General features: G+C 38.0%; 5 protein-coding genes and 1 long non-coding RNA gene across 6 annotated transcripts; 3 read left to right on the forward strand and 3 right to left on the reverse strand.

The window, feature by feature from the left end:
• The first annotated feature begins 13,696 nt into the window (after positions 1-13,696).
• Positions 13,697-15,623, forward strand: LOC124280774. The gene is made up of 2 exons (XR_006899766.1): positions 13,697-13,907; positions 14,868-15,623. It is a non-coding gene; the product is annotated as an uncharacterized LOC124280774 (long non-coding RNA).
• A 62,884-nt stretch (positions 15,624-78,507) lies between these two features.
• Positions 78,508-112,801, reverse strand: LOC124280768 (blood vessel epicardial substance-like). The gene is made up of 7 exons (XM_046716744.1): positions 112,648-112,801; positions 94,738-94,963; positions 93,769-93,958; positions 92,821-92,943; positions 86,602-86,860; positions 85,861-86,013; positions 78,508-79,618 (listed from the first exon to the last, which is right to left on the reverse strand). The coding sequence occupies exons 1-7, from the start codon at positions 112,684-112,686 to the stop codon at positions 79,559-79,561; spliced, it is 1,050 nt and encodes a 349-aa protein (XP_046572700.1). The 5' UTR covers positions 112,687-112,801; the 3' UTR covers positions 78,508-79,558.
• Positions 112,802-135,267: 22,466 nt separating this feature from the next.
• On the reverse strand, positions 135,268-169,160 carry LOC124280749 (malonyl-CoA decarboxylase, mitochondrial-like). The gene is given in 14 exon segments (XM_046716730.1): positions 135,268-138,100; positions 139,842-139,864; positions 139,866-139,920; positions 139,923-140,069; positions 141,392-141,444; positions 143,593-143,681; positions 143,683-143,768; positions 146,061-146,214; positions 147,394-147,558; positions 151,707-151,859; positions 153,898-154,038; positions 156,369-156,512; positions 165,384-165,521; positions 168,943-169,160. Coding segments are annotated over 14 exon segments (1,602 nt in total). The 5' UTR covers positions 168,979-169,160; the 3' UTR covers positions 135,268-137,882.
• Positions 169,161-169,498: 338 nt separating this feature from the next.
• On the forward strand, positions 169,499-179,277 carry LOC124280769 (all trans-polyprenyl-diphosphate synthase PDSS2-like). Its single transcript, XM_046716745.1, has 6 exons — positions 169,499-169,948; positions 170,746-170,883; positions 176,458-176,659; positions 177,236-177,484; positions 178,569-178,721; positions 178,877-179,277. Exons 1-6 carry the CDS (start codon positions 169,578-169,580, stop codon positions 179,027-179,029), a joined length of 1,266 nt encoding a protein of 421 aa, XP_046572701.1. The 5' UTR covers positions 169,499-169,577; the 3' UTR covers positions 179,030-179,277.
• A 6,924-nt stretch (positions 179,278-186,201) lies between these two features.
• On the forward strand, positions 186,202-188,057 carry LOC124280750 (ATP-dependent DNA helicase RecQ-like). The gene is made up of 3 exons (XM_046716731.1): positions 186,202-186,600; positions 187,463-187,515; positions 187,689-188,057. Exons 1-3 carry the CDS (start codon positions 186,228-186,230, stop codon positions 188,055-188,057), a joined length of 795 nt encoding a protein of 264 aa, XP_046572687.1. The 5' UTR covers positions 186,202-186,227.
• An 8,653-nt stretch (positions 188,058-196,710) lies between these two features.
• Positions 196,711-402,362, reverse strand: LOC124280770 (suppressor of lurcher protein 1-like). Its single transcript, XM_046716746.1, has 16 exons — positions 402,238-402,362; positions 384,303-384,375; positions 353,739-353,786; positions 352,996-353,176; positions 310,441-310,652; positions 307,774-307,836; positions 303,312-303,522; positions 301,192-301,209; positions 300,289-300,530; positions 297,756-297,791; positions 212,855-213,050; positions 209,069-209,262; positions 205,395-205,433; positions 203,411-203,582; positions 202,385-202,638; positions 196,711-200,308 (listed from the first exon to the last, which is right to left on the reverse strand). Exons 1-16 carry the CDS (start codon positions 402,265-402,267, stop codon positions 200,193-200,195), a joined length of 2,085 nt encoding a protein of 694 aa, XP_046572702.1. The 5' UTR covers positions 402,268-402,362; the 3' UTR covers positions 196,711-200,192.
• Between the last annotated feature and the right edge of the window lie 174,354 nt (positions 402,363-576,716).

Here is a 576,716-nt window from a genome sequence, read left to right on the forward strand (position 1 = left end):
AAATCTAGGCAATTAAAACCGCACTTTTACATGTAATTATACTCCGAGTTTCCAGCAAGTTTCTGAGCCTTGTATCAACTGCTTGTTCTGATTGGACATTTTTCTCAATTTTTTCCACATTATTGGATTTTGAGGACTGTTGATTGCTTTTGTATTGAACTTTCTAAATGTTCCGTATTCTTGAAACAGTATTACGAGCTGATCCATAGCCATTGCAAGAGGCTCTGTGATATATTGGCAAACTTCTTGTTATCTTGTTCAGCTTACTTCATTGATGTTGAATGTAAAACTCCAGTGCAAAAGAATTCACAATCTTAACTATCCTCAGAAACCGATTCCAATTAGTGTAACAGGCAAACTTGCTGTGAAAATCGTTTGAATGGACCACTGAAAATAAGTAATAACACCAGGTGTTCATGAAAAGTGAGTTTCGTATTACACCTAATTTGGCAAAGAAGTCAAATATAAAAGCAATGTGTTTGGGTTTAAGGCCCCTTTCAAAAACATTTCAGTAAGACAGAAGCAAGGTGAAAGGTCCTCCAAGGAGACACAGAAATAATACTCTCCTTAACTGAATGTCTACAATTGATACCAAACTATTAACTTTTGTACTGACACAATTAAAGCTCAATTACAAACACTTACAAACTAATCTACAAACAAGATAAACTGAAAACACCTTGAAAACAGATATTCTTCACATTATGCTTGTGGCAATCCATCTCAATCCTTTGGCATTCAATTTACACGGAACAAAAAACATCATTACCCGTTCAATACCATGCTTCCCGACAACAGAGATGCCTATCTAAATGCTCTCTAGAAAACTGTCTGTTTGATCTATACAATACAAGCTCTCTCAGCAAGGACAATCTGCAACAGCTGAACCTTCATCCACTCGTCCAGATCAATCCAAACACTGTAAGACTGTGCAGTGCAGACATTTTCTCAGTGCAGCCTTGCAGACAACTATTGTTGTAAGGACATAAATTTTGACAGCTTAACCCGAAATCCATTGCCTGTCAATATACATCCTGGGGGTCTTCATTGAAGATTGTTTGTAATTCATGACAATCTTTCAGGGATAAGTTTATAATATAGTTAAATTGGGTCTAATGCATTAGGATTCTGTTCCAGATCTATATTGCAATACAGATAGTGAGTAATTCCTTTCTATTAGGTAGAGAAATGGAGCGATTTTTTGTTTCTTCTCTGCGTTGTGAAGTTAATGTGGTCAATTTGATTCAGCAAATGTGTTTGTACTGGAGTGTTGTCAAGGACAGTTCATGGTACTGTTGTCCCTCATCTCTCTGTGCCTCTATACATGTCATGCAGATAAATCAGGCTGTATGTGTTGTCTTGGAGGAAGGATGTGTCCACAGTGACTGATGAACTGTAAATGTTTACAACTTAGGGTGATAATGTTTCAGACAAGAAGTGATTATGATCTTTTCAGATAGATTTCTTTCTACATCATTTGCACAGTAATATTGGTGTCACGTCTTTTAACATTACCTGTGCCATTCATCCTTTAGTGAATTTCCACTGCAACTTTGAATATATAATGATATACACTCACGTAACCTTGATTCGTGGATATAAGGGAAGTGTGGCGAAAATCATATTTGAAATGCACAATTTCATTTTGTACAATCACTCATTATTTTATTCATTGCTTCAACAAAGTGAAAATGCCCAATATTCCACTTGTGAATGACACGTTTGTTTACTGAAGCCATTTGCATTTATCACCCATGTGTGTACACACAAAATGTGACGTCACCTTGTTTCATGGATTATATAGTCGGTTACAATATATCAGTATGTACGACTGCTGATTACTGTAAGTACTGACACTAGGAATGCAGATGAGATGTGAAAAGGTTGTTGATAACGGTATCTTTTTTACTTTACATTTTGTAAAAATATAACTTGGTATTGGTGGCATTAGTGAGCTTGTGCTATTTATCTCAGTGCTGGACAATTAGATTGTAGTGTACTTACGTGTAATGCAGAGATTCAGAACATGTTTGTCTTCAAGGTGTGGTATTGTGTGTACATCAAAAGTACCACTTTGTGACGTCATACAAGACTTAATTTACGAGATGGCATGATAATTACCGCGATCCACAAATCAAGGTTATCCACGAATGTAGGCTACAGTTCTGTACATGTATAGATAGAAAATCACACCAATATCAAATACATACACATGATTTAATAAAACTTTAAAAGCGTTTGGAGTTTCAAATTGTATTTTACATGTTGACATGTTGTATATCGAAAGATACAAGAATGAGGTTCTGTTTATCCTTAGAAATCTTGAGAATCAGTGCCTTAAGTGTAAAAAGTACATTGGCAGTTCAGAGGTAAAACGATCACAGATATCATTTGATTGTGATGTCATGGTAACCAATGACCTTTGTCTACAAAGTATTTTGATGGAACTTCAAACAGGTACAGGATATTAGGTACAAACCTTTCCAACAAACACTCTTTGCTTGCCTTCCCATAAGGCTCATAAAACAAAGGGTATGTGTATTGTGTTAAGACAAAAACTTGCACAACAACAATGAACCAGAGTTCCTTTCTGGAAATATTTCAGTGCTCATGTGTGTTAATATACATCTGCTAAAATTCTGACATTGCATTACACTTGCATCGAGCTGATGGCCATGAGTGAGTGAGTGAGTGAGTGAGTGAGTGAGTGAGTGAGTGAGTGAGTGAGTGAGTGAGTGAGTGAGTGAGTGAGTGAGTGAGTGAGTGAGTGAGTGAGTGAGTGAGTGAGTGAGTGAGTGAGTGAGTGAGTGAGTGAGTGAGTGAGTGAGTGAGTGAGTGAGTGAGTGAGTGAGTGAGTGAGTGAGTGAGTGAGGAGGAGTGAGTGAGTGAGTGAGTGGAGGTGAGTGAGTGAGTGAGTGAGTGAGTGAGTGAGTGAGTGAGTGAGTGAGTGAGTGAGTGAGTGAGTGAGTGAGTGAGTGAGTGAGTGAGTTTAGTTTAGTATAGTTTTACGCTTTTTAGCAATTTTCCAGCAATATCACGGTGGGGAACACCAGAAATGGGCTTCACACATTAAACCCATGTGTGGAATTGAACCCGGGTCTTGGCGGCGTGACGAGCAAACGCTTTAACCACTAGGCTACCCCACCGCCCCTGATGGCCATGAATACAACAGCCCTGGTTAGCTATTCTGGTTGATTTTCAGCCAGGACATCCCTGGAAGTAGGGCTGGAGCAGCTATTGGGCATAATGCAACATTATAGAGAACCTATAAATCAGCAAGAGCATACGTTAAGTCAAGAAAACATATGGGCTTCTCAGGGTGATTCTCATGATTTCTCAATTATGTAATCTCCTGACTCCAAGAAGTGACAGGTCAGCTCTCACAAACGAGAATTTGTTCTGAGGCTTTGCAAGTGAATTAAGGCATTTATTAATAAGGGAAGGAACATATTTTCATGTTACTATACTGAGTCAAAAAAGAAACTTCACATTCTTTCTTCAGGGCACTATAAAAGAACAAGAGATGGTAAGATAGTTAAATTGTTATTATTTCATTGCTGAGATCTGTGTGATGTACTCGATACACTGACAGTGCCATAATCAGTTCCATTAGGCTACACCGCCGTTCCAAAACATGGGTATACAGAATGTCAAGTCACAAGAATAAAAATGCGAAATTTCGCAGTTCAATATCGTGTATGGCCGCCCCGCGCATTCACCACTGCCAAACACCGTCTCCTCATCGACTGCCTGATGCTTGTGAACACGTGGTTGGGGATTCTGCGCCATTGCTCTTGCAAGGCAGCGCCAAGTTCCTGCAAATTCTGAGGTTGGTTCCTAAGACCACAAAGCCTTCTCCCAAGTGCATCCCAAACGTGCTCTATTGGATTAAGGTCAGAGGACCTCGATGGCCAGTCCATGACGTTGATTCCAGCGTTTTGAAGGTAATTTCGTGTCAACATCGCGGTATGCGGCCGAGCATTATCATGCTGGAACTGTAGACTTGGGCCATGAGCCGCCATGAAAGGAACAAGTTCAGGGGTGAGCACCTGGTCGCGGTAAGCAGCAGCTGTGAGGTTTCCACAGATGACCATAAGTCAGGAACGGTTGTTCCCACAGAAAGCACCCCATACCATGCAACTTTCGGCCCCGAATCTGTCGACTTCCTGTACACAACATTGGGCATACCGTTCACGACGTCGTCTCCAGACTCAATGCCTGCCATCCGCGAATCTGAGGGTAAACATGGATTCATCGCTAAAGACGACTCGATTCCAGTCTCTCTGGGTCCATCGGAGGTGACGTTGGGCCAACAGCAGACGTTGACATTGATGAAAAGGCGTCAATATTGGCCCACGATATGGACGTCAAGAATGGAGATTGGCAGCCTGCAACCGATTTCGAATTGTCTGTGAGGAAAGTCGACCTCTAAACATCTCAGCCCTGGTTCGTGTAGCCGGCAGACATCTGTCACGTAGGTGACGTAGGACGATTTGACGGTCTTCTGCTCGTCATACACAGTACGACGGCTGCATCCCATTGCTCTTGCGACGTCAACAACTGATCTTTCCGCTTGCAACATGCCAACGGCACGTTCACGTTGCAAATTTGACAATCGTGGCATTTCAAGTACCGTTAGAACTGTGGTTTAAAAGTGTTTTTTTCAATTCTTGAGGCCAATGCAAACACGTGCATATGAAGAAAACTTCGATGCGAAGATCACGTGTTCGACTGCACGTGTGCAAAACCTGATTTGGCACTAACGTCATTTGCACGACGAATGGATGGGTTTGAGTGGGTTTTGCTAACGTTTTTCTAGAGTCGAAAGATAGGGATCCCATTTCGGATACATAGATGTATCATCAGAGAAAAATTATTCATTATTTTTCAAATTACATTTTGTGAAGTTTCTTTTTTTGACTCAGTATATTTGTGAGTAGTGTTTTGTTGGGATATCAACATCTGTTCTGAAAAAAGTTGGAAAAATTGGTCTTTGAGGGAGGGAGGGAGTGGGTCTATGGTAACAGAGATTAGTTTAAACCACTCTTAGCATGTTCTAACAGTATCACATATGGTGGGCCCCCAAATGAGTTTGCTTGTACCAGTGTCAGAAATCAAACCCAGTCCTTCATCAGGAAAAGCAAATGCTTCATCCACCAGGCTACCCCACTGCCCTAATTCCCATACTTAGCCATGAGCTAGTTACACTTACAACGAAACGATCAACTTTAGCCGTCATTCAAGTCAATACTAATGATTCAATTACCATCGAGCCAAAGGTAAAGGCAGTTCTTAAAGTGCTTCGCCCACACCTAATTTGGTTGGTCGAGTAAATTTGTTAATCTCCTGCTTTGCACTTTGGTTGCAAAACCATCATCCTGATGAGCGAACTCGGTGCGTCAATGTAGCCAAGTAGCAGCATAAACCAACCAGCAACAATTGTGTCTCATTTGTCTGTTGGCATTATAATTATTTCCCACATAAAGAAACCAAACAGACATAATCTGCAGACTCTTCATAATCATTCACATTTATGAGACAGATTCAGGCTCAAGGCCCCTGGTACAAATGCAGAAAACAATTTAACATTTTATCATTAGCCACGTGACGTACATATTGAAATTGGATGACAGTTTACACATTTCTTATTGCAAACACATTTGTTACAAATACAGCAACAGCATGGATCCGATCTGGATGATCAGAGTTTAACAGATTTATCATCAGCTGGCGGTGTTTAAGTCTATCCTGCACTATAGGGAGAAATCTATACCTTGAATTAGAATATTTTTCACATGATAATGAGACATGATATTTCTCAGTACAATTCTTTAAAGGTCACATAAACCCTAGGGGGTACAAATACATAAATCACTAACTGGCATCGTTATAAATGAAACACCGTCATTAAAACTTCTCATTTCGACCTTTAATTGACTTAAATCGACCTTTTTGACAACAGTGCACAATTCTCACCCGCGAACGAAATTTCAACCAATCAGAGCGGCGCGTCTCTGTGACGTCATATGAGGAATAGCTTTGAGGGCCGATGCAGAATTCATCTACATTTTAGGGGGTAAATTATCTTGTTTACAGGCTTGTATAAACCTGAAATCGTGACAATTGTTGTGAAAAATGAAAGCTATATGTTCTCACAATCTACTGTCATTTAATTTTGTCTCCTGCTTTGCCTAGTTTCCGAGTTACAACTTGTTTTCATAGACGATTCTGTCAAAATCGATTGGTGTCGTTAGGCCCTATTTGTATAATTACTGATCCAAATTGATCCCATTTCTGTGTTTTTTTACCTCGATATTTAATCATGTCATGTAAAAATCTGTTTGTATTCTCAAAACAGTGCCGGCCCATAAGTTTTCACATGCAATAGAGCAATTAATACTCCCCTGTTGTAACCGTGTTAGGTGGTATAAACCTACACATGTTGTTTGTCATCATTCACTTGATGGTCAGTTAATGAATTTATAACAGGTATAATTAGTGGTAAGATACTTAGATTACCCGACAAAGGTTCCCATTTGGCATTTCTTGTGTTTGGAGTAAATATTCAACATTATAAACATCGATCAAAGGATTAACCGATAACACGCTGATTGATTAATTACTTTTATCTTATACAGCGGGATTGTCAAAAGTGTTTATATATGTAGATTTACTAATCTATACTGAATACACTCTGTCGTGTCGGTGTCTGCGTAAAAACAACGTCCTTCTTTCAAAGGATTAACCGGCAATACATTGATTGATTGCCCATTATTGGCTAACTAATTTACTGTTTTTAAAGAAAGGCGGACATTATGCAATTACTTGCCAGGTGTGCTATCTTGGGTGACCAATGAGACTATACATCAATACCTGAAAAGATTTATCAAGTTTTCGTATATCAAACTGTTGAAAGACACATCATTTGGAACAGTTTTGTGGATATTGATGGATACATTCCTCGAACAAGGTAATGGCCTGATATTGTTCTTATAACTTTAATCTGTTTTAATTTTAATATTTGCATGTTGTTTTTATTCATTTGTCGTAGCATTCAACAGAATCATTGTTTTTGCCGTGAAGTGTAATGAGACAGACAACATACACTAGGGTGTGTGTGCGAATTATGATTCACATTGGCAAACTATAAAATGTCTAGATATTACAGTTCTGTTATAAATTCACTATAAGTATCAGCAGATCGTCTGCTTTTTATTAGTTTCAAAATGCATACAAGTATGATAATAAACTAATTAGGATTATAAGACCAAATATAAAGACGCACATTGACTAGTATCTACATACTGGTGAGTGGACATTAACCATGTGAATGTAGCAAGAAATTTATCGCGCAGTATTGTGACTTCGCCCCCTTCCGTGAAAGAAATCGTTCTGTTATAAGTTGTGTCATGCAAAATCCGTTAGGTTATGATTCCAATACATATTTAACTACGAGTAGAAAGTAGTTTTGATTTTCTAACTTGATGAAAACAAACTGTAATCTCATTAATTCTAACGGACTTTACGATTTTCAAAAATGGTGGCGCCAGTCTGAGGATAAATGTTATTTAGGTTTGTTTTCACCGAGTTACAAAATCAAAACTACTTTCTACTGGTAGTAAAATATGTATTTTATTGATGGCCAATGGGATTTTGCATGACATAGCGTATAACATAACAATTTCTCTCATGGCAGCGAGGTGGGTGTCAATATTATACCACTTACAATATTATTGTTACTTCGACCACAAGCTCACTTCCGAGGAAGAAATCGTTATGTTACAAGTTGTGTCATGGAAAATCTTTATGGTCATCAATCATATACATATTTTACTACAACTAGTAAGTTGTTTTGATTCTTTAACTTCCGTGAAGCGATCTGAACACAAGTAAGATATCGTTTCAGGCTTCCACAACGTTCGCTTCACACTCACAAACATAGCCCATTTAGCACGAACTGCGGGGTCCTGTGGAAATCTGTGCATGGTGACACCATCGCCCGACCCCTAGAAGCAATTGACGACAAAGCAACGATTCGGCATGTCGTCGTTGATGTCGAGAAATCATCAAAATGATGAGCGTGCTACACATTTTCTATACAACTAACTGAAAATCGTTCCTCATATGACGTCACTGCAGTGCTCTGGCGACAGAGTTACGTAACCTGTCTGTGGTTTCGTTGGCGGGCGAGAGGGAAGCAGGCGACTTTTTGGCCACTTTTAATCGCTCGGTATTAATTAACCACAAGTTTTTAAAGAATAAATTTGGTGTTCTGCATAAGACTAACCACAAATCTTTCATATGTAATGGTTAAAAGAGTAACAAAAAACAAAGTTTAGTGGTTCTTTAAGGACATTTTGTGCAAATGGCATCTGTGATATCACTATTTCTGGACATGCGACACACATTTACATTAAAATTATGCAGAGAAATTCTGAATTTACAATAAGCTTGGACTAAACTCTTATCAATTAAACACGTTAAATATGCTTCTGTTTGCAACAATGGTTTAACTTTGCTATAATTACTGAGATAGAGTGATGAAGAAATATCACAGTACCATTGTGGACAAAGTATATCCTTCAACCTCTGTTTCAATGAAAATACAAACAATTAGGAGTCCCCAGCATCTTGAGATATCCATTATATGAAAGAAAAATTGGTCACAGATAATAAATTCCTAACACCAAAAACCCAATTATTCTTGCCTTTATCATCAAGTATCTTTAAAATTTTAGTAGATATCTATTGAGCGACATTCCTGGTAACTCAATCCAATATTTAATTACCCTTAATTGACTGTCTACGAAAATGCTACTGCGACCAGTTTCACCAAGGATTGCATTATTAGAGGCAAACTTACCAACACCTAGAAAACCTATTTATGAGTGTCAATAAGTGAGCACCTTCTGGAATGACCTACCTGTACTGCACCAGTCAGTGTCACACCTGGCTGCTAATATTGTCTTGCTACATTTCTTATCATTTGATAGAGCTAACTCGAGGCTATTTCAGAAGTGCATTGTCGCTACATTCAATCTTCATATTTCGTACAAATCAATTACACTTGTCTATACCTAGGATACTAACTGTCTTGGTTGTGATTGAAAATGAACTGAATCTTCTGGTTCACTGATCACTTGATTGTCTGGTTTATTTGTAGGTCACTGTTGCATACCGAGTACTGGTAAATGGCATCAGGCTGTAAATACTTACATTCTTCCACAGCTATTTTGCCCTTTAAACCAAATGGAATCTATTTCTGTATATTGTCAGAACTTGGTATTCTATTGCACTGATGGTTTTACATATAATTTACATATTTGGAAAGAATATTGGTCTCCAACAACCTATGAGTCTACAAAATGATTTGGTTGAGCAGGTTCAGGGAAGTGTCCGATTGCATGTCATTGTATCCCGGGCGGTGGGGTAGCCTAGTGGTTAAAGCGTTGGCTCGTCACGCCGAAGACCTGGGTTCGAATCCCCACATGGGTACAATGAGTGAAGCCCATTTCTGGTGTCCCCCGCCATGATATTGCTGGAATATTGCTAAAAGCGGCGTAAAACTAAACTCAGTCAGTCAGTCAGTCATTGTATCCCACTTATAGGATCACTGCTCATGATGTCTATCACGGGATTGTCACAGGAATAATGCTGTGCATGCAGGTGTTAATCTACAAGGAATCAAGGAATCAGTTTGATATGTCTGAAATATATACTGAGTCAAAAAAGAAACTTCACATTCTTTCTTCAGGGCACTAAAAAAGAACAAGAGATGGTAAGATGGTTAAATTGTTATTATTTCATTGCTGAGATCTGTGTGATGTACTCGATACACTGACAGTGCCATAATCAGTTCCATTAGGCTACACCGCCGTTCCAAAACATGGGTATACAGAATGTCAAGTCACAAGAATAAAAATGCGAAATTTCGCAGTTCAATATCGTGTATGGCCGCCCCGCGCATTCACCACTGCCAAACACCGTCTCCTCATCGACTGCCTGATGCTTGTGAACACGTGGTTGGGGATTCTGCGCCATTGCTCTTGCAAGGCAGCGCCAAGTTCCTGCAAATTCTGAGGTTGGTTCCTAAGACCACAAAGCCTTCTCCCAAGTGCATCCCAAACGTGCTCTATTGGATTAAGGTCAGGGGACCTCGATGGCCAGTTCATGACGTTGATTCCAGCGTTTTGAAGGAAATTTCGTGTCAACATCGCGGTATGCGGCCGAGCATTATCATGCTGGAACTGTAGACCTGGACCATGAGGAACGAGTTCAGGGGTGAGCACCTGGTCGCGGTAAGCAGCAGCTGTGAGGTTTCCACGGATGACCAGAAGTCGGGAACGGTTGTTCCCACAGAAAGCACCCCACACCATGCAACTTCTGCCCCCGAATCTGTCGACTTCCTGTACACAACATTGGGCATACCGTTCACGACGTCTCCAGACTCTATGCCTGCCATCCGCGAATCTGAGGGTAAACATGGATTCATCGCTAAAGACGACTCGATTCCAGTCTCTCTGGGTCCATCAGAGGTGACGTTAGGCCCACAGCAGACGTTGACATTGATGAAACGGCGTCAATATTGGCCCACGATATGGACGTCGAGAATGGAGATTGGCAGCCCGCAACCGATTTCGAATGGTCTGTGAGGACAGTCGACCTCTAAACATCTCAGCCCTGGTTCGTGTAGCCGGCAGAAATCTGTCACGTAGGTGACGAGGACGATTTGACGGTCTTCTGCTCGTGGACGCCGTCACACGTGGGGACCCGACCTTGGGCGATCAGAAGTGGTGCCAGTTTGTTGTAGACGACCTCTCAAGTCATACACAGTACGACGGCTGCATCCCATTGCTCTTGCGACGTCAATTACTGATCTTCCCGCTTGCAACATGCCAACGGCACGTTCACGTTGCAAATTTGACAATCGTGGCATTTCAAGTACCGTTAGAACTGTGGTTTAAAAGTGTTTTTTCAATTCTTGAGGCCAATGCAAACACGTGCATATGAAGAAAACTTCGATGCGGAGATCACGTGATCGACTGCACGTGCAAAACCTGATTTGGCACTAATGTCATTTGCACGACGAATGGATGGGTTTGAGTGGGTTTTGCTAACGTTTTTCTAGAGTCGAAAGATAGGGATCCCATTTCGGATACATAGATGTATCATCAGAGAAAAATTATTCATTATTTTTCAAATTACATTTTGTGAAGTTTCTTTTTTGACTCAGTATATTATATTTAACACTGAAAGGACATGATACCAGGCAGTTCATGTAGCTACCAACCTACAACAGAACTCCCAGTTTCGCTCCTTCAGAGGACCTTCAGAGTTGGATCTGAATCCTGTTTGTTAAGTCTGGCTTTTAATGCAGGGCACAAATTCTATTGTCTAGTCTCCAGACATTAACAGCCTGCCTTGTCACAAGTAGTTCATAAGATTCTTTTATGACAAAAGTAAGACTACATCGCCATGACAGCTTGTCTGGACCAGCTAATGATGGGGTTTGTTTGTTTTGTTTATCGATAAATGCTGCACTCAGCAATTTTCCAGCTATATGACCGTAGTCTGTAAATATTTGAGTCTGGACCAGACAATCCAGTGATTTACATCATGAGCATTGATCTACGCATTTGGGATATGATGACACGTGTCAACCAATTCAGCAAGTCTGACCACCCGATCCCGTTAGTCGCCTTGTACGGGAAGCATGTGTTGCTGAAGACCAGTTCTAACCCAGACCTTCACTGGTACAGAACTAGCAAACAGATAGTACCCAGCTGAAAAGGCACCATGGTTGACCATGGTCAACCATGGTTTACCACGGAAAACCATGGTATTACCATGGTTTACCATGCTAAACCGTGGTCACTAACATTTCTCACCATGGTAGACCATGGTCACCATGGTATACCACAGCAGACCATGGTCATTATAGACCATGGTCACCAGAAACCATGGTAGACCATGGTCAACAACATTTCTCCCCATGGTATACCATGGTAGACCATGGTATACCACAGCAGACCATGGTCATTCTAGACAATGGTCACCAGAAACCAGGGTAGACCATGGTCATCTTAAACAAAACTATGGTAGACCATGGTGTTGTTCTCATACAAAGTAATGGTTGACCATGGTCATCACAGACAAATCTATGGTAGACCATGGTCATGACAGACCAATTTTACATTTCAAACTGTGATAAATAAAAAAATTAAAATTGAATTCCTGACTGTTTCATGACATTGTGTTTCATTTATGAATAACAAAATAGCGGGAGCATTCAATGAAGTGTTACACAGGCATTATACTAATAGCATTACAAAGGACGTGTGTAAAACATCCCAGATGAAAAATGATTTTCCTGAGTTAGTTTGCCTTTAATGAATATTCATGACAGATACCTTACAGATCCTTGTTTTTACGTCTGTGTGCATTAAACAACTAAAATTGAACACTTCACTCGGTGAGAGACAAGTTAAAATGAAGTGTGTTTTAATGAAAAATACACGAACACAATGTCATAAAAAACAATTATCAACGGGAACAGTTCACGTAATTTAACTTTCTCATTGTTGCTACAGAAACACACAAACAAATAAGGAACAAAGGACGTCTTATACACTTGAAAATCAAAACAAAATTAACCCTCCGTACATTTGAAAATAAAATAATTTTGCCCGTCCCCTTTGCTAAAGTTGTCCATTAAACTGTGTAAACCCCGTCTCTCATGGTCTTACTAGCTTTTGTGCCTGGTTGCCTTTAGTTTTTGATTTTTCAAAAAATACAGCAACAACAAAAACAATGCACGACAGAAGGCGAAACAATATTCTGTGCCTAACACGATCCGTTTTAGAAACATAGACAGTTCTGCGTAAAACTTACCTTCTGTCAATAACAGCGTAACCAATTAGTGCTGGAAGATTTTTAATTCTCTTTCTTTTTCATATTTACTCCATAAAATAAAATTTGAAATTACAATGTCAAAATCGTCTCATTTCATTGAATTTCTCCCGTGAGTGATCACGATCGGCAACGTGCTCTCAAACTTGTTATAAGTATGCGCCTCTTCGCAATGTTAATGGTGAAGCTCCGATTTTAGAACACATTTCACTGTCACTTCCTGTTCAGCACGTGCAATATGACCCGGAAGAGATTACATCAAAGTAGATTAATGAAATATAAATTATTGCCGGGGATATGTGCAAAACTATTCTTCCACGTTATGATCGACGAAGGAACGTGTACACTGAATATCTTTTTAGCGATTCCGCCGTTGACAATATTATTGTTTATGAATTCTAATTTTGATGTTGATGCCTTGATATTGTAATTCTTGCCTTTATTTGTTAATAAGATGAGAAATTATCCACTGTTGACTACGTAGTTTTGTTATGAAGTACCTCGATCGCGTGATTGCAAACACGCCACGCCCTTCGTGCTTACGTAATCTTATTGCGACTTCAAGAACGGATAGCACTAATCATACAGCCTTTACATACATAGTTACGATACATCCCTGGTCGTACTAATTAATTTTTCTTTCTAAAAATATGTTTCAACTTCCAACTTCGCGCCATTCCGGGACAAGCCGAATGGAGATAGTACGACACGGAGACACGCGACCGCTTCCCGCGCACGACCGATGCCATAGCTGCTACTTGTCACGTAGACATTTGTGAGCCGCGCAAAACCAGTGATAGGCGCGAAACACAACTTTGTCAACACTGGCAATAGACTACAACGATCCAAGCGAAGAATATCCCTAATATATTAGCAATGACGGATTTCGAGGATAATCCAGCGATGGATATGTCAAGAACTCATGATAAAGGAATAGACTAGATTTAGTGCCGATGGATACATCTCAAGTTGAATTCCAGTGGACATAAGCATGAGCGGTAAGTAAATAACAGCAATATTGAAATTGTTTTGAGTGCAGATATATTGAAATTGTTTTGATGTTCGGGAATACGCACATACGAACGTATGTGACGTGGTAAGCAACAGTTTTTGAGGAGAATGACGGAAAGACGATATAAGATATAGCAGTGTTCATTTTATATACAATGTACATCCCTCAAACGGAAAGTCAGTGTTAATTTGGGTTTTGTGCAATATGTTCTACATATCTATGTTAACACACGACCAATATCTAACGGTACTTTTGAAAAAAACCAAACCGTTATGACTTTTTGTAGTTAAGTTATCAGTGATCGAATGGTGTCAAAGTTCACGGGGCTTGTAGAGGTCAGCCTGAAAGATTCAGTTTGTTTGCTTAGATTACACAGACAGCAAAATAAATTCAAAGGGTCGTAAAAAGGGAGATAATTGCTACAGGCACGTTTATGGATATTTCATTTTCTTTTCTATCGTATTTGTATTCAGTTTTGGAATAACTACTGACTGTAAACCAAAAAATGACTGTGCCAAAACGTTTAGCTATTCACTTAACGTGGAAATAGGTTCACTTACAGTAAGATACGTTTTTCTATGTTATGATATGTTGATTATTATAAATAATGGGAAATGTAAACATTTCAGAATATTATATTTGGTCATGAATGTAGACTAGTGATTTAGAAGCCAATTTTGTGTTTTAATTTCTAATACATGTTGTGTTACTTGGCATAGACTCTTCATATTACAAAAATAATTTAAAGTCATCTGCCATCAGTGTAAAGAAATTATTTTGAATAATATAATTAGAGTCTGGTGAAAAATATTTGCAATATGTTAAAAATGCATAACATTTTGAGCAACTGTAAGTATATATTTAAAAAACAACAACACTTTTTTGATATTTGCTTAAGACTGTTTGAAATAGAATGATTGTGATTAAATGTTGGTGTGTTTTTCAGATTTCCACTGGACGATTCTGAAGAAATGGTCCTAATGTTGAAACACTGAAGATAAAGTTCTACAAGATGAGTTTATTGCTGAGCCGGAGCGTTTGCTCTTCACACTGAAGACTTGGGTTCGATTCCTCACATGGGTACAATGTGTGTAGCCCCTTTCTGGTGTCCCTCGCCGTGATATTGCTGGAACATTGCTAAAAGTGGTGTAAAACTAAACTCACTCACTCAATATCCCTGAACCAACGTGGACATTTTCAGGGATGTCACCACTGCTCTTTCCAAGGTTCTTCAGACTTGTGTATATCCTGTTTCTTCTGAGAGAAATTGTGATGCCCCTTGTACAACTTCCAGGTAGATGATTTTGGGCCCTGTTGTAATTTCTCTGTTGGTTGTGACTCTCATTTATTATGTCTACTTCTAAACCATATGGACTAAAGTGATTACTCTTTCTGAAATTGTATATTACTGCATGAATTGGTGTTCTGAATTGGTTAATTTTCCTGGATATAGACTGACATCCAAGCTGCCCTAAAGATGTTTTTAGAATAAAATTATAGATAAGAATATCCTCTGAAAAATGATGAACATGTCCACATGCCATTTGTCCCTAGCAGCATTACTGGATATGTAATTCTAGTTTGATTTAGACTTGTACTTGTTGCACAGCATATCCCTCAATCCCTGTGAGTTTCCCAACAACTGTCCTCAAGTTGTCTTTCATTTAAATCTGTCAGTGTCAGCAATAAAATGTGTCTTCATAATTTGAACAGTTTGTTTTCAGTGCATGAGTTTGTTTAATGTTAATTCTTCAATACCCAATATTCTAATTGATCTCTATGCCATGGTGTATGTGACTACAATGTATATATTGTGGTATGGCGCGGTTGGTTTCTTACCATAGTCTAAATAATGGTATTCTAATGGTAAACTGTTGTGCCATCTACCGAACAGGGTATACTGACCATGGTCTCAGTTTTTTTCAGTAGTAATCCATGGTACACCATGGTCTCTTTTTACCATGGTAATCCATGGTAGACCATGGTATACCATGGTCTCTTTTTACCATGGTTGACCATGGTACACCATGGTCTCTTTTTACCATGGTAGACCATGGTCTTATCTTACCATGGTAAACTGTGGTGCCATTTACCGCACGTGGTTAAACCATGATAGACCATGGTCTTTTTTTACCATGGTAGACCATGGTATACCATGGTAGACCATGGTATACCATGAGTTCTCTTTGACCATGGTACACCATGGTCTTTTTTCACCATGGTAGACCATGGTCTCTTTTGACCATGGTAAACTGTGGTGCCATTTACCGGATGTGGTAAGCCATGATACACCATGGTCAACCATGGTCTGTGAACCATGGTCTACCATGGTCTACCATGGTATACCATGGTATACCATGGTCTTTTCCTGCTCATTTCAGCTGGGTACAGTCAACGGAGTATTTTGTTTTCTTCTAATGTGTCTGTCTTCTATATGTCATTCTACTTCAGGGTAGATTGTGTTCATGCGTAATTGTATAAAAAATTCAAGCAATCATATCTTTCATATTTTGACTGTAATTGTCTGCGACATTTAATTTTTGATGCATGTGTTTTACATCCATATATTCCCATTATTCTGTCCACTTATATCTTTAACAAAACCATGAATTCATAAAACATGTGAGAAAATTTGTCCCAATAATGAGAGGTAGACACTGTAACTGTGCGTACCTGCGGAATGCTGGCTGGGCTGAACATGGCCCTAACCATATCATTGTCTGGTCTGTTTGTAATTGTGTTCTATGAAAGTGCATTTCTGTTTTTTAATTGTGGCCTTAGCAGCAAAGTTATTTCAACATATACACTGTTCATTTAATTGAAGTCATGAGACTTTGGACTGGCACTCAGCAAACATGTTGTTTGTTCTGTAAGGTCTTTGAGAGTACATGTCTGTTTCATTAAAAGTTGTTGACATGTTAACTTAAAATTCTCCATAATATGTCAGGTGTGCAGTTTTTATACATTTTAACAGGGAAATGTGTGCGTTTTGTTAGAAAGTTTACCACAATCACAGAAGGTGCCTTCATGCCAGTTTGTAACAAGAATTAGCGCAGCAACGATGTGGCCTGAATTTACTCTGGGGATACCGAGTTTATCAGGTTCCTGAAACACGACCAATGGTGTCTGGTCTGATGAACATCACAAGTGGTTATGTGTCAAATGAGTTTCAGGTTATTGCAATTCCTCTTACAGTATCTGATCTGATTTACAACATTTAGTATTAACGGCACATATTAACAGGATTCATAATCCAGAATACCAAAATGGGGTTGATAAATGTTATATATGACAACAGCTTGAAAGAGATAAAGTCTTTACAAGTTATACCAATGACTGACAGCAGCTGTAGCAACAGCAGCAACAGCATCGGCAGCAGCCGCAGCAGCAGTACACTCCATGCAGGAACACTGTCACCAACACTGGTGTAATCAGTCCATCAAGTAATCAGTCCATAACTGAATTGTATAGATAGACTGTTTGTTCCTCTACCATTAGCCTAATCAACTTGATTTCATTACATCCTTTCATTATATTATCTTTTCACTTTATTATTTGATCCTTGCTTTCATTAACACATCAACAAACACCAACATGTGATCCTTCTGCCATCTCACCATATTGGTTCTGTCTGAGCTTCATATCAACCAAATGATGTTAAATATCAGCAGATGTCAGACAAAATTCTTTCACTAGGTTTAATCAAGGTATAAACATAAATACACAATGCTTTTTAGAAAGTGGTCAAATGTAACATATCAAATATCTGTTATTTCGCTTTCTCAACAAAGTACACATTCTAGTATATTTTGTTAGGTTGAGTCCCAAACAGGATTATGGAAGTTAACCCCCACGAAGTTACAGATTCTACTTTACTGAGAAATCAGGGGTGGAAATAACTTTAAAATCGCTATTATACTCCGGTACAGTGGCACATGTAAAATCACTTGCCCTGATAATTTTTCCACTATACCGGCCATTTTCTTGTTGATTTTTTAAATAAACAACATAATTAACATTGGAATATCAACTGGACACTGGTACAGTGTGATGTACAAATTTGCTTGCCCAACAGAAAAAAACACTGGACTCTGGCATCAGGCAATGGGTTATATTTTTACCCCTGAGAAAGGGCATTGTCAAAACAAAACATAACAAAATACAAACATGGCTACATAAAGAATCATATCCAAATGTTTATCAACATGATTCCATAAAAGTTTAAAACTTTGAGATTTTCCATGGAGATTTAAACACTAATGTGTGAGTACATATATTTAATATGAGGGAGAGTTTCTTAACAATTTGTCATCTAATTCAAAATGACAAATCCTTTTCTATAAAACGTCATTGCCAAACACAGAGTTGGTTTTATGATTCTGACTATATCATACACATATCTATTACCCACAATCAAATATTGATCACACTTTGTGTCATCACAATGAAAGTGACAAAACCCTTTACACAAGAATCACTCCCACAGCAGAGTTGACCATATGATTCTGACCATGTCTTAAACGTGTGTATTCATTACTATCAGAGACATACAATCATACACGTATATGGTCTCTGTTATTATCAAATAGAAATGACAAATGCCAGCGTTTAGATATTTGAAAAAAGAAATTCTAGTATAAATGTGTCACATTATACCGGTAAGCAATTCTTTAAATTATAGAAACCATGTACTTTCTGTTCAGTTACCCACAAGTCTCATACATATTTCAGATAAGTATTACAATAGAAATTGTGATGGGGCTGTTATGGAATGACAATCAATCAAGTAGCATGACATATCAAGGAGGTATCGCTTGATTTCATGAAAGTAAAATCTCTGTGAAAACATTATGCATGAGTTACTTTTAAATTCTAGATTAACATTATATTTGCAAAACATTTTATGCCAAAGAAAAAAAAATATTAACTTGACATTTAAAGAAAAAAGAAGACTTGTCCGCTTCAACTGTCACATGAAAATGTTATTAACAAAATGTTAAAAAGGGTTTGCTCAGCATAATGTTTTTCTTTGACAGCATTTGGCAAAATGTTTGCACAATTGCTCTATTGTAATACTTATCTGAAATATGTTAGCATTCTGAATAGAAAGTACATGGTTTCTATAATTTAAAGAATTGCTTACCGGTATAACGTGACACATTTTCCTAGAACTTCTTTTTCAAATATTAACGCTGGCATTTGTTATAGAAATTTCCTGAGTGTGCTTTCGTTTAAAGAGATTTTACGTTCATGAAATCAAACGATACCTCCTTGAAGAATGAAACTGTTTTAGAATGCTTCAAGACCATTGTGATGTCATCTACTTGATGTTACCATGATGTCACAATCAAGTGGATTAGTTTGCACAAACATCATTGTTGCTGGTTACCAGTACTTTCTACTCACAGATGCTGCTGCCTGCATTCCTGCTACATCAAATGAATGCAATTGTAATTTGAAGAAGAGTTACATGCATAATGACAGGGACCTGTGAAGTTCTGGTCTAGAACTGATCTTCAGTAACACATGCTTATCGTAAGTGGCAACTTACAGGATCGGGTGGTCAGGCTCACTGACTTGGTTGACACGTGTCATCGTATCCCAATTGAGTTTGAGTCAGTGTACAGAGTGAATATATATAGATAAAACATGTCTACACAACGCAAGGTGGGAGAATGTACAAAGACTGCAATATAATGACATGCCAAGAGGAAGGGGTAAATGGTTTATGGCTTATCCATAAAACCTGTCACATATTGATGTTAGTCCTACTTTCAGAAGTTAACCTTGATGCCAGTTTTTGTCATTATAAACCCCCTTGCCTCTAACATTACGGTTATCAAGCAGAGACCATATAATACTATAATCTTATTATATAGTCACTGTTTTCAATACATGTTTCATAATTCGTAAATCAAAAGGTCTAACCCACCCTCCTAGAAGTAGTGTGTTACAAGAGAGGGAGTCTTCTCTGAAATGACGTATTCACCTTTGTCTGAACAGCTGGAGTAATAGCACACATGTCAAATTGGCCAAAATGGCTGCCCACTGCTTGAAGACACCTTGGGCTTGCTTCTTGTTCCCCTACTTTCTCCTGAACCAAATGGTTAATCTTTGCCTGGACCAACCCACTGACTCAGTCTTGTAAGGTCATTTGAACCATTCTTTTTCATAATCAAATTTAGTTACCATAGCAACCATATGTGAAAACTTACTTTTGCCAATGCTCCCCAATGTAGGAAGATAATTTAATGAAATGGCTGCCTTGTGTGCATCAGGGTCAGTGATGTGTTTTTCAAAGTTTGCATATTCACTTTTGGTGAAGCCGACTATTATGCTGTAAAGGTTGTCATGGTAACATTCATTATATTTAAGAAAATGGAACAAATATGTCATGCCCCAGTACTTACTACACCTACGCTAAATTTTTCAAAAGAACAGCCAAGTAAGAGATATAACTGTTTTTCTTACAAACATCAGATAAAACAGCATCAGATCACTATACTGAGAGCAAGAGTTAAGGATAACATATCTGAAACCATATCTGTAATGTTTCAATTTCATGGGCCTTGTATTTCTGAGTAGACTGACCATGACCACATTCCGACCACAACCACAATTTCACCATGATCACAATCTCACCATAACCACAATATCACCATGACCACAATTTCACCATGATCACAATCTCACCATGATCACAATCTCACCATGACCACAATCTCATCATGATCACAATCTGGCCATGACCACAATCTCACCATGATCACAATCTTACCATGATAACGATCTCATTATGACCACAATCTCATCATGATCACAATCTGTCCATGACCACAATCTCATCATGATCACAATCTGTCCATGACCACAATCTCATCATGATCACAATCTTTCCATGACCACAATCTCACCATGATCACAATCTCATCATGACCACAATCTCATCATGACGACAATTTGACCATAACCACAATCTGACCACAACCACAATCTCACCATGATCACAATCTTACCATGATAACGATCTCATTATGATCACAATCTCACCATGATCACAATCTGATCCCAACAACAATCTCACCATGACCACAATCTGACCACGACCATAATCTCACCATGACAATTTCACCATGACCACAATCTGACCATGACCACAACCTGACCATGACCACAATCTGACCATGAAAACAATCTGACCATGACCACAATTTGACCATGACCTTAATCTCACCATGACCACAATCTGACCATGACCACAATCTCACCACGACCACAATCTCACACCATGACCACACTCTGACCATGACCACAATCTGATCATGACCACAATCTAACCATGACCACAATCTCACCATGACCACAATCTTACCATGACCACAATCTGACCATGACCACAATCTAACCACGACCACAATCTGATCATGACCACAATCTTACCATGACCACACTCTGATCATGACCACAATTTGACCATGGCCACAATATGACCATGGCCACAATCTAAACACAACTACAACCTGACCACTAACACAATCCATCTATCTTCAACCTCATCCATACCACACTCGTACAGTCTGATCATATCTAATGATTCTTGCTCTGACCAAATCACTGTAACTGACATTCTGCAAGAACACAATTTCCTTTAGAGAGTTTACTGAAAATATTTCTGTGACCATTTCTTCTTGTCTGGTCCAATGTCTTCTTCTGTGTTACATGGTATCACTTTAAGTGCAGGTTGTATGATATTTTATAATTCGATCCATCTCTGAGGGCTTGAGCTGACAAATGCCTACTGAAGAAACTGTTAGGCTTTCTTTGTCACTGCACAATACATTGAGAAGAGAAGGCTACCAATAATTGACCTGGTTTGATGCATTGTTACATGTCATACCTTGTGAGAAATGAGTACAGAATATTTTATGGTCAAACATCAGTACATAGCATGGAGTAGAATACATATACTGCTCCATTTTTATAGGGATACTCTTTTCATTCTACCATGATACAGAAAGATATGTTTTAGGTCAGAAAGTGAACATACACCAAGTTGAAGAATGATGATAATTTTATGGATATACAACTTCTTTATTCAGTGAAAGGCGACTTTTCAATATAGATTCTAATGTCGTTGTCAAACAAGTACCCATTTAATATGCTCATCAAAGAAGAAGAAAATATACAGAGTTAACAAATTTCATTATCCTTAACAAAGTTTGATAAGTATATATAAATCTGAACACATTTGACCCGTGAAGATCCGGGGTAGAATAGGACTTCAGCAACCCATGCTTGCCACAAAAGGTGACTATGCTTGTCGTTAGAGGCGACTAACGGGATCGGGTGGTCAGACTCGCTGACTTGGTTGACACGTGTCATCGGTTCCCAATTGTGCAGATCGATGCTCATGCTGTTGATCACTGGATTGTCTGGTCCAGACTCGAATATTTACAGACCGCCGCCATATAGCTGGAATATTGCTGAGTGCGGCGTAAAACTAAACTCACTCACTCGCTCACTCACTCACTCTGGAAACATTTTATTGAATGGGTTATGGAAATATTTGATGGTGTGAAAGATATCCAAACATATTTTGACTTCAAAGACTCATGTTTACTGTTTATTTATTATGGTTTGGTCCTCACTAAATAACTGAAGATAGACGGAATACCACCTCTTAACATGGCACATCCCTTATTTTAAAACACCAGCATCACATTGTGAATCATTACCTCATTACTGAGAAAAACAATGTATCATGACACAGTGTATTGTAAAAGCACTAGTGACTGTGTATCATAACCTCACTATTGAGATAAATAATGTATCGTGACAAAGTGTATTGTAAAAGCACTAGTGACTGTGTATCATAACCTCACTATTGAGATAAATAATGTATCGTGACAAAGTGTATTGTAAAAGCACTAGTGACTGTGTATCATAACCTCACTATTGAGATCATGACAAAGTGTATTGTAAAAGCACTGGTGACTGTGTATCATAACCTCACTATTGAGATAAATAATGTATCGTGACAAAGTGTATTGTAAAAGCACTAGTGACTGTGTATCATAACCTCACTATTGAGATAAATAATGTATCGTGACAAAGTGTATTGTAAAAGCACTAGTGACTGTGTATCATAACCTCACTATTGAGATAAATAATGTATCGTGGACAAAGTGACAAAGTGTATTGTAAAAGCACAATAGTGAGATCATAACCTCACTATTGAGATAAATAATGTATCGTGACAAAGTGTATTGTAAAAGCACTAGTGACTGTGTATCATAACCTCACTATTGAGATAAATAATGTATCGTGACAAAGTGTATTGTAAAAGCACTGGTGACTGTGTATCATAACCTCACTATTGAGATAAATAATAATGTATCGTGACAAAGTGTATTGTAAAAGCACTAGTGACTGTGTATCATAACCTCACTATTGAGATAACTATTGAGATAAATAATGTATCATAACCTCACTATTGAGATAAATAATGTATCGTGACAAAGTGTATTGTAAAAGCACTAGTGACTGTGTATCATAACCTCACTATTGAGATAAATAATGTATCGTGACAAAGTGTATTGTAAAAGCACTAGTGACTGTGTATCATAACCTCACTATTGAGATAAATAATGTATCGTGACAAAGTGTATTGTAAAAGCACTGGTGACTGTGTATCATAACCTCACTATTGAGATAAATAATGTATCTGTGACAAAGTGTATTGTAGTGTAAAAGCACTGGTGACTGTGTATCATAACCTCACTATTGAGATAAATAATGTATCGTGACAAAGTGTATTGTAAAAGCACTAGTGACTGTGTATCATAACCCTACTATTGAGATAAATAATGTATCGTGACAAAGTGTATTGTAAAAGCACTGGTGACTGTGTATCATAACCTCACTATTGAGATAAATAATGTATCGTGACAAAGTGTATTGTAAAAGCACTGGTGACTAATATCATTTGTTGACTGCACTTCAACACTGTTGTGATACAGTGGTAAAAATATATATTTAGTACACACCTGTAAATTTTGATATTCTTGGGCAAGGCAATCATCTGGAAAGCACACACCCTTCTCCCGAACTACTCTCAGGCAGAATGATCAGGTTGGTTATGGGTGGGGTTCTTAACTGAGTATAGGTAGATGATTAATGAGAGTTGGAGGATGAGTGAAGGATGAACAGATGATGGATGTTGGATGACATGGATAACATTTGATGGATAAACAGCTGATAAATGACAGATGATGGATGAGTGAGTGAGTGAATATGGTTTTACGCTGCTTTTAGCAATATTCCTGCAATATCACGGCAGGGGACACCAGAAATGGGCTTCACACTTTGTACCCATGTGGGGAATCGAACCCGGGTCTTCGACGTGACGAGCAAACGCTTTAACCACTAGGCTACCCCACCGCCCAGATGATGGATGAACAGCTGGTTGATGATGAATGACAGATATCGAATGATGGATGACAGATGAATCATTAATGGTCAATAGAGGGGGAAATATTGAATGATGGAACATGGCCATTAAACAGATGAATCTAAAGATGCTGAATAAATGGTAATGGATTATGAATGAGATGAAATATCTTGGATAATTGATAGATGGAAAGATGATGAATGATGGACAAATGAGTGATGGATGGACAGATATAATGCATTATCGACAAAACATGAGGCGAGGTGAGGTGAAATTGGGTTTAACGTCGTGCTTGAGAATATTTCGCTCATATGACGATGTGCATGTGTGTGTATGTGTATGTGCGGCTGCTTGTACTAGCACAGACTTAAGCTGGTTTTATAGTGCTAGCTCACTGAGATACCATGCCACAGTGAAGCATGAATACCACACTCAGGCACATTATACTGACTCCCGAGCCGACCAGTCCTTGTTGTACCCATTAATGCCGAGCGCCAGACAGGGACCAACAAGTATGATATTTTCACGTCTTTTGATATGACGCGGTCGGGGATCAAACCCGCGACCTTCCGCTCTCCAGACGGACGCTCAAACCAGACAAAACATGAACGATGAATGATGGATGGAGAGGTAAGGAATGTTGAATGGACAGATGTATCATTGAGGTTGCTTAAGAGATGAACAATGAAATAACAGATTATGAATGATTGAAGACCAGATGATGGATGATTAAAAAGACAGGTGATTATCCACAGGCCGAAGGGCTATGACTGACACAAATGCACACAAAAAATTAAATTCAAGACTGAAAATTCATTCCTGCACATATTTGTGCTTGAGAAACCCCAGCAATATGCATATGATAAAAACTTTATTCCCCCTGACTGCACCAGTACTGCATCTGATGCAGGGATGCAGTACACTAGTTCTGACCAATTAGCATCAGGATATTCCTGCTGTGAGCTGTCCATCACATGACAATAAATATGGAAGACATGTCAGTGACATATGAAAAACTGCATAAATTTTCTTGAACAAATACTGTTAAAGTACACCAGCTCGAAGCCCACAGGACATGCACTCTCCCAGCTGTAGCCTGTTACCTTGTACAAAACCAACACATCCTATCATCTCCACCAGTGATGCATTGACAGCACCATGATTACATAAGCTGTTGCCTGTTACATCAGCTCTGAAAATCAATACACATAAACACAAATCTGATATAAATGACAAAATCATATGTAATTACCTTAGATTTCTTGCTTGATGTAGCGCTGCCTACCACACCTGTTGTTTCACCGGCAGTGACCATGTCACGATCAATTCACATTCCAAGTCTCATGTCACAGTGTTCATTTAAGTGTCATTAAAAGGTTTTCCTTCAGGAATGTCCTCTGCATTTAAAGACTCGTAATACCCACTTTGGTACTTTCTTCAAAGCTTGCAGAGGCTGGTGAGACGTTGCTACCTTTTCCCTATTTGTGTCTGCAAGGAAAACAGCCATCTATAGTCAGTTCCTATATATGGAGTTCTGCCGGTGCTGGGTTAATGTTTGCTGGTGAGAGCACCGGTATGTGTCATTATCACTGGAGACATAAAAGGAAAGATTTAATCTTTCAGAATTGCTTACTCTGCAGTATTTGTTGTAAATGATTACCAAATTGATTTAGTTTCCTATTTTGATGACTGCAGTCAATGTTGCTTGAACAATGCAGAGATGTTTTAGATGAGTCCTGAGAAAGTGTTTTTATTTGGTAGATATCACATATAGGGGATAAGTTCATAAAGGCAAGAATTTATGGATGTCATCTTCTATACTTGAGGAACACGACGTTTTGGAGTTATTTTTACTCCTCATCAGGTGAATGCATAAAATAGGTGATGTGGAGATTTAACTTGGTCTTTCCGACATAATGCATATTTCGCACACAGTCCCACCAGGCCATTTAGTGTTTGATCGAAAGAGTGGTGATTTGACTGAAAGATATAGCAACCTGAAGGGGGTGTTAGTGTTATATAAAGAAATTTATATGAATTTTGAATTTGGAAATTTGCCAGAAGTGGTAGGGGGCCTGAACTATGGACCTGAACGGTTATTCATCTAATTATGATTTGCAGCCTAACTGCCCTATTTTGAGAATGTAATGCAGTATGTTTTTTTGAGAAAGTAGGTATCACGTCGACATATAGCAAGTAGTTCCTATAACGTGATTTCATTTCCATAATTATCTCACTGTGATATCAGACCTCTGAAACTGTATATTGCTTTGATAACACCAACAATCAATAATGATATAATTGGTTCAAAAAGCAGGGGAGATATGTGTGAGGTATTTTCAAAGAAAGCAGCCTGAGACATCATAGATCCTACTCTTGGTCCAATGTTTTAGACCTACTTCAGGAACATTTATTGCAATTTCATGTTAAAAGTACCAAGGAAAAAAATATGTCTGCAAGAAAGAATAAATACATCATACTTATGTAATAATGATTTAAAACTGCATATCCACTGAGAAAGAAACATGATTTTTGCAATTTTGCATCCTGTTGCTGTTCTGTTCAGTAGAAATATTGGCAGGATGACCATGTCAGACAACATTGGGTCCAGCTCATCACTGATTGTGTAATACAGAATTGCAGTCAGACATTGGACTGGTCTCTTAAGTCCTCGGACATAATAAGGTCATTTCATCACTTTCATGACTGTATCCGTGTTATTTTCTTGACATTATAACAAAGTAACACAGCCCTCTCCAAACTCACAAGAATTCTATACTGAAAGATTGATTTGTTTGTTTCTTTGTTTGTCGTTTAATGCTCAGCAATATTCCACCTATATGGCAGCAGTCTGTAAATGATCAAGTCTGGACCAAACAATCCAGTGATCAGCATCATGAGCATCAATCTTGGCAATCGGGATATGATGATGTGTGTCAATCCCAATCCCGTTAGTCATCTCTTATGACAAGCATGGGTTTCTGAAGACCGATTCTCACCCGGATCTTCACGGGTACTATGCCGAAAAAAGAGTCTGTGATACAATTCTGACCATACAAGTGATAACAAGCGTGGTGCAAAGGTGACAGTATCCTGCTAAATCTGTGGCACAAAACACATGCAAAGACAACACAAGGATTCACCTGATTGAACAAAGGACTGACTGACTGAGTTTGGTTTTACGCCGCTTTTAGCAATATTCCAGCAACATCACGGCGGGGGACACCAGAAATGGGCTTCACACATTGTACCCTTGTGGGGATTTGAAACTTGGTCTTCGGCGTGATGAGCCAACGCTTTAACCATTAGGCTACACTACCGCCCCCAATGAACAAAGGAACATGTGGTACAAGTAAAACTAGGAAATTACATCAGACATATTTGTCACTGGTGCTTGAGATTTGGAAATATTCTAAACATGTATCCCTTAAAACATATGAAAGCTTTGAACGTTACAATTCGATTCAAATCGTGTTTAAGCATAATATCTGAATATTAGTAAAAGATTGCATTATTTTTTCTGTTTCAGATATTATACCGACAGATATTATTTGTCTAGCAACAAGGATTTAAGTTGGATGCAAATCCTTGCAACAGCTTGATATTGGAGGAAGGATCAAAGGATAGCTGAGGCCTAGATGAGCTTCGATCTACGCAATTGGGATATGATGACGTGTCAGTGAGCCTGACCACCCGGTCCCGTTAGTCAACTCTTATGAAAAGCATAGGTTGCGGAAGACCAATTGTAAGTCCTTACTCAGTAGTGAGCGACCTTGACCTGCCCCCAGGATGCAGAACTCCTGCAGCCATCATTACTCCCATCACTTCAACACAGACTTAAGACTGTCTCTGTAGCAACCTGTTTCTATACTGCTGGAACAGGGCATGGAGTCATCCAATAGCTTGCTGGTTAACCCCTGTGGTATGTGGACCATGTTCTAACCTCGTCTCAGAAGGTCCGTGGTTTGAATCCCATCACTCGAATTGGTAATTCTATGGCGCGCTCCATCAGGGCATATCTTTCTGAAATATATCACCAGTTTAATCCTGATTACATAAACTATTTCCAAAATACCAGCATTATATCAACTGAAGACATTTTTTCCAAGCACATTTGTTTATATCATGTTTGTTTATGTATTTGTGTAACACTCATTGTTCCAACTGGTAACCTGTAGATGATGAAGTCAGGACATAACACTGCTGAGACTGAAAATTTAAAAAACGATCCACACCATCGGGGTATATTATTAGTCTGCCTCCCAGACCTTGGAGAATAAATTACATAGGAGTCCTACTAAGTCTCAATTGATTTGCCAAGTCTTGATTGCCTCAGCTCCAGAAATACAGGATGGTTCTCAGCAACACTTCATTTGTTTTTGTGGTTTGATATAGTTTTTATATTTTTAAATAACATAACTTTTTTCTGGCTCTAAATCTCAGTCTGACATAATACCAACAGCGTCAGAGAACCAGCACAAGTTCCGAGAGATTTACAATGTTTCCAAACCAAAGTCCCCACAGGGAATATTTAACTATGGCCAATGAGATTGCAAACCAAATCAACTAAGCTCCATTAGGCAATGTCACAAATTCTCATCTTTTAAATGAAAAGAACAACACACTTTCCACATCCATAAGAAATCAGAAACCAGATTATCAAGGACATGTATTTTATTGATACCTTCAAAATAGTGATGATGTGTAGTGTTTGTGAAAAGGTGAGCGTATCCTGCCTCCCCTAGTGGCAACCATCATGAACAGGTCACAAGAAATTCTATCAAATTTCTGTCAAATATATGTTATCAGTCTTTGAAAGAAATTCTGAAAGTATTTATCTGTGTTTACTACTAGGCTACCAACTACTACTTTCCACCAAACTACTTTCCACAATCTAGTTTATTCCTTGATGCACCTGTGACAAATAATGTCCGATGCAATTCCCTTCTTTGTATTTTACCAAATTTCTTGTATATTTTCAGGTGAATAATTTACTAGCCTTTTCATTTGTTAATAATGGTGCAGGATATGCTCACCTTTTTTTGCAAACACCTGGTATCATAACCATTTGATTGTGATTCATAAACAAGTGCTCATAATACAGTTGGAACTGTACAATCAACTCGGAGATTTCTCGGATGTTGAGAATTTTGCAGCTTTTGTGTAGGGTATGCTCAGTGAATGAGTGAGTTTAGTTTTACGCTGCTTTAAGCAATATTCTAGCAATATCACGACAGGCAGCACCAGAATGGGCTTCTCACATTGTACCCATGTAACCTGGGCCTTCAGCATGACGAGTGAACACTTTAACCACTTGTCAAGAATCCAGGTCCGACCTGGTCCCCAGCCACCTATGCTGGTCTTATAGATGAGGTCATCAGGCTTGGTGACCGTGTGTTGGACATGGATCACAATACCAATCACTTGGCATCTGGTTCAAGTAAGCCCTTCATACAAGCACCCATGAAGAACCGGGTTAGAATTGGACTTCAGTAACCCATGCTTGTTGTAATTAAAGAGGCGACTAACGTGATCGGGTAGTCAGGCTCGCTGACTTGGCTGACACATGTCATCATATCTCGATTGTGTAGATCAATGCTCATGCTGTTGACCACTGGATTGTCTGGACTTGATTATTTACAGGCTAAACAATATTACACATAGCTGTAATACTGCTTAGTGTGATGAAAAACTAAACTCAATCGATTCATACAAGCTGAAAATTGCTGGAACTTTGTAGGTTTAATAATAAGCAGAGAAATGATAGAAAAGAGATATGGACGTACTTGTCAAATGTTGGCTAAATAATTTTGAATTCATACTTATCTCAAAAATCAAATTTACAACAATATTACTATTTCTTCAATAAATTATTTTGCAATGATTGATAGTGGGTGAACTGAATCACTGAAACTTCATACAAAATTTACAAAAATGCAATTTCATTAATTAAAAAAAAATTGTTTTTGAAAGTTTATGATGAACATTTGATGATTCCTTGAATATCAACGGTATAATAAATAATCTGTATCGCTTAGATGAAATATTATTGATTATGTGAGAAGAAACTGATGGAAATCTGCAACTCTAATTACATTCCACAAACAGATGCTGTGAAATAATCACAACTCATAAATATAAATGAGTTCTCTAACTGAGAAGGAAGAGAAATTAAAACATTGGAAAAAGGTGAAAAATAACATGACAATGTTTAATGGAAATGACAAAATCCTTTCCATATTCACAAGAAATCTCCGCTAAAAACTGATTATGTCACAAGCATGTGTTTATGATTCACTATGAAATAGTGATAAGGAGGGCTGAGCACTGGCAATAAATTGTATTGCAACATATTGCGACTCTGGTTTCCATATTGCAATATATTGAGAGGTCAGTGTTTGACAGTGATTCACACTGACTGGATATACAGATACCATTTTCTACAACTAAAAATTATGATGTAATGGTTATGATAACAGCAATGTCAAAATAAGGTTGCATATGAAAAGATTTTTCCTACGGTATTTGTTCCATATGGAACAAATCCTGTGGCTATCAAGAAGCAATTATCATGTGTGAAAGTTCCTTAAAAGGACTCACTACAGTATTGTCGTCAGTGGCATCATTTGTCTTTATTGTGGGCTTTGGTTTCATCTTTTGTTATGGCTATACAAAATAGCACTAAATAATGTCTATTTAAAAAAATCCAAGTAAACACCATCACAATATTTGATAATATGCATTCACTTACCAGGTTGGCCGCGACTCATCCCGGCGGGTCGGCTTATGTACGAAAGACATACCATTTTGACACTCATTTCAAGGGTCAAGCTAGGGGGTCGGCTTATCTATGGGGTTGACTTATCCACGGTAATATACGGTAGTGGCATTTAGGCCCAACCTAATCACAAGCTAAACCTTAAATTTGTTTAACATCATATAAATCGGTGGTTGTGTACTAGGGCAACCTAAACTGCCATTAGATATGGTTCACCTTTCTTTACAAATCTGTGCATCTATTTCAAATTATTATTTCAAGGATGATGTATGTATGTATACTATCTACATGTCGGGTGATAAGGGTCCTGATCGAAATCCGGACAATACTGAAGAATTGTTCAAATATTGTTGTATTTTAATTTGATCCACAGTTTTGGTAAACTTACAGTGATCAATATGGCATATTCTGATGGTTGCTAATTTCTGGTCACTAGTTATCACAAGCTTCAATGAAGCAGACTTATCCTTGATCTCGTCCGATACATAGTACAATGAAGCTTCGCGAAACATGAAATGCATAGCGCTCTTCCATATTATTCTTTTTTCGGTAAGATTTCCACCTGTATCCCCCCTAAATTTTAACGATGAGAAAAAATTTCTTTCAGAAGCATTATTAGAAGCTGGATGTGTCCTTCAGTATGTTCAGACACAATAAAGAAACATGTTAAAACTCATCCTTATTAGATGAGCAATATATATTCAGGTGATATGATTTGACTAGAATGAAATTTAAGGGGTGATACGGGCGGAAGTCTTTCCCTTTTTTTTTCGTTTTCTGTGACATTTTTCTTGTATTTGTTTTCACAAATATACTCTACTGGAGCAGTGTATTTCTCTGCCTCCAAAATCCGTCTGTTGCACCTTCCTGCCATGTGTGGCAAATGGACACTTGTTAATTTGATTTTCACCTAGATCTAACATGATTCACGTGTATTTCGGGCTAGAGAAATCATGGATGTTGACAAGTTGGACGCGTCCATTTTGCATTCAATAATGACTGGAATAGGTTAGGCCTACGGTATTTGTTCCTGTACTATGGAATATTTGCCGTATGTGCGGAATTTTTATTCGTGTCATCCATTTTCTATTTCACGGCATTTATTCCGAAAGAGAACATTTACTACTTGGAACTAAATCATGTTTACAGTCAGGGATTCTATTTAGTGTTCTTCACTGAATCACACAGACATAGCAATTGTATGTTATGCCCAAGAAATATCAGAGATTGTCTGGTCTACACACTGCCTGGCAACACAATGCTGTTCTTGTTTATAACACTTTTAACTCACAAAGAAATCAGGAAAGTTTTAATTACAGGTTCCACTTAATCAGAATCACGTGCTCCCTAAGCGAGTAACGTATGTAAACATCTGAAGAGATAGAGACATTGGACAGCTGTGATTGGATGAAATAGTGTAAGATTGTTTTTAAAAGCATATCCATCCAGTAATTAAAACTGACCACAATTCTAAGTATCACCATGACTTAAGCTTAGTGCATGTACAGATATTTTCAAGTTGGTGACATTTGGTGCAGAACTGAGGTTGATGTGTTCAGCTCCCTGTGCTCGGAAAATTGGCAGACTAAATTAGCCGGAATTTGTGTTTTATTGTAGTTTAAAGGCCAGACTGTACCCATGTGTACTTGGAGTGAGTGGCTATTGACAGCCTGGATGATTCTTAACAAAATATAACATTACTATAGAAGTCTATGGGAAAACATTTGGTGTCATGTAACCTGATATAAGACAGATATTATTTTGGCACCTCAGATTGATCTTTAGGGATTCTTTTTAGTTTCCTTTACTGAATCATTCAGATATTGCAATCGTATCCCGTGTCCAATAGATAGAAGCGACATACCCCTTTCAACATCAATAAGAAATCTGTGCAAACAGCAGAGGCGGCTGTAAAAGAAATCCACAAAGCAGATTCAAACCATCAGAGATTCTGGACAGTTTTGTAAAACACAGGCACCTCAGGGTCCTGTACCCATGCATATCCCAGACCACAGACTGTCTACACAATGCTGTTCATGTTTCTAGCACATCTAACTCACAAAGAAATCAGGGCACTGTTGATACAAGGGAGCCGTTATTTTGGTACCTCAGTCTGATCTTTGGCATCTTGATCAGTGTTGCCTAAAAACACCAATTAACCTCCATAAGATGGTTCACATCCAGAACATTATGGCTGACATTACTGGGGATATACACATGGGGGCTTACTCCAAAATAGAGTACACTGGATTGTGCTGAAGAATGTTTCCGACTTATATAGTGATTGAAGAGCTTGTCATGTTGTGTGAAAATGAGAAACCACAGGTTTGAGTGCTGAGTGAGTGGATTTGTTTGACGCCCCTTTGGGCAATATCTCAGCACACACCACTGGTATGTGGTCTCAGTTCTGAGTTGAATCAGGATGCATTAGCTTGGAGAGGGAGGAAAACCTGACGCGATGCAGAGATGGAAATCTTAGACCTTTACCGCCTTGGTGCAACACACACACACATGGTGTGGTACTGACAAATCTTGAAATATAAACAAGGTAAATCTGGGATCGAACACAGATAGGTGGGTGGGTGCACGGGTGAGCAAGCGAGCATCATCTCGGGGACAAGAGATATGGGCTTCACACATTGTACCCATGTTGGGAATCTAACAACGAGCAAACCCTTTAACCACTGGGCGGCAACACTGCCCTGCTCTCTCTCCAAAATCAATTTTAACTTAAATGATGATTTCAGCTATTGAAATCCATATAAATTGCCATGAGGCTTCTACAAAAATGGGATAAAATCGCTTAAACATTGTGTATAGACATGGAATAGGTTTTTGTTGAACAGAAATCATTCAAACGGCTTCAGGTCAAATCATTCTAGATATGGCTCAGAATATATCATTCACCCCCAAAGACTGAATCATGGAATATTTTTAAAAACTCCTTTCCAAAAGGATGATGGAACAATTATTACAGAATCTGGGTTGGAAAGTGGTATTTCAAAAGAGACAATGTGTTGTGAAAGCTGTATTGATCTTTGTATTAAAGTTCAGATAGATATTTATTTATTCATATACTTGTTTCCTCCAAAATAGATCTTAAAAGTCATTGAACTTTTGAAAAAACATAGCATTTTATTTTGCTGATGATTTAAACTTCATGATATTACTGAACTCATAAGATAAGATTTCCTTTCATAACATATCAACTTACATGATTATTTCAAAATATGTCTGCCTCAGGTGATATATTTTTTCTTATTTTCGCCTTTTTGTTTTTTTATTCCAGCACAATCAAATTACAACTTAACATGCTTTATAGTTGCGAGGAGAACAGCTACTGTTAGACAGCGACCAAGTGAGGGTTGGAGAATTGATGTGAGCTTCTTAGTGTATTTAGTTTTACACCATTTTTAGCAATATTCCAGCAATATCACAGCAGGGGACACCTGAAATGGGCTTCACACATTGTACCCATGCAGGGAATCAAACCTGGGTCTTCGGCGTGATGAATGAATGCCTGAACTACAAGGCTACCCCACTGCCCCAATGTGGGCTTCTTAAGTTTGTTTGGTGTTTAACACCCCCTTAATTCAAGTAGCATGAATATTTTTCATAAGTTACTCTGCATAAAGGCCTCAGGTGACATCTTCCTACACACTGTCATGTTTATTTTTGTGACTGCCCCGGCGTAATTTGTTCATGAAGTATTTGGTGTTCATGAACACTTCGTGAACTAACCGTCATTAAGTGCCATGAAGCCTTCACCAAAAGTTCATGAAGTGATGAAGAAGAAAGTTCATGAACTAAGTTCACAAACTCTTCTTGAAAAAACAGACAAACTACTGTTCGTGAACTCCAATATCAATGAAGAGTTAATGAACTAATCTTCATAAATTCATGAATAAGTATAAGTTTAGTTCATGAAGAATTCATCATAATTTCAACAGGGTAGATCAAGAAACCTTTCAGCTTTCCATGATATGAATCTCTAACTGGGTGAGTGAGTTAGTTGTGATCAATGATGCATATCACAGTGTTTGCTCTATGTGAGAAGAAATGCATGAACAAAATGTTGGGTTTTCTTACTTGAGCAGGGTACAGTGCTGAAAATAATAGAAACATAATTTGGTCAAAACAGGATTCAAACTCATGATCACAGGTTTAAGGGCAGAGAGCACTCAACAACCTATGCCTCCCTTGTTACACTGTCTCAACACAGTGCTTAACCCTTCTGAGTGAATGAGTCAGTGAGTGAGTTTAGTTTTTCGCAACTTTGAGCAATATCCCAGAATATCACAGAAGGGCACACCACAAATGGGCTTCACATGATATACCCATGTGGGGAATTGAACGAATTAAGGCCACATCTAACATCAATTAAGTTACATCAGTCCATTCTCCTGGTCTGCAGATCAGCGAGTGTCTTGCATCATCCAATTATCCCCACAGTACAAGCTGCACTCGCATTTCACTGGGCGAAGCCAGCTTGTTAGGCTTCCTTCTTCCATTCCACTCATTTGTTCCAGCACTTCCTTCAGTGCACTTGTCCTTAAGTAATGTCACAGTGATCCATTGTCTTGAATTTGTTTCCGTCTTTTACATGTTTGTAAAGTGTTCCAAGGAATTTCTATTGACATTAACCTTGGTTTAACATTCTGCTTCATGCCTTGGCTTACAATCACTAACTTTTCTTACTGTATGTTTGTCTTTTAGATTTTGTTGAAGTTGTTGGAATTCTTTTCACCTTTCAACCATCATAAACTTCCTGCTCCCATTTGACCAACTTATACAAGCTATAAAATGGTGTATGCTCTTCTCATTGAAAGTGCTAAGAACATTATCACATATTTCATATGGACCCTACTAAACACATGAGGCATCAATGATTGTGTTCTTGTCTGGATCTTACTTACTTAGCTCCATTTTTCATCATCGCACCATCAATACATCCGATTGTGTGACCTTACTCAAACAGCAGGGTGAGGTGAGGTGAAATTGGGTTTAACATCGTGCTTGAGAATATGTCACTCATATGACGACGTGCATGCATGTATGTGTATGTGCGGCTGCTTGTACTAGCCCAGACTTAAGCTGGTTATATAGTGCTAGCCCAATGGGATACCATACCGCAGTGAAGCATGAATACCCCACTCAGACACAGTATACTGACTCCGAGACGACCAGTCCTTGTTGTACCCATTAATGCCGAAAGCCAGGCAGGGACCAACAAGTACCATATTTTAACGCTTTTGGTATGACGAGTCGGGATTGAACGTGACCTTCCGGCTCTCCAGGCGGACGCTCTAACCACTACACCACGGAGGCGATCCGGCTCTCCTGGCGGACCCTCTAACCACTACACCACGGAGGCGATCCGCTCTCCCTCCTGGCGGACCCTCTAACCACTACACCACGGAGGCGATCCGCTCTCCAGGCGGACCCTCTAACCACTACACCACGGAGGCGATCCGCTTCTCCTGGCGGACCCTCTAACCACTACACCACGGAGGCGATCCCGCCTCCAGGCGGACCCTCTAACCACTACACCACGGAGGCGATCTGCTCTCCAGGCGGACCTCTAACCACTACACCACGGAGGCGATCCGCTCTCCAGGCGGACCCTCTAACCACTACACCACGGAGGCGATCCGGCCTCCCTGGCGGACCCTCTAACCACTACACCACGGAGGCGATCCGCCTCCAGGCGGACCCTCTAACCACTACACCACGGAGGCGATCTGCTCTCCAGGCGGACCCTCTAACCACTACACACCACGGAGGCGATCCGCCTCCAGGCGGACCTCTAACCACTACACCACGGAGGCGATCTGCTCTCCTGGCGGACCCTCTAACCACTACACCACGGAGGCGATCCGGCCTCCAGGCGGACCTCTAACCACTACACCACGGAGGCGATCCGCCTCCAGGCGGACCCTCTAACCACTACACCACGGAGGCGATCTGCTCTCCAGGCGGACCCTCTAACCACTACACCACGGAGGCGATCCGCCTCCAGGCGGACCTCTAACCACTACACCACGGGGAGGCGATCCGCTCTCCTTCCAGGCGGACCTCTAACCACTACACCACGGAGGCGATCTGCTCTCCAGGCGGACCCTCTAACCACTACACCACGGGAGGCGATCCGCCTCCAGGCGGACCCTCTAACCACTACACCACGGAGGCGATCTGCTCTCCTGGCGGACCCTCTAACCACTACACCACGGAGGCGATCCGGCCTCCAGGCGGACCCTCTAACCACTACACCACGGGAGGCGATCCGCCTCCAGGCGGACCTCTAACCACTACACCACGGAGGCGATCTGCTCTCCAGGCGGACCCTCTAACCACTACACCACGGAGGCGATCCGCCTCCAGGCGGACCTCTAACCACTACACCACGGAGGCGATCTGCTCTCCTGGCGGACCCTCTAACCACTACACCACGGAGGCGATCCGCCTCCAGGCGGACCCTCTAACCACTACACCACGGAGGCGATCCCGCCTCCAGGCGGACCTCTAACCACTACACCACGGAGGCGATCTGCTCTCCTGGCGGACCCTCTAACCACTACACCACGGAGGCGATCCGCCTCCAGGCGGACCCTCTAACCACTACACCACGGAGGCGATCCGGCCTCCAGGACGGACCTCTAACCACTACACCACGGAGGCGATCTGCTCTCCAGGCGGACCCTCTAACCACTACACCACGGAGGCGACTGCTCTCCAGGCGGACCCTCTAACCACTACACCACGGAGGCGATCCGCTCTCCTGGCGGACCAAACAGCAGGGACAGCACTTGTTGGTTGTCTGAGTCAACAATTACTGTGCATGCTGTTTGGGTGAGATCATATGGTCAGCCAATCAACAATCGAAATCGAAATGAGTTGTGTTGTAGCTGTAAGTGAAATATGACAGACATCAGTGTAAAACAGCATCCACAAACTCACTATCAATCTGTGTCTTGATTACTCTAAATGTCTTTGGCAGTCAGTGGCGGTGGGGTAGCCTAGTGGTTAAAGCATTCACTCATCACTCCAAACACCCAGGTGTGATTCCTCACACGGGTACATTGTGTGAAGCCCATTTCTGGTGTCCCCTTCTCTGGTGATACTGCTGGAATATTGTTAAAAGTGGCGTAAAACCATATTCACTCACTCACTCACTCACATACGGCAGTCAACTATATTGCCACAAATAATGGCTGAAGTATTGCTAACTAAAGAAAAAAATAGTCCAATTATCTTGGCTCATCTTGATGAATTGTGACAAGATTTCTCTGACATTCTGTATATTAAATTCATAAGTAATCCCAGTAACTATATATGCAATGTCTACATTGTGCTAATGTAACTGCCTTTACTTAATATGGAATTGCAACACACCTGGACATTTGACCTTTTGTATTCATATTGCATCTATCTGACCATGATTCATAGTGTGTAATATTATTACTAATTCAACAAAATTCATTCAATGCTGGTAATAAAAGGGGTTATTGCCTGGAAGACATCAAACAGTATCCCAACTATGATATTGCATCACAATGCTAGGTAGATCATAGTGGCATTACCAGTTATCATGGTGTTGCAATAAGATGGCACCACTAATATCTGCCAATGAAATTGTAGTTGTACTACTGAACTAAAAAAATATGTTATTACTGTTAACAAAATAGTAGAAGAATATTTTTGTATTAATGTCCTCGCACCCTCATTTCTTCTGAGCTCAAATATATCAAAACTTGTCAATAAAAGTAAAACTATCTTTGGCAAGCTTTGTATATTTGCAACTTTATCAACTCATCTTGTTATATTTGATCTTGGAAGACACATAGTTGCTTGTGACAATTGTTGGCGAGATTGAGGTTGAGGAGGTGTGGGTCCGTGACAGGGCTGAATGTTTGCAACCAATGGTGCGGGTTGTTGCTCATGATTTCAATCACTTTCTGTCTGGAAGCAGTGTCATACTAATTATTTGTTCAGTGTTGAGCGTTCGTTCGTTCATTCATTTGTTCGTGAGTGAGTGAGGGTTTTACGCCACCTTTAGCAATATTCCAGGAATATCATTACTGGGGACACCAGAAATGTATCCATGAAAGGAAACAAACCCAGGTCTTTGGCGTGACGAGCCAACACTTAAACCACTAGGCTACCCCAAGCCCTGTTGGTCTAGAGTAATACATAGTCTCTATATCATTTTTACAGAAAGAAATTATTCCATTTAAATTGAAAAATAGGCCCAGTGAGTTGGGAGATTCCGAGATTCCGATTCCTGAACCTGAGGATATCTAGACTTGCTTCATTCATGGCTTTAGCATTACTGAAAGGGAAAGTGATGCAGTTCAAGGCCAGTGAGACAACGCGTTGATTATGTAATCCTTTAACTTCAACTTCTAATGTGGGAATATTTTCCCCCTAGGTACACAATCATAACAATGTCAAACATCAAAGTTACAAACATGGATGCTGCTATTTTAGTTTAAAGAAGACAATTCTAAACTATAATGTACAAGAGGCTAGAAGATACTGGATACAGCTGTACTTGTAGGAGTCAGCAAAGGTTCCTTCTTAGTGCAGGGATTCACAGGACGCGAATTCCTGCGTCCTATACACATTAAAATGGACAATGGCCGCAACAAAATTTATTAGCGCGTCCACAGGGACTCAGAAAAAGTCAAAATACTTTTTGTAAAAATTCCAATCAAGTGACAATAAGTTATCACTGAGTTTGCTACAAGATGAGTCATGGTATCATTTGCAATTTAATTACTGTAACAATGTGATGATCATGATACACAATACAATAACAGTATTAATAATAATAATATTTAAGTGTCTGGGACCCCCCATTTTGTTGTCCAGGACCCCTGAAAATTAAGAGTTTGAGTCCCACACACCCTCAATTATAGGAATCCATGTAAATCCCAGTTAGTAACATACTATTAGCATGGCACTGAAGTTTATTATTTGTCTGTGAAGGAAACTATCTTAGTCTGAATTTATTTCCTGGAAATTTTAAATAATTATGAGTTATAATGAGCCCCTGTCAATCTAGTAATTTTTATCACTGGTACTGAATCACTGTCAAAATTATCTTAAAATACACGACCACATCTTTCAATCAAGACTTAAAATTGGATTATTTAAATCTGACATTAGTTTAAATGTGAACTCTTTCCAAATGTCACCATAAATGTGTCGCCAAATTCCTACATTCAACCACCATTAAATGTTACAGATGGTGGGAATTGACTCTGAATTGCCAGGAATGAGTCCAAGAAATTGAACTACTTCTTGCATCTTCCACCACAATAGCCTGGTGTTTTGGTCCAAATGTGCTTCTGGCATCAACACCAGTACAATGCATTAACGATTTCTCACCTCGACCCCGGAGACAATTTGTCTTCACCTGTTGTCTGGCACTTGCCTAAACACAGGAAAGATAGCTCTAGTTTAAGGTCAGCGGTGCTAAATGCTGAATGACTGTAGACGTCTTCTCTCATGTGTAATAGCCAGACTTAGCAGAGAGAGATTCATTCAAAGGAAATATTGTATGATCATTTCATATTATTCATGGAAATAATAAACCTATATCACTGTGACAGATTTTTTTTAAATGAACAACATATCATTCACACGATTGGAAAAGACTAAGTAATTAATGAAAATGAATTAATAACATATCATTTTCAAATGTGTCACTCAACCCGACTCAAATAATACATCTATTTATCACCATTATAAACCCTGATATTAATAGTTGCCTTCTTACATTGTAAACACACAAAACATGATTCTGTTAAAATGTATAAATGAAGTTCAACCTTGATTCTGATTGAGACGATTCACTTGGAAAACCTGTGGCTATTTCACTCCTCTTTGGCTTGCAGCTATCAGAAACATTAAAGGTTCCACCTGCTTAATATTCAGGGGCTGTAGTCTGTGAATCTTAGGTGAATCATATAATTTTTCTATCACTGTTTTTACAGGCTGTTTCGAAATGTAATTATTTTCTGTGGAAGAAAGAACTTGGAAAGAAAAATATTTTTTTGACATATTCCTTACACAAATAGTTTTTACATTCACAGCCCTCCTCTACAAACGGTGAGTTCCTTAACAGCTGAAGACCATACCACCAATTCTTACGGCCATCGTAATATCCATCCTGATCAATTACAGAAGGGGACGGCAATATACCTCCGGTATTGCCAATAGTGTCAAGGCCTACTGCTGGAGATGTCACATCAATCTACAAATATGAATAGTTCTATTACAGGGTCAACATCAACATAATCAACCACACAATGCCTCATCTGAACTGTGTAGAAGCTCCATCAAGACTTCCCCATCTAGATTATCCATGCCCTTGATCAAATAGCAGTCACAGCATCAACTTGGTCACTGGCAGTCAAGCCACGCACCTTGGGTGTTGGCTTATCAATTTGGTTTTCCGGCTGAACGGAAGTGCTATTATCCTGACACCATTCCAAAATGGAATCTCAGGGAGCTAGGATATATTCCCAGATTGTGTCATCCTGACAACGCCTTGTCAAGACTTTGTATTGAATTGCAATAATTTGGAAACAGTTCACGAACCTTTCCCTCCGAGGGTATAATGTTTCATTACTGACAACTCCTCCAGATATATCCTGTTTCTCTGGGGCCATGGGTGATTGTATGAGACAGAGAAAGGATCTTCACAAACTGGAGATGACATCATCCAGAGTGAAGGGACTACATTGTGATTGACATAGTTGAGACAGTATCCTGCAGCAATATATGTTCTGGCTTATACAATAGTGAGTGAGTGAGTTTAGTTTTATGCCACTTTTAGCAACATTCCAGGTCTGTGAATATCTTTATGTTTATGAATTTTCCTTATTCAAAAAGTCAGAAACAAAATGTCCTTGGTCCACATGATTGACACGCACCCAAATTGAGTGAAACAAGCAGGATAAAAGGATAAAACAATGACAATACATACAACGCATGACATTGACATAAACTTACTACACTTTTTCCATTACAGTGAGTGAGTGAGAGAGTGAGTTTAGTTTTATGCCGCTTTTAGCAATATTCCAGCAATATCACATCGGGGACACCACAAATGGGCATCACACACTGTACCCATGTTGGGAATCAAACCCAGCCATCTGCGTGATGAGAAAATACTTTACAGAGTAGCTGCCTTGTGTTATCATATTTTCAAACATCAGGAAATTACCATGTATTTTTGATAATGGCACACTACATTCCGTCTACATCAGACATCTACATCTAATACACAGAGCACCTGCCCGAGGAACAGAAGGCCAGTGCTTCAATCCCTGGATGTGCTGGATCAAAATATATTAACACATGGTAATATTGTGACCATGCCTGCTTCACCTTGATTAATATATCAAGGCCTGGTTTGTTGCACGATATGCTTCCCTGTCTGACATTGAGAGAGTGATGGTACTAATTTCAGTCATTACTGGACTTAGGTTTTTGTAAAGGGTTTGGGAAGAACAAGATTGCTGTATGGTAAAGACACAACCAACTTTAAATGCTAACTTTAAGCTGATGGACCAAGATTTTTTGGAGAGAGTGCAAGTTGTTTATATGCCAGCATGTCAATGGCAGCATTTTGTCAGGTGCATAATTGCAGCTTGTAAATAGACAAGTAAACTTATGGCTGATATCATGTGTAGTGAGCCATGCCATTGTACTGTCTGTGCTGAAACAACAAAATGAACAAAATGAAACAATAACTGTAGAAAACATGGCATTCTATAAACTCATTCAGCCCTTGATCGCTTGCCCCATTTCTGGTGTCCAAAAGCGGTGTAAAACTAAACTCACTCACTCACTTGATCCCTGACAGATTGTTCGAAATGTAGTATGTTCAGAGAATTCCTGTTCAAATGTGAAAACTTGTCTCACTAAAGTTGCACCATTTTCTTCACGCAAAATACAGCTTTGAGAGTGCATACATCAAACTAGATGTTACAGGGTTCCATTTTGAAGCTGGTGGAATTACGTGCCACTGTATTCTGTGTTTGCTTGTGCTTAAATTGAAAAGGAGCCCCAGGGAGATGGGAGATTCTGAGGAAATCTAGACTTGCTTCATTCATGGCTTTAGCATTGCAGAAGTGGTTGGTCAGAGAGGAAAGTAATGTGGTTCAGGGACTGAAGGAAGTCTAGGACTGACTGACTGAGTTTGGTTTTACGCCGCTTTTAGCAATATTCCAGCAACATCAAGGCGGCGGACACCAGAAATGGGCTTCACACATTGTGCCCATGTGGGGATTCGAACCCGGTTCTTCGGCGTGACAAGCCAACGCTTTAACCATTAGGCTACCCTACTGCCCGGAAGTCTAGGAGGAAGTCTAGGAGGAAGCAAGTCTCCTTGGGACGTGGTTACATGATGTTCCACAGCATGTCTAGTGTCCAGATGAACCCCAGTAACCTTCACAGAACTTGAGAATGTTATATCAGAGTCAGCAAGTAAATGGTTTAACTCCAACAAGTAAAACATCTGTTTTGTTGACATTATCATTATAAACTGTTTCAGAAATATGTAGATCCAAAAAAATGAAAATACAGAAAAAAGACAAACACCTACCTTATATTTTGGCCAGCAATGTATTAAAATCGTAAAGTGAAAAATATCATCAATATTCTCAAAAACAACACTGTGTACTTTATTTGCTCCTGGAAGAGAAATAATGATACACTCTTTTTTGGTTCTACATTACACAATCTGAGCAAATTCCTGCACTAGTCCTCTGTTCTGCCTTTTGACACTTCACTGTCAATGCCAGTATGCATAGCAGGGACAAGATGATCATCTCAACCTCTGTATACCAATGCCAGCATGCACAGCAGGGACAAGATGTCATCTCAACCTCTGTATACCAAAGCCAGCATGCATAGCAGAGACAAGATGTCATCTCAACCTCTGTATACCAATGCCTGCATGCATAGCAAGGACAAGATGTCATCTCACCTCTGTATACCAATGCCAGCATGCAGCAGGGACAAGATGTCATCTCAACCTCTGTATACCAATGCCAGCATGCACAGCAGGGACAAGATGTCATCTCAACCTCTGTATACCAATGCCAGCATGCACAGCAGGGACAAGATGTCATCTCAACCTCTGTATACCAATGCCTGCATGCATAGCTAGGACAAGATGTCATCTCAACCTCTGTATACCAATGCCAACCTCTGCATGCCTGCATGCATAGCAGGGACAAGATGTCATCTCAACCTCTGTATACCAATGCCAGCATGCATAGCAGGGACAAGATGTCATCTCAACCTCTGTATACCAATGCCTGCATGCATAGCTAGGACAAGATGCCATCTCAACCTCTGTATACCAATGCCAGTATGCATAGCAGGGACAAGATGTCATCTCAACCTCTGTATACCAAAGCCAGTATGCATAGCAGGGACAAGATGTCATCTCAACCTCTGTATACCAATGCCAGCATGCACAGCAGGGACAAGATGTCATCTCAACCTCTGTATACCAATGCCAGTATGCATAGCAGGGGCAAGATGTCATCTCAACCTCTGTATACCAATGCCAGTATGCATAGCAGAGACAAGATGTCATCTCAACCTCTGTATACCAAAGCCAGCATGCACAGCAGGGACAAGATGTCATCTCAACCTCTGTATACCAATGCCTGCATGCATAGCAGAGACAAGATGATCATCTCAACCTCTGTATACCAATGCCAGCGTGCACAGCAGGGACAAGATGTCATCTCAACCTCTGTATACCAATGCCAGCATGCATAGCAGGGACAAGATGGTCATCTCAACCTCTGTATACCAATGCCTGCATGCATAGCAGGGACAAGATGATCATCTCAACCTCTGTATACCAATGCCAGCATGCACAGCAGGGACAAGATGTCATCTCAACCTCTGTATACCAATGTCAGCATGCATAGCAGGGACAAGATGGTCATCTCAACCTCTGTATACCAATGTCAGCATGCATAGCAGGGACAAGATGATCATCTCAACCTCTGTATACCAATGCCAGCATGCCCAGCAGGGACAAGATGATCATCTCAACCTCTGTATACCAATCCCAAGAATAACAAGGAACACAACTGAAATGGTAAAGCATCATGTCTTTTTTTAATCTTTTTTTGTTGAGATTTCTTAATTTCATTGTTTGGAAAGTCTCACATGTAATCATCTCGATTTACAGCAATGTATAAACTGGTGTATTTAAAATATACAGGAATAGATTGCATTTCAACCTGATATAAAAAATATCAGAGAAAGTGCAATACATTATCGACTGATATATTCTATAATCACCTGAACTTAATCATAACAGTGATATATGTATATTTTGTTTATAAATAAATAAATAAATAAATAATAAGTAGATAAACAAAGTTAATAAATAAATAAATAAAATATAAAATTAATTAATTTTAAAAAACCCCGTAGTAAATAAAGAAAAAAAAAAGAAAAAAAAAGAAAAAAAAAAAGAAAGAAATAAATAAATAAATAAATAAATAAACAAGAAGACAAAGTCATCAATATCCCCCGCAATGGCAAAATACTCTTCATGATTATGTCTACGAGTTATGATTATGTCAAATATTTATGTGTGTATATAGAAAAGTGGAAGGAGAGTATTGAAAGGTTTTGAAAGTTCTGCTCCAGAAAGGAGCACTGTCACCAATTTCATTCTATGTCAAACTTGTTGGCATGGAAATGCCAAAAATATTTTATTCAGAATTCCAAAACTACCAAAAGGCACCAGTACACCACCAGATCTATCTATGTGCCAAGTTTGGTGAAGAAATAGTGAACAGTTTTAGAGTTCTGCTACGGAAAAGAGCACAACCACCAATTTCAGTCTTAGTCAAACTTGTTGCCATGGAAACGCCAAAAATATTTTATTCAGAATTCCAAAACTACCAAAAGGCACAAGAACACCACCAGATCTATCTATGTGCCAAGTTTGGTGAAGAAATAGTGAACACTTTTAGAGTTCAGCTCCGGAAAAGAGCACTACCACAATTTCAGGCTAAGTGAAAATTGTTGCCATGGAAACGCCAAAAATATTTTATTCAGAATTCCAAAACTACCAAAAGGCACAAGTACACCACCAGATCCATGTATGTGCCAAGTTTGGTGAAGAAATATTGAACGGTTTTAGAGTTCTGCTTCGGAAAAGACAAATTTGCACGTACCACCAATTCCAGGCTAAGTGAAACTTGTTGCCATGGAAATGCCAAAATTATTTTATTCAGAATTCCAAAACTACCAAAAGGCACCACTACACCACCAGATCTATCTATGTGCCAAGTTTGGTGAAGAAATATTGAACAGTTTTAGAGTTCTGCTCCCGAAAAGAGCACTACCACCAATTTCAGTCTAAGTTGAACTTGTTGCCATGGAAACGCCAAAAATATTTTATTCAGAATTCCAAAACTATCAAAAGGCACAAGTACACCACCAGATCTATCTATGTGCCAAGTTTGGTGATGAAATAGTGAACGGTTTTAGAGTTCTGCTCCGGAAAAGAGCACTACCACCAATTTCAGTCAAAGTCGACCTTTTTGCCATGGAAACGCCAAAAATATTTAATTCAGAATTCCAAAACTACCAAAAGGCACCAGTACACCACCAGATCCATGTATGTGCCAAGTTTGGTGAAGAAATATTGAACGGTTTTAGAGTTCTGCTCCGGAAAAGACAAATGTGCACGGACGGACGGAGTCCATTTTAATACCCCCCGCAAAACGCGTTGGCGGGGATAATAAATAAGAGAGTAACTAACTTAATAATAATACCGGTACTTCATTCATTCACACATTCACACCAAAGCATACATACCCAATTAGTGAATAAATCATGTTTCTTCATTAGTTAAGTTTCCGATACATGGCCCATTTCGTTTCAAAGTCATCTCAACCTCTGTATACCAATGCCAAGAATAACAAGGAAAATAACTGAAATGGTAAAGCATCATGTCCAATGTTTCATCACAAATTTAGGAATAAACCTGGCGCCTGATAATGTATGGGGTCTCCTTGGACCCAGAAGCCAACGTTATAATGAGGAATGACAATATCATAAGAAAGAGGCATCCTCCCCAAAAATGGAGTGTATCATAATCAAGTTAGGGGACTGAACTGAATGTGTTGTAACTGTTTCCAATACAATTGACAAACTTCAAGTAGCAGATGTCAGAGTAGATGTCAAAAACAGACAATCATAACACTGACAATGCGCCAGAACAATGTGGTTTTTGTTCAGTCAGTTCAGCAAAAACCTGGAATCTGCCAAATACAAAAGCCTTTACCACTCTCATTGCTAAACATTATGTCTGACCACTGTTATCTCTTAACTGAGTTTACTTACCCAAAATCTTAATAAAAAAAAAAGATATCAGCTCACACTGTCCAATCAGGTGAAGGTGTTAAGATTGTTAAAATGCCGATAATTACACCCAAGAGCTATACGATCAGCCATCTAGCAAAGTAAATTCAAAATCAAGAGACAAAAATGCTCATTCTGAACAAAGAGTAGAGGTAACTACTATGACAGTCCGCAAAGGTAATTTTATACTGAATGTATGTTTAATTATGTATGATAGGAAGATACAAAATCTGATCCCCTGAGATCATAAATCTTGATTGGCGTTTCACATTCTGATCACAGCACAAACTGGGTTAATACAATGGTATTAATACCACACTGCAGTATTTAGCCATCCAATAACGCAATCCACCAATTGTATCACAAGACCAATGTGTTTGTCAGCTTTAATGGAATACCCCAAAATAGATAGACATAGATACATACACACACATATTCTTGTGTGACAAGATCGGAGCAGTATCAGGAAAATTAGATAACTGTCACCATGGAAACTAGTTTGACGACATTTACGGATGAAAAGTGTCAAGTGAATGAATTTGTCATGACTGTCGCTGACATGATCACTTCCAAGTAGCAGCTAGGGATATTAAACAGACGAAGACGGGTCAGACTCCAAACAGCTTCTCACTAATACACACACAAGCTGAAATTAACTTCCTTATTTGTTTTTAAATATAAGGTCTTCGACAAGGATCCTGTGCATAACCTCATCAACAGTATACACTGATGCCCAAAAGTAACGCAACATTATTGTACCTTTTCATTGTCGTTCATCAAATGTCATCTTTCACAGAATAAAGAAGTTGTATATCCATAAAATTACCATCATTCTTCATACATCTAAAATGGCCATCAAAGAAGAAATAATATGGCTGTCATTTTCATTTTGTGACAAAATAAACTTACATCACAACTGTGCTAGAAACTGCCATTACTTTGAGAAAAGTATATGCACAGGCACTTAAACATCAGTCAGTGGGTGAGTGAGTTTAGTTTTACGCCGCACTCAGCAATATTCCAGCTATATGGCGGTGGTCTTTAAATAATCGAGTCTGGACCAGACAATCCAGACATCAACAGCATGAGCATCGATCTGCGCAATTGGGAACCGATGACATGTGTCAACCAAGTCAGCAAGCCTGACCACCCAATCCCGTTAGTCGCCTCTTACGACAAGCATAGTTGCCTTTTGTGGCAAGCATGGTTGCTGAAGACCTATTCTACCCCAGATCTTCACGGGTCCACTTAAACATCACATGGAAAAGATTGACAAATCAGTGTAACATAGATTTTATATTGAAAATGGAATACAGATAAAATTTCAAATAATCTGACATAAATGGAAAACGCCTACAGCCTGGATCGTGCCTGGCTTTTGCCATACAATATAAAGATGTCATGCTACAGCTGGAATGTTGTTTCCAAACTGGTACAGTGACTCACTCTTCTGTCATCAAAAAATAGAAGGTATGTAAATATGAAAGATAAAACATTTCTAAAGCTGTTAAACATGTGTGTTTCTCATATATGTCCATGTTAGAACTGGTTTTAGCAACCCATGCTTGTCATAAGAGCATACTAATGGGTTCGGATAGTCAAGCTCACTGACTTGATTGATGCATGTTATTGCATGCTAATGGGTTCGGATAGTCAAGCTCACTGACTTGATTGATGCATGTTATAGCATACTAATGGGTTCGGATAGTCAAGCTCACTGACTTGATTGATGCATGTTATAGCATACTAATGGGTTCAGATAGTCAAGCTCACTGACTTGATTGATGCATGTTATAGCATACTAATGGGTTCAGATAGTCAAGCTCACTGACTTGATTGATGCATGTTATAGCATACTAATGGGTTCGGATAGTCAAGCTCACTGACTTGATTGATGCATGTTATAGCATACTAATGGGTTCAGATAGTCAAGCTCACTGACTTGATTGATGCATGTTATTGCATACTAATGGGTTCAGATAGTCAAGCTCACTGACTTGATTGATGCATATTATTGCATACTAATGGGTTCGGATAGTCAAGCTCACTGACTTGATTGAAGCATGTTATAGCATACTAATGGGTTCGGATAGTCAAGCTCACTGACTTGATTGATGCATGTTATAGCATACTAATGGGTTCGGATAGTCAAGCTCACTGACTTGATTGATGCATGTTATTGCATACTAATGGGTTCACTGGATAGTCAAGCATCATGGGTTTGGATGTCAAGCTCACTGACTTGATTGAAGCATGTTATAGCATACTAATGGGTTCGGATAGTCAAGCTCACTGACTTGATTGATGCATGTTATTGCATACTAATGGATTCGGATAGTCAAGCTCACTGACTTGATTGATGCATATTATTGCATACTAATGGGTTCAGATAGTCAAGCTCACTGACTTGATTGATGCATATTATTGCATACTAATGGGTTCGGATAGTCAAGCTCACTGACTTGATTGATGCATATTATTGCATACTAATGGGTTCGGATAGTCAAGCTCACTGACTTGATTGATGCATATTATTGCATACTAATGGGTTCGGATAGTCAAGCTCACTGACTTGATTGATGCATGTTATGAGTTCGGATAGTCAAGCTCACTGACTTGATTGATGCATGTTATTGTATCCCAATTATGTTGATCAATGCTCATTATGTCAATCACTAGTCTAATTAAGCCTTGATTATTTACAGACTGCCATACAGCTGTGATGGTGAAGTTAGACACGATGATGTGGACCATGCATGTCATTGTATCCCAGTTGCGTACACCGACGTAGTCTTAAAAATCTTCCACAAAATTTCACGCTATTCTGGATTGGTTTATATTTTTCTAGAAGTTTAAAGATTATACTTGACTCCAATTTAAATATGCTAAATTCAAATGCCCTCTACTGAATTTTAACAGGTACAATGGCCAATAATGCATACAGTATAACTGACAGACTGAGTTTGGTTTTACGCCGCTTTTAGCAATATTCCAGCAACATAACGGCGGAGGACACCAGAAATGGGCTTTACACATTGTGGGTAATCAAACCCAGGTCTTCAGCGTGGCGAGCAAACGCTTTAACCACTACGCTACCCCACCACCCCTACACTGTTGACCTGAATGATTGTATAGAAGAACCTTTACAAAAAGACTCATGCGATGTTAGTTATATTAATATTGAAAATTTGGAATATTCAACTGAAGTAGAGCTTGATGAAATAATTACATCGTATTTTCCATTTCATAAGAAAAATTCTTGCCCTTGAGCCTGTTTCAGTTTCCTTGTCACAGTAGGGTGTTATATTTACAAGTTCACAGCGAAAGACAGCCACAATGTTGCTTTGTCAAAAACATTTTCCTCTGATATAAGGGGAAAATAAAAGTAGTAGATTTCTACAGATCATTTGACTTTTTCCCAGAACATTTAAACTTTTCATAAATAACCTGGCCAAAGTCCAGTAATACATTTCATTTATCTCAGAAGCCGAGTTATTGAGTTTTATTTCAAAACCTGTTTCTCAACACCTTCCTATTTCACCTGACCAATAACATAGTTGGACAAGAGAACTTGAATTCAAATTTGTCTTTTCACTCTGATTCCATGGATCTTAGATAAAATGTTTGAGAAAACCAGATAAATACATGTGTACCAAGGTGTACAAAAGTGCTTTTAGTGTAATTATTTTCCGAATGTTCATACTATCAACTAGGGCTGCACAATATAACCAGTTTACCGGTATTTACCGGTTCAGACATGAAAACGATACGTATTGCGATACGCTGATCGAAAACCGGTATTTTGACTTGCAATCGGAAAACTTCGTAACACTCGGAAATCTTCGGATATATCCTTGTTTCATTTGTGCCAAATATTATTTACATTTATATTTTATCATGATTAAAAGTTGTTATTAAAGCTTACTCAAGCATAGTGATTTTGTTGTGTTTTTGCTCGATAAATCAAGCATTAACTCAACTATAAGTAGTTTTTTTGTTTAAAAATACTTCATGCAATATATTGCAATACATATTGCTATAATGCTTTTGCATCACAATATATCGCAATATGAAAATTCTCTGCAATACCCACCCCTACTATCAACCACTGGTTTGTCCATCTGTTCATATACTTATAGCTTGAAGTCTGCCAACTCCTGAGTAGATGATCCCTTCCTTATTAACACTTCCTGTAATTAACTGACACCTTGCACACACCTGACAAGGCTCTTCATTTTCAGAAACCTTGGAAATCAATGAAGTGTTGTAGACAAAGATTAATTAGTCTAACATCCAGGGAGAAAGAAAGGACTTCATTCATTTAGCTGGTCCTTGTATCGCTCTGCTGGGAACTAGCCATTCTACTATGGATAATGGGTTTCTGATGGTGATGCACGACTCCTGTAATTGGTGTCCTGTTTTTTTAAACATCAACCCATGTTGAGCTGGATCTCTGTATCGATGTGGACAAGTTGCCCAATTCTGATGACGTATTTTTTTGTTAAATGATGGCAGACTTCTCTGTCTCATCTCAGTACGTAGTCATGTGTCATACTCAGCACTGTACCACAAGAGGCTCTTCTTTGAGTGGCATTTAGAAGCTAGTAGGATGAACAGGAATGACTCTTTTATGGATAGAAGACTTCTTTGTTGCAGTGGATGCGACATTTCATTTTCAGTACAGATCCAGTTGGTTGATAAAGAAACAGTGTATTGGGATGTGTCCTAGTCGAAAGGGTGGCCTGACAAAAACAGAACAGAAAAGTCAAAAGAGCCACAAGAACATCAAAAGGGCTGCAAACCCCTTGTCAAAAGGGCCATCTTATTGCCATACATCTACAATTCCTGCCACAATCTCAGCTTGAAATTCAACTTCTCTCACCCTTCCCACAATGTCTATCTCCTCCTGAATAGTTAAGACAGTCTTTTAGATTTCACCTATCAATCTCCTGCATCTCAAAAGCAAATGTCCTGTAGATCTGTTTTTCCCTAATGTGCCACCCAATCAGGGCCTCTTGAGAATCCAGGCTGCTCAATTAACTCTTGCACTTATGATTCACCTTCTCTGACCCACCTCACAATTCATCTTGTCTTGTGAAGAAGCCTGTCAAACAGGTTGTACTGGAGCGGTCATCATGATTGAAAAGGTGAAGACTAATGTACTTGCACTTGTATGTGCCCCTTCATGATGATGCTAGTCAATCAGAAAGGGTCGGTGCAGGTGCTTTTGTCTAACTCAGGTATTCAAATAATTCACTTACTTCAGTTACACTTTGACATTATAAATCTATCATCTGTGAACATGTTTTCGTTCAATACATACAAATGAATGCAAGTCAGATTTTATGCAACATATAGAAATTTTCAAGGTATATCATCATTGGGGAGACATGAAATGAGCTTCACACACTGAACCCAAATGGGGAATCAAACCTGGGGATATAGCGTGACAACCAAACACTTGAACCAAACACTTGACAGTAAAATGAAGAAACCCTTATTTAAAAATTCAGGCTTGAAAACCATCATTCGTCTTTAACAATTTGAACATAATAAAACTTCAGCATGAACAAATATGAAAAAACTTGGTGTCATTAAACTTATAATTGCTTCTGTATTGTCATATCTTGAAAGGTTAAGTCAGAAACCTGAATCTGAATGATTTAGTATGACCAGACAACTACGGAATATTATGAAATACAATGTCTTATGATTTGGTTGTTTTTATTTCAATACTGATATATTTTCCTTTCTCAAATAATGTTTTTTCTTTGCTTTATAGTCACAAAGTTTAATTTTATTGTTTGGACACAAAACCAAACGTTCACATAGGTATACTAAACCTAATAACTTAATCTGAAATAACAGCTTTACCTTGTTTCCTTGGAAACGAGACAATGTTGCTCAAAGGGTCTGATATCTGATTCTATAAAGGCTGATTGATAAGTTCTGAGCCTCACATACAATTGAAAAGAACAAGGCTCTTTGACCTTTGAAAATGGGCAAACTTGAGGCGTCATCTGCAGTCTGAAATTATTGCAAGAACCTTTCTGGATCAGCTTCAGACAGACCCAGAGTATCATGAAACTTGTGCTTTGTGCATCCTTTATCAGATGTCAGAAGCTTTGTAACCCAGAAGCTGATGCTTTCTCTGTATAAAGTTTCTGTGAGAATGTAAATTTGCATGAAAAATCCAAACTGAACTAGCAACATGACTCTTAAGACATCACCATGTTGTGGATTCTCTGGATCATTCCTGGTGTCAAATCCAAGATTGGCTCATCTGCTGCCATCTGGTGTCATAAGAAAGATCATCATAACCATATACTCATATCTTCACAGATGTTTCAGGGACTTTTGTCTGTAGTGAGTGAGTGAGTTAGTTTTACGCCGCACTCAGCAATATTCCGGCTATATGGTGGCGGTCTGTAAATCCAGTGATCAACAGCATGAGCATCGATCTGCGCAATTGGGAACCGATGACATGTGCCAACCAAGTCAGCGAGCCTGACCACCCCGATCCCGTTAGTCGCCTCTTATGACAAGTATGGGTTACTGAAGGCCAATATTCTAACCCGGACCTTCACAGGTCACTTTGTCTGTATGTATTTTTTTTTGTGTATATAGCTGTATGACAGTCTCTTGTCCACAACAAAAGATTCCACTGTTACATAATTCCTTCTGTTTGAGTCTCAGTCAGTCCCCACACCATTAGAAAATAAACTTCCATTACAGATGAAATTACAGCTGCCAGTACAGAGGTGAGTTTGTGTTTCCAAATTTGATACTTTACCAAAATCAATTAAGGAGAACCATTTCAGACTTCTAAAGTGCTATGCCATCTCATTCTAGAAATCAAATCAGTTTATACTGTGAGGTTAGCTTGAAGTGAGAACCCTTTGAAGTAAAAACTCTAACCCTATGATACAACACATTCACCTCCTATGAAATGTAATACAATGTTGGAGTGAGTGAATTTAAGGTTATAGGAGACCATCAATACCAAAATATAATTACAGGGCTGGATTTAGTGCTTTGTTACTTGCACTGTTTCAACGCAATATTACAAAGTGCAACCTAGTTATGAGTCAATTTTTGAGAAATAAATCAACAATAAATCTAACATTATAAGCATATATATGTCAGCTCATTTTTCTTCTAAACTTTGAATAGCTATGGCACTGAAATATTGCTATTCATATACTACCCATCAAAAGTTCAGACTCACTAGTGTGGGTGAGTGAGTGGTTTTACGCCGCACTCAGCAATATTCAAGCAATATCACAGTGGGGACACCAGAAATCAGCTCTAAACATTGTACCCATGTGGGGAATCAAACCCAGGTCTTTGGCATGATGAGCGAACGCTTAGACCACTAGGCTACACCAACGCCCCTACAATGTTGGAGATTGTTTAAACCATGCTCTAAAGTATCCTGCACTACAACCACAGTTTATGCATGTTGTCATTACAAATACAGCTGTATATATTTTCATGTTTTTTTTTGCACAAATTCAAATTGAAATGTAATAACATATTCAAATGATTAATATTACATTTGTTGTATTGTCTGTTATTCATAAAGAAAGTTTGAAAGTCTGGCATATCAAACTTATTTCATGGTTGTTAAAAAATCTTAAAAGGATAGGTCTGGAAAACAAGTACAGCAATCAACTCACAAAAAGAAAATCACAGGGAAAATAAAATCAACCTGCACTGATCAATACTTTTCCCATCTCAGCTTGTAACTCGTAAGTGAAGAGGTGGATTTTCATCTTCGCACAGACTGGGTGTCTGTAGAGTCACATCAACAGAATAATGGCTGTCGGTATTGAATCATGGAAAAAACATTCAGTGAACCTTCATTGTTTTAGTATCATTACAGAGTGTGTAAAACAAACACAGACAGATGTTTCACTCAAGCCTCATCCTGTACAATAAAAGCATCAATTGATCGATAAAAGTATTTACAAGCCACCAATATAAGGTTATGGGAGACCATCGATACATAAACATAATTATCAATTCAACCCTAGTTGGGTGGTTGGGTGGGTGAGTGGGTGCGTGGGTGCGTGGGTGGGTGCGTGCGAGCGAGTCAGTGAGTGAGTGAGTGGAACCTGGGTCCGAACCAAAATGCTTTCACAGATTCCACCTCACTTTGTTAAAAGAAAATTACAGTAAAACAAAGCCGTACAATAATATTATTTTACTGTAATATGGTTATATATTCTCACCACCTCCAGGGCAATCAAACAGACTCATTCACTTAATAGTAAATTACTTCAAGACATACGCAAGCTGACTGTACTTTACCATTTTAATTGTAGACTGACTCCAAAGGACAAGCATCTGATATTGCAGACAAGACATTGAGAGTGAGTGAATAAGGTTTACGTTGTTTTTCGCAATGATAAAATTTGATGGGTGCTTTCAGAAAGTTGTTGTAGGGTGTCAATGCCTTCAAAGACTTCACAATTTGTTACGTCTGTTGCTATGCGAGTGAATTTTAGTTTTACTCTACTGTTCAGATGGATGTCTAGACGGGACCCAACAGGGGTGCTCACCTGCAGCAGCACCAGCAACAACCTCACCATCACCAACTGCTTCAACTGCAGAGGGAGTATTGGGATGGAAGAATGAGTGAGTGAGCTTAGTTTGACATTGCTTTCAGCAATATCACGGTGGAGGACACAAAAAATGGGCTTCACACATTGTACTCATGTGGGAATCGAACCCTGGTCTTTGATGTGATGAGCTAATATTTTGACCACCAGATATTGAGATGTGGGACAAAGAAGGTGATGTTATGACACAGTTAATGAAAGGTATTCAAACACAGACCTGTTCAAGGATGCCTAAGTGAAGGATCAAAACTGACTCCGGAATTTTGTTTGAAACAGTAAGCCTGTGGCGAGGGAAATTGGTGAGGGCCAACAGGGCTTACTTTTTCAAACAAAACCTCAGAGTCGGTTTTGATCCAACTTATTAACTAACTGAAGAAATACTTTAGATATAATTTTAATATTTGGTATTTACTGTTGAAATCAACTAGGATGCAACTGGCAGATGATACCTTGTATTGCTGTGCATGCACTACCCGTCTTCTGAGGAACACACGGTTCATACTGACACACAATCACATTCTTCACAGCGATCCTTCGCAGCCTAGTGGATAAAACCGCCAAGCTAGTAAGCGAAGGGTTGTAGGTTCGAAACCAGGCATCGGCACAATATATTGATATTTTATTATTATTATATGATATTTATATAGCGCACATATGCAGGCAACTAGTGCTTGCTCAAGGCGCTGGTATTTTTTCCCTTGATCATTGGATGTCAGTCTCAACGGCACATCGTGTTAACAATCTCAACTCCCTGGGGAGCATACAACTCTTGCAGCCACTAGACGCACCGAGTTATTATGGCCTTCCCATTCACAGCTGGGTGGACTGGGTTTTAGGATCGTATTCAAAACTTGTACATGTACAAGTGAAATAATTCACAATAAAAGAAAATCCACGGGCAATTCTGTAGAAAATCCCTTGTAGAACTGCCTGTAGAAAATAGAGTAGAGTCACTGGAGGTTTATAATGTGGGAAAAAGAAACCTTGCATTTAAAATTCAGACATGGGTGGACCACAGTCTAACAATGAGTCAGTTCCCTCATATTGGGTGTAGTTTTGTTTTTGAGGTTCATATTAACCAGACATGAGGGCATACCACTGTCTGGCTAGACTGTACAATGCAAACACTAAAACTATTCTGAGACAGCCACAGACTCAATGACACCTTCAAGATCCTTCAAAGGTCGTAATATGGAAATTCCAGAAACTTCATGGCATCCATTCATTCGCTGTAACACAGCAACAGAAGAATATGCCGATAGTGTTTATCTCAATCTGTGACCTTTCTGAGAGATGTTATTGAACAAGGAACAAGGAAGAACAGGGCCTAGATTTTCGAAGCTCTCGTAGCGCTAAGACAGTCGTAAGTTAATGTTAATGCATGGCACTTACGACTATCTTAGCGTTAAGAGAGCTTCGAAAATCTAGTCCCAGATCTGCAACTATGGTGCAACAGGTGTTCACTACAATGCCAGGCAAGATGATTTCTGACAAAGCCGACAACCAAGTCCATCAAGTTCAAGTCCATCAGGCAACATATTACAAACTTTGAAGTGACTGACTCCTTAATATTTATTATCTGCTCATTATTGTACACCTGAAAATCTTAGATGACAGATTTCTCATGACTGAGCTTGACATAAGTTTGCATCTGCTATCTCTGAACTTAATAATCTTATTCACAACTTGCAAAGGCTGACTGAGTTTGGTTCTACACCGCTTTTAGCAATATTCCAGCAACATCACGGCGGGGAACACCAGAAATGGGCTTCACACGTTGTACCCATATGGGGATTCAAACCCGGGTCTTCGGCGTGACGAGCCAACGCTTTAACCACTAGGTTACCCCACCGCCCCCAACTTGCAAAGAAAGTTTCATCAATTTTTGTACATGACTGATGAACCCAGCATCTGTAATCCAGAGGTGTCCGTTAATATTCCTTAAATTGCAAGAAAAAGGCAATGTTCCATGGAATAACTAAAATCCCAGCAGTTTATTTGATTCACGAAGGTAGTTTTACTTTTAAAAAAACCCTCTGTAATCCACTAATGGCCATCAACATTACACACCTTGCAAGACAAAGACATTCTTCTATGCAAGCACCAGTCTTACCAGTCTTGTAATGGATTCTTAATAGCACTTTTACTTCAGACAAAAAAGTATCCCAATTGCGTAGATCGATGCTCATGATGTTGATCACTGGATTGTCAGGTCGAGACTTGATTATTTACAGAGCACCGCCATATAGCTGGAACATTGCTGAGTAGGGCGTAAAACTAAACTCAGTCACTCACTTCGACAAAAAATATCTCAAAACATAAAACAGCAAGATTTTGTGAGAAATATTTTACAGTACAAACAATGTTTGCATAGTCCACAGCCTGCTTCACTTTATACATTATCGTCCTCCACACAGCCTACAGAAGAGTTCATGCTAGTTGTGTGCTCGACTAGAACTGATGAACTGAACTGATGAAGAGGTCATTCAGACGGTACATTTCTGGTACATTACTGCACTTGTCGACCATTGTAATCAACAGACAGCGTGATTGACAGACACCGTGCCAAGATGTAATTATTCTATTAAAAAGGTCAGACTGTGACTACACATAATCATATCTGTGTTTACGATTGTGATTAAATTGAAGCCATACAATGGAAAAAATTAAGTAGATACTGCCATCAGAAGGATTTTACAAAACCTGCAAAATGGAAGCATATAGCACATAAACTTGGCACCAAATTAAAGTGTGCGAAGTTTAATTTTCACCATCAAGATTGTGTTAACCCACCAGAAAGATAAATCAGACTGTTGCTGAAATGCAACCAATTTTATTCCAATGGAGTGATGCGTAGGAGAAACTGTGGCACCATCGTCCAGTCACACGGGCTTAACTGACATAATCACAAACATCAATAATGGGTCCATTTATCAACACAGTGCACCTTCATCTCTTGAAGGCAGTGAAGCATACATGGAAGGTCAATGGAAGTGCTTCTTCCTCTTCAGAGACTCTGTTGGGGACACCTCAGGCGTCGTTCCATTTCATAACACAAGATAACGCTCCACCGTGTACAGCATTGTCGACATACTTCCTGTGGCTGCAAATTTATCAGCTATTTCTCCATTTCATCAACATTGTAAACGCAAGATTGCATGTTTCATTATTCAATAAAATGTGCTAACATTGTTTAAAGTTTAAACTTAAGTTTACTAAAATTTCATATTCAAATATCTCAACTGTTTGGTCTAATGGTTAAGGCCGTGGATCAAACCCCACTTACACCAACTAAACTTTTGTAACTAAGTTAACTAATGTACATAACATGTTTAAATTAGCCTCATTTCTAGCACTTGATTATCACATGACCTCTCTAAGAAAGCACATGGTTTGGAAAAGCATGCACATCAGTCTGTAAGTGACCACCATGCTGGAAAGTTGCTTCACCTCACTGTCTGCGAATCAATGCATGTCAAGGAACAAATGTAAGTTACTTTCAACTCATATCATTTCTAACTTTATTGCATTATCATCATTTGTATTCATAATGAATTAATGGTAAACAATATTGATAACAGTTCATCGAAGTGTTGTTCAAATGTTCAGTCAGCCAAATGTCCTTGTACAATTTCAATACGCATTGTAGAGTTTATTAATGCCAAAAGTAAATTAGTTTAAAGTGCATTAATGAGCAAAGATTAAGAAATTGTTTTTGCTTGTATTGTAGTTTTTTTTTAACCTCATCAGATCATCGATGCTCATCAGTTGTGAAACTGTTCTCAGCCTGATTCGTTGTACAACCGTTCACCAGTCTGTCAACATTTAAAAGATATCATGTTCATGTTTCAAGGATAAATTGTAACTAGACACAGTTATAATAAACTCTGATGCGAGTATCAGATCTTTTTGTTCTTGCATCTTCAAACATATTTCTCCGGATGAATTAGCCAGCCTATGACGAATGTTACAATGGTGTTGGTGGTGGAAGAGTATTATCTTGTTGAAGGACAGCACCTTGACCATGATGTTGAATGACTGGGGCCATGATGGTGTTATCAGTTGCCAAACTCTCTTGAAAGCCAATGAGAGGGTTTGACTGCAAACTGATCATTACAGAGCCTCACATGAAATACTAGTAGATTCTTTCACAAAAACATGTCTGAGAGTAATGCTCACCTTTACAGTGATACATTGTACTGAATAGGGGTGGTGGGGTAGCCAAGCGGTTAAAGCCAAAGACCTGGGTTCGATTCCCCACATGGGCACAATGTGTGAAGCACATTTCAGGTGTTTCCTGCCGTGGTACTGCTGGAATATTTATAAAAGCGGCATAATACTACACCCACTCACTCACTCACCCACCAAGCTGGATATAATTAGAGGATGAAATATTTATATGAAAAGAGCACTACCACCAATTTCAGGAAAAATAAAACTTGTTGCCATGGTAACACAAACAATTATTTTATTCAGAAATCCAAAACAACCAAAAGGCATCAGTTCCCCACCAGACCTATGTATGTGCCACATTTGTAGAAGAAGCGTTGAATGGTTTTAAAGTTCTGCACCGGAAAAGAGCACTCTCACCAAATCCAGTCGAAGTCAAACTTCTTGCCATTGAAATGCAAAAAATATTTTATTCAGAAATCCAACATTACCAAAAGGCACCAGTTCATCACCAGACCTATGTATGTGCCAAGTTTGGGAAGAAATATTTAACATTTTTTTATGTTCTGCTCCGGAAAATACAAATTTGCACGGAGGGATATGAGGACTGACGGAGTCCAAAATAATACCCCCACAAAACATGCTGCAGGGGACTAAAGAATAAGACTTTATAAGAATGCAGATTAAACAAAGAAAATAGGACATGGTCAAAGAAAGGTTGAAACTTAAACATCACTACCATTCAAATATTTTTATGCTATTGTGCTAATATTTGTTTAGCACCAATGTCCATCTCAAAGGTGCTTATTCCCTTGATCATTGGATGTCAATTTCAAACGGCACATCATATTATCAATCTCAACTCCCGGGGGAGCATACAACTCTTGCAGCCACTAGGTGCATCGAATTAATGTGGCTTTCCCATCCTTTATTATGCTATTATGCCAACATTCACAGCTCTGTGCACTGGGACACATAGTCACAGTACTTTGTCCAAGTTTTACTGCACGTTGCTGTACCCGCAACTAGGTATTTGCACGTATTCATGTGGCCACCATCTGGTCATATACCAACGGATTCGTGGGTTCTTTTAAGTGCACAGGGTTATGTACTGTACAGAAGGGGTTGTGACATATATTATTATTTCATGTAATTCTAGACATTTCATCTGCTGATATTGAGATGACTGGTCTAATTTCTCATAAACAATACTGTGTAATAGCGACCAGATCAGGACAGACTTTCACCCAGATCAGATAGAGTAAAGAAATATCTAAAAATGTAACTTGAATGATCTAGAGTGAGTGAGTTAGTTTAGTTTTATGTCACTCAGAAATATTCCAGCTATATGGTGGCGGTCTGTAAATAATCGAGTCTGGACCAGACAATCCAGTGATCAACAGCATGAGCATCGATCTGCGCAACTGGGAACCGATGACATGTGTCAACCAAGTCAGCGAGCCTGACAATCCGATCCCGTTAGTCGCCTCTTACGACAAACATAGTCGCCTTTTGTGGCAAGCATGGGTTGCTGAAGACCTACCGGTATTTTACCCCGGATGAATGATCTAGAGTGAGTGAGTGAGTGAGTGAGTTTATATTTAACGTCACATCGGCAATATTTCAGCCATATCGTGACGAGAACATTCGATATTGAAGAATGATCTAGAGAAACCATATCTGAAACTATCATGATACTATTGACAGACAACACAATTCTGGTGGTTAAAATTCTTCTGTTTAATCTTCCAATCTCGCACTTGGTTTCCCACACTTCCACGGCGCACTGACCCCCGAAACAAACATGGCTTCCTCTCGCTCACTTCTCGTGAAAGTCGAGATAGTCTCGAAACGATTTACAACTATGATTAACATACTCCAATTTCCTGTTATAATAGCTGCAGCTTTTCTTACACATATCCATAACATTTGAAACAACCACTAATGTATCGCTTTGTTACATTACCAGATCATGTTTACATCTGGGACAGTTAGGCGAGTCACCATGGAAGCTATTTCTATAACAAAACAATGTATCTTAACAAAGAATAGATCGAACAACGAAAAATAACACCTTCTAATAAATCAAGATAAGGCTTACATGACATTTAAATTTATTCACTGTCAACTAAGGTTTGTTTCAAGTCATCAAAAGCAATAGGCTAATGCTGGTTATTGTCAATACTTTTTATCATCGAGTTGGTGTGATCAGCTAGACAGTTCATACATGATTCCGCCATAAATATGGTAAACAATTGAATGAAAATTAATAAATTAAAATTACAAACATAAGTCCAGATATCATTGTTATACACTGATTACTTTTATAACCAGATATTGTCATTAGACGATTAAATTGCATAATTTAATATGTATTTGAAGACATGGCATTTCCAGGTTTGTATTTTGCCCTACACAGCTGTTTTGTCTCGATAGAAAAAAGTGCCAACTATACATGTATACAGGAAAATTTCCTATTTTCAAGTCTCTATTGGTACCCCAGGCAAGTGGACCTTACCATTCTAATGATTTTACAACCTGACACGCTGAGACAATAGAACAAGCCATTCTTCCCATGTTAGAAGAACCATCATAGAAGCCATTCTTTCCACGTTAGAATTAGAACCATCACAGCTGATATTGTGTGGAATTCCAGAGAGCCATTTTGGTTATCGTCAGTGAGGCGACAATCCCTGTTCCTGTTCTGGTTTGGTACCAAATGAAGGATGAAAACTAAATGTAGATTTATACTTATATTCACCATCAACTTCAGGTTTTGAAAACAAAAAGTAAAACAATTAATAACAAGCATTGTCACTAAGGTGGCATAATCCCCAACCGCAAATTATCAAATCAAACTTAAAAAGTAATGAAAGTGAAGGTCGTAATTTAAGATGAAGTTAAATGTCAACAAAAACATGTCCAGTCAACCTCTCTTGATATCTTGCTCTGTAGTTGTTCAAACGCACAAATATTTTCAAGACTCACTTTGACCTTGACATGAATGTCTTAGTGTATGAAATATGCCAAAATAGTAATAAAGAAATTGCTTATTGAAAAACATTCAAGGGAAGTCTAGAAAGTCTATGAAGAAAATCCAGAGAACAGTTCTTGAGATATCTCGCTGACAATCTTAACAAGCAGTTTAACATGATGAAATCTTCAAACTGTCGCTGTGACCTTGATAATTATATGAAGGTCACCATAATCAACTGGAACTTGCACCTTCCCTAGATGAGGGTTAGTGTTAAATATGAAGAAAGTCCAGTGAATGGTTCTTGAGATATCTCGCTGACAATCTTTACATGCTGGTTAACATGCTGAAGTCTTCAAAGTGTCGCCGTGACCTCGAAAATTAAGTGAAGGTCACCAAAATCAACTGGGCCCTGCGCCTTCCCTAGATAAAGCTTGGTGTTGAATATGAAGAAAATCCAGTGAACGGTTCTTGAGATATCTTGCTGACAAGGGTAAAACGTTAAAGTCCCCTTGTTAACTTGAAATGAAGGTCAAGGTCACCAAACCTGACTGGGACCTTTTTTTACTCTGATGAACCTAGGTACCAAATATGAATAAAATCTAGTCAACAGTTCTTAAGATATTCCAATTTGTATGTACGGAGCCTAATACTATATCCCCGCTTTGCGCTAAACTCGCAGGCGGGGGATAAAAAACAAATACTAATTTGAAACCTATTTTGGGCAAAAAACATTTGGTATTAAACATGAATCTAAATTCATAACTGTTTCCATTTCTATACATAATATTCATCATGTTTTTAAGTTCTTCAGGAAAAGGTTTTCACTCATTTTTACTGATACATATATTTCTGTGTAGCTGGCGACATTGCTTTAATCAGAAAATAATTGCAAGAACTGTTCTACTCCAACATGGCAAAAAGCAAATTTTAATGTGAACAGCAATAAGCTTAAAGCCAGTCAATGGGGAGGTCAAAAACAGCCCCAAAGTGCTGATATACAAATTGCAAAATATACATGGAAATTGTATGAATGGATCATTGGAAATTAGTAATGACACTTGGAATCTGTAATGACACCAGGTGTTTCAAAAGAGTAAGCATTTCTTTTAACCGCAAGCACTCCGTTGGCATAAAGAAGTTTGTTTGTTTGTTTGCTTTAGCACTCAGAGATATTACAGCTCTATGGCAGCAGTCTGTAAATAATCACGTCTGGACCAGACAATCCAGTGATCATAAGCATTGATCTACATTGCTACGATGACATGTGTCAACCAAGTCAGCGGGCCTGACCACCCTTTCACTATTAGACGCTTCTTACGACATACATGGGTTGCCCTCAATTGCGCAGATCGATGCTCATGCTGTTGATCACTGGATTGTCTGGGCCAGACTCGATTATTTACAGACCGCCACCATATAGCTGGAATATTGCTGAGTGCGGCGTAAAACTGAACTCACTCACTCACTCACTACATGGGTTGCCGAAGATCGGATCTTCACAGGTAGCATAAAGTAGTATGTTTGTAGCCTAACACTGCACAGCAGGACTGAGGCCTGTCATACAATGGCCGCTAACTAATGGGGACCAGAAACCCTTTCACACACTCACACATTTACCAATTTTATGAGTGAGTGTGTTTAGCAATAACTCCATCATTATTACGGTGGGGGACACCAGAAATGGGCTTCACACATTGTACCCACCAATTTTATGAAAACTAAAACCAAAATGTTAATGACTGACTGACTGAGTTTGGTTTTACTCCGCTTTTAGCAATATTCCAGCAACATCACAGCGGGGGACACCAGAAATGGGCTTCACACATTGTACCCATGTGGGGATTCGAACCCGGGTCTTCGGCGTGACGAGCCAACGCTTTAACGATGAGGCTACCCCACCGCCCCCAAAATGTTAATGTTTAGTTATGACTGATGTGTAAAATGCAGAGATTTTGCTGGTTATAAGTGAAGAAAAATGACAACCTAAGGGACCGTTCATAATTTATGGCCAGGGGGGATGATGATGATGATTTTTTGGAGAAGCATGTACAATGTGAATGACCGCCCCTAAAATTTATGTACAAAGTAAGTGCCCCCCCTACATGTCATGTACAAAATCAATGACCCCCATCCCCCTTCCAATATTTTTTAAGCATAATTTTAAAATATTTTTTGTACAAAACTGATGACCCCCCTAGAAACGTGTACAAAATTGATGACGCCCCCCTACGTCCCCAGAACAAAAGGGTGACCCCCCCTTCAAATCATCACACACACACACACACACACACACACCCTTACCCATAAATTATGAACAGTCCCTAATGCCAAAGATTAACCTTAAAGGTCACATGCAACCAAACATCAAACATAATTAAAACACAATTATCACTTATTCATGACATATAATATACATTACTGATTATGAAAAATCATATAAACAAAATTATAAGCGTACAATCACAAATCAAAAGTGCAATATTTGGTACTTGGGTTTACTTCCCTAGCAGCTGGGATACCGAACTCAGTCGGAGCGGGTGGGTGTGCACTCAAGTGTAATGGCTGGTTCATTTGCAGATGCCCTCACGGTTCATTGTGTGTGTATATATAGAGATGTTGGGTTTTGTAAATACATGCTCATTTCTTGTGTATAACATTTTGCAATCAACAGACATCATAACATGTCATGTGTACAAGTATCACACCTGCCTGTCTGTGTAATTACATAATGTGACAGAGACCGAACTCGGGCCATAAATCAATGCGTTTTGTTTATGGTGTATAGTCTGATAGGTGTTAAGTTCAAATTGCATGTGGTCAGTGATCGAAGTTGTGTATTGAATATTGTCATTAGCAGACAGGCAGCCAGACACATAGGTGTCAATGAAACAGACATTGAGTTTTGTCTGTGACAATGACATATCTATATCACAGTTAGAAATTCTGTCAAATCTAAATAATGACATTGCTTTTTAGTATCGAACTGAGAAAGTGACTCGGTAAGAAGAAAGTGACACGCGGTGAAATAGACAAATGATATTATATCAACAGTTAAATCGGTAATCTACTGTTATAACATATAAAAAGCTCGTGCCTTTGAAATATCATCAAAACATTAGAAAAATAGCTCACACCAAAGCCTCCACTGAGTATTCACCGCCAGCGAAGGTTTTCCGTCTTGAAATGTCAAACGCCTCACTGGTTGGCATATAGCTGAGTAGATCTAGATCCGAACAAGGGTATTTTATGTGAGGTAAGGTGAGGTGAAATTGGGTTTAACATCGTGCTTGAGAATATTTTGCTCATATGACGACGTGCATACGTGTGTATGTGTATGTGCGGCTGCTTGTACCAGCCCAGACTTAAGCTGGTTTTATAGTGATAGCCCATTGAGATACCATGCCGCAGTGAAGCATGAATACCCCACTCAGACACATTATACTGACTCCGAGCCGACCAGTCCTTGTTGTACCCATTAATGCCGAGCGCCAGGCAGGGACCAACAAGTACCATATTTTAATGTTTTTTGGTTGGGGATCAAACCCGCGACCTTCCGCTCTCCGGGCGGATGCTCCAACCACTACACCACGGAGGCGGTCGTTATTTTATGTAATGAGTAGATTATTATTTACTATTTGTTTTGATTAGACTACTCCTGCTCACGACCTTATAATCCGGACAACCTGCTTCCAAGCTGCGCGAACCTATTTCACTGCGCATGTGCTATGAACGCAGCCCAGCTGTTGAAACCACTTTTTCCCACAAGCGCTTGGGGAAAATTAGTGAATCGTTTGAACTCTGATTTCGTGCGTTTTTTCCATCGCGTTATTTTTCAACTTTATAAGTTGAATTTGCATTTTTGATGATTTGTTTCATTAGGTCCATACCAAAAGGTATCAGAATCTGCAAGGTTGTGTTTTACATTGCATGTGACCTTTAACATTCATTTCAGTATTATTTAACAATATATATTATGCTATATAATTATGGGTGAACAAACTATATCTTAAATATTATTGTCAAAAATTCAAAATATAAAGGGAGAAATAGAAGTGAATGAGTGGATGGTACATTTTGATACAGGGGGATTGTGTCATGAATGCTTGTTTAGTTATAGCAGACATTTTCACATACTAAAGAATTCTGTGCTGCTTTCTAATGTGTTTCAGCTGTCTACAACCAAATTCTTATATTCTTCCTGACATTCATTTAACAAATACAAAGTGCTTCAGAGATTCACCTTTTGATATTTACACTAAAACAAACTTTACCATATAATTGTCTTCAATATTAACTAGCCCCACTAAAACTCATTGAATTGACAAAGAAATTAAGCTTTATTACTTAACCTTTAGGCTGTCTTGATCTTGGAGACTTGTATCAACGTTTAGCTGATATGTTCTTATAGACAAAGTGCGTCCTTTCGATATTTACACTAAAACAAACTTTTACCATATAATTGTCTTCAATATTAACATTCATTGAATTGACGATACAGACATATAACAAATACATCACAAGGCCACACCAATTTATTTCTTGCTTTACAGATCTGCCGTTCATATTTTTCAAGAATAAGAAATTTTTTTACAAAATTAATTTAACCCGCTCAAAAAATAAAATCCTCATGTTATTATTGGCTAAAAATGTAAACATACCCCCAAAAATTTTGATTGTTTTTTTGGCCCCATATACACTTCATAAATTGCCTGAAATAAATACTTTAGTATTTAAAAGGAATATTACTTTGGTATTTTTCAGGGGTGGAAATAACCCATTGCCTGACGCCCGAGTCCAGTGTTTTTTTCTGTTGGGCAAGCAAATTTGTATATCACACTATACCAGTGTCCAGTTGACTTTCCAATATTAATTATGTTGTTTATTTAAAAATCAACAAGAAAACGGACGGTATAGTGGAAAAATTATCAGGGCAAGTGATTTTACATGTGCCACTGTACCGGAGTACACTAGCAATTTTAAACTTATTTCCACCCCTGATTTTTTCCCCTCCTACCTTTAGGTTTTCTGAGGACAAAAATCTGTAAAACAAGAAATAGAATTGTTCTGGCCCAATGGGAAATTTGCAATGATGGGTAGAGCCGTCAACATTTCCTGACAATCCCACTGCCTAACAACTGTTCATTGCTGTCTGAGCTGCCATACTTGAACAGGCTCTATTACATGGGAGAAATCCTATGGTTTGCTGGATCTCATTTCAGCGTCAATCAAACCCATGGGCTCGTCAATCAGACCACCACTGTGCTGGAATAGCCGTGATAATGACGTCCTGACCATGCTGGTAATTGCACATCAATGACAAGGGTCCTGTGATATATTACTTTATTATCTTATGAACCTAAGTATGATTGGTAGAATTATCTTTGTCTGCTCCTAATGGTGGAATAATTTTTGGAATTCTTTCATAGAAAAATTTCTATGATATCTCACCGTAAAAATAATTATGTATTTGATTGCATAGAGTGGCCATTACTGATCATAATTGTATGATTGACAAGGGCATGACAAGGGCTCACAGGAAGGGCAGGATTTGGTTATTTAAAACTAAATGCAAGGCACTGTAGTTCACCTTGGAGTATATACAGTCAACATTTTAAAACTTGGTTTTGATTCTTTGAAGCTTAATTACAGCCATTTTCAGCAATATCCAAGATGATGGTCCCAAAATTTAAGTTACCTCTTAAGACATTTGTTTGGTTGTTTAACGCCACACTCATCAAAATTCTAACGATATGGCAGTAGTCTGTAAAGAATTGAATCTGGACCAAACAAACCAGTGATCAACAGGCACTGATCTATGTTACTGGGATACGATGACATGTGTTAACCAAGTCAGGGAGTCTCACCACCTGATCCCGTTAGTCGCCTCTTAAACCAAACAGGATGTTCGGGGATGTAGGTTAATCCCAACAAGGTCTCAGGAAAGATAGATATTTTTCCAAAGCTGCACTATATACATCAAACGTTTCAAAATTCTTGACTTTCTATTTTCAAGCCTTTCACAAAACATGTAATAATTATGATGACAATCATAAGGATAGATAATCAGGAAAATATGGAAACAATATTTGTTTGATGATTTTGTGCTCAAAATATTCAAGTGTAAGCATCATGAACATAAATGAATAATATGTCACATTAACTTCTACCATATCTACTCAGTTTCTGTGGTAATTCCTAAATATCAACTTGTCAATAAACTGCAAAAACAAAATTGAATTGGGAAGTATACGTAGCATAATATATCGTTGTGTTTTGGCATAAGATTCTTCTAAAACTATAGACCTGATTTATTTTTAAATAAATAAATTTTAACCTCAAATCAACCAGAACAATTATATCAACCTCCATTCACTCAGCATATTGAACCATACAATGTGATTGGTAATTTAATTGGTCCATCCTTACAAATGATTTACAGGTGTGTGTTTCATTAATTACAGGTATTTCGAGACTTTGTACAAATTAACTCCATTCATAAAATCCATTTGAACTTCAACATAATCAAACACCAGATGGCAACATACACCTTCTGTTTATCTTCCCAAAGTCCACAGGTTAATTAAGTCTTGTTTTAGCAACCTGACAGTGTTGAACCATCAATAAAACACCACAGTAGCCGCTCAGTTTCCCACGATCACAGTTCGCAATTAACTTTCCTCGGTCATCAAGATATTGCAGATGACGATGCAGAACATTCAATATTGGCCGAAAGATCCTGGATAATGAGGAGTCTTTGAACAAGTCAGTTTTACACGGGAATGACCTTGGAGTCACATGACACCATCATTGTCACTATTAGCCAATCAGACTATTGGCAGGACTTGCTGTTGTTGAATGTTGACAGTAGAAATCGGCCTCCTATATTAAACATGTTAGCTAAATATTAGCATAGCTGTGTGTCCTATATTTGCCTAATCTCGCCCTGTGGATTTTATCATTGTTATGTTATTTGACTGCACGCCCTATTTCAGGGGCCAGAAACGGTGGGTGCTGTTGTTTAAACGTCGCGTTGGACGTTGAATATACACAACCCATTGACATGTTGCACATCGACGTGAAGCTGGTTCCCAGGGCCAACTGGTGGTATCATCAGAAATGACCTGTCTTTAACAGGTTCGACGCCGGGGCACTTTTAAGCCCGATTTGACCCGATTTACGGCAGTATTTCACGCTGCAGGTACCTGTCATGTTTCGTACATCGACCACAGGCTTTTGTTGTTACTATGGATCGAAAGCCCCGTGTCTTAGCTTTCACGTCATGTGCGACACGTGCTGATGTCAAGTTGTGATTTATCAGGGTAATAGCATAAAACAATGTTACAGCTACTCAATAGAAGTTAAGGAATGCTTGATTCTTTCATCTGTCCTGCCCTGTCAGTGGGTATTCATTTAAAAGTATTTTTGTTTGTTTGTTGTTTGACACCGCACTCAGCAATATTCCAGCTATATGGCTGCCTGTACCAGACAATCCAGTGATCAACATCATGAGCATCGATCTGCACAACTGGGAAATGATGACATGTGTCAACCAAGTCAGCGTGCCTGACCACCCCATCCCTTTAGTCGCTTCTTACGACAAGCATGCATTGCTGAAGACCAGTTCTAACCTGGATCTTCACAGGTGACTTCAGTGTGGATCTCAAATGGCACTGAAGTATATCACAAATAATAAAGAAATGAAAACATAGATGATAAGTTTTTATTTTCAGATTTGCCATTAACAATCACACATAAAAATGATTATAGGAGTGAGGGAAAATAGTTTTACCGCATGTTTAGCACAATTCCAGCAATATCACAGAAGGGGACACCACACATGGGCTTCACGTTACACCCATTTCAGGTATAAACCTAGCGAACTTTTCAACCACAAGTCTACCTTACAGCACAGATTCTACAGCAGGAAGCATGGCATCACTAATGTCACAGTGCCAGTGTATAACATTAACCCAGACAATTCCCTTCCCATTAAAAACGTTGCAAGATAAACTGTGTGATATTTATATCATTTGTTGTTAGTTATGTATCAATAGGAAAACTCTTCCAGAAGTGATCATCTGGATAACATTAGCATCCAGAGTACATAGGGTCCCAGCTAACAAGGGTCATTATATGCAGTCGGTTGGATTGTTAGTCTTGGCACCACTTTTAATGGTAAGATTCACAACACAACAATGATACTAATATTAATTCCTTTTAAAGCAACCGCCTCCGTGGTGTAGTGGTTAGAGCGTCAGCCCGGAGAGCGGAAGGTCGCGGGTTCCATCCCCGACCATCGTCATACCAAAAGGCATTAAAATATGGTAATTGTTTGTCTCGGAGTCAGTATAATGTGTCTGAGAGGGGTATTCATGCTTCACCGCGGCTAGCACTATAAAACCAGCTTCAGTCTGGGCTAGTACAAGCAGCCGCACATACACATAAACACGCATACACGTCGTCATATGAGCGAAATATTCTCAAGCACGACGATAAACCCAATTTCACCTCACCTCACCTTTTAAAAGCACCTAATATCCAAACTGTATGTAGGTTTGTTGTTTAACGCCTCACTCAGCAATATTCCAGCTATATGATGTCAGTGTGTTAATAATCGAGTCTTGACCAAACGACCCAGTGGTCAACATCATGAGCGTCAATCTAAGCAATAGGGATATGATGACATGTCTCAACCAAGTCAGCGAGCCTGACCACCCAAACCCATTGGTTACGACAAGCATCGGTTGCTGAAGACCAAGTCTTACCCTCATTCAGTTCCAAAAATGTGCTCTCCAGTGGTCAGTTTTACATAAATATGATGAAAAAGTCATAGAACAAGATATACAAATATAACAGAAAAGTCCCAAGGAAGTGTGTTAGGTTGTCCATACACAGCATCAGGCAACTAGGATCAATTTTGACATACTGCTTGTCAATCTGTATGCCTGATTTTCAGAGGCGGGCACAAGGATTAAGAATCATCAAGGGGAGAGTCTGACTGACTGACTGAGTTTGGTTTTACGCCGCTTTTAGCAATATTCCAGCAACATCGCGGCGGGGGACACCAGAAATGGGCTTCACACATTGTACCCATGTGGGGATTCGAACCCGGGTCTTCGGCATGGCGAGGCAACGCTTTAACCACTAGGCTACCCCACCGCCTTGGGAGAGTCTGAACTAGGTTCAGTGGGGAGAATCTGAAGCAGCATAGAATGTCCCCATCTCTAATGACAGTCTTGGTGACTGGTATGGATAACAGGAACTTTTCTGATCAAGGTTTTGTTGCATGTCAGGTCAATAAGGAAGGAAAGCATGTTTATCATCAAGAGAATGGGCAATTTATTGATAAGCCATGAATCATCAGCAGGAGAAATACTGGTCTTGAACTATAGTCTGTTTGCAGTGAAAACGTACCGATGAATGTCACTTTAAACCAAAAAGTAAAACAAATAAAGTGAATTTAAGACTGCGAATCCTCATGATTTTACCTTGCCAATTGAACATTTATATCTCTTAGGACTTAGGATAAAAGTTGTTTAACAAACGATCATAGTTTCACATGGCTTGGGTTGTATTACAAGAGGGTATGCACATCAAATGAAACACCGAAAACGACAAGGTTTGTTACAAGTTAACGCTCTTCACGTACCGCACGTGCATTTGTTTCACTCTTTCAACTACTGCACTTACCCCTTGTAATACAAACCAGTAATAGCAATTTGAATCTATGATCGTTTGTTAAACAAATTTTATCCTAATGTGAATAACATTTTGAGATTTAAATGTTCAATTGGCAAGGTAAAATTATGAGGATTCGCAATCTTAATTTCACTTTATTTGATTTACTTTTATGTTTAAAGTGAAATTCATCGGTACGTTTTCACTGCAAACAGACTATAATGATAACAGGGTCCTGCATGCCTAAGGGACTCAACTCTGTACATCAAACTATGGCGCATTAAATATATCACACTAGGATGTACAATGGCTGTTATCCAATACCAGTTTCCTTAGGAAGCCTCAAGATGGATAGATGAGTTTGTCAAGTTTGTTTCCTCTGGTTTAAACAAGATCTATTTCAGAAAGAAATGTAATGATCAATCCTGTATATAGACCTCTCCCTTACAAAATATAAAACAATATCATTCATAATAAGATGCTTGATCATGATAAGATGTAACTTAACAGTGACAGTATTTCTATTTTTGAACAAACACTTAGTCCTTGTGGGAGGAGGACCGCCTCCGTGGTGTAGTGGTTAGAGCGTCCGCCCGGAGTGCGGAAGGTTGCGGGTTCGATCCCCGACCGCGTCATACCAAAAGACGTTAAAATATGGTACTTGTTGGTCCCTGCCTGGCGCTCGCGCATTAATGGGTACAACAAGGAATGGTCGGCTCGGAGTCAGGCATATTAATGAGGAAGATGTAAGAAGAACTCAATTTCTAAAAAGAACAAAATGGTATGAAGAAGGAGAAAAACCCACCAGCTATTTTTGTCATCTGGAAAACAGAAATTTTACCAGTAAGCTTATAGGAAGTGTTATGAAAGATAATGGCGATCTGATAACTGATGGTAGCGGTATTTTAGACGAACTGAAACAATTTTACAGTAATTTGTATAGAGATATTCACCAACATGAGGATCAAAATGATATTGATTTAAGTTCTATTAACACTCCAAAGATAACTAAAAAATAATTTGAGGATTTGGAAAAAGAAATTAGCTTAGAAGAAATAAATAAGGCTGTTTTATCCATGAAGAATGATAAAAGCCCAGGAATTGATGGCTACCCCATTGAATTCTTTAAGTTCTTTTGGAAAGATTTAAGCCCTTGGGTTTATAGATTTATAAAGAAACCTTTACAAATAATGAATTAACTATTACAATGAACAGGGAATTATTACTTGTTTACCTAAACCAAATAGAGACACAGAAACTTCCTAAAGAACTGGCAACCTATTTCATTACTAAATTCCCTTTACAAAATAATAAGCACATGTATTGCAAACAGGTTTAAATCAATATTAGATGCAATTGTACATGAAAATCAAACAGGTTTTATACCAGGGAGATGTATGAGTGAAAATATAAGACTTCTATATGATATTGTCTTTGAAACAAGAAGGTTAAATAAACCCGGCCTATTATTACCAATAGATTTTGAAAAAGCCTTTGACACTATCTCCAAAACATTTATAATACAGGTAATGAAAGCGTTTGGTTTTGGGCCCAATATTATCAAATGGATTCAAATTCTAACCGGTAATAATACAGCAGCTGTGATACAAAGCGGGCACATCTCTTCCTTTTTCCACCAGGAAGCGAGGGTGTAGACAGGGAGATCCAGTCTCACCGTATTTATTTATCCTTGCCGTTGAAATATTAGGTATTATGATAAGGTCGAATCCTAATATAAGGGTATAACACTTAATGATACAGAACAGAAACTTCGGACAATATGCGGACGATACACAGCTATTTCTAGATGGATCTGAAACAAGTCTCAGTGTTGCAATTGAAACACTGAATAAATTCTATCAAATGTCTGGACTCAAAATGAACATAAACAAGACAAAAGCTATCTGGATAGGCTCGATGACAGGTAGTAATATAACTTTAGCCAATGACTCCTATCTTGACTGGCACAGTGGAGACTTTGAAATCTTAGGAATAACACTTAATGCTTCTCTTAAAGACCTTTGGGTAATTAACACCAGAAAACACCTAGAACATATTAATAGATTACTTGCTAGTTGGCAAAGAAGAAACCTGACTCTAATCGGGAAAATCACTGTTATCAAAACTCTAGCAATTTCTACTCTAGTACATATTTTCTCAGCACTTCCTAATCCGCCAAAAACATTCATCGATGAACTCAATAAAATAATCTATAGATTCATATGGAATAATAAAATGATAAGATTAAAAGGTCTAATATCAGTAGAACTTACGTAAGATGGAGGCCTCAGAATGATTGACATTGAATGTTTCATTAAGCGGCTTCGAAATTCATCATCACTGAAATGTCACTTAAAGAAAACTTCAAATTTTAATAGCATTTTTCCCTTAAGTCAACTGTACTTTCTAGGTTCTAATGCTGTTGATTGCTTATCTGGCAAAGATAATCCCTATTGGAGAAATGTTTTATCTGCATGGAGAATATTTTATAAAAAACACACCTTTGACAGCGATGACTTAGACCAAATCTTAGCTCAGCCCCTCTGGTTAAACCATTTCCTTAAATCTTCATACATGATAAGAAATTGGTTTAAGTGCGATGTGTACATTATATGTCAGCGATATTTGTAATGAAAATGGATTTCTCAGTTTTGAAGATGTAAAACAGAGGTACAAAATAAGCGGGACCTTCCTAGACTATCATCATTTGTTAAATAACATTCCAATGAACTGGAGACAACTTGTAGGAAACAGAACTCTCTGCTTAAATCAATTAAACATTAATAGAGTTTACCTAGATATGATCTCAAATATTAAAGGTTCAAGGATATTCTATGATAAATTGATTAAGAACAACAATACCCCTAAAGTATTAGAGTATTGGAAAACTGTCTTTCAGCTGGATATAATGTGGAGTAATGTATTCAGATATTACAGGAAATGCACAAATCATTGTAAGCTATTAGATTTTCAGTACAGATTTATTTACAGAATAATTTATACAAAGAAAGAACTATTGAAGATGAAGCTAGTTGATAATGATACTTGTACTTTTGTAAAAATACCTCAGAAGACATATTGCATGTATTTTTTACTGTGATTTAGTTAAAAACTTTTGCTTAAAAGTAGAACAATTTCTAAATGCCCACCTCCAGTGTGATGTCACATTTACAAAATTCACTATCATGTTTGGAATGTTCTCAAACAATAAAATACTAAACCATATTATACTTCTTGCCAAAAGATTCATTTATGTTTCAAGTATAAAACAACAAACACTTTCCCTTGAGGGATTTCTTAAGTTATTAAAAGATATATATACAACAGAAAAAATATATAGCTAGGAAAAACAATAGCTTAGATCCCTTATAAGGAAATGGAAACATTTAGATACCTTACTATGTGCTAAACATTAAATTCTACTTATAATATCAGCTGAGACCTCCAGACCCTACTCACCACAACCATACTATTCAACCTTACCCATCCAATTTCATATTCCCTCCACAGAAACTTTAATGACATCTTATGTATCTATATAATTGTTGTAATCTCATGATGTTATATTTATATATATGTATACATGCATGTATGTATGTGCATATGTATGTATATGTATATATGTATGTGTGCGCATGTGTGTATATGTTTGCAATACTGTCTTTTATGTCATATAGAACCTTGCAAAACATCACTGAATCTATATACATATATATTTGGTTGTTGTCCTCTTTGCCATATGTATTTTATGTGAGACTTGAAATGGAATAAAAATATTAAAAAAAACAAATTAAAAAAAAAAAGTTTGTTTCCTCTGGTTTAAACAAGATCTATTTCAGAAAGAAATGTAATGATCAATCCTGTATATAGACCTCTCCCTTACAAAATATAAAACAATATCATTCATAATAAGATGCTTGATCATGATAAGATGTAACTTAACAGTAACAGTATTTCTATTTTTGAACAAACACTTATTCCTTGTGGGAGGAGGACCGCCTCCGTGGTGTAGTGGTTAGAGCGTCCGCCCGGAATGCGGAAGGTTGCGGGTTCGATCCCCGACCGCATCATACCAAAAGACGTTAAAATATGGTACTTGTTGGTCCCTGCCTGGCGTTCGTGCATTAATGGGTACAACAAGGACTGGTCGGCTCGGAGTCAGTATAATGTGTCTGAGTGGGGTATTCATGCTTCACTGCGGAATGGTATCTCAGTGGACTAGCACTATAAAACCAGCTTCAGTCTGGGCTAGTACAAGCAGCCGCACATACACATACACACGCATGCACATCGTCATATGAGCGAAATATTCTCAAGCACGACGTTAAACCCAATTTCACCTCAGTTCACCTCACCTCCTTGTGGGCGGAGAACACCACAAAGCATATTGATCATCTTTTAGACCACTGAAAACATGGAATGAAGATGGTACCCGGTAAAGTATCAATATTTAACTTCAGCACCTGCATCTGTACAGCTATAACTTCACAATGTATACACGTAAGGATTGTCAATCACATGTAAGACATTTGGTTTCACATTTTATGCTATAGAATATCACAACCTTTCACATGTCACATTTGTTATAGCAGCAATAACATATCAACATTGGATTTATGCAAATTTCTTTTCTATTTCCTATTTCCATTTGACTTCTACTATTTGTTTGTTGTTTAACGCTGCCCTCAGCAATATTCCAGCTTTATGGTGGTGGTCTGTAAATAATTAAGTCTGGACCAGACAATCCAGTGATCAACATCATGACCATCAACTGGGATATGATGACATGCGTCAACCAAGTCAGTGAGCCTGACCACACGATCAATTTAGTCATCTTTTTAACATGCATGGGTTGCTGAAGTTTCACATGAAGATGTACTTCTACATATTTCCTTAAGCTTCTACAGTAAGTTTGTGATACATCTACATATTTCCTTAAGCTTCTATGGTAAGCTTCTTAAGTTTGTGATACATCTACATATTTCCTTCCTTAAGCATCTCATATTTCCTTATAGCTTCTACGGTAAGTTTGTGATACATCTACATCACCTTGTTCCAGAAATGGTACATTCATGATGGCTGTATCAATCTTTCCACCTGTAATTACAGACCACTGTTCAATACACTTTTACATGTGAATTCTGCAAGTTTCACATGTGAGTCAGGGCCTTACACATGTCAGTCAGCTCAAGTTTGAAATGACAGCAGGTTTCTTGTCTCAATCCATCAGTCTGTATATGCCAGGAGGCAATTTGTTCTTGGCAATTTTCTGAAAGATTTACTTTTCAGTTTGATAATTTCACATCAGGTAATATTCACCCACAAGTTTCACATGTCAATCCATATGCCTGTGTTAACAGGCCAGTGATAATGCTGAAGAGCCACTGTGACAGGCTTAACATACTGCTAGTTTCACACGTCAATCTGTATGCTCAAGTTCACAGAGGTAGGCAACTGGGATCAACTGTAAGTGCAAGAATCTTCACATACTGCTAGTTTCACACGTCAATCTGTATTCTCAAGTTCACAGAGGTAGGCAACTGGGATCAACTGTAAGTGCAAGAATCTTCACATACTGCTAGTTTCACATGTCAATCAATATGCCAGAGTGAACAAAGTCCTGTGGTGAGGATCAAGAGCCACTGTGAAGGGCTTCACATACTGCTAGTTTCACATGTCAATCTGTACTCCTGAGTTAACAGAAACAGTCCAGGAGGCTGAATAGACATTACAAGGGGCTTCACATACTGCTAGTTTCACTTGTCAAGCCGTATGTATGTGTTACCAGAGGCAGGCACAAGGATAAAACAACAGTAAGTATCTTCACATATTTCCAGTTTCACAGTTCAATATGTATGCCTGTGTTCAGGCTGCAAAGAGGATCAAGATCCACTATCAAGGGCTTTACATACTGAAAGTTTCACGTGTCGATCTGTACACCCGAGTCCACAGAAGTAGACAACTGGGATCAACTGTAAGTGTAAGAATCTTCACATGCTGCAAGTTTCACATGTCAATATGTATGCCAAAGTCCAAAGATACCACTGACGACAATGAAGAGCCGCTGTGACAGGCTTCACATGCTGCTAGTTTCACATGTCAATATATATGCCAAAGTCCACAGATGCCACTGACGACAATGAAGAGACGCTGTGACAGGCTTCACATGCTGCTAGTTTCACATGTCAATATGTATGCCAAAGTCCACAGATGCCACTGACAATGAAGAGCCGCTGTGACAGGCTTCACATGCTGCAATTTTCACATGTCAATATATATGCCAAAGTCCACAGATGCCAAAGTCCTGTGATGAGGATGAAGAGCCAATCAGAGGGGCCTCACATACTACAAGTTTCACATGTCAATCAGTATGCCCAAGTTCACAGAAGCAAATAACTGGAATCAGTTGTCAGTACAAGAACCTTCACATAGAGCTAGTTTCACATGTCAATCTGTATGCCCGAGTGAACAGAATCCTGTAATGAGGATGAAGAGTCGCTGTGGGTTGACACAGCCGGAAATATCTTCACTGCATGACCATTTAGTAGCTCCATCTTTTCACACTGATCATCATCATCATCGTCGTCATCATCATAAGCATCTGAAATGGCCACTCAAGAAAATTAACAGGAACAAAGCAAAGCTACTTATATAACTTACTTCTGAGAGCAAAAGTAGCATTATTCATTAATATGCCTGTTTTCTAATTCATTGTGTTCTTTATGTTCTAAACCTGAAAAAATATTTGGAACAGTCGGAATAAGAAATGAATCATCTTAAATTTGTACATATATTTCCATTTGTTTTCTTCTCAACTTTTACCTGAAAGGAAAAATCACGTCTAACATGAGGCAATGAGGTGATTAAAGGATTAACTTGTCATGCTGAAGTAAAAAGTAATGCAATTTATGTAAAAGTTTCATGATATCAGGACAGGACATGAGCAGGTTGTTTGCAGAAGCTGATTTTCACCGGAGATTTATCCATGGACATAAAAGCTTTCTACAAGTTTTGAAAAAATAATTCTGCTTTTTTTCCCAGCACAAATTTAAATCAGTACTTGTATGTGAACAAGTTTGACATGAAGCTATATGAACAGAAGCAATAACTGTTATAATTTTAGAAAGCTTTGGAAATCTCAAATTTGGAATTAGATCTGATAATGGGGTGTACAACATTAATATTATTCTTCCAATATCAGACATGAAGTATTCATGCGATAGCATTGTCCTTATGACATCTTACACTAAGTACTGTCCTTATGACACCTTACACTAAGTACTGTCCTTATGACACCTTACACTAAGTACTGTCCTTATGACACCTTACACTAAGTACTGTCCTTATGACACCTTACACTAAGTACTGTCCTTATGACACCTTACACTAACTACTGTCCTTATGACACCTTACACTAACTACTGTCCTTATGACACCTTACACTAAGTACTGTCCTTATGACACCTTACACTAAGTACTGTCCTTATGACACCTTACACTAAGTACTGTCCTTATGACACCTTACATTAAGTACTGTCCTTATGACACTTACATTAAGTACTGTCCTTATGACAGCTTACATTAAGTACTGTCCTTATGACACCTTACACTAAGTACTGTCCTTATGATTATTCGTCAACAGGCTTTTAATTTCTAACTTTGTTCATCTTTAATATAATTACTAATTGTTCCTGTCACGATATGGCTGAAATATTGCCGATGTGACGATAAATATTAACTCACTCACTGTCACTCACTCACTGTCCTTATGACAGCTTACATTAAGTACTGTCCTTATGACACCTTACATTAAGTACTGTCCTTATGACACCTTTCACTAAGTATTGTCCTTATGACAAGTACTGTCCTCATGACAGCTTACAAAAGTATTGTCCTCATGAAATATTACATTAAGTACTGTACTTATGACAGCTTACACTAAGTACTGTCCTTATGACAGCTTACACTAAGTGTTGTCCTCATGACAGCTTACACTAAGTATTGTTCTCATGAAATATTACATTAAGTACTGTACTTATGACAGCTTACACCAAGTGTTGTCCTCATGAAACATTGCATAAGTGTTGTCCTTATGTCAGCTTACATTACTGTCCTTAAGTGTGTCCTTATGACAGCTTACATTAAGTATTGTCCTTATGACAGCTTACATTAAGTATTGTCCTTATGACAGCTTACACTAAGTGTTGTCCTCATGTCAGCTTACATTAAGTGTTGTTCTGACAGCTTACATTAAGTATTGTCCTTATGACAGCTTACATTAAGTATTGTCCTTATGACAGCTTACATTAAGTGTTGTCCTTATGTCAGCTTACACCAAGTGTTGTCCTTATGTCAGCTTACACCAAGTGTTGTCCTTATGTCAGCTTACACTAAGTGTTGTCCTTATGTCAGCTTACACCAAGTGTTATACTTATGGCAGCTTACACCAAGTGTTGTCCTCATGACAGCTTACAATAAGTATTGCCCTAATGACAGCTTACACTAAGTATTGCCCTAATGACAGCTTACACTAAGTATTGCCCTAATGACAGCTTACATTAAGTGTTGTCCTTATGTCAGCTTACACCAAGTGTTGTCCTCATGACAGCTTACACTAAGTATTGCCCTAATGACAGCTTACACTAAGTATTGCCCTAATGACAGCTTACATTAAGTGTTGTCCTTATGTCAGCTTACATTAAGTGTTGTCCTCATAAAATATTACATGTGTATTGTCCTTATGACAGCTTACATTAAGTGTTGCCCTTATGTCAGCTTACACTAAGTATTGTACTTATGTCAGCTTACACCAAGTGTTGTCCTCATGACAGCTTACACTAAGTATTGCCCTAATGACAGCTTACACTAAGTATTGCCCTAATGACAGCTTACATTAAGTGTTATCCTTATGTCAGCTTACATTAAGTGTTGTCCTCATAAAATATTACATGTGTATTGTCCTTATGACAGCTTACATTAAGTGTTGCCCTTATGTCAGCTTACACTAAGTATTGTACTTATGTCAGCTTACACCAAGTGTTGTCCTCATGACAGCTTAAACTAAGCACTAAGTATTGCCCTAATGACAGTGTATTGCCCTAATGACAGCTTACATTAAGTGTTAGCTTATGTCAGCTTACATTAAGTGTTGTCCTCATAAAATATTATATGTGTATTGTGCTTATGACAACTTACATTAAGTGTTGCCCTTATGTCAGCTTACACTAAGTATTATACTTATGTCAGCTTACACCAAGTGTTGTCCTCATGACAGCTTAAACTAAGTATTGTCCTCATGACAGCTTACACTAAGTATTGTCCTTATGTCAGCTTAAACTAAACTTGTCCTTATGACAGCTTAAACTAAGTATTTGTCCTTATGACAGCTTAAACTAAGTATTTTACTTATGAAACCTTACAATATTATTATACACATGCCCTCTTTAGAGAAGCATGCATTTATAGTCCTTATGATAGTTTACATAAATATTGACCTCTACTTGACAATACTATTGTAATAGATTGCAACCAGATTATACTTACAACTGCATACAATAACATTGCCCTTATGGTTGAATGAGTTCATATTATCCTCATGATAGCTTACAATAAGTGTGACAACTGACAATATTATTATCCTTTTGGTGGCTTACATCAGTACATTCCTTGTAATAGCTTACATAACAATCATCCCTATGATACCTTGACGATCCTGTAAACAAAGAACTCAGCAATCTACAATAAATCCTTGAAACATACACTGAACTAAGCACTATGAAACTGACATTAACGGACCACTGAAATGAAGCACGTAATGAACCAATTTAAACACTATATGTTCCCTGTACACACTGGTGCATAGACCACTACACCCTCGTTGACACATGCAATGTACACTCAGCACAGCTAATGGTGCATCACAAACACAGCACAAGCCATGAAATCCATACCACAAGGAGGCAATACAGGAGGATATTGACGAGGGTGTCATTCACAACCATCGCACAGCACATAACGACAGATTACATAGGCAGATCGCATGCATTAATAACACTTTTAGAACAACAAGATGTAGAACAATATTTTCTTTTCATATCAAGCAGTATGTCCGGTAAAACACGATTACGTTTTTCATATGATAAATGTAAAATTTTCATGTCTCCGTTTGGAGCCTCAGTAAGAGAATCGGATTGTGGTGAAGTAATATTTCAGCGGGGATATTTCTGGTTAGTCGTAGTGTTTATGAGGACATGTTTATGGAGTGTCTGTGCGGTTGTACAACTACACAGGAGAGGTCTCAGAGGATGAGAGATTGTTGGCACCACACACAATCCACGCAGGACAATATAACCTGCTCTACAGCAGGCTGAAATTTATCATCACAAACTACTTTCCATTGACAGATTATATTTGGATATGTGCGTACTTTCAATTCATCTGAATAAGGAGGGTGAATAAGTTCAGATAGATCTTTGACCTCAGTTCTTGAATGGTTTGAAGCAAACAAGAACGTTTCTCTCAAAAAAACATTTCTCATCATCATGTTGGTGGTAAATGTTGTTTAATGCTGCAGTCAGCAATTTTCAAGCTGTATCCCAGTGACCTCAAAATATTCGATTCTGGATCAGGTAAATACGCGATGAAGAGTTTCGGCAAATGTCCAGCCATCAATGAAAGAGGACACATACTGAAACCAGCCACAAAGCCAGACCACTTGATCACATTATGAGTGGTGCCTTGTGACATACAAGCAATACTGGAACTATTCAGACCAAAACCTCTAAGTTGATAAAATCATCTCCTATACAATATGGTATCAACATTATTTTTTCTCCTTCTGATTCAGGCACTACATAATCAATTATATCTTTTTTTAATTTTTTTATGTCTATCAATCCTAAATTTCCATTATAGGCAGACTGAGAAAACCACAAGAAATGACTTTTCAGTTGTTTCCTATCAGTGACAATTCACAGATTTGTCAAAGTATTCAGCACCTGCTCAATTCAAAAGAGTTTGTTTTCAACAATGTTACGAAAACCGGAAATCTGAAACAGATGACACTGCACTTCTATCTGTGTTCAAGGCTTGAGGCTATGTTTGGGCATCGGATTTTGTGGGAGATAGATTATTTATTTAGACAAAGCCTCGATGACATTTCAGTTGTGCTAAACAATAGTTATTTTCAAAACATTAGCAAGTCCAGTTAACGATTTGTATTTGAGCACAGCTTAAGGACAAATCTCTGTTCAAACAGTTTCAGGAAATTGGTCAAACGGTTGGCCAAACAACTTAATGAAGTATCAACTTTACAATCACAATATGGCCAACTTCCAATAATCTGATCCTAATCTGAACGTCTTGTCCCCATGACCAAAGAGGTCAGCCCTGTCAGCAAGCTAACAATGTAAGGGTGTCCTCTGCAGGATATCATCATACTCCCCTGTCAACAGAAGGCATGTCCTGCTTCACATATTGTACAGTACTGAGATGATAGCTCAGCCCAACTTTGGGCATGGATGTGACGATCTGTTATGATCAAAGAGGTTGCCAGCTGACAATTTAGTACGTCATCTGAAGGATGACTTCAGTCTCTGGTACATGTGCACCAATAACTAACATACTGCAGCTTCTCGTGTAATCTATAGAATGAAACACATCACTTTGTCATTCCCAATGCATTGCATAAACACTAGTCTTCAAGTGATACCCTACAGGTGGCAAAGTGAAATTAGTAACAGCTAAGGCTTTGTTTTTAATGTACCCTGAATACAAAATATATTAAAAATTGTAAGCCTTAAATTATGTTCATGTATAATCATTCCAATAGAATAGACAGATCAGGGATTTGTCTGTACCTGCTCAGAAGCTGATATTTGGCTCCTGGTGTGCAGCAAGTATCAATGAATAGGATGTCACGATACATAAGTTTCATGAATCTATACGTATCACGATACCCATGTCACGATTCGATACGTATCACGATACCTATTATTGAGGCATTATTGCGTAAATTTAGTTACATTTTGAACATTAATATTTCATATTTTATAATTGTCCATGAAAAGATCAACATTTTTTATTCTCAGAGATGAAAAAGTTCTAATTTCCCGTCTTTGTGCATGAAAAATAATCATTTATAACTCTCATAACATCAAAATACATGATACAATTGCAAAATGTATATGATACATAAACATATTTAAACCGATACTTTCAAACTAAACATCGATACAGTTTTGAATGCATCAATAATTGTATTGTCTTAGAAAAAGTATCAATGCATCAATGTATCAATGTATCGTGGCATCCCTATCAATAAATAATCCCAAATGGAAATATACAAATTCAAGTCGTGTTAATAGTAATACAAGCGACTAACTGTAACCAGATTAACAAACATTATGGCCCTTGTCACTTCTGTTGTAAGGTAATTTGTGCATCAGTAACACCAGGCCCAATAAGAACCAGTCTTGAGGTTAAGTTATTCAATTTTTCACAAATATGCGTCTATAATGGTACAGAGTGTTGTATCCAAGATAAAACCATTAAAAGCTCCGGCACAATTACGATTTTTAAGTCCAGACTTAAAACCCACCTTTTCTCAGCATATTACTTACAATTTCAACTGTAAATACTCCAGAGTATATTCTGTAGTGCTTAGGATGTGGAATAGGCACATTATAAAAATGCACTTATTATTATTATCAACCATGCAGATAGCACATGCAAAATAATACCCAAACCTAAAATATGTACAACATTGACAATATAAAACTTCCATGTAAAGCTGAAGCAACATGCAAACAAACTGAAGAAATAATTCTAAACCAGCAGACTCACCATCATAGTCATCTTCGGTTCCCCCTCCCCACCGTGGGCCTCTGGTTCCGATGCCACCCCTGCCACAGCCTTGCGGATATCTTGTCTGGCCTTGATGCTGGACGACACACTAGGCAGACGGATGTCTAGACGGGACCCAGCAGGTGTGCTCACCTGCAGCAACAGTAACAACAACCTCACCATCACCAACTGCTTCAACTTCAGGGGGAGTGAGTGAGTGGGTTGTTTTTGAGTGTGTGAGTGAGTGAGATAGAGAGAACTGGTTCTAACAGGTTCTTAAAGGTCAACCCTTTGTGGATACAGTGAGTGAGTTTAGTTTTACGCAGCTTTTAGCAATATTCAAGCAATATCATGGCAGGGACACAAGAAATTTGCTTCACACATTGTATCCATGTGTGAAATAGAACAAAGGTCTTCATTGTGATTAGCAAACGCTTAAACTACCAGGCTAACCCCACCGCCCCTGGGAGTACGAGATTTGTTATCGATGTGGAAGGGTTTTGTCACTTTTTTACGACACTTTAGCCACATTGAAGCATTATTGTACCAATATCGCAGTTCGGGACACTCGAGACATGTTCCACAAACTGTTTCCCATTACTCACAGTGTTCACTTACCTTCACACCACTGCCACAAAATAACATTCAGTCCACATGACTGGTGTTTCTCATGTTTGGAAACAAGCACGTTTCTACTCATTCATAACAGTCCAGCCTACATGTATTCGTATCTACACCTACCTTTTGATTGAGAGCATACAGTTTGTTGGTGATGTCCCTGCCAAGCATGGTGTTCATGATGTTGGCGAGGTAGGGTTCCTTGACCAAGAGGTACTCCAGACTACGGCGTGGCCAGAAGATGTAGCGACACATGCTGGCTGCTATCACAGACACCTGGAACTTCTCATCTCCACTGACACTGGACTCAAACTCAGGAGAGTCGATGAACTGCTTGGAGCGGATTGTGTGGAGCAGGTTCCGGTTGCTGTATACATTCATCCTGCAAACACAAAGTCTTTATGTGCAAGAACAAGAGAATGATGTCCAAGAACAAAGGAGATATATACAAGAACAAGAGAATGATGTCCAAGAACAAAGGAGATATATACAAGAACAAGAGAATGATGTCCAAGAACAAAGGAGATATATACCATGATGAACAAAAGGAGATATATACAAGAACAAGAGAATGATGTCCAAGAACAAAGGAGATATATACAAGAACAAGAGAATGATGTCCAAGAACAAAGGAGATATATACAAGAACAAGAGAATGATGTCCAAGAACAAAGGAGATATATACAAGAACAAGAGAATGATGTCCAAGAACAAAGGAGATATATACAAGAACAAGAGAATGATGTCCAAGAACAAAGGAGATATATACAAGAACAAGAGAATGATGTCCAAGAACAAAGGAGATATATACAAGAACAAGAGAATGATGTCCAAGAACAAAGGAGATATATACAAGAACAAGAGAATTATGCCGAGGAACAAAGGAGATATATACAAGAACAAGAGAATGATGTCCAGGAACAGGAGAACAAGAGAGGAGAATGATGTCCAGAGATACAAAAGAACAGGAGAATATGTATAGGAACAAAGGAGATATATACAAGAACAAGAGAATGATGTCCAGGAACAAAGGAGATATATGAGGAACAAGAACAAAGAAGAGAATGATGTCCAAGAACAAAGGATATATATACAAGAACAGGAGAATGATGTCCAAGAACAAAGGATATATATACAAGAACAAGAGAATGATGTCCAGGAACAAAGGAGATATATACAAGAACAAAGAGAATGAATGTCCAGGAACAAAGGAGATATATACAAGAACAGAGAAAAGAGAATGATGTCCAGGAACAAAGGAGATATATACAAGAACAAGAGAATGATGTCCAGGAACAAAAGGAGATATATACAAGAACAAGAGAATGATGTCCAGGAACAAAGGAGATATATACAAGAACAAGAGAATGATGTCCAAGAACAAAGGAGATATATACAAGAACAAGAGAATGATGTCCAAGAACAAAGGAGATATATACAAGAACAAGAGAATGATGTCCCAGAACAAAGGAGATATATACAAGAACAAGAGAATGATGTCCAAGAACAAAGGAGATATATACAAGAACAAGAGAATGATGTCCAAGAACAAAGGAGATATATACAAAGAACACAGAGAATGATGTCCAGGAACAAAGGAGATATATACAAGAACAAGAGAATGATGTCCAGGAACAAAGGAGATATATACAAAGAACAAGAGAAGAGAATGATGTCCAAGGAACAAAGGAGATATATACAAAGGAGATATACAAGAACAGGAGAATGATGTCCAAGAACATATATACAAGAACAGGAGAATGATGTCCAGAAGGAGATGTCAAGAACAAGAGAAACAAAAGGAGATATATACAAGAACAAGAGAATGATGTCCAAGAACAAAGGAGATATATACAAGAACAAAGAGAATGATGTCCAGGAACAAAGGGAGATATATACAAAAAGAACAAGAGAATGATGTCCAGGAACAAAGGAGATATATACAAGAACAAAGAGAATGATGAGAATGATGTCAAGAGAAGGAACAAAAGGAGATATATACAAGAACAAGAGAGAATGATGTCCAAGAACAAAAAGGAGATATATACAAGAACAAGAGAATGATGTCCAGGAACAAAGGAGATATCCAGGAACAAAGGAGATATATACAAGAACAGAATGATGAGAATGATGTCCAAGAACAAAGGAGATATATACAAGAGAGAATGATGTCCAAGAACAAAGGAGATATATAAAAGAACAGAGATATATACAAGAGAATGATGTCCAGGAACAAAGGAGATATATAAAGGAAGATGTCCAAGAACAAAGGAACACAAAGAGAATGATGTCCAAGAACAAAAGGAGATATATACAAGAACAAGAGAATGATGTCCAGGAACAAAGGAGATATATACAAGAACAAGAGAATGATGTCCAGGAACAAAGGAGATATATACAAGAACAAGAGAATGATGTCCCAAGAACAAAGGAGATATATACAAGAACAAGAGAATGATGTCCAAGAACAAAGGAGATATATATACAAGAACAAGGAGAATGATGTCCAAAAGAACAAAGACAAAGGAGATATATACAAGAACAAGAGAATGATGTCCAAGAACAAAGGAGATATATACAAGAACAAGAGAAAGAACAAAGGAGAATATATGCAAGAACAGGAGAATGATGAACAAGGAGATATATACAAGAACAGGAGAATGATGTCCAGGAACAAAGGAGATATATACAAGAACAAAGAGAATGATGTCCAAGAACAAAGGAGATATATACAAGAACAAAGAGAATATATGCCCAAGACTAAGGAGATATATCCAAGAACAAAGGACAAGAAAGAGAATGATGTCCAAGAACAAAGGAGATATATACAAGAACAAGAGAATTATGCCCAAGACTAAGGAGATATATACAAGGACAAGAGAATGATGTCCAAGAACAAAGGAGATATATACAAGAACAAAGGAGATATATATGCCCAAGACAAGAACAAGAGAATGATGTCCAAGAACAAAAGAACAAAAGAACTACATACAAGTACAAGGAAATATGATGTACAATAGCAAGGGCATTAAACCCCAAAAAATACCAAGTACAAGGGAATTATGAGATAATCATGTACCCAAATCCCCAAAAACCACTAAAGAATCATCATAGAATAAAGAAGGACATCATACAGAAGAAGGTATCAGGTCAAAGTGACAGAGCCTGTGACCACCACTTTTTACATTTAACTGTACAGAGATTCTGATGATGCTTTGATTTGCTTTCAAGAGGCAAATTGATAGAAACAGTTTCAAGATGTCAAGAAGCAGAAATATATAGAGAGAATGCTCAGGATGTTTCAACAAAACTGAGTATCAGAAATGAAATGACAGTTACAAGCATCTCAAATCAGTCTGTGACTTAAGATACCAGCCTAAAACCAAAGTCCCTTAAATCTCTTTTTGTCTTGTAAGATCCATGAATGCCAAAAGCCAATCCATCACCAAGATCTACAGAAAATGATGTCAACTGAGAGGTTCTCTCTCATCAAATCAAAGGCTTTTGCCACAAACTGTCAAAGAAATAATCATTAATTCATTCTGCTTTGACTCTCTGTCACAGATTCTTATTACATTTTACTGATTCTAACCATGGGCACGATAGGTGGAAATACCATAGCAGATTGCCTTTTGAACATGATACAGTTATAATCACTAACAGGTACTGAAGACATCAGAGTTATGATTGAGTTTAGTTTTACGCCACACTCAGTAATATTCCAGCTATATGGCAGTCAGAGTTATGAAATCTTCTGCTATATTTGGACAATCCTCTTGTGGACATGCAGTTCATGGAACTTCAATTAGCAATTACTAATAGCTTCAGGGAAACATACAACGGTTTTTGTCTGTAACAATATTCTGTAACATCACTTAGGACATCATTGTTAATGGATGGTTTCATGTCAATCGTTAAGTAGTCTTTAGTGACTGACACATTTCCTCTGTGACAAGACTGATGAAAGTCTGTCAAAATATGCACTGAAGCTAGCCCCAGACATTGAAGCATATTTGGTGAATAATTCATATCTCACGCAACCTACTCAAATTTCCATAATAAACTGACTGCTAAAACAACAATCAGAGTGGGACAATGGCTCTTGTTTGTGTTCATGGTGTAGGGACTAAATATTTCACGGTGTTCTTCTCATGGGGACACAGAGCATCCTCCAACACAGAACCAGTATCAGCATCACTTCAGGGGCCAATTCAAAAGTTCTATATAAGGTAAAAAACTTATTTTCAATATTTTCTATCCCTAAAAAATAATTTTATAAATCCTGACTGCTTTGAAATACTCATTTACATACTGTCATAACGAATTAGTGCTATTCATTATGTCTTAATATAACATGAAAGTATTCTGAAATATCTAGAAAAGGAATGACAGTTTTTTCACTTTATTGTTTGACGCCATACTCAGCAATATTCCAGGTATATGACAACAGTCTGTAAATAATTAAGTGTGGACCGGACATTCCAGTGACTGACATCATGAACATCGCTCTACACTAGTGGTGTTCCGATTAATTGAAATAATCGAAGATTGGTCGCAGTGGCCAAACGACCAAGCAATCGATCACACTTTCTCATAATTGAACACAAACAATTTTGGAACCGCTGTAATAGAGTTTGAAATACTTGATGATGGAACATATCTAGGACTTTGTCAAGGCCGGAAAACGTGTTTAATTCTTAGAAAACTCACTTCACTTTCTGAAAAGTCATGACTGAATATTTCTTGAAGAATCTGGGAAGTTTATGTTACACTGGAACTGAATCATTTTCCACTGGATGTGAAATTTGCAAATGTAATTTGTGCAGTTTCTAAATAAAACAAAAACAACAATAGAGAACCAAATGTTTTTTCTTTATACTTATCTGCAACTACAACCTGAATAGGAAAATCTAAAAAAATGACGCTAACCAATCTTTTTCGATGATTGGTCGTTGGTATCGAACCAATCATCAATTGTGAGATTTCAACCAGTTCCCAACACTACTCTACACAATTGGGATATCATGGCAAATGAGTATTGCAAAGTTCAGTTTGGACAACGATCTCGTGGAAAAAACAGGACTGGTAGAATAAAATGAGATTTTGGGGTTATTATTCCAATATAAAACATAGAGAAGTAAGGCAAGTTAGAATGTTTGACGGAAACTTTGTAGGGCCCTTCCCTAATGAATCAAGACTTTTATTCAACATCAAACTTTTGAACTGGTCCCTGGCACAACATCCGGCTGGGAGTATTTGCCTCCAAGTAGCTTTGAAAGACATTAACAACAAAGTGTTATGTATAATATGGAACTATCTGGGTGTTACTGCTTTTGAATATTCATGAAGTGACATCATCATATTGTTCTGAAGTTTTCTTCAAAAAGAGAAAACCTACAAACTCAACTGTGAGTATCCATGCCAGTATTGTTACATAACAAAAGAGTGTTACATCACCAACAATTAATAAACATTGTCCAGATGAGCATAAACTATGAGCTTTCCATGGAATGGCTACACACATTTCTAGCAAATGTTCCATTTCATTGAAAATATCTTAGACTGACTGACTGAGTTTGATTTTACGCCGCTTTTAGCAATATTCCAGCACCATCATGGCGGGGGACACCAGAAATGGGCTTCACACATTGTGCCCATGTGGGGATTCGAACCCGGGTCTTCGGCGGGACGAGCCAACGCTTTAACCATTAGGCTACCCCACCGCCCCGAAAATATCTTAGAAGGACATGCAGTAATATACCTGAAATACTTTCAAAGCAGGTGCGGTAGGGTTACCTAGTCTTTTCAAACTTTGCATGTGATTACGAAGACACAGGTTCGATTCCCCACATGGGTACAATGTGAGAAATGAAATTCTGGTGTCTTCCGTCTAGGGCTGGGATGATACACTATGTCACGATACGATACGATACATATCGCCATAGTTTAATTGTGAAACGATAAATGTACCTTGAAAGAATGACACAGTATTAAGATTTGAAATGATTTATTTCAAGATATTTGTGTATAACAATAACACTATTGTAATAAACAAACAAGTAACTCCATCATACTTGCGTATATTTCACTAAAATAAGTACTTTAACATGTTTAAGATAATACTGTTTTCAAAATAAGTCGTGTATCGTTTTGCATCGATACACCAGTCGACGATACGATTGCTGTATCAAACTTAAATGTATCGTGATGTATCGGTGCATCGGTGAATCGTCCCAGCCCTACTCCCGCCATGCTATTGCTGGAATATTGCCAAAATCGGCGTAAAACTCACTCATTCAACTTGCTCACTTGTAATATGAACTTCACACATGATGTACTCACTGTCCCGAGATGAGGATGCCAAGCTTGTCTGTCTTAGTGATAGACTGTGTAGCGTAAGCCTCTCCTTCATGAAGATTCATCAGGGTACAATATTCTGGACTCACAAGCTTCTTGAACACAGACCTGTGGAACAAAAGACGTGTATGTTTGACTTGGAATTTGACGGTCCTGAGGTGAGGTGAGGTGAGGTGAGGTGAAAGTGGGTTTAGCGTCTTGCTTGAGAATAATTCGCTCATATGACGACGTGCATGCTTGTGTATGTGTATGTGTATGTGCGGCTGCTTGTACTAGCCAGGACTGAAGCTGGTTTTATAGTGCTAGCCCACTGAGATACCATGCCGCAGTGAAGCAGGAATACCCCAGCCGACCAGTCCTTGTTTTACCCTTTAATGCCGAGCGCCAGGCAGGGACCAACAAGTACCATATTTTAACGTCTTTTGGTATAACGCGGTCGGGGATCGAATCCGCGACCTTCCGCTCTCCGGGCGGACGCTCTAACCTCTACACCACGGAGGCGGTTTTGACGGACCTGAAGGGATGACTATTTGGAAGTCTGCATTGATTAACAACATACTTTTTTCTAAAAAATTAAAAAAACTGAAAGAAAGATCCTGTGCAAAGTTGACAGTTTCAAATGACGTTAATCAAATCTGGCTCGGAGAATAGTGATTGACGACATGAGCATTGATCAATCCCACTGGAGAACGACATGTATGAACCAAGTGACAAGCATGGATTGCTGAAGACAATTCATAGATCTTCCTTTTCCAATCGACACTTGTTCGAACATTGTCAGTCACTATTTTTTGCCCTTCAAGAAGCTACTAGCATGTGTATCATTAAGAAACCACTGCAACCATTTATCAATAAATTGAGAAGTACAGGGAGAATCCAATGGTGGGAGAAAGTATTAATGACATACAATAAGCTGTGAGTCAGTGTTTGTACCTGGGAACTCGGAGAGGTTCAAATGTGGAGCTGTATACATCCTCCAGCTCCTCACAGAACTTGACTGGTCGGATGCGGTACATGAGGAACAGTGTCTGCACACCATTGATCAGCATAAAGGCAAAGTTCCAGGAGAAGAAGTCCGGGGCACACAAGATCACCCAAGACCAGATGGACAGCAGCAGAAACCCTGTGGGAAAAGATTTAGTGTCAGGATCAGATGAACAGTGGCAGAAATCCTGTGGGAAAAGATGTAGTGTCAGGATCAGATATACAGCAGCAGAAATCCTGTGGGAAAATATTCAGAATCAGGATCAGACAAACAGTGGGAGAAATCCTGTGGGAAAAGATTTAGAATCAGGACCAGATGACCAGCAGCAGAAATCCTGTGGGAAAAGATTTAGTATCAGGATCAGATGAACAGTGCAGAAATCCTGGGAAAAGATTTAGTGTCAGGATCAGATGAACAGTGGCAGAAATCCTGGGGAAAAGAATTAGTGTCAGGATCAGATGAACAGTGGCAGAAATCCTGGGGGGAAATATTTAGTATCAGGATCAGATGGACAGCAGCAGAAATCCCAAGAATTTACCACGACACCACCCTACAGTCCAACTTGAATAGGTGAGAAACAAAAGTAAAGTGTTTAATAGTTATTCATACTAATTTCAAGGAATACTGAAACTGAAAGTGTCCTTAAACATTAGTGATGTAATGTTATCTTCAGATCTTTAACATGTGTCACCTCTAAAGACATTAAAAGAAGGTACTTGTTGTTACTGGCACTCCACATTTTGGCTGCTGCACACACAAACAGCTGGAAGGTCAAGTCACACTGGCTTTCGTCAGGGGTTGTAAGAACTTACATGGACGTATTGATGCATCACACATTTATTGGGATGGTAGGTCCATCTGTGAACCAAGCTCCCTCATGTCATGAATGGAAATCATTCTGTAGGTTTTTCACTTACCAAAGACAAAGAAAATATGTAGAAACAAGGCTCCATACGTTGTGTCTGGGGCACACAGCCCAACTAACACTGCTACATTGGCCAGCTGAAACAGCATATGATTGGTTGGCTCCCAGCTGTTACATCCAATCAGCTTGTCCATCCACATCTCTTCATTGACCACGTTCGTGTAGTTAAGGTCAAGGACAAACTTGAAGGATGAATTTTTAACCCCGGTGAAATCTGACTGCAAAAAGATTTAAAGGTCAAAGTTAAAAGAATGAAAGTACAGTTTTTCAGATTCTCTTTCTTTCCTAGAAATTTACAGTGATGCAAAAGAGTTTTAGGTGACAGTGAAAAGTAACAATTTCCATGAACTGTCCACCATGTTTATATATTTAGCTTTTCGTGGAGCCAGACTATTTGGTTGTGGTCTAAGACTTGCCCTTTGTTTTCATAAATTGACCTTTATATCCCAATAACATATCTATCTGCCTTTGTAATCTTTTTGTATTCATATATTTCTTCGTTGAGTTGAACTTTGGATAACTATTCATGTAGGCATCATTAACTTCGACACAACAGTGTTTGAGTGTTAGTTTGTTGTTCAACACTCTATTCATCAACATGCCAGCAGTTTGTACACAATCAAGTCAAGACCACACAATCCAATGATTGACATCACAATAATCTTCTCATTGGCACATTGTGATATGCCTAGACCAAATCTGCAAACTTTACAACCAATACCTGTCAGTCAACTCTTACAACAAGCTTGTAGAACAACCATCCCAATTCAGGTTTTCATGGTGCTGAGATTACGTATCTGACTTGTCTAGGAAATTTATAGAACTGATCCAACAGTCATTTCAAAACTATTAAAATTTTAAACAGCAAATGGTACCAGATCAGCACATGTAACAGACAGAGCTTCCGAGTCCAATGATATGATTCAAGCCACAGAACTTCTAATCTGTGGCTTCAAACACCACCAACCAAATTGGGAAGATGACAAGAAGAGGACATTGTGCGTGATGACTCCACACCCTGCTATGCATACACAAGAGTTCCACCAGAAATGTTTAACTGGGTAAGAGGTAAGTTCCTTCTCTTATCCAACTAAATGGCATCAAATTGAAGAAACCGAAAAATTTGAATAACCTAAGGAACCAGTCCATCGATTGTTTGATGTAGTTATAGATAAGTTCTCAAACTAAACTGTTCACATGACAACAAATTTACATTGCCTAGACTTCTGCCAAAATGCAGTTACTCATAGGGCTGGGACGATTCACCGATGCATCGATGCATCGTGATACATTTTAAGTTTGATACAGCTATCGTATCGTGGACTGGTGTATCGATACACAACTTTTTTTCAAAACAGTATTATCTTAAACATGTTACAGTGCTTATTTAGAGAAAAATACGCAAGTATGATGGAGTTACTTGTTTGTTTATTACAATAGTGTTATTGCTAAACACAAATACCTTGAAATAAATCATTTTAAATCTTGATACCATGTCATTCTTTCAAGGTGTATGTATCATGATACGTATCGTATCGCAGGTAAAATATCGCGATATGTATCGTATCATCCCAGCCCTAGTTACTCCAATGATAACTATAACAATAAGGGTGTATACAAACAAACCACAACTTTATTGCATTTTGATGCTACATTTCGGCCTAGATTCTCACTCTTGCTTGACAGAGATATAAGAATCTGTATCGACAACGTCACATCAAAATGCAATAAAGAAGTTTTCATCCACAAAGTACCTTACCTTCATTATTACTAATCAGCTTCTAAAATGCCAATAATAGAGATCGTGACCATAATCACCACTAAGATTCACTTACAGTCCAATGCCAACCTGTCTCTGCTTGACAAAGTCCACTTCACATTTAAAGAAAAATATGTAATATTAACTTATTTGTAATACAAGAAAAAAAAAGTATAAATAAATAAAGTATTTTTATGAAACATATTTGAAACGATGCAGTGAATTATATTAGTAATGGAATAATTCACTTCCATAATGAGCAGCCTGAGATTCAAGACATATCTACCATTAGTCACAAAGTTAGGAATCTATTTAAAAGTAAATTAAATGCACCAAGTGTGACATTTCAAATGCCAAGCAAGTGCTCTAGATGAAACAGCGCCAATCTTGCAGCATTACGGTACATATACCTCAAGTTTCTAATGTGTTGCTACAGCAACACTGGATTTTGCCATAGTTGTACATTTGGGAATGCAATTAGCCAAAGTGCAGAGATTTATAGAACGTAATCGCTTCATGATAATGCAATCAACGGTTCCCTTTTGAAACAGTGAAGTGCATGAAAGTAAATTTGGCTTTAGTTTTGAATTTACCTGTAATCCTACACCTCTTAATTATTTGAGACGATAATGGAAGCTTACCAACATCACATAAAAAGACATAAATCACTTATCTTAATGATGTTGTCAAAGTAATAGGAAAATTTAAAGAGCATATTTACTAAAATTAAAATAGATGACTCTCATTTAGCGCTTAGTCAAAATATGGGAATGGGATTTAGCTCACCTGAATCCCAGATAGATGCCATTTTATTCAGATTCTCGCTGTGAAAGATACAGTGATTATTACATGAGCGAAAGTAGAGATTATAACATGAGCAAGAGTGAAATTTTTTTATCATACAATCAGCTTTTATTGAATATGACACAATCAAATTTACTGACCCAATAACAACAGAAATAGGCTGATCGAAAGGCACATGTGGACAGAAGAAAATCAAATTAGTGACATGTTCACTTGATGAAGTCATTGCAACATTGGCACAAACAGACCTTGGTCAACATCAGGACATGTTTCACTTGATGAAGTCACTGCAACATTGGCACAAACAGACCTTGGTCAACATCAGGACATGTTCACTTGATGAAGTCACTGCAACATTGGCACAAACAGACCTTGGTCAACATCAGGACATGTTCACTTGATGAAGTCACTGCAACATTGGCACAAACAGACCTTGGTCAACATCAGGACATGTTGCAACTTGATGGTCAACATCAGGACATGTTCACTTGATGAAGTCATTGCAACATTGGCACAAACAGACCTTGGTCAACATCAGGACATGTTCACTTGATGAAGTCACTGCAACATTGGCACAAACAGACCTTGGTCAACATCAGGACATGTTTACTTGATGAAGTCATTGCAACATTGGCACAAACAGACCTTGGTCATCATCAGGACATGTTTACTTGATGATGCAACATTGGCACAAACAGACCTTGCAACATTGCAACATTGGCACAAACAGACCTTGGTCACATCAGGACATGTTCACTTGATGAAGTCACTGCAACATTGGCACAAACAGACCTTGGTCATCATCAGGACATGTTCACTTGATGAAGTCACTGTAACATTGGCACAAACAGACCTTGGTCAACATCAGGACATGTTCACTTGATGACATTGCAATACAGGAACAACCTCGCTTGGGTCAACTGGGGACTTACCATGAAATCCTGTTGGTACAAAACTCAAGAGACAGCGCTCATGGACATCCTGGCTAAAGAAGAAGATTCTTCCATTGTACCTCAGTGAAGGTGGAAATTTAAGTAATTCATACAGACCGAACGAAGACATGAAAATCAAAAGGCTGATACGATGCAATGGTATGAAGGTGGGATCACTGAATGAAGACAGAACAGTGATTCAGTATCGTCGAAGATGGAAGCAAGGTTTGAGGAGGCCTGGAGGACTCAGCCGAAGAATCCAGAGTAGACAGGATTGTCAAACAACAATCTAGGATCAACTGCTGTAGAATCGTAGATGAAGCAAGAGGGTTTGTCGACTAAAGTCACGTTTGAATGCAGACAAAAGGCTAGAGGTGATTGGATCAGATGAGGATGCAAGTAGGAAGGAACAACAAATTGCACAATGGAACAACTGGAGGGATAGTTGAACATGGAAGATGAACAGATCACCAACCCTAGGGGTTTCAATGAATAAAGGGAAGGAATTGGCAAACCTGGTGAGGTTGCCGATTCTTTCATAACTACCAAGCTTTACAGGACTGACAGGACAGTTATCAGGGGATCAGACAAAGGATTCCTTTTCTATAGTTCAGATGTCTGGAACAGGCGCCTGAGGGTCTCGCTACGATAAGAGCCTGAGGGATCATCCAAGAACAGCATTAGCGAAAGTAAGCATCATTAAATCATCTATGTCAAGGTCACAATTCCTTCTCTACACGCTGAAATCTAATAGTCCCTGTCCTTCGTTCTCTGAGAGCTTGCTTTCCAATAACCAAAAACTGACCATCATCAAGACAATTACAGATGTTGCAACGTTTATACCAACAACAGATTCTGGTACAATGAATGAAATTCATGCAATGAAAAAGTCTGTTACATTAAACAATGGTTGTTACAAGGGACTGAAACTTCATTCCAGGTCATTTCCACTCCATGGTCGAAAAGCAAGAAAAAGTGCATAAATTGAGATAGGATAAGTTTAAAAATTGTATTTATGCACAGTATCTCCTAAGCCTATTAAGGCAGAAGGTGAAGCCACTTAGTACATAAACATCTTAATATTGTTGCATATTACACGTATGTGACACAAATCCTGTCTGTCTGTCTGTATACAGATCAATTGAGGATTTCATAACAGTTAGCAGTATCTGTTCACTCTCTATATTCTACTTTATGTTACCTGCTTTCGGGGGCGGTGGGGTAGCCTAGTGGTTAAAGCACTCACTCACCACGACAAAGACCCGGGTGTGATTCTCTACATGGGTACAACGTGTGAAGCCCATTTCTGGTATCCCCTGTCGTCATATTGCTGGAATATTGATAAAAGTGGAGGGAAACTAAACTCACTCACTCGAATGATTAAGAATAACTGCGTACATGGTTAGCTTGTTACTTGGCAGTGATTATACATCTCCACTGAATATGTTAGAGCTCAGCTAATAGTTGTCAGTGTTAGTGAAATGAAGGTAATACCCGTGTCATGTAAAATAGGCAGATCGAAGATAACCAACCATGTATAACATATCATCCAACGGGACTGTGTGATACATAATCATTTGGGTCATTGTCCTTGTCATATTCATGATTTATTGTCACCGTCATTGTATTATTGCACTGTTGTTTACTTTTCATGATAAGTAAATAACTTTAAGTAATGTCAACTTTTGAATCATGCTCATCATCACCATCACTAGCACCATCATCACCATCAACATCATCATCATCATCATCATCATCATCATCATCATCATCATCATCATCACCATCACCATCATCAACATCATCATCACCTACTTTATCACCTACTTCATCACCATCACTAAAGTACTGTTGGAAATAGAAAAAAACTTTTTTTTCGCATTAATATCCACAATTTATGTAGTTAATATGTGTAAGTGTGAAATATCTGTTAAAAAGTTCGGCCTAACTATAGTCTCAGTGGTAGGGAGATAGGAAACGTAGAAAAAGCGACTTATTTGGAACACATGGCTTTATGCAAATTAGTGTGAGATGATATTATATTACAAAGGTCAATTTTAGAATGTCCATTTTGAAATTAAACTTACCTTCATTATAAACATGCTTTTCTGGATATACTATTACGCATCCCACTGAATGCCCAGTTAGGCAGATGTGGGTTATTTTGATATATATTTGTAAATTTGTAAATTTTAAGGATACAGAGTAACAGCCTAAAAAGTTTTTTTCTATTTCCGACAGTACTTTTGCACCACCACTACCACCATCATCATCATCATCATCATCATCATTACATCACAAGAACCACCACTACCTACTTCATCACCATCACCATCATCATCATCATCATGACCACAATTATTATATTTGTTTTAACTACAAGCATAACACTAATTCTCATAACAATCATGTACATAAACCTCATCACAAAGCCAATCAAATCTGATAATGAAATCACAGCATGTCATGAACGATACAAGTCTATAAATAGAAAATCACAATCCATACGATCATTACACTGAAATCACTCTTCAGTAAAATCTATTACTCCATGAACCTATAACACAAAAATAATATCGCAGTGTCTATCTCAATTGATGAAAAAAAATAAAAAATTCAAAGGACATACATACATAATCCAGATTTCAGCTTCATGACCGGCTTTTCAAAATCCTTCGAATTATTAAAAATAATACCAAACTTACCCCTGATCTGCCGCCTAAGCCAGCCTGTTTAGTTACATGATATATGCCATGTGGCAGTGGGAGAAACAAGGGCTGGAAGCGTTCCACAAAATGTCACCTGAGTTCCCGACAGAATACTTTTGCTATTTGAAGCACATCCCTGTGACATTAACAGCTGATAGCTTGCTTCATAGATGACTCATGGTAAACATCAAGAGGTATTTTTAAATGTCTTGGTTGTCATGGCAATGTTACTTTTAAAATCAAAAAGGCCATTTGATTGGGGATTAGTTTGGCTTTTTTAATTATCTGTGACAATTTTGGATAAAGCTATGGAGACAGGCTATCGAAATGCGTGAAATGTCATGGTTCCATCTGGTTTTACTGACTGCTACGACGTTAGATCAGAGGTTGCCGCCATGTTAATTTATACCTTTGTCATATAACAATGATTCACCTGACACAGATATCTTGCATATTTGGCACAATCTGTGTTGAAAATACAGATTGGTCAAACAGACTCAACAGCAAAATTAACCAAAGTCAAGTCAACAACTTTTTATGATAATTAAAATAAACAAATTACAGAGGCCCAGATAAGCTGCATATCCGGGTAAAATATGCATAGAAAATTTCCATTTACGCATTGAAAAACAATTGTTGCATACCAATTACGCATTTAAAATGTTAGATACGCAAAAAGTTTAAAACAAATGCGTACGGAATATATTTATAAAAATCGCTTGCGTAATGAAAAAGACATCGATTGCTATCAAGTTGTACTGTTAGTATAGGACTAGTGTTGTACTGTCAGTATAGGATGAGTGATTTTTTATGAAATCATTTCCATTATATTTAAGTTGGTTTTGATTAGGTATGACATAAGGCAGAACATACCTGCTTAGTAAACTTACTCAATGGCATAATACTTAGTAGGTGTGGGTGATAATACCGGTTAACCGGTATATAGTAATTCGAACTTCACAACACGATATATTGCGGTACATATTTCGCGAACCAGGTTCACCCAATAAGATCGGCAATTTCCGTGACCTTGATTGGTAATTCTCATGAACTAATCAAAAATACTAATAACATTTATATCTCCTTTATATTATTATACCTGAATGTTTTTGAGAATGTTTATTGGTCATATAATTGCATTTGCGTGGTTTTTAAACCAAATAAATAATTAAACATAGATTGGTACCAGCACTCGCTGTGGGGATAAACCAACCAATATGGCAGACGCCGCTGCAGACTTTAGAGCGAAGTCATCAATTTTGACCTCTTGTTCAACAATCACATATGAGTCCTGACAGTGGTCAGTGGCAGTGTTTCAAAAGAAAGTAACGGAAATTTCATTACCTTAGCCCATGTATTATACTTCACAATATATTGCAATACATATTGCATATTGCAATACGCCAACACATATCACAATATATCGCAATACGAAATACCTAATACTTAGGTGAGTAAAATTACTGAAATACGCACATATTTGAAAGCAGTGGGTAACGGAAAATGAAATACCCACTCAACATACATAATACCCACTCCCAAAAAATACAGTGGGTACAGTACCCACATGAGCTAAATCTTATCTGGAGCTCTGAACAAATACTGACAATTGGAAACCGATAGAAATAGTTCAGAATAAAATTAAACAAAGGTAACACTTGAATGTATTATAGCAAACAGATGATATAATTTTCAGTTTGAAGATCATTATAGAATATCACATATCAGTAAATTAATTTTCTAACAAATTCTTTTTAAAAAATTACCCCTTATTATCTGCATAGGATTTCCATAAAGACAGATGAGTCGGGATGACTTTTATACGTGGGAGCCAAGGGCAATCCCAATATAATGGATGGTATTATCAAGTCGATAAACCAATTTACTAAACTTGGCTCACGATCCGATATATATGCCAATGAGGTTACCTATTAGATACTACTCCCAAGTGCTAAAAATTGATCAGGGGTGGTGGGGTAGCCCAGTGGTTAAAGTGTTTATTCGTCACGCTTAAGACCTGGGTTTGATTTCCCACATACGTACAATGTGTGAAGCCCATTTCTGGTGTCCCTATGTCATTGCTGGAATATTGCTAAAAGCGGCGTAAAAAAACCACTCACTCACAATACATTGATACAATGCCTTCATTCTAGATTCACTAACATTCTAAACATGCTTCTTCAGGAACTTTTTTAGAGATTTCTGTCACTGCTTGGAAATTGGGAAAATAGTGTGATATTCAAGATATTTTTATGGATTAAACTTCTTTTTAATTTCTCTCACGACGTTTCCAGACCATTCCAGGTCCCTTCATCAGGTGAACTGGCAGTTAGGACTATGACATCGTCACTAATGGTGTCATAACTGAGTTATGATGTCACAATGCAAGTGACATCACAGTACACTAGGGAGAGTACTGTATAAGTGAGTTTGAAGAGTTAAGTACATAATGATGAAAATTCATGCTAAATAATAGAGTTGAAAGTTGAATTGTCAATACACAACAACTGCTAATTACACAAAAGTTACTTGATAGCAGGCTTTCCAAAAAGAATAGTAGATTCGTTTTTTCTTTTATCTAAAGTTCATCAAAAGTTAATCAAGAGGTCCCACGCACTTGGCAGGTATACACCTTGATCACGATTCATTGCTGGTTTATGTCTCCTTATCTCGATATTGTGATATTGTCAAAACTTGTCTTTTTAATGTTTTTAGTTTTGTAAATTCTGAGAAACCTTGACATTATTTACGCAAATTGGGAACTGTTATCAAGTTATCTGCCTCTGGACTAGTCAAGATAAAACGCTGGGTTTCTGTAGGCAAACATGGCAGCAAGTCCTTGGCAATAAACTGTGCATTAGGCCAAACATGGTCTTCATACATGGTCTCTGAACATACATAAAAAACACAACTTGCTTCTTTGGGCAGCGGGAATAGTGCTAAAAGTCACGTAAAACTAAATTCACTCAGTCACTTACTCCAATAACTTTGTACCGTGTCACGGCCTGATGCAAGGATGTAGAACTCAGAATGTCAGGACGTAATTTTTTGGACACTTTGTTGCAGCATTCATTATTTGTCAGGCATTTCATGAATTACCGTTTGGCCAATCACCATGCAGTCACCATTCAGACACCATGCAGTCACCATTCAGACACCATTCAGACACCATGCAGACACCAGTCACCACTCAGACACCATGCAGTCACCATTCAGACACCATGCAGACACCAGTCACCATTCAGACACCATGCAGTCACCATTCAGACACCATGCAGACAGTCAATTTCCATGTGTCAAACTGTCCAAGGTTGGAATTCTGAAATGTCAGTATTAGAAATGGAAATTGTCAGGATTTCCAATATTGAAAATATTCCAAATAGTGATTTTCATGACTGGTGAAAGGGTTGGGATTGTGTAGGGTAGGAGTACTCTTGTGTTTCAGTGATTCAGATACATTTTTATTTAATCATGTCATATTTTATTTTGTTATCACTTTGACAACAGGGATACAATGTTTTATTTGCTTGCTTGTTGTTTAACGTAGCATTCATCATCAGTATTCCTGCTTCATTACGGCAATCTGTAAATACTGTAACCTGAAACAGACAATCCTGTGATTGATGTTCTGAGCATCAATGTATGCAGCCACAAAGTCTGGCCACCAGGACCTGCATCGGCATTGGAATGTTGAAATATAACTCAAATCCTTGAATAGAACCTTTTTAATGGCACATTTTATGGAAATCAACAGCTATTTTCATCATGCCTCTAGAGTAGACGAGCAACTGATCTGTTGGTTTATCCATTTTGTGGTGATTTTATTCTCTTTACAAGTGAAGTTATTTTGCCATTTAGTGCTTCAGCTGATGTATTTCCATTGGTATATATAGATATATATATATAAACATTATGATCCAAGAGTGTCTCTGAATCGTAAATGTCATACATTTGTAATATGGTACAAGTGGTGCTGTGAGAGCCTTTGGTGAATATAAAACATGTTTTTATTTCTGATATATATTTACAATATGAAAGCACATGAAGGTAATGATCTATTTTTCATGTGAGTGAGTGAGTTTGTTTTTACGGCACTTTTAGCAATATTCAAACAATATCAGAGCAGGGGACACCAGAAATGGGCTTCACACATTGTACCCATGTGGGCAATGCTTCTTCAGAGCGACAAGCAAACACTTTAACCACTAGGCTACCCCACCACCCCACAAAGGTATTGAAGCAACATATGACAAGATTGGTTACACAATCTGACCACTCTTTTTCACTGTTCATTCTCTCAATCCCAAATTTGCAAAAACCAAGCCATTCTCCCTCGCGAATAGATACATCACTGACTGAATATGAATTTATCATATTACTAGTATTCATGTGAACTATGATTTTTTTATGTTATTACATTTCATATAGAGGTTACGTACACAGAGGTCCACAGAAAATGCTGATAACTTTTGAAGAGGAACAATTTCTATAGGCAGAGACAAGTTCTTAATTGCAATAGATGCATCATTTCGGTGTAGATGCTAACACTGTTATCAAGCAAAAACATTGCATCTCTTCCTATAAAGTAGTTGTCTATCCATAAACATTGTCCCTCTTCATCATTCCAGCTTCTAAAGAGGTTATCTCCCATTTGACAGACATCCAATTGACAGACACTGAACTAGAAGGTTAATTACGGTAACACCTACGGGTGAGCCTGAAACAGGTTCGTTACTGACAAGTTTGATTGTGGGTAAATAGAACTTTGTTGCGATTAAATGATTTCTCTTCTCAAAATTGATTTTACTATCAATTACTATCGAATATAAAAACAGGTTTGTCACTGAGAGGTTTGATTGTGTTTACTGATAGAAAAGTCCCCTCCCAATAATAGCATATGTACAACAGAAGTTAACTTAGAAAACGTTTTGTTGGAGAGATATAGATATATACATATTTGAAAACATTCTTATTTGCAGTAAATGAGACACCTGCATTGTCATGTAAGATACAATTAATACCAATCAGTGTTCTAATTTCAACAATACTTTCTAAAGATTGTAAAACTTTATGTCTTTGAGTAGTATACAATGGACATTCAAGGAAGTAATGAAAAACATTCTCACATCCATGGCCACATTGACATGATGCGTCATATTTTAAATATTTATTCTAAATAAATCGTAACTAAGTGCAGTCGTCATATATCTTAATATTGTGTGCAAAACATATAACTTCTTTATTCCAAATGAATAATATTTAGGTTCACATTTATCTATATTTGATTTATACGATACAACAGTGTCGCAATTTCAAATAGCTAAGCTAATGTTTTCAATATGATGATGCCGACTCCCGTTAAACTAGAAGGTTAAACCGACATGTTTATGAAAATAAATAACCTGTTAATAAATAAACTGTTTTATATTGCACCAATAAAAATTCAAATTACTGTCTTTTCGTCCATCTTTCAACATAAATAATATAGCTTCAGTTTGTTCCTGTTTTATTTGGACTATTCCATTATAATGTGTAGCTAACAGGTAGTAGATAATCTGTTCACTGGTCCGTAAATGTTGTTGTTTTAAGGTGTCTGCGAACTGGCTGTCTGCGTAATGGGAGGACACCTCTAAGGACCGCCTCCGTGGTGTAGTGGTTAGAGCGTCCACCCGAAGAGCTGAAGGTCGCGGTTCGATACCAAAAGACGTTAAAATATGGTACTTGTTGGTCCCTGCCTGGCGCTCGGCATTAATGGGTACAACAAGGACTGGTCGGCTCGGAGTCAGTATAATGTGTCTGAGTGGGGTATTCATGCTTCACTGTGGCATGGTATCTCAGTGGGCTAGCACTATAAAACCAGCTTAAATCTGGGCTAGTACAAGCAGCCGCACTTACACATACACACGCATGCACGTCGTCATATGAGCGAAATATTCTCAAGCACGACGTTAAACCCAATTTCACCTCACCTCCAGCTTCTAAATGCCACATACTGAAGCTGATAGCTTTTGTATGTTAGATGTTCAGTATACTTTTCTCTGATTTTGTGTATGGATTGTCTGACCGTCTATCACCAGGCCATGAATATTATTTACAGACCACTATCATTTCGTGGAAACATTGCTGAGAGTGGATCTAAACAAGGTTTCCTCAGGGCAAGATAAAAAACCCATACCATTCAGAACTCTAATTAGAGCACCAAGTCAAAATACACAGAGAATGTCCAGTTGTTAATGATTGCCATAGTTAAATAGTTCACAGGGGCGTGTCACGCTTAGAAACAGCGTTAGAAAGACATATAGGTATATAGACCCAACTCACTTGTTGGCCATAGACGGCCTTGACATTCAAGTGATCTGAGCATATACGCAGAAACTGAATTGGGCCATCCGATTGGTGGAAAATATAATATACTATAAGGGCCTGTTCGATTATTGCGAAACTGGTTTTGGTTTCTGAAACTGGTTTCTCCTGTTACCAACGAGTGTCTAGTTTCGGATACATGGTTCCAAAGTGAAACTAGTTTCTAGTTTTATAAACGAGTGGATGGTTTCACCATCTGGTTTCAAAATGGATACAAAAAAATGTCTCAGCTACTATATATGTGGAAGGAATTGGACGACAGCTTTGCTGAAGGTAATATTTTTTGTCATTTTATCAGGGATTGAACAAATAATAAAGAGATGAGATGCTTTTGGAAGTAAATATTTGCGTATATGTAATTATACTGTAACAAGCAATTATATGTATACCAGTTAGATAAAATAGTCATGTTCAATAGACTGGGGTTTTAAATAATATTTTCCTAGTTCTCAGTCGATTTTTATCATTGTTTTGGTTACAGAAACTACTGCTCTATTTTGCCACCAAGATCAGCTGAACTTCGTTTCCGCCATGTTTGTTGTGAGGGAACGCGAAACCAAAACTGCGAAACCTGCCTCGGAGATGGTTTCGAAGTTTCAGAACCCAGTTTTAGGTTTCGACATAATCGAGTGCATGGTTTTCCAGAAACCAAAACCGGTTTAGCATAATCGAATAAGTCCTAAGATTTTGCCTTTTTGCTAATGGGCGCGAAATATGAACTTTGCAATATTCCTTCTAATTTGGATGATGTACGGAACAGTTAAGAATAATTTTAGCGGTTGTAAAAATGCATTCGATATTGATTCATTTTTGGGAAATTACATTTATAAATATTTAACCTCTAAAATTATTCTTACCAATTTACTGCTCAGGTCACTTAAATGTCAAGGCCATCTATGGCCGACAAGTGAGTATGATTGCCGATGGTTTTGGAGAAAATGCCTGCTTACTGTCGAGGAAATGATTTATAGATGTTGCAATAAGTTTTTAGACCCGTGGAATCTAGCACTACATAGGTGCTGTCAACGTGGCTGGAATTAATAAACGAATTTAAAAGGTGAGTTTTCGCTGTCTTGGGTGATCCATGATTTTGGGGTGGGGTGAGGTGAGGTTACATCAAGTTTAACATCACCAAAGACATGGTCACGAATAATCAGGAGCTTTATGAGCCTTCTCTTTTTCTTATTGCCCCAGACATGTAACATTATCTATGTCTCCAGGGCTTTCTAAGCCACACCAGCCCCTGGATCCATCCTTGTGGTTCTTGCAATCTCAAATTACCTGCCCTTGATTTGTCTGTACATGTTACAGACCAATAAAAACTTTATCAGGAGGAAAGTAAAATGGTAAGGGGGGTAACTCATATTGCCTAGACACGAAAGTTTTAAGAGTAATAAAGTCGTCCTTTCCTTCAAAAAGATATTTTTTCTTTTGTATGACAGTCAGTTTTTTAAAACGTTTTCTTGCAAATCATAGTAAATAATGGGACTGACAACCATGGTGACATTTCCACCCCAAGAATGAGGCTTGTTTGTAACTTGCATTAATTGGTCACCAAGAGTGAGCAGGGATTTACCTTGAGGCCTGAATTTGAGGGTCCCTGGGACTCATGCTTATAATTTTCAGGGGTCCTGGACAACAAAATGGGGGTCCCAGACACTTAAATATTATAATAATACTGTTATTGTATTGTGTATCATGGTCAACACATTAATGGTGACAGTAATTAAATTGCAAATGATACCATAACCCAGCTATAGTAATGTCGGAAATGCTAGAAAAATGCTTTTTGACTTATATTTAAAATTCAGAGGTATTACAGTTACTTAAATAACAAATATCACTTCAAGAAACATCTACCTAATGTACACCGAGGGAATAAATTTTGAGACATGCTCTAAAATGTGTTTTTACTGATGAAAATACAAAAAACTTAGAAAAATAAGGGGTAATTGGACGTTATTTGAAACAAACATTAACTGCCTGTGTTACGTCATCAGCATGCACGGTATCGACAGGTGAAATTGACGGTCTACTCCCATTTGTGAGAACTCCCAGTTGTGAGACTCCCAGTTGTGAGACAGTGGAGTAGATTATTACCAAAGAAAACACACCTTACTCCCCTATCTGATAGAATGGATTAACCCCAGCTAATTATGGATTAGCCATTTAACTGAAACTCTAAAAGATAAAGTAATTAACCTACTCAGATAAATGGCTTTAAAAAATTACACTTTGTGTAGGTAACTTCGTGATCATTTGGAAGAGAAATTAATTTACCTACTCAGATTTACGTGTTTGAAAAATCTAGCAATAACTGTTGTAACTATAATTAATCCAAATGTATTTATTAACCTTTGACTGCTCTTTCCGATCACCATTATGGCAGGCCTTCAACAAGTAGAATATATCACCAGTTCACGATAATCTTTTCCAGTATTTCAGTATCTATTGAAAACAATAAATGCTTATCAACGAACAATGTCTTCTGTGATAATTAACTCATTAATGAACTATGCCTCCTGCGGGTACTCTTCAGCAACAGGGCTGTTCCCACTTTCATCGCAGGGATGGGGAAGCACCACCTGTGTGCACTGAACCATTAATTAATGTGTCTCACAAATGGGAGTTCTCACAAATGGGAGGACACTGAAATTGACACCTGAGCACACGCTCGGGGCGAAGGGTCATCTCAATAGATGTTTTCTGCAAAATGTTGAATATGTGTACGTATAGTATACGTATCGGTTATGTAAGGGATCATTTGTGTATTTGTGTTTGTTTTGAAATAAACATACGAATTACTGTACATTGGAAAGAATCCTATCACTTGTGTTATCTTATCGACTGCTTGTAGAAATGTGCAACGTTTTAATAAATGTTTTGCATGGCAACAGTATATTTCATTGAAAAATATGGATGTAATTAGGTCAGTTTAATCTAGTTGTGAACATTGGCCAAAGATTTAGCGAAGTCACTGGTGTAGCTTCTTTAGAATATATATATTTTTCTTCTCATAAATTTTGTAGACCGCCCGTCTAAGTACTCCCTTGTCAAAGTTGTCAAGGATGGTTTCGTCCGGTTTTGCATTTGAGACAGTCCCTGTCTTGTCTGATTTGTTTACAATATTGTAAACTTGTTGGTAAGACATGCCAACAGCTCTACAAGTTCTGTAATAAACCCTTTCTAAACTAATGGAAGGTTTACCTCTGTCTTTTTAAGCAGAAAAACCTATAAACCTTTGCAACAATCGACTGCAAATCGTTGGCCATAATAGTGGGCTGTGATAAAGATGTGCATGCATGGAAAACTTATTTATCAAGACTTAACATTTATATTAATATTTCTTCAATAAAAGAAAGCGATACTTTAGTAAAGTAACACAAACATTCAACATTTATTTGTTTAGGATAAGCGTTAATTCATATTTTTACACCACCTGTATTATTAGCATAAATGTAAAGACTATTTCAGATTTCTGTTGTTGAACTCTGAAAAAATCTTAAGTTGCTGTTTTGGTACCAAATTCTCTCCTGTAAACTGCCCTTTAAATGCATGGGAATGTTAAATCGATTGAAATAAAAATTAGGTAGACAATAGGCGAGTTGATATATTGACAACATAGTACATTTATCACCTTTATAAAGATATTAAGGCTAAAAAGCATTTTTCTAGCATTTCCGACAGTACTTTAGTAGCACACTCAGTGATAACTTATTGTTACTTGATTGGAACTTTTACCAAAGTATTTGGACTTTTTTGCGTCCCTGTGGATGGGCTAATATATTTCATTGTGTCAATCAGAGCTACAGATAACTTTTTGGGTCATTGAGTTATGTACTCCCTTTTCTTCATCTCAATTGGGTATCCAAATTTTCCTTTGAGTAACCAAATAAATTGTACTCACCTCGATTGGGTATTTTGCCATTTTCCATTAATTTTTAAAAACATAATAAAGTTTAAATGTTAGTGTTTGTTATTTAAATTTGATCTGTGATATGAGAAACGATAAGAAAGACTGCAAGTTGCTAAAAGTTCATGTCCTGAAATTGAATCTCTCAATATACCTTAGTTTTCTATCTAATCCACCAAAGATTTGACATTTTGTGCATGTAAGATCACATTTATTGAGTATTTACAAATATTCAAGCGTACTTGTACACAATAGACTTAATAGGAATTGAGTTTTCACCTGTAATTTAAATCTGTACCTCTGGTCCATTGAGAATTTGTGTCCTGTAAATCTCTGACTGAGTTGCATGGTAAACAATATCGACAAGTGAAAATCAAGCATAGGCAATGTATCCAGGGGCCGATGTAGTTTCGCACATATTTCATAGTTCACTAAGGTTATACAGTAAAATATTTTAAGTAAATGTTGTCTGTTATTGCATTAGATCTACTAGGCATTACCACAGCATGAAGTGATTTAGTTCAAACTCAATGTCCCATCAGCATGACTTTAACCATTTCAGGAAGAGAGCAGGTTTGCATACTAGGGCTGGGACGGGTCCAAATTTTCTACCCAGGTACCCAACCCCTATTACCCGTTATGTTAATTCTTGACATCAAATTTGTTAGAAATGGCAATATATTCATCAACTCGGAGGCTAAAATTTAGAGTTTTTCAATATCTTAACCATGTATTATATTCAAAAGAAGTGACTGTAATTATGTATAAATCTTCAAAGACAATACAACCTCTTAATCATGAAAGAATAGCATATTACATTGTTTAATCTATTAGTCACATGATCATATGGGGTGCCATATTGAGACGGATAACCAGGTCCAACTCATTACCCACCCATCCTGGGTATCCGGTTACCCTTCCCAGCTCTATTGCATACACAAGATGAAACATATTTATAACATGTGATATGGTTGATACAAATTATTTAAAATAACACATATTGTGTGAAATTAACAAATCTTAAGTGTGTGTCCAAAATAGTTTTCTTCGTTGTAACACTGCTCAAGCACCATGAAATACCCACTTACATATTCGAGATATTGAAGGGAAGAAAAGGCAAAATTCTCAAAACACAGCTCGTTTCCATCCGAGAAGTATAAATCGTGTCTCCGTAACCAAACTACGATAGTTGTCCTGACAACCATATCATTTGTAAATATGCAATACAGTCAGTCTACCACCATTTGAGATTGTATGCTTTCATGAATAGCATGAATCGTAATCCGTCTGCTTTTTTCTTCAAGATGGTGATGGTTTACCGTTAGATATTTAAATGGAGATGATTACATCGACTCTTACGTTGTGAACGGTCGCCACCGTTGGTGCCAGTTACGGTTCCACGGCGATATCAGTGAAAGCTTACCTTGCCGTTGTAGACAGCCATGTTGGGTGTGAGTATCATACGGAACTTGTCGCGTGTGTTTCGTCTGTCCCCGCCGAGACTCGCTGATTTTCACTTTTAGCACGTGTTGCACGTGATGCAGGTACATGAAATCAACAAGTTCTCGGTGGTACTGCACATGCGCAGTGAATGCAGAGACTCAACTGGTGGTTGTTTCCAAAGATGTTATTCACAGCAAGTTATTGATCGCGACTTAGCTAAAGAAAGATGCGCACGTAAAATATTGAGACAAACTGCCCCAAATCCGACTTTGGAAACAAAACTATAAAATCCAGAAGAACCTTACAGTATCTTACATGAGCGTAGGCTCATCTACGACATCGTAAACGTGAAAGAGACTAGAGTGTTTTCCGAAATTCATTAGATTGTTACCCGTGAAGATCCGGGTTAGAATTGATCTTCAGTAACCCATCCTTGTCGTAAGAGGCGACTAACGGGATAGGGTGGTCAGGCTCGCTGACTTGGTTGACACATGTCATTGTATCCGTATACCGCAGATCGATGCTCATGCTGTTGATCACTGGATTGTCTGGTCCAGACTCGATTATTTACAGACCGCCGCCATGTAGCTGGAATATTGTCGAGTGCGGCGTAAAACTAAACTCACTCTTGTTGCATGTGCGACATCATAAACGTGTTCACTCATTCTCAATAAAAGGGCGCATTTGTGTCGCCGCGCTCTGGGTTTTCCTGGCTTTCCTTTTTAGTTGATTCTTTTGCATTTTGCAACATGTCACCACCCCTACTAAAGATTTAAACATCACGTGTCTGCCACATGTCGGGAATAAATTAAATATATCCAATTAATTGTCAATTTTGAAACGTACGTGACTGTCGCCGCAAGTGGTATACACACCTTAAACGACAGTCAGTATGTAATTTTCATTACTGATAACCCGGTAAACAGACTGTAGTATTTTGCAATGATAGACGTTTCATTTACCCGTCAAAGAAACTAAACATGACGTTAAATAACTTTACTGTCAAGTCTAAAGTGTCTGTCGCCAGTTTGTACTTTACGAAAATTTGTGTCAGCTTTCTTCAGTTTATTAAAGGATTTGGGGCACTGTTTAAGATATATGCGAGTATGATACATCTGTTTTGAGATAGTCATAAGAAAGAGCTGTGAAAAGAAGTCTGACGGATCCCATAAGTTTGCATGTTTCTACTGTGTCCCTGTTTGAACAAGGCCTGTCAAATGCGTAGGCCCTATGGTTAAGGATGTAATGTACGTGACTATCATAATATCAAAGTAAACAAAATATATCCAAATATATATTGCATGATAATTATAAACATTAATGGTCTTATCACGATATCAACATTTTTGGTTTAATTCTTAACAAGTTTGAACAGATATTGGGAAATTGTTGATAGAAAGAAATGGTACGTTACTGAAATGGACGATACCAGTACATTCGGATTTTCTCATTCAGACGTTGCCCAGCTCGATACGACTTTTGCACACGTCACTATTTCAACAGACTATGAGGGTTTTCCGAAATTCTTTAGTTTAAACTTGTTTGGTAGTTTTCACTTCTTCACTCGCTGACGGCGGTCTGTAAATAACTGAATCCCGAACAGACATAACTGCGAGATTTCCCAGCAAAAAAATGAAATTACCTTATTTCTCAGTGTTTTCATGAACCTTTGCCGTCCAAACTGAAGTTTTTAATACGCATTTTCTTCCTTGTCTAAATGTCACAGCGGTGTTCTGGTCCTTTTAAAGACAAGGGTAGGGTTATTCGAATGGACGCGGAATACTACAAGGTAATCCAGATCATAGGATTTAAAGTACTGTCGGAATTAGAAAAACAAATGTTTTTAGACTGTTACTCTGTATCCCTAAAATTTACACAACTGCAAATAGCATATGTCGAAATAACCCACATCGGCCAAACTGGGCGTTCAGTGGGATGCGTAATAGGATATCCAGAAAAGCATGTTTACTCGTAAATTCGAGCAATACTTAGAAAAAATACAAATAGCTGCTGAAAACAATAGATCAGACTATAGATGGCTATTAGGTCGCTCAGCCAGGTATGACGATGGACCGTTGAGTCACCTCGCATGAAATGCATGTGCTGCCCACAAGCACAAGGGGTCATCTTTTATGCTTTTTCATGTGTATTGAATATGTCCATATAGGTTATCTCATCGTAGCTGATATCTCTATCATCCAGCCCAACCTCAACCATCGTCTGCTATCGTTCATAATGAAGCTAAGTCTAATTTCAAAATGGGCTTTTAAAAACCGCATTGCTCATTTCTGCACTAATCTCTCCTCAGTAAAATCCTTTTTTACGTTTCCTATCTCCCTGCCACTGAGACTGTAGTCAGGCCGAACTTTGTTTAACAGATATTTTTCACTTTCTCATATTAACCACCTGAGCTGTAGATATAAATGTGAAAAAACAGTTTGTTTTCTATTTCCGACAGTTCTTTAGTACTCTGTAGTACCTTCCAGAACGCTGTCTAAATATAGCACAAGTCTGAATATAGCACACACTATCCAGTGCTGAATGTCAACAGGTACAAAGTATCACACATGGAATCAGAGTCCCACAAAGAATATCACTCCCACATAACAACATATATTTTTGAGTGAGTTTTACGCCGCTTTTAACAATATTCCAGCAATATCACGGTGGGGGACACCAGAAATGGGCTTCACACATTGTACCCATGTGAGCAACCGAACCCAGATCTTCCACGTTATCCACGAGGCTATCCCTACCGCCCCACATATATTTGTGTTCCGGGTGGCATATGGTATTAGTTGGCGAAGAAGCCACAGTCTTAGATCACCCAATCAAACGACCTTTACCCAGGATTATCTATTTAAAAATAATAGTTTCAAATTCTTGTGTCAATGGATTATATCGTGAAAAGCGTTTCAGAGTGGCTTTATGTCACATCTTGCGATATTCAAGTGTTTAACATTTTGAGTGTTTAACATTGGCACTGCCACTTTCCTTCTTACTGCTGCGGGGATCGTAACTCCCATACTTTGACATGGGCTCACGACAATCATCCTTAATGGAACGATACACAGGTCATGCGAAAAGATTAGCAGCAGGCTAGCTACACTGACGGACAAAAGAAACTTCCCACTCATTTTGAATGCCAGCAAAAGAGAAAGACATATAGGTATCAAAACAAAAGTATTGGATTATATGATGTCTCATATGATAACATCACGATATATAAACCTAACAACAATGGACCTCTATGAAATAAGGTTTGAAAACAGGTGGGGTCCAAAAGACAAAGACATACTAGGTGTATTGTAGTGAGTGAGTGAGTGAGTTGAGTTTTACGCCGCACCCAGCAATATTCCAGCTATATGGCGGCGGTCTGTAAATAATCGAGTCTGGACCAGACAATCCAGTGATCAACAGCATGAGCATCGATCTGCGCAATGGGGAACCGATGACATGTGTCAACCAAGTCAGCGAGCCTGACCACCCGATCCCGTTAGTCGCCTCCTACGACAAGCATGGGTTACTGAAGATCAATATTCTAACCCGGATCTTCACGGGTAGGTGTATTGTAGAGCTCAAATGTTATTCTTTGGGGTTTAGAGCTTATTTCATGCGTGTCCTCCTTGAGCGTCCAGTGATGCTAAGGTATATGATCGTACTGATGTCGTCAGTCTCCTAATGAATTCATATGGGATTCTGCGCCATTCCTGTGAAATATACTGTTTCAGCTGATTTCAGCACAATCCGTACAGAATGTAACCTGTCTTACCGCAGAATGGTTCCCTGCTCTTAGAAAAGAAATACCGCCGTTTGAAGAACCATACCTTTGTACATTTAGTTTACCATTTATGATCATAAGACGCGTTTTCTATCACAGCAGACTCCTCCCCGTACCACAACACCATCCCGTCTATGTTGGTAATACTCTTGGACGTACCCAGGTGCTAGTCGCCCACCTCTTCTGTAAACACAGATTCTTCCATTAGCACATCCTCGATAATTTCTAGGGTATACGTTACGATCACTCTCCACTATACCCTGGATGCATCCACGGCTTGGCCCGATGATTTTATTACCTCCCTTGGCTGGCTTTTTTTTATCCAATCAGGTGTCTACGCTGGGAAGTTAATATAAGCAAACCAATCACAACTCACTTTCGCTTCATGAATTATTTAACCGTTTAAACTTGGCAACACAACTGATGCAGAGGTACTCTGAAATATGTAGAAGGAGTTCTTTTATATATTTTTTGAAAGTTTCAGATCTGTCAATTTGTCTGTATTTTTTCACCAAAAATGTGAGTGGCACTGCGAACAAACTTTCGTGGCTGCGACCGCTATCTTTGTTGACACTGGCAAGCTCGGATGTAACGGCGGCCTAGCTGATTGGCTACTGCGAGAATGCGGAGCCAGCCAAGGGAGGTAATAAATTCATCGGGCAAAGCCGCGGGTGCATCCAGGGTATAGTGGAGAGTGATCGTAACGTATACCCTGGAGGTTATCGAGGATGCCATTAGCATGGTGGAATAAGAATCGACTTCCGTCAGCGAACAGGAACAGTACACGCTGCCATTGACATTACAGGCAACGTCGAACAGTCCTTACCCAACGCAACCGGGCTTGTCGATGTCTGTGAGTTTAGGTGATTGCACACAGTGAACGATAAGCCCTGGTAACCATAGCACGTAGACGTCGTGTAACTGTGGATGACAGACACTGGCGTTGCTGCTGTCGCCGTCAGCGACTCAAGAACCTAATGCGGAGGTGTATGCTACTGATGTGGAAGTCCTCCTGTTGGGTTGTAACCCGTGGGCTTTCTGTTCTGAGCCCTTCAATCGGTTCCTGCAATATGGGTCTTTGACGCTCCCATTCTCGCCCCATCCCCTTATCAATATTCGCCACTTACGACAGGTATGGGTTGCGTAAATCGAATTCACATGTTTTGCGGATCCAGCGTTTTTAATTGTGAAAATGTCGTCAGTTGCCGTTTAACCTGTCCGCTCTTCAAAATAGCCCAGCGGATAAGTGATCAAATTGTGCACTTTGTGTTACAAGCATGAAACTTGGCATGATTGTAGCTTATACCATTCTAGCTGAATAAAGATCGAGAGGCCTCGCAGATTTTTTATATTTTCCATAATTTTGGGGAAAAAAGTGAAAAAATATAATTTTTTATACTATTTTCGTCATAACCTTTTACAAAATTCTCCAATTCTCATAAGTCATATATCAAATTGTAGGAAATCCATAGCTGGTCATTTTCCATCTATACATGTCTTTTATCTTTAACGGTTAGGTCTACGGAAGTCAATTTATATCATGACTACCCGAAAATGCACACCATTTTGCAAAATGGCCGCCATATAGAGTACATCAGTAAAATAAGTATGAGATCACCCCATGATCTAAAATATTTTTATCATTTCTTTGCAAATTCAATACCAGAAGCCTCACAGATTGTTGTATTTTTTTATATTTTTGGGGAAAAGTGGGGAAATTTTTTCCAAAATGTTCCTTTAAGTCAATTTTAAATCCTCATAAATTATGTATCTAGAATATTGTGAGAACAGACGAAAGTTTATTTTAAGGAATATATCATTAGATTTACTTACATGTATAATGTATGAGCTTGGCTATAGATCACCTATAAAAACATATCAAAATCAACACAACATCAATGTCAAAGTAGCTATCTCATCAAGCTATGGAATGTTACTCAATCATGTGTAATTGTATCTAGCTTGACTGAATGAGAAAAGTGCCTAGAACTTGAGAGATGTTTTAACGCACTTGGACCGGTTTAAACATTTTATACACATGCATTTCAGCAATTCCCGGCTGCTCTTTCATGCCTTCGTGAGAGTTGTCCATAGTTACTAGTATGTTGGATCAAAGTTGATTCTGTTGGGGGAATGATTCTGTTGGGGGTATATTGTTCAGTGTTCTCCCCTTTGTGGCAAACAAATGTTTTCTTGCTCATTCACTTTCATGAGGTTGCTTGCACTGTCATACAGCAGTACAACAACTCTCTCATGCTGATTAATTTTGTGCATTAGGATTTCAAGTGGTGGACAAGCGAGGGAAATAAAGGTGCCTGTAAGTTCAGGAAAAGTATTCCATGTATTCCGCGAGGCCTTCTTTTCAATTCCACCAAAGGATGACATACTGTCATGGCCTGTGAAGCTGTGAAACACTGAGAACGCTTGATGCAGCAATGGCCAACACAACCACATCTGTGTCAACAATACGGATGTAGAACTTCTTCCATGAAGACAAGATATACACAGACGAGTCAAGGGATGGAAACCTGGATGAGTTTGTCAGACATGAAAATCAGTCTTGCTATCCAACTATATCTCATCAAGGTTCTCTACGTCCATGCGCAAAATCAGTTCTTCTCAATTGCTTTGAAGAAAATTTCACCACCAACTGACTCAACACCAAATGTTGACGTATCAATCCTTGATGGATCTGCAGTAATAAACATGCTAAAACCAGAAGCTCCAATAGCATTTGATGAATATGCTGATAATTTGTTCTTGAAGTACTTGCATTCTCTTCTGGACACTAATCAGAGAGTGGATATTGTCTGGGACGAATACAAAACGGACAGCGTAAAAATCCAGTGTAAGAACAAAAAGACGACGAGTGGAAGCCAGTTCTGAGGCACTGGCAAGAATTCCTGAGGTGTGATACCAGCAAGAAATATCTTTTTTGCTTTCCTTGTACAGAAAATAGCCTTGATAGAATCAAACAAGTCATCAGCCCTATTGGCGAATATGTGGTGTCCAATCAACCAAAAGACCTTTTTGGAATTGGCACCCTGTAACTATGAAGAGATAAAAAGATAAAAGAAAGTTGCTTCACTGATGCTTCACATAAAGGATGGAAGAAGTTTTACAGCCGTACTGTTGACACTGATGTGGTTGTGTTGGCCATAGCTGCAACAAGCAGTCTCGATCTTGAAGAAGTATGGGTGGGGTTTGGTACCGGAAAACCCTTCCTCTATATTGTAATTCATGAACTTGCATCAGGTCTGGGTCCTGAGAAAAGTAGATCCCTTCCAATGTTTCACAGCTTCACATTCTGTGACATTGTGTCATCCTTTCATATGAAAAGACCTCGTGGAATGCATGGATTGCTTTTCCTGAACTTACAGGCACCTCTATTTCCCTCACCTGTCCACCACTTGAAATCACTAATCACTAATGCTGATTCATCATTGCTGTATGACAGAGCAAGCAACCTCGTGAAAGTGAATGAAGCAAGAAAGCATTTGTTCACCACGATTGGGAGAACTTTGGACAATATTCCCCCAACAGTATGAGCTTTGATCCAACATATAAAGAGAGCTGTAAATCAGGGGAGTTATGTTTCAGAGCAATCCCTGATGAAATCACAGGAGTTACCAAGCCCCCTGCATAGGGTTGGCAATAACTCTAGGGGGGAACTTGTACCTGTATGGACAACTCTTCTGTTGGCATGAAAGGGCTGCCAGGAATTGCTGAAATGCATGTGTATAAAATGTTCAAACTGGTCCAAGTGTATAAAAGCAGCTCTTAAGTGCACTGCACTTTTCTGATCCAGTCAAGCTAGATACAATTACACATGATTGAGTAACCTTCCATAGATTAATGAGATAGCTACTTTGACATTGATGTTGAAATGAAATATATTTGCGTTGATTTTGATAAGTTTTCATAGGTGATCTATAGCCAATAAAGCTCATACATTATAAATGTAAGTGAATCTAATGATATATTCCTTAAAATAAACTTTCGTCTGTTCTCACAATATTCTAGTTAGATAATTTATGAGGATTTGAAATTGAGTTAAAGGAACATTTTTGGAAAATTCAATTTTTCCCCACTTTTCCCCCAAATATAAAAAAATTACAACAATCTGTGAGGCTTCTGGTATTGAATTTGGAAAGAAATGATAAAATATTTTAGATCATGGGATGATCTCATACTTATTTTACTGATGTACTCTATATGGTGGCCATTTTGCATAATGGTGTGCGAAAATTGGCGGCCATTTTTCAAAATGGCCGCCACTTTTCGCACTTTCGGGTAGTCATGATATAAATTGACTTCCGTACACCTAACCGTTAAAGATAAAAAGACATGTACAGATGGAAAATGACCAGCTATGGATTTCCTACAATTTGATATATGACTTATGAGAATTGGATAATTTTGAAAATGGTTATGACGAAAATAGTATAAAAAATTATATTTTTTCACTTTTTTCCCCAAAATTATGGAAAATATAAAAAATCTGCGAGGCCTCTCGATCTTTATTCAGTTAGAATGGTATAAGCTACAGTCATGCCAAGTTTCATGCTTGTAACACAAAGTGCACAATTCAGTGAAAAAAGTGCACTTATCCGCTGGGCTAAAAGAATAAACAATGATTATGGTTCTGAAAAAGTTGGATATCAGCAAATGCGAGTGGTACAGATAAGGTCAAACAAGGTCACCCCTTTAAACACTGTTAGTATCATTTTATGTAGTCCATTCGCCCTGACGTAGGCATTGAGACGATGGGGCAACGACTCACAGAGGCGAGCAATGAAGGCCATGGGAATGTTCCTCCATTCTTGCTGCAACACCAGTGTGAGATTTGCGACGTTGGCTGGCGGTGGCCGACGTCGATAAACACGTCTCCCCAGTTCATCCCACATATACTCAATAGGGTTGAGATCTGGTGAATACGCTGGCCAGTCCATCACATTAATTCCAGCTTGCTGAATGAATGCTTGTGTCACCCTGGCGGCATGAGGACGGGCGTTGTCATGTTGGAATGTTAGTGGACGTCGAGGACGTTGGTGACGGCGCAGCAAAGGAACCACTACGGGCCTCAGGACTTCATCCACATAACGCTGCACAGTCAGATTACCTTGGATGACAAGCAGATCACCCCTGAAACATGCGTTGATGGACTCCCGAACCATTACACTATCACCACCACATCGATTTCTCTGTCTGACATCTGGGCCTGCATAACGTTCCCCACGACGTATGTAAACACGCTGTCTTCCATCCACAAATGACACACAATACCGTGACTCGTCTGAAAAGACAAACCTACGGAAGAAAAGTGGTTGTTGTTGCGCATACTGCTGTGCGAAATTGCGAATTGACGTCAGGCTTGGCGGTGACGGGGCTGAAGCACAGGGCCACGGTATGGACGTCGACAGTTCAGTCCGGCCTGTCTCAGGCGTCGAATGACTGTGGATGGGTGGATCCTTCTTCCATGGCTACCAGTCGTTGCTGCTGTTGTTGTTGTTGCTGTTGCCGTTCTGAAGCGATCTCGAAGGTGCGCCAGTCGCATCTGTCGATCTTGTCTTGCCGTCGTAACCGGAAGTCGTTCAGGGCCCCGTTCCTCAAAGCGATCGTAGAGCTAAAATGATCGTAACTCCCATACTTTAACATTGACTTACGACTGTCGTAGCGCTACGATCGCTTTGAGGAACGGGGCCCTGGTCGAGGGCGGTCGGCAACGCTCCCTGCCTTCTGGGGACGACTGACAAGACGGCTAATAGTGGACTGGTTGACATTAAGGCGCCTAGCAACAACGTTTTGTGAAATACCGGCTTCAATGAGTCCCAGAGCTGTCTTACTGTTGTATGAATGATTTGTACTTTTATAAATTGCGATATGAAGTGAGGTTATCTGACCCTCAATCCCAAGTCAGGCTCATAATAAAGTGAGAATTGTACAATCGACTCGGCATTTAGTACAGCTTTCTTCTGGATGTTGTGTTTGTTTGTTGTTTAACGCCGCAATATTCCAGCCATACTGTGGCGGTCAGACAATCCTGTGATCAACAGAATGAGCATGACTCTATGCAAACGGGATTCGATGACATGAGTCAACCAAGTCAGCGAGACCGACCAACAGATCCCGAGGTTCACTCAGAAACAAACAGCAACATGCAGTGTATTCAGGGTGTCACTACTGAATACACAAACAGGACAATCTATACATTAAAACAATACGGTATACTCTGGTATGATGAATGCCCTTGACGTATTCGCCATCACAACTTCGTTCTGAACCGTATTCAAATTTAACCATGGTAAAAAGTGTCCACCAATCAAATAACTCTATTGAACGAAAACATGGTAAATAAGTCATTTATCTTATAAACTACCTCCATACATGCTACCAGAACATGTTAATGTGGTTTGTTTTATTTACACCGTATATCTTTGGTGGAAATAGGCCAGTGGGTGGCCTAGTTGTCAAAGCGTTCGCTCGTCACGCTGAAGACCCGGGTTTGATTCCCCACATGGGTACAATGTGTGAAGCCCATTTCTGGTGTCCCCCGTGATACTGGTGGAATAGTGCTAAAATCGGCCAAAAACTAAACTCACTCACTCTTTCAAAGAAAGTATTAGCGGGGGTATGGCGCAGTAAAGCCCAGATTACCAAGTGCGAATTCTGGGCTTTGACTCAGTGAGAAACGCCCCAGGTTAAACACATCCATTCTCTATAATCTCCAGGGTATTTATCGGAACGTATACCCTGGAGATTATCGAGGATGAACACATCAGATGGTCTTAGAATTTGGACAAACTGGGAACAGTCAGGTTGAACAGTTTGGAATTGGAATCGCCGGTACAGAATTCGGGCTCGTCCGAGGTTGCATTTCTGCAAATTATATGACTGGACAACCTGTGCGCATAAGGTCTCATGAAAGGTACAAATTGTATAAAAACGAGTTCAATTATGTATGATCATTCTTATAGACATATCTTTGTGTATTAGCAAAATATAAACACGGGGCATGAGCAAAGTAACAGTCTTCCCATTGGGCCAAACGTTTTCGCTCATGGGTAATATATATATATTATAATGACATAAACTGGCTGAATTAAATCAGCAACAACGGGGGATATAGAAACGAGTTCCCTCCGTCCGTGCGTCCGCCCGTCCGTGCGTCCGTCACACTTTGTCCGAAGCATATCTCCTAAACTATTGTTGATAGCTTAACCACACTTGGTACACATGTCAACCATGATCCCTAGATGTACCTTTTGGGGTTAGACCCAGATGCGAATTTTATTTTTTGCGGTTTCCATGGAAACATGACTTTAGCTGTGGCTATGACGATGTCATCTTGTCCTGAGCAGATCTCCTAAACTATACATGTTAGCTTCATCAAACTTGGTACACATATCAAGCATGATCCCTAGATGTGCCTTTTGGGGGTTAGACCCAGATATGAATTTTATTTTTTGGTGGTTTCCATAGAAACATGACTTAGGCTGTGACTTTGAGGATGTCATCTTGTTGCATTTCCATGGCAACAAGTTAGGCTTCAACTGAATTTGGTGGTAGTGCTCCTTTCTGGAGCAGATCTTAAAAACCTTTCAATACTCTCCTTCCACTTTGCTGTATACACTCCAAAACATTTGACATAATCATAACTAGTAGAGATATTCATAAAGAGTATTTTGCCGTTGCGGGGGACATTGATGACTTTATCTTCTTGTTGTTTTTTTCAACACGAGAATTGAGCAAGGAAACTGTTCTCGCTCATGGGCGACACCGCTTAAATGTTGAGTTTTCCAACAAATATACTCTTTAAATAAGTAGGGGAGCTTGATTTTTAATTTCCGATTGAAATAAGTGGGAGATATATCGGAGTCAGTCAATGTTGATATGATAATAATAAATGTTTTGAGAGTGCATCACTATTTGCACTTCCTTATGACCATAGCTGTTTGTACAGTAATCACTCTTGAAATATAATTGGTGTATGACGTGAAATTTGCATATTTGTACGATTTTCATTTTCAAACAAAAACGGCTAGAAACAATCTCTAAAAACTGTGTGATGCAAGATGATTGTCAAAATTAATGGTCTACAGTGACTTATCGACCTTCTTGTAAACCGTCAAAATCAAGAATGACACCCCATGCACGTGTATGGGGCTACTGCGTTGTGCACGTGCATCCCATTCGTTGTGCTTGGGGGTGGTGATAAAGAGAAATGGTGGTGCGTTCATGAGATGTCTGTCTTTGAAAAGTTAGTTAAAGGAGAATCCGAACGAAAACAAAACTTTTTGATATATTGTAAAGGATATTCTAAAAGTCACCTTCCGTGATTAAAATTGAACAAAAAGTTTGTAAAATAGCAGTAAAAACACAAAACACGTACTCGTATTTCCGCTTATACTTCCTATCAAAATTGAAAGTTCATGTTCCCCTACTTTTCTAAGACTATAATTCACGTTATTCCTTAGTATATATGAAAATAGCATGTTGGATTTTATACACATCTTTGTCCAAAACTGAATAAAAGACCCTCCTAACTTCATCGGCCTATCAAAATTAGCAACTAAGATAGTTAGTATCCTCGAAGGGGGTTAAAGTACTGCAAAATGATTGTCCTCCTGAGAGGGTACGTAAGTTCCAAAACTTTCCTAGTAGATTTAGCTCTGCACACCTTTATTATCGTAGAATATTTGTTGTTTTATTACGGCTCAATATCAGTACAATCGCCAATGGCTGAAGGGATGGTACATAAATCCAGGGTCCATGCAGGTAGCCAAAGTACTGTAAGTCCCCATGGTCCCTTGTGTGGTGATCTGCCTTCAGTTGTTGGCGATCCTAAGCCGTTTTTTTTATGTTGTATTGTCCTAATTTGAAATCTTATTTTAGAGATATACGCTAGTTTTATTTCTTATTACTGTGATATACTAGTTGGTTTTACTGTGCTTCGTCTACAGGTTTTTAAAGTTTGCATATTTATCATGAATTTATAACTATCTTAAGTCACGATATGGCTGAAATACTGCCGCTGTGACTACAAACTTTAACTCACTCACTCACTCATCAACCTATCAGCCCTATTGAACATTGATATACACTCCATATATACAAGGAGTGAGTGAGTTTAGTTTTACGCAGTTGTTAGCAATATTCCAGCAATATCACGACGGGGTACATCGGAAATGGGCTTCACATTTGTACTTATGTAGGGAATCCAACCCGAACCACGCTTTAACCACTAGGCTACCCCACCGCTCCTTGAGGTGAGGTGAGGTGAAATTGGGTTTAACGTCGTACTTGAGAATATTTCGCTCATATGACGACGTGCATGCGTGTGTATGTGTATGTGCGGCTGCTTGTACTAGCCCAGACTTAAGCTGGTTTTATAGTGCTAGCCAACTGAGATACCATGCCGAAGTGAAGCATGAATACTCCACTCAGACACATTATACTGACTCCGAGCCAACCAGTCCTTGTTGTACCCATTAATGCCGAGCGCCAGGCAGGGACCAACAAGTACCATATTTTAACGTCTTTTGGTATGACGCGGTCGGGGATTGAACCCGCGACCTTCCGCTTTCCGGGCGGACGCTCTAACCACTACACCACGGAGGCGGTCCCGCCCCTTGAAAGACATTAAGTATACATATCAGTGGGATTCAGAACAAACGAAGCTAGGTAGCCGTTCATTGAACGCCTCGCCACTGTATCAGTGAAGTCTTTGTGTATGTCCATTTTTCCTGGAGTCCTACGTCAAGGCGGTGATCCAAGCTAGGGCCAAACTGGCAATACAGGCCTCTGACTTCTCTGTTTCTTTACGAAAAAAGGAGAGAAGGAGAGATAGAGAATAAATGGCGGTATACGATAGTGGAAATTGGTCATTGGTCTGTGATATTTCCAACAACATAAAATGTCATAAAATATTCGTAAAACTTTATCCAATTTCCCCATGTTAATATTATCCCCTTGTTCTTTTGAAATTTCGTCCCGACATTTGTATAAACAAAATATCATCACACACATTTACATTACGAGACATGGGTAAACTGAAATTGCTGGCAGTGTCGCCGCATGTATTACAGAAACAACTGGCATCAGGAACCCATGATAGCTGACGTGAACATCTGTACGGATTGCGTTTCATCCGTGAAAGGTGTATACAAGATTCAAGATGCAAGTTAAGGAACTGAAGTCTGTTTGGGTAAAAATGATAGCGATGAATCACCACAATCTAACTCAATCTGATAAAACATTCATTTCAACGCAGAATGTAATGAAAACGTCAGACCAACTCTGGAAAAAAGTTTCATAACGTCTGCCTCCGAAAAAATAAGTCACTTAACAAACTATCATAACTTTGTTATGATTTTCTGTGTGAAATTTTACGAGGGTAAAGTAACAGTAAACTGTTGCAGGAACAGCTTCAAGGGTGGGAAGCACGTGCAACTTAGAATGTCAACATTTAGGGGTTGTATCAAAACTCTTCCGGTCTGGAATCTGAGGAATTTCCTGATTCACTTTCACTACTCTCAGATTGTGTACTTATGGTGACTGGTTGAATGGTGGCATTATCTAAACCACTTTTTATCCAGTACAGATTCTCCATTTCATTTCAACTTTCTGTAGAGTTTTGTTAGATTGCTGGTGTTATTTTACTTATGGCTTTGTGCACATTGTTGTGAACGTCCGAAGTTTGAACGTGGTATAAATGCTGGTAAGAAGTCGTCAAGGGGTAGCGATAAAGCAAGCTACGGTTGTAAAAAGGTGATGACAAAACAAAGTACCAGAAAACGTGCATCATTGTATGTGTTCACCAAATAGAAGAGCATATAGGATTGGAGTGATATTGTTGCAGAAAGCACTTGCGCATGAACTATGTGTGCTAACGCTTTAACCACGGGGCTACCCACCGCCCCTGGAACCCAGTTGTACGATTGTGGATCTTGAAATGTTTATTCAATACACAAAGTGTTATGGATTCGTGCAAACACGCCTATTTGAGGAAAACGTTTGTCTTGATGCGCACGTGAACATGGCCGGGGTATAATTCGAAACGTGTCAGTTTGTTGGTGAAAATTCCAGCGAATACAAACACACTGAAAGTTGTTCTGATATTGTGTAAAACTCAAGTAGACACTTATTGACATGCGGTGTCGGTCACGTCGGGAACGGTTACGTGCAATTAGCATGTTGGAAGTTTGAACAAGCTAATAACGTTTCACAGCAATTAGCAGATTACAATCCCACGTGTATTCCCACGTGTGTCGGACAGTCACATTAAGATTACTGCAAGACGTCGCTGGTGTCACCAATTGACGTTGGTCAAAATTTATGTTTCAGGATGAATCACGTTGTCCTTTGGACCCCCTAGACAGGCGCAGCAAAATGAGCGTTTGGAACCATGCCTTCAGCGTTAGACAGAACGGGGGTGGCTTAGTAGCGTGATATCCCTGTGAACACCATTACATGTTATTGACAGAATACTACCGTGAGTGAGTGAGTTTAGTTTTACGCCGCATTCAGCAATATCCCAGCTACATGGCGGCGGTCTGTAAATAATCGAGTCTTGACCAGGCAATCCAGTGATCAACAGCATGAGCATCAATCTGCGCAATAGGGAACCGATGACATGTGTCAACCAAGTCAGCGAAACTGGCCACCCGATCCCGTTAGTCGCCTCTTACGACAAGCATAGTCGCCTTTTATGGCAAGCATGGGTTGCTGAAGACCTATTCTACCCGGATCGAATACTACTGTGACAACCTCCTGAATTCACACACTGCCATCTATGAGCCAACATGGATGTGGTTTTGTGTTTCCGGATGACAGCGAACAGTACACAAATTAATTTTTATGTTTTCATTATTCTTGAACAAATATGACTGGTGGATCCGTAAAGCAAGAAACAAAATTGGTCTGGCCCAATCTGTGTGTTTGTCACTAAAATTTCACGAAACCTTCTAACTTTCATGGAAACTTTTGCATACATTTGGGTTTCGTTACAAAAGGGTAAGTGGTGGGAAACAGGCTGATGCTATGTGTAAATGGTGACATCGTGCGATTACGCAACACATACTTACACACTATCAAACAAAAAACGTCAAGAAGGATTCGAAACAGTGTTTTTGGATGAAACATGGGTGATAGAAAGCCACACTGCAAGCACACAATGGTAGATAGCTCCTCTATGGAACCATGTAACAAGAAACTGATAGATTCCGCTCCGGAAGACGTTTGATACAACCCCAAAATGTTGACATCCTAAGCTGCAAGTGCTTCCCACCATTGAGGCTGTTCCTGCAAAATTTATCCTCGAAACAATTCACACGGAAAACAAAAAGAAAACAAGAGTCATCAGAAGATGACAAATCCCCCCGGCCCCCATAAATTTGAAAGAACAAATCAACTGAAAGTTACTTAAAGTCCAACTTGATATTTTTGGACTCAGTCCAAATCGTTTCCATGGGAATCAAGAAAAATACAAATGCCAAATATCTGCAAATAGCAAAAGGCACCACTTCAACATCTGTCTCATATATCTGCCAAGTTCTGTTGAAAGATATTGAATGGTTTTCGAGTTGTGCTCCGGAAACGAAGCCCACCCCTCCCTTTTGAAATTAAGTCTGAATCGTTTCCATGGAAACCGGGAAAAATATAATTCCCAAAATCTGCAAATAGTAAAAGGCACAACTTTAAGTTATGTTTGATATGTGTACCAAGTCTTGAATAAAGATACTGAACGTTTTTTGAGTTGTGCTCCGGAAACGAAGCTCACCCCTCCCTTTTGAGACTAAGTCCAAATCGTTTCCATGGAAACCAAAAAAAATATAAATGTCAAAAATCTGCAAATAGCAAAAGGCACCAATTCAGGTTCTGTTTGAAATATCTACCAAGTTTTGTTGAAAAATATTGAACGGTTCTTGAGTTATGCTCCAGAAACGACGCCCACCCTTCCCTTTTGGGACTAAGTCTGAATCGTTCCCATGGAAACTGGGAAAAATAAAAACGCCAAAACACTGCAAATAGCAAGAGGCACCACTTAAGGATCTGTTTGATATATCAACCAAGTTTTGTTGAAAAATATTAAACGGTTTTTGAGTTATGCTCTGGAAACGAAGCCCCCCAACCCCCACCCCCCTTGGGACTAAGTCCAAACGTTTCCATGGAAACCGAGAAAATAACAAGAGTCATCAGAAGATGACATATCCCCCCGGCCCCCACATCTTTGAAAGAACAAATCATCTGACAGTTACTTAAAGTCCAGCTTGATTTTAGACTAAGTGCAAATCGTTTCCATGGAAATCATGAAAAAAATAAATGACAGAAATCTGCAAATAGCAAAAGGCACCACTTTGGGATCTGCCTCACATATCTGCCAAGTTTTGCTGAAAGATATTAAGAAGTTTTCGCGTTGTGCTCCGGAAACAAAACCCATCCTTTCCTTTTTGAGACTAAGTTCGAATCATTTCCATGGAAACCGAGAAAATAATAAATCACAAATATCTGCAAATAGCAAAAGGCACCACTTCAAGATCTGCCTCACATATCTGCCAAGTTTTGCTGAAAGATATACAGAGGTTTTTGAGTTGTGCTCCGGAAACGAAGCCCACCCCTCACTTTTGGGATTAAGTCCGAATCGTTTCCATGGAAACCGGGAAAAATAAAAATGCCAAAAATCTGCAAATAGCAAAAGGCACAACTTTAGGATCTGTTTGATATATCTACCAAGTTTTGTTGAAAAATATTATACGGCTTTTGAGTTGTGCTCCGGAAACGAAAGCAATCCTTACTTTTTGAGACTAAGTCCAAAATGTTTCCATGGAAACCAAGAAAAATAAAAATGCCAAAAATCTGCAAATAGCAAAAGGCACCACTTAAGGTTCTGTTTCATTCATCTACCAAGTTTTGTTGAAAAATATTGAACGGTTCTTGAGTTATGCTCCGGAAACGAAGCCCACCCCTCACTTTTGGGACATAGTCCGAATCGTTTCCATGGAAACCGGGAAAAATAAAAATGCCAAAAATCTGCAAATAGCAAAAGGCACCACTTAAGGTTCTGTTTGATATATCTACCAAGTCTTGTTGAAAAATACTGAACGGTTCTTGAGTTATGCTCCGGAAACGACGCCCACCCCACACTTTTGGGACTAAGTCCGAATCGTTTCCATGGAAACCAAAAAAAATATAAATGTCAAAAATCTGCAAATAGCAAAAGGCACCAATTCAAGTTCTGTTTGAAATATCTACCAAGTTTTGTTGAAAAATATTGAACGGTTCTTGAGTTATGCTCCGGAAACGACGCCCACCCTTCCCTTTTGGGACTAAGTCTGAATCGTTCCCATGGAAACTGGGAAAAATAAAAACGCCAAAACACTGCAAATAGCAAGAGGCACCACTTAAGGATCTGTTTGATATATCAACCAAGTTTTGTTGAAAAATATTAAACGGTTTTTGAGTTATGCTCTGGAAACGAAGCCCCCCAACCCCCACCCCCCTTGGGACTAAGTCCAAAACGTTTCCATGGAAACCGAGAAAAATAACAAGAGTCATCAGAAGATGACATATCCCCCCGGCCCCCACATCTTTGAAAGAACAAATCATCTGACAGTTACTTAAAGTCCAGCTTGATTTTAGACTAAGTGCAAATCGTTTCCATGGAAATCATGAAAAAAATAAATGACAGAAATCTGCAAATAGCAAAAGGCACCACTTTGGGATCTGCCTCACATATCTGCCAAGTTTTGCTGAAAGATATTAAGAAGTTTTCGCGTTGTGCTCCGGAAACAAAACCCATCCTTTCCTTTTTGAGACTAAGTTCGAATCATTTCCATGGAAACCGAGAAAATAATAAATCACAAATATCTGCAAATAGCAAAAGGCACCACTTCAAGATCTGCCTCACATATCTGCCAAGTTTTATTGAAAGATATACAGAGGTTTTGAGTTGTGCTCCGGAAACGAAGCCCACCCCTCACTTTTGGGATTAAGTCCGAATCGTTTCCATGGAAAACGGGAAAAATAAAAATGCCAAAAATCTGCAAATAGCAAAAGGCACAACTTTAGGATCTGTTTGATATATCTACCAAGTTTTGTTGAAAAATATTATACGGTTTTTGAGTTGTGCTCCGGAAACGAAAGCAATCCTTACTTTTTGAGACTAAGTCCAAAATGTTTCCATGGAAACCAAGAAAAATTAAAATGCCAAAAATCTGCAAATAGCAAAAGGCACCACTTAAGGTTCTGTTTCATTCATCTACCAAGTTTTGTTGAAAAATATTGAACGGTTCTTGAGTTATGCTCCGGAAACGAAGCCCACCCCTCACTTTTGGGACTAAGTCCGAATCGTTTCCATGGAAACCGGGAAAAATAAAAATGCCAAAAATCTGCAAATAGCAAAAGGCACCACTTAAGGTTCTGTTTGATATATCTACCAAGTCTTGTTGAAAAATACTGAACGGTTCTTGAGTTATGCTCCGGAAACGAAGCCCACCCCACACTTTTGGGACTAAGTCCGAATCGTTTCCATGGAAACCGGGAAAAATAAAAATGCCAAAAATCTGCAAATAGCAAAAGGCACAACTTTAGGATCTGTTTGATATATCTACCAAGTTTTGTTGAAAAATATTGAATGGTTCTTGAGTTATGCTCCGGAAACGAAAGCAATCCTTACTTTTTGAGACTAAGTTCAAAATGTTTTTATGGAAACTGGGAAAAATTAAAATGCCAAAAATCGGCAAATAGCAAAAGGCACCACTTAAGGTTCTGTTTCATAGATCTACCAAGTTTTGTTGAAAAATATTGAACGGTTCTTGAGTTATGCTCCGGAAACGAAGCCCATCTCTCACTTTTGGGACTAAGTCCGAATCGTTTCCATGGAAACCGGGAAAAATAAAAATGCCAAAAATCTGTGAATAGCAAAAGGCACCACTCTAGGATCTGTTTGATATATCTACCAAGTTTTGTTGAAAAATACTGAACGGTTCTTGAGTTATGCTCCGGAAACGAAGCCCACCCTTCTTTAAGACTAAGTCCAAAACGTTTCCATGGAAACCGAGAAAAATAAAAATGACAATAATCTGTAAATAGCAAAAGGCACCACCTTAGGTTATGTTTGACATATCTACCAATTTTGGTTGAAAAATATCGAACGGTCTTTGAGTTATGCTCCGGAAACAAAATGATTACGGACGGACGGACAGACGGACGAGGCGACGACTATATCCCACCGCATTATATGCCGATGGGATAAAAATGACAAAAATATGTAAATAGCAAAAGGCACCACCTAAGGTTCTGTTTGATATATCTACCAATTTTTTTGGAAAAATATTGAACAGTTTTTGAGTTATGCTCTGGAAACAAAATGATTACGGACGGACGGACGGACAGACGGACAGACGGACGAGGCGACGACTATATCCCCCCGCATTACATGCTGGGGGGATAATGATGATAATTTGTTACGTAACGTTTTTTTCATTTTGGAGACAAAAGTTATGAAACTTTTTTTTCCAGAATTGGTCTGATGTTTTCATTACATTCTGCCTTGAAATGAATGTTTGATCATGAACCGACTGTGATTAGTATCATTTTGACCCAAACTGACTGTAGTTTATAACAACAAATCTGCCAGGATATTGGAGGTGTATGGACGTTGGTGGGTTTGTATTTTAACAATTTTGAATTTTATATTTTAACATTTTTCAAAACCAGGCATAATTGTAAAAATAACTAAACGATTTGGAAACCTTGGGCATCAGTTCATCAACATCAATACCAACACCATACCGGATTTTTCGTGTCGTGCCTGAAATAAAATCGGCATTTTCGTGCTGTGTGAGGAAATATAAAATAATTGGTTAGGGGACGCAAGTGTGAGGAACGATGTACAGCAAACTGCCAGTAAAAATAACACGCTTATAACGAACTGGTGGATAGAACTAACTGGTGGATAGAATGAACTGGTGGATAGAACGAACTGGTGGATAGAACGAACTGGTCCAGGACACTTGCTGTATATTTCGATCAAAATGTGTGAAACGAACTACTGTTACAACGAACTAAAATTAGTGGTCCATTTGAATTTGTTACGTAATTACTAACTATAGTTTACCATTTTTAATTACTCTTGTGAAAATTGTCACATGCAACACTGATGATGTCTCTCTTTGATAATGACTTTCACAGAGAGTCTTTGGCATGCTCAGAAGGAACAATGCTGATGGAACTGAACAGTACACTCAGTCACCTAGGAGTTATGTCCCTTAGTTCCAACACTTCTTGCAGCAACAGTAGTCAAGCTTCTAGACTAAGGCTTAGTCTCTGAATATATATAATTTTGATAGTAACAAACAAGCCCATTTATATTGAAAAGGAGCCCTAGGGAGGCCAGAGATTCCTGAACCTGAGGAAATCTAGACTTGCTTCATTTAGGGTTTTAGCACTGCAGAGAGAGCTTGGCAGTAGGGAAAATAATGTGGTTCAGGGACTGTGAGACAGACTATCAAGCTTCCAAAACAGGCTGTGCTGGATATCCAAGGTGTGACAACCACGAGTCTTCATGTGATGTTAGATCAGCGAGGCACGAGTTTGTCCACTTGTATAGTCTAAATATCTTCTAGAAGGTTCAATATTATGATGGATTTGTCCTTCACTGTCTATGAATTTTCTTCATTACAATGAGCTAAGATACATAGTGTTCACTGACATGAAGTTCATGTCAGTGAACGCTATGTATCTTAGCTACATTACACTTAACTCCATAAGCATCAAAATATGGTAACTTACATCCCTGACTCACATCAGTAGTGACAGATTCCCAACAACTAACTATCGTTAAACACACAGTCATGTACTTCCACTGAATCATACCAGAAGTAATGAAGTACAACAACACTGTTTAACACCAAATTCATGTCCAAATAACACTCAACCGTCGAAGAATGAAAGTGGGAACATAGTTATAACTTTCTTTGCAAACTAAAGTTAAAAGCTGTGTACAGTACATAATAGTGAACATGATGTATGATGTATTGGGGGCACGGTGGACGAGCTGTCTAAGGCGCCAGGCTCCCAGGGAGTTGAGATTGATAATGCGATGTGCAGTTGAGATTGACATCCAATGATCGAGGGAAAAAAATACTAGTGCCTTGAGCATGCACTAGTTGCGTGGATATGTGCGCTATATAAATATCCTATAACAATAAAATAATAATAATAAATAAAGTATGATAAGTGTGTGAACTGTTTACAAAACATCCATATACATTCAAAATAATGCACCAGCTTAGTTACAAGACATCCCAGGCTCATTCAGTGAGTAATATTTACAAAGGTTACATACATGATGAAAATGGCTGATAGCATTCTTTGTTTTTTTTTTGTAATTCTGAACCTGAATTTTTTGAGATGATGTTGGAATATTCTGGTCAGACATGGACTTCCAAACCAATACCTTCCTGTGAATATCACTTTGACACACACTGCAGTGGTATTTAGTTATGATCACAATCATTGTAGGAGCAGTCATACAATCATCGCAGTACTGCTAATATTTAAGGCAAATACTATTTCCTTAGAATCCTTTCTCACGATCTTGACGGAAATAACTAATGATGAAGAACATATTGCCAAAAAGAACAATTAACACTGCAAAGTTAAGGCTAAAATTGTATACACTCAACAACTTGTAATGTGTTACACAATTGTCACTATATTTCTAATTTCTCTCGAAATTTTATTGCACCAAAATGCTGCTGTCATGCCCATTGAACTAAATATTTTGTTTCATAAAAACAACAAAAATACAACTTCAGAGATCATGCAAGTTTTATTCAGTTCCAATTTATAGTAAACCTGAGGAATTCAGAACAGTTTCAGAATCATAGCCCTCAAATGTTGTACAGGGATTGCTTCAAAGCCTCTAAATTTGTATGTCTTGTCCTAAAAGCCCCCAAAATACGCTTTAAGCCTTGAAAGCCATTGATTTGCCCTGAAAAGGCCCTAAATTTAGCCAAACTCGGAAGTAATGATTTAACAGGAGACTTATACAGTGGAAGCCCTGAAAACCGCATCCCTCCAATCCGCATGCTCTCAATATCGGCACTAGAATTTAAGGCCAGTCTATTCCGATTTTCGCACGCGATAAAGACCGCCTAATTGACTGTTTGTACAGTAATTAACGCTTGACAAAAACCGCATCCTCTATCTTGGCTCTCCTGTTGATTGGCTGAAGGTGTATTAACAACACAGTGGATTACAGTTAAGTATGGTGGTTAAGCATAAGTCGGTGATGTACATTGGTGAGTGGCACGCGTCACTTGTATCAATTAAATAATTGGCGTCTCACAATTTGTCAGTCGCTCGCCGTGTCAAGATGGAATTTGAAGATTAGCGGAACGTATATCAACAACACAGTGGATTACGGTTAAGTACGGTGGAGTATGGTTAAGGATGGTGCACGGAATATCAATCTCAGGTTAAAAAGGGAAAGTTCTCTAAACCGGCACGCCCGCTATACCGGCATTTATTGCCGGTCCCAGCCCATGCCATTGTAGAGGGTTTCCACTGTACATAACAAATACCCTTTAATGACAATATATGCTAATTAGTCTCCATTGCAAAGCAAAACTTTCCGAGCACAGCAATGTAGCTGAGATGGTCGGTCCCACATTTGACATACCTCATGTTTATGCAACTACTCATGTCTTATATGTGTTTCTATAGAGCCTTCAAATTGCTGTTAGGCCTTGAGAAAGGCCCTGAAAGGCCTTAAATTTCATGGCTGATAATTTGTAGGACCCTGTTGTATTTCAATGAGGACTACTATCATTGGATTTCTACTTGTCCTTGCCATAATTTTGTACTGCTGAGATAGCTTTTGAGAGCTATGTACACAAAGAAAATAGTTCATAGTTATGTATCACTATTTTACTGGACATATCCTAAACTTCCATGTATCTTTTGGAAACTTGGACCTTTGATATATGACAGCCTATCTTAACAAGAGTCATCCTCTGACTCCTAGGAAGATGAAAAATCCCCCCGGCCCCCCAAAACTTGAAGGAACAAATCATCTGACAGTTACTTAAAGTCCAACTTGATTTTTGGGGACTAAGTCCAAATCGTTTCCATGGCACTCATGAAAAATATAAATGTAGAAAGATATTGAACAGTTTTCGAGTCGTGCTCCGGAAACTAAGCCCACCCCTCCCTTTTGAGACTAGTCCAACTGTTTCCATGGAAATCAAGAAAAATAAATAGTACAGAAATCTGTAAATGACAAATGTACCAATGCTTGTTAAAAAATAGTTTTTGAGTTATGCTCCAGAAACAGAATGATTACGGACAGACAATTTTGGATTACAAATGTCTAAGATGCCACAGACATGCCGTTTGGCTATCGGGATCAGGTGGTCTGACTCGCTGACTTGGTTGATACATGTCATCATATCCCAATTGCATAGATCATTTGTCATTTACAGACTGCCATGATATAGCTGGAACATTGCTGAGACAACAAAAAAACAAAACAAATACTATTGCCAAGGAACAGCCACAAAACACATCATAAGATAATCCATTTCAGTTATATTTCTCTCCCTCTTTATTGGCACTGGAAGGTCACTGGGTAAATTGAAGAAATGTTGGACATTAACACAGAACATTATTATATATTCATTTGAATTCCCCTATACGTATGAACATAGAAGGGGACAGAATATTTATTTAAAAATCATTTTTAAACATAGAACTGTATAATTGGATATGCTTTACTCACTGAATAACGGACAAACTGAATTGAAACAAGAAAAATTCTGATCTGATCATTTTTAATTGTTTTTAACTAAACATTATAACTTTTTGGCCAAGATTTACAATAACATTAGATTCTATGTCAAGACTTGAAACAGGTCATCTGTAATTTCAAAAAAAATAATTCAAGCACAACATGCAAGAGAAAAAGTGATGAGAAATAGCTGTAAACATGATTTCTAGTATACTCTAGAATAATGAAAAGAAGTATGTCCTCTTACTCCAAATTCCCTTTCTCAAACACCTTGTATGTTAATTGAGTCCTCAGCCATGTTCCTTCATGGTATTTTCCTAAAATCCATGATCCTACTTCTTCAGCTGACTATCCAAACAATTGTTCCATCCCGAATCCATGGTAACAGTCTTCATATTTTCTTGGAACTGCAGAGACATCCAAATCTCTGATGTCTGACGACAATGAGACGTGATCCACCCTACATTTCCTGGCAGTGATGAATATCCTAATACGGTCAAACGCTGATGTCACCAGTAGCACTTAAACCTCCTGTTCTTTGATTTTACACTCAGAACTGTGTGAATCAGTTCCCTGGCAGACATCTATGTTCTTGCACGTGACACCAACGCACTATTACACTGCCCACAAAAGTGAAACTTTATTGTTGTGGAGTGACACCTGATGCTAAGTCTATGATCTGCTTCGAGGCAGCTATTGTGTGGTTGTCCAGATATTGCTGACTGTTTTCATCTGTGGTGTCAAGGAAGTATCGGTAATTGACCATCATACCACACGACTGAGTGAGTCCACGCATGGAGGCATCGGCCAACCAGTTCAGTCTCCACATCACGGCGCCATTCTTCAGATGAAACGTGGCTGAGGATTATAGAGAAGAAAGTCCAATAGCTTATTGTCAATACCAACACACACCTTACTAAAAACACTTTTCCTTTAAAAAAAGTCACAAAAAGGACAAAATTGTTAGTAAGGCCAGACCAATTGTATTTCTTGTTTTACAGATTTGTGTCATCAGAAAACCTAAAGGCAGGAGGGAAAAAAAAATCAACAGTCAAAGCAAAAACCCACATGTTTCCATGTTAACTCTTTTGGTTTGTTTATATCAACTAAAATTAAGTTGAGTGAGTTTAGGTTTCACACTGATTTCCAAGGTATTTCACTTATATCACATCAACATTTGGATTTTATTTTTGGTGCGGGAAAAATTCATTTTTATTTTTTCATTATATTTGAACAAATATGACTGGTGGATCCGTAAAACAAGAAATAAAATTGGTCTGGCCCAATCTGTGTTTTTGTCACTAAAATTTCACGAAACCTTCTAACTTTCAATAGCTTTTTCTGAAGTTCGTTTAAACAGACCCATTACCAATTGACTGTCATGTACATCCTGGGCTTGGTCACATGTAGTCCCTGCAATTGTAGAGGCAGGTCACATGACTGCCACCTACTTAAACTGCACATGCCAATTGCCTAGCACACACCGTGTCGGACATTTGTTGTCACGTGGCATTTTATTACAATCACAGGTTTTCAAGAAATTGAAATAAACACATCTACCAGAGCACAATATTTGATCCTGCACCAAGTTTTTGTAAACTAATATAGATTAGACCGATGAGTCTGGAGTCATAAATACACTTGAATGATTTATATCAGATCACATTGAAATCAGTTCTAAGTTCTCGCTATTAATACAAAAACAATTGTGGACATCCCATGTCAGAACAACTTTATATCTGACCAATCAGAGCATCGTCTACCAGATCATGAATGTCTTTCCTTATCATCCAACCCTGATAGGTTTTACAAAGGGTATTCCCTACGACAGTTACTGTTACATGTATATGAGTCAGTTCTGTGCTGTATTACTTTACTCTTGCTTGACAACGGTATAAGAAGCTATACCTAAACGTCACATCATAATATAATAAAGACTGACTGACTGAGTTTGGTTTTACGCCGCTTTTAGCAATATTCCAGCAACATCACGGCGGGGGAACACCAGAAATGGGCTTCACACATTGTACCCATGTGGGGAATCGAACCCGGGTCTTCGGCGTGACAAGCAATCGCTTTAACCACTAGGCTACCCCACCGTCGCATCATAACATAATAAAGCAGTGTCATCCATAAAGTATTATACTTAAGGACTTTGTAAAGTCCTTCAAAAATCTTTGGATATCTCTCTTGCTTTAATGGGATAAACATTTGAAACACAATAATTAGATCCGGTAGTATTTGGGAAGTATCGCCAAAAAATCTAGGCCATATATTAAGACATTCCAGGATGTTCTTTTGTTCATTTTTGAACATTTGAGATTAGTGCCGTTACAGCTCAGGAAACTGCTTTCTGACTGGCTAATGTCAACCTCTTTGTTAAGCATTTCATCGGTCTGTCAAAGTTTGGGAAGAATTTGTTCTGACATGACCTGAGATGGCATGTACTCAGATCTTTGTTTTGCAGAAGAACTTCGATCTGATATTCTGAGATTTTTTTATCTTTCAACCAACAGAATTAAGAATGTTTAAAAGAGAGAGTAGCTATTCTCACCAACAGAATTTAGAATGTTTAAAGTGAGAGAGCAGCTATTCTCACCAACAGGATTGAGTGCATATCCTCCTCTTTTCAACATACAGGTACTGGGCACACAACCTCATCAGCGGTCTCTTAACGAGCATATCGCTGAGGTCGGGTTGTTCAGCCACTGGTGACTCTGTATACAATGCTTAAATGTCTCCAGAGGATTTGGACTCTTCCCCGGAGGTTGTAGCTGTTCCAGCTCAGAGCTAGTGAGGAGGTTGTCTTCTATCACCTCTCCGATATCTGAAATGTGAAGAGTTGGATGGATACACACTGCTTTGAAAGCTATTCTAATTTTATATATCAAGATTTTTCTTTGCATGATGTGAGAGGAAAGACTGAACTGATGCAGGTCTGATGCTTACTACTTTGGTGAAACCCACAAGCATGCTGACAGACCTAGAATCATGATCAAGGTGAACAGGGGTTCTGGAAAACATGTCAGAACAGGCAGGTAAAACCCATGGGCGCCATGACAGTTGTGGCAGTAGACGCCAGGAAACTAAGACAATATGGGCGGTTGAATTTCTGGACACCATGACTGTGCAGGCATTTAAACTATTACATACCATAACATTTGGAGCGATCAATTAATATTATTGTAGGGGCAATCAAACTACAGCAAATTTTAATTGTAGGGGTGACCAAACTCCAGGTAATTATTATTGTAGGGGGATCAAACTCCAGGAAACTATTATTGTGGGGGTGATCAAACTCCAGGAAACTATTATTGTGGGGGCATCAAACTCCAGGAAACTATTACTGAGGAGGTGATCAAACTCCAGGAAACTATTATTGTGGGGGCATAAAACTCCAGGAAACTATTATTGTAGGGGTGATCAAACTCCAGGAAACTATTATTGTAGGGGTGATCAAACTCCAGGAAATTATTATTGTAGAGGCAATCAAACTCCGGGAAATTATTGTAGGGGTGATCAAACTGCAGGAAGCTATTATTGCAGGTGATCAGACTCCAGGAAACTATTATTGTAGGGGGATCAAACTCCAGGAAACTATTATTGTAGGGGTGATTAAACTCCAGGAAACTACTATTGTGGGGGCGATCAAACTCCAGGAAACTATTATAGTAGGGGATCAAACTCCAGGAAACTATTATTTTAGGGGGGATCAAACTCCAGGAAACTATTATTGTGGGGGTGATCAAACTCCAGGAAACTATTATTGTAGGGGCAATCAAACTCCAGGAAATTATTATTGTAGGGGCAATCAAACTAAAGGAAATAATTGTAGGGGTGATCAAACTGCAGGAAGTTATCATTGTAGGGGTGATCAAACTCCAGGAAATTATTATTATAGGGGCAATCAACCTCCAGGAAATTATGACAGCAGGGGCAATTAAGGGCAGTATCAGGATCACAGAAACTCCACTTACTTTGTCACACCACAACACTTTCATAGTTGGGTGACCTGTACACAGAAGCAGAGTACAAGGGCACAGTTTCTACTACACAGTCTCTACACCAGGAGACCCACCACTGATGTGTAGTGCCTTGTTTATCTCCCCTATCGTTTCTACTACACTGTCTCTACACCAGGAGACCTACCACTGATGTGTAGTGCCTTGTTTATCTCCCCTATCATTTCTACTACACTGTCTCTACACCAGGAGACCTACCACTGATGTGTAGTGCCTTGTTTATCTCCCCTATCGTTTCTACTACACAGTCTCTACACCAGGAGACCTACCACTGATGTGTAGTGCCTTGTTTATCTCCCCTATCGTTTCTACTACACTGTCTCTACACCAGGAGACCTACCCACCGATGTAGTGCCTTGTTTATCTCCCCTATCGTTTCTACTACACTGTCTCTACACCAGGAGACCTACCACTGATGTGTAGTGCCTTGTTTATCTCCCCTATCATTTCTACTACACTGTCTCTACACCAGGAGACCTACCACTGATGTGTAGTGCCTTGTTTATCTCCCCTATCGTTTCTACTACACAGTCTCTACACCAGGAGACCTACCACTGATGTGTAGTGCCTTGTTTATCTCCCTATCGTTTCTACTACACTGTCTCTACACCATGAGACCTACCACTGATGTGTAGTGCCTTGTTTATCTCCCCTATCGTTTCTACTACACTGTCTCTACACCAGGAGACCTACCACTGATGTGTAGTGCCTTGTTTATCTCCCTATCGTTTCTACTACACTGTCTCTACACCAGGAGACTACCACTGATGTGTAGTGCCTTGTTTATCTCCCCTATCGTTTCTACTACACTGTCTCTACACCAGGAGACCTCTACCACTGATGTGTAGTGCCTTGTTTATCTCCCCCATCATTTTCTACTACACCGTCTCTACACCAGGAGACCTACCACTGATGTGTAGTGCCTTGTTTATCTCCCTATCGTTTCTACTACACTGTCTCTACACCAGGAGACCTACCACTGATGTGTAGTGCCTTGTTTATCTCCCTATCAAGGTTTCTACTACACTGTCTCTACACCAGGAGACCTACCACTGATGTGTAGTGCCTTGTTTATCTCCCTATCGTTTCTACTACACAGCCTCTACACCAGGAGACCCACCACTGATGTGTAGTGCCTTGTTTATCTCCCCTATCGTTTCTACTACACTGTCTCTACACCAGGAGACCTACCACTGATGTGTAGTGCCTTGTTTTATCTCCCCTATCATTTCTACTACAACGGCTCTCTACACCAGGAGACCTACCACTGATGTGTAGTGCCTTGTTTATCTCCCCTATCGTTTCTACTACACTGTCTCTACACCAGGAGACCTACCACTGATGTAGTGCCTTGTTTATCTCCCCTATCGTTTCTACTACACTGTCTCTACAGCTAGGAGACATACCACTGATCAATGTGTAGTGCCTTGTTTATCTCCCTATCGTTTCTACTACACTGTCTCTATACACCATGAGACCTACCACTGATGTGTAGTGCCTTGTTTTATCTCCTATCATTTCTACTACACTGTCTCTACACCAGGAGACCTACCACTGATATTAGTAGTGCCTTGTTTATCTCCCTATCATTTCTACCTACACTGTCTCTACACCAGGAGACCTACCACTGATGTGTAGTGCCTTGTTTATCTCCCCTATCGTTTCTACCACACTGTCTCTACACCAGGAGACCTACCACTGATGTGTAGGGTGCCTTGTTTATCTCCCCTATCGGTTTCCTACTACACTGTCTCTACACCAGGAGACCTACCACTGATGTGTAGTGCCTTGTTTATCTCCCCCTCTATCGTTTCTACTACACTGTCTCTACACCAGGAGACCTACCACTGATGTGTAGTGCCTTGTTTATCTCCCCTATCGTTTCTACTACACTGTCTCTACACCAGGAGACCTACCACTGATGTGTAGTGCCTTGTTTATCTCCCTATCGTTTCTACTACACTGTCTCTACACCAGGAGACCTACCACTGATGTGTAGTGCCTTGTTTATCTCCCCTATCATTTTCTACTACACTGTCTCTACACCAGGAGACCTACCACTGATGTGTAGTGCCTTGTTTATCTCCCCTATCGTTTCTACTACACAGTCTCTCACCAGGAGACCTACCACTGATGTGTAGTGCCTTGTTTATCTCCCCTATCATTTCTACTACACTGTCTCTACACCAGGAGACCTACCACTGATGTGTGTAGTGCCTTGTTTATCTCCCCTATCAAGTTTCTACTACTCTGTCTCTACACCAGGAGACCTACCACTGAGGTGTAGTGCCTTGTTTATCTCCCCTATCGTTTCTACACTGTCTCTACACCAGGAGACCTACCACTGATGTGTGTAGTGCCTTGTTTATCTCCCCTATCAGCCACACTCTGAAGCCTGGAACAGGAGACATACTGGAAGAATTTGTTTATTTGTGGGTATTAGACCTGGAGCTCTTTCAGTAGCTCTTTTATCAAGTAGTTTCCGAGATCAACACTCTGGAGACCTGAAAAACACAAATACAAAGGTAAAACTATTGAGCATTGGAGCATGATGAATATTGGCTTGAATTATGTATTGCATTTTACTGCAATGACTATTCTTGTATTTTGATACAGACTATAATATAGTGTACATTCTTTCATATGGAATAGGTTATGAATGTGAATTTAAAAATAAAATACATTAGACTTCCCCTCCATATTTATCTAGCATTCCTATTATGAAATACACAATGCCATTTAGAAAGTGGTCAAATGTAACCTATGTTATATTTGGGATTACACTTTCTTTGTAAAGTACAGATTCTAGTACTTTTGTTGGGTTGAGTCCCATCCAGGATTCGAACCCACACCCTCAGTGTCAGGCACCTAATTGCCAGCACACAAAGTCAGATGCCTAGACCGCTCAGCCACCGTGGCTTTCACGAAAATGATCACTTTCTAAATGGCATTGTGTATTTCATAGCTTTCGGCCGTGGAAGCCATGCCAATTAACACTTATCAGAGGGGTACACAAAGCCCGCAGTCTAGACTACCAGTTGTCTGACTTCCATTTTTGTGGAAGCCGCGGTGGCTGAGCGGTCTTGGCATCTGACTTTGTGTGCTGGCAATTAGGTGCCTGACTCTGAGGGTGTGGGTTCGAATCCCGGATGGGACTCAACCCAACAAAAGTACTAGAATCTGTACTTTACAAAGAAAGTGTAATCCCAAATATAACATGTTACATTCCTATTATGGCTACATACTACATACAGGGAGCTGGTCGAAGCACAAATGAAGATCTGGGTCTTCCACATCCAATGTTTGTTATAAAAGGCAACTAACGGGTGGTCAGGCTTGCTGACTTGGTTGACACATGTCGTCATATCCCGATTGTGTAGATCGATAGTTATGATATTTATCATATTTTCTGTCTGGTCCACACCTGATTATATTTACAGACTGCCGTCACGTAGTTGGAATATTATCAAGTGTTTCATTAATATATAGGCAAACAAAATGCTGCTCAAGAAACAATCTTCTTTTTTAAGTCACAGGAATCAGTTCCTAATTTGAGAATTTCATGATTTCAGTTTAGCTGGTTGTATATTTCTTGTTTGCCATCAAGATGAACTTATGCATGAATGCAACCAGTAATTTTTAAATGTATTGTGATACATATTCGAATTTAGGTGGATCTTTACACTGGCCATACTGCACACCTCTACTGCTGATAACACGGAACTATGAAACTCTGGACAGAGGGGTCGGTGTGATTCAACACAGGGGCACAAGGTATAAATCCTGTCATGTTTGTATTATGGCCTAATGATGCTAAAAGTAGCATTGAACACAACTCACTCACTCACTCACTCATATGATAGTTTTTTCTGAAAAAGAATCTGTTGTGAAAGTATCAGTTATTCATCACTCAGACTGACTGACTGAGTTTGGTTTTACACCGCTTTTAGCAATATTCCAGCAACATCACGGCGGGTACACCAGAAATGGGCTTCACACATTGTGCCCATGTGGGGATTCGAACCCGGGTCTTTGGAGTGATAAGCCAACGCTTTAACCATTAGGCTACCCCACCGCCCCTCATCACTCAGAGACAACAGAGTAACAACTATATAATCAAATGTAGATGTGACTCAGTGACACACCATCAAGCAAGACACCTAGCCTGACCACCAGATCACCTCTTGCAACAAACATGGGTTGCCGGGGGTCCTGTTTTCTTACCCACAATGCTCATGGGCACAGGTCAGAGACGTTTACCACTATGATGGAACACGACAAGAAAACCAAGAATTGTAATCAAACAAATCTGAACTTACTGATCAGCAGATTCTGGATAAAGAAGCCAACCCCAAAGGGTTGCAAATAGTAGTGTCAAGGATCAAAATTAGTAGTTTGACCATAAAATTAGTAGTCAACTAAATACTTAAAATCATTATAGATTCTGAGAAAGATAATATGACACTAATGAAGAGTGAGATTCAATTTCACATACCTTCAACACCAGATTTCCAAATTACACGTATCAGCATTAGATTTCTTCTTGTCTCTTTTTGGCGAAAATGTATTTAATCAACAAAAAAGTTTTTGTCTATATATCTGAATTTCAATGAATTTTCTTCAAATTTTGTAGAATTTCTAGTGTAATCGTATTGACGTAGTTTGAGGCTAAAATTCGTAGCGACTATGATTAAATCTTAGAGGTTGGCATCTCTGCCTGGAGAAACAAGGGGACAAAACTCAGAATAGCAACTCCTGACACATGATTTACCACCCAGCTTGAATGATGCTCCTACCTTTCTGTGTGGACGTGATGGAGTAGAAGACGGCGGTGGTTATTTTGGCAGGGTCCTCGGCTTCATGTTCTGTGGGAGACTCTAGGACCTCGGGATGAGGCACCTCAGGGGAAGAGCTGGTGCTGCCTCGGAACCCCGGAGACTGGATGATGGACTGAGGAACAAATTTGTTACTTTTAGTTCAAACATTCTGAGATTCAGAAGTATTCAAATCATTTACTGTAAACGTACTTATTTTCGCGTGGTGCAATTTTCGCGGAATTGACAGTTTAGACTACTTCGCGCGGTCAATTATTCGCGCAATCAGTAATTGCCGGAACTGCCAGCTGTCTCTTTGGCCGCCACTAATAGCAGTGAAAACAAACAGAGTGGCTTAACCTGTCAGGCGGCGATTATTGCTTACTCACAGGAAATCTCTATCTGTGCGATATACTAGTACACAGTAATCCGTTTACTCCCCGAAGAGATGAAAAACACATCAGTCTTATGTTCCGAATTCTGACGATTTGGCCTAATCACTTATACTGTATATGAAGCTCTTTGTGATTTCAAACAAGCGGGTTATTTGTGAATGAGATGATTGAGTGTTAGTGACTATTCGGCTTCATGATGTACTGGTGAATAAAATCTAAATGAATAAATAAAATACTGCTGTATTATTTCTTTCCGAGTCGTTTCACGGTAATCTGTTTTGTATCAAACCATCTGTCATGTGACCAATTTCCATGGCGGCCACAACACACATTGCTGTTTTCGCTAATTCGGCAATGGGATTTGGCTCATTATTTAATTATGTTTTGGGAAATCCATTACATCGACAGTTAATCTCATTTTGCTAAGATGTGCTAGAAAAAACACAGTTGTAATTCAGAAATGTGTCCATTCACCCTCTTTTATAACGTGTTAACACCTTTCCATTTTCTGAATAACACTGTGCTCCACACCGCATGGACATGCTCTAAGTACATACAACATGATGGACATTACTACCCCAGATAACCCAGGCTGCCTTTTGGCACTAAAACGTCATAGTCATAAGACTTATCCCACCAGGTACCCATTTTCTGCTGGTTGAACAGGGGAAAGTTTTTAACAAACTCACTTGCCTGATTTTTTCAATCCGTTTACAAGCTATGGATGAAAGTGTATATATATATATATTGTTTTTTTGTTAAATGCGCATCAAGATCAACAAAAAGTTTGATTCCATTATTCTGCACAATGTTGCTGGATTGTATAAATCATGCTCCAGTCGCGGAATGTGACAAACGAGCAGACAGTTTCTGTATCTATTTTTCGTCAAAACACCAACTTCCAGATCAACCCTCCTCACATGTATTGATGATGAGATGTTGTCTGTAAGGGCTGTATGGAGCACAACGACAGGTTCCCTAGGCATGCTGTTGTGGGTGAAGACGTAGCACCGTCGGTATGGTCCAACTCGCCGCTTGACATCTGTCCAGCTCCTTACAGGGTGGACGGCCTCGTAGTCTGTTATCTGTGGGATGAAACACCACAACTGATAATACTGGTATGATGATGATGATGATGATGATGATGATGATGATCTCGACAACAACAATGACGATGATGATATAAAGAAGTAAAGGACTTATCCTCTTAAATTTTTTAGGCTTTTGTTTTCAATCAGAAAATAACAAAAGGGTTAGTTTACTAAAAGGATTAAATATATTAACAGGGGCTGTAATATAGCCAAACTAAAATGCTTTATGTACACTCGAAACTTACTGCACATCAGGTTTGAATTATATATCACAAGTAGGAAGAATAACCTTGTGTTGTATGTTTTAAGAAAACCTCGTCAGTTGAGAAAATTCTGCAACCTTCTGATTGACACATGACAGAATGAGGCGATTGACATAAATATTAGACAGAATTGATAGTCTCTAAATTTCATTTGAAACCTCGTTCAGCTACAAATGATTAATTTAGAGGCTATCAATATGTGTTTCAAATGACATTTAGAGATTATCAATTAGAACTAGCATTAATCTAATCTCCGTTTTCATTTTAAAATGATTAATTAAGAGACTATCAATTCGGTGAAACATTTATCTAATTTTCAAAAACAGTACGTTTATCTGTCTCCATTCTACCATAACCGATCTAAAATCGAACATCTTCGTTCTGTGGAAGACAGGGCATAAATGAGAGGAAAATTGAACTTGTCTGTGAAAGGGGTGGTAGTTTATTTTCGCATTTGGTTTTAAAGAATGCAACAAAAAATATTCTGTCCAAACAAAACAACTATTTGTTCATTGCCATCATTTACTATGTAACAGCATGGTTTTCATAAGCCCACCGATGCATGACAGAAACCAGCCTATTGTTTGGTGTCCCGTGGTCCTGTATCCCCTGGCAACACTATAATGGAAGGGTCTGTCTTACTTATTTCTTGGATGTAGTTGTTGGCGGTTACGTAATAGTTTGAAATTTGGAAAGAGGCAAATGGGACAGTTGTTTTGTTTTTGGTTTTTTTACCGTATGCGACAAAAGATTGACAATGGTGGCCTTAAGCAATGATTGGTACAAGTGCGACTAACTTGGGATCCCTTGGGAAATGTTTTCATCATCTTTGAAAGAGGATTGTGACAAAGTGGTCTTAAAGTGTATAAACATGGATCACCAACAATGACAGTCTTGTGAGGAAGCTGGTAGAAAGCATGATTCTTATGGTTTAATTTTTTGAATGATGCAACAGGACATGAGGGAGTATCAGTGGCATAAATTTGGTGTTTCATTTTATCTTGCGAAGTTCCACATAAAAGTGTCGAATGTGTGATACTAGTTTTATCTTTAGGAAATGCTTCGAACTTACTGGATATCTCATGTTGTGTAACCAATTCTAAACGGAAACATACATACCATTAAGGCAAATGATTTAGAAACATTTTGTTGTTAATTTTGTTAAAATAGCGATACATATTTACAAGTCTTTCTGATAAGTTAAATATTGTTGGTTTATGGTTTGGCCTATACATTGTAATTGAGTTCTCATAACAGAAGCTAACATAATGGAGAGGTTCTCTCCAATAAATGAAGTGGAAAAAATCATGTAATTGTATTTTTGAGTTTTAATTAATGTTTCATTATTAACATTTCCATCTCATCTGTTGTGTTGATAGCAGCCATGTTGGCGGTCAAGCGGGAGTAGTGCGGCAGTGTAGTATACATGCCCAGTGAAGCGGTTATAAAATCAGATGCATTTTCAATCCAAGTCGATTGTTGTTTGATGGCCAACTGACAATGGCCAGAAAATATATCATTCGGGGGCAGACAATCCATTGATTAATATCAATAATACATCTGATGTCATCAGAATATTCTGCAAGAATTCCAAACCACAGGGTCTGACCACCTGAACCATCTTGAAAAACAAAGAGATGTTCTTCTAACAAGGGAGGTAATTCACTTCCACTCATTTGTTATCTCCCTTAGATCACAGAGTAGACCTCTTCTTTGATGTGGAACGTGCAACAGATGGTGTAAGATCAGTCAAAATTGAAATTATGTTGAACTTATTAATATCTACTAGCAAGTGAACATGTGGAAAATTAATCAGCTTGCACCATAGCTTGAACATTTAAAAATAGCATATGATTCAATTGAATTCAGGTTCTCATGTTCACATGTAACATGTTGCTATCATTAAAATCAGAAAATGTCATTAAATTAATAAATAACACCTGTTACAATTTTCATATCATGTTTCTCACAAAAATCCAAATATTTTGATTTGGTGTCTCAATTCATCATTAATTAAACTATTTTTTTATCCAATTTCATTTAATCAACAGTACTAAGAATCTCTCAATATATGCTGTGTTTTATACTTGCACATAAATATATGTACAGAAAACGTTTGTAGCCTGTCAGCTATCACTATCAACGCATACTTTGAGCTTGCGATACGATAGTTCAATGTTCAAACAGTAATTGTCAAGTCTAAATGTAATGCTCAATTTGTCAAAAAACATTATAACATATGATGAATTTATTCAGATGTATGGAACATGTTATCTAAATTTTTTACCATACCATAGGGCTGGCTAGCTGTAAATTTAGACCGTCCGTCAGAAATCTACCCCATCTCAGGCGGTCGGACGGAAGTCCCTTATTTCATACATTGACATTGCGCCATATGATGGGTGATACTCCCTAGCAGATGGCTGGATCATACTCCCCAAGAAGTTGAGAATGTAAAGTAAATGTGCACTGAGCCATTGGCTGGATCATACTCCCCAGGAAGTTGAGAACGTAAAGTAAATGTGCACTGAGCCATTGGCTGGATCATACTCCCCAGGAAGTTGAGAATGTAAAGTAAATGTGCACTGAGCCATTGGCTGGATCATACTCCCCAGGAAGTTGAGAATGTAAAGTAAATGTGCACTGAGCCATTGGCTGGATCATACTCCCCAGGAAGTTGAGAATGTAAAGTAAATGTGCACTGATCCATTGGCTGGATCATACTCCCCAGGAAGTTGAGAATGTAAAGTAAATGTCCACTGAACTATTGGCTGGATCATACTCCCCTTTACACTCTGACAAGGGTCATACTTCCCAGGGAGCTAAGAGCAAACCTTGATCCTGAGGGGGGTAAACCCCATGGAGCTGAGAATTGTGAGATATTCCCCAGTGTTTGTTTGTTTGTTTGTTTGCTGTCTCACACCACACTCAGCAATAATCCAGCAATATGACGGCGGTCTGTAAATAATCAAATCTGGGCCAGACAATCCAGTGATCAAAAGCATGAACCTATGCAATTGGGATATGATGAAATGTGTCAACCAAATCAGTGAACCTGACCACCCGATCCCGTTAGTCGCAGACAACAAGCCAGGAAGACAATCGAGTATAGCTCCTAATGCAATCACAGAGATGTAAACAAATCAGTGTAAGAAATTATTAGTAATCTGGTTTCTGCCAAGGTATGACTATGTTTGATGTATGTTATGTGGATAAATAGATCATATTTTGCAAACATTTACAAAGAATATGCGCAACCAATTGGGCTGAATACAACTTGACATAATGTTTGTGCATTTTATTTTAAAAATTGAGTCAAATGCTGTAAAGAGCCAATTAACCCTTGCTTAGCCCAAACCGAAATTGTTTTTTTATGCAACTTATGCACATAAATGTTTATCTGTAGAGAAAATAACATCATTAAATGAAATGACTTGGTCCACAGTGGGTCAATCGACCAGCTGTCAACTGGTGATCCAATTAGTACCTTTTGATTGACAATACGTGTTCATATATTATTTTCTATTGCCGATGTGACGTTAAATATTAACTCACTCACTCATATATTATTTTACTTTAATCGGCATCTGTATGTTATTGGTTGTGTTATTAATTGTTTCTTCAAGTTTGCAACTTCATGCTTGAATGATGGCAGGTATAGTTTTCCACCCCTTAGTATATTATCTATGTCATTAAAAAATCTGATCTAATGAATTAGCAACCTTTCGCTATAAATATTGGGTAAAACACACACGGTACACCTAAAAAACGGTCCATTGCCACCAAGCACACCAGATTTTTTTCTAATATCGAGCCTAACCATATTCTCGGTGACACTACATTTCTCAGCGTGTGTAAAGAGTACGATTCTGCACAAACCTTCTGGACCATGTCACAAGGTGACTCCCACGTGACCCGCTGGAGGTTGAGAAGACCCACGGAGAACCACAACACCAGCAGCTCCTTGAGGGACAGGTTCAGAGACTGATAGTACGCCATGTCTACTTCATTGGTGCAGGTCGACATAGAGTTCTGGGGAGCATAACATAAAATCTTCAACAGGCTGTTAGATTTTTATCGTTGTTGTTCAGCAATATTCCAGCAATATGGTGTCCTGCCCACATACAATGTGTGAAGGCCATTTCTGGTGTCTCCCGCCTGTGATATTGATGGAATATTGCTAAAAGCAGCATTAAAAGATACTCACTCACTTTAATTGTGTGGCAGCGGTCTGTAAATAATCGAATCTTGACCACACAATCCAGTGATCAACAGTATGAGCACTGATCTACGCATTTGGGGGCGTGGTGGGTGAGTTGTCTAAGGCGCCAGGCTAGTGATCGAGCGAGCTTGAGGTGCCGTGATTGAATCCACCTGTGACCGGGTGTAAAAACCTTGGAGTCAACTTTGTGTGCACACTCTTTCAGTGTTTTCACAACCCCTAGTGTACAGTACACAACCCTGTGCACTTAATAGAAATCACGAATATGTTGGTAAATGACCAGATGGTGGCCACATGAATATGTGCAAACACTTAGTTGTGGGTACAGCAATGGACAGTAAACTTGGACAAAGTACTGTGACTATGTGTCCCAGTCCACCCAGCTGTGAATGGGTCCCTTGTAAGGATGGGAAAGCCGCAATAACTCGGTGCGCCTGGTGGCTGCAAGAGTTCAATGCTCCCCAGGGAGTTGAGATTGATAATATGATGTGCCGTTGAGATTGACATCCAGTGATCGAAGGAAAAACAAAGCGCCTTTGAGCAGCTGAGCTGGATATTGGCGTTATACAAATACAGTGGAAACCTGATAAGTAAAATTCCAAGGGACTCGCCAAAATTGTTTACTTATCAGGTATTTTACTTATCCAAACCTATAAAAATCTGCAAATGACAACCATATGCATGTATATGTATGCATATGTAACAATGAACCACTTATCAGGGCTGGCCTCCAGTTGTCAGTGTATTGTCAACTGCTTGACGCCAGCGAGCTGTAAGTAGGATGTTTGTTTGACTGGAGACTGACACAACTGCCCCTCATGTCGGATTATGTGGTGATCACTAATTTAGTTATCCAGTCTCTTTTGTTAAGTAATTTACTTCCAGGGACTGTGAGAAGACGTTTAGTTAAGCGGTATTGTTTACTTATCCAAGTTTAGTTAACAGGACTCTAATAGTGATAAATAATGAAGAAATTTGCCGGGACCAAGGAAAAGTGTTTACTTATCAGGTCTGTTTAGTTAGGCAGTCTTTACTTAGGCAGTTTCCACTTTATTAGCATAACTATGTGGGAGACAATGATATGTGTCAACCAAATCAGCAAAGCTGACCACCTGATCTACCCTCAAATTTTCAAGGTATTTGTTAGCAGTCAGAAAATGTAAGGGATGACTTTCCTTCTCAGATAAAGTAAATGGAGATCCTTATATCCTTAAGAGTATTTTAGTTATAAAACAGCTTGTCAGCTCAGTGCAGGATGCAAGTAAAGAGTGAAATATTTGAAAATAAACAGTTCGAACTAAATGGCAACAGTTTCATGACATGTTCATATCTTGTCATTACAGTTAGGATGCCATGTCTTTGCCACAAATATCTGAAATATTTCAAATGCAGACAGAAAGAAAAATGTCCATATTGATATGAAGTTGTGGGTAAAAATGCATTCGATTATATTCTATTATTCGCAGCTTCTGTTAATATCTATATTACTATTATTTTCAGAGGTTTAGCTTAGCCTAGTGGTTAAAGCGTTGGCTCGTCCATCATAGAATCCCCAATTGGTACAATATGTGAAGCCCATTTCTGGTGAGATGTTGCTGGAATATTGCTAAAAGCGGCGTAAAACCAAACTCAGTCAATCAGTCAGTTGAGAGGTTTAGGATTGGGGTTTAGGGATAGGGTTTGTGACCTAATCCAATATGGTAGGTAGTTGTCCGGTGTAATGCATGTGTACCAAAGCTATGAATATATGAAAACATTGCTGTTATCATTTGTTATATGAGATCAATGTTCTTTTAAACCATTTCCATCATGTAATAAGACTGAAACACCAAAATTTGTGCAACTGACCAGCACATCCACTCTCATGTCCACCAGAAATTTGACCCCGCTGTCCACCTTGCCAATCTGACCAAACAACTGTTGATACCGTGGCATCAGAGCACTTCGCAACCTCTCCTCCGTTTTCAACAACATCGCTTCACTGCGGTCCTAGTTCAGGAACAACAAAACAGGTCAATACAACCACATGTACATATGACGGAGGAAGTTTTAGTTCCAATGCCACAGGCATTTAATATGAATAGTAATCAAAAGCAAACTAGCTTGAGGGTTTTGACTTTCAATGTTTTTGGGGGGTTTTGTTGAGAGACTATTTTGACAACACCTTGGCATCATAGAAAGCCAGTGATAATTGTTTTTCTCAACAAATATACATAACAAAACATAACAAAATATAATAATACCACAGAACAATTCACAAAATTAATTAATTTCGGTCATCAAAAATATAATGAAATAAGGAATTATGACTCTCAAATAAAACTTGAGATAAACATTCCACATCAAAGTGTGTGGGTAGCCTAGTAGTGGTTATTGGCTCATCACCGAAGACCCGGTTCGAATCCCCACATGGGTACAATGTGTGAAGCCCATTTCTGGTCCCCCGCCATGATGTTGCTGGAGTATTGCTAAAAGCGGCAAAACCAAACTCAGTCAACCAGTCAGTCCACATCACAGCAGCTCATCTTAAGTCATGGGAAACAACTTTCATCAAATTGGTTCAAATGTCTTTTAATTGCTAGCACAATTAAATTACAATAGGTACACCCAAACATGGGTGTCTTGTCAAACTTGTTCAAGAATTGTCTTGTCTAGTTTTTCCCCTGGTTTTACTGATTAAAATGTTCTGAACCAGATTTCAACAAACCAGGCAACCCATGGTGAAGTAAGTAGTAACGTCCCCACTACATCCTCACCAATATCGGCCAAGTTATGGTGCAAACTTTGACTTTGAAAATCTCTGCCATGGTGGCAACATTGAATTTTGAAGTCAGAGAAACCTTTGAGATAAAAGTTTTGCTGAAATAATAACATTCAGTCTGCATATAACCTTTGCATACTGTTGCATCCTTTTGCCCAGGGTACCGTTGTACAAAGTGATCTTAGCGCTAAGGTGGTCATAGCTCCCATACCTTAACATAGACTTAAGGTAGTGTTAGCGCTAAGGTGACCATAACTCCCATACCTTAACATAGACTTAAGGTAGTGTTAGCGCTAAGGTGACCGTAACTCCCATACCTTAACATAGACTTAAGGTAGTGTTAGCGCTAAGGTGACCGTAATTCCCATACCTTAACATAGACTTAAGGTAGTGTTAGCTAAGGTGACCGTATAGCTCCCATACCTTAACATAGACTTAAGGTAGTGTTAGCGCTTAAGGTGACCGTAACTCCCATACCTTAACATAGACTTAAGGTGGTAGTGTTAGCTAAGATGACCGTAACTCCCATACCTTAACATAGACTTAAGGTATTAGTCTTAAGCTAAGACCGTGCTCCATACCTTAACATAGACTTAAGGTAGTGTTAGGCGCTAAGGTGACCGTAACTCCCATACCTTAACATAGACTTAAGGTAGTGTTAGCGCTAAGGTGACCGTAACTCCCATACCTTAACATAGACTTAAGGTAGTGTTAGCGCTAAGGTGACCGTAACTCCCATACCTTAACATAGACTTAAGGTAGTGTTAGCGCTAAGGTGACCGTAACTCCCATACCTTAACATAGACTTAAGGTAGTGTTAGCGCTAAGGTGACCGTAACTCCCATACCTTAACATAGACTTAAGGTAGTGTTAGCGCTAAGGTGACCGTAACTCCCATACCTTAACATAGACTTAAGGTAGTGTTAGCGCTAAGATGACCGTAACTCCCATACCTTAACATAGACTTAAGGTACGTAGTCTTAGCGCTAAGATGACCGTAACTCCCATACCTTAACATAGACTTAAGGTACGTAGTCTTAGCGCTAAGACAACCGTAACTCCCATACCTTAACATAGACTTAAGGTAGTGTTAGCGCTAAGGTACTTTGTACAACGCCACCCTGGTGCAAGGAATAAAATGGCTTTGTTTTCCCAAGTATCAAAGTATCTGTATTAAATGGCATTGTCTTCCCAAGTTCTAAGTACCCGTGAAGGTCCGGGTTAGAACTGATCTTCGATCTTCGCAACTGGGATACGATGACATGTGTCAACCAAGTCAGCAAGCCTGACCACCATATCTTGTTAGTTGCTTCTTACGACAATCATGGGTTACTGAAGATCAATTCTACCCGGGTAGCATCAGATAGTACCATCTTCACAAGTGTTAGGTATCAAATGGTACTGTCTTCACAAATTCTAGGCATCAAATTTTACTGTCTTTGCAAGTTGTAGGTATTAAATGTGACTATCTTCACAAGTTCTAGGTATCAATTGGGACTGTTACACCAAGTGACAGGTATCAAATGGCAGACTAATCATCTAATCAAGCCCTGATTACCTGAGCCGCCGGGAGGTTCCTAGACAACTGCATCACATAGTCGTGGTTTATTCCATATCGTTCAGCCATCAGTCTCAAAAACATGCTTCTGTCTCCTTGAGCATTTAGATTCCTGTAAAAGCTGATGAAAGACTTACACTTGGCCTGCAATATTCCAGCAATATCAGGGTAGTAGTAGTAGTAGGTAGACACCAGAAATGGTCTGCTTCACACATTGTACCCTCATCTTCCAGCAATATGAAAAGCAGAAAGCTTTAACCACTAGGCTACCCCCTACTGCCCCTAACACAATGGAGACAAACAACCATGGTTCTGTCAACAAAAATTGGTGCAAACACTGCTACCAATTGTGTGGCAGGCCTATAATTTGATTGCTGCAAACAGAGTAACCATAGTAACTACATGTACATACTTCATAATGGAAAATATACAACTAGAAATGAGTACAAATTAAAGTTGAAATGGTCAATATAATTTATGATGTCCGAATCAAAGTTATTTTTTAATAGTTTTGTTAGTACTTAGAAATGTCTGCACTATTTTTAGATCCCAATTATTTATTGGTCAACCTTCAATAAATACTTGTTACATTACGAGGCAACAGCTGGCCTGGTTTATTGGGAATATATAGATTACATCAGATCCGGTCTTCTGCGCAGGTTTCTCTTTTCGATAATGAGAACATGTGTGCAACATCCAGTGAAAAGTAGTCATCTATTATCTGATTGTGGAACATAAAGTGAGGGAGATAGTTTTGTGTTACACTGCTTTTATCAATATTCCAGCAATATCACGGCTGGAGCCCATAATGGGCTTCACACATTGTACCCATGTGGGGAATGAAACCCAGGTCTTTAGAGTGATGGGTTGAACACTTTAACCACTAGGCTACCCCACTGCCCTGAGGAACAGATAAACCTTGACTTGAAGGTCTACCAAGAACAGGATTGTGCAAATATGATAACAAACTCAGGGCTCCAGATAATTTTTCATGATCAGGAGTACGTACTCCTTATTTTTTTAATATAGGAGTACTGGAAAACAATAAGAGTACATTTAGAGTACTGAATGGAATTTAATGGCGTATCAGTAATCTTGTGTTTCGTTTCATATATGCACCACAACATTGCTACTCTTGTGTAAACAGGTCAGTAAACAATAAAACAATACTTTTTCAGATAAATACGTCTAAAAATGATTCTGAAACCGTACACCATTGCTGTGGTCCGTATCTGCTACGTTTTATAAATTATTTCCTACCATATTGTGCTTATTTTATATCCATACATACACCGATACGCCCCTTATCTGAAGCCCTGAAACTGCTTTGTCTGAGGACAAAATAGGCATCAAAAAGTTAGTTTTCAGATGAAATGAACTGAGCCCTGTGCCCACTTGCACAAATATAAGTGATCTTAGTACTAAGACAATATTATATCTATGTTAGAGTATTGGAGTTATGATCATTGTAGTATTAAAATCGCTTTGTGCAAGTGGGCCCTGGTCATTAAAAGGGCGAGCGAGTTTAGTTTCACACTGCTTTTAGCAATATTTCAGCAATATCACGGCTGGGGGACACCAGAAATGGGCTTTACACATTGTACCTATGTGGGGAATCAAACCCGGATCTTAAGCATGATGAGCAAACGCTTTAACCACCATCCTACTCCACCACCCCCGTCATTAAAATGGAATTTTCAATGTAACTTCCGATATATATTTGGCGACAATTGTTAAACATTACAATAATCTTAACATCTACAAGAACAAATCCACTTTGGTGACCTAGACATTGATACAGAGTGTAAATACATGCAGTGAATAAATGTTTTATATAACACCACAGCAGCCTTTAAATATTTATATCTTGGTCTGGAAGCCAGTGATTAACAACAAAGTGAACTATCTATGTTATACGGTCATGATGTTGAAGCAGGATATGGGAGTCCATCACAAAGATGACAGTCGCAGTGTTAACTTGAGGTTAACCTCATTTCTTATGTGACCTGTTAAGATCTGGGTTAGTATAGTTCTTGAGCAACCCATGCTTGTTGTAAAGAGGCAAAAGGAGACAAAGTCATCAGTATCCCCAGCAATGGTAAAATACTGAATATGTCAACTAGTTATGACTATGTCAAATTACGGTTTGATGTACCTCGGTAATGTTGATATAGAGTGGTACTGTTGATGTATGTCTTTGGGTTCTTGGATACCCACAAAGTGGAAAGAGAGTATTGAAAGGTTTTTAATTTCTTTTCCGGAAAAGAGCACTACCACCAATTTCAGTTGAAGTCAAACTTGTTGCCATGGAAATGCAAACAATATTTTATTCAGACATGCAAAAGGCACCAGCTCACTACGAGACCTATCTATGTGCCAAGTTTGGTGAAGAAATATTGAACACTTTTTATGTTCTGTTCCAGCAAAAGACGAATTTGCAGGGACGGATGGCCACAGAGACGGAGTCCAAAATGATACCCCCCAAAACTCGAAACTCTACTTTACTGAGAAAGTGTAATCCCAAATATACCACATGTTGTGTAGGATGTGTAGTCAATCAACCAGGAATAAATACATAATCATAACAAACACTTGGTAGCTGGAATGGGAAATTCTCACTCCCAACACAACCAACACACTATCCCAACATTAAACTTATTTAAAGAGACAAAGAACACAAAGAAAGCGTCAGCTAACTGTCAATAATCCGGAGATTGTCTATTCAACAAGTCTGATCAATTTCTGACGCTGTCAGCAAGCTAACTGACCTATTTATAACCATTTCCTGGAAAAAGAGGTTGTTTCAATGGCTTTCGTAGAACGTCGCACCAGGTAATACAGCATATCAGCTCCCAAATCTATGTCATAAGCCTGATCACTGACATTCAAGACCTTGCTTCAGATAAAAGAAAAAGAAATACTTGAGTCCCTGTCGTATCTCTCTGGAAATTTGAGACAGTTGACACACTGTTATCAATGTCATCTGCATTTTTTACACCACAATATCTGATTATTGGATACAAATACGTAATGGACACAATTTTGTATTGACCACATGTTTGTAAGGCTATATGTCCTGTACCCATCAAATATGTGTATGAATTGTTTAGGTTTTGACCTTGTCTGATCTCACTTAGTGCTGGATTTTTTATTTTTGCATAGCAACTGTGGCTCGCTCAAGATAAGTTCATTCATTAGAGAACAACCCAATTCTGTAGGCATATTTCCGTAATCACTCTATTCTATTTTTACCCATAATGAGCTCAAGAGAAGGACTTTGATTTCTTTGAGTATACCTGCAGAAACTTTTATTTAGGAATACAAAATCACCATTACAGAAGGTTATTAAGGTTTTTTATATAGGACTTATGACCTCAAACCGCCTGTAAAATATTTAGAGAACAACTAACTTCTCCAGTGAGTGATATAACTAGTTGAAATAATGTTCAAAGTCGCTTTAAAATACAACAAAAATATTTTTATGGAATAATTTATTAACATTTGTTAATATGGTAAAATGATATTTTAAATACCCATCAATGTAATTTAGTAAGAGCAAAACGTTATTTGATCAAGTCAGAGCCAGAACATTGTTCATTCATGACTGGACGTGTGTCTGAGTGACAGTGTAGCGTTGAAACACACTTGGGAAAAACTATGTCAATTTTGGGGAAAGTCAACGGTTAAAACTTGGGAAATCTAAAAGACAACCATCCCACGAATACATCTAGAAAAGGTTTTCTATCAAGAAACTCAACAAGTTTGAAGATTAAACAACATTTTGCTCTGTGGAAGGTGTGTTACAGTCATTGGTCCCAGTAGAGTCCAGCATTTCCAAGAAGGATAACTCTAGTCGGTATCCGAATCAATGGGAAGAATACGCCTCTTTGGAGCAGATAGTCGACTAACACGTGGAGTCATTCGAGATGTTCAAGTCGAATACACCACCATTAATTGGACCTGAGAATAGTGTATGTACAGAATGAAGAATTACGGCATGCGACAAAGACTGTGATGTCATGATGGCAATCTGAGGCTGAGGCTGAGTGGGCAGAGTGGTGGAGTTACATGGGTTTGACAACAATTTATTGATGGGCTGATGTTGTTTCTCATTAATTGAAGAGTAACTGTTTATTGACTGAACATTTTTGTGCCCGGAAATTTGCATGATTTGATGTCCTGGTACACCATTGTCAGAGAGGGTGTGGATGAGACATTTTCGGGGGCTATGATTTGTCAAACGTTTGTCGCAGGAATGTCCAGCTTTGGTTGCCATTTTTTTCATGATGGAGCCAAGTTTTTTTTTCCAACAGGTTGGCATTTAAACCACGTGTTCCCAGATTTGACACCAAACTGTGTATTGGTAGCAATATAAAAAGGATGATTTGGGTTGCAATAATCTTTGGGTCTCAAATCCCGATACCGCTTGTACACAGCTACCGGATAACACTCGTCCCCGGGTTGAGCACATGCCTTGGGAGCCACATCACGACACTGGTCACCCTGCCGGGTTTTTGTTTGACATTCCGCATCATTTTCTGAATCTTTCCTTAATGTCACATCTCCCCAAAGCATGCGCCTGTGAGGGGTAGCGGATCGAAGGCCGAAATAGACGGTATTGTTCCACCAAAGTGTGTTCAAAAGACTATCCGGAGTACTAGTACCAAGCTGTCCACATTCTCAGAGTGTTTTCAGCTCTAAATCGGAAACAGGATCCGCTCTTTGAGGTAGGTTGCCCTTACCTTGTTTCTTTAATGATTTTATTTTGGAGTTCAAGACATCTCGAAGTTTAATGAAATGAACAGAGTCGGCTAACAAGTGCCCATAATCATGGCATTTCAAGTGACGTTCAATACGCCCCTTGATTCCTCTCAAAGTAGATGGTTCATACTCTGATCGTCCGATTTCCTCGCAGAAATGAAGAACTTGCACAAAATTGTATTCAGTTCAGTTGGGGGATATCTTGAAGCTGTCTACTGTCATGCAAACTTTCCCGAAGGAATTTGTTTACCAAGTTAATGTCGAGCCAAGTTTTTTCATTTTCATTGTTCGACAGAAATTTGAGCCTATCTCTTTTTTCATAGTGTTTTCATTTTCATTGTTCAAAAAGTCATCTTGAAGATCATTTAGCACTGATTCCGGTAAGAAAGTAGCTGTTTTCTGGTTCAATGGCATGGATGCCGTGGCAGACTCACTTGTCACACTTTCAGGTAACACCTTTACGGTATCTTGCTGCTTCTATTTCCCCGAATTCAGTTTTAACAACAAACAGGTTGTAGGAATTCAAGGGCTGTAAAATTCTTATCACTCTTCCTATTAGGTCACCATCAACTGTAACTAGGTCATTGATCTTAATCAGGGTTAGCCTAATGGTGGCCATGTCTGTTTACAAACAATGCAAACGATTGTTTTTTTGTTTTAAAGATTATTTATTTTAAAAAGACTACTTATAACACAATTTTATTGTAAAATAATAATGTCTAATAAAAAGAGCATTCATATTCTTAAGCCTTTATGTTTTCTTTTTTAAGTCTCGGCATGAGTACATCGCATTATAATTATCAATGAAACGGTAAAAGTTGTCAATGAACTTGGATCATGAAAAGTAGTTCCGTCAACCAATCATATTTCTTCTCTGCTTAGCTGACCAATCAACGTTCAGAATCACTGAAAAGCACATATGCAATTATCACAAAATTAATCACCTGTGTATCCTAGCCTGTATGTGTAATAACAACTTTTAACACTGACTGATATGTTTCGAGTTAACCTGTCCAACAGACGTGCAGTTTGTTTCTAAGGCAAGTTATGACCAGACAATCTAAATATTGAAAAATTAAATTATAGAATTAATTAGTAGATCTCAATATCATTGTTGAAAAATGTTTAATGAAGGCCATGGACAGACTACTTTTAACATGGCCAGCAAGTTTCAAGAGTTACCTGAAGAATTTCCCATGTGTGAATCAAACCCAAGTCTTTGGCATGAATGCTTTAATCACTAAGATACTACTTAGTGTAAGAAGTGAAGCCTTGAATTCCCATGCAGCTAAATGATATTAACCATTATTGGTCTAACTATTCGGAGGTAGTTCACTTCAAGGATCTTTTGAAATAAAAAAAAATATGAAAAAATGTGGCATCAGTTTGCCAGCTGATGAAATCTTTGGCTTTGACTGTTTCAGTCTCAAGCTGACAGCTGTGAACTAAAGACTAATACAAGGCTACAAATTGCCCAACATCAACTAACTTTACTAAATCTCTTAAATGCAGGAATTTGAAGCTTCCAGCCAATGCAGCCTCTGCGCATTGTAGAATACAGTCGAACCCTGTTTATCCGGACATTTTGGTTACACTCAGAAATTGTCCGGATAGTGAGACGTCCGGTTAACTGGATCAAACAAGTAAAACGTATTGACGATGTATATGGACGAGACGTTATATACAGTACAATTACAATTGAGTTAATCCTAATCCTAATTAACCTGTGTTTTCGTTACTGATGAGATGTTCTCACACCTGCTAAATCCTAATTAACAACTGAAGTGGCACGCGTCCCTAGTGTTTTGATGGGTAATTAATCAATTCAAATCAAACCGCCTCCCGAGAGATTAACAATGTATACACTTACTCGTGGGGTAACAAACACATGCATATGCATATGCACATGCATACAGAGCTTTCTGTCCGGATAGCAGGATCATTTTTCAATGGAAATCTATGGGAATGGTTTGATAATTCTCCGTCCGGGTCCGACTGTATTTGATAATGATCAGTGGTAATACTATCCAGCCAACAAATATTATTTGCAGATTTCTGTCACGATATGTACTTTGTTTGCCATTCCACATAACAATACAATGCTATCTATCAAAAGATTTACATGTGAGCTCCACATTTAAGGTGTACAATTATTCAACTTCAACAACAAATAGCACAGACATGCAGTCAAACTGATGATGATGATTTGGAAATTGATCGTGGTCTTTCCGATATAATGTGTATTTCGCACACAGGCCATTTCGGGTTTGATCAAAGGAGGGGTGATAATGACACAAAGATAGAGCAATCTTAAGGGGGTGTTAGGGTTGCAGAATTAATTTGTGTATAAAGTTTGAATTTGGAAATTTGCCAGAAGTTGCAGGGGGAACTATACTAGAGGGTGGTTTGGTTGGTATTTGTTTTGTTTGTGTTTGTTTGTTTGTTTGTTGTTGTTGTTTCTTTCTTTTTTTTTCTTGTTTATTTTTTTAAATTTTTTTTATTTTTTTTTTTTTTTGTTGTTTTTTGGGGGGATGTGGGTTTTTCTTGTTTTTTTTATATTAGTACAAGTTGGTTATGTGGGATTTTTGCGACCTAGTCAAACTGATTCCTTCAGTTCTCTAAGTAGATATCAAATAGGAAAGAATCAGGTAGTGACAGGAAAGGAAATAAGTGAATGCAAACAGCTTACTTGACCTGACCAGAGACCAATATATACTATCCCAAATCTGCAGCAAACGTCAGTAAGACATCCCAAATTGGAATAAAGAAATAAAAACTGACCTGACATGTGGAAGAAGTAAGGTATATATCACTGACAGCAGGACCAGTAAAGAAGAAAAGGCTTCATGTTTGGTTTTACAGTACAAGGCCCGATCCACAAAGTGTTTGTTACGTTACGACCTGTCGTAACTCTATTGTTTATCATAGGCTTAGAATGTTGTAGCGCTACGATTGTTCTGTGGATCAGGACCCTGCACTTTGCAATCACAGAATACGGGAATAAAAGAAGGTGAGGTGAGGTGAAATTGGGTTTAACATCGTGCTTGAGAATAGTTCGCTCATATGACAATGTGCATTCATGTGTATATGTAAGTGCGGCTACTTGTACGAGCCCAGACTTAAGCTGGTTTTATAGTGCTAGCCCACTGAGATACCATGCCGCAGTGAAGCATGAATACCCCACTCAGACACATTATACTGACTCCGAGCCGACCAGTCCTTGTTGTACCCATTAATGCCGAGCCCCAGGCAGGGACCAACAAGTACCATATTTTAACGTCTTTTGGTATGACGCGGTCGGGGATCGAACCCGCAACCTTCCGCTCTCCCGGGCGGACGCTCTAACCACTACACCACGGAGGCGGTGGAATGAAAGAACCTCAAAGGAAGTAGTGATGTTTCCCACTATTTGCCTGGCAACTGCCTATATATCCCGACAAGAGCTTCCATGACCTAATGATGCACATATGGTATAAAACTTACAAAGGTTGACTGACATTTGGACCCAGAAATAATGTTATCACACGCAAAAATATAAAAAACTTATTTCTATAAATCCAAATGAAGCTCAGAACAATCCGTAATGTCTGGAGCTGAGTCTATCTAGAGTTGTGCTATCATTCTAGACTTAATTCATTCTCTAGATTCCATGGGACTGACTATAAAACAAGATGCAAAGAATCGTGTACAGTGACATACACGTGGAGAGAAAAGTGTCAACAGATCTTAAACACGTTACAGGAAGCAAATATGTTACAGGAAATAACATATCTGTTACACATATTTCATATAAAAAGTTCTTTGATAACATGAATCTTTATTTTTTAGGCCATTTTCACCAATATTCTGTCTGGGACACCCAAAATGGATTCCACATGTTGCACCACTGGGAAGTATTCCAGACTAAATTACCTTGGTCGGTATCGAAAAAAAATCTTTATTTTTGTTAACAACCGGAACAAGTTAAACTTCTCACTTTCCTAAATTCTGTGGATTATAACATTTTGGTGTAGAAAGTGCAACATTTAGCATTAAATCCTCTTCCTCTGTACTACCCATACTAAGGTAATAATTTGACCACTTTCTAAGAAGTAACATTATTAACATGAACCAGGAAATAGTTAATTTCAATTTGGACAATTTTACTCACACTTATTTTAGGTTTGGGCTGAATACTGGTGTCTGGGCAGGTCTAGATAAAATGCCTGTAAACCGTCAAGAAAATGAAACCACATTTCCAAACTATAATTTTACCTCTTGAATATGGACACCGGTATCCTGGGCTATGAATGTTGAATCCAGCACTCCGACGATCTGATCGGCAGTGGATGTCATGGTTGCCCATGGGATTTGGAGCACCTTGTAACCATATGGAGTTCTAGCATGAACTACCTGACAGAAATTGAAAGTATGAATCAATACACACACAAGCCCTGGGCACAGTGTCATATGTCAAAACTTGCAGAACATGTAATTTGACACAAGCTGACGTTCCACCGTTAATAATAAAATTTTATTAGATGAACATTTTATCAATGACATTTCAAACTTTGATAAATGAAGAAAACATTGATGAATTTAAACAACAGCTGTTGCTGCTAGTATATAATATAGTATATATTACAAATGTGTGTGATGGATTGTTTTTACTCTGTTTGTCCTTCTCTGTCTGTATGTTTGTTAGGTGTGAAACTGTTACCACAGTATGGTATATAGGAGTACTGGAAAAACTTAAGAGTACATTTAGAGTACTGAATGGAATTTAATGGCGTATCAGTAATCTTGTGTTTTGTTTCATATATGCACCACAACATTGCTACTCAGATAAATACGTCTGTAAATGATTCTAAGACCATACACCATTGCTGTGGTGCATATCTGCTACGTTTTCTAAATTATTTCCTACCATATCATGCATATTTTTTATCCGTACATATGCCGATATGGCCCTTATCTGGAGCCCTGTGATCACTATGCAGAAAATTTACAACAAGAGCCAAACCTAGATAGATTTTGACAAAATGAATTGATTTCTAGACATTTTAGAAAAGGTTTAAAAAGATTAATAAAATGACGGTACAAAAACCGAAAATACCGAATATTTGGACTTTATTACGGTATACCGAACCAAAGGCAAACTACCACGTTCTGCTAATACTGCAGAATACCTTTTCACTCCTACCATCTGTCTGTCTGTGAACATACCTGTTTAATGCTAAACACAAAAACTATGCTAAAAAGGTTTCTTTGCTGCATTTGTATCTATGAAAAACATTCCAAAACAATCTTCATCACTTTCCAGGACCACATAAAGTGTACAAATCTTAACCCTAACTTAGGGTCAATATTTGTAACATCGAGGTAAGGGGGCTGGATAACTGAATTCATTGCAATAAACACCCTGCATGTTTCAAAACCTCTTGTACACGACTCAATGGCAATTTGTTTGTCAGAGACAAAGCAGTGGACATAACCTTTGAACATTGATAAAATTAAAACTACACTGATAATAGTTACAAAGCATAGCTAAAGCTATGTACTCAATAACACTGCTGTTTCCTGTGTCAAAATCTGTGACTTACACAAAAAATATGGGTTTACCTCCATAAACAACTTGGAGAAAAGTGCTTACCGTTCTAAATGATTTATTACACTTAGCCTGGAAGTTTCTCATGGCTGGTATCACAGTAACCTTCGATTCACGATATGGTGAAGACAGTAATGCCCTCAAAAATACAGGTTGAACTTCGCAAACATTTGGGAGATAAGTTCTTGGCATTCTAAAAGATTTATTACAGTTTTGCTTGCATCACAGCAACCCTCATGATATAGCGATGATAGTAGATATAAAGGTATGTATATACTATTGAAAATTACGTTGTACAAAAAGAAACTTCAGCACTACACCTATCATATGTTTGTGTTAAGATATTAGGAGTTGTGATCACCTTAGCGCTAAGATCACTTTGTATAACACAACCCTGATCTACAGGTATATGACCACTGAAGACTCTGATGTGTGAGTTTAGGTAAGTAAGAATCCTGTCTTATGAATATTTAACTTAGTGAGCCCTATTTAGCAAAATATATGGTTATTACTAAAACAGTGTAACCTTCTTATTGAGTGCTATTCATAAATTGATGTATTTTCTGAATGACTTTTCATCTCAACTACTCCTAGAGCACTCAGTAAGCATGGATTAATGCACTTATATCATTATTATAGTCTATACACATATGAAAACTGCTTTCATTTGTGTCCTTTCAAATTTTGTTCACAATGTATATCACCACAGTTTTCCAAATATAAAATTACCAAATTCCTGATTGCTTAATCGTCTCGATTGCCGGAGAAGATCGGTAGCACCGTGTTTGTTTGTAAACAGTGAAGTAAAGACTGTTCGACCGTACACATTTGCACATTTTTCCACATGTGAGCCAGGAAGGTACCATTAAGTGCTGACTTTTTTCTTGCCGAGAAACCATCATAAAGAGAACTGTTTGAATACAGTTTGTTTAAGGTCTACCCTATGCGGATACAGCGAGTTTAGTTTTATGCCGTTTTTAGCAATATTCCAGCAATATCATGGCAAGGGACACCAGAAATGAGCTTCACACATTGAACCCATATACAGGGGAATCGAACCTGGGTCTTCGGCGTGACGAGTGAACGCTATAGTCACTACAGTCTGTTTGCAATGAAAACGTACCGATGAATTTCAATTTAAACAAAAAAGTAAATCGAATAAAGTGGAATTATGATTGCGAACCCTCATTATTTTACCTTGCCAAATGAACATTAAAATCTCAGAATTTTATTCAACTTAGGATAAAAGTTGTTTAACAAACGATCATAGTTTCAAATCGCTATTATTGGTTTGTATTACAAGGGGGTATGCACATTAATTGAAACACCAAAAACAAGTAGAGTTGATCTGAGTTAATGCTCAACACGAACCGCACGTGCATTTGTTTCACTGTTCCAACTACTGTGCTTACCCCTTTGTAATACAAACCAATGACAGAGATTTCAATGTATGATCGTTTGTGAAACAACTTTTAGCCTAAGATGAATAAAACTCTGAGATTTAAATGTTCAATTGGCAAGGTAAAGTTATGACGATTCGTAATATTAATTTCACTTTATTTGATTTACTTTTTTGTTTAAAGTGAAATTCATCGGTGCGTTTTCACTGCAAACAGACTATAGGCCCAGATTGGGCTGCAAGAAGATGTACTTCATCAAACTTGAGGCATACACTATATAATTATCATATAAACTAAAGTTTCAAGTTGGTAGACTTAAATTTATGATGTACAGTTTAGATGTACTGTTACAATATATAAAGAAACGTTATCACTTGCAAGAAGGACGAAACACTCACACTGACAGTAAAAATTCATGCATTTTGCCGCTTTGTGAGCAGGAACATCCATCAATGACTGAATGACGGGGAAAAAATATACTGGCTTACTAACTTAGCATTGCTTGCTTTATGTACAGAAATGCACCAAAATAAAACATAAAGCATTTAAGAAATAATTGATACCTTGACAACAAATGCACCCTACCTGTTTTCTGTTCCCATGCTTACATGATTTACATCCAGTAACGCTGTCAAACAAATGCACGTGTGGAGTCAAGCCTTGATTTTCTCGGAACTGATAACGCCGAGCGTGTTAACCTCATTTCCCGGTAGCCCTGTCATTCCAAGAATTGAAATAAACTGACCTACTTTCGCTTTCTGTTTTCATTCGTATCTGAGCTTTGTTGACACTTAAAATGTTGAGTAAATATAACGTTTAAACTTACCCGTGTGATCTTTATTAAAGAGTGAAGCAGGGACATCGTGACCTAAAGAATTTAAACGATATGTATGCCAGACTGTTTTGTTTTCATTTAAAGATTAATTGCACTCGATCTTCTATCAGCTGGGCACACCTTCTCAGCCGGTGTTTAGGGTACTTGCCTCCGGTAATATTATGACAGCACTTTCGAGGAAACTGCGTTGAAACGGAACACGACACAACCATACCGCTGCATAAAGTGAATCCGTCTTTGTAAGTCAGCCTGTCTTCTTAATGATATTTTAATGATAGTAAAGAAGCCACTTCAGACACACACCACCACCCCCACCCACCCCCGAAATATATGTATATTTTACATAGGGTGATATTTCATTAGGCACCGTCAAACATTAATAATATCGATTTTCTGAATATTTATGAACACATACAGCCATTAATTATTTCTAGTGTTCTTTATCGAATAAACTTTAGATATATATGCTAAAAAAGCAAACATGCTGTAAATACGTTGATTTGTGTGTGATGGCAGCGACAAAGCTATTTTTAGATTGACAGGGGATTCCCATCTGTATGTATTTGGCGAGCATGGCCGCTTGCTGTTTTGTAATCATCCGACAGAGTTGATGGTAGTTAGTCAAGATGTGCTCGTGTTCACGGAACCTCTTGCGATGTTTGTCGCGCTCTTTGAATAATCAAGCAAACCAGTGTAGTACAGAATGGAGAGGAAGACACCATTTCTTGAATTTTACACGAAACCTCTCAAATGTTTTCATCAGCCCAAGGTCACGTGTACTGAATTCATTGCAAATGGGCCAAAGACATGTAGGCCTTTGGAGTAGCAGCAGCGAGCCGAATGACTGGAATAAAGCAGTGTCTAATGCCGAAAAGATAGTTGGCTACCCCACTTCATTTATGAGCCTCCGGTGTTTGCTTAGCGATGAAATTTCTAATGTCGTTCTTCACATGAGGAAACTTGTAGGAACGCAACATCCATTACTACGAACGGCCAGGTAAATCGAGATATGTGGTAACATTTCGAGTGATTCATTTCATAGGAGCCAGTATGAAATATGTCTTCCAACATTTAGTATTTGGTGCAAGTGACCAAAAAAAAAAAGAGACAAGATTTAACCTGCATATAGTAGTAAAGCTGAAGGGGTCGTTGTCGGCACAGGTACTACAGATATGTACCCCAGGTACGTTTCTGTATACAGACATGTACCCTACATAAAGACAAACTACAGAAACGTACCAGGTACCCTAAACGACGGATGAGTCCATATTCTGCAGCCCAAAACCGAAACCGTATGTAGTTGTTCCTGTTCAGCTGATTGCGAGTGGTGTACGTTGTGCACCGTGAAATATTCGTTACTGTGTATGCTCTTATATAACGATATCAAATGCATCTAATACAACAGTATGAAGAAAACTCCACAATGCAGAATGGAATCGTCCAAGGGTACGTTTCTGTATTCTGATTTTGGCTAGGGTACATTTCTGTATACAGAAACGTATCTGGGGTACACATCTGTAGTACCTGTGCCGACAACAACGACCCCTTCAGCAGTAGTAAAAGTAGTTGGCTAAATATCATGTTATGAGCTAGTGACTGAACAGTTTTGCCAATGTTAAAGGCATGCTTATAGCTGCTGGAATCAGGAACATTTTGTATTGCCACTTTTCAGGATGGTATAAGACCTTTGTAACTCTACTTTGAACTCAGCTGGGTTCAGATAACCCACAGACAGATGTATGTTTTTTGTTTTAATATATTACGTCTATTACTGAATCTGTTCATGTTCTTCAGAGGCCTGGTGTATGATGGGAAACATGGTCTGCAGACCCGGGGGCTGATTGTCCTGCTGCTGTCGAAGGCCGCGGGTCCTGGGCCACAGCTAGAAGGAGAGATACTAGAGAAGGACAAAATCACAGGAATCTGTCCGCGGTAGGTTAGCCTAAGACCCTAGTCTTTTCATTGTTCTTGGAGCTTTGACATATTCGTTACTGTGTATGCTCTCTACGATATCAAATGCATCTGTACAACATAGCAGGGTCAGCGTGTACGCCATAGACTACCCACTCTGCTGGGGTGTGTGAGGTTGTTTATTTAATTAAGGATGAAACATTGCTGAATGTTAAACGACACCTGTAACAATAAATATAATAATATTATATACATCTCACACATTCATACAAGATACATATAATTCCATACACGGTTAATACATATGGACAATTATCAATAATACTCAAAGCATGAATACCATTATTTACAACACATATGAAATATGGGCATTATGAAATTACAGCATTACCCGAGAATAACGTAATGATGATACATGCATACAATGTAATACACACAAGTGATTCGTCACCACGCATTACATTGATGGTACTATATACAAATACATGGATATATAAATTATGCATATACACATACCCTGTGGGTGGTACAAGGGTGTACAACAATCGGGCACAGCACCAGACTTATGGACGGGACTTATCTGCTGCAAATAATATTAGATGATAAAAAATAATATACACTTATAGTTATCACAGTTAAAACATAGCAACTTTATATTAAAACACATTCTCTCATCTCACACATCAGTGAAAGGGATAGTAAAATAACATAATTATGATACTTATTCATGACATATAATATACATGAAAAGCTAGATAAATACATAGCACAACAAACATAATACCTTTTAAATGTTAGTACATAGCATAACGTTTATTATATACATACTGCAAAGGTGCAATATTACTTTAATTAAATGAATACTAACCCTTAATGTCACACCAAGCTGTCTTTTTACGTTCCAGAGAGTCAGTACAGAATGAGTGAAATTGTGCATGGAGTTAATGAGACCAATCAGCCCGAGAAGCGTCATGGCTTGGGCAATAGACCCGATCCAGTCTGTCAATCAAAACTGGCGGTCGGGTGTGCAATCAACAGGTCGTAGTGCTGTGGCTTGTTCATTTGTCAGACTTATTTCCATTGTGCTATATTTATTAGATATTGTTGCGATTTAATGTGTACCTTAACAAAACCATGCGGTCAAGACAACAAAAATGGAAGCGGATCAAAAACGCAGAGAGGCCTGACGATCAGTTAAATGTCTGCACCATCCATCAGGAAACCCTCGTCTGCCTGCTGATGAGAATTTTAATCTATGTCCACACTTTTGCACATGTGCGTAAATCATTACCAATTGATGACAACAAATAGCAGTTTAAAGACTTTGCAAGTGTTATGATAATTCTTGTAACTACAAAATTGTTTTTGCTTTAACGCTTTTAGTCACTACTAGGCATTGAGTTGGTGCGCCATAAAAGCTCAAATGAGACAGGCCGAAAGCCGTGGACACAATGTAAACAAATCTTCATTTGGTTAGGGTCAACCGAAATAGCAAAACTTGTTACATGAAAGAACAATGTGGCGGATATTGTCCCATTCGCCTCTTAGATATTCTTTCAATTTGTCACACATTTTAGGATGTTTTAAGTTTCCTAAGCACAATCAGGCCTACAGCATCTTGTTAACAGAGCAAAATATTCGAGGAGTAATATTTTTTTAAACGGAAATATTGTTGAGTGTCAGCAGTTGCCTATCATGCAATATCCAAGTATCAAAATTAGTTCATATGAGTGCCTATAAAACCATCGCTTTAAATATTTCAGATTTTGTATAAAGAGTTGCATGGGACTTTTGAACTGAATTACCTTCCTCCAGGTTGATCGAACTGAAAACTATGTGAGAAGAATAGTGACTTTCTGGAGTATTGAATGCCGGAGTGAAATAAAGTGTATATCTTAATTATAGAGAACATTATTTGAAGTTTTGTTACCACATAAATTATTCACATATAATGGTACATTTTAGGAGTAATATTACAACTGTAATTTTGATTAATTCACTGCGAAATGATAAAAAGGTATGTCTTAAGAATCTTTTTTTTTTTAGTAAACGTGGAAGTAATAAAATTAATAATAATCTAATCAATAATAAATAATTATTTAATTGATTGACATATCAGATTTTTTGATTTTAAAGGCAGAACTAGGCAAACAAACACCATACATAGCATGGCAGGACAATCACTTGGTATTAACAGTTTCTTGGCTCCTGCTTAGAGATGTTTTTGTAAATACTACCTAATAAGATAATTCTGAAAGTGATTGCTAGTATCATAACTCATTAAAGTTATTTCAACATCGAGAACATTTGAAAAGCAAAAGGCTACGTTTTGGTCCAAACCCTGGTCAGGCATTATGTAGTCCTGGAACAGAATAACTTACAAAAATCTCAGGTGACTTTTCATGTAGCGGAATAAAGATTGAAACATGTATTTAACCCATATTTGATGTAATTCTTCTTATAAATCATAAGTTTTTAGGAGGTTACTAATATTTGAAGAATGAGCCAAAGCTAGTGTTTATTAAGATGGTGGATTTGGACAAATTGTTCAAGGTTTGTTGATGGTTATTTGCAAAATGAGCTTCATATTAAATTGCACACTGGTTTGTAGGAGGTGAAGCGGCTTCAGGACATTTTCATGTCTGTTTTCCTAAACCTTTGTTATGACTTTTACCAAATTTTGAATCAACTTTACTATAATTTTTATGACACCAGTAAGTGTCTCAGAAAGGAAAATAGATCAAAATCAGTGTTATGTCCTCTAGGTATTGTCTCAGATCTAATAAAACAAAGATTATCATTGTTTAATTAAGAAGCAATAATTGTATTGACAGAAGGCTTTGAACATAGGATATATTCTTTGCACCTTATTTTTACACTAGTAGTTAGCAGTTAAACATCTCTATGAAAAAACAATAGATCTACATTTGTATTTTGTGTAACATTCTATTTCAATGCTAGTTAATTGTTGGGATAACTGTGGATTCTCTGTTCCAAGATTTTGCATCACATGTTTCCTATTTCTGGAAGATGGGTCAGCTAGTGTACAGGTGCAGACTGTATCTTGGATCTTCTTTGTGTTCTGGTGCTGTGACATACCTGTACATAAACGCTGGCAGTTCATGAAGTCCAGTATTGTGGAAGTTTGTATGTAATTTAGGATTCCACAACAAAAGTACATATAGAAAAATTAAATGGAAATGATGATTAAAAAAAATGATTTCCTTATATTCAGTGTCATTTTATCATGGTGTACAGATTTTGAAGAGAGAAACTTTACTGAGAGTTGCTGCAGATCAGCTGTTGAATATTTGCTTTGGGTATGTCCAGATCGTCCATGGAAACATATTGTTTACAAGCCCAATTACTTTTTCCAGATTTCCAAATAAGATCAAATAGGTCATGCTGTGATTGATTTGTTTACATCAATTGTACAGACAAATAAATTGCATGAAGTAGTAGCGCGGAAATATTTTCTGCTTTTTATTTACCATTCTCTTAATTCATTAAAAGATAGAAACCCATGTTTTCAGATTATTGAACTACATTTGAACAAGCGCATAGCCCCGGATAAGCAAAGCAGCACACGCAGTGTTGATAATCTATTTATAGATGCGAAGCGATCTGCAACATGAACATGTGGTTGTGTTCCGCGAGTTTTAAAAATTATAAACCCAAACAACAAAATTCAGTTATCCTTTCCCTGCTAATATCTGTGGCCGGAGGTGAATTGCCAGATAGATTAATCGATTTGAAAGAAATTACAGCTTCCTACAGTCTCAGCAGCTAGTCGAGACGCTTTTTCATCGGGCATGTAACTCATTTTCACTCGCCAGGTGTAATCTGCCAGCTAAAATATATTAAAAATCACATACGTATAACTTGCCTCTTTAAATAACATTCCCAAACGACGGATACCAAAGTATCACAAGCAGAATTCATCAACAACGCTCGCAATCACGTAACGTTTCGCCGGCGCTGACGCCATTGTGATTTGCCAGTGGTTGTCCCCCCTAACGTCAAAAACGAAGTGGGCGGGGCTTATCGGCCGGGACTGGATCGGTCTATTAGTGAGACAGGCCAAGCTCTAAAGCTTAAACCTTAAACTGCCTAGAAATAATAAAGCTAAAAGGAGAGAATAATAATATGATTAAAATACTATATTTACGCTAAAATACACCTGCCACACAACAGTATGACCATTCAGATGAAGAAAACTCCACAATGCAGAATGGAATCGTCCAAGGGTACGTTTCTGTATTCTGATTTTGGCTAGGGTACATTTCTGTATACAGAAACGTACCTGGGGTACACATCTGTAGTACCTGTGCCGACAACGACCCCTTCAGCAGTAGTAAAAGTAGTTGGCTAAATATCATGTTATGAGCTAGTGACTGAACAGTTTTGCCAATGTTAAAGGCATGCTTATAGCTGCTGGAATCAGGAACATTTTGTATTGCCACTTTTCAGGATGGTATAAGACCTTTGTAACTCTACTTTGAACTCAGCTGGGTTCAGATAACCCACAGACAGATGTATGTTTTTTGTTTTAATATATTACATCTATTACTGAATCTGTTCATGTTCTTCAGAGGCCTGGTGTATGATGGGAAACATGGTCTGCAGACCCGGGGGCTGATTGTCCTGCTGCTGTCGAAGGCTGCGGGTCCTGGGCCACAGCTAGAAGGAGAGATACTAGAGAAGGACAAAATCACAGGAATCTGTCCGCGGTAGGTTAGCCTAAGACCCTAGTCTTTTTCATTGTTCTTGGAGCTTAGGTGTTGTCCATTTAAGGCCAGCTGAACATGTTTGTCTCTCGAGACAGAAGCAGATCTTGTTGCACAGTTGTAGCTATTCTGTTTTGACATGGTTAAAGTACACAATTAACAATTGTCTCAGAGCTTCTATGCCTTCATGAAACAAGGCCTTGCTACACCAGTGCTCCTACTTGCCTTTAGGCCAGGGTCCAGAGCCACAAGGCGTTAGTAGCGTTAAGAGCAATCAAATGTATTTATAGTTTATCATAGGCTAATGAATATCGCAGCGTTATGAACGCTTTGTGGATGGGGCCCCAGAGGTGAGGTGAGGTGAAATTTGGTTTTACGTCGTGCTTGAGAATATTTCGCTCATATGATGACGGGCATGCGTGTGTATGTGTATGTGCGGATGCTTGTACTAGCCCAGACTTAAGCTGGTTTTATAGTGCTAGCCCACTGAGATACCATGCCGCAGTGAAGCATGAATACCCCACTCAGACACATTATACTGACTCCGAGCTGACCAGTCCTTGTTGTACCCATTAATGCCGAGAGCCAGGCAGGGACCAACAAGTACCATATTTTAACGTCTTTTGGTATGACGCGGTCGAGGATCGAACCCGTTACCTTCCGCTCTCCGGGCGGACGCTCTAACCACTACACCACGGAGGCGGTCGTGGGGCCCCAGATTAATAATACTAGTAATAATAATAATAATAGTGTGACATGGCGTGTCAACACACTGATGGCAAGGACGATTGTTCACACTGTCAATCACTTGTTTGTTGAACTGGAAACTCAGCATATTAGCAATGTATCCTTTTTTTACTTCTTTCAGACAAAGGTCTCTTGCAGAGGTCACAGAAATGATCCATACAGCCAACCTCATTCACAAAGGAGTGGTCAACCTTTCCGACCTTGACCCTGTTTTTGACGGGCCGATCAAGGACATGGAGTTTGGAAACAAGATGGCTGTTCTAAGTGGGGACTTCCTCTTGGCCAATGCCTCAACAGGATTGGCAGAGTTAAAAAACACAAAGGTAACTGGATGTTTTGTTTTTGATGTCTTTGTCATTTTAAATTAATTAATAAACAATATAGAATCAACTGATTTGAGGTGACCAAAAATTGTTGTACAATATCAGAATGTCGTGAAAGCCAGACAAATTTTAACACTTCAGTTATCCAGAATAGCCAACATGAGCAAGATATGCCATAATTATCCCTTCTCTGTACTCTCTGTCTATGGGCAATAGGCATGAATTCACCAGGTCTGTAAATAACTGAGTCTGGACCAGACAATCCAGTGATCAACATCATGAGCATCATTCTATGCAATTGGGATACAATGTCATCTGTCAACCAAGTCAGCAAGCCTGACCACCTGACCCCGTTAGTCGCCTCTTACAACAATCATGGGTTACTGAAGGCCAATTCAAACTCAGACCTTCCCGGGTACACTGTATCATGACCTTTTAGCATTCCAGTGAGGTCATGTCTGTTTCACAACTTTGAAAGGTCAGTTGAAGTTAATGACAATTTTTGTGGACTTTTTGTGGATTTAGATTTGTGTTATTGAGTATTGTAAATCCATACAAGTTCCTTTTATTTTGAAGGTAGTTGAAACTATGTCAAGTGCAATTGGAGATCTAATGGAGGCCGAGTTTACAGGACTCCAGGACGGAAAAGGAAATCTAGCCTTACCTTCCTCTGTCACATTCTCTGATTGGTTGAAACAAACATTCCTGTCATCTGGCAGCCTATTGGCTAAGAGTTGCCAGTCATCAATGGCACTTGTGAAACATGACGACCATGTTCAGAAACAAGCATTTGAATTTGGCTGTAACATGGCGTACGTTCAGCAGGTGCGTACTGATTTCATCAGACATTCAAACATATACAAAACCATAAGTCATGTTACGACCAGTTTGATATCACCCCATCTGAAAGTTTAGTCTGGCTAACAGTCCCTTAACCACATTATTTTCCCATATGCCCTGACCTTTTGCATTGCAAAAGCCCTAAACAACGCAGCCCTGAAAAACGCAGCCATCGACATATCAGCCATATCTACACAGCCACAAGGTTGTAATGGTTTATTTTCTAACAATTCCTAAACCACATTATTTTCCCATATGCCCTGACCTTTTTGCATTGCAAAAGCCCTAAACAATGCAGCCATCGACATATCTCTACACAAGGATGTAATGGTTTAGTTTCTAACAATTCCTAAACCACATTATTTTCCCATATGCCCTGACCTTTTTGCATTGCAAAAGCCCTAAACAAAGCAGCCAGCGACATATCTCTACACTCGGATCTAATGGTTAAGTCTCTGACAATCCCTGAACCACATTATTTTCCCTTCCGCCCTGCCATTTCTGCAATGCAATCAGCTTTTCACGTATCTCTACACTACGAAGGATACTATAGAGTAGTGATGTGGTTACAGTATATATAGGACGTATACTACAAACCTGGTAGATTTTCCTCAGGTTTATGTTTTAATCTCCCTGCCCACTAGATCGTTTTGAACTGTTAGGTTCTATCAAAATTGTATGTTTTCAGAAACCTAGCATTAGTCGTAATCATGTAATTGTAATCATTGTGGATGTATTGGTCAATCATTGTTGAGAGATTCTGTCTGACATAATTGACAACTAGAGAGCTTATCAGCTACAGAATTTATTTGTCGAGAGGGAGATACAAGTAGGGCAGCTGGTGACATATCTCTACACAAGGAATAGTTCTATTGGAGTAGTTATGTAGCAATGTAGTCCATGATGTTACATATCTGATCATAGATGCCAAAATACTGCTAGTCAGAGTCCACTATCTTGTGCTGAAGTAAATTCAAATAATAGTTGTCTTCTTTGAACAGTAGCATTATGTGTTGTGTAATTCTGAATCAGTTCTATTTCTAAGTCCTATTCGTTATGTTCACTGTAGCTCAATGAAGACATGGCACCATTCCTTTACCCCGAGGAATTCCTTGATCAACTCACAATGGTTTCGGCTCCTGTGATGAAGTATGCAGAGACTCATGGAGTTGCCTCCCTTGCCACATTCACATCGCCTCTCAGCTCCACCGACAGGAAACAGGTGAATGATATTGATTGAACTTGTCTTTCAGCCAAAGTGTAGCATACCATAATTTCTCCATGAACCAGAAGCAATAGCTTTGAATAACCAGGACTGTTATCTGCTGTTAATGCATGATACTTAGATTACATTTTTATTTCCCTCTTTTGTTTCAGATTGTGTCTCTGATCCAGTCATCCCAGGTCTTGAATGAGTGCCTCGCGTTGTGTGAAGAATATGGCCAGAAAGCTATTCAAGCATTAGACATTTTTCCCCATTCTGATGCCAAGATGGCACTGGTCAATATTGTCGAGGCAGTCATGAAATAAGTTTGAAGCTCGGAATATTGTCGCCAGATCACTGTGTGTCATAAACTGTCACATATCATACTTGGCAACAGGATTATTGGTCAACACAGCTGTAATTGTGATATTTATTTCCAGTTACCAATGACTGTAAAATGTATAGTTCAGGTGTCACATTTGACAACAGAAGATCCGTGAAGATCCAGGTTAGATTTGATCTTCAGTAACCCATGCTTGTAAGAGGCGACTAACGGGATCAGGTGGTCAGGCTCGCTGACTTGGTTGACACATGTCATCATATCCCAATTGTGTTGATCGATGCTCATGATGTTGATCACTGGATTGTCTGGTCCAGACTTGATTATTTACAGACCGACGTCTATAGCTGTGATAATGCTGAGTGCAGCATAAAACTAAGCTCACTCAATGAAAACAAACATGTCTACTTATAATATATAATATATCCGTTATAATATCCGTTTAATGGGTTATGCAGGGATTGAGATAGAGAACTTTCACAATGGGCCATTTTTAGGATTATTAGACATTTTCTGAATTTAGAATGGGCCACTGCCCTTGTTATCAATAGTAAACTTCAAAATTTTAATGGGTCATTTTTTATTCTAATGTGCAAACTGGCCCAAGGCCCCTGCCTTCCCCAATCACTGGCTTATGTAGTGTATAAATTCAGCATTAGGGTCGAGTGAGTGAGTGGAAGCAGCACAGTTAGCAGCCTGGCACTTATCTCATGGCAATCGTGTTGTCCAGACAAACCAAAGGTTGATGGTATGGCATGACCAACCAATCCTTATTTCTCAAAATCCATGGGGATTCCAGGTTTAATCCCCAGAGAAAAAAAAGTGGATTGGGCGGTCAGGCTTGGTGACTTTGTTGATTGTGTGTCACTGTACCCCAACAGCTGAAATCTTTGCTTGTGATATCCATCACTTAATCATTCTTGTTGCTTCATACAGCTGGAACACTGAGACGCAGCAAACAATGAAACCATTACATAGGTTGTCGTCATTTAGTGGTAAATTGAATCTGTATGAAATAAGTATGTGTGAAAGTAACCAAATCAGCGTAGCATGCCATATCATGAAGTTATAAGCCAGCAGTAGAAGGAGATATGTTGCCATGCCCTTCCTTATATATTATAGGGAATTGAATCTTTGGAGGAATTATTTATTCATCATAAGATGAGTGGATTTATGCTTTAATATTTTATTTTATTCTCAAATAATGATGAATGAACAATTATTGTGTGAAAGAAAGTTGGACAAGTGATGTAAGCCAGTTGTCAGTACATTTGTTGATTCAGGGATTATCTTAAACATAATCCGTCCATTTTGGACAAAAATTTTGTCAAGTGAACATCAATTCAAAGAAGAATAGGAAATACATTTATAACTGGTCTCTTCAGAGATTTTATTTCTCTAATACCCTTTTTAGGAAGCAAAGTGATCATGATGATGATTTGGAGAATGAACGTATGCTGTCAGACATGATGCATATTGTTTAAGTGTGAGGAATAAATTAGCCTTCTTACCACATTTTACGCCACCAGTGATTTCTCGAAACGGGAGGATCAAAATTAAGGGACACACCTCTGCACAGCAAGTAGTTTTGTGCCAGACCTTTTATTCCATGTCACCCTTGGACTAAGATGGGAATGATGTAGATCTGTCTTTTTCTGTTGAATTCCATGAATCAACATGTATTGTTTTGACTGCGATACCAACCACAGAGGATGATATGGATAAGGGCACGTTTTGAAAATAGGGGAAACGTTGCTGCAGATTTTAATGAAAGTTTTCAAAGGATGACCGAAATTTATCTTGTAGTATTCAAATTGCTATGTCATATATTATGATGACTTTTCAAAGACAAGGAATGAATTGTCATCAAACATCTAAAACAGCTTGGATCAAGATCCTGGTGAAACAGCCGTCTACTATTGACCTTTTCACATATTTATTGTATTACAACTGAAACGTCCAGTTCCAGAATGCGTGAAGAGATAAATTGGAACCTGTCAGTAACATGAACTCTTTAATTGTTTTCAGGACATGTTTTAAGCTTTTCTCATAATGAGAAATTGGACTAGTGCTGGTGTTATTGGTGAATATATCAGCCATGACAAGAGAGTTTAACTATTAATTTGAAAGAATCATGTGCTCCTTAACTCTTTTGAGTGGTATATATACAAATATGAACATGTTTGCAGATGTAACTGTTAGTGGTGGTCCGATTAATTGAAATAATCGAAGATTGATCGCAATGAGTAAACGACCAAGCAATCGATCATGTTTTCTCATAATCGAACACAAACAATTTTGGAACACTTGTTTGCATTAACAATATTTTTCACAAGGTTGGTTTGTCTGTTACATTTCATAAGCACTACAAGGTCATTCCAAGCCATGATTGAAATTATCTTAAAGAGTTCAGGTAATTTATGTTCCTAATGTATCAGTCATCCTGTAAAGATGTGCAATTTGCAAAACAACCCAGAAAGAACGACATGTTTTTCTTTATGTTTTGTGCATTAAGAAACATAACCAGAAAAATTTGATAAATGACGCGAACCAATTATTGTCGATGATTGGTCGGTTGTAATAAACCAATCATCAATTATGAGATTTTATCCAATTCCCACCACTAGTAACTGTACAGAAAGTTAAATTATGTTAACAGGTTTCTAAATGTAATCATGAAACAGTCTCGGAAAACACATGTACAAGCAGTCATACTGAATGTCATGCAGATATTCGAAACAATGATGTGTCGCAGAGTTGAATAAAATATATTTATGGCCCCTTGTTGTCGTGTATTTGTTTAGACCAAAGTTCACTCTGTCTGTTGACACTTCTGTTAGTATGTGTGAGTGTGTCTGTCATGAGCTGTACACTCGCTGAATGTGAGATCATCACATGATGATAGGTAATTTATACCCAGTAAATAATGTCAACACGGTTACAGGACTGTGTACAGCTGGGTCAACACAAACCGTACATGTGTACAGAGTTGGGAGTGTTCAGGACGTGGCCACTGTACACAGTGTACTCGTTGAAGTAATTTATGTTTGGTACACTGAAGAAATATATTTAGAACAAGGAAGCATTTCTTAGAAGTCACGTGACTCATGCCAGCTGACATGATGAAAGGATTAACCTGCTATTTATTTAGGTTGTAGGTTGTATTAGGGTTTGTAAACTGGTTTGATGCACATGTCAGACTGATTGAGCATACACAGGTACACTGAAGCTACTTGAAACTTTCTTTCTTTAAACTTATATAAGTGAGGCGTGTTCAGAAATAGAAAGAAATCTGGACATTCATGACTTGTAACGTAACCATGGAAATATAATATAATATAATTTTTTTTTTCATTAAACAATATAACACAAGACTGGCGCCATTGGGCCAGGTGGTACTGAGGTCCCTACTCACCTGGCCATTGGTCCAGGTGGTACTGAGGTCCCTACTCACCTGGCCATTGGTCCAGGTGGTACTGAGGTCCCTACTCACCTGGCCATTGGTCCAGGTGGTACTGAGGTCCCTACTCACCTGAGCACTGGACAGACTTACATTAGCTTAATGTTTTTATGATGGCCTACCAAAGAATCCAGCAGAGAGCTACCATATAGTGGAATATATAGATACTTTAATTAGAAATAACGTTACAGTATTGGGATTCCATGATACCTAATGGGGGTGAGAAGTGGTTCCCTAGCTCCTGCTTGTCATCTTACCCTACAGTGTACATTGTTGTTCACTATATCAACCACTGGTTTCAGATGGAAGTTGTAGAGTACATGTACTTGTATGCCTGTCCGTATATATGTAGTAGGCTTCTTCATGTCATTGTTCTGAATAACTGCCTGGTACAAGCACAGAAGGTTAGAGAGACCACTTTTCAAACCATTTTAAATATCGTTTGTAAAAGAGAAGTGCCTGTTTGACTCCTTGTGGGGATTCTGGGTTAAAATGTTCTAACTCGTGTATTAGCTCAGATGAATTATATTTCTTCTTTTTTCATTTCAACAGAAAATGTTGTGTATTACCTCTAAAAACTCTTCATATTCTTTTAAAATCATGTTAGTACTTTTTTGTATTTAATATTTATCAAAATTATAAAATATTTTAATGTTAAACCATTACAATAGCATCACACTAATGTTGGTGCAGTTGATTTTGAGACTGGATTTCATTGTCCATTCTGAATGTTTAAACCTGATGCAACAAAGGTCGATATGCTGAATTATGCTGATATTATACTCCAATAACACACAGTGAAAATAAAGAAATCCCTTGGAAACTAGCAATTCTATCTTAAGAATCAGCAGATTAAAGTGGTTTCTGTTTTTCAGAGAAAAACACTGTATTTGGGGTGAGATGACTCACTCCACACTGATGAGTACAAGGACAAGAAAATTGACAAACACTTTGACATATGATCCAAGTTAATGGTGTCTAGTTCACATTTACTGTTTACAAAAAAAGTTTAACTTTTTTATCTGTTATAAACAGAATATTGCACCAAATATTTAGTAGTACTTATTGAGCAGGCTCCACTATAAAACATGATATGGTCTGGCTTAATATTAAGGAAAGAATGTGTTACATTTATTAAATAAACTTGTCAGAATACAGTCCTTACTGATGCTTAGTCTCTGAATATGTATAATTTTGATAAAAACAAACTATTATTTATAAGTTGAAAAGGAGCACCAGTGAGATGGGAGATTCAGCTGAACCTGGGGAAATCTAGACTTGCTTCATTTAGGGCTTTAGCCTTGCAGGGAGGGCTTGGCAGTAGGGAAAATAATGTTGTTCAAGGTAGTGTTGGGAATTGGTTTAAATCTCATAATTGATGATTGGTTCATTACAACCAATCAATCATCGAAAATAATTGGTTAGCGTCATTTATAAAATTTTTCTGGTTATGTTTGTTAATGCACAAAAAATAAAGAAAAAACATGTAGTTCTCTCGTTTTTTTGCAAATTGCACAAAATGCATTTGCAAATTTCACATCTTTAAAGGATGACTAGTATATTAGGAACATGAACTTCATGGAGTCTTTAAAATAAATTCAATCATGAATTGGAAGAGCTTGTAGTGCTAATGAAATGTAACAGACAAAACCAACCTTGTGAAAAATATCGTTATTGCAAACAAGAGTTCCAAAATTGTTGTGTTCGATTATGAGAAAACATGATCGATTGATTGGTCGTTTTGTCATTGCGACCAATCTTCGATTATTTCAATTAATCAGACCACCACTAGTTCAAGGACTCTGAGACATACCAACAGTCCTTATATTCTCCTATGTTCACATTTAACAGGCTGCCAGTAAATATTATATGTCTGTGTCAACATTATAGATTATATGCTGAAACAATACATAAATAGCTGTACTGATTTTAAGAATACATCACAGAAAATCAGTGATGACACCAGGTGTTCAGGCGAAAGGTGGTCTAGCTTACCCTATCAGTAGTGCATACCACTCTCACAACAGAAGGAGTTTGGGCTTGTTAATAAGAGCTGACTTAAATGAGGATTGGTTGGCTACAGTGAGTGATATAGTGGATTATGTGTCAATGTTCATATCCTCTGTCTGGCCCAGGGTTAATTTTTGCAAGGGCTTTTGTCATGGGGGCATTTAGCCTAGGTTTTTTGGGACCGAGTGGGCCTGCTGTCTTCCCACCCATTTTTGTAGGCAACCATGATCATTCCATATCATTGTTTTCGAAAAAAAAGAATATTAAAGTAGAGGGTTATGAAAATATACATATTTAAGAAACAACTTATGGAAAATTAACACATTTCAGTAATGGGTTGTTGAAAATTAACACCTATTTATTATATGTCATATATTTGGAATGACTATTTATGAAAATCGATGTGAAAAGAAATTGCATGACTTTCATACAAATTTAATGATTTTCATAACTTTCAAAGCATGATCTAATCCAGGCTTAGATTATTTGGGCCAGATTTCTGTGTAAATTAATTGGATTTGAAAGAGACAGTCACAACAATCTGCAGAAAAGAGAGCATTAAATCTTAAATTTCAAGATGGATTATACACATATACGATGATGAATAAGATGAAAACATTGTGGGGTGAAGTCAGAACAGATAAAATAATGAAAACATTAAGCACAATTTTTAAAAATTAAATATTTTATAGATAATCATCAATAGTTGGTAGACAGAAACTGAGAACATTTCATTATCACAGACTATTAATTCAGAGAATTCAAAGCAAACAGTTACACCGAGGTTATCTTGTTTCTAAGAAACAATCATACTGAAAACTTTTTAAAAAATTGTGTGATCAATAAGGTTTACTTTTGAACCGTCAGCTTTTCCATGAACTGCCCGACTTCTTGGAAATCCACAATATCCGAGAACCACTGTGTTCTAATTGATGTCAAGGCAAGTGAGCTAAATATAGCCACAGCTCACAAGCACAGGTGGGTCGTGCATAGACTGCCTCACAGTCCCTGAACCACATTATTTTCCTCACAGCCTAACCTTCCCTGCAGTGCTAAAGCCCTAAATGAAGCAAGTCTAGATTTCCCGAGGTTCGAGTCTGTTAACATCTGCAAGAAAAGTAACTCACTTTGGGGGTCGGGTTACAAAGTAAACATATCTAACTGCCATGGCTGGACGGACCAACATCCTCACCAGTGGTCTGGAATCTTGCCTCACATTTTCATCTGTCAACTCTTAATTAACAAGCACTGGGGGCAACATGAAGCTATCATGTATGCCTTGTGCACAGATTCTGTTTTTTAGGAGACAAATCAAGTAAAATCTTGGGAAATGTTCCTCCTGAATGTTATGTTATAAAAGGTATTATTTCATTGTCTGGCTTGGGTCCACACACCTGGCAGCTCCATTGTGACTGGTTAATGTTTTAATTGTAACTAACACACAAGGATTATCTCTTTGATTCCTGGCTATAGGAGATTATGGTGTGAAACTCTGTTGTATTTTTATTATCTCTGTTTATCTAAGATAATTGCTCAACTATCGCTGCTCTGTTCATATGCCCGGAATTGTTTTAGAAATAGATGTATTTTGTTTTGTGCAAGCAAATTGAACACAGTGAATATGAACAGAAATGAAGATATCGAGAAAGCCATACAAGTTGGACTTGAAAAACTACGAACAGAAGAAATCTGTCCAAACCAAAGGATTGTTTTCATGTCTTACCTGAAGGGAAATGACGTGCTGTTTTGTTCCCCAACTGGGAGTGGTAAATCTTTGACATTTGAAATTGCACCTTTTGTATACAAACAACTTCACAACACCAACAAAGCAACAGTAATTGTTGTGTCTCCACTCGTAGCCCTCGTGAAGAACCAAAATAAAAAGGCACAGAGTCTCGGAATGAAATCTGTTTACCTTCGTGATGTGATGGAGGCATGCAAGGTGAAACCTAGCGAGGATAATCTGGTATCTAGTGTTGAACCTATGAACATCCAGGAGCTCCAAGATGGAGAAGCAAATCTGATCTTTACAAGCCCAGAATCAGTTCTGGGAAAATACCGTGATTTGGTGACAGAGTTGGACAGGAGTAAATATCTTAAAGCAATATTCATTGATGAAGCACATTGTATTACAAAATTGTAAGTATTTTACACAATTGAAAATGTATATTGCATGCTGGTATTTAGATTAACGATTTGAAACATTTGGATAATTATGAAATGATTCTTTATTCATTTTAAAATATGGTACATTTTTGCAAACATTCAGCCATGCTCAAACTTATCAGTCAACGTATTTCGATAGCAGGAATCTGTTGCAATGTCATTTATTAAATAACACCTTTTTTTCATAAAATACCAGATAAGACCTATTACCAAATAATGGGTACAACATAGTAGCAACGGCATATATTGAAGTTCATCACAAATGAAGGGGATATTCAGCAGATTTAACATTAATAGCTGTAGAAAGACACTATACATACATAAAGAAAAATCTAAATTGGCATTGTGATTTCACATAAAGATTCATTTACATTTGTCATAACAAGACTTTCATTATGAAAGTACTTCTTTCTCATGCTAACCCTGACTTCTTTCTTCTGATATGTCTAAGAAGATAAGTTTTTTAACGCATTAAAATCATAATGTATTAAAAAGAAAAATGATTAATTTGTACTGTTGTAAATAATAATTTCTTCATTACGGTATAGTATAAGATCATAATCGTCTTGTTTAGCGGATCCATGGAAACAATTTCTCAGTAGAATAAAGGGAAAAGTATTTTACTCTCATTCGAATCATTAACATGGCAATTTCATACACCACACATTGATGGGTGAGGGTAAAGGGTATAGATATATTTCAACGAATGTATTGTAAAACACATAATGTACAAAAATGCCACTCAATGTAAACAGAAATGACTAACTTGATTTGTGTTTCTAGTGGAACTGCCTTTGAGGGAAAGGATGCATTTAGACCATCTTAGGGATGTCTTGGTGAACTAAGATCCTTATCAAGAGCACCAGTCATTGACAGCAACTGCCAGCAACTCAACACAAGGACAAATAATCAAAAGCCTGTGTATGACAAAGTGTGACAAAGTTCTTGTCAGTCCCAACAAGAACAACACCAAGTACTGGCTTTGTGAAACAATGGGTAATGCGGTCAGGGACTTTGCATGGCTAACGGAACAGATACACCCAGGATGATTATTTTCTTCAGACAGACGTCTCAAATCAGCAGACTCTACGCCCACCTTGCATACAATCTTAAGGACAAAGCGTATGTGGACTTCAACCCAAATGGAAGAAACGATGATCGAAACAGAATGTTTGATATGTTTCACAAGTCAACTGATGACTCGGTTAAGGAGAGTATTTGTGAGGCTTATATTGACCCACACAGTTTCAAACGTGTACTTGTAGTATCTACCTCATTCAGCATGGGACTAGATGTACAAGGGGTTCGTCACATAATCCATTATGGACCTGCTAACAATGTGGAAGAGTACATGCAGGAGACCGGGAGAGCTGGCTGAGTTTAGTTTTACGCCGCTTTTAGCAATATTCCAGCAATATCACAGTGGGGGACACCAGAAATGGGCTTCACACATTGTGCCCATGTGGAGAATCGAACCCGGGCCTTCGGCATGATGAGCCAACGCTTTAACCACTAGGCTACCCCACCGACCACAGGAGACTGAGAGAGCTGGCCGAGATTCTCAAGAACAATCTCATGCTATTCTCATGAAATACAAACATTGTTTATCAGGCAATAGGAATATTGACAAACACATGAGAAACTATTGGAAACAAAACATCTGTAGACGACTACAACTGCTGCAACACTTCGTGACATTCCCTGTGCCATCATATCCACGTCATACATGCTGTGACATTTGTTCCCCTACCTGTAGGTGTTTATGCCAATGTGAAAGTCAAACACATTGTCAGTGTCAGAGTAAATGCAGTGGAAATAGTATGTCAGTGGTATGGAAATGGATCACAACACCCCAGGAAACAAGTGATGATGACAGTCATTCAAGTGACAGTGATATCAATGAGTTGACAATTCGCAGACCAATCATCTTAAACGACAGCTCACAAAGTGACTAAGTTTTGTAAAATGCATGAGTTGCAAACACCTCCAAGCTGTCTGAAATCCAGTCTCTTTTCTTGGACATGTCAAGTGACTTTAGGTGATCTTTCAGTTTAGTGAAGTGTTCATGAACACGTTCATCATCTCTGAACCCCTGACCAATGTTATGAAACTGGTCTGCCAACTTCAAAATGTCATCTGTCTGATCCATGTTGGTATGCTTTCCTGAACTCTGCCGCACATTAGCTGCCCTGTCATATTGCTTGGAGATAGCTTCTGTTGCCTGTGAACTGCAACTATCTCTAAGAATTGTTCTATCTGTATATTTTCCTCTGTAAGTATGGACAGAGTCCTTGAAAACCTTATTGCAGTGCTCAAGATCCAAGTCATTTGGATGATTTGTGTCTGGTTTCCCCAAATGATTGACTGTTCTGTTCCATTTCAGTCTCTCTGATTGTCTCTCTGTCAAAAAGACATGTGAATCTCTGGTCTCCCTGGGGCTCCTTTTCAATTTATGATAGGTTTGTTTGTTACTATCAAAATTATATCTATTCAGAGACTAAGCATTTGTCTAGGTCATGCACAGTGCCTTTCAAATTGCTTGGCAATCAAATTTGAAAGCAATTTTCCAAATATAGTAAATTTAAATACTACATTTTATTCTTGTGATTGCTTATTACTTCAACTCTTCGTTAAAATTCTGTTTTTGAATATTCCATGCTTGTAGTGGACTGTTTAGTCGAATTTTATTACGATGACTTTCTTACAGCCAGGGTTTTGTTGTGTTGTTGCTAAGATATTGAAATGCATAAGATATAGAATTCGTGAATATTTAAGCTTCTGTATTATAGTCCCAGTCTAGTATATTTGTATAGTATGTTTGAACTTGAATTCTGAACAGACTCTGACTTTGTACTTTAAAATGTGTCATATTTCTTTTATAAATTCAGATGACATGGATTATGGAGCAAGGGTTTTTCTCCCTTCAAAGAAAAAAGAATTGATGACAGTCATCATTATTCTTCTTTGAAATGGATGAAAATTACTGTGCTACCAAAATCTAAAAAAAAGAATAATAATAATGGAGCACCAATAACAGCACCTTGTCTTACACTACGTAGAGCTGCTCAGTGATATATTCATTCAGGGATGTGCTTAGTCACATTTATTTCATTGGTTGAATATCGTTTATATAGTTAAGTAAACATAAATTATAATATAGAATTTAAAAGCAGTGAATCACCTTGCCCAAACTGTGTGTCATCATGACTGATGGATATTTGGATCTATCCAGTAACCGAGAGTCGTGTGTGTATGACCTTGTGCGAGATATTTATAGCAAATAACATCCTCCTGACCATTCTGTTGATGGAAACACTAAGTTCCTATCTTATTTGGATGGTTGTGTGGGAATTAATCCTATTTGTGTCAAATAATATTTGACTCAAAGAAATTATGGAGATTTTTTTCATCCATTTTTTCAAATGTCCCTCAATGATGTGAGAACCTATAGAAGTCAATCACAATTATCTCAAAGGTATTGCTGACAATTACCCGAAATGCTTTGCATCTATCTTATACCTCCTAGAAACCTTTACAGATTTGTTTAAAGATCCGAATTCTACAGGTACACTATCACAGGATTCATCGGCCAAAGTTAAACTTTAACCATGTATTTTACTTTTTAAGATATAAGATAATGCAGTAATCAAATAAATTACTGATCATAGTTTTAAAATTCATGTAAAAAATGGTAGCAACAAATTACAATTAGTGGTCCTTGGGGTTTGGCATAACCCTTTAGTTTACTGTACTTATAGAGATTCCAAAATACCACCCGAAAGCAATGTTGTGACTTGGTATCAGTTTCTGTTACAGTTATAGCAGTAGCCAGACTGAGAGTCTGTACAAGTACATGCTTGAACTTTGTCTCCCTTGCCCTAACAGCAATTCAACCAAAACGGCAGTGCCTCAGGTGAAATACAGTTTGTATTGCTGACACAGGAACAGACACAAAGTCAAACTCTGGTTCCAGAAGCAGTTCCTGGGGGTACAAGTGGATCATTTTTCTTGGCCAGAACACCCTGACACAGGTCGATGTCAAAGACAAAGACCAGAATAGACTAATGTCATCCTGAGTAGAGTGAAATCCACTGGTTAATTCAGAGGAGGTATATCAACCTATGTTATTTTTCTTCACTTTTTTTTAACTTCTGGACACTGCATTCCAGAATTCTTTTTATATATTTTTTTAATTTTTATTTTTTTCTTTTTTTTCTTCTTTTTTTAATTTTTATTTATTTCATTTCATATTTTTCATGTTTGCAAGTTTACAGTTTGGTTTTTCGCTTAAGACAGTATATACACAATTTGGCATATATGAGGTACATAAATTACAGTGACCTTTTACAATGTACAGTCAATGAGGCAAAGTTACATAAATCAAATTTTCAATAGAGTATGTATAATGTAATAATCGTTTGATATAATATCGTTTTCACCAGATGTCGTAGTACTGCTTAATTTGACTTTCTATATGTATACCCGAAATTTTGAATGTTATTTTTTTGACTGTTTTTGAATATGATGTCTTTAACAAGTAAGACAACGGCGTTAATAGGGTTGTTATTTCTTCCTTTGGTTCCGAGCATTATCTTTGAAATTGTGAAATTAATGTAAATTTTAGCTGTTTCTAACCATTTTTCTAAACTTTACCAAATTTTTAATACTGGATCACAATACCAAAACATGTTCGAAAATTCTTGGTTCTTCCTCTTCTGCCAGTAAATGGGAAGCAAAGGACAGATTTTACTGTTTGTATGTTCATATTTTGAAGTGAAAAATGTTGTCAGTAAATAAAACAAAATAAAATGCATTGTACAATAGTTTGTTCAATCATACTAAAGTTTGATTTGTATTGGTAGACATCATTTTTTTATATCTTTACCTTTTGAAATCTGATAACAGTGTTTTAGTTTTAAGGATGTGTTGGCTTGAGAGTTTCATGAAGAAATATAGTTCACTATGCCCCTATACTATGTATAGTGTTATAAAGTACTGTTTTGCCCCGAACTGTTATAGTTAAAGCATGAGGACACTCATTAACAGTTTGAAGATGGTTTACATTCAGGTTCAATATCTTCTCTATATTATTTTAATTATATCTGTGATTATCATAAACTATATGGGGCAATATGAATGTCGCATTTCTACTACCAATGTAAGTTTAGGTCTTTGAATGGCATTTAGATGTAATTCATGTAGATGTAAAGGAAGAGAGTGTTATGGATGTCAACTTCTTTATTATGAGGAACGTATAATAAGTTTGTATGTTTAGAACAATAAATCCAGATAAAGCTGACTAGTCATGTGACATTCTATGGGTGCATTATGGGACTGTGGACATAAGCTTAGTTTGCGAACATGTTCGTGTCATGTTTCATTGAGAGTTGAACTGCTACTATTTTTCATTGAAAAAGTTAAACGTAATGTTTCCACATGTGATTTAGAGGAGTGAAGCATCTGCAAACCAAAAAACAGCGTGCTTCAGAGTTAGTTGTACTACTGAAGACTGTACTTGGCAATGACAACTGACATGCATTGTGATGTCATCTTGATGTCGGTTACCAAGGGTACGTTTGATTATGAGTGGGCAGACTAGAATGGTATTGTGACGTAATGCAAAAGTGTACTTTATCGCCTGATAATGTAGTGTTAGGGCCTTTGATCTTTTAGCAAAGCATCTTAGAATTGGGTTTAACATATGTGTAGGACTGAGGAAGAAAGCCAACAGCGCAAATGTGGAGGTGTGAGGCAGGTATATGTAAGTCATGTCCTGTATCAGACTGAAGAAAGATGACCTTCTACAGTGTATATGAAATAAGGCCTGTCCGACCACCCGAGACAGGCTAGATTTCTGACGGATGGTCTAGATTTACAGCTAGCCAGCCCGATGATATTCCATACATCTGAGTATATTAACCATCTCATATCTCAGTGTCTGGTCTGGTTAAATCGATTTGGGCTGGTAACATTTTGAAGTAACCAGCCCTGATGTCTGGTTTGGTTTTTAGGTTATTTCATACACTGCCTTCTGTGTATTGTAGAAAAGTCAGATATGTTGGATTATGATTCAAATCTCTACTGTCAGCAGTATGAAATACCTTTGTAATTCATATGTTTTATGTTCTGAATTTTAGGCTGATCAGCAACTGAGGTCACCCTAAAAGACAATAACACCAGCTTCTTGTCTCTTGACTGTCACCAACCTGGGTGACCAGACAGCTGTCCATGAACATCCAAGAATATATCACTGCTTGCAATATCACCAGAGTGAATGAAAGTATATTTAATCAAGTCAGCAGTTGATGTATTATTCAATATATTCAATTAAACAATAACAAAATAAATAATTTAACATGTTTTGACCATTCTGACCCTGGTAATTTATAACAACAATGACCGGTGACATCTCATTTTGATAGATAACACCCAGAATCAAATAATAACCCTGCATTTTAAAAAATTCATGAATATTTCATTCCAGTGATTGCAAATAAAGAATTGAATTCATGCAGGGATATTGTTCGATTCACTGAGTACACAAGTTGGTTGGTTGTTTGTTGTTGTATTTTCAGGCTGCACTCAGCAATATTCCAGCTATGTGGTGGCAGTCTGTAAATAATCGAGTCTGGACCAGACAATCGAGTGGTCAACAACTTGAGCATCTATCTATGTGATTGGAATCTGATGACATGTGGTACAAGTCAGTGAGCCAGACCACCCGATCCCGTTAGTTGCCTGTTACAACAAGCATGGGTTTACTGAAGATCAATATTCTAACCCGGATCTCTGAGTGAGTGAGTGAGTGAGTGGGGGAGAGAGAGAGGTAAGTGAGTGAGTGAGTGAGAGAGAGAGAGAGAAGTGAGTGAGAGAGAGAGAGAAGTGAATGAGTGAGTAAGTTAGTGAGTGAGAGGGAGAGAGCGAGTGAGTTTAGTTTTAGGTGGCTTCTAGCAATATTCCAGCAACGGTGGGGGCACACCACTGCGAGCGCTTTAACCACAAAGTTAGCCCCCATCCCCACAAGATCAGAGCACATGGAACACCAGGCTGACATTCCATTTTTGTTTGTTGTTTAATGCCACAATTGGCAATATTCCAGCTTGATAACGGTATGCAAGTGAATCACAAAGACTGTAGTATAAACACTGACAGAGAACATAACTTTGGGCTTCCCTGTTTCCACTCTGACGTGACCATAATCTTTGGTGTTGATCCAAACTCCCACAGAGTTAAAACAAGACATGACAACAGATTGTTTGTACAGAAATAGAAAATTTTATTGTCATCTGCAGCATATACTATGCATGAAATTGAAGATATTATTTTGTATACATATGTACACTTGACAGTGGGTACGAGTTAACCCTTAGATGGTCAATGTTTGTGTTAACCCTATATGTATACATATATACAGTAGAATCGCCAGAACTGGACTAGTCAAAATAGTTCTTGTTAACTCTTAATAAATCTATCAGGAAATTAAAACAACAGCTTTAAAATCAAACTCCTAATACTAGTATAACATTTCTTAAAGTGTTCAATAAATAATAATAATGATAATAATATAATGACCGATCATGCAGATACCTAAAATGGACAGAATATTCTAATCTCCAAGCTGTTTTATGTACACTGGAATGCATTCTAATACATACCTTTTCCTGGAAATGAATCTGTGCTTGAGTATCATATAGAAAATTATTTCTTAAAAAGAACCGATTTTTATGAATGTATTTTCATTTTTGTCTTTTGTATTTTTTTGGTTGTTTACAAATGCATTGTTTTTATTTAAAATGACATGAAAACACTGCACAAAGAGTTGATGATATTTATACAAGTGATAACTTGAGCTATGATTTAATTTTGTTCATGAAACATGGCCACTAAATTGAAATAAAATTAAAACTAATTTTTTTATGATGTCATACAGAACATTTTTTATGAAAACTGAACTGAATACTAAACACCCAAAGCATTAGTAACAGAAAAAAACCAATGCAATTTCTATGTGTAGAAATTGTATATTTGTATTTGTAAAACAGCCGTCAGACCAACATATCCTGGGCTAAATAATATAAGATGTTGATGGGAAAACAGTGTCATTGTATGTGTAGTACGAGACCAATCCTGACATGAGGATGGGCAGGTTTTCAGTGAAAATAATTTATATGACACAGATGAGGTAACTTCTACAACATGCATTAAGTGTTTACGAATAATTTCCATATTAAGTACATCTTATGCATACAGATTTTTTTATTTAACATTCTGGAGAAAACACTTGAAGTGGCGGGTATGTACCAGATTCCCATTTTTAATATTCTGCAGGACATCAGTACTGGGGTGACTGTTCAGGACGTACATCATTGATACAATCACTGATCTTGGGTCAAAATCAGATCGTCAGAACAAGTACACCACATCAGAGAGAGTGAGTGAGTTTGGCTTTACGCCGCTTTTAGCAATATTCCAGCAATATCACGGCAGGGGGCACAATGGGCTTCACACATTGTACCCATGTGGGCAATCAAACCTTCGGCTTTAACCACTAGGCTACCCCACCACCCCCACAAGGTCAATGAGTGAGTGAGTTCGGTTTTACGCCGCTTTTAGCAATATTCCAGCAATATCACGGCGGGGGACACCAGAAATGGGCTTCACACATTGTACCCATGTGGGGAATCGAACCCGGGCCTACGACATGACGATGGAACGCTTTAACCACTAGGCTATCCCACCACCCCCACAAGGTCAGAGTACATGAAACTGCAGACTGACTTCCCATTTGGTTTGTTGTTTAATGCCACGCTCTGCAATATTACAGATTGATAATGGCTCTCTGACTTGAACTTTTGTTCTGAATTCATAGATGAGTGTTTGGCCTAAGTTTTCTATAATTGAATTGATCAGTTTTGCATCAATGTTTTTTGTTTTTATTACAATTTTTTGATGAATTTATGCTAGATGATGCAGATCAAACTCCCGTTTATTTAATTCACTGCAATCTTATTCTGGAAAATGTAGACTTAGAAGAACAGTAAATTGACATCACGTAAGTTTATGATTATATTTACTGTTATATGGACAGAATGATTCCGAGAGCTAAATGCTTGGAATAAAGGATTACCAGCTTTCATTCATAAAAGATCTATCACATTTTTCAAATCAAATGCTGAAGTTTCTTAACCAGTTTACAACATAGTTGAGTTCGTTAAAGAATTTAACTCACTATCCCTTGAAAATGACAATCTAATGTTCTTTTAGACAAATAAACACATCTATTCTGAGAGATTTGATGGTATAGAAGTTCTCAAGGTCACCCTTGAAATATGGTGGACCACAGAACTACCAATTATTTCCAATAACCTCTTTTTTAATATATACAATTGAAAAATGACAAGTAAGGCCAGATAAATTTTATTTCTTGTTTTACGGATCCGTCTGTTGTATTTTTTCAAGAATCAGAAAAAATAATAATTAATTTTCCCCGCTCAAAAAATAAAATCCTAATGTTTTTATTGGCCACAAAATGTAAACTTCCAAGAAAAAAAAATTCAGATTGTTTTTTGCCCCATGTACACTTCATAAATTGCAAAAAGTAAAATACTTTGAGTATTTAGAAGGAATATTACTTTGATTTTTTTCCTTTCTTTCCCTCCTGCCTTTAGATTTTCTGAGGACAAAAATCTGTAAAACAAGAAATAAAATTGGTCTGGCCTAAGCAATGAACTATAACTCTCTAACTTTAACTTTGTCAGAGTTGAATGCATTAGCATGTTGCATAATGCAGTGGTTACATTTATCTGCCACATAAACTAGCATGAACCCTACATCATTTATGTATGCTTCAATTGAATGCATTGGATAACAACTGATAAATGAACATCAAATCATTTCAGGTCTTATTGGTTTAAAGAGTTGTTTCAAAAGGTATTTCATTATTTCAGGAAAAACGAATTATTCTAACTTTGGTAATGTAAAATTAAAATATACAGGCTGCATTTCATTTTGAAAATTCTGTATTTTACTTGTTTAAATATATATTCAAATGGTTTTTTTCCAATTTTCTCAAAGAAACAATAAATTATCCATGACAGTGGTGGGTGTGCATTTCAACAGTTTCAAACTCATGACAAGCTTGAAAAACAGAAATAAATTGATTCCCTAATAACATCTGATTTGAAATAGGAAAAATATCAATTTCATGAGGAATCAAGTTTTCATAAATTATATATTTTTTTAAATCAAAGGAGAGAAGAAATTGAAACATCCTTGCAGGAATGGACATATATATACCTTTTGATAAAATTCTATCTTTTACCCTTCTGGCTTGCCATCTCAACTTCAGTGCCAGGCCATCAGAGCACCATATTCTGTGAATTATGGCAGTGGTATGATCAACGATCTAAACCACTGGCAAATGACAATAAATGAAACAGTGTCTACTTACATCAACAACTGACGATCAACAAGAAAGAAAAGCAACAACTAAGATATACCCCGTGTGTTATCAGTACCTTAACACCGAGGTATTCCACATTGCACAACAGCAATCTCCAACAGCATAAATCGATATCTGACTTCATTTTGACATGCGTATAAATCAACATTCTGACATGAGTATAAATTCTAAAATCAACATTTTCATATATATAATTCCTTGAGTTCATGAGTACAATGTGTTTTGTTCTCAATAAGAGAATGCTGTATCATGGTGAAATCAACATCTATTGAGACACTGCTCAATATTTCCTAGGGATTCCATATTAACTTATTTCAAACTGTGAACATTTTTCGAGGATGGAAACAGGTTGAATGGTGTGATGAATGTATAGGGAAGGAAGGAAGGACCAGCTCAAAGTGCTTCCATGATTGTGCTGATATATCCTATAGATATAATGAGTGCGATGGAATTATCAACAAGTATTATAGCCTTAACCTTTGCTTCGAGATATGGCTGACCAATTGATATTGTAGAGATTAAATAGGGGTTGGGTTTGTGATGGGAGGAGAGTGGATGAGATATGTGTGTGGTAACATTGCAATTTAAAAAATACATCTAGCAGTTTCCAAAATGTTTCTGATGGTGTTTTGAGTCAAAATATTTGAATTTATTTTTTTTGCAATAATATGCTTTTTTTAACTTGCTTATGGCAGCTCTTTTTGGGCAAGGTTGTGAGATCTTTAACAGGATTCAACTGAAAAAAACCCATGGAAAACAAAAAGGGTTAGAAGGTGTGATTAACGAATTTTGCATGTATTTGGTGTGCATTTAGGGGGAGCAAAACATGTTGTTTTCTTTAAAAAGTACAATCAGTGTCCAGGTATTTTAATTTCTTTTATCCAAATAAAGGATAATCATTACCCTTATATATGATAAAAATGCTGCAGTGTACTGAAGTCAATAAACCAGTCTGTATGAGTGAGTTATTATGAGTCTATGATGCACTGATATCCTGTGTTTCGAAAATGAGAGAGATGAGTGTAGGGAGGCAAGGAGATGACCGGTTTGGGTGTTCGGGAGGGAAAGGTGGTGATCACTGGATTAAGGGTGTGTGTTGAGGGTGTTGTAATCTAAGAGGGGGCTATTGATTATGAACCTGAGTATAACAGTTCTAGCAACCTGAAGACATCTCATCCGATCCATAACCCACGTGAACAGGCATGAAAGACTTCATGCACATAATTCCTCATTTTTAAAAATGAACATTATTTTAAACAATACATCACTTCAGCCTGAAGCAATAATGATTTCATGTAACAGTGAAATATTTTTATATGATGATGATGATGATGATGATTGACAACTTTATTCAATAATTTCTCATATACATTCACTTTGACATCATATATCAATTAAAATGTGTGAAAAAGACTTGACTTAAGCAAAAAGCAATCGTTGCCTACTAGCTAGCCTACATTTGTCAATGGCCTTTGCTTGTCTTGGCTAATCATTCTGCAACAAGTAGACACAAATGCTGATGCTATACAGAGGCCATATACCGACATATAGGTCTCGATGCTATCTAATGTCATACACCACTCGGCAGACTTAAAGTTCACTAAGCTATATCTCTACATACACTAGCATGTTGTCACAATACCGTTTATGTTACAAGAAACAGCATGTCTAATGATGCACATTTCACTTTGTTTATGTACACAGAGTAATCATGCTTCTAGGGTCTGTCACAAAACTCTTGCATGTCTTTTTCTAAATGTTGGCAAATATATAATGTTGAAATCATGAATTTAAATTTTTCGCTAAAAATCAATGTCTTAGCACACTACAGCAGTTCAGTGTCGAAATCATGTGCAGTATTATATAGTTTTTGAAAAAGACGTGAAGTTTTTGATATGACCCCTCTAATTCCTGTCACATCTGGTGATATTTAAGGCAAGTTTGTGGTGTATCACTTGTAACACTGACAACTTTCAACCAATCACAGTTACGATCAGCAGTCAGCTGACCTGATAGTTAATCCTCATTGGTTGGGAGGATTACATAACTGACACGTATTGTTAAACACATGGGATGACAAAAATGAGACACTTCTCCAGTTGCAATCATCACTTCAATGACAGCAGCATTTAAAATAATTATTTACATAGTGCTATGTAGTATACACAGGTGTAGTATTTTGGAAAATGTTGACCGAACATTCTCAAAGTTTCAGTTCTTGATCTGTACAGGGACATTTTGATTTCTAAAAACCATGTCATTTTTCCATTCCAAAACAAATATATTTCAAAATATAATTAAATAATGTCAGTTCAAAAATCTTTCCCAAATCATAAAATTATGTCCATTCATATTGGCCAAATATTAAACACATGTTTTCTGAAATATGTTTTGTTTTCTTTCAGAATATGACGGTAAATATGATCTACAAACAAGGATCGCCATAAAATTGCCTTCAAGAATGAAGAGCACATTCTGAAGGTTCATGCAACCCCTTAAAATACTGAACTAATAAAATATCCAAGATATAAAGTAATAGCAGAAAATTTGTTTTAATATGTTACACAAATCTCAAGAAATTCTGGCTTTGCTTGTCAATGTTTTAATTCTTTGTTTTAGAAGCAGGAATTCCACACATGTTCTCATGTGTCTAATTGTCTGTTGTGGATCCTTTGAGCATATAAGCAATGAAAATATTGTAGCATTTTACAAATTTTCAACATTTTTATCAAACTGCCACTTGTTTAAAATGAAAACATTCACTAACTTTCCGCAATAAATGATGAAAATAACAATAAGGCATATGAGCTATGAATATATTTACATAATGAGGTCATGGAGTTTAAGGTCAAACAGAAAAGAAAATCATGAAAGGCAGTATAGTAAGCATAAGCATATAACATGGGCATATTGAACAAAAAAACGGTCTTAATAACCTGTTTTGTCATTAGTCAATTAGTCAAGGCCCAAACTGAATATGACACTTGATTTTTTCACATTCTTTGAAGATGGCAGAGGTTGGAGGTCATAGTTCAAGGTCAGGAGGTCAGGTCAGTGGTTGACCTTGTGAGCAAGGAAGGCAAGTGTCAGGAAACAGCCGATTACTGATCTTGTCTGTAACCTCTGACCTGAACCACTGCTAGGTCTGTCATACCGATGCATCATGTCTGAAAAATAGGATATACAAAACCCATTATATAACAAATATATAACAAACAAGTTCTACATTATTTCAGTTACACGTATACCTGTGTGTTTGTCATCCAAAACTGTGTTCCACAGGAGATATCGCTTGTGTGAGATCAAACGATATCTCCTAGGAGATGTCGTTTTGACAGTAGACTTTGTACAATGCCCTGACAATGCAATGACGTCATGTACTTGATGACGTCACAATGCTATGACATCGCTGCACTGCAAGTCTAATGGCAGTACCATGTTCAGAGATGTACATTTTTCATTGAAAATTAATGAAGAGTGATTTTGGATGATAAATAGAATCTCAACACTCGTTGATAAATATATCAACACTCGTTGATAAAGTAAAAATATCCTCGGCAAGCCTCGGATATTTGTAACTTTATCAACCGTGTTGATATAATTGATATCAAAAGACACTTGGGTGAGATTCTCTATATATCTGTATGTATAAGCTTCTCATAAGAGGAAAGTCCAATGAGAAAACCTACTTGCACCATAACCAAAATCAACAGATCCTGGCATGTAAAAGGGAGACTACACTAGTCATATGAGAGGAAAGCCCAAAGTGTAACACATGGTACCGATTTAGTGAAACCGACAGTTGATAAGGCTTAACACTTAGTTAAACCTACAAGCATTGGAGTGAGTGAGTTTAGTTTTACACCACACTCAGCAATATTCCAGCTATATGGCAGCAGTCTGTAAATAATCGAGTCTGGACCACACAATCCAGTGATCAACATAATGAGCATCGACAGATCTATACAACTTGGATATGATGGCAGGTGTCAACCATGTCAGCGAGCCTGACCACCCGTTTCCGTTTAGTCGCCTCTTACGACAAGCATGGGTTGTTGAAGACCAATTCTAACCTGGATCTTCACGGGTTGCAAAAAGATGACTAAAAGATTAAGCATGCTTTTACTTCCAGACAACCATTTGACACATCAAACAACACATCGACAAGAGTCTGCTGAATAATTTTATATCATAATGAAAATTTGCATTTTTGGGCAAAAATTAATATTAACCTTTCCAAAGAATTTTCATATTTAATAAAGAATATAGATATTCTAAGAACTTGTTATTGTACTCACCTAAATCAGTAGTAAGTATCCACATTTTTTTATTTATTTATTTTTTGTATTGTTCCCAATGTGATGAGTACAAAAACATGATGAGTACAAGCATATAGAGGAATATGTGCACATACAAGCTAGTGGGCTCAATAGTGATATAGTGCACTAAGTACACTGAATATCAATGTTAGTGCTATGAAAAAAAAAAAAAAGAAAAAAAAAAAAGTATCCACATATTGCTTGATACTGAATAAAATGTGGTTGCAATTTATTGTGCATGGTACATTATAAGTTGTTCACTGGTCACGAGGGGGACATGGGTTGATGTACCCTCGATGTTTGTTTATGTTCCCTGAGCCCGAAGGGGAACATAAACAAACATCGAGGGTACATCAACCAATGGGCCCCGAGGGACCAGTGAACAAAGTATATATCTTACCAAACACCTTAATGTTAATTTTGAAATGTTTGAAGCACGGGTACAAATCTTTTCGTAGCCGACGCTAGATTTTGCTGACAAGAAAAACAGATTTAGAGTTATCTCCCTTCCATCGATTTGCATTTGCAAAACATCGGTAATTTCCGTACATCATACGTTAATCAATGTAATTGGAGATAAAGAATTACTACCACGAAGTACCAAATGAGTTGCCATTGACAGCGGGGTACATTGAAATGTTACTCGCTTGTAAGCGGGGTACATTGAAAATAATAGAAGAGAGCTCAGCCAATCAGAAAGCGACATTTATGTGCGAGGTAAGATAAAAGCTATTGTTAACTTAATTCTATGTATTTTTTAATTAAATTTGTATATTTTTACTGCTTTCGTAGTCATGTATTTTGAGTTGTTTTTTTCGTAACGAATACGATAAAATCATATGAGTTGGCATCACTGCGGCCCTATGAACAGTTTTCATGTTCCCAGATGGACACAGCTGACCAGGGTCCAAGAATTAATGTTACCTGAATGATCCCCTCCGGTGTTGACAGGTGTCATGGCACCATCTGAAGCCCCTTTGAACTGGTAGTACGCAAAAAAGCCCTCATCATCATAAAGGTCATTTGACTTGAACACCACTCTGAAGAATGGTCCGTCCGACTCGATAGACTCTTTTTTCCCTTCGGAGCTCACTCCACACAGTCTATGTAACTTCCTGTCCTCGGAATCGGCAAAGTTGGAAAAGGAGACATAGTCACTGTGTGTTCCTTCATCACATCTGAAATAATGATAAATTCTTTACAAGTTTTGTCTGGATGTTTTTGTAAACATGGGTTTATTTTGTGGTACTACAACTAGGGCTGGGATTGGTGACTCAGGTCCTCAGGTTGGGTGGGTCTGGAGTAGAACCTGGTTATCCACTGGACTACCCAGACATGTGTCTTGGCCCATATTATAATGTGTAACGAGTGAGTGAGTCTGGTTTTACACCACTTTTAGCAGTATTCCAGCAGTATCACGGCAGGGGACACCAGAAATGGGCTATAGACAGTGTACCCATGTGGGGAATCGAACCCGGGTCTTCGGCGTGACGAGCCAATGCTTTACCACTAGGCTATCCCACCACCCTTATGGTGGAAGGACAACGTTTGGCCAAAATAATTCCAAATTGGACATTTTGTACTCTTGAGACCTTGAGTCAATTGCCAGGTTGCTAGGTGGGGTCGGGGATGGCACCTTGCTTTCAATTTTGGATTCATCCCAGTCCTAAATACAAGCACAGCAATAAAAAATTATGAAAATTGCCAATAATTATTATGAAAAGACATAGATAAAGTTAAATCAACTGACATTCTACAATGGTTCTTGTGGCATGTAACATATTTGTTCTTTGGGATCAATCCCTAGTGCAGAGCATCTGGATTAACAGGTTTATGGTGTCAAGATACCAAAACTTATAAAAAGTAAGTTTCTGTTAAATGAAGATGAGCGTTTCAGATCAAAGATGTTGCAGTTTCTACAAAACTGTCAAATTTCCTTGATTTAATCACCTTGGGCCAATGCCTTCAACTTGAAACACTGGGAACTGTATATGAACTGTCTCCTTCCCCTTGCCGTAAAACAGATAGTGGCATTCTGTATTCCGAGGGTACAAGCCGTGGTAGTTGGGGGAGGTGAAGTTTCCATGGGACTCGAGCTGGCTGTAGTAGTTGAATACACATACTGAAAACAACAAGTCAAACATTAGCCTCAATGAAACAAATACTTCCAACAAGTCAAACATTAGCCTCAATGAAACAGACACTTACAAAAGTCAAATATTAGTCTCAATGAAACAGACACTTTCAACAGGTCAAACATTAGCCTCAATGAAACAAACACTTCCAACAAGTCAAACATTAGCCTCAATGAAACAAATACTTCCAACAAGTCAAACATTAGTCTCAATGAAACAGACACTTTCAACAGATCAAACATTAGCCTCAATGAAACAGACACTTAAAAAAAGTCAAATATTAGCCTCAATGAAACAAACACTTCCAACAAGTCAAACATTAGCCTCAATGAAACAGACACTTAAAAAAAGTCAAACATTAGCCTCAATGAAACAAACACTTCCAACAAGTCAAACATTAGTCTCAACACTTCCAACAAGTCAAATATTAGTCTCAATGAAACAAACACTTGCAACAAGTCACATATTAGCCTCACGGTAGTCCATAAAAGTAACAAAATGTACCAGAAACAAAAAATACTGAGACATGTAGACCATGTGTTATCCTAATACTGTATTTGATGTTAAAAATATTTCTTATTACATTCATTTTTTCAATTTTTCATAGACATCATGTAAGACATTAAGTTCTACAAATCAATCACTATACACAAACAAAAGGTTATTGTATGGTATAAACTCATTAATTCCAATCGTTTTCTCATGCAAATGTCAATCCCCTTCAGACAATACTCCATCAAAAACAACTTAATCAAATCAGACCCTTTGATGTCCAGACTAAACAAATGTTGTTATTAACGGTGATAATTTCTTTGCAGGTCCCTTCCAGTCATCTACAGCGACATAGTATGGATGCAAAACTTTCACAGTGAATGTGTCTTCCAGTTGAAATGATACTACCAAGGGAGACAACTCTGTGAGACTTGGTAATAAAGAGCTGAGTTGGACCAGAGACCATATAATATTATATGGTGTCTGGTTGGACACATTTGTTACAGAAGTTGAGAATCAATTGTCAATAAGAAGTAAACTGGTTAAAGCATGATCTAGTTGAGCAACAACAAAGATTTATATTGCTCTGACTGTGTTAGACAAGATAAATGTCTGTCTTGATCAAAACTGAAGTTTGTGAGTGAGTTGGGTTATTGCAGTCTTGAACAGGATTCCAGTTGTACTTCAGCAATATTCCAGCTATACCCCTGCATGATTCCAGCTATATTACAACTATCGGTGAACTAATCTGGGCCAGACAAACACCCTATGCTGTCTTCGTATAGGTTCCAACTAAAGTCAAATCCAACTGTAGCTTTACGCCTCCATCTTTAATTCAACAACATCAGCAGCAGCATCATACAATACTGTAGATTGGTTAGGTAGCCTCAAGTTTAAAGCATAAACTCATTACTTCCAAGGCTCATGTTCAATTCCCCACGATTTTGTGTTTCTCACAGTGATATTACTGGAATATTGCTAAAAGCAGCGTAAAAGATCACTCAATCAATAATATACATTGTTATATTGTAATGTTTAGCCCTTAAGCCATGACAAATAAATCACATCTTCGTCTTTACTGCCTATCCTCCTTGAAATCGCATTCACTTAGACCCATCACTTACATTCAGAAACTATGATATATTCAGCATCACCTAATCATCTGCAAGATGGTTTATATTGTCCAGAATCACAATTGAATAAGAAAAGAAACTAACAAAAAATTATCTTGATTAATGGGATTATAAAAATATATATTCCCTACAATTACCAAGTGACAAACACTCACTCATGCTGTGAATACTCACCTCCTCTGCTGTCTCGCTCACCAGTTGTTATTCCGAAATCTAGATGAAAACAAAACATATTGTAGTCGATACATACCAAAAGGGTCAAGAAGTACATCACAGAGCCCTGAATGAACTTTCAAACCAGTGGTTGAAGTTATGAGCAAAAGGATATTAATTTCCCATTGCACACTATCAGCAATATACAAGTTGTAACATTCTGTAACCACCTTCATCCCAATTTACCTGGGCTATTATTATTATTAATATTATTGGAATAATAATAACTTAAACATGTAATCCCAAGGCTTGACCAGCCCACTTTAAAGATCATCCACTGGTGATTCAACAGCGAAACAATGAATGCTGTACTTCATAATCTGAAGATCGCCACAAATAGCTTCACAATTGCTGATGATTCATTAAGCCATATTCACTCACTAATGTGAACAATAAACTACGGACAGTTTTCCACAGTAAGCAAGGACACTGTACTTTATATCGAGATATATCATCATAGATTAATAAGGGACTATTATCCATCTATAATATGAAGACATACCATTATCGCCTGATGTGGCGCTATCATCTACAGCCTGAGGCTACCCCCAGCCTGGGTCTAGACGCTGTAATTAGTGCTCTGTGTGAAACTGACACATTGTCTCCATGTTGGAAGGTAATCACCAACTGCTGGCTTGATATATTTCATACATTCTCTGATACTGACAACTAAATTAGTGTTTACATGACAGAATTCAAACTTGCCAGGGCTGCCAATTGTCAGAGGCATCTTTCATTAAGTAAAGATTACAGGTGAGTTGACGTAAGCCATGGAGATTACAGGTGGGTTTACTGAATTAGTGGCCACAGGACAGCAGACTGGTAGTTATTTCAGATGTGCCTATTCTACCTTTGGTCATCTGACTATAACTAAGCAATGATCCTTAAAGTCTGTGTCGTAAGGACTGGTTCACTGAAACAACTTTCAACTATCTTTTCCACTCTTGTTGATACTTCATGGGTTTCTATTGGGTCCATTGCCCTGTTATCTGTACCTCAATCAGCCCACAATGTTCCTCAATGACACTACTATAATCCTCCATTGCCCTGTTATCTGTACCTCAATCAGCCCACAATGTTCCTCAATGACACTACTATAATCCTCCATTGCCCTGTTATCTGTACCTCAATCAGCCTACAATGTTCCTCAATGACACTACTATAATCCTCCATTGCCCTGTTATCTGTACCTCAATCAGCCCACAATGTTCCTCAATGACACTACTATAATCCTCCATTGCCCAGTTATCTGTACCTCAATCAGCCCACAATGTTCCTCAATGACACTACTATAATCCTCCATTGCCCTGTTATCTGTACCTCAATCAGCCCACAATGTTCCTCAATGACACTACTATAATCTCCATTGCCCTGTTATCTGTACCTCAATCAGCCCACAATGTTCCTCAATGACACTACTATAATCCTCCATTGCCCAGTTATCTGTACCTCAATCAGCCTACAATGTTCCTCAATGACACTACTATAATCCTCCATTGCCCTGTTATCTGTACCTCAATCAGCCCACAATGTTCCTCAATGACACTACTATAATCCTCCATTGCCCTGTTATCTGTACCTCAATCAGCCTACAATGTTCCTCAATGACACTACTATAATCCTCCATTGCCCAGTTATCTGTACCTCAATCAGCCCACAATGTTCCTCAATGACACTACTATAATCCTCCATTGCCCTGTTATCTGTACCTCAATCAGCCTACAATGTTCCTCAATGACACTACTATAATCCTCCATTGCCCTGTTATCTGTACCTCAATACAATGTTCCTCAATCTACTATAATCCTCCATTGCCAATGTTCCTCAATGACACTACTATAATCCTCCATTGCCCTGTTATCTGTACCTCAATCAGCCTACAATGTTCCTCAATGACACTACTATAATCCTCCATTGCCCTGTTATCTGTACCTCAATCAGCCAACAATGTTCCTCAATGACACTACTATAATCCTCCATTGCCCAGTTATCTGTACCTCAATCAGCCTACAATGTTCCTCAATGACACTACTATAATCTCCATTGCCCTGTTATCTGTACCTCAATCAGCCAACAATGTTCCTCAATGACACTACTATAATCCTCCATTGCCCTGTTATCTGTACCTCAATCAGCCAACAATGTTCCTCAATGACACTACTATAATCCTCCATTGCCCAGTTATCTGTACCTCAATCAGCCAACAATGTTCCTCAATGACACTACTACTATAATCCTCCATTGCCCTGTTATCTGTACTTCAATCAGCCAACAATGTTCCTCAATGACACTGCTATAATCCCCCATTGCCCAGTTATCTGTACCTCAATCAGCCCACAATGTTCCTCAATGACACTACTATAATCCTCCATTGCCCAGTTATCTGTACCTCAATCAGCCAACAATGTTCCTCAATGACACTACTATAATCCTCCATTGCCCTGTTATCTGTACCTCAATCAGCCCACAATGTTCCTCAATGACACTACTATAATCCTCCATTGCCCAGTTATCTGTACCTCAATCAGCCCACAATGTTCCTCAATGACACTACTATAATCCTCCATTGCCCTGTTATCTGTACCTCAATCAGCCCACAATGTTCCTCAATGACACTGCTATAATCCCCCATTGCCCTGTTATCTGTACCTCAATCAGCCCACAATGTTCCTCAATGACACTACTATAATCCCCCATTGCCCAGTTATCTGTACCTCAATCAGCCAACAATGTTCCTCAATGACACTACTATAATCTTCCATTGCCCTGTTATGTTCCTCCACCACTGATCTGTGTCCTCACCCAGCTTTGTTGTTTCATCAAATCTGTTCCTTTGTTACCCATATATATCTCTTTTACCCAGTTGTGTTCCTCCATGACTCAACTATGTTCCTTTGTTACCCAGATTTATTACCCACGTGGTCAACGTATGGGTAGTTGCATACTGATCTTGTATGTCACACGAGTATCATATCGTGTTGACCTGTGTCATAACGACTTGACCTGAGATTCAAACGATTTGATTGGATACCTATGACCTCTCAGTTAGGTCACGTTGTGACGGAACTATGTTTTTATTCATAACAACTAACTATGTCACCTAACTATGGTTATCCTTTATCTTTCTTTACCGATGTTTACAAACTAGATAGAAGCGATAGAGAAACCAAAGAGTACTAAGACTGGTGAGTATTATGTTTACACAGCACTGGCAGGAATCATCTGCTTTAGATTACAACATTGGTCATGTAGACTTTTCTCTACACAGTTGTTCAGTGTAAGGTAAATGCAGGGCTCCATAAAATCCATGCACAGAGCTGGGTCCATTTGACTTCCATGAGTTATACATGACCTTAGTTCATTGCCTGACAGTAGATGGACAAGAGCACTTCTACACCACAGACCTGCTCAATGTATTCAAAGGATAGAAGAGTGTCGATACCCATCAGCTTTGTCAATGTAACTGACTTAACTTTAAATCTTCTTACATAAAAAGCAGGTGGCATTATCCCAGTGGAAACACTATCACTGGTACACACAAAAACATGCATTACAGTGTCTAGACAAGCACTTGCAAAACAGGGGAACAAGACATTCTGATTCAATCTTTCAAGGAATAAAATCTCTGTACACACTGCTGACAAAACTGTAAACAGCTTTGAAGCCAGTTGTCATTCCTTTGGATGAGGGCTCGCTTTCGAACTGCACGGTCATCTTAGTCCCTGCAGACATGAGAACTGGGGGCAGCTTCTTCCCACAGTACACACCCAGCTCCACGATCTTTCCACTCAGTGGTATTGTGACCTTGATGGAATCTGACCCAGCACAGCTGAAAAGGTCAAGGTGAACAAAGGTCAAGGTCATGTAAAGGTTATCACCGAAATGGATATCATTCATAATGTTCATCAGGATTTCAGGTATATCATGACTGACTAAAACAAATTCATCCAAATTCAAGGTATATCATGATGACTGAAAACAAATTCATCAATAATCTGCGTTTGTCAACACTGTACAGAGAAACCAGAGATTGATACAGTGTCGGGGTATGATGAAATCCTATCATCAAAATCACCAAGCATGGCCTTCCGATCCATAAGGTCACTCTGGGGACCAATTCTAACCTGAAATTCTGAAATTTATAAATCATTGTTCATGTTTGGATGATTCCAATGATCAATCACTGACACATTTTTTGTCTTTGTATTTTGCAGAAACTGTACGTCAAAGATTTTTATTGAAATTTTATGAACCTTAGTCAATAAAAGAAAACAATTTGATTGGTTGCAGCGATTTAAACGCACATAAATATCAACGATTTATATCTTCAAATCCCTCTTGTTCTTGTGGCTACTGTTACGAAGATCCAATTCACTATTTCTTTTCGTGCGTTAATTACACTGACATAAGACATAAAATGCACTTCTATACTAAAGGATATGACATCAAATCAATACTATACAGACACTCTAATGGATCTACTAAAGGTAATCTTGAATTATTAGAATCTATCCATTCTTTCATTGTACTGTCAGACAGATTTGTGTTGTAATAGTAAAAACGAAATTGCACTTACTATTAAGTATTTTCCGACACTAATGGCTCTAACGTTAAAAGCGGCTATATTACAGTTTATGATTGTTACATTTCCAGAAAGCTATTGTTTATCATTTGTTAATATCATGCTTTTCTCCGCACGATTATTATATCTATAATTTATCTGTATTCCGGAGCGGTATTCAGATAAGCACCATACTGCTTGTTTACCAATCCGGTTCCTCTTTTGGAAATAAATATGTTTAAACCATTTGATTGGTCATATGCTGATGATGAATGTGTGATCCGTAGCAGATCAAAGGAAATAGTGAACATTTTTAATAATAATTTGATATCAAATAGCAGATTTCAATGGATCATATTAATTATGGACACCTACAATTATTCACAGCCTTTGTACAAGGTAGCAGTTCAATAGTTTTCACCACATTGCAGTAATGATGAATGATGGCGGTAATGGCGCCACAGTGGCCATAATTATTTGACCATTGTATCCATATAAAGCTGAAGGTCTGAAAAACGCTTCTTCGGTCCATTGGAAGAATCAAATTTAAAAGTTATAATAATTTGTAATAATGGTAAGAAATGTTCTGGACATACTGTAATCGTAGTTATTTTCGCGTGAGATTAATTTTCGCGCTTTTAGCGCAAAATGATTGTGTGTCAATAATCATTCCAAGCGAAATATTCATGGTCAAGTCATGACAAATACTCAAGTAGGAACAACATGCAATTTGTTTATTCTCTCAGATAACAACATCAAAACAATATACAAAGGAATAGAGGCATACACTAGTATATTAGTAATAGCGATCACAATCAGAAAATGTTTGTTATCAGTTTGTCAGTTAATTGATAGCTGATTACTCGTAATCACAAAATGAATGAAACTCACTTACATCAGTCACAAATCACAATGTTGACACAAGTATAATCCCACCTCTCTCTGATTGTTTTAGTAAACATGATTCAATTATGGCAGCTAGCTTTGATCATAGCATGTCTATGGGTTGTGAAAACTTTGTGATGGACACCACCACTCAGGCATTTGAAATGCGCAAAAAACTACTGCGATAATAGGTCTTTTGTGAACTTTCCACGAAAATTGCATCCCCGTGAAAATATATACGATTACAGTATTCAAATGATTAGCATAAAGCCTTATTTCTTCCTTGCAAGACTTGCAAGTTCTTTATATCTTCCATATTGGAATTCATAAGAAAGGTTAAAATAAGCAACAACAAAAAAGGCCAATATCTTCAAATTCACTACACAATCTAACGTATGAGAAAGTCTGCGACCCAAGATATGTTTTTACCAAATCTTTAGCCACAGCTTCAAAGGAAACCACCTTGGATCAAAGACTGGGTCATGATCAAATATGAAAAAACACCCATCTTTAGTTTTTCAATTCATGTTCTTCAGAGTCAAAAACATGATTGAGTTGAAATAAAGTCTAGTTCAAATTCATATGACCATAGCTGATAACAATTCTAAACAATGTGATCATTTCTTCAAATATTTCAATCCTGAAGACATGAAACTCGCAAGGATAACATCTTCTTTATTCTTTATAACAATGTTTCATGGTGATTTTGGCACATGATGAAGGTGCAAGAAGTAGCCATGAAATGTCGTTTCAAAGAATACAGAAATTGTTCTCCATAAAAAGTTCCATGTCTTCATTTTCTTCAAACTTTAAAGTCCTATCAAAGCCTCTATTCAGGTTCTGGGAGATAAAAGGTTCACTAATCACACTCAGGCCCTTGATAAAGGCATGAACATGTTTGTTCTTCCTGAGTTTCAAGGTCATTGAAGAGGTAATATTTGAAGCAGTGATGAATGGAGAATATGAGGTTCACTGGTCAAAACTGCATCAATTCACAAGACAGGGTTGCCTCCCTTCGCAAAGCAAGGATCCACCGATCAAGGGTTCAAAACCTAGATTTTCAGTAATTATGATTTGCTCTGTTAGTACTGCATTTGGGGATTTACAAAGTTTTGTAAATTTCAAAGAAGTGGAAGCATGCATACAGGATTTCTTCCAAAATTAATCTGACTTGTTAAGATATACTGCAAAATGTCTATGATATAATACACTGAATTAGCTGTATCTTCTCAATATCTCATCCACATACTAGTTAGTGAGTGAGGCAGTTGGGTTTAAAGCTGTGTTAAACACTATTCCAGTCATATCATGTGCGTGAGTTGGGTTTTATGCCGCTTTTAGCAATATTCCAGCAATATTACGGCGGGGGTACACCAGAAATGGGCTTCACACATGGTACCCATGTAAGGAATCAAACCCCAGCCTTTCGGCGTGACGAGCAAACATTCCACTAGGGTACCCCATTGACCCAGTCATATCACAACATGTCAGCTTAATGTGAGAGAAGAGATTGAAGTGATGCAATTTGTAGATGCTGACCTCTACCAATTAGCATAGGTACTAGTATGCTGTTCACAAACCAAGAACATAATTTGGGCAAAACAGTATTTGAACCCACCATCATAGGTTTTGGTATGCCCAAGGGAAGTAACTCTCCAAAGTGAATTTCACCTAAGATGACTGAGCCTCCCATGTTCCCTATTCATACAGAACAGTCATTGTGTCCATCCAATACCCATCCTGTAGCAATTATTTACAGACCGCCACCATATAGCTGGAATATTGCTGAGTGTGGCGTAAAACCAAACTCACTCACTCACTCAATCACCCTGTAGCAGTGCAGTTCAAAACAACTGTCACCATGAAGCATGTATGCACAATGAAAGAGTTGTAATCCACAATAATCCCCATCATCAAGTTCAAAATGTTTCCAAAGTATACAAAAGTATTTCAAAAGTTTCAAAAGTATACTTACTCAAGGGGCTCTGTAGGATTTCCTCCATTGAAAAATAAATCCATATGCACAAACTTAAGCTGGACCCTCTCTCGTCCGACTCCCGTGAAACTGTAGGTACATGACACCCCAGCGGAGTAGGGGCTTGGGTGGAATGGGCTTTTTATCGTACCGCTGGAGTGGATCTGGCTGTTGATATCTTTATTGCAGTTAAATTCTGAAAAAAATATATATATACTGAGAAACTTGGATGTAAATCAGTGTTTCAAACTGAGAGTAAATCCCTGTGTATGATTTCTGAAAAAAATTAAAAATGAAAAATAGAATGATTTGATAATCAATGATTTATGTGAATCTGCTGAAACAAAATCCCAGAAAAATGAGTCACTGAAATGAAAACAAATAATACACAACAGAGAACTATGGTGTATGCTACTGAATATTATGTCTCAGGTGATTCACATTAATTACAGTATACTGTATAAATATACATAATCTCAAGCTTAGCTTCCCTGTCTTCATCAGTTACACACTGTGTTGGTTCAGCTTTACCTAATTCAAGATGTCTTTTCCATTAACTCGAGATTGAGTGTATATATATATGTATTTATTTTAATTTTCCCTTTGAAATGAACACAAAAGATATAATTAAAGTGTTCATTAGTTTCATTGGCAAAAAACAAACCTCAAGTCTGTATGGTGAGAGGGATGGCATCAACTTTCAACTCAGTCTACTCTCACTTCATGACAAGCAATATCCAAGCAGCTTTTCATGAATTTGTTTCTTTGATGTAATATTCAGGATGTTCTTTCTATTATTATTTCAAAGTGTGTCAAGACCGCCTCCGTGGTGTAGTGGTTAGAGCGTCCGCCCGGAGAGCGGAAGGTCGCGGGTTCGATCCCCGACCACGTCATACCAGAAGACGTTAAAATATGGTACTTGTTTGTCCCTGCCTGGTGCTCGGCATTAATGGGTACAACAAGGACTGGTCGGCTCGGAGTCAGTATAATGTGTCTGGGTGGGGTATTCATGCTTCACTGCGGCATGGTATCTCAATGGGTTAGCACTATAAAACCAGCTTAAGTCTGGGCTAGCACAAGCAGCCGCACATACACATACACATGCATGCCTGTCGTCATATGAGCGAGATATTATCAAGAACAACGTTAAACCCAATTTCACCTCACCTCAAAGTGTGTCATATGAACATCTCTGATATAATTCCCGACACAGATTGATACCATATGTTCCTGTGGTCCTTGAGATGAACAACTGACCTGGTTTTGCATGTGTTTGTGACATGAGCCATCAGTAGGGCTTGATATACTGATGTTTTAGTGTAAAAACAGGTATCCTACTATTTGGTAGTGATTCATGTACACTCAGTCAAACTACCACAAATACAGGGATTCCTCTGCTTTGACTTACGTATAAAGTGATGCATATTAACACACTTTGATTTTTAAACAGTTCTTTGAATTTTCTTTGGCACGGAATATTCCAGCACTATCACATTAGACATCACTGTCACCACTATCTGAGGGAAAACAGAAATGGGCTTCACACATTGTACCCATGATAGGAATTGAACCCGGATCTGCAGCATGAGGAGCGAACACTCTTACCACTAGGCTAACCCACCACCCGTGTTTAGTTATGCTGCAAATAGAATCTTGTAGCCCAAATTAATAGAATAAATGCATGGTTAAGAACAGTGTCACTTTCACCATACAATACAGCCTCAGTAGATAAGTAAGGAAATAGTGATTTAGAGACATTACTGGCTCTGCTCCCTGTGGGAACATCTGTCAGCAACACACTGACAAAATCTCGGGTCCAATTTATTTTCCTGGCTTAAATGGTGTTAGCAGCTTCAACCGTTGTTCTCCGTCGGGAATTCTGGAAATTGATGCAAACTCTTTTCTCAAATGACAAACTAACAGGAGTGGGTCTACATTTGTAGAGATTCATGTTTGTGACTGACTGGTCAACTACCCAAATTTGGAGAAGTCAAGAACAGTATTGAGATTATTTGTTCATCTCTCTGTTCTTAATCCCAAACAGACTAATTTCCTTAACCCTATTAATAGGAGACAGATTATGGAATACATAAGAGTGAGTGAGTGTGTTGGGTTTTACGCCGCTTTTAGCAATATTCCAGCAATATCACGGCAGGGGACACCAGAAATGGGCTTACATTGTGCCCATGTGGGGAAGAACCCATTATTACTGGGCTACCTCACCGCCCCTGGAATACATAAGACCCATTATGAGTTTTCCATGTTTCTTTGTTTATGGAAGTACAGCAGGGAATTGTTTTCTCCATATTCATGGAATATTTAATCCATTCTTTAACCTCATAATTCAACATACCCATGCTGGTTGTTGTTTAATGCCACACTCAGCAATATTCCAGCTATATGGCGGCAGTCTGTAAACAATTGAGTCTGGACCAGACAATCCAGTGATCAACAGCATGAGTATCAATCTACGCAATTGGGATACAATGACATGTGTCAACCAAGTCAGTGAGCCTGACCACCCGATCCCTTTAGTTGTTTCTTACGATAAGAAGGGGTTGCTGAAGATCAATTCTAACCGGGATCTTCACGGATTAAAAAGTGGGGCACTCTGAAGTTGTTTCCTGTTTCACAAAGCAATCCCAGAGTTATGATATATTTACCGTAAGGGCCTGCTCAAATTCATAAATATCAGTCCAAGAACTAATCTGTTGGTCTCGGGCCTGCGGGCTGACTTCTATTTCGAACACTACCTAGCCCTCCTCACTACTTGAAGGCAAGAACATGAAGCTGATTTTATATTCACCGAAAAGTATGAATGAGAACAATGAAAAAATGCTCTACAATTGTCTTGGTACCCATGCACAAACAGCAGTAACTAATTCAAAAGTTTATGACTAAATTCTTCCCAAGATATTATTTTCACGGTAGATTCATGAAATAAGACCACTCAGACGAAAGTATCTGCTTTGAAAACATTTTTCTCAAAAGGTTCAACAGAACAAAAATGAATTTCATCTTATTCAGCCATAAGTATCATGTCTGCATAAAAAAGTTTGAAAGTTATCGCCTAATTTCTTTGAAGTTGGAACAAGATTCTTGCAACAGCTCTTCCTGTTTGAAAGCCATATTCTCATCAGCGAAGATCAGGTAGTAAGACCGTCAAGATCCACCCATATTCTTTGTGGGATAAATCATGATATGACACTGACTGAGGATTAACTATAAAATAATGGCGGACCAGATATGAAAGTGATCAGCGACGTGAACACAACATTCATCATACGCCCTACCATCAGCGCTTGATTATGACAGATTCCAAGCCATCTGATCTTGGGCCAAAGTCGGCGTCGAAAGCTATCGCTTATAGACCAAAAGACTGGGTATTCTCCCAGAATTCTGGGTAAATCTGTCCAGGGCGCTGTAACCATGGCGTTTTTCATTATCGTGATATTTACTTGTCTGGTTGGTATATGTGGTGCTTGGAATGAATGATTACACATTGCCAACATCCGTCCAAGATTATTGCATTGCCCTTCTTCCGTCCCACACATCAACGAGGTGTTCAAGGTAAACGCACTTCACACGTGAAATATGTAATTTGTGATCAGACGTATATAATCCAAAAGCCATTTATATCATTCTTATTACATCTTTAAAGAACAGGATAAAAGGATGTTTTTTACAAAAGCATTGCCATTGTTAATTCTTATCTATGAAAGTATAGTTTTCAAATATTTTTTTGACCTTTGGCAGCTGATGTAGAGAGTTATTTCATGGCATCCAAAAGCAACTTGTAATTGGATTTACCAATTTTTTATGGAACTAGTTAAAGAAAATATGCAATTTTTCCCATTATCACGAATTTGACAAGGCACATCAGTCACAATAAGATATGAAAATTCATAAGGCAATATCAAGATGAGATCTCCACATTGATCACAGTGATGCACATCATGGCAAAATCTTTGTGTTGCCTAGCAATGAAGATAATATTACATATTACATATATTCATAAACAATATCTGGGCATTTTTCTTACATCCTTGTCTGAATCAATAACACATTCCATACTCTGACTTCGGGATATTTATTCATATAACATTGGAGCATTAATGCGAAGAGTAAAATACCGATATGTATGGAAGGGAATCTTTAGAAAATAAATAAAAAATTCTGGAAACTTGGAGCCTCCTTTCAAATTTATCCTCTAAAATGTTAAACTCTAAGTCTTCAAACTGGATATAAATCATATCTGGACATTTCAGCATATCTCCCATAAAATCAAATTGAACAAACTAAACCACTCCAGAAATACTTTTTTCTTTTGTCAAAATGCAGATATTTTTTTAAATTTTCAATACCATGACAACTCAAACACAATTTGGGGCATTACAGGAAGAGGATGGAAAATATAATTAAATAAATGAAATTTATAGTTCAAAATATTTCAAACAGACTTTTCTGTCTGAATACCATTGGGAAATTATTCCAAGGCTTTGTAACCTTTAAAACTTTTCAGCAGCAAGCTGTGACCTAAGGGCATGCTTCTATTGACATAGTTTCTGCAGTGCCAGAAAGTGTTCCATTGTAATGTGCTGAGCAAATAAACCCACCGGTTCTGAGATGGTATAAATGGAATCATCCTATTTGGGGATTTTTCTTACAGCAATCATGTCCATAGCCACTTTTAAGAATGATCATTTTTGTTAGCCCACTGCAAACAGAGCAAAAAGATGAAGACTTGAAAAGGTTGTAAGGACCTAGTGGTTCATGAAGTACAACAAATTGTCTTGAGTCAGTCAACAGGAATGAATTTGAAATGATGACCCTTCTGAGAGTGGCCAAAAATTGAGTGAGCTTGGATAATCCATTTAGGGATTTCCAATATGTCCGACAGATGACCATCAGGGAGACCATCTTGACTAAATAATAAGGGTCATTCTGAGGGCATCTGGACGAGGGTCATTACAACCAATATTTTTGGTCTGTTGAAGATGGCAAGGGGTTAGACTTTATGGGGCTGAAATAAAATCAGATGAGAGTTTTGTTTGAGGTGGATTATTTGAGTCAGTGTTTCCAACAGATACTTTTTCTGACTTAAAACATTTTTTAGAACTTCCTGGACACCAGTTTATGATTTCTTCTTGTTGTAAAAATCAGAAGCAGTTTTTCACATTTGGTTTTTATTATATTAGCTTTTTCAAGACATAGCTATGATGCCCTATCAGAACATCTAATGCTGGACCCTGTTTGTTATTCATGTTCATTTTAATATATTATAACATTACATTAGTATACGTCAAAATAATTTTCTGTGTTCCCTCTAAATTTATCGTGCAGTATTTACGGAATTTTAATCATTGCAGAATTTCTGACATTACATACCTTGCTGCCAATGGCGTGTTGACATTAAACAAGGATATACTGAACATTTGCTTATTGTTACGACCTTTCATTTTCAGCTGAGGTAAGTGTTTTTCTTATACGTCTTTAGTCACCAGCTGACTGAGCCAGGCCAACTACAGTCAATTAAAAATAAAGTAATCACAGGCATTTCCATAGTCAGAAAAAATGTCTGCTAAAATCAGTTTTCTAGGAATGGTTCTGACTATGTTATAAATATGTGTTTATGAATCACTATCAAGTACTGAGAATACCAAGTGTTTGTCAGCACATCCTACCCCATCCATCACTCTCATCACAAACACATGCAAGGGCAGGTCAATTATTCAGCTAAAGAAATGCAATACTTAAAATAGGGAATTGAACTGGACAGTTGGACACGACCTCCACATGTCTACCATGTAACATTTGAAGGGTTCACAGAGGATTTGGGGCAGCAGGGTTGCCTAGTGGTTAAAGCATTTGCTCATCATGTCAAAGACCCGGGTTCGATTCCCCACATGGGTACAATTTGTGAAGCCCATTTCTGGTGTCCCATGCTGTGATATTGCTGGAGTATTGCTATAAGTGGCATAAATACATAATCTCATCCAAGTGCCTACTGATATCAATTATATCAACACAAGTTACAATATTTTTACCTTTAACAAATGTTGATATATTTGATATCAGAAAACACGAGGGTGAGATTCTATTTATCATCAGAAATCACTCTTCATTAGTATTCAATGAAAAATGTACATCTCTGAAAACGGTACTGCCATTAGAATTGCAGTACAGCGATGTCATAGCATTGTGACGTCATCAAGTTCATGACGTCATAGCATTGTCAGGGCATTGTAGAAAATCTACTGTCAAAACGATATCTCCTAGGAGATATCGTTTGATCTCACACAAGCAATATCTCCAGTGGAACACAGTTTTGGACGATAAAACTAAACTCACTCACAGAGGATTTGAATGTTACAACCTGACCAAATAACTTTTGAGCAATTGTGGTGCGTCGTTCTTGAAATCTTCAAAGAAAGAGCATGCTTTATTGTACCAACATTTTTATGCAGGTTTTGACAGATAGAAATAAAACTAAACCCTTGTATAAAATGTTACACAGTCTAGACATTCCTTCCCTGTAAAAATACTCTATCACCAGACTTTTCAATATGACATCACAGGTTTCAATCTGGAGATCAAGCCTTGACAATAAAATTGAATAAAACTGACAAGAAGGAAATAAAACGTGACTAATAAGAAATGTGTCAAATTCTCAGCAATATAACCTCATCAATTACATAAATAAGCACCGAACGGACAACTTGTTTCACCAGCATCATCTGTAAATAGAACATAGGAGAGGCAGAAAGAGATTCTCATATCCTCGAACTGCCATAGCAGTGCTGAATTTATGTCCAAACATAAAGGTCAGTCTAATTCCACAGGTAAAGCCTTTCAATTTCTTGGTGATCCATGTGCATTTTACAGCATTAGGCACAATTACAACGTCTGGTGTAAACTACTTCAGCAGAATATACGTTCCTGCTCAGCGTTGCCGATCTTTGAGCTTATTGATTTGGGAAAGAAATAGCCAGTTTCAAGCTAGTACGATTAATTTTGAGAAAATTAAGTCTACTTTCTTGATATTGAGCACCATTGTTGGGAAGACCTTAATGTTGTAGCCTCGGTCTAACCCTGGGGGAGATCTAGACCTCGTCATGAGGTATGGGAAGACCTTTACGTTGTAGCCTCGGTCTAACCCTGGGGGAGATCTAGACCTCGTCATGAGGTATACTGCACTTTAGTAACCAGTACTGGAATAGTAGGATTAGAAATGTTACCGTGGAAACATATCTGTAGAAACGTTGAGCTAACTGATGTGAAGGAATGGTTAATTTATCTGAGCAGATTAATGCCATAGTCATTATATAAAATTATCATAATATCATATAAAATTATGGCTTGTTGATGAATAAATCTTGACAAACCAGTGGTTGATAGCAAGAGCACAAGTCCAGGCAGCTGGCATATGATGTCACATGTAACCACCTAACTCCCTTTCTAACCAGATCATATGACAAGCAACAGATTCTAACCTTTCCCTCTGTATATTCTATGCTGGCAAGGGGTGGTGGGGTACTCAATGTTAAAGCATTCACTCGTCATGCCAAAACCCAGGTTTGATTCCCCACATGGGTACAATGTGTGAAGCCTATTTCTGGTGTCCCAGATTTTGTCTGATATTGCTGGAATATTACTTAAAGCGGCATAAAACTCAACTCACTCACCTACTCAAGGTATGTTGGTAAGAATTTCTGCCATTGAGAACTGAACAGGTCTAACTTATCTCTGTATGTTCCTTATTTTATTTCCTTCAGTATATTGTATTTCAACACAGTTTTCAAGTGAACCATATCAAGTTTTTCTATGCTAGTTATTTTATTTCTGTCAGTATATTTTATGAGTGAGTGAGTGAGTGAGTTGAGTTTACGCCACACTCAGCAATATTCCAGCTATATGGCGGCGGTCTGTAAATAATCAAGTCTGGACCAGACAATCCAGTGATCAACAGCATGAGCATCAATCTGGTATATTTCATGAAGAACACTTTTTGTGGATAGACAACTTCTTTATTGCAGTGGATGCGACTGTAGATCCTAACACCGTTATCAAGCAGATAATCATACCAGCTTGTAAATGCCACTTTCAGAGGTATATTTCATAACACTTTTTTTCAAGCTCTTCGCACTAATGAGGCTAAGATCTTGTTTATGTAAAGTTCTTATTTTACTTCAGTTAGTACAAACAGAATGACACTTTAACCCAATTTTCAAGATGTTATCACCCATGTGACATCAAGTTTCACTGAAATATCAACAAAACAATTTAGTGTCATAAAGAAAATGTTAACGATGATTACAGGTATTTGTTGCCATGTTACAGAGAGCAGTAATAGCTGTTTGTCCCCTATGTCTGTCTCCACTGTTTCCTAGCTGGAGTGAAATCGGAGATGACACTACCATCAAAGTCCATAAAGCCAGTCACTCAACTGTTTAATACCAGAGAAGAAGCAAAATATCACATCAAAGTCTGATGTCTGACTGTGTAAACTCTTTGGCACAGGGGGCAGTGGGGTAGCCTAATGGTTAAAGCATTCGCTCATCACGCTGAAGACCCGGGTTTGATTCCACACATAAGTATAATGTGTGAAGCCCATTTCTAGTGTCCCTGCCGGGATATTGCTGGAACATTGCTAAAAGCAGCATAAAACCATACTCACTCACTTTGGCACAGGGAGGTGTGGGGATAGGGTGAACGTGGGTGGTAAGGATTTTTAATGGTGGACAAACTGACAAACTATACCGAGGTTTTGCCAGTTAAAAATCACTGGGGCGTTGGGGTAGTCAAGTGCTTGAAGTGTTGACTTGTCACAACAAAGACCCGGGTTCGATTCCTCACATGGGTACATTGTGTGAAGTCCATTTCTGTTGTCCCCCAAAGTGATGATACTGGAATATTGCTAACAGCGATGTAAACAACTCACAAACCCATGTTAGATCATGGTGCCAACAAGGATTCTAGCTTCACCAGAAGTGACCATTGTTTAAAAGATGTACATCAAATGGAGTACAAGCAAATGATGTTTCACTGCTGACTGGCGTTTGAAGCTGACATTATGTTCTGTGTGGAAGAAACTAATTATAAAGGACATGGGTCTCTGAAAGTCATTATATCATGCCTTCTAATGAAAGCTTCAGGAGAATCAGAAACAAAACGGAATGTATTTTATCCAGGCCACAGGAAGCATTCACCATGAAAAGTTGATGATGGCACCAAGAGGAGCTCTACATCATAAAAGTTGGCCACAAATAACCAAGTCTGCAATATTGCACATCAACACACAACATAGACCACATGGCAGCGTGAAGCACTTTTCCCATCACAGGTTATCTTGTAGAGTAGAAATTATGTTCGGAGGTTCTTATTTGTTGCCTAAAACTGTCACAGGACTGTGAAGTGGCGCCAAGTTGACGAGGGACCAATATGTGATCTTGGAGTGATGTTCAACAGGGAGGATGCAATTAGTTACAGCAGAGAAAGATGTCAATACCAACAGATTGATAAAGCAAAACCTTGTTGTTTCATATCAATTTTGGTTTCTATCAGATGATGTGAAAAATTGCTTTTTTTCTTGAACTCCTTCACTTGTTCTATAAACATGAGGGAAGTTACTAGGTTCATTTCAAAGTTCTATTTTATTCCAATACTGTCTTTATAATGCAATTACTGGCTACATATTTTCAAAATTTTAACAAAATCCACCATATGTCATAGCCAGTGTGTCAGTAGAATCTTACATTATAGTCTTCACGATCAATCCAGACAAAAGTCTGATTTGCATATGAAGCAATATTTAAATGTCTGCTTGGTCGAACTCTCTTAATCCTGTACAAAATGGCCAAGTGCAAAGGTACCTTATTACTTAAATGAACCACAAACCACTTTCTAAATGAATTTCTATTGAAATCTATTAATATATCACGATGAAAACCTCTATTACACCCTGTCCAGACAATCAAATCTTGTAAAATGTAGTTAAGTCCCTGTAGACTTAAACTCTTTAAGAAACAATTAATGTGCAATAAATGCATTATGTATGTAATACAGACCAGTCTGCTTGCTCAGATGTGAAATGAATTGCCAGACAACTACGTTCCTCGCATGTTGGAGTGGCACCGCACTTGCTAACATCAGGCATCTGTTATTTCAGCCTCAGTGGCCATACAAGATTTGCAGCGACGTTTCTGTTACAAAACTCCTGTCATACACGCTGTCTGCATGAAATTAGTATCAAGAAAACAGGTGTTGCTGAAATCTATGCAAGGAGACTTGTCAATTGCACAATGAAGCATTAATACATATTATAAGAGCTTATGAAATATCTTGTACATTTCACAAACTGTTACTGATATGTATGGAGGCGATATGTCAATTTGTCACTGAGGTGTTGATACACACAAACAGAGCTTATTAAATATCTTGTACATGGAGCGCAGTAGTGCAGTGGTAAGGCGTCTGCCTATCACGCTGAAGGCCCGGGTTCGATCCCGGTGGAGGCACCTAGGTTCGGGTCCCGAGGTGGGCACATTTGCGTAGTATCCTTGGACAAGATACGTAGATCCACATTGTCTCAGTTCACCCAGCTGTAAAATGGGTACCCGTGAGGATGTGCTGGCAATGTGAGTGTTAAGTTCATTGCGCCTAACAGGCAGCATGGCTGTATGTTCCCAGGGAGTTGAAAAAGTATCGGAAAGTGCGATAGTGTCCTATGACCGGGGATAGTAATGTACATAGCGCCGTGAGCAGGCAATGTGCCTGGATATGAGCGCCATATAAGCGGACTATTACTATTTCCGGAACTGTTGGACCTGATACAATACAGACATTAATCCTTCAGTTCCACAGTGGATCGGCCAGTTCTTTAACCAAAACAAGCCATGTAGAAAACCCACATCAGTTTATTCTTGTCATATGTCCATATATGGAGATGCATGAGTGAGTTAGTGAGTGGGTGGGATGACGAAGTGACAGGTATCCTTTGGCGACGAAAAAAGAAAGCTAAGAATTTGTCCAATCTTCTTCAATAAAGCCTGTCATGTAGTTGCTTCATCTTTTAGAGAGGAAACCATTCTCAACAGAGAAAACTGTGGCATGAAGTTGTCCCAACTTCTACTGAGAAGACAATGCCATGGAGTTGCCCGGGTACACAATGGAAAATATACTAAAACATAAATTTTGACTTACCTTTTAACCAACTAAACGTGAAATCCCCTTATAATCAACTAAATGTGAAATCCCCTTTTTTAATGCAATGAGAAATGTGAAATAAACTAATAAATAATGAAGTTTAAACTTAATATGAAGAAACTGTCTATCTAGCAACTGTCAAAATGTTAATGGATAATTCTCTCAACTATGTGTATTTCTATTGTTTTTATTTAATCTATACTTTTCTTGCTAGTTCAACATCTATCACTTGGGGAGAGTTATCCATAAACAACTGATCACTAGCATCTAAAACTGAAAGTTTAACATCTGTATCATATGCAGTCGACCTTCGCACAGAATCTCGTGCAGTATGAAAAACTAATGTCCTTGCCGCGCTTCATGTGTATTTGTGCTATCAAGTACTGTGTCCGAGAACATCAGATCTTTACGGACCCTTCAGAACATGCCCTAACTTCTACAGAGAAGACAAAGTCATGAAGTTGCCCCAGCTTCTACAGAGAACATCATGCCATGAAGTTGCCCCAGCTTCTACAGAGAACACCATGACATGAAGTTGGCCCAGCTTCTACAGAGAACACCATGCCATGAAGTTGCCCCAGCTTCTACAGAGAACACCATGCCATGAAGTTGTCCCAGCTTCTACAGAGAACACCATGCCATGAAGTTGCTCCAGCTTCTACAGAGAACACCATGCCATGAAGTTGCCCCCGCTTCTACAGAGAACACCATGCCATGAAGTTGCCCCAGCTTCTACAGAGAACACCATGCCATGAAGTTGCCCCAGCTTCTACAGAGAACACCATGCCATGAAGTTGCCCCAGCTTCTACAGAGAACACCATGCCATGAAGCTGACATTTGATGCACAGTGTCCAACACCTGATATAAGTTAACATCATTCCCAACAGTTACCTCACTTAATCACATCTACATTGTCTGTACCACATCTTCCTTCATCCATCATTACATCAACAATGCCCCTAGACCAATGGAATCACAATTACTTTCATGCTTGTATCAATACTGCCTTTATTAACCATTAGACAAATACAACCGAACATGCTGTTGTGATGGCCACCAGACAGTGTGAAATGTACAAGGGCACACAGAGGCTGTAGGTGGGTTCCTTCTGATTGATAGCGCTAATGACAACACTGACTCTGATATTGATCTGGAATAAGATACAAGTGTCCATCTCGTCAGGATGAATCGGGAGCTTTGCTAATTAGGGATGGGAAGCCAGCAATGAAGGGGTAGCTTGGAACACTCAGCAACTGGAAGCAACATCAGGATATATCATTCCTGGGCTACTCAATCAAGTTGATTTTGGTCACAGTCCTCAAACAAACGAGTCCCTTTTTTGTCAGGTCCTGATCAAGCTGAGATGATTAGATTGTGGTGGTGTGAATCAGGAAGGACTGGAGTTTGAGGCGTGTCTATCAGTGATTGCATTCTGCATCACTATTCCATTCGTTTGAAATTAAAATGTATTTGTCTTCAAGATGCCTGTTAGATGAATCCTACGAGATCGGCTTGATTTGTTTACAAGGGATGAGATGTGTGGTTGTGAATACATGGTCACAAAAAATCCCTGCTGAATTGCACTGCAGCAATTTGAAAATTTTCACGATGAAGATAGAATTGGAAATTCATGAATGAATTTACTCTTAAACTTATACATGAAGAATTATTTGACAGGCTCTAAACCTCTTGGAAGAGAAATTATGTAAAAGTAAAATAATTTTTGTAGACATGATGTCCTAGAGGGACATAAAGATCATAAACAGATTAAGTAAACTGAGCAAGGTGATTCACTGCATCAAGTCACTAAAACCAGCAGGGGTCCATGACCTTTCAAAAATGGACAAACATACAGAAGTAATTGCCAAAAAAGGGCCTCAACACCAAAATCCATCCATGAGGGGTTTGTTTGTTTGTTTGTTAAATGTCACATTCAGCAGTTTTTCAGCTATACCGGGTACCGATATGTCGTGGTCTGTAAATAATTAAGTCTGGGCCAGAAAATCCACTGGTCCACAAATCCACTGAAGTCAGTGATGCCATCATGAGCATTGAGGTCTTAGCTAAGATGTGAGTGCCATACATTAACATTATCTCACGACTGATCTTAGCCTGTTAGTCTAGGACCTGAGTTCCTGAAGACCAATTCTACATACTACACCAGAGTACAGTGTACAAAGTACAAGCGATACCAAAATAAAGAGGTGGGCAGCAGAGTTAGGCGATGAGCTTCATTAGTGCAAGTTCAGTAGGCATTTCCTAGAAGAAAGTACATTCTGTTATCAAAGACACACTGGCAATGCTGAAATGTATCAGTTCAGTGGGTTTAATTTAACTTTCTGCCATCTGATAAAGAATGGACCAGTCACAACATGTCTCATAACACTAGATCTGTTTGAGGCTGATCCAGAAAGGTTTTTGCAATGATTTGTGACTATCAATGAAACCTGTGTTTACCACTTCCAGTCTAAGTCCAAACAAATGTCAGCAAAACTACTTGATCACTGCACGTTCCTCAAACTTCCCTTTCCGAAGGTCACAGGACCTTGCTTACTTTACCGACTTACCACAACGAAAACTGTTTGCTTAGTCAACTTTTTATTGATATATGAAGGAATGCCCACAACTCCATCCATGTGAACTTATCAGTCAGCCCTTGAATGTAGAAAATATTTGTATGTCTCGGATCCAAATTCAACTTCATGTTTAAATCTACAGTTAACCCAGCTCTGTATTGAAAACACTGTATATATATTTCTAAAATAAGTACTGTAAGTTCAATACGACTGACTGACTGACTGAGTTTGGTTTTACACTGCTTTTAGCAATATTCAAGCAACATCACGGTGGGGGACACCAGAATTGGGCTTCACACATTGTACCCATGTAGGGATTCGAACCTGGGTCTTTGGCGTGACGAGCCAAAGCTTTAACCATTAGGCTACCCCACCGCCCAGTTCAATACGACATTCATATACATAGGATATGACAATATTTAAAAAACAAAGGCTGTAAGATTCATCTACCTTTCTATGAATGCACAATGAAAAGAACCATATTGTAAATACATAAAAATTTAAAACTTTTTATGTACCGGTAGGCATGATTAAACAAGAACAGCAAACAAAGCTGTGTAATTGCTAAGATCGATGGTCATTCTCAAAGTAAATGATTATTCCTGGTAGTTCGATTGAGATTACTATTTTAGAAATGTATCCACTGAATCTGATACATATGCCACTTCTTTCTCTCAGTGTATTTGTTCATTTTAAGGCAAATCTTCTCTGAAATGAACCATGGATCTTCCGCAGTATTTCAATGCACATATTACATCTTCCACAGGGAATAATAAAATATGGTATGAGTTCCACATTCCTTGTTAGCTCTTGATAACTTACCAAATCCCATTTCTGATGGGATTTTCAAGGATGAATTAATGAAAAAAGATACTTAGAGGAAGATGAACAATTTTTTTTAAACTACTGAATCAAATACTTAACTACACATAGGGGACATTAATCACAAGATTATTTAATCACAAAGCTAGATACGTCCAGAGGTAATACCCTGGGACAAAAGCTATTTTATAGATTCAATTTCAAGTTGTGTGATGTGGACTGGTATGGACCTGCTCCAGTGTAAGCATGGAATAATGTAAGGTTTGTGTTGCTGAAGGAGAACTTATGATCATAAACTCAATATGTTAATGGGGGTGGTGGCGTGGCCTAACAGTTAAAGCGTTCGCTCACCACACCAAGGATCCAAGTTTGATTCCGCATATGGGTACAATTTGTGATGCCGGTTCCGAGTTTGATTCCCTGTATTAATTTGTGAAGCCCATTCTGTGTTCGATTCCCATTATGGGTACAATTTGTGATGCCAGTTCCGAGTTTGATTCCCTGTATGAATTTGTGAAGCCCATTCTGTGTTCGATTCCCTTTACGGGTACAATTTGTGAAGCCAATTCCGAGTTTGATTTCGTATAAGGCTACAATTTGTGAAGCCCATTCTGTGTTCGATTCCCTTTATGGGTACAATTTGTGAAGCCCGTTTTGGTGCCTCCTGATGTAATATTGCTCAAATATTGCTAAAAGTGGTGTATAACCTTACTCATTCACTCGATATGTTTATGTGCATATAGAATCAAAAGTATTGATACAATCGTTGAGTGTGATTCCAAAATACATGTCTCATTCTAGCACTGTGAAACCTTTCTCTCTATACAGGGGTTGCAGATACATAGGTGCTCACACTGAGAAAACCAGATGAGTCACAGAGACACTTGAAACAAGCTGAATATCTTTACACATCAACTGAATATAAAATAGTAATTGTTATTTGAAAATGTGTGTCATACTGATTTTAGGAAACCACTAGAATTCTTGTATTTCCCAAGCAACAGTGAGTGTAACACATTATATCTTAAACTGAAGAAGGATAGTTCGATAAAACACTTAGACTGAACTATCTTAGGTCAGTGAAATTTTTTTCCCTACAAAAGAACAATGAAGAAATCACTTGATTATGAGAGGACTCAGGAAGGTGTGAGGAAACAATTAATAAATCATGTCTGTAGAATTAAACCGTTCCAAGACAATGATGGTGCCCTCTCGGTACCCTTGTTAAAGATAGAACAAATATAAGGTATAAGGTTTAACAATGTATACTGGATGGTCTCAATCTCTTTTTATGATATGTATCACCAGAAAGTGAAAATGGTAGATTAGCTTCAGCCATGTTCATGAAGTATGGTTACTAATGCAAATAAACAACAGTTCACCAAGAGTAGGTTAGCCTCATTGTAGAACAATTCTCACATTAAGTACAAGACTGGAGTTCAGTTCCCAATATGGGTGTTGTGTGAGAAGCCTATTTTTATTCAACTTATTTTATATCTTGATATTGCTGGAATGTTTCTAAAAGAGGTGTAAATAGAAGTCATAAAGGCAAATTCAGTAACATGAAAATCCCTGCTTTTAATTGACCATAGTATTATTCTAAATATATCACATGCATATCTTTAGGCATTGCTATGAAATAATGACCATACCAGATGCCTGCAAAAAGATGAGCATATCCTGTCTGTCCAACCAGTGGCATAGATCAGAAACACATGCAAAGGCAAGGCAAATACTCACCCTACAATCAAGGGAACATATTACTCACTCACTCAAAAGAACATATCACTCCATCACTCCTTTCTCCTATCACTCACAACACCATCTCATTTACTCACAAACAATATCACTCTATCACTCACAAAATCATCTCACTCACTCACTCACACCATCTCATTTACTCACAAACAATATCACTTTATCACTCACAAAACCATCTCACTCACTCACAACACCATCTCATTTACTTACAAACAATATCACTCTATCACTCACAAAATCATCTCACTCACTCACAACACTATATCATTTACTCACAAGAAATATCACTCACTCACTCACAAAATCATCTCACTCACTCACAAAACCATCTCATTCTCTTACAAACAATATCACTCTATCACTCACAAAATCATCTCACCCACTCACACTAATCCAGGCCTGGTTCTTGTACCATGATACAGTAATCACCCACCCTCTCCCTACACACCATCTCACCCACTCACTCTAATCCAGGCCTGGTTCTTGTACCATGATACAGTAATCACCCACCCTCTCCCTACACACCATCTCACCCACTCACTCTAATCCAGGCCTGGTTCCTGTACCATGATACAGTAATCACCCACCCTACTACACAATCACCCCCTCTCCTACACACCATCTACCATGAGACCCTAACGGTCAGCATCTGCATCCACACCATCTCACACAACGGTCAGCATCTGCATCCAACCAGTACCATCAATCACCTGTAAAGCCTTGGAAACTATTCTGATACACATTGGCCTCAGAACATTCTGTGACCATCAATATCAAAGGCTTAGTTCTAAACGACTAGACATTGGTAATACGTTGTAAGTCGCTAAAGCTAATAGAGAGCTCCCATGAATGACTGATCAGTACAGATGCCTCTGCCTTGGGCCTTATCAACACATTTATCTGGAAATATTCAGCGTTTCCATACAGTCAAGCCAGCAACGTCACTATACAGGTTCACGGGTTTATAAAAACAATCGAAGTCAAAATATTGGAGCATCAAGTCTTATTTTTTAACCTCTATGAACAGCTTACGCTGCACAATGAGCTCGTTTTAAGACAGAAATATCTTGAATTGCAAGCAATGCTTTCATTGGTTTGGACCTTGGTGGTTAAGGCATTAGCTCATACTGCTGAATACGTGGTTTGAATGCTAAATGTGAGCACTCCTGGAGGTCAATGTCCTGATATTGTTGGAATATGGCTAAATATGGCATCAACTGATCTCCATGAAATCAACCAGAGTGAAAAATTGACTTTAAAACTATAACACATTGAATATGTCCAAAGAATCTCATGCTAAGAGCTGGCTAATCTTGACATTGGCTTATATGTCTATAGAATCTCATGCTGAGAGCTGGCTAATCTTGACATTGGCTTATATGTCTATATCAAGTAATCTGGACATAGAATCTCATGCTGAGAGCTGGCTAATCTTGACATTGGCTTATATGTCTATAGAATCTCATGCTGAGAGCTGGCTAATCTTGACATTGGCTTACATGTCTATAGAATCTCATGCTGAGAGCTGTCTAATCTTGACATTGGCTTATATGTCTATAGTCTATAGAGCTAATCTCATGCTGAGAGCTGGCTAATCTTGACATTGGCTTACATGTCTATAGAATCTCATGCTGAGAGCTGAGCTGGCTAATCATGCTGCTGTCTAATCTTGACATTGGCTTATGTCTATATAATCTCATGCTAAGAGCTGGCTAATCTTGACATTGGCTTATATGTCTATAGAATCTCATGCTGAGAGCTGGCTAATCTTGACATTGGCTTATATGTCTATAGAATCTCATGCTGAGAGCTGTCTAATCTTGACATTGGCTTATATGTCTATAGAATCTCATGCTGAGAGCTGTCTAATCTTGACATTGGTTTATATGTCTATAGAATCTCATGCTGAGAGCTGGCTAATCTTGACATTGGCTTACATGTCTATAGAATCTCATGCTGAGAGCTGGCTAATCTTGACATTGGTTTATATGTCTATAGAATCTCATGCTGAGAGCTGGCTAATCTTGACATTGGCTTATATGTCTATAGAATCTCATGCTGAGAGCTGGCCAATCTTGACATTGGCTTATAAGTCTATAGAATCTCATGCTAAGAGCTGGCTAATCTTGACATTGGCTTACATGTCTATATAATCTCATGCTGAGAGCTGGCTAATCTTGACATTGGCTTATATGTCCATAGAATCTCATGCTGAGAGCTGGCTAATCTTGACATTGGCTTATATGTCTATAGAATCTCATGCTGAGAGCTGGCTAATCTTGACATTGGCTTATATGTCTATAGAATCTCATGCTGAGAGCTGGCTAATCTTGACATTGGTTTATATGTCTATATAATCTCATGCTGAGAGCTGGCTAATCTTGACATTGGCTTATATGTCTATATAATCTCATGCTAAGAGCTGGCTAATCTTGACATTGGCTTATATGCCTCTGTGAAGTACTGGAGTACATGTCATCATAACCCTTGTTACCTCAATCATTGTGCATGACATACACTTGGTGTACCTGGTTTCAACACTGATTTCCAGTGATCCATTTTTCCTTTGCATGAGGAAATGGAATTAGTTCTGGATATTTGTTGGTTTGTTTAACGCCGCACTCAGCAATATTGCAGATATATGACAGCAATCTGTAAATAATCTAGTCTGGACCAGACAATCCAGTGATTGACATAATGAGCATCAAATGCATTTCCAAATACAATGGGGCGGTGGGGTAGCCTAGTGGTTAAAGCGTTGGCTTGTCACGCCGAAGACCCGGGTTTGAATCCCCACATGGGTACAATGTGTGAAGCCCATTTCTTGTGTCCTCCGCCGTGATGTTGCTGGAATATTGCTAAAGGCGGCGTAAAACCAAACTCAGTCAGTCAGTCCAAACACAATGACATGCATCAAGCAAGTCAGCAAGCTTGACCCCCCAATCTCGTTAGTCACCTATAACTACAAGCAAGGGTATCTGAAGACCAACTCTTATCCGAATCTTCTTGAAAACTACATATTATGACTGCTTTGCATTGTATTCAAAGATAACAGATGTGACAAGAATATCAGTGGGTCATGGTTTTATGTTTCCAGACACTGGTCTGCCTTGGCTGGTTACTGTCAGAAATATTCTCACTGCCGTTTTCACTCACGTTCCCACAGATGAAAGATGTAGAAATGATCCAAGCTATTCATAATCAATTTAGTTCTACAAAGTGTTCTTTGTGCACGATGCTCCCAAAGCAGCAATGATGAAGATATGCTTCTCTTCAAAAACCCACACAGTTCTGCATGTTCCGGCACAAAACAGAGCATAATTGATAAAGCACACACAAACAATACTCACCAGGGAATAATTATTATCATTATCAAACGACCACAGACAGAATAAAATGTTCTTCTTTCATAATTCAACAGGGCTGCACATACATCAATTCGAAACAGGATGACAAATAGTAATATGATCGTAAGTGTCTGGAGAGACGCAGAGTACTAAATGTTTTGATATAAATATCATTGCAAGGAATACATTATTCCAGACTGGTGAAAATTGGTGATGTTGCAATGAGAATAAAGAAAGATTTTCTGTGTTTTATATACATACACCCATACAGGCACTGAGTTGGAATATGGAACTGAACATGCTGTATAAGGTTTCAACTTTCAAGTGTTCAATATTCAAATGTTTATCTATTTACATATACACAGGCCCAATAATTTCAGTTACAGTATACAAATATTTTTCAAATCTGGGACTTGATATTTCAGTTAGTACGACTGTAAATGTTTCTCAAAGTCTAAACTTGTTATTTCAGTGTGACAATATCTCAGTATGACAATATGTTATAACTTTAAATGAATGAGTTTTGTTTTATGCCGATTTTAGCAAGATTCCAACAAATAACATACGCATACACACTGTATATGATGAAAGCATAAGTTTGAATGAATGAGCATGGTTGTTAAGCTGCTTTTAGTAATATTCCAGCAATATAACAGTGGGGACACCAGAAATGGGCTTCACATTTTGTACCAATGGGGAAATCAAACCTGAGCCTTTGGTGTGATGAGCGAAAGCTTGGACCACTAGGCTACTCTGCCGGTCTGCAGCACAAGGCTGGTTAACTCCAACCCCAGTCTGTTTGTAATGTCACTACAGAGGAACTTCTTTGAGTGGCATTTAGAACAGTAATTAAGATTTTCACAATTCTGATCTGATACTTCAACTCATGCAAAACACATGCAGACTACTGAACTAATTAGTGCTCCAATAAGTCTGATAGAGCCAACACTGTTCTCTACAGTAGGGCAGGATACGCTTACCATTTCACCACACCTGGTGCCAATACTAATTAACACTGATATGGTCGATTCGATTGTTTATTCAGTAAAGACTTGGGCTATGCCCCTCATCATCATTTTACACTGTATACATGATAGAATATGGTTATCCATGATCACACATGATCGTATAATCTGTTTTTGACAGAGATTTCTATGAATATTGAATAGTCCTCTCATCATTATTTGCATTTAATTAAATTTAACTTTGTAATAAGGGTGAGCAAATTTCGTTTCATTGCAATTTGGACAGTATTTAAATTCACAGCATAGAAACACTACTTTCAGCATTAAAACATACAGCAATACATGCACTTTTGTAAGAAAAATCATTCTCTTGGATTGCACTGAGAACGTTTGGTTTAATGCCAATTTAAACACTTAAAACTTACAGTTTAGAAACACTGACTTTCCACAGAAAAAGGCAAACCAATACATGCACTTTTGTAAGAAAAGAAGATTCTATTGGATTGCGTTGAGCACTTTTGGTTGAATGCCAGTTTGAACACTTCAAAGTTTACAGTTTAGAAACACATGCACTTTTGTAAGAACGAAGCTTCTCTCTGATCAGGAGCATACATGTACCTCAAACACGTTCAATAATCTGAATACCCAAACAAGAACTAGCCCATTACATGGACTATAGCTGTCGGCAGAGCTGCTGTGTTTTCGTCCCATCATTACATCTCTCTAATGTAATCAACTTGTCCCCTTGAGCTAAGCCCCCACCTGCATCCTTGCTAACTATGCAAGAAAATAATTTTCCCGACGAGAGACACACATGGGATCTGTTGAAACCATACTTTTTGTCTTCAATAGGCAAGATTTTCATGCAGTACCGTCCTAATGTGTTTGTGAAAATACTATTTTATATGTATTCATGTTCGACTGTGAAAAGATATGGCGAAAGAACATGTTTGGAATATCCTCAGAGGTCTTGTGAAGAAATGAGTATAAAGATACAAGAAACAAAATTATTTATGGAAATAATTGAAAAGATGTTTGATAGATTTTGACTTTTTTTAGTTACACAAAATAGGTACTACTCATTTGCTAGTATCAAGCCAACAGTTTGAAAAAACACTCATACATACAGACTTTTCAAGAAATGTGCATAAGTTTCAAAGACATTATAAAGCCTTTGATACAACTTAGGCCCTCACTCACTTACTTAATTATTGATTGAAATCATCAAATATCAAATTACAAGCCTGACCAATCACTTAAAACCAGACCAAATGAATTGAAGAAATATATTTTCAAAATAAACAGCAATTACCTAATTTGGACGCCAGTTCCTCCCAGTCAATGTCTTCTTCATAGTCATAATAATCATAATCAATGGAGATAGCGTTCTCCAGAAGACTCATGATGATGATGAAGATGACAAACAATTTGATGGTGATGACATAAGCACACCAACTCATGGCCACAGTTGAAGAACACTCCTCTGACAACGTCTTCGATTCCAGCTCTCACAATGACTCTAAGGCCAACAGAAAAGACAACAATCTTGGCTATTGAATTCCCAACAGCAACACAGTCCAATTGTTATGTGTCAAGGTTGTTGTCGATAAATCAGTGGCAATTTGCAGCAACTTTTCGGTAGTCACTGTCAATAAAATCTCCAAGGCTCTGTATCTTTGAACTTGCCCAGTGTCCAACTGTCAATTAACCACACTCTCCTTCATAAGGGACACCAGACTCTTCTTGCATTCTTTGAAATACAAACTTTGACAAAAAGTTTCAAAGTTTGGTCCGATTGATTTGGTCAAAGTATTAATTAGACAAAATAACTCTTCACATCATAACTTTTTTGTCTTTCACAGTCCGTTTAGCTCCTACATCACTACAATGAATGATGTGTTTGCTTTTCAATTCAAATATGATTGATCAGACTGTTCGTCCACACCAGATGTTATCAATGTGCACACTCTCTCTGAAGTATTTGTTGTCCTAATCTAGATGACATAAATTCTGTTCACCATAATTTAAAAAAACAACATCACAAGAGAAATCTGGTGCTCTCTGGAAACTTCTTGGCATTCAACCCTTTTGATACAAGAACAGTTGTCTGAGATTGACATCTGTTGTGGGACAATTTCTGTCTCTCGGAGTCAAGAAAGCAATAGATCTAAATAAAGGGTAGTAGTTGTACCCTAAGGATCCTCAAATCAGTTTAAAATGTTTAAATAATTCTCCATGTCATAGCGTTTAATAAAGTGTCAAACTTTGTGAGAACATCTCTGGTACAGAGAACAAGTGTCATTTTCCAGGAATATCTTCTTTGTTCCTGTTATCGTCAAGGTGCTACAATCCACGGGATCTGATAACTCACAAAGTTTCAAAATTAGTTGTAAACTTCCACTTTCATAAAACAGGAGAATCTTCAACTAATTCCTCTTTCACCAAGTTCATGTCCGTTTAAACTGCAACTTCTCCAATACAGACAGTGACCGTATCATCAGGAAGAAAGTTAAAATCTTACACCAAGACTTTCAAGACAATGTACATGTCAAATTGGAAGTGCAGGACTTTAGCAATTATGGTGATGCACAGTTAATCCTTGAATCTTAAACCAAACCATCGCTACACTGGCTCAAAGGTCCAGTGATAATTAGATGCTTCAGCTGGTCCATAAATTTGACCGTTCTTGAAGACAATGGCGGCAATGTCCACTTAACAATAAGACTGAACAATCAGGGTTCTTACACTGTGTTTATCCCAGTGTCAATTAGATCAGTCACCCTTAGGTGTGCAACACCAATTATCTCCACCAGCAGAGACAGCATATACTTACTTTGATAAACTACTAAGACAAAATCAAGAGACATTCAAACCACTTCAGCACAAAGCAGCGTCCTAATGAATATGTCTGCTCGTGGATAATGTCCTCTTTGGTCTTTCTTTCACATAGAAACTTAGCATGGATCTCGTCATCAGTCACCTGAATAAATTAATACACATGAACTATGTCACTTTGATAACTTCCGGATTCTGAATTTTCCATGGCGGTTGTCCAATCAATGTGAAGCAATAATCTCCATAGGATGTGCAGATCATGCTTTCAAACCACACTCAGGTCTTATTTCTCGTCTTTGTACACTTGCAATGGAATACAGAGCAGCTGACAGGTTGCAAACGATTTTCTGTGAAGAATGTATTTGAGTAGGATAATCTAAAAAAATCAAGCAACTTCCTAAGAAACTAATTTCTATCAAAGTGATTCATAATACAGAAATCTATAAAAAGATGAACCTTACCGTCTGATCTCAAATTTTCAAGCATTAACTTGTCAAATATGCTATAAAGGTCCTCATGGATGATTGCTTAATAACCAGTAATTACTTCTTTGGTGTGAAAATTAGAATCTGACCAACACAAAAAGGCTTAAAATATTTTGAAAAACAACCACACATAATAACTTGACATTTCCTTTACAGATGAAACAAAGGGGTATTGTAATTCTCCTTTAAAACATACTGAGCAAAAAGAGAGAAATAGCTAATAATTCTTGCTGAATGTAAGTTTTTACAAATTACATCATCACAATAAAATGCAGAAAAAACATTAAAATGCATGTGAGACTTTAACATTTACATTTAAGAGCACTATCAAAAGCCACACTTCTGGTTGGGAAAAATCCATAGAGTACAGGAACTTTCTCCTTCCAGAATTATGTTTGGCGCTAGGGTCCGATATGTGAAACCAAGGTCAACACAATACACACACCTCTAATGGGAACAGTGGGGAACAATTGCTGTAGAAATCAAAGAAAATGTCTTTGACAGATTTACAGAAGTCCATATCACTGCACTCTTTTCATTCTTTCATGGTCTCTAGCTTCAGGCTTGTTCATGAGGAGAGGTGGCACATCCTCACGAAGCCTGCTGACATGTATTTCTCACAATGATAAATATGCTTCTTGAAATCTTCAGACACTTTCAAGAAAAAACACTCATTTAGAGACTTGTGACAGATTTCCAAAGCTAATTTAATCCATTTTATCCTTCAGACTGATTTCCCAGGCTTGGGGCGAGCTTGGTGAACACTTGCAAATGTTACTCAAAATCTTGAAATACTTCTCTGTTTACAAGGGTTTTAGAGTTTGGCACCAGTTCAAAGAACCTTTATGCAAGTGGCAGAGTCTGCAGGTTGTTTATTCTTCAGAGAATGGCCATCTTATGGTGATGTTGACATCAACTAACTTCTCCTGACAAAAATGTGCTGTTAATTCCCAAGGTAGTTTCTTGTCAACTCTAACACAAGTTTTGTCGAAGTAAAAGCCTTGCCTTTTTGTAATTCAATTAATATCCTGACAAGACCAACGGTGTTGAAATGGAGGCAGGCGATTGATGGAGAAGCATAAAACTTGAGATATTGAATCATAGATTCGCATAAACTGAATATTAAGACACTTCCTGCCCTGATAACACATCAAGGTATTTCTTTCGACAATATGTCCCATAAAACATGACATTTATGATCATCTACACCACCACTCATTGGCCAAGTTGGTTGCCTGGGACGGCAATATACTAGGGTCTTTGTCCCAAACACACTTAATTCATAGAGGGCCTCATTTTCCAGATGTCGATGAAATTCCAACAGCGTGTCACATAAGAAATCATCTATTAGATTCCCTGTTGATTGTCTTCAGAAAATTCATGATTTGATGTTGAAATGGCAGGTAAAAAGAATTCCCCTCCGGAAAAAACAATATCCTTATTATTCCACAGAAAGCCAGCAAACATTGTCAATAAATCTAAACTGCATAGCTGAGGGCAGGAAAGTTAAGTGGCAGCAGACGGAATACAGAACTGAAGAGGAACGCAAGAGAACTGTTCCAAGAACACCAAAATGAGGCCAGAGACTCCCAGAAGACCATCAAGAGTACAGGCTATCCAACATGTGACTACCAATTAGACAGATGTGGCTCCACGACAAAAGTGTGATAGTTTATAGGATGTGACATCCATAAGTAATAACACTATGTGCTTTCAAATGATACGCAAGTGTAAATTTTCCCACCTTTTTTAACTAAACTAATTTCAATTCACATGTGAAAATTCCCAGACGCCATACAAAAAACATTGTGTATCCAATGGTGAAATCTTCGAATTTTCTTGACAACACTGAATAAGAAATTTGGTCGAGCGTGAATGATCAAGCCATCGTCGGAATGTCTGTAATTGTCAGACAACAAGTTCATTGGGGTTCACAGTCAAAAACCTTGATCCTGTCTCACCTTATAAGCAGCGATTATCTTCCTCGCAACTTTCCCTTTTATCTCACGAATTATATATCACCCTGCTAAGCGAGAGCTAGTAAGCAAGGATGAACCTCAGATGCGAATTTGGCACAAGGTGTGAAATTTGCAAATAAATACATCAATGTTTAAAAACGGAAACAGGAACGAGGCAAGACATGGCTTGTACCAGCATGGGATCGATGTTGGTAGGCTAGGATTAATCAGTAAAGACAGCCAACCGTAATTGGATATTGTACTCCCAAGACAATTTGATCCTGGGACCAAAAACTACAGGTTAATATCGTACCCCCTGGGAAGTCAGGTCCTGAGCTTTGATGCATCATGGGTAAGAAAAACAGTCACTTTTGTCAGCCTGCTGTTTCATAATGAGCCAAAGTGATTCAAAACCATGGATATCGGAAATCCTGCCGCCCGAAAAATATCTATCATGTTTGCATGATGGATGACAGACTTATTTAGTCTCTTGAATTCAGTTTCATGCTGTGACAGGAAGCAATGTCAACTTAAAATGATTCGAGATGAATGAGATATTAATCCGAAAGAAAAAAGTTCTTCATCTAAATTTACATAATTGCAGTTCTGAAGAATTGGTTTCTGTAGAAACGGTACTCTGGATGATGTTTGCCTGCAGGTACTGAGGTTCCAAGGGAGTTCTCAGTTGTCCTCAATCTTAACCAAGGCATTCAGACCTATTCTAACCTCGCCCCAATGCATTACGCAGTTCAAATTTCAGATGCATGAACATTTCCAAAAGTGCACAAGTACTGTTCAACAACAATATAAGCATGTTAAGTGATGTAATCTAATGTAATCTTGATGTAATCGAAGTTTTCAATTATTCAATCAAGATTTGAAGTTGGGTAATATACATTTATATTATTCGATGCACATTTAAAGTAACACAATTTACATTTCTGGTCAAGATGTACTGAACAAATAGGCTGGTGAAATGAAAATTCCTGTAGGTAATCAACATTTGGAGAGATTCAATCTGTCCTCCTCATCATTTCGTGACGCAAGGAACATTATAAGGAGGATGGTCATGTTTTTGTTATTACATGCCGTAGAGGTTGATTTCTTGCTAAGGAAGAAGATGTTTGACATTTGTCTCCGAGAATAGGAATCAAACCGAATGTGAAGAGCGGGGGTTAACCTGGTTGGAGCACTGGTTTGTTGAGCAAAGTCTGGGTTCGAATCCCAACATGAGTAAAATGTGGCACCTGTTTCTCATGTCTCTCCCCTTCTTATATTCCACCATGACAAAGCTTGAATATTTCTAAAACCCAACTGACACTTTTACTAATTAAGTCCATGTGAGAGACAATTACAAATTAACAAAGATACGACAAATATTACATTTGTAAAAAAGTAACATCCGCCAAATATATCTAAATGTTATAGGCTCTAAATGTTTTGGAATAGATATGAAAATCAACGATTAAAGCATGTTTTCTCAATATGCTAATGTAAAGCCAATATCAGACTGCTGATCTGCTTGCATTGCTGACTGGCTAATTCATCTGATGATTACTGTTATTTCATGCCCATTAAAAATATTCAAGCTTATTTATGTTGGTCTGTAAATATGTAACATCAATATGGGACATTAATTGATTAACAAATGGATGAAAATAAAGTAAAATAAAAGTGAACATTTTATGGATAGATTACTATATGCCAGTGACAACACCAGGTGTTCAGAAGTCATGTTCATGCAAGCAATTGGTTGATGTCATGAATGCTCGACATTAGCACAATATGGCAACAGAAGGAAGTATGGTCACAAATTGTAATATCTCTTATTAAAATTTGATCTCGAGTTTAGTAAGTTTAGTTTTGCACTGCTTTTTGCAATATTGCAGCAATATCATGTTGGGGGACACTAGAAATGGGCTTCACACATTGTTCCCATGTGGGGAATTTAACCCGGATCTTTAGCTTGACAAGCAAATGCTTCAGCCACTAGGCTACTCCACCACCCCTAATTTGATGTTCAATAAATCATTGTAGTGAACGATATTTTCAGTTTTGTTAGCTGATTTTGACTCATGTTAAGAAAACTGAAAATGCCACTGAATTGTTTCTAATTATCAAAACGACTGAAACCTTTGTTGAAATGTCCTGGTAATTAAACTGGTCTAAACTTCTGTTTAAGGTTATTTCATTTAATCATGCTCAGTTTCCCTGTATAGACTGTGATATTTCAACAAGCATAATGAGTCGTAGTGAAAGGGACATATGAGAATGACATTATCACACCTTGTCCATCAAAGCACCTGTAACTTTTCATCTGAGAAATTAATTACATTTATGTTGAACATCAGCGTTGAGACATATTTACTTGATTTTCATTTCAAGTGATAATATTTTGTTATTTACATAAACAATGGTTGATTTAACCTTAATATGAGACTCAAAACAGTCCAGTGATCATAAAACAACTCTTCTCAAATCACAATCCACTGTATGGTATCAACCAAGCACATGTATATGGATGACTATTAAATAGTGATTATTTCCATGTTAGCAAAACTGAGATGCACTACAGGTGGCAACATTCACAAACACATGCAAAGGCATGTCAATTGTTCACCTGACAAAACAAAGCAATATATATTTCAACCACTGTTACAATTATTATATACAATTCAATTGTACATTAATGATTGTTAAATCGTCATTCTAGAAGTTGGTGACTCCAAAATGAAGCATACAACTTTATGGATGACATTTTTATTTATTTATTGTAGCGGCCATAAAATTTCCGAGTCCCGTGCTGGGATTCGAACCACTAACCTTCTATTCCGAAGTCGGACACCTTGTCCACATGACCAAAGAGGTTAACCCCGTCAGCAAGCTGACAAGGTAAGGATGTCATCTGTGGGATGACTCCACGCCCTGCTACATACTCCCCCGTCAACAGAAGGCACGTCCCGAGCCGCATAGTTGGGTACTGAGACTTATTTTGCTCAAAATTCATATGAAAGTGCTCAGCCCCACGTTGGGCGCCAATGTAGCGGCCGTAAAATTTCCGAGTCCAGTGCTGGGATTCGAACCACTAACCTTCTATTCCGAAGTCGGACACCTTGTCCACATGACCAAAGAGGTTAACCCCGTCAGCAAGCTGACAAGGTAAGGATGTCATCTGTGGGATGACTCCACACCCTGCTACAATTGCATAGAGTGACATTTCGATGTAGATTCTTACATCGTTATCAAGCTATATGTGATATGTGACTTGTTTCATTTTTGTACATTAATTATTTATATCAAGTCAGGAGAGGTTTACATACATTGTCATGAATTGTGTCAATTTCATGACTACATGACCAACAAAGTGAAATACTTTGTCAACTTGATCAAAAACAGGAGGAAGGTCAAGTTGTTGCTCAGCACTAGCCATCAGCATGTTCCCAGGTCTATCAGTCCTAGAGTATGATTTCCTTTAAATGACAAACCCACACCTCTCCATGATTGTCTCCTTCAACAATCTGACACATGATGGTATGACTGAACCATTGTTCAAAGCATTTATGTGCTTAAAACAATGACAAGCAATATTTTAGTTTGAATTGTCTCATATATATCTCTAATGAAATGAGAATCAAATGAATTATTTCCTTTCTAATAAGTAGAAAATATAGAAATAGAGTGAGTGAGTGAGTTTAGTTTTACACCACACTCAGCAATACTCCAGCTATATGGTGGCAGTCTGTAAATAATCAAGTCTGGACCAGACAATCCAGTGATCAACAGCATGAGCATCGATCTGCACAATTGGGAACCGATGACATGTGTCAACCAAGTCAGCGAGCCTGACCACCCGATCCCGTTAGTCACCTCTTATGACAAGCATAGTCGCCTTTTGTGGCAAAAATGGGTTGTTGAAGACCTATCTTCACGGGTCATATAGAAACAGACAAAATGGTGGAATTTCGTCTAATCAGCACAATTTCATTGTCATATATTCTAAGGATAAAATAACTTCAGCTAAGCAAATAAAGTCAGATATCACCCAACCTACACCCCTTTGACATTATGTTGATTATGTTTGTCTATCAGACAGAGGGATGTGTTTCTAATCAATATGTTTAATCTTAACATATGAATGGTCCTGTGTTTTTGTAGGTGAACAATTGACTTGCCTTTGCATGGATTTTAATGGTGCCAACAATGGCTCTGGATGTGCTTCTCTCCTCTTATGATTACCATTTCATACTGATTCATAAAGTCCTTAACTAATAGACTCTGCTTTAGAAAAGGATTGACCACTTTAATTCACTGAGTTTTGAGTGAAAAAAACAAAGTGTCATCCAAGGAGGACTTGATGAAAGAGATCCAGTAACTGTTTTCCTATAGTAATATCAACAGGCATTGTTATCAGGTTGCCATGACAACCTCGAAGAGGACTTTGGGAATAGGTAGATAGACATCCTAAATCTTATTGATATCCCTATAGGATGCTTTGTACACAGACACAAGTTAGAGAATGTTTGTCCAAGTTGTTCATGATGGTGAGTCATCGTCCAGCGGTGATCCTTCAAAGCAAAGGTCATCACTCCTGATAGTCATCACCGACAGATACAGTTCCTGGAAATGTCTCAGACAGGATATTTTGGTCAGTGGTGACATTTTGGCCCTCGTTGACAAAGGTTGAACATTACCATAGAACTAATGGCTTGAGAACAAAGGGGCATTTGTCAGTTTTGATTTGATTGAGAAAAACATATGCCAGATATTTTTTGGCACATAATCTTTTGAGTGGTGATGTCAATAAAATTTTGTACTGTTCACATGAGTGGATTGTTATTTGTAATTTTGGCAAAGGTTCAGCAATATAATATCCAATATCTACAGTGGGCTTCTTAAAGGGTTAAACCATTCATATGTCAAAATGAAGGCTTTGGTTCCCTTCCTGACATGGGCATAACGCGTGAAGCCCATTCTGGCTCTTTCCCTTTGTTGTCCAAGAAGAATAGAGCTTTTTATGGTGTCAAAACCAGCTCACTCACATGTACCTGAAGCCAGGCAAGAACTTCTCAAGAACGTCATGATATCTTTTAATCTCAGTGGAAGCCATGTGACTTTTAACAGAAAAGCTTCTCACATCTTTCTTATTAACAGACCTCATCAACCACAGTCACAGATACCATCCTCACACATCTCAATACTTATTCAGTCAATAAAGTTCTCCAACAAATGCCATTTTCATTAACGCACTTTCCCAAGCAAAATATCCATATGTCAAGTATCATGTTCTATCTAAATATACTTTCAATTGAAAAAATACATCTCCAACCACCTACTTTGAAAATGCGTTGTATCATTATTTTCTCTTAATTGTAAACCATACCTTCCTAACACCTACTTAAATGAAATAGTTCTTTGAAATAAATCTTTTCATTTGAAAACGTTCACTAACAAAATATATTTGGTATTTATGCTATTCCTCTTAAACCAAACTTTGTTGAAATTCTTTGAATATAACAAAAATACTTTTCAAAGTGGTATTAGACCGAACACACTCATTCTTTTCAAAAGACTTGATCTTCATTATATACATATATATACACACATATGTGTATATATATCTTCAGAAACAGTCTTTGACAGTTATGACTTAATGGTCCGAATAATGTTCATAAAAATATACCATTCCTGACATAAAAATCTCAAATCTATACAATTCCTTTCCAAAACAGAATGTCTCTGACTTTCAGAATAATTATGCTTTTCGACTTCCAGAATAACTGCACTAGCTCCACCAAAGACGGTCACTGCTAATACTGCAGTTAGTCCCACATCCAATTCTTACAGAGCCCGTTATTATCGAGATTAACCACCCACTACCTCCACGCTCTTCCCTAACAACATAAGCCTTGGAATGTCAGGATAAGGGGACAGTCTCTGCTTTATTTCCTAATGGAACCTTGGAACCCTTTCCTTCACAATTCCCAAGATAGGAATTCAAAGTTTGTCGCATAAAATCAAATTTACTGTCCTTGATCAATTTCAATATGTAACAGGGACGAGGATGACAGGAGACGTCGGCTTCTTGTTGGGGAGCTATCATGGCAGCTGCAGTCGACTCGAGGGGATCTGGCGATGTAGTGCAGAATGAAAGGTGGATGTAATTACTGAGATCAGTGTAATACCACCTGCTTTCTGCTGATGTTGCTGATGAACCAAGGGAGACATTTTGCTGGTACAAAAGCCAATTAGAAGCTTAAAGTTGGATGAAGATCACATTAACAGAAGCTTAAAGTTGGATGAAGATCACATTAACAGAAGCTTAAAGTTGGATGAAGATGAAATTAACAGAAGCTTAAAGTTGGATGAAGATGAAATTAACAGAAGCTTAAAGTTGGATGAAGATGAAATTAATAGAAGCTTAAAGTTGGATGAAGATCACATTAACAGAAGCTTAAAGTTGGATGAAGATCATATTAACAGAAGCTTAAAGTTGGATGAAGATGAAATTAATTGAAGCTTAAAGTTGGATGAAGATCATATCAACAGAAGCTTAAAGTTGGATGAAGATGACATTTATAGAAGCTTAAAGTTGGATGAAGATGAAATTAATAGAAGATTGAAGTTAGAAGAAGATCTCATTAATGGAAGCTAAAAATTAGATGCCGATTTCACAAATAGAGCCAGGTTAGAACTGATCTTCTGCAACTTTCGCTTGTCGAAACAGCTGAATAACGGGATCAGGTGGTCAGGCTTGCTGACTTGTTGGTGCATGTAATCTAATCCAAATCGCGTCGGTTGATGTTCATGAATGGGATTGTTTGGTCCAGACTTGAATATTTACAGACTATCATATAGCTGGAATACTGCTGAGTGCAGCATCAAACAAGCAAACAAACAAATAAGACTTTGCAAGAATTTGTTAATTTCCATGTTGTTCTATGCAAGTATATTAAACATTCATATGTTTGCTCGTCGTTTGGACCAGACAATCTGTCTCATTTATCTGCATTAACACACGTTCAACTGAGAGTGGAAGGCAATGACAATGTTATGTGAATAAATTACTGAAAATCAGTAATGGCACATGTTTGCATAAAGGTTATGTGTATAGCCTGCTCTACCAACAGTCCTTGCCAGTCACACATTCTTCATGAAAATACGGATGTTTGTTGATTAAAGCTTATTATTACCCATCATGCATTACAGCCTATCACTAAGAAGTATCTTTGTGGAAACTTTCCTGTTCAGAATTTAAAACTTTAAGATTACCATATCTCCCGTGACAAATCAAATCATAGCAAAGTCTCCGGCTGCCCAATCAAACTGGGGTCCCTAGAGGCAGAGCCCAACAGAGTGTTAGAAACCACGCACTTCTGAAGAGCAATTCTCTGTAGACGTTACAGAAATTACCAGCAATGTTTTAAAATGTCGAGAAAATGAGACATTAGGTAGAATAGAGCTGATGAAAATACTACTATGGGATGAGCAGAATGGAATTGATGCTATGTTGAGCATTCCATGGATGCTGTCGAACTTCACACAACACAAAACGCATCTAAAGCACCAGCTCAATTACACACACTTCAATTCAGAAACTCTTTTCAAACACAAACTCAAATCATTCCCGAAGGCAATCAAGTCAGTTTCACTGCCATCACTATCAAAGGACCAACAAAAGACTCTAGAGTTTATTTTATCAGCCTCACAATGAAATGTTCATGAATATAACTTTATCATCAAATGGAGCATCAGGCGTTACCAACCTTTACCGAACCTAACTCTTATGTGCGAAGAAGTCTGCTACAATAGTGTTCTTGTGTTCTTTAAGAATACCGCCTTTGCCCATTAAGTTCTTCACTACTGCTAAGGTTTAATGTTGCAAGCTGGCTAACGACAAAAATATTCTTCAGGGCAAGGAAATTGATGAGTGTCAGGAAATCTGATTAAATGAAATCATCTTCATACAAAATTGGATTGATACCGCCAATATGAATAGTAATAGAACCCAATAATCTGACAGAGTCAAATTATCAAGGAAATAGATATTGGGGAAATCATTTCAGATTTCATAGACTGGGTTGTAATTTATCCTATCATCTGTGACTTTGTATCCACTCAAAATATACCAAGCCAATTACTGATGAATGATATTTTTTGCCAATCTTATGATTGAATGTTATTGGAGAACCTGCATCTGAAGATAATGGAAAATCATGCACTGTATTTGCGTGGAAATTACCCAAAGGTTGCTACAACATAGATAAGGTATATAGATCTAATGCAAACGATTGTATAGGACCCGATAAGCTAATATGGAAACTTCAGACCAGCTTCTGAAACTGATAAATCATGCAGGTTTTTATTCATGTGCCAATGAGGCCATAAACATCCGTTAGATTGTTGTGGTAGCCTCCCTATCTCTTCCATACAGCATTAGCTGGGGAAGCTGTTGTGGAAGGTGAATCTGTATAGTTGGGTATTGTAACTCAGACTTGATGATTATTTCAGAGAATATTTCAGTGATTGTCCCAGTGATTGTTTCAGTGATTTTCACAGTGATTGTTTCAGCCATTGTTTCAGCATTTGTTCTGGTGACTATTAGTAATTGTTCCAGTTATTATTTTTGTGATTGTTTCCACCATTGTTCCACTCATTGTTCCAATGATTGTTCTATTCATTTCTTCAGTAAGTAATTGTTCCTGTCATTGTTTCAGTGATTGTTCAGCCATTGTTTCTGTCAGTCATTGCTCCCATCTGTGTTTCACTGGTTGTTCTAGTGATTGTCCTAGTCATTGTTTCTGTCAGTCATTGCTCCCATCTGTGTTTCACTGGTTGTTCTAGTGATTGTCCTAGTCATTGTTTCTGTCAGTCATTGCTCCCATCTGTGTTTCACTGGTTGTTCTAGTGATTGTCCTAGTCATTGTTTCTGTCAGTCATTGCTCCCATCTGTGTTTCACTGGTTGTTCTAGTGATTGTCCTAGTCATTGTTTCCTAGTCATTGTGTTCTAATTGTTCCAGTCATTCATTGCTCCCATCTGTGTTTCACTGGTTGTTCTAGTGATTGTCCTAGTCATTGTTTCTGTCAGTCATTGCTCCCATCTGTGTTTCACTGGTTGTTCTAGTGATTGTCCTAGTCATTGTTTCTGTCAGTCAGTGCTCCCATCTGTGTTTCACTGGTTGTTCTAGTGATTGATTCAGTCAGTCATTGCTCCCAATGTTCTAGTGATTGTCCTAGTGATTGTTTCTGTCAGTCATTGCTCCCATCTGTGTTTCACTGGTTGTTCTAGTGATTGTCCTAGTCATTGTTTCAGTCAGTCATTGTTCTCATCAATGTTTCAGTGACTGTCCCAGTGACTTTTCTAGTCATCGTTTCAGTTAGTCATTGCACCCAAGTCATTGTTCAGCAGATTATTTCAACAAGTGTTTCAGTCATTTTTCTAATTATTTCAGTCAGTCATTGTTCCTATCATTGTTTTATTCAATGTTCTCTTCAGCATTCCATTCTTTGGTTCAATCATTGTTCAGTCATTGTTCAACACAGACAACATTCCCACCAAATCCCACACTACAAGGGCAACAGACCTACATACTCTGGTTGATATAGGAACAGATCCTGGATGGTATTGGTATTGCTGGCACAGAAAACACTATGACGACTTGGCCAGGTCTGAGATTCAGGATCCATAAATGGCAAGCTGAAGGAGAATCTTATCATCATCAAATTCCAACAAGTAGTCTCAGAGAAGTAATCTGTAGATGACATGTCAAGTCCCTCAGGTAAAACTATTATTGCATCCCTAGATCACTGTGAAATAAAACCTTTGAAGTCTTCAGGAATGCCAGTCGATAACTGACAACATTTCATAGTGACATTTCTGTTGAACAATGACTGACTGAGTTTTGGTTTTACGCTGCTTTTAGCAATATTCCAGCAACATCACGGCGGGGGACACCAGAAATGGGCTTCACACATTGTACCCATGTGAGGATTCAAACCCGGGTCTTCGGCGTGACGAGCCAACGCTTTAACCACTAGGCTACCCCACCGCCCCTGTTGAACAATGAAAGAAAGAGAGCAACTCTTCATAGAACATAATGCAAGGTTACTGAGGGAAATGGTATGGAATGGGTGGTGGTGAGTGAGTGAGTGAGTGATATAACAGTAAACACCAAGGTGGTATAAGGCTCAGACATTTACCACTTTGGGAGGATTGGTCTGAGTATTGGTAAACTGCTAACCAAACTTAAACAATCAAATCAATCAGGGTGAACTTAGGGACACCAGAAATGGGCTTCACACATTGTACCCATGTGGGGAATCGAACCCGGGCCTTCGGCATGACTGGCAAATGCTTGAACCACTGGGCTACCCTACAATCGTAGCTTCTGATGTCCTCAGTGATGAAACTCTCCATTCTGATGTGTGCTTAGACAGCTTAGTGACCTGTGACTGATCTCTCCTATGAAATATATCAAACAGTTTTACTGACTCCTGTTTTCAGCCTGTTTATTAATGTTCGTAACTTCATCACAGGTTTTTCGTGATTGAATACTTTTATTTTTATGCTGCTTGTAATACAATTGTTAAAGGGAAGCAAACCAAGGACTGCAGCCTGACATGCTAACACAACCACTAGGCAACCCTAAAAATATTTCACAGTCTGTATGAAACATATTGATATAAATCAAATTACATCTTCATGGCTAAGATATAAACTTCATTTGAAAAGATTTTAATGATTTCTAATACAGAAGATTATTTGTGTTTAATTGATATAATTTTTCAGTAGCTTCAGTTCCATTGTTAGTAGCATAAGGGAGAAAACTAAATGAAGTATCATCGATGGTGCCACATCCTTGGGTTAGACTATTGATGAACTTACTTGCATTTAAGGGCAAAAAAACAATAGATTAAAATAGAACAAACTCTCACTTTGAAAATAGACCGACTACGCAGCTGCGATTGCGACACTTCCTGGAACTAATTAATCAGCTTAGATTTTACTTTTACTGGTTCAAGGGATGTTTTCACTTAGTAGCACCAACTTTTCTGTCTGCAAACAAAAAGCCGTGGTATTCATGTAGAACCTAATTAGACTGATTTGTTTTGCTGCAGGAAATAGTTTTTAAATTACTTTCAATAAGATCTTGTTAAAGGTCAAAGTTAAACTTACGATAATTTCATCTTATCTTTGTGCCTAAGGGTAGGTAATACATACAGTATGGAATCCATTTTACAGCTGGTCATGTTCAAAACAAACTACATTTCTATTTTAATAAAAATGATTGCATTGGTCCTCACTATCTTACTTGTTTACTGATTAGAATAGTACAAAGAGTGATCCAAGCCTTATCACCTGTCTTCCACTTTAAACAAGGAGCTGTGAATGCAGCTTGAATGCTCACTGATCCACTCATCATCATCATCATCATCATCATCATCATCATCATCATAACCATCGTCATTCATAACTGATGAAATTGTCATCACCATTCTCACCATAATCATCATCATCACCATCATCATCACCATCATCATAACCATCGTCATTCATAACTGATGAAACTGTCATCACCATTCTCACCATAATCATCATCATCATCATCATCATCATCACCATCATCATAACCATCGTCATTTATAACTGATGAAATTGTCATCACCATTCTCACCATTATCATCATCATCACCATCACCATCATCATCATCATAATCATTATCATCATCATCACCATCATCATCATAACCATCGTCATTTATAACTGATGAAATTGTCATCACCATTCTCACCATTATCATCATCATCATCATCATCACAATTGACATCATTGTCATCACCATTATCATCAACTACTGAGTGTCATCATCATTGTCTTAAGCATTGTCATCATCATCATCATCATCATCTATTCAGCAAATTGACACGTTTCTGAACACGATGTACATGTCATCAAAATGGTGCAATAATATAATAGTTGACGGTGACTTTTAGTATCATCATCATTATCATCATCATGGTCGGCATCTTGATCGTCATAGCATTGTAGTCATCATCTCTCATGCAAATGAACACCAAGGTCACACAGCCACATGGTACAAGCTTTAAACTTACACAATCCTTTCAACAATCAATACAATACCAGCCTATACATAGCGTAGCCTATATAGAGGAGCATCCTCGGGACGAGGACCAGTATGAATGAAGTTGATAAATCAGCCCATACCATCCATTACTTACAGCTGACATGTACCAGCCAGAACATGATGTCGAGTACATGTGCCGAGCGGAACATTAATGAACGACTAATTGGACTGCTGCTTACACTGATCACAAAGGAGCCAGCCACATAACAAAACATAGGTGGCGCTGTAATCAATAACAATTTGCCCAAACTCGGATCAATTATTTTCGGCAAGCTTGGATACCACGATGGGTTAACAAGGAAGATGTTCCAAGCGCCGTATGGAATTAAGAGTGATGGGAATTGAATGATTTCAGCATTGTCCCAAATTTTGAAATCTTGATAAAAATACCTGGGTAATAGAATTCTGACCCATGGGAAAAAGAATTGATTGCAATTTTTAAAGTTTTCAATGCAGAAAGTTCTTGAGCCCAGTGAATACATGTTTTATGATGCTTGTCAACAAAATACATGCCACTGTCTTTTGTAATGATTTTCAATTAACAATAGACAATTCAAAGAAAAGATTATGTATGTGCTGATAGGGAATTGTTCATATGCTGTAAACAGGATCTTCTCAGCATGCTCACACAAAAAGATTTCTCAGCCAGATCAATAAAGACTGCCTGTTCTAATGAATTTCAAAAGATCCTTCTACCACACTTACCTATGCATGAAGAACACTGACATTATCATATTGATCTGTATTTTCCAAATCTTATTTTTCAAGGAACTTTATTGATAACTGCTCGTCACTTTATGACTTGTTTTACTGTGCAGTATGACTGAAATGTGAACACCTGGTGTCATCGCAGATTTCCGGTGGTCGATTCATTTGGTATTTTGGCCTTTTAAGCCCAATGGAATCAGTGTTATCAGATGATAGAGATTGGTTATTCTCTGCCATGAATGTTGTATTTACATACATGTAATATGTCTGCAAATTCAGGTTCATATGAAACAGACATTCAAGTACACAGCAGAGCTATGTTGTCAAATAAGTTTGAAAGACGTTCGATAGATCTGATGAGCACGGCATATTTAACAAACAAGATTGTGAAGAGGATTTCTTGTCCAAATGGGTACACATCAACCCAGTACACAATAATTCACATAAACATTTGCCTCTTGAAATTCAAGCATTCATAACAGAGGCACCACACACAGCATTATTTTTTGATAGAATATTTTAATATTTCTATAATGACATCCTGTTTTTAAAAGACACAAGTTTGTTTCTGTATGTTAACTTTTCAGTTGCACCAACAATTCTGAAACCTGTCCTATTTAATGAAATGTATACATTGACAATCATCTGTCTACCAACATTTGTCAACACTAAAACAATCTAATTTGAAGACTGTCTGCTTATTTCACATACTGCCATATCTGTTATATACTCAGTGTCATTATTTAAGGATCACCTCGGTATGTACAGAGTAAAATACAACACATGAGAAGTTCGTGTAAGTATGTTGACAATGTGATTAACAGTTGAAAACAGTCTATGCTCACACTGATCTGTATATTTTCATAAACTGTAAAATGGACAACTGCAAGTTTACACATCATGAAAAGTGAGTGAGTGTGTTTGATTTTACGCCGCTTTTAGCAATATTCCAGCAACATCATGGTGGGGGACACCAGAAATGGGCTTCACACATTTTACCCATGTGGGGAATCGAACCCGGGTCTTCGGAGTGACAGAAAATCTACCCAAAACCGAATGCTTTACCCACTAGGCTACACCCACCAAATCCCCACATCATGAAAAGAGAAAGGCAGAAAATCTCCCCCAAAACCAAGCCTGAATGTGACCAGTGACACATAAAGAACAACATGAGCATAAAATATGCTGGAAAAAAGCAATTGCAATGTCTGTTTAAAACATATATCTTCTGTTATCTACATGATTTCAATAACAATGCTGATTGTATAAACAGATTTTTCCCCATTTGAAGTCTTACATATTTGTGCAGAATAAATGGGCCCAATCAATCACAAAGACTGAGAGTTTCATTTTCAAATGGTAACATGAGAGCTTAGATGCATTCTCCATTTTTGAGGGCAATGATGAAGTGGATTTTTGTTCGTCATCAAAATATTCTGAAAAGACCAAATGATATCGCTGCTTGGTTCTTCCATATGTCAATTTGCAAGAAAAACACTACGAAAGAAGACTTTTATATTAAAACTAAAATAATGAGCATCATACAAAAATTTGACATTTTATCAGTGCCATGAAAAAGCAAAAACAACTCTACATGGTCAGATTTTTATATCATCAAATCTTTTGAAAACCAATGGCACAACAAACAAAACTATAAATGTATCAGAAAAATATGCATTCTTCATATTTGAGAGCAATGATGAATTTTGTTCTGTATCAAAATATTCTTACAAGACCAAATGATATCACTGCTCTGTTCTTCCATTTGTCAATTTCTAAAAACATGCTACAAACGAAGACGTTTAAATTAAAACTGAAAAAAAAATGAGCATCTTCACCAAACTTTGACATTTTCTCAGTGCGCTGTAGAAGCAAAAAGATCTCCACATGTCAAATTATTATATCATAAAATCTTTTGAAATACAATAACAGAACAAACAAACAAAAAACCATCAGAAAAAAGTTTTCCAGTTCTCCTTAATGGTAAGCCATTTTTACATTAACCATAGTGCAAACGTCTTGATATCAGTACAAGCCACCTGATCATGACTACAAGTATTCAAGTGTTCGTTCAGGGGCCATCAATATCTGAAAGTGACTGACACTTTCTTGTATGATTTTAGCAACCAGAATCTGCCTTTAACCTTTATGCACAGGAAATTTTACAATTTCCGCACCATTCCCAATCGAGAGGTCAATAAATATGGCAGGCCATCCATTAAAATGGGTCTAGGCACGTAATGTTTTCATTATTACTTTGTCATGTTTTCTCACTTATGTGAGAATGAATCTTTCTGCATTTAATATACCATACACTTATCAATCATGGCACTTTCATAACTTGATAAGGTGACATGATGTGGGTTGATTTATAAATTAGTATGGAGATCCAATCATAACATTGGACTGCCTGTTTTAAACTTTCTTTTCTTGATGTCAGCTACATTTATTCACATTCCTGCCTGTTCCCACTTTTGCACCTTTGATTTCTCATTCACCTCCTTGCATGATTATTCCCTCATTACACCATTTCCCCCTTAATTTCCAATGTTCTCTTTCACCCCTATCTTTTCTTTCTATTCTCACTCTTTCCCTTGCAGACTCCCTTGCCTGCTTTTTCCTACCCCTCTTTATCTCATCTACTTCTTCCATTGCCTACTCTTCCTTCCATTGCCTCCTCCTCTTTCCATTGCCTACTCTTCCTTCCATTGCCTACTCCTCCTTCCATTGCCAATTCTTCCTTCCATGACATACTTCCTCTTTCATTGCCTACTCTTCCTCCCAATACCTACTCATCCTTCCATTACCTACTTCTTTCACGCCCTTCTCCTTGTTCATTGCCTCACCCTTCTTTCATAACCTTCTCCTTGTCCATTGCCTCCCCCTTCTTTCATAACCTTCTCCTTGTCCATTGCCTCCCCCTTCTTTCATAACCTTCTCCTTGTTCATTGCCTCCCCCTTCTTTCATAACCTTCTCCTTGTCCATTGCCTCCCCCTTCTTTCATAACCTTCTCCTTGTCCATTGCCTCCCCCTTCTTTCATAACCTTCTCCTTGTCCATTGCCTCCCCTTCTTTCATAACCTTCTCCTTGTCCATTGCCTCCCCTTCTTTCATAACCTTCTCCTTGTCCATTGCCTCCCCCTTCTTTCATAACCTTCTCCTTGTCAATTGCCTCCCCCTTCTTTCATAACCTTCTCCTTGTCCATTGCCTAATCCTTCTTTCATGACCTTCTCCTCCTTCTATGGCCTATTCCTCCTTCCACTGACTTCTGCCTCTTTCCACTGACTTCCCCTCTTTCCGCACTTTCTACTTCCATTCCATGTTACTTTATGAATCTTTATCCAAAAGTTCTTTCTTGCACCAAGTTGACAATGTATTGAACATGATATTAATCCAATATTCCGTAACAACTCCTTTAACATGGTAAATTGTAACTATCACCAAGTTACAAGATTATCCACACATAAAATTGTTTAATCTATATATTGGACAATATCTTTAATGGTACTTTAGAACGAAAGACAGAAGATAAATCGTGTCAAATATTACCCAAAATGATAATGTCAGGCCATCACCGATACACTCACAATGTAGCAATATTAATGCCATCATCCCTAATTGCTCCCTGCTGCCATCAGGACGTCCGCCCCCAACCATTAGGCCTCACATGTGTTGTTGTTGATTTCCGATGCTGAACACTGAAGCTTAATGGATGAGATTAAACCCAAAGATCTGTCAGACCTTAGAATCAGAGTGCTCCACAAGTGATGGATGGCCCATTCTTGATGGAACACCCCACTTTAGTTTTTCTACACAAATCGGTCTTTTTACTGGAGTTCCCCAAATCGAAGTACCTGAATAAAAGACTTAACTTGTCAACATGACACTCGAAGTATCAATTTGTAATTTATGGATCTTTATCCCCATTTTTGTGAATGTCTCAGCATGAAATGAATATAAAACGTCTCAGAGATACCTGTACGAGATAATACGTATTCACACTGGTGACAGTTAAATGCTTTAATGGAAATGCATGATGGTAAATTGATGAAGGCTACACTCATTTGATGCTTGGATGCTTTTATAATGATGAATGCTCATGATACAAACTCGATAAGTGATCTTTATCACTATCACAAGATTGCTTGGAATATTTTCAGTGTGTGAAAGTCTTGTATGTCTGTATGAGATTAGTTGAAGCCTGTAGGATTGAGTGAAAATGGTTTTATGCAGCTTTTAGCAATATTCCAGCAAAACACCAGATATGGGCTTCACATTTTGTACCTATGGGGACATTGAAGCAGGGTCTTCAGCATGATGAGTACGTGAGTTACTCAACCCTGCCCTAGTGAGTGAGTGAGTGAGTGAGTGAGTGAGTGAGTGAGTGAGTGAGTGAGTGAGTGAGTGAGTGAGTGAGTGAGTGAGTGAGTGAGTGAGTGAGTGAAATTTGATACCGCTTTTAGCAATACTCCAGCAAGATCAGACAGGGGACAGCAGAAATGAGATTCACACATTGTACCCATGTGGGGATTCAAACCCAGGACAATGGCATGATGAGGGAATGCTTTAACCACTAGGCTAACCCATTGCCCCTCAAGCCCACATAGCTGATCATAGTCACCCAAGTGATCAGTAACTACAGAACACTCTTCATGGTGACCAATGTAAAATCTAAAATCTCATCTGCCACCTCAGGCTCTAAGATAAGGAATTTATTGATATAACTATTCCTCAAAATAAGATACAGGCAGTTGTAGTTGTTTCAATATGCCATGGTACCCAATTGATCCAACAAAGCCCAAGCCTAACAAAGTCATTCTTCAAAATAATCGAACATGGACCAACATTCATCATCTGTCACTATGGAATTAAAATGAGGACTTTTTCAGAATTATACTCCTAAAAAAACCATACAGACAGCAGTAGTTGTTTTGATATTCCTGGGGTACCAAATTGATCAAGTCTATGCATTACTGGCCAAAGCCTTACAAAGCCATTCTTCAAAATAATCTAACATAGACCAACACAAGTCATAAACAAATGTGCCCTGCTCAGATCGATGTTCTTGCTAAACATCTACGTCTTTCTCCTGCCACAAACCCTTTGTACAGGAGAAGGATATTGCTCTAGGCATGTTCATATTTGTATCTCTTTCTCATGACAAAAATGGAACAGAAAATGAAAAAAATTCTCTCATTAATCACACAGATATTATAATGATGACTCAGAGAATAACTGGAGCAAGCAGAGGTACCGGAGGCATGGAAGAACTATCTTGACACACCAGACGAGTGGTTTGTGACAATACATCACACGAGTATGTTTTTTTTCCACTTCCATGAAATACTTTACTCTGGAGCTCTCTCCACCGAGTTTTACATACCAGAACCACACTTTGGTAACTTAGATTTATACTGGTCATAGCAGGAAGGTTAGTCTGTCTCCAAGTCCCTGAACCACATTATTTTCCCTACTGCCTAGCTATCTCTGCAATGCTAAAGCCCTAAATGAAGCAAGTCTAGATTTCCTCAGGTTCTAAATCTCTGGTCTCCCTGGGGCTCCTTTTCAATCTAAATTGGTTTATTTGTTACTATCAAAATTATATATATTTAGAGTCTATGCATTAGTCATGGCATGAGGGTGATCCATGCCATTGATAGCATGTCACAGGAATATGTTTTTCTTTCCACTGAAATACTTTACAGTGGGGTTCTCTTTACCAGGATTTTAATAGTAGAACCACACAATGGTACCAGGATTTTTTTATCCATAGTAGGAACCACTAGAATAACAATGGTACCATAAATTTATTGATTTTGGAACTGAGTCTGATCCATTCTTTACATGTGGGTCTCTCTTTACCTAGATCATAATAGTAGAAGCACAATATAACTACAGTAACATCAATATATACCAGTCGAAGCTGAGTCTGATCCAATTCTGGACAATATGTCACAAGAAAACATTTTTTCTCCACTCCCATGATGCAATTCTTGGATGAATCCTGGGAAGACTGAGCAAGTGTGTGTGATCACATGGTAATACACACAGACATGTAACTGTGTCTGTCATTATGCTGTCTCAGCTATATGCATAAGTCCTCTTCATCGTGCTGCTTCTAGTTTCATGTTATGCTATTCTATCAATCTCTCCCTTGTCAACTCCAGTTTCTAATCAGACATTCCCTGGCAACAGGTGTCATATTCTCATGCCCTTTCTCCACAGTAATCATCATCTCTTATAACACTTTCCTGTTTCCTATGGCGGAATTCTAAGAAATAATGCATCAGAAATGTTCATTTTATGAGCTCTGATAAAATGTAATACATGTTTTTCACAACGTTTTACTTGACTAGCACATATTCTCTCCTTTTTCTTAAGCAAAATTGAATGTGCTGGTAACTTATTCAGCATCAATATTCAATATTCAAAAGACAGCTGTATTTGGTTCTTATGTACTGTTAAGCTTGTGGTGGTGTTACAATACAGTAATACAGTATTGTACTTCAATACAGACTGACAATACAATACATCAGTTTACAACTCCTGTATTGTAATGTAGACAATACATGATGTTAAATGTTTTATTGATGTAAAAATGTGAAAACTAACGGAAACTGTTCATGAACCAGAGTATGCCAAGTCTCTGGTATTTCATTTCCTAGTTGGTTTCTTGATCTTAATCAACCTAGTCCTCTATTGTTAACTGCAGAGTTATGTCCCTTAGGTGTGCCATGATCCTGTGAAAATTGGTCTGAATCCAAAATGTACATGATGATGGGTTTGTCAGCACCATATCTCTGATCCTGGTTGAACCAAGGTAGTACACATGGAACACCTGTATCAACCTCCCATTCCCCACTTCAAGCTGATGATGGGTTTGTCAGCACCATGTCTCTGATCCTGGTTGAACCAAGGTAGTACACATGGAACACCTGTATCAACCTCCCATTCCCCCACTTCAAGCTGATGATGGGTTTGTCAGCACCATGTCTCTGATCCTGGTTGAACCAAGGTAGAACACATGGAACACCTGTATCAACCTCCCATTCCCCCACTTCAAGCTGATGATGGGTTTGTCAGCACCATATCTCTGATCCTGGTTGAACCAAGGTAGTTCACATGGAACACCTGTATCAACCTCCCATTCCCCCACTTCAAGCTGATGATGGGTTTGTCAGCACCATGTCTCTGATCCTGGTTGAACCAAGGTAGAACACATGGAACACCTGTATCAACCTCCCATTCCCCCACTTCAAGCTGATGATGGGTTTGTCAGCACCATGTCTCTGATCCTGGTTGAACCAAGGTAGTACACATGGAACACCTGTATCAACCTCCCATTCCCCCACTTCAAGCTGATGATTGGTTTGTCAGCACCATGTCTCTGATCCTGGTTGAACCAAGGTAGAACACATGGAACACCTGTATCAACCTCCCATTCCCCCACTTCAAGCTGATGATGGGTTTGTCAGCACCATGTCTCTGATCCTGGTTGAACCAAGGTAGTACACATGGAACACCTGTATCAACCTCCCATTCCCCCACTTCAAGCTGATGATGGGTTTGTCAGCACCATGTCTCTGATCCTGGTTGAACCAAGGTAGAACACATGGAACACCTGTATCAACCTCCCATTCCCCACTTCAAGCTGATGATGGGTTTGTCAGCACCATGTCTCTGATCCTGGTTGAACCAAGGTAGTTCACATGGAACACCTGTATCAACCTCCCATTCCCCCACTTCAAGCTGATGATGGGTTTGTCAGCACCATGTCTCTGATCCTGGTTGAACCAAGGTAGTTCACATGGAACACCTGTATCAACCCCCATTCCCCACTTCAAGCTGATGATGGGTTTGTCAGCACCATGTCTCTGATCCTGGTTGAACCAAGGTAGTACACATGGAACACCTGTATCAACCTCCCATTCCCCCACTTCAAGCTGATGATGGGTTTGTCAGCACCATGTCTCTGATCCTGGTTGAACCAAGGTAGAACACATGGAACACCTGTATCAACCTCCCATTCCCCCACTTCAAGCTGATGATGGGTTTGTCAGCACCATGTCTCTGATCCTGGTTGAACCAAGGTAGAACACATGGAACACCTGTATCAACCTCCCATCCCCCCACTTCAAGCTGATACACCAGATATAACTGACATACCATTCAACGTTGTGTAAAACAACTCACTCACTTACTATGAACTTCAGTGTCTTTAATTATATCCTGAACCTCTTCAGTGCTAGTATAGTATCGTGAATCATCAAAGCTTTCCTCAGATTACCATCCTGTCTGAGAGCGGTGCAATTCCAATATATATTGTGGAGATGCTCTCACTTCTGTATCGCTGACTTCTCTCAGTGACCTTTGTCAAAGCGAGAATTCATAAAACCCAAGATAATCAATTGTCCTATGTTTCTTGTCACCGCGGCTCATGGCCAGGGACCTGGCAGTGCTGTAGTTAATCCGTTCCTCGGAGAGTCCGGCTCCCATGCGACGCTCCTAAAACAGCAATATATTCCTACTCTACTTGTATTGAGGATCACTGCTGGTCTACTGAAGATCTTTTCTACTCTTCCTGGTTCATACTGAAGATGCAATATCTTTTCTACTCTTCCTATATTTTCTGTTTGTTCAGGAAACATGGCTTCCTTTTGACAGCAGTATATTTTCTACTCTTCCTCTGTTCAGGAAACATGCTTTCTACTATTTTCTACTCTTCCTCTGTTCAGGAAACATAGCTTTCTTTTAAAACAGCAATATATTTTCTACTCTTCCTCTGTTCAGGAAACATAGCTTTCTTTTAAAACAGAAATATCTTTTCTACTCTTCCTCTGTTCAGGAAACATAGCTTTCTTTTAAAACAGCAGTATATTTTCTACTCTTCCTCTGTTCAGGAAACATGGCTTTCTTTTAAAACAGTAACTCTTCCTCTGTTATGGCTTTCTTTTAAAACAGTAATATCTTTTCTACTCTTCCTCTGTTCACAAAACATGACTTTTTTAAACAGCAATATCTTTTCTATTCTTCCTGTGTTCAGGAAACATGACTTTCTTTCAAGCTACAATATAATTTCTACTTTTCTTGTATTGAAGAATAATTGCCATTGTTTTGAAACTGCAAGATTAGTGTTATCCTTCCTGAATATCATATTACATTCATTTCAACAAAAACACAAAGCATCAGTTCTACTATTCCCATATTTAGGTATCAATGCCTTTCAGGTAACATTTTGTCCAATTTTCCAATGTTGAATTTCCATTGTCTTTCTATTAATGATCAAATACTATTTCTGGTCTCCACACATTGAGGTACACTGTCTGTCTATCTCAATGCTGCAGTCACTGTTGATACAGAATTGTCTAAGTTGTAATGTCATTGTTTCTGCTGAACTGGTGTAAGGTTGGTTCCATCATTCTAAATCTCCTGCATTGCTAATATACTGGCATGTACAATGAACTCCTATATATAACACAAACCTAATAGCATCCTGACAAAACCATTTGTGATTTATTGATTTCAAAGTTATTTATACTGAAATCACAGAGTCCATTTCCAAATACTGTATGTATTATCACAGCTATATCAACTAGTTATGAACAGACCTATGAGTGAGTGAGTGAGTATGGTTTTACGCCGCTTTTAGCAATATTCCAGCAATATCACGGCCAGGGACACCACAAATGGGCTTCACACATTGTGCCCATGTGGGGAATCGAACCTGGGTCTTCAGCGTGACGAGCGAACGCTTTAACCATTAGGCTACCCCACCACCCCCAATAGACCTATGAAGATCAGAGGTAGAATTGATCTTCAGTAACCCATTCTTGTCGTAACAGCCAAATTATGGGATTGGGTGGTCAGGCTTGCTGACTTGGTTTACACATGTCATGGTATCTTAATTGCGTAGATCGATGCTCATGCTGTTGATCACTGGATTGTCTGTTCCAGATTCAATTATTTACAGACTGCCGCCATATAGCTGGAATATTGCTTAGTGTGGCATTTAACAAACAATCCAACCAAAGCTATGAATAGTAGACAGTGAAGAGGATTTCTGTTAAAAATTTGAAGATTTTCATTGTTTAACTCTTCACTCAGCAATACTGTAAATAATCAAATTTGGATTGGACAATCCTGTGATTGATATCATGAGCATCAATCTACACAATTGGGATACCTCTAATCCTGTTAGCCACCTCTTAGGACAAGTATGGGTTGCTGTAGAGCAATTCTAATCCAGATCTTCATGGGTGATTTATTTCTTTGACAGCATTGACATCACTGATGGCAATAGAGCAGGAATAAACACCTCCTAATGACAATATCAATACAAACATTCACACTAATGGACAATTATAGCTAACATACCTCTATTCCAATTAAACAATTATAAATTATCACAGTCAATCATAATGTCAAGTGTGATGGAGTTTGTGTGCTACAGCTAATTGTAAACCTATAGTGAGTGTTTTCCGCAATCTGATTGGTTAATTACCTTTCTCGAAAAGTGTTTGAATATTTATCTTCTAATTAATAAGGTATAAATTGGTGTGTATAATGTCATGACTGTGTTAATGCTTGTCATGCTGTGTTTAAGAGGCAGTCTTCTACTTACTTCTACTTAATACAGCAGTTATTAGATAAGTATGGCAAATTTGAAAGTATTTGCCAATAACAATTAAGATAATTCACATAGCAATGTCATATTTACTGGGAGACATTTAAACCAATACTCAGTATAATATCAAATGCCAATCCAAAGGAATACAAAGTCTTAAATCTCCCCAGGAACATTTCCCTTTTGTTGTGAAGAGAAAAATAGCAACACAAAAGAAGTTTTGGAAGCTCTGGAGCTGATATTAGCACATCTTAGGAGCAAAGTATGGCTGCCAAACAGTGGCTTTCAGCCACATGGGTCCTGCACTTGAAATGGATGGGAATCACATTCCGTACATGCACAAGGAATTTATAAATCACTGAGCTGGTAGTTTACAATATAATTGCTTTCGAAATTTAATTTTTTAAATTAATTTAGAATTATCTGCCCTTTGCTATTGAGCTGAGAGCTTTGAGGTTTTTGTGCAATCAACTTCAGCACACTGGACATATTGCTGATTGTATTTAAAACTTCTGAACACTGGGTCTTGAGCTATGATTAGAACAAAATACATCCAAATGATAAATAATATTTCGAACAATTACAACAGGTCTCCTACCTTTTAGGCATGGAGCCCTAATTATACAATAGGATCACTGAAAATCAGCGATGACACCAGGTGTTCATTAAAAGTGTAAGCATGGTCTGTCCTACTAGTAGCACCACCATTCACAATACAAATGTGTGGAAATATATCATAATAAACAGAGCATAAAAAATCTCTCAAAGTTCAGCGCATATATTCTCATGTCTCCTCACTCATATCTAATCAAACTTTCAGAATGCATAATCTAATTTACATCAAGAATTCTCTGACATATTCCCATATGAACATCACTAATTAAATAAGGATGATCACTATGAATAACTTAGAATCTAAATTTGTTGAAATGATCCATCAGTTCAAACATCTGAGGGTGTTAAACTGAATTAGTAAAATCTAGTGAATATTTCCGTGATAATTTAAATACATTATGTCAGGATCTTAAGAAACATGAAATGAATAACAGGATGAGGTGAATATCCCTAGATGGTGATTTTGATTGCCTTGTTATGAATTATACCCATAATGCATGTCTTTCTCAGGTTATTCTGTAAATACATCGGCATTGTCTTGTTACATGCTTTGCCCTACGAATTTCAACTATAAAATTTGACATATGAAGTCAACTTAACCTAGAATTATGAAACACATATGAGTTACACAATTCATTATGTAACAGATATGATAACATTTTTCAAAATTAAATTTTTAAATTACTTTTGTGTTTAATGCTACAACATATGATATCAGTGTGTAATATTCAAGTCTGGACCAGACAATGTAGAGAATTATCCTGGATTTTCACTGAGCTAATCAATGACACACATCAATGTATATTTCAGTTTATGCGAAGAAATGATGACAAAATGAATATACAATGAACAATATTGAAACAATCATTTAAGGCACTAGATCAAATAACAATCATTCAACATCCAGCCACACAAACACATCTCAGTCTTCATCGTTAGTCTTCATCGTTAGTCTTCACAAGAAAAAAGGACCGGGACTCAAAGATTCAGTGTCTGCAGTGATCAGATTGAGAGGTAATATATTTGCAATAAACACTGATTTCATTGACAAGAAAAGGTATCATTATGTGAGCAATGAGGAGGAAGATTCTGTGATTGATGAGATCTCATATAAGCTCATTAATCCTTTGGTCGGCTTTTTACAGCAACAAATGCTTTCAATCAGACCTGGCAGAAAACATGAAGATGGCACAGGACTTCCTCTACCTATCTATATCTAATAAATTGGACGTCACGTCGCTTCCACTTACCCAAACCCTACTGCACATTGATTTAATGTAGAAAGATCTTGAAGCCAAATCTATCAGCATTTTAAGCAAATACAGCCTCATTCAGATGGAAATATGGTTAAAAGGACACTTGGTGAGGATGGTATAAAAATTACAGCTGTTGTCAATGGGAAAATTACCGTAGGGGTATTGGGGAACTGATTAGTGGTTCGGTTGCTTCAAAAAGGCACAAAAAACATGTTTTTTTCAAATTTAAACAAACAGTTAAATCTCACTTACAAATACTGCTTTTTTAAACTTTCCGGAGTTAACGTTGCAGGCCTTTTAAAAGAAGGGTAAATTACGAATGTTCACGGCTGAAAGTTTTCAAAGAAAATTTCTAGTCTATTTTATCAAGTGTTGTAAGAAATAATCAGGATGTTCTGGTTGCCATGGCAATAACTCCTTGCTTGATTTGTTCATTTTGTTATCATGTGCCCCTAAGGTGGTTGTCACAAAGGACCTCTTGTGTTGATAATTCTCAGCTTGACTTAGACAGATGTCACTAGAAGGGTTTTCCGGTCTTATTTTCATGCAGATGTGGTGCCAACTACTTCATTAAAGCCGAAATCAAGAAAGGATGAATTTGTTCCATGCATTCCATAGAACCTTACTGGTAATGGATTTTATAACAATCATGTTAAACATGGAATATACCAGCATCATGTGAGATATGAAATATACAAGAACCAGGTTAGATTTGAAATATACAAATAGGATAGATATGAAATATACAAATAGGATAGATATGAAATATACAAATAGGATAGATATGAAATACCCGAGGGCCATGTTTGTTGAAAACTAATTAGAATCTTGATCGGTATGAAATAAACAGAAACATGTTCAGCACGAATAAACAAAAGCCATGTTTGTAAATTTTGTTCAGTATGAAATAAATAAGAGCACTTTCAGATATGAAATAAACAAGAGAAGTGTTACATGAAATATACAAGAACCATGTTAAGTATGAAATATACAAGGATCTGGTTACACATGAAATAAACAAGAACTGCACTGGCGAGTGATTCGTGTTTCACCTATTGGTTGTGGATAGCACTACAAACCACAATGTACAACCATTCCATGGGGTAAGGTGCTGTGGTGTTTAACATAGTATTCAAGGTTTTATAGTGATGTGATGCATGTATATTAGACTAACAGCTAGTATCTGAAATGAACATATTTTACAGGAAATAAAAGTTTTTAAATCATAATTCTAAATACAATAAGGAGCCCAGAGACTTTCTTCATTACTTGCATGGACTGCATTGGGTATATTTGTTTCAGGGTCTGTATGACTACACGTGTATGGCAACTGGTATTCGTTCAGACTGTTTATTGTGCCAAACTACTGAAATACCATTACAAAGTTTAATATGGAAACTTTATTTAGATACAGCAAAAAGACTGTGAGCTGATCAATTTGTTTTATCCCCTTAAAAGATAGAGTGGGTGCGTGAGTGGGTGAGTCTAGTTTTACGCCGCTTTTAGCAATATTCCACCAATATCATGGCAAGGGACACCAGAAATGGGCTTCACACATTGTACCCATGTGGAGATTCGAACCTGGGTCTTCAGCATGTAGAGCCAATGCTTTAACCACTAGGCTATCCCACCACCCCTTAAAAGATGAACACCCAACAGGGAAACAAATATGAAATCTTGCATATGTTTTGGCAAGACACAGCCAGCAAATCTAACCACCAACTTCTGTCCACTTCCATCACATGAATGAACAACAAAAGAACCTCTTGGACAGTGACACAGAAGAACCTTCATGACAAGGAATACACAAGGATAATCTATAATGCTTCTTTAAAGTTCAAATAACCATTTATACCATATTTTAGCTTGAAAAATTCAAATATAGTTTACAGTCATATCATACAGGATTTGATTAATTTTTGCATTCAACTTGTAATAATTTTTGCATTCAACTAGTTGCAATGCGAAGTCATACAGAAATTCCTCTGATAGAGGTTCTTGTTGCGATACCGACCGGCCAACATGTTAATGTAGAAACTCATTCTGGAAGAGGTCATACCAAGCATCCACAAGTGATCTTCTTATTAGGTTTCGCCTACTGACCAGATGAAGGGGATAGCCTATAGGCCACTACTGGCCACTACTGGCCAAGAATGACCAAATCGCTTCTCCAACCAACAACACTTAGGCTGGTACGAATGGTGGCTTTAGAAAGCACTCTCCAAGATCTGAAGTGATTCCTCTAAAAGCCTTTCACAACTTGTGAACAATTCAAGACATCAGAACCAGAGGTTTGGTATTAATTTCAAATCTTGTACCAGACTGTGATGATATGTATTGATCCCTACTTTGATACCATGAAAATAATTACATTCTGAAGTTGATGTCAATATATCCAGTCAACACTTTTCAATGAATGCATTTCAGCCAATCACTAAAAGGACTTTTTCATTGAAGATGATATCTACTTTTGCTACTGATTCAATGTACTGTTACTAATAATATGACCATCTCTGCTAATAGCACAGTCCATTTTTCAAATCTGACTTTATCATGTGCATAACATTCATATAGTGATGACACCAGGCATTCATGTAAAGATGAGCATATCTGTCCTGCCACTGGCTACATCACAAACACATGCAAAGCCAAGAAAATGTTCCTTGAAAAAATAACCAGCTCTAATAGCACAGTCCATTGTTCAAATCTGACTATATCATGTGCATAACATTCAAATAATGACAACACCAGGTGTTCATGTTAAGGTGAGCATATCTGTCCTGCCACTGGCTACATCACAAACACATGCAATGCCAAGAAAATCTTCCTTGAATAAATAACCATGGGAATAAAAGGTATATAAGGGAATTAATTCTGCCACTCGTGCATCATATTAAGAAACATACGCTACATGTCTGCAGTAAAACATGAAACCTTTTTTTAACAGAAACTACAAAACCCTTTCCACATTTTGAGGTGTGTCAAAATGGGAAATGCTATCATCTTGACATGATGGACATTAAGACGTGATGAGGCATGGCTGATAAACCTACCATAATAACACAGCCACATGAAATGGATTAAGATTTCATCAACAGATCCAATGTCTGTACAGAAAAGTTTATGGTGTGATTCATGACACACTATTTCATTGTTTGAAACTGATGTTTCAAAATGAACATAAACATAATAGTACAAAATGTGGACTAATGTTAATCTAATTTTGTAATGATATTGATGAAGTGGATATCTGTAATTTATTTTTATTCATATTATTCAAGTTTATTCATAATATGAACTTATGTTGTCCATCACACAAGGAATATATTAATTAATCCTTTTCTAGTAGTTGAGAACAGAATAACACTAGTTTTACACTTTTTACACTTCAAAGCCTTAAGTCTATATGCATAGTTGTCATTAAATAAGTCATAAATTAGCCACATCAAAAAAAAGATTTTGAAATTGCTACTGATTGCATGAATTAAATACCTGATTTTTTGTATTAAAATCTGTTTAATTATAAAGAAAATACAATTAGCACTAATCTTTTTAACATGTGCAAACTTTTAGTCAAATTCGCTATTATTTATAAAAAGAAAATAAATAGTTTCATGAAAACAAAGAAAACCAAATTGGTCTAGAAGGTTTATGAACACAAGTTCCTGAAGTCTTTGCTGGCATTCAGAAGATGATGAGCATATAGAGAAATGAAACTATAAATGACATTAATAACAAATAAAGAGATGAATATTTTACAGTCAGAAAATAAAACAATAGCCTCACAGAAATTAGCAATAATGAGTAAAATGATTAGTTATCTATCTAGATATTAAAGTAAGCAGGTTCAAACAAATAATCAATAAAAAGTAGCTATTTCTTTACACAGCACTGTTGTAATCCCCAGTTTGGCTTATAAACGACAAGTTGAAATCCTGAAATGATCACAAGTGGACAAAGTTGTTTCTAGGGAGAACTGATACAAGGGGAAAAAGATTAAAGTAAGCCTGGAAATAGTTTGGCAATGCTGCAGTAGCTGACAACAATGAAGTATTTTTAGTGCAAATGACAGGCGAGGTATTGATGCTTCTATCTGAAATGAGCAAGACGCACAAACACAGCTGATTACACGCAAATAATCAGAAACCCACTACAAGAATGTTGTGACAGATCCCTATTGATTGCCTTCAAGATGAAAGCAGATATTTCAAGCTAAGGCACTACAATGGTACGAGGAAACAGTATTGTTTTGTAGATGATGAAAATTAGATTTGGTATCAACGTGAGAAAAGTGTTAGATTTACCTTGGTTTTGTTGGGCCGGAGAGTGCTTTCCATCAATTTGTGTCAAGAAAGTGGCAAGAAAGAACGTAATCAACACAAATTCCAAAACGGTTCGCCAGCACGCGCCTCGAAGCCCCGTGACAGTCATTGTAGTGTCCATGCCACAACAGAGCTCTCTGTCAATGGCTTTGTAAATGATTTGCTTCAATGATTATAAAGATCAAGTGAACATTTGCATCCAAGCAGTGCAAATCAGGACAGCCTCTGCTCTTTAACACAGATTGCCTGATTCCGCTCACTGGGTGGTTACATACAGCACAGCCCAGGTCAAGTTCTCGTTTCTCTTGTGTATACTCAACTGTCACTGACGAGGGCCTGTCATCGGCTTCTGTCAGTCAGCCTTCACGACAACCAGCCACCATATAAGGGAAGCGTTCGTTTATTAAGCAGTGATTTGCCGATGCATAAACTTCTACAATGAAATTCCCTTAAATTGAATCCTCTGCAAAAGGATTAGCTGCTTTAAGAAAATATCACTTTGGTTTGAGCGATTCTGTTCTAGTTTGGCTACAGCCTAATGTGAGTGATACATGAAGTGTACGATTGATGGGAATTACATGGATGGTATTTTCTAAGAACTGTCAGTTCCACTGTGTGCAGTATTCAAGAAAAGGATGTGCAGAATTCCTTTCAATCTACTTTGAAACATTTCACGCATCTTGACAATATTACAATTCATCTCTACTTATCGTCCATGTATACACTGGAAACGTTTAAGAGCTCGTTCTTTTTGTAAATGCTTTACATGAATAACAGTAAAACTGAATTCAGCTTGAGCAAATTGACTGAATAAGTGAAAACTGGCATATTACATGATAAATATTTTACTGTCGGAATCACACAATGGACTGTGCTTTTAGCATAGATTTCCCATCACAGATTTTCAGTGATCCATTCCTATAATGACTATTTGGTCACTAATGCCCCATGGAATCTATTTTGGCAGAAAGTACAGACTATTCTTTGCAGTTGACGTTTCACACATATAATGATTATGGATCGAGTCTGTCTCTTACATTTATGTAGCTGAGATTGAGATATTTTGACTGAAGAAAGTGAGAATCCAAACCCATGAGACCAATTCTTCACATATAGGAACAGGGAATAGATATAACATTTTGAACTACAATATACTAAATATAGGTTTAATTTTTCAAACATTATTTTGTCAAATGCCATTTTTGACCAATGGAGATTTAGAAAACCCAATGATAGCCCAATACAATATCTTTGATCTGATCACTCACAACTCTCTCAACTTGATCATTTTGCAAGTCTCTATTCATTAATCATATATTTAATGGTTCATTTATTAAACAATTCAAGGACTCTATGTTACATCTCAATGAAGATACGGAAATATTTGATATTCCAGCTTTTTTTTTAGCTACATCAGCCAAAACAGATATTTTTTAGGTTAAAACTATAAGCCAAAATATTATGCTGCAATGAATGTGTTTTTTTGTAGCAAACCAGTTCCTTTTTTATCAATAGTGTGAAACACAACTACCATTCTTTCATGCATTTTCTGGTACAATTTGCAACAGGCCTCAAGACCAAAATCAGGACAATTAGACAACAGCCCTCAACATCCAAACATTAAATTGTCTCTCCACAAAAATAAAATTTATGACCCATGAAATAAACCTGTAACTATTGCCTGGAGCACCATTCTTGAACACAGTGTGTTCAAGATCAAAGAACACTATGTAATAACAAACAGTAACCAGAAAGTCTTTGATCACAGCCCCCAAACCTAAATTTCAAATAGTCTAACCTAACTGCAAGATGTCGTATTCCCTTTGAACCAAATCTTTTTGCATCAGTCTGCATGCACCATTCTTGAACACATTTTGTCAAAGACTGACTGACTGAGTTTAGTTTTACGCCACTTTTAGCAATATTCCAGCAATATCACATAGGGGGACACCAGAAAACACATTGTGAACACTGGGGAATCGAATAACAGTTACTTCGTGTGTAACGAGAAGGCTTTAACCACTAGGCTACCCCACCGCCCCTCTTTTGTCAAAGAACAAACACAGAACACTATGTATAACAGTAACCAATAACACAAGGCTTAAATAACAGCCAGCAAACCCAAAATTTCCAATGGTCTAACCTTATATCTAAAATGTTTTCCTTACGAAAAGAACCTATTAGCAAACAGCAAACACCATTCTTGAACACTTTTTGTCAAAAGACCAAATAAAGAACAGTATGCATCACATAAACCAGAAACAAAAGTCTTCAATAACAGACCCCAAAACCTAAGTTTCAAGTGGTCTAACCTTAAACAAACTGTATTCCCTTTGAAATGAACCTTTTAGCAACAACCCGCACCATTCTTGAACACATTTTGTCCAAAGAACAAAGAACACTATGGATATGGACAACCAGAAAGAGAAGGCGGCAAACTATGGTCACTGTGATCAAACCAGGTTTATCAATGGGTCAATATTTGATGCTTTAGCACTGCATACTGCATCCACTTTGGACCTTATGTTGTGTTCAGAAAGCTGTTATTAGAAATTGCTACAGGGATCGGAAGCACCTGGTGCTAGTTATAGAGACAGCACTTTAGTTTACTAGGATTGCATGACAAGATGGACGCGTGTCACGGAATTGTCTGGTCCAGGCTTGATTGTGTACAATCTGCTTTTATCTGGTAGTAGTATTGCTGGAGTCAGGCTTAGGCAATAAACACTTACTTTTTTCATGCAAATTTAGGTGAGGTGATTGTGAGGTGAAATTGGGTTTAACGTCGTGCTTGAGAATATTTCGCTCATATGACGATCATGCATGCGTGTGTATGTGTATGTGTGGCTGCTTGTACTAGCCCAGACTGAAGCTGGTTTTATAGTGCTAGCCCACTGAGATACCATGCCGCAGTGAAGCATGAATACCCCACTCAGACACATTATACTGACTCCAGAGCCGTTGTACCTATTAATGCCGAGCGCCAGGCAGGGACCAACAAGTACCATATTTTAACGTCTTTTAGTATGACGTGGTCGGGGATCGAACCCGTGACCTTCCGCACTCTGGGCGGACTCTCTAACCACACAAATTTAGGTAGTGGTGGGTGTTTTTGGTAGAACAAGACATACTGATTCTCTTACAAACATTTCATATCGTCAGAGATTTAGAGTTATCTATTCATATCATTTTCATCACTGAAACTTTTACACCTGATTGATACTGTTTCAGCTGATAATCAACACTGACTGTACGGAGGCATTTTTAATTTCCAATAAGAATTAAATTTAACAAATTCTATTTGAAATATGGATAAAGTTGCATTATTAAAACTAAATCTAATATAATGGAAGTTGACAATTATTCCATAGCTGAAACTGACTTTAAAATTGCAGAGACATTATTCTGCTATTTGCATGAATGATATCTGGTCACTAATTGGCATCGTTATAAATGAATCATTAAAACTACTCATTTTGATCTTTAATTGACTTAATCGACCATTTTTACAACAGTGCACAATTCCAAGGAAGAAATCATTATGTTACAAGTTGTGTCATGGAAAATCTTTATGGTCATCAATCATATACATATTTTACTACAACTAGAAAGAAGTTTTGATTTTTTAACTTCTGTGAAGCGATCTGAACACAACCAAGATATCGTTCCAGGCTTCCACAACGCTCGCTTCGCACTCACAAACATAACCCATTTAGCACAAACTGCGAGGTCCTGTGGAAATCTGTGCATGGTGACACCATCGCCCGAACCCTAGGAGCAATTGACGACCACGCAACGATTCGGCATGTCTTCGTTGATGTCGAGAAATCATCAAAATGACGAGCTTGCTACACACTTTATATACAACTAACTGAAAATCGTTCCTCATATGACGTCACTGCAGTGCTCTGGCGACAGAGTTACGTAACCTGTCTGTGGTTTTGTTGGTGGGCGAGAGAGAAGCAGGCGACATTTTGGCAACTTTTAGTCGCTCGGTATTAATTAACCATAAGTTTTTTAAGAATGAATTTGGTGTTCCGCATAAGTCTAACCACAAATCTTTCATATGTAATGGTTAAAAGAATACAAAAAAACAAAGTTTATTTGTTCTTTAAAGCGTTCGCTCATCACACCAAAGACCCAGGTTCAATTCCGCACATGGGTACAATTAGACTAATGCTTAGTCTCTGAATATATATAATTTTGATAGTAACAAACAAGCCCATTTATATTGAAAAGAAGCCCTAGGGAGACCAGCCTGAACCTGAGGAAATCTAGACTTGCTTTATTTAGGGCTTTAGCACTGCAGAGAGGGCTTGGCAGTAGGGAAAATAATGTGGTTCCTGGACTGTGAGACAGACTAGGGTACAATGTGTGAAGCCCATTTCTGGTTTCCCCTGCTGTGATATTGCTGGAATATTGCTAAAAGTTGTATGAAAGCAATGAAATGTCGGAGTCAGTGGTGGGCATTTGAACCAGGGACATTCCAATCTGAGTTGGAGCAATTGTCCAAATGATCATAATGAAAGACGTTAACCATCCCTCTTCTCTGTCAGCAAACTGACAAATTAAAGATGTCAGGTAGGTATAGAAGAACATCAGCAGCTGAAACCCACCCTCATGGCAGACATTTTATAACTCTGCTGGCAAGTCATCCTGATCCCCAAAGTCATTTTCTATCAAGGATGGTGACTTTCTGTTGACCACCATGTCACATCAACTTTACAGTGACATCTCGACTGTCGATAAAGATCACATGCACATGTCCACACAGTCACCTGCTGTGAAAACGGAATTGTTCGGTCCAGGCTTGATTGTGTACAATCTGCTTTTATCTGGTAGTAGTATTGCTGGAGTCAGGCTTAGGCAATAAACACTTAGTTTTTTCATGCAAATTTAGGTGAGGTGATTGTGAGGTGAAATTGGGTTTAACGTCGTGCTTGAGAATATTTCGGTCATATGCAATTTGTTGTGCCCCTTGTTCATGTCATGTGTTTGTCAGGGGTAGCCTAGTGGTTAAAGCATTCGCTCATCACACCAAAGACCCAGGTTCAATTCCGCACATGGGTACAATGTGTGAAGCCCATTTCTGGTTTCCCCTGCTGTGATATTGCTGGAATATTGCTAAAAGTGGTATGAAAGCAATGAAATGTCTGAGTCAGTTGGAAGGCATTTGAACCAGGGACATTCCGATCTGAGTTGGAGCAATTGTCCAAATGATCCTAATGAAAGAAGTTAACCATCCCTCTTCTCTGTCAGCAAACTGACAAATTAAAGATGTCAGGTAAGTATAGAAGAACATCAGCAGCTGAAACCCACCCTCATGGCAGACATTTTATAACTCTGCTGGCAAGTCATCCTGATCCCCAAAGTCATTTTCTATCAAGGATGGTGACTTTCTGTTGACCACCATGTCACATCAACTTTACAGTGACATGTCGACTGTCGATAAAAGATCACATGCACATGTCCACACAGTCACCTGCTGTGAAATCAATGTGAAATTTACGACTGATTACTTGAAATAAACAACCGTCACTTTGATATGCACACCGAGGGAGGTCCCTGCTTGACATTTGAGGAGAGAGTCTTCTGAGGCTTTTTAACATGAAAAGTATGATTTTCAAATCTGAGAACAAACTAATTACATGGAGACCCTAGGCTATCAATGCCTGTTATTATAACGTCCCTTGAGAAATCAATTTCAGTTTCAAAACCTTCCAAAGACACGTTTTGCCTTCAGCAAAATCTATATATAATTAAATGTACATGTATTATTACCTAACCAGTTACATGTACCTGTATTTTTTTGTCTTTGAATTTTGGTTGAAATGTTTAATGTTAAGGCATCTTGTATGCATCTAAATTAATCACAGCCATGATGATCTCCTCAAACTGTTTCTGTATGATCTGATAAATTCAAATATCTTTAGTTCAATTTTTAAAAATCACATACAGGCCTTCAGCTTCTCTGATTTGAATTCAGCAATTATATTAAAAATAAATTTAATTTGCCATTCTGTCAAAATTGTGAACTGAGATGGTTTGGATGGTTGCTATGGTGATGGTTCTGGCTGGTTGTCTAAAAACCAATTGCTTAAGGCAAGTGTCCTTAAATCAGAGCCTCTGGAAATCTATAAAAAGGTTTGGGGACAGTCCTCAAGTAATTGCAAATTATGTTAAGGGATGGCTAGGTGTTGAATACTAAAGCAAATTTTATTTTCATTCAGTCAATCAACTGTATTCAAATTAGACAAATCTTAAGTTTGTTACCATGGCAACCAGGACCGAGATTCCAAGAATAAATGTGAAAGCGTCAGTTTACAGAGTTACAGTAATGCCAAGAAGCAATTGTTTGCAATAATTCAGGCAAAGGGATAAGAGTTCAAATGCAGAAGCAGAAAGGAGAGAAGAAATAACAGCATAAAAGAAATAACCATGACAGTGAATGAAAATACGGATGAGGAAAATTATGTTATAGGAATATGTGAAGAGAGAAAGAGATCTCAGAGAATCATGTTGTAGAAGAAAGAAAACTGGGAATCCAGGAATATTGGGAATAGAAATTGACAAATTGTTGAATAAAATACCAATTTGAAGACTGGCATATATAACGTAGAGCATACAGATTTGGAAACTTTGCAGTATAGGACATTGACATACAGACTTGGAAAATGTGGCATATAGGACATACAGAACAGGAAACTATAGAGTATAGGGCATTGGACATACAGAACAGGAAACTATAGAGTAAAGGACATACAGATTGGAAGATATAGACTGTAGGACTTTGGACATACAGACTCAGAAACTATAGAGTATAGGAAATAGGACATACAGATTGGGAAGCTATAGAGTATAGGACATAGGACATACAGATAGGGAAACTATAGAGTATAGGACATACAGATTGGGAAACTATAGAGTATAGGACATAGGACATACAGATTGAGAAACTATAGAGTATAGGACATTGAACATACATATTTGATAACTATAGTGTATAGGACATTGGACATACAGATTGGGTAACTATAGAGTATAGGACATAGGACATACAGATTGGGAAACTATAGAGTATAGGACATACAGATTGGGAATAATTAGAGTATAGGACATAGGACATACAGATTTGATAACTATAGAGTATAGGACATAGGACATACAGATCAGGAAATTGTGGAGCACTGGTCATATAAACTAGGAAACTATGAGGAGAAATTTGATCAAAATGACAATCCATACTGATCATGAATATAAAGATCAGGTCCTTGCACTCAGTACAAAACAGATTGTATCAATACCAATACATGTAATTACAACTAACATACACTACTCTGAGTAAACCTGACCATTCCTGCACACAAATGCAACGTGCAGTCTGACATTACTATCTATAATATCCCAAAGTACGAAAGACCAACACAGTTTCACATACTCAGACTAATCGGCACTTTGAACGTCCAAGTTTCCAACCAAATCAAAGTAACTTGTGACCTTTCATCTCACGACTATTATTCTCCATCATGAAAGATCCAAAGATTCTCACCTGAACACATGAATCACATAATAAATGTCACGACAGTGACCGTAGCCCTCATCCTGGGCTACTTGACCGGAATTCAATCAAGTATCTAATTAGATCTTGCATGCGTTTGATCAATTGCTGGTACATAGTATGTCTTTCTATTGACACGAAGATTTTTATACATCCCAAAAATCTTAGCGTTTGATTACGTACACAAACCTTTTGACAGACATGGCATTTACTTATTGACTCTGATGTATTCAAAAGTGATTCCATAAACACTGTGGCTATTTCAGGGATATAATTTTGGTTAAGTAAACATTGTATTTGTACGACGTCTGACTTCACTAATATAAACTGAAATGAGTGTCGGATTAACAATTTGGATCTGTCCGGAGCAAAGAAATGGGTTATCTACATCAACGTTTTTCTCATCTCCTCTTAGATAGATGCTGATTTTGTTGAAACAGATGATAAAAACTTTAGTTGTACACAAGTCTTTGAAATGAGCGCAATTTTCAAGTCCCCTTTCATGATAAACTCAATACAAAATGAGCTAAGTAGAACAGGATATTAAAAAGATAAAAACACGCTTTTTCTTGGGCCTCATGTTTTGGTCATATTCTCATTGAAAGAAGTTTCGGGTCATGCAACTTTTACATTCCATCTTAAAAAGGCTCATAATGAAAATGTATATACACATTTTTTGCATGAATTTGCATAATTTAGTCACTGCACAAAACAAGTTTGGGAAATTTGTATTTATTTATTTACAAAGAAACTGCATGGGATGAATATCTTTCCTTTGTTTTTAAATAGATACAGACAAGCCAAACTTTATTGCATGCTATTTCAAACCCCATTGCTAGTGGGTAAAGGACATGAAAACTAGGAGTGGGGAAGATTTAACTTCAGTGAATTGGTCATTCCATTTGTTTTGCATGAATTTGCATAATTTACAAGTTTTGTGAAAAGCCATAATTTTGTAATATGCTCTAATGCTCCCCCACAGCTTGAGATTAATGGACATGATAAAGATAGGTGAGGTGAGGTGAATTTGGGTTTACGTCTTACTTGAGAATATTTGGCTCATATGACAACGTGCATGCGTGTGTATGTGTATGTGCGGCTGCTTGTACTAGCAGAGACTGAAGCTGGTTTTATAGTGCTAGCCCACTGAGATACCATGCCGCAGTGAAGCATGAATACCCCACTCAGACACATTATACTGACTCCGAGCCGACCAGTCTTTGTTGTACCCATTAATGCTGAGCGCCAAGCAGGGACCAACAAGTACCATATTTTAACATCTTTTGGTATGACGCGGTCGGGGGTCGAACCTGCGACCTTCCGCTCTCCGGGCCGACACTCTAACCACTACACCACGGAGGCAGTCTGATAAAGATAGGTGATGGTTGGTTGTTTGGTTGTTTGGTTGGTTGGTTGGGTTGTTGTTTAACACCTCACTCAGCAATATTCCAGCCATATGGCCACGGTCTGTAAATAATCCAGTCTTGACCAGACAACCCAGTGATCAACAGCATGAGCATCGATCTACAGGGATATGATGACATGTTTCAACCAAGTCAGCGAGCCTGACCACCTGATCCTGTTAGTCACCTGTTACAACAAGCATGGGTTGCTGAAGATCAAATCTAACCTGGGTCTTCACTAGTTTGATAGGCGATGACGGACTGACTGACTGACTGAGTTTAGTTTTCACGCTTTTAGCAATATTCCAGCAATATTTTGATAGGTGAGGATGAAGGATTGGAGGAATTGGTAATATAGCATGCTTCTGCACACTCCACAGTAGATTCCGAATGAACACTGTTAACTACTGCCCACAAGGTAAGTATGAATGGAGATCTTGGCTGAACAGAGGTTGTTCATGTAAATGACAACATCATGGACACACTCCAACTGTATGGTAATAATCACAAGGCGCTTACATGGCACTAAATTCTATGCTGTATGTGCACACAACATGATGGACATTATTACCCTGGTCAACCAAAGCTGCCCATGAGGTGCTGGAAGGTTAATAGTCATATGACTTATCCCACCAGGTACCCATTCACTGCTGGGTGAACAGAGGCAATTTTGAACAAATTGCTTGCCTAAGGTGAGACCACATGTGACATGCATGCTTCATTGTGGGGCAGGACAGAAGATCTAGAAATTCTCAGGGGTCAAGCAGACAAACATGGTCACTCATCGAAAGACCTTTGTGACGAATCTTGCTTAACTTCAACTGATCTGTGACCAGGGCTCTATGCACAAGACCACCATCACATGTTCATTAACTCAGCAATGTTTCACCTGCAGCACTAATTATGTCAAGGCTAAGACAGGAAATTGGCGCCAGATACAGCAGTGGGGGAAACCAGTGCCAGTGTTAATGATGTCACAATTTGTGTCATGGAGACTGGCTGCTTGGATCAGGTCTTCAAGTAAACTATTACTCTGTCAGTCAGACTGAAGTTCAAGGCAGTTCAAGACAAAACAATTTAAAAATTACATTTCTTATCCGTTACATGTTAGGCTGAAGATCTACCTGAACATAAAGATTTTCTACTAGGGCAGATAACTCTATCCTGTGTTCCTTCAAACAAAGTTCAAACTGCACAAAACACACATACCTCTGTGGTATTTTTTTTCATAACGATTGAACCATCTGGGTCAGTGTTGGTTATTATGCCAATTTCTCATGAAAGAAAGAGTAGAGGGAAAAAAAGCAACAACTTTGCCTCATTATTGAAGGTTAAACAAGAAGATGTAATCATTCATTGTACATCTGCATAGTGAGCTAGTCATAGTATTGCTTGTAGTGAGGAGGAGGAGTGAAGTGAGTGAGTGAGTGAGTGAGGAGAGTGAGATGAGTGAGTGAGCGAAGTTTTACATCACTTTTAGTAATATTCAATATCACAGTAGAAATTGGCTCACACATTCATATGTGGGGAAGAACTCAGGATCAAGCGAACGCTTTAACCACTAATCTACCCCACCCACTGTGTACATATTTACAAACTAAATATTTGTAGAATACAGATCAAATTCTGTGCATGCTATAATTCTTCATGACAATTAGACCAGACATTTTTTTTCATTTCCTGGTGTGTAATTATAATAAGATAATAATATAACCAAATTTGATATCAAGTGTAACTAACACCTACAAGTTGACAAATTTGGATAATTTTCCCGAAAACTTCAATAATTGGTTACGAAAAAGATACCTTCAGGGATAAACTTTCCAGACATTCCATACTTTTCAGAAAACAGCCTTTCATCTTCATCATTTCAAAATACCCGTTATCAGATTTCTGTCTGAGACAAAAGCGCCAAGTAAAGATACAGTCCTGGAGTAGACAAGGAATCCAATTAAATCGTGTCAACAGGCTCTTATCACTGTTTAATGGACTTAAATATGGAGGAGCAGCTGCGTTTCCATGGAAACTGGTCATGACTGTCTACAGAAAGATTCTCATTGTCTGGCAATGAAATGCTGCAGCTGTGAAGCTATTATCACATCCTGTTAATTCATGAAGCTGAAGAATTCATTGAATTATACATGATTACAATAGCAGTAATGATAATGCTTAGTCACAGTCTCCTATCCATGTCCTGAAAGCATGCTCATGGCTCTACCTAATTATTACCCTGGACAATGGAGAAGTGTGTGACCTGTGTTCTCAGCTCCTTGAGGAGTATGTATTATATTGCATGGATCCATATTGTTGCAGTTGTTGTTTCAGATCAAGGTGTTGAACAAGTTTGAAGTAAAGTAACATTTGTGTTTGAAAATGAGCCAAAAAATTCATTTAAACTTTCCAAATGTTGTGCTTGTTGGAATTTTTATGAAGAAATTGAAATGCAAATTAAATGTAGAACTGGTCCTTCTTGTCAAAACACTGAGAGTTTTCAAAGTTTGATAAAGAAATTGAAATGCCAACAAATTGTAAAATCTGGAACATTTTGGCAAAATTGAAATGCAAATTAATTGTAGAACTGGCCCTTCTTGTCAAAACACTTTGATTTTTCAAAGTTTGATAAAGAAATTAAAATGCCAACAAATTGTAGAATCTGGAACATGATGTTGAAATGCTGTGATTTTTGGAAGTTTGAGTGATCAAGTTTTTAGTTTTATGCTGCTTTTAGCAATATTCCACCAATATCACAGTGGTGGACACCAGAAATGGGCTTCACGCATTGTACCCATGCGGGGCATTGAACCAGGGTGTTCACCATGATGAGCAAGTGCTTTAACCACTAGGCTACCCCACCACCTTTAAAAGTTTGATAAAGGAATTGAAATGCAAACAAATTGTACTTCTTGTTAGTGACATAGTTATTGAGTATGATTCTATTACGCCACTTATTTCAGCAATGTATACCGGAGACACCATAAATGGGCTTAACACATTTCACCTATATGGAGAATTGAACCCGGGTTTTGGCATGAGCAAACACATTAACCACAGGGCTATAAGACCATACAATAAACACAACTACCAGAGTTGCATGACGATGCCCTAGATGGACATTACACTGATACTTCAGGAGTAACACTGGCTAGCAGTACCATAAAGGATCCTATTCAAGAACCAGTGCAACTGGCCTGGATGACCTGAGTGCCCTGATGGTTTCACATAAACCAGGTCAATGTCATCTTAGTAAAACCCTCCTGACTGTCCCTGTTGTCAGGGCAACACGCTGTGGAGAAAAATACTTCTGGTCTGCAGCAACAGTTGCTTGGAGCCAGTTACCACTTGAACTCAAAACCTGAGATGTCAAATATACAAAGTACTTCTCAAGTTTGTCCTTTCTCCCTGTGTATCTCTAGAAACTTTCAGTGGGTGGCGGGGTAGCCTAGTGGTTAAAGCATTTCCTTGTCATAGAGTGAGTGAGTATGGCTTTACGCTGCTTTTAGCAACATTCCAGCATTATCACAGCGGGGAACACCAGCAACGGGCTTCACACATTGTACCCATGTGGGTAATCAAACCTGGGTCTTCGGCATGATGGGCGATTGCTGTAACCATTAGGCTACCCCACTGCATCTATTACATCAAAGACCAAGGTTAATTTCCTACATGGATACAATGTACAATATTTTGTGCCACCTGTTTGTTGTTGTTTAATGCTGCACTCAGCAATATTGCAGCTATATGTCTGTAAATAACGAGTCTGGACCAGACAATCCAGTGATCAACAGCATGAGCATCGTTCAACAGGGTTATGGTAACATCTGTCAACCAAGTCAGTGAGCCTGACCACCTGACCCCGTTAGTCGCAAGGGACGACAAGCATGGGTTGCTGAAAATCAATTCTAACCCGGATCTTGACATGTTAAAGAAGTTGACCGCCTAATATTGTTGGAATATTGCTAAAAGTTGCAGAAAGCCATGCTTGGCCATTTTCCAGTGTTACACTGACCTTGGTACAGTGCAAGGAGGTTAGTTCATCATACTGGTCTATAAATATTATATAATACAGTGAGTCTGTGATATTCTTTACAGGACTCCTCCAGACAATTGATCCTAGCATTCTGATCCTGAATTGAACACACATAAAAGAGTGGAAAGTATTCAGAGGTTTTTTAGATCCTAGCCATGTGATGATTACACGTATTGACATGGATCTTGCAGGAAGCTGATGCCATCATCACAGACTGCCATTGATACTCTCATCACAACTTTGGAATACAAGTACCAAAAAGACATATTTCTATAGATAATCAGACTGATTGTTCTCTGACACTGACATTTGATTTATAATTATTCTACTTAAGGGCAAGAATTCAAAAGTGCAGTTGTTCTTTTTTCTTACATTGGCTGCCGCTAGTTAGTTGTCAATATGCTGAAATAGATTTCTATTATCTGGACAAGATGTCACTCAAAATGTTTAAAAGCCAGACAATGCTAAATCTGACGTGCAGAATTTTACATATCAAAGGTTAAGTGGTCATGGTAACAAGATCATTGAATCAATTACAAACTGACTTAGCAAAGTTAAAATTCAATTACCGTATGTTAAATTGTATTCAATTGTTAAATAGTTTTTGCTTCTTTTTTATCTCTTGATCTGTTTCATGCATATGAATCAGAATTTTGACATGGATTGTCAAAGTCCAAACAATGTAATTTGGCCAAGAAGTTTTACATAAGCTTCAGGTATATTAAGGAAGAGAGTCCTATGGATGTCACCTGATGAAGGAATAGTGAGTGAGGGAGTATGGGTTTATGCCATTTTCAGCAATATTCCAGCAATATTCCAGCAATATCACGGCAGTGAACACCAGAAATGGGCTTCACACACTGTACCCACGTGGGGAACCAAACCGGGTCTTCAATGTGATGAACCAACGCTTTAACCACTAGGCTACCCCACCACCCTGATGAAGGAGTATGGCCATACGCCGAAATTTTGTGTTCCTCATAATACAGAAGTTGACATCCATAAAACTCTCTTCTAAATGCCATTCAAAGACCTTCAGGTATACTGATGAATTGCATTGGACTTTAGCTTTGGTCACTGAATTGTCAAAGTTGTAAATAACAAAATATACAAAGAATAAAGATGAAAAAGGGAAAATTCTGAAGATCCCTAGAACTTCCAATTTTATCATGACGTATCTCACTAAATCTCTTCTCCGGCTACCAGTTCCAGTATCCTGCTATTTAAGAGTAATAGATGATCCTGCTTGTGGGCAGAAGGTTACTTTGGCTACAGATCTTCACTAAGACAGTCGTAGATCAGGACCTTAGAGGTTATTTGGCCATTGGTTCCGATCAAACTGTGACAGAACATGCATTTAGGAGAACATTATGGTGCTTGTTATTGACACTAGGTTAATTTCACATTCTGGAATTGTCAAAGCTCTAAATTTATTGCACCAATATTGATGAAAAATGAGGAATTCTGTAGAAAGGATTGGAGAGATAATGAAACCACCAAACACACAATTTAAGCGAGGAAGCTGTTTTGTTAATCTGGTGGATCTCTGGGGACTATTTTAAGCATTAAACTGTGTACTACACTGGTAGGTCTGAAGGGAGTACAGGGTTAGAGCGTGGATTCTAGCCATTTTGTACGAACCGGGAACTCTCCTCTTCCTCCCTCCCTATATCCCCTGTCTCTCTCCTACCCTCGATTCCTCCCTCTTTTTCTACCTCTCTCTCTAGCACACACTAGAGTGGATGCTAGCCATTTTGTACTAACTCCCTCTCTCTCACTCTCTTTCTCCCTCCATACCCCTTTCTTCTCTCTCTCTCTCTCTCTCTCTCTCCCTACACCCCCTCCCTCCATTCTTCCCTCCCTCTACCTCCCTACCCTTCTCTCCACCTACACTGGTAGATCTGAAGGGAGTACACGATTAGAGAGTGGACTCTAGCCATTTTGTACTAACTCTCTCTCTCTCTCTCTCCTCTTTCTCTCCTTCTCCATACCTCTCCTTTCCCTCCATTCTTCTCTCTCTCTCTTTCTCCCTCCATAGCCCTCTCTTTCTCTCTCTTCTTCTTCTCTCTCTCACTCTCTCCCTACCCCCTCCCTCCATTCTCTTTCCTCTCCTCTACCTCCCTTCCCTTCACTCCACCTACACTGGTAGGTCTGAAGGGAGTACAAGATTAGAGAGTGGACTCTAGCCATTTTGTACTAACTCTCTCTCTCTCACTCTGTTTTCTCTCCATCCCCTTTCTTTCTTTCTCTCTTCTCTCTCCCTACACCCTCCCTCATTCTCTTTCCTCCTCTACCTCTCTACCTCCCTACACACTGGTAGGTCTGAAGGGAGTACAAGATTAGAGAGTGGACTCTAGCCATTTTGTACTGACTCCCTGTCTCTCTGGCACTACACCCTCTGTTTCTCTCTCCTCCATCCAACCCTCCCTACATCCCTTTCTCTTTACCCTTTCTCTCTTTCTCCTCTCCCTCTCTCTCTCTCTCTCTCTCTCTCTAACTCAAGTTGACATATTGCTGAGGCACTAAATGAAATCTCTTCTGAATGCTTGACCTCATTGTAATATCAACAAAACATTAATACCCTGAAACTATTTAACGCATTTTTTGTGTAAAATTATTAGTTTGGGTCATTTAATGCCTAATTCTTTTTAAACACTTGACCTCATGGTAATTTCAACAAAACATTAATACCCAGAAAGCATTCTTAAGCATTTTTGGGGTAAAATCATTATTTTGAGTCGAAACATTTTAAGTTATTAATGAAACTTTGGAAGAGTGACAAAAAGCAAAGCTGAGCTCAAGCGTTCTCTAAAAGAGCATTACACGAAAAGGGTTTATTTGGAAATCAATTGGAAAGTAACACAATCCTCCCAATAGTGTAGACTTTTTACACCCAGTAAATCCTCATCTCTGTGAAACCTAGTAATGAGTTAAAATTCCATGATTTAAATGCAGTAGGCACATAGATTTACTAGTCCCATCATTTCAAATGAAGGATTTCGTCTTCATCATTGGTGTGTTCGCCTCTGAATCTGTGGTTGTAATAGCAACAAGTCTGCAAGGAGAGTGTGCATGTTGAGCATCTTAAATCCCCATTTCAAATTAGTCCAGCATTTTCAAGCCTCAGGATTTGTTGCAAGGTGGTGATTGTGAAATTCCGTACCACCCCAAGGCATTCTGATGAGTGGCTTAAAAGGGATTACATGGCCAAAAAGTTAGGTTTTGTCCCAGTTGTAGGATCTCCTCATTAAAATAAGTAGAATCTTTTTGTACAGTGTCATTTCACTCTGGACTTAGTTTTACAGCTGAGGCCTTAACTTTTTATACTTCTTGCTTTTTCACGATAATTTCACGTCTTATATCTAACAATTTATTTGTACTTTCTTAACACATGAAGATGTGTTTTCTTTGGTTTTGTGTGGGTGTAAGACGATGATCAAAAAGCAAGTGGTACTATTATTGATTGGTAGACTTCTGAAAATACTAATATAGAAATCATTTAATCAATTTTTTTATCTAAAAAAGCTAAAATTTGTATCCTACATCTCTGAACCTATGTGAGTAAGAATTCTGTTTTGACATTCATAAACCCTTTTTATAAGATTTCAACTCTAAAATGTAATTTCAATAAAACCTTAGTGTACTTTATATGCAAAATTATAAAAAAATATGCAGGTCATGTTTGGCAAAATATGAAGAAACTAATGATAAAACTGAACTTTTTTTCATTAAAAGCATTATTAAATTCCTAGTGACCATCTACTCCAAATTTATAACATGCAAATTCTATGCAACAATTTCGCTACTTCCTGTAGCTGAAAGAAAACTGAAAATAGCCCAAGATCCATGCAGCTTGCGAGATTCCGGAATAAAGTGAGCGTAATTTCCATCCATAACAGTGCCGAAGATGCAGAAGAGCTTGCTATTTGCAGCAATCTTAAAGCAGCCCCTCACATCATATCTTGTGGGTATAATTTGTGCCCATTTCTCGGGGCAGTAAATGGTAAAAGGAAAAAGTATTTTTCCCGGGAAAGTAATTATGGTGTGTCATTATATCTGTGGAAAAGGCAAAAAATGCTGCCCATGCCCTTAAACCCTGCTAATGAATCTAATTCAAAAATCGACTTTGTCTCTGTAGGTTCTGAGTGATAATGTTCGTCATTTGAAGACTTGTAATGGCTGTTGTAATGACCACTGGGACTGACCCAAGCCATTTGATATAGTTGTATAGTATCTGATGCCCAGTGCATCATTTCTGACCTTCGTCCAACTCTCTTGTTCTGTCACTTATGTATCAGCTTTATGTGAGTGGAGATTTATGAGAATGTTAGAAATAGGAAACACTGTCAGCCTGTAGGCCACACATTTTCTTGCAACTTTTTCCGCTACGTTTTCTTAGTTTGATTTTTTTCTAAGTATAGCTGAGTTTTGGACCAAAAATTTATGTTGGTATCTTGAAATATGTTCTCCCTTGTGTTAGGAAGCTTTTAAAACAAATTCTTGTCAGTTTCTATTTAAATTATTTGAAATAATTCATATTGTTAGTGACAGTAAATTAGTTTTGTTTTGAATATTTCATTTATTTACACATTCCTTATTGTTTCAGTATGTTTAATTTATTTGAGTTTTGAGTTTATTATATTGAAAAACTGGCCCCACAGGCATGAGTTATTTAGGACTGACTGACTGACTGACTGAGTTTGGTTTTACGCCGCTTTTAGCAATATTCCAGCAATATCACGGCAGGGGACACCAGAAATTGGCTTCACTCATTGTACCCATGTGGGGATTCGAACCCGGGTCTTCGGCGTGTCGAGCCAACGCTTTAACCACTAGACTACCCCACCGCCCCAGTCATTTAGGAAGCTGCTGTGAAATATGAAACATATCAAAACTAAATAATAACAAATAAATATGTAGCTGAATATGTAAAATATTTGCAATAAAAACACTTCCGAACTGTACTTAGATGGCAGATTTTTTATGATAGAAACACACCAAACAGCGTTATTCTACGATTTTGCTTTCCCATTTTGTTTAAAATAATTTTTTGTTTTGCAAATTCATTTTTTTCAATTGCAAATTTTGTTTTCTGTGATAGTGAATTAATATATTTATACCAAGTCATAAAAAGAGAAAGGTCGAAAGTACTTTTGAAAGTACCTCAAGTCCCAGTTATCCTAAGGGATATGAAATGCCAAGCCCAAAGGATATCTCACTGCCCAAAGCAGATTATGCCCCTAAACTTTCTTGCTTTCTGAGATAATTAGCATCATTATTGGTACAATCGGTCAGGAAAGTGATACCTTGTCTTTCTGTATAACACAAGAGGCTTGTACAGATTCAAACACTAGTGTTTACAAGGACTTGTTTTATTCTTGCAAACTTGCTCTGGCACAGAATGAAATTACAGCCGGATGATTATGGTATGTTAAATGTCAAACCTGTCATTGACCATATGTTTGGGTGGAGAATACTGAAATATACATGACGTGATTGACATTGGTGTGTTGCCAAAATAGCAAAGTTGAACTGCTGCAAGTTCTAGTACACCCAACAAGTCCCCTAACTGAAACAATTAAACTGACATCTAGCATGTACTGGTACATTAAAATAATTATTTCATGTGAAGTTATAGAAAATACAGCTTTTTCATTATCTTAGCTGATTGTCAGAATGTGGATAATTATTTGTGATCTATGTTTCCCATATGTGAAGGAAACAAATTTCTGATGTGACTGGGAATGGTTTTACACAGCTTTTATCAATATTCCAGCAATATCATGAACACCAGATAGACTTCATACATTGTACCCATGTGGGGAATCGAACCTGGGTCTTTGGCATGATGAGCGAACGCTTTAACCACTAGGCTATCCCACCACACTAAATTCCGACAATTTTCTAAATACAGGTATATATATGACAAAGAATTGCTCATACCCCGTCATGAAGAAAATAAGCTGCCCTGGAACTGCTGAGCTGGACAATAAATCTACCAAACCTGTCTATGTAAAAAGCTCCATGTTGTTTACGAGTCACTCAAAGTGAAATGACCTGGGACATGTTAACATGAGCTCGATCAAACAGAATTAAATCTGTTTAAATTCTTTTACAATGGCAGACTGAAATATATCAGATAGATTCATTGAAGCAGTTTCACAGAGGGTATATTTGGTTTAATGTGCACCTCTGGTGGTATAAAACTTCACACGCAACACACACACCACATACACCCTGAATTAATTGTACTGCTCAAACCTATATTATTCCTTTTCCAATTTGGGAACAAAAAATAATTCTGTTGACAACTTTAACTTGATATTCCCATCAAGCACTATGTCCTCAAGTTACAATCAAGGAATGGCTTACAAAAGTTCAAATGTATGATTTCACCTTATATAATTGCTTGTAAATTTTATTTATTCCGTACACATTATTCTTAAGGAATTTAAATACAAATATCAAAAGCCAAGATTGAGCAACTGACATTCAGTTGCATGATCGAAACCAAAAACCCAAATGAATAAAAACCTTGTACTAAAAAGCCAAAGTCGAATGCAGACAGATAAGGAAATTGACTTGGCTACTCAAAAGTCACACAGATGAAAGTATTCATTATCCTAAGATTGAGACTGTGAAAACAGCACTGAACTATGACATCCATCTAATACTGGAATAAACACCTGTTTGACAAGAACTGTAAACCGCCATGAAGGGTAATTGTTTAGTCCTATAATCTCAGCCTTACTGCTGTGTTAAGGTATTTGCCATTTCCTAAGGTCATCATGTTTCATATTTCCTTGTTTTTGCTGCCATTACGGTAACAAGAGAAGAAAACTGCCATCTCTCGAAATGTCAATCATGATGATTCCAGGCCTGCTTTCAGAGTAGCTGTTCAGATATAAACTACCGTTCCAAGATCAAAAACATGTAATTGATTTAAACTCTGTTGAAAGGTGGGCTAGAACCACTAAGACCTGTTTTCTCCAACTGTCTTTTATCACAGGACGATCCTGACTACACCTGCATTTGATCCATCAGCCAATCTTCAGGTTCTGTTGCCACGAAAGGATTGCGTCAGTGAGTCATGCCTCGTACATGTTGCTTTGACATTTACAATCTTAGGCAAAGCAAATTTTATTGTGAGCTAAATGTGCATGTGATAGAATTTCACTCTTGCGCATAACGCCAGTTTTCAGACTATGAAAGTATTTAATCTGATACTTGATCTTAATGGTCGTCAGGATAGATAATTGTTGAAAACATTTTATTTCTAGATGACTCAAAGATCACTGAATGTTCTCTTGCCATAAAATCTTTGAAAAGGAATTGTATGACTCATTGTTCAGATTTCTAACTGATTTGAAAAACGTTTGTTTGTTTGTTTGTTTGTTTATTGTTTAACATTGCACTCATTAATATTCCAGCTATATGACATCAGTCTGTAAATAATCAAGTCTGGACCAGACAATCAAGTGATCAAGGGTATGAGCACTGATCTAAGCAATTTGGATTTGATAAAACTGCTGAAACACTAAAACTTCTAACTCCAGAATAACATCGCTGAACACATGACAACTTTTATTTTTTATTCACCTGATGAAGGAGCAAGAATTAGCTCTGAAACATGGCATAAAGAATAGAAAGAACTTGTTATCCATAAAATGTGGCATGTATTCATGTTTGTCAAATTCTAAATGCCTTTCAAAGACTACATCACTAAACATATCACTTGTGACTAATTTTGGGGTTTTTTTTGCCCCAAAATATGTTCAAACCAACCATAATCACTTGATTTACAGATTTATATAGATAGCACATGCAGCTCAGTGATCTTAAGTGCCATTCTGTGGCAGAGGTCACTGCTTGGACACAAGAAACCTATATTTGTGGCTTGAATCCCAAATAGCACACATGCTTCTCTGCTCATCAGCACTACCGGTACCTGTGCTCCCTGGTTTCACCAAAATGGTAAATGACTGAGACCTGCATCACCTTACACGTTCCTCCCACATCTAACTGGCACTCACACACTCACTCACTCCTCCTTACTAACTCCCTCCTCCTTCCTTCTGTCCCTCCCTCAGTATTTTACTACATCATGTGTGTGTGTTTATTCATATCCACTCGATGATTCTTTTCCCAAATTGAAATACAAATCAAGAAAATTGTAAATATTTAACTCTTCATTCACTCACTCACTCACTATTTTATTACCTCATGCCTGTCATCATATTTTCTGTAAATTTTGGGGTTTATTTCTTTTGCATAGAGTTTGGTGGGAGGCAGAACCAAAATACTATTCTGACTTGTGGGAGTGAATGAGGAAGTGAGTGTAGTTTTACATTGCTTAGCAATATTCCAGCATTGTCATGGCGAAGAACACCAGCAATGGGCTCACACATTGTACCCAGGTGGGGAATCGAACCTGGGTCTTCGGCATGACAAGCGAACACTTTACCCACAAGGCTACCCAACTATGCTGAACAAGTGGGAGATTAGAAAAAACAAACACTCAAAATGTCACCAGAAATGTAAAATATTAAACTCAGTATATCAAACAAACATTAAAATCTAATTTGATAAATATTTCTCCTAACTTATGGACTTTAATAAACTAGCTCAGCCCAGACTGAGTCATATAACCTTAAAAAGTTACATATATGACAGCTCAAAATAAAGTTCAAAATCGTGACGAGCCTGACATTTCACAGTAGTGCTTATTGAGTAACATTTACCTGAGTATTGCAAACGGCTCACATATTGCAACATGTTATCATGAAACAGTGTCCGCTAGTTAAGGTTACAGAAACTTATATTGACATTTGATGTTGAAATGACATTTATCTAAAGGAGTGTTCGTAAATGTCAAACAAGTAACTATAACACGAAAAGCTGTTCATCAAAGTTTAAAGTTTATAACTTTTAACAATTTTCATTCTCATCTTAAATATTGTCAAAAGTTAGAAACTTTGGATGAAAAGGGAGGGCAATGTTAATTTTCATTCTCATACCTTAATATCAACATTGCTTTCCACTTAACATCTGGTATCATCACTATATGAAAGAGATTGATAAACATTTGTAAATTATACATACAACCACACTATGCTGTATTGACATTTCAGGATTTCATAACTTCTACCAAAAAGAACAAAATACCAATATCTCAATTACGACAAGATGGACATGTCACTGAATTGTCTGGTCCAGGCTTGATTGTTTACAATCTGCTTTATTCTGGTTGATGGGTGAGTTTAGTTTTATGCCGCACTCAGCAATATTCCAACTATATGGCAGCGGTCTGTAAATAATCGAGTCTGGACCAGACAATCCAGTGATCAACAGCATGAGCATCATTCTACGCAACTGGGATACGATGACATGTGTCAACCAAGTTAGCGAGCCTCACCACCCGATCAAGGTTACTTACCTCTTACGACAAGCAGGGGTTACTGAAGATCAATTCAAGCCCGGATCTTTACAGGTCTAATAGAGATCGTCCAAATCCACAAAACATTCATTGTTACTACCTATAGCAGCTATAAAGTTCATAAGACAATGAATATCGTAATGGTATGCACGCTTTTCGGATCATGATTCAGAAACTGTACAAGTATATTCCAATGAATAGCAAAATTGGCACTACCAAACATAACATTCCTCGCTGTTAGGAGTGAGTGAGTCGGTAAGTTGAGTTTTACACCACACTCAGCAATATTCCAGCTGTATGGTGGCAGTCTGTAAATAATCGAGTCAGTACCAGACAATCCAGTGATCAACAGCATGAGCATCAATCTATACAATTGGGAACCGATGACGTGTGTCAACCAATTAAGTCAGCGAGTCTGACCACCCGATCCTGTAAGTCGCCTCTTACGACAAGCATGGGTTACTGAAGATCAATTCTAACCCGGATCTTCATGGGTTTGTGTCATAGCAAAAGATGTTAAAAGATGGTACTTGTTGTCACCCTGCCTAGAGTATTGTGTTTAGAGGATAAACAAAGACTGGCATGACATCACCATTTGTGGCTGATAATTGTTGCATCTGACAATTGTGGTTTTCTGAGATGGTATTCATGGTAAGTGCATTTTTCAAAATAAAAAATTGACTTAATGAAAATAAGTAATGAATAAAATATTCCACTCACAGATTTTACAAAACTCAATAATTTATGGAAATACCCTTGCTATTATTTCAGAAAAATACAAGAATTCTGAACTTTATGAAATGTATTTTTTTAACCCACACAATAGAAGAAGCCTCTTTGATCTTCAGAAAATGATTTTTTTTAGAATCTACTTCATGCACAAAGCAATTTTTTCTGTTAGCTATGCAGTATTTTTCACAAAGTATTAGTTTTATGATCTTAATACCAATCAAGCTAGACCATTATAAATATCAAAGGACGTTTACTATCAATTAAAACCCATCATTAACTCTTAAATATCTCATGACAAGATTACTTGGAAAAGGAAAATGTCAAATGTTCAAATAATGACATAAAATATCCATCAATACACAATTCAAAGTTTCTGAAATGATCTCCATCAAGACAATAAGGAACTTAAAAGTTAATGAAATATGTTTGTTTTATGTGTTTGTTTGTTGTTTGATGATGAGAAAAGCAATATTCTATTATAAAATGGTGGTTTGTAAACAATTGCTTGTGGATCAGACGATCCAGTGTTTGACATCATCAGGATTGATCTACCCCACTTCAATACATCAACATGAGTCAACCAAACTGGTGCTCCTGACCACCCAATTGGTATTGTCACCATTTTTATATAACCATCTGGTGCTGAAGATAATTTCTAACCGAAATCTTCGCTCAAGTAATGACTGACTGACTGACTGAGTTTGGTTTTACGCCGCTTTTAGCAATATTCCAGCAATATCACGGCGGGGGACACCAGAAATGGGCTTAACACATTGTGCCCATGTGGGGAATCGAACCCGGGTCTTCGGCGTGACGAGCCAACGCTTTAACCACTAGGCTACCCCACCGCCCCCTGAAGTAATGACATTTGTGACATGCCATATAATAAACCCTGGAATGATGTATTATATAACAAATGTACACTCATTAGTGTTCAATATCATAGCATAATAATCATAATAATCATCTTGTTAACTTTGCAGTGGAGAAACAATTCCCCTTACCAAGATCTCTATCAGAAAATATAAGGAATTATTATCTGGGTCTTTTATTCATCTTTAACATCTGAACATAAATGTCACTTTTTCATTTTCAAAGCATAATTTATTTGCTTAATAATTTAATTAAATATTCTCTCAATACCAAAACTGAACTTAGGTTATAGTTACCTAGTTCATAAAAAATGTATCCTAACAGAATAAATGAAAAATTGCTTTGATAAAAATATACAAGTATACACAAAGACCAAGAGAAAACAACTTGGTTAAAAGTAGTTAAAAGGTTTTCTAGGTGGCACTTCAGAATCGAAACACTATTGACAGTTCCTGTGTGTTGACTGCAACAGAGTAATGAACAAGAATAACTAAGGCTAGAAGCCCTCACAAAAATCCTGAGAGATCAAGTCCAATTCAAATAACACAGCAGTTAAATTTCACTCCAAGTCACAAAGAGCAGTTGGGATGGATACAATTCCGACAACCATGGCTGATGAAAATCCGACGAATTTGGTGAAGTTGCCATATTTGGTTTCAGTTCTTAAGCACCGAGCCTGCGGAAAGTGAAAACCTCCCAAAATCAATAAAACCCCTTCTCATTTCTTCATTTATAATTGCTTTGGCAGAATATGAATACGTCTCTCAATCTGATACGACATGCCTCCCTAAAGAAACAATGATCAGCTGAATCCATTGATGGAGCTTGAGATCAACCTGTCACGCCACACTCAGTGGAATTGAGAGGGTGTGAAATAGACTTGCCTTCTTTTGAAAATAATGAAATGGTCATATTCAAGCAAGAAGCTCATGCTTTAAGATACAGTCAAACACCATTGTACTGAAGTTGAATGGGCCCATGTAAATGTTGCGAGGTATCTCAGGTTCAGTGAAACCGGAAAATGAACTAAACACACATTTACTGATTATAGTGTGTTTGCAGTGAAAATGTACCGATGAATTTCACTCTAAACAAAAAAGTAAATTGAATAAAGTGAAATTAAGATTGCGAATCCTGATAATTTTACCTTGCCAATTGAACATTCAAATCTCAGAATTTTATTCAACTTAGGATAAAAGTTGTTTAACAAATGATCATAGTTTCAAATTGCTGTTGGTTTGTATTACAAGGGGGTATGCACTTTAAATGAAACACCGAGAACAAGTAGGGTTGGTCTGAGTTAACGCTCATCACGTACCGCACGTGCATTTGTTTCACTGTTCCATCTACTGCGCTTACCCCCTTGTATGACAGACTAACCACCAACACAAATCGTAATCCATAAGAGATTTGATAATTTGTACAGACATGTAATCACATTATTCCTTTCATGTCAGAGTGATGATGAAATGAAACGTCTCTATGAAGATAGGTGAGACTGAATAAGACAGGAAACCTTTGACATTTTAACTCAGACATTTGTCTTTTTTAGCTTCTTAATTGAACCATGATGTTTAAAGCCCAGATCAGGGTAAATCTGAGACAGAAGTACATCTTTGGCTTTGGAACAGGAACTGAAAACTACAACTCAAAGTTAAACAATGCTGACTAAAGAAGGAAGGTTTACTTCAAGACAACCATATGTTTAACACATCAAAGTATGACTCAAGGATGCTTACTCTATATACATTTGGTTGAGATATATGTCTGCACAGCTATTTACGACCCTGTATATGAGAGAGTTACACATGGTAATCTTAATCCCTGTATATAAGACAATGCCCAGCAAAAACAATTTAGAACTGAAAAGGTAAATAATCTTGTCTAGTACTGTTTAATTGCAAATTTGACGTCTTTACTGACAAAGTCGTCTTTTCTTGTTCGTTCACACGAGGCAATTCCATGTTGTTTTCTTACCAAAAGATAAACACAAGTTTGACGAAAGTGTAACCTGTAGATAAGCCGACCACCTTCTACAGACTGCTTTTTTCAAAATTTGGCTTATCTATGGTAATATACGGTAAATGGTTAAAGCTGTGTACAGCGCACTTGTCACAAAGGTGTTCATGAAGCATGTTGATCTTGGATATATGGTAGAAGTGTGGTTGCATTTGAACATTAGCATGAGGTGTATACTATGACAAAGGAAACTGTGAAATATGCCCCTGTTCACCTAGCAGTGAATTGGTACCTGGAAGGAAGAGCTGAAAATCATCACATTGTATTGTGATACAATACTGTATTGACATATTGTTATATCGCTGCTATGCACAGCAAGTTCTGCCAGAGTATTATAGTAATGAAAAGGGGGTTATTGGAAACATGAGTTTCAAATGTTGTTAGAGGTTGTTGAACAAGGTGCATGGCTAAAGAAGATATCCAGAAGTACATGAAGATACCCACCCTTGTACAATGAAGATACCCACCCCTGCATAATGAAGATACCCACCCTTGTATAATGAAGATACCCACCCTTGTATAATGAAGATACCCACCCTTGTATAATGAAGATACCCACCCTTGTATAATGAAGATACCCACCCTTGTATAATGAAGATACCCACCCTTGTATAGTGAAGAATATGTACTGCCTTCTAGAAAGTAATCAAAGGTAACAAATGTCTTATCTGGGATTACACTTTCTCACAGAAGTACAAATTCTAGTACCAGGGAGGAGTCCAGTCAGGGATTTGAACTCAAGACTCTCAGAATGAGGATCTTCATGGCAGCACACAATGTCAGCTGTCCAACCCAGTGAGCCAACAAGGCATCCACTACATGGTAGTCTGAGATACTATTTAATGATGCCTTGTGTCTGTGAAGACACCACACAAGACATACATTTGTAATAAAGGATCAAAGAAGTGTTTTGATGTTGGTAATTCTCATCTCCAGTCAAACTCATACAACACCTACCTGTTAATATCAGGAATTTGATATTTCATCCATACCTGTCATGATTCAATATCTGGATGTGTCTACCATCATGTGATGTTTGCATCTCAGGGTGATCAGAGACCATATCACCAGTATCGGTATATGGTCTCTGGGGTGATCAACCTGATGTCTACATGCATGATTCAGTTACAGAATGAAATTACAGGACAATTTATCAAGAAAACACATGGGAGAAGGGAGAAAATCTTTTGTTCTTGCTTCTTCACTGACCTTTCACAATATGAAGGATTGTTTTTCTGTGGAATACATGTGCTCTCTTAGGGATGGTAACTTTCAAGGGGAGGTAACTCTCCAGAGTGGGTAACTTGCAAGGGCAGGTAATTCTCAAGGGCAAGGCAGGTAACTCTCATGACAGTTTCAAGGGCAGGTAATTATAACCTGTGCACAGTATGCCTTAAAGTATTAATGATTAATATTAATTTTTGGCTGAAAAAGATGAGAAGGTCAGTACACTGAAGTCAATCAGCTAAAACAGAAACAAACAATTCTCTTCTTTCCAGCAAATGTAAATCTTTAGAATTGCTATTCATCAAAGTATGTATAGGTCAAGTTCTGCATATGCAATATTCCATGCAATATATTATGATTCACAAAATAGATCAATGTTTACTTCACCAAATTCATAACATCCCATGACTAAAGAGCAATTATACCATATATTTGCCCAGTCAGACAGCATGTTAAAACAGACTGCATAAAATGTTTCTTTGACTCATCCATTTCTTACTCTATCCAATCAAAATGTTTCCATAGGCAGTGCAATATCACCTTTTGTGATATGAATGGTTTATCAACTCATTGTAACTTGTACAACTTTAGAAACTCAGGAACTTTAAGTATGATTTATCGAGACTACACAGAACAAACATGTCCTTTGAAATAAAAACCCCATCTCATTTGAAAAGCAACACATGATATGTTAACTACAAAATCAATTTTGAGATATCGAATTACCAGGAAACAACAAAAAACCTTTTGACTGAAAAGTTTCATAAATGAATTGAGTCCTGGAATATGAAAAACAGTTGACATCATGAAGTACAAGTGTAAAGGATAATTCATTCCCCTGTCAAACCGATTCTGGGTTTAAAATGTAATCTGGGTGTGGAGTAGTTTAGTTTTACGCCCCTTTTAGCAGTATTCCAGCAATATCACAGCAGGGACACCAGCAATGGGCTTCACACTTTGTACCCATTTGGGGAATCGAACCAGGGTCTTCGGCACGATGAGCAAACGTTTTAAACACTTGGCTTCCCAAGGAAGGAAGCAGTGACCCTGGACTTTATCCTCACCCCCACCAACCCACCCCAGTAATTTACCAGGGGAATGAAGCCTCTGTTACACAAGTTCCACTGCAAACAATAACACATCAAATATATTCAAAACACCTGAGTTACATGTCACTGACAACATTATACTCCGCACCCCAGTTTATTTACAAAACACACATTGACGGTTCTTGTATCAGGAATGGGGTCATGCAAAAAAATGCACACAAAAATACTTCCTGAAATCTGAAGAAAATATTCTGAAGAGTGACTGTGAAGAGAGTACTGAATATATGGATGCACTAAAACGTGATCCTCCTCAGTTGATACTCATATTCTTATTCATCAAATATTTTTTCAAAACATAAGCCTTGGACTATGACATGAGTGAAATTTTGAGGCATCAAATCTGCATTTGAAACATGTCAATTCAAAGCAAACTGGGTTTATCTCTTAATAAGAGCATTTATAAGATAACCTTCACTTATGTAACAGGATGATAGCTTAGATACTATCCTTAGTGAATCAAGAAATGTCAGTACCTTCGAATTCACAGTCAAAATTGTATCCAAGTTCCAACACACTCCTGGCACATACATATGTGTATATATAGCCACAATGCATGAACAAATTCAAAGCAAGGTCTTATCCTTGAAGCAGTCTAGGCTTTGGTTTTGATTCAAATTCACATGCATTAGCTGAGATTTGCTCTCCTAACTTTGTTGAAACTTGCTCCCTTCGATCATTGCTTTGAAAGCTAAAGGTTGATAAGTACAAATAAGAGCTCTAAGCAGATAGAGATTTTTAATATATATCAATATTCTAGAATTTCTGATAGAATTTGTGAATATGTTTACAAATTCATCATATTCTGGATACCTGAGTAAACATTGCTTCAAGAAGAAGTCCATCTCAAACATATGCACCAGTAACAATAGTCATGCTAAAATTGGTACTCACCATCGGAGCTGGTTGGCCGCGGTCGGTAAGTTACCCCTACAGAAACAGATAAATCTACTGGAATAATTTTTTAAGAAAACTCAGTTGATTTACATGGCATAAAACATAATCAAATTACTGGATGAAAGGGAAAACAATGGTGACTGGCCAAATTTGCATAAGGAAAAGATGGATGGTTCTCTCTATATTTTATGAGTGCTTCATTCGCATAATGAACATAAATGTCCTGACTTGGTTCAGGGAATATTGGTTGCAGTATGACCACAATATTAGTTTCTAACTACATGAAGAGACTCAAACATGATTCATATGATAAAATAAACAATAGAGTTTTGATGAGAAAACGTATGAACACTTAAATACCACAGATATGTTTTATAAAGGAAGATCAGTATATTTGACAGGACAATGAGACATTGACATGATACAGATATGATATGGTACACACAGAGGGTACTACAAGGAGGTACACACAAGGGGGCACACAGGAGGGTATTACAAGGAGGTACACAAGAGGGTACTACAAGGAGGTACACAGTAGGGTACTACAAGGAGGCACACAGGAGGGTACTACAAGGAGGGAGGTACACAGGTACACAAGAGGGTACTACACAAGGGGGCACACAGCAGGGTACTACAAGGAGGTACACAGGAGGGATACACAAGGAGGTACACAGGAGGGTACTACAAGGAGGGCACACAGGAGAGGTACTACAAGGAGGTACACAAGAGGGAGGGTACTACAAGGAGGTACACAGGAGGGTACCTACAGGAGGAGGTACACAGAGGGGTACTACAAAGGGGGTACACAGCAGGGGTACTACAAGGAGGTACACAGGAGGGTACAAGGAGGGTACACAGAAGGAGGAGGGTACTACAAGGAGGGTACTACAAGGAGGGTACACAGAGAGGGTACTACAAGGAGGTACACAGGAGGGTACTACAACAAGGAGGTACACAGGAGGGTACTACAAGGAGGTACACAGGAGGGTACACAGGAGGAGGTACACAGGAGGGGTACACAAGGAGGAGGGTACTACAGGAGGGAACTACACAGGAGGGGAGGGTACTACAAGGAGGTACACAGGAGGGTACTACAAGGAGGTACACAGGAGGGTACTACAAGGAGGTACACAGGAGGGTACTACAAGGAGGTACACAAGAGGGTACTACAAGGAGGTACACAGGAGGGTACTACAAGGAGGTACACAGGAGGGTACTACAAGGAGGTACACAGGAGGGTACTACAAGGAGGTACACAGGGGGTACTACAAGGAGGTACACACAAGAGGTACACAAGGACAAGGTACACAGGAGGGAAGGTACACAGGAGGGTACTACAAGGAGGGTTACACAGGAGGGGTAGGTTACACAGGAGGAGGTACACAGGAGGGTACTACAAGGAGGTACACAGGAGGGTACTACAACAAGGTACACAGGGGAGGTACTACAGGAGGAGGTACACAGGAGGGTACTACAAAGAGGTACACAGGAGGGTACTACAAGGAGGTACACAGGAGGGTACTACAAGGAGGTACACAGGAGGGTACTACAAGGAGGTACACAGGAGGGTACTACAAGGAGGTACACAGGGAGGTACTACATAAGAGGTACACAGGAGGAGGTACTACACAGGAACAGGAGGGTACTACAAGGAGGTACACACTACAAGGAGGCAGGAGGTACTACAAGGAGGTACACAGGAGGGTACTACAAGAAGGTACACAGGAGGGTACTACAAGGAGGTACACAGGAGGGTACTACAAGGAGGTACACAGGAGGGTACTACAAGGAGGTACACAGGAGGGTACTACAAGGAGGTACACAGGAGGGTACTACAAGAAGTTACACAAGGAGGTACACAGGAGTACCACAAGGAGGTACACAGGAGGGTACTACAAGGAGGTACACAGGAGGGTACTACAAGGAGGTACACAAGAGGGTACTACAAGGAGGTACACAAAGAGGGTACAAGGAGGTAAGGGGGAGGTACACAAGGAGGGGTACAAGGAAGGTACACAGGAGGGTACTACAACAAGGAGGTACACAGGGTACTAGGGTAGAAGGAGGTACACAGGAGGGTACTACAAGGAGGTACAAGGAGGGTACTACAAGGAGGGTACTACAAGAAGGTACACAGGAAGTTTTTATAAGGAGCTACACAGAGGAGGTACACAAGAAGCTAATCTAAGAAAATACACAGGAAAATAATCTAAAGGGCTACATAAGTAGCTAATCCAAGGAGCTCATATGAACACACTTAAATTAGATATACAGGAAGGCACTATATGAAGGTACATGGGAATTAACTGTAAAGTGGTACACAGGAAAGTAGTATTATGAGCAAAAGAGGACGATAATGAAATGAAGACTGTTGATGAATAATAGACATGAATGCACAAAAGGAGGTACATGTATGCACTATGATGAGGTACACATGAATGCACAAAAGGAGGTACATGGCCATACAACCATGAAGCACACAGCGGGTTACTCAAGGTGTACACAGAGAGGTACGTTAATGAGGTCCTACCGTTAATAGGCACTGCTTTCGACTGAGTTGTCACTGATCTCGGGGTCGAGGGGCCGATGAAGTTGTACCTGGCGGCAAAACCTTGAGCTTCATACTTGCCGTCAGAATAGAATTCAATGAACAAATTACGGCCAGTTGAAGTAAGTTCTACTTGATTCTGGATATCGCAGTAATGACCGATAACGTCTGCACTTCTGTCTCGGCCATTGTAAACAACAATGGCATCAGGGCTGTAACGACAACTGCAAAACAAAGACAACATTTTAGATACCAGGTTACGAACAAGCTAAAACATTCTTCAAATTCATTGTCATAGAGACTGACGCACATGCTCATGAGGTCTCAGCCATTTTTTAAAACTATATTTTGGGGCGTACAATTCATGCGAATATGATGTCATCAATTGTAAAAACAGGACATATTTGCAAGTATAACATTGAATCTGGGAAATATACTGAACAAAAAAAGTTAGGCATCATGAATATTTTGGGGTATTTTTTGGGAGTGAAAACTGAGTACACAATTTCATTAAAAAATCCCTCCAAAAAATCATGATGTCTTTCTTTTTGGGTTCTGTATATATTGTTTGTGGACACTCCTGAAATGATTCTTCAACAACACAGTGAAAAGGGAAATTTTGCGCTTTGTCAGGAAGTGATACATTTTATACATGACATCGTGTATGTGAATTCATAAAAAACTGCACAACCTTTTACACGCCAGCTTAGCACGATTCTAGGTGAACTAGTACACACAACGATATGCATTTTTTGTAGGATATTGTGAAATGTTTTCATTTGCCACTTTTTCAAATATTCTGATATATACAAAGGTGAAGGTTGTTGGGGGATATGAACAAAGCACCACGCGTGTGGGATACATCTCATCGCACAGCCACTATACCTGGTCTCTCCTTTGCTACTGTGCAAAAATTAAAAAATGTGAAAGATCAAAATTAGAAATTTGTGGTAATATTCCATGAATATCTGAAATCGCATCTTAAGCAAAACTACACATGTATCAGAGATCTGTGTCAAATACTAATGAATAATGACAAAAAGAGTAACAATGGTATACTTGAAATCAGTGTGTGAAATAGCTGCCTGCAAATAGCAAAATTTCAGTTGAGCTTAAACATTCTGAAATGCCCCTTGCAACACAAGCTATTGAAATTTTAAGATTAATTTTTTTTTTTTCATGTTTGTATTCCCAGAATTATGTTTACAGACTTGACCTCAGTAGTACAGTACAGTACAGTACAGTACAGGTAGCTTCCTTGATCACATTGTCAAATATCCTGCTGTTTACAAATATGTAAAAGCCTGTATATGAAGTGATACAAGTTTGCAGATTTTACCTCAGTAGTACATAGTACAGTACAAATAGCTTCATAGTACACAAGTACAGTGTTTCATTATTAAGACAAATGATTATGTACCTCTCTCAGCTGATCAAAAACAAAGGTCTCCCATTTCTGTACATCTGTATTGATGTATCATAAAAATAGTGACAACTATATTTAATATCCAGAACAAACAGTGGTTGTGAAAAGAAATTATCAAGATTTTGAGCAACTGAAACACTGTGCATCAAATCTGTTTTGGTTGGTTATATTACGAGTACTAAGGTCAACCAATTAGAAACAGTGTTATTTAACAAACTTGACTACCCATATCAAACATTGTCGGGCGTTGAATGTTTCTTAATCTACTCTCACAATTTGACTTAAAAAATGTCTTAATTAACAGCACAACTTGCATTCCAATTTTATGGTCATTATCTCTAGTTAAACATGAGCTGTGAAGGGAAATGGGATCAAACACAGAAGTACAAAAACAGAATTTATTACAAATGGTCAAGGCATTTTTCAATAGTTAAATTTGAAAATGGCAAGTCACGTGTTAGGCTAGCAAGCCCCCTTGTCCAGCATTATTTTCAGGCTATTTCACACACTGCTTGAAATGATCAATGTTTGGGCTAGAAACTCCCCAAAAATCCAATAGATTAAGCTAAAAAACTGTAATATGAGTGACATGACTTTTTGTCAAATGATCTTCTATTTCTTACACAGATACATGCTTTACCAAATTATTTATAATGCCAAAAGTTCAAAAGTGAGGTAAATGTTGATACATATGATACAAGAATCATGGTTATGTATAACTAACTTTTCTGGAAACATTTTTACCAATAAAAGCATGTTTGAAAAACAAGTTCTATAGAAAACACAAACATGTCTAACCCCCTTCTTAAGCTGTAACTATTAGCAAAAAGTAAACTATGTGAAAACAATATTGAAAATATTTAAATTTGATAAAATAACCAAATAATTTACAAAAAAGTAAAAAGTCATGAAATACACATATAAAATATTTTGGAATTATCAGACACAACCCTGTTAAACAAAAAAAATAAAACCCCAAATGAAATGTTATGATGATTATGAATATTAAGGGAAAAAAGGATAATAATAATGATGATAATATACCTTCCTCCCTGTTAAACATGCTTTCATCCTTATTTAAAATAAAACCCCAAATGAAATATACTGCCCATCAAAAATTTAGACTCACTAGTGTAAATATAGCCTTCAGGTAACTAAATTTTTGCAAAATATTCCATACTGTTTAAAGGTACTGTTTACACATGAACTGATGCATTGTAAAACAAATTTGTAACGTTGAAAAGATTATTGTCATGAGTTCAATAAATGATAAAAATCAGTGAAAATTGGCGAATTCTGAACAAAACTTTACACCAAAACGCAGCTGTTCACATTCATGATATTTGCACATGCTTTTCAGCAATTTGATGCATGATCCTTGTGAAATTCATCTGCATAAGGTTTGCAGTTGGTTCCCCCAAAGTAGTGGAGAAATCAATCTTCGATGTAACCATATACAATGTATATGCATAACATATAGTGAGTGTTTTCAGTGAGGATAAACTTTTGATGGGAAGTATATGTTATGATGATGATGAATATTAATGAAGAAAAGGATGATGATAGCAATGATAATTACCTTCCTCCTGTGTGATGCAGTTGGATGTTTTGAAAAAATATTCTCACTTTGTCTCCCTGTTTTGCCTGGAAATGGTACTGACATTTGGACATAGGCTGGTAGTTTTGAGGGTAAAATGGAGAGAAGAGTCGACCAGATTTCGTGTTATTACTATCAAAATAATATGTACACTGGGTCCCGTGCATTTTGGTTCCAGATATCACAAATTGTTCTGAAAAAGACAGAAAAAAGAAATCATAAAAAAACAGCAAGTTACAATGATATTCCTGAAAAGAAAATCATTTATCATTCAGTCTAAAGCATGTTATATTTTTAAACAGTTTTGATTTATATTCATGAAAATATTTTCTGAAATTTTCAGGGTCCATTATCTTGAATTCTCAACAATGTATATGTCAATCCTAACTTCATGATTTCATATTCATTACTGTTTATTTGTTTACCTGAATTAATTATGATATTACTATGATCTTTGAGCTTCATCAAATAAAACATACAAATGTAAACACTGAAAGAGGACACAATTCTATATTTTTCCAAACTTAGCTCCATATAGCTGGTTACATAACTAATTTGTGAAAAGATAAGATTTAACAGAATTTTATAGTTAAATATATAAGAATATTATGGACATAAAAGATGAAAACAGAGAACATATCACTCATATTTCAGAAACATCAATGTCTTTAATGTCTTATTAGAAACTTTGGTGATATGTAGAACTTCAAGATCTGGAGTTTTATATAAAAACAGAATCAAAAGAACTGCAGAAAAGGAATAGAAAATCCTTGTGCACATATGTTGTAGAGACATGAAGTCAAAAAACACCCTAAACCCTCTCGTCCTTGCTCTATCGATTTTCATCCTCAGTGTCCCTAATTATACTTTGAGCTCATTTCACATAATATACACAACGATAATGAATATAACGTAATATTCAAATAATTTGCATAAATGTGCATATATTACAACAAATTCACTCAATGTTGAAAGCTGGTGCAGATACATAAGCTATTGGTAAATATATATATACAACACTGTTCTGAATGTTTTCTTCTGAATATTTTACACACAATACATAAAAAGATATATGAAGGTACTATTTGTCCAAAATAAATGTTTTTAAGCCACAATATTGCAGCTGTACTGTTGACACATTGACTGCCTATCACCAGTATACTCGTAGTATCAATTCTGGCTGAATTTGCCACTACAAGTTATCTTGTAGCTACATCAGTGGTATTTTAAAACATGTTTCACATGTTGGTGAAACAGCCACTAAAAGTTATCTTGCAGCTACATCAGTGGTATTTTAAAACATGTTTCACATGTTGGTGAAACAGCCACTACAAGTTATCTTGTAGCTACATCAGTGGTATTTTAAAACATGTTTCACATGTTGGTGAAACAGCCACTACAAGTTATCTTGTAGCTACATCAGTGGTATTTTAAAACATGTTTCACATGTTGGTAAAACAGCCACTACAAGTTATCTTGTAGCTACATCAGTGGTATTTTAAAACATGTTTCACATGTTGGTTAAACAGGCACAAGAAGCAATCGTCTCCTGGAGGTAACAAAGAACACTAGGAGACGTTTGATTCTTGTGCCGATTTTCCAACATGTGAAATTTGTTTTAAAATTTCACTGATGTAGCTACAAGATAACTTGTAGTGGCATATTCCGCCAGAATTGATACTACGAGTATACTCGTGATAGGCGGTCAACATGTTAAACCAGTAGAAGGATTACCTATTGGTTCAGTGAGTGAGTGAAAGTTGCTTAATTCTGCATCAGCAATTGTGCTTGTCCTGCCAAAGATCTGGGTTTGATTCCCAAAGTATATAATCTTTAGTGCCTAGTCTAGACACCCCACCACGACACTTCTAAATATTTTCAGAGCAGTCTGAAACATTCATAGACTTAAGCCAAGAGCTGGAAAACAGTGGTTGATAGAGCGAGCATCGACTAGCCACCTGATCCCCATGCACGTCACCAGCATCGAGGAATCTTGTATATGATTATGTTAATCACTCTCCAAAAGGGATCAAAGGTTATTATGATACATAACTCGCCCCTTGTCACATATAACATTAAAAGTGCACAAAAGGCAATGAGATAGTAAGACAGAGAAGTTTTTGACAGTTAATTGTTTAGTAAGAAGAACAACATATAAACAGGGTTTGATACCGGGCACATGAATAGAAAAAATAGAAAAATAAATAAGGTATTTGTTAAAAGAAATACCAAAATAAATCTTGAGCAGTATGCCAGGATGAATTTCAGTTTTGTAGTTAAAAAGTTGGGGAAAAAAACAACATCCATTCTTTCAGAGGTAGCTCTATGCATAAAATCTGGTATAACATGGAATAAAAAAAAAAATTCACATCTAGTTTGCAAAAGTTTGACCCTGCAGACCAACACCTGAGTAATTAAGTTTATAACCCATACTGTGATCACCAGATCAGATAGGTCTGAAGAATTATCACATGACATAAAACAGATAGTCATGGATACAAGAGTTGCTCCCCTTGGTAGTTTGAGATGTTGGTGGTCTGGTTCACAATATTTTTAACCATTTATGTAAATTCTGTAAACCTCTACACCTTTCATTTATTTATTTATGTGTATAATTCTCACAATTCATTCACAAACCAGGAATCACTTCTCAACACACTTTCCTATATCTCCAATACACTTGTTCACCCTCCAATATACCACTCGCCGCTCAGTCAGTCAATCAGATGTATATCACTTTATCAAACCTATTCACTATCCAATATCTACTATCCACTTTCAACACAATACTCACTAACAAGATATCATTCTCTACATACTCTTAACACACTCACTCACTCATCTACATATATCACTCACTCATTCACCTACCATTAGATATCAGTTGCAACATACCAATATATTACTCTCGTCACTGTTACTCACTCACTTACTCACTCTTGACACACTCACTCACTCATCTACATATATCACTCACTCATTCACCTAGAGATATCAGTTGCAACATACCAATATATTACTCTTGTCACTCACTCACTGCTCACTCACACACTCACTCATTCTTGACACACTCACTCATCTACATATATCCCTCACTCATTCACCACATTTCGATATCAATCTCAACACAGCATTACATTACTCTCCACACAAGCACTCACTCACTCACTCATCTACATATCCTCCACACAGTCAATCACTTACCTATTTCTCTCAATGCACACACTCACTCACCTATACACCACTATCAGCACGTTCCATCAACAATCCCACCCCCTACAACCCCCAATTTCAACCCCAACAACCCCCAATTGCCACCCCCTACAACCCCCAATTGCCACCTCCTACAACCCCCAGTTGCCACCTCCTACAACCCCCCTGCCACCCCTACAACCCCCAATTGCCACCTCCTACAACCCCCAATTGCCACCCCCTACAACCCCCAATTGCCACCTCCTACAACCCCCAATTGCCACCTCCTACAACCCCCAATTGCCACCCCTACAACCCCCAGTTGCCACCTCCTACAACCCAATTGCCACCCCTACAACCCCCAATTGTCACCTCCTACAACCTCCTACAACCCCCAGTTGTCACCTCCTACAACCCCAAATTGCCACCTCCTACAATCCCCAATTGCCACCCCTACAACCCCAAATCTACCTCCTACCCCCAATTGCCACCTCCTACAACCCCCAATTGCCACCTCCTACAACCCCCAATTGCCACCCCTACAACCCCAATTGCCACCCCTACAACCCCCAATTTCACCCCTACAACCCCAACACCCTACAACCCCCAATTGCCACCCCCTACAACCCCCAATTGCCACCTCCTACAACCCCCAATTGCCACCCCCTACAACAGAGTGGCATTTTATGAGTTGGGACAAACAATATTACACAACTTTAGGGATAACAACTTCTGTTATTTCGTAAGTGCGACGTTTCGATACAGATTCTTGTTCCTGCTTGACAACGGTACAAGAATCTGTATCGAAACTCACGAAATGAAAGAAGTTGTTATCCATAAAGTTTGTTCAATATCCTACAACAGTCATTCGCCGACCTCTACCACCCCAATGACCCTCCCCTACAACAGACAATCAGCACCCATACAACACCCAGTCTCCGCATTATACAACACCCCTATTAGTACCCAATCTCAAACTCCTACAAAAACCAAATCGTCATCCCTACAAAACCAAATCACTCCCCCTCCCCTACAACACCCTATCCCCACCCTATACAACACCCCCATTAGTATCTCCAACTCCTACAAAAACCAAATCGTCACCCCTACCAAATCACTCCCCCTCCCCTACAACACCCTATCGCCAGCCCCTACATCACCTCAGGTATTGGTCAGCAAGTGCTGGTCACATGACCAGTATATCACATTATAAGCTTCACACTGATGTTAGTATTCACACGCTGCTCATTACCATATCTAGGTGATTTTATTAACATTGACTGTTGTGTTTCTAATTCCTTTCGACTCAAGCTTTCTGAAAAGTTAGATGCAGGATATGTGTTAATAACTTAAATAGCTAACTGTATTAATAACATACCATAAATATCATCTAAATTCTGATCAACAAACAGGCATGAATCAACAGATATATTCCTAAAGGGATTAAGCACTAGAAGCATAGGTGTGACAGAGGTGTTTCAGTTTGGAAAATAATGAGTGCCACAAGTTAGAAAAAAATACCAAACTTTAAAACTATGAAAAACTGCAAATAATCAGTTATTTTACTCATGCTTCATTTATTTCCTGCAAAGCAAAGTTTTAGTGTTTAACTGAACAAATTTAGAGTTCTCTCCCTTTGTCCATACTAATGTTAACTCATATTTCAGCAGTGAATCCCAGTTTTAGGTGATACATGTTTTCATATTGATCAAAATACATAAGTTAAGTCATAGACATAAAACAAACAAGGTTGTAAAGGTCAATAACAAAATGCAGTAGAGAAAAGAGGAAATGTTCAGATAAATTTATTTTCATCTTTTCTTACCTTTCAAGGTGGATTGTGATGTTGAGTACAAATGTGAGTCTATTGAATCAATATTTCTATTTATAATTTTGCTGATGTGATTTTCAAACATGTAATAATATGTAAGCAAATACAGAATGTAAAAATGATAACTGTGATCTGACGTGTTATTTCTTGTTACAAGGATTTTAACACTTTCGTGTTTGTCAGCTGCGTGTAAGTGCAATATTTCTATAAGTATCAAGTATAAAAAATCCGCTTTTCATGAGCAGCAACTCTTCTGGTGTTGCTATGAAATACTCAATTAACTTGATTATTTACACTAAAATATGTCTTGTTACTAATTCTGTTTTGTTACCCTATTTTCAATGATGTCAAATTTCCTCCCTGTCCTCATCGTAGTCTTCGCATTCTTTTTTTTTGTCTAAAGTGAGTGAGTGAGTATGGTTTTACGCCGCTTTTAGCAATATTCCAGCAACATCACGGCAGGGGACACCAGAAATGGGCTTCACACATTGTGCCTATGTGGGGATTCCAACCCGGGTCTTCGGCGTGATGAGCGGACGCTTTAACCACTAGGCTACCCCACCGCCCCTTTTTGTGTAAAGAGTAGAAGTTACTTTAACTGTTTGTGTTAAATTAGAAGTCATGTGACATTTTGTATCAGTGTAATAAAATTTCCTCAATCTAACAGTGCACACCATTCAACAAAAAAATTAGGAATAATTTAAGATATTAATTACACTATACAAATTTAATTATTTCTTAAAATTTCACTTATAAATAATTTGCATATAGACCATATTAATAATTTTTATTTCTTTTGATGAATGATTTTCTTTTTCTGTTCACAAACTATATAAAGTTTGACCTCTTCATGTTCAGTGCCTTTGTGGATCAATTAGAATAAACGTACTACTTCTTTTTCCAGGATGTACCTTAAATATATTTCTTAAATTATTATACACAACCTTTCTTTACACTCATGTGAATCTTTCTGAATCAGTGTCATAGAGTGATGCTACCAGGTGTTTGCAGAAAGGTTAGTGATCCTGCCCCAATACTGACATCCATCACAAACACATGCAAAGCCAAATAAATTGTTCACCTGATCTGACACAGGAACATATGGTAAAATTAAAAGTGATTTTCTTTTGACTTTACAGATGCTTCAAATTTGGAAATGTCATCTGCATGTCGATTTTATGAGTATTGCATATGGAACATGTGCATTTTATGCAGATATTGGTGCAGATCTTTTTCCAGGTATCTATAACTGAGTTTGCTATTTATAAGCAGTATGTAGATGTCTTTTTCATACCAACAGGGGCTGATTATACCAATATCATGCAAGGATGTTTAACACTGTGATGTGTGTTATAGAGGTTCAAAATACATATAAAAATGCCTAAGAAAAGAAAGAGTGCAATCATAAATTATTTGCTTTACCAAAAAGAAAAAAAAAAACTTATAAAATTCTCTGTCTTAACTAAATTTAAGATATTACCTTAACCTTTTACCTATCTGATAAATTATACTGTATAAGATTTTATAAAACATCAATATTTATTGCATTCCCAGATAAATATTATGATAAAATTATTAGCAAAGCAACAAAAATATTCAATATATCAAAGGTTATTTATTTATCATTATATCATATACTATCTTTCATCATATAGCAATTCAGTCTGGCATTTCAAAAGAAGAGCCTCATCTGAGCTGTTGCCTTTCTCCACAAACAACATAACATTATTCACATCTGCTTCAACGGCAATTGAAAGACAACTTCAAAGAAATGTCTCACACAAAATGACCTTGTAAGAGAATTCACAGCTGGGACTTAAGAATTCTAAGCCTCTACATTAAGCCTACATGCATACTGAATACATCCAGACTGTACTCGAAGATTCCATCAAGACAAATTGGAAACACTACACTACAAGAACAAAAATGTAAAATACTGATCTTAAAACCAGCGCAACCATCTTCCACTTAAACTAATAATTATACTCAGTAACTGATAACACTAGTACTCTAAGCTACATAATTTATTTATCGCATATTTAATTTGAATTATAAAATAAATTATTTAATTATTGAAACCATTCTCACCTTTATCTAAAAATTGGTATCTTCCTTGGAAACCTGTAAAGTTGCCAGGCAAACCATCGGCATGAAGCTCCAGAATGAGAGCTCGATCAGCAGAAAAATACTTCTTCTGAGTGCTATTGAGGCTGCCACAAAGCTCTTCTGAATGTCGATCATGCTCGTTAATTCCTGGGCCATCCAGGTAGAGAAATAATCGCAAAAAGTCCGTACATACACTGAAAAAGAATAGAAAACAAGTTCAATATAAGTGACCCTTGGTTACAGTGTAAAATGTCCATTTAACATAAGCATAGCTCCATGGCAGTGTCATCGCTGAAATGTTGGTTGGTTGGTTGTTTAACACTGCACTCAGCAGCATTCCAGCTATATGGTGGCGGTCTGTAAATAATCAAGTCTCGACCAAACAATCCAGTGATCAACAGCATAAGCATTGATCTACGTAACTGGGATACGATGACATATGTCAACCAAGTCAGCGAGCCTGACCACCTGATCCCCTTAGTCATCTCTTACGACAAGCATAGTCGCCTTTTGTGGCAAGCATGGGTTGCTGAAGACCTATTCTACCCCGGATCGCCCCCCTAAAACCTCTTAGTCAACTTGAATAAATGGGTGGTGTATTTTATAAACCATAGTAAATCATATGGCAATTATATAATCTTACCAATGAATCCAACTGCCCACAATGTACAAAAACAGAACAAAACCAACGGCAGACAATGATCTATCGAATGGATCTATCGGGTGGTCCAATTCAAAGGGGGCAGTGGGGTAGCCTAGTGGTTAAAGTGTTCGCTTGTCATGCCTAAGACCCAGGTTAGATTCCTCACATGGGTACAATGTGTGAAGCCCATTTCTGGTGTCCCCGCCATGATGTTGCTGGAATATTGCTAAAAGCGGCGTGAAACCTCACTCACTCACTCTCAAAGATTTGGTAGATTGTATGTCATCAAGTCAAATGTTGGATGGTCCAATGCAGCTGTTTGGTTGACTGTGTTGTTATACCCTTTTATTTTCTGATTTTCTGGTTTATCAAGGTAATGAAAACATATATCACATATATGATTTTCAATCATTTTGTGATGAACAAATATTTTTCTGATGTAAATATAACATAAAGCACCAACACCAGAAACAAAACAGATTTCAGTTGAAAAAAAAAAGACAAAATAATGTGTAATTATGCAAATGGTCTACTGAAAAAATCAGTGATGACACCAGGTGTTCATGGAAATAAAGCATTCATTGCCCTAGCGGTAACACAATGTCAGCCAATGTTTCATAACTCCAGAAAATCACTGTCTCCAAAACAGATTCCACTTGGCATTACAGGCAATATATTAGTTAAAGTTATATGATTAGATCACTGGAAAAGAAAGATAACACCAGGTGTTCACAAAAGGGTAAAAATGTCCTCCGTGCAATCAATGTCAGACATTGTCTTTTAACATCTACATACTTTGGTAGTTGACAGTCGATTAGACATATTGGAATCAAGCATGCAACAACGCTGGTGTCCATATTGTCTACAAAGGCAGGTCCAATACGCTAAGATGTGGATTTGAAGAAATCAGTCTCTTTCTTCAATTGAGTTTTGAATTTATTCACAAGATTGTATCTAAATCCAATCTGGAAAAGTTGAGTAATGACAAAGATGACACACAAATCTCTGCCATAAGCCATCATATGTGGGATATCTGTGTCAAGTAAAAAATTCATTACACTAAAGAAGACCAAGGTTAAATAAATTCTGCTTAAATCCCCCTTCCGTCCAAGTCAGGAAAAAGCAATTTGAAAGGATCAGAGCAAACACATGGAAGTGCCATTCGTTGGAAAAGAAACACAATCTGTACAGCTCATTTAAAACATTCTGACGACAACATGGAAGCGAGTGTCAAATCCAGACTTTCCCAATCAAATTGAGCACGCACTTTTAAAAGTGCATCGAGAAAAGCCCCTACTGAAGTTATCATGCTTGCGCATATTTTGATCTTTTTCTCAAGAGCTTCAAAGAATTGGGATGATGACCAAATGCATCAAGGACGAAGCAGATAAATAACAATTCCTAATCTGAATCGTCCCAAGAAGCAAGAGGTCACATTAGCGGATTGGACAAAGGTTTGGAACAAATGTATTCGCTGTCCCATGAGAAATAATTAATCTTTGACAGAAAATATTTGCATCTGCGTTCCAGTCGTAATTGACATCTGACATTGTATTTTTACAATGTTTTGTCACATTCATGCTATTACATTCTGAGCCTGTAGAATTCATGTGATATTTGAAAGAAGTTATTAAACTTAAAATTCGAAATGAATAAGGTAATGAACATTTCAGTAACACCTTGGGAAAGAGAAAAAGATTTGTTTGATCCCTTTTTGTTGACACAGTTTAAGTTAATTTATTTCCTCTGGTTTCAAATTTGATAGAAAGTAGATGAAATGTATATGTCACGCTACCTAGAGAGATACTGACATCTGAAATATTGTTTTCAACAACCTGTCAATCATCTTGACAGCTTAGAGAAAATTGATTACTTTATGACCAGTATGTCAAATGATTTTCCATTCAAAATAAATGTGCAGTCACGAAGAAATTAATTCGAAATTCTCAAAGGTATTTTCATCGCATGGACATGGCTATAAACCTGATGCAATGGTTGCGATATTGACGTGAAATCGACAGTACACACTAGCGGACATGGTCAGATCAAAAAGTTCAATCACCATGCAATCAATCCAGATTGTTTAAAAAAGCTGACCCTTGAACTGTTGAAATCTTTCATAGTGTAGCATAACACTGTGCTCTTCATTTGTTAAGTTTTGTGGGAGGTAGGGTAGCCTAGTGGTTAAAACGTTTGCTCTTCATGCCGAAGACCCAGGTTTGATTCCCTAAATGGGCACAATGCGTAAAGCTCATTTCTGCTGTCCCCTGCCTTGATATTGCTGGAATATTGCTAAAAGCAGTGTAAAACTAAACTCACTCACTTACTCAAGTTTTGGAGTGAGTGAGTGAGTTAAAATTTAACGTCACCTCAGCAATATTTCAGCCATATAGTGACAAGTCAAGTTTTGCAACTCTAAGTGTACAATTATGCTTGATGATGAACATTTCCTGAATCCTGCATGAAACCGCCCTCCAGTTATCAGAAAGGAGCGGGCTGCTTCAAATTATAATGGCCTGCTGATTCCTTAACGATGGTCATTATTAGTTCTGTTTCAAATGACATCACAGAGGCCTTGTCTTGTTCTTTCAACCTCCATATTGAAGCCATCAATCTTGCTCTATGACCTAATGGTGTTGGGTCAACAGCCCTTTGTGAGATGTTTGAAATAAACTTACAATTAAATGTATGATACTGTTTTTGCTTTTTGAGCGATGAGGGATTGCTTTAACCACTAGGCTACCCCATGGCCCCTTGTTCTTCAACAACAAAACTACACAATGATGTAAATGACTGACTGACTGACTGAGTTTAGTTTTACGCCGCTTTTAGCAATATTCCAGCAATATCACAGCTGGGGACACCAGAAATGGGCTTAACACATTGTACCCATGTGGGGAATCGAACCCGGGTCATCGGCGTGACGAGCCAACGCTTTAACCACTAGGCTACCCCACCGCCCCTTGATGTAAATGAGACAGTACAGCAAAAGTGTTAAAAGTGTAGAAACATATTTCATTAAAATCTATAAGTTTTCAAGTTAATCTAGCGTAGGCGAACCTCAGTAGAAAAATGTGTCACTGAATCCTGTAGGTAATAACCTTGAGTGACCGGACAACTCCAATATGTGCACATGTGTAGGTAGCTTAGCGGAAAAAATACTTTCAATAGATTTGAAGGAACTTAAATGCTGGAATTATGCTGTTTGATCTGAGGATCTGTGAGTGTTTCCACTGTATTGAACAAATACCCACCAATCCATATGGTCCAATGTTTCTCAAGAGACGCTAATGTCTCCCTTAAGTGCAAGAACAGTTCTCAAACAGGCACCTCCCAAAGAGCAAAGCCCCATTTAGGGTAATGCATCACTTTCTCATATCTGGTCCCTACTTTCTATATCAAAACATCAAATCCCCTAACAGTTATTTATCACATATATATGACAGACCCTTGAGATTACTGCTGTTAACTAAATCCTTAGACTTCCACTGGTGCCAATGTTCTAACATTCCAAAACTAGTCCAAACTGGGTTGATTATGGTCTTTGGTCCTTTGGACCTTTGCAGTGAGTGAGTTTAGTTTTACGGCACTTTTAGCAATATTCAAGCAACATCTGAGAACCAGTTTAGCTGGGGATGAGACATAACTGTGGACCTGAAACAGTTTAACTGGTGACCAGCTCGATATGTGAAACAGTTTAACTGGTAACCAGCTCGATATGTGAAACAGTTTAACTGGTAACCAGCTCGATATGTGAAACAGTTTAACTGGTAACCAGCTCGATATGTGAAACAGTTTAACTGGTAACCAGCTCGATATGTGAAACAGTTTAACTGGTGACCAGCTCGATATGTGAAACAGTTTAACTGGTGAACCAGTTTAACTGACCATATGTGAAACAGTTTAACTGGTGACCAGCTCGATATGTGAAACAGTTTAACTGGTAACCAGCTCGATATGTGAAACAGTTTAACTGGTAACCAGCTCGATATGTGAAACAGTTTAACTGGTAACCAGCTCGATATGTGAAACAGTTTAACTGGTGAAACAGTTTAACTGGTGACCAGCTCGATATGTGTTAAAACAGTTTAACTGGTGACCAGCTCGATATGTGAAACAGTTTAACTGGTAACCAGCTCGATATGTGAAACAGTTTAACTGGTGACCAGCTCGATATGTGAAACAGTTTAACTGGTGACCAGCTCGATATGTGAAACAGTTTAACTGGTAACCAGCTCGATATGTGAAACAGTTTAACTGGTAACCAGTTCGATATGTGAAAGTCAATATGTGAAACAGTTTAACTGGTGACCAGTTCGATATGTGAAACAGTTTAACTGGTAACCAGCTCGATATGTGAAACAGTTTAACTGGTAACCAGCTCGATATGTGAAACAGTTTAACTGGTAACCAGCTCGATATGTGAAACAGTTTAACTGGTAACCAGTTTAACTGGTAACCAGATATGTGAAACAGTTTAACTGGTAACCAGTTCGATATGTGAAACAGTTTAACTGGTAACCACGATATGTGAAACAGTTTAACTGGTAACCAGCTCGATATGTGAAACAGTTTCGATATGTGAAACAGTTTAACTGGTGACCAGTTCGATATGTGAAACAGTTTAACTGGTAACCAGCTCGATATGTGAAACAGTTTAACTGGTAACCAGCTCGATATGTGAAACAGTTTAACTGGTAACCAGCTCGATATGTGAAACAGTTTAACTGGTAACCAGCTCGATATGTGAAACAGTTTCATGGCAGACAAGCTGTAATTCTCTGGAAACCAGAACCAGCATCCAACCAGTGAACCAGTTTCCAAAATACTTCTCTGTAAGACTGTAACTGTTGTTGAACGAAGGTCTGGATCTATCTCATGTGTGCCCAATTCAATCTGGCAACTAACTAACATGATAATGACTTGGGAACTGTAAGGTGCTCTTGAGGCTTGTCACTGACTTAGATGTACCATCCTCTAATCCTTTAGTCATTACTGTAGATCCTTTTGAAGAAAAACAGCAGGCACTGACCTATGCCCTTGTGGATATTTGTCATAATGGACTTAACCATCCACCGATATATTCAGATGTAATTATCCAACAACTCATGTTTTACTTACCACAAAATGTTCTCAGTTTATTGTGTGGTCCATAAGAGTCTCATATCAGTTCATTGTGTGCCCTGAAGAGTCTCATATCAGTTCATTGTGTGCCCTGAAGAGTCTCATATCAGTTCACTGTGTGCCCTGAAGAGACTCATATCAGTTCACTGTGTGCCCTGAAGAGTCTCATATCAGTTCACTGTGTGCCCTGAAGAGACTCATATCAGTTCACGTGCCCTGAGAAGCCTCATATAACTTTATTGTGTGCCTCCAAAAGTCCCAAATCAGTTCATTGCGTTGCCCTAAAAGACCCATGTCATGTAATAGTGTGCCCCTACAGTCCCCTACCAGTTCATTGAGTGCCCCTAAAAGTCCCACATCAGTTCATTGTGTGCCCCTAAAAGTCCCATGTCATTTAATAGTGTGCCCCTAAAAGTCCCCTACCAGTTCAATGTGTGCCCCTAAAAGTCCCATGTCATTTTTATTGTGTGCCCCTACAAAATCTCATATCATATATTGTGTGCCCCTAAAATTCCAATAACAGTTCATGTCCCACAAAATTCTGCATCAGTTAAACACATATTCTCAAAGAAGATCTCCAGCTAATAATATCTCAGTCTGCCCCTTTTAAGTCAAATAACAATTCACAATCTGATCAGCGTAAATCCTACAGCAGACGCGTTCATCTTACTAATTCCACTGAACAAATCCCACAGGGATCTACATGTACGCTGGCCCACTGTACAAATACCAGTGAAATGTTATCCAGACCGGTAATCTACTTACGTACTTGACCTGACCAGTAAATGGAATTTACTGATGCATATTAATCTTGTAATCCTAGGAAACCAAAGTTGACAAGATCTATCTTTTAAAATTCTCAAAGTTCATGCATATATAATCAGAAATCATTCCCATGTTCATACAGAAACACATTTCTGGTTCTTGTTCATGTTTGTCCAGTGTCTTCAAAATAACACTGGTCAAGATGGCTACCAGTGTGGGCAAGACTGATCCCTACCCCTACAGCAACAATGGTTAACGCTGTCTATTGCATTACATCTCCTGGCTTACGCAAACAGCAAAGACCGAACACCAATAATACAATTTACTGTAATCACATCCGACACTGTCTGGCAAAAAATAATGTTACCGTTTCCCGTCCTAAAGAAAAAACATGACCCAAAGTCCAAGTTCCCAAGTCAAAGAATGTGTTATAATCCAAGTCAATTATTCAGTTCCTTTGCTGGTGATAATTAAAGTCAACCTAAAAGCAATCTCTCAGGACCATTTCAACCCCTACAATCAAGCCTGATCTACATCTTTGGTGATTAATGGATCCCTAGGGTCTTGGAATTTCTCCCATTGTAATTCGTCTACTCCGCAATTATCAATGGAAATATGCTTGGAAGGTGCCACAATAATTATGGTGTGTGAGATTTAACAGCAGGGGTTGATCTTGGGAATTTGAGGTCTAGCATATCTGGACTGCTTAGAACCATCTCAAGGTCGTTCCAGGTTTTTACCCTAAACTTATCATATTAACATTTTCTTTTACTACAATTTTCTGTTTAGTTCCTGCAAAATGATCGATGCGAAGTCAGCTCCACTCTTCTAATGTTTTTCAAAGCAATCCTTGATTCCAGGGAGACTCTCTAAATGGCACAGTTCATAGCTTTGTTAAAACATTTGTCTGCCATAACTGTCAAACAAAAACTTGTTGATGCTTGTACTGAAGCCCCATATTTCATTTTCATGTTTGTCAAACTTTCCAAAACATATGCTTGTCACACAGTGCATATGTTTGTCAGACATTCCAGTGCATCTACTTGTCACGCATTCCAGTGCATCTGTTTGTTAGACATTCCAGTGCCTATGTTTGTTAGACATTCCAGTGCATATGTTTGTCACACATTCCAGTGCATGTTTGTTAGACATTCCAGTGCATATGTTTGTCAGATAGTGCATATGTTTGTCATACATTCCAGTGCATCTGCTTGTCACACATTCAGGTGCATATGTTTGTCAGACATTCCAGTGCATGTTTGTCATACATTCCAGTGCATATGTTTCTAACAAATTCCAGTGCATATGTTTGTCAGACATTCCAGTGCATGTTTGTCATACATTCCAGTGCATATGTTTGTCAGACATTCCAGTGCATATGTTTGTCAGACATTCCAGTGCATATGTTTGTTAGACATTCCAGTGCCTATGTTTGTCAGATAGTGCATATGTTTGTCATACATTCCAGTACATTCCAGTGCATATGCTTGTCACACATTCCAGTGCATCTGTTTGTTAGACATTCCAGTGCATGTTTGTCAGACATTCCAGTGCATATGTTTGTCAGACATTCCAGTGCATGTTTGTTAGACATTCCAGTGCATATGTTTGTCAGAGAGTGTAATGTTTGTCAGACATTCCAGTGCATATGTTTGTCACACATTCCAGTGCATATGTTTGTTAGACATTCCAGTGCATATGTTTGTCAGATAGTGCACATGTTTGTTAGACATTCCATTCCAGTGCATCTGCGTTTGTCACACATTCCAGTGCATATGTTTGTCACACATTCCAGTGCATATGTTTGTCACACATTCCAGTGCATATGTTTGTCACACATTCCAGTGCATATGTTTGTCACACATTCCAGTGCATATGTTTGTCACACATTCCAGTGCATATGTTTGTCACACATTCCAGTGCATGTTTCCAGTGCATATGTTTGTCACACATTCCAGTGCATATGTTTGTCACACATTCCAGTGCATATGTTTGTCACACATTCCAGTGCATATGTTTGTCACACATTCCAGAACATATTTTTGTCACACATTCCAGAACATATTTTTGTCACACATTCTAAAGCATATGTTTGTCTACATTCTAAAGCATATGTTTATCACACGGTGCATATATTTGTTACACATTCCAGAGCATATGTTTGTTCCATGTTCCACTTCATACATTTATCATTCTAGTGGCTATGTTTATCACACATTCAAATCCAATGTTTGTCACACAAACAAGAGTTGTGTCTTGTAAAACCCCGTCAACAAAGAAAACATGGCATTTATTTTATTACATTTTATATAAGCCCAGTAGTAATGTTATAAACAGTATGGCTCACCTACTTATATTGAACTATTAGGGCTGCGCAATATAACCGGTTTACCGTTTTTACCGGTTCAGACATGAAAACGATACGTATTGCGATACGCTGATCGAAAACAGGTATTTTAACATGCATTCGGAAAACTTCGAACACCTCGGAAATCTTCGGATATTTCCATTTTTTGAATTGTTCTTTTCCCTGTTTCATTAGTGCCAAATGTTACTTACATTTTTATTTTGTCATGATTAAAAGTTTTTATTAAAGGTTAATCAATCATAGTGATTTTGTTGTGTTTTTGCTTTTTAATCAAGCATTAACTTGATTATAAATAGTTTTTGTTAAAAAAATAATTCTTGCAATATATTGCAATACATATCGCCATAATATATGCTTCCGCATCGCAATATATTGCAATATGAAAATTCTCTGCAATACCCACCCCAATGACCTATGTGTAACTGGACAAAATGGTCCTTGTGACTTTGAGATACAAGCATTATCTGTAGACAGCACCTGTTATTTAAAGCCCAAAACAATGGTATTTGAATATTCACTCAACATGATGCACAAATAAACATCTATGCAATCAAAACATTGCAGCCTTATATGCAGCAAATGTCCACAATATCATTAATACCAAACATGAATATGTATTGCATTTATAAGTTTCAATAATATTTGAGAAAGGTTTTAAAGGTACACAGGAATTAACCTCAACCCATAGTGTTGTAGTCAGGGGCTTCTGTTTAAAAGTTTGTGCGAAGAATACATAAACTAGGTGATCCAAACTATGACATCACTCATCACACACTGTTTTGCCGAATTCTAATGACATCCTCTCATTGCCTTAAGTCTAACACAGACAGGATAGGTGGAGCAGCCTAGAGGTTAAAGCATTGGCTCATGCTGAAGACTCGGTATACAGGGTGTGAAGCCCATTCTAGTATCCCCTGCCATGATATCATTGGAATCTTGCTAAAAGCAGTGTAAAACCATACTCACTCACTCTAACACTGACAGGGATTTTAATGTTAGATAGACAAAAACACACCAAACACCTTGAACTTTGCATTTCTTACAACTATTAACAACACTGATGAACTTAATAATTCAAATATCCCTTCTTTTGCATCCCAAAGGACTTGTATGTAATTTATGTGTATGCATTATCAATTTGAGTCACAGGACACAGTATTTTGCATCCAATAAAACCCTACATAAAAACAGATTCCCTTGTGAGTGGTAAAACACCAAGCCCTCCCCTGCTTCGCTCAACAGCAGTATTTTACAATTTTGTCTCCATAAACAGCACATTTGAGGTCATTTATTGCTGCGGGTTGCCTGTTCCACTTGTTTTAGTGGTGGACGTGCTGAGTTTGACAGAGATGCATGGGACCATTTCGATTGTTGTTCAAAACAGCAATCCTGAACGAAGCAACAAATTTCAATCTTCAATCAATAAGACAGAAAAAAGCTTGACTTTTAAAATTCTGAACACTCAGTATCTCCGTTAATGTGTCAGTAAAATGGTTCGTAATGGCTTCTGAATACATTTCAGAGCTCTCAAGACAGAGAGTGTGTTGTTTACACTGCATCACATCCTTATCACATCAATATCACATCCGTATCACATCAATATCACATCCGTATCACATCAATATCACATCCGTATCACATCCCGTGATAACTCTAGGGTAGGATGCAGCGTTCGAAATTAACGTCGGTCCTTAGGCCCCAAGCCGACTGAAAACCACTCAGACCCACAGCTTTTGTTTTCTGCAGGTCCTTCTGGCTGACAGCTTTTTTATCCTCAATAATGAAGAGGGTTGTTTCCATATTAAACTATAGGGCCTACACATTCTGATCAGGACCCACAACTTTTTATGGTTCTGGGTACTTAGGGCCTTGCAGCTTTTCAGGGTTAAGGGCAAACACTGGTGGGAGGTATCTTCTACATTCCCTGTTTGTCAGAAAAGCTTGATGATGATGATGATGATGATGATGATGATGATGATGATGATGATGATGATGATGATGATGATGATGATGATGATGACGACGATGATGATGATGATGATGATGATGATGATGATGATGATGATGATGATGACATGACGATGATGATGACGACGATTATTACTATTATTATTATTAGTTCCATGATTCTGAACCGATTCTCTGAGCTTTTACTGGAACTGAATAAAACTGATACAAAATGTAAACACAAAAAGAATTATTTTCCTTTTTCAAGTAGAACTTGCAACAAATGCTGACATCCAGTGTAATTACCTTCACAAAAATGAACCTCTAAGGCTGTTTGATGGTTAGTTTTGTTCACTTAGTCATTAACACACAAGAAACTTTAAACCACAAAACAAAATTAAAGATATTGTTCCGTGCAATGATAACACAAGACCCAGCACTTTCATTATCATCCAATCAGCTGACAATAGCCCATTAGTGGAGTATTTTCCTCAAGTTTTACGGAGACAAAAACACCAAAAAAATATTTGGTTTGCCGCCAATGCAACACTAAGGAATTACTGACAATTTATTTGGTACCTAATATATCAATTCCAAATAGGGGTGGTTTGAAAAAAAGGTATACCCACAGCACTGTTTTATTTGAGAACACCAGCCTTTCATAAAACTGTTGGTGTTATTTTTCATTATAATTGAAACTGCAAGTATATGAAATTTATTGAAATTAATCAGCCACTTGATTGGAGCATAGTCTCAGTTGTGAAACGCTAGTCTTAATTTAGGTCGCTTCTACGTTCAAGACTCAAGCAACTAACGATATAACACAAAACATGATATTATCCTTTGATACTCTGTATGATGACGAATTTGTGCCAGGCAATCCAGTGACTGACGTCATGAGCATCAATCTACCCAACTGGCATACAATGACATATATCAACAAAGTCAGAAGGCCTAACCACCCGATCCCTTTATTCTATCATGGGTTTACCAATTCTAGCACAAATTTTCATGTGGGGCACTGAGAATGAGAACATTTATCGATGACAATAATTCTTACAAAGAAAAAAAATAGTACATTGCTTTACAGTAAATCACCTAAAAATGATAATTCTAAAATATCATACAATTTCATGTCCAATAACTATCATGTACAGTAGAGTGAGTGAGTGAGTTTAGTTTTACACCAGTTTTAGTAATATTCCAGCAATATCACAGGGGAACGCCAGAAATAGGCTTCACACATTGTACCCATGTGGGGAATCAAACCTGGGTCTTCGGCGTGACAAGCAAACGCTTTAACCTCTAGACTACCCCACCGCCCCTTCACACAGACGTCTTATAAGTCCGACCGCGTCAGACCAAAAGACGTTAAAATATGGTACTTATTGGTCCCTGCCTGGCGCTCAGAATTAATGGGTACAACAAGGACTGGTCGGCTCGGAGTCAGTATAATGTGTTTGAGTGGAGTATTCATGCTTCACTGTGGCATGATATCTCAGTGGGCTAGCACTATAAAACCAGCTTAAGTCTGGGCTAGTACAAGCAGCCACACATACACATACACACGGATGTACGTCGTCAAATATTCTCAAGCACGACGTTAAAGCCAATTTCACCTCACCTCATCTTATAAGTATGTTAATTCTTTATCTTGTTGATACTCATCCTTGCCTTTCCGCAGGATCTGAAGATATTGAAAACATTGTTTTTTTCAATCAAAAGATAGTTCTACCATCCATCAGAAGATCTTGACTGTGTAATGGACAAAAAATCCCTGTATAACCTGAAATCTATTAACTTGGGTTTGGAGTCAGTGAGGCTCATATTGAAATATGTTGAAACAAATCATTTTTCTGGTGTCAAAATGCTTCAGCAATCGATTCTCCAGCAAATTATATTTTAAGGGAAAATCATAAAGAGTCCATAGCAGAAATGAGCAGACTGTTCTTTTTTTGTTTGGTGTCATGCAAGGAGATTGAAGCATGGAAAAGGCAAAATATGTAAAACTTGGTCTTGCCAGAATGAAATATTCGAAATGCTGACACGATAATCCACCATCCGTGCTGGAGAATGTCCGAGGCATGAGGAAACAGTCCAACGCAGACCTCTATAAAGCCGCAGACTGTATTATTGCCCTGAATGCAAATATTCATTCTGTCGGGATTTGAGAACATGCTTCCACTGATGTTCAAAATGATATATTATCTGGGAAAATAATGCAATTTTTACACAAGCATCGTGTTTTATGAAACCCACATAAACTGAACAGATGATGAATGAGTGAGTGAATTTGGTTTTACAACACTTCTCACGGGACTTGAATGTTATTTCAACAATATAGAGTGAGTGAGTGAGTGAGTGAGTAAGTGAGTTTAGTTTTAGGCCGCTTTTAGCAACATTCCAGCAATATCACGGCAGGGAGCACCAGAAATGAGCTTCACACATTGTAGGGAATCGAACCCGGGAATATGTTGCAATGAATTAATGCTTTAACCTCTAGGCTACCCAGCTGCCCTTCACTCTGTGGAACTGATCTGTTGCTAGAGAATGATACAAAATCCAGCAACTACAGGGGGCTTGTACGAAGTAAGGTGAATATTTGAAACACCACAATATTCCTGCTCTATGATGACAAACCAGAGGCTGATAGCATGAGCAATGATAGACATCATCAGGTTGGTAGTCCACGACAGCAGGGTAATTCAGAGTGATTATCATTTAGTTTAGTTGCCTCTTGACTAGCATGGGAACATTGGACCTGTTCTGCTATTGTGTTACAATGTCAGTGTGTTACAAAAGTGAAAGTTTGTCATCAGCATACATTACTTCAGATGGAAGATAGTTAACATCTTTCAGTACTCAAAAACAAAGGATTGCCCCAGTGGCCTAGTCGACAAAGAAAATGCCTATAGAGAGGAATATTGGTGTTCAGTCCCCCCGAGTGAAGCCAAAAGATGGTATTTGTTGTCACCCTGCCTGGTGCTCAGTATTATTTCACAATATAGTTTTTACTAAACATGTTGTACTGCCGGCTTGGGCAGAAAGGGAATTACAGTCTGCTTGGGTTCAAAGGAGAGTGAGTGAGTTTAGTTTTATGCACTCAGCAATATTCCAGCTATATGGGGGCGGTCTGTAAATAATCGAGTCTGGACCAGACAATCCAGTGATCAACAGCATGAGCATCAATCTGCGCAATTGGGAACTGATGACATGTGTCAACCAAGTCAGCGAGTCTGACCACCTGATCCCCTTAGTCACCTCTTACGACAAGCATAGTCGCCTTTCGTGGCAAGCATGGGTTGCTGAAGACCTATTCTATCCCGGATCTGGTTCACGTGAGAACAGTGAATGATTAAATATCTCGAAAAATTGAGATAAGTGCACAAAACACAGCCGGCCAGCCATTTTCTGACTAGTATGCCGGCACTGTTCCACCAGCCGTGTTTCACCCCTCGAAGTGAAGCGTGAAAACAGAACAATATTACAGGATAGTTTCTTAAACAACTTTTTCTGTGATCGATCATAAAACGTCAGATTTCAGATCCTGTTGGGGACAGAGGTTTCAGGACCATGTGTCTTATGTATTGTGCACTTACCCCTATTTCGAGTTATTTAATCATTCATCATTCTCATTTGAACCCAAACAGACTGTATATTGTGACTTATTTTCGCCATATTTTACTTTATCTTTCCTGCCTTTAAGTATGACAGATCAGGTTGAAAAGGTCCTGTGCTTGAACTACAGCTGTCAGCCAGGTCAGGTCAAGGTCATGGGGTCAGTATCCCACCAGTTTGGTCAGCCAGGTCAAGTGACCATTGACAGAAGCAATCAACACCTGCTGGAATTACTTTATCGCTTCTAAATTCCACAGTCAACACCTACAACTGACACTGGCTTACCAAGTATTCCAAAGGGAGGGACAAACAAAACCAGGACTATTGTAGGCGTCGGTGACACTTAGCTTGTACGTCAAACCTCTAGCAATAGGCTGACAATGCATCAAACTACTGAGCAAGACTGTTAGGAGGTGAGGTGAGGTGAAATTGGGTTTATCGTCGTGCTTGAGAATATTACGCTTATATGACGAAGTGCATGCGTGTGTATGTGGATGTGTGGCTGCTGGTACTAGCCCAGACTTAAGCTGGTTTTATAGTGCTAGCCCACTGAGATACCATGCCGCAGTGAAGCATGAATACCCCACTCAGACACATTATACTGACTCCGAGCCGACCAGTCCTTGTTGTACCCATTAATGCCAAGCACCAGGCAGGGACCAATAAGTACCATATTTTAACGTCTTTTGGTATGACGCGGTCGGGGATCGAACCCGCGACCTTCCGCTCTCCGGGCGGACGCTCTAACCACTACACCACGGAGGCGGTTAAGACTGTGAGGAAGAACAACAGAATTGGCACAGCTGTTGGAAATGAAAGGGATGCATTGCTAGACTAAATTTGATTGATATAATACAAGACAAATCTTATGGATAACAACTTCTTGATTTGTTAACCATGATGTTTCTGGGCTAGTTCCTGCCCCTTCTGACATCCACCTGAAACAAAGTCAAGAACTAGCCCAGAAACATCATGGTTAACAAATCAAGAAGTTGTTATCCATAAGATTTGTCTTGTATTACTACACCAACTTCTAAATGCCTTTGAAGAATTTGATTGATATAATTCATTAATTACTCTTGTGTGTAAATACTCCAATACATTAATGTGTGAAGAGTGAGTGAGCATGCATTGTTTTACATCACTTTAAGCAATATTCCCGCAATATCAGGGTGGTGGAGATCAGAAATGGGCTTCACTGTACCCATGTGGGGAATCAAACCCGGGTCTTCAGTGTGATGGGCAAAGGCATTAACAACTAGTCTACCCTGTTGCATCCAATATGATAAGTATGCTCTAAAATGTGGGGGAGAGTGGGAAGATCCCTGCCTCACCCCTGCACCCATGAGGGAGGCCAGAAAATGCTTCTTTCTATGTATCTTAAAATTTAACATACATCCATATTCTTTGCAGCTTACTTCAGTTAAAAGAAGGGGTGTTCAACTGTCAAGTGACTATTATGAAAAACAATATGGTTTAGTCAACATTTGGAAAAAGTTTGTTCAGTACGGGTCAGTCTCTAATAATGAATTGAAATGATGTATGTTTTTAATAATCACTCCGTCTTGTCAATTTTCAAAACACCCCTGGCACTTAATATGGTAAATAATCTTTACCAAATAAATGGTTCCTGGTACATCACACATTAGATGCCAAAATGGTGGCCATTATTTTCTCATTCCCTTCAGAAAGGACGATATACAGTCTGAAGGAATCTTCATAGTGATAAGTGACCTTCAGTTGATAAACCTGAGCATATTCTACAGATTATCCCAGTGCTGTCAATAATAACTGGTTGTTACCATGGTTTCCAAGAAGGAAGCTACTATCTGTCAAAGACAATTTATTTCCATTTAAAACAGATTGTTCTAAGCATACCACTGTGCCGCTCTATACTCAGCTTTTGAATAATTCAGGAATATTTTCATATCTGTTATCTATAATTTTTAAAATTCTTTTGAAGGCCAGCATTACGGATTGACAATACACCAAGGTTTAGAACAAATGTACTTCTTGCACCTTCTGTGAGATATTATCATATTTGTTTGATGGAAACTGCTTCTATCAAATTTGACGTGTTGAATTATAGTCTGTTTGCATTGAAAACGTACTGATGAATGTCAATTTAAACAAAAAAGTAAATCGAATAAGATGAAATTAAGATTGCGAATCCTCATAATTTTACCTTGCCAACTGACCATTTAAATCTCAGAATTTTATTCAACTTAGGATGTTTAACAAACGATCATAGTTTCAAATCGCTATTATTGGTTTGTATTACAAGGGTGTATGCACATTAAATGAAACACCGAGAACAAGTAGAGTTGGTCTAAGTTAACGCTCATCACAAACTGCACGTGCATTTGTTTCACTGTTCCATCTACTGCGCTCACCCCCTTGTAATACAAACCAATAATAGCGATTTGAATGTATGATCGTTTGTGAAACAACTTTTGTCCTACAATGAATAAAATTCTGAGATTTAAATGTTCAGTTGGCAAGGCAAATTTATTAGGATTTGCAGTCTTAATTTCACTTTATTTGACTTACTTTTTTGTTTAAAGTGAAATTCATCGGTACGTGTTCACTGCAAACAGACTATAACTGTCCATATATTAGATTGTACCTCTTTAAAATTTAAATTGTTTATCTCAAGGACAGTGGTATCGTGATGAATGAGGCAAGGAAATGGTTTACTTAGAGAATGATATTTGATATGTTTCATTGTAATGTTTGCTGCAATGCTGGACAAGAAAATAACAGTACAGCATAACGAATGGGTATGAGGACACAACTTAAAAAGTAATTCCTGGAAAATTATTGGCATTTCAACATGTGTGGCAAACAAAGGACGCCCACTCTCTGTCTTCTAGGTTGATACCAAATAGGGGGCTGTGGGGTAGCCTAGTGGTTAAAGCGTTGGCTCGTCACGCCGAGGATCCGGGTTCGATTCCCCACATGGACACAATGTGTTAAGCCCATTTCTGGTGTCCCCGCCGTGATATTGCTGGAATATTGCTAAAAGCGGCGTAAAACTAAACTCAGTCAGTCAGTCAGTGATACCAAATAACAGTTTTACATACGAAAACTATATCACAAATAACATGTATGTTCACATTTGACATTATATATTTTCTACTTTATAAATGATGATATTGATGCATCAGAAAAGTCAAACAATAAACTGACTATTGACTCACAAACAAAATTATTTTAAATTACTTCGAGTTTTAAATGAGATGGAATAACTTTAGATTGTATTAGGTTAACTGCTTGTACATCATTGGCGAATCTCTCTACCTCTCATCCTACCATATCATCATGTCATGGCAGGGGACTGACTGACTGAGTTAGAATAATTCATTACCAAATATGTCTTCAGACGTTGCAGAGTGAGTTTAGTTTTATGCCGCTTTTAGCAATATTCCAGCAACATCGCGGCGGGAGACACCAGAAATGGGCTTCACACATTGTGCCCATGTGGGGATTCGAACCGGGTCTTCGGCGTGACGAGCCAATGCTTTAACCACTAGGCTACCCCACCGCCCCTCAAGGCAGGGGAACCAGAAATAGGCTTTATATACTGTATCTGTCTCTGGCATTCTAAGTGAACACTTTAACAACTAGCCTAGCCTACATCCCAGCTCTAAGGTTGTAATTTTTATCTGTCGTTCATGTTGTATACTTTCACTTAAGAATGTTTTTATTGTAAAGCTTACAGTGAATCAATTACGACCTAACACCAAGACATACTGTGTTGGGGGGAGGAAGGTGAAGGGGACACGTGTTCAATGTTATTGGTGTCAGTGAGTGAGTGAGGGCTATATCTTCACGTAAGATTAATAATGCACATTATTAAAGCACCTGTATCCACGCACTTGTGCATGCTCAAAGTGCTGAGACATTCTTACCCTGGATAACCCAAGATGAGAGTGAGGAGCAAGAAGGTCAGTAGTCACATGACTTATCCCACCAGGTACCCATTCACTGCTGAGTGAACAGAGGGAATTTTGAACAAACTCACTTGCCTCACAAGGTCACAAATTATTTGATAAAAGTTGCAACACTGAAAGTCTTCAAGAAGTGATTCTTGTTAGATATTTCGAGGACATTTCAAAATCAGACCCATCATGACCAAAATGATGTCTGATGCGATTATCTATTTGGGACCCGATGATAGCTTCTCAGGTGAAAAATTGTCTTGCCTTTGCATGTGTTTGTGACTGGTGAAACTGGTCCAGCAGGATATGCTAATATGTTCACTATACTTTAATTACTACCTCCGCACTAGACAAAAATACAGACATATCCCCTTGGTTCCACACAAACTCTCACAATGACACTACCACCCAAATGCTTGAGTTGAATTTTCTTACTGCATACATGCTTCACATCAAATTTCATTAACTCCAACAATCTGAACAGTATGAATACTTTTAAGTATGTTACAAAATCAATGACAAATCCCAACTAACTGGCACCTAAATATTCAACCCACTTGAATCAAACTCGCTATCTAATTCATTGTTGTAAACCTGAGGGGCTAAACTTTACAAACTTGTATCTTGTTGCAAAGATTTATTATTCATTCCATGTCCAACGACTCATGAACTTCTGGATTTGAAGCCTTGTCCCACTGGTTCCATAGCTGTACTGTCTTGAGTTTACCACATTATCTTGTCTAACAAGACATGCATTAAAGCCACCATTACACATTACAGACAGGCAGGTCAAAAATCCTGCCTGTCTGGTCTTCAACAAAGGACAGCAACTACCATCAAGGTGATCACATCATGGGTAATTTGATAAAACAGATTTGAGCATCCTTTTGGGAACTCCTGTCTGACTAAATGCAGGAGACATTCTGATCGGCGCTTCAAGAGCTTCCCTGACACTGTTGCCAAGCCCATGGATGTTTTCTTCCATGTACGTCTTCAGTATATCTTTCAAATATGCTTAACAGTTGCGAGTTTTGAGAAGAAACATTATATGACTGTGGTGTTAATGGTGTTTAATGCTTGAATGTGTTTGACATTTCAAAGAATGATATTGACACTCTTGGAGATATTGTTACCATTTTTCTTGTGATATTTATGAATATAAGATTTAACAAATCCTCACCTATAAGATATCTGTACAGTTAAAATGTTAATGATCAGTTTAATCACATTTGGACAAAGGTCAAGTTATATTCTGATATAATGATGTAATAAATGGTTATCATTGGTATATACAATCATGAAGACATTTAACAACCTTTGAATATCTAGATAAATCATACACAACACTGTTATTTACATTTCCAATTATTTCCATGCTGAAAGCAACTTCACACTAGTAACTAACCAATGCCAAGAGTGAGCGAGTGAGTGAGGTTAGTTTATGCCACTTTGGTATTATTCCAGCAATATCACTGCAGGGGACACCAGAAATGGGTTTCACACATTGTACCCACCAATGCCAAAAGTTGGATGCATATTGTTTTCCCTTTACGGAAAATACATTCAAAAGAAAGAATATCAGGATACAATCTTAACCATTCTTAAATTTGGACCGCCTCCGTGGTGTAGTGGTTAGAGCGTCCACCCAGAGAGTGGAAGGTCGCGGGTTCGATCCCCTACCATGTCATACCAAAAGACGTTAAAATATGGTACTTGTTGGTCCCTGCCCGGCGCTCGGCATTAATGGGTACAACAAGGACTGGTCGGCTCGGAGTCAGTATAATGTGTCTGAGTGGGGTATTCATGCTTCATTGCGGCACGGTATCTCAGTGGGCTAGCACTATAAAACCAGCTTAAGTCTGGGCTAGTACAAGCAGCCGCACATACACATACACCTGCATGCACGTTGTCATATGAGCGAAATATTCTCAAGCACGACGTAAAACCCAATTTCACCTCACCTCACCATTCTTAATTCTGTTACATTTGAAAGAAGGAACTAGAAACAACTATCTTGATACTGAGATGACAAAACCTTATGGATGATCAACTTCGTTATTTTAACAGTGGCGATCGGTATATATCCTTATACCATTTTCAAGCATATATTGATACTGTTGGAAGCTTCCACAGACACAACCAAAGTCTCACAAGAATGTCTCACAAGAATGAAGTTAGACATTGACCAAAGATGTCATCATGGACTGGACAATTGGAGGTTTGGCACTGGTAAAGGGGACAGTATTTTCATTCTACAAGAGTTAAATTCCACACCTTCGACTTGAGCTGGATGGAGGTGACCATTTACCTATAGACATAGATAGTTCATTAGTGGCACCTGATCATTTGGCTTGTTTCATGGAGTTTAAACCAGCAATTAGCCTGTCTGGGATACACGGTTAGTTTGGAGGATAGTAATTATGGTATATTTAGCATGACCTCTCGTGCCTTCCTCCAAAATGGGTGGCAGAAGTGCACTCTGGTCTCGGAGCTGGGGACAGTTTTTCGTGTAATCTTCTAGTAGACGTCAATAAGGCCTCCAGCAAAGTGACCCAGACTATGAAATGGTCAGAGATTTCAAATATTTATGATTCAGACAGGCCTGGGGGATATAGATGGTTTACACCAATTAGAGAGTTGTATGGTTAGAGCACTGGTGAAGAGGAACGAACATTGTAGGAAGCTGCACTGATACCTTTTTATGTCTGGTTACTAGGAGTTGGTTCCTGTTTCATATATTTCACACTTATGAATGAAGTTATTTTATGAGATCAAGGATTCAGTGAGTGTGTGCAGGTTTACATGAATGTGTGTGTGTGTGTGGGGGGGGGGGGAGGGGTAAGTATGTATGAGTGAATAAACCAATTTGCAACCAACCATCCAATGAACAAAATAATTTTGGTTGAATAAATAAATTGTGGATGGATGCATGCATGGATGAATGGATGCACGGATGCATGGTTAGTTGGTTAGATAAAAGTATGGATGGATGAATGGATGGATGGAAGGAAGGAAGGAAGAAAGAATGGATGGATGGGACAGATGACTGACTGACTGATGAATGGATGCATGCATGGTTGGCTAGATGGAGGGAGGATGGATGGATGGATGGTGGATGCATTGATGGTTGGTTGGCTAGATGAATGAATGAATGAATGAATGAATGAATGAATGAATGAATGAATGAATGAATGATGAGGATGGACGGGTGTTCTGTTGGTTTGGTGGGTAGGTTTGCTGGTTAAGTGGATGGATGGATTTCCCACTAATAGATAGAGCTTTCTTGCGTAAAGAAAGACTTGATCATGTCTGCAGACAGAGACATAGCTCATGGAATAATCCATTCTTTGGTAAAAAGGAAGCACTGGGTGAGTGATGGATTGCATGAGTGATTAAGTAGAGAAGCCAGTGATTGAATAGAGGCCAGGACAGAAGTGAATCGGAATTCTCCCACAGAATATATTTCTTCACTTTTTGAGCTGAAAACTACAGAAATGTTTTAGACGCTTTCACATTTTTCCAAGCCTATAAGAAAACAGATAGCATGATGTGGTGTGATGATGACTTGCAAAGACCTAATATGTAGGTTGTTTCCACAAACATTCAACTAAATGGTTTGAATCTTAACACAGTACTTTCCACATTGCCATGTGTAGCAGTGTGAAACTTCCCATTCTACGCTACATGTTGAATATTAAACCTTTGAACAAGATTAATGATAATGACACTAATTTTACTAAGAAAAGGCTTAAATATTTCACATCTCTACACATTCAGAACGCTGGTCCTTCAATCTGATGAAAATTACTTTAAATATCTTGTCAATGCATTATACCATCATTTGTTTGTTTAAGAATCAAGGTCACCTGATGAAGAGGCAAGAATAAGATGTCATATTGTTACAAAGGATAAGAAAGGTATAAAGTGAAAATTTAGGAATGTCTTCTTCTTTATTATGAGGAACACAATGTTTCACCTCAAGAAGGAGTAAGAATATATTCTGAAACATCGTGTTGACATCCATAAATTATCATCTTTTATGTGTATCACTTCTAAATTCTGTTCAAACATTTTAACAAAGAAGCTGCTATCCATACAGGTTTCATGTGTACATGTTCTTCCACTGTCTCCCTATGCAAGACTTGAACTCCAGTCATCTAAAAAAATATTCAGATTGGGGATTCGAATCCCGAATATGAAAAATATATTCAGATTCGTGATTCAAATCCCGAAACCTGATTGTTGAGAAAACTCAGATATGATGTTCAAATATCAGAAACTGTAGTTTGGTTGTTTATGTTTTTAAGTTACCCAGGTATACAACGAGCACCTAGTACATAAGATTTAGGGGAATGAAATAATTAATATTGACCTTGTTTGTATTTCTCGAGGGTTGATGCCTGAAATCAGGGAAGTGCTTCAGGACCGTTAATTATCTCCGAGGGTGCACGGCAACATCGAGGATAGATAAGATTAAGGTGCAAAGACTATAGTAACAAGGACGCCGTATGTGCAAAAGATACATCCCGAATATGAAAAAAATTCAGATTTGGGATTCGAATCCCGAAGATGAAAAAAAATTCAGATTCGAGATTTGAATCCCCAATCCCTAAGCCTGAATCCGTTTCTAGCTTCATGTTGCTGTCATCTATTTGTTTTGCTGATCTGACAGATTTAGAGTGAGTTGGATCCATCTTTAGATAATGTTAAGACGAATGCTACATAAACGTTATATCAAAAACATGAGAGAGCTTTGATACTTTCAAAATGTCAAAACTCAAGTTTAAATCTTTCACAACCTTTCCTTTTTTCAGAAGTCACCTGAAGGAGGTACAGAAGAGGAGGGGTACAATAGGCAAATTGGCGGTTCCTGCAAATCACATCCAAGACCCATTTTGTTTTTCAGTTACCGTTAACTCAAATTGTGTTACATAGATCAGTCTAACAGCCAATGCTTGCACCAATCTTCAGACAATGTCTCAAATTCACACACAACACTAATTACATTGTCTAGACGTAGGTTGAAGATGGTTCCTTGATTGGGGAGTCCTCCTTTAAGTGCTTTTAGAAATGTGGAAAGTGATAGATTTGTTTGATTGAGGAATAAAAGGATAATAAAAAAGAGATGTGTATCTTAAATATTGTTTTTCAATTTGTAGGTGTTAGAAAAAAATTACACAGTCCAACCTCAATATGGTACACGTGTGAGGATCGGCATTGTTTTGTTTTTTTAGAGAATAAAAAAGTCAATTTTAAAAGCAAACACCATATCTTGAGAGATGTTTGTTTTTGTTTGTTTGGTGCTTAACGCTACACTCAGCAATATACAACTGTATGGTAGCAGTCTGTAAATAATCAAGCCTTGACCAGACAATCTAGTGATCAACATCATGAGCATCGATATACACAGTTGGGATATGTTGACATGTGTCAACCAAGTAAGTGAGGTGAGGTGAGGTGAAATTGGGTTTAACGTTGTGCTTGAGAATATTTCGCTCATATGACGACATGCATGCGTGTGTGTGTGTGTATGTGCGGCTGCTTGTACAAGCCCAGACTTAAGCTGGTTTTATAGTGCTAGCTCACTGAGATACCATGCCACAGTGAAGCATGAATACCCTACTCAGACACATTATACTGACTCTGAACCGACCAGTCCTTGTTGTACCCATAATGCCGAGCGCCAGGCAGGGACCAACAAGTACCATATTTTAACGTCTTTTGGTATGACGCGGTCGGGGATCGAACCCACGACCTTCCGCTCACCGGGCGGACACTCTAACCACTACACCACGGAGGCGGTCACCAAGTCAGTGAGCCTGGCCACCCGATCCCGACAACCATGGATTGCTGAAGACCAATTCAAACCTTGATGTTCAAGGGTGTTATGAGAGATTATCACATGTACTGTAGTCATGTTATGTTACATTTCAAAGTTGATTGTAATAAATAAGTACATATGATGAAGTTCTGCACAATAAATACACATGAAAACATAACCATTGAATAAAACAGAGTCAAAAGTAATTTGCAGTTAAATCTATAGGATATGATCCAAGAGAATTAAGATAAGTATTCATCACTCTCAGAACATTACTTAAAACATAGGAAACAACTGGTGAAAAAGATTTGGCTGAATCTTCAAACCTTTAATTACAGATATCTGCTAAAGTAAAATTGGATTATGATTCATGAGAAAAAATAAATGGTTTATAAACATCTAGGAAAAGGACATTTCTCTTAAAGAATGCTTCACTTTGACAACTTACTGCCATTCAACATAGATCTATGACCAAATATCTGAAAACAAATTACAAAACTTTGTTTGACAAGAATTCTTTTATGCTCGACTGCTTTACCTCCACTAAATGGAGACATAAAATATGATGGTACTCTCAAAGAATAGCTCCCAAAATCCATTTGGGAAAATAAATCCCAACGTACTCAGTGGGAGAACAATTTGGTTTTACAAATAGAAAATGTTGCTACCTTCAGACTCGTTTTCAATGAAGCAACATCTAATCCTTCATATTGGAAGCATTCGACAATATTCAGTGCGTTGGTCGGTCTCCGTTATAAAATATGGCACAGCCAGTTGGTACTAATGCTGAACAGGTAAAGAGAAATTTATAACAATCTACTCGCGTTGGTTACACAAGCCGATTCGTCTCCGTACAGCATCAATAAATATATTGAAAGAGGCGAGAATGATGATAGATAGTCATTCAGCTTCTCCGTGAATAACCTCCCAAGGTTCAAGAGATCACAAACATAATTCTGGTACATGAACGCCTTGCAGGATGCTGGTAGACGTTTCGCCATTCCATTGCCAAAAAAGGCACAATTGAATTTTGTCTACATTGTTTAGACATAAAACAGCAAGCAACACCTTCAAAGGATAGTGGTCATCTCTTGAGACACTATCAAGTAGGAAATCTAATTTATCACATTCACAGAAAATTAAGTTTTATACTACATTTGTCGAAGAATTGAAATCTCTGGAGAAATCAATGGTTGCATCTACTTCTTAAACACAGGGGCATATGTGATAAACTTAACACGAGACACTCCATTGTCCAATGTAGCAAAATGTGCAAGCATTAACTGTATAAAGCTTGGCGACTTGTAAAGTTAAGATAATTCCGCTGGAAAGGGCTCTGATTTATTTGCATAAATTTCATTGCCGATTGATAGGTTGTTTCAAGGACTTGTAGACAGTGTTATACTGAGTGAGTGAGTGAGTGAGTGAGTGAGTGGGTGAGTGAGTGAGTGGGTGTGAGTGAGTGAGTGTGAGTGAGTGAGTGAGTGAGTGAGTGAGTGAGTGAGTGAGTGAGTGAGTGAGTGGGTGGATGGCTGGAGTGAGTGAGTGGGTGGGTGGTGAGTGAGTGAGTGAGTGGAGTGATGGTTTGTGAGTGGGTGGTGGTGAGTGAGTGAGTGACTGACTGGATGGTTTGTGAGTGAGTGAGTGAGTGGATGGGTGGTTTGTGAGTGAGTGAGTGGATGGATGAGTGGTTAAATATGTTCAATTTCTGATTTTGTTTTCAAATTTGGAAAAGGAAACGAAGTGGATATAGATAAACACATACACATCCCAAGTATCACTATTTTAAATAATAAAATAGAAGATGAGAAAATATTGAAGTAATTACATAGCCCCCAGGCTGATATTACACCATTATCTTAAATCAAATCCTTTAGATCTTACTTCCTCAAAGTCAAACATATAAACCACAAAAAAGACGCAAGTAACAAAGTCTCTTGATTCAAACCAATTTAACGTAATTTAAATGAAATAAGCTTTAAATTTTTCAAGATTTAATTCCGACCTCTTTGAAACATCCTGCATCCTGCTTTCACAATGCTTCAAATCATAGGAATTCACATCAAGGTCAGCAGGAGATCTCAAAGCATTTTCTATTGGCTGAATTAGGGTGTTACACAGAAAAGCTTGCAAAGAACATGAATGGCATTTAATGAAGTTACTCCAAATTCTCTTTAATATACCGATTCCTGAACATGCTTGATCTATTCATGTGAAGTCAGAAAAAAAGACTTCATTATACTCATAAAAATCGATTCCCAAGCTGCGGCATAATCTGGTTTGACTGAAGTTCAATATTGTGTGTACCATATTAATTTTACACGAGATCAAATGTAAGTTCTTGCCGTAATACAAGACAGATCTAAAGCAACATGTCCGCTAATTCTACATGGGACATCTTCAATGGGCTCGGGATGCCTGAAGTCACATGACTAGACACACATGTCGATGTTCGGAGTCACTATGTTGTGGATGGTTAAGGAATCAAGCTAAGTCCTTTAACATTTAATTTCAATTAAGAGAGTTTCATTATAATCAGAAGTTATTAAATCTTGAATGCAGTGTGCAAAATAGTTTCCAAATTTTGCAAGCCAGTCAGATAGCTATGCCTGAAAGTTACTAGTCCACGGAATAATTCACTAGTCCGACATTTGAATTTAGACACGGGTTTCATCATTAAGCTGCTAATATGAGTAACATTTTCATAAGGCAATTGTCTTGCATGATTTAAAGGTGTATTATAACTCAACAAGTCAGAGAGAATGATAATTTACAAAATGACCCCATGAAAATTCACTAACCAGTCGGGCCAGGAACAGTGGAGATTTACTGGCCCGACTGGACTTTTATTAGCAATGGGCTAACAGGCCAGTGGCTATTTTGCATACTGCTTGAATGCTCTTAGCGTAGATTGAGGTTGAAACTACTCTTATTTGTTGAGAGATGACAAGACTTTATGGATGTTCAACTTCTTTATTTTAACTTCTTTATTCTAACAATGGCATTGTTGAACATCCATGAAGTCTTGTCATCTCTATACCACCAACTTCTAGAATGCCACTCAAACAAATCTTATTTGTTTGTTGTATGGTGACACACTCGGGTCTGTGATATTTGAGTATGGACCATATGATCCAGTGATTGACATCATGACCATCTATATTCACAATTGGGAGACGATGACATGCATCACTCAAGCCTGACCACCTCATTCCATTGGTCACATCTTATGAAAGGTGGGGTAGCCTAGTGGTTAAAGCATTCGTTCATCATCCCGAAGGCCCAGGTTCGATTCCTCACATGGGTACAATATGTGAAGCCCTCACATGGGTACAATATGTGAAGCCCTCACATGGGTACAGTATGTGAAGCCCTCACATGGGTACAATATGTGAAGCCCTTACATGGGTACAATATGTGTAGCCCATTCCTGGTGTCCCCTGCTGTGATATTGCTGGAATACTGCTAAAAGCGGCGTAGAACCCAACTCACTCACTCACTTACTCTTATGTCAGACATGGGTTCCTGAAGACAAATTCTAACCAGATCTTCACAGGTTAGAGAAACTAGCGGTCGATAATGTTAAGTTTAGTCTGTTCAGTCATAATTATAACACTCTGCATCAGATATATCAGACAGATCTTCCTGGGTGAGTGTTTTTTTGTGTTGGTCGATACCTCATTCATAAATATTCCAGAAATTTAACAACGGTCTGTAAATAATTTGACAAGCATCTGTTTGTTTCCGTAAAGATGTTGTAGTTTTCATGACAGCATTGTCTTCAATCTAATACCCATCACCTGACTCTACAGGATTCTGAAGTCCAAAGTGACGAAGGTTGTAAATGTCATCCACAGGAGGATCCTCATCAGGACAAATAGACTAACGCTTAGTCCCTGAATATATATAATTTTTATGGCAACAAATAGACCCATTTAAATTGAATAGGAGCCCCAGTGAACATGGAGAAATCTAGACTTGCTTCATTTAGGGCTTCAGCATTGCAGGGAGGGCTAGGCATTAGGGAAAATGATGTAGCTCAGGACAAACTGCAAGGATCACCTGATCCTTGCACAGCAAAGGGACAGAACTCTGACAAATGAACAGCAAAAACCTTCCTTTATCAAGAAAACCATAATGGATCCCATGAGTGAGCCTGTGTGTACGTTCCTTCAGTCCAGCTAACCTGGATTACTTTCTATTATCTTATGGACAAATGAAGCACCTTTCCTGGCCATCAGTAACACTGAGAGAATTGGTCGGAAGCCAGGGAATGGAAGCATAACCTAATTTGTGCCGAACACTGTCATGTATCATTGGCCCCAAGGGGTATAGAGTCGTCATCAGGGTCCCAAGGCTACAAGGTACAATGCAACCATAATCTCCAGCAGAATTACCTCGGGCTCCACGTCAGTCTGGGCGTTCACCACCACTCAGTGTTAAATCTACATCGTTATCAATGTACTTAGATTATGATTGAGCTATCCCCCCCTTTCGGTTTGTTCTTGAAGCTGGCTTCTCTATCTGTAGCACAATCTTCATGGACCTGTGCCAATTGTTTCTGTGATCAATACAGATTCGGAATACTTGTCTCAACTTATTGGTGTTTGTGGGAAAATTGATATTCTCAACATTGTGGCCGACACAGAATTTGCTTACGTTTGTTTCCTGCTTACTCAGCAATTTTCAAGCTATATGATGGTGGCCTGTTAATAGCGTAATTTCAAAAGGACTGTCCAATGATTGATGCTGTGAGCAACAGTGAGTGAGTGAGTTTAGTTTTACGCTGCTTTTTAGCAATATTCCAGCTATATCACGGCAGGGACACCAGAAATGGGCTTCACATATTGTACCCATGTGGGGAATCGAACCCGGGTCTTGGGCGTGACGAACGGACGCTTTAACCACTAGGCTACCCCACCGCCCCTGTGAGCATTAGTCCATGCCATCAGGGTACATGTACATTATATCATCCAAATCATGACCACCCAATCACTTAAGTCACTTATCAAGCTATTATTATAAATCATAACGGTTGAACATTTTGTTACTATTTATGTCTTATTGATGCCAGTGTACCATATTATTTCTCCACTTGTCATTTTAACCTGGATTGTCATGTTTGCTCTGTATTCTGTGTGGTTCCTGGGTCTGTGGTTCCTGGGACTGTGGTTTTCACTCCTTGTCCTGTTTGGATCCTGTATTGTCATTTTCACTCTATATTCTGTAAGTTTTCTTGGAATGTGGTTTTCACTCCATATCCTGTTTGGCTCCTTGGATTGCCATTTTCACTTTGTATTCTGTGTGGGTCCTTTGTCTGTGGTTTTCACTCCATTTCTGTGTGGATCCTTTGTCTGTGGTTTTCACTCCATATCCTGTTTGGCCCCTTGGATTGCCATTTTCACTTTGTATTTCTGTGTGGCTCCTTTGTCTGTGGTTTTCACTCCATATCCTGTTTCCTTGGATTGCCATTTTCACTTTGTATTCTGTGTGGCTCCTTTGTCTGTGGTTTTCACTCCATATCCTGTTTGGCCCCTTGGATTGCCATTTTCACTTTGTATTTCTGTGTGGCTCCTTTGTCTGTGGTTTTCACTCCATATCCTGTTTGGCTCCTTGGATCATTTTCACTTTGTATTTGGCTCCCTTGGATTGCCATCCTGTTTCCTTGGATTGCCATTTTTTTCACTTTGTAATTCTGTGTGGCTCCTTTGTCTGTGGTTTTCACTCCATATCCTGTTTGGCTCCTTGGATTGCCATTTTCACTTTGTATTCTGTGTGGCTCCTTTGTCTGTGGTTCTCACTCCATATCATGCTTGGCTCCTTGGATTGTGGAATAATTTGGAAACAATGTCAAATTACTGCCTCATTGTACTGGTTACTCGTTCATCTCAGGTCAACAGAGGAGTGTTTCCAACGACATCACCTGGTACCGAGACACCACCCCATGTCATCAGGGTGAGTCAGGACAGGATCCCCAGAAACTTTAAAGAATCAAGTCAAATATGTCCTCCTACCTAGTCTCAGAGACCAACGTCCCTGAACTTCACCCGATTTGTGACTTGTGTGCTGTGCACGGATCAATGAACTACAATCACATGCTATCATTATCTTAAGTTGTGCCAATTCTAAAGCATTGTGTATTATGCCAAGACTCCAGATTGGCCATTGAAACACATCAATGTTCCATTGGAGGAATAAGTGAGTGAGTTTAGCTTCATGTCGTATTTAGCAATATTCCTGCATTGTAACAATGGAAAACACCAGAAATGGGCTTCACACACTGTAACCATTTGGTGAATCAAACCTGGGTCTTCAGCATGACTGGTGACACTTTAATTTCTAGGCTACGCCACCACCCCGTGAGTAATGAACACATTTCACAATGAATGTTAAAACGATGTAACACAAATCACAGATAGTCTTTAGAACATGATAATGTGGAGTGTCATTTTTCACTTCTAATCCTGTATGGCTACATGTATATATATACCTATCTATATGTTTAAACCATATTGTCTATATATCATATACCACTTTGCATTTATTGTACACGGGCCAATGGCCTATATACTGAAATAAATTCTTCTTCTATGGCTACATGGATTGGGGCATCAGTTTTGAAATCTCTTATACTTTACTTCCCCAAACCTTGATGAAATATGAGCAAATTATAATTTAAAATTTAAAGTATCAAAAATATTTTCCCTTGGTGAACGCAGATTGAAATAACTCATCAAGTACATCAAGTACCTGGCTCTCCAGGGGATGGGATGAAATTAAATCTGCATTTCTGATGAAGAAATGAAGAGAAGTGCACGACCTTGTGGTTAAAACAAAACATCCATCATGCTATAATCTGGGCTTACATATACGTTACACAGAACAGTGCCAGAACATCCATCATGCTATAATCTGGGCTTACATATACGTTACACAGAACAGTGCCAGAACATCCATCATGCTATAATCTGGGCTTACATATACGTTACACAGAACAGTGCCAGAACATCCATCATGCTATAATCTGGGCTTACATATACGTTACACAGAACAGTGCCAGAACATCCATCATGCTATAATCTGGGCTTACATATACGTTACACAGAACAGTGCCAGAACATCCATCATGCTATAATCTGGGCTTACATATACGTTACACAGAACAGTGCCAGAACATCAGGCCCCGATTTCTCGAAACAAACTTAAGTCTGAGTTTTGACTTAAGTTCGAATTTTTACTCAAATTTGAGAAAATGCATTTCCCATGTTCAACTGAAATTGATATTAAACTCAAACATAGTAGACAATTTGAGTTTGGTGAATAGAATACTTAAGATGTTTGGGCCTTTTTATTTTAAAAATGCAGCTGATTTAAAAATTCAGCTGTTTCAAATTGTCAAACTCAGTTTGAAATTTGAGTAAAAACTTAAGTTTGTTTCGAGAAATTGGGGCCTGGTCACTTGTCTGCTACAGCCAGAACATCTATGATCACATCAGCATTAGCCAGATGATGTTACTGAAACCATGACGATACACTGTGTCATGATTAAAATGTCTTGCTCACAAGGGATTGTCGACTATGACTCTATGGTGGTGCCCTGTAACTGTTGACTGTGTCTATGCAATGGTTGACTCTGATTGTCAGTTGTGTCTCCTGCAAATGTAACTATTGACTATGTCTATGCAATGGTTGACTGTGATTGTCAGTTGTGTCTCCTGTAAATGTAACCTATGGTTGACTGATGATTGTCAGTTGTCTATGCAAATGGTTGACTGTGATGGTTCAGTTGTGCGTCTCCTGCAAATGTCTCCCATAAATGTAACCTGTAACTGATGACTATGTCTATGCAATGGTTGACTGTGATTGTCAGTTGTGTCTCCCATAAATGTAACCTGTAACCTGTGCAACTGACTGTGATGAGTTGTGTCTCCCATAAATGTAACCTGTAACTGATGACTGTGTCTATGCAGTGGTTGACTCTGACTGTCAGATGTGTCTCCTATAAATTGTAAGCTGTACCTGTTGACTGAGTCTATGCACTGGTTTACTTTCATTGTTGGTTGTGTCTCCTGTAAAGGTATCCTGTAACTAATGACCGTGCTTTGAAATGGTTGACTTTGAAATTTAACTGGGCCACCTACTATGGTACTCTTTACCAGTTAACTATGTCTTATGTTATCCTGTTTGTTTACCCTGTTTCCTAAGAGTGTCACCTATGTCCTTTGTAATGGTAAATTTGATTATGAACTCCATCACCTGTAAAAGTACCGACTGACCTGTTGCCAGGTTAGTCGGTCAGTGATTAACACCAAACAATGCCTCAGAACCTTACCAGGCACCATGTTACCTTGAAAACTCACAAAATGCGTTGAACTGGAATCCATTAGATATTGCCTGGAGTCATACAAGGAGCTATATTAACACCTTCATTATTAAAAAAAGCAGTATCTAAAAGTTATTACACCTCTCCTTGGTATCCCCTCCAGTGGTGTTGAAATGCTATTTGGGTTCTCCATTACCATCTCTATTCAATTACTGCATCTCTATTTTTTACATCATATGAAATAACCACAAACTGATAATCTCAGCACTTGCTGCCATCTGAATGTCTGAACTCAAATGACGTTCTAACTTCTGGCTTCTGTTCATGAGATGTTTCTTTGACATTTTATTTCAAGACAAAAGCTTCCAGCTAAAATGTTTTAAAAAATGAATTAATTAGCAAAAAATAAATAATATGGTGGTTGTAATGTGATGTTTATAAATAAAAAATGTGTTTCATGTTTATTTGATCAGGATAATGGCATTCCAAAGACGTTCTCATTAAATACATTTCTCATTTTTGATAAATTTGACAGATTGAATGTATATGAGGAGAAACAGTTTAAAGACTTCAAAAGACCCTGATTAAACAAACTTAATTTATTTCTCATCAATTTCACATTTGATCAAAGGACACTGCAAGCTGGTCTGTTTCAGCATCCAATAAAATAACTGTGTAATTGTGTGCTTCTCATACTCCACTTATCAAAGTTCAGGAAATGGAAAGGAAGATGTATTGCCCTGACCACATCTGTCACAGATACCTCACTGGCATTTCAATATGAAAATGTCAATGGTTTCCTTTCACTTGTTAACACAATGAGATAGCCATACTTTTATCATCACTAAAGACAATAAAGGGCAAAATCATGTAACAGACTTTTGAAAACAATGCTTTCTTTGCATAATTTATTTTGTCAAGAGAAGGAAAATAAAATGGACAGAATCCCTTAAGAATCTTAAAAAAGCTTTACATAAATGACGTAAAATGAAGATTTTGTGTGTTTTGTTAAACATCATTAAGAAAGACAAAACAAATATAATCCATATTCATTACGAAATATGTCTTCAGACGTGGCAGAGTGAGTTTAGTTTTATGCCGCTTTTAGCAATATTCCAACAATATCATAGCGGGGACACGAGAAATGGGCTTCACACATTGTACTCATAAGGGGAATTGAACCTGGGTCTTCTGCAAGATGAACAAATGCTTTAACCACTAGACTCCATTGCCCCCTATGTGCTAGTGAAACAACATTCCACACCAAGGAAGACTTGGTTTCTGGTCTTGTTCATCAAGACTATATATACAGTTATTGTTACAAGTGCAAAGAGACTCTCACTGTCTCCAGCGGTACTAAACAATGTTGCCTTCATTTGGTTTTGTTCATCAAAACACAAACTGTGACAAATGTAAATTTACAGGGCCTGAGCCTCTACAAGTTTTGATAAAGTCTTTTTATGCTCAGGACATTTTTACAGCACAAAACATATTTCACATTTTGGATAACATGGCAACAAATATAAGCAACAAAACCCTTTGACTTGGCAGACATAAAAGTGCAAAAGAAAACCCAGTCTTGACTATCCTCAGAAACAAAAAGGTGAATATATACTGCCCACTGCAGGCAACCATCATAACACATGCAAAGGCAAGGCAACTGAACCTTAACAAAACCGAAAACATTTTGGTACAGGTCAGAATAGAGAATTGCATCACTGCAGTTGGCAAATTTGCAATGCAATGTAATGCATTTGCAGTGCTCTAAACCTGTCTACCATAAAACGTTTTGAAAGCTTTACTCAGCGAACGAAAAACCCATAATAACACCTGGCTGATGAAACATGCAGGGCAGGTGTTTTGAGTGCACTGAGAGAAGCAATGAGACGCAGGTTGATCTTTGTGTTAAAAGCACCATCAGAGACACAACAGCTACCAGCAACACCATAGAGATATGTGAAAATTCCATGCCACCCTACAAGGAATATTGAAGTTGAAGTTTATCATCATCCTCCATTAAGATCAAGGGCTGTGAGTGAACTCTATGATCTTAAGGAACTGCTTACAACACTCTCTGACTTAGCTAACTGTGAATTGTTTCCAACAAGCTGGCTCCGATTCATGTATTATCCATATCCTTGAGCACAATGCTTGGTTGCATTATCGATGTTCCTGGATACAAGTCAGATTGTCTGTGATGGATGCTGAAAGAAGGACTGGACTGGCCAAATGACAATCCTTGCAAGTAATTTGATATGACTGATTACTCAAATTGAGATTACTCAAAAACCATATGGGTATGACAGTTACTGACTACTCTGACAACATGGTGACAGTTTTAGTTTCCACTTTCACACATACAGCATTTAGAAATGGGCACCAGACCTTGAGCAACAACCTCCTGTAACCAAGGCTTCCTTGACCCATCAAACCAACCAGTCTGGCCAATCAGTGAGTGAGTGAGTATCGTTTTATACTGCTTTTAACAATATTCCAACAAAATTATGGTGGGTGACACCAGAAATTGCCTTCACACATTGCACCCATATGAGGAATTGAACCTGGGTCTTCGGCGTGATGAGTGGACCATGGGACTGACTGACTTGACTGTCCAAACTACAAACTTTGTGAGTGAGTGAGTGAGTGAGTGAGTGAGTGAGTGAGTGAGTGAGTGAGTGAGTGAGTGAGTGAGTGAGTGAGTGAGTGAGTGAGTGAGTGAGTGAGTGAGTGAGTGAGTGAGTGAGTGAGTGAGTGAGTGAGTGAGTGAGTGAGTGAGTGAGTGAGTGAGTGAGTGAGTGAGTGAGTGAGAGAGAGAGGTGAGTGAGTGAGTGAGAGTGAGTGAGGAGTGTGTGTGTGTGTGTGAGTGAGTGAGTGAGTGAGTGAGTGAGTGAGTGAGTGAGTGAGTGAGAGAGAGAGAGAGAGAGTGATCTTTAGGACAAATACTGTAGAACATGGTAGAAAATGACAAACATAACACAGACACACAGTTGGACAACATTCCATAAATATCCTCTAAGTATCCTCTTAAAATACTGTCATAAATGACTTTTGAGTTAATGCATGTAACATATGAATGGATTTACTTTAAAAAAGTATCTAAAATAGATTCTTAACTTCAAATAAATCCACAGCAAACTGAAATTTCATGCCTCTGATGCCTGCATCAAATTCCATGAACTGGTAAAAAACATATTTTGTACCGAGGTCGACCAACGTTTGAAACTCCAGTCTTTGATTCCAACCCATACCAATATTATGACCATGTCTCAAGCCTTTAAATCGTCGCCCACAAACACCAAGATCATCCTCCTCATGAAAAATATGTAACAGCGTTATGGATTATAAAGAATATTAATTAATGAAATGTAACATTTTGCCACAAAATGCAAAGTTACCATGGAAACAGTAGATATTCCCATCGATGTAATATGTGATTAGAGTACAAGTTCTGGAAGCCTGGCAAATATATGGCATTAGATGCTGTTCTGTGATAATAAAATACCCACATAATCTGAACAAATGTTTATTTTACTGACGCTACAAATAACTATTCATTACACTGCATGAATGCAGTCCTCTCACACATGTTCTGCATGCAACAACTCCTGTTGTCATACAGGAGAATATCTGGAGATTCATTCTTCACATGCCAGGAGTGTTCTGCTGTTCGGTGATTAACTCACAGCTCATAGACCTGGCATCAATTGTTCACTAATTCGTTGAAACGTTATTAATGGGGATCCTTGGATCTTAAGCTCTTCCTTCCAGGAATTTCATTTGATATTTCCTGCTTTTCTATAAAGATTTATTCAGGAACATTCCAGATATGTGATGTCAGGATGTAAATAATCAAGATTGGATCAGATGATCCAGTGATTGACATCATGAGCATCAATCTTTACAACTGGAATCTATGACATGCATTAACCATTAACCACCTCATCCCATTGGCTCTTCAGACAGACAAGGGTTGCTGAAGGTCAATCCTAACATGCATCTATCAGGACAGTGAGCCTGACCACTTGATCCCATTTGTTGCTTGTAAGACAGACAAGGCCTGCTGTGGACTAATTTGACCTGCGTATACCAAGTCAATGAAGCAGACCATCAGGTCCTTTTGGTTGCTGGTAAGACAGAAAAGGCCTGCTGTAGACCAATTCTAACCTACATTGCCACAGTCAGTGAACCAGACCATCAGATCCGTTTTCTTGCTGGTAAGACAGAAAAGACCTGCTGTAGACCGATTCTAACCAACATTGCCACAGTCAGTGAACCAGACCATCAGGTCCTTTTGGTTGCTGGTAAGACAGAAAAGGCCTGCTGTAGACCGATTCTAACCTACATTGCCACAGTCAATGAACCAGAGCATCAGAGCCTGCTTGTTGATCATAAGACAGATAAGGTATGTTGATTACCAATTCTAACCTGGATCTTTGCATGTCTTGAACTGATTAGTTTAGGAATGGATGTCATATAAGCATGATGAAAGCGACATATGGTCATGGGCTTCTCAATCAACTTTAATGGCCTCCATAAAAGAAACTGCAACTTTATTGAATTTTTGCCTGAAACTGATGGGGAAAGTTACGAGACTTTCCATTGTTTTTGTTTAACACAGAACAACATAAACATTTCAGCAGACCATAAATCACTTAAGTTCGTTGCATTAGATTGATTAAAAATTCCACTCAAACTGATTAGAACTTTTTAAAAGAATTTCAATTACACCCAAGTAGTCTTGTCATTTAAAGCAAAATCTCTTTGAATAAGTAGAAGGAGCCTTGTACTCGTTGACTTCGTTCAGTCAAATTATGGTTTAACTACTATGATGGTTTGAAGTTACCACCAGAGGTGATTAAGATTCAGGGAGAACAACACTGGTACAGTGTAAGTACATCGTTCATGGCAAGATGGATTGATGTGTGGCTTTGTAAGAGCTTAATGACAGCAGGATCTTGTGGATGTTGTTTCCAGATGAGATATTCTACCAAGCAAGGCTTAGCTTCCAGAAACAATGGGGTTCTGTTGGTGTAAGGCTTGGCTTGGTATGGTAGGGTGTGGGACTGAGTAGAGTTTGGGTTTGGTGTTGGGTTAGGTGTCATTTGCTTGGATCTGAGGGCTGGGTATTTTGTCTGTGAGTTGGTGAGGTATTGGACTTTGTGGTGTTTGGGTGGCGTGTTGGGGCAAGGTGTGGTATGGTGGGATCTGAGGGCTGGGTATTTTGTCTGTGAGTTGGTGAGGTGTTGGACTTCATGGTGTTTGGGTGGCGTGTTGGGCCTTGGTTGTGTTTGGTGATGTGTAGGGGATAGGTGTTTTATGGTGAAGTGTTAGGCCTTGGTAGTGTTTGGTGATGTGTAGGGGATAGGTGTTTTATGGTGAAGTGTTAGGCCTTGGTAGTGTTTGGTGATGTGTAGGGGATAGGTGTTTTATGGTGAAGTGTTGGGCCTTGGTAGTGTTTGGTGATGTGTAGGGGATAGGTGTTTTATGGTGAAGTGTTAGGCCTTGGTAGTGTTTGGTGATGTGTAGGGAATAGGTGTTTTATGGTGGAGTGTTGGGCCTTGGTAGTGTTTGGTGATGTGTAGGGGATAGGTGTTTTATGGTGGAGGCCTTGGGCCTTGGTAGTGTTTGGTGATGTGTAGGGGATAAGGTGTTTTATGGTGGAGTGTTGTTGGGCCTTGATAGTGTTTGGTGATGTGTAGGGGAATAGGTGTTTTATGGTGGAGTGTTGGGCCTTGGTAGTGTTTGGTGATGTGTAGGGATAGGTGTTTTATGGTGGAGTGTTGGGCCTTGGTAGTGTTTGGTGATGTGTAGGGGATAGGTGTTTTATGGTGGAGTGTTGGGCCTTGGTAGTGTTTGGTGATGTGTAGGGATAGGTGTTTTATGGTGGAGTGTTGGGCCTTGGTAGTGTTTGGTGATGTGTAGGGATAGGTGTTTTATGGTGGAGTGTTGGGCCTTGGTAGTGTTTGGTGATGTGTAGGGGATAGGTGTTTTATGGTGGAGTGTTGGGCCTTGGTAGTGTTTGGTGATGTGTAGGGGATAGGTGTTTTATATGGTGGAGTGTTAGGCCTTGGTAGTGTTTGGTGATGTGTAGGGGATAGGTGTTTTATGGTGGAGTGTTGGGCCTTATGGTGGGGTGTTAGGCCTTGGTAGTGTTGGTGATGTGTAGGGGATAGGTGTTTTATGGTGGGTGTTAAAGCCTTGGTAGTGTTTGGTGATGTGTAGGGATCTGGGTGTTTTATGGTGGTGGAGTGTTGGGCCTTGGTAGTGTGTTGGTGATGTGTAGGGATAGGTGTTTTATGGTGGTAGATGTGTAGGGGATAGGTGTTTTATGGTGGAGTGTTGGGCCTTGGTGTGTTTGTGATGTGTAGGGGATAGGTGTTTTATGGTGGAGTGTTGGGCCTTGGTAGTGTTTGGTGATGTGTAGGGATAGGTGTTTTATGGTGGAGTGTTGGGCCTTGGTAGTGTTTGGTGATGTGTAGGGATAGGTGTTTATGGTGGAGTGTTGGGCCTTGGTGAGTGTTTGGTGATGTGTAGGGGATAGGTGTTTTTATGGTGGAGTGTTGGGCCTTGGTTGGAGCCTTAGTAGTGTTTGGTGATGTGTAGGGGATAGGTGTTTATGGTGGAGTGTTAAGGTTGGTAGTGTTTGGTGATGTGTAGGGATAGGTGTTTTTATGGTGGAGTGTTGGGCCTTGGTAGTGTTTGGTGATGTGTAGGGATAGGTGTTTTATGGTGGAGTGTTGGGCCTTGGTAGTGTTTGGTGATGTGTAGGGGATAGGTGTTTTATGGTGGAGTTGGGTTGGTAGTGTTTGGTGATGTGTAGGGATAGGTGTTTTTGGTGGAGTGTTGGGCCTTGGTAGTGGGATGTAGGTGATAGGTGTTTTATGGTGGAGTGTTGGGCCTTGGTAGTGTTTGGTGATGTGTAGGGGATAGGTGTTTTATGGTGGAGTGTTGGGCCTTGGTAGTGTTTGGTGATGTGTAGGGGATAGGTTTTATGGTGGAGTGTTGGGCCTTGGTAGTGTTTGGTGATGTGTAGGGGATAGGTGTTTTATGGTGGAGTGTTGGGCCTTGGTAGTGTTTGGTGATGTGTGTAGGGATAGGTAGGTGTTTTATGGTGGAGTGTTGGGCCTTGGTAGTGTTTGGTGATGTGTAGGGGATAGGTGTTTTATGGTGGAGTGTTGGGCCTTGGTAGTGTTTGGTGATGTGTAGGGGATAGGTGTTTTATGGTGGAGTGTTGGGCCTTGGTAGTGTTTGGTGATGTGTAGGGGATAGGTGTTTTATGGTGGAGTGTTGGGCCTTGGTAGTGTTGGTGATGTGTGGGGATAGGTGTTTTATGGTGGAGTGTTGGGCCTTGGTAGTGTTTGGTGATGTGTAGGGGATAGGTGTTTTATGGTGGAGTGTTGGGCCTTGGTAGTGTTTGGTGATGTGTAGGGGATAGGGTGTGTTGGGTGCGGGGGCTTGGTAGTGTTTGTGTAGCATGGGAGCTAAGTGTGGTTTAGTAGGGTGTGGGGGCTCGGCATTATTGGGAAGGGTGGTGGGGCTTAGTGGTTATTAGGCTGGGTCTTAGAAGTAGTCAGTCAGATCAGCTGTCGGGGTAGGCAGGGTGGGTGATGCGGCTAGCATGTTAAGGTGGGGATGGATGAAGGTAACTCCAGAGTGCAGATGAGAGTGTGTTAGTGGCTATGATTGATAGGGTCATTGTGAGTGGACATCATTGTATTAGTCACAGTAGGTGTGACTGCGACAATGAATGTTTGGTTTGTTGTAGTTTAACTCCGCACTCAGCAATATTCCAGCTATATTGCAGCCTGTAAATAATTGAGTCTGGACCAGACAATCAAGAAGACAATCAAGTGATCAACAGCATGAGCATCAATCTACACAATTGGCACATGATGACATATGTCAACGAAGTCAGCGAGCCTGACCACTAGATCCCGTTAGTCGCCTCTTATGACAAGCATGGGTTACTGAAGACCAATTCTAACCAATCACTACCCAAGGATAATATTGTGACTGCATATATTTTGGGGGTCTGACTCTCTGATGGTGACTTCTTCCAACTTTCTACAGACCTTCATCCCTGAATACAGCCACCACACAACCTCACTTCACACACTTTGACCAGCAAACCCACTAATTCCAAATATTTTCAACACCTCCTGGTACCATGGGAATTTAAAAACAACATCCAAAAGTGTGCAAAAGCCTTTTTAGCTACTAGAATCATCTCCCCACCGAGACCCTCAGAAAGAAGAGAATGATCAAAACATCAAAGATGCTTCAATGTCCGATCCAGCTCCCACATAAAATACATCTCAAGCCCTGAATGGATGGGTAGAGATTTGTTCAGGCAGAGGTGCAAATCTGCTAAATAATTCCCATAAGCCAAGCGGGAAACCCTAAATTTTCAGAATCGACTGATTGCATCTCCTCATGCTCTTTAACATCAATGACAAGTGTCGATTTCAAAGGTGGATTTCATGTACATTTCAAAGCAATACACTCAATCGGCAATCAGCTGTCCGTTCTTTTGGTCATCATTAATTAACCTTCACCTACAGCTACGCGACCTTAATTTCCGCCACAGTAGTGGGGTTAACTCCAATCATGGCTGACGTGCCCCGTGATCAATATCGGCGAAGCATCGCAAATCCAACATCTCAGGAAGATGGCTTGTGATGGCTGGTGGGCGTCGCTGTTGTTCATTTCATGTATATAGGTGTTAATGGTGTTTGTATAAAATGATAGCCATAAGCAGGAAACATTGTCTGTGAGGTGGCAATACATTGTAACACTGCAGCACATCGCCGCCACTCTCCTGATCTGCCACCTTGGGGGTGTCACAATTTCAAACCTGTATATTTGATGGATGTTCCGAGCCAAATAACATGTTTGATGCCCCTTAAAAAGGTTTTCACAATTTGAACTTGAGGCTATTTCTGTATAATCTGTGTTTCTAGACGTGGATTATTTATTTGAAAAATTGAGGATTGATGTGATCTATTAACCCTTAAAATTCTGATAAACCCAAATTGTCAAGAACGACACATGCAGACCAGTCAGAATGCATTTGGTCAGCTCACTTTACTACTGATTTAAATACATGTAAAAATTTGATTTACAAGCTGTATTCCAAGTTGTCTTTTGGCTCTAAATTACTAATCTGTGAAAACAAATTTGACCCAACATGTCAAAGTGAGTGAGTGAGTGAGTGACTGAGTGTAGGCTTACGCCACACACAGCAATATTCCAGCTATATGGTGGCGGTCTGTAAATAATCGAGTCTGGGCCAGACAATCCGATGATCAACAGCATAAGCATTGATCTGCGCAATTGGGAACCGATGACATGTGTCAACCAAGTCAGCGAGCCTGACCAACCGATCCCATTAGTTGCCTCATACGACCATCATGGGTTACTGAAGACCAATTCTAACCCAGATCTTCACGGGTTTGACACATCAGAGCAGAAGCTTATTCCTATGATGTGACATTCACTACACTCCCACAAACATCACTGCCACCATTGGAAGTGACTGTTACAAGTATCTTGAAATTTGCCCTCCAACTCCACATGTATTTTCATTGATAATGTTGTATATTTCTTTGGAATGCTATGATAATCTGTTTCAAAAGGTTTTACACCAAAGTTATCCCAGATGAAATTATGTTTTGTTTGTTAAATTGAATTGGTATAAAATTGCAGACTAACAAAAAGCACCCCCTACTACTTGTAATTGAAATTATCCTGAAAAACAAAGAAAATCCTTCATCGGGGGAAGAGTATTAGGCATCACAATAGTCATCGTTTGTTTTAAAACATAACGGTCAGTTCACAGCAGTGTTTGTGTTTGAAGATCACTGTAAGGAGCTGTGACTGGTAGCTCTGTGCATGGTCTATCACTGTGAGGAGCTTGTTCACAGCAATGGAGATCGAAAATGCAACTATAGTAATTCATATGTAAAAAAAATATTTCAAATGACTCACTTATTTGATGTAGGCTTTTTCATATCAAATTGCAGAAATGTAATTTCCACAAGCTCCTTGACATCTCCGATGAATGTGTACAGGATGCAGTTGGCGTCTCGTGGATAGTACTGGGGGAAATTGGGAGACGTGAAGCGACCTGTGCTGCCACCATTACTCTGATATATCACACATTCACAGCCTGAAATATACAACACATCGCTGAAATACACATCAAATCCTGTAATACACATCGCTGATATATACATCTGTCAATAACATTGTTGGATCTTTCGTGAAATCAGAAGAGCATATCTACAGAATTGTCAATGACAAAGTTAAAAAATAACATTGGTGGAAGCATATACAATGTTGTTTCTGAAATTCTGTGACGTAAAATATATCAAAACATATTTGCTTGAAATCTATATATCTTCACAACACCTCTTATATGCGCAAAAGAAGTGTAATATTTTACTGATATATTTTACTGTTACTTATTGTATTAATGTAACCTGTGTAAAATACTGGTACCCCATTTTAATATATCTACCCCTGTCACATAAAATGCCCACAAATTTCACCTGAAATGCACATACCTTCTCAAACATACCTTTCCAAATCTATATATGTTTGATGATAAATAATTTACAAAACATATCTAAAATACCTTGTGCACTGTAAACATTTCAATTAAATATCACAATCTTAAATGTGCACATTGTTTAATACACATCGAGAGTTGTACTTCACCAGCCTGTTACCTTTGGTCTTAGAATAATCGCTTTCATAATTAATGCAATGCTCCTTAGCTGCAAGGGTAAACAATGAAAAAAGAAAGGGAGAAATCTGTTATAATTGGATGGTGATAAAACAAATATATTAAAAAATATCTAAATCTCTATTACAGAGTTAGTTTTGTTTGCTTGTTGTTTAACACTGCTTTCAGCAATATGACAACTTTTTGTAAACAATCCAATCTGGATTGGGCAATCCAGTGATTGAGGTCATGAGCATCTATGTCAGCAAGCCTGATTACATGATCTCATGAGTCGGATGTTATACAAGCATGCTCATTAACTGCGTGCAATCATAGACATCACTTATGACTATTTCTGAATCACCATTTTCTACTTATTATATCCTGGGATTCAAACATAAAATATTGACACAATTTCAACAGATTTCAAAGGATATATGTACATATGAATTATTTATTTCAGCTTCATCAGAGAAATATCTGAATTATTCTGTTACTTACACTTTGAGATTGTATTAAAGGACACTAAAGATGATATACACTTGCTGTCAAATTTCTAAGCATAAAATCATCTTTAACAATAAATATAAATAGTTCTTCAAGCAGACCACTCATTCTTATTTAGAATATGCAAACTGATTAATTCAATTTTAGAATTTCTTCATATTTTCAAACCATGTGTGAAATTCTAACCAAATTCTAACCAATCTTACAAATTCAACAAAATCTTACTCACAGCTTAAGGGTTAATTTAATTTCCTATTCTAACCACAAGGGTTAACAGCAGTTTAATGAAAGCAACATTAAGTCCATCAAGGCTACAAAATGTCATCGTCACCTGCCTTTACCTTATGTATTAAAAAGAAATCAATTTAGTTTTTCAGTAGAGAAGGAAATTTCTACCATTTTTTCAAAGAGACCAAGAAAGAGATTGGAACAGGAACTAATACACATATATCCTTCAAAGATTCTGTTAATTGTGTGAAGCTTTAGATGCAACTCTAATTGCTATCAGTAGCAGTGCTCAGAAATTATTCACAAGACAGATATCTTGGTTGGAATAATGTTCCATGGTGGATTTAGTTCCTGGGATTCTCTTCAGGATGAGCAGCATAAAAACATGCTGCACACATTGTAAAGTAAATCCAAGGAATAGAACTGCTTTGAAGAATCTAAACATTTTGAACATGAAATAAAAACCATCAGCAGATTTAATCAGTAGCATTGTGTGTAGTTAATGGTGTTATCGGAAATGAGCTTTTTCTTTTGGCCTGTGCGACACTTGCACAGGTGCACAGGGATCCGTGGGACCACAATATATTACATGTGAGTTTGTTACCCGTAGGGTTAGAAATAAGTGAGTTCATCAAAATTGTATGTGCTCTAGTATCACTTGTGCCAAGCATTAGTTTAATGTCAGTGTGCTATGAATGCTTTGAACATAGAGATTTTTCTGGGTTACATCTTCTTTTTATTCTTGAGTACAATGTTTCAGGGCTTGTTCTGGCCCCATCATCAGTTTTACCTGATGTAAAACTGATGATGGGGCCAGAACAAGCCCTGAAACGTTGTACTCAAGAATAAAAAGAAGATGTAACCCAGAAAAAATCTCTATGTTCATCAAATATCATCTTCTAAAATGCCAATCAAGCATCTATGAATGCTTTGTTTTTGGGCCCCTTGTGAGATATCCTTTCATGTTTTGATTGTTTAGTTGTTTATAATGCAGCAATATTTCACAAAACAGTCTGTAAATAATCAAATCTGGACCAAACACTCCAGAGATCGACAGCATGAGCATCAACTTATGCAGCTAGGATGTGATCACATTGACGGACCAAGTCAGAGTCAGTACATTCTGTGTCAGTACATTCCAACCCGACCATTACGATCCCAGAATCACCAGCTACTTGTCATTCCTAAAGTTCGACTCTCATCCTATGGGAAAAGATCATTCCAACACGCAGCCGCCAGTCTCTGGAACAACTTGCCCACTCACATCAAGAATGCTGAATCTTTGGACACATTTAAATCGTCTCTAAAACCCACTTTTTCGTCTTGCCTATTACTAGACTTTCTATTTCAATTGTCTTTCAATTCCACATTCATAAGAAATCTCTGCCAAAAGCAGAGTCGATTGTACAACTGTGACTATATCATGAGCATATATTTGTTTCAACAGCATTACAGCTGTACAATGTTGTTTGTAAACAAATCAAATCTGGACCACACAATCCAGTGATTGTCACCATGCGATACGATGACAGAGCATGTGTTTATGAATCACTATGAAATAGTGATGATATCAACTGGTGTTCACGAAAAGGTGAGAGTATCCTGCCCACAAACAAATCCTAAACTTAATTTACATTTCCTTGCTTACATGGGGCTCTTTTGCTGCTCATAAAACAAATTTATTCTTCCTATCTTTAGTCCTTCCAAAATCAAATACAAACAGAGCAAATGACATCAAATGCATCTAATACTCATAAAAGTGAGTGAGTGAGTGAGTGAGTGAGTGAGTGTGATTTTACTCCGTTTTTAGCAATATTACAGTAATATCATGACGGTGAACACCGTGAGAAATGGGCTTCACACATTGCACCCATGTTGGGAAACGAACCCGGTCTTCGGGGGACGAGCAAACACTTTCGCCACTAGGCTACCCAAATGCCCCAATACTCATTAAAGAACTAAAACACATGGCACACTTCAGTCACAACCAATGTAAGTGTCCTTCTCTGCAACTAAACCTGCCCTTGTTGTGTCGGGTGAAAACACACTGACAAGATGAACTCGGCATGTATCGTGTTAGTCAATTGCAGTATCCTGATGAAAAAAATGCTCATAAGACAACAGAGAACTTCTCAATTTCAACGTAATGCATCATAGATGCAAAACTATCCTTAACAATTGCAATTTGGACACGTAGCACAAGCGTTTCAGGAAATGCTGTCTCGAAATTGACCAATTACTGGCACTTTGAGGTCACTTGATAGGCGTCAGACATCTTTGCACACATGCTCCAATATGACCCGGTGTGTTTGACCTCGACCAATCAAATACTTCCTTCCTGAGGGATGTAATACCTCATCTGTGTTCGGATGTCCATACAGCAGAAGGACCTTGAAGCAATGCATCACAATTAGATGATGTCACCTACTGTAGTTATTTAACATACGCCACTGGGAACCCACGTGGTTCAAGTGTTCACTCATTACTCTCAAAACCTGGGTTTGATTCCACATATAGGTAGCCTATTCTTGGTTTTCCCCATGGGATAACTTGGAATTCCAAATGACAGTGAGTGAGCGAGTTAAGTTTTATGCCACACTCAGCAATATTCCAGCTATATGGCAGGTGTCTGTAAATAATTGAGTCTGGGCCAGACAATCCAGTGATCAACAGCATGAGCATGATATATAGAGAATTATACGAAATTATACGAATTATACGAAACGTGTGTCCTTCCTATGGTATCTGACCATGGCGAACGTGAATGTGACCTAATTGAGAGGTCATCGGTTATCCAATCAAACCGTTAGAATCTCAGGTCAAGTCGTTACGACACAGGTCAACGCGATACGACACTCGTGTGACGTACGAGATTAGTATGCAACTACCCATACGTTGACCATGTGGGTAATAAATGATGACATGTGTCAACCAAGTCTGCGAGCCTGGCCACCCGATCCCGTTAGTCGCCTTTACGACAAGCATGGGTTACTGAAGACCAATTCTAACCCAGATATTCACGGGTGTCCAAAGGACAACCCCTGAGAATAATTAGTTTTGATTGTCTGCCAAAAAAAGACGCCATATTTTTGCATGAAAGGGCAATTAGAAATGAATATTACTGAATAATCGAAGATGACACCAAGTGCACAAAAGGGTTTAAGTGGCTTCTGTTCTGATGACAGGATCAGCTACCCAAAATGTTTTCAAGAAATACTCCTGGAGTTCAATGTTGTATGTAACCAATAATTAGGGACGAGTCATGTTGTGAACAAACAAGGCAGACCAGGTGATCAATTACAGTAAGTGCCAGTAGTAAGAGGGTGTTGGGGTCGCAGAGTGGTTAAAGCATTCACTCATCGTGCCAAAGATCTGGGTTCAGTTCCCCCCGCAAAAAAATCCCCCAAACAACCCCACAATTGTTTCAGCAGAAAGCCAAGTGGATCATACCACCACAGTTTGGTGTAAAATTCTGTTGCTGCCAGCTTTAAGAATTTTACTTTGAAAGTTACGTGAGTTCACTGGAGTGTGAAACTCCATATAGTCAAGGTCAAACTGTTTGAGTGTCACTATCTAATATCACTATTATACAATTATTCCTAAAACAACCATCAACTGTAATGCAGAATACAACAGTTCATCAAAAGGAGAAATTGCATGAATTGCATGTACAAATTGCTGTACAATAACAAGTTTGATTACAACAAACAGATTAAGATAAGTCATAATCTGAAGGAAAGAGGTCTCTTAAGATTTTGTTTGTTTGGTAGTTGTTTAACACTGCACTCAGCAATATTCCAGCTGTATGTAAATAATCGAGTCTGGACCAGACAATCCAGTAATCAGCAACATGAACATAGATCCATGCAATTGGGATATGATGATGTTAACCAAGTCAGCGATCCTGACCAACTGATCCTGAGGTCTGTTATGAAGAACCGCAAGTAAGTCAGGGAAAAAACATAGGGACCAAAATGGCCAACACCAAACTCATGATGAAAGAGATATTCAAAGTTGTTCATAAACCTGTGGCAATAACAAAGTCATCAGGTGAATGATGAAGGGGAAAGGAAAAGCCAAGAAATGTTGTGTATATGTAGCGGCCATAAAATTTCCGAGTCCTGTGCTGGGATTCGAACCACGGACCTTCTAATCCGAAGTCGGACGCCTTGTCCACATGACCAAAGAGGTTAACCCCGTCAGCAAGCTGACAAGGTAAGGATGTCATCTGTGGGATGACTCCACGCCCTGCTACATATACAAGTTGACATCCATAATATTTGTCTTATACTTAATGCCAACTTCTATATGCCTCTCAAGGCCTTCATCAATGGAGTTTTAAATGCAATCAGTTTATCAGTCACGCAGAATAAGGAAGAAGGTGAGACCCTGAAATGAGTTCTTTTTTTTTGAGGAAAAAATATATAACATATAATTTAAAAAAAACTTATACAATCACCAATTCATGTCTTATCTTAAAGCTTGAAATTTTTTTCTTCATTGATATACCTAATGACCCTGGCTTGATCCTATTCAAAACACTGTCATGTCACGAAAAGACCTTTTTTTCTCTTCGGCATCACTTATTCACTCTGTATTTAGACATAGCTCTTGGGTTAATGATAAAAAGAACGAAGAGAAAATGATTCACAATAAAAAGAAGCACCTTTTCCAACAGATAATTATTTTGTTATGGCCTAATGAGTATTCTGTACTTTCGGTCGACATGATAGAAAAAAAATGACCTTCCTTTCTTGTCTAATCTGCCTTCCTTAACCTTAATCTACTTCTTTGGCCCTGATTGCATCCTGCCATAAAAAATCTTGAAGAAGTTTATCGTCGCTAATGATGCAATTTCTTTTACAGTAAAGTCCATGGACAGAATCTCCAAAGGTATTCCACTGGGTCCAATGGACAAAGAGGACTTAGCGCTAAGATGATGTAGGTGTATGTTAATCTACAGTAAGAATAATGACAGTGGAGCTGCTAAGATCACTTTGCGGAAAAGTGCAATGGACAATTGATCAATAGTTTGAATAACAGCTGAAGTTTTTTATAGCAGATCTTTCTCATACTGGTCTTGCAGGAGGAATTTTCAGATGAAACATTTCATGTGACACTAATTATAAGGTACTGTGAAAACAGTGTGGAGTGAGTGAATGAGTTTGACTGAAATATGATGCTGTTCCCATAGTGTCTGAGTGTGGAGTGAGTGAATGAGTTTGACTGAAATATTATGCTGTTTCCATAGTGTCTGAGTGTGGAGTGAGTGAATGAGTTTGACTGAAAGGCATTTTGATGATGTAGGAGAACAGTTGAAGTGGTGCAAGCCTTAGATATTTACTTCTTTGGTGAAAGTCATGTATGGTACTGACAAATCTTAAAACATGATCAGGCCGAACAAGGAATCGAACCAGCAATAAAGGGACACAACTCTGAATGGCAAAGTGTATCACCACAACAACTGGGCTCATTATACTGAAAGCTGTCCCCATCAGGACATATAGGAGGATTTCAAAGTTGGCATATAGGAGGACAGGGCAACTTCTTTAAATATCTAAATGGACTAATTCTTTAAATATTAAGATATCTCCGGTTTCTGCCATTATTCAACAAATTGTGAACATGTTGCTAACTCAGAGACTTTCACCTGTCAAACAAATCTACATTAAAATGATAAAGCTTTTCAGAATGTCAAGATGACTTCTTTTCATACCTTGCAGATCCTAAATACATGATGATTGCACATTAATTTTGCCCTATGAACTGTTAATCCCTGCTTTGAAGTACAAAACAAAACAATTAACCAAATGGCAAACATTTAATCTGCTTTATAAAATACAGGCATTAGTTACATGGACTCAGTGGCATGAGTGCATGAGTAGGTGGTTGAGTGGGTGAGTGGGTGAGTCAGTGAGTAAGTGAGCATCATTTTAAACAATATTCCAGTTATATTCCCATCTGTCAGCATAATTTAGGGAGAACAACTTAAGCAAAACTGGTTTCAGACATTTACCACTCACATAAAACAACTAGGTATGGGTACAGTGAAGATAAAGCTTGAAACACAATTGTATCAAACTGGGATTTGAACCCACTATTATTGGTTTCTGGAGTGCCTAAGGGGAGTAACTCTGCAGCTCCAACTGTGACACCTAAGATGTCCTGATCACTGGTTGTATCTGTGATGTAACTGGAATACTGTGGCATTAAAACTCACTCACTCACCCGCCCACTCACTCACTCCTCAAACCCATCCACCCAAGACTCACTCACCCAAAACTTACCGGTACTCACCTGCTCACCCATCCGCCCACCCACTCACTCACTCACCCAAACCCCAGTTCACTCACACACTCACTCAAACCCATCCATCCAAGACTCACTCACCCAAAACCTACTCACTCACCTGCTCGCCCATCCGCCCACCCACTCACTCACTCACCCAAACCCTAGTTCACTCACTCACTCACTGACTCAAACCAACCCACCCATGACTCACCCAAAACCCACTCACTCATTTACTTCCTCACTCAAACCCATCCACCCAAGATTCACTCCCTCTCTTACCAAAACCCCAGTTCACTCACTCACTCACTCAAACCTATCCACCCAAGACTCACCCAAAACCCACACACTCACTTACTCAACCCCACAGACCCACTCACTCAACCCCACAGACCCACTCACTTACTCAATCAACCCCACAGACCCACTTGTTTCCTTTCAGTACAACCCAATCCCTCCTGTGGTCTTCTTGAAAGGACATGTTTATCACTTCTACATTTGACATTAAAACAAGCATAGTCAACTGCGTAGTTACAGAACCTCATTAAAATCAACAAAATGTCATGACATTTCATTTTGATTTACAAAAACACACAGATTCAATTTTCACAAATGCAGTTTGTTTGACATTTAGAACAGCTGTTACCACTGATATCCGTGTTTAAAACTCCCAAAATTCCAAGCCATACAGCCGGACTGGTAACTTTTAAAAATGACCAGTCCGGGTACAAACTTCCCGTCCGGTTTTCAACAATAATAAAAAACTGTGACTGCCATTTCCAACTCGCGCAAACTCCATTCACTGTTTGTAGGCATCGCAATGAACTACATAGCACTAACAAGCTATGCACCGAGTTTAGGTAAACTGAAAGTACATGATTGTGATTGGTTATCGTAACATGAACTGTCCAATCAAAAGTAGTTTAACATAAGTATCAAAATACCTTAAACACCTCAAACTGACGACAAGAGAACCTGTCTGATATTATGAAATATTTACTCTTAGGGGTAAAAATATCTACCAGACCTCCGGACAGGCTACTTTTGAAATTTGACCGTCCGAGATGAAAATAGACCGTTCCGGGCGGTCGACCAGGCGGGAATCTTAAATGCTGCTGATATGTAAAGTGAAGACAACATGATATCTACATTTTCTGAAGCTTAAGTCAGAAACTAGCCACACATCAAATATAAAACCATTAACAGTCGATTACACTCATGACATATCGAAAATCAATTCCTGGGTAAACACTTTCTAAAGTTTGAATTCTAAATATGGAAGCAGACTCACAACCATATCATTCAAGATCGCAAGAGTACAAAATGTTATCAGATCTTCACTCACAAAGTGACCTTCCAATCTGCATCCAAACCAGACTTCTTTGAGTATCCAGACAAATCAAAACTAGTTCTTCTAACCCGCACAGAAACCACCTGAACATGCAAGCCATTATGAATCAAGTTAATTCTCCTGTCACTTGTACATGGTCAATTTCATTTGTCTGCATGTATGTTACACAGTTAGACAGATCACGTCAATTTCACTGGGACACATTCAATTATTCAACCCTGCCTTGGTATTAGGGAAATAAGAAAGTTCTAATTTGTCTTGTCTTGCAAAAAATTCGAGTTGCTGTGTCAGCTGTTTTTTGAAACAACAAAGGCATTGAAGACTAAACCATAATAAAGATTCTCGATCGATGAATTATTTTTTTTAGAAGAATATTTTTTCAAATGGCTAGTTATGATCAAAGTAGCATGTAACCCTTTCTGAGACTTATTTTTTCCTTTTCCTTTAGAACGCCAGACAGAAATTTGGGTAAATGACATTACAATGACCATGAAGTCACAACAGAATCTGATGTAGATGATAAACTAGTTTCCCGGCACTGAAGCTCACCCGCACATGTAGACAACAGTTTCAACTATAAACCAAGGAAGACCTGTAGAAAGTTCTTGTGAGTTATGATACTCATATATTTTCTGAATATATAGACAGGAATGGTGTAAATGGTATCACAATGACCATGAAATTACTACAGAATTGTAATGTAGTGGATAAACTAGTTCCTTGGCACTGTAGCTCACCTGAACATGTAGACAACAGTTTCAACTATAAACCAAGGAAGACCTGTAGAAAGTTCTTGTGAGTTATGATACTCATATATTTTCTGAATATACAGACAGGAATGGTGTAAATGGTATCACAATGACCATGAAATTACTACAGAATTGTAATGTAGTGGATAAACTAGTTCCTTGGCACTGTAGCTCACCTGAACATGTAGACAACAGTTTCAACAATAACTCAAGAAAGACATGTAACAAAGTTGTTTTGAGTTATGACACTCCTATATTTTCAGAATAGATGCAAGGTCCCTGATGCGGCTTCAAACAACACTCACTCACTCACTCACTCGTGTCCCTGGAAGCAAAGTTAGGACGACAAACAATTAGGTTGGTTGGATTGTTGTTTAACGCCGCACTCAGCAATTTTCCAGCTATATGGTGGCAGTCTGTAAATAATCGAGTCGGGACCAGACAATCCAGTGATCAACATCATAAGTATCGTTCTATGCAATTGAGCTACAATGACATGTGACAACCAAGTCAGGCAAGCCTGACCACCCAATACCGTTAGTCACCTCTTACGACAAGCATTGGTTACTGAAGATCAATTCTAACTGGGATCTTCACAGGTACAAACAATTAAGACATAAACCACCTTTACTTTAAAATTTAATGAAGCACCTTGTAGTGTAGATACCTATTATTTCAATTTGGAACCAAGTTTGTAAGCATGAAAGAAGTTAAATTATATAAAATCAGTGATGACACCAGGCGTTCACTAAAAGGTTAAATATGTCATCGTATGTCCTGCTCTACTGCAAGACAGAAAGGTTACAAGAAATGAAATATGTAGTATATGATATTCTTTGAAATGATCAACTAAAAACACCATGATTTGCAATCCTTCTGCAAGTCTTCCTGATCTCCAGAGCTGTAATGGGCTGATGTCAAGCAAGAACTTAACCAGATCAACAACAAAAATACCATCGTTCACGAAGTGCGTGTCGAATGTCTATAAATTTGATCCATTAGAATTTTATTATGCCCATAAATATAACAACTTCCACAGATGTGTCTCATTTGTTACATCAAAGGATCTAATGAATACAAAATAATAATATTTAAGCGTTTACACTTTGAAATATTGGTTTAGTCTATTTCTTAATTTTCTTGTAATTTCCTTGGTGAAGATAAACTAAGTTTCTTTTCAAACAGCTCTTTGGTGGATGAATACAAGAAATGGTCAAGTGGAATAAGATATGCCAAAAGATAACAAGGAAATATATCATGATCAGTCCTGACATTTATCAAAAAACAATAATAAATCACGTTTACTTGTTTAGATTGGTTGTTGTTTAATGCTGCACTCAGCAATTTTCCAGCTATATGGCAGTTTGGAAAACACAAGGCTAAATGAATGGTGGGGATTAAGAATTTCCTGATCATGCCCAATTGTTCATGTTAGTTTCTTTTTCAGCAACAAATATGACTTTTAAAAGCTAAAAGTATCTCTTTTATGATAAATGTATCAATTATCTGTCAAGCATGTTCATTTCAAGGCGTCAGTAGTGATAATCTGACATTTATTGCGGTAAATAATGGTGAGTTGGTGCACTGACAACTTCCCACAATTTAGCTGAATTTAATGTAAACAATATTGAATCAAATTAATAAAATGAAATATATTATAAACATACTGAATGAAATTTTGAATGTAATTAGTTAAAGTCCCATTAAAAACACATTGAATGAAATTTTGAATTAAATTAATAAAAAAAACATTAAAAACATATTGAATGAAGTTTTGAATGAAATTAATGAAAAAACAAAAGTCCAGATTTACAAAACACGCTTTGTAACCAGTCACTGTAATTTCATGATTAAATTGCATATTAGATTTAGAGATTTCCAGTAATACATGCTCACAATGACAGTGCATTGGGATAAAACATCAAAATTCATGATGGCGCATATTACCTGCAATACTGTAATGCATCTGTAAGAATATTAGACTAAACTCAAGAAAACATAGTATATTCTCAATTTCCCAACCATGTAACTCTTAAGGACCATTCTGACCGAAATTCGCAAGAATATTCTCCAGCTAAAAGTACAGGGTATTGACCAACAGTTTTCAACCATTGTGTCCAGAGGGACCTGGCATCCTCGTCTCCTGCATGACAAGTAAGCAGAGTAACAAACTCCTCATCAATCTCCTCATCCGATGAGTTTGGAATAATTTTCAGGTATCAACCTAAATCACAATCAAGAGAGATTATGCTTGTCAGTCGAAGGCTTTTAACCAAGATGTGTTCCTGCTTCTGGAATGAAGCCGTAAAGATCTAACTCCTTTGACCTTTTTCTCGATCCATGATTATCGTGTTTCTGGACAGGCTTTGTGTTCCTAAAAACCACCATCCAGACAAGTGGCTCTTCCATTCAATGTTCTCCTGGCAATTACTGCCGAATCTTAGTATATAGCTACAGCAACTTCTCGTCCTTAATTGTCACCTTCAAATTCAGTGAAAAATCATTAAACACTGTAAAATATTTCCACAATGAGTACAACAGGAAGTATGTCCCAGTCTTCTCAAACAGACAAACTCATTCGTGTTGTTTATTGGCTTAAATTGGTTGACATGGTGCGGTATTAGTCTCTCAATCATGAATAAAAGTGAAATTATTTGTCCAAACACAAAGAACTACATTGCCGATAATTCAAAAATATTTACATGTCACGCAAACACAAAAATCAATGAACATTGATTTCAGATCGTGAGTAATTATTACACAGGAAAATCGTAACATGAAATGTACTACATGACCAGCTAGACACAAGATCAAAATTGCACTTAAGTTTGAGTAAATACTGAAAACATATGCAAATATAATGTCATTCTATTGACAGATGTTTTTCACAAACAGAAGTAATGTGTACTTGATGAGCTTGGGTGTTATCTATTTGCTTTCCTTTTGATAGTGTTTGGAAGATACCAGATCAAATGTGACAGAAATGTAATGTTTCTTCAACGTTGATGTCACAACATTAAAAAACACTTGGGTAACGCAGTACAATCAACCCTTTCAATCACTCTCTGTTGTATTTATTGATCAAATTACCATTGTGACAGATAGAAATGAAGTAAATGAAAATTGTGGGGAAATATGAAAAAGCAAAGTCATGTATAGTTATTCGAGAAATACCAAGGGGGTCATTGCAGAGCACTAGGGACTCTTTGCCAGTTAAACCTGTCAAATAACATTTCACATTTTGATGGGAAGTACGCAGTATCCTCTGTGGAACCAAGTTATTCTGGTCACACTTTTGATCTTCCTTTTTTTAACTATGACCCGCTGATCCTTCAGTTGCCAGATGGATTCAAAATCTAAATTTTATCCATGCCAATTCAGTTTTGAAAATTACTTTTTTTTTTTTTTTTTTTTTTTTTTTTTTTTTTTTTTTTAAAGTGTGTCAGACATGTATGGCTTTCCGTCCATGTCTGACAAGAGCGATGACTTCAACGTTCCACGTGGCTGTATTGCAAGGATAACTGCAGCCTTCCATTTGTCAACTTTCAATTGAAGCTGAGCAATGATCCAGAGCCTCCAACTTTTGAGGAGAAAACGAATGTGATTTTCCCATGAAGATTAAAAAAAAAGAGATATGACTCTTGATCTTGTAACAACATTCTACGCCTTTGTACATGCTAGACATGTGCTGCATCAGTGACAAAATCCTTGTCAGATGCTATTCACAATTGATTTCTGGAACATGTTCCCATGGTTTTTCAGGTGAACAATTGACTTGCCCTTGCATGTGTTTTTGATTGATGCCACCAAGTGGCAGGATGCGCTCCCCATCTGGTAATACCTGGTGGCATTACAGACTACTGCTGATTAACAAACATATGGTTGTGACATTATCCCACAAGCAAAATGGACCTTATGCTAAGTAGACATTTCTTCTGATGATGGAAAATAATTTTGTGCCTTGTATTCAAACAACCATGACTAGCCAGTCAGACAGCAACAGTCTTCACTAATAATAACATATTATCCCATTTAGCTCAGGTAACACTGCAGACAAATCATGGACTAAAAAAATCTCTCTTCCAAAGCTACCATTAATTGTCTTTACAGTTGTCTGTCTTCTGTATATATGTATACATGCTATGATGTGCTCTGAGCATGTCCCTCAGTGCTATATATATATCCTTATTATAAATATTAAAACACTTAAAACACTTTATTTCTTTCAGAAACATGGCAAACAACAAAAGTCACTTTCTTCTCTAAAGGAATTCAGAAGATCCATTGAGATCTCCGATACATGTTTGTATATGTTTGTCAAATACAGGCACTTGTGGACAAACAGCCATTCTCTCCCAAACCTGTTTTGTAACCAAACGAAACCCTTGCAGCCTTTCCTGAAATTGGTACGGTCTTTCAATCTCTCAAATTACTTGCATTCCCAAGGTACTTGCCATTCTCAATAATAACTTCATATTGGACACATTCAGCCAATCCTTGCCCAAATAATTTCAACTAGTGATTACAATTTAATTCTCCAGTCCTGGCTTGAGGGGGGATAGAACAAATCAAATAATACTCGCTTCTCTGTTTGGTCCAGCAGTTGTCAGTGCTTTTCAAGTTTACGGAAAATTGTCTGGTGAGCTAGACTAATCCTGGAATCACATTGCTTGGTGCTTTTATCAAAATCTAAGTCATGGGAAAATTAGCCAATCTCAGAGACCTGAGCTGTGCCAAATATTCAAGACCCTCAGGCTGTAATCTCAAGGGTGAAATTTAAAGGCCCACGTTCCACCATTTCTTTTATCAACAAAATGATGTCAAATGTGACAAATTTTAACTCCTTTTCTGAATTCAAGTGAAATTTAATAGATCTTTAAATATCTTCTTAAAATTTGCATTATTAACAATTACACATTTGCAAAAACAACATTATGAAACTAAATGTGCTTAAAGTACATTTCTCCATTCACTAAGGCTGTATGGCAAATGTGATGATTTGAATTTTCCAATAGTCAGCTTTCCCATTATGTCCAGCAATATTCCTGCAGCTCCAATCTTCAGTGTTTACATTTCACAACTTTGGAGGTGCAACGAAGCACCACCTTTAACAGGATTTCAAAGAGCATCATATGACATTTGATCAGAAGTTGTTAGGTCAAGGTTTCAACATACAAGGTTTCAGCAAATCTTTCAAAATGTTTTATGGAAGACATGTGTTGGATATTTATACATTTAAGAAACATCAGTGACAAACATTATGTCCAATGATTTTGCCTATTTTGATTTGTACCACATGTTCCCATGTCCTCGAAGGGAACAATTGACCAGCGTTTGCATTTGTTTGTAGTGACTGGCTGAGTATAGTTTTACGCCACTTTTAGCAATATTCCAGCAATATCACGGCGGGGGATACCAGAAATGGGCTTCACACATTGTACCCATGTGGGGAATCGAACCCGGGTCCTCAGTGACGAGTGAACGCTATAACCATTAGGCTACCCCACCGCCTGCTGAGTCAATGAGTGTGATGAGTCCCACGCATGATAGTGAATTCATAAACACATGCTCACGATATGGTAGGAACTTAGCAAAGATTTCTTTTGGACATGGAAAGAGTTTAGCCACTTCATTATTATTATTTTTGAGTATATGCCAACAGACCAATATATCAGATATCACTGTTTACATCTTACTGGCTGTCTCAGCACAATTAATGCAGCTTATAGGTCTCAAAGTGGTCAACGTCTGTGATCTGTATCACTCAGGGTTTTCCTCCCTCATTAAACAGACCTGCCAAGACATAACTGGAATACTCCTAAAAGTTAAAATCTACTCACTCACATTGCACATCAGTGAATTATAAAGCCAAACAGTTTTTGCAACCATATACCTAAACATCAATAACTGAGGGAAGTTTAGTGCCAGGAATTGTCTGGTAACCACATCAACACATATTCTCTCGACGTCAAGCATGTCTGGTATTTTCTACCAAAAAATCATGTTCAATAATTTCCAAGTCCCAAATTTCACAAGTTTCTCAATGTTTAACTTAACCATTCCAAGAAACACCTGATCAGCATTCATTTGAGAAAACATTTTACAGACATCCAGTCCTAGTATAGAGAATAATCTCCCTCCAAATCCTTGATAACATTTAACACATGGAAACCAGAAAAGAACAAGGTAATCTTGAAAGAGCTTGAGCAATTTGGTGTCCACTAAAACCTCAGATGTACCGATTAAATGAGTTGAGCAAATTCCAGGAATAATCCTCAATGTACTCTTATGAGACTGTGTAACCAACTGATTAAATTACTGTATCTTATTACAAATGTCGAGCTATGAGACAATGAGATTCAAAAGTGCTATTTCTTAAATGAGTGCCTGAACAATAGAAAAAATCACCATATATAACAGCAAATGTAAAAATGTTAACCTTTTCAACATATCGACGCTACAACAGATAACCCACAGTGAAACATGTTAAAGGATAACCTCAGTGAGACAGGTGTTTTGAACAATGTTACTACCAGTTAACTTATGCACTACACTGTCAGGAACGCCATATGATTCTGCTACACAGGAAGCAAAGCTCCAAACAAATCCTCTTTAAGCCCCTTCTAAATCATGAAGGAATGGCAGCCATCAGGGACAAAAATGAACCTTGACACGTAAGCTATATATGAGCTTACAAAGAATAAGCACGTGTCAACTCACTACTATAATTCATTGGGATCAAGTCGGCTACTGTTTCGGTCGAAAAGGCAAATCTTTATACATCATTGATCATATGTTCTTCATCCAGGTAACATTTATCAATGTCTTTAATTAATTCTGCTTGGCAGTCTTTTACTAGAGATTTCTCTCAAAGACATTTACTCAACGGCACCATGTAGTTAAAATGGTGATTTAATTTAAAACAAAGAAAAATTAAAAGGTTTTTCTTTAAACAAAAAATATCAACCCTCATTTTAAACAAGATTCCTGACACCAAGATGGATCAGGCGGAAAGAATTAATGCATGTTTTCATTTCATTTCCATGTGAAATTATTAAGGTAAGTTTTCATTTTCTTGGAGACAAATTTGTGGGCTTTGATTCTGATCAACCTTACACAACTTTAAAGTAAAGGTTGTTCCAAAATGCCAAGATCTTTTACATATTTGATAAATACGCAGTTGGTGTAATGTACTTTAATAACATTGCTTTCTGAGCCTGGTTTCAGAGAGAGATCTTCGTGTCAAATCCTGCCAAACAATTGACTTGCCTTTGCATGTATGTATGATAAGTACCACTGGTGAAGCAGGATACGCTCACCTTCTCCAGAACAGATGCTATCACCATTACTTGCAGAACTTCTGTGTGTGATATTATTTTGGGGCTCCACAAGTGTTGGTAAATACTGATACAAGTATCATCAACAATTCTTCTTTAATCATTCTTGATTTGGGTTATTTATTTACCTTGGTTTTATGTATTTCATACTTGGAAGGAGCGGTGGGGTAGCCAAATGGTTAAAGCATTCGCTCGTCATGCCGAAGCAATTCCCTACATAGGTACAATGTGTGAAGCCCATTTCCCCGCCGTGATATTGCTGAAATATTGCTAAAAGGCGGTGTAAAACCAAACGCACTTACTCATACTTGGACATAGGCAACACTCCCGAACACATAAGAACAGTACTTAATCCACCTCAGGAATGTCTTGATCTTCTTGGGAATGAAACGAGTTAAATGAAATTTAAATACAGTAGTTTTCACTCTATATAACATGCACAAAGGAACTGAAATTTAACATTAATTCTGACTGATTTGAAAATAACTGTTTATATGTTGAAAGATTGATATAGATCAACTGCTGTCAGAACATGTGAGACAATGGACACAAAGAATTCTCTGTCTGTGGGGTATGGAATAACCTCTCTGCCAAACTGAGATCTAAACATTTATTTGAGAATTTGGAGTCAGATACATTAAAAAAGTCTTAACAAAGCCTTGTAAACAATCAAACCAATATGAAATGGGCATCAGCAGCATTAAAGCTACAGCTCTTCCATTGTGATCATCCAATCACCATTTGGGTCAGATTTTACCAAAAACATGGTACATCTGGGATTAACTCTGCTTCTGAAGTTTGGCAGGGAATGATTATGATACAATAAACTATGTTCATAATTATCATGCTTATAACAAACTGAAACATATAAGAAACTGTATTTGGTCCCCGTCACTTTTTGTGTATTGTAATCGAACTGTGTACAGTGACCTACTGTATAATGAGCTGAAATTAGTGCCCCTGTGAGTTCTGTATAACCGCAGTTTACTTACCATATTTCTCCAGCATTCTTCTCAAAGGATATGTTCCTTGTAATCTTATTAGCATAAACCCTTTCTGTATAAATCTTGTATACAATATATGGCATATCTACAGCTAAATCTGTATTATATAGTATTTTGAGAACAATTTCACTAAATTAAATGAGGAGGTTGTTTTTTCTTCACAGCTGAGAGATCCTGTAAAATATCACAGAATGACATTTAACAAACGTAACGATACACAGAGGAGTAATATCATCGCTGAAGCCTATATAATAGATGATCTGTAAAAATTTAAATTAGATTATACTTTCACTCCAGTACATCCTTTTCAAGCAGAAAAAAATCCAAAAAATCTTTTCCAAGAAATAATGGAACTCCTACCATTTGAAGAATCCATATACATGTACACTTCAAGTCTTTTTCGCAAAAACCTCTACTACATAAATTGTTGGATGAGATTAACTTTTTTTTTTTTAAAACGCATTCATCAAAAAGGTTCAAAGCTTTTTGATAATGGTAGAAGTGCTTCATTATTGGAAAGGTTAGTTTTTCCAAAAACTCCCAAAGCTAGAGTCTATTCATCAAATCATAGTACTGCTTCAGGATCACTCAGAGAAATGTTTCCAGGGAAATCGGAACTAAATTACACTTGGCATTAGTCAAATTGAATCAGGATTCTGTTAGGGTAACATAAAACGGTAAGGTAATCGGCGGCTATTTAGTACTTAAGTCTATATGGTACAGCAGTTTTAAACAGGATCGCAGACATCTCATGGAACATGTTATATGAGAAGAAAGTGTTCTATATGAACACAGTACGAAAAGCTCACAACATTGTGAACTATTGGTGTCAATTTGTCAGAAACATGTTCTGAACATATCTACAATGTCACAAGATGTGGAACCTTTTAATTCTATTTCTTTTTGTCTAAAATATGCTTGTTTGCTGAATGCTTCCCTCAGCAATATTCCAGCAGTCTGTAAATAATTGAGTCTGGACCAGACAATCCAGTGATCAACATCATAAGCAAAGTTTTTATGCAATTGGGATATGATGACAAGCGTCAACCAAGTCAGAGAGCCTGACCACCCGATCCTGTTAGTCACAGCTAGTCACAGACCAATTCTAACCAAATCGCCGTACGTTTAAATCACAGGGACACCAGTCGCCAGCAGCCAAGTGGCACCACCTCGTCACAGACTGTAAATCTTGTAGTCAACAGAAAGTCACACAAAAGGAGGTGAGGTGAAATGGGGTTTAACAAAAGAAAATTTAGCTCATATGATGACATGCATGCGTGTATGTGTGGCTGCCCAGACTTAAGCTGGTTTTATAGTGCTAGCTCACTGAGATACCATGCCGCAGTTAAGCATAAATATCCTACTCAGACACATTATACTGACTCCGACCGACCAGTCCTTGTTGTACCCATTATTGCCGAGCACAAACAACAAGTACCATATTTTAAACCTTTGGGTATGACACAGCCGGGGATCGAACCCGCGACCTTCTGCTCTCTGGGCGGACGCTCTAACCACTACACCATAGAGGCAGCTCACACAAAAACACAAAAATAACATACGTTTACATTTCTAAAACAATCCAGTCTACAAAAGTGAAAACAGTTCATATCAGACTGCACAATTAAGAAATATTTCTGACAACTATAAAATCAATAAAATAAATTCAATGTAAAAGAAATTAAGGATTTAATGCCCACCTGATCATGAAATATGCACATAAATATATTTTCTGCAGCAGAAAACAGTTATCTTTAAAATGACGGAAAATGTGTAAAAACATTTACAGACTGTCAGATGGATTTACTACACAATACATCTCCTTTTTTGCCCTTGCATAACACGCACAGGAAACTTGAAATTGTAACAATCGTGTTCATCTTGACCGCCTCTCTGGTCTGGCGGATAAAACATCCCCAGGAAGCTTGACGGTTCAATCCCCAAGAGCGTCTCCACCCCAAAATATTTACAGATGGTTCTAGCTGTTATCCTGCCTACCATTTGGCTTTTAAGGAATAAAAGAAAAAGGTCAGGCGCGAGTTAGTTTACTGGGACTGAGTGGGTGTCCATGATAAAAGCTAGCATGATATCAGTGAGCTTAATAATAAAACCGGCATTAGTTCGGTACAACCTGATATACACACAATGATCTTTTAACACGACCTTAAACTTTATTGAACATTTTCTATTCATCTGTGCTTTAAAGTTGAAAAGGAAATGGTCTTCTTGTCACCAGTCTTGTCACAAGCATGAAAACTGAAATTAACTTGGATTGTGCAAAGAAGTTGTAATTGCCACCTCTAAAAGATTTTCTTCACTCAGGACCATACTTTCAGAAAATGATATGCTTGTATTTAGTATTTCACTGTTGATGAAGTTGAAACAGACAAAACTGTGTGTATTTACATGGAAAAGCAATTACATACTGCACAACTTTTTGTAATGAAACATACAAGCAGTTGAAATGAATTACTTAAACCTTATCACAATTGAAATATACATGATTAAACTTGTGTTTACAGCATTCCAACAATAAAACCATCAGGGGAAACATTACTGTATGGAATAAGTGAGTGAGTGAGTTTGGTTGTACATCACTTTTAGCATTAAGCCAGCAATATCGCACCAGGGGAGACCAGAAATTTGCTTTACTCATTGTACCTATGTGGGGAATCAACCCAGGTCTTCGGTGCTACGAGGGAGTGATTTAACCACTAGGCTACCGTACTACCCCTGTATTGAATAAAACATTATCCATCTTTGATATATACAACAGTAGTCACGCAATAACCAACCACAATGAAAATAACTGCATTTGCATGACACCACCAATACATTTCCCAGCCGAAATGTACAACACTTTTCTTGCAATAGACATACAGATCCATCATCACATGGCTCCATGTAACACAAAGAAATGGAATTGGTGTGCTGTTCTGACATTTATACCACGATCTAAGAATAAAAAGAAATATACACTGCAATATACAACTTTTCTCATAAGTAAAGACTGTCTACATATGTATCATAATGTTACATGACTGCAATGTACAAGCCCTGCCTGACATTTACATTGTTATATCACCAGCACTGTAAACTGCACACTTTCTAGCAGAAAGCCACTAACAAGCTGAAAATATACCCACGGCAAAATCAATACGTCCACAAAAAACATCAACCTTAAGAACCCTTGCAGTAGGAATTTCCTCGTCAGCCGTAGGGAAAGGCCAAGAGAGGTTCCCTCAATATAATGACACTGCCTTTTTTTTTGTTAATTTTTTGCCGCGGGGTGGGCATAAAAAGTCATTGTGTAAAGGAGCAAGATATTGCCTTTTGTTTGCAGCCGAAAATTGCATAATTACCTACAGAAAAAATCCCTGATGGTGATAGGGATAAGGATTGGAGATGTATCACTTGCTGGGATGCTGGGGAGTGCTGTGAGGAGACTTGTGACATAAAGATGAGTTGTACAATAATAGTATTTTCAAACATTTTCAAATGTGCCTTAAGGAACCCACTGAAAATAAAGCTATAAAGCTTCCTTTTTAACACATCGGGCATCATTAACATTTTCAAAAACATAATTGTAGATTTCTGGAAAAAGATTCCCACCACTGAAAATAAAGCTTGCTACTAAAAAACTTCCTTTTCAACGAATCGGACATCATTAACATTTTCAAAAACATAATTGTAGATTTCTGGAAATAGATTCTCACCATGCTGTAAAACTTTCTTTCTTAAAGTTATAAAAAAATAATTAGAATATTGAGACTGTAGTATCTACTTTAGAGTAAAGGCTGTGGTTTCTAATTTTGAAATACTTCACAAAGAGGTATAAGTATCTCCTTGGTGAAAGCAATTCCTTAATTCAGTTCTCGAGTGTTTGTTACGTGAAGGAAACTTCTACTAAATCATACATCGAGCCATGCTGTTTTTACAGTTTTCAGCATTCAGTAATACTTGAACACATAATAATGCTTCAATTTTTTTAAGGCTAAAAGATAATGTGTCAAACTTAACTCGACTGGAAAGTGCTTCTGGTAAGATGAGTATGTTCCTCATTGATGTTACTTGTCATTTTCTAGTGAATCATGGTCAAAAAGACAATTATTTACATCAATTTGATACAAATTTGACAATTATTTACATTGATTTGTTACAAAATATAAGTGTTTAGTTAATTCTGTAATATTTGATTCTGATTTTCATCTTTTGAACAGTGAAGGTATCCCAAAGTCGTGATTCTTTCTTCTCTAGCGACAACTACAATGTTCAGATATCATCTCCACTTCTCCCATTCACAGTGAATGGGTGAATGTCATTTTACGTGGCTTTCAGTAATATTCCATATTCATAGGAATCTGTTATAGAAGTCTGACACGTTATTGGTTCCATAGAACATATTACCATCGGAATCGTCCCCTGAGACATTACTACTAGGACCCATAAATCACTTACAAATGAATTTCCCATCTTCATCAAATGAGGTGGGGATGGTAACCAGCTGACCTGATGGTATGTGTCAAACAATTGATCCATAAGGCAAGTACAAAAAGTGAAAGGGTGACCTAGCCTGGTCATCATTTTACGACCACTCTGAACATAAATTATTGAAAAGTAAGCCATTCAAAGGAGGCATTCTTGGACAAATATCGCGATGAGATAGATGTGCTTGTCTCAGAAAGAAGACAATGAAGTTATGTCAGTACAATAATAGCGTTTACAACTTCTACTAGGAGTCAGAATGTCTCAAGTTTCATGTTCACACTTAATGCTCTGGGTATAAAAAAAGGTTTCGAGTGGAAAGGTCTTAGCGATTTCAGAAAAAAATGTTTTCATGAGTGGGATAATGTTTCTTGCACTTGCTGTTTTTGTGTAATTACTGTCAAATATTAGGTATTTGTTTTCAGTGACTGTTTATGCATACTGTTAATTATTTCCTTCATGAAGACGATCTGCAGATTTCAGGGCTCCAGATAAGGGCCGTATCGATGTATGTACGGATAAAAAATATGCACGATAGGAAATAATTTTGAAAACGTAGCAGATACTCAACACAGCAATGGTGTACGAATCATTTACAGACGTATTTATATGAAAAGGTATTGTTTTATTGTTTATTGACCTGTTTACACAAGAGTAGCAATGTTGTGGTGCATATACCAAATGAAACACAAGAATACTGATTACTAATTTCCATTCAGTACTCTAAATGTACTCTTAAGTTTTTCCAGTACTGCGATATTGAAACGATAAGGAGTACGTACTCCTGATGTTGAAAAATTATCTGGAGCCCTGAGATTTGTTTTTGTGAGTGACATAACAATCTTGAAATAGTTATATATCTAATTTGTTGTGGTTTAACGGGGCACTCAGCAATATTCCAGCTATATCATCCAGAAGACCCTTCAAAAAGATGAGTATATGTCACATACAGGAAATTTTTCTTTAACTGATAATAATAGAATACTTTGATTAGAACAAAAAGAATGGAAAATGACAAAATTATGCAAGTTGATAAATGCCTTGACATACTGGTTACCAATTCCCATGAGTCCACTGAATAGATATTAAATTTATTCGTTGAAAACTAAGAGGCATATTTAGGTAAAAAAATGAAAGTTTCAGTCAAAGAAACAATGACATTCATTAAAGTTCAAACATAATTCTGAAATATGATACTCATAATTATGAGAATTTGTGCTGAATCTTGAAACAATTTTTTTCAAAATGGTTAGTAGTTTTAATATTAATGACTATGAAGGTTTCACAAATTCCCAGCATTTGACTAACCAATCACTAATGCCTGATATCTGTTAGGTGACTCGCTGGATAATCAATGATCCTTCATATCTCACAGGCTCTCGGTTTGATAAACCTACACTAATCTCTGGAAACACCCTCGTACTTCTTGCAATCTAAAATTATTTGCCTTGATTTTTCTCAACATTTCACCATCCAATCAAACCTTGACAAAGGAAAAAGGAAATGTGTAAGGGAGGTAACTCATATTGCTAAGAAACCAAAGCCAATGCCAGTTGTGAAGGACATTAAGACAGCCACTCCATCAAAAAGATTTTCGGGCTTTCTTTTGAGTGTCAGTTTTTCAGTGTTGAATGTCTCACAAAGTCTACTGTAATCCATGGGACTGACCCCATGTTGGTGAAACCAACAACCCACAGGAAGGCTGTTTTGTAACTTAGATCGACTGGTTTGTTAGTTTGAACAGCGTAGGAAATCAAATTTGCTAATGAAAATCAAGGGCAGGTAATTTGAGAGTGCACGAAGTACAGGAATGGATCTGGGGTTAGTGTGGGTTTACCAAAAAGTGAGCCCTGGAGATATAGACCCTGGATAAAGAGCTTAAACCAGTACTAACAGAGTCATGACCAGCTTGTCAACAGCTCGTGCTGAGACTAATGTGAAGATATATACTATCAGACCAGTTTAATGACTTGTTTCATAGATCAACCTGTCAGTTCCAATATATTTCTTGTTCCATTTCCTCAAAACATAAGTTGCTACAAAAAGAAGGAATGACACTGGAACAATACTAATTCATCATAATATGAGGTGTTTTGAAGTCTTTAGGATATAATTTCAACAGGCTTTAATTACAGTATTTTAAATAACTGGTTTATGTTCATATTGACAATTAATGTCACGCCTTGAGCAAGCACTAGTTGCCTGGATATGTGCGCTATATAAATATCATATAATAAAAAATAATAATAAATAATAATGAGTTACTTGTTTATTATATTTCCATATTTCTGGATTCCTTCTAAAAGCATAATTTTATTACAGTTTTTCAGATTTCAATTTTTGCTAGTCAGTGATCCACAAAACAAGACTCTGGCCTTACATGAACATTTTGATTATAAACATTTTGATTAACACTGATGAACTGTTGACAATGCTTTGAAATTAATCATGAACTTCATTTAAGCCCAGCATATGAAAAGAAAACATAGCAGTGATCAGCTTTCACAGAAGAAACATATCCCTTACAATAATGACACCACTCATTACCACTAAGTATATTTTTAGGGTATAATAATTTCACAAATATGAAACAAGAAATATTTTCAGATACATGTTGCAATGTTCACAAATCTTCAATTCAAAGATTAGGTCAGACCAAAGGTATTTCTTGTTTTACAGATCTGCCGGTTGTATTTTTTCAAGAATAAGAAAAAAAATATAATAAATTTTCCCCACTAAAAAAATAAAATCCTAATATTTGTATTGGCCAAAAACGTAAACTTACAAGAAATTGGTTTTTAGAATGTTTTTTGGCCCCATATACATTACATAAATTGCCAAAAGTAAAATACTTTTTAGTATTTAAAAGGAATACTACTTTGACTGGTGATTTATTAAAAAAAAAAAAGTTCCCTCCTGCCTTTATGTTTTCTGAGGAAAAACCCTGTAAAACAAGAAATAAAATTGTCCTTATAGCAATATCTATATTTCTGTATTTTTTATTTCATACTGTTAGTAATATTTGATTTTATTTATGACACATTTCATGATATTGTTCCTCTTTCATGCCAGACACATATGGCCAAACTTCCCGAGAACAAGCATTTTGAAAATAATGAGCCATGTTCCATGCCAAGGAAGCACTTCCACTAGCATCTTGTCACTTGAACATAATCCACTGATTCTACTTATAAGCCATACATCAATATACTTCCTGTTTCCTCAAATGGGCAATAAGAGGCTTGAATATTATCTGATCGGAATTGGTACAAATAGAAGCATTTCTCCAATCATGGCGCCGTGGTCACAAATGTAGGTTCCATGTGATGTATGTCTGTTGATTCGCATAAAAACTAGCATGTCTATATTTAATACCCAGTTTTGGCATCATGCAATAAATATATGAGGCAAAGACCATTTCTGTAATTTGAAAGCTCTAATGATAAAAGCAGAATTCATTGAAATTCTGACTTGACTACATGTTAATCATTCTCTTCCCACAGAGGTTACTCCTGTCATATCTTCCTACGTAACCCCTGTTCTAATACGGCCCTTTCATGGTGTGAGCGTTCAAGACTCGTGATTGGAGGCAATCAGATTTAGTTGTGCAATCAGCGACGTTGTTTCAAAAGTGATCATTCGCAAGGCCTCGGTAATTTCCGTATGCTTCGAGAAATCTAAACCTCTTCCCCTGTGCGATGCGCAAACGTTTCTTCTAGACAGAACTCAGTCATGTTATGGCGGATCAGTGGCGTCTCCATCGCCCTCGTTGACAACGGACAAGCTAGCCATTAAACGTCTTGTGTGTAATATCAACACAAGTCCCCGGCAGATGGGGGATATTTGTGGCCCCACATTTGCTTGTGTTAGTCAAGTTGAATCTAAGTCGATGTAACACGTGTTCTGATTGGATAGAAAGAAGGGAGATAATTCGTGTTGCGATCTTTTGCCGCTAGGGGATTTTACGAGAACCGGGAAATATGGCCGTATTAGAACAGAGGTTCGTAGGAAGATATGGCCGTATTAGAACAGAGGTTCGTAGGAAGATATGACAAGTAACCTCTGTGGGAAGAGAATGCATGTTAATGAATTACAACCGAAACCTGCGATACCTGAATGTGCTGGATACTAAATTCTGATAAACCTCTACATAATGTGAGAAAGAGTGTGTTTGTCTTGATACTGATAAGTCAGCATTTCACATACATCAGCAGGGGCGGATCCAGCAGTTTGGAGAAGGGGGTTGCACATAAATCATGAAGTCCAAAGGTTAGCAGGAAAAGGAAATCTTGTGGGAAGGACCCCCATGCCCCTGGATCTGGATCCCCTGATCAGTCAGCTTGAAGGAGACCACTTTACCACTCTAGTGGAACCAGTGAGTTTGGTGCCACAAACCAAGAGACATGATCAACAGGCCTACCAAAGAAAACTTTCCCACTGTGCAGAAAAACGCAGAAAAGCCCACATTAATCGTGGAAATAGCAACATAAACATAATACCCCACTACTGAAACAGTAACAACGGCAACTTTAAATCGCTAACAGCATAAAAAAATGAAGAGCCTGCAACTTCGATTTTGCGCATGCGCACATGGAAGAGGAAGTCTTGACTGCATGTTGATATTTTCCAGCTTGGACAAAAGTTACATTCCTTTTTAAGTATTTCTGTTGTGTTATTTGGCATTTATCACCATGATACTTGTGTGCACACTTGTTTAGTTTACTTTCCATTTGTATGAAATGATTGACAGCAATTATTTCGACACATTTAATACTTTTTCTACGCGAGGCGATTCACGGCTGCTCGGAAGTTTGAAAGGAGCGCGGATCGTAATGCGCATGTGCAGTAGAGGTCAAAGTTCGCTGAAATAAAAAAAGTTGCCGTTTCATAGTTTTTAGTTGCCGTCTGTACTGTTTCAGTAGCGAGGTATTATGTTTATGTTGCTATTTCCACGGTTAATGTGGGCTTTTCTGCGTTTATCTGCACAGTGGGAAAGTTCTCTTTGGTAGGCCTGATCAAGGTCAAAATAGGATCAAATGCTTGAGGGTAGGATTTTGGAAAGTCTAAGGGAGGCAACTCTGTACAGTGAATCATGCAGTTTCCCAATTCCTTTCCTTGACATATCTGCTTCACTGTGTTAAAATACAAGGAAATTGTTCTTTGATGACATGTTTGAGTTTAGTTTCAGACGCTTTTAGAAATATTCCAGCAATATCACAGTTTGAGACATTAGAAATGGGCTTCACACATTGTACCCATGTGGGCAATAGAACCAGGAGGTATGGTCTGTTGACACAATGTGAGAACTGAACAACCAAACCTGTCTCACAATAAACGATAAACAAATAATAACACTGAAGGAGTCGTTGTTACCATAATTAATATCTATCCTCACGACAACCCCTCCAGCCTAAACTGGTTCTGGTAACACACCTAATACTATTTGGAACAGTAATATAATAAGCACCACCATTATCAAAATCTATTTTCTTCACACTGAGTATTTCTTGACCCAAGTGTATTCAGACATTTTGTGTCCCTTGACACAAAAAGTATCTCAAAAACAACTGATCGGATGTAAAGATGACGGGAAGAATGAAAGCATCAGCTGACACTAAGAAGAACAAGAATTTGTATCTGATTTCATCAAAAACCTTTCGTCCAGAACTGGATCCATCAACAAGCCTGAGGCAAGTACTCCATAAACTTAGCCACACTTCTGTTTACCATTCCAAATTTGACCCAATTACCCCCAAAACCCCTGCAGCAAGAGAGGGCTCAAATTGAAAGCTGCAAGGAAAACTTAAAGGCCTGGTAATGTCTTTGTCCTCAGTGGTTGAGCAAGGAGATCCTTGCCTGCCACGGAATGACATCCTCTTGTCTCCTCCGTAGTGTTTTATTTCTCTTCTTAAACACAAAACCAGGATTACTGGGCGAAATGAGCATCTGGGCCTGTCGAAGAAGTAAACCGTGACCTTTCAATTATGCAGACCTTTTGCTTCCAGAAACCATTTAATTTTACGTCCATTTGGAAACGTGAACAATAACAGACAGATGATACACTGTAAGAAGGAGCAATGGCGACAGTCAGACTTTGTTTGTGAGAGTGTTTAAACATATTTTGTCAATAATGGAACTGGAATAGATGGCAGTGGTTGACATAGCGCTGTATCTGGTCAGAAGATTGTTGTTTCTAGATTACAGAAAATTGATGTATGTGCTAATATATGTGTTTAGTTTTACATTTTGATTAGATGGTTGGTTGGTTTGATGTTTAAAGCTGCATTCAACAGTATTCCAGATGTATGGTGGCGTCTGTGAAAAATGGATTCTGGACCAGACAATCCAGTGATCACCAGCATACGAATGATCTACACTACAGGGATACGATGACATTTATCAAGGAAGTCAGAATCCTGACCACACGATCATGTTAGTGTAGCCTCTTATGACAAGGGGGCGGTGGGGTAGCCTAATGGTTAAAGCGTTGGCTCGTCATGCCGAAGACCCAGGTTCGATTCCCCACATGGGTACAATGTGTGAAGCCCATTTCTGGTTTCCCCGCCATGATGTTGCTGGAATATTGCTAAAAGCGGCGTAAAACCAAACTCAGTCAGTCAGTCAGTCTTATGACAAGCATAGGTTGCTGAAGACCAATTCTAACCCGATATTCATGGGGTTGTCTAGTTAGAAAGAAAGGTCCAAGTAATACTGCTATGATAAACTGAAAAAAGGAGATCATTTTACATGGTGCCAGCTAGTATGCTTGCATACCAGATAATTCCTTCTGGAAAACAAAAGTTCAAGTTGTTTCTTCCTTCAAATCAAAGTTATTAAAAACAGATGGAACAAAATACTTCTAAAAATATACTGTTGATTGTGAAAGATATAAGGTTCCTGTAATTGCCTCGACAGTCGAAGTCACTTCAATCTAATCCACATTTGGAACGTAATTATTCCTATCTTGGAATCAATAAACGTCTACCATATTATTGGTAAAATGATACCATCCACATGAACCCGACAATTCTTCACGAGGTTTAGATTGTGAAGTGTTTGTTCTTTTGACGTTACTTAGTGTCAACACGGTAAAGACATTACCATTAAGTGTGCAATTCTCATTTTGTTCTATAAATAAGTTTATGCGAATGAGTGAATATGGTTTTCTGCTGCTTTTAGCAATATTCCAGAAATATAATAGTGGGACACTCTGAAATGGGCTTCATACATTGTACCCATGTGGGGAATTGAACCTGGGTCTTCGGTGTGACTGGTGAATGCTTTAACCACTAGGCTACCCCACCACAACCTTAGCTACCTATATTGTTGGGTTACTTCATGGTCACCACAGAATCTTTCCTTCCGTATCATTTCTCCCTGATGGGTGTTGTTTGAGGTCACAGCTTCTATTTCTGATATTCATTGCATATGAAATCAAAATTTGTTCTGACATTTCTTGCAATAAAATATTGAAGTTATTTCTGCACCAATGGGCTATAAAATCAAAAAGGAGGAACTGAATTTTATTGTAAGTTTCATGAAAAAGTAATACCTTGTCAGATGAAGTTTGAATTTTGAATTAATAAATCAAATGTTAATAAACACTGTTTTTAAAATCTAAAATACTTTCTGAACAAATAATCATATCACCAAAAAAATACTATATTCCACAAAGCTACTCTACATTTTCGTAGCATCCAAAGAAACAAGAGTATGTAATGAACCATCGCAGTCATTTTCCATTTTCATCACAACAACTTCATTTTATCATACTTGCACCAAACCAAGGAGGGATAATAATATCACTACAAAACAAACATTAGCTTCCGATGGCCACATCGGTTGAGAAGAATCCAAAAATCATTGCACACGGTGGAATGGTATTCTGATCAAAGAAAACAAGCCTCGTCTCCCCTTTCATCGGCGGATCAGCGGAGAGTGAGGATCTGTTTCTGGCCATTATAAAGTCATTGAGAGACTCTTAAGAAATAAATAACAACGTGATATTGTCTGGTCCCTGCTTTGAGTTCCATCTCATGCCATATTTATGAAAGACTTGACCAGGGAATAATCATCTAAGCTTCATAATAATCATGACAATGCATATAATTCTGTCTGCCAGAGTGATAATATCTGACAGTCTGCTGTCTGTTATGTGCCATAATTAATAAGAAGTTTTCTGAGGCGCAACTAATGAAAGAAGCTTTCAGGCAGCTGTATGAATTTACCATTCTTCTTAAGAACTCATTCATCATGGAAAACAAACATATGTTATGTGATATATGCTTTGTCTCACTGTATTTGATCATTATCTTCAAGGATGATCCATCACTTCAAATTAGTCATCGCACTTGATCAAAAGGTTGGTTTGATCATCATCTTGCTCCCATTGGGTAAAAACATTTTTGATCAATTTATGATATTGCTCTTGTTTACACTACATCCATATTAGGTGTTAATCAAAATGATGTAAATAGATTGAGTGGAGGTGTTTGATCAGTCAAACAAATCTTCAAACTCTTGATGAACTGATATCTCCTACACACAATGCTACTGATGATTGTACATAGCGGACAGTATTATTGATGACAATGAGGAAGTGAAGTGAAATGAACGTACCTGGATTGACTGTGTTACCTATCGACATGAGATATGACATGTATATCAGCAGTCCCTCAAACCAATACTGCATCTGAAACAAACAATGACACATTGAGCATATCATAGATTAGACCCATGTGAAATATGCATAAAATCTGACAAATATGCTCTATCTGAAATACACAATAACACTTTCAGCATATCATAAAATAGGTCCATGTGAATGAGCACAAAATCACAAATGTGAAATATGCTCAATCTGAAACATACAAGGACACATTCAGCATATCCTGAAATAGACCCATGTGAAATGTGCATAAAATCACATAGACATGCTCCATCTGAAATAGACAACACTTTCAGCATATTATGAAATATATCCCATGTGAAATGAACAAGAATTCACATATATATATGTTCCACCATTATCTACAAGAAAAGACTTTCACATGTTAGAAAAAAAGTAATGTGCAGGAATACACAGACAAACTGCCCCGTGTTTCTGTCATTGTGTCATTGTGTCAATGAGTGAGTGAGTGAGTGAGTGAGTGGTTTTACGCCGCATTTAACAGTATTCCAGCAGTAACATGTCGGTGTCACCAGAAATGGGTTTTACACATTGTTCCCTTGTGGGAAATTGAACCCGGGTCTTTGGCATGACAAAGTTAAACAATTAATGTGTGTAAGAAGTAAACTAGATGGGAATCTCAGGGACATTCTCACCACTGACATCATACATTTTAGATTAAATAATAATGGTATTAATATTTGTAAATCTGTCACAAACAAAAAACAATCGATACAAAAGACTTAAGGAAATTAATTCATCAATCATGATTCAGTTGGAGACACCAGGTGTAAAAAAACCCAGCGATCAGCACATCCTGCCCTGATTGTTACATCTGTCAAGCGATCTGATGTAGAGTTGTTTGCAAAAGTTGATTGCAAATGAGGATGTCAAAGTAATTGAAATTTATCACAGTGAAATAATGTACTGATACACTTAAATCCTAACAGACAGATATAAGCCTTTCTGAAATGTTCGACACTGAATGGATCCAATTTTCAATGGTAAATATCACATTAGGTCTACGTTGCTCAAATTCAAAAGCAGGAATAAATCCAATTTACAAAGAGGAATTTCTGAAATTTACATGGTAAAAGTGATCTGAGTTCTAACACTCACAACAATTTTTATCCACTTATAGCAAACCACTCTCCAATTCCGCACACAAGTTCATCATTTCCTTTAGAATGAGGGCACGAATTTATCTCCCACCCCCATTCGATAAGGATGCACAGTAACTAGTCAATCACTCTGCTCTAATGCGATGATACAGTTATATTTTTTTCTGCCGGAAATCTGTGGGTCAATGTGTAAAGGAAATTTATCCCGAGTAATAATCTGGCTTCATGTGAACGGACTACGAATTGCACTGCCAATGCTCTACCATAGTGAAGAGAATTATGAGACTTTGGTAGGAAATATCAGTGTTAGCGCTTGTTCAATGGCAAGAGAAAGAAATACCATTATTCATTGATTTAGGATCAATTTCTTTTCTGAACACATTGTATTGTACGGTTCAAATGACATCAAATATCAATGTTGATTAGTCGTCAGATTACGAATGTGTTGTGAACATGATATTATTGCTGCAGAGCTTTGACATAAGACATAAAGGTTTTATGAAATCAATTCTGTTGATACAGCTTAATAAAAATATAATAAATAACATTCAAACCAAAGTTTAACAAATACTTAGAGTATCAAGTCCCTGATGATTCTTTTCTGAAACACTATAGTGTAGTTTGTTTAACCAAGGCAATGATTTGAAAGCCTACATGAAATCAGATGTTGTTTCATAGCTATAGCACCTTGCAATTACTCAAGACAATCATTTATGTTTTATTTTGGAATTTGTATCATTCGTTAATATAAAGTGCAGTAACAATTTTTAGAACCTCAAAACCTCTACTTTCATCTGAGCTGTCAATAAAATGGACAACTATTTCATTAAATAAAGATCTAGAGCCAAAATAACCCTTTTTCATACAAATGAGTTTAGTTGGTCTGGACAGGATATTCCAGTGGTCGATATTATGAGCAATTATTCATATGAGTGGTTGATAGAGTTTAGTTTTACACTGCTTTTAGCAATATTCCAGCAATATCACGGCGGGGGACACCAGAAATGGGTTTCACACATTGTACCTATGTGGGGAATCGACCTGGTGTAGCAGGCCATTTCTTCCCCGGCCTAAACTTTCCTCGAGGAGAATCTGGCCTAGGCCAAACTTTGGGTAAAAAACTTGTGGAGAGATGCTCATAGCTCACATTCTTCAAGGGCGACTTACATATCTTACAAACCAACCTTAGGGAGGTAGCCTAGTGGTTAAAACATTCACTTGTCACGCTGAGTTCAATTCCCCACATGGGTACAATGTGTGAAGCCAATTTGTGGTGACCCCCACCATGATATTGCTGGAATATTGTTAAACTGGCATAAAGCTAAACTCACTCACATTCTTTAACATCAGCTAATGGCAGTCATGCTAAACTCACTCACATTCTTTAACATCAGCTAATGGCAGTCATGACAATTTTGCAGATTGGGGTTGTTTTGAACAAGGCAGGATAATCACCAAAGAATGAATACTGCAAAATGTCTATGATGCCAAATTTAACCTCTTGAACATCTCTGAAGCTTTAATGAACATCATATATAATTTTCATAACAAGAATACACTATCATTTCTTCTGTATTGACATCAAAGATGTTGCAACAGTATGTGATTTCTGAAGTGATTCTTTGTCCAGACTTATAAAATAATCCATACATTTGTTTCAGTTTGGTTCTGAAGTTAAAAGGAATCTTAAAAGCCAACTGTTGCCTTTTCTGAACTCTGCAAACACACATTCTCACTATTAATCTAAAGATGTAGCCTGATACTTAACCCATCCAGCATTTCAAATTTGCAGAATTTGAACCCTTTAATGACAGGCTAGATCAATTATCCCCCTTACATTACCATCCCCCCTTCCCCGATCTAGAAATAAGAAAATGATGATATGAAAGTGAAAATATTAAACAGTTTATGCCTCATTACCCTGAACAAATTTCAAATTCAGGTAGCACTGAAGTTTCAAATCACAAATTCTGCCGATTATTACCATGGATACTATTTGCCAAACTTCTATCAACACTGTTTCTACCCTTGCATCTTCTGTCTCATCGGGCTCAAAAGCACTATAATCCGAGTTTCACTGTTGAAATAACTAAGAGGTGGATCTCAGCAAAACAGAGAGAAGTGACTTTGGAGAATCCGCTAATATTGGTACAGCCCATCTAAAATGCCATTCCGACCATCAAAGGCGGGAGCCATCTTTGAGACCCGAATCTTCATACTGTATCCCTAATGGACCCTCAATGATGAAGCTGGACCGATGAGCATAGCTCACCAAGATAATGCATGACGGCAAGTTTTTGTTTACCTTTCCCAAATAACTTGTAGACGCTAATTGTACATTGAGTTGTACCAGCAAGACTGAGGCATCATGGGTAATTCTGTATCATCAGCCATGTTTGCTTATACAGAATCCCTCGTGAGGACTGTCTCTGGCTGATATTCATACGCAGGCACATTGATGTTTCATTAAGTAAAGATAGAGCTCTCGGTCACATTAACAGAGTCCATCATGAAGCCCAACTACCACACATCACCAACAGAACAGTAGATTTGCCAAATGGACACCACCATATGAACAGAAGATGATTGTCGAGAAGGAGCCATATACTAGTTCCCTGACGACTATCACCAGCATGAGTCCATGAAAGCATCGTAAAAACAAGACTGTCTTTCTGAAACAGGTTCACCAAATTGGAGCGAATGTCTGGCCAATTATTCCACCTGAAAGCTTTGATAACCATTAGACCTTAATTAAAATTGGAATCAAAGCACATGATATGTATAATAAACCTTTTCCACAAAAATCGATTTGGAGTTATTCAATATATTTTCATCATGGTTTAAAAAATAGTAAAGATTTTCAATTAAAGTAGTTCCTGCCCTGCAAATAGGCATTGGCGTTTCTAATCTTATCAAATCCGATTTAGCAATATCTTAAATGAATTTTGACTTGATTATCATGTTATTTTTGTTGCTAAACCAACATTTGGATCTTCAGTGTTGCACTTCAAATACTGGCAAGCAAACATGTAGTTATTACTAACCAAATTAAATTATGGCCATAAAACTGCAATTTTCACTCAATTAATGTATTGATTTTCAATTTAACAACCTGATTTCCTACATAAAGATTACTTAGAATTGCTGCAGAATCCTAAACCTATAAAGGCACTCCTATAGATTGTTGAAGCACAATGATCAATACTCACACAATACCAAAAACAATAAAACATAGTTTTTAATCTTTTTTGAGTCTGGCAATACAAGCACGGCTCTTATTTTCCCATTTTCTGTAGGAATTGGACCATACTAGTGATAATGGTCGACAAAAGTGAACACAGTGCTTCCTCAGTGGCTGCTGATTAAACATGGCCGCCAAGCAGACGTCACAAAACAAATTCTCCAGACCATTGCACAAATCTTGATGTGGAACTGATTTGGAGCAATACAGACCGCAGTCTCCATGTTGCATGCTTCGGTGCCTTGTTATCAGGAATAAACACTTTCACAGGTGATTTGCTCCAAGAAAGATATTCACTACGAATGAATGCCCCAGACACTGGTTCATTAACCCGCATAGCTGGTCATGTAAAGCTTCTGTTTATACCAGATAAAAAATTCTCAATTTCATCATGGTTATAATTATTAATATTTTTTATGACCTTATTTCCATAAGAGTTTCAACCTTGTTTGGGAAGGAGTTCCGATGCTATTATACTGCATGCTGGGAGTAATCACAAATTTTACGGTTAAGTAATTTAATTGTATTCCACCAAGGTGGTCTTGTTACTACATGTTTTTCAGTTGAATTTTTATGATAGAAACAGTGCTGAATCATCTACAATGCACTTTGTTGTAAACTTAATCATTTTGTTCTTGAACAAAAATCAATTTTGATCAAAATCGTATGATCAAAATCAATTCAAAATCTCAAACTATCCTTCATGGCACATTTAAGAATAGACTTTCACTTTGTGCAAGATCACTGGAGTATGATTCTTCATAGAGTGAAAACTAACTTAATAACCATCGGAGCTTGTAATATTGTGCAAACTACACATTAAAAACAATATGTAATGTCATACTGATGTTCAGTTATTAGTTAAACCTTTTCAGCCAAAAGGAGACCATGTCATACTAGACACTTAAAGGTCAGTCTCGATCCACAAAACCTTTGTAGCTTTACGTGCTATTGTAACTATACTGTTTATCATATGATTACAACTGACATAGTGCTACGACTGGTTGGTGATCGTCCCCCTGGTGAGAGTGAGTAAGAAAATATTGTTTTATGCTGCTTTTAAGAATATTGCAGCAATGTCATGGAGAGGTACACCAGAAATCAACCTCACACATTGCACCCATGTTGGGAATCGAACTGGGTCTTCAGTGTGATGAACAAACACTTTAACCACTCGGCTACTCCACCTCTACTCTAGATTTGATTACTTACAATCTAATAATTCAGTTGAAACATTGTAAATATTTATTTAAACCAAACTTTGGAGGAAATCCTGAACCTATATCCCATGTTTGTTACGATGTTTCATCACCACTCACTGGCCATGTTTGTGCAAGACCTGATTTCAAGTTTCGCAATATTTCAAGTTTGACTTTTATTAGATAAAGGAAGTAGCATCCTGAAAACAACTTTTTACGAAAAAGGCAACCTGTCCCATAAAAACAGTTTTCATAGGACAGAAAGCAACAAAAGTCAGTAGGACAGTCCAGCATAAATGATGCGTTGGAAGAAAATTTGTCTGCATCAAATGTGGGGTATTCTTGTACCCAGACTTTACTACAGAGATTCAGCTAATAACAAATGTTGGTTATAACAATAGCATAATAGTAAACATATTTTGTGAATGTAAAACTCTACTAAAAGTTTTTAATGTATTAAAGAAATAAAACATTGATCATATGAATATGCTCGAAGCAAATGTTGCACTTTTCAAACATTTACAATGCAAACTAATGGATTATAAACTGGCAGACAGTGCTGTTCCAAAAACTGATCTTAGCGCTACAAATGCCATCATACCGCTAAGATGACATCTGAAATGGGCAGAGCTGAGAGTTGGTCATTCACAGACTGAACCAATTCATGAAACTACATAAACCTATCATTCATATTTTCCACTGAATTGCAAGAAATCAATAAAAAATAGCATCTGATTATGGAAAGGTGGACACATAATGTTTATTGCATTCCATTTATCCCTGAAATAAATTGCCTGATAAAACAAATTGTCTGATAAAGAAATAGCCTGTCTGTCTGCAGAGTTCAAAGAAAGTATGGCCATTTTCTTCCAATGTTCCTGGATGCTGCCATAATGTAACATAGATTACAACAGGGGCAGGGTTTAGCAGAATGCGCCCACATCTCTAGGCTGTTCCAGTGGCCAGTTGATATAGATGGCCACACATATACACAACAAAACACAGTTCCATAATCACAAGAAATCTCCACTAGAAACCAAGCCGATTGTACCATTCTAACTTTATACTAAGCATGTCTTGATGAATCACTATTAAATAGTGATGACGCTGTTCCTATGTTTCCAAAAAGGGCAAGGGGTCATTTGTATAATGGAATCTGAGAATAGTGTGCCGTTTATATTCAGAACATACAGATGTAGAGCTCTTTAACCAGAATATATAATTCCCAAAGATGTCTTTGTACGCTTCTCATAGTTAGATATTAATCGGATTTGTCAGAATGTATGATCAAAGCGGGTAGAAAAATAAGTAATAAAAATGAGAAAATTTGTATTTATGTGAAATATATTAAGAATGAAATCCAATGCTAACATGTCTAGTTCAGAATAATTTCTGAATTAAGAAAAAAGATAGTAAACCACCAAAAATTGCACTCCCTTCTCTTGAAATTTCCAGGAATGAGGGGCGTTGGGGTAGCCTAGTGGTTAAAGCGTTGGCTCGTCACGCCGAAGACCCGGGTTCGATTCCCTCACATGGGCACAATGTGTGAAGCCCATTTCTGGTGTCCCCCGCCGTGATATTGCTGGAATATTGCTAAATGCGGCGTAAAACTAAACTCAGTCAGTCAGTCAGTCCAGGAATTATACCATTATTTGTAACTTGTCACTTCATATATATAGGATGCAACAATCTTATGAAATAATGTCTTGAAAAATATTGTATATCCATCTGATGTAATATTGCAACATCTATTTGTGTACATTTCTGTATACTTTCTTACTGGAAGCCTAAAATACATCAATCTTCTTCTTGAAAGATCTTCAATATATGTTTGGTGAATCACAGTCAAATCTTTCACTCCTTCAAGACCTCAGTCTCATTCATTCCCTCTACAGTCACAAATATTATGGGTGAATATTTCATTTTTCTATCAAAATATACATACAAAAAATGACATCATGTGTACTTTCTTCATCTTAATTGACTTGGAAAAGGCTCATACATGCTTTTTAATGATTCCAGCCATTAGACACTGCATTGATTAAGGCTGCTACAAAATCCATCATGGCCACCTGAGCAGACGTCAGGAAACTGGTAACCTGAGACCATTACACAAATCAGCGATCGCAACACAAGACTCATCACAACGTGAGCTGGGCTTTTGTACAGTGGCCATATGCTTCGCTGGGTTCTCGTTGGGAATAAATACCTTTGCAGGTGATTATAACAGATAAGGATATTCCTCGGTTTGCCCAGATTCTGTTAATAGAGAATCAATCCCAGGGTATTGACTAGCAACACTTAAAACCTACACTCTGAGCGCCGGATAATAGCTTTGCTGTTTGGCTTGATGTCTCAACACTGGCTCGGCGTTGTTACACGTTTGAAGTATTGCTATGTGCGGTGAAATATTTGATTTTATGTTGTAGCTTACATGCATGAAAAAACATCAAGATGTTTTGTAATAATATCACTACTACTGCTACTACTACAACTGCTACTGCTACTACTTCTACTGCTGCTGCTCTTTTGATGATGATGATGATGATGGTGGTGGTTCATATATGTGACATTTTTCAGAACAAAAGCATAAAAAACATTTTCACAACCTTAACTAAACCTGTCTTGAGTCAACTGTACAACTCAGATAAAAAACATAAATCGACGAAAAAGAGTCACAACATCCTTAGAAATTTATCCTAAAGTTGAGCCAAATGTACCGGTACTATTTCAACTATATCAAGAGACAAGCTTATGAATCATTATAATATAGGGATGATAAGGTGCTTGCGAAAAGGTAAGTGTATCCTGCCTTCCCAGAACTGTCACAAACACATGCAAAGGCAAGGCAAGTATTAAAGTGCTGAGCATTTGCTTAGAAAAGAAGTTTAGGTTGGTTACAGACAATTTGTTGGATTAATCAAGTTCTTCATTACACAGGTCTGCAGACTGGTCATATTTGTATCATTTCATGTGTTATTATCAGTTATTATCGTTAATATCATTCATGCAGAATCAATTCATCATTAACCAGTTGAGTTAAAAAATGAAAATACTCCATCAACTAATGACTGGGGCAATTTTTCCAAACTTTGACTTTCTGACATTGGCAATATCATTTCAAGGCATATTTTAAATTGCATAGTCAGATTTTGTTCAAAGATTGTGAATGTAATTGATTTAATTGTTTTGATAAAGTACATGTGTCAATTACTGACATCAAAAGTGTTAAATGGCAATTTACTGACATCAAAAGCCGACAATTTCATGTTTTTATGACATTTAAAACCCTGCATGTGCTGCACAAAGATGACTGATCAACAAGCATGAGACTTGAAAAACTTTTGCAGCATTAATACTAAAGCACAAATGTCAACATGAAAATCAACAAGACAAATGAGTTATTTGCAAAACTTTAGAAACACTACTTAAGCAGAAACTAACAGTTCAGGCTGAATTTATGGGTGAGTGAGTGAGTGAGTGAGTGAGTGAGTGAGTGAGTGAGTGAGTGAGTGAGTGAGTGAGTGAGTGTGAGGAGTGAGTGGAGTGAGTGAGTGGGAGTGAGTGGGTGAGTGAGTGTGTGGGTGGTGGGTGAGTGGGTGAGTGAGTGAGTGTCTGGTGGGTGAGTGAGTGTGAGTGAGTGAGTGAGTGAGTGAGTGAGAGGAGTGTGAGTGAGTGGGTGGGTGGGTGGGTGAGTGAGTGAGTGAGTGAGTGTCTGAGTGGGTGTGTGAGTGAGTGAGTGAGTGAGTGAGTGAGTGGGTGGGTGGGTGAGTGAGTGAGTGTCTGAATGGGTGTGTGAGTGAGTATCATTTAACACTGGTTTTAGTAACAGTCCAGTAATATCAAAATGTGGGACACAAAAATGGGCTTCACACATTATACCAATATAGTCAATCAAATCCAGGACTTCAGCATGATGAGCAAACACTTTATATGCTTGACGTCTCCACTGCCCCACAAATCAGTGAAGTACATTGCATAAGTACTGAAGATATAATTGACATACATGTATTGCTGAATAGTCTCCTTTCAATAAGTATGAATCAAGTGTGAGTGAGTGAGTCGGTGGGTGGGTTTTGGGTGGGTGAGTGAGTGAGTGAGTGAGTGAGTGGGTGGGTGAGTGAGTGAGTGAGTGAGTGAGTGAGTGAGTGAGTGAGTGAGTGAGTGGTAGGGTGAGTGAGTGAGTGAGTGAGTGAGTGAGTGAGTGAGTGAGTGAGTGAGTGAGTGAGTGAGTTGTTGTATAAGTGAGTGGTTGAGTGGTTGAGTGAGTGCTAAAGCTTCCCGGAACAGAATTCCAGCTTTATCACGGCATATCAGCTTCAGGCAGGAGGAATGCCACAGTGAAGTAGGTTTCAAAAACCTACACTCACAAACAATGGTATGATGCTGTTAGGTCAAACATAATCAGGTCAAACAGGGCCTCAGGCCTAATATACATTTGTCTATTTGTTGTTTAATACCACAATTAACACATTAATATGATGGAAACCTGTGTTAATCAAGCCACATTCCAGTGATTGATATCATGAGCAACAGTCCAAGCTGTTAGGATATGGTAACATACATCAAGTCAGTAAACCTGAGTGAGTGAGTGAGGGAGTTGGGTTTTACGCCGCTTTTAGCAATATTCCAGCAATATCATGGTGGGGAACAACAGAAATGGGCTTCACACATTGTACCCATGTGGGGAATAGAACCCGGGTCTTGCTTAGTGGCGAGCGACTGCTTTAACCACTAGGCTACCCCAACGCCCCAGTAAACCTAAACACCCAAACCATACAATATAACCAATACAGCATGCTGGACTGAATGACTGAGCTTGGTTTTACGCCACTTTTAGCAATATTCCAGCAACATCACGGCGGGGGACACCAGAAATGGGCTTCACACATTGTACCCAAGTGGGGATTCGAACCCGGGTCTTCGTTGTGACGAGCCAACGCTTTAACCACTAGGCTACCCCACCGCCCCACAGCAAGCTGGAGCTGTACTTAACCTGCAGATGACTTAAATCCAAGTACAGTAAAATAACAAACTCCAAGGGACCACTGAAATTAGTTCTTTTTATCCGTAGTTCGCTATTCACTTTTCTATATGATAATATAAGGTTTATTGGGGATTTTTAAAACAGTTCGCTATAGCCATCAGTTCGTTATATCCATGTTCGTTATACAAGTATTCTACTGTAGCTGTAATACAGTGTGTATTTATTGTACATCTAGGGCACTGACACTGTAATTTAAAAAGAAAGTTAGATATAACAAAATCCTTGTAGAACTCTTGAAGACAAATAATCACTTTTCTCCACAATGAGGTTTAGTTCAGGCCTGGTTTGGTCACTTCTTTCATTCTCCCAAGAGCAGGAAATGATTCACTATGACATCTATTGTAGATTTCCAAGAAAAGAAACAGACAAAAACCCTGATCAAAGACCAGCACCTACAACAGACAAAAATACCTCTCTCCTTCTCCACCAGTGCAAAATAAACAGCATTTGTTCTTCTCAGAGAATGGTCGGCCTAAACCTCTCATCTCATTCCAATCTAATCCCCAGTGAGAAACAGTCAATCAACAGCAACAACAGCCAAGTAACATCGTTGTCCACAGCGCAACATCGACCTCATTGAGATCAGAGTCTGCGACGAACACTTTCCAACAATTCGCCGACACATTTGTGTGAATCTATGCCATAAATGTTGCCTTTTGACAAAAAATTCAATCATTGATTTTGGCTTCTTACTATGTGGATCGTATTCCGGGGAAGTTATTACAAGGCTCAACTCAGAAAGGACTTGGCAACGTGTTGCAGTCGTGTCTTGAAAGCGCATTGATTAAGTCAAGAGAGAATGTCTCTTTTCTGTAATATCTTAAAGAAGAGCTAGGAATATCTTTTCTCCGAATATAATCCAGCTTCTTAAGGAAAATCTTTTATTCTGCTTCCACTATTAAACATCAGCATCAAACTAATATTGACTAAGCACAAACTAAGTCTCTGTATCTTGGAAAATGAATTTTGCTATGAACAGTATCCACTAGCTGTCTCGGCTTTGAATTCAATCAGTAGAAAATCAGCCGTGTATTCCTCCTGAAAGGTACTCCATTCCATTTTGTCATCATCAATAGCCTATAAAAGTGCCATGCAATATTCCTCTAAAGCTGGATCAGGTAATAAATGGCTCTCCAAAAATTGAAAATTATATTTCAGCAATGGTCTGGCTAAAGCTAATAAGAATTCAAACTAAACTTAAAAATACTGATCTTGGTCTTGGTCAACAAAGGCTGAGGCAGTTCAGTCATCAGGTAATGTCATCAGCTGCTATTATCATAGTGCATCAGCTATTATTAGCATGGTCATCAGCTACTGCTCTCAGCTACTTTCATCAGCTACTATTAAACCCTTATATTGTCTTCTAAAATCAGCTACTATTATCAATACCATCATCAGCCACTATTACCATCAGCTACAGTCATCAAACACATTCACCAGTTTCTTTCATGACAGCTACTTTCATCCCCCATCAGCTAAGCTGCTGCTAGTATCAGAAACTTGTATCTGCTACTTCATTAGTTCCTGTCATCAGCAACTATTAGCCCCTTTTATTGACTTCTAAAATCAGCTACTATTATTAATACCATCATCAGCCACTATTATCATCAGCTACAGTCACAAGATACAGTCACCAGATACGTTCATCAGCTACTTTCATCACCCATCACCTACTAGTATCAGAAACTTGTATCTGCTACTGCTATCAGCTACTTTCATCAGCTACTATTAGCCCCTTATATCGACTTCTAAAATCAGCTACTATTATTAATACCATCATCAGCCACTATTATCATCAGCTACAGTCATCAAACACATGACAGCTACTTTCATCACCCATCAGCTAAGCTGCTACTAGTATCAGAAACTTGTATCTGCTACTGCTATCAGCTACTTTCATTAGTTCCTATCATCATAGCTTGAAATTATTCTTTATAACATATACTGCGTTTACATATTTCTGTCCTGACAGACATTGAATGTCTCGACTATATTCTTCCCTGGGATGACTCTGCTGACAATTTCCTCTGAGAATGAACTATTCCTGGAACCAATGTCTGGCAAGCCCCATGATGTTAAACATAGACCTAATGAACACCAAAGGCCTAAGGCAAATGTTTGAGTTTCACTGAAAATCAATGTTAAGTAATATATGCAAAGAGGTAGTCACCGACTGAGTCAATAATGTTCATATGGTTGGAATACTAGCCCAAACCATGACCTTGACCTTTTATAGAAGAAAGCAGGGCAAGGTCATCATTTGGGTCATTATCGGAGTGTATCTGGGATGTCTTGAATGTAAAACATGCCAGTTCCATCTTATTAGGAAATGGGTTAATCTAATAAATCTGAGAAGATAAAAAATGAAAGGGATATAGAATATCCAAATTAAGCATGGATGGCAACCTTGAAAATAAAAATAATCATCACAAATGCACTGAAACAAGTCTCTAGCATTCCAAATGACTTGTCTTATTAATAACTAAGTTAACTCAATAAACTCTGGTATCTCAATGATCTCAAAGAAAGAAGATGAGGAACAAGTTGACCTTTAAAGTGATCTGGGTCAAGGTCATTTTCCAGAACATTACTCTTGCTGCTGTGAATGATGAGGATATTGACAGTTGAACATCAAGGATCTGGTTCTCAAGGAAGTAATTGAGTATGTTGTCCATTTGTAAACGAGTTTTCTGGACACTAATTGTATTGGTCAGTGAAGCAGAAGCACCCATTAGTGCTTGGTCACTTTATCCTATGGTTCCCTTCAATCTAACATGATTGTGTTTATTAATTTCGATTAATTTTTAAACTTATCCCTTGATTAAAATTAACAGCATCCTAACATCTTTAATGAAATGTGAAATTGAACAGAAAAAATGAAAATGATGTCTTTTGATACATAGAAAGAAAAGATCAGGATGATGCAGTTGACAAACCTGGTGGTTAAAAGAGTAATTTTTAAAAATTTAAAAACACATTTTTGACATCATCCCTCAGTTGAAAGCCTCTTCAGTTACTTAAAAGCACCAGCCTTGTTCAACTCGTTTCTGGATAAGAGAAAATATTAGGCTAAATATTGATAACTGTTAAGTCTCCTTTTCTCAAAAAGTATTAATCCAATCTTTTCATTAAATATATACTTCACCAAATAGATTTTTTTATCTTAATTTGAGAGGACATAATCACGATTCATTTATGAATACTTAAAGTTCAGCTTACCTCAGTTCTAAAATGATCAGAACTAATCGAATTACTTATGTATGTAAACCTTTATCAAAGATTGTTTCTTTCACCTATGCATACACCTGAAATAATATATTTATATAGTTTAAATTTTAATCATAAATAGTTACTCAGGTTAAGTAGAACACAACGGCCTACATGGATGAGCCTATCGGGATGATGCTAATCTACCAGAAGCCTGAATGACATTATGCCTGTTTACTTGAAGACTTAATGTAATGCCTGTTTACTTGAAGTCTTGACGTAATGCCTGTTTACCTGAATGACATTATGCCTGTTTACTTGAAGACTTAATGTAATGCCTGTTTACTTGAAGCCTTAATGTAATGCCTGTTTACCTGAATGATGTCATGCCTGTTTACTTGAAGCCTTAATGTCAAGCCTGTTCAACCTGAATGATGTTATGCCTGTTTACTTGAAGCCTTAGTTACATCATGCCTGTTTACTCAAAATCTGAATGATGTCATACCTGTTTACATGAAGCCTTAATGACATAATGCCTGTTTACTCGAAACCTGAATGTCATGCCTGTTTACTCAGAGCCTGAATGTCATGTCTGTTTACATGAAGCCTTAATGACATCATGCCTGTTTACTCAAAGCCTGAATGATGTCATGCCTGTTTACATGAAGCCTTAATGACATCATGCCTGTTTATCTAAAGCATGAATGTTGTCATGCCTGTTTATTTGAATATTGAATGATGTAGCACAGGTAATGCATTATTAGTGTCATGCCTATATAGCGGAAGCATCATCAGTATCATCATAAGCTTATACAATATTAAACAGTGGTTGACAAATACACCGAGATGGTCACACTGACTAGACACTAGCAATCAATGAAAGAAAATGCCAGGCATTTAGATTTCAACATTGGTATTCCAGAAATATTCCAGTTATCTGCAGTCTGTAAACAGTAAAGTCCAGACCATCAAATCCAGTGATCGATGTTATGAGCATCAATCTTTGCACTCTGGAAATGATGATATGCCTCACCTAAGTAAGTGATCCTGATCACCTAATGGCATCTCACAGACATTCTACTAGATCTCCTAGGGGTTTGTAGCCTAGTGGTTAAAGCATTTGCCTGTCACGCTGAAGACCTGGGTTTCATTCCCCAAATTGGTACAATGTGTGAAGCCCATTTCTGGTGTCCCCAGCATGAAATTGCTGGAATAGTGCTAAAAGCAGCCTAAACTTACATGCTAGTTAAAAGAGAAATTCATACAAGGCTAGCATATCCAGTACCATGCTTCTGATCCACAGCACTAGTCAGCCCCTTTAACAAACATCATTGATTAAATACACTTCCACAGGAAGTATTGATCCCAGTGAAGAAGTGTGAATTCAGCGACACTATCAGTTTGAAAGAGCATTGAATCTTCATGATTTTCAAACAAAAGTTGACTTTTTTCACTTACTTTGTGAATTTCTAGACCTTTATCAGTGAAATTAATCACAGATTTGATTAATGTTGTGGGTATCACAAGTGCTGCTGGTTTCGGAACTGATTGACAGGTTGTCAATTAACCTACCTTTTCTTGACTTTGTGTGTCGAATTTCTCATTATGTCTCAGTTGGGTTTTAGTTAGCTTTAGTCTTTAGCTTTGAATTAACAAAACCCTCTATCAGTATCAAACAGATATGATATACTAACCTTCTTTACAGGTATGTTTTTACATTTAAATTTAAGTGTATTTTCATTTGAACGCTGATTTCGCCACTTACAGAAAAAATGAAATTGACACGTGTCAGTTTTCTAGTGATAACACTGCTTCAGAGAATTGATTTTATGTTGAAATTTTATTAGATTCCCAGACATCTCTGAAAGCTACATGGAATCATATAAAGAGTATTAGAACAAATCATTGGTCATTAAAACAGTTCACCAGAATGACATGTTTTAATTTACTTGACAACAGCCTTTCTGTTCTGCAAAGAAATAGCATGCTCCAAATTCCAACTGTTGATATTACAAACCAAAGGAACAAGTCATAACAATAATCCTCCCGAAGGAGACCATCTTTAAAATGAGCAAACAAACTGAATATAAATGATCAGCTCCAAATATACAACCAAACCTGACTGTGAGGATGTAGAAGGTTGTCAGTTATATTGTTTCATCCTACTTGTTACCCATTTGCTGCTGGGTAGAAAGAGGTATTAAGTAGGGGTGAAACGGTATGCTCTTACCACGGTATGGTACGTATTGCGGTATAAGGCCTTCGGTTCGGTCCGTTAACGAGAACTTACTTCCGTGAAAATAGCGGCCGTGAGTGAGCAATACATCTTTCACTTCTTTTCCACTTTTCCATATTTCAGGAGCATCAGAATCTGAAAACCACTCCCCTACATGAGGATTACCGTCACTTGTTAGCAATATTTCAGCAATATCAAGGCGGGGGACACCGGAAATGGGCTTCACACATTATACCCATGTGGGAAATTGAACTCGGGTCTTCGGTGTGACGAGCAAATGCTTTAACCACTAGGCTACCACACCACCCTCCAGAACTAGACCCCACCAACTAGAATGTGTTCAACGCATATTTCGACTTTAATAATTACTATATGTCTATATGTCACCAATGACTTATGATTCATTCATATAACTTTTCAAAAATATTTTGTTACTGTTGCACCCAATGACATTTGTTCTGCCAAATGGTAAAGAATGGTATTTTCTAATGACATTTTATATTTAATAAAATGCATGATTCATTTAACCAATAATTTAATAAATTTGAGTCAATGCAATGGTACTTGAAATGTATTGTCACCAATGATCACAATATGTTCATGAAACGTTTCAAAGTCTTATGAAGTATTATTTATGTCTGAACAAATGCATCAACCATCAACAATTATTGAAAGAGCATGAACAATAAACTGTCAACATTAATGGATCATTCTGGTATATAATTAACTTCTTCACTCTATCTTTATGAAAGAAATGAATATCACTCACATATTTGTCCTTCAATGTCCCTCTGGATCATATTTCATTGTCAAATGAATGTTTATTGTTGTTATTATCACAATACTTTTAAGATTCAAATGTTAAGATGAATCACTTTAACATTAACATTATATTAGATGTGTACAGTGGCATATATCTACATATATACATTGAAATTTAGATGTGTACATTCAACCTGGCACTTGTATCAAAGAGATTCATAGACCCATGACCCACACCACCCCACCCACACATTACATTATATAAGGATTGTTCTCGATGTTTCATCATTCATTCATTCATTCATTCATTCATTCATTTATTCAACCTGACTGACTGAGATTTAGATCACAGAGAGATGGATCATAGACACACACAACCCACCCATGACCCATGACACCCCACCCCACACACACATACATACACATTATATGGAATGTTCTCGATGTTTCATCATTCATTCATTCATTCATTCATTCATTCATTTATTCAACCTGACTGACTGAGATTTAGATCAGAGATGGATCATAGACAACCCACAGACCCCCACCCCACCCCACCCCACACACATACATACACATTATATGGAGATGTTTCATCATTCATTCATTCATTCATTCATTGATTCATTTATTCAACCTGACTGACTGAGATTTAGACAGAGAGATGGATCATAGACACACACCCACACACCCATGACACACACACACACATACATACACTACAAAATAGAATAATACATGCATTATTATTATAATAACTATACATTATGATGTATATGTAGTTTGAATGGATAAGTGGATTCTGCTTTTGGCAATCATAGAAAGAGTTTTCAAGCACTGTAATACTGGTGAAACTAAACGCATGAGATTTTTGCCTATACATATCACCACATGTCAACTCAAATCCAAACAGAGAGCCTGCAACAGTAACTTGCATCAACTTGTACGTGGAAACATACAGCTTTGAATTTCAGCGATTAAAAATTTACAGCCCAGGCAGTCGACCATCACAGTCTGAACACACAAAACAATTGTCTATGCTATACACTGTCATAAAACAAGCTTCACCATACCTTCATGTGAAAAATGAAAGACATTGTCATTCATATTGTATATCCATGAACAAGCAACGCACGGTTGGACACTCCTTCCTCTCATAGATGTATATTTCACTCGTCACAGATCCATGTCCTGACGAACGTGTTCATTTCAAGACAAACAGTCCTCCCTCCCGCTAGTCGTTTTCCACTTACGCTATAACACTGACACTGTTGAAAGAGCAGCGACAAGCACCACCTACATCATCCTGGTGCACACCCCAATGTTCTCAGATCAATACGAGATAAATCTTCTAAATTAATATTTGTGCGAGAACCCACACTTTGGTAAGTGAGAACAAGACGGAATCGGCCGTCAGATAATTATAGGGATGGGGGAGCAGTCATTGACAGACTCTCTTTAAAAAAAGTATAACCATCACTATGAAATGAAGATTGATTATGTCAAAAGGAATATTATCTAGCTCATGCTTGTTAAAAACCAGACATGTCTACACATAGTCTCAATTATTGATACTTAAATAATAATAATAATGTTTATCTATAAAGCTCCCCATAAATGAAATGCTTAATGGGAAATGAATATGAATGATTTGCTAAAGTAAAATCATATTGATTTTGGTCATTGATGCTTTGTGTCATTTATTACTTGGTTACAATAGTTTGTGATTAAATGCATCTACTTAATTTTTGTTGGTTAGGAGCTAATTTACATAAACATAGTTGTCTGAAGACTTTTACTGATTTACTTATGTACTATCATTAGGGCTGTAACGATGCATCAAAGTATCGATGCATTGCAATTGTTGAGTCTCCGATAGCAATTAATTGATGGTAGAAATTAAAAACTATCGATGCATCAAAGTATCGATGCATTGCAATTGTTGAGTCTCCGATAGCAATTAATCGATGGTAGAAATGAAAAACTATCGATGCATTGATAGTATGTGTGACTATTGATAGTTAAGTAATTGACTTTCGTTGATAAATGCGCAGCGCAAAATACAGGAAGATTTGGTGCAGACTTGCAGCTTCATTGAGTTTATGTTTTACTGTTTACTTGAACCCAGTTTCAAGTGTCTTGTCAGTTATTAAAAGAGATTGAAACTACTTCAACTTGTTTTTATTTCATATAAACTATGTATTCATTTGGAAAATGACTTCAAATGAGACAATTCCAGGAGAAAAATCTATTGCAATAGTATTGCAATAGTTGGTCGCAATAGTATGTTGCAATAGACTATCTCTATCGCAATAGTTGTTTCCCCCTCAATAGTCACCCCTAACTATCATTTCCTCCAATGACTGCACAAATACAACGCCAAACACAGATAATAAACAGTCCCAATCATCAACGAGATGGGAAAGCCAACACACTGGAAAAAACATCACCCTGAAGAAGGGCGGGCATGTCCTGCGAACTGTTATGTCCTGTCCAACAAAGAAAACTTTCCCACTGTTAGCAGGTTGGAACCTGAATATTACCTCGGACAAGTGGTCCTAATGGAAGGATATGAGACAGGTCATCATGAATATGCATTAAAGGAAAGGTCAAAGGTGACAATCTATCAAGCATGTTTGGTGCCAGTTCACATTTATGCGGAGCAAGGTTACACCAAATGGCCTTGACAAGGTTCATTTGAATATTCCATATCATATTAACAATATTTGACATCGGCAAAGTCACATGCATCATACTAGCGAGTGAATATTGTTTTACACCACAGTCAGCCATTATCCAACTTTATCAGCTTGTATATAATGGAGAGTGAAGCGCAGGTGAAATCGTCATCTGGGCACAATGGACAGTCAGGTTAGATGTCATGATAAATCCAAAATCTATTTGAGGTACTTGGTACTTTCTATAATCGTCCCAAGATGTCTGTAGTTCTGCCGGACACTTCCATCTCAGTTTCTGAATAAGGTTGAAATGTTTGTTCCCAAAATAAAACAGTTTAGATGGACGCAAACATGTTACTTGGAAACAATGAGTTTTACATTTATTTGATGTGCACACAGCTGATTGTCTCATTGAATACATCCAAAGTAACAATCACATGCAATAATCTTATCCTTTCATATCAAAGTTGCCCAGTGTAACAGAAAAACAAATTAAACTTTAAAATTTACATTTGCTTACCAAGGTTTTAATATAATGTACATTACATATATATTAGCAGTTTTGTCTGAATCTTGTAGTAAGGAATGCCAGTGTGTGCATTACAACTGAGAAAACATACACCACAAAATATGGTATTTATTTTTCTTATACACAGAACACTGCACAGATATGAAAATCTAATGATGGCATGTAGACACATGAGGTGTGAACCATGATGGCATGTAGGCACATGACCTGTGATCCATGATGACATGTAGTCACATGATCTGTGAACCATGATGGTATGTAGTCACATGACCTGTGATCCATGATGACATGTAGTCACAAGACATATTAACCATTCTGGCATGTAGTCACATGACCTGTGAACCATGATGGCATGTAGTCACATGACCTGTGAACCATTCTGGCATGTAGTCACATGACCTGTGATACATTCTGGCAAGTGGTAACATGACCTGTGAACCATTCTGGCAAGTGGTCATACGACGTGTAAACCATGATTGCATGTAGTCACATGACCTGTGAACCATAAGTTGCATTATTTTGTGAACTCTGAAATACCAAGAGATTTTTCTACTTTGGTTCACACACTTACAATTAAGTACATTGACTACCAATGGATTGCAAGTACAAGAACAGATTCTTGAATAAAAAGTTATGTGGGCAGACACAATTATTTTTCCAATGAAAAGAAAATCAAAGCTTGATTGCTGGTTGCTAAAATTATCCTTTGCCATGACAAAGCTTAACTAGAACTCTGATATTTAAGAATTACATCATACAAATACCTTAAACATGCAATGCAGTCATATTAAATGGTTACAATTGATTCTGAAATTCTTTCATGCACTGCATATTCCCCATGGAGTTTGCAATTTAGCTACCAAAACTACAATCTGTCAAGAAACGAATGCTATACTCTAAAATAGCTTCTAATATCTGACATTAAATGATCATGACCTTCAAAGGAAAATGAATTTCAAAGACTTACCATCCCCATCAAATATTCATTGTTTTGACACGAGAAACATTTGCGGAGCAGTTATTTTGTCTTAAGACCATTTTCAAAATTAGATATTTTTTTCCTTTTTAAATTCCCCTTCGTTGTGGGGGATGAATTGGCAACTTGGTGTATGAGGACTTGTATTGCTGGAAGTTGGAAAACCAATCAGACTAGATCACACAGACAGCTGAGCTTTTCATAAAGAAACATTTAGAAGAAAGCTCTTGGATCCCTACGATCTCAGAACACAAACTTTGAGCTATTGCCAAACACAAAACTGTGTCTCTGAACCATCGACATCTGAAAAGCTGAAGTCCCTCGGAACCCAAGCATCTGGACCACACCACAGCTTCATCGTCCATCATCTCACAAGCATGAAGTCAATATGTTGCTTACCTTAATCACCACCAAGCACTGATATATTCTGAATTATTTGTACAAACAGTTCAGGTTTAAACACAATTAAGCTAATTCTAATGAATTCCAAATACCAACACCTGAGAGTCATCAGTCTTGATTATTTTCTGGTTATTTGATTTCACTGGGTGTGAGAGGCAAAACAGTGAAACTTGTACAAATAGATCACTGAAAATCAGGGATGATACAGGTGAAATAGGGTAAAGTTCTCTCTCTACAAGGGGCGGTGGGATAGCCTAGTGGTTTAAAGCATCTGCTTGTCATGCTGAAGACCCTGGTTTGATCCCCACATGGGTACAATGTGTGAAGCCAATGGTGTCACCCACCATGATATTGCTGGAATATTGCACAAAACAGGTGTAAAACCATACTCACTCACATACTCTCTTTACGAGTAGTATTCTGTCTCAAAGTCCCTGAGCTACAATATTTCCCTCAGCTCTGCCCTGTCTGCAATGCTAAAGCCCCAAAGGAAGCAGGTCTAGATTTCCTTAGGTTCACAGTCTCCCATCTCACTGGGTCTCCTTTTCAATTTAAAATAATTATTTGTTTCTATCAAAATTATATATTCTGAAACTAAGTGTTAGCCTAAATGAGTAACAGCTGACACAACAATTTTCATAAAAGTGTTTGCAGGGCTCGATTTACTGCTTTGTTACTTGCACTGATGCTAGCCAATATTACAAAGTGCAACGTAGTTATTATTCTAACTTGCACCAGGTGCAGGTCAATTTTTTAGTGGGTAAACTTCTGAATAAAACATCTAAATAACTCAATAGCATATTTCTTTCATTACATTTCTTTCATTTCACCATAAAATCAATGCAACTGGAATTAGGCTGGTGCAACTAGGTTTTTATCTTAGGTTGCACCTGGTGCAAGTAGGTTAACATCTCTTAAATCGAGCCCTAGTTTGTTTGTTACCTAATGCAAAATCAGAAATACTCTTGCATATGATAGTATACAACTGAGTCTGAGCCAGACAATCCAGTGATAATGACTAGATAATGACTAGACTAGTGATGAGCATCACGAGCATAAGTAAGTACGGCTTACATCTGGTTTTGTCAATTTAACAAAAATAATTCAGGATCAAGGGGCTACAGTCTGTAAAATGTCTGCCCAGAGAAATACAAAAATATTGTTCGTAAAGGATTATGAGTTTGTGTCTAAGCAGCATAGACTGAAATTCACAATATACTCTTCCTTTCGCGGTTTTTTCTTTCTACTGAAGACACACAGCACCTTTAAAACAGACCTCAAACACGGCCTCCATCACAAGAAGCTAATGACAGTTTTGTGACTAATTACTCCAGCTCCATTCATCAAGATCGGCCCCAGATTGTTTCCTGCAGACACCCCATCCAAGTAATTGCCAAACTATCTTTCATTTGAACTCTGGGACCAAAGATCAAATGCAGCTGAGGAAATGGTCCATGTGTCCTCGGCACCAACGGTTCTCCAAGAAAGGAAATGAAGCTGGGCTCCACTTCATCTTGCTTAAAGGAGTTGGGATAAGGACTCAAACCATGGGTACATGCGCTTTCATAGGCAAAATAGGCTTCTGGGAAATTCCTGACAGCATGGGAGCTTTCATTCTAAGAATCTGACTCGGCACATTTGATAATGGTAAAAAGGAGCATGTTTCTTTGATTTCCAAGAAGCAACATGACACTGATGATTTCAATGGCTGATACCCAACTCCTCAGGCATAGCGCCACAGCTTGGCACCACAGGAGGGTATACTAAAATATCCCCCTCACAACTAAAGGTTTAAAGACTTCATCATCTTGTGTACTACATAATTTCGAATAATTGGAAGGAAAGTCGGAGATGAATGTCATTTCTCAGACAGCAGGATCGTTGCTGGACACTGAGAAGTTACAATTGAATTTAATGATCACATTGGTCCTTTGACGGAATGTGTAAATATATTTCCTGGAATGGCAAATGGAACTAATTTTAGTCCACATGATCTGATGAGGAATCTTTGATATGTTTCAATCAGGAAATAATTATCTATGGCTTGATTAGAATTGAAACTATCTAAAGTGTGTCCAAATTGTATGTGAATTATTGAACATGGTGTGAAGACATCAATTGATGAACAGTATTAAGAAACATTAACCACATATAGGATCAAAAGACTTGAAATTAATTTCTCAATTAGCAACGCTTGAGGGGGGAAGTTATCTCAACACAATATTTTTGTTTGTTTATGAAAGCCAGTTAATCTTTATGGTGGATGATATCAAATGAGTAAGTGAGTGAGTGGTTTGGTGAGGGAGTGGATGACTTTCTTGCTAATTTGGATGAGTGGGTGGGTGGTCTTCATATTTTGGTGAGTGAGTGGGTGGGTGGTCTTCATATTTTGGTGAGTGAGTGGGTGGGTGGTCTTCATCCTTTGGTGAGTGAGTGGGTGGGTGGTCTTCATCTTTTGGTGAGTGAGTGGGTGGTCTTTGTCTTTGAGTGAGTGAGTCTGTGGTTTGGTGAGTAAGTGGTCTTTGTCTTTGGGTGAGTGAGTTGTTCATTGAGTCAGTGAGTAGGTGGTATTTATCTTTGAGTGAGCAACTGCGTAGTTCATTGAGTGAGTGATAGTGAGTGAGTTGTTCATAGGAAGTAAGTGAATGAACTGGGATTTGATCCCAAGGTCAAAGGCTTCTGCCATGCCCTAGGATGGGCTGACAACATACACAAAACATTCTTCAGGGCAATCAGTGACCAGCTTGATTGGGAAAAAAGCCCAAAGCGAGCCATGTTGAAACCAGCAAGCAAACACAGAAAAAATTTCATGAAGAATTGAAGTACTCTTAGGAATAGGACAACTCAGAACAAACAAAATATGTTGATCAATCATTTCCTTCATTAAATAAACGTGACAATCGCCATCTTGTACAGGAAGGCAAGTGGCCTTGATAATTTGACTTTACTGGAGTCAACAAACCCTCGCGAAATGATAACATTCCAAGTTTGACATCAACATCTGCTTTTATTGATAAGGGCAGATCAACAAAGAGAACATCTTCAATTCACAGGTTATGACATGATAAAACTTGAAGATATTAAACAACCCAAGTGTTTGATCACCACAGATCAATCTTCTTTGAAATGTCAAATAAATAACTACCAATGATTGAGATCGTCTTATGGGACCTCTGTACCTCCTTGCTGTTTTCTGTTCTGATGGACTCCTTCAGGATTTCCTGACAAGAAGAACCCAATATCTTCTCTTTGGAGTGGGGTCTCTATTGATATTTTCTGTGTTATGATATTTTCTAGGAACTATAACAAATCATTATACAGTATCACAGGTGAAGATCCACTGCCTCCGTGGTGTAGTGGTTAGAGCGTCCGCCCGGAGAGCGGAAGTTTCGCGGGTTCGATCCCCGACCGCGTCATACCAAAAGACGTTAAAATATGGTACTTGTTGGTCCCTGCCTGGCGTTCGGCATTAATGGTACAACAAGGACTGGTCGGCTCGCGGCTCGGAGTCAGTATAATGTGTCTGAGTGGGGTATTCATGCTTCACTGCGACATGGTATCTCAGTGGGCTAGCACTATAAAACCAGCTTAAGTCTGGGCTAGTACAATCAGCCGCACATACACATACACATGCACACGACGTTAAACCCAATTTCACCTCACCTCACCTCACAGGTGAAGATCCAGTTTAGGATTGGTCTTCAGTAACCCATGCTTGTAAGAGGAGACTAACGGTATCGGGTGGTCAGGTTCACTGACTTGGTTGACACATGTGATGTTGATCAATGGATTGTTTGGTTCACTCGATTATTTATGACCATATGGCCATACAGCTGGAATATTTCAGAGTTAAACAACAAATAAACAAACATAAACAAACGTTTCTCGCATGTCAAAGGGAAGCAACTCTACACAGTTTTGCAGTGCCACAGACATAGACGATCTCCCTGACCCTGCAGTTTTGAAACAACCTTCCACTGACCTTTCTTTATCTAACGACTACTTAACCACACCAAAATAATTGAATTGGAACCGTCCTAATCAGATTTCTTAATTTCAGTGACTATTTCAATTATCTGTATCTGGCTGCCTGGCAACCTTTGAAATGATGGCACTTGTTTTCAGACAAACTAATACACTGATGTCGCGAGACAAGATGTTAGATAGATTGCTAAATCCACACCCTGGATTGACTTCTTGGTTTCTCGTTCACATTAATCACACATAGTTATATTATGTACTGGGGCGATTGGGTAGCCTAGTGGTTAAAGTGTTCACTTGTCACTCTGACAGACCGGGTTAGATTCCCCACAAGGGTAAAATGTGTGAAGCCCATTTCTGGTGTCCCCTGCTGTGATCTTACTAGAATATTGCTAAAAGCGGCATAAAACCAAACTCACTCACTCACTCAGAAGAACATCAGAAACCCCAAATGGACAAACATGAAGATACCTTTGAATGTTAATTCTGGTTGTAAGAAAGTTTATCCGACAAATATAACATGAAATAATATTGGGATTAAAACAGTTAAAGATGTAAACATTTAATAATGAGGTCTTGCACATGAACTGACTGACTGACTTTACACTATTTCAAGCCCTGGAGAGCCAAGCCATGATCTTGCTGGAATATTGCTAAAAGCGGCACAAAACTAAACTCACTCACTATGTTATGTACTGTAGTTGAACATCATGGGATCTTGAACATGGATCTTTCTTTTGCTAAGCCAGTGATTGACATAATGAGCATCAAATGGGAGTGATGACATGGCTGTGACAAGATATTGCTGTGCATCATTTGTTGAAGAAACAACAAATACTTTTACACGTGAACCGTGTGAGTGGCGGGTTGTTCTGGTAGAGCAAGACATATTTACACTTTTCATGAACACCTGGTGTATACTGATTTTCAGTCATCCATTCAAGTAATTTTCACAACTATTTTCCTTTTTTCTTACAATGGAATCTGTTTCAGGAGATTATCTTTTCAATAACTGGGGACCCATGAATGTCATTATAGACGACTAACAGGATCGGGAGGTTAGGTGAACTGACTTGGTTGATCCATGTCATCATATGCAAATTGCTCAGATCGATGCTCATGATGTTGATCACTTGATTGTCTGGTCAAGCAGTATTTACAGACCACCACCATACAGCTGGAATATTGCAGAGTGTGGCATAAAACTAAAATCACTCACTCACACTAAATAACCAAGTCTGGGCCAGACAAACCAGTGACTGAAAGCACGCCCAATGCCCTCTTCCATTAGGGTACCAAATGACAGTTATCGTGGGGTAGCACACTGGTAAAGTGTCAAACACATCACAACAAGACCCAGGTTCAATTCCCTTCATGGATGCATCATCAGAAACCTATTTACAAATGTTGAAAATGAAATTGCAATTACATAAGTGGTTCAGGGAGCAGGTGTTTATGCAATCTTTGGCAATATTTCAGCCAAATAATGGTAGGATGCACCAAACATGTGGGAATCATATCCTGGGTTTAAGCACAAAGAGACCAAACGTTCACTTCAAGGCTGGCCACCACACTGAACTAACATGATGAAATATCTGGGGACGGTGGGAACTTGTATATCAGCTACGCATGCTCTTGTGGCATATTCTAACTCAAAAGAAAACCTTGATATTGAAATTACAAAAATACACTATCATTTGAAGCCTAAAATATTTTCTCATTTGTAATAGATCAAAACCCCCACTCCATCAGTGAGTCACAAGAAGATGAGAATTCTAATGTACCTTTCAGGAACACCATTGACACCACCTATCAGTCACCAGTATTCTCTTTTGATTCAATAACATGGTAATGAAATAAAAGGATTCGTAATAAAATATTTTTACACTTGTTATTGACCCATTTGTTGCATGATATGATATTGGAAATCTTTATGGCTTTTCGAATTTAAATACTGATACTTCTAAAATTTTACCAAATGTTATATTTTCAAAACTCAAATTTGGGTTTGAACTTTTAGTCTCATAATAGAACTTTGAAGTAAAAAATGCATAAATGATATCATTATTCCAGGATTTCAATCACCAAGGAGAAATTGTAATATCCAATCAACTGCTAAAATTTACTCGCTGTTTCATCTGCGCAGCGTTTGTCTCTTGGGGAAAACGTTAGCATGACAATAGCCTTGAGGCAAAAGGCCATCAAAGAAAAAGAAAATAACTATAGTGTTAAAATTTCACTTCATTAAGCTCCATTTTGTGACAAAGGCAAAACCATAGAACAAACTCTAATTATATTAAACAAGCTAAGTGCTAGAATGCTTTTAAAGGTTATTATTCTTACGGCTGGGGATATGAGATGCGTTTAACCTTAGTTCTCCTTTGAGCAATAACAAACATGTCGTTGGATGCTTTCAGTGAACATTAGATTGCTTGATATTTTGTCTTGGAAACTTTGTGACTGTTAATCAACAAATTAAAGAGATTAAATGAATTGTGAATCCATAGAAAGTGTAATTCAGCATGGCAGTACTTGTTGAAAGAACACTCTCTGAACATTGTTTTTCACTCTTGCAGTGGGCAATGACATGTTGCTTTACAAGTGTAGTTAGAAACAAAAGTAATGAAATTGAGAAAAATGGTTTTTTTTGATAGAATGTCCACTGAAAGTTGTATCAGTTGCATGTTTGGATCGATGAGTGAGTGAGTTGGGTTTGACACTGCTTTTAGCTATATTCCAGCAATATCACGACGGGGACAAAAGAAATGGGCTTCACACATTGTATCCATGTGGGGAGTTGAACCCAGGTCTTGAGGTGATGAGCAACACTTTAACCACTAGGCTAGCCCACCAGCCCCTGATTTGTGAGACGCCACAACGGACTCAAACCATCCACTCTCCGGGCCGATGCTATATCAATAACACCAATGAAGCGATTCATGGAAATGTAATAATATGCACAGTTGGTCGCTTATCTAACATTCCGTCTCCAATGGGGGATCAAACCAGGGCCCCGCTGCCCCTTTTTAGATCCGTATATGACTAAAGTAGAAATGGGTTGGAATATTGCTACTTATGTCCATGTAAACTCGGTCAAGAACTGTCTTCAAACCTTGTACATGTATGAACCAGAAACCTGGGAAGATCCGGGTTAGAATTGGTCTTCACCAACCTGTGCTTGTCGCAAAAGAGGTGACTAACAGAATCAGGTGGCCAGGCTCGCCATCTTGGAAGACACATGTCATCATATCCCAATTGCTAAGAATGATGCTCATGCTGTTGATCACTGGATTGTCTGGTCCAAACTTAAATATTTACAGACCACCATCATATAGGTAGAATATTGCTGAGTGTGGTGTTAAACAAGAAATGAACAAACAAACTAGGAATCAGAAACTGACCTTCCAACAAACCACTATGGTATCAAACAAGGACTGACTGACTGAGTCTGGTTTTACGCCGCTTTTAGCAATATTCCAGCAACATCATGGTGGGGGACACCAGAGATGGGTTTCACACACTGTACCCATGTGGGGATTCGAACCTGGGTCTTCGGCGTGACGAGCCAACGCTTTAACCACTAGGCCACCCTACTGCCCCTCCAAACATAAGGAGAAACTGTAAGTGAGTGAGTGAGTATGGTTTTACACAGTTTATAGCAATAGTCCAGTAAAATCATCAGCATACATTGCACCCATGTGGGGAATTGAACCTGTGTCTTCAGGGTGAAAAGATAATGCTTTAACCACTTGGCTAGCCCACCACCCATATAAATTGTGAATATTTGTTTGCTGTTTAATGCCAAATTTTTGCTATGAAACATTCTGCATGATTCAGTCTGTGAATCCAGTGATCCAGTGATCATTAGAATCAGTTATATATGTTCTTGAGAAACTGTTCATACCAAGAATATGGAAAAATGAATGAGAATCTCACAAATAAAATTCATAAAATTCATAATTGGGAAACCAAAAATTGAATATGGTTATACCCAGGGAATCAAACCTGGCATGACAAATGAACACTTTATCCACTAGGCTACCCTGAGACCCCCAAAACATTAATAACATTTCTTAAGGTTACAAGAGAAGTGTTTCCTGTGCATACCAATACATGGCAACAACTTACGATCATGAACAACTCTACTGGGACCTCATTATATTTAACTCAGAGACACCAAACACACCTCAGAGATATTGTGACGTTCAAGAGCATCAACCTCCGGAGCACAGCAGGAAGCCATTAATGACGTCCAACCCTTCCCCTGGCATATACACAATCATAAACATCAATTCCGATTTTCTCTGGCCAGTAAACATTTGCTTCATTATTATTTTATTTCAACTGAAAGGTTTTAATCAAATCAATGCACTGTCCAATTTTTCAAAATAGGGAAAAATCCATTAAGTTTAATCTACAATATGAAATCATCAATATCTTTACACCGAAGATGGATACACTTTGTAAAATTTAAGGAACTCTAAACTGATTGCAGTACTATTCCATGTCAATGACGGTGAAGGAAACCCATCAAATATGTCCTCCCAAACTCTAAACTCTATCAGGATTTCAATGGTACCGATCTAGAATTGATTTTCACACATTTTGTGGTGGCACTTCTTTAGAATTTATAGAGAGACGGATAGCACTAGCCTTAATGCATGCAAATTAAACCTTGGTAAAAATTTATTTGATCCATTTTAATTCACAAGAAAGTTCTTTTTCTCAAAAATGGAATTAGCCAACAAAGACATGTGATGGGGAAAGATACTGTTAGTTTGTCCTTATAAAGCTTATTTCAAACATTTGAAATTTGCAAGAGATTGGTGTTGATTCCGAGCCATTTCTTGGAGGAAATCCTGTCAGGAGTTTTATCGGCAAGCTCTTGATGAAACTGTTCTTGCTGTTAATAGAAAGATTTAGGAATATTCTCAGAAAATGCAGACGTCCATTATGTATTTTTCACTCTTTCTGATGTTACTATTCAAACTGTTTCCTTTAGTAATGGGGAACATTCCCTTGTCTGATGATTGTGTGTGAACTTGTAGGTGTATTTGGGGAGAGGGAGAGGGAGAGGGAGAGAGAGAGAGAGAGAGAGAGAGAGAGAGAGAGAGAGAGAGAGAGAGAGAGAGAGAGAGAGAGAGAGAGAGAGAGAGAGGTGGAGAGAGAGAGAGAGAGAGAGAGAGGGTTGGAGGTTGGAGAGAAAGAGAGAAAGAGAGACATATGTTATATTTGGGATTACACTTTCTTAGTAAAGTACAGATTCTAGTACTTTTTGGGTTGAGTCCCATCTGGGATTCAAACCCGCACCCTCAGAGTCAGGCACCTAATAGCCAGCACACAAAGTCAGATGCCTAGACCGCTCAGTGTGACTGATCACAACGAGAAGATGTACGAAGATTGGTGCTCCAGCTTATGTACTGTACCCATGATTTTGATACTGATTTTAAGGGTCAAATTAGGACCTGATCTTTTCTCTGAGATCGGCTAATCTACAGCCATATAAGGTATATGAAATGATGTGTTTCAAATATACCAACACAGCTACATTCAAGTAAAGCCACCGACACATCAGCCAATGAAGTCGACACAAGTTGTAGGCACTGTGTTGTAACTGTGTTGTAACAGCAGCACATCCGCATATCACACAGCACATAACCATCCACAATGGTAATCAATACTGCGCTGGAAGTCGTCATTTGTAGCCTTGTGTTGCCAACAATGCTGTTACATTGATGACATCATTCATTACAACACACCTGATGCCGCTAAGGGAGGAGAGTATAACATGGCTTACGATTAGAGTATCCACAAGGTTTAATAAATGATTGACCTGTCTTTGCATGTGTTTGTGATATAGCACCAGTATGGAAGGATGCGTCTTTCCATGAACACTAATGTCATGGCTATTTGGCAGTGATTCATCATCACATGTTTATACAGTCATAGTCATACAATACAGTCATAGTCATACAATAGATTCAGAGTCATACAATACATTCAGAGTCATACAATAGATTCATAGTCATACAATACAGTCATAGTCATACAATACAGTCATAGTCATACAATACTATCATTGTCATACAATACAGTCATAGTCATACAATACAGTCATTGTCATACAATACAGTCATAGTCATACAGTCAGTCATACAATACAGTCATTGTCATACAATACAGTCATAGTCATACAATACAGTCATAGTCATACAATACAGTCAGTCATACAATACAGTCAGTCATACAATACCATCATAGTCATACAATACAGTCATAGTCATACAATACAGTCATAGTCATACAATACAGTCATAGTCATACAATACAGTCATACAATACAGTCATAGTCATACAATACAGTCATAGTCATACAATACAGTCATAGTCATACAATACAGTCATAGTCATACAATAGTCAGTCATACAATACAGTCATAGTCATACAATACAGTCATAGTCATACAATACATCACAGTCATCATAGTCATACAATACAGTCATAGTCATACAATACAGTCATAGTCATACAATACAGTCATAGTCATACAATACAGTCAGTCATTGTCATACAATACAGTCATAGTCATACAATACAGTCATAGTCATACAATACAGTCATAGTCATACAATACAGTCATAGTCATACAATACATTCATAGTCATACAATACAGTCATAGTCATACAATACAGTCATAGTCATACAATACATTCATAGTCATACAATACAGTCATAGTCATACAATACAGTCATAGTCATACAATACATTCATAGTCATACAATACATTCAGTCATACAATACAGTCATAGTCATACAATACAGTCAGTCATACAATACAGTCAGTCATACAATACAGTCATAGTCATACAATACAGTCATTGTCATACAATACAGTCATAGTCATACAATACAGTCATAGTCATACAATACAGTCATTGTCATACAATACAGTCATAGTCATACAATACAGTCATACAATAGTCATAGTTGTACATAGTCATAGTCATACAATACAGTCATAGTCATACAATACAGTCATAGTCATACAATACAGTCATTGTCATACAATACATACATACAATACAGTCATAGTCATACAATACAGTCATAGTCATACAATACAGTCATAGTCATACAATACATTCATAGTCATACAATACAGTCATACAATAGATTCATAGTCATACAATTCATAGTCATACAATACAGTCATAGTCATACAATACAGTCATTGTCATACAATACATTCATAGTCATACAATACAGTCATAGTCATACAATACATTCAGTCATACAATACATTCAGTCATACAATACATTCAGAGTCATACAATAGATTCAGTCAGTCATACAATACAGTCATAGTCATACAATACAGTCAGAGTCATACAATACAGTCATAGTCATACAATACAGTCATATGTCATACAATACAGTCAGAGTCATACAATACAGTCAGAGTCATACAATACAGTCATATGTCATACAATACAGTCATAGTCATACCATGGACTCTATAGCTACTTTCAGTGGGGAATTGTTATGACTTTGGATAATATTTGATGCTCATATTTCATGAAGTACATAGGTTCTCTATTATATACATTTATATTCTAGGCATCTGATATTTTACACTGTGTCAGTGAAAGGATAGAAAGTAGAATACCATATACCTTTCAACTGTCAGTATACCTGTGGCACAGAATCAACCTGTCTCTTCTTTAAGCAAGACATATGAGATATGTCAACACTCACTCCTTGAAGAACACACCTGTAACTCTAGCCATGTCTGGTCATTCTTTGTTATCTATCTATTTCCACATGTCTACCATCACACTCTTCGAAAGTTTCCTAGGGCTTTCAAATTATTACCCTGATCAAACAATTGTTGAGCAAGAGTTGCATGACGCGCTTTGAAATTCTCGTAGAAAAAGCATGCCTGATTGTACCTCAAGAGTTCTGAAACGAAGACACCATTTCTGAGGTGCTGTAATATTGCTCACAGCAAAGGCACGACACAATCCAAGTTGTTCTACCCTGAAACTTAAATCAACAACCAACAACCAAGAGTTCCTGGAGCAAGTCTCGATCCTTCTGGTTCCTTTGAATGATTCTCAGGCAAATTCAAGCACAGACAACAGCGGTTGAACTCATCCTAATTTGGAAGCATCCTCGAATTAGACTAACATGCCCCTGCCAACTCCCCTGAATTGCTGTCTTTGATGATAATTGCAAAACAGCTTCTGAATGAAGAACATTTAATGTGATGTGCATTGCTCCTTCAGTAAATGAAATAATAATTGGAAGGGAAATTATTCACATTTTCAGAGCCCTAACATCCACATGATTAGGTCAAGATGAAGGTTGGGATTACCCAAAGTTGTTTCTTGATCAGCTCAAGAGATATAGGTCTTAGGCCAATCACAAGCTGAGTAGAAAATTGGTATGGACAAATTATTATCACCACCTTTGCTAAGCTCATGGTTAAAAAAGCAATGAGATGTGGTTCACAAGGAAATGGTTTTAAAGTTTAAAGTGAGTGAATATTGTGTTTTGAAAATTGCCAGCAATATAACTGCTACATAATGATGGTTTCAAAATTGTATTTGGAATGGACAGTGGTCAATAGTATGAGTAAGACCAAGGAGCCAAGCCTCTCTGAAATATTGTAAAAGTTTTGAAAAGGACATACACTCGCTAATTCACTCACTGTTGACACTCACAGACATACTGTACAAGCATTAATAACATGTAAACATTTTACAAGCCTTCAAAATAGCATGCACTCACAAACACACTGTTTACTGAAACATTTTACAAGCCTTCAAAATAGCATGCACTTACAAACCAACTGTTTACCTGAAACATTTTACAAACCTTTAAAACAGCATGCACTCACAAACTCACTGTTGACTGAAACATCATACAAGCCTTTAAAGGCACTTACTCACAGAATCACTGAACATGTCTTAAAAGAATAACAAAAACATTGTACAAGCCCTGGAAAAGACATGCACCCACTGTTGACTGTAACTTTAATTATTAAGGCTTTAAAAGACAGGCGGAAACTTTTTGGGATAAGCGTAATGAATCCTCCCATGACATCATGTCCAAGAGCATGATGGGAATGTTTATTCACTGCAGCAGCATCCCATGCAGTTGCACAGTGCAACATGAACGACGATTCTACAACCTGTCCCTTTGTAATTAACATACGCTCAAATTACACACACAGCTTTTATAGTCCGCTTTCATGAACTCTTTCAAAAACCAAAAACTCCTATCCTTCAAGGTAACATTACCCAGAGAAAACTGAAATCAATTCATACAATACCTCTTTCCTCACATATTTGACCCATATAAACATTCAGTCAGAAAAATGTGAATTCATTCTTAAACAAAAATTCAATTCAATTCTAGTTCAATTTCAGATTTGATTCCCTTTTTTGCTGCAACGGCTCTGGATTTATGGGTAAAATTTTTTGTGTGTGTGAAGATATCATCTTAATGATGTCCCTTGACACTGTCAATCTAATACAAGAATGTTATAATGTGAAAGACCCCCAAAATAACTATTCTCAATGTGCAACCACACTTCAGGGACTGAACAGCAGTAAGATGGCCGATACAAAATTTGTCCATTTTCTCAACCTTCCATTCACACAAAGATCCTAAATTTATGATCATATTACTTCGGCTTATGTTCACATGACAGAATCCGGTTTATGTTCACATGACAGAATCATGATATGAATAGACTGGCCTGCCAAACCAAATTTCAGACATTCAAAATACTGAAGAATTTGTGCTGATAAAATGAGTCAATATTCTCACACATCCAGTCATAAAAACTTCCTAAATTTATGATTATATTACTTCAGTTTATGTCCACATGACAGAGTCATGAGAATGAATAGACAAATATGCCAACCCAAATTTGAGACTGTCAGGAATATTGAGAAATTTAGTTATGATAAACTTGGACAGTTATTCATTTTCTAAACTATGCCTGTGGAACTTGTGGTTTACTACTAGGAAGGGTCATAAAAAAACACCAAGCAATCAGGAGTTTGCAAACTATTCGAGTCAATCACAAATTTTTACATTAATTTACTAAATGAATTTTTAAATAATCATAAACCAACAAATTAAATTTAGTAAATTATACTTCACAGATAAGTAAACTAACTTTAAGTTTCTAGTGACAGCTTCTAAAAATTTACAACAAAATTGAAAAACATCTCAGAGTAGCAATTGTTGATCTCCTGTACAAGAAAGAAATTGAGTACTGTCAATTTTGAAGGCGTCAGTGGGATTCCCCTGTCCATGCATTTGACAGTGAGTGTCATTAGCCAGGCTTAATATCTCCCAATACCCTAAGAAGTCCCCCAAGTGATGAAACCGGCATCTTGGACCAGGAATCGATACCAAAACGCATGTCCTTTCAGACTTCAGGTCCAACCTAAGCTTGAAATTAATACCTTTTAAAGACTTGGGTGGGAGGTATGTGTCACTCAAGGTGGACTGATCACAGTTTTAATTGTCATCAACATGAAACCTCTGCTTCAGCAGCCATGTGACATAAACGAAATGTGGGGTCCATGCACTTCATCGCTTCTTATATGTCTGGCAGCCATTGAGGTCCAAATCCTCTTTCGGATCACCACTACCAATATTCCAAGACTTCCAGGAAGCATCTGCTTCCATTATTGCTTATACTCCACTGAGCATGATTCTCTCTCAGCATGGTTTAGTGTCCGTGTTTTTAGGGTTATGGCTTCTAGTTTGGCCTACAAGACTTGCAATAAGTTATTTCCAAATATTTTTAAAAGGATGTTTTCATCTAAGTAGTTTCCAGGAATTAAAGACACACACCTGTATTTCTGGCGCCTGTGTTTTTTGAAACAAACAAGGAATGGTATTGAAAATTTATTATTCATTATGTTTTAGAGCCTGCTACAATTTAAATCCTATCCTTTTCAACTAAGAAGCATAAATATATTTCTTTCTTTCTTTCATATCAACCAGTGACATGTTGTCTCTACATTCAACTTATCTACATGACTATTTACTAGTGGCTAGCCTAATTGTTACAGTGTTAACTCATCACGCCAATGACCTGAGTTTAGTTCCCATGGTAATTAATATTTGTAGCCCATTGGCATTGGGATATATGCCTGTGTTCAACAAGCAATTAATGGAATGGTAACCTGACTATTAACCTCCTCACAGGTCGTATTCTCCCCAGGGAGTTGAGAACACAAATTGAGTGCAAACTAATACAGAGACCAATGTTGTTGTCAAATCTCTCATGATCTGAGCACATTTATGCGGTTATGAATTTCAAAGCGTGCTATCTGAATTTCTTACATACAAAATAATTAAAACAGTTCAGAAACATGTTCCTTATGGAATGTCCAATTTTCTATAACAAACCTTCATCAATCAATACTTGTACCAGGTGCACATATACTACTCAAAAAGGTTAAGGATCAGCATAGTTTGAGATGTGATGACAGATTAACTAGTAATCTGAAAGAATCAAATGATCCTTAACGTTTTAGCACAATATGTGCAACGCTTCCACATAACCAAAACAAAAACATTGCAACCGACCAATTGGCCTTAATCAGAACTAGTTGTACAATTACTGATAACATGCAAAGTAATAATTCCCATAATGCATACACGCATTTACCTGCTGCACATGCATGTAATGCACATCGACATGATCAAAGAGTTAGAATTTGAGTGGACGGTGCAATATATCAACTTTCACCCAAAGCGCAGGTTTGCTAATTTAACATTGGTTCTTCTTTGGTATGTGCATTCCCAGTAGAATACCTACCTCAAAAGACTTATCTAATCGTTCGCAAACTTGCTGAACTCTTTATTATGTATTTGAGCTTAAATCACACCACTTTTTCCCCAAGGTATGAATCTTTTTTAGATAATTTCAAAACACACAAATGAATCTTTTCAAAATATGTCCAAGGAGGTGTAACGATATTTGAAAGTGACAAGTGACGTGTCACTGGTGTACAATGTCTGTCACTTCGTAGCCCCTACGTAAGACATTCTCACGCAGTGCATAAATAATGCACACAATCCTTTAGCCAGAGACACTGTGGGAAGTAAATTCTATTACCATTTTCAGTTAGTTTGTCGCGCATAGTGCATCATGGGGGCGTCCTCCCTTCAGCAGCGCCCGCCCTCTAGGAGAAATCAATATGTCGATGTGTTGTTAGGTCGTAGCATGTAACATCGCTCTTGCTACAGTAACACTACAGACTCCTACAGATAATACAAGACTGAAACCCATCTCTAACCTGATGGAATAAGCGACTGTTGTCGTTTTCATTTGGTAATAATACCTCGAGTGATGTAAGCCATAAAAGTAATGTTCACGACATCTCAGACACTATGAGCATCAAAGAGTTTCTATTCCCAAAGCTAAATTGTTCCTTCACTATTTTCTTCAAGGGGATATGTTCTCATGGAACAGTTTTTTCCAGGAACATTGTTCCAGGGCACATTTACATGGGAACGTTTGTTCCAGATGGGACTAATCGCGACGAACTGAACATCATCGACATAAACACACACTTCATTCATACATGTATACAAAATGAAGGCTTGAAAAGGATGCCCCATACATTGAAAGTAGTGTCATATAACCTCAAGTGATTGAGAGAGTTCAAAGTAATGTTCATTCACATTGTTTCAGCCAGACAGTTACAACGTGAATAAGTTGACACATGCACACACATACTTTCTTCAACATTTGAAGTTTGTTCATTCCCACTTAATCACTGACAACAAATTAACTTGGGCACTTGTTAAGGTGTATACTGTACACTTTTATATTTCAACATAAATTATTCTATTCCCCTTAAAAGTTAAAAAATATCTTCACAAACACATTCATGATATGCTGTAATGTCAAATAATGATGATGACAAAGAGAATATAATAATCATGTTATATAATGAGTGAGTGAGTGAGTGAGTGAGTGATTATTTAACAGCAATATTTCAGCCATAAAGTGACAAGAACAATTTATGCATTAAAATGAATAAATGTAGAACATAAAAACATGTCATCAATGGTCATCCCACTCTTATCATCTACAACTAAAAATGGAAATGTTAAAAAAAAAGTACTAAACAGTATAAAACTGTTTTATATTGCAAGCCATTTGAATGAAGTGCTTCATCTCCAAATCACCAATACTATGATAATGGGGTCAAAGTGATCCTGGAGATAAAGTCAAGCTATTTTACTCGATCTTCACAAGTGTTTCACAAAGAAACAGGCTTGGAACTATACTCATCTAAATGCCATATTAGCTCATCATGACAACAGCAGATGATTCTCAGAATACCGTAAATGTAGGCAATATTCAAAATGAAATGAAATAAAAATATCACATTTCACAGATTTGTTCATTTTCTTATACCTTGAATAATATCAGTTATCAGCTTCGTGAGGACATCTTTTAATATGATTTGTTTTCATTCCAACTGAATTTTACTGGAATGCTCAAATGATAAATTTCAATTAAATACATAACGAATCAGAAATGGTGATGCCAAATATCACTCAATAAACAAGATCATGTGATATACAATATTTCTTATAAAACAAAAATTAGATTAATATCAATTTTATTAAAGGTCATCGATTATGTATGTGATAATTGAGTTTATGATGGTGCTGTCGCGAGTTGTTGTAGGCGTATTTTGTTGCTTTTACTTTAAAGGTTGTATTTTCCCTTGGGTAATTTCAACAGACAAAAACCCAGCGGACATGTGTATAAAGTGACTGAGTTCAAGTCACATATCGGTTGTCTTTTAAGCGGTCATCTGTAGGTAATTTCTATTTTCCACCTTATTAGTTTTTCCTCATTTAGTTATTTGATCCTGTCTTGGTTAAAAATTGATATTTTTTCACATGGTGTGGAATTTTGCTGAGATTCAGCCAACATCTGAACCTCAGGGACATTCAATGGTTGTTTGATGGTTGTCCAGCATAAAGTGAGTAAGTTTAATATTATGTCACTATTCCAGAAATATCACAGCAGGGGACACCAGAAATGGGCTTCACACATTGTACCCATGTGGGGAATCAAACCAGAGTCTTTGGCATGATGAGCAAAAGCTTCACCCACTAGGCTACCCCACTACCCTCAAACATAAGTGACTGAGTTTGGTTTTACGCTGCTTTTAGCAATATTCCAGCAACATCACGGCGGGGGTCACCAGAAATGGGCTTCACACATTGTACCCATGTGGGGAATCAAACCAGAGTCTTTGGCGTGATTAGCAAAAGCTTCACCCACTAGGCTACCCCACTGCCCTCAAACACACAGCCACAGGTGACAACACAGACCCAGTTGAGCAATGTTGATGACAGAGAGTTAGTTGTTCTAGAGGATGGGTGGCCATGTTTAACAAGCTAGACTCCAGAGAGTTCCTAGGGCTCCATCTTGCCCCAGACTGAAACACTAGCCCTGTCTGTAATCTCTACTAAAACACATGTCATACAAGCTAAGGCAAGTAACTCTGTAATATGCCTGTTCAGCCTGTAGTGATGAGATGGTAATGTGCCTCTTAACCTTCCAGCACCTCACCTCAGGTTGTATTCTCCCCAGGGAGCTGAGAATGAAATTTGAGTGACATTGATCCACTGACTGGGGCAATAGCTATACCAGGCATTAACAATATTGTAATGATATGAGCATACCGACAAGTGCAATTCAGAGTGAGAGCGTGGGTATGGGGACACCAGAAATGGGCTTCATACATTGTACCCATGTGGGGAATTGAACAATGTCTTTGGTGTGATGAGTGACTACTATAACCAATCTGATTGATTTGAGTGGGGGACATGGTCTTATGATTATAACTTTGTTGTACAGTTCCTATGCTATGCACCTATGGTGTAGTGGTTAGAGCGTCCGCCCGGAGAGCGGAAGGTCGCTGGTTCGATCCCCGACCGCGTCAGACCAAAAGACGCTAAAATATGGTACTTGTTGGTCCCTGCCTGGCGCTCAGAATTAATGGGTACAACAAGGACTGGTCGGCTCGGAGTAAGTATAATGTGTCTGAGTGGGGTATTCATGCTTCACTGCGGCATGGTATCTCAGTGGGCTAGCACTATAAAACCAGCTTCAGTCTGGGCTAGTACAAGCAGCTGCACATACACATACACACGCATGCACGTCGTCATATGAGCGAAATATTCTCAAGCACGACGTTAAACCCAGTTCCACCTCACCTACTATACTATGACATTGGTGTAAGAATAAATGAGTTAAGATTTTTAGTCACATCAGCAGTATTTCAGCCATATTGTGACTAAACAAGTACACTGATCATAAATAAAGTTTCATTTTAAAATCTGTCAACCGAACACAGTAAAACAAGTAGTATATCACAGATAGCAATTTCAAACCTCCAGTAGCATGTAACTTTAAAACTGTATCACTATTTAGGACAATACAATATTAAAATAGGTTATAGATCGCCAACAACTGAAGGTAGATCACCATACTAGGGACCATGGGGACGTACAGTACTTTTGCTACCTGCATGGACCTTAGCTGGATTTATATCATCCCTTCAGCAGCTGGCAATAGTCCTCAGATTTACCATCACTTGAAACAACAAGCATGCTATAATTCAAAGCCTCGTTGGCCTTAATTTACTTTGAATGTTTGGGGACTGCAATCATGTCAGGCTTTCTTCCCACCCAACGCGACCTGTGAAGATCCGGAGTAGAATAGGTCTTCAGCAACCCATGCTTGCCACAAAAGGCGACTATGCTTGTCGTAAGAGATGACTAACGGGATCGGTTGGTCAGGCTCGCTGACTTGGTTGACACATGTCATCGGTTCCCCGTTGCGCAGATCGATGCTCATGCTGTTGATCACTGGATTGTCTGGTCCAGACTCGATTATTTACAAACCACCACCATATAGCTGGAATATTGCTGAGTGCAGCGTAAAACTAAACTCACTCACTCACTCCCACCCAACTCACTCACTCAGCCACTCCTTACTGACACACCTCACTGAACATTATAATGCATTGTGAAAGTTAAGGAAATATCTAATCAGAGTTTGCCATATTTTGTCTATTTGCTTCTTTACAGTTTAAAGATTCTGTCAAACCTTCTCATATCTTATTCTAAATCTTCATTTCAAATAATAACATGTTTAGTCATGTTATTAATTTTTTTAATTCACGTGGACCACTTTCACATGTGTTGCACATTCAAAATTAAATTACCATATATTTTATGCCTAATCAACATATTTGAATTTTTAAATGTGTATGGAAGATTAAATTAAGAAAGCCATTGTCATGTTTAGTGGAGGACCATCATATATATCTAATGACAATGCTGTTGAAATCACAATGGTCTCAAACAGCGACACAAGTGAAATGAACAACAGATAACACTAAGGAAATCAACAAGACTGGAAGGACGTCATCACTACAGGAGCTGTTTCATTCAGAACTTCTATTTGGCCCGTGGAGCTAAGAACAGGAAATTACCCAGAATCCAAGATGGCGGTTCTTCCTGTACATCTTATAAATCAACACGTTTTTATCGTGCTCAATGTTGATTCTTGTTAACAGCTAGATTCTAGGAGAAGAAGATTAAACCTAAAACAGTTTCCATGTGAAGGGAAAAGGTTTGAAAAAACAATAGATAAGAGCATATCCATCACCCTTGTAATGTGAACCAAACTGTCGGTATTTTATAGATTTTTTATATGCTGAATCAAAACAATTGTAGATTGAAGAGAAAAAAAAAAATCTAAGACAGAATTTGCACGACATTTTTCAACTTGCACAAGAGGATGCTTTGCTAGGGGTCGTGATACCAGACAGCATCTTGACATCTGCTTCAAAAATCAGAATGAACACTTCAAACTGAACCCAAAACTAGAATTCATCAAAATCGATGACAATATTTGACTTAAAAACTTTATCGCATTAGTTTGGTTAGCACATTGCTCTCTTGCATCAAAAACAAACAGACCATGTGGAAGCAATTTGGCCTTCATTTAATTCCATTTCAGTGCCAAACCAGGTTACATAGTCGCTTGAAGAAGTGTTGGGGAAAAAACTCTCTTGGATGGATACAGCATTGGAAATATCCACATGGAAATTGGTCTATCCGAACTTGTCAAATTGCATGCACAGGTCAATATTCTAACAGATTAGTTCTTTCCCCAATGGCGTCTTGAGTTTGGTCTGGAGGTATGTTTTCTTATCCAGCTAGTTTAAGATTGTTCGTGTACAAACTATGGTCAGCCTTTGGGCCAAAGTCATGGTCCTCACACCAAAGAACAGTGACTTTACAAAGCATATTGCCAACTCGGTTTGCCTGCCAACCACATGAGGGATACCTCATCATTTTGAAATAAATCATTTTGGCGAGAACAATTTGATCCTGACGAGTACGGAAAATGACAATCAATAGCGCCGATGGGCTAATTGGTAGCGTCGCCCGGGACAATGTAGTCAGCTGGACAGAAAACAACTTGCTTTAGACGATTGTGGCAATATTCTGATAAGATTTACATCTAAATACCCAACCACGAGGCAAGAAAAACATATCACTGTCAGACCAACATCAAATCCACTGATGAGGCTTGCAATGAAATTGGTGTTTTGGAGTTAAGATGTTCGAATGTACTGGTAGTTGTCAGTTTGGTCTTTTTCATGGGTGTATGGTTTTGAGTTTGCATGACGATGAGCCCAATGTTGGAACACCAGCTAAAGACTGTCAGAAAGACTCATTTCCAGCAAATTAGTACTACAGAAATGGATTCCTTTGAAGTCATGTATTCAGAACAGAATAAGGAGATGTTCCGAGCCTTTGTTCTACCACATGATATTGATGGTCTGGGTGTTCAGGATACCACAGTGTTAGCACGGTGTGTTTGATGTTTGTATTAGGTTCGCTTCTTTATGCAAACAGCCTTGAGAAGCAATGGAGCAAGCCAGCTAAAGTGAAGCCCAGTTTTTGGTTAAAGGTCATGACACAAAGGGTTTTGGCTTTGAGAGTGCTTATTCCACTTTCGCATCCTTTTTTGAGGGTCAGTTTCTCCAGAGATCCACAATTCACAAAGAGGTTCTAAATTACCAGGCGAAAAAAGCCATTCTACACATTTCTCTAAAAGCACAGCTAGAGCAGTTTCATGTCATATCAAAATATAATACCATAGCTGTAATTTTCCTCAACAAAAGATGTGTTTTTTTAACTAGGAAAATCAAACGCTTTCAATAGAATTTTCATTGAAAGTAACATAATCCTTTAGCTTATTTATAATAACTTCTCATCCTTAATGCATAAGGTGAGGGAAATATGATATGGGTCTGTCTGTACTACAGTAACAATATTCAAAGATCCATATCAGGTTTTAGTCGTGAACTATTCTTTTATACTTGGGACATAAATATACAATTATATGGCGGTACTAGCTGTTTTGGAAATATATAGCGAGAAGCTGGTGTGATGTGATGTCATGTTGACACGTGACTGGGGGTCACGATCGAATTACTGTGAAGGTCAGAACTCAACACTGTCACGGTTGACAGTTGAGTGAGTGAGTGAATGAGTGAGTTTAGTTTTACGCTATGGTGGCGGTCTGTAAATCATCAAGTCTGGACCAGACAAATCAGTGATCAACAGCATGAGCATCGATCTACGCAACTGAGATAGGATGACATGTGTCAACCAAGTCCCGACCACTGATCCCTTTAGTTGCCTCTTGCAACAAGCATGGTTGTTGGACACCACTTCCAACTCAGATCTTCACGGGTGTGATACCACACAGACCAACTACACACCTTTATACTACAACACCTTTTTCTATCCCTTCATTAACTGCATTACCCTCTGGTAAATATTCCAGACAGACAGAGTCACAATAGTTGTATAGAGAAGAACAGTCTTGGTGGCAGACGACGCATGCAGATAGAGCTCTATAACCAGACCGCACGTTTGTTATGTCTGTTCATTAACACTGGTCTGGGTCAAATAGCCAAAAGGTGAGCATTGTGAATGCAAACATGCAAAGTTTATACTCCGATCCCATTTGTCACCTCTTATGACAAGCATGGGTTACTGAAAATCAAGTCTCACCCGGATCACACAGGTCACTTGACAGTTGACCACAGTTGACCAACAACAACACTTTCATGGGCAAGGTCACCTTGACCTTGCAGGATGAAGGTCAGCAATCACTGACCTCTGTAGCCATTTAGTAATGACAATGATTTAGTGAGATAAGATAATCATAAACTCAGCGATATTTGATTCACTGCATCAGGTTCTTCACCATGTCTGGCCCAATAATACCGGTGGTTGATAGCATGAGCAAGTGTAAGCCCTCAAAGACCAACCCTGTTGTCTATCAGCTGGATGGGCAAAAGGTCAATGGTTTGATTTCCTAGGTCATAACAAAACCTGTTAAAACATGTTACTTGTTGTTTCCCTGCCTCGACACTAAACAGATAAAACAGAGACTAGTTAGCTAAGACTAAGAGTTGGTTTCCATGTTAAACTGCAGCATGGTATCTTAGTGAGACAGCATGATAAAGCCGGCTTAAATCTTTACCAACCCAAGTGTTGACACACTGAGAGGAGCATGTGCTCTCTAAGCTCAATAATCTTCACCTTTACATATTTCACCTCCAAAGAGTGAATAAGATTTTACGCCACTTTCACCAATGTTCCAACAATATCATGATGGGGACACCAGAAGGCAGATTCACACATTGTACCCATGAGGGAAATCAAATCTGGGTCTTTTGTATGACAAGTGAATGCTTAACCACTAGGCTACCCCTCGAGCCTCCTGAGCTGAAGGGTAGAGTGATGATACACAATAGCCTGCACTAACCATTAGAGATTCAATGATTCACCTGTTAATGATCCTTCAGAAATATATGAACATAATGATTTTAAATAAATGATCTTTTATTTTACAAAAGGTTTTTACTTTTTGGTCTATTCTTTCATAAGAGGTAATGATTGTGTGTGCATCACGAGAAACACTTTCTCAAATCTTTATCCGGATCTTTTTCCATGCAAAATCTTAGATGAAAAGCAATGTGACTTGTGTGTGTTGTTTAATGCCAGTCTGTCCGTCTGTAAATAATCAAGTCTGAACCAGATAATCCAGTGACTGAAATCATGAGCATCAATCTGCATAACTTTGATACTACGACTTGCATCGACCAAGTCAGCCTGACCTCCACATCCCTATCAACAAACATAAGCTGTGGCAGAACAGCTCTTAACCTTCACAGGCGTATTGCCAAGAATGAAGCATACTTACATCTAATGCACTACTTGCATTGCTACACAACAGGTTTCACAAACATGAAGACCATGATGATCTTTGCTCTCAGAATGCTTCCCTCATGCGAGTCTGTAACTTCAAATGCCACTCAAAACATCAGATATTAATTTGAATCGTTTCTTTATAACTCAGCGGCATGAACCAGTCACAAGTTGCTATGTCATATAGCTGCTGAAAGTTCATAGAAGCAGCTGCAAAAGCTAAACTAATTTAAAATGGAAAAAATCAATACATTCCTTCAGCACGTTCCATGGGAACAGTCACATGGCATCTGACACCTTGACAAATGCTGGTAGCAGGACAGCCTGCAATGAACAGCAGAATGTATACTTCGGGCATAACATGATGTTTGCAATCAACATGCGTCAATTTCCAATCCACAAGTCATACTCTGTGAAATATCAATTTTCAAAGACATAATGTTTCCATGGCAAGTTGTTCATGCAATACAAGACTCTTGCATGTTGCTGTCAGAGTATAACTTGTGGAGTTTCTATGGATGCTTGACAGTTTGATGCAGAAGGAAGCCTATAGTGATGCAGGTGTGGATGAAGCACCACAAGCCCAGGTGACAAGCCCTGACAGACCTGGATGTGTAATCAGGGCAAATCCTGTGACTTGATCAGAGCTTTCTGACTCGCTGAAGTAACTATCAAAAGCAAACTGCCGCATTTTAATTAACTGAGCCACCTTGCACCAAGTTAATCATTAAGAGCGTGAAGACAACAAAATAAGATTCCTCATGAAACCTGGCTTCTATGATTTGCAAACATTGTACTGATGGAAACTTGGCTTGAATTATTTGCAAACATTTGTACTGGTGGAAACCAAACTTGTATAATTTAAAACATTGTACTCTAAACATTGTACTTTAGTGCTTTGAGCAAGATATTCATCCTGGAATGGCGCTATATAACTGGACTATTATTATCATATTATTATAAACGTGGCTTGTATGATTTACAAACATTGTACTGATGGAAACCTTGCTTGTATGATTTACCGGTACAAACACTATACGGATGGAAACCTTGCTGGTATGATTTACAAACATTGTACTGATGGAAACCTGGCTTGTATTATTTGCAAACATTGTACTGAGTAAAACCTTGCTGGTATGATTTGCAAACATTGTACTGATGGAAACCTTGCTGATATGATTTACAAACATTGTACTGATGGAAACCTGGCTTGTATGATTTGCAAACATTGTACTGAGTAAAACCTTGCTGGTATGATTTCCAAACATTGTACTGATGGAAACCTGTCTTGTATGACTTACAAACATTGTACATTACCAGTCTTTCCCAACACAAACATCAATTTGCCAGGATAACATTAAGCCTACATTTTCATGGTACAACGTACCAATATTTCTGAAAATGCACAGTGCCTTTCAGCTTTCCCCTTTTCAGCAGTTTTTCCCATGAGAGATGTGCCCAAATTGCATTTTTATCTCCATACGATTGTAACCCACCAGTCAGGGTGTTCAGCTTACCATGTTGTACATATTTGAGTCGGGGAGCCATATCCTGCATGTCAATATCAAACAGCTGATTGATTACCGCTCACAAACATGATTCCCCATGCTGATCACCAGTGAACTTGAACAAATTTACAATGCTCATCTCAAGGGAGGCATGTCCATTGTAATCACTATACAACCCCAAATGCAGAGCTTGAATAAGGATAACATTTTATGATCGTGCGTTCAAAAATTCACATGAAACTTCATTTGAAATTTGTGTAGTTTAGTAAAGGGCCATTATTGATTGCCAAGTTCCTGGAGATTCGTCAATGTCTGACCGATATCTCTTGGCATGGCATATTTGTATAACAGGTCTGTCGAATACAGATGTACTCCCATTGGGGGGTTTGGGCAAAAGGCTTCTGCGGATGTTTCATCCTGATTATCTGCCTCGCTGCAGATATATACCACGAGTTGCATCACAAACAGAATATACTGGTCCATGCAAACAATCATGGAGTGCATTGCTCATGATACATGCTGAAGGATGTGCTTCCATGCACACAGGCCCTGAACAGGCATTTGGAATGATGCCTATCAGCAACAAAGATGCCAATGGCTATTTCAACACTCTGTTAATGGAAACAAGTTGAAACAAATTAGATATGGTTGCAGGGATAGTACTTTGATTTGACTTGTTGGTGAGTCAATACTTGGATCAGATTCAACGCCCTGAGAGATTGAGAAGAGGTTGGGGTTCAGAGGACAATATCTGTGTGATATGGGGTCAATTAGTTCTAACACACTCATGGCCGTAGCTGATTAAACTGTCTAATGTATCATGTGTTCTATGTAGTGGCATGTAGTGTTCCCTGCAATGACATATAGTGTTCCCTGCAATGACCTGAAGTGTTCCCGGTAATGACATATAGTGTTCCCTGCAATGACATGTAGTGTTCCCTGCAATGACCTGAAGTGTTCCCTGCAATAACAAAGTATTCCCTGTCATAACATGAAGTGTTTCTTGCAATAACATATAGTGTTCCCTGTATTGACATGTAGTGTTCCCGGTAATGACATATAGTGTTTCCTGCAATGACATATAGTGTTCCCTGCAATGACATATAGTGTTCCCTGCAATGACATATAGTGTTCCCTCTGATGACATGTGTTCTGTGGCAGGACATGATGTTTTTGTGATGACATCACATGTTCACTATATAGTATTTATCAACTCTGCTTTAAGGTAATACAAATGTAATAAATGTTGCATCACATATTGATTATGTTTCTGTTTGACAATTAGTAAAACCAGTTGAATGAGTTTTTACTAATTGTCATAAAAAAGTCTTTCTCCCATCATTTACTCAGAGCAAGGTCAAATATTGGACTTTTATGTTTTTCTTAGAAATCTCAAATTTAAATATTGAGCAAATCAAAATGAGCCTGGCCTTTTGCTTGGGTTGGATGATGAAACTACCAAATAACATATTAACAGATGAAGTCTGTTTGTCGGAACTCAACCAGGAGAAGGTCGTTACGAGGCAAACATTGCCACAGCATGCTTCTGAACAGCAAAAACATTGCCGCAAACAAAACAGCAGTATTTCATCAATTCTTTCCACATAAAAGTGCAGCTTGAATCATTGAAAATTGTCAGGAGTTTTCCAGGATTAGAATGCTGATTTGATTTTAGGAAAAACTTGAACTGCTTGGCTGATGCGATTAATGAAATTTCTATTAATATCAAATATCAAATGAACACCATTTCCATTCTTTGTATTCTACTGAGGCTTTTTGAAAAAGCATCCAGGAAATTCAAAGCATATCTTCTTTTAATTCTATTGTGAGTGTGTGTGTGGAACGGTAGGTGGTGTTGAGGATGTGTGGGAATGTGTGTGTGAGGATGTGTGTGGGTGAGTGTGAGTAAATGCCTGTGTGTTTGTGGTGCCATGCAGATGTGTGTGTGTGGAGGTGTGAGGATGTGTGTGTGTGGAGGTGTGAGGATGTGTGTGAGAGGATGCATGTGTGAGTGTGGGTGAGTGAGTGTGTGTGTGAGAAGGTTGTGTAGGTGTGTGTGCATGCAGAGGTGTGTAGGTGGGAGTGTGTGTAAGGATGTGTGTAGGTGTGAGCATACAGATGTTTATAGGTGTGAGTGTGTATGAGGGTGTGTATGTGATGATGTATGTAGGTGTGAGGATGTCTGAGTGTGTGTGAGGATGTGGTCAAGGATGTGTGTGTGAGGATGTCTGTGAGTGAGGATGTGATCAAGGATGTGTGTGAGGATGTGTGTGTAGGTGTGAGTGTGTGTGAGAGAGAGAGGATGTGTGTATGAGGATGTCTGTGAGTGTGAGTGAGGATGTGATCAAGGATGTGTGTGTAGGTGTGAGTGTGTAGGTGTGAGTGTGTGTGAGTGTGTGAGAGAGGATGTGTGTATGAGGATGTCTGTGAGTGTGAGTGAGGATGTGATCAAGGATGTGTGTGTAGGTGTGAGTGTGTGTGTGAGAGAGAGGATGTGTGTATGAGGATGTCTGTGAGTGTTAGTAAGGATGTGATCAAGGATGTGTGTGGGAGGATGTGTGTGTAGGTGTGAGTGTGTGCAAGGATGTGTGAGTGTGAGAGAGAGGATGTGTGTGTGAGGATGTGATCAAGGATGTGTGTGCGAGGATGTGTGTGTAGGTGTGTGTGTGCAAGGATGTGTGTGTGAGTGTGAGAGAGGATGTGTGTGTATGTGAGTAGGTGTGGGCATGTGTGTGAGTGTGAGAGAGGATGTGTGTATGTGAGTAGGTGTGGGCATGTGTGTGAGTGTGAGAGAGGATGTGTGTGTATGTGTGTGAGGATGTGATGACGTGGGGGTTTCAGTCAGGGCAGGATGGTGCAGCTGCAGGTAGAGGGACATCGTCGAAGTATTTTCAAATCATTGCTCAGATTAAGTATTGCATATTTAATGTCTTAATTACAGTTAGCTTTATGTATGTGACTGGAACTTTGAAATGCAATTTGCCATGTTCTAAATGAGGTTTCAATTTGATCCCTTGGTACATCAGTACAATGCATTCATTATTCTATATAAAGAGTTATGCAACCAATATAAAACTTCTTATTACTTTATGACAAATGATATTTCTCACATAAAATCAGACAATGGAATCAAGATAGCACGAAATAGCATTTATTGACATGAAAAGAATTTCTGTATGTTTCAGTGCAATTTCATAATACCTAATCTCAAATCTTTCATTTCGAGCCATCCATGAGATTAAAATACATTTCATACAACAGTACCTACGTGTTTATCAAAATGTTTCAAAGTGAGTTAGGAAATGAATTTTACTTGCTTTCATCTTGTACAAGGCTTCCACTGCACACAGAATGTGCTAAATTAAGACTGGCATTTCAAACACATTGATATTATCCAGTTGAGAAGCATGTATATCACCTTACCCACAATGAACATGGAAACGCTCATCGTTTTCCCCAACCAACAAGAATTAATCTTTACAAATTTAAACTTTCACAAGCTTTGAAGTTTAAAGATTAATCATTTATGAAACATTATTGAGAAAACGTTTTAGTCGTGTTATACCTGTCCTTGGAATCAGATGTGACCAGTCTCAAGGAACAGTTGGTTTGTTAGATGTTTAACGTCACACTCAGCAATATTCCAGCTATATGGCGGCAGTCTGTAAATAATCGAGTCTGGGCCAGACAATCCAGTGATCAACAGCATGAGCATCGATCTATGCAATTGGGAACTGATGACATGTGTCAACCAAGTCAGCGAGCCTGACCACCCGATCCCATTAGTCGCCTCTGTGGACAAACATTGGTTGTTGAAGACCAATTCTAACACGGATCTTCACAGGTCATCAGAATGGTACAACAGGCAGTGGTACATCATTGGAGATTCTTTATGATTAAGGGAATGTTTCCAGTGCTTTTTAAGAATTTGTTCACTTTGAATCTCTTTTCATGATTCCCACAGGGATTCTTATTCTGTCTCATAATCCTTAAACCATATCATTGTTCCTTCAGTCAGCCCATTCTGAAATGCAAAATCCTATATATTGAGAGAGAGAGTGAGCGAGTTGAGTTTTACGCCCCACTCAGCAATATTCCAGCTATATGGCGATGGTCTGTAAATAATCGAGTCTGGACCAGACAATCCAGTGATCAACAGCATGAGCATCGATCTGCGTGATTGGGAACCGATGACATGTGTCAACAAAGTCAGCGAGCCTGACCACCCGATCCCGTTAGTCGCCCCTTACGACAAGCATGGGTTACTGAAGGCCAATATTCTAACCCGGACCTTCACGGGTCTCCTATAATGAAGCAAGTCTACATGTTCAGATTCAGAATATCCCATCTCATTCATCTTAATCATACCAGTTCCTCTGTCGACATATACACATTAACAGTGACCAACAAATTAAGTAGCATTTCTCTCCTTAAGACTCCTAACATCTATTATTGGGTAATGAAAAGGCATCACTAACATTTATATTATATTCAATATTATCAACTCTCGTTTCTTCTGGTTACCTAGTTTACAGCTGAAACAACCTCTGACATATAAACAAAACCAATTTTCTTGATTATAGTTCAATTTTCCTCATAAACGTTTGCCAAGGTAATGAAGTTCCATTGTGCAGATATGAAGGAAACTTGACAAGATATTTCAAATGCTGATGTTTGACATTTGATGGCTGAAACCAATTCAGGAAAGTATGTTCGATTAAGAGTTAAATGTCTCCTCATTGCAGTTATAGCTTATTGTTACTGGTGAAGTTTTAAAGGGTAACAAGGACAAACTTCAATAGGTGATTGACATTTGACTGAGGATCACCATCTTCTTTGTTGTAAGTGTAGTTTGTTTTGACATAGAAACTGGAAGTAGGTTTGTTCGTTCGTTTGTTCGTTCATTCATTTTCATCACGCCATAGACCTGGGTTAGATTCTCCACATGGGTAAAATGTGTGAAGCCCATTTCTGGTGTCCCCTGCTGTGATCTTACTAGAATATTGCTAAAAGCGGCATAAAACCAAACTCACTCACTCACTCACTCAGAAGAACACCAGAAACCCCAAATGGACAAACATGAAGATACCTTTGAATGTTAATTCTGGTTGTAAGAAAGTTTATCCGACAAATATAACATGAAATAATATTGGGATTAAAACAGTTAAAGATGTAAACATTTAATAATGAGGTCTTGCACATGTACTGACTGAACATGATTTTACACTATTTCAACCCCTGGAGAGCCAAGCCATGATCTTTCAAGCAACTCTGGTGCTTTTCATGACACCTTCATCAATGGAACATCCAGGGAGTTCCTATTTTTTGTACCTTCACACATACAGCATGTTCTGCACAAAATCAATCTCGACACTTGCAACTTGTGGCAATTGTTTTGTTCTTGTAAATTCAATTTTAAAACCATGATTCATGATTGGGTATGACCAAATTCAGGAGAAGAAATGTCTGGTAAGCATCACCTTCATCACATTAGACTGATATAAAACAGAATGTCTCTAAAACGTATTGTCTTGCAGATTCACATTCCCTTGTGCTTGGAGGCATGGGCTCCATTAAAACACATTAGTATCCTGTGATGTCATTGTTTTTCACACTTCTTGCTACGCTTTGACTTAAAGTACGTGCTGAAGGACACAATGTACGATGGAAGGTAAATCAGGGTTTTCTTTCAGCTCGTTTATCTTGCCAGCTTCGGTGTCATCGGAACCAATGATATCGATGCTGACATTAAAATGAAGATGCTTGTTTTCTTTTACAGTCAGATGAATTCCAGGAGTCAAAGAATGTGCTTTATGCCACTTTCAGCAATATTCAAACAATAACGCCAGAATTGCATCATCCAGGCATGGTTTAATCAAGGGAAGTCAACCCAAACTAACAGTCTGGCCAATCATTTCTCATTAAGGATATTTTACTGGAAAAAGGGTATAATTTTTTCTGATTTTTTTTCTAATTCAGTATGTTATTCATAACCTGCATTGTGACAAACATATTTGTACATTGTTTTGGCCTAAAGTGAATGAACAGAATTTGTTATTATCAACTTTAACATCCAAGTTTTATTATTGAAACAATAGCAAAGAAATTTGAATGAAGAAATTGTTCTAAGAGATGTCTTTGTTGGTATTACAATTTTACCCTTATATTGTAGAATATAAAAACATATTTTTTCAAAATAATTTGGCATCTAATAATGTCCAAAATATCTATTCATGAAACATTTTTGCTGAATATATAGAACATAATGTGTTAATATCTCATATCCTCTAGTTTTTTAAATGCACACATTGACACTGAGTCAAATACCTTCCCTGAATAGGAACTGAACTAAGTGAAAAAAATCACAGTTTGAGACCATCATAAATTTAGCATGATTTGGAGTAATGATTTCACACATGACAAAAATTGCAATTTGAGATTTGTGAAGTTATTGAATAAACATTTTGGGAAATTCAATTCCTTGGAATGCCTCGTAGTGAAACACAAGGTGATTCTGGAACACTGCAATATACAAGCATCAGTATTTGCATAAACTCTTGGGAAATAATGCCTTCCACTTTATAGAAATCAATAACACCAGAATATTTGAGGGAACAACGGAATGCAGACATGAAAATAACTGGTCTGGCTTTCCAAACCTGGACTTAATTTGTATATCTTTATATGGGGGACGGGAAGCATAAAACGTGTGTGCTGTGGCAGCTTTTTACAGACTGGTGCTTATTTTACCATTTCCAACATGGGAATAATTCTGATTTCTCTTGTAATAAATGGTGCTTGAAGCATGGAAGAAAAAATCAACAGATCGTTTGTTTTCTTGAGGAAAACCATCACAAATGCATTTTGCAAGAATGTGAGTTTTTAGAAAGGTTATGAATACATGGTATCTGAAGATTGTTTTTATTTATAGACCAGCATCTCCTGTAGTGAGCTGTGTTTGATGGATGCCATTTACACCTGCGTTTGACGTTTGATTAAAACTTGTATGACCCACAGAGAATCATTCCGCAGAGCTTCAAGAGCAGAATCAGTTCCACATCCCTCGCTTATTGGAAGGGTGACACAAACAGAGATGAAGGTAATCATGATGGCTATTGTGGACAGTGTTTGGCTATCTCTGAACAGGGAGTTGAGTTTAGCAACGCCTGAACATTACTTCGTATACTGTGTGAGCTGAATGTGGGATGAGTGAGTGACTTAATTTGGTTCTACACTGCTTTTAGCAATGTCACAGCAATATCATGGTGAGGGATACCAGAAATGGTCTCCGCACATTGTATCCATGTGGGAATCAAACCGGTCTTCTTTAACCAATGTGGGATGAAGTGATGCAGGTTGATGTCCTTTCCTGCAGAGTTACATGCCTTTGTACTGGCAGGATCTGCTAACTGAGTTTGAATCCTGATTAGCTGGATGATCTTAGGGTTATACCAAGGTCTAAGACTTGCATCACTTTGAGATTTCCTTTATTGGACATGCCATAATACAACCGAAACACTTTTCAAATTTGTGTTGAACCCAACTCAATCATATATTCAATTGAATCAACAACAGCAATAACCAGTTCTTACTACTTATGACTTTCATATGTCAATTTGTGAAATGAGCATTCACAATTTCAAATAAGTTTTTCAGATGACATAAATACTATATGCGAAAAAGTCATAGTTGCTTGGTAACAAGATCACGGATATAAGAATAATGAATAATCTATGGAACTCTATGAAAAAAAATAGAATACCTCTGTATTGAGATCTATAAATCTTCTCATACACAGGTGGCAGTGTGCCAAAAGGCTAATGCATCTACCAGTCACACAGACAATGCGGATTCACTTTCCACATGGGTGGAATGTGTGAAGTATATTCTTTGTGTCTCCTGCTGTGATAGAGTTGAAATATTAATGAAGATGCCATCCACCTTCATCAGCTCATTATCCTGTATACTCAGCGCCTTATTATATGACACCAAGGATTACTCATCTGCCGGGGCCGTGCACTACGCCAGTATATGAACTAATGCTCATGTTGAAAAGTCCAAAGAATAAATGTTTAATTTATCATGCTAACAGGAATCTGTCAAGCTTTGAAGGAGTCAGCATGGGATTAGGTTCAAAGACGTGAAAAAATCATTTGCCACCGAGGGCCACCATTTGACTTGTTTGAAGAACTATCTTCTGATGCAACAACAACCGAACTAACATTCAAACCTGGCCGATCAAACGGCAACAGCCATGTTGAAATCGACTTTGTCACTTCGAAATGTCTATCACTGTCAAGCACCAGGGCAACTATGATCCGTCACCATGTGATACTTTCAAATCTCCCTAAATCAGATAATCTTGGTGAATCTTCGATGAATCACGTTTAACCACACAAGTCACACGCCACTCAGACAAGGGAATCAGTGAACGTAAAGTGATAGGTTAATTAGTACATTCATTTGACCCTAGACTGAAGAGCAAGGACCATTTCCACGTCATTAATTATTGACATACTTCATTCTTTGCTTCAACTTCAGAGTTGAGAGATCAGACACGGTATAGTTAAGATGGTTGATGATTTCCTGTCCCACGGGAGATCGTAGACTATCCCCAGGTCAGTGTGGTCTTGTGGTCAATCTGTGATGCCCCTGATAGGGACAATTTCTATTAACTGTTCAGATAATTATTATACCAAGACACACGTTCCAAATCAGAGTTCCTTGTGGTCAAGAACAGCCCAGCAAGATGCAAAGATTTGCTATATCTTACTCAACAAATAAGACATGGTTTTTATTTACACATTCTTCCTCTTTGTTTGCTTGTTGTTTAACATCGCACACAGCAATATTTCATCTATATAGTGGCAGTATATAAATAATCAAGTCTTGACCAGACAATCCAGTGATCAACAGTATGAACAGTGATCTAAGCAATTGGAATACGATGACATGTATCAACAAAATCAGCAAGCCTGACCTCCAATACCGTTAGCTGCCTCTGACAACAAGCATGGTTGCTGAACACCACTTCCAACTCAGATCTTCACGGGTGTGATACCACACAGACCAACTACACACCTTTATACTACAACACCTTTTTCTATCCCTTCATTAACTGCATTACCCTCTGGTAAATATTCCAGACAGACAGAGTCACAATAGTTGTATAGAGAAGAACAGTCTTGGTGGCAGACGATGCAGATAGAGCTCTATAACCAGACCGCACGTTTGTTATGTCTGTTCATTAACACTGGTCTGAGTCAAATAGCCAAAAGGTGAGCATTGTGAATGAAAAATGCAAAGTTTATACTGATAGGGTTATGTCTGGTTTGGATTAATTGTACTGTAGCTCGTTTCCAGACAGGAACAACAAAAGAAAGCATAGTTAATTAACACCAATTCCCTAAATACAGTTGATCACACATTAAGAAGGAAGTTGTTTTCCTCAGCATTCACGACATCCATCAATTTCATCTTAAATTGTTTTGCCTGCTCATGTTTCAGTGTAATTTGATTGTTGTAGTACAAAATAAATCTCATGAATTCAATCACTTAGTCTCCAGAAGAGCCTAATTGTTGTTACACATTAAAAAAACATGTCGATGCCAGACATAATCAGACCTGATTATGTGTCCAGACAGATTTTACTGGAGTAAAAAACAAAAGCACAGAGAAAATGTTTGAATGGATTACTGGAGATCAGTGATGACACCAGGTGTTCATTAATAGTGTAAACATGTCCAGTCATATAAGTTACACAGATGAAGAAATGTGGATAAAAAGTAAGAATTGTTTCATCATCTCAGGGAAAACATTTTTTTAGTGATAAGGGATGAAGGATACGTTGGTTGGTTGGTTTAATGCAGCACTCAGCAATATATATTCCAGCTATATGGCGGCAGTCTGTAAATAACCAAGTCTGGACCAGACAATCCAGTGTTCCTCAGCATGAGCATCATTCTACGCAAATGGGAACCGATGACATATGTCAACCAAGTCAGCGAGCCTGACCACCAGATCTTGTTAGTTGCCTCTTAAGACAAGCATGGGTTACTGAAGATCAATTCTAACCTGGATCTTCACAGGTCTTTCAATGTCGGAAAGTTACATCCTTCAATTTCTGATTTAGATGTTAGGTGTTATAATGAATTTGATCATGAAGTCATTATAATTTTATCAAGACATCTTAAATTTTGTTTTTTCACGTGTAAGAATACATAGTTGCACCAAGTGTCAATATTTAGTGCTAAAGAAACCTAATTATTCATGGGCAGATCCAGGAATTTGAAAAGAGGGGGTTCAGGTGATTCGTACCCCCTGAACCCCCCATTTGCTCCGCCAACGCAAAAAAACAATCTTCAATGTGATCTTAAGTCAATTTCAAAAGGGGGGTGTTCGAACCCCCCCCCCCCTCTGGATCCGCCACTGTTATTGTTTCTTATACCAAACTGTTTCTCATTAGTTGTGTTAACAGTGACCCTCAAAGGAAACAAACTTAGAAATTATATAAAAAAACCCCTTTAAATTGCATCATTTATCTGTGAGCTTGATGACCCAAGGCTCATTTACCTAGCTTATTTGTCTGTTTGTGAAAAGTCCTTCTTGTCAAGTGGACATTGTGTTCACAGATCACTGATGAATGTTGTAAAATTGCCATGACGCAAGCTTCATATCTGTATGTAGTGTTAGTTTAGGATATATGACAGAGCGGACTTTAGGATTTCATCTTCTAAATTCTATCTGAATCTCATGATCATAATTATCATAATAATACTGTATTATCACAGAAACATTCCAAAGCATGGGCAGAAGCACTTCTCCTAAAACTTTAACTCAACAGTTTCACTCCAATGAAGAATTTCACCAAACTGCAAATGTTGTGATGTATATATCAAAACTCTCAATTCAAAATTCAAATTTAGTGCCTTCAATTCTAAGATCACAGTTCTATGTCTTGTATCAAGTATTTTCAATCAAAATAATAAAAAACGTTGAAAATAACACTCCTGTCGATGTATATTTTCTTTGATGCTAAGATCTGAAGATATACGCTTCCACTAAAATACTTCAGCTTAAGTATACCCAAAAGATTTCAAATCAATACCAACTTTATTTAATTTTCCTAACCAAACAGTCATGACAAGATCAGCTCGTATACTGATGGTCTTCCTGAAAAGCCCTTAATGAGTAAATATACACCCATGGAAATTTCCCCTAACTGTGCAACTGAAAAGCAAGAATCATGAATTTCAATGATTTGTCTGTAAATTGAGTAATAGATTCCTGCAGCTCTCTACTGTCACAGAGTAAACACCATGTGCACTGACCGTTATCAAGTTACAAGAGGGTCAACTGTACCATTGACTTTCTCATTACATCAATGGTGGCTGATTGTCTTGAAGCCTTGAGCTTGGCCAGACATCTTCTGTGGGTTAAAGACAACCGTTAGGGGCATGGCATTTCCTTCATGAGGAGATGCTGACTTCTCGAGCACCTCCTCGGGGCTTTTTCTTTTCAGAATGAGCGAGTAGTTTAGAGTACATATGTACTTCAAGTGGAAGAAAATGTATATTGAAAGAATTTCATTCAAAATGGAAGAAGTCATACTTGTGTAACATCTTCTGACATTTTTGTCTGACATTATATGATTATGTCTTTCAAATGAGGGTCTGTGTAGACAATTCTGACTTATCTGTTCAATGGAATCGGTTTTGGAGGAATCAAGACTGGTTATTCTCTGGAGACTTTTTTCCATTTTAATGCTGTGTTCTTGGCACGGCAGGATCATGATGATGTATCCATAGTCAGTATCATAATCATACATTTACTTTTCCAGAACACAGACAGGGACATAGTAAGGTATTATCAGTCTCTAATGATGTAGGGGTGGTGAGGTAGCCTAGCGGTTAAAGCGTTCACTCATCACGCTGAAGACCCGTGTAACAGGCCAATCTTTCCCCCTGGCCAAACCTTCCCCGGGGAAACTTTAGCCTAGGCCAAACCAACCCCAGGGTAAGAATAACCCAGGACAAAACCTCCCCGGGGAAAGTTTGGCCTAGGTCAGATTCTCCCCAGGGAAAGTTCAGACCAGGGAAGAAATGGCCTGCTTCACCGGGTTCGATTGCCCACATGGGTACAATGTGTGAGGCCTATTTCTGGTGTCCCCTGCTGTGATATTGCTGGAATATTGCTCAAAACAGGCGTAAAACCATACTCACTTACTCACTCACACTAATGGTGTATATATATACTTGGCTTTGGTGTTTTTTATTCCAATGACAGGTTACACAGAAGAGCTTTATATGAAATTGCCTGTGACAATCCAAACCATCATTGAAATCAACCAGATTTTCCTCCCAGTATTTCATATTTTTCAACCATTGACAGCAACCATTTCTCAATGTATGTGTCCAAGGCTTATGAAAACCAGACTAATTTGTCTGAATATTCTTGAATGATCTTATGAAAGACAAATCATTCCTTTAGGTCAGACCAATTATAATTTTTGTTTTATAGATTATTGTCCTCAGAAAACCTAAAGGCAGGAGGGAAAATAATAATAGAAAAAATCACCAGTTAAAGCAAAAACCCACATGAGTTTGCATGTTAATTCTTTTGGTTTGTTTATATCAACTAAAAATAAGTTGTGTCAGTTTAGGTTTCACACTGATTTCAAAAGTATTTCACATATATCACATTACCACCCTAGAAATCAGTGTACATGTACTGCTGAAAAGTCGTCTTTATCTTCTCAAATAACATAAGTATGAAAATCCATTTTCCTATGGACAACTCTACACCTTACACTTCAACTAAAATCAGCAGTATTCAGACACCAGGCGTTCATAATGCTTAATACAGTTTAATATTTCTCATTAAATTGGCTCTACATTGCCCTTACTCAATAAACCATTTCACTGAATTCTCTTATGTGATATTTCAGAAGATATTTAGCTTAGCTAATGTGTAATAGGATAAAATTTTATCTGGAAAATCATCAGGTCTTGATTTCTTCATTTAGGAAAATTAATTTCATTTCAGTGACTCTGAAGTTTATATTAAAGTTCTGTAATCAATCTTTCAATCAATCAAATTTGAAATAAAATGAAAAAACCTTATCTACATCAACAAGAAATCTCTGTTGAAAGCCAAGTAAAATGTACAATTTCCACTCATGTCTAACATTTTGAAAGCTATACTCGTGCCTTGAAAGTTGTAACCTTGATAGAACAACTTCTATGAACAATCAGCATGATGGTCTTTGAAATCTTGGGAAAAAGAGCCTGCACAATTGTGCTTCAAAAGTTGTGAAATGTAAACACACAGGGCTGTATCTGTAAGAATATTGCTTGACAAGTTGACTACGGTAAAGTAGAACACATCGACATGAAGGGAAGTCAACTATTGGAAAGTAGAAAACATCCCTTTTGTCAGACAGTATTGTGAAGAATTTTTGTCATGCTGAAACGTTATGTATTGATCACATAATATCACACAAAAATTCCAAAACAAAGTCATTATATTTTTCACAGAGGATTTTATACACAACACTAGAAACACTTGTCAATAAGTCTGAATTGATTGACGCAGCTGTCTTTGGGGTTATTTTCATATGAATGAGACATATGTTCTTATTCAAAACAAATGTTTTTTCTTAAACCCTATATAGAATCTATAATGGACATTACAAACGCCTAATAAAATACATTTTAAAAACATTTATTGAATGTTATTTATACAACATAAACATTATTCATGATGGCTCAGTTTTATAAAATATCTTATTTTTGATTGTTCAATATCGTTGCAATATCTGGATTTTACCAAAGTGGCAATCTGGTAGGGTCTTCAATCCTACGGTGGTTCAGCCTTCAAGAATGACAGACTGTTCTTTAGCAGAGATGGATGCAGATTGTAATTATGAAAGAACTGTTATGAATAATGTAAGACCCCACAAAATAGGTTTCATGGATTCTGGTATTAGTATGCTACAAAGGTGAAATGTCTAGACTTGAGTGCTGGACTGGCTAGACGCGTACAGCTCAGAAGCATTGGGAGACAATATTAAATCTAACACTCCCTCGGTCTCAATCAATCTCAAGATCTTACTCAAGATCCCCAAATATGAGAAGCCTTGTCAAGAGTATCTTATTTATCTGATCAGAATATACCAACTCATTACCAGATAGGTCCAATCCATATGCCTCTTAATATAGCTTGTGAGCATTTGGTGCATTTTGGATCTCGCTGGATCCGAAATCACAACAAACACTTTGGCAAAATTTCTGATGTTGATTACATGTTCTATGAGTCACTGGAATGCTGTATTGATTCAGTATACATTATGTATAAAGCAATTCAATATTTGAAAATAATAAATCATCAAACCTATACAAACATACAAATGATTCTTCCCAAGCCATTAATCATATTATATCTCAGTTGACATCTACGAAGACCATAAAAATAGCGATAACTTTTACGCCAGACCCAATCGTCTGACAACAAACCTACAATCCCCTTGGATGTGGTAATGATATGAATCTTGGTAAATGATAAAGAATCTATACATGGAGACTGTAGATCCAAATAAAGGTCTTAGAGCTAACACAGGAATTGTAATATATTGAAAATCAATCTCAGACATCAGATCAGAGCCAGACACTTGTATGAAGCTGGGCGACTTAATTGTGTTATACCACTGAGACAAGTTGTTGATGTTGTAGCAAGTCTCATTGAAACCATGTCCAGTCTCTTGTCGCCAAAGGTATGCCAAGAATCAAATTATTTCAAGGGTTATTCTTTTAGGTTGTAAGTATAGCACAGGGGATCAATACTGTCTGTGTTTAAATTTATGTGGATGTGTGGCCATATCAGCTTATACACACAGACCTACACATCCTAATTGGTGCAATGTAAATACCAGTTTTGGATACAGCATTAATATGAGGATGCCATTACATGAACCAGCGTTCGAAACACCTGCCTGCCAGATTCTCAAATTCACCTGCCCGATGGTCAGGGTAAAATGTAGACATGTATATGGAGATATTTTGTGGGCAGGTAAGTTTTGGTCAGGGCTGGCAAGTTTTACATCTACCCAGCCCTGTTGTCACGTCGAGATTTTGGGAGTTTCATACTCTGGCATAGTTTTACATCTATAACTTGTATCATCCTAAACTTTTATCCAGACCTGTTGTCACATCGAGCTTTTATCATAGTCCCTACATCACTTTTAGCTTTCATTCAACCCTGCATGAATTTGTACCCGTGAAGATCCGGGTTAGAATGTGCCTTCAGTAACCCATCCTTGTCGTAAGAGGCGACCTACGGGATTGTGTGGTCAGGCTTGCTGACTTGGTTGACACATGTCATCGGTTCCTTATTGTGCAGATTGATGCTCATGCTGTTGATCACTGGATTGTCTGGTCCAGACTCGATTATCTACAGACTGCCGCCATATAGCTGGAATATGGCTGAGTGCGGCGTAAAACTAAACTCACTCACTTACTCAATGCATAAATTTGAGACCTTATCCAACCCTACATCACCTCAAGCTTTTATCCAACACTGAATTGAAATTTCTTTGATTGGCATTCTAGAAGTTGAGGAAATGAACATGAGGCAACGTTTCGACATAGATTCTAATGTTGTTGTCAAGCAAGTGGTGGTCACCAATATTGATCACCACTTGCTTGACAATGACATTAGAATCTATGTCGAAACATCACTTATACAGAACAAAGAAGTTGTATATCCATAAAAATTGTCTTCATCTTCAACTGAATTGAAATGCTGGGATATAGCAAAACCTATTTTCAAAGCATAAATTCACTGACAGAAAACACACATTCTCTTATCTGTGACCAATATCATTTTCCACGTTATGTGTTGTCATGCGTATCTCTTAATAACCACACCAGGTTCAGGTTCAGAGCGGGCCAAGTCATTAAAGGTATGCCTGGTTACTTCCAGTAATGAACAGACCATGATAATGTTTCTGTTAGAGATGAATGGTCACCAATATTGATCAAGGCTTGAACTGTTGATTATTTTAAACTGTCACTCTTTGGAAGTTCATGTTCCAGACCCTGTTCTTCCTCTACCATCAAGGGGGCGGTGGGGTAGTCTAGTGGTTAAAGCGTTGGCTCGTCACGCCGAAGACCCGGGTTCGAATCCCCACATGGGTACATTGTGTGAAGCCCATTTCTGGTCTCCCCCGCCGTGATGTTGCTGGAATATTGCTAAAAGCGGCGTAAAACCAAACTCAGTCAGTCAGTCAGTCTACCATCAAGTGCCTGTTTATCATCATTATATACCTGCACAGCTTCCATCCTGGGTGGGCTGTGGGCTAGCCAAGTGGTTAAAGCTCTGGCTTGTCACACCAAAGACCCGGGTTCGAGTCCCCACATGGGTACAATGTGTGAAGCCCATTTCTGGTGTCCCCCGCCATGAGATTGCCCTACCTCTAGATCACCCACTCATACATGAACTCAGTCTGGCATCAGATACATACCAGCTCGTGTAATATTTATACAGCGCCATGGCAACAGGTATCATATTTAAGAATACTTGAATACAAAATTATATGGATAGGGTTCATCATATCAATGCTCATCTGTGCATACAAAAACTACATTGACTTTCAGTTGGTAATTTGGTAAGAATCAGCATTATATGATAAAATATCATAGATAGAATAAAAAGAGAAATATGTTCACTAACAGAATGGACGATGACAATTCTCATTACATTTTTCATGCTTTGTAATATTTATGTCAGGTTTTAGTCACCAGTTGTAATTCAATCAGTTCTGAATTGTGCTTAAGTAGTGAAAACAATATGGAGAATAAAAACCGTTTTACAGATGGTAATTTTTTACTGACAACTAATTTGGGTCTTTTTGTAAGAAGTCAAATGTGGAATTATCATACCACAAAAACTGAATTCAAAACTGACCAACTGTTTTATGCCTGACCTTTGAATTTAACTCCAACCTTACGTAATATACGTAAGGTTTCAGATCCAAATAGTCCTAGATTTTGACTAGTCATTGTGTCAATAACCAATGGCTTTGTCAAATTGAGCATGCAAATATGACTCTACAACTTAACACACATATATAAGTCTTCAACGCCTGAAATCATTAGCGGAAATACATATGTATTTGATTTAGTAGTGGTTTAATACACCTCAGCCGAAGTTTCCATTAGTGAAACTGACCAAACAAACACAAGCCCCATTCATAGTTGTACACACCAAGCAAGTCTGTCTCATCATCAAGTAAGACCCAATTTGTCCACAGCATGGGCTCAGGAAATTACCATCTCAACTACGGATGGAGGTCCAGCAGAGGATCGAAAGTGTCCAGACTTGGCTGTGATGACAACGAAAGGGGAGATTATAAATCGCCTCCTCCCGCTACGCTCCCAAGGGTATCTACTGACAGTTTGGTGGAGATTGGTAGAGATTTATATCTTGAATATATTCATATCTCAGTAATCACCTCCCTATCATTTCTGCTAACTTCCATTTTTGAAACATGCTTCTCAAATGTATTTATCACAGTCAGAGTTTGTTTGATTTGCTTGGGATGAATCTCATTTATCTGGTGCTATCTGTATCGGGTTGTCCAGAAGTGTTATAAGACTGGAACAGTGGAGTTTTCATTATCTAGACCCTCTCCAGAACCTCATTAATCTGGACCTTCACACTGAAACATTGCCACCAGAACTGAATTGATTTGATATTAAACACTTTAATGGTAATCTTCTGAATTTGAAGATATTCACTAAAATGTTTCAATGTCATTATTCCAGCATCTTGCTGATGAGGACAGCTTTTCAAGATGCTAACTGTTTAAAAGACCCCATTTGGACATAATTAGATACTTTAAATAATGGTTATTTTGTACATTATTTAAATGGGATATTATTGAGAGAAAGTGGACTTTGAAAGCTGTTCACGAGGACTATGTGCCATTGTGTTCGCCAAACGGATAAAGGAATGGGTCATCAAGCTGAAGGACTGGGGTTTATTCTTCACATGGATACACTGTCTGCAGCCTATTCATGGAGTCCCCTATCATGCTATGCCTGGAATGTTGCCTAGGAAACATAAATACATATTTTCTGATCTGTCATTAATACAATACATCAGTGAAAGTGTAAGTATATGTACAAAGAAGCAACAAAACACTTTCCACATCCATATGAAATCTCTGCTAAAAGCCGAGTCGATTGTACAATTGTGACTATATCATGAGCATATATTTGTTTAAGCATTATTACAGCTGTACAATGTTGTTTGTAAGCAAATCAAATCTTGACCAGACAATCCAGTGATTGTCAACATGTGATATGATGACAGAGAATGTGTTTATGAACCACTATGAAATAGTGATGATATCAGGTGTTCGTGAAAAGGTGAGCATATCCTGCCCCAGCGGTGGCACATATCATAAACACATGCTACGTCCAGTAAATTGTTCACCTGAAATAATTTGTGAATGTATGGTATAAGTCAAAATAGGGAATTGCATCAGACATCATTTTGACGCTGATGCACCGCAAGATATCTCCGCTGACAGCAGAGTAGATTTATGGTTCCATCTATATCAAAAGCATGCAATTAAAAATTGATGATACACTGTTTTCGCAAAAAGGTCGGCATATTGTCCCCACAAACTGCACCCACTGCAAAAGAATTGCAATATTGTGAATGATTTATTTTGCATTTAGATATTGGACTATTCATTTCTGGGGCATATACTACGGATATGTTTTCCTTTGTTATAAAGTTTGTAGTAAAACTTCACAACTTGTTTCCTCGAATATGAAGAAAAACAAGAAAAAAACTAAATCAACATTTACATTTTTTGTATGCAACTTTGGCACATTAAATTGTGAAAAAGAGTCACCCATTTAAAAAAATTAAAAACAGTTGTTGAGTGCAAAAGTGATATTCTTGATAAAACATTTTTAAAAATTTCTCCTTCCTTTCACAACTGCAGGCACTCATAACCTAAACCGAAGAATTTTCACTTAGGGAATATCTCACCGGAATCCATAGAATGCTTTCTATGAGCCCTGCAGCGATTCTGCTGGGGCGTTAAGCGCTGAGAACAAACAACATGCTCCTATTAAGGAGAAACTGTTATCAAATATGGTGAATATACTGCGCCTGTTTAAACAACCCGTACATCATTTCAAAAGGAAGACCCATCCACAGAGATGCTGGTACTTACAACAGACATGCAACCTGTAATAGCACTGGTCCTGCAACAGCTACTTTGATCATATTCATAAACTCACTCATACTTACAATGTTCTGAGTTATTGCAAGTTCGGAGGAAAAATCAAATTATAGATAAATGCAGCGAGCACGCTGTGGGTGAAAGCTGTAAGACTTATGTTGTCTGGTGTGGCAAAATGACCCAGTTTTTAAAGCAAAAGTGGTTTGAAGGATGGCTTTTGAGCGTCTGAAATTACTGTCGTAAATATTTTCATGATTTGATCAATAAGAAGAGGAGGTACGACGACAGAAAGTGCCAGGAGGTAAAATGTGATTGCCCCTTCAAAATCTTCAAAAGAGGAAAGATGAAGAAAGCTTTGGCGACATGATATATTTGAGTTCTATATCAGTGTCTACTTTCAAGGGTCACCTCACTATGTATATCTCTGTATAATTAGCAAGTCGACCAAACTCTATTTTATCATAATTGCAAGCCGGGAAGTGCAGAGCTGCAGTATAGAGAAATAGCACCCTAGAGAAAAACTGCAGCTATAGCAATTACGGAGTGTTCCAGGCAAACAAAATGTCGCACAAGTTAATGACAAATGTTGCTGGAGTCAACACCATCTAATGACCAAAGCTAGAGGCAGTTCTCCCTCTGTAGTGCTGTCATCAGCAGATGTCACTAGTGGGTTAGAACAAATGGTTGTATGTTTCGAGATTGATTGCATTGTTACCATATTGGTAGAGTTGATCTTTACAAAGTCCCACAGTCCAAAGATCACCTCTGTTCTTCAAACGGCCTGAATTATTTCTGGCATTGTGTCTTGAAGATATCATTAAGTTATCAGTGCCATTGCAACTTGTTGAATTATTAAATCGGCAATTATCAGACAGGCTGTTTTCACAGTCAGACAATCCTGGTTGAATATGAGTTTTGGTATGGACTGAAGGTGTCCTCAGTTTGGGAATGAAGCAGACTCTTTGTAAAGAAACCAATAGTGCACTAAACTGGGACAAAGTGTACAGAAATTGCAAGATTGATTAAAGTCACATAAAACTATCTGTACTTGTCTGAAATATCATGGTCATCAGTCTATCGGTTCATAATAGCCCCAATTACCCAGACACAGGGTCTCAGTTCCATGGTATGATAATTACAACATTTAGAAAGGCACTGGCACCAGACCATGCACCAAAGTGACCTTTTAAGCACCATTCATTATCATTAGGCACCAATTCATTCAAAATGTAACAGAGCCAAATTTAGACAATTGCCCGAGGCTGCCATAATGGTAGGGATATTTCAACCCAAAGAAGGCTGTAATAAAAGTTCCACAGAGGTCAAACACAGCTAGATCAAACATATCCCAGACTAAAAATTCCAAGGGTAATATCACACAAACCAGGCTAAAAATAAAACCTAACCCAGATCAAACACAACCTAGATCAAACAAAATCTACACCAAGCTGAACCTTTACCAAACATAACCTTTCCTTTAGTAACTCTGATCCTCATCAAACATGAACTTCAGCAATTATATCCTTCATCCCGCAGGACCTTAACCAAACATGACCTTAACCAAACATGACCTCAGATGAACAAGCATTATCTACACCACAAGATGCCAAATTTGAATTCTTGAAGAAGTCATGTCTGTATTTTCGTAACTTTAGGACGTTCCAGAGTAATGATGACAAGATACTTGCCAGTTGCCAGTCCTGGCAACTTAATCCAAGTCATTGTCTCCTGGAACTGACTATGACATGATGGATCAAGAATTTAATGATTACCATGATTGCAGACACACATGGCACATATTACACTGTCTGGATCTTGACAGTAATACCAGACAGTGACATGCTATTCCCCTTCTGTAGACTTTCTTTGTAAATATCTCAGAGTACCTTGGCTGTAATAACAGACAGTGACATGCTATTCCCCTTCTGTAGACCTTCTTTGTAAATATTTCCGAGTACCTTGCCAGTAATAACAGACAGTGACATGCTATTCCCCTTCTGTAGACCTTCTTTGTAAATATCTCAGAGTACCTTGGCTGTAATACCAGACAGTGACATGCTATTCCCCTTCTGTAGACTTTCTTTGTAAATATCTCAGAGTACCTTGGCTGTAATACCAGACAGTGACATGCTATTCCCCTTCTGTAGACTTTCTCTGTAAATATTTCAGAGTACCTTGGCTGTAATACCAGACAGTGACATGCTATTCCCCTTCTGTAGACTTTCTTTGTAAATATCTCAGAGTACCTTGGCTGTAATACCAGACAGTGACATGCTATTCTCCTTCTGTACATCTTCTTTGTAAATATCTCAGAGTACCTTGACAGTAATACCAGACAGTGACATGCTATTCCCCTTCTGTACATCTTCTTTGTAAATATCTCAGAGTACCTTGACAGTAATACCAGACAGTGACATGCTATTCCCCTTCTGTACATCTTCTTTGTAAATATCTCAGAGTACCTTGGCTGTAATACCAGACAGTGACATGCTATTCCCCTTCTGTACATCTTCTTTGTAAATATCTCAGAGTACCTTGACAGTAATACCAGACAGTGACATGCTATTCCCTTCTGTACTTTCTTTTGTAAATATCTCAGAGTACCTTGACAGTAATACCAGACAGTGACATGCTATTCCCCTTCTGTGTAATACCAGACAGTGACATGCATATCTTCTTTGTAAATATCTCAGAGTACCAGACAGTGACATCTATTCCCCTTCTGTAGACTCTTCTTTGTAAATATCTCAGAGTACCTTGACAGTAATACCAGACAGTGACAGCTATTCCCCTTCTGTACATCTTCTTTGTAAATATCTGTACCTTGACAGTAATACCAGACAGTGACATGCTATTCCCCTTCTGTACATCTTCTTTGTAAATATCTCAGAGTACCTTGACAGTAATACCAGACAGTGACATGCTATTCCCCTTCTGTACATCTTCTTTGTAAATATCTCAGAGTACCTTGACAGTAATACCAGACAGTGACATGCTATTCCCCTTCTGTACATCTTCTTTGTAAATATCTCAGAGTACCTTGACAGTAATACCAGACAGTGACATGCTATTCTCCTTCTGTACATCTTCTTTGTAAATATCTCAAAGTACCTTGACAGTGACAGTGACATGCTATTCTCCTTCTGTACATCTTCTTTGTAAAATATCTCAGAGTACCTTGACAGTAATACCCAGACATGTGACATGCTAGTTCAGTGACATGCTATTCCCCTTCTGTACATCTTCTTTGTAAATATCTCAGAGTACCTTGACAGTAATACCAGACAGTGACATGCTATTCCCCTTCTGTACATCTTCTTTGTAAATATCTCAGAGTACCTTGACAGTAATACCAGACAGTGACATGCTATTCCCCTTCTGTACATCTTCTTTGTAAATATCTCAGAGTACCTTGACTGTAATACCAGACAGTGACATGCTATTCCCCTTCTGTACATCTTCTTTGTAAATATCTCAGAGTACCTTGACAGTAATACCAGACAGTGACATGCCATTCCCCTTCTGTACATCTTCTTTGTAAATATCTCAGAGTCTTTGATAGTAATAAATATCTCTATATAAATATCTCAGAGTACCTTGACAGTAATACCAGACAGTGACATGCCATTCCCCTTCTGTACATCTTCTTTGTAAATATCTCAGAGTACCAAGACAGTCAATGAGCTCTTGGTCCCATGGACAAAGTACTTTTTGTGCTGCAGTATGTGTATGTAATGTAATGGAGGTAAATCATCTTAGCACTAAGAAAGCTTGAAGTAACTGGCCCTGGACATTTTTTAGACCTGTTCAGGCAGGTTTCATCATTTGTGGATGACTCTTGTATTCATCACTTTATTACCTGACTAAGCAATTCAACAACAGTACGCATACTGTCCCTAACAGATAACTTGACAAACTGAAACACTTCAGATACCTGCACAACATATTCAACAGCCAGCAACACTTCACATACCTGCACAGCATATTCAACAGCCAGCAACACTTCAGATACCCGCACAACATATTCAACAGCCAGCAATACTTCATCATGTTTCTGACAACACAAGTAAAAATCCTGACCTTTACTAATTATCTGTGAACTATTGGTGATAATTCTTGTGACAATATAGCTCACGAGGTTTTCAGGAAATTCTCCAAAAGCCAACATCAAATCTCTCCATCATGATGTCCTGCATTATTGGTTGGTGCCAAGCAGTGACACTCAACAGATTCCTCCAGGGTTTGACCTGGTGATTTGAATCTAAAGTCCAGACATTGTAATTGAAGTGTTTAGTGTAAAACGGAGACATTGTTTTTAACATAACACTAATGTGAAAGATGTCTGTGATAATTCTCTATTTGTACATAAACCATATATTTCCATGATTGTTTGTTTTTATGTGAACTATTGACTTGCCTTTTCAAGTGTTTGTGATGGTTGGATGAGCCAACCTACTTATACCTGATATCAGTTCTGTTTGACAGAGTATAAAAAAACACGTCTATGGTATGGTCAGAATCATACAACTGAATTGGCTTTTAGCCAAGGTTTCTTATGATTGTGGAAATACCAAACTAGAATTTTGTTGAGTGTCAGTAAACATCAACACATCTCGGTACCTTGGCAACAATGACGGTCCTCTGGATTCAATATGGAAAAATAATCTGCTGTTTTCACCTAATGATCATACTGACAAATGTCCACAACAAATATTCTAAGAAATAAAAACACTAACAGTTCCATTGGGAAATATATTTCGCTTTTGCAAAAATCGTAGTTCATCCACGTTCAGGAATTAATGAATCATACATTATAATGGATACGACTTTTTAAGCATAGAAGAAATGTATCATGTTACAACCAATTCAGTATCTCAAATTAAAATTTCATCTGTACTTGTTTCCGGACATGTTGATCAGCGTGACATGGTGAAAATGTGAGAGTTGTATGTCAGATGTGTACAGGCTTGTCCAATAGATGGTGCTCATGTACCTCATCACAGCTAGTGCTTGACGTGAAGCATCGAAACATATCCAGCATATCTAAATGACAGTGATAACTCACACTTAGGGTATGGCACATTGATGCCTATATACAAAGGTTACGAAAGACAGTGCAGAACTACATGTAATCTTTTTGTGATTGACAATGAGAGATGCAATCAAACAATGATAGGAGGATCTATCACACAAAAACACAGATAGGATCCTTTTCAGTCAGCAGGAAAAAATGTAAAAAATTCGTAGAAATTTAAAGAATCCTAAATGTTGATAAAATATTCATTGAAATAGAGAGTAAGCGAAAAGTGTTGTAAATGAGAACTGAGACATTGTCAGCTTCCTTGTTCTTGAGTTGATGAATTTCATCTGAATTTGTGAGCAGGCTAGGTCAGATGGCCACCTGCTTTTTTTACACTTGTTTGACTATTTTGATAGATTCTTTTAAGATCTATTGTGACCTCACAGAAGAAGACAACAAATTTGCAGTTTGTAGGCAATACTTCAAAGGAACTTAACCATGTAAACTTGGCCTCCAATGAAATGCATCATTTGCAATTGTGGATGTTTAATGGTTCTGGTGATTGTATTGGCGTTTCCTTATGTTACTCTACCAGTGAGATGTTTCTCCACCAGTGAGACCGCCTCTGTGGTCAAGTAGATTGAGCAGAGGGTTGATCTCTATTAGAGCTATATAAAAAGATGGTTAAAGAGGACACTTGGTGCATGGCGATAAAGGAATAAAGAATGGACTGGCTGGCTTGGGGTCAGTATACTGAGACTAAATCTGGCACTAGTATAACAAGCAGTCATGCATGCATGCACTGACACAAGCACACAAACAAACACACACACACACATATCTCTCTCTCCCTCTCACACACACATTGAAATAAGAATGGCATGTAATGAAATTACATCTCTTACACATAGTGAACTGTGAGATCATCTTGTTCAGCAGGTTACACAAAATAATTTGTAATGAGCATTCTTTGCAGTCACAATCTAAAGTAACCCCATAAATAATAACATAAATATAACTACAATAAATCTGTCTGTAAACACTTATATGAACATCGAGAGCAGTAGAAATCTATAAACAACTGTTCAACATTTACCAAAAAGAAATGTTCATTTAATGACCTCTACCTTCATCTTTAGCACATCCATGTCCATCAGTGACGAAATGTACACCTAGTGATTTCTACCTTCATCATATCACGTCCATGTCCATCAGTGACGAAATGTACACCTAGTGATTTCTACCTTCATCATAGCACGTCCATGTCCATCAGTGACGAAATGTACACCTAGTGATTTCTACCTTCATCATAGCACGTCCATGTCCATCAGTGACGAAATGTACACCTAGTGATTTCTACCTTCATCTTTAGCACATCCATGTCCATCAGTGACGAAATGTACACCTAGTGATTTCTACCTTCATCATAGCACGTCCATGTCCATCAGTGACGAAATGTACACCTAGTGATTTCTACCTTCATCATAGCACGTCCATGTCCATCAGTGTAGAAATGTACACCTAGTGATTTCTACCTTCATCATAGCACGTCCATGTCCATCAGTGTAGAAATGTACACCTAGTGATTTCTACCTTCATCATAGCACGTCCATGTCCATCAAAGATAAAATGTACATCTAGTAAACTCTACCTTCATCTTTAGTATGGCCATGTCCATTAATGAAGAAATGTACATCTAGTAATTTCTATCTTCATCATAGCACGTCCATGTCCATCAGTGTAGAAATGTACACCTAGTGATTTCTACCTTCATCATAGCACGTCCATGTCCATCAAAGATAAAATGTACATCTAGTAAACTCTACCTTCATCTTTAGTATGGCCATGTCCATTAATGAAGAAATGTACATCTAGTAATTTCTACCTTCATCTTTAGCACGTCCATGTCCATCAGTGAAGAAATGTACACCTAGTGATTTCTACCTTCATCATAGCACGTCCATGTCCATCAAAGATAAAATGTACATCTAGTAAACTCTACCTTCATCTTTAGCACTATCTTCATCATGTCCCCATCAGTGAAGAAATGTACATCTAGTAAACTCTACCTTCATCTTTAGCACATCCATGCCCATCAATGAAGAAATGTACATCTAACAATCTCTACCTTCATCGTTAGCACATCCACGTCCAACAATAAAGAAATCTACGACTTCCTCTCATGCAGACAACTTGAACAAGAAATCTACACCTGGCGCTGGACATAACACAACTGGAATTCAGACAAATAGCGTCTAACATGTCTACAGCAGATAGATCCCCTGTTAACTGGACACTGAAAGGTTACCAGGAAGCTTGTGTATTTCCAAGTGTCATAGACACAGTGTAATGCACACATACCTACACAGACTCAGCAACAAGCAACAGATGATAAACTACTGCAAGGAGGGGGTTGGGGGGAGTTGGAATCAGGAGGGATTGTTGTTTGGTAGGAATGAGGGTGGTGATTGGGTGTGGATGGGAGGGGATGGGTGTGGTGATGTGTATCAGGAATGGAGGAGTGAGTGAGCGAGTTTAGTTTTATGCCTCACTCAGAAATATTCAAGCTATCCAGTGATCAACATCATGAACATCGATCTACGCAATTGGGATATGGTGACATGTATCTACCAGGCCAGTGAGGCTGAGCTACCGATCCTGTTAGCTGCTGCTGATCAATTCTAACCCAGATCTTCACAGGTCCAGGAATGAAGGATGTTTGTGATGTCATGAGAGTATCGTAGTATTGTCTGCTCACATTCAACTTAAAAAATTGGTTATCATAAGGCCTGACAACATGGAACTGCCTAGGGTGGGAAGGCAGTGTTAGAAAAAGTCAGGAACTGAAACCAACAGAAAAATTATAGCTTAGCCTCAAGTTTGAAACCCCTAAAAACCTGTCTGATGGTGTTGCTTGATATCTTTAATTAAAAACTTGTTTCCAACAAAATAATCCCCAATCTGGCATCAGCTACTGTGATATTTCACAAAGATGCTAAACCATCATAAAATAAAAATCACGCATCACAAAAGAACATACACTTTATCATCAATTTCAATCATTCCTAAACTATTCATACCTTTGCCAATAGGTCTAAAATAATCAAACTGCTTTAAAAATTAAACTGAAGAATTCTGAGAATTTGAAGAACGACATGAGTTCTACAGAAGATATCCAAGACTGACTGACTGAGTTTGGTTTTACGAAGATTTTAGCAATATTCCAGCAACATCACGGCGGGGGACACCAGAAATGGGCTTCACACATTGTACCCATGTGGGGATTCGAACCCGGGTCTTCGGTGTGACGAGCCAAGGCTTTAACCATTAGGCTACCCCACCGCCCCAGATATCCAAGAGAACACCATGGCGCAGGACACAGTGTTAACTCCATAGACAAGAATATCCGCTAACAGCCATTCTTGTAGCTTCTTGGTAGCTATTAAATAATATTGCAAGTGAGGTCAATGTTATTGAATAATTGATTTCAATTCACATCTTTTCAGTAATGTGAAACTTGGTTAACAGAATCTTTTCCATTTCTCTCCAAGAGACTGTTGTCAGAAATTGGTAATGTAGTGTTTATTGGATTTTGACGAGAAGAGAATAAACATTGTGTGGAAATCATGTTTATACAATAAACACACGTGTCATGTCGTGACCCTTTCTTCAACAAGTTAACCTTGCCATCAGTCCCTATCAGAATTTCTCTACAGACGGTTGTTTTCTCCAACAACATTACACGCCTAGTGAGAGTTGTTCATGAGACCTGTGCACTTCAATCTGATGCTTGACTTGGGATGAAATATTAAATAAATATAGGTGTGAACTGACTAAACAGTTTGTCAGCTTGTATTTGTAACAGGCTGTAGTTGCTTAAACTAACATGGCAATGATTATAATAAAGTGGGTCTTAATGGCATTTAGAAGTGATACACAGAAGGAAGAGGATTTTTATGGATGTCAACTTGTTTATTATGAGAACACAACATTTCGGAGTATAATAAAGCGAACAAAGATTATTTTTTTATTTGACCTTTTGGATAAATTTTTAACATTAAGAACCTTTCCAAATTATATATTAAATTATGTTTTTCGCTGCAGATTAACAGCCTCTTAAGAAATAAGATGTGTGAAATGAGACAACTTGATACCCAATTCACAATTATTTCAGAAACGTCACTTTATTACTACCGAAAAAAAGAGTTCAGTTATTTAAAAAAATATGCTAAAACCAGCAGACAAAACATAAATTTAAATTACCAGTAAACAAAATTGACAAGCAAACATTTTAGGTTCATATTGCATATTTTGTAGTCAAGATAGAAATTTCATCTTATAATGCATGTACAAGTTGGTAATATCTGTTAAATTCATTTATTACACACATGTTCTGAATATTTTTATGACATAATTTTGGTTATTTGAAACTGGTGTTGTGTAACCAGTTGGAAGTTATCCAACAAGTGTTGTGTAACCAAACTAGGTTATTCAACAATTGTGACATCATCGTAATGCCGAACGATCGTGACATCACAATGCTGAACTTTCTGTTGCCACCTCGATATTTTAAATTAACATTATAATTCCATTCAAGCAGTTTTTGACCAAAACTATCAACCAAACAAAACATTAGGTTTGGGGATAATAAAAATTCAATTTAAATGTCCTGGGGATTAGCATTTTTTTTCAATTGAATATTTCTAATTTTCATCTATAAAGTAGTCACTACATTTTTATCTCCCTTTCATTTTGTTTACATCCGGCATTGTCTGCTTAATTTGTCATCATGGATCACACTGTTTTCCTGTCCTGTGTGTAATAAAAAGATCACAAAACTCATGGATGTTGAATAGGAAAATATTTCAATTCAATATACCCACTCGTTTTGTAATAGCTATGTATACTGTAATGTGATATTTGTATTTTATCAAAGTTTGGGATGTTCCTGATAAGAATCTAGTTCTCAACAACGTTTAGAGTTTAACTAATGACTAAATGGATCAAGTGACAAGGAATGGGGACATGGTTGATGTATTCCAATTACATGGAATTGGTCACAACATTGATCACTGGATTGTCTGGTCCACACTCCATTATGTACTGACAGACACCAGTGCAGCAACAAACAAACAAAAACCTACAAAATCTCACAAAACACAGGTTATATTATTTCCCGTCCAGAGACGAGGCTTCACAGTTGGTCCTCAAACTCATGTTTCAGTGACAGGATCACAAGAATGATAATGCTTGTAAGGTCAAAAGGAGTTTTATTTATTTTTTCTAAACAAGAAAACAGATCACTGACTTTTTTCAAGCACATAAAAGACAGCGAGACACTTTGCGCTACAGCACATTAAAAACTGCAATTTAAAATATTCCATGTAAAACTTTTCTCATTCCCCCGGATACTTAGTCCAACAGATATCCAGCCCATTAATCTAAGAATATTATATCCTGAAAATGTAATGTCCATAATTGTGTTTCAATAATGCAATCTCCTTCACAGTCTACAGTCCAACCTCCTCACAATACCCATATATGTTCTGTAAAACTGGCTGTACCACCCCAAGTTTCGAGAATGAATATCCTCTAGGGCTGCGCAATATAACCGGTTTACCAGTATTTACCGGTTCAGACATGAAAACGATACGTATTGCGATACGCTGATCGAAAACCGGTATTTTGACTTGCATTCTGAAAACTTCGTAACACTCGGAAATCTTCGGATATTTCCTTTTTTCATTTGTGCCAAATATTATTCACATTTTTATTTTTAATCATGAATAAAAGTTGTTATTAAAGCTTAATCAAGCATAGTGATTTTGCTGTGTATTTGCTCTATAAATCAAGCATTACCTCGATTATAAGTAGTTTTTTGTGTAAAAATACTTCATGCAATATATTGCATTACATATCGCAATACATGCTTTCGCGTCGCAATATATCGCAATATAAAAATTCTCTGCAATGCCCACCCCTAATATCCTCATAACAGAACCTTTTGCCCATAATGCCTAACTTACTGTTATCAGTCAAGATCCAGCGAAATAAAAACAATGGCTGCCAAAACTCTGTACTCTTTCCATCCTGCGAAAGTGATAAATACAAAAGATGTATGATTGAAAATATATGTACATGATTCCGGCAGGGTTGTTAGCATGGCATGTCCTGAATCAGAAATCTATTAGGAAAACACTCAGTAGGAGAATCCCTGGCTCCAAAGCAACAAGTAAAATTCATAATTGTATTTAAGGAACAGCACTGACATGTGGCAACAAGAATTTATCATGTCTAACAAAGAATCAAATATAGATTTCTCTAGTTGATGCTCGTATTTGATAAGATCATTCTTTGAAGCTCATCATCACAAATATATGAAAATGATAACATAAGGGTTCTCTTATTGATGATTGTGGTACCGATTGAGTTCCTAAAACCGCCTTTAGCAAATTATAACATCACACAATGCTCTTTGCATGACCAACTGCTTTGAGCAACAAATACATACTGTTCCCGGTTGAGACCAAGAAACCTTATGTAGTCCTCAAGTTAAAGAAGAATCAATTCATTCCTATTACAATATTTAATCAGGTATTAACACATAATCTTTAGTCCGGAATTCTGTGTTGTTTAACTTCTTCTCTGCAGTATATATCAATAGAGATAATATGGATTGTTTTGTTGACGGTTTCATAAGGCAAACTTGTTCAGCGACTTTGACAATAAAAGGATGGAAAGGAAATAAACCACCATTTGATTTCAATCTATTTTCTGCTGGACACAAGATCGATAAAAATTGAGAGAAGTTCCCAGTTTCAGTGTAAATACGAAGGGTGTTTTCTTATTGTGATGCAATATCTCAAAACCACTTGACAGGGAAGTAATAAAGAACTCAAGTGCTTGTCAATCAGAATTTCCACTAATGAGAAAACAACGACCTGTCAAAATTATTTCACCAACATTTGTCCTAGTCACAAGACAAAAAAAAGAGAATTATCAATGGGTTGTAAAATCGAGTTTTTGATTCAATAACTCAACTGAAGTGGAAAGGAATGTGGTTTTTCATATTTATTCTCCACAAAACAACACCCATCCACAAAAACCTACAAAGATCAATTCAAGAGTAAAAGATTTTCAATTTCCGATTGTTCACGAGAAAAACACTCATGTACGAAGACCAAATTTCCTTTTTAGTTCCATTGCAAAGGCTGCAAGTTTTTATCGGCATAGAAAGTAAAGAGGAATACGCTAGTTGAGAGGTACTCAGAAACTGAGATTAGTTTAGAGATTGTTTTCAACTGTCATTTCCAATGGACATGAAATTCAATCACATTGTAATGTTATTGTTTCAAAAAATATTAAATTAAAGCTAATCAAATTTTTACCATAAATCAAGTCATGAAATCAGAATGCTGGAAAGAACATTAAATAGGACGAGAAGAGTATGAAGTGCTATCAAACTCATTGTCGGTCTAGCAGAGCGTGGGAAATTTAATTCTGTTGAGAGTTGTTCAGGTTGTTGTATTTGTGTAATCTGCAGTGTCCTGAAGGAAGTTGTGTAGGGTGGTGGAGATCATCTTGTTGCACTGAACATCTCTACATGTTTCAGGTTGTTGTATTTGTGTAATCTGCAGTGTCCTGAAGGAAGTTGTGTAGGGTGGTGGAGATCATCTTGTTGCACTGAACATCTCTACATGTTTCTGTGAGTGTGATGTACATGCAATGCTTGCTTGTACATGTCTCACGGCTCTGTAACAGCGCTTATCTGACCTAGACTGTTACAATGCCTGTTAGATTTATCTCTTACAATGCTTGTCTGATTCAGGCTTTGCTACAATGTTTGTCTGATTCAGTCTTGGTTACAATGCTTGCCTGATTCAGTCTCTGTTACAATGCTTGTCTGATTCAGTCGCTGTTACAATGCTTGTCTGATTCAGTCGCTGTTACAATTCATGTCTGATGAGGCCTCTGCAACAGTGCTTGTCTGACTTGGTCTCTGTTACAGTGCTTGCCTAACAGAGACTGTTACAGTGCTTGTGTGACTCTTTCTTTGTTACAGTGCTTGTGTGACTCTTTCTTTGTTACAGTGCTTGTGTGACTCTTTCTTTGTTACAGTGCTTGCCTAACAGACTGTACAGTGCTTGTGACTCTTTCTTTGTTACAGTGCTTGTGTGACTCTTTCTTTGTTACAGTGCTTGTGTGACTCTTTCTTTGTTACAGTGCTTGTGTGACTCTTTCTTTGTTACAGTGCTTGTGTGACTCTTTCTCTGTTATAGTGCTTGTGTGACTCTGACTTTGTTACAGTGCTTGTGTGACTCTTTCTTTGTTACAGTGCTGTTACAGTTGTGTGTGTTCTTTTGTTACAGTGACTAACACAGACTGTTGCAGTGCTTGTGTGACTGACTCTGTTACAGTGCTTGTTACAGTGCTTGTGTGACTGCTTTCTTTGACAGTGCTTTCTTTGTTGTTACAGTGCTTGTGTGACTCTTTGTTACAGTGCTTGTGTGACTCTTTCTTTGTTACAGTGCTTGTGTGACTCTTTCTTTGTTACAGTGCTTGTGTGACTCCTAAGTGCAGACTGTTACAGTGCTTGTGTGACTCTTTCTCAGCTACAGTGCTTGTGTGACTCTTTCTTTGTTACAGTGCTTGTGTGACTCTTTCTACAGTGCTTGTGTGACTCTTTCTCTGTTACAGTGCTTGTGTGACTCTTTCTTTGTTACAGTGCTTGTGTGACTCTTTCTTTGTTACAGTGCTTGCCTAACAGACTGTTACAGTGCTTGTGTGACTCTTTCTCTGTTACAGTGCTTGCCTTACACAGACTGTTACAGTGCTTGTGTGACTCTTTCTTTGTTACAGTGCTTGTGTGACTCTTTCTCTGCTACAGTGCTTGTCTGATTCAGACTTGGTTACAGTGACTGTGTCAGTCACATTTATAGTCTTAGTTGTCTTTCATACCCACAGAAAGGCGTACAATATAAGTTTGAAACGAAACTTAACTTTTATATGCTATGTTCAATTGCATTTTCGATCAAGCTGAGATTATAACACATATGTATTGTAACATTGACACAAATTGATACATAACGCTAATACTTCAATACTTTAACACAAATATATCAAAAATACATATATATGAAAGATCAGATTCAGATTCATAAAACAATAACCAAGATCATATGAATTTAACAAGAACACGAAACTGTTTCAAACTATGGTCATCAGATGAAATATTAATGTCACCAGGCCACAAGGATATGAAGTCAGTTGTAAAAGTCATAACAGTATACTAACAACCAAATAACCATAACACCTTCCCACCAAAGTTGAAAGGCTACAATGATGGTCGACTGATATTTAGTCTGGAAATAATAACAGTGATATACCATCTCCCTGTCTGATACTGTCTGTCACACATGGAACATAAAGTTTACGTAGACAATTATTTCTGCAGCAAATATTAGTCGAACTCATGATACATTTGTCATTTACTCTAGTACCTTTTATCCCTGATTGCTTGAGCATGGTAATGTCGACACTAAGATGATTGATGCTGTGTACACTCACTCACTCACTCACTCACTCTGACATCAAATTACTTCCTGCAGTTATGTTTTTTTCACAAATTAATAAAACATTCTTTCTGGGTTTATTTTCTGACTTCTTACAGGTGTGGTAAATTAATTGCAAACTTCTAGGCTTACCAAAGGCTTGTTGTTTTCATATACTGCTCATTAATTGCAAACTGTCTGAAGACCTTTATATAATTAATTCCCTTAGGCAAAACATTTGGTTTGGATGTCAGAATCTTATGTTACATTCTTGCTGTACTTGTTTTGGTGATGAACATATGTAGGGAAACTGACTGAGCTATAATTCCACTGCAGTCTGCACAAGCATCACCGAATTCGAGAGACGTCATCTTCAGCATATTCCATTGTAGCCAGCATGAGATACAACACAACTTTGTGGTTGGCAGAGACATGAGATCTATTGCAACTGGCAAGACCTACAATAAATCTACAATAAATATATTCATACAGTCATCCTCAGCTATAACGATTCAAATTCTCAAATTCAGTCTGCATGAGCTACAATAATGTGTGAAGCAGATTTCTTGTGTCCCCTGCTGGTATACTGCTAAAAGATGCATAAAACCCCACTCACTCACTCACATATCAAATTAGATTTCGCCTCTCTCATCCCAAGACACTGTGACATTGTATACCCTCGATGCCAAAGAGGCATGAGTTAAAAGTAAAGGTGACAGTCAAAGAGTAATTTTACTTCCTCTGATTTAATAACCAATAAGACGTCATCTTCAAGGCAACAGTACTTCCCTGAGCCAACTCTGGAAACTTACACCTACAAAGAATACAATATTCTGTATTCAAAATAGGACTAGTATGACAAAGAAACAAATGACATTTGAAACATAAAGCACAACCATTATTTTATTATTTTCAGAAAGCCAGCATATGGCCTAATCTTGAGAGTTTATAAAATATTCATTTCTTCATATCACTTCAGCTAGTTGTGGGTATGATAATAATTCTCTCGCCATTATGCAGCTGGCTGATGCATTTCTTCCTTCAGTGAATGTGACATAGACAAGTTGTTACAACTGTTGCTAAGAGACCAACGAACTTAAATAATGAATAAAGAGCAAGATAAAAATTCATGACGTGATGCATACATCATTTCAAAATGCAATTATGAACAGGAAGACATTTTGTTGTGGTATGAACTCCTGTTCTCATGAATACAAAATGTCAAGAGAATATAAAATGTCAACAATCTATGTTTTAACTGTAAATCAACATCTTGTGAGGGACCTTAGAGAGCATACTTTTTAATCCTGATGAGGAATCATACATTTTTATTACCTTGAACATTTTACATTTCAATAATCATATCTTGGTCATGCAGGCAAACGGCTCATGGACAGCAGTGTAAGTAATGATTCTCTGTTTGGGGTATTGTGAAGGTTGGATCTACATTGTTAATGTGTATTCCTTATAAGTGGGCGGTTTCACTGAGCATGGACAAATGAGGAATTCCGTAACTCTAAGCATCAGTGAGTTTAGTTTTACACCACACTCAACAATATGCCAGCTATATGATGGCGATCTGTAAATAATCGAGTCTGAACCAGACAATCCAGGGATCAACAGCATGAACTTTTGATCTATGCAAGTGGAATACAGTGACATGCATCAACCAGGTCAGCGTGGCTGACCACCCGATGCCCGATCCCGTTAATCACCTCTTCCAGCAAGCATGGGCTACTGAAGACTGATTGTAACCCAGATCTTTACGGTTCTCTAAACATCAAGGTAGTTGAGTAAAATGTCAGTGCTAAAAAATACTGAGTTTTGATTATTTTGACGTTGATCAGTTTAGAATATCTGCCGAGTCTACTGAGTGTAAAAACCAAACTGTGGTGACATATATATAAATAGATGACTTATCAGGAGGGGTTTATAGACATCAGCATATCCTATTACACATACAGCATCCACCACAGACATATAGTTAGTGTTTGTTGCCTGATACCATGTAGCAATGCTCCTACTATACCTGATGATGGCCTGAAACAAGTCAGGGCAAGAATATTCAGTGATAGTAAATATGGATCAGATAATCAAATCAAGTGATAGTGAATATGGATCAGATAATCAAGTGAAAGTGAATATGGATCAGATAATCAAGTGATAGTGAATTTGGACCAGATAATCAAGTGATAGTGAATATGGACCAGATAATCAAGTGATAGTGAATTTGGACCAGATAATCAAGTGATAGTGAATATGGACCAGATAATCAAGTGATAGTGAATTTGGACCAGATAATCAAATGATAGTGAATATGGACCAGATAATCAAATTAAAGTGAATTTGGACCAGATAATCAAGTGATAGTGAATATGGATCAGATAATCAAGTGAAAGTGAATATGGACCAGATAATCAAGTGATAGTGAATTTGGATCAGATAACCAAATGATAGGGAACGTGGATCAGATAATCAAGTGATAGTTAATATGGACCAGATAATCAAGTGATAGTGAATATGGATCAGATAACCAAATGATAGGGAATATGGATCAGATCATCAAGTGATAGTAAATATGGACCAGATAATCAAGTGATAGTGAATATGGATCACACAATCAAGTAATAGTGAATATGGACCAGATAATCAAGTGATATTGAATATGGACATACATAGCAACAACACATTAAAACATTTAAAGGTCTTACCCTCCTATCTCACTGAACAAATTTCTCCTACTGATTCCAACATTGAACACATCCCAGTATGGAATCCTCATCCCAATTTATGTCATTCGATCTAATACTCTCCCAGTCCAGAACAACATATACTCTCCTTCACAAAGTCTCAAACAGTCTAAAAAGTTATTTTTATCTGACACTTTCAACAACTGACATTTTAATGTCAAAAAGACACTTCTGTGACCTTGCTAATCGGTCTGCACCTTGCAATCATGGGATCAATGGTAAATTTTGGCTGGAACTAAAATGTCAGATTCCATAGGGTCAGATAAAGGTTCCAAAATAGCTTTCTTTTACCATGTTATGACAGCAGGAGCAGAAATAGATCAATAATTGGTTGCAATGGGACAAGTTCCAGCCATAATTTTGTGCCACTTGCGCAAATTATTCTGAACTTTGCACACTTCACAGTTCAAATTTTCTAGCAGGACAAAAATAAACTGTGGGATCTGCATATATATACCAAGAGCAAAAAGTGCCTGAATTACTTGGATAAAATTAGATTAAGCGAAAGCAGGTGAAAATCAATTAGCAGAAGAAACCTGAATGAGAAATTAAATATTTTTTTCTAGGATTATTTTAGTCCAGCAAAAAGTCACTGTTGAAAGTGTAAAGGTGTTACTTTTTAAAAGTGCATTGATAATTTATCTCGTAGTGTTTATTCATGAATTAGAAAAAGTTCTTATATGTTTAAAATTACATTATCAACTTGAACACTGGTCAGTATTATTCAGGAAAAAATCTAATTTCAATACAATATGAAATTCATTTTCATAATTGTACTGATACTAGAAACCTAAGTGAATTATTCAATCAAATCTCTAAAATCAATGCACATCACTTCACAAGGAGGCGTTTTTGTTTAAATAACAGCATCAGTGTATGAACCATTATAGCATGTTAAACTAAAGCAAGATTAAACAATCATCAACAAATAGTTTCATATCATGGATGATCATGATCATGAATATATGAAAAGACCAAGTTTACCCAAGCCCAACAAGAGTTGTAAAATCCACAACCATTAAAACGGTCCCAGCTTGTAATCCATAGATTTTCAATTCACGGGGAAGGATAAATGAGCCTGAGCATTAATCAAAATGTCAGAACATCCCACTGGAATTCGACCACTCAATGAATTTTACAACAATAATCTATCAATAGTATTTGGAGACATATTCCCATTGATCTGAATATGTAATTCCTGATAAACTTGAGGAAGTAATGTTTTAACTTTTTCAGTGTGTGCATTCATGTAAAATCAGAACTCCAACCTGATCGTGTGATGAAAAACAAACAAATTTTGGAAGTACAAAAAAAGTGTGAAAAAAACACCTTGCTTATTGATTCTTGTTGTGCAGAGAAATTAAGCTGTCAAGACTTAGACGGAATTCGGCTTCTTTTTGAGTGATTTTTCCTTAAAACACGCCAAACTGCAATTTCATGTAGTGTTCTCTTGTACCGACATTGCAACTTGACGTGGTCTTGAAATGACATCTAATTGATTTCAGGCAAATGGCGACCTTCCAACCTAATTTTGATTTAAGAAATGTTTAACTTCAATCATTAAGTATTAACTGATGCTCTGAAATTGAACATGCCACAATTGTCTTAAACTATTTTGTCAATTGCACAGTTCCTAAAACTGGGGTTCCTAAAAAGCATTCTGAAGGCTAATTGTTGCAAAGAATGGATTTCTTTCCGTTTCCAGTTTGACAAATTAGTGCTTGTTTGTTATTTTTAATGACAGTTGATATCAGAAAAATTGGAATCAATTTCAAACAATGAAATCAATTTCACTGAAAAAATTAAATCTTTTCATTACCGCTGAATCAATAGATATTTGCATTCCTGATTTTATCACGATTAGTAATGTTGTCAGAGTGGTAGTTGTACATCTTTAAAATTCAACATCTAACATGTAAACAGTGAGTGTTATTCACAGTGATCTCAGATCATGTTTCAGGCTGCATGAATACATTATAATTAAAATTGCTCAATAAATCATTTTAGAATCTACAAGTTTGAATTCTAATTTTGATATATAATTTGCAAATAAATAATTATTTAAATACATAATAGAGTATTAATTCATAAACTATCAATCTAATAGTAACAATTTCTTGTGGGCACCATATGATATAATGCAAAACAAGAGTGAGTGAGTGAGTGAGTTTAGTTTTACGCCGAACTCAGCAATATTCCAGCTATATGGCAGCGGTCTGTAAATAATCGAGTCTGGACCAAACAATCCAGTGATCAACAGCATGAGCATCGATCTGCGCAATTGGGAACCGATGACATGTGTCAACCAAGTCAGCGAGCCTGACCACCCGATCCCGTTAGTCGCCTCTTACGACAAGCATAGTCGCCTTTTACGACAAGCATGGGTTACTAAAGACCAATTCTAACCCGGGACCTTCACGGGTCTGCAAAACAAGAAACATTGTCTTGCCTTTGCATGTCTTTGTGCTGGTGCTATCAGAGGGACAGGATACACTGACCTTCTTACACCCAGATTCCTAATTTTTGATCGATCAACAGATTCTGATGACATAGTTGTAACTGACAAATGCTCATTTTTAACAGGGGAATTCTTAGGATTATGGAAAGGGTTTTGTTCCTTTTATAGCCAGATGAGTTCTTTCAATTAACATCCAACCAGATCCTGCTGGACATAGACAATTAAAATTCCGTACCAAGTTTAGTATGAATGCAAAGGTTAACAGAATCCTGTCTCAGGCAGGCTAACTTGCGTTTCCTCATTGCCCTCTGGAATCGGTCTTCTTCGACATATCGCAACAAAGTAATTGGCTGCTTTCCCATGACAGACTTTGGCCATATAGGCTATGACAGAATGGCCCGTTGGGAAATTTGGCATAACAGGTTATATCATAGTATATATGATCAATATTATTTGTTCACTGTGTCACGTATAGATATTGGTGGTAAGGTAACTTTTTATGTGTTTTGGTCATTATGGGTTTCACTAAGGCGAAAAAATATATGGGCACTTGGTTAGTTGAATATGAAGCTGTCATGGACCTTGGAATGTGGTGTCTATGGCAGTTCCTTGTAGACCTCATTTCTTTCTGTTGGTGTTGCTCATTCTGGGTTTATTAAGATGAAGGACTGAAGCCACATTTGCTGTGAAAATTTGACCCATTTTGAGATTCGGATGGTTATTGGTGATAACAAAACCTACCATAGTAATTGCTGCAAGAACTGTGAGTCACCAACTTTACGTCTTGGTGATCATAGTTCAACTGTAGGTTTTTCAAACTTCAGAGTGACCATGTTAAATGTAACAGACTATGCTTGTGTAGTATAGAACACCAGTGCAAAATAAGACTGACTGACTGAGTTTGGTTTTACGCCGCTTTTAGCAATATTGCAGCAACATCACGGCGGGGGACACCAGAAATGGGCTTCACACATTGTGCCCATGTGGCAAAATAAGACCTATTCTAGACTATCCTATGAAACAAATGCTTTTTGGTGTAAAGGGAAAAGTAGCTGAGAAAATTACATGACTGGATCATTGAAAATTGATGACACCAGGTGTTCACAAAAAGGGCAAGCATGTAACAAATGCTTCTTTTATTGAGGTCTACAATATTGTAACCCCTCTTTTAAAAATCTTGCTATGTGTTCAAAATTCCTTAAAAATAATTGAGTGCTTAAAAAAGTAAACAAGTCTACAAAAAATGATATTAAAGTATCATTAAGGGAAGATAATGTATTCTGTTCATAAAACATTTGCATAATATCATGCAAACTACCTGAAGAAAATATCAATTTTTATGAAATGTAGTAAAATTCAACAAATTGTTAACGTCATTTTACCTAATTGCTTGTTGCCTATGGCAACACCTGTCACCCGATCCACTGTTTTACACTGCACAGATTTATCAGGTATGTGACAATGAGACAGACAAAGGTTCTAGTGATCAAAATCTTCTCTCTGTGTTCAATGATCACTTACAAACCTGAGTGTTGCCATCAATCGGTAGACACAGTATCGCTTTACAAAACTACAATGATGTCATCGCAGATAGGATAACATCGTTTGTTTCTGCGAGATTCAAGCAGTTGGGCTCTTGTGACAACTTAGAGATAAATCCGTCTGCATCAACATGAATTGCGATCAAAGAAATCCAGAACCGAGAGAAATTGATATTCTATTAAATAACACAAATACAAGAAGGAGTATTTCCACATCACAAGGCATTATGAGCTTAGAAATAGAATACAACATGTTGTGGTAAATATTGACAAGAAGAATTTTTTAACAAAGGAGACAGGGATTGTGAATATTTTGAGGATATTTTCTTTTTGTAGTGAAGTCTGAAATATTAACAGACAGGATCATAGAAGACCTTGACTTACGTCAGTTCATAAAATGATGTCGATAAACTACCACAACTATGACAGTGAGGTGCTAGGAAATATAGTTTTACACATCAAAATGACAATGTTGCTTGCTCTCCATTTGACTTTTATGACAGCATGTCAGAAATGGAAACAGTAACTTTACACATTTACAATATTTTCTCAATGAAACGTTTTGTGACAGATTTACTAGACTGGCATAAGGAACTCATGATAGAGTGAAGCATGGTTTCATGCTTCCAAGTTATTTACATTATAACATAAGTTTTGATAAACACTGCTTCTAATCCATGTTGGCGATTAGGATTTTGTAAATGCAAGTCATCAGTGAGTGAGTGAGTGAGTGAGCGAGTGAGTAAGTGAGTGAGTGAGTGAGTGAGTGAGTTGGGATTTACAAGGATTTTAGCAATATTCCAGCAATATCAAGGGACCAGAAATGGGCTTCACACATTGTACCCATGTGGGGAATGGAACCTGGGCCTTTGACGTGACGAGCGAACACTTTAACCACCAGGCTACCCCACCGCCCCTCAAGTCATCAGTGCTAAAGGATACCCATCCTGACTATCCTCAGAAACAGAGTACATTTGTAGTGAAGGCAAAATAGTGAAGATTATTTCAATGGATCTTGGAAAATCATTGATGACACCAGGTGTTCATGGAAAGGGTAAGCACGTCCGGCCCTACTGGTAGCACCACCATTCACACAGTTAGACAAAATACGTATACAATCACAGCACAACAATGCCACAAAACAGTTGCCTCCGAACAAAACAGAAAAACAAGTTATCATGGATCACGCTTCCAGTCGTCACATTATAAATACAATTGTAAAAATACATCCTCCAAAATATTTAAGGTCCAGAATACTTTTGTTCAGTACACAGAAGTCTGAAGAACATAGAATATACCATAAAACCCTTACCAGTTTTAGAGAAGGAATTAGAATGGCTTTCCACACAATGAAACAGCATCTTCTTAACAAAAGCACATCCAGCCACTGTACCTCACTTGATTAGGCATAATTATTTGGATTAGGTGTTTAGTCCAGTGATAGCTTTGTAGAAGTATATAGTTTAATATAAGAACACTTTTTATTTAATTTGACTCAAAATATAAGGAATGGTCTATTTCAAAATGATGCTATCATTCACAAAACTTCTCTCTATTCATTAAGATTTATGTCTTTCCCACATCAAGCAGAAACAAATGATAATTTGCCAGATCTTGAAAGTTTTAAGCTAAGAATTTGGGGGACCCTGACAGTATAATTACCATGATATATTAGATCGTCTCTCGCCAAGAGTTACGGCCCTCTTCAGAGTAGAGAGGTTGTTAATTTGAAGCTTTAAGGTAACAAGAAAGAATATTTAAATGTTTAAATTTCATTTAATCAAAATTATTATAAATAAAAAAAGTACAGTCACCAAACTGAATTTGAGATTTAAATGTCTTGAAGAAATTAAATATGCAAAGAGGAAAAATATAAAAGTTACAAAATCAAATTAAGGAAAAGTATGTCCGCGAATTTCAAATTTACTGTGCAAATTTTGCATAATGTTTTCTATAAAAATTGATATCAACATTGCTTGTGGAATGAATTCAAAATCAAAATGAATGGTATTAACTTGATAGATGCTAACATGCACTTTTTATAAAAGAGCTTTCAAAGAAGAATTGGTGAGCAATTCTTCAATTGTTGCTTTGATCTTTCCCCGTGTAGTTAAAACAGATGAACACGGATGCCAGAGCTGTTTTGTTGTCTGTGTAGTCTCAGAACACATGCACCTTATAATCGAGCGATCTAGAAAACAGTGCATCAGCATGAGTGACGCTTGTTAAAGTGATGGAACGAAAGCTAGGAAATTACTGAGTAACTTCTGCGACTCTCCCCCCAGTGATATATGTGGTCCGCTATTACAGTAAGAGAATGGATGTTGTATTACATTGCAGTCAGCTGTACGACAACTGCATGATGTGGTTTGGAAATAATTGAGATGGACAACTGGCTGGCAAATATATGGTTGATAGAATCGTGCCACCATCTATTACATGTCAGTGGTATGGTAAGTAGTTTTTTGTTGTTCAACACCACACTCAGCAATATTCCAGCTAAACGATGGAGGCGTGTTAGCAATCGAGTTTGGACCAGACACTCCAGTGGCTGATATTATGAGAATCAGTTCGCAACTGGGATATGATGACATGTGTCAACCAAGCCAGCGAGCTGACCACCCGATCACTTTAGTTGCCTCCTACAGTTAGCATGGGTTACTGAAGACCAAGTCTTCATAGATTTAGTAGGCAAAATAGAAAAAGACATGGCTTTAGTAATAGTATTATTAGTAGTAGTAGTAATCATAGTAGTAGTAGTAGCAATCACAGTAGTAGTAGTAGTAGTAGTAGAAGAAGTAGAAGCCATAGTAGTAGTAGTAGTGCCAGTAGTAGTAGTGTAGTAGTAGCAATCACAGTAGTTAGTAGTAAGTAGTGCCTGACCCTGACAGGTAGTAGTAGTAGTAGTAGCAGTAGTAGTAGTAGTAGCAGTAGTAGAAGTGTAGTGAGTCAGACCTGAAAAATGTGGCAAGTCTGGCAGCAGCAGCATAGTAGTGGTAGTAGTAGTAGAAAGTAGTAAAAATAGTAACAGCAGCAGCAGTACATAGCAGTAGTAGTAGTAGCAGCAGTAGTAGCAGTAGTAGTAGTAGTAGTAGTAGTAGTAGTAGTAGTCACAGTAGTAGTAGTAGCAGCAGCAGCAGCAGCAGCAGCAGTAGCAGTAGTAGCAGTAGCAGCAGTAGTAGTAGCAGCAGCAGCAGCAGCAGCAGCAAGCAGTAGTAGTAGTAGTAGCAGCAGTAGTAGCAGCAGCAGCAGTAGTAGTAGTAGTAGTAGCAGCAGTAGTAGTAGTAGCAGCAGTAGTAGTAGTAGTAGTAGTAGTAGTAGCAGCAGCAGCAGCAGTAGTAGTAGAAGGTGATGAAGAAGTAGTAGACACAGTGACAGTAGACAGAGGAACCTCTTAATGATTTAGGTCATGCTGGAGGTCGATACTCTGATCAACTATTCATTCTTATCATCCAATCAGGTCGTAAATTGTAGCAATCCTGTCTTTATCTTAGATTCCTCCTTCAGGAAATGGTTACTTGGGGACTAGGGCGGTGGGATAGCCGGTGGTTAAGGCATTCACTTGTCACGCCGAAAAGCCTGGGTTCGATTCCCCAGGGTACAATTTGTGAAGCCCATTTCTGGTGTCCCCTGCTGTGATATTGCTGGAATATTGCTAAAAGCTGCATAAACTAAACTCACTCACTCACTCTCTACTTGCGGAGTACTCAGCCGTGACATCACACCAGGTCCTGTTGTTGTGTGAATGCTAATTGTTTTACAGCTGCAGTTTACAACAACATCACGTAATATTAGTAGTTCCATTTACACATCAGACACAACATGATCGCTACAGCAGGCACATTAACATCAGGCAACAATGTTAATCAAATATAAACCTATGAAAAAGTTTGTTTGCCAAACAGATAATCATTGTATCATCTCTGCTCTCAACTCCCTGAGGAGGATACATCTACCATCATGTAATGAGACTTGACAGCGTCAATATATCCATTAGTGATTGAGTAAAAATACAATGGATGCTGAATTAGGTCGGACAGACAAAGCACATATAATCAGCCGACGTGAATGAAGTGAGGTATTGAGCCAATATGGTGAAAGAGTCTTGTTAGTCAGTCTGACATCAGCAGACTGCACTCAGCTTTGACCACTGAAACTTATTTTCCAAAAGCTTCCAGCTTGAGAACAATGCTGAAATAGTCATCGACACAACATCCATGTACTCATCATAGACATGGAAGTGGTATCTCCTTGACAACTTGTGTTCAACATCAGTAATATTTCATAACAAATCCTCAAAGGATTATTCCTGATGTACATCTTCTTATAATACTGGAAGGATTATCTCAGAATAATGTAACACTTAATTCATCAGAAGAATTATCTCGTAAAAATTTAATTTAGCAAATTACTTGAAGGATTATCTCACAATCACAAAACATGTAATTCATCAGAATACTGGAATGATTATCTCATTGTCACTAAATGTGTATACCTCAGCACAATACACAAAGGATTATCTCAGATTTATGTAACATGTAATTTAGCACAATGCTGAAGGACCACTGTTTAATTAATCACAGTGTTAAAATATAATGTCTTTTGTTGCACCACATTGTTTTGCATAAAGTTGAACTGAGGTTCCAGATTAGGTACCTGTATGCCAGCAATGCTGCGCTTTGTCCTCCTTCATCTCCCATTTCACAGAGTCATCATAAATAATTACAAACTGATCATTTTATCAAATCATAATATTTTTAAAATGACCACAGACAATCTCCTGCCCAGATTTATCACTTCACAAGCCATCAGGACATGATTGAAAATGGCACAAAGCATTGACTCAATCACACCATGTGCAGAGTAAGCCATTCCCTGCAGAATCAAGTCCACATACCAAGCTTATAGAATATTCTCAGTTGAGAGTCACCTTATATGTTAAAAGTCTCTAACACACCATAATGCCTGTATACAATAACCGATTCTTATCAACGTGGTAGGACCATCCGCATCAGTAACGGCATCAAGAAACATCTGCAGTGACATCCACTAATCCTCCAAGATATCACTTAACAGAATTGGTAGCATCGCACAATAGAACCACTAGTGCTGCACTATATAGGTCTATGCATTATTGATGGGCCATTGACGACCCTGCGAGAGGCGGCGTGAGGCGACACTTGTCTACCTCAACATGATGTCATTAACAATTTGACCGATTCCATCGAGTTCAAACAAACACAGTTGGTCGGTCCCCCTTTGTGAAATTAGTTGGCTTTGTTGCTTGAAATGTGTGAGTTTCAAGGAGCAGTGTTGAGCCATGTTTATGTACATTGAGTGTATGTTGATGGTTGATCCATGCAAGATCAACTGGATCTGGTCCCTGTTTGATAGCTACTGATGCAGGAAGCTCTCCATAGAGAGACACAGACTGATGAAACTGCACATAGTTGTCAAGGATTTCATGGATGATATTTCATAAAGATCGCGTTTAAATCATTATGATGAAACCACACGATTGTCAAGAATTTCATAGATGGTACAATGTGCAGATGATGTGTAGAACATTATGACAAAACAACACATGGTTGTCAAGGATTTCATAGATTGTGCAATGTGCAGATGATGTGTAACACATTTTCATGAAACCACACATGATTGTCAAGGATTTCATAGATGATACAATGTGCAGATGATGTGTAGAACATTATGATGAAACCACACATTATTGTCAAGGATTTCATAGATGAGATTAAACACAGATGGTGTACAACAAATATGATGACGCCAACACATGGTTGTCAAGGATTTCATAGGGGATATTGCATGTAAATGAAACAAACGAGTGAGAGTGTACAAGTTGGGTTTACATCCACTTTGAACAGTATTCCAGTTCCATCACATGTCACCTTAATGTGGAAGGAAATCCCAACATGATGCAGGTCTCAGACGCTAACCACATTGATGAAGCTCACAAGTTTGCTGGGGCGGTGAGGTAGCCTAGTGGTTAAAGCCTTGGCTCATCATGACAAAGACCCGGGTTTGATTCCCCACATTGGTACAATGTGTGAAGCCCATATTCTGGTGTCCCCCACCGTGATATTGCTGGAATATTGATAAAAGCGGTGTAAAACCATACTCACTCACTCGCAAGTTTGCTGGCAAACCTATAAACATAATCTGGACAAACGGGGATTCAGAACCACAATCATCGGTTCCTGTCATGCCCAAGGGATGTAACTCTGTATGGCTAAATGTGATAAAATATACAGCTACAATATATGTAGAACATGTTATATGATACTAAAAGGAACTGTGTAATGCTCTTTTCTAAAGGCGTCTAAAGAGTTGTATTTGACTGAAGTAGTTTCAAGAGATAATGTCACTTTCCCATCATTTGCTTCCAAAATAGACTTTTTTACATGATCTCAACACTAGAAGTATTAAATCTTTATGACCTGACTCATAAAAATACAACTTAGAAATATATCCTATTGCAAATAAGTATATACTTACAGCCCTACATACAAGATTTATCCAGGCTTCTGGGTTTCTCGTAAGTATATTTAGCAATATGAGCACAAGTCAGTAATCAAAGACATTACTTTGCCAACAAGTAATCAAGCACATCAGATTCAAAGGTTTTCAAAAGGGCATCATGCTTGTTTTTAATCATATTTCATTAATTTCTTCAGTGGTAGTGAAACAGATAACCACTAGTTGATTATTCTGTTCTATACCATGAGAGAAAAACACAAATTATTTACATGCTTTCAAATCAATATCATATCATTTTAACATTTAATCTAAGACTGTATTTAAATAGGTAACACCCATTTGAAACCTCTTACTTTGTTTCATATTTGGAGATATAAAATCTGGTTTGTAAATCCTAAATCTTTGGTTAAGTTTTGAAGATATATAACCCTGTTCCCTTGTCAATATCATAACGGTCCATATACTCCTGTGTGCAGTCAAATGTAGTTACAGTTCTATATATCACAGATATGAACCATAGAACCCTTCACATCTGGTTTGTAAATCCTAAATCTGTGTGAAGATATATAACCCTGTTCCCTTGTCAATATCATAACGTTCATTGTATGTATACTCCTGTGTGAAGTCAAATGTAGTTGCAGCTCTATATATCACAGATATGAACCATTTTAGACCTCTCCCTTCCCTTCACATCTGGTTTCTAAATCCTAAATCTGTGGTAAAGTTTTGAAGTTTTGTCCCTTGTCAATATAATAACGTTCGTTGTACATGTACTTCTGTATGCAGTCATAATTTCACTACAGTGCAGTTTTATATATCACAGATTTAAACAATTTTAGACCTCTCCCTACCATCACTCTTCTAGAAATAAAATCTAGTTTGCAAATTCTTAATCCGATGAAACATGTCTCCAAGATTGCAAGATAAACCTTGTCCAATCGTCAATATCACAAGTATGGTACATATTCTCCACCATGCATTAAACAATTTCATTATATATTGTAGTTGTTCCATCATTGAAAAACACATTCTAAACCAATCCTTACCTTCACACTAGAAGAATTCAAATCTCATTTGTAAATCCTAAATCTTGTGCAAAGTGTGTCCAAAGATGCAAGATAATCCCTGTCTTCTTGTCAATATCAGAGAATTCCGCAATGTACTGCTACATGCATGCAGCTATTTCATTATATAATGTACTCGCGGTTGTAGATATCTTGTTGGTGAAGGGTTGGGTGAATCATTAGCATTTAATTACCACACTCCCCTATGTTAATTGTTTTCCATTACTAGACTCACAAAATAATGAATGAGTTACGGCAACTGATTGTAATTAAAAAGAACATTTTACGCATATCACCGGAATGACCTGAGGCCGAAAACACATGCTATTTCCATATATGGTCACACAGTGCATACCACATGACCTCTCAGATCCTGATCTCATTGGCTGATTCTTAGTCACACTGTTGTACTAGGTACTAATGGTAATGACATAACGGATGTGTGGGAAGATTGTTGCAGATGTTTATGATTTTCTTTGCCAAACCAGACATTCCCCTTCAAATTTGATATGACAACTACTGCTTTGAGATGGTGAAGACTTTGTTGCACGGTAAACAAAAATGGTCATGAGGTACAAATTGTATTAAAAAGAAGAATATCTTTTACTGCAATGGAGTGTTCTAACAGAAATTATGAAATACCAAATTCAAATATATGTAAAATATTTCACCATTGAGTGTTTCAAGTACTGGTATACAAGTGAGTGAGTTGGGGTTTTATGCCGCTTTTAGAAATATTCCAGCAATATCATGGCGGGGAACACCAGAAATGGGCTTCACACATTGTACCCATGTGGGGAATCGAACCCAGGTCTTTGGGTGAGTGAGTGAGTGAACTCTTTAACCACTAGGCTACCCCACCGCCCCTGGTATGCAAAATTTGCAAATTTTCTAAGAACTGTTTCTGAAGTGTTTACAGAAAACAGTCAAACCTTCACATAAATAGTCTAATTATTATTAATTGCAAATTACTCTCATAACCATTAAAATTGAAAGATATGAATGTTTGTGCAAAGCTGCTTTATACCAAAACTCGCTCTGGAAGAGCTCAAAACATTCATTCTACAATGCTTAAAGACATCCAGAATATAGAAACAGCCACAATTATATTGAAGTACAAAGATCTTATTTATCGCAATGTGAAAGTTTTAACAAAAGATATCTGTTCCTACACGCCATTGCTCCAGACATTTTGTGATATCCACAAAGGTTAAAGACCAATGACCAGTGTCCCATCAATCACGGACATTTTTCCCCGACCTTCGCATGTCAAGCTGTTCAGTGGCAACAATCAGAATGGTTTCCTTTGTCTATGCTTGCAGTTTGGGATACCATAAGAAAATTCTGTATTGGACTTGGGGTGAAATATGTGTGTGGGTGTGTGCATGCATATGTGTGTGCATGTGTGTGTGTGTGTGTGTGTGTGTGTGTGTGTGTGTGTGTGTGTGTGTGCATGTGTGTGTGTGTGTGTGTGTGTACATGCATGTGTGTGGGTGGGCATGCATGTGGGTGTGTGCGTGCGTGTGGGTGTGACTAGACTAATGACATACCATACCATAATTATGTTTGTGCATTACATTGAATTGTGTTTGTACATCACACAGAATTATGTCAGTAAATCAAAGAGAAGTGTGTCTCTCCATCGCACCAATTTGTGTCCCATCATCACAATGAAAACCTGCATAGCCTTATCATCACCTTAACAAATTCATCATATTGCTGAGAGCCAAATATTACCAACAACCCCATGCTACGATTTATCACAAGCACAGCTTAACATGGACACACAGCAGTCATAGCACAACAATCACTGCCTCTGCTGTTATGGCAGCAGTTCCCAATATTCAATTCTGACTCCTCAAGATGGATGACAGCCGAGCTATTTGTATCCCTAATCATTGGTTTCCATTTCTAACCAACTCTTAAAATACATTTTCATTCACTGTCCAAAAGAATACTCCCATTCTCTATAAGCCATGAGTTCGATCAGCAATCAGATCCAACCATAGTTCCTGTTTTCAATGGGCCTTCAGCATCCTTAGTTCTGTAAAGTTCCTCACAAGTTTAGATTGAATCAATGTCTCTTAGAAAATCAAAACATCCTACATACAGCCATAGTATTCTCATGAAGTGGTCTTTCAGAACATCGCAGAACACCATCAAATACTGTTCATTTTGTCCCCTAGTGCCCTTGTAGTTGTTTAGTCATGGCCTCAATTCTATACAAAGGTCTTTCAGAACACCTCAGAACACCATCAAATACTGTTCACATAGTTTTTGCATCCTACTTATAGTTGTCTAGCTATAGTTTGACATTGACACACTGGTCTTTCAGAACACTTTCAGAACATTTTCAGAACACATCAGATCACATCAGAACACCATTGAATATTGTTCATATAGTGTTTGTGCCCCACTAGTTGTCTAACTATGGCTGGACATTTATAGAATGGTCTTTCAGAACACTTTCAGAACATATCAGATCACCATTGAATATTGTTCATATAGTGTTTGTGCCCCACTAGTTGTCTAACTATGGCTGGACATTTATAGAATGGTCTTTCAGAACACTTTCAGAACATATCAATTCCTGTTTGTTTAGTCTGCAGTGTACCACTATTTGCCTGATGTCTATACAGTCTTAAAAAACACCTTCAAACATTCTTCACCCAGTTTTCAGAGTCCTAATATTTGTCCAGTCACAGCCTGACATCTACATAATGGTCTGTTAGTCCTCTTCCAGAAGACTCCAGAACACCATATAAATACCATTCATTAGTCTATCATGTCCTTCCACTTATCTACTCACTTACTCATGGCCTGTCGTCTATGAAGTCTCTTCAGATTCTTCCCATCGCCAACAGTTATCTCTGAGGAATACTCATCTTGTTATTCATCACGAATCTTGTAATTTATCTTGTATAATGGATGAGCATAGGTGCATAGTTCTTTGAGGATTTATCACTGAAATTCAAATCCATCATAAAGGATTGTATTTTTGTTATATTAGACCACAGCTATCAATGTCATACCAAGCCCGTGGAGATTATAGGTTAGGAAAAGTCTCCAGCAGCCTTTGCTTGTCATCAGAGGTGAAAAACATTTCAAGGGATCAGGTTTGTGGACATGGTTGATATGACATAATGAGGTGTTGCTCATAATATCAATCTCTAGGTTGTCTGGAAATGACAAGATGACTTAAAGGACACGATCACACATCTTGAAAATTGCAAAGCGTTACTCCACAATGATCTCTCCGCAAATCTCATCCCAATGGACTACAAATTATGATTATTTAATCCATTTCACTGACAAGGACCAGCAAACAGAATTCTTTTGCAGAGAAGAACTGTTTCTGAAAACTCCAATATTTGACAGAAAGACAGAATAATTATACTCAGAGAAAACATACAGATGTCCTTGAGAAAGGTCACTCACAGATACTATTAAAAAATCATTTACAAATTGATAAACAAAATAAAATATTCCTGAAGGAAACTATTGGATACAACGACCAAATAAAAAATGAGTTTTTCTTGTCCGATACTACCATGTGTTTTATCTCTTAAAAGGAATCTGACCCCAAACCTTGTCTTTGTCATGTTTTCGCTTTCAGCATAAATTTTGAGTAACTCATCTTGAAAAAATCTTTGGCAGTTAAATCATCTTTTGATGCAAAAACGTCCTTTGAAACTACAGCAACTGCACCTGTCTCCTTGTTGTGTCAAGACATTATGCTACGCAAATGACATTCCAGTCGTCCTCGTTTTTACTTTCTAACTGAGTGGCTTGCTGGGCTCGTTAGCAGGAAAAAACTAGGATCAATGTCTGTTACAAGAGCTGAGAGTGACCAATTCATGGCGCCAACAATGTCTCAGCAGGTCCTATGTGGGTCTTCCATTGATTCCATGCAAGGTTCCAAGATCCTGAATTGTCCAAGACTTTTTTGGTCCAATATATACAAGTTTCAATGTAAAAATCCATGTGATTTGTGAGTGAGTTTTCTAGCCTTTTAGCAGTATTTCTGCAATATCATGGCGGTTGACACCAGAAATGGACGAAAGATTATGTACCTGTTACGAATGGAATCCAAGTCTTCAGCATGCTGAATGAACACTTAAAGCACTATAGACTACCATACAAACCATGATTTGATAAGGGGCGGTGGGGTAGCCTAGTGGTTAAAGCGTTGACTCGTCACGCCAAAGGCCTGTGTTTGAATCCACACATGGGTACAATGAGTGAAGCCCATTTCTGGTGTCCCCCGCCGTGATATTGCTGGAATATTGCTAAAAGCGGCGTAAAACCAAACTCAGTCAGTCAGTAGATTTGATAAAGCTATGAAATACACAATGCCATTTTAGAAAGTGGTCAAATGTAACATATGTACTGAGAAAGTGTAAACCTAAATATAACATATGTTAGATTTGATAAAGGTTCATGGATTTGGCAAATTTGTTGTCTCAGCTACAACTGGACTTTTCAAGCTGATTGAAAGCTGAAAATCATTCTTTCTTTTTTTGCTGACATATACTTCTACAGGAATTCATTTAATAAGAAACTTTCCTGAAGTCAAACAACTTATTTCAGTTAAGCATTCCATGCTGTGTGTGTAATATTATAATGTCAAATAATACCATTCTTCCAGTAACAATATTTCAAACTCTGCCTAAACAGGTTATTGAGTCATTTAATGATCGATGAAGCAAATTTTCATGTTACAAGTGATTACATTTGTCAGTTAAAATTGTAAAGCAATATATTCCAAAATAGTTTCATTTTCAGTACTGCAAGACATACTGAGAGCTTTAACAAAGTTGCTGTTTACTACATGAAAAGAACTAGGTGTAACTAAGTTTAGTTTTATTCCTCTTTAAGCAACATTCCAGCAACATCATGGTGGGGTACACCAGAAATATAATGAATGGGCTTCACACATGTTACCCATGTGGGGAATCGAACCTGAATCTTCAGCGTGATGAGCAAACGCTTTAACCACTAGGCTATCCCACCACTCTGACAAGGGTAGTATATTTGCTAACCATTGATTAGACCTAGTCCTTGACTCGAAGGAGGTTTAACATTTCAAATCCTGAAGACTCATTCAAAAGTATGACCATTATATCATATGTACATACTTCTCATTTTGGACCGTCTCCGTGGTGTAGTGGTTAGAGTGTCCGCCTGGAGAGGGGAGGTCGTGGGTTCGATCCTCGACCGCGTCATACCAAAAGACGTTAAAATATGGTAATTGTTGGTCCCTGCCTGGCGCTTGGCATTAATGGGTACAACAAGGACTGGTCAGCTCGGAGTCAGTATAATGTGTCTGAGTGGGGTATTCATGCTTCACTGCAGCATGGTATCTCAGTGGGCTAGCACTATAAAACCAGCTTCAGTCTGGGCTAGTACAAGCAGCTGCACATACACATACACACGCATGCACGTCGTCATATGAGCGAAATATTTTCAAGCACGATGTTAAACCCAATTTCACCTCACCTCACTTCTCATTTTGCCTGTTATTGAAATGAGCATCAGTAAATGAATGGTATCTGTTATCACATTTCTAGTAAATAAAATATGACTTTCATCATCAACTTGGGTTTTAATACGATACCCTATATAATCAATTTATATGACAGAACTTGATTTTACATCTGAAGCTAAGCACAGTGTAGCATCTCATATGACGTTGTTTCTCAACTCAGTATTAATCAGATGTACAATCTGCATGAAATTTCCCTTGATGCCAGATATTTCTAAAATGTAGCATACACTGCTATCAAGTGAGATTTTAATATCTTGTGATTCAGTATATAAATCTGAAACTAACACTAAAACACAAAATTAAATCTATTATTTACTCAGAGTAGATAATTCTAATATCTTGTTATATTTAATTAATAAGAATGTAAGATTGTTTACGGATAACAACTTCTTTTATTAGATATGATGCGACGTTTCGGTATGGATTCTTATACCGTTGTCAAGCAAGAGTGACAACTCTTGACCACGGTATAAGAATCCATACCGAAACATCGCATCATATATAATAAAAAAGTTCTTATCCATAAACAATCTTACTTTTTTATTAGTCACCAACTTCTAAATGTCAATCAAACAGATCATATTTAATTAAACTGTATATAAAAAAATAATAATAAATTTAGCACTTCGGTGTACACACACTTCTATACACGTATTATACATTATGGAACACACAGATCAATAACACACAGATCAATAAGGTTGGTATTTACTGACTGACTGAGTTTGGTTTTACGCCGCTTTTAGCAATATTCCAGCAACATCACGGCGGGGGACACCAGAAATGGGCTTCACACATTGTGCCCATGTGGGGATTCGAACCCGGGTCTTCGGCATGACGAGCCAACGCTTTAACCATTAGGCTACCCCACCGCCCTGGTATTTACTACTTAAAACAGGAAAGATCCGGGTAGAATAGGTCTTCAGCAACCCATGTGCTTGCCATAAAAGGCGACTATGCTTGTCGTAAGAGGCGACTAACGGGATCAGGTGGTCAGTTTCGCTGACTTGGTTGACACATGTCATCGGTTCCCAATTGATCGATGCTCATGCTGTTGATCACTGGATTGTCTGGTCCAGACTCGATTATTTACAGACCGCCGCCATATAGCTGGGATATTGCTGAGTGCGGAGTAAAACTAAACTCACTCACTCACTCACTTAAAACAGGAGATGAGTCACACTAGGAGATGACATATCCCCATTTGTAATTACCAAATGGAGTTGAGCTGCTTATACCTGAATTTTGGTTCTTTGCCATTGGATATCTTCATTTCAGTGTTGAAACTTAAACGCTGTTCAGGTATTTTCCAATATCCCAAATCATCAAAAGGCACCACTTTACCACAAGACCTATCTCCATAGCATTGTATCATCACGAAATGTTGAACTGTTTTGAGTTCTGCTTAGGAAATGAGCATGACTCTGTGTTTCAGTAAAGACCAACCCAGATAGCATTCAGACGTTGGCCCAATGTTGGCAATGGTTTTGCCAACATTGCCAACGTTGGGCCAACGTGCGAATGCTATCTGGGAACTGGTCATGAAGACATAAGAAAATCCCCAAACACTGTCCTAAATCATGAAAAGGCTCATCTTCACCACTAGACTGATCTGTGCGGAAAGATTCAACTAGAAACATTCAAGAGGTTGGGAGTTCTACTTTGAAAGTGAGCATAATCCTCATTTTCAGTTAAAGACCAACTTGATGACATGAGAAGAGAATATATGACAAACAAAATGATTCCCAGTCATCAAATGGCATCACCTAACCACGAGAATGATGTATGTAAAATGTTTTAACAAGAAATGCTAAACAGTTTTGGAGTTCTGTCCGGAAGTGGAAAACAATGACAGAGATGGATGGACATGCTGGTAGCAATGTACCCTCATTTTCACTTTGTCATTTTGTCACTTCTGTTGGCTAACAACCTGCCAATGTTCTCATTAAATACACGTCTATACTACAATAAACACTCATATTACTTAATAAAGAATCACATTACTTGATAAAGACACATCATACTTAATCAACATGCATCTTACTTAGTATACACTCATCTTTCAGTAAATAAACTGTGCAAACAACTGTTCAGCCTTGCAACTCAATAAACACTGTTCTTCCTTAGTCTGGTAATTCAGTAAACACTTGTATTATCTTCTTCAGTCTGGCAATCAATAAACACTTGCATCACCATCCATAGAGTGGCAGTTTAATAAACACTCACATCACCTCCCATAGTCTGGAAAAGTCAATAAACACTTGCATCACCTTCCATAGCCTGGCAAACACTCACATCACCTCCCATAGTCTGGCAGTTCAATTGCATCATCACCTTCCATAGCCTAGTCAAGTTCAAACACTTGCATCTCCCATAGCCTGGCAATTTCCATCACCTTCCATAGCCTGGCAAACACTCACAAACACCTCCCATAGCCTGGCAATTCAATAAACACTTGCATCATCTCCCATAGCCTGGCAATTCAATAAACACTTGCATCACCTTCCATAGCCTGGCAATTCAATAAACACTCACATCACCTCCCATAGCCTGGCAGTTCAATAACAATTGCATCATTTTCCACAGTCTGGCAGTTCAATAAACACTCATATAATCTTCCATAGCATAGCAATTCAATAAACACTTCCGTCACCTTTTATAGACTGGCAGTTCAATAAACACTTGCATCACCTCCCATAGACTGGCAGTTCAATAAACACTTGCATCACCTCCCATAGACTGGCAGTTCAATAAACACTTGCATCACCTCCCATAGTCTGGCAGTTCAATAAACACTCATATAATCTTCCATACCATAGCAATTCAATAAACACTTCCGTCACCTTTTATAGTCTGGCAGTTCAATAAACACTTGCATCACCTCCCATAGACTGGCAGTTCAATAAACACTTGCATCACCTACCTTTGTCTGGCCTTTCAATAAACACTCACATTATCTTCCTCTGGCTACTTAATACATTCTTAATGTGCTGTCTGGCAATTTATCATGCACTCTTCTTGTCTGGCTATTCAAAAACGTTTTTCTTCCTTAGTCTGGTAATGCCACAAGCACTTATTTGCCTTGTCTGACAATCCAGTAAACATTTATCTTACTCAACCAGGCAACTCAAACACTAACATTAAGCCTGGACATTCCTCTGACCTAAGTCAGTGCGAAGCTTAAATTTATTCCTATGATTATATTGTCCTTTGTATGAAAAGGTATTAAGAATAATGATATACCATCCACAGATATAGCCAAAATCATTAAAAAAAAATTAAAAAATGCATGTGATTTAGTAAAAATATCACTGCATGAGCACCAATGTATTGTTGACATCAATTACAATTTGATTGTGACAAAAGGTTGGATTGATGTCACACAAGAAACAATATCATTCCTGAAAATTGTTGACATCATGCCTTTTTACACAGAAAAAATGTACTCTCTACTGCCTAATAATATTGTCTGCACACGTGTACTATAGACCTCTTAAGTGCAAATAAAGATTGACCGACCATTCCAGGTTTGGTTTTCTCAGAGGGTTGTGATCATTGTGTTTCTCTAAAGGGTGGAATAAAGGATTATGAAATGAAATGTAATGAAACAATTATAACACTCATGTGTGTGTCATACTGATTTTACGAAACACGTAAACGAATTAAAGTGCTACCCACACTCTCGCTAAAATTAATAAATAGTGGCATTCATTTTGTAAAATCACTCAAACAGGTGAAATAATCTTTGCTTACATTTACACTGAATATATATTTATCAGTTTCTATTTAATTATTTAGGTTGGTTTCTCAAGAAGATTCTAAATGTCAAGGATATGCTAACAGATAGAAACGACTCTACATAATTAAGTAAAATACTAATTCTGCATTTTGTACAAAATGTCGCTACAGTAGAAGGACTGATAAACATATCCCCTCATCCTTAAATATAGCCCCTGTAGAGTTTTCTTAGTCAGTTGTCATGAACTCAAGACAGAAAATGCACTGAACGACCCGATCTCCTAAGTCGTATCAGTTACAATTAAATGGGAAGTCATTAATATTTAAAGACAAGTGTATCTACTGTTCAATTTCAAACTGCATTATTTAAGTATCCAGAAACTTCTAAGGCTAGCTGGATTATTATTAGAATGTAAAGTATGTAAAAAAGTATGTTTACAGAATGAGTGAGTGAGTGAGTAAGTGAGTGAGTGAGTTGGGGGTATAGTGAGTCAGTGAGTATGATTTTACATCGCTTTTAGCAATATTCCAGCAATATCACGGTGGGAGACACCAGAAATGGGCTTCACACATTGTACCCATGTGGGGAATCGAATCGGGGGGTGGTCTTCAGTGTGACAAGCGAACGCTTTAACCACTAGACTACCCCACCGCCCCGAGTTGGGGTATAGAGTAAGTGGGCGTGAAGTGAAGTTGTGTGAGGTGGGCTAGTTAATCAAATGAGTGAGTGAGTGAGTGAGTTGGGGTATAGAGTAAGTGGGCGTGAAGTGAAGTTGTGTGAGGTGGGCTAGTTAATCAAATGAGTGAGTGAGTGAGTGAGTGAGTTGGGGTATAGAGTAAGTGGGCGTGAAGTGAAGTTGTGTGAGGTGGGCTAGTTAGTCAAATGAGTGAGTGAGTGAGTGAGTTGGGGTATAGAGTAAGTGGGTGTGAAGTGAAGTTGTGTGAGGTGGGCTAGTTAATCAAATGGGTGAGTGAGTGAGTGGAGTTGGAGTTGGGGTATAGAGTTTGGGGTGAGGCGTGAAGTGTTAGTTGTGTGTGAGTTGGTTAATGAGTTTGAGTGAGTTTGGTAGTGAGTTGGGGAGTATAGAGTAAAGTGGGACAGTGAGTGAAGTTGAGTGAGGTGGGTTTGTTAATGTCAGTTTGGGTGAGTGAGTGAGTGAGACAGGGTTGGTTGAGAGTTAGTGGGTGATAATGTGAGTTGTGTGAGGTGGGCTAGTTAATCAAATGAGTGAGTATGATGAGGTGGATGAGTGAGTTTGGTGAGTTTGGTAATGTGAGTTTGGGTGAGTGTATGCCAATTTAGGACAGTGAGTTGGTTGAGTGAGTTTAGTGAGTTTGGTAATGTGAGTTTGGGTGAGTGTATGCCAAGTTAGGAAAGTGAGTTGGTGAGTTTGGGTGAGTGTGTCACCTGAGTTGGATGAAAGTAATTTGGGTAAGTTTGGTGTTTCTTGTTACAATGGCTTGTTCCCAGCATACCATTGTATACATGCAGAGTCTCACTACATTATCAATAATCTAAATATAACAAAACAGCACTTTCAACAAAGACAGAAGTTAAAAACAGTCTGTAAATGTAAGACTGTGTTGAATGTTGGGTCATGTGGGACTGTTTACACCTTTTGCCACAGTCATGAAGGTCATTCTGAACAGTTTGCGGTTATAATGCTGTGTATGATACCAGTGAGTGAGTACAGTTTTACCCCGCTTTTAGCAATATTCCAGAAAAATCATGGCGGGGACACCAGAAATGGGCTTCACACATTGTACCCATGTGCGGATTCGAATCTGGGTCTTCGGTGTGACAAGCCAATGCTTTAACCACTAGGCTACCCCACCGCCCTGTGTATGATACTATCTGGCATTTATAATGTTACATCCAGAATTGTTTTTGCATTTGATTGATTGTTACTTTCCTGTTTAACTAAAGATTATTCATGCTATTTAAAGGAAACTGATTGAAACTGGATTGGTAAACAGTGGTTGATATTCTGAGCTACAATTTATGCCATCTGAGAACATGGACACAGTTTCAACCATGCTACGGACCCTGAGCACCTGATCCTCTATTAACTTCAACAGCACAGGTTACTGAACAAATGACCTATATTGAAATAATAATAACAAAATCTCTGAAACCAGAAATTTAAACAACCAACAGACATTATCTTTATAAAAAGTTTGCCAAATATTTATGTATCACCATATTAAACCAAACAGTATTCTTCAACAGTTTCACTAAAAAAACCACAATTTCTAAAACCCACATTCAAACAAACACCAATCATCATCTATATTAAAAGTTTGCCAACAATTTCTTCATCAACATATTCAACCAAAACACCAACCATTAAACTTCAACAGTTTCATTAAAACAACACAATCTTTAAAACACAAATTCAAAGAACCATCAATCATTATCTGCACTATATGTTTACCAACAATCTCATGATTACTAGGGCTGCGCAATATAACTGGTTTACCGGTATTTACCAGTTCAGACATGAAAACGATACGTATTGCGATACGCTGATCTGAAAACCGGTATTTTGACTTGCATTCGGAAAACGTCGTAACACTCAGAAATCTTTGGATATTTCCTTGTTTCATTTGTGCCAAATATTATTCACATTTTTATTTTATCATGATTAAAAGTTGTTATTAAAGCTTAATCAAGCATAGTGATTTTGTTGTGTTTTTTCTCTATAAATCAAGCAGTAACTCGATTATAAGTAGTTTTTTGTTTAAAAATACTTCTTGCAATATATTGCAATACATATCTCAATACATGCTCTTGCATTGCAATATATATCGTAATATGAATATTCTCTGCAATACCCACCCCTAATGATTACCATATGCAAACAACCACCAAAAATTACCTATACTATAAGTTTACCAACAACAATAAGCTTTTGATCAACATATTAAACCAAACACCAACCATTATACAGTTTGACCAAAACAACACAATCTCTAAAACCCAAATTCAAGCAGCCATCAATCATTATCTACGCAATAATTTTGCCAACAATCTCGTGATCACCATATTGAAACCACCACATGTCAGTGTTCAGGATGACAACACCTAGCTGCACCATGAGCTATAAGCTTGAATACTCCAGAAACCAAATTTCACAACAAATTTATTGATTTCTGGCAAATTCCCACTTTCCTAGAAAGACCTGTCTAATTTTCTTGAAATATCTGTCAAGGCCCCATGGGTCCACTTCTCAAGGAAAGAAAAATGTAAACGGAATTGAAAATTAAACATCACATGACTAAACACATTCCTTCATGCAGACACAGCAAAAAGGGGCTAGTGTCTCCTCTTATTTCTCCCCTGTGGGCCATTTTAGGCGACATTTTACACAGATAAATTAGCAAGAAATTGTTGTTAATAATTAGTTCTCTTAAAGCAACAATGTGGTTTTCTGCCCATGCTATGATGCAGCAGTTCAGAATCTGAAGACTGAATTAAAAATTCAACAAGACCAAAACAAATTAGATGTTATTTGCCTTGAAAGGAGATATATGTTTCCCTTTTTTATATCGATTTTTTAAATTCTAAATGCAATAACCTGAGTGGGAGTAGATATGAAATTTGGATGTTTCTGAAAGGTTATTTTCACTTGTGGGCTCCATTATCTGAATCAAATTAAATATTTCTGGATTAATGAGATGTATATCAACCTTGCTAAAGTCCATTTTTATCATTAGTATTTTTTGTGCGTCCTATTACTGAAATATATATATATATATATAGAGAGAGAGAGAGAGATTATGACACACTTGCTCAAGTGTAATAATTTCTTTATTATCCATTTTATACATGCACATTTGTGCACAAAATATTGTAAGCAAGTATGACAACCTTCTTCATTGTCGTCACGTTCAATTGTTCAATTGTTCAATAACATCACAGACAGCGAAATGCAAAAACAATGGTTGCTTGGCAAAAGTGATATGTGCACTTATGATATATCACACTGGTTATGTTCCACCATATGGGTCATAAATGTAACATTTACTGATCATATTTATCATTAATATTCATATTTTGATATTAACAAAACATCAACATCATCATCAAAGCCATCATCATCAATATTTCATAATTCAATTGAAATGTTAATTATCCTGCATTAAGAATAGACAGTATTAAGTAAACTTTGGCAACCTATATTACATGATCATTATAATCCTTATTGCCATGTTTGACTAAATAATCATGAAGTGTGCACAGAACATACACACATATTCACAGGTATTTTTAGTAATAGTCTGACAGAAAACAAATAACATACTTCCAGCTAACACCTGTATTTTAGTCAAGCCACAAAAATAACTTTGACAGTGAAAATATTTTTTGGTGGTATTCCATTGTTTATCCCAATGGAGTAATGTCCCTTTGTCAAAGGGAAGCTACTCTAATCTATAAGACATACAACAATGTCACAACTTAATTTAATTCAGTCAGATAACTGTCAAAGCAATAAAATGAAACAAGTAGTTCAATTTTATAAAGAGGTTGCCTACTGAAACACCATGCCAGAGTTTAAATCGGATCCCTACTCAGATACCGTACACTGATTCCGAGCCAACCCGTCCTCACTTTACCCCTGTCATGATTAGCGCAAGGCAGGATATCAACAAGTGTCATCTTTTAGCAACTTTTGGTCTCAGGCTGCTAGGATTTACCATAGATTTTCCACCTACCAATCAGACACTCCATTCATTACCCACAGAGGTTCTTCTTAATGACATGAAAGCTCAACCACATCAACCATTGGACAAAGATCAACTTTTGACACAGAAAAAAATGACAAATTCTATTTACTCCTTTTGATTGTATTCCAGCAACAGGGACTTCAATTACCAGTCTATGGTGAATGGGTGAGTGAAATTGGTATTACGGCACTGTCTACAGTCAACAGAGTGTCAGCTTGACTTGAAAACCCAGTATGATGCCTGTCCAAGACATTTACCAATTTGGTGGAAGCCATAAGCATGTGTATAGTCCTGACAAATCTAGAGACCTAATCATGCCAAACTGAGACTCGATCCCATGATCATAGGTTTCCAAGGGACACAACTCTGCACACGAAATTTCAGCACTTAAGACCTGTTCAAAATCAGCAAAGAGTGAGCGAATGAGTGAGTGAGTTTAGTTTTAACGCTGCATTTAGCAGTATTCCAGCACTATCACAGCAGGGGACACCAGAAATGGGCTTCACACATTGTAACCATGTGGGGAATCGAACCCAGGTCTTCAGTGTGAAGAGTGAATGCTTTAACCACTATACTAAACGCCCATCCCCCATCCCACCCATACAGGGTTAAAATGTTATCAAAAAGTAGCACAAAACATTGACGTGATATGAATAAAAACATGCATACATTAACCTCCCACCCCAATACCCAATATGCTAAATCTTAAAGTATCCATCCTAATTTAAGGAAACCTAAGTATTCTCCATACAAATACAATAAAACAATAAAATAATACATTACAGCAAAAATCTTCACTGATCAACCATTGTGACAAGTATTCCAGGAAAACTAGGTTATCATTTCCAAAATCAATGGAATTCTTTTCCCTTGAAACTTTGAAATTCTATCAAACTGAAATGATATTATTATTTGCATATTCAGCACTACAGGTTTGTCACCCACTGGGGAATACTCTACCCAGTTGGCTTCATCATAACCACACACATAAATCTATGGCCTTTAATGTTTCATCGTCCACTTTGATATCAGAAAATATGATTTTCATTTTCCCCCTAAATCATCCCCTGGATATAATGAAAACATTATTAGATTAGGACAATATTTTTTTTGCTTCAAGTTAATGCCAATTTCTCTCGAGAACATGAGCACATATAACCCTCATTCCGTCGCGTTACTGCAAACACGTTCAAAAATTTCTTCAGCTGATACAGACATGTCAATCACGTGGTTAGGAGCAAAGGAGTATTACCTTAACACGTTTAGGACATGGTCGAGTTGGAACTTGTCAATATTCATTCAATTACAAATGCGCACCAGCTATCAAGGTTCTGTTTTTGCTTAAACACTTGCATAGAAATTAGGCCTGTACAACATAAGAGACTCAAACAGTTCACCGTGATAGCAGCAAAAAAGGGAAGCTAGCACATTTTCACTTTTTTGAGAGCATCATGCTTTGTGCTTAAACAGGATCTCATCTGAAATGAAGTTTTATACTCATGTAGAATACAAATGACTAGTTTCACAGATGCAAATAAAACTATGGATAACCCAAAATATATGGTAATTATGATAAGTTCATGTTGTATGTAAATATGAGAGACAGTATATACATTTAATTATTTAACTAAAACGCTTAATGTTCAAAATTGAGATATTTTTATGTTCCTACTGCTTTGTTTTGAAAATTTTGCATCAATTTGAAAACAGTAATTCTAATTCATTAATATATTCATGACTCATGTTTTAGCGCACAGGATGTTTTATTAAGTAGTTTGGTTAACAATATTCATAATTTCTATAAATATGTCAGAAAACAAACTATTGGTTTTGATACAAAGAAAACATATCACATTTTATGGATAATGTGTTAAATTTCTACAAAATCATCTTCTTGATACAACTGCTACATTCAAATTACCACTAAACCTTTCAAGACATGAATATTGTATACGTATATAAAATGCCACTGTTGTTATCAGCTTGGTGTGTCAAATATCACTTGCGTTATTAATGATTCTAAGCTATGTACAAAGTCAATGTCACCAGTGCATTAGAACCTGCAAAACATTTCAAACAGGACATTTGCATAAATGTATCCATTTTGTAACATTCAAACTGTTGCGGTCGTTATGAAACTTATTGCAGAAACACCTGTCAGATGGTAAGGCTGTTCTGTTTGACTGAAATCAACATACGTAAATTTCACTTCATTTCATTTCTTACCTTGCTAGTTTGGTCTTAACAACACTTTAGCACTAAAATCCAAGGAATCACATTCAGATAGGAATCCAAACAAAGCCCTTTGGTGGGAAAAATATCATTTAAACAAGCCTAACAAGGAGGACCATACTTCGACACAGTCTGTAGAAACACAGTCACTCAGCCTCGCTTAGTCTCCGATAACGGGAGAGTTTATTTTCACAATTAGGGGCAAGAGGTAGCTACCTCGACCAAATCCTTGGCGAGCTCTGAGAGTACCGGCATCCAACCTCCTCTCCCTATTTATTGATTTTAAACTACTCGGGAGAGATTCTGTGACAATTGGATTGGAATTTCTCGACAAGAACTCAACGCAGATAGCGTAGTCTCTTAACCAGTCGGCCGAATCACTCCCAAAACCGATCTCATACCTTGCGTTTAGAGGGCATAAATAATGTAAAATTTCTCATAGGGCATGTAACTGCTTCTCATATAAAATCCACAGGGAGTTTCCTATGTGAACAGATAGTAGGCAGGATTCAACGAGAATATGATTATCTGCCAGGCTTACCCAGCATTGTGATCACAAATCGAGGATCGCCATCTAGAATTTGTTAGTCTCTTGAGATTGCAGAATCTTTGTGGTCCCATTTGATGCTGGTCTGACAAATTAATAAAGGCAGTCTTTCTCTGGAGTGATATTAGTAGGTGAGATGCTTAGACTGAGCAGCATGTTGGTAAAATTCTGGAATAATTTGTCCCCATCCTCTTTTGGAAATGTTCTCTGCTATGTGTCCTGCTCATGATATTAGTAGGTGAGATGCTTAGACTGAGCAACATGTTTGGTAAAATTCGGAATAATTTGACCACATCCTCTTTTGGAAACATTCTCTGCTACACATCCTGCTCATGCTCTCTGGAGTGATATTAGTAGGTGAGATGGTAAGACTGAGCAGCATGTTTGGTAAAGTTCCAGAATAATTTGACCACATCTTCTTTTGGAAACATTCTCTGCTACACGTCCTTTCAGGCTGCTTCAGTAGGGTCATCAATCTTAAAGTTTTTGTGTTCATAAAAATGTCAGGTGGAATACATACACCAATGTTATGAGCCAGGGTTTGGGTTCATACTGATCCATCATGCTCTTATGTACAGATTTGGGATACATTATTTTTGTGTTTCATGTTTCCATTGTTAAAAACATTTTGTTGGTCAGTCGACTATAGAAAGTTTGCAAAAAGACGTCCGATTTAGCTGATGTTTGTTGTTGTGTCACATGATGTAGGAGAACATGTCATTATTTTGAAATGAAATAACTCATATCTGCTTTAATGGTTCATTTATATGGATGCAGGTTGGAGTTACTTGCATAAGGAAATCATGGTTCGTTGGAAAGAAAATGCTGAATAAAGATGAGGTGTGGTGAGTTGAGGTGAGTTGTGATGTAATGTGGTGTGGTGTGTTATTTGAGGTGAGGTGAGATTTGGGGTGAGATGCGGAGTGATGTCGTATGAGGTGAGATAGTATGAGGTGAGGTGAGGTGGTGTGAGGTGAGGTGTGGTGTGGTGAGGTGAGGTGAGGTGAGGTGTGATTATAGGTGTAGTGTATTGTAAGGTGTGGTAGTATGAGGTGAGGTGGTGTGAGGGGAAGTGAGGTGTGGTGTATTATAAGGTGAGGTAGTACGAGGTGAGGTGGTGTGAGGGGAGGAGAGGTGTGGTGTATTATAAGGTGAGGTAGTATGAGGTGAGGTGGTGTGAGGGGAGGAGAGGTGTGGTGTATTATAAGGTGAGGTAGTATGAGGTGAGGTGGTGTGAGGGGAGGAGAGGTGTGGTGTATTATAAGGTGAGGTAGTATGAGGTGAGGTGGTGTGAGGGGAAGTGAGGTGGTGTGAGGTATGGTGTATTATAACATGAGGGTGAGTGGTGAGGGGAAGTTAGAGGTGGTGTGACAGGAAGTGAGGTGGTGGTGTGAGGGGAAGTGAGGTGGAGGTGAGGGGAAGTGAGGTGAGGTGAAATTGAGGTGGTGTAAGGGAAGTGAGGTGGTGTAAGAGGAAGTGAGGTGTGTGTGTAGTAAGGGGAAGTGAAGTGAGTGTGGAGGGAGTGGTGTGGTGCTTGGTCTGAGGTGACGGTGCTTGGTGGAGGTGTGGTGTGGTGTGTGGTGTGATGTGGTGTGTGGTGGTGTGAGGTGAGGGGTGATGTGAGGTGTGGTGTGGATGGTGTGGTGTGGTGAGGTGCCCAAGGGACGTAACTCTGCATAGTGAACTGCATTGTCTTTCATGATTTGACAACCAGTGCAACCACTGACAAAATATGTGTTATCAATAGCACACTGTCTAGATTATTTCTATTGCCACACAGTGACATTTCCACAGGATCATTGTTAGGAATTAAATTACCAATTATCAAGTACCGGATCAATTTCAGATCTTTATCACCACACCACAATACAACACACTTCACCACAATTTAACATCTGTTCAAACATTCACCATTTAAAGCAATATGGAATATAAGTTTCTTCAACTCATGTTAAAAATTTGAACTTTTCAGAAATTGTTATGTCTGAAAGTTTCAGATAAAATTGTCAGTTGGACTTTAACAGAATTTAACAGAGCAGAAAGAAAAGCCATCACTAAATGCTAAAATTGTTCAAATTTATGAAATTGAAGCTATCATTATTTAGCAGAGATAACACAAAAAGTTACATCATAATAGATATATCATATACCTAGACGTGGCAGAGATGGTAGTTATAGCCTTTTGATAAGCCCCATTATCTTCAATTGGCAGAGAGGAACCCAAAGATGGGATGACTAAATTACAGTTGTGCAAATGCTGCCCATTAATTTTGGTATAACAAACCATCAATCATTTTTAAAAATCATTTCATGACCCTTGCAGAGATCTGGATAAAATCCTTGAGTGAACATTCACCAATCAACATGTAACGGTTTTTTGACAATATTGATCTTGAATGGCACCAAAAACTGATGATCCTGACTGATGCTGTTGGCGTTTTGACTGTCCAAATATAGACAATGGAAGGCATGTTTGGATGGAGAATTGACACACGTATGGTGACTCTCCTATGAACCAGTTGTTAAAGTTTAATGAGTCATGCAGTTGAACCTTGTGTCCAGAAGGCTAATTAGAATGAAGCTCTGTTTTTGTGGTGAGAGAAACATGAGTTGTTGAATGGGTGAGTGGGTGAGGGGTGAGTGGTTGAGTGACAGGTTGTGTGAAGGATGAGTGATGGAGTGAGGGGTTGAGTGAGTGGTTGATTGATTGAGAGACTGGTTGATTGATTGGTCCAGTGAGTGGTTGAATGTGTATTTGAGTAAGTGGTTGAATGCTTAAATGTGTATTTGAGTAAGTGGTTGAATGTGTATTTGAGTAAGTGGTTGAATGTTTATTTGAGCATGTGGTTGAGTGCTTAAATGTGTATTTGAGTAAGTGGTTGAGTGGTTGAATGTGTATTGGAGTAAGTGGTTGAATGGTTGAATGTGTATTTGAGTAAGTGGTTGAGTGGTTGAATGTGTATTTAAGTAAGTGGTTAAGTGGCTGAATGTGTATTTGAGTAAGTGGTTGAATGTGTATTCGAGTAAGTGGTTGAGTGGTTGAATGTGTATTCAAGTAAGTGGTTGAGTGGTTGAATGTGTATTTGAGTAAGTGGTTGAGTGGTTGAATAAGTGAGTCATCAAGTGAGTAGCTGAACTGCATGTTTAAACCCTGCTTCAAACTCCATTGAAGCCAAATGACTACAGATATGCAAATGCTATCCATTAATCATTTAAACAACAAACCATAAAATAATTTTTCATTCATGTAATTAAAACACCATTCCAGCCAAAAATGACTTCCTCTGACTGTGAGGTATCAAACCCCTGCCACAGTCAGACCAAACCAACACCTAAACCACTAGCCCAGTTGAAGATATGCAGGCTTGATCTGATGGTATTTAGTCACAATGTAAAACACATGGGATTAAAAAGTCTCTTGTTTCCGCCAAATTTCAACACTCAATTTAGTTCTGTCACTATCTTGACAGTTCAAAATCATTTGTCACTCAGACCACTGAATCTCTGTAATCTCTTGACAAAGTTGATGGTTGGTTATCTAGAGGATGACATGCAACTTGCATTATCTCAGCAGCGTTTGGTAACAGCATCTGCTATTCACATAGTTCGACCTGGGTAGCCAGAGTGGATAATTTGATGAAACAAACAATCATCAAATGCAAAATCTGTCACAATTCTACAAATCAAATAAGAGGACAGAGCAACAGTAGTGGACTGAAACCAAGATGGAACTGGTTACGGTTAGAATTTGTCTTCGGCAACCCAGGATTGTGGTGTCAGAAGACTATGCTAGTTACAAGAGTCCTGGGTTTGAGTGGTCAGACTTGCTGACTCAGCTGATATCATTATATCCCAGTTGCTTAGATCAACGTCAGGATATTCAACATTGGATTGTCTGATCCATATTTGATGATGTACTCACCACCGTCATGTAGCTGTAATATTACTGAGTGCAGCATTAAAAAAACAAACCTACATGAGGCATGGGCGGATTCCGAGAGGTGTGGGGGGGTTGTTTCAGGGAGTTTGAACCCCTCCCCCCCTTTTGAAAATGACTTAAGACCACATTAAAGATTTAGGAAGATTAAGGAACAAATCAAATGTAATTGGGTGGTCAATCTTTGATGCTAGCAACATTTCATCTCAACAGTGTGGATTTCTGCTCCCTAATTCCGGAATAATGCTGACTGCTGACAATGAATCACAAATCAACGTAGCATAACTCCTTTGTTGGTTGGTTCATATGAATTTTGAATAGATAATTTCCCCTTCTAGACAAGACTATAGGCAGTGTATAACCTAGATTGTCTGCTGCATGATGTCCAGGGTGTGGTGTGGGTTTTAGATATGATTCTTTTACATTTCTGGTGAAGCATCTCGCCCATTTTCAAGCATTTCATCACAGTGGTTTCATCTTCCAGAGATAGGGTGGGGTGGGGTAGCCTAGTGGTTAAAGCATTCACTTGTCATGTCAAAGGTCCAGGTTTGATTCTCCCCATGGATACAAAGTGTGAAGACTCTTTCGGGTGTCCTCTGCTTTGATATTTGCTAAAAGCAGCGTAAAACCCAACTCACTCACTCATCTTTGACATGAACAACTGACCATCACAACACTGTTGAAAGTGTCAAGTCAGCATAATCCATGGCCCATATAAACAACAATTATCTATTTCCACAATTTCATTGCATTATTTGGAGGCTGTTTCCCCTCAGACTTTGAAGGTTGCTATCATAGCAGACCATGGAAACTATGTTCCAACCACTAGTCATGTTTCTTGGAACTTGACTAACTTGGTTTCAGCTGATTTCTTCCTTAAGTTAATTTAATCTTTAACACTGCATTTTCAACAGTCAGTTTTATGATGGAGGAAGTTTAGTCAGAAGATTATACAGGTTATTGAAAGCCATGAGCAAGGGCAAGGGTTGAGGCAAACCAATAACCAAGATTATTGCTAACTAGGTTCAAACCAACCACCAATCACATGTTCCTGCCTTGCCAAAGGGACATAACTCTACACAGTACACATGGTCATTGCTAACTCGGATTCAACCAAACCAATATTCACAGGTTCCTGCCTTGCCAAAGGGACACAACTCTATACAGCAGTGCTAATTAGGTCACGTGTTTCTTGAACTGGAGTGAATGTTGAAAATATTTGAATATTTATGTCACTGTTACACAACATATTGGAACAACAAGGACAGGTGCCTAGGGAATTTTGAGTGATAAATACTATCCATCATTTAATGGTCAAAATACAACATTCACGCCTGTATCTTCAAGAAAGACAATTCCATCATGTCGTCTTTGTACATCTGACATTGCTTTCCAGAACATTTCAAAGAATCACTCATTAACTATTTAGTCCCATTGCTTTCATTTTGACATTTACAATCTAATCAATTTCACTAATGGCATGCACTTGTCATTCTCAATACAGAACTGAAACAAACAACATACACAATTCATGCTCTGAATGACTTACTTCTTACTTCTACATTATCCATACACAAATATGTGTCATTGGAAGGGATCATCTACTTCCTATTTGCATAAGCTGATTAAAAAGAAGCTGCAGATCTCAATTTTGTGCCGAACACTTGCAAAGAATGACACAGTTTTGAGGTCGTTGATGGCACCAACAGTGAAACTGACATCACCAGCTGTGACATTTAACAAGCACAGCGAAGGAGTCGATAGTGCCGTGACACAAATCATCCAAAATTTACACCGTAATTTTCACCAGCAACAAAAGGTTACATTTACTTGAGGAAAGCCAAACAGTTGTGTATTTGCATCATTAATGTCACTTCATGGACACTTAACTTGTGAAAGTACAGCGAAATAGACCACCAACATCTCTCACCAGGGGGCGTCTCAGGTGTCAGGAAGAGACTTATCACCTTTTCTGGTACATTAACTGCTTTAGTCATAACAAAGTGAAAGTTAACTGTTTTGCTGACGACATCTTCAAGCCTATACAAGTGAGTGAGTGAGTGAGTGAGTGAGTGAGTGAGTGAGTGAGTGGGTGAGTGAGTGAGTGAGTGAGTGAGTGAGTGAGTGAGTGAGTGAGTGAGTGAGTGAGTGAGTGAGTGAGTGAGTGAGTGAGTGAGTGAGTGAGTGAGTGAGTGAGTGAGTTTGGTTTTACGCCGCTTTTAGCAATATTCCAGCAACATCACGGCGGGGAACACCAGAAATGGGCTTCACACATTGTACCCTTGTGGGGATTCGAACCCGGGTCTTCGGCGTGACGAGCAAACGCTTTAACCACTAGGCTACCCCACCGCCCCAGTGAGTGAGTGAGTGAGTTCACATAAACTGTTCCTTAAATCAAATCCTTGCATTCCTGTTTAATTTTGGTATATAGTTAGTTTACATTTATCTGCCTATTGTAACCGACGTTTGTGATTTTGATATGAACATGCATGGATGCATGTAGAGAAAATAATTCATTACATTAGGAGAAAATACCTTAATTACAAAGTGAAATTGCTGAAACCACACTCTCCATAACTGTCTTCTAAAAAACCAAATTCCTTAAAGGTCACATGCAACCAAACAATCAAACATAATTAAAACACAATTATCACTTATTCATGACATATAATATACATAGCTGGTTATGAAAAAACATATAAACAAAATAATAAGCGTATAATCGCAAATCAAAAGTGCAACATTGTGTACTTGGGTTTACTTCCCAAGAACTGAAGCAGCCGGGATACCGAACCCAGTCAGAGCGGGTGGGTGTGCACTCAACGGCTGCAGTTGCAGATGCCCTCACGGCTCATTGTGTGTGTATATATAGAGATGTTGGGTTTTGTAAATACTTACTCATTTTTTGTGTATAACATTTTGCAATCAACAGACATCATAACATGTCATGTGTTCAAGTATCACACCTGCCTGTCTGTGTAATTACATAATGTGACAGAGACCGAACTCGGGCCATAAATCAATGCGTTTTGTTTATGGTGTATAGCCTGATTGGTGTTAAGTTCAAATTGCATGTGGTCAGTGATGGCAGTTGTGTATTGAATATTGTCATTAGCAGACAGGCAGGCAGACACACAGGTGTCAATAAAACAAGACATTGAGTTTTGTCTGTGACAACGACATATCTATATCACAGTTAGAAATTGTGTCAACGCTAAATAATGACATTGCTTTCATGTATCGAACTGAGAAAGTGACTCGGTAAGAAGAACGTGTGGTGAAATAGACAAAGGAAATTATATAAACAGTTTATTTACTGTCATAACATATAAAAAGCTCGCGCCTATGAGATATCAACAAAACATTAGGAAAATAGCTCATACCAAAGCCTTCACCGAGTATTCACCAGACACCCCGCTTCCAAGTTGCGCGAACCTATTTCACTGCCCACGTGCTATGAGCGCAGCCCAGCTGTTGAAACCAGTTTTCCCCCGAAAAGTCGGTGGAAAATTAGTGAATCGTTTGAACTCCGATTTCGCGCGGTTTTCTTCATCGCGTTATTTTTCAACTTTATAAGTTGAATTTGCATTTTTGATGATTTGTTTCGGTAAGTCCATACCGAAAGGTATCAGAATCTGCAAAGTTGTGTTTTACGTTGCATGTGACCTTTAAGATACCATTGCACAACAAATGTCCACAGCATAGTTAAGTTGACTTGGCTGGTCTACCTGCTTTATAATCTTCTGATGCTCTGCATCCACCAAATTTTACGTAGATTGTATATAATAACTTTTCTAACAGTGAACATGTGGGTAATCTAGTTTTAAAAACAACATTGTTGAATGCGTGAAACGACCTTTGATCTTGACGCTCTGAATAATTGAATAACAATTAATGACAAACAAACCACCTGCTGCCCTCAGAGATTAGAGACATTAATACTGTCACCAAACAGAGGAGAAGACAGAAGTGGGATTAAAAAAGCAGAGGCTGAAGCAGGAAGACTGGGCACCAACTATCGGTGAAATTGTGCAGCCCAACAAAAAATGGGTTCATCGCTGGGTTTAAGGCAAAAAACCCTTATAAATATAAGCTCTTGAAGATGAAAGCCCTTTAGGTTTAAAGCCCTCAAGGATTAAAGCCACTGTGGATTAAAGCCCTTGTGGATAAAATTAATTGAGGATTAAAGACATTGTGGATTAAAGCAATTGTGGATTAAGGACCTTGTGGACTAAATCCATTGAGGATTAAAGACCTTGAGGATTAAATCAATTGTGGATTAAAGCGATTGTTGATTAATGACCTTATGGATTAAATCCATTGAGGATTAAAGCAATTGTGGATTAAAGCAAATGTGGATTAAATTAATTGAGGATTAAAGACTTTGTGGATTAAAGCAATTGTGGATTAAATCCATTGTGGATTAAAGATCTTGTGGATTAAAGCAATTGTGGATTAAGGACCTTGTGGATTAAATTCATTGAGGATTAAAGCAATTGGGGATTAGCCCTGAAGGTAAAACTCAAAGGACATACCATACAAGGATAAAAACTACTGTTACAACAAGTAAATAAACATCTCCACCAAGACAGACATCTTCAAATCGTCTTTGAGAGGCATTTAGAAGTTGAAGCAGTAAGGAAAGATTAACAATATGTAGAACCTACACCGAAACACCACTCTTACTATCATAAAGAAGCTGTTTGTCCATATACTGCTATCCTTCTTCAGCTTCAAATCTGTCAAAAAAACCCATACCGAATCCCTTTGAAGTGTAAAGAGCTATTGAACAGAAAAAAACCATTGGAGTACTACTTGGTGGTGAGCCACTGGTTTATGAGATAAAGATAAGTTATTAACACTTCTCAAGGAAGCAAAAAAGAAATCTGACAATGAACAATACCATACAACCATCAGACCAAACAAGAGATCAAGAAAACAGATAGAACTCATGAACTCATGAAGAAGAGATGGCAAACCATTTGTTTGTATTGATGACCGACGTTGGCATAACACTCGTGACTGAATGTTCACTGAACATTCTTTTTCATGGAATCTTGTTGTAGAAAAATAGAATAAGTCCAATTCCAATATTTTTTATGCATTTTATGTTTCCCGTTTACAAAACAGGTCCTTTTGACCTACAGCGTATTTGACCTTGGGGCTTGAATCCAAGTGATCTTTTGTCTGCAGCAGATATGGTGATGATTTTGGCATCAGTTTAACATCATTCTTGGTTTGTTGTTTTTTTATTTTTGCTATACAGCAGTTGTAATTCAAAATATCCAACTGGATTTTCTGGACCATCGATCAGTTGATTATCTGGTTTGCTGACAAGACGTCATCGCATGTCAGGAGTGCTGCTGTGAGGTAACAGCAAAATATACTTTGATTTGGGGAAAATTTTGTGAATGGTTTGTGTTACCGATAACGCAGAACATGTAATTCCTTTCAGTGATCCCTGGATATAATTTTGACAGCTATTTGTCCCTTTATACCAAACAGAATTTATTTATGAGGATAGTTAAGGTTATTCTTTCGATATATATTTGATATTTTGTTAAGATGACCCTGAAATGTTAAAATCTGAAAAGTTGTAATGCTCATGATGCTTGACCTTTAATTGGGGAAAGCAGTACTCCTGGGTTCCTCTTCCACAAAGGGATTATAGCACTATGACAGTCGGAAATCGCTAAAAGTGAATTCCAATGACCTTAGTGTTTGGATCACTTCTGGAATGGGTCCTGAAAGTTTCAATTTCTTACATTTGGGATTACACATTCTCAGTAAAGTACAGATTCTGGTATTCCCATCCAAGATTCAAACTCAAACTTTCTTAGTTAGGCACCAAGTCACCAGCAGTGATGTAACCCACTCGGCCAAAATGGCTTCCACAAAAATATTACTACTGGTAATCTAGATCATGCACTTTGTGACACTGCCCCTCTGACAAGTGTAAATTGTCTGTGTGGGCTAGACTGCTGACTTTGAGCGCTAGGTGCGGGCTCGAATCCTGGATGGGACTCAACCCAGGAAATGTACAAGGATCTGTGAGATGAGGTGAAATGGAGTTAAAAGTTGTACTTAGGAATATTTCGCTCATATGACAATGTGCATGCGTGTGTATGTGTAGGTGCGGCTGCTTGTACTAGCCCAGACTTAAGCTGGTTTATAGTGCTAGCCCACTGAGATACCATGCCGCAGTGAAGCATGAATACCCCACTCAGACACATTATACTGACTCCGAGCTGACCAGTCCTTGTTGTACCCATTTATGCCGAGCCAGGCAGGGACCAACAAGAGCCATATTTTAACGTCTTTTGGTATGACACGGCCTGGGATCGAACCTGAGACCTTCCGCTCTCCGGGCGGACACTTACAAGGATCTGCACTTGAATTAGTGTAATCAACAAAATGACATATGTTACATTTGACTACTTTCTGACAGGCATTTTGTGCTCATCACAAACTGTGGATGATGACGATTACGATGACGACGACAAGACATCCCTCTTTAAATCTGCATCTATTTATCTTGAGTCTGTCTACTACTCCAAACATCAGGAATTAATCGCGTATGCATGTCCCTCCCGTCTGCCCAATACAGGAACTGACCACCTGGTCTGGTGGGCAGAATGACCACAATGAGAAGACTAATTGAAAACACCAGGACAATGAGTTGACAAAATGACCAAGGTCCAGCCTCATTGGCAATCAGACTGGTCAGTTTTCTGCGTGGATAGACACACGACAGCTAGCAAGCATGCTGAAGCATAATTAGTCTCAGTGAGGCGATGAGCAGACGTCTGTTCTACTGAACATTCTGTACATCACACATCATGGACAATGTCTGACAATCTAAAACTAATGTTTCATGTTATTGATTCTTACAATATAAAATGAATCTGAACATTTCAAGCCTTGAGCCAAATAACAGAAATAAACTGTAATACTGTATGAAAATGCGGTGACCGGACAAAATCCACCCCAATATTGCCACCCCGAAAAAAATCCATCTCTTCTTAACAAAAAAAAATGGACAAAATCCACCCTTCTCAAATTGCTATTGTTAAAAGTTTTAGTGTGTCCTGATCTTTGATCAAGTTGTTTTGCTCAAGCATTGCAAGCATTGTTTTGATAGCATTTTCGTTTTCCTAATTGGCTGTTGTTCCTAGATGTTGTTTCAAACATTAAAGGTTTCTCCATTTGTCACATTTTGATCATTACTTAATCCTCTTTCATGTATCATTAAGTAGTCTCACACTTTGATCATTACGTAATCCCCTTAAAGAATTAAGATGTTTTTGTAAGCCTGATTGGAGCCCTTTATACTCATGTTTTGATAGAACATACTTTTTTAAAGAGTTTGAGAAGAAAGAGAGCAAGTCAACAATTAGGTGGGAGTGTTCCCAACGGAAACCGCTGTCTTGCAAGGGTTCAGTGACCACAGACATGAAAGTGAAGAATAAAGTACTGACAATCGACCACTGCCACACCCCAGACCCAAGCGCTACCGTGGCCCTCAAGTTGCTGTCAGAGATGAAGCAGAAGGCCAGTACATCCCGAGAGACACCAAACCGGGTTCTTCCCCTAAGAAAAAGAACCAGAACAACCACCAAATGTCTCCAAGACCGTGTGCAAGACCTACGCAGCAAAGGAAAAGACACTCGAGGACTTTCTCCACGGCGCCAGCCGTCGTTTGCGTTGTTGAAATTTGGCAAGATGTTTAGTCATAGATATGTCTGAATGTGTGAAAATATATGCTGTTGTCATATTTATATATGTATTGATGCATAAATGATTAATAAATGTGAAATGTGAAAATGTGCAATTGTCATATTTATATATGCAAAAATGAGCTTACATATGTATTTTGGTTTTGTTTGTTATCGATTATGAATGACTGATATGAATAAAATTCATTTCTGTGACTAAACATGTCATTATTTTTTTTTTCTTAGGGTGGAATTTATTAGGGGTGGATTTTGTCCAGGTGGATTTTGTCCTAGGTTGCAATTTTGGGGTGGATTTTGTCTGGGTGGATTTTGTCAAGGTGGATTTTGTCCTGGATTCTGAAAATGCATTGGTTGTTTAACGCAGAATGTAATATCTCATATTTAATATGAGACAGTACCCTGTGAATAAAGAAATCTTGACGAAGAAATCCAGTGATTAATATCATGAACAATCCTCCATACTCTCACTGTGTCATGACACGTAATCAACCTGACCATTTATTGGCACTTTACACAAAGCATCAAAATTAATTTGCTTGTTTGATGTTTAATGCTGAACACTGCAATATTCCAGCTATATCATGGTGGTCTGTAAATAATTGAGTCTGGACCAGACAATCCAGTGATCGACATCATGAGCATCGATCTACGCAATTGGGATATGATGATATGTGTCAACCAAGTCAGTGAACCTGACCACCCGATCTTGTTAGTCACCTCTTATGACAAGCATGACTTGCTGATGACCAATTCTAACCTGGATCTTCAGGAGTCATAAGGCTATGGATCTATTCTAACCAAGAAGCATAAACTCTTGCCTAATGCTTTGATTTTGGGTAATTACCAATATGTCTTCAGCTTCGTTTTTATTTTCCGAAGCTCTGTAATTAATTCTTAATTTTACATTTTGAAAAAAAATACATTCAGAGCTTAGACAGCATCAGCACATACAAAGGCAATTTATACTGCAAGGTAAAGGATGTCCATAGTGTCAATATACAATCTAGTGAAGAGAATGAAAAAACACAGATCGCACAAACGCAATAAAAATATCCATTTGGGAAGGCTCATCCAAGGGTTCAATCTCCAGCGACAACAACCAAGTGTATTTGCCAATCCTCTCCATCGTTGATGATACTGACCCTGATTCAGATTATATCCCAGCAGTTCAATTACAAAATTTGCTGTTCAAACAACACCTTCATTAATCTTCAACATCTTCAAATATGATCTCCTAATGTGAACGAATAATCGCCAGGGCATTCGATTAAATTCTTTGCTCAAACACCAAGGAAACCTTGCGATTTCGTGGACGGACCTTCTATCTCAAAATAACCATAGACACAGTACAGTAACTGTAGGAAATCCAGGTGATTGGATGCAGTAAAAACTCTTGACGCTACAAGAAACAAACTGTAATCACAGCAGAGGGAGATCAATACTTAACCCCTGCTGAAGAAAATGTGACTTTCCTATCCCGACTAAAGTCTGAAAATAAGTATTTATCTGGCCACATTTTAAGGAAGTCTAACTCTGATAGTCAGAGGCTAATGGTTTTGAGGAAAGACCCACTTCGTTCCTGATCTGCCAATACCAAAGTCATTGCTTGTGTGTAAAGACTACTTTCCAAAAGACATTCTAGGATTTGGGTACCAGTAGAACTTTGATCTATAAGAGTAAATTTTTGGCAAATTGCCCAATTGAAAATCAGCTGTCAAAAATTTGGTAGAAGCAAATGGGTATATATTGTTCCTAAGCTAAATTTCAACACTCAAGAGTTTGAGGTTCGAGATGAAGATGCTGTTTTCCTTACAGAAAACAAGAATCTGGAGCTTAAAGTGCCACAAGTTGAAGGATGACAGTGTTATGGTGGCAGGGGAGAGTAGCCAAACTGTCTCATCCAAAGTGTTAAAGGCACAAGGCTGGAATTTCCAATTTCGGCATTTTCATAGTTGTAAATGAGAAAGCAAATGGCATTCATGACCTTGTCTTATATCAGATTACTGTGCTTCATAAATAAAGAGATCTGACTTAGGGTGAAATAACAGGTCTCCAGACATAAAGATTATGCAAAGCAACTACAACATGTAACCAGTCCCAATTGAATGGTATTCACACTGAAACATTTGTTACAGTCGGACAGGATATCATGATATCACTGTGGGATGAACTGTGTTATCAGTGTTAAAAAATACAAAATAGTGATAACTGTGTGCATCCATGAATGAAGGCAGGTCCAGAACGATTGGTTGGTTGGTTTGTTGTTTAATGCCACTCTCAGCAATATTCCGGCTATATGGCTGCGGTCTGTAAATAATCGAGTCTGGACCAGACAATCCAGTGATCATCATCATGAGCATTGATCTATGCCAGCAATTGGGAGCTATGATCACAAAGCCCTCGTAAGCCTAAGATCAACCATGCCTACACTGTAAACAGGAGCCTGACCACAAGAAAAGTAACGAGATCTTGCTAGTCACATTACTAGTCACATTACTTTACGACAAGCATGGGTTGCTGAAGACCAATTCTAACCTGGCTCTTCACGGATAAGTTCAGTGTGAATTAAAAATACTTTGTGGTTTTAATATTACAGAAACCCTGACTATGAGACAATTCTCTCCGAATGTTAAAAAACACAAGCAGAAGTCTGATGCTGAACACCTTTAATGTTGGAACACTTGGAACTGGTGGATGTAGATGGATGAGTGGATGTTGGCGAGAATTAGCAGGCTCATCTTCAGTGTTTAGTACTTGTGTCTAGACTGTTCAAGTATCATGTCAAGGTGAGATTTGCCAGATGTGCATGAAAGTAACCCTAGATTTGCAACTTAAAGATCCCTAAACCTGAACCTGTAGACCAGAAAAGTGTTCTATGGGTAATTGGACCCTATAGCAATACCATTGCTCATGTTGATGGAGACAAATGTAGCTGACAAGCAGTGTGGTAGATGGATGGACTATTCATGAATGGATGAATGTTGAAGAATGGAATCAGTAATGGATAGATGGATGGATAGATGGATTTATGGTTGAACTATCAATGAATGATGATTGATAAATGGATTGATTATGAATGAGCTACAACTTACATCATGAACTGTGGATAGATAGACTAGTGGTTGATGGATGAACTACAGATGGATAGATGATTGATAGATGGATGAACTACTGATGGATAGATGACTGATAGATGGATGAACAATTAATGGATAGATGATTAATAGATGGATAGATGATTAATAGATGGATGAACAACTACTGGATAGATGATTGATAGATGGATGAACAATTAATGGATAGATGATTGATAGATGGATGAACAATTAATGGATAGATGATTAATAGATGGATGAACAATTAATGGATAGATGATTGATAGATGGATAAACAACTACTGGATAGATGATTGATAGATGGATGAACAACTGATGAATAGATGATTGATAAATAGATAAACAATTAATGGATAGATGATTGATAGATGGATAAACAACTACTGGATAGATGATTAATAGGTGGATGAACAATTAATGGATAGATGATTAATAGGTGGATGAACAATTAATGGATAGATGATTAATAGATGGATGAACAATTATGGATAGATGATAGATGGATGAACAATAGATGATTAATAGGTGGATGAATTTAATGGATAGATGATTAATAGGTGGAGGAACAATTAATGGATAGATGATTAATAGATGGATGAACAATTAATGGATAGATGATTGATAGATGGATAAACAACTACTGGATAGATGATTGATAGATGGATGAACAACTGATGAATAGATGATTGATAAATAGATGAACAATTAATGGATAGATGAACAATTAATGGATAGATGATTGATAGATGGATGAACAGCTACTGGATAGATGACTGATAGATGGATAAACAACTACTGGATAAATGATTAATAGGTGGATGAACAATTAATGGATAGATGATTAATAGGTGGATGAACAATTAATGGATAGATGATTAATAGATGGATGAACAATTAATGGATAGATGATTAATAGGTGGATGAACAATTAATGGATAGATGATTAATAGGTGGAGGAACAATTAATGGATAGATGATTAATAGATGGAGGAACAATTAATGGATAGATGATTGATAGATGGATAAACAATTACTGGATAGATGATTGATAGATGGATGAACAACTGATGAATAGATGATTGATAAATAGATGAACAATTAATGGATAGATGATTGATAGATGGATGAACAGCTACTGGATAGATGACTGATAGATGGATGAACAGCTACTGGATAGATGATTGATAGATGGATGAACAGCTACTGGATAGATGACTGATAGATGGATGAACAGCTACTGGATAGATGATTGATAGATGGATGAACAGCTACTGGATAGATGATTGATAGATGGATGAACAGCTACTGGATAGATGACTGATAGATGGATGAACAGCTACTGGATAGATGACTGATAGATGGATAAACAACTACTGGATAGATGATTGATAGATGGATGAACAACTGATGAATAGATGATTGATAGATGGATGAATAACTAATGGATAGATGATTGATAGATGGATGAACAGGTAATGGATAGATGATTGATAGATGGATGAACAACTGATGAATAGATGATTGATAGATGGATGAATAACTAATGGATAGATGATTGATAGATGGATGAACAGGTAATGGATAGATGATTGATAGATGGATGAACAACTGGTGGATAGAGTGTTGGCTGATGAATGAGCAACTGGGTGGCATAGTAGCCTTGAAGCTCTAAGACTACCTTTAGTCCATGTTAAGGTATGGGAGTTACGATCACCTTAGCACTAAGATCACTTTGTACAATGGCACCATTAGGAGATAAACACCATGTGTTGGCCAATTTCCGGGTGTTATTGAGCATTTGAAGCACAGGAATTCATTTGTAACCGACGGCGTAGCCGGAGGTTTCAAATGAAATAGTCCCGTGCTTCAAATACTCAATAACACCCGGAAATTGGCAAACACGTGATGTTTATCAACATTGTAAACACAAAAGTAAACCAAAATGGTCCACACACGTTTTTGTGTCTGCACAAATTGACATCGAGTACGGGTACAGCAGTGAAATGTCATCAGCCGGCCGTTTCGGCTGTCTCCCATGGTAGCATCTGGAACTGCTCATTTGTGACGTCATTCAGACTTTACGTCACAATATGATTTGAATGACATCATCACAGCTGACGATGTAACAATACAATGGTGTGAGCGATGTTTGTACGTATTTATACGCAGTGAATTTCCGGGAATCGAATACCCTTCGATCCTGTTTTTCAACCAATCAGATTAAAGAACACATGGACTTTTGGTTTACAATGATGGATAGATGATGGACTGATGGATGAACTACTAATTGAAAGACTATTGATTGATGAACTACTGACAGACTATTGCTGAGGAAAATATTGATTGAAGAATGGTCTACTGAACTATTGACAGATGGATAGACTTTTGACAGAATATAGATGGGGGAAATGAGTAAGTGTGTAAGTGAGTTTAGTTTTTAGTCGCTTTTTGCAATATTCCCGCAATATGGGAAGACCAGAAATGGGCTTCACATATTGTGCCCATGTCGGGAATAGAACCTGTGTCTTTAGCATGATGAGAGAATGAACTTTAGATGAATAAACTACCGATGCTGAAAATATTGATTGTCAATGGATAGTGGATTGATGGAAACTGTTGACTAACTGGCGAAATGTTCACACATTTAACAGATTATCGATAAAGGATGCATCAGTTATTGATGGATAAACTATTGGTTGGAATATTGATATATGGAACACCAACAGACTATCATTCAATGCCAAAATATAAAAAAAGTTATGCAAAGTTTTTAAGAAAAAAATAACAAATTACCATCTATTTGATTCACATTCATATCTGAATCATTAATATCAGTGTTACTTGAGTGGATACAAGTGCCAACCAATGAAAGCAATTGCCTTTTTATCTTGTGGATGAACAGATTAGTGATAAAAATTCAGATTTCAGAGTTTCAGTGTCTGTTTGTACTTATATCTTAGATTAATGAGTCTGGGAATCCCATCCATAGCCTGAGAGCAAAGCGTATAAAGTTTTGAAAATGGTTTCACGTCACACGACAATTAAAGCATGTAAACTGCTTGTGTTGTGAAGAAAATGTAATGTTTGGTGAGAAATCTTTGTTTGAAAACCTGTAAAGTTTACATACAATAAGAACAGAAACTCCAAAGTTATATGACATTAAACCCAACCCAAGGATCAAATAAACAATAACATTTGAAAATAAACAAAAACATATGCAAATAAACAATAGTCTATGCAAGTAAACAATAGCTTATGCAAAAAAAAATGTGATATCGTGGAAATAAACATTTGCAAAGAACAATAGACAGCATATGCAAATATACAATAACATAAGTAAATAAATAAAAGCTTCTACGAAGAAGCAATACACAGTGAATACTTTAAAATGTATTTACGTCTTTAAGAAGACACTGATTCAGAAGCTTAATCGAATCATGTTTGAATGACGTTTGAAGTAAGTCACCGTGGCACCATATTATCGACATAAGCATTATCTCAGGTCAGACGACTCAGCCTGATGGAGCATGTATGGCATCTACTCTGAGAGTCCAAGACATTTTGGTATGTGAGACCCCCTGCTGTACAAAGACATTAAAAGAAGGTACTTGTAATTACCTTGCCTGGTGCTGGGTATTAAAAGGATAATCAAGATCGAGTCTGACACAGAGTCTCTGTGCTGTCTGAGTTCTGTCTGAGTGGGCTATCAAATTTAACTGCAGAATGCTATCTCTGCAGACACATGAAGATCTGGCTTAGAATTGGTCTTCAGTAACCCATGCTCGTAGTTAGAGGCGACTAATGGGATCGGGTGGTCAGACTCGCTGACTTGCTTGATGTCAACATGTCATCGTATCCCAATTGCATAGATTGATGCTCATGCTGTTGATCATTCGATTGTCTGGTCCAGATTCGATTATTTACAGACTGCTGCCATATAGCTGGAATATTGCTGAGTGTGGTGTTAACAATAAACAAACAAAACAAACAAACAAACAAACAAACAAACAAACAAACAAACAAACAAACTGTCTCAGCAGGACTATAAAACTGGCATCAGTCTCTGTTGTAAATTGAGGAAAAATAATGGAAACTGATATCATGTCAGCTTCATTAAACAAGTTCCACAAAGATGGTTGGAAAGAATATGTTCAGAATATTTGCTCATTTCAGTTTTGGATCTACATACTAACCGATAACATTTTGAACTGTCCAAGAAACCTGTATGGACGCTAATTGAAATTCTTTACTTATTAGTACTTTGACAAGACAATGTGGATATTCATGGTCATTCTGTAACACTCGAGCAAAATTATGATAAAATCTATTATCATTTACTCAAAATTTGGCCTGAACATTTTCTGATTATGTTTTTCTGCTGTAGTTGTATTGAAAATCGCTGAAACAAAATACATAATGATTGCAACTGAAAACTGTAATGGATTGGTTATATAATTCCAGAGAGGGCATGGAAATATTCTTTGAGATAGAATGCTTTTTCAGTCTCTGACATTTCTTTTTCTTTGAAGAGAAGACAGGAAGAAGGAACATTTTTTTCTGGACATTTCAAACAAAGCATTATTTTCTTTTTCTTTTTTTTAAACCTGAAAAAACATTGTCTGGACATAGTTCTGGAGTCAGGTATACAATTTCAAGAATCATCACATTAAGCCAGTGGTTGTACAAAAACAGGGTTCTCCTTCCCTCACTCCCCCCCCCCTACCTCACTCACTCACTCACTCACTCACTCACTCAGAATCTTTTACATCACAGGGACTGTGTACCAGGGAGCTTTAATAGTCAGAATCGTTTTAAAAAAAATTAAAAGTTACAACATCAAATTAAATATATTTTCATCATGTATCCCATAAGAAATATGATACATCTGTTTTCATTTTGTTATTCATTTCACATTTGCTTCAGGAAATATGACATACTACACTACCAACTGAACCTTTATGTATCCTGCTATTATTGTCCTTAAATTGAATTTTGAATAATTAAAAAAAGAAGTTTTAATAATTTCCCATTTTCTGTTGGTCAAATCACACAAAAATCATAACAGGGAACATTACACACAAAAATACATTTGACAAGGAATGAAAGTAAAATAAAGAGACAATTTATACTTTTTTCAGTACAATTGTGAACTACAAAAGACAGTAGGGTCAACTTAATGACATAGAAAGCTGAGTCTTGCCTGGTCCAATTGTTTCTCAGTGTACGATGAAGATGGAATTACGGTTCTAACATTCATGCCAGTACCACACGGACCTGATGGTTTCCAATACAGCATTCCCTAAACACCTTGTTCTATGGCCGTTTTCCTTATTCAATCAGTTGAAAGAGAGTCAACTGACATTTTAATGACAAGAAAGATCCAATCCCATTTTGAGAGTCACAATGGAAAGGTTTCAACATCTGACTAGAATCCAAAAGCTCAATTTAATCCCCAGTTTAGTGGTGTACAAGTTTTTGATGACAATAAAAAAGTGGCCAAATGATCGCTGAATCAATTGGGGCAAAAGGTTCTATTAAGTCAATGAGTCTTCCATGAAGAAGATGAAGATGCTGGGTCATCATCCTGAAGCTTGGACATAAATATTTTGTTAATCAAACTTATTGGATTTGCAGCAAAATGGGCGACAAGCATGAAAAAGGTGGGGCATTGTAATCTTTCCATGACAGTTTTTGCAGAAGGCTTGTGGCTTCATTAGAATTTCCTAAAAGGATCTTCATGTACAAGTCACCAACAGCTTTTGCCCCAACAAGAAAAGTTGATTAACTACCGAATTCTTCATTTTAAGCAAGTTAGTAACAGACTTTTATTTTGAACATCCTAAGGCCCTGATTCAATCGCAAAAAACGCTAGAAAGGGGCAGATCCTTTGGGACCGGCAAGCAAGGCTTCAGCACCTAAATCAAGTTGCAGTCAAGCCTGTATATTCAAAATGACCCTTGTGTGCTCATCAGTAATTGAATCAGCAAATGAAATCAGTGGAAAAACATCCGAATAAATCTCACACCAGTCTGCAAGGCTTATCCACTTGCTAATTTTTTTGGCCTGGCGTAATCAACACATCCCATCTACCTCCTGAGCTCAAGCTTATCATTCGTAAAGCTCCACAAATTTCCTGAAAATTTGATTGTGTGTGGATTTGGAATACCAGGTATTGAAACTAACCAGACAGAGCCTTTAACGTAGTAAGGAGAGAGGACGCGAGGCTTCAGCTTTCGGTTTCACGAGACAAGCGCAGGCCAGCTTTATTGGCCCTCATTCTCCCGCAATCTGATTTACTTGTCACTGTTGATACCAATGGCTGACAAACACATGTCTCAGAAGTTTCATCTACAAAATGACAAAGCCTGTCTGGGATTGTAATGGTTGGCAATTCTAGAAATAAACACAGCCATTTGGTTCAAGTTCAGAATGAAGGCATTGCAGCTCTTCAAAGACATTACTGATGCCAAAGCGCCACAGACATTGGTAAAATTATGATATAGCTTCAATATTCAGGATATGAAAATGGGAACACTAAATGCCAAAAACACTTTTGCCATGGTAATTTCTATAACAGAGTTTTCTTGCATCAATCGAGATCATGCTATATAGAAGGGCCCAATTGTGCTTTTATTCCCATTCAAATGTATACTCCATGATGGAATGGGTGTGAAACCTTCAAAGTAATCACAGCTACAGACAGAAAACTGGATGTATATTGTAGCCAACATGCATATTTATATTCTTAACAGCAAATCATACTTATACATCCATCTATATTGTCTATATTCGTGCTACTATTCACTGTGGGACTATATATAGGGAGAATCTGGGAATAAATTAGAATGTTAACCGTTTGCAAAAACATCATAGTGAAATATTTTGCCTAGGGCCTGATCCCTTTCTGCATTAGAGCTACACAGCCTGGTCGGTTTGATTTCTTTCAATTAATGAAGAGCCATTCATTTATGCCAAATTTCACTCAAGTGAAAACTGATGGCACTGCATTATACCCTGGTCAATGGATCAGTGGGCATGCAGTTGTCATTCTCAACTCCCTAGGGAGAATACAGGACATGCTGCCTGGGAACCAGAAGGTTAACTGTCACATTAATATCTCTTACTACCGGGTACCCATTTAAAACTGAAAGAATAGAGGCATATTTACCCTGGTCAATAGATCAGTGGGCATGCGATGTCATATAATTTTCCTCACAATTTTGCTTTTTAAAGCCTAAAGAATCTCGTTCGATAGACAATTGCGACTGAATATTCAGTGGAATTAACGGTTTATATTAACTCAGAAGTTTGACATTTTCCAGCTTCATCATGGCAGTCTGTGAATAATTGTGAGCAATATTCTAGCTATATGGTGGCGGTCAGTAAATAATCGAGCCTGGACCAGACAATCAAGTGATCAACAGCCACAGCATCAATCTACGCAACTGGGATATGATGACATGTGTCAACCAAGTCAGCGAGTCTGATTACCCGATCCCATTAGACGCCTCTTACGACAAGCACGGGTTGCAGAAAACCAATTCTAACCTGGATCTTCATGGGTGCTGTGAATAACTGAGTCTGGGACAAGCAAACTAGTGGCTGATAGCCAGAGCACTTATCCTTGTCGTCATGGTTCCAGATGATGAATGCTGGGGTAGCCTCTGGGTTAAAGCTTTCTCTCATCACACTGAAGGCTCTGATTCAGCTCTCCATAAGGATGCAACACATGAGTCTTATTTCTAGCTGGAATATGGCTTAAAAATGGTATAAAACTACATTCACTCACATGACAAGTAATCAGTTAGACACTGTGATTGAAGCCACTCAAACCTAATTTACACCTTAATGACAAACACAGGGTCATCATGTAGACACAGTCTCTATTCGTCACACGGACACAGACACAGCAGTTATCAGCTTGATGTATCTTACTACACATTCAGGGGTTCAATTTTTTTGTAAAAAGCCACTTGCCACAGGGCAAGTGACTTTAAGAAAGTAACTTGTCCTGACTAATTTTCCACTTGCCCTGATTTTATGACATAATTATGATGATGTAATTATGACAGAAGAATTCAACATGGTATTTGATGTTAATGTTTACTGGACTATTTATTGAAAAGTGATAAATAGCAAAGAAAGATAACTCTACTTTATTATCATTGTGAAATTTAATAGCTACATTTTGTGCAGATATGAAATTAAATCCAAGTTTATTTGCAGTTTGAAACCGTAAGTGGAAATTATCTAGTAGCCCACGGACAACTAAGATGCCATTATATGTCAAGATATGTTTACTTATCTGCGGGAACTGAACAATTGTTTTTTCAATATTGGTCAACATTACATCTATTACTTGGAAGATAATCCAGCCAATTATACTTTTTCAGCCAACTGTACATTTTCATACATGTATACACATACCATTGTATTATTATGAAACTTATCTATACATGTTTGCCTGTACATGAAATATGGAAAAGAAAAAAAAAGAAAAAAAGAAAAAAGATGCCATTATTTGATTGCCCGAAATGAAAACTGACTTGTCCCGGGCGTCGGGCGACGGGAGTTTTGAACCCCTGACATTATAAAAGTGATGGCAGTTATATCAAGGTTAGCTTCATCACTGCCCACTTTGCACATCCAGCGTGTGGATCACAGTGAAACATACATAACATCTTCTGTTACAAACTAGCATCTTCATCATTGGATATATACCATTTTTGGCATGACAGAAAGACAGCTGAGCGTCGATTCCTGGCATTGTGGAAGTGACATTATATATCCCATCTGACATTTAATGGAAAGGGTTTACAGTGGATGATGTAATCATTCTGAAATCCATGGTGTTACAGAATGGTTGGCACTATAAACAGTGAAGTAAATGATCTTTGTATTTATAGACATTTGGTGCTATAGCAACATTAGCATTATAAACAGTGGATGAAAAATGTTTATTAAAATATTTGAAGTTCCTTCAAGATTAGCATTATCAAAACAATATATACACCATTTACCAAATATTTGGTTTGGCATTACAAAAGACTGTCCTTTTGCTGAAATGCTGATGAAAATGACACCAAGCACTAAGTCACTCAGTGCAAAGACCGAGTCAAATTCAATTCTTGGTGTTAATTCAAAGTTTAATCACTAAACATACCTCCTTTTGACAATGAAAAATGTTTGAAGTGAAATATCCTGCAATGTATGACAAACGATATCATGCCTTCACCTTTACAGTTTTCATCAAGATTGCATGTCCTTTGATGTTTTCACCAATTACATGGTTATATCATTTCATAATTTTGTTTAGCTATGATTGATAACTGGTCCTGACAAGAAAAAGGAAATTAAAAATTGCATCTAAACTTTTATTGGTAATTATTTAAAGTCTACTGCCATGGCATATTCAGGTTTTTATTCCAATATCATTAAAAAACATAAAATTGCTTCGATAAATTATGTTTGATTTTACAGATGAGTGAGTGAGTGAGTGCAGAGTGTGTGTGAGTGAGTGCAGAGCGTGTGAGAGTGAGTGCAGAGTGTGTGTGAGAGTGAGTGCAGAGTGTGTGAGTGAGTGAGTGCAGAGTGTGTGTGAGTGAGTGCAGAGTCAAGTCGCGCGCTGGCCGCGCATGTGTCCGTCCCGGGAAGGCTAAGATATATTTTTCAGATGTCCCGGGAAGGCTAAAATGTATATTTCGGATTTCCCGGGAGACCTAATTAGGGGAGTACCGCCAAAGCTAAAGATTCATAAATCCATGTCGGGAGTAGATAGATTTATTTTCAAAACATTGTTATAGTAGAGTGTTTATCTTCTTCGCTTGCTTAGAACTTTATTTAAGTGGCATTTGTATTTCCTATGTAATTACTAGTAATTATAAAAACATTAGAATAATAGTCACTATGCATAATCCATGATTAGATAGATTTATTTTCCAAACATTGTTATAATCTTCTTCGCTTGTTTAGAACTTCATTTAAGTGGCGTTTGTATTTCATATGTCTTTAATTAGAAAAAACATTAGAGCACAATAATTATCGGGAAGCTTAATCCATGTCGGGAGTAGATAAATTTCCTTTAAAAACATTGCTATAATGTTATATTTAAGTTGCAAACTGACACCAAACCCTCATTCACATATTCGTAATGGCACAGGTTAGAGTTAACTTCAGCGAGTCAGTTCGTGGAGGAAGGTCTCTTTATTTTGCAAGAAACAAGTTTCGCCTGAACCGACAGAAGGGAGACGCAGGTTACTGGAAGTGTACAGAGGCTGGGTGTTCAGCAGATATTGTGGCAAGTGGAGACAGACTTCAGACAGCGTTACAGGATCATGGACTCCCGACTCCAAACCCTGAAGGACGATCTTGTGAATAACACCATTGCTTACACAGACCACGTGTCTGAACTACTGAAATTGTCGTAAACTTGTAGATTGACAGAAATGTTTTACTATGGAAAATGACAATTTAATGTCGAATTCAAGAAAATGATAATGAAGAATAGGCATGAAAATGTGTAAATAACTTCATTTTTAATTTTATATGTGCCCAAATATACTATGGAAAATGACAATTTAATGTTGAATTCAAGAAAATGTATAATGAAGAATAGGCATGAAAATGTGTAAATAACTTCATTTTTATTTTTATATGTGCCCAAATTAGAGAGCGTCCACCTTAATCCTGTTTTCTTTGTAATTTGTCAGAGCCTCCGAGTGAGGCGCGCCGTGTTCATTCAGCCAAACATTGCATTGCAAGTACAGCAAAGGCTTGAACATTGAACCGCGAAGCGTCCCGATTTTAGCCTCCCCGGCCATGAACCGAGGGGCATGCAGGAGTGAACTGATGTCAGACAGACAATTCATGGAATGGGTATAGTGTACACCCCTTCTTTACCAAAATTCAGCATAACATATGGCACATATATGCATTTTACTCGATATCTTATGGCACAACCTCATCAGTGAAATGCATCAGGGGCATTGTATTTTAACAAAAGTAGTATTTTGTATCAACAATTACTTACTAATGAATTCGAATTAAAGCATTTCATTCAAGTGCCTGTGGAGGGGAGGTCTCTCACATCCCTTCCATTTCAACACGATCACAAAAATTGATGTCTGGAAAACTTGATGATGAAATTGTTTCTGAGGGACGAGTTTGTGACATCCTTTAACAAGTGGGGGAAGGTGTCCTTTATGCAGAATGTAACCCACATTTATTGTGCTGGCCAAGAAGATTGTGTAGCTGGTTTGGACTTGAACACACAACTAGGTGAACCAATCAATATCTCAAGCTACTGTGCCACCAACTTAATGCACAAGGAGTGAGTGAGTGAGTTTAGTTTTTACGCTGCTTTTAGCAATATTCCAGCAATATCACATCAGGGGACACTAGAAATGGGATTCACACATTGTACCCATGTGGGGAATCAAACCTGGGTCTTTGGCATGACAAGCAAACCCTTTAGCCACAAGGTTACCCCACTGCCCTTGCACAACAACAAACTATCACAACTACATAAAACTACACATAAAGGTTATAACGATTTACAAGGGACCACTGATGTTAGTTCATCATAACTATGGTTTGTTATATATATTTATCTAAAGCTTACAGCAAGTAGCATGGACCCAAAAAGACCCAAATGAAACTGTTTCAATGATATACAGGAAAAGAAGTGCGCATTAAAACTGTTTAGCTTTACCATTGAAAGAAATGATGCATTGAACATAGAAGCACTAACCCAATTTGTAGGTTTTGGCATTTATGTACCAGATTTTTACTCTGTACTTTTAAGATACAAGCTGAATTTAGATTTGAAAATGATCTGATTTGCATTTACAATAACTTCATAAAATGAGTGGAAAATATGCATCTTGGAAGTTGTTTTTAATGATGATTACTTTAAAGAAACATCACTTTCTTCCTTATCTGCCACACATTATGACAGATTATCCATACATATCTCTTGGAATAACTGCAAGAATCTAGTCTTTATGTATTACCTGGCAACAAAATCTTTTTAAACCAGGAAAAATGCACAAGCCTTATGAATATCATATTTTCAATTATTAATAATGACATTGATTGATACATATGCCGTGATGCCACAGAGGCTTATCCAGGATTCTGAAAAAGACTTATCCCAGGGGGAAGTATATATATATATGCTGCCTGAAATAATATGTAGGGGTGGGTTTGGACATACCTTGGATCTAGACAGTGGTACCGCTACTGACGGTCAAGATGCCAAAGAGTACATATGTATTAAACATCCTTTTCCAGGTGACTGAATACTAACAACATGTAATATAAACACCAAGTACCAAGATATTGCACTTTAAAGCCATCTTTGTCTATTTTGAAAGATGATGCATGACAGCATTAACACCTTACTAGCAGCTCGGAATTGCTTAAAAAGACAATTTGTATGACTTCATATGCTCTTATATGAGAAACATTGCAGACACTGAAAGTTCCCAAGAACCATAAAAGAATCTTTCACATGGGCCGTTTTTACATGAACTGTTTGTGACAAGAAGCACTTTAAATCCTTTTTTCATGAACTAAAAACTAAGAGCATTAAAAACGGAAATGGCATGTGACCATTTGTTAGAATTATAAGAAAGTTCTCCATGGGAAACAACCACAAGCCACCTTTTTTGCCAAAGTTTTTCCACCAGTTTTTAAACAGCTCTCCAGAGAAAAGCATCATGATAGTTGAGTCTGTTGGCTGCCTGCCAAGGCTTCCCTTGACAGTAATGTTCAAGGTACAGTGGCCATGTGTGATGGTCTGTGTGGTGTCTTTACTTGTGTAAGCTTTCACGATATCCCCCTGTGAACCCTTGGTCATCTATGGTTATTGAATTTAATATACACTGCATCTATTGTTGGTCAGGATTGGAATCTTGAAGAAAGGTATCGCTGTCTACATACATTCAAGAGCAGAATATATGCTTTCATGATTAGTTTGTTTTTTAATGGACCATTCAATATTGTAGCTATATGACAGCATTCTGTAAATGATATGGGTTTTAACAATCCAGTGATTGATATCATGAGCAACAACCAATGTTTGTATTACAAACAGGTCAAGCACATCACAGAGCCTGACCACACAATGCTTAGTGCTTAGTGTGAGTGAGTGAGTGAGTGAGTGAGTGAGTGAGTGAGTGAGTGAGTGAGTGAGTGAGTGAGTGGGGTTTTACGCCGCTTTTAGCAATATTCCAACAATATCATGGCGGGGGACACCAGAAATGGGCTTCACACATTGTGCCCATGTGGGAAATCAAACCGGGCCTTCGGTGTGACGAGTGAATGCTTTAACCACTAGACTACCCCACAGCCTCAGGTTGCGTCTGGTTGCGTAGAGGTTGATAAAGCCATCTCCACAGACAGCGTGATGACAACACCAGTCTAAGTTCAATTTTTCAACAAATGCTCTGAACTTGTGGCTACTGCCAGAATTAATAATTTCACTGTCATTCTGTCACTGCACTGTCAATCTAACCTTGCAATACCAATCAGCGTTAAATCTATTGCAATGTCAATGTCATGCAAACTCTGAAAATTGACATTTCAAAGGCTGACAAACTCGTCTCCCTCTGATGTTGGCGGAATCAAAGGCGAAACCCAAATGACATCATGTGAGCTATCATTGCTGAAGACCCTGTTTCAAGGCCAGTGTCACAATGACCTCTGTTGTGTTCTTGTTTGAATAACAGATTGCTTCAAACAGGTTGTTTGATTTTATTGGGTTGTTTTGAGGATACGAAGATGCAAAGGGCAAGTTCGCTCCATGGTAGCTATAAAAACAGAAATGCTTTTTTCCTCGACATTATCATTTGCTGAAGCTCTCAGACTGTTCAACAGCCCATTACATGGGGCAGTTAATTACAGTCCTTCACCAACTGATGATGCCACCAAAATAGCCTTTCCCTAACAACAACTCCTGTATATACAGACCTGTACAGATCAGCCTCTGTATGAAAGATGGCGCGACAATATTAATGATATGGATATGACCATAAGACCCAGCTATAACCAAAGTTTGTGTGTACAAGGTACCAAGGGTAGGTCATAACAAGCAGAGCGTGAGATGTTTATAGTGTTTGTTCATCAATGGTGAAAGCAATGGGCAATCTTTCACGGGACTAACAGTGTACTTATACGGCAACATGTATAAAACCGGAGCAGACGTCAGATGACCTTCGTGCTCTTCAGTGTAAGGAACATTGATCATGAGGAATCTGTATGTTTCTTTACAGCTCAAGATCAATACAGTTCTAAAATTCAGAGTCTGTTAATCTTTTTACAGAAAAGGATGAGTCAATTTGTTTCCAGTTAATGCAATCCGTTAAGTATTTTACAGTTAAGGATCTGGCAATGTTTTCCTCTACTGCACATTCCAATTTTTACCGCTCGGATTTGTCTAACTTTTATACAGTGTCTGCATTTCAAATCATTATCAATTCTTTCCCCGGCTTAAAATTTATGTCATTATGCTGCAAGGGTATGGTGCATCTGCTTTTGATTTTAGTTTTGTTATTTTTATCAGGCAAAGAGTTTTACTTATTTCAACAAAGAGATGCTGGATCCTCAATGGTCAGTGCCCATAAGAAGATCATGTGTAAGCTATCGGGTCACACAGACCCCTACCCACCAGAAGATCTGGGTTAGGCCATTCAAATATTTTGCGTTTCACATATTCAACCTCAATCAAGAAGAGAATGGTGAACAAAAAAAAAGAACAAAACAATATAAAAATGTTTTTCACTAATTGTGTAACTTATTAAATTCTAATATTTAAATCACTTGGTATTTAAAATCATTTATAATATACACATTTTAAAAAATGTAGATGAAGGTTGGTTTGGAGTGTGCATAGTTAAGAATAATTCATTATCACATCAGGACATAAATTTCAACAGTGGTGGGGAAAACAGAGATACGAAAACCTTTTATTATTTCATGTAAGCATGAAAATTGGGAAACACAAAAGATACGGACAGCCTAAGAATTGGTCTTCAGCAAGCCATGTAAGGGGTGACTAACGGGATCATGTTGTCAGACTTTGTGACTTGGAGAATGCCTGTCATCGTGTCCAAACTGACGTCATCGATGTTCATGATGCCAGTCACTGGATTGTGGAGACTTGATGTATAAAAGACTGGGTCACGCAGCTTAGATAACAAACAACAAACAACAAAACAGAGGTGAGGTGTGATGTGTCTCCGAAATACACTTCAGTGTGGAGTCAAACCTAACTCAGTCACCACGGTAACTACCATCAGTATATGAAATAAGCCAAAAACCCAGCCAGACATCAGGGCTGGTAACTTCAAAATGTTACCAGCCCAAAATGAATTTAACCAGACCAGACAAATCCAAAGAAAATAACTCAATTTTTAGTTACAATGAATAATTCCATGAACCCGAGACATGTATTTACTGTCTAACGGTCTGTTCACAACAGTCATTTTCAGAGAAATCTGACTCCGCGCATCGATAGGTGTCGCTGTTTTAGTGATAATTTATGTCAATGCAGTGCTTTGAGCTTGCGATAGAACAGTTCAATGTTCAAACAGTAATTGTCAACTCTCAATGTAATGCTCAATTTGAAAAATAGATTTTAAGATATGGTGAATTTACTCAGATGTATGGAACCAGACTATCGGGCTGGCTAGCTGTAAATCTAGCCTGTCCGTCAGAAATCTAGCCCGTCTCGGGCGGTTAGATGAACCTTATTTCATACGCTGCTACCATATATAAGTAAGTTAGTCAAAAGGTTATTATATTCCTACTTTCGCCCAACTAATGAATGTGAATATATTGATAGTTATGTGGACTCCAATGTGCAACCATGCCCCTTATAGATCTGTTTAGAATTTTTTTGTTCATTTGTTGTTTTTACACTTATCAGAGGGGTACACAAAGTCCGCAGTCCAGACTACCGGTTGTCCGACTTCCATTTTTGTGGAAGCCAAGGTGGCTGAGTGGTCTAGGCGTCTGACCTTGTGTGCCGGCGATTAGGTGCCTGACTCTGAGGGTGTGGGTTCGAATCCTGGGTGGGACTCAAACCTCCCCCCCCCCCCCAAAAAAAAGTACTTGAATCTGTACTTTACTAAGAAAGTGTAATCCCAAATATAACATACGTTACGTTTTTATGTTCAGTTTGTCTTTTAATGGACCACTCAGTATTCCAGCTATATGACAGCATCCTGTAAATGGTGGTGTCCTCCCATAACAACTACATCCCCATAAGAACTACAGTCTAAAACAACACTGGTCAGAGTCGGTTGCACAAGGATGATCCCTATGTCGGGACAGGTGGACTGATCCAATAAATAGGAAAACTTGGTAAACTCCCATAAGAACTACAGGGTGAGTCTGGTTTTTAACAATCCAGAGATTGATATCATGAGCAACGACCCATGTTAGTATTACAAACAGGTCAAGCACATCACAGAGCCTGACCACACAATCCTTAAATCGCATCATCCGACTGAGTTGGTTGGTTGGTTGGTTTAACACCGCACTCAGCAATAATCCAGCTATACAGTGGTGGTCTGTAAATAATCGAGTCTGGATCAATCTATGCAACTGGGATACGATGACATGTGTCAACCAAGTCAACCTCCTGATCCCATTAGCCACCTCCCACGACAAGCATGAGTTGCTGAAGACCAATTCTAACATGGACCTTGAAGGGTCGGATCAGTTCAGACTGCCATTTGTTTCAAGTATACTCTCACTATTACATTAGTTACTGAGTCACCTTCCATTGGGTCAAATGGTAAAGCTGACATCTATCTGACAGAAGGAACCAGGTTTGACTCCACACATTGTAAATAATCATCAAACTGTGTGCATCAATGAATGAAGGCAGGTTCAGTACGATTGGTTGGTTTGTTGTTTAATGCCGCACTCATCAATATTCCAAATATACGGTGGTGGTCTGTAAATAATCGAGTCTGGACCAGACAATCCTGTGATCAACAGCATGAGCATCGATCTATGCATTAGTGATACAATGAATATTTCAACCAAGTCAGCGAGCCTGACCACCTGATCCCGTTAGTCACCTCTTACAACAAACATGGGTTACTGAAGACCAATTCTATCCCAGATCTGCATGGACTGCAGTGTTGCAAAAGGTAATGCTAATTGCCTACACTTGCTACCACAAAGATCAATACATGTATCTGCAAAGCAAACTTTGGCTGGACTATATGTGGAACAACAAGAGGGACCATGTTGGCCTATGTGCAGTGTAAATTAAGCTCGTCTGGTCATGAAACCAGTGCAGTGGGGAAGCCTAGTGGTTAATGTGTTCACTCATCATTCGATTCCCCACATGAGTACAACGTGTGAAGCCCATTTCTGGTGTCCCCTGCCATGATATTGCTGGAATATTGCTAAAAGCAGCATAAAACCAAACTCACTCATTACTCATGAAATCTTTTGTAACCTTTGATAGATTGAAGTATTGTATACAACAAGTCTGATATGTAAAATATGATTGTGTCCAGCAGAAATACATTTTCACTTTTCCACTTTTCCGTATTTAGGGGGCATCAGAATCTGAAAACCGATCGTGTAAATGAATCCTGTGTATGTGATCTTACCCACACAGGCAGAGTCGAGATCCCTGACTGTGTGACATGTGTAGCCTAATTAGAAGGATGAGAGACGTCTTCGCTGGACACTGGTCAGCCTGACAAAACCATGCCCTTCTAATGCCCACTCCATCAGAATCAGGCGCGGAGCTAATGACTCCCCTAAGACTGAAACTCGAAACCGAGGAGAAATGTTTAGACAATCATTAAGCAGTAATGGTCAGAAAATTTTCAAGCCTCTCACAACTTTTGATTATTTTCACGACTCTCTGGACTCATCTGATGACCAACATCCAGTCTGGGGGGTTAATGAAGTGGTCTGCTACTTCAGTGGCAAAACAAATTAACCCTTGCTTCTCATCCAGGTAATTTTCTAAAATAACGCTATTAACAGATCACTTGATAGCATGGCAGTACACGGATAGGTCACTCAGATAATTATAAGTAATTTGGTTTTCTTCAACAAGATTAAAATGGATGGACATTTTACACATTATGATGATTGGTCGGAAGTCAGTAGTAGAACTGCACTTTAGTTTGATTAGTTGCAGTACTGAGGCTAAAATAGCCCTTATGAAAGTCTAAAACAGTCCTTTTGAAGATCTATAATGGTCATTTTACAGACCTAAACTCACCTTTGTGAAGACCTAAAATAGTCCTTATGAAAGTCTAAAACAGTCCTTTTGAAAATCTATAATGGTCATTTTACAGACCTAAACTCACCTTTGTGAAGACCTAAAATAGTCCTTATGAAAGTCTAAAACAGTCCTTTTGAAAATCTATAATGGTCATTTTACAGACCTAAACTCACCTTTGTGAAGACCTAAAATAGTCCTTATGAAAGTCTAAAACAGTCCTTTTGAAGATCTATAATGGTCATTTTACAGACCTAAACTCACCTTTGTGAAGACCTAAAATAGTCCTTATGAAAGTCTAAAACAGTCCTTTTGAAAATCTATAATGGTCATTTTACAGACCTAAACTCACCTTTGTGAAGACCTAAAATAGTCCTTATGAAAGTCTAAAACAGTCCTTTTGAAGATCTATAATGGTCATTTTACAGACCTAAACTCACCTTTGTGAAGACCTAAAATAGTCCTTATGAAAGTCTAAAACAGCCCTTTTGAAGATCTATAATGGTCACTATACATATCTAAAATTACCTTTATGAAGATCAAAAATAATCTTTGTGAAGAAATATAATAGAATTTATCAAGATCTAAAATAGGCTTTATGAAAATCAAAAATACACCTTATGAAGATCAAAAATAGTTCCTACGAGGATATAAGGATGCGAGGATCTGACAGTACATAAGAAGATGCCCTTTTGCTGATATAAAATTAAAACAGACCCTATGAAGAACTAACTAGCATAACAATATCTCAAGTTGAAATAATGATCTTCAAGAATATGCCTTTGGATATCTAAAATACTCCTAGTGAAGATATAAAATATGCCCCAAGAAGATCTAAAATACTGCAAATAAAGAGTTAAAATATACCTTCAGAAGGTCGAAAATAGTCTTTGACAAGATCTAAATTAACATTAAGCAAACATATAATAGGATCTAAAATAGTCCTCATGAAGATCTTAGTCAAGTAGGAAGATCTAGAACAGTCCTTATGATCATCAAAACTATTCTTCTTGTATGCCTAAAATACTCCTGATGAAGAGCAATCCTGTGAAGGTCCAAAATATCTTCCCGATGAAAATCTAAAATAGTCCTACGCGGATTGAAAAAATCCTTTTGAAAAAATCATATAGTCCTTATGATAATCTAGAACAGTCCTATTGTAAGATCTGCAACAGTCCTTATGAAGATCTGAAATAGTCCCCCTAAAGATCTTAAGTAATATGCTAAAGATCTTTTAGGGACCTCTATGGATATCCTGTATGAATATTGAGCAGCAGCAGCAACCTTGTATGAGGCAACTCAAAGAATCATGTTGGTCTGACTTTGTGACTTGGTCGATTGTACAAGTTACCTTACATGGATCATTGCTCACAAAATCAATCACTGGATCATAATGATTCATAAAATACAGGCAATCACTGGAATATTGTTGTCACCAAATAACAAACAAACAAATCTTCTGATGAAGAATCTGGTTATGGTGGAGTGAATCCTGGGTACTGATGATTCACGGTAACCAGTCACACATTTTATACTGACTGACGCCGCTTTTAGCAATATTCCAGCAATATCACGGCTGGGGACACCAGAAATGGGCTTCACACATTGTGCCCATGTGGGGAATCGAACCCGGGTCTTCGGCGTGACGAGCCAACGCTTTAACCACTAGGCTACCCCACCGCCCCCACATTTTATACAATCAATCAATCATCATTAACAATAAGTATGTGGCTCTGGATGTCGATTGTACACAGGGATCATTTGGGTATACAACATGGCAGTGCTGATGGGTCATTCGTTCGTTCATTCATTTGCTCGTTCGTTTGTTAGTTCGTTTGTTCGTTCGTTCGTGAGCTAGCGAGCCAGCAAGTCAGCGAGCAAGCACATTAACATAAACTGCTTCATCTATGTGGAACTTCAGACTCCAGATCTCAACAGTGAATTGTAATTACCAACAGCACAAACTACACACAATATTGTGTCCCACTTCTCGGAGAGTGACAGTGCTTGACAATGTGTACTTTGCAATTCATCACCAACATCCAACATCAAAGGAGCGGGTATCATGTGATCACAGTGCTAATGTAATCCGTTATTGCACAATCTGGTCGTAGAAAGTGTTCATCATAATCTGGAACTGTTTGTGATGCATTTGTTCCAAATTTCAATGTATGCTGTTCACACTGATTTTGGTGAAACCATGTGGATAAAATCACTTCCTATCATCACATCAATACACAAAATAGTTATATTTGCTGTGCATAATACTCCAAAAATATGATATAATCAATATTCTTTGCCTCTGTAGAGTCTGGATAGGTACCTTTGGTCTTTAATAAGGGACCGCCTCCGTGGTGTAGTGGTTAGAGCGTCCGCCCGGAGAGCGGAAGGTCGTGGGTTCGATCCCCAACCGTGTCATACCAAAAGACGTTAAAATATGGTACTTGTTGGTCCCTGTCCCTGGGGTATTCATGCTTCACTGTGGCATGGTATCTCAGAGGGCTAGCACTATAAAACCAGCTTCAGTCTGGGCTAGTACAAGCAGCCACACATACACATACACACGCATGCACGTCGTCATATGAGCGAAATATTCTCAAGTACGACGTTAAACCCAATTTCACCTCACTTCACCTCACCTTTAATAAGGGATTAAGTTGCAACATATGATAAACTTAGGGGTACACTTTCTCAATAAAGTACAGATTCTCGTACTGTTTTGGTGGTCCTATCAGGGATTCAAACCTGTACCCTCAGAGTGAGGCACCTAATCACCAGCAAACAAAGTTAGTGATCTAACCTCTGACAAGTGTAAATGGGTACTACACCCAATTGACAAGCTATGAACACACAATGCCATTTAGAAAGTAGTCTAATGCAACATATGTTAAATCAGTACTTTACTAAGGAAGTTTAATCCCAAATTTAACATTTGTTGCATTTGACCACTTTCTAAATGGCATTGTGTACTCAAGGGATTAAGCTTTCTGGAAATTTGTTAATCCAAGCAATATTTGATAAAACACAAGTGTCCAGTTAACCAAGGTTCAACAGGGTAGAGATAACACTGTTAGAACCTAAATATTACTCCTTTTGTATTGTTGTTCTTTCTTTGTACTCCTCCCCGTGAAGATCCGGGTTAGAACTGATCTTCAGCAACCCATATGCATGCTTGTCGTAAGAGGCGACCAACGGTATCAGGCTTGCTGACTTGCTTGAAACATATCATCCTATTCCAACTGTGTAGATTGATGCTTCTGCTGTTGATCATTGGATTGTCTGGTCCAGACTCAATTATTGACAGACCTCCACCATATAGCTGGAATATTGCTGAGTGCGACATTAAACACACAAAGAAACAAACGAACATATCCTGTGTACTCAAACGTCTATATGTCTCTGGAAGAAGGTTCATCAGTACATAAAACAGAAACAAAGTGAAGTGTTTCAAACTAGGCTGACTTTAAGACACAAAATAGAGAATACTGATGACCTTAGTTAACATCAGCCAAATGAACCTGACTGACTGACTGAGTTTGGTTTTTACTGCGCTTTTAGCAATATTCCAGCAACATCACGGCGGGGGACACCAGAAATGGGCTTCACACATTGTGCCCATGTGGGGATTCGAACCCGGGTCTTCGGCGTGACGAGCCAATGCTTTTAACCATTAGGCTACCCCATCGCCCCTCCAAATGAACCTACTCAACCTGATTGCTGAAATTAGCTTAACACAGAGCGAAGCCTCTTGTACAACAAATATAAACGTTGATCTCTGTTGGCAAACGTTTCACAGCCAGACTCACATCTCTCAGCAAGAGATTCTAATGTCATTTGTTTATTGTGCTAATTTCCTCCTACGTTTCTCAATTTGGACAAACGTGATGGCATGGCTGGGAGGACAGCAGAAATGAATAACACAATTATGAAAGACCCAGCACCAAAGTCATAGAATAATCAAATTCACAGGTCACGGCCTTTCAAAAGTTGTCCTTCTGAGAAGATGCACACATTATCAATTGTCATTGGGACTAAGTTATCATGTTGTCCATGAGAATGTTGTTCAAACACCTTAGCGCTATGACAATCGTAAGTCTACGTATGGGAGTTACGATCACTTCAGTTCTAAGATTGCACCTATATATGTTTGAGTGCTAAGTCTTACACCATGCTGTAAGTACCAGTATGTTCAACCCATATCAAGACAAATGGATCGTCAAGATACAAGAATGATGAAGATCCTAGATGTTCAAGAAACAAGAAGCACTGACATCTTGATGCATTTGGATCCAATGCATTTTGGGATCCTAAACAAGAAACACCAATTCCAGACAAGATATTCTAATGAAAGGATACAAGAGTCAATAGGTTTCAGTAAATTGACAATGTGCTTACCAACTGAATGGCCTGTTGTGTATGTCCATATCGATGGATTATCTTATGAAAGTACAAAAGAGGGATGCTCTTATGAAATTAGAAAACTAGTAACTATGGTTGAGTTTATGAAACCTGAAAAATTAACAATAGCTATGCCTACTTTTATGAAACCAGAAAAATACCAAGTAACTATGGTTGATTTTATGAAGCTGGAAAAATGGACAAATATCATGGCTGCTTTTATGAAACCAGAAATGGATGACCATTAAAAGCAATAAGAAGTGCAAGACTGAAGTTAACGGTAGATGTACCTACAACATACCTGAACACTACAGGAGATACAGCTGATGAACATTCTATGCATGACAAGTCGCAGTCAATGTAGGTATACAATAGCTTATGTCAGATGCAGGTGAACTACTCTCTTGGAAGATGAAGATGTCAGACATATATTATGCTTTTTATCTCTTATTATCTCTGTCACCCTCAATAATGATGCTGATTATATAATTCTTCTAGATCTTCAAAGTAACCAGATCTGAAAGGAAGCATACATATCATCATCAACACACAAAGAACTTTATAATGACATAACGATTGTCATAAATGTGTATATATGAAAGCATTAAGAACCAGACTAAGGCAGCAATAACCATGACAACGGCATACAATGAGAGAATGAGAGGTGTTGTCCTGATATTTGTTTTGTTTGAGTGGTACAACATCAATGAACACCACAAATGAATGACCCCCTGTGGTGCCCCTGTGGTGCCCCTGTGGTGCTCATGTTGGGAATCGTTTCTTCACCACTTTGTTAAATTACTGTTCCTGCAGAAGAAAGACAAGCATCACCAAGGGATGCAGCAGACGCATAGCTACATCCTCATCATGTAAAAGTGATTCTCTGAAAATGTATATCTCTAGACAACAATCAACCTATTCAGATTACGTTGTGTAACAGAGACACAAATATATAGAAGTTTCTGACAGACCGATTACACGTCTAGACAAGCTAGAAGTAGAGAACCTTAACTAGACTGTTCTCAGTGTCATGTTTTCCTGAACACCTGGTGTCATCACTGATGTTTAGTTATCCAGTGGTGTCATTTTCACTTTTTATTTTGCCATTATGTCCATTGAAACATTTTTATTAACTCATCAAGACTTTAAAAACTTATATGAATGTAGATGTTTCATGCATTGATATCTTTCAAAGTTGGTTGTTGTGTTTTTAACGCCGCACTCATCAATATTACAGCTATATGGTAACTGTCTGGACCACATAATCCAGTGATCAACAGCATGAGCATCAATCTACTCAACTGGGATACAATGACATGTGTCAACCAAGTCAGCAAGTCTGACCACCCCATCCTGTTAGTCGCCTCTTATGACAAGCATGGGTTGCTGAAGACCAATTCTAACCTGGATCTTCATGGGTCTTTCAATGTTGGGAAGTCATATCTTTCAATTTCTGACTTAAATGCTAGGTGTTCAAATGATATTTGTTCATGAAGTCATTTCCGTTTTATCAAGTATCAAGGCATCTTAAATTTTGTGCTTTCATTCAACACTTTTCCGTGGACACCTGATGTCATCACTAACTTTCAGAGATCCAGTCATAAATGTGTTACAGCTATTTTACTTTTACATTAAAAGGAATTTGTTTCTGAGGATAGTTAAAACTTGGTATTCCTTTGTACTGACGTTCTATATTCACTTCTTCTTTTCTTAACTATAGTTTCAATGTGTTTTAGTTCCAGACATCTTTACTTCTTCTGCATCAGTTCGGACTAGAATCTGAGGCCACGACTGAAATCTATCTACTGCTCTAATCCCTTTAAGTGTCATGTTTGGAAGGGAGTAGTGTTTCTTGAAGACATATTTATTCCAATTTCTTTATTCTGTCAATGTGACTTTTCTGTATAGATGCCAGTATCTTGATACACCTGCGTGATACATCTTGAAGAATTTACAAGCATCTGCACCAAAACATGCATTTAAAGAATTAATTGATTTAAATCCATCTGTGAATCTCTCCTCATTGTTATATAGTCATTTGCGTGAAGCAGACTGTTCATAATTAAGACTGACTGACTGACTGAGTTTGGTTTTACGCCGCTTTTAGCAATATTCCAGCAACATCACGGCGGGGGACGCCAGAAATGGGCTTCACACATTGTGCCCATGTGGGGATTCGAACCCGGGTCTTCGGCGTGACGAGCCAACGCTTTAACAATTAGGCTACCCCATCGCCCCTCATAATTAAGAGAAAAAGTCAAGTACTTCTGGAGACGTTATCCCTTTAATGTCCCAAACAACTGACATTTCAGGATTCATAATGAACACAAAATTGTGAAATTTACTCACCATCAATGGTAAAGCAACAAAAGTAGATTCTTTTGATCCTAAAAGTTCAGAACTACATACCATCTAATTAATTATATGATACAATTATTTTTTTTAAATATCTACTCCAAAAGCAATCATCTAAGACCAAACCCCGGGGTAGAAGATAATCATAATGACTTTAGAAGACTGAAGAATCCTTGTTTATAAAAGTTTAATATCACAGAACTGGAAACTAAAGAGACATGAATAAATGTCCTCAGGACACATGGAAACATATCGTAGTCATGGAAACCAAATCCAAGTCATTTTGAATGCCTCTGTCAGCTGTTGAAGTGAAATGAACGGGTTTGCAATGTGCAAGAATTCAATTCATTTCCACGGAAATAATTACAAACATTCTGTAAATGGATGAACTGTTCTTTTTGCAAATAGAAACATTGTGTTAGAAATTTCACTTACGCATTCTTAGAATCACATCAGCCGAAAGACGTTCACAATGTGCATGTCCTAGGGGAAGTTTAAACAAAATTCCCTTCTCTCAGGGAATGGATTTCTGTAAATTACTGAATTAAATAGTATTATTTTAAAAATAATAGTTATGAATTTTGATGACTTTTAATCTCTTAAATCTTTATCAAATCCCATATCACAACAACTTTAATTACTTTTCACAACTTATTTGAGTTCACAGCTTTGTCCATTTTCCCTGTCCATTTTCGATGCTATGATTCTGTCATTTCATCTGTTAGCAGATTCTGGGGGTCATCTGGCTCCTGATGACCCTTTGCACAGGAGCATAAAGTATTCAGGTCATACAGATCCTGAATAACTAAAGGGGAGCAACTCTGTAGAGCAAATTGCTGAGGTGAGGTGATGGGGTTTAATGGCATACTTGAGAATATTTTGCTCATATGATGACGTGCATACGTGTGTATGTGTGGCCGTTTGTACTAGCCCAGACTTAAGCTCTTTTAATAGTGCTAGGTCACTGAGATACCATGCTGCAGTTAAGCATGAATACCTCACTCAGACACATTATACTGACTCCGAGCTGACAAGTCCTTGTTGTACACATAAATGCCGAGCGCCAGGCAGGGACCAACAAGTACCACATTTTTGTATGACGTGGCCGGGATCGAACCTGTGACCTTGTGGACGCTCTAACACCATGGAGGTGGTTGCAAATTGCAGAGCTGTTCATATAAGTATGACTAAACAAATACTTTGTGTGTTGTATTACACTGTCCTCACCAATTTTCCTGCTTTGTGATGGCGGTTTGTGAATAATCAAGTCTGGACTGCACAATCCAGTGATTGACATAATGAGCAATGCAAATACATAAACTGGAATAATGATGCCATTATAAGAAGTCAGTGAGGCTATCCATCCAATCCTATCAGTTGCCTCTTAAGATTCTCAATAAAAACATACGTTACATTTGAGCACTTTATATATAGTATGACCAGAAATTATTGAGAATTTTAGGAATATGTTTAATTGGATTTCTAGTATAAACAACCTTGACCAGCTATCAAGTGCTTGGTTTCATTCAAGAGAGACAACACCGTTAATCCTTTTTCATTAGTTTGTGAAGAGTTATCCCCCTTTGTTTACTTGCTAGCAGACGACATTTTCAGTGATCCTCAGTATGGATGATTTAGAGAAGAGGAAGTTGATTTTAGAGTATTATAACAAGGACAGCAGATCAGCTAAAGTGATTTTAAGTAGAACAGGCATCCCTTTGTCCACTGTTTATCGTGTTTTGAAAAATATTACAAATGGATATGGCATTGAGCACCAGGGAGGCGCAGGTAGGCCCACAAAATTGACTGTCGGTGACAGGAGGCGGCTTGGTATTCTTGTTTCTTAAAACAAACGAAGGAGTTTAGAAAACTTAAGGCTGGATATGACTGATAGAGGAACTGTGGCTGTTTGTAAGGAGACAATTAGAACTGAGCTGCATGCAATTGGTTGGCAGAAAAGTCGAGTAATTCCATCACCGATCATGAAACCTGAACAAAAGGAGTGAAGGATGAACTGGTGCTTACAGCATAAAAATTTAACTGGGACAATGTGATTTTCTCAGATGAAAGTTCTGTGTGGCTGTTTCCTAATACACTGAAATTCTGGACCAAACAAACTGAAAAACCTTTGTATCAGCGCCCAAAGTACACTCCGAAATTAAACTGTGGGGTGGCATATCTGTGTTAGGGGCAACGCCCCTCTGTGTATTTGAAGGGAATATGAACAGTGAGCGGTACACAGATATTGTCGCGGGACATTTACTTCCATCTGCTCACATGTTCTATGGAAATCTTTTGATTTTCCAGCAGGACAACGACCCAAAACATTGTTCAAAGCATTCACAGGCCTGGTTTCGGACCAAAATATGACATTATTAGATTGGCCAAGCTATAGCCCTGACCTAAATCCAATAGAAAATGTTGGGGACTTATGAAGGAAAGTGTCAATAAGAAAAATCTGACAAATATTGCTGAAATGAAAGAAGAGGTGGTCCAATATTGGGACAGCATGGACCACGACTTTCTAACTTCTTTGATCAGTAGTATGCCCTGCTGCATTGAAGCCTGCATTGCTGCCCATGGTGACTTGACAAAATACTAACTGTTCACCTGTCTTTGATTCTGGAATTATGTTCTGCTAATATTCACATTTAATACGTGAGTAATGAGTGAAAAAAATGACAATCTTTAAATTCTCAATAATTTCTGGTTGTACTGTATATATGACATTGTGTATTCATCAATAATCAGCCATGGGTGTAGCCTGGCGGGTAAAGCATTAGCTCTTCACACCAAAGACTCAGGTTCGATTCCCTACATGAGTACAGTTTCTCAGGTTTCTCCCACCATGATATTGCTGGAATATTGATAAAAAGCAGCATAAAACTATACTCACTCACACACTCATCAATAATCAAATGATACAATAATATGAGGGAACATATACAAGCTTCATCCCGAAACCAAATTTTTTACTTTTTCGTCAAGAATTATGACAACTTGAGTGCAGACTTAAATGTTAAGTAATACAAGTGCAGTCAGGATTGTCTTTGTGTGAAAAATGTGTCTCAGATCAAAGAATGATCATGCAAGTAATCCGCATTAAATCTTTCTTCTGACAAGGATGTCATGAGTATAGGAGCAACGATGCTACGAGTCCTCAATTTAACACATGCTTAAGTATAGTCCTACTGACTAAAACATTTTTTGTGACACTCTAACTTTACCAAAGAATGTTTCCAATGATCTGTTTTCACAAATATTTTTAAAAAAGCAATATCATCTCAAAAGGCACTTACAAGAATTCACTGTCCATGTATGCATTTAAATCAATGACAACAACATAAAAACAAGCGCAGCTCATTGATGGAATGAAGTTTTCTGTGTCTGTACTTTGTAGGCTTTCAAACACTTTGATATCTTTCTTTGATTTTGATTTTCAAGTTTTATGGACTCTGAAGTTCTGGTAAAATATTTATGCTAATAAACAGTGGCTGTTATGATGGATAATTATATATTTTAAACCAGATGAAAACTTTTGGACTTTTGTGACCTCTGGTGGAACTACGAAGACACAATCTCAGGTTCTCATTAGCCAAATGATATATACAATGCTCAAAAGATATTGAAAAGGACATCTGATATTTTCACTCACTCACTCTATGCTAACATTTCTGAAATGAAAATACATGACAGGTATTTTAGATCAAATTAAGGAGCGAGCGAATATTGCTTCATGACACTTTTATCAATATCCCATCAATATCATGGTGGGGGATACCTGAAATGGGCTTCACGCTTTGGGAATTGAACCCGGATTTTTGGCGTGACGAGCAAATGCTTTAACCACTCGGCTAGCCAACTGCCCCAGATAAAATTAATAAATCAGTTTAATGAGGGTGATTCTATTTGAACCCCTTACACATGTCACTAAAACAAAATATATGACAGGTATTTTACATAAAAGCAGTGAGTGAGTGAGTGAGTGAGTGAGTGAGTGAGTGAGTGAGTGAGTGAGTGAGTGAGTGAGTGAGTGAGTGAGTGAGTGAGTGAGTGAGTGAGTGAGTGAATAATATTCCAGTTATACCATGGCAGGGAACACCAGACATGGGCTTCACTCACTGCACCCATGTGAGGAATCGAACACACCCCTGTAGTGTGACAAGCAAACGCTTTAACCACTAAGCCACCCAACAACCCTCAAGTATTTATCTTATATTTCCTTGTTTCTTTACACACAAACATGACTGATAATTCTTGCCTTTATAAAACAGAATGAATCATGCCGTACACAATATTTATTGACCAAATGTGGATTACTCCTGCTAAATATATTTTATCATTCACCCAAAAAAACAACCCTATATAGACTTATAATAATATGATCCAAATGTCGTAAGTTGACCCAGGTCGACAAGATGATAGGGAGACATTCCTCACAGGAAACACATGACATATACAGCATACCAGTGACTCATGTGTGATATGAACCATCCTTGCTTTAATGACTGGGAAGACATAGCATAAAAGATATTTTGCAACCTGTCACTGCTTGATCTATTAAAAGCTGAAACAACAGATGAAAAATGATAACCTTTACTTTCTAAGTGGATCCATTTTACCTAAGAGAGGAAATGTCAGCCCCAGGTCCATGTGATACTTTTTATCACATTAGGTTTATCACGATACTGGTTTCAATGTATGCTCATTTGAACAATATCTCAGAAATATACCGTCTGGATAGAGCGGAAAGGGATGCACAATTACCACTTGTGAAAAATGTGAAACACAAGACATGGCTCATTATCCTTTGATGTCTTACATCATTAATATTTCTTGCTTTACAACTGTTGGCATGCAAGGGATGCAACTCTGCACATGTATTTAGACCATTGAAGCCATTGGTTAGATAAGCAAATCCTGCAAAGGTTAAGGGAGGCAACTCTGTACAGATATGTAAACCATCCCTACCTCTGTGCCTCATATGATTCTGGGATCAGAACATTAGATATGCAAATCCTGCAACTGTTAAGGGAGGCAACTCTGTACAGATATTTAGACCATCCCTACCTCTGTGCCTCATATGATTCTGGGATCAGAACATTAGATATGCAAATCCTGCAACTGTTAAGGGAGGCAACTCTGTACAGATATTTAGACAATCCCCACCTCTGTGCCTCATATGATTCTGGGATCAGAACATTTGATAACCAAATCCTGCAACTGTTAAGGGATGCAACTCTGCACAGTAACAAGAGTCTCTTAACGCTTGACCATCTCTGTCTGTATAAATTAATTTTCACTAATCCCTGGTTTCCTTTTCTTGTTGTAATATCACACTGTATTTGTAGCTCCATTTACATCTTAAACCTCTGCAATGAGAGTTTAAGAAAATTGCATTTCTTCCCCATCTGAATACAAAGTCAAGAATAGAATGATAATAAAACCACCAAGGATTTCTCCCTATACTGGCATCTTGCTAAACTTTGACAAATTCAAATCATTTGTCTTGTTTATCTCGACAAGCTAGACACATATTTCAACACAGCTACCCTGGAGACACAGATGTCATGGGACTTCCAACACAGCTAGAAATTATGAAAATTTTGATCACATCCACTTTATAATATTTTTACCAATTTGCACTAAGGCTACAGCCGACTGTTGGGAACACAACCATCCCCTGAACATTTTGATTTCATGTCTAGACTTTTCCTCATCAGACCTTGTCCTGAACTTACCGATCTTGCCCCACCTTGGAACCGGAATGACTACAAACTTAATCAAGCGTTGTAATATCTATTGGCTATATCATTTTAAACTCCTGCCAGGATCGAAATTCCTGGCAAGATCTATTGTATAGGGAAAGCTTCCATCAAAACCTTTAACAATCCTTGCACAATCTGTCAAAAGGATCGGCCAATTGAGTAAGTATAGGTAAATACACTTATAAAATGATAACAAACACTGTAACTCATCAAAATGATCCTATCAAGCAAATTCAATCTTGCAGGTAGATACGAGAGGCTCTATATCCTTTGATTAATTGCAAACCTTTCCAAAAAGTCGTATGTAAACAAACGAAGCTAGCTTAACGGACACAGAACTTGTCTGGGAAGCAATGGCTCAGCTAAAATTGGAAAATCTCATAGATCGGGAACATTTTTTGTGGGCGTCCGATCGTCGAAAATCAATAATTTTGACTTGTTCAACGGTCAGAGGTAATGATGCTTCAAAAGGGTCCAGCATCGTGACATTCAAAATGGGAACCAGGGCATTTGTTTTATACACAAAGATAAATTTCCTGCCCTGAAAGCCTCCAAAAATCATCATTAGCGCATGTCTTCTCACACACACAGCTTATGCTGTAGACGTCGGCTTATAGTTGAAGGAGGATGTTTTTTAACATCAGTGTGGATGGCATATCCAAGTCATCAATGGTCCGTCTTCATTTCTTCCAACAGCGTTAACGTCTGTCTGATTGTACCCTGTATTGAAAAATGACAATGATGGAACAGGTTGGTTCTTGTTACCATAAGAATCTGTTTTGCCCTTTTCACATTTGTACAAAATTGTCTGCATTCAGAATGATTACAAACACCATCTTTGTGAAAGGTCAAGAGTGATAAGTCTAAGTTGCAAACACCCTTTTGATTCTATCAAGTTTATATAATCAGTCAAAACAGAATAAAAAAGACAAGAATAACAGCCAGTGATTATTTGTATCAATACGAAAATATAACTGTCTGTATACACTGACCTCCCCTGAGTGCCATCCAATCCACAGATACTGTTAAAACCATAACAGTATTAGGAGTGTCCCTTTAAAAGTTATTGAGAAAATGCATCAAAGCATTCATGACAGTCCCTTTAAATGTCACTCAAGACGGAAACGTACAAAACAAACCCCATAAGAGTCCCATTATATGACATCTGACCCATGAAGATCCGGGTTAGAACTGGTCTTCCGTAACCCATGCTTGTCGTAAGAGGCGACTAAAGGGATCAGGTGGTCAGGCTTGCTGATTTGGTTGACACATCGGTTCCCAATTGTGCAGAACAATGCTCATGCTGTTGATCACTGGATTGTCTGGTCCAGACTCGATTATTTACAGACTGCCGCCATATAGCTGGAATATTGCTGAGTGTGGCGCTAAACAACAAACCAAACCTTATATGACATCTAAGTGAGTGAGTGAGTGAGTTTTAGTTTTACGCCGCTTTTAGCAATATTCCAGCAATATCACGGCGGGGGACACCAGAAATGGACTTAACACATTGTGCCCATGTGGGGAATTGAACCCGGTTTTTTGGCGTGACGAGCAAACGCCTTAACCACTAGGCTACCCCACCGCCCCCATATGACATCTAAGATACACATATGGAAACTGTACTAAAACGACCACGGAGTCTCTTTAAATGTCATAGAAACTATGTACTATATACATATATGGAAACTGCATAATAAATAAGCACTGTCCCTTCAAATGTCATCCAATATACACATATGGAAACTGTAAAAAATAACAATAGGAGTCTCTTTTAATACCACTTTGGACACAAATATTGAAAATCCATTACAAACAATCAGGAGAGTCCCTTTAAGTGATTACTTTAGGGGGAAATGTAAACCCATGATGTAAACAGCATGGTGGTATGTGAGATACACAACTCTCCACCATTTCTCAATCTGATTAGATGTCCAACACAGACCTCTTCTACCAAAATATTAGGTAGCACTTAATACTGCTTTCATCACGTACGAAACACATCTCTATAATTTACTTACAGCAACACCAAGTCTATATCAACATGCACGCAACAAAACAGCTACTCCAAATAATTGCCTAAATGAAATAGATATTGACAGCAATATGTCTATTGCAACTTTTTTCTCTTGCACCATACAAGTCAGTTAACCTGGCGTGCTCAAAGTGTTCCTCAAACCATCTGAGGCTGATAGTAACTATACATGGATTCTGTACAAAGATCCTATCTTCCATGCAACTTGTTTCCACTCACCACCGACCTCAACCAGATAAATACCCGAAGTGATAAATTGGGTTGATACCACCATTACTGAAATGGATTTCAGTTGACATTGAAATATATTTCATGATTTGATCCATGTACAAGCACTGACTTGGTACCGAAACCACATATCATCATGTCATTGGGACTAGTTGTCTGACAAACATAAAACAAGTGGTTCTGTACCTTAGGAGCTAATTTTTTGCTCCCTTCATGAAGAAGTGTTTTTTAAAGATACAGGATATTACCCTCATATGAATAATGATAATTCATAACTACTGTGTTTCACAGTTAATCTGTAATTTCATTAAGCAAAGTTGAGAAATTACAGATTTGTACAAAAATTAATACCATTTGTTGTCTGCGAAACATAAAACAATTGGTTCTGTTCTTTATGAGATAATTTTTTGTTCCCTTTGTGAAGAAAGTATGTTCACCATTAAAGTCAAATCTGATTTTTCAAAGATACAGGATATTAACCTAATATAAATACTAATAATTCATAATATTGTGTTTCAGAGTAAATCTCTAATTTCATTAAGCTCAGTTGAGTAATTACAGATTTGTAAAAAAATGGCTTAAATATATTTTTGACAAAAACATCTCCACCAGTCTGTATATGAAAAAGTGATGAAAATGTTGATTAATGAATTCATCGCTTAAGTTTACAACCTGTTAATGTCTAACCCTAATTTGTATGGAATGTGTTTGCTCTCTTGAGATTGAAGAGGAGAGTGAATAATGATTATTGCAAATTTTATGACCTAATTCATCCTTCGAGGATTCCATTTTTTTTATTTCTGATGAATATCACCGTGAAACTACCATCTTTGGTCCCCAGATCATTCTTCATCTTTGGTCTGGAGACTATTTTTCACTCCCTAATTGGGGACTACCCATTATCTCAACAATATAGGCACATCAAAACCATTTTGAGGTAGTTGCAGATGTTTTTTATTCAGGGCACTGAAGCCAGGTCCAAGATTGTGACCACCAGTTCCCCTGGGGTGAGTAGAGGTGAGGTGAGTAGAGGTGAGGTGAGTAGAGGTGAGGTGAGTGAGGTGAGTGAGGTGAGGTGAGTAGAGGTGAGGTGAGTAGAGGTGAGTAGAGGTGAGGTGAGTAGAGGTGAGGTGAGGTGAGGTGAGGTGAGGTGAGGTGAATCCCAGATTACTGTCAGGTTATAGGTGAGGAGGCAAGGTGAAGGTGAGGCAGGTGAGGTGAATCCCTACTGTCTTGTGTCAGTTACTTGTGTCAGTTTCATAGTCCTAGCCTACTGACATACCACTGAGCTACAGTTTAAACTGGAACTCGGAAGATCTTTGTTAGAACTACAGTTTACCATGTACTAAGATCCCAGTTTAGAAATGATCTTCACCATCTTGTTGTAAGCTGCAACTAACAGAATCGGGTGGCCAAGTTCGCTGACCTGGCTGATGCTTGTTGTTGTGTGGCTTGATGCTCATTACATCAATCACAGGATTTGTCTGGTCCAGACTCGATTTAGAAACTGCCATCATAAAGCAGGAAATTTGATGAGCGTGGAGCTAATAGTTTAACATGGTTATTACGTACAAAATCTGCATACTGACTCCCAGGAAACCAGTTATTGCAGTGTATGAAATAAGGCCCGTCCGACAGCCTGAGACGGTCTATATTTCTGACGGACGGTCTAAATTTACAGCTAGCCAGCCCGATGGTCTGGTAAAAATTGTAGATGTTCCATATATCTGAGTAAATTAACCATATTTGGTCTGGTTAAATCAATTTTGGGCTGGTAAAATTTTGAAGTTACCAGCCCTGATGTCTGGCTGGGTTTTTGGCTTATTTCATACACTGGTGATTGTTTTACCACCTTAATGCCAAAGCCCTGACCAACAAGCCTCAAGTACCATCTTGTTTCTTCTGGTATGACATGCCCAATAGATTGGACCACTCTCTCCCCTGTCTGGGCAGATACTCTATCCACCACACCATGAAAGATTTAACAGTAAGTTTTTACAAGAATCATTGATATCATTTTCAACATGACATTTTCTTAACATCAAAACTTTCATCAAGACCAATATTTTCTTTCAGTCAGTCAGAGTTAATAACAAATCTGTAACTTTCTTTCTTTCTTGTAATTCTTGTTTCAAGGGAATACAGCTTAAAGATGGATTTAACTAATAACACCTACATCATGAAGGTTTCTTTCTTTGAACATGACATAATAGGCCTGTTACCCATTTGAACTGACATAAATAAAGAATGAAAAGATTGATATCATATGATTAAGGTGATAACAGTATAGCACTTAAGTGAAAGTTGGCACCAAGGGACTAATTCATAAAACATAATTCTCGGGAATTGATCAATATCATCCTCACTGTTTTCTCAAATAGTGACATTTATTTTTTTTATTATACACGTCTAAAAGACACCCTCATGTTAAGAACTTATTAGCAGAAATATCCTCATTGTGCATTTGAAAATTTAGTACTTTGAAACTATACCTCAAGCAGATATGAAAGTGTCCAAGTCACTGGAGGCCTCATTGATGATATGTATCTTATTATAAAATCTTCCTTTATGTCACAACCATGTCACCTTCCATTCAATGATGTCCCTTCCTTCTAGGTGATGTCACCTTCCATTCAATGATGTCCCCTTCCTTCTAGGTGATGTCACCTTCCATTCAATGATGTCCCCTTCCTTCTAGGTGATGTCACCTTCCATTCAATGATGTCACCTTCCTTCTAGGTGATGTCACCTTCCATTCAATGATGTCCCTTCCTTCTAGGTGATGTCACCTTCCATTCAATGATGTCCCCTTCCTTCTAGGTGATGTCACCTTCCATTCAATGATGTCCCTTCCTTCTAGGTTCAATGATATGTCACCTTCCTTCTAGGTGATGTCACCTTCCATTCAATGATGTCACCTTCCTTCTAGGTGATGTCACCTTCCATTCAATGATGTCCCTTCCTTCTAGGTGATGTCACCTTCCATTCAATGATGTCCCTTCCTTCTAGGTGATGTCACCTTCCATTCAATGATGTCCCCTTCCTTCTAGGTGATGTCACCTTCCATTCAATGATTCCCCTTCCTTTCAATGATGTCACCTTCCATTCAATGATGTCCCCTTCCTTCTAGGTGATGTCATTCCTTCCATTCAATGATGTCCCCCTTCCTTCTTCTAGGTGATGTCACCTTCCATTCAATGATGTCCCCTTCCTTCTAGGTGATGTCACCTTCCATTCAATGATGTCCCCTTCCTTCTAGGTGATGTCACCTTCCATTCAATGATGTCCCCTTCCTTCTGTCACCTTCTATTCAATGATATCCCTTCCTTCTAGGTGATGTCACCTTCCATTCAATGATGTCCCCTTCCTTCTAGGTGATGTCACCTTCCATTCAATGATGTCCCCTTCCTTCTAGGTGATGTCACCTTCCATTCAATGATGTCCCCTTCCTTCTAGGTGATGTCACCTTCCATTCAATGATTCAATGATGTCACCTTCCATTCCCTTCCTTCTAGGTGATGTCACCTTCTATTCAATGATGTCCCTTCCTTCTAGGTGATGTCACCTTCTATTCAATGATGTCACCTTCCTTCTAGGTGATGTCACCTTCTATTCAATGATGTCACCTTCCTTCTAGGTGATGCCACCTTCTATTCAATGATGTCACCTTCCTTCTTGCTGATGCCACCTTCTATTCAATGTCACCTTCCTATTCAATGATGTCACCTTCCTATTCAATCATGTTACTTTTCCTCTCAATTACCACTCCTCTCAGTGATGTTACCTTACTTGTCAAAGGTTTTAACTTTCTTCAAATTAATGTCACACCCTTTCCCAAAGATTTCACACTCCATAACAAAAGAGATCACCCTTTCTTTGAAGATGTGACCTGTCTCAATATCGTCTTTCCCAAAGATAATGATGCCCATATGCAAGGTTTGAAAAGAAAGCCACAAATATCTCATACATTTTTTTGACAAGTTAAAAAATTATTTCACCTGTTCACAAATGAAAACACCAAATACAATGAAAGGCACGTAGTGCAGTTTGAAGGTACGGATCTAAAGCTCTTCCCTTGATTAATATTTTTAAATGACTAAGGCCATTATTCCGTTTCCAAAGCAAAAATGTTTTCTCTAAGACACAGACGACTCATCTTTGAAAGTTAAATGAGCAAAAACAGTTGAAACGATCAGATATTTTGAGGAAACATTTCACCCCTACCACTATGAGAAGGTGACTGTGGAGTTCAATGATCAGACTGATAAAAGGATTGAAAGATTGTTCCGAACATGGATGGATAATCGAAAGAACGGCTATCTCCATTTTTTTTATGGTTGAATAGACTGAAGGCAGTTCATGCATTATTTGATAGATAGGTTTATTGAGGAAAGGAAGATCTATGGTCTCCATGTAGATGGATAAATCAGTTATATCATGAACTATGGGTATTGGTATTTGTCAAGCTGAATTGAAAAGTTTGTAGTTGAAGGAACGTGATCAAACATTTGGATGTGATCTAATTTTCTACCTCCCACCACTTGTTAGAAATATTCTACCCTCTGAACAAGACTGAACCAAAACAAGAAGAATATAATTTGTCTTCCATTTCTTTGTGGAAACTGTAAAACCCTGATGCTTGAAACAAATGTTTTTTCCCATTTTTCAACAAAATAATGAATATTTATTGTTCATCAATTGATCTTAATAAAATGTCAGATTAAAATTATCTTCAAACAAATCTTTTGATTAAAGCAACAAATCTGTCAGATCCTTCCCGAGAATTTGGAGGCTGTTAATCAGCCTTGGTCAATAAAACCAGCAACATATATTTCAAGTCTCAGGTTTCAAAAACCAAAAACACTTAATAAGATTATGCTCTACATAACATAAGCCTTACAACTAACAATCATGATATTTCACTTTTATTGGTCTAATGTCACTGAAGCTAAAGCTTCTTGCTTTAAAGTTGTTCTCAAGGTTCCTCAGTACTTTCATTGACAAGAAATTACCATAAATCTGAATATCATAAAGGTGGGATGGGTTTTGTTCAATGAAGTAACATACCAAACTGTCTTCATTTCAATCAAGAAGAATAATTGTGTTGGGTAGTTGTCTGACGATACTATGTTCACTGAAATGCAATTCCCTTTAAAACTAGTCTCAAGAGAACACTTTCTCAACAATCTAGCTCCAAATTGAAGTCACTACACATCCGCACTCAATTTCTTTCTCAGCTGTTTTTAACTGTTTGTTTCGTACAAGCTTTCCAATGGATTAAATGTCCTACCCATCTTACTGAAAACAAAGAAATTCAAAATTGCTCAACCACACTTCCATGCTGAATGAGACTCAGTTCTTTAGAAAATGGCATTTTCTCAGATGTGGGTTGTACACTATAAGTGGGTCAAATGTATTCTAAAACTCCTTTGTAAAGCAGAAGTGACTCATCAGATCAGTTCGTAATTGGTTGTCGGTTCCTGAAAATGACTTGTAAATGTGTCGGTATGAGATCACATTCCAAATATGTCAGATACGACTTGTTTATTAAGCTCTCATTCTTTATTCTTTTAGATGTTTTATAAACGTGCTATGAACTGTAGCTCACCTCCATTAGTAGTAAACAACTTAAGAAAGATCCCAAAAGTTTATATGATGTCATCATATGAAAAAAGCCCCGCTCACATCAGAATTAAGTTTTTCAACCAGCTGACAGACAAGTTTGATCTTTATCAGTGTCTATCAAAACAATAAGGTGATCAACATAGAGATTTTTTCTGGGTTACATCTTCTTTTTATTCTCGAGAACTCGAGAATAAAAAGAAGATGTAACCCAGAAAAAATCTCTATGTTCATCAAATATCATCTTCTAAAATGCCAATCAAGCATCTAATAAGGTGATCATTTCAAGCACCAGTTTCTGGATCATGGCCTTTAAATTATGGAGGAGAAATTTGTGGTTTGAAATGAAAGATGGCCACCTTGTAGCCATATTTGAATTGCCACATACCTGAGTCAGTTAGTATAGTTTTACACTAGTATAGTCAGTATAGTTTTACATTTGCTTCACATATTGTACTCATGTAGGAATTGAACCCAGCCATGATGAGTGTTTGGATTAACCACTATATGGCAGCTGTCTGTAAACAAGCAAGCCTGGACCAGAATCCAATGATCAACATTATGAGCATTGATCTATGCAACTGGGATACAATAACATGTGTCGATCAAGCCAGCAAGCCTGACTTCCCAATCCTGCATGTTAGGACAAGCACGGGTTGCTGAAGACTGTTTGTAACCTGGATCTTCACGGGTTTCATGATATAGTCAGTATTGTACTGTCGACTCTGCTTTCAAAAGAGATTTCTTATAGATCTAGAAAGTGGATTTGCTGCTTTATTCACTTCAGACCAGGTGAGCTAAAAACACAAGCATCTCCTGGCTCTTCATAAAATAAATACACAGTTAATGGCTACTGCAGGCAAATTTATTCCACCTAAGGCATGCACTTAATTTTCGGAAAGATTTTGACACTGCCATAATGTTTTTTCAAAAATTTAAAACATGCATGACTGGAAAAATCATCTACTGTAAGACTTCAAATTTGATTGACTCCAGCTGAAAGGCAGTTTCATTCCAAAGCTGCACTAGTGTGAACTCATACATTTTTAACAGATGCATTATGTTTTAGTTTTAGTTCTGTCTGCCTCGTCATCCAAACAGCCTCCTCACACACGAGTGTTTATGTATTTATACCAGCTACACAACAAAATCAATATAAACAACAGAGCAAAACTAATATTTGTTTATTCGATAATACAATTTAGGGCTGGTTGAGCGAACACGGTAGGTCTGTTGGTTTCAAAACTGATAATGGTTTGAGTTCGAATCTTTTTACTTGTGCATCATGTTGCCTTAATTAATTATGTGTTTGAAACTTGGTCTGGATGCATGACCCCTGAAGGTCCGGGTTAGAATGAACCTTCAGTGTCCCATGCTTGTCGTAAGAGGCAACTAACGGGATCGAGTGGTCAGGCTCGCTGACTTGGTTGACACATGTAATCGTATCCCAATTGCGTAGATCGATGCTCATGCTGTTGATCACTGGATTGTCTGGTCCAGACTCGATTATTTACAGACCGCTGCCATATAGCTGGAATATTGCTGAGTGCGGCATAAAACTAAACTCACTCTCTCACTCACTGGATGCATGACAGGTATAAATGACATCAAAGTTTTATATCCACTGCAAAATTTCATTTGGGAATATCCAGTTTGTCCTTTAATATACAATGCTCAAAGGATTGAATAGGACAGACAACCATCAAAAGGGGGGGTACTCCAAGAATGGGCTGTACATTGTACTCTTGTGGGGAGGGGTAGTGCTCATTATGCCCATAACCCGGGTTCTATTGTCCACATGAGTACAATCTGTGAAGCCCATTTCTGGTGTCCCCCACTGGAATAGTTGCCAAAAGTGGCATCAAACCATACTCACTCTCTCCAGAGTATAAAACTCCCAGAAATTTTGGCCTGACCACAGGGCTGGTTAGGTGTAAAACTAGCCAGCCAGACCACAGGGCTGGTTAGGTGTAAAACTAGCCAGCCAGACCACAGGGCTGGTTAGGTGTAAAACTAGCCAGCCCTGACCAAAACTTACCTGCCCAAAAAATATCTTCATATACACATGTCTAAATTTTAACCCGACCGTCGGGCAGGTGAATTTGAGAATCTGGTAGTCTGTGTTGAAAATAACCCGTCCCGGGCGGTCTGAGAGGCAGGTATTTCGAACGCTGCTCACTCTTGTGGGGAATCGAACCAAAGTATATTACATATTAATGCTCAACTGCTTGGCTTCACACAAGTTCAGGATCTGTGCAAACTTTTGTCTTAAGAGTCAAAATGTTTTTTTCAAGAAAAAGTGATGAAATATAATGCTGTCACTTCAAAAAAAAAAGATAAAAGGAAAAATACACAAACTGATTAACACGGCAACCAACATCTCATCCTTGCATCCAACCCATGAACCATCCTGATGGCATCTTAGCTTCTTAGAATGGAACAGCTCTAGCAATTTAACAAACTAATTAATCCCTGTCAGACAAGATACACTCTACAAGCCTATAAACTGCCCAAAGGTACATAGTTTACTCTCCCTGATTGTGAAAATAATACAATTAAGGATAAACTCTTACAATGTGGACAAGAACTTGCAAGATTTTGATCAATTATTCAGAGAGTGGCCCAGACTCCTTAAATGATGAGGTCTGGAAAGGATTCCCCAAAATTAACACCAGAATATAGTCTAGTTCTCTTGTGACCAAGCTGTCCTTCCATTGATGAAGTGTTGTGTGGACTTTGTTCAAACTTTGTATGACCTGTTGTAGACTGTGATGTTCCCAGACAGTTGATAGGTCTCGTGCCTCTTGGTTAACACTACATTGTCTCGTCACATGAAGGTGAGGTGAGGTGAAATTGGGTTTAACGTCGTGCTTGAGAATATTTCACTTCGTCACATGAAGTGAACACAATCACTCTTTGAAATATATACATCTTTGTTTGTTGTTTCGTGCTGCACTCAGTTATATTCCAGCAATATGGCAGTGGTCTGTAAATAATCGAGTCTGGACCAGACAACCCAGTGGTCAACATCATGAGCATATAGATCGACACAATGGAGATACAATGACATGTGTCAACCAAGTCTGACCATCCAATCATATTAGTCACATCTTCCAACAAGCGTTGGTTGCTGAAGACCAGTTCTAACCCAGATCTTCACAGGTTGAAAACTAGCTGATCTGAAGGACTACACTCTTTTACATACTCAAGTTTGATGACCTTAGTTAGAAATATCTAATTAACCTAATATTGAGTTGGTGAGATCATTGCTTAGCACCCTACCCTATCAGAGTATTTCTGGATGTTTGAAATGGACAAATAAAATGGCTTATGCCCACGTGACAAATTTGCAGCTAAAACATTACAAACCTTTCAATGATACCTATCAGTCATTGTTCTCTAGAGATTCTAAAGTCAAAATAAGACAGGACATGTCCAAAAGCATTCCCACCAATACACCAAATCAGTGAAAACCATAATTTTCATGAAGCAAGTGAGTGAGTTTGGTTTTACCCACTTTTAGCAATATTCAAGCAAATATGGTGAGGAAACTAGAAATGGGCTTCACACATTGTACCCATGTGGAGAATCGAACCTGCTCTTCAGCATGATGAGCAAACGCTTTAACCACTAGGCTACCTCAACACCCCCAATTTTCATGAAGGACAAATACCAAATGATAATGAATACATGCTATTGTAAGACCATGGTCCATCACTTTCATCTGGTACTGGTAGTCTGTCACATGAGGGGAATTTTATCACCAGCCCCAAGAGAAGTCATTAGATAAATGAAGTGTGAGCACATTCTGTCCTTGAAACCAAAGACTCCGGTTCCCCATCTCCCCTACAAACCCCTGGGAAGCTGCTAGAGAACACCTCTGACCACTGGAACTAGAATTGAATTGTGCTCTGAAATAATACTGAAAAAAATTCCATTTTCAACAATGCATTGCACAATGATTCTCTGTTGGTTTGGGGCTTGAAGTTCTTTGCATGTTGATTGATTTATAATGCGTTGGCCTGGATGTGCAGTGAACATTTGTAATCTGAGCAGTCTGATATACATATTTGTGGTGGTGGTGGAATTGGGTTAAACATCGTGCTTGAGAATATTTCGCTCATATGACGACGTGCATGCGTGTGTGTGTGTATGTGCTAGCTCACTGAGATACCATGCTGCAGTTTAGCATCAATACCCCACTCAGACACATTATACTGACTCCGAGCCGACCAGTCCTTCTTGTACCCATTAATGCCGAGCGCCAGGCAGGGACCAACAAGTACCATACTTTAACGTCTTTTGGTATGACGCAGTCGGGGATCGAACGCGACCTTCCGCTCTCCGGGCGGACGTTCTAACCACTACACCACGGAGGCGGTCATACATATTTGTACATGAGGACATTGCTCAGCAGAACAGAGTTGCATCAAAAGAAGGTGGCTGGAAACTTACACCACACCGATGTCTGATCAGGGCTTCTGAGAAGAACATTGTATGATATTAGCGGAATTGGAATAAAATAGGAACAACTGATCTTCACACATCTACCTCACCTCACTTTAACCATTTATGTTTTTCAATGTATTATTTAAAGCCATTATGACCAATGTCAGAAAAGTATACATATATGACCGTAGATAAGCCAAATTTTGAGGAGCCTAGGTCAGCTTATCTATGGGTTAAATTTTTATTAAACTATTTTTTCTCGTGGTATGAAAACATCATCGTATTGCTTTATGTGAAAGAACTCACGACCTAGGTTGGCAAAACATGATGCTAATCCATACTATTTTTGAAAGAGAATGTGTAATACATTTAATAGTAATAAAGTCTCAAAACTGAAAACATTTAAATATTGTAAGCTCTTAAAGATTCAATTGAATTTCAGATCTCTTTTATATCCTCAAGATGACTTCTGTATATGGTCACATAGGAACCTACTGCTTAATAGCAATATAGGAGTGAAAGAGTGAGTGAGTGAGTTTAGTTTTACGCCGCACTCAGCAATGTTCCAGCTATATAGCGGCGGTCTGTAAATAATCGAGTCTGGACCAGATAATCCAGGGATCAACAGCATGAACATCAATCTACGCAATTGGGATACGATTACATGTGTCAACCAAGTCAGTGAGTCTGACCAACCAATCCTGTTCATCGCCTCTTATGACAAGCATGGGTTACTGAAGATCAATTCTAACTCGGACCTTCATGGGTGGGCAATGTAGGAGGTAGAGGGGGATATCAACAATTGCCCCTTGTCAACAACAGGTGTGTCAGAAACAATACCCCAAAAATAAACACCTCATCAGACTAAGTGAGTATAATTTAATGCCGCTTTCAGCAATATTCAAGCAATAATCAAAGATGGCTAAATTGCAGCCATGTTTAAACTGCAACAGACTTGACTGAGTATCAGCAATTGTGCAGCAGTTAGTGGCAAGGTTGAGTGAGTTCGCATAGCTTCAAACTGTTTATGGCATTATTCCAGCAGTATCATGGCAGGGAACACCAGAAAGCACTTCACATGTTGTACCCATGTTGGGATTTGAACCAGGGTCTTCAGCATGATGAGCAAATGCTTAAACCACTGGTCTACGCTACCAGCCTTAGACAATAAGATACAAATTCTCTACTCAAACACAATGACACAATGTGTAGTCTTTAGCAATGTTTAAGTACCTTTGTCCAAAAATCCCATATACTAGCTCCAATTCCATCCTAGACTTTATTAAAAATATTCAAATACATTTCACCCTAAGAGATTCATAAACTACAGTGTTCCATATATACTCTTAAATCTAACCCTACAAGATGCATGCTGCAACCCCGGCTGTATAGTGACGCAATGCAATAAACCTCCCATGTTCCATCACCAATTAAACTCTGCCACTCTCCGGCGCAGACAACATGAAATATTTAGAGCCAATTAAACAAGTGAAATTTATTTGCTGATAAATAAGACAGAGCAAGATAGTGCAAGAGGTCAACGGAGGATGTAAATGTCAATTGCTTTGAGATCCCTTGCCAGACTTTGACACAGTGTTCAGATGTAAAGGGCTTAAGATGTACATTTATGACATACTTCATCGGGAGAAAGGCACAGGGAAAGTGATGAAGATGTAGGAACATGTAGCACCAGAAGCATCAGGCCATCCTCAAATACTGGACCACTCCTTCTGTGCGTGTTCTGTGAAGAATTCAAAGAGCGTCATACGACTCTGGCGTAGAAGTTGTTCAATCAAGGTTACAACATTAAAGGGCTCAGTAACTTTCAAAAAGTCGTATGGAATACATGTGGAGGATATTTCAAAATTTGATGCATCGGTGACAAAAAGGTTGATCCAATTCCATAACTTGACTTACAGTATACATTTACCATTATTTTTTATGAAATATTAACTAGCCTCTGCATGTGTTTATGACAGGTACCAACGGTGGAGCAGGTTCCGCTTATTTTTTCACAAACATTTGGTAAAATCACTGTTTATGATTCATAAACACATGCTCATGATAAAGTCGAGAATGTACAAAGTTATTGTGTCTGCGCTTGCCAGGGAGTTCTTTGGTATGAACAAAAGGGTTTCATCAATTTTATCTAAAATCAGAACAGTTAACTTTCACTTATGTCCTTTATGTCCTTAATGTCCTTTATGTCAAGTGGTAGCAACTCCAGCTTTCGATGTTTACATTTCAAAGCTTTTGAGGGACATCTGCATGCTCTGTCTATAAAGACTATCTCATGGTGCTGGCTCGTAGGTTGTTTGATTTCAGTTACACAAGTTTAAGATGGTCAGAAAGGTACAAATAGACCGTTTTGAGCAGAGACTTCTCATGATCACAGGCAGGGTTTTGAACATATATCATAATTTTGCTATGTTCCTTACCCCAATCCATAACTTCTTCAAAATCACTCATAAATGCATAATGTCACCTACATTATTGTCAGTCATATTTCACTGGAACATACTTGATATATATGATGATCTGACATTAGGTGAGGTGAAATTGGGTTTTACGTTGTGCTTGAGAATATTTCGCTCATATGACGACGTGCATGCGTGTGTATGTGTATGTGCGGCTACTTGTACTAGCCCAGACTGGGGCTGGTTTTATAGTGCTAGCCCACTGAGATACCATGCCGCAGTGAAGCATGAATACCCCACTCAGACACGTTATACTGACTCCGAGCCGACCAGTCCTTGTTGTACTCATTAATGCCGAGCACCTGGCAGGGACCAACAAGTACCATATTTTAACGTCTTTTGGTATGACACGGTCGGGGATCGAACCCGCGACCTTCCACTCTCCGGGCGGACGCTGTAACCACTACACCACGGAGGCGGTTGATGATCTGACATTAGAAGAGGCAAGTAAAGCTGAATGTAAATACATAAAACATGTTCACATCGTTTCAGGAGATGTCATGGTTGTCAACTGTTGACGGACATAGATTCTCCTTCTTTATGTGCATCACTTCTAAATGCCAATCCATGATTTCTTGTCCTCTGTTTTAAACCTAAACTACCTGGAGTAAGTTCAAACACAAATTTTATTATGAAATAAAGGTCTATGACTGATGTAACTGCTGAATTACAGTGGAAAGGGCACTGACAAGAAACATTACGCATAAAAATTGTTCCATTTATTGCTGCCATATACGCTGGAGTTTCTTACACAGATGTGATGTATGTAGAATTCACAAAACGTTCATGGCCATTTATATTTTTAGGCCTGCTCTTAACAGCATAATCCAAATGTCAACTGCATTGTTTTCTGAATTTTTTTGAGAAAATCATTTTCTTTCCATATACTTTATATGTACTGTAAAACTTTGAGGAGTATTTTCATAAGAAATGAAAAGAGGATAAAAGATTTACATCTTCTACAACTTTAAAGGATTTGAAGATAAATTATTTTTGCAGATAATTTACAATGTTTAAGGAAAATATGCTAGATGTTCTATTACAGTTTTTTGGCTTACTAGAAGACATTGTACCTAATACCATTTAGGATATTGTGCAACTGCTGGATATATATTTCTGATGCGTCATAATAATTTGATCTAACAGATTGCCAAAGTTGTATTATATTTTTGTTGAAATGCTTATATAACTTGTGAAGATCTGGGTTAGAATTGATTCAGAGGCGAGGTGAAATTCGGTTTTACGTCGTGCTTGAGAATATTTCACTCATATGACGTGCATGCGTGTGTATGTGTATGTGCGGCTGCTTGTACTAGCCCAGACTGGGGCTGGTTTTATAGTGCTAGCCCACTGAGATACCATGCCGCAGTGAAGCATGAATACCCCACTCAGACACATTATACTGACTCCGAGCCGACCAGTCCTTGTACCCATTGATGCCGAGCGCCAGGCAGGGACCAACAAGTACCATATTTTAACGTCTTTTGGTATGACGTGGTCGGGGATCGACCCACGACCCTCCGCTCTCCGGGCGGACGCTGTAACCACTACACCACGGAGGCAATCAGAATTGATTCAGAAGCTCATGCATGTGGTAAGAGGTGACTAACAGGATTGGGAGGTCAGACTCCCTGACTTGCTTGACAACTGTCATTATATCCCAACTGTGTAGATTGGTGCTCATGATATTGATCACTGGATTGTCCAGACTCAAGTATTGACCACCTTCATATAGCTAGAACATTGCTGACTGTGAATTTAAACAACAAGAAACCAAAATCAAAATCCTTATGATGTACTATGATTATAATGAACTAAAGGTGGTGGTCTCTTTGAATTTCGTTATAACCATAACTTATTGGAACTGGAATCTTCAGATTTTAGCTTCAGATGCAACACATTGAACATATAAGAGTGTTGAAACAGCATGAAAGCCAGAGAAAGGTTGATGATACAAAACTCAAAGTGTCAGAAGTGCCTAAAGTTCATTCATGATACAAAGTGTTTGCAAAACCAGAGGCTTATTCTGCCACCATTGAGAACAGCAACTCCCCATTCTTGTGAGAGAGTGGGTTGTATGATATACTCAGCATATTCAAGCAAAACTCCAGAGTGGTGAAACACACAATGCCATTTAGAAAGTGGTCTAATGTTTCATGTTATATTTGGGATTACACTTTCTCAGTTAAGTACAGATTCTAGTACTTTTGTTAGGTTGAGTCCTATCCGGGATTCAAACCCACACCCCCAGAGTCAGGCACCTAATTGCCAGCACACAAAGTCAAACGCCTAGACCGCTTCCACAAAATGGAAGTCGGACAACAGGTAGTCTAGACTACAGACTCTGTGTACCCCTCTGAAAAGTGGATGGGACTCAACCCAACAAAAGTACCTACTAGAATCTGTACTTACCTGACAGAGTGTAATCCCAAATATAACACGTGTTACTCTCCAGAGTGGGACACCTGGATGGGCTTCAACATTGCACCCATACTGAGAACTGACCGAGCAAACACTTTAACCACTAGGCTACCTCAACCTTCCATAACACAAAAGGATGTACTACGGTCCTGGTTCCCTTTGTACAAAGGGATCTTAGCACTAAGGTGATCGCAACTCCCATACCTGAACATAGATTTACGACTGACGTAACACTAAGGTGATCACAACTCCCATACCTGAACATAGATTTACGACTGACGTAACACTAAGGTGATCGCAACTCCCATACCTGAACATAGATTTATGACTGACGTAACATTAAGGTGATCGCAACTCCCATACCTGAACATAGATTTACGACTGACGTAACACTAAGGTGATCGCAACTCCCATACCTGAACATAGATTTACGACTGACGTAACACTAAGGTGATCGCAACTCCCATACCTGAACATAGATTTACGACTGACGTAACACTAAGGTGATCGCAACTCCCATACCTGAACATAAATAGACTAAAGGTGATCGCAACTCCCATTTGTTACTAAGGTGATTGCAACTCCCATACCTGAACATAGATTTATGACCGACGTAACACTAAGGTGATCGCAACTCCCATACCTGAACATAGATTTACGACTGACGTAATACTAAGATTGTTTATGTTGTGAGTGGGTATGGTTTTTCGGCACTTTTAGCAATATTCCAGCAATATCACGGCAGGAGAAGGCAGAAATGGGCTTCACATGTTGTACCCATGTGGGGAATTGAACCCGGGTCTTGAGTGTGATGAGCGAATGCTTTAACCATTAGGCTACCCGACCGCCCCAGGTGTTTATGTAGTGGTATCTCCATCTGTATTGAAACCTCCATTTTTGGGATGTAGAATGTAAATCTAAATTCACTAATGCAAGAGTGAGTGAGTTTAGTTTTAATAGCACTCAGCAATATTCCACCTATATGGCGGCAATCTGTAAAAATCGAGTCTGGATCACACAATCCAGTGATCAACAGCATGAGCATCGATCTGCACAATTGGGAACCGATGACATGTGTCAACCAAGTCAGCGAGCCTGGCCACCCGATCCCATTAGTCGCCTCTTACGACAAGCATGGGTTACTGAAGGTTCATTCTAACCCGGACCTTCACGGGTCACTAATGCAAGAGAAACTGTTACCATCTGCTGTGATATGTTTCATTAACAAAATCCAGCTTCATTTCTTCAGCTCGTACATTTTAATAAGGTATGGCATTCAACCACAGTATGCTTTTTTCAATTATCCAACAAAACATAAAGAAGTTTCAGCAAATTGAATAGTCTTTTAATCAATAAAAAGTCTGAAATATCTAAGCTTCAAGTCTAATATCTAATAAATCATTTTTTTTAAGACTCTCAACAAAAAAGAGAATTTAAAGAGTTGTGGAAAACAAGAAAAAAAAAGATTAATCTTCTTTTAAGGGATTACGCCAAAGAACTGTTCTTTTACAATCCTATTAAGAAACTTTAGTTTAAAAATTAAATAGATATCCCTGTTATTCTACAAACTTTATGCTCTCTGTAATCAAAACTAAAAAAGGATGTTAGCTGATCAATACCACTTTGCACGAAGTGTGCAATCTTCATCCCAAACGCCTACAACGCTGTTTTCCAATTTGATGTTATCCTGACCTCGCGTAGATAATTTTTCTCCAAAACATCCTTATTACTTAACAAAATATTCTAAAAATAAGTTCTTCTCAACAGACGCAGATATCAGTGAACTCATCGCAGTAAGACATATTATAATCAATTTGGAGTTCTAGAGTATCGTGTAATCTACATATACACTGATATTGACCTGTGAGTCTCAAGCCATGATGATAATAACAGACTCGATCCTGCACCTGACAAGAGCTCCAATTTGAATTGCCACCGGTTCTCATATCCCTATACATTGCTGAAAATAACATTTAATTGAGATTATATCTTCTGAAATAAATGTCATCTTCAACTTGTAACCAAAGAATTAGAGTCTGGCATCAACAATTCTCTGGATGGCAGTATCAGCTTGTAAACCCCGAAAGTATTGCCGCAGCCATAATCTAATATTCCTACCATGTCTTGGGACTTATTTGGTGTGTTGAATGTTGGATTGTGGGACGCTGTTTGATACATCTTATGAAGAATGATATGACTGAATTGAGCAATTACCTTTATTGACACTGGCTCACTTTCTCACAGAATTCTTGAGTTACAGTGTTTGGAATTAATCTTGAACTGGATCTATACTAGTTTGCTATATATGATGTGTTGCTCAAAAATTGCCCATGTCCAAGAATCTACAGGAAACTATAAAGGATGAATTCTCATTCAGTTGGAGTGAGTGAGTGAGTTGTGTTTAACATCGCTCTTAACAACATGCCAGCGGGTATCACATCACATATCACGAAGGGGACACCAGAAGTGGGCTTCACACATTGTAACCAAGTGGGGAATCAAACCCTGGCCTTCAGCGTGACAAGTGAACGCTTTAACCACTTGGTTACCCCACCATCCCTTTCAGTAGGGGTGCAAAATATCTGAATTTGCTACGTAAGATAGTAATAACCCCTACTGAGGCAAGGTTCACTTCTGGAATTTCCAACAACTGGAGCATAAAATACTGCTAACAAACATTGAATAAATACTATTGTGTATACAAACAAGTAAATTTAAAATAAGATATACACCTGTTTGGGCTTGCAACAGTGCTTTTCTTTGTTTACTTAAGGTTCTTCAATTCACTCACATATTGGAGAATCGAATCATATACCTTCGTGAATTCAAGGGAGCTATGGAGTAGCCTAGAGGTTAAAGCATTCACTTGTCACACCGAAGAACTGGGTTTGATACCCCACATGGGTACAATGTGTCCATTGTCCATTTCTGGTGTCCCAAGTCATGATACTGCTGGAATATACCTAAAAGTGGTGTAAAACTAAACTCACTCACTCATGAATTCAATTCATTATTTGAAATTACAAGAATGAAATATTAATGAACGCTTTTAAACAGGAGTGTTTTTACTTGAATTTGGGTGATATCTATCAAACTGAGAAATACAAAATGGAATATATCCAACCAGACAGGACAATAACCAACAATTGTATATGTACAATATGACAGTAATGTAATCTTGTCACTGATAATGTAAATTAACACTGTCAACATGTAACTTCCTTAAGTGGCATTTAAAAGCTGGTATGATGAAGAACACTTTTTATGGATAGACAGCTTCTTTATTGGAGGGGATGAAGTTGTCTATCCATAAAAAAGTGTTCTATTTCACTATCAACATGGTCAAAACATGTCCAAAAAAATATTTTGTTATCGTTTGACAGAATGAATGGTAAAAACATCAACTGCTAACTTCTTATTGTATTTGCTATCCAAGATTCGTATTTGTAACCCAATATTCATATTCGTTACCCAATATTCGTATTTGTAACGCAATATTCATAGTCATTACCCTATATTTGTGATATGTATCATATTCGCCTCATGTAGCAGCCGAACTGTTCAACACTTCAGTATTATCGATCTCCTTTCAACATGAACAAAACACTGGTTGTCAGATTTGTACTCACTGACAAGGTATATTCATCAATTCCATTCAAAGATGACAAGAAGTTTTGAAATGAATACTGTGTTTAAAGAGATGTATCTAAATACCTTCTAGACAACCCTCAATGTTTCTTATGAAAATAGACACATGAAGGTCTGGGTTGGAATTGATCTTCAGTAACCCATGCTTGTCGTAAGAGGTGACTAACAGGATTGGGTGGTCAGACTCACTGACTTGGTTGACACATGTCATTGGTTCCCAATTGCGCAGATCGATGCTCATTAAGTTGATCACTGGATTGTCTGATACAGACTCGATTATTTACAGACCGTCGCCATATAGCTTGAATATTGTTGAGTGCGGCATAAAAATAAACTCACTCACTCACACTTATGAAAATAGACCGGTGAAAAATGTTCCATGGACATCTGTTATTCCAAGCACAACATGTTACTTTTGAATAGTGGGTATACACTGCCAGTGTTAGAGAAGTTTAGGGAAGCATGAGATTTAACAGAACGTAATGACCTGTCAACTATTTATGTGATGCAGGAACACCATTTTGGTGAATGCTATTGAATTGGTGCTGACAAACCTAGAAACATAAATCACGGATTTAAACCAATGATCTTAGGTTTCTGGTACAACTAAATAGCACTGTAAAGCTGGTTATGGTGCCTCAGACAGCCGTGCCCCCATACAGCCGTGCCCCCATACAGCCATGCCCCCATACCTTCTGTGGGCTACAGCTTTCTACATGATTAGTGATGGGCACTGGCCTGGCTTCTAAGTATTGCAATTTATAGCAATGATGATTCTTCTGAGTGAGTGAGTGAGTTAATTTTACGCCACACTCAGCAATATTCCATCTTTATAGTGGCGGTCTGTAAATAAACAAGTCTGGACCAGACAATCCAGTTATCAACAGTATGAGCATTGATCTATGCAATTGGGATATGATGACATGTGTCAACCAAGCCAGCAAGCCTGACCACCCGATCCCGTTAGCTGATTCTTGTAAGTCAAATTTACAACCATATACTGCATTCCTTCTTTCATTTGTTTCTTGACTGCACACTTCTCAAAAGAGACAAGTCAAACCGACATCATGAAATTCAGAGTAAGTATGGTTTAACAGTGCTTTTAACTTTTTTATTCCAGCAATATCACGGCGGGGGACACCAGAAATGGGCTTCACACATTGTACCCATGTGGGTAATCTAACCCGGTGTTCAGCGTGACAAGCGAATGCTTTAACCACAAGGCTACCGCCCCTGGTACCCAATAGATATGCACTGGAGTCCTGCATCATGTTGAGGGTTTAGCCTTATCTTCCCTGCATTTACTCTGACTCATAATCTACATACTGATGATGAAAAACTGATCATATTAACATTTATGACTTGCCAAAAATGTCACATGGCTGCCAATTAATCAGGATGCTGGAAAAAAGTTTGATTAAAGTTTATATAAATATCATATTCCAAATTTAACTGACTTAATACCAATGAAGAATAGGAGATTATGAAAATGAAATTGTTGAAAGGGTTTGATATCGTGAGCTTGATTCATTTTTTAATGGAGGGATAATATGTATTAAAAAACAATACACAAAATGTCAGTAGACATATCCTGTTTTTGATGAAGTAAAATGTGTTATATTTTTTCTGTCTGGACCATTTTAGATTTGTATAAATAGACCTTAATCTACATTTTCCAAAAGTTTTTAAAACTTTGCTTTCAATATTTAATTTTAAGTTGTACTTCATGACATATTGAAAAAGATATTGAATTAGTCAGCATTGCTATAAACTTTTAGAACAAGCACTCATTTTTCACTCATCATCACCATCATCATCATCATCATCATCATCATCACTATTGTTATGATTTATAACTGTACTCCTATTTAAAATAAACAATAGGTAATTAATTCTTTATGGTTGGTTTATGTATTTTTTGTTGTGTTCTCACATTGTCTATGGTAAACACCAAACAATACATTTCTAAAAATGAAGTTCCAGAATTTATAGCCATTGCTTTCACACATAGATGATGGCATCTGTTCAATCAGATATGTCAAAAACAAGGCCATAATTCTTATCTTTGTGATAAACTCTTATTCATGTGTTTCCTACTTCACAATGAAATATTAAACTCAAAGTAATCTGGGTAATAATATTTTTTTATAGAATTGTCAGTATTAATAAAATGTCCCAAAAGTTATTTCGATTTTATTTTCAATTTGTGATCCTTCATGTCACAGGAACTGTGAAAATAAAACCACAGAAAAACCCAAAACAACTGCAATTTCATCAGCTGACGTTATATCGTCACAAATTGTTGACATTAGAAATCATTTACAAAAACTCTACTTGTACTCTTTGTAAATAAATATTCACATCCCAAAGGAGATTTACCCCACTTTCCCACCACAACAACCCACTTTTCCTAACCCTCCACCACAAATGTCATCACAAGCGATCAATCTATCCTCGGAGCAATAAAACCCCACATCCTTGGAATACCCATTATAACATTCAACAGAGAAATAATTAGAAAGAGACATCAGTAGACCATTCTACTATTACCCGGCAACATGCATGGTAATTCTTGGAGACATTCACTCAACCAATCTCTTTCCTTGTTCATGCTACACCGACAGGCTATGGTTCAAGTGTGTTGACTTTTTTACCAATATCGCCTCTCCTTTCTCTAGTTCTTGTCGTGAGAAATGACAGTTTTCCATGCAATCAATGTTTTAGTGGTCACAAAGAACTCACATAAAATTGACTAGCCGTATAGATTTATGCAAATTGAAAGAAAGTAATGCAGAAGTGTGCTTGAGAGTATTCAACATCCCACATTAGATCATAAAAACACTCAATCCTGGAATTTTCATCTATGAAATGTTCAGCAAATCAAGGAGACTAACTCACAGACAGGGATCCATTGAAATTCAATTTTTCACGGACTCGGACATGGAATCTATTAAGACATTGTGTGGTAAATTGGGATTTCCTAATACTATTTTACTAAAAAGCAGGGGAATATTTTTTTGTGGATGTTCCTATTTTGGTTTGAAGACATGCAGGTCATAACTAGTGGGAAATATGATTACCATTTTTTTAAATTGTTGAAAGTTTATAAATCTTGACAAAAGGGCTTTTCCTCTGAGGAATCATTTTGAATAAATGAATGTGATGTGGAGGAGGGAAAAGAGATGTGAAAGATGTTACATTGCAACATCATTACATAGCTCACCTTCCATTCACAGAGCAGTTAGGACTAATTTTATTCCTCAATATATCTCTAAAATTAGTTATTAGATATTGGTACCAGTCTTCAGAGACACATTAACAAAGGGAGCATTTGTGAATCTTCAACTGGGATCATAATTATCATAAATCGGTCATTTCATGTTGAACCAATTGTTTAAATCTTGTCAAATTAAGTTAATATTCAACATGTATGAATATTAAATTGCAGCCAGTAAATAAAGATAATATCATTATTACTGACAAAACCTCAACTAGTACACTTGTAAACATCAGAGCTATTAAGAACGCTGTGTTCTTGAACTCAATGTTGTTGTCTTCTCTTTCTTTCTAATTTTAGATATTTACAAAGAAAGCTGGAAAAATAGTGCCTTCATATTCAGGGCCTCTTTCTTGATGTTATTTACAATGTAAAGTTTCGATGTTTTGCAAGACGAAACATTATTCATTTCTTTGTTTGTTTAAAGTCACACTCAGCAATATTGTAGAAATATGTCAGTGATTTGTAAACAAGTTTAGGTAATCCAGTGATTGACATCATGAGCACTGATCTACACAGTAGAGATATGATGTCATGTCTGAAACAAATCAGAGAGTATGACCACCCATTCATGTCAGTTGCCACTAATGTAATACAGTGTTGTTGTTCTAATCTCAAAATACCATCTCACTGGGCATGGCATCATCCAAGTTCATCCAATCTATTTTAGATGCCTCTGATACATAGCATAGTTTTAACTAGAGCCAGATGCAGATACTTGCAACAACAGCGACAGGCCTTGGCACCCAAGAGACACCTAAGCGCAGTGGAATCCAAGTGAGTGAGTGAGTTAAGTTTTATGCTGCTTCTATCAATATTCCAGCAATATCATAGCAGGGGACACCAAAAATGGGCTTCACACATTGTACCTTCTGGGGAATTGAACATGGGTCTTTGACATGATGAGCGAATGCTTTAACCACTAGCCTACTCTACTGTCCCCTTGAATTCATGAAGTTTTATGGTTTGATTCACTGAATACATGAATGAATTGAACAGCCCTAGTAAACAAAGAAAAGCAAGGAAAGTGTAAATCTGATTTTGTACATACAATTGTATTTTTTCAATATTTGTTACCTGTATTATGCCGCAGTTGCTGGAAATTCCAAATTCCCTAGTGGCATCCCCAAACCTGAAATTCTAACACGCCATTGTATTTCATCTGAAGAGGAATTAGTTCAGATAGTGTATGGTCTAGTGGATAGAGTGTTTGCCTGGAGAGAGAAAGAAAAATGGTAGTTCCACCCCTTAACAAGAGATGTTAAAAGATGGTATTTGTTGTTACCCTGCCTGGTGCTGAATTAAGGGATAAAACAAGGAGTTTTCGGATCTTGGAGTCGGAATACGGTGTCTGAGTTGTTTACCCCTGTGAAATTGAAGCAGATAATCATACTATTAGCCATAAACACACAAACACAAACACATTTAATGTGCATAAGTAGTAAAGATATGTGGGGCGGTGGGCTAGCCTAGTGGTTAAAGTGTTCGCTCGTCACACTGAATACCCGGGTTCGAATCCCCAACTGGGTACAATGTGGGAAGACCATTTCTGGCATCGTCCCACAGTGATATTGCAGGAATATTGCTAAAAGTGGCCAAAAAAACAAACTCACACACTCAACAAAAATATGTGGCAAAAGACTTCTAAACATATCTTCATGAAAAGAACATGTAAGCTTACATACTTGATGAATAGCTATCACCATGACCTTGACCTAACACATAAGTCACTCATTTTCTCTTTCAATCTGGCTTCTCTTCAAGGGTGAGGTGTATGCAGTTTTATTGACTAACTTTAAATCCCTCTCCAAACTTCCCAAACATTTACAGGCTATGACATTGATGATGACCTTGACCCTTGACCTGTCTGATCAAAACTCAACACTTCCTTGGTCTTTAAAGCAGGCATGAACAACGTAGTTTCCAAAACAAAGAATGACAGAGATGGTAATGTTCTGACCAAAACTATTGAAGCTGCTGCACTTACATCGATATCTCGAGCACATGGACAAAAAGTCTTATACAAATCCCCACTGGTTAATTGGCTGTAGCACATGTCTGACTTCCGATACTAAAAAAACATCCTTTTCCATAAAAAATACCACTTCACTTGTAAGTTCCATGTTCTTGAGAAAAGTCCTGACGGCAACTGTTCTGGAAATTAGTAAAGAGGCTGGGACAAAAACATGATGTTCTGCCAAGACGACTTATTAGTTCCAAAATAGGAACTCATATTGCATTGAACTGTCTAAGTCAGGTTGGGGATACAGGAAATTAGCTGGGCTTCATGGCTGGTCCCTTGTAAGGAACAACTTGATTCCATAATCCATCATGAATTCTCATCATCCATCATCCTCTTCACAAGATCATCACTTGATCATCCAGTTATTGCACATGCACATATATTTTTTCCTAGGCCAGTTATCCTCGCCTCTCAATTCATCTTGTTTCCATCCTGTCCATGATAAAATCCAGGTTCTTCCATCTTAAAATACATGTTTATTCTCTTACTCGGTGTGCTAGGTATTGATGTATTTACAACTTCACCATACTTCTGTTATAGGGACTAATTCAGGACAGCCATCGTCCAAATATTTAAAAAGTCCAAAACTATGTACTCAAGACATGTGAGACTTTATTGTAATATATATATGATGCTAAGCTGTATTTTTAATCACTACTGTACATCCTTATCACTACCGCATTGTAAATTGACTTGTCAGCCCATTAATTATTGTATAAGACATTTATAACCTTCATTGGTAATCCCCCTTGGCCGTGTCTGCCATCACATCAACTGGTCAAGGAAGTGCTATTGTTTTTCTGTCTGTCCATTGATGAGTCGTCGCCTGTCCATTGTTGTCAAAAATTGTATATATACTTAGTATGCTCACATCTAGACAGTGAAGGAGTACGAGTTCGGTTTTTGGACTGTCTGTTGGGACAACCACGAGCAGGATAATCGTTGGAAACACCCTGGGGTTGAGCAGGTACTCCGCTCACCTTATGTATGTCGTGTGTATTTGTTTGTCATGTACTAAAGACGTTTAAACTCAACCATGCCTTCGTCTTCGTCAACGCACACTTCATCTTAATTATGAGCTAATTCCCCAGTTGACGCATATCCACGCGTTGACACTTCTATTGATTCTTTTTCAGCCACTCACTCATTTATCATACCACCCACCTATCCACCTCTCACAAACTCACCTGCTCACTCACCCAAATCTCACCCCTCCACTCACAAAATGTCCCCCAAAACTTTCATGACAGTTTCAACATACTATGTCAATTAAAAATTAATTTCATTTCTCTTTGAATAAACTGCGAAGGAGGAAAAAGAATACATCACTTTAGATAATGCAAGATTTATAAGAATTCAACTGCCTCCTTCAAACTGGTTTATCAGTTGTCAATTTAGAGAAGAATGAGTTAAATTTTAAACATATACTTTGATGAAGATTTCCCTTGATAATTATCGGAGATAGTATTTGTTGGGAAACTGTTCATTTTAGTTGCTTGTTCTGTGCGTTCTCCCAAATGGCCTACATTTTGCGTGATGCTCATAATAATTGATTATTTTATATTAATTTTGGTGAGGATGGCATGTTTCAAAGGTCAGTTATTGGATAGTACCAGTACACATGACAATATCTGACAAAACAAAGCTGCAGAGTGAGCGAATCCATTTCACAGATTAATTTTCTGATTGGCAACCAAGTATTTTAATCTTACATTTTTGTATTAAATAATCTGTTTAACAACACCTACTCATGCAGCAATCAGTGTGTCCTTGAACAGTGAATTTAATATTCCAAAGTCCTTCTCATTATCCCTGTAGAAGACCATCAAACTCTGACATCCTTGTTGAACCTTGCTTTCCTCATCAAAATTATTTACGTACTTATGTACCTTGGAAGCTCAGGGGCTAAACAAGACATCACAAATTCACCTGCCCCAGTGATATGAAACTAAGAGTCATAAATTATTTTCTTTGTAGAGGTAGGTCTCAAGTACATAATTGATGCTATACTTGACCGTCTGCTAGTGTCGGCCATTTTGAATTTGGAGGGATGGGAGAGTAAAGTACTCGTTCATTCTGTAATTACTGGCTAACATAAAACAGACGGACAATCCTTTGTTGTGCCTCAATAAATAACTGTAATTAAGAACATGAGATTAATGATCTGAAGTTTGCTAATCAGCTACACAATTCTGATTGAGTGCTGTTAAACAGAAATAGTAAATATACTTTGTCTAGCACACAACTTAAAACACATTTCTATCAATAATACACCTTGCACAGGAAGCCGCTCGATTTTTTTCATGTGGATATACTTACAAAAAAACAACATCATCAGCATTCTTCAAATTAATGGTGGTGAGGTGAAAGTCAGAGTCTATCACAGTGTTTGCACTTAAATACTGATGAACATTTTTAAATTTACAATTCAGAGACAAAGGAATATTTAATAAACATAGGAATGCTGGATCTTGGTGTCGGATCTTATTTGTGATTCATTCAACAATATGAACTTATCCAGAAAATCTTTCATGAAAAAAATCAAAGCATGTCTCCAGGAAGTCTGAAGAATTGGAGAAGTGAGTTCGACTTTTGGCACATAGCGTGCTCAACTGATCAATTGGTACAATTCCGATAGTAAGACAATTGGGCAGGTCTTGCTAGAATTCTCTGCAGTACGCGTGTCAAGTTTATTGCACCAAAGGAACAACATTAAAAATACAGGATCAACCCGCCCGGATGACCGGATTATCATTGCCGTAAGCTGGCTAGGTGACGCTGGGTTAATTAGAGTCAAACGAGCTTTACCTCTGCTCACGAAGTTAACGAAAGGCACTTGATTGAGGTGAACTAATGATCTATACAAGTGCGCAGAAGGCACAAGATTAGAGGAATCTTCACTCTGTGCTTGGAGCTGTTTAGTCTTGATTCCAAACATATAGTCATTTCCGGATTGTTGCATAGGCATTTGGGAGACATAAATCTGTGTGGTTTTTCACAGCATTCACAGAGGATAAAGAAGGCTTAGAAATGTTATTCTGTGCTTTGTGGCGTTAATACTTTAATGCTATGATTGATCAGACACTGCAGCTTGATACTTTGTCTCATAAACAGCTCCACCAGATCTGGAACTGACCGAAAAGGCCATAACCATCTCATAACCTTACAGGGTAAAAAGAATATAAGCCTTTTTACAATATATTTTCTACCATGATTTTTACACATATTAGAATCTGTTTTGATGGAAAATCGAGGCTGTTTTCAAGCATTGATGTTTTATATGTATGCATTTGGGTAGTTCTTGAATCTGTCTGGGAAAATCACAATAACATGACGCTGTATGAAAGCTAATATTTACCTGCTGAAATCACCTGCCCAAAGTTAATTTGAACTGTCAAAATACAGAATAACATTCAGACAAATGGTTTTGCAGAAAATATTATCGTCATATCGCTGTCAGTTTAGTGAGAGAGAAAAAAATCCCAAAACTGCTCTAAGATTCGAACCCACAATAACCAGTTTCTGATCCATCTAAGGGACACAACTCTGAGCATTCTGTGATGTCATAGATTTTCCGGCCACCTATTCCCAAAGTGTCATGAACGTTGGACTTAACTAGCCTCTATTCAACATTGACAGATCTTTATTCACATGAACTGACATTTACTCAACATGTTGTGTTTTCCTTTGATTCCCTTCTTCAAAAACTCTGATATATATATCAATTTGAAAACATCATCTCAGAATATGCCTAGTATTTCCTGTCACATAAACTGCATCCAACATTACAGAAACATGACAAACATGAGACTTACTTCTTCATTCAGGAAGTGAGATACTATTACTCGCACAACTGTTAACAACAATGAAATGGACTTCTGTTAAAAATCTGACAACTTTATGGTGCGATAACAGGCCAATACAGCATTTGTGGTACTGATGTAGTAGAGGCAATATATTTGTTGAAATTATCTGTTTTTCTGGATCCGCATAAAACATAAGAATTTGGTCCTCAGTATACAACTCCAATATTTAATATTCCAGCTTAATCCAGCAAATAAATTGAATCAGAGAGGAATAGTTTAGAATAGCTCAACATAAAAACAACTTGCCAAACCATAAGGGTATGAATTTCAGGACATGAATCCTATATCCAGTATAAATATAGATTGAAAACATATGCACAAAAATAGTCTGCAGGGATACAGTATATATGTATGCACTGACTGCTTTTGTTTCACATTTGGAAACCACTAAAAATTGATTTCTATTCATTTCAAAATACAAAAAACACACAAGAAAATGCTTCACAATCTTCTAACATAATCACAGATTTCTTTCAGGTGAAAAATCCAGAAATGTCGGTTTCCAAATCTGAGTCTCACCTCACTTGCGTAGGGTACTGTTTCCAATTTTGGACATTTCTCTGGATCCTCATTTTGACCCTCATTTTTTCACCTGGAATCTCTACAATTAATAGATTCAATTTCCCCCCACACCACTTCTATAAATAACCTTGGCAACCCCTGAATGACACGCAATCAAGTGTGACCACACCATCAAACATTGTTCCATATAACAAGCACCCATACGAACCTCGGCTCCTATGGGATCCTTCAAGCAACTTATGACAACTCATATGAATATCAAACAAACCGATATAATTAATTCACTTTGAAGATTGTTACTATTAATCCCAAACAGCTCTATCAATTATAGTTCCAGCAAAAAAGGAAATTGGCTGTCATATTCTTCATTATAATTGGGAAAAATATAATTGGAACTTGAATTAATGGACATTGTCAAAGCTAGTTTTAAATCCTGTTGGAATGGTTTCAGCCCATGGCTAAAAAAAAGAATTGAGCCATTGCAAAAAGGTTTATCTAGTACAGGCACAATGCTGCACTTGGTAATAGTCCATCTATAAGACAGTGAACTGTGAATGTAGCTGCACAAATCCTAGAGATTGATAGCATGAGCAATGATCTGTGTCACAGGATGCGACGACATACTATCTGTCAAAATGATGAACCTTAGCATATATAGAGAAAACTACACGAGGTCTCATTACATACGAATTATACGAAACTAGTGTCCTTCCTATGGTATCTGACCGGGTAAAAGGCAGGTCAGATACCATAGGAAGGTCACGAGTTTCATATAATTCGTATGTAATGAAACCGAGTGTGGTATTTTATTTATTACCCACATCTTACATGCATTTAATTGACAAAGTAGCATATTTTTGTTATTTTTATGGTTTCAAACCGAAACTGGTTTCATAAAGAGGTTGCGGAAGAGTTTTATACTGTAGTACAATATTTGCATGACGTCACACTGTAATGACATCACTGCCTTGGTAACCGACGTCACGATGCATGTCAGTTGTCATCGCCTCGTACAGCCTCCTACAGTAAACTACTCCGTAGCACCTCGTTTCTTGGTTTCCAGTTGCTTCATTCGGCTAACATCACTGGTGGAAACATTGTGTTTATGTTTTTCGACGGATATAATGTCTCAGTTCGACTCACAATTAAACAGCGACATGGCAACATTCGCAATGTTTACATTCCCACAATGCATTTAAGTTGTAGAATGAATGAATTCACGTGTTTGTTATGAATGAAAGAATAGTTACGTCAGAATGTGACCTAAATGACAGGTCATCGGTTATCCAATCAAATCGTTAGAATCTCAGGTCAAGTCGTTACGACACAGGTCAATGCGATACGACACTCGTGTGACATACAAGATTAGTATGCAACTACCAATACGTTAATATCCTGCTTCTTACAACCAGGATGGGCTCCTGGAGACATTCTGACCAAGAAGCACCATGGATTGACTGAGCTCACATGTACATTGAATACCTAAGGCTTTAAGAGTAAGTGAGCGAGCGAGTTTAGTTTTATGTCACACTCTGCAATATTCCAGCTATATGGCCATTGCCTGTAAATAATCGAGTCTGGACCAGACAATCACGTGATCAACAGCATGGGCATCGATCTGCACAATTGGGAACCGATGACATGTGTTAACCAAGTCAGTGAGCCTGACCACCCGATCCCGTTAGTCGCCTCTTACGACAAGCATGGGTTGCTGAAGATCAATGCTAACTCAGATCTTCACGAGTATAAGGCTTTAAGAAGTGGGGTAGTTGGGTAGCATAGTGGGTAAAGTGTTTGCTTGTCATGATGAAGACTGGGTTTGTTTCCCAACATGGGTGTAATGTGTAAAGCCCAATTTCAGTGTCGCTGCCATGATGTTGCCAAAATATTGGTAAAAGTGGCATAAAGCCATAGTCACTCACACCTCAAGGAAGCCTGAACTCCCCAAAACGATGAATAATCTATCATTTAAGTTACAAACCTTCCCCAAAACGATGAATAATCTATCATTTAAGTTACAAACCTTAACACTCAGGGCTGATTTTGTCAATGACCTGGAGGAAAATCCTATCCTTTAATTCTTGGATTCAGGCCATTGTTATAACTTCCAGAATCGATATAAATGTTAAAAAGACACATTTAATTAAGTTTGAAATTTGAAATGTTAGTCCATTCCACAATCCTATCAATTACGTTCCAGTGACATCATCAAGGAAATTGGCTGTCAAAGTCTTCATTATTATCAGGGAACAATCTTATTGGAATATGATTTGATGAATTGCTCAAGTCACGTTTGAATGGGTTTAGGAACAGGCAACCACAGCCTCTACAATTCCACATAAATCATGGCATTATACATTTTAACCACTCAAGAAACATCTCGTCAACATTTAGCGCTTTGTTTGTTGTGTGATGCTGCAGTTAGCAATATTCAAGTGATGTTTGAACATCATCAAGTCTGGACCAGGCAATCCAGTGATTGACATCATGAGCATCAATCTACGCAATTGGGATATGACAACATGCATTAACAAGTCAGCTAGTCTGACCACCCAATTCCACTAGTTACCACTGACAACAAGCATGGACCGCCTCCGTGGTGTAGTGGTTAGAGCGTCCGCCTGGAGAGCGGAAGGTCGCGGGTTCGATCCCCGGCCGCGTCATACCAAAAGACGTTAAAATATGGTACTTGTTGGTCCCTGCCTGGCGCTCGGCATTAATGGGTACAACAAGGACTGGTTGGCTCGGGAGTCAGTATAATATGTCTGAGTGGGGTATTCATGCTTCACTGCGGCATGGTATCTCAGTGGGCTAGCACTATAAAACCAGCTTCAGTCTGGGCTAGTACAAGCAGCCGCACATACACATACACACGCATGCACGTCGTCATATGAGCGAAATATTCTCAAGCACGACGTTAAACCCAATTTCACCTCACCTACAACAAGCATGAAAACAATGCTGGAACACAAGCAAGAGACTACACTGAATTGGTTGGTTGCTTGCTTTGTTGTTTAATGCCACACTCAGCAATATTCCAGATATATGGTGGCGCTCTGTAAATAATCAAGTCTGGACCAGACAATCCAGTGATCAACAGCACGAGCATCGATCTACACAATTGGGATACGATGACATGTGTCAACCAAGTCAGCGAGCCTGACCACCCGATCCCTTTAGTCGCCAGGTACGACAAGCATGGGTTGCTGAAGACCAATTCTAACCCAGATCTTCACAGGTGTACCCATGAACTGTTTGGGAAACTGCAACAAAGAGTCTGATGCCCACCTTCATGACAACCAGAGGGACTTATTAAATGATTAATAATAATTTTGTAATGCAAGAACTCTTTCCTCAAGATATATTCATTAAGTCAGTTCCAAATGTCAAACAGCCTGGGCAAAGAAACAAGATCCTTTAACCCTCAGGGATCTGATTTCAATCTCATCTTCATCATTTTCAAAAACTTTTGTCAATCTGAAACAATTTATTTCTGATTCTACAAATATTGTGAATATCTGTTTATGCACCCAATATGGAGACAAAGTAACTGAAAAAGGTTTTAAATAATAGTATTTTGAAAAAATAAATAAATGAATAAGTTTTGTGGTTTTAACATTTTTCTTATTTTGGGGATAGAGAAAGTAACAGCACACTATTTTTCAGTACAGTTTTTGGTCAAATTTAGAATGGTTTGAGTGGTTACCTGCCTGTACATGCCCTCATGGGTTCGTTATAAAAATGGTTTTGTTGTAATAATACAGATCCCATCACAAATCAGGTGAAGTTAAGCAGCGTTGTCATGGACAGTCCTAAGAAGGGTGACCATGTTTGGCAGCTTGACCCCTGAGAGTTTCTAGGACTTCTGTCCTGCCTCACAACAAAACACCTATATCAAGTGAGTTCGTTTAAAATTGCCTCTGTTCACCCAGCAGGAAATGGGTACCCGGTGGAATAAGTCATATGACTATTAACCTTCTAGTGCCTCACAGGCAGCTTGGGTTATCGGGGTAATAATGGCCATCATGTTGTTGGAGG

Source organism: Haliotis rubra, unplaced genomic scaffold (assembly GCF_003918875.1).
Source record: "Haliotis rubra isolate DU_JTF1 unplaced genomic scaffold, ASM391887v1 Scf273, whole genome shotgun sequence".
Taxonomy (NCBI): domain Eukaryota; kingdom Metazoa; phylum Mollusca; class Gastropoda; order Lepetellida; family Haliotidae; genus Haliotis; species Haliotis rubra.

Excerpts from the sequence above, each read along its gene's own strand:
- LOC124280770 (XM_046716746.1), bottom strand. The coding sequence starts at position 402,267 with ATGACAATGTCTTTCATTTTTCACATGAAG. Across the intron at positions 353,177-353,738 it reads CGATTATTCTAAGACCAAAG|GCTGTGAATGTGTGATATAT; the intron begins GTAACAGGCTGG and ends TGTATATTTCAG. Across the intron at positions 202,639-203,410 it reads GTTGAAGGCATTGGCCCAAG|ATGTGATGAAGGAACACACA; the intron begins GTGATTAAATCA and ends TCATTATTTCAG.
- LOC124280768 (XM_046716744.1), bottom strand. The coding sequence starts at position 112,686 with ATGATACTCACACCCAACATGGCTGTCTACAACGGCAAG. Across the intron at positions 86,861-92,820 it reads GGCATCCTCATCTCGGGACA|GATGAATGTATACAGCAACC; the intron begins GTGAGTACATCA and ends TTGTGTTTGCAG. Across the intron at positions 86,014-86,601 it reads TGTATGCTCTCAATCAAAAG|GTGAGCACACCTGCTGGGTC; the intron begins GTAGGTGTAGAT and ends CTGTTGCTGCAG.
- LOC124280769 (XM_046716745.1), top strand. The coding sequence starts at position 169,578 with ATGTGCTCGTGTTCACGGAACCTCTTGCGATGTTTGTCGCGCTCTTTG. Across the intron at positions 169,949-170,745 it reads CCATTACTACGAACGGCCAG|AGGCCTGGTGTATGATGGGA; the intron begins GTAAATCGAGAT and ends CATGTTCTTCAG. Across the intron at positions 170,884-176,457 it reads ATCACAGGAATCTGTCCGCG|ACAAAGGTCTCTTGCAGAGG; the intron begins GTAGGTTAGCCT and ends TACTTCTTTCAG.
- LOC124280750 (XM_046716731.1), top strand. The coding sequence starts at position 186,228 with ATGTCTTACCTGAAGGGAAATGACGTGCTGTTTTGTTCCCCAACTGGG. Across the intron at positions 186,601-187,462 it reads GGTGACAGAGTTGGACAGGA|TGGAACTGCCTTTGAGGGAA; the intron begins GTAAATATCTTA and ends TTGTGTTTCTAG. Across the intron at positions 187,516-187,688 it reads ACCATCTTAGGGATGTCTTG|GGACTTTGCATGGCTAACGG; the intron begins GTGAACTAAGAT and ends TAATGCGGTCAG.